This window comes from Hylobates moloch, unplaced genomic scaffold (assembly GCF_009828535.3).
Source record: "Hylobates moloch isolate HMO894 unplaced genomic scaffold, HMol_V3 SCAFFOLD_18, whole genome shotgun sequence".
NCBI lineage: Eukaryota > Metazoa > Chordata > Mammalia > Primates > Hylobatidae > Hylobates > Hylobates moloch.
Genome location: NW_026652293.1, coordinates 39,871,407 through 40,448,122, shown reverse-complemented (window position 1 = coordinate 40,448,122; position 576,716 = coordinate 39,871,407). Strand labels below are relative to the sequence as shown.

The window sequence follows — 576,716 nt, the reverse complement described above, 5'->3', positions numbered from 1 at the left end:
GCAAGAGAGGGAAGGTGGTAGTCAAATATGTTTGGAAAGCGCCTCTAGACACATCCAGTCACAAAGAACACCAACACATCAAAGGATCCAAGAAACCTGGTTAGCACAGTTTAACACAGCAATTCCCAAATGTCTGACCATGGATGTTAGAAACGCTCAGAAACATCCTAGGAAAGTCATTTGGGAAAAAAAATTAGTTATTCTTATTGTATAAGTTATTCATACTCATGTTACGTTAATATTATAAAGAGAAACATTGGCTTCGGTATTATTAACAACATCCTTCTGTACTCTTACCACTGCCAAAGTCATAATTATTTCACACAAGGTCATCACTGGTCTGGCCCCTGCCGAGTTCATTAGCCTCACCTCCTACCCATTCAATACCTCAACCTTCCCAAACTGCTTGAAATGCCCCCAAACTCAATGTGTGCTTTGTCTTGCTGTTTCACTGAAATGTTCATCTAACTTATCTACGCAGCCAATTCCTACTCATCTTCTAAGGCTCACGTTTTCTCCTCTGTGGAGCCACCCCCAAATCACCCCCAGGAGTAGGATACCCCTCCTTGCTCTTCCCTGGCATTTTGTATTGGGTAATACAGTGAGTGATGCACAGAAGTTTTCAAAGAGATGAAAATGAAGCAGGATCCAGAGATTAAACAAACCCCAATTAAAGGGAACACATGAAGAAAATGCTTGAAATAGGGAAAATGTAGGCAGAGAAGCAGCTGGCATTTCGAAGCATTAGTTGTAAATGACATCCTGATTTCAACAGCATTGGCAATATCCAGACATGCAGGTGGTCTGGGATGGGGGAAGGGGGTGCAGAGAACCAGTTCCCAGGAAACTGGACTTCAGATACAACAGGAGGTCAGAATAGAATAAACTCTAGGCAAACTAAGCAAACCAGGATGCAAATCTGAGTCATTGGGTACTAATCATTAAATAGAGGCAGGACTGACTCCATATTCTAGGGCAAGGCTGAGCCCACAGGTGCGGAGTAAGTGGCTGCACCTGGAGGATTATAGGACTACAGGACAGGAAGCCAAGCAATCATTACAGCTTCCAGGTGCTTCTCTCCACATGGCCTTGCTAAAGTTTGCCTCTGCCTTTATTACATAACCTCAGACTCCCCCACGCTATGCATTTCTACATTCAGAACCCCAGTCTGGAAACTTGGCTTCAACCTATTTTGAAAGTCATTTGTGCCCTAGAGTTTAAAATTCAGGAGTAGATTCATGGAGTTGTAATGCAAAGACCTGTTCACCACAACATGTTTAAACCCACGTTGGGAGCCTCAATAACTTGCTCAGAAAATACAGGCTGTCCATCCAAATGGTTTTGGATAAAATGAAGGTGGATAATAAATATGAATGGAAGTCTTTCAAGAAAAAAATGTTCATTTTCTTTTAATGCCTGAAGACACAATCTCCCAAACATCTATTCTAAACCAATCTGGCCTGGGCAAGGTATCTCATGCCTGTAATCCCAGCACTTTGGGAGGCTGAGGCAGGAAGATTACTTGAGGCCAGGGGTTTGAGACCAGCACGGGCAACATAGCCAGACTCCATCTCTATTAAAAATAAATAAATAAATAAATAAACTAATTTGAATAGTTAAGGGGAAAATATAACAGAAGTAACAGATTCAGGTCAAGTTAAGAGGATTTGAAATATAGGTTATATTATTCAATCACCACCAAAACGGGGAGAAATGGATTCTAATTAAGTCTTGAAGTCCTCAACCCATATCTAGGTCACAAACTGTGAAGTAAGAAGCTATACACATTTGTTTAGGATGATCCTGTTGGCAGTGCAGGTAACTAGCAAGAAACTCCAATAAAACAGGAAGAGTCCAAAAAGGTCTAAAGTTTCACATTTTTCAGTGGAAAGTCTAAGGAATAGGAGAGGATTTCCTGTACTTTTTCACTTTATCAGTTTGGGCTCTAAAGAACAATGAGAGAAAGAGATAGAAGTGATGAAAGGGTGGGTGGGTAGGTGGATGAATGGATGGGTGAACAGAGAGACGGTTGAATGGGTGGATGGATAACATTTTTTAAATGTAGATAAAGTGGATAAGGCTCTAACTCAGGTGCTTGCTTGGTGCTTTCCCCAGAAGGCCACATCTACTTTTCCTGGTGCTTCTGCAAATGGTCACGGCAAATTCTGTATGCAACTCAAATGTCAGCTGGCATCGCTTCTGTTCTTTGAGGTTCTGACAAAATTGCTGAGACACTACCCCCACTCCCACTCCACGTTAAATCTAATATTTTTCCCCAAGATTTCTGTGGATTACAGGGTTTATACATTCTCAATCTCTTGATACTCAGATTTTTTGTTCCTACTAAATCTAGTTAACATTATTGCTTTTCCTTCTTGTATCTGTCCTCTTCTTTCTTTCTTTTTTTTTTTTTTAAGAGTCAGAGTCTCACCCAGGCTGGAGTGCAGTGGTGTGATTTCGGCTCACTGCAAGCTCTGCTTCCCGGGTTCACGCCATTCTCCTGCCTCGGCCTCCCATGTAGCTGGGACTACAGGCGCCCGCCACCACTTCCAGCTAATTTTTTTGTATTTTTAGTAGAGGCGGGGTTTCACTGTGTTAGCCAGGATAGTCTCGATCTCCTGACCTCATGATCCACCTTCCTCGGCCTCCCAAAGTGCTGGGATTACAGGCGTGAGCCACCGCGCCCGGCACTGTCCTCTTCTTTCTATTCCATGTGGATTCCAATACAAAATTCCACTTTTCCCCTGGATTTACCCCAAACATCACTACTGAACAGTTTACTGAGACTATAGGAGAATAGGGAAGGGGGACTACAAAATGGAATAGCACAGCATACAACCTGAGTCACTGTTAAGCAATTAGACATTCCTCTTCTTAAAATCTCTGCACCATACCTGCCACTTGGAATTTCTCACTTGCTTACCTTCTCCTCAGAATCCCTGGTGTTCTGCTGCTCTTTGTCTCTCTCTCTCTCTCTCTCTCTCTCTCTCTCTCTCCCCCTCTCTCCCTCCTCCTCCTACCTCTAGATTTTTCTGCCTTGCTCTCAACTCCCCAAATTCCCAGCTACTTTGTATCTGTTTGGAGCTCTCTTCATCCTTTCCCCGCAGCTATTCCTGGCTGTGCCACAGAGCCTCTTTTTTTTTTTTTTTTTTTTTTAAGACAGAGTCTTGCTCTTGTCGCCCAGGCTGGAGTGCAGTGGCGAGATCTTGGCTCACTGCAACCTCCACCTCCCAAGTTCAAGTGATTCTCCTGCTTCAGCCTCCTGAGTAGCTAAGATTACAGGCCCGCAGTCAATCTTTGTACTTTTAGTAGAGATAGGGTCTTGCCATGTTGGCCAGGCTGGTCTTGAACTCCTGACCTCAGGTGATCCGCCAGCCTCGGCTTCCCAAAGTGCTGGGATTATAGGCTTGAGCCACCGTGCCCAGCAGCTACAGAGCCTCTTTATGATTTGGAGACAAAGGTTTTTCTCTTTGACAGGGATTCTGCCATTTGCCTCAGAGTAGCAATATTTCTCTCCCTCCCCCCACCACTCCACCTCCTATTCCATCACTAATCCTTAGACACACTGCAGCCTTCGTTAACTCTCTTCTGAATTCAGGGCTGAATGTCTGTGCTCCTGATGTCAATCTGAAACCCTGACCCAGTCCAGCCTCATCCTGGCTTCTTTCTCAAAGTTGTGGGCTAAAATCCATTCAGCATTTGGGGCTTCTTAAAAAGGAATCATCTTGGAGTAAAATGATTGTTACCAGAGGCTGGAAAGGGTAACGGGGGATGCACAGGGGAAGTGGGGATGGTTAATGGATACAAAAAAAAATAGATATAATGAATAAGGCCTAGTATTTGATAGCACAAAAGGGCACCTATAGTCAATAAATAACTTAACTCTACATTTTAAAATCACTAAAAGTATATAATTGGATTGTTTGCAACACAAAGGATAAATGTTTGAGGTGATGGATACATCCATTTACCCCAATGTGATTGTTATGTATTGTATGCCTGTATCAAAATATCTCATGTACCCCATAAATATACTGTGTACCCACAAAAATTTAAAATTTTTAATTCTTTTTAAAAAAGGAATCATCTTGAAACATGAAGAGTACACAGGACCAAGTGATGCCAGAGCTATGACTTTAGTTAATGTCACAGCAACCCTGTTAGATGGACAGTACCTCCCTTTTACTGATGAAGAAACTGAGGCTCAGAGAGGTTAAATAATTATTTCAAGGTTGCACAATTTTCTCCCTCCAATTTATTTTCATTCTTGTAACTAGAGTGATTTTTTTTTTCTGTGGCCACTTCTTTTTCTAAGAGAGACTTGTGATCATGCCACTTCATTGCTTAAACTCTTCAGTGGCTCCCTGCTGTCCTCAGGGCAAAGTTTATACTCCTTAGCCTGGTATGCAAGGCCATTCATGATCATTTACACACACAACAAGGTCATTCACGATCACTTAAACACACACACACACACACACACACGCACACACATGTTTACCTCTTAGTCCTATCTTTCTTTTAATCACCCACTCCTTGCTTCCTCCTCTGTGGACTCCAGGTTCTAGCCTTCCTGAATTGTATATTGTTCCCTCATCACGCCTCCAGTTCTCTGTACATGGTGTTCTCTCTGTCTCTCATTCTCTCTCCACTAGAAAGAAAGCTCCTTAAGTGTAGAGACTTTATTTTGCTCATCACCGCTGTAAACTTCACAGCTAGAATAGTGCCCAGCACACAGTAGTTCCTCATGTTACCTAAATTACTCTCGCAGACTTTTCCTCCAGGCCGCATCTCAGATATCACTTCCTCCCAGAAGTCCTCCTGACATCACAATCAGGTTTCAATTCTCTTTTTCTGGTCCCTCAGATCATATCATGCATACATCTATCATAGCATTGATAAGACTCTATTTTCTCTCAACTCATCTGACTCGTTAGTCAGAAAACATGAGAGCATGACTATGTCTTGTACATCATTGTGGTATTCACAGTACCAAATACAGGTACATGGGGTGAGAGTAGTAGGGGGACACCCATCTCTGGACCAGCATATAAAGCCACCACAAAGATGCTACTCTTGACAATTTCAGAACTTAAGCCAGGCACTATGGCATGTGCCTGTAGTCCCAGCTATTTGGGAGGCTAGGGCAGGAGGATTGCTTGAGCCTAGGAGTTCAAGACCAGCCTGGGCAACAAAGCAAGACCCCATTTCAAAACAAAAATAGAAAAATTCTTGGGCAACATGGGCCAAGTGGGTGGAGAGGGAGACAGAACAGATACAATACCTTAGCAATGGATACCATTTACCCTTGCTATGCTACTGGCCAAAGAAGATATCTGGCATATAATCAGCATAAAATGTGAATGAAAGAATGACTGAATGAATGAAGCAAGTGTCAGAGCTGGTGTGTCCACTCACAAACAGCTTTTCTAGTTTGATGCTATGCAGCAACCCCCTCCTCCTGGAGTATTATAACCAACATGGTGGAATTAGAAAAGTGACATCCAAGACATTAGGGATCAGGAATAACAGCGTCAGTGCATGTCAATTATGGACAATTTCCAGTTAGCTGTACTCCACCAGTTTCTGACCCCACTAACAATTCTGCTTCCAGATAAACTGTAAGACATGTTTCAGGAGGCCCTAAGAGAGCTCATCCTTTCGGCATTCCCACCAATAGAGTCTTCTCCAAACTCTGATCAGTTGCCTTCTCTTCAAGGCCCACCTCACATGCTAGCGTCACCTGGAAAGAATGTCCTACGAGCCCTGCCTAAAAGAAAAACTCCTTGGCCGGGCGCGGTGGCTCACGCCTGTAATCCTAGCACTTTGGGAGGCTGAGGTGGGCAGATCACAAGGTCAGGAGATCGAGACCATCCTGGCTAACATGGTGAAACCCCGTCTCTACTAAAAATACAAAAAATTAGCTGGGCATGGTGGCGGGCGCCTGTAGTCCCAGCTACTCGGAGAGGCTGAGGCAGGAGAATGGCGTGAACCCGGGAGGCGGAGCTTGCAGTGAGCCGGGATTGCGCCACTGCACTCCAGCCTGGGCGACAGAGCGAGACTCTGTCTCAAAAAAAAAAAAAAAAAATCAATCCTTTAGGGTTTAGAAATTCAATGTAATTCAACAATCAGTTGTTGGGTTTATTCCTATGGGCCCCAGACTGCACCAGGTGGTAGAAAGGACGCTATATTTCCTGTGGACTTCCTCCGTACCAGGCATGGGGACACCGTTCCATTCAATCCTCACTTCAGGCTTGGAAGGTAGAAACTATCAACCCCATTTTACAGGAGAGAAAGTTCTAATTTTCAGAAGTTAGAGTAGCCCTCCCAAGGATGTGTCACTATTAGTTTGAGACGTGAGATTCAAAGTCATGTCTGATTCCAAAGGCCACATCCTTTCTAAACACCTGTCGACCATAGGATTCTATTTATCTTTTTGACAAAAAAAGTTATTATTATAGAAGAAAAATATGTAAATATATACAAATTTGCTATATAATATATAACATATTATATAATTATATCTATTATAAAATTGAAATTATTATAAATTATTCCAGAAAGATCCTGTTGAAATGTGCATATTATCTTGGGATACGTGCAAAGAGGAAGCAAAGAAGGGAAGAAATGCAATAGTATAAGTAACTTGGCAGAGAGTATGGCACAGAAACTCAAGATGGCTGAGTGTTGATGGGGTAAAGAATTGTGGGAAGGAAAAGGCATTGAATATTCATTAAGCTTCTATGGTATGTCAGAGGCTTTTCATATGTTTCCTCATTCAATCCTCATACAACTCCATGAGATTATTATCATGAGAAAACTGAGGCTCAGAGAACTCAGTAAATTGTGTAAGTTCATAAAGCGAGGAAGTAGTAGAGCTTGGATTTGAACCCAGGTCTTTCCGACTGCAGGGGTCCACTCTTCTTCCTTTGTCCCAGCCTACTTCTGAACAGGCCCCATGGGGGCCTTGAGCATAAGTAACATAAAAATAGGAAATGAATGGAGGAGGAGTGTAAAAGTGAAATGGAATCAACGGAGGTACCATGAAGAGACTTTGCTTATTCCCAAGTTAACATGGGCCCCTGCCCAATATGGTACAAGAAATCCCTGGTGCTCAGTGCAGCCCTGCCGATAACTGAGTACAGGTCACCTAGGAAGTCATAACCTTTCCAGGGCTCAGAAAATTCCTCTCCTAGAAAATTAGTTTTTTGAACAAGGTGATCTAAGACCGACGCAGCCATGAGGTCCTTAAAGTCTAGAAAAAGTAAGCACAAAATAGAATATTTTCCACTTACTAATTACTGTCCAAGTTCCTTCCTGAAGAGCTAAGCATATCCAGACTGGATCTGTTGCCCAAAGGGTGCTTCTGTCACTGTGTTGTTTGTCTATGTGGGCCTGGAGGAGGTGATAAATATTGATTAAGGCATTGATATGGTGCTAAGGGAAAAATGTATTAGCACACTTGTATAATGCCCTAGAGGTGCAGTCTTCCTTGGTTCTCAAGGAAGAATTTTTTATTCAGTCAACAAACATTTACTGAGGCCCCCCAACACAATGTTCCATGCCATCGATATAGGAGTAAATCAGCAGCCAACATAGGCATTAAACAAATAATTACACAAATAAGTAACAACGGTTGTGTTTTATTTGTGGTCACTTGGGGAGCTGTGGAAAGGCTTAGGCAGGGAAGTCACATTGTCAGATTTGTACAACTCTGGCTCCTACATGAATTAGAGATGCTGAGATAGGAGGCCGCGTGAAAATCCATTGCAACAATCTGGGAGAGACGTGTTGAGGCTCTGAATTAAGCCAGGGTCAGTGGGGATGCTCACAGACCACATTCCTGAGAGACAGAGAAGTGAGCTAGATGGATATGTGATGTTCACGACACTCCTATGGCTGGCGTTGCCGGCAGGAGGGGGTGTATAATACTAATCACCATGCACATGGCTTGCTTCGTTTGCCCATCCAGGGAGGCAAGATGCCAAGAGGCACAGGTGTTCCCTGCCATCGAAGGAGGCCTCTGCCTCTCTTGATTGCATAAACAGGCCTCCCGCCTTCCTGCCTCCTCAGCATCCAGCATCACCCCAGGGAGCCCTGGCCTCCCATTCAGGGTGCTCTCAGCAGGGAGGCACTAGGTCTGGCGGGATCTGAAAAAGGGTGAAGCCCTCTCATGGGCATCCTGGAAGGGCTGTGAGTCCATTCTGTGGGTCCAGCATCGTGTGATCTCCACACTCACTGCCATCTGTTTCCTATCAAGGCTGAACACAAGCTCGTGCGTGTGGTCACAATTGCACAGAAAAATCACTCGGCCAACAAATATGGAAATGTCAGCTTCATTCTCTCTCTCTTTCTCTCTCTCTGTCTCTCTCTCTCTCTCTCTCTGTCACACACACCACACACACACACACACCCCTGACTTAAAAAATAGGTATTGAAAATGTTGACCCTTTCTAAGATGCCCTCCCCCAAACCAAGGAAAATATAATGGCATCAAATTCCCCTTGCAGTCCATACTTTATTTAAAGGGTGGATGGGGGAACCTCAATGCACATGTACAAGGGCCAAACCAAAGTAGGAAATATGAGCAAAGTGGTTGCATCCTTTTGCAATCAACTATTATAAAAGCTGGCCATCTCCTGTTCTACAAGAAGACATGGGGTTTCCAACCAGCCCAGTTTTATTTTACATAATTGTAACCATCTCAGCATGTCAATTAAGATAGAATGTTACCTTTGGGATGGGATCAATTAGGGCCCTGAAGATTGAATTTGGAATCATGATTAGCCTGTTTTACATTTTGCCTTCATTTTCTAAAATATACAATTGTCTGATTCAGCCCGATTTTTAAAAACATATTGTAAACTTATTTATTTTTTTAAGCCAAAACAGACGTGGGAGGCCAGTTACTAACAGGAACCATAGCAAAGTGGAGGATGAGGAGGTGGGGGTTGCTATTTGATTAGAGTCGAATCTTAAATTTCCACAGCAAGAAAATATTGAATGTAGTGTAATGGTTGCTGGATTTTCTTGAGAACTGAAATCATTACACCCTGGCTGCGATCCAGGTTCTTCCCTTTTTTAGGTTACAATTTGAAACGGTGCAGAACATACTATAGTATTGTAGTCATTTATGTAATGTCATTGAATCGAGCTTCTGGAAATAGACAAAGGACTTTGTGTCCTGAAATGTTCTTCTGGCGGAAAATTGATAGCAACATGAGATATGCTATTACTAGGTTTGGTTCTGCCTCCAAATTTGTGCTGACTAAAGTAATTGAGAGAAAGACAGAGAGGGAGAGAGAGAGAGAGAGGGAGGGAGGGAGAGAGAGAGAACGGGCAAGTGAACTTACGACTGTGTAGGGAAGCTAAATACTTAAAACAAATGCTGCACGGAGGGAAGGCACACATTTCCTAGCAGAAATGTGCAAGTTTTTCAGGGTCACTAAAATAATGTGAACCTCTTTGCTTGCTTTTCTGAAGTTGTTGTTTCCCAATTGGAGACAATGAACATGCAAATACATGACATGAAACCCCCACCACCCGGGTAATTCTCCCAAGCCCTCCCCTCCCATTCCAGCCCTCCAAAGTGTTTTGCCTTCATTGAAACCCCTTGTCTGGAGCTTTTGCCAGATTCATCAGAATGACAGGCGAGTCCAGCTTCATCAACCAAAGATGCAGCCTGAATGCAAATCAAACCCAGGCCTGGGCACTCTAGCCAGGACGCATGGTGTTAGGCACAAGCCCATGCCCTGCCCATTTTTGCCCCCCGCCCCCAGTGCCCTTCTGAGATTTGTCATCTTCATTGCAACAGTCCCTTTCAGAAAGAAAAGTTAGAGCTGTTTGTGCATGATGTGAACAATATGTCAATAAGCCCCCTTTCCACATAAATAGCACATCAAAATATTACCAAATAATGCTGTTGACTTTGCCAACAGGCAGAGGACTCCATCTGGAGATAATATCTTCCAACTGAGAGGCATCCTAAGTGCCCTTTCCTAGGCAACAGGCAAAGTGACCATTCTGTGGCTAAATCCTGTCCTGTCTATGTGCAAGGGCAATCCTCCTCCTCTTCCATTGTGCCCACACCACCTACACTGGATCCTGGAGTTGTCTGCTCCCATCCAAAACGAATTAATTGGTCCTCTTTCCTTTGTGATTACAACAGCACCGTCCACTTCTGACCACACTCACTATATCCAAGTATCCTCCAGAGATGTCCAAAATAGCCAATACCAGATTCTAACCAGGGACAGAGCTGGCTGGCTTCACCAATACTCTCCATTCATCTGCTCCTATCAACACAGAGACAACAGAAAAACTTGCTGTTGGGTCAGCTCTGCGTGGTGTCAGGAGTGACACCTGAACAAAGGCTTCCCTGCTTCCGCTAGCACATGGGTCTCTCCTGTCTGCGAACTCCAATGTAATTAGAGTCTGAGCCACATAGATATGCTTTTCATTGTTCTCCTCAGTTATTCAAGAAATTCTTGCTGAGCAATTATTACATGCAAAGAACAGGAGGGCAACAAAGGTGAACCAAATATCAGTAGAGGTCCTCCAGCTCTTCCTAATCAGTGTGAATCCCCACTTATTCCACTGACATTTTAAGATTTCTGAGGATTCTTGGAGAGGCTTGTGTTCTTATGGTCATCCAGTTCTACAAGGTCCTTTCTAAGTGCCATCTCTGCCTCGGCCCATGTCCACCTGTCCATGAGACAGGTCATTTCTATTTATATAAAAGCTCTTGCAAAGCATTTGTGAGTTCAGTAGGTTTTTGGCAGATGTCACTGCGATATGGAGAGACGAGGAGGGAGTAATGGTGCAGCAACACAACATCATGTTAAGCACTAAATGTAAAAGGAGGCACCATCTTAAAAGCAGAAGATTGCAAGTGACACTTCACTCAGACCTCCCTAACTCACATCTTTCCTTCCCACCAGCTCAGCCTCACCCCACATAATTCTCTACCCCTTTGTACTCTTCTCTTCTCTCCCCTCTCACGAGAAAAAAAAAATCTCATATTCTCAGATGCAACTGTTTAAACAATTCTCTTTTTTGGAAGGGAGGAGGGAGAGGAGTGCTAATGACTTCTGAAGGCTGGGTTTAAAACACTCATACCCTCAGATCTCAAATACCTTTAGTGAGTCATCAAGGGTTTTTTCCCTCAAACAAAGACAATTTCCTCCCCTTACACACACACACACACACACACACACACACAAATATTGTTAGTGTCAACTGTTAAAGTAACAAATAATTTTGCCTTATTACACACAAAGAAGTATGATGCCATTCTCTTCAGTATTCCCTGCCATTTTCTGATCATCTTCTATGTCCTAGGGAATGTCCCAAGCCCTCCAAGCATGCAAATTCACTTAATCCTTGCCACAGTTTACTGTGGTAAAAAGACTGAAGATGGGAGCAGTTACAGGACCACCCAGAGCATTCTGATCCTAAAACTATTATCTTAAGCAATAAATTACTCTGCCTCCCACAATTCAGAAGGCTGAATTATTTGCAAGGTACTATGAGAGGTATAAAGAGCAAAAGGCAGGGGCCGAGCACCAGGTCACTTAACATATAGTAAGCCATTGGAAACAAGGAATTATGACTTCAGAGAAAGACCTGAGTTTGAGTCCCAGCTGTGCTAGGGATTTGTTGCATGACATTAAGTAAGTCACTCCACCACTCTGAGCCTCAGGTTCCTCATATATAAAATGAAAATGCTAACAGTGCATACCCCATTAGGTTATCTTGGGGACTCAAGGAGATAAGGCATGGGAAGCCCTCAATACAGTGCTTGGCATGTGATGAGCCCCGAATAAATGTTACCTTTCATTAGTATATTGAACATGATTTTATAGCTTACCTTGTGGATTTAGCATTTTATGATGCTTCTTTCTGCTGCTGAATACACTTTGTAAAAATCATTGAGATAGTTAACGTCTTGCTTCATCTATCTATTGGAGAATAGTGTCGTTTGTCCTATCAATATGTATAAAGTCAGCCTATATTATTACTAAATCTTTGTTTACATTTGCTGCAAGTGTTTCCCCAGATGTTTGTCTGCCCTTTAATTTTGCTTAACATACTTTCTGACATGCAGTTAATTTTTATGAAGTCGAACCTATCTAAATTTTATTTTGCGATTCCTTCCATTAATTTTAAGGATTTAAAAAATTCCTTTCTACACAGAGATTAGAGAGATATTCATCAACATTTTTTTTCTGGGATAAAGATACATTTTAAAATGTAAAGTGATTCGCAAAACAAATAGATTCTGAAATGTGATGTTGGTGGTTTCTTCTATTCATGAGCAACCTCCGCATCTCATGACTTGTATACCTCATCGCAGTGTTAATAATGATGATCACATAATCCTGTTTGGGGGATTAAATAAGAATCAGATTTAAGTCACTCATCCTGAGAGTTTTTTCATGAGTTAGCCTACTGTCCCCTTCTCAAGTAGAAAGATTTCTAGAATCTAGGAAGTCACACAGATCTCTAAGAATGCATTCATGAATGTGAAAGATCTGCTTAGTATGGCCCTGGCCCTCAAGGGGCTCTCTTTGTTTTCCCCATAATTCCTGTGATACAGAGAAAAGACTGGTATGAGGCTGATCCAGGTTAGGAGTTGAGCCCTACACTTGACAGTGTGATTCTCTAAATTCATACAGGAGAAATCCCCTGAGGCTCTGTTTCCTCACTTAGAAAACGGAAGAAATAACAGACCTGACTTCAAACATAGATCTACTGTGAAGATTAAGGTAATGCATGTAAATCTCTTAGCACACCTGACGAATAACGAATGACCAACAAATATTAGCTAGTTTTCGTTTTCTCCACCAGAAGATGACCACGGTTGTCCCCAAAGGCCCTGATGCCCAGCATAGACTCTGGAGTAAAACCCCTCTTACTCTAGCAGGAGGCATAAACTTCAGGATAATTCTAGCCTGATGAGACTGATATAGTAGTGACTGGGAGATACTGGGTCCAAAGTACAGTGTATTCATTTCCCAGGAATGCCATAACAAATTACCACAAACAAGATGGCTTCAAAAACAAAATTTTATTCTCTCACAATGCGGGAGGCCAAAAGTCTGAAATCAAGGCGTGGGCAGGTTTGGTCTTTCTGGAGGGTCTGAAGGAGAAACAGTCCTATGCCTCTCTCCTAGCTTTCGGTGGCTGCGGGTAGTCCTTGGTGCTCTCCAACTGGTATCAACAGTCTTGGCTTCCATCTTCACACCACCTTCTCCTCTGTGTGTATCTTCTCTTCCCATGAGGACCCTTGTCATTGGATTTAGGGCCCACCCAGATATTCCAGGATGATCTCATCTTAAGATCCTTAACTTAATTACACTGCAAAGTTGCTTGCTAAAAATAAAGTCCTATTTGTTACCAGCGGAGGGTATCCAGGTTCTTAGCATCTTGAACAAAGAATTGGACAAAACGCACAAAGCAAGGAAAGAATGGTGCAACAAAAGCAGAGATTTATTGAAAATGAAAATACAGTCCACAGGGTGGGAGCAGGCCCAAGCATAGAGGCGCAAACCCCCGCTTACAGAATTTTCTGGAGTTTAAATACCCTCTAGAGGTTTCCACGGTTACTTGGTGTACGCCCTGTGTAAATGAAGAGGATGAAGTAAAGTTACAAAGTCATTTACTCAGTGTATGCCCTATGTAAATAGAGAGGATATTTCTTGTCATAGCTGAAGTGTTTCCATTTGATTTAGTTCTAGGAAGTCAGCATGAATTGGCCTTATATTCCCAGCCTCCAGACCCTATTCTCCTGCCTCACATTCACAGATTCAAGGCGAACACATTCTCAGGGTCCAAATGTACACGTATTTTGTTGGGGGTAGGAGGGAGGGGAATGGAGGGAGTGCAGGGAGTCAGGAGAGGAGGGGCAGCCATTCAACCCACCATACATAGTTTCCTACCATGTAGTGAAAGAGACCAGATACAGAGAGGTAATGATAATCAGCAGTACCTTGGGCAATATTTTTGAAGAGTAAGGTGATCATTATCTGGGTTACAGCATTTTTATCATCTCCTTTAAACATCTAAATCAATAGAAAATGCAGATGTTGAAATTCGTGAAATCCAGAGGGGTAAAAATGATTGCCTGTGTACTATATCAAAAGATCAAAAAGTACATCTTTGGAGGAATTCATGGTCACCTGCTGAAAACCCCAAAGACAAACGAGTCAGGAAATCCTCCCAGTTTGTTCTGAACAGGCATTCCCAGCTCGACAAGGATTTCTTGATTCTTTCTGCTGCTGGCACTTCTATTGATTGGGAAGGAAGATCCCAGGAGGGAAAGCATCAAGGTGATCTGAATAATATTCTTGAAAATGCCAATGCTTTGTAAATGCTAAAGATGAAACATGCCGACTATAGAGAGGAACAAGAGGTATCTTTTGTCAAATGAAAGAAATCGTTTATGTTGTGTGCACCACATTTACATTTTTTTACATCCTCTTTCATGGAGAGTGTTTTGTAAATTAGTTAAGGTAGTTATAACTGTGGTTCCTCAATTTCAAGACCCACGTTCCCTTTTCCAGGTCAACTTCACACCAGCTAACTTTAAGGGATTCCTCTTTATGGGAATTTTGTAATACTCAGAAAATTGTGACTTTTATGAAAGTGTTAGAGAAGAAATTTAATGGCTTAAAATCAGCTGTGCTATTTGAGAACATAAAGAGAATTTCAAGTCCAAAAAGAAAAGACTAATTATTGGTTCATATAAATCACTGAGCATGTAGATAATGAATAAACACTTACATGTGTTTACATAATTTTGTATGAACAAATCTCGGAATCTATCCATTCTTTTCAGCAAGTTTTACTGAGTGCCTGTTGGGCCAGGGACTATGCTACTCTTTTACTATTTAGGAGGTGCAGTGGGAGAGTGAAACACATGCCCAGTGTTATCAGTCCTAGGCCGCCCAACCTCTTCTAGACCTTCTATAGTGATGGGTATTCACTACCCTTCTAGAGCAGGCCATGCCACTGTTGAATCTTCCTAGTGTCCATAGGAAACAAGTAGAAAGTTGGCGAAAATGCAGATTCCTGGAGCCACTCCAGAAATTCTGATTCAGCTAGTGTGCTGTGGCACCCAGGAACTTGTCATATTAACATGCATCTTGGGTGACTCTGGTGCAATTGTTTCCCAGGTGGTTCACACACCACTATTTTGAAAACTACTTGTCCAGTGGAGAGAGAAAGTGTCAATCATGCTGTCAGACCTGATCGGTGAGCTTGAGGCATGCACAGGGCTGAGCCTCCTGGTAGTGAGTCAGAGGGCAGGAATGGGTGCCTCAGACAGTCTCCCTGGAATAACCAAGAAAAAGTCACAGTTTTGCTGCCACACAGAAAAAGTCATAGTTCACTCTCTCATGAACTGCTTATGGAGTACCAGTTATGTGACATACACTATTCTTGGTGCAGATGCTAAGCAAAGAATGAAACAGTCAAAAACCTCATCCTTCTTGGAGCTTACATGCAAGTGGGGGAATAGCCCTCAATTGTGCTCCATTAGTTTCACTCATGCATGCATGCATTCATCTGTTTCACAAGGATGGATTAGACCAGGCATTGTGGGGGAGTGCCATAGTTCAGAAATAAACACCACAGTCCCTACCTTCTAAGGAACCTACAGTAAAGGGTGAGAGACAAACTAGTAAAACCTTACAGGGCAGTTTATCAAGTGCAAAGATAGAAGAATCTGGAGGTGTCATGAGAACTCGAGAAGAGCCAATCAAGGAAAGCTTCCCAGAAAAAGTGACACTATACCTAAGCCTTGAAGGACAAGCAGGAAGTAACAGCAGCCACAGGCACATCTACATGAGAGGAGGACACTACATGGTGCCCAGCATGATTGGAGCAAGGGTGAGCAGTAGAGAAAACTGATCCAGGAAGCTGCAGAGGCAGGTGGGGACCTTGACTATGAAGACAGGATTGTATCCTGACCTCCATGGGGAGCCACTGAAAGGTGTCAAGCAAAATGGAGTAACCTACTCTGATGTGTGTTTTAGAAAGATATTTCTGAGTTCAGTGAAAGGAATGAATTAAGATGGCAGCCAGTAGAGTCAGGAAACGAGAAGGACTTATTATAATAGAACGGGCCACAGTGACAGGGGCCTGAATACGCTAAGGCACTATGTATGCAGATGAAGAGGAAGGGACAGAGCTGAGAGATATTTAAGAAGTGGAACTGAGAATACTTGATGACCCATTAGGTGTCAGGAATATGAAGGAGAATGACAGTCCCTAAAATAGTTGGATGACAATTATGTTCCCAATATTTCTCATTAGCCTTCCCTTAGGATTCCCTTAGTTTTCCATTTTTACATTCTCCTGGTTCCTCCCAATCTTACTGCTGCTCACCATAAGTGAACTGAATTAATGGAGCGCCTGGCCATGGTCTCTGTGGAACAACTTACTCAAGTTGAATCCACATACTTAAATACCCCAGTCAAATTTAAATTATCTTCAGGGGGTCAAATCAACTAATAAAGGAATTTGTGATCATCCAAGGCAGAAAATCCCAAAGAATTGGAAATTCTCCTTGCTGAGTAACTGAATCTAGAGTTCATACAAACCAAAATGCCGTCTACAGCACTCAGAAAATAAGGGCAGACCTGCAAATCCGGAAGAGTGGTTACCTCAAGGGGGCTGGGGGCAATGAGGGCAGAGGAAATGCAATTAAAGAAAAGGTAGAGATCTTCCATTATAATTATGGGGTGTTATTCTTTTGCTGGTGGTGTAACGTAAACGTTCACCTTTTTTTTTTTTTTTTTTTTTTTTTTTTTGAGGCAGAGTTTTGCTTTTGTTACCCAGGCTGAAGTGCAATGGCACGATCTCGGCTCATCGCAACCTCTGCCACCCAGGTTCAAGTAATTCTCCTGCCTCAGCCTCCAGAGCAGCTGGGATTACAGGCATGCACCACCACACCCAGCTAATTTTATATTTTTAGTAGAGACGGGGTTACTCCATGTTGGTCAGGCTGGTTTCGAACTCCCAACCTCAGGTGATCCAACCTGCCTCAGCCCCCCAAAGTGCTAGGATTACAGGCATGAGCCACTGCACCTTGCCAAATGTTCATCATTTTATACACTGTGTGATGGGCCCGAAACGTTTCAGACATAACTGAGATCCCTTTAGGGCTCTGCTCACTAACTGTGATCTGGAGAAAAGGTTCCAGGAGACCCTTTAGCAAGTGACAACTGTTTCTTCTTCACCTGGGTACTGGTAGATTCTTGTATATCTGAAGGGATCTTATGCATGAAGAGTAATGTCTGTTGCTAGTTGTATTCTGATTGCTTCTTGATAGACTAAACACATGAATCTAGTAAACAAAACTTTGAAAATCAAAGGAAAACATTGAAAGAAAGACAACAGAGGTAAATTTAAGCCAGAGATTTTTATATCACATAACTCAAAGCCCTAGACACTCTCTAGAGACAGACGGTTGAGTGACCCATGCTGTGCCTCCTACCCTGGTTTCCCACCAGTGTTTCCGCCTGACTATATGTTGTACTGGCTCACCACACAGTAGATTATTATTAATGATGAGTTCTGTAGTTTAAAGACATTTCATAAATAATGGATTTTGAAAATTAGAAATTTTAATTTCCTCCATTTTTCCTTCACAGCCAGAATTTAGGCATAGCTAGTTTACTATATACATGCACACACATATGCATAATGTATACATACAAACACACACTCACAGTATGTTTAATGACCAAATGGGCCCAACAGAAAAGAGCAATATAAAATTACTGAACAAAAGGCTGGGCACGGTGGCACATGCCTGTAATCTTAGCACTTTGGGAGCACGAGGTGGGCGGATCACTTGAGGTCAGGAGTTCGAGACCAGCCTGGGTAAAATGGCAAAACCCCATCTCTACTAAAAATACAAAAATCAGCCAGGTGTGGTGGTGGGAGCCTGTAATCCCAGCTACTCAGGAGGCTGAGGCAGAAGAATCACTTGAACCGGGGAAGCAGAGGTTGCAGTGAGCTGAGATAGCACCACTGTACTCCAGCCTGAGCAACAGAGTGAGACTCCTTCTCCAAAATAAAATAAAATAAAATTACTGAACAAAGATCTCATTTTTCTGTTGGTTTGTTAAAGGGAAGAAGCTTTTTTTTTTTATGTATTGACTTCTCCATAAAGCCTTCTGTGATCATTTTATGCACACTAAGCTCTCACTGAGGGCTGGTACTGATACCTTTTGTGTGCGCTTATAGCTTTCACTCTACTAAGCCCACAATTACCACTCTGGTACTTGTCAAGTCAGCAGACGAATGAATGAAAGATTAAGGTACAAAATAGTAACAAATAGATGAATGGTTGAACAATTTGTCCGGTCAACTTTTTCACACATGAATTATGTTCTGCCCTCATTAAAGTTATGGGTCATCCACAATATGAACACATATATAAATTTCTGCAGGTGTTAATTTCACAGCCAGAATCCATACCTGACAACATTTTCATGTGTGAACACTTAGAATTAAGGCAAAACGTCTTTCTTAAACTAACATGATTACCCTTGACAGTAGCAGTATATACAGACTTAGCTCAGAGATTTGTTAATTATCTTTTTGCAACTAACATCCACTTTGTAGATCTGCGTTACCATGAAAAGGCTTTTATTGGGAAGCATGTTGGGAATCTCCCATTCATAAATCTGCCAGAATGCAAGCAAAGGCTACCTTATTGCCTACTTTTTGATGACTTTTCTTTCACGAACAAACCGAAAGGGCCACAAGTTGATCACAATAGTTTCCTTACTCAACAGAAAGAAATGAAGACTTAATGTTAAAATCCAATTCGGTTACCATTGGTTGGGCATCTGCTAGCGAAAGGACTGGGATAGATGGAGCAGTGAAGTGCAAAGATATCCACAAGAAGTTGTCAGTCTAGGTAGAGTTGCAGGCATTTCATTTTTTGTTTATTTACTTAACTAGTATTTATTTAACATATGCTATGGGCCAGGCACTTTTGCTAAGCCCTGGTGATAGACATATACATACAGGCACGGTCCATTCCCAAAGTGAGTTTGCAGTGCTACAAGTAAGGCAAATATTAAATAATGGGCATACGAACAAATATAAATTATGAACACAGTTAAGTGTTTTATAGAAAAACAATGAAATTCTATGAAAGAGAATAATAGGGGATAATGTTCTTTAAAGGTAGGGTTCAGATGTGACAATTACAAGAAAGTGTCCTTTGTGCTGCCTCCTACCTATGATCCTTATATTTCATGTTATAGTGTGAGTAAAAGGGCTGGTATAAGATGCAGGAAGTTCTGTGGGCATATAGGTTAAAAAGGCATTTAGCTCCAGCTAAGGGATTCTTATGGAAAAGACACTTTTTTGAGGGAAGTGTCTTTCTTCACATTTTCCCTGAAGATGGACAGAGATTTTATATGTGAAGAAAACTGCATGAACAAAGGAAGAGAGGAAGAAAAGTAAAGTGTGTCTAGGAAACAGCAAGGAGTTGAGTATAGCTAAAGAACAAGGTATGATAGGGATCAGATTATGAAGGTCCTAGAGTGCCAGGCCAAGGAGTGTAAACATGACCCTATAGGCACTAAGGAGCCATGGATAGCTTATGAGCAGGATAATGGGATGCTCATACCTGTGCTTTAGAAACCCAGCATGGCCCATGCGTGAAGAGTGTTTGTACAAAGGATACAATAAAGGTGGCTAGAACAATGAGATCCAGATGAGATTTTTAAAAGCAAGCAAAATGTCCATGGTTCACCTGAGAATAATGACGGCTTGACATGGGACAGTGGGTGCAAAAATAGAAGGACATGACAAATGGCAAATGCTGACTAGGTGATCTGCCTGGCTAGACACAGTCCAGTCCTGATGGGCCTCAATAAGTGAGAAGGTTGTGTCAGTTGTGACACTGAAATCTTGAATTTTAGAAACTAGAAAGCTGGTTGTGTCACGTCTATGGAATAGATGCTTTGTTTGATTTGGGATATGTTGAATTTGGGGGTTTGCAGAGCCTTCTGTCCTGCAGCCTTTAGAAGTTCAGATCCGTAGCACCCAAGCCAGAATGACCGAGCCAGAGGCGAGTGGCTTGATTCACTGAGGCAGCTACAATCCAGAGCTTGAGTCCCAGGGCTCTGCATCTGTTTTGTTTAGTCAGGGAATTATTATAAAATATTTACTGTACTCAAGCCTGGGCCTCCCCTGAGAATTGGGATAACAGCGCCTAACCTAATATTCTCTGAGCTTATTACTGCTAATAATTCTTTATTGGGGAAATCAAATAGTTAAAACTTTTCACTGTTGTTGGAAAAGCTTGAGGGGTGAGTCATGTATTACCCATAGAGGAACTCTGTCCACACTAGGTGCGTAGTAAAATTAAGTTCAAATAAAACGCTGTGGAAGAGTGTTTCATTTCAGAAAGGCTTACAGTCATTCCCTTACTGGAAATCAGCGTTAGAGGGCATTAAAAGGCTGTATGCCCTCTGTAGCATTTAATATAAGGGCTCCATTTTTCTTTTAGTCTACATGAGATTGATACTAAAATTTGTAAGCAGTAAAAGCAATTGCAGGAGACTTTTTCATTTATGGTACTGCATCATTTATGAAACACACTTGCCAATATTGCTCTTCTGATCCTCACAACAACTCAGCAGAGTTTGTGCTGCTGCCCCTCCTTTTCTTCAAAGAAACTGAGGCTCAGAGAGGTCACAGGTGGTGCGTAGGGTCACCTAAGTAGAAAGCGTCAGAGCCAAGGTTGAGTCCAGAGCCCTATCATTGTAAACTGTATATTCGTGTAGCACTTTGTAGTTAACAATGCACTTTCATGATAACCTGCTAAATCTTCCCAACGACCCAATGTGGTAGGCCCTGTTGATACTCTTTACAGCAGAGGGACCTGAGAAGCTGAATGACTTGGCAATAGTCACAAGAAAGGGGGGAGCTGAGACTCCTAGCCTGGGCACTCTCTCTCCACTCCCCACCCTGTGTAGGCCTCCTTCTAAGACCCCAGAGGGTAGGATCCACTGATTATCGTTACTGTCAGACAACCAGGACTCTCATCTGTTGCATACTACAGGACCAAAATAGCCCCCATGAGTTCTTCCTTCTTCACACACCCTAACCCGATATATACTGTTGAGGAAAACATCTTTAAAACTGCAGGAGAATCCCTTGAACCCAGGAGGCAGGGGTTGCAGTGAGCTGAGATGGCGCCACTGCACTCCAGCGTGGGTGACAGAGTGAGACTCTGAAAAAAGAAAAGAAAGAAAAAAAAAAAATGCTGACCCTTCCTTGAAGTTTTTCAAAGATTCCAGATTCAAGTGCCTGAGACTGAATTTCATCAATACATACCTAGACATACCACCACCAATATCATCCCATTCACGGAGCTTACCAAGGGGAAAAAAGCTCTTTGAACGCCCAAGGCCAGTCCCCAGTGCCAGTTGCTAATGGCACCTATGCTGTCAGCTCAGCTGATCACTCCAGGCACTAGCCAGAGAATACAGAGTAACCCTTCCCAGCACACAGACTGTTGAAAGTAGCTTGAGTACAACTGAGTCACTTTGAGCCACTGGTATCCTGCAGCCTTGTAGCAACAGGTATCACAAAGCATACTCTGAAAGCATTGAAGCATAATGCAGGTTTTACCAAAAGTTTCTTAATGGAGATAGAGGAAGAGGTTCACATTTTATATTATAAAGCAAAACCTCCTCTAACTCGTTCTTGGAAATCTCTCTGTTTCTCCAAAGCACCTTTCTGTATAGCTGCTCCTCCCTCTCTCCTCCTTCCTGCAACTTCTCTACACTCATTCCTCTCCTGTAGCCACCGCTACCATGCCCCATGTCTCTCTTTTGGTAGAGCAACTGGCACCCCTAGCCATCAACCCTACTCAGGAAACCTAAGACTATTCCTCGGGATCTGTTCTCTTTAAAATGTGGGAACTGTTGAACAGAAAGAGAGAGAGCTGGAGAAAAATACAAATCTAAAAACTGTTGATTTCATTATTGTTCCTGCCCAAAAATACTAACATAATAGCCAACATTTTCTGTTCCTGGTTCTTTGCATACTTTCTCTCTAATGCTCAAAACAGCCCTATAAGGCAAATAAAGATCTCCATTTTACAGATGAGAATGCTGAGGCTTAGAGGAATTAAAACTACTTACCAGCCACAGATGTAAAGTGGCAGGCCCAAATCTACCTGACTTGAAAACCCATGCATACCCCAGCACACTGCACAGAGACAGAACATCAGAACATCGGGCTGCTTTTCCTTTGGGAGCTGCCCTCTCCTCCCAGCCATTCAACTCAAGCCAGCTGCAGCCCCCTCCCCCATTCCACCTAGTAGTTCCGCTGGCCAGAGGGAAAAGGAAGTTTGTTACTTTTCAGCTGATAGACCCACTTCCTGAGCCAGCCCAAGGTGCTGGTGCACACACGGCCCAGCTCTCCCATGTGGAGACCTGCTCACTACCCTCTAGTCACATCTGGGACATATTTAAAATTACCTCTAACCACAACTGCAAAGTAAGATCGCAAAGATTAAGCAAGTGCCATAGGCTTGCTTGCTAAGGTTCAGCACGGGAGATCTGTGTCCCTACTTCCCCTACTCTGGCTCTGCCCAGGAAAATCTGGGCAACTTAACATGGGAAGTTTGATCCAATTGTTTCCACTTGAGAGTAAGCACAGAATCCTTGGTTGTCTTCTTGCAAGTGGGGAGCCATGGGAGGTGGTGGAGGGTGAGTTGTGGTGAAGCAATCAGCCTCTAAACTAAACTGGCCCAAGCATGTGTCCTAGCTCTGCCACTCACTATCTGTGTAGCCCTGGGTAAGTTACCTAACTTCCCACCTGCAGTGGTGTTTCCTTGCCTGAATATGAAAGGGTTGTTAAGGAGTAAAGACAGAAAGCCTGCATCTAAAACAAAGGCCTCAGTAAACGTAATTTGTCCTCGTTATTATTCCCAGTGGGAGCGTTGGCTCTCTCCTATCCTCTCTAACATTGGGGCAATCTTTTAACCTCTGGGCCCCAAATTTCCTTACCTGCATTGGCCGGTCAGAGGCGATCCTCTCTCAGGTCCCTTCCTGCATTGGTTGTCTATGAAGCAACCTCCATTTGGCATTTATTTTCCTGCTTGTTGGCTGAAAATGAATTCACTCATTCCCAAAACCTCTTGGAAAAAGAGGGACTCTGCTTGGCATGGGCTTTCATTGGAAACAGCTCTTCTTTTCCAGAATAGCAATAAAAAGCATGTGTTATTTGCTGTTTGTTCAAGTTCGGAGGGAAAGAGAGATGGTGAGAGTGACTTCATGTGACAAAGAGACCTGGGATGGAATCGGGGTGGGAGGACAGGTATTTTTAGCATATTAAATCCATAATCTGGGGCTTTGAGGGGACTTCTACTCTGTGTGGGTTTGCCTAGAGTACACACCTGTTGTGTGATAAAAATAACAGTATGGCATTCTTAGAGTCCTCCATCCTGGAGTGGTACCCTTCAAATCAGAACCCAGGGAGTGACAGTCAACATTGAAGGGTGCCAAGGATGGGGAGCAGGGACGTGATGAAATAAGTATTAGCCCATGATAGAGAGGAGGAAAAAAGGAGAGAAAGAGAAGCAGTATGATCCGGGCTCCAATCAGCTGGGCCCCTGCTGTTGGCCAAGCAAGCAGGCTTTGCCAAGAGCTTCCCGAAGGCAGCTGTCCAGCCAACCCCATGCAAGCTCCTGCCAGGAGGCATCATTACAGACGAGTGTCTGATCAGCTCCATCGAGATCACATTAAAGGCTCTCCTACCCACCCCCCTTCTGAAAGAGTGTTACCGTTTGGACAGATTTTCAGGGTCACTTTCTGACCCATCTCTGGAAAAACAACGACTGTCAGACCCCTCCTGACTTATTTGCTAATGGGAACAAAAACCATACATCTTTATTCAAAATAAAGAATGATGCTCAGCACTAGCCTTTGGACTCTTTGAGGGACTTCTGCTTCCTTTTCCCTTGCATGTTCCACTACCCTTTGGCCACTCCTGGAAATAAGTGCCCTTCCAGTTAAGCATGCTTTGACTAATTAATTTATTCCATCTGTTCTTTCCTCTGGAACTTTGACCATGACACAAAAGGTTCTGAAACAGATTTAGTTCTTACATTGATAACCAGGTCACCGATAATGGATGGAGAGTAGAGTATGGAAGGCTGAAGGAAAGGGGCATGTAAGTTTTGTCCCCTTACATGTGCCTGGCTTTTAGGCAAATCTGTGATTTATCCAGTCCACTAAAGGCATGGAGACATCTGAAACTGCATACGAAAAAAGCTAATCTCTGCATTGCAAGGGAATTTTTAAAACCTTACCCTATTCAAGTTACTGGCAGAAAGAATGAGGAGGAAGAGAAGTAAACAAACTAACGAATAACTGTTCATGATTCATGTGAATAAAAGAATAAACACACTAATGGGGTTGCCGACCATGAACCAGCTCCTCGACCAGGTGGTTTATTTGTTTTTTAACTCTCAGAACAAGTTTGTGAGCAGGTAGAATAATGCCTGTGTTACAGGCAAGACAGCTCTACCTCACAGAAGTGGAATAACTTCTTTCAGACACTCAGACCTTGAGTGGCAGAGCACAATTCAAACTCAGGTTTGCTAAAATCTGCTACTCCTCCCAAGCCACATTGAGGCATGTGCATTTCTTTGGTGTGAGTTTGTCTCTTCCAGAATTCTGATGGCTCAGAGTCTTTGGCAGGACCCCATCATGTCTTCAGAGGTGGGGAAAATCAGCGACCACTGCTAGGGTGGGCAAGCTCTCCCTGACAGCATGGGAGAAGCAAACATTGCCTTCTATGCACAGGCTTCCTTCATTGAGTTAGTCACCTTTATTTGAAGTCAAATGCCGTTTATCTAAATTGGCAGCAGGTTGCTGATCAAATATTACTGAGTCTTCTCTAGGTGTGAACCTGGGTGAGTTCCTCTGTATACCCTTGGTTAATGCCTTGTGACTGTGGGAGCCAGAACCGAGGAGTCTGGCTCAGTCTAACACAATGTGACAGCTAACACCCGAAGGAGAAAACAGTCCCTCTCTACTGTTTCCCACATTCCCCATATTTACAGCGTGCACACCGCGAACCCAGTCGGCAATGGACTTTTTAACACACCAGGCGTTGCCACTTGGAAAGGTCATTTTTACACTGGCAATCTTTGCATTGTGTTCCCTGCTATAGATTATGGAGCAAGCGAACGAAAAGCAAGCGTCCAGTGTAAGTGTGTATTTGGTTCCTCTGATACCCTGTTGGAAGAGGCTTACCAAGGGAGAGGCCCAGGCCATATGGGCTGGGGTGGGGGTGCTGGTGGCCAGGCTGAGTGCCCCAGAGGTTCGTGGTGGCTCTTGGTTGATGCTGAGGCATTCTGAGGGAGTCAGGACAGACTTTCTTCAGTGCAAGAGCAATGCCCGTTCCAGCCTGGAGTCGATTGCGATAACCTTGACAACAGGAACAATGAGCGGCACATCATTTTCCTAAGGATGCATCGGTACACGGAAAGATCTCTGCCAAATCTCATCCCCTTGCCAAGGCTTCCAGGTGTTTCTTTGTGTTCGCGCAGAGAACTAACATCATTTTTTCCTTCAGTTCAGAAGAGGTGGTCCAGAGTGTTTAAGCGACAGTAGTTGCAACATGTCAGAGTGGGAATTTATTATCTCAGCCCCAATAGGTCTTAATAAGCCTTACACAACTGTTTAGGCATTTATTCTATTAACGGCTGTTCATTCTGGTGGCTTCACCTGAATATTCATGATCTTCCTATCCCCAGAGCTTCAGCATAGCAGCTGTTTAAAACCCGCAGCAAATGTTCAAGAGAGTTCCACAAATATAAACACCCTCACAGCTGAATGTTCCAGCTCTGGCCTCACAGAAGCTAAGCCATGAAACATTTATGTGGAGTGGTTTTTGGAGGGCAGCATTTACAAAACTTAAATAATCTTTCCCCTTTGGGGAGCCCTCAGCTCTGTTTGAAACATAACCACGAGGACAAAGGGTCCGGCAGGACCCAAGTCCACGAAGATAACTGCCCCCTCCTTGCTTCCTCCTAGAAAGGGAAGTTCTGAATAAATTCTAACAGGAAGGGAGCTAGAGTGAGCTGGGGATGGGCTGGGTGGATGTGCAACCCACTTCAGGGGAGAGGGCCAAGCCAGTTCCTTGTGAAAGAGTGAGATGGTTTGTACAGGGAATATTTTTACTGTAAATATATCAAAAGAGAAAGCACTGGCGGTGGTTTTTCCAAAGGGATATAACCAGGAATGACAGGATTAAATTAGCGAGAGCACGATCTGACATGAAATATCATGAGATCTCCCTCTTGAGCATATGTTTCCTGCCTTTCAAGTAAGAATGCAAAGCAGAAAAAGTTCAGGCCCATCTTTATGATTGGACAAATCTCCCCCTTGGGCAAGTCACTTAACCACTTTGTGCCTCAACATCCTCATTTATAAACTAGAGGGGAAGGGGACGTTGTGTCAAAGAAAATGACAAGGTGATGGCATTGTGTAAACCAATAATGTATTATAATTAATGTATTAGAAATACACATTCCCATTGTCTTTGACTTATCCAGAAAAGATTTTTAAGAATTAGTTTAAAAGCATGAAGCTAAAGATAAGTAAGCATACTTTTCTAGCCTGTTTGTGGAAGACCAAGCTCACCTTGACCAGTGAGGACAGTAGGGGGAACAAGGATATGGGAATGCAGTGAAAGAACATGGGTTGTGGAGTCAGATTAACCTGGATTCAAATCCCTGCATCACTGCTGCAATTTGGGCAAATAATGCAGCTTTTCTGAGCCCAGTTCATTCATTTGTAATACGTAAAAAATATCTTACACATTTGTCACAAGGTTTGAGATGTGTGCAATACACAGCACAGTGCCTGGCATGACATAGCTGCTCACCAGATGTGATTTCCTTCTCCCACCTCTGCTATGGGAGCATGGCTAGCCTGTCGCCCTGAGAAGGCCCACCCCACGGCCCCCCGCCCATGGCAGTGGTGATCTGGGAGCCCACAGTTAGGTGGACAGACAGAATAGCACTGTCGCCAGCCAGAGATTTCTCCAGCCAGCACACCACCTCTGCAGGTCAAGAATCTGGGTTCATTCTTCCCTGGGAACTCTATGGGCTGAAAAAGAAGGAGAGAAAGAAAGGCTTTTTGAAACTTCCAAAGGAAGATGCCTACCCCCAGTCAAGGCCCCACTGCTTGTGCCTCCCCAGAACGCACGTGGGGAATGCTCACATGGGTTGTGTCATCTGCTTTTTTGTATCCATGTCCCTCAGTAGGGAACTGCTTCTCCACCTTTTGTAAATGCCATCTTTGGATTCACATAAAAAAAAACCTCAAATCCTTTCATGGTATCTGGAATTCCAAAATAAAAGAAATACAATGACCAACATCCAGTCAATGTGATGATAATATCAACGTGTTTTTTAAGCTGTGCAACCTTTCTCCCTAATACAGCTTCGTATCCCAAGCTTGAAAAAAATCATAATATAAATGAGAATGAGAGACTCAAACATGGTAAAAATGAATTAATATAAGTGGGTGTCAAATGTTATAACAGAGGAGCAGAGCACGTCCCTGGGAGCATTGAGGAAGAGGGAGTCTGCTGAGAGAAGCAGGGGAAGAGCTGCAGAGAGAAGGGCACGATTTGAGTATACATTTTCTGAATGGAAAAGCTGGAACAGTTATTCCAAGGACAGGCAACTGAATGGACAAAGTTCTTAAGGGAAGGAAAAGGATGATGTGACAAGGAAATGACAGAAAGCTCCTTATGGCTGAAGTGGTTGAGTGGGGAGCACTGTTGGAGAAGGTTCCAGAACTTTGTGCTAGGCCGAGATGCTGGACTATAGCCTATAGGCAGGGGTGGAATAATATCATCAGGATTCTATTTTAGAAGAAAAATGTGTGCATGTGTATGATGTTTAAAAATTGAGTTAGGAAAACCAGAGACAGAGAGATCTTATGCTATTGATCTCACCCTGCCAATTACCCCCACGAGGTGGCTATTGTTTCTATTTCTTTTTAACAGTAAGGAAACTGGAGCTCAAAGCAGCCCATGACTTGCTCTTTAGCTGTTAAGTGGCAGAGCTGAGACTCAAACACAGACCTCTTGATTCCAAGTCAAGGGCTCTTTTTACTTCTCACAACTCATTAGCTACTACAATCACAAAATGCAGACCCTGAGTTGCTTTCAGGGGTTCTGAACTTCTTTATGCTATGGACCCATTTAACAGTCTGGTGAATCATGGACCTCTTCTCAGAGTAGTTTTTTAAATACATAAAAGAAAGTGCATTGAGCAACCAAAGTTACTAAGTATGTTGTGATCAAATATACACATATTATCAAATATATAAGTATCAAATCCATGTATCAAAATATTTCAAATATTGTGCTATGGCAAGAATAGTGCTTCTGTATTCACGCATCACAAAGCAAGCTCTATAAGAGGGATTAATATCTACCAGAATTTCAAGATAGTGGTAAATATAAATAATGTTTCAAGACATCTTCAACAACTGCAATGTGATATGAAGACATCTGTGATTTCTAGTGAGGACAAAGTCCTGGCTTTTGCTAATACTACTGAGACTTGCTCACCATCCTAATTAGTAGACATCATAAATTTCTTTTAGAGATTAGTGAACATAAAGGTGTAATTTATTTTCTCATCCAAATTCAAATATCCCTGAATAATATCCATGAACCCTGGCTAAGAACCTCAGGAAATATTTCAAATTTGAGATAGTCTATAAGGTGATTTCTAAAATATTTAGGAATTAGATCTTTTTTTTTCCAAGTGAACCAAGAAGTAGAATTTCCATGATGAAATAGTTCAAAGCAGAAAAACTCTGGCTGAAGCTGTGTAGGAAGGACTGCCAAGTCTCCTCATTGTGCCTCCTAGACCCACGAACCCCCAGTGGAGCCAACCCATAAGACATCTTCACAGAAAATACTTTGTTATGGTTTCCCAGCACTTGTGGGCCGTGCTCAGCTTTCTCAAGGCAAGGGTCTAGAAAGTTTTCTGGCGATAACAAGCCTTTCCTGAAAAGACACTGCCATTCCACTCTCAGGAAAGCTTGCTCTAAGGGCAAGTTTCTGAACAAACGGGGATCTTCAGGAATACGCCAGGGGTAGCATTGTTCATACACAGGCCTGCTTCCAGTGAACAGTAACGGTTTTGAGCTAATAAGGAAATAATCCATTTTCAGCAGATGAAAGAAGAGGGATCAGAAAGGTAACTTGAGCTGAAGGTAATAATGGTGCCAAAAACTTATAATGGAAACTATCTAAAGAATCCAAGACCCTTTGTTAGATATGAATGATTTCTTTTTTCTGGTGAGAAGGGTATGGAGAACTTGAGAAGAAGGGCCTGAGTGGATGTTATGAAAAAAACCTCTGTCTGGGGAAGAAGGGCTTGGGGTTAGGTTGCAGCTCCACTGTATCCTTCAGTTACGTAACAGGGCGGGAGTTGAAAGATGTTCAAACCACCACAATATGATGTGCTTTGTCTTTGAACTCTTTCTTCCAGATTTTAACTGTAAATTCATACATGTTTCCCTGCAATCCCTCTAGGTAAGTGTGCAATAGACAGCAGAGACAGAAACAAATGTAATTAACAAAGAATTCTTAACATTGCACACACCTGGAGTTCCCCACTCTGAGCTCCAGCATCTGTACTGTAATAATCAGCAAGAATCCACCCAATCAAGATACCTATATATAACAATACTTTAAAGCTCTTAGAGGCAGGATTTTTTAAAACATTAAATGGATTTCATTGAAAATGTCTAACCCCGTTCTTAAATACGAACTGGAACCTGTGGCCTTTACTATCAAAATACAAAGAATTATAAAAGGTATAGAGTGGGCTATCATATCAGTTTATAGTTCCTTTTATTCATTCATTCATCTAATTATTCAGAAACTATTTATTGAATGGTTTTGATGGTCGATGGGCTGAACGAGGTGCCGGAGAAACATTGCAGAACAAGACCCGGTCCTTGTTCTCATAGAAGACATAGAGAGCAGACAGGCATTACACCAATAATTACTCATTTCCTCCTCATTCTCAGCCTTCAGTGTGACTAAAAGTCATCCAGGAAACTTGCTTAAAACTACATATTCCAAAATCACCAGACCTGAAGTGGGGCTGAGGAATTAGCATTTTTAATGAGTTCCACAGTGAGTCTGGTGTGGGTTGGTTGAAGAATCGTGCCACTAATGAGGCTACAGAACAGTCTCTCTCTGTTTCCTGCGGTCCCCGAGTCTCCTGTCCCAAGCTTTCCACACAGAAATGCTCATTTCTTGCTTCGCAGCCCTTAGTCTTCGCCTGCACACTTTCTTAGAACTCAGTCTTTAAATGCTAGGTCCCAAGCGTTAAATAATTTATTTCTAGGGAAAATTCTGATTGCCACCAACATACTCTGAAAACACCTTCAGCATTTTCTTGCAGCTTCCTGTTCCCTAACCTGAACCCCCTGCCACTCCACTTTTTCAGAGAGCTGTATCGTTTCTCTATCCTGTGAGGTTCAGCAGTGGGAGAAGTTTTGCACCCCTTTGGACAGGGAGAGTCACTTTCTGCTTGCAAGGTGCTTGAGTCCTTCCAAGAGGAAACCATTCAATAGCCCATCCCACCTGATATTATCAAAGGGCATAACTTTCACCTCTTCATGCCTCCTGTTACAAACACACATGTGTTCACTCACACATCCATATGCATATAAGTAGGTTTGCATATAAAACTATCTAAATAAAATCTGTCATTTTATTAATGTTATCAAAAGATATCCATTTTCAAATTCTCACCAACAAACCATATACAGCCAGCAGTCCATATGAAAATGTGACTCTTCTCAATTCTATTTTCATAAAGCTACCACAAAGGAAAGAACCCCAGTCTCAAAGTAGAATGGCCCTTTCTCTTCCTGTAGATAACAGAGTTAGGACCATGCCTTGACTTGATCCCATGCCTGGACCTTACTGTGACTCAGCCCATGACTCCAACAAATTAAGGCAAGACCAGCTTTCATCTCCCTCCCAAGCACAAATTGTTGCTGCTTAATAATCTCTGAACCAACTAACTATATCCCAGTAGATTCTAATACTTGTGAAAGTCACTCCCTACATTTTTAATTTCTTCATAATATGGTAATACCTTACTATTAAAAAATTAGATGCTTGGGGTGAACTGAATTTGTGAAAAGTGTGAATTATAAAGTATATCTTTTCAGAGAAATTTTGTTACTATAAAATACAACTAAATTAAGTAAGTCTTGCCTAGTGGAAGGCATCCTGCCCTGCCCTGCTTTAATGAGTGGATGAGAATAATTTGTAATTCACATACAAAGGTTGCTGAATTGCTTTTTTAAATGTTCCTAGCATAGGGCACACATGCTTCCAAAGGACACATCACAGGAATTAACCAAAGCTGGCTCTGTAAATACTCAATAGGGCTATTATAGAAGATTTAAGCACTGGATAATTTTTTGAAATCTATATCAGCCAAAAATTTCCATGATTATGTGACAAACTCAATTTAACGTATCTTTTTTTAAATTTGATAAAATTATTTTGAGTTATCATGAAGTCTAAACTAGTAACACCCAAATTGAAAGATTTTGCTGAACCCAATTACTCTGTTTTCTGATTTTTGTAGGAAAGTTGATATTTGGTGTTCTGCCAAGAGCATCATGTTCCTTGATCTATCTAACTGAAAAAAAGGAGAAAACTTTACTCCAGAGATAAAGAGTAGCACAATAATAAAATTAGCAACTGACATTTATGTCATAGTGTATAATTTACTTCCAAATGCTATATCTTTTTAAATTCACACTTATTCTGTACAATAAGTAAAGAGAGTTATTATTAATAATTCCATGTTAAAGTCAGAGAATCCAAGAATCTGTAAGCTCACTCCAGAGTCTACCTGGTGTATAATAGAAGTTCAATGTGTATTAGTTTAATAAATGAACAAATTAATTAAAGTAATTAAGGATTTCCTAGCTAATTAAAAGAAAGCGCTACTAGGCAAAGGAAAATAGTCATTTCAACACTAAACATCTCTCAGATGCTTAGGAATACAGCAATCCTATCATAATACATAGCCAGGACTGGCTACATAATTTGCAGGGTCTGGTTTAAAATGAATACATAAGGTCCCTTATTCAAAAATCGTTAAGAAATTCAGGAGAGTAACAACAGAGTATTCAAGCACAGGGTCCTTCAAAGAGCAGGGAGCCTTGATGACTACACAGATTGTTCGTCCTTGAAGCCTGCTCTGTACAGAACATTTTAAAGCTGAGAGCACTAGCTCCTGGAAGAAATGATACCACCTTGTGGATAGCATTTTTAATATTTGGTAGGTGGGCAGGGTCTTGGTTGGTACGAGGAGGCCCTGCTGGTTCATAGTGGGCAGAAGCCAGGGACTCTAGAGATCTTCAGTGTCAGGGACAGTTCTGAACTATGAAGAATCTTCCTGCTTCCCAGAGAGCTTTTGAATGTTCCACAGATATTCACATGGCTGAAAAGCCTGTTTTTAATTATCTGAGCTTAAAATCTACCTTTGCTTTACATATCTCGAATTTTCCAGGAATGTGACTACCGTGTCAATTCTGGAAATGTTGTGTGCTGCTTGTTTAGAACGTTAATGACATCAGTGCTTCTCGTGGCATATGAGGCATCAAAGTAACCTACCTGCATCACTCTGCATTGTAGCTGTGACATCATTCAAAGTGATTCAACATAGTAGTGCAAGGCTCTGACTCCTTCCTCATATCTTCTGGTACTAGCCATACTTTTACATAAAGGAATATGTATTATTTTATCATAAATTGTTTTCCTTTTATTTCCCCTTTAAATTATAGTTAGAGCATTTTTTTTCCTAATTGGATGAAGGTAGGTTGTAATATTCAATCATTTCATTTCATGTTGGCAAAAAGAGATTTCAAAATACTTGTTATATAAAGTGGCTTTGGGTATGAAAGAGTTGAGAACCATAGGTTTATAGGCATAAGATTGCAAAATGTTTGAGCTGGAAAGAGTTTGGGGGATTATCTAATTCACTGACAGATAAGGAAATTGAGGCTGAAACAAATTCTATATCTTGCCTAAGGTCACCCAGCAATTATTGGCAATGCCAGGACTTGAAACCACGCTGTTTTCCAGGACTATAAAAAAAAATTCATTCTTTCTTTCTTACTGTCCTCCCTTCCTTCTTTCTTTTCAATAAGTTCAACTGAGCTCCTGCAGGTCAGGCATTGGGGTGGTCTTGATAATGCAGAGATGACTAAGACACAGCTCCAGTCTTTAAGGAGATCACAGGCTGTCTGGAAAACAGGACAGAGCCTGAATATGGTACAGCATGCCTTAGAGTAAACCTATGTTCAAAACATTACAAGGAGGAAGCGACTGATCTTTTTCCTGGGAGTTGCAAAAAGGTTTCCTGGCAATAGTGAAATTTGAATACTGAGGTGGAAGAAAGGCTTGGCCCAGTAGGAATAGGGTCACCCTCATTCTAAGCAGTTGCCCTGCCCAAGTGTGCAAAGCCACAATGGCCAAAACGAGACCATCTGTAATCAGGTATTGACTGCCCACAGCCCAGAGACAGTTAGAGCCCTTAATGGCAAGAGTACAAATAGAAGCACAAGCTTGTCATTATCTTACCCAACACAGCCCTGAGACCAAGTAGAGGGCAGGGCTGTTTCAGAACACTTGAGACTTCATGAGGTTGACAGGGAGGAGGGAAATGAAAGGGAAAGTCTCCGGCCAGCTCCCTGGGTTACAAGGGCCTGATAAGCCCCTAGATTTCTGTAGGCACTGGCCAGAGTGCAAGCTAAGAAAATAGCTTGTTGATTGCTGAAGTGATTAAGTGGATTGCCTTATTGATTCTCACCTAGCTTGGAACAGACCTCCATAACCAACATCAAGTGCTTTAATAAGAGCAAAGAAAGATTTACTGGATGCGAGTGCTTTTCATTAGAGAGGACTAAGGGGAAATAAAACATACTGACCCACCAGTGAGGGGCCATGGCATGGCTTCCAGCCTGGTGACTGCCAACCAGACAGGAAGGTGAGTAAGAGGAAGTCAAATGAGACAGCCCCTGGGCCTGAGCTTATCAAAGCATTCGAAAAGAATTTCCACAGATTGCTAGATTGTCTGCTTCCCTTCTCCCTCTCCACACTGAAAACCTCACCACCCAGGAAGCGAGGACACAGTCAGAGTGGCTGCTGCTTACTGCGCCCAAATCCAGGCACCAGCTTGGCCTTTTGGTAAAGATGACCTCTAATCTTCACCTCAACCCTACAAGAGTGCATAATTTTCTCCACATTACAAAGAAGGAAACAAAAACTAAAGAAGACACTCAAATAGTGGCACTAGGATTAGAACCCAGATCTTGGCTGGGCCTGGTGGCTCATGCCTGTCATCTCAGAATTTTGGGAGGCTGAGGCAGGAGGACCACTTGAGCCCAGAAGGCCAAGACCAGCCTGGGCAACAAGGTAAAATCCTGTCTCTACAAAAAATGCAAAAAAAAAAAAAAAATTAGCTGGGCATGATGGCATGCACCTGTAGTCCTAGCTGCTCAGGAGGCTGAAGTGGGAGGACTGCTTGAGCCCAAGAGCTCAAGGCTGCAGGGAGCCATGGTTGCACCACTGTGCTCCAGCCTGGGTGACACAGTGAGACCCTGTAATAAAATAAATTTTAAAAAAACAATCCAGATAACTCTAGCACCAAGGCCTATGATTAAAAATTTTCTGTGGGCCTCTATTTTTCCTCTCAAGGCTTTGAGTTGAATACACTCTACCCTGCATAAATTGGCCAACTTTTTGTTTTTAATCAGCAATTGCTGTGTGTCGGGTGCCAATCAAGTATTACACCATTTGATCTTCACAACCGGTTTAGAAGTTGGCCCTATGATTATTATCCCCATTGTAGAGATCAGTTAACTGAGGCTTGGAGAGTTAACTTGCCCAAGGGTTCTTCAGTTAGCATGCAGCAAAATGGGACCCTGAATACAATGTTGTCAGAATCCAGCTCCTAAACTCTAATCAACTACATCTTAAAGAAAGTATAAATGAAAAATACAGGTGGCTGTCTAAGAAGACACAGAAGGATGCAAAGACTACATCCATTCATTCAAATGTTCAACAAATACCTATTAAGCTCCGACTGTATCGCAAGCATTTTTTTTTAACCCTGAGGATATAGTGATGATCAAAAAAGGCTGTCATGGGAATAATTTCTTTTGGAGACAGCAGATGATAATACAGGAACATATAAGACAAATAAGAAGAGTCCTGCAAGAGAGAAGTACAATGAAGAAAATAAACCAGGGCAAAATGGGCGGGTCTGCTTTATATTGGGTAGTCAGGTAGGTTTCACCCAAGAAAGTTGCCTATAAGCTGAGGCTTCAAGGACGAGAAGGTACTAACCTTGCAAAGGTTTGGTTAAAACACCTTCTAGGCAGGAGAAATAGCGAGTGCCAAGGCCATAAGGCAGGAATGGACTTGGTGCCTCCACAGAAGAGGAGGAGGCTGCAGTGATGAGTGAGGGAATGGTAGAAGAGGAGGTCTGAAAGGAGGGGCAGTGAAGTCTCGGGAGCCTGGCAGGCCATCACAAGGAATTGGGTTTCATTCTAATGAAGAGAGGAAGCCATGGAAGCATTTGAAATATTTTCAATGATTTGCATTATAAAAACATAATTTTGACTGCTGTTTGGAGAGGACAAGAAGATGCAGGGAGACAAGAGGGGAGGCCACTGCAGGACTTCAGATGGAGCAATAATGTTGGCTCAGATCAGGTATAAGTGAGCAACATGAAGAAGTGGCCACATCCTGAATGTAACTGGGGAAATTGCTGACCTGACTTGCCACTTTGCACTTTTGGAAGTGGACAGGAGCTGCTGCCTTTCTGATACTCCCACATGGTGCCCCCCTGACAGCTGCTTTCATTATGTTTTGACCGGCTTCTGCCAAGTCAGACTACAAAAACTTCACTGAAATAACAGAATCTGATGCCGTCATCTCCTCTGCACACCCCAGGAGAGGGTTTTATAAAGTTTCACAAACAACAACGCCTGCTAGGAAGCCAGACAGCTCCCCTGACCACTGCCCAGGCTGACCCAGACAGAAGAGAGAAGCCACTGGCAGAGAACTCCCTGCTCTTCTAAATAGCCCCAGGGGTGGTTTGCCCTGTTCACTGTGGTCAAAGTGGCATTACTACTTCAGAAGAAATAGAAAATGAGGTGAATAGAAAATAGAAGAAAGCTGAGGTCACAATAAGATACCACCTCATATATTTAAAGGCAACTGAGAGATGCTGGGTTTCCTCCTGGTACGTCTGTGAAAATGCGAGAAAGCTCTGTCTACCACCAACTTGTTTAAATCAGGGGAAATTCATCAGAAGGATAATGAAGAACTTGACAGGGAGTGTTCCTTTGTGTCATGTTCTCAGGAGGGAAGACAGCCGGTGGCATGCAATAGTCTGCAGGTCTGACTTGGGGAGACAGAAGGTTGGGCACAAGGTGAACTGTCAGGAGAAAAAAAAATTGAGAGAAACTTAGAGAAGATGAGCTTTGTACATAATTGATCTGACAGAGCACTGCCCACCCCATCACTACAGCTGAAATATGGCCACTTTCCCATGTGGGAATGCACTTGCATTTAAGGGCACCAGACGCCATCTATTAAGGAAAGTCTTTAAACAGGAAAGACAACATGTCTGTCAGTCTGAGCTAGTGATTCTGGGGACTCAACCACCATGCCAGAGTCTCAGGATTAAAAAAATTCTACCTCTATTCTAAATAAAAAGGAATTTTATTCATCAAATGAATGAAGGAAGGGAGTGAATGGCTTATGACAACCTCCCCTCCTGACATTTGGTTTGTTAGTTGTACTGAGAGAAAAAATGCTGTCCACTCTAGAGAACTTCATAAAAAGTGGTTCTGGAATTATTCTCAGCTACTTGAGTTTGCTACTTCCTAAGGGTAGGGTAAAAGATGTCCATTATTTCATCAACAAATATTTATTTAGTATTCATCATTCTGCTAGGAACAATATTAAACAAGATAGGCACACCATCCCTGCCCTCATGAACTTAACAATTCAGTCAGCTTTCAGGCCTTTTCAGATATTTAGGCATATGTATTAGTCTGGTCTCACACTGGTATAAAGGACTGCCCAATACTGGGTAATTTATAAAGAAAAAGGTTTAATTGACTCACAGTTCTGCATGGCTGGGGAGGCCTCAGGAAACTTACAATCATGGCAGATGGGGAAGGAAGCATGACCCTCTTCACATGATGGCAGGAAGGAGAAGTGCCAAGCAAAAGAGGGAAAAGCCCCTTATAAAACCAACAGAACTCTTGAGAACTCACTCACTATCACAAGAACAGCAGCATGGGGTAACCACCCCCATGATTCAATTACCTCCCACTGGGTCCCTCCCACAACACATAGTGATTATGGGAACTACAACACAAGGCGAGATTTGGGTGGGGACACAGACAAACCATATCATTTCTCTCCAGTCCCTCCCAAATCTCAAGCCCTCACATCATTTCAAAACATAATTATGGCCGGGCGCGGTGGCTCACGCTTGTAATCCCAGCATTTTGGGAGGCCGAGGCGGGCGGATCACGAGGTCAGGAGATCGAGACCACGGTGAAACCCCGTCTTTACTAAAAATACAAAAAATTAGCCGGGCGTGGTGGAGGGCACCTGTAGTCCCAGCTACTCGGAGAGGCTGAGGCAGGAGAATGGCATGAACCCAGGAGATGGAGGTTGCGGTGAGCCGAGATTGCGCCACTGCACTCCAGCCTGGGCGACAGAGCGAGACTCGGTCTCAAAAAAAAAAAAAAAAAAAAAACATAATTATACCTTTCCAACAGTCCCCCAAAGTCTTAACTCATTCCAGCATTAATCTAAAAGTCCAAGTCAAAAGTTTCATCTAAGACAAGGCAAGTGCCTTCCACCTATGGGCCTGTAAAATCAAAAACAAGTTAGTTACTTCCAAGATACAGTGGGGATACAGGCATTGGGTAGATACACGTGTTCCAAATGGAAGAAATTGGCAAAAATGAAGCGGCTACAGGCTCTATGCAAGTCCAAAATCCAGCAGAGCAGTCAAATCTTAAAGCTCCGAAATGGTCCCTTTGACTCCATGTCTCAAATCCAGGTCACACTGATGCAAGAGGTGGGCTCACACAGCCTTGGGCAGCTCTGCCCCTGTGGCTTTTCAGGGTACAGCCCCCCTCCCAGCTTCCTTCATGGGCTAGCAGTGAGTGTCTGAAGCTTTTCCACGTGCATGGTGCAAACTGTCAGCAAATCTACCATTCTGGGGATCTGTAGGACAGCGGCCCTCTTCTCATAGCTCCACTAGGCAGTGCCCCAGTAGGGACTCTGTGTAGGGGCTCCAATCCCACATTTCCCTTCCACATTGCCCTAGCAGAGGTTCTCCATGAGGGCTCCATCCCTGCCACAAAACTTCTGCCTGGACATTCAGGCATTTCCCTACATCCTCTGAATTCTGGGGAGTGGTTCCCAAGCCTCAATGCTTGACTTCTATGCACCTTCAGGCTCAATACCACATGGAAACTGCTAAGGTTAGAAGCTTGCACCATCTGAAGCCACACCCCAGCTGCATCTTAGCCCCTTTTAGCCATGCCTGGGATGCAGGGCATCAAGTCTTGAGATTACACAAAGCAGCAAGGCCTTGGGCCCAGCCCACAAAACCATTTGTTCCTCCTAGGCCCCCTGGCCTGTGATGGGAGGGACTGCTGTGAAGGTCTCTGACATTTTTCCCATTGTCTTGGCAATTAACATGTGGCTTCTCATTACTTATACAAATTTCTGCAGCCAGCTTGAATTTCTTCTCAGAAAATGGATTTTTCTTTCTATCACATTGTCAGCCTGCAAATTTTCCAACTTTTATGTTCTGCTTCCCTCTTAAACATAAGTTCCATTTTCAAACAATATATCTGTGAATACATAAAACTGAATGCTTTTAACAGCACTCAAGTCACATCTTTTATTTATTTATTTTATTTTATTTTTTCAAGATGGAGTCTCACTCTGTCACCCAGGTTGGAGTGCAGTGGCACAATCTCAGCTCACTGCAACCTCTGCTTCCCAGGCTCAAGCAATTCTCCTGCCTCAGCCTCCCAAGCAGCTGGGATTACAGGTGTGTACCACAACACCCAGCTAATTTTTTTTGTTTTGAGATGGAGTCTTGCTGTGTCACCAGGCTGGAGTGCAGTGGCACAATCTCAGCTCACTGCAACCTCTGCCTCCCAGGTTCAAGTAGTTCTCCTACCTCAGCCTCCCCAGTAGCTGGGACTATAGGTGTGTGCCACCACTCCCAGCTAATTTTTGTATTGTTAAGAGAGACAGGGTTTCACCGTGTTGGCCAGGATGGTCTCAATCTCTTGACCTCATGATATGCCCACCTCAGCCTCCCAAAGTGCTGGGATTACAGGCATGAGCCACCACACCTGGCCCACACCCAGCTAATTTTTATATTTTTTGTACGGACGGAGTTTCACCATGTTGGCCAGGCTGGTCTCAGAATTCCTGACCTCAAGTAATCTGCCCACCTCAGCCTCCCAAAGTACTGAGATTACAGGCATGAGCCACCACACCCAGACCCAAGTCACCTCTTGAACACCTTGTTGCTTAAAAAATTTCTTTCACCAGATACCTTAAATTGTCTCTCTCAGGTTCAAAGTTCTGCAGATCTCTAGGGCAGAGGCAAAATGCTAGCAGTCTCTTCGCTAAAGGACAGCAAGAATTACTTTTGTTCAAGTTCTCAATAAATTTCTCATCTCCATCTGAGACCACCTCAACCTGGACTTCATTGTCCATATCACTATCAGCATTTTGGTCAAAGTCATTCAACAAGTCTCTGGGAATTTCCAAACTTTCCCACATCTTCTTGTCTTCTTCTGAGTCCTCCAAACTCTTCCACCCTCTGCCTGTTACCCAGCTCTAAAGCCACCTCCACATTTTCAAGTATCTTTACAGCAGCACCCCACTACCTGGTATCAATTTACTGTATTAGTCCATTCTCATGCTGCTGTAAAGGACTGCCTGAGACTGGGTAATTTATAAAGGAAAGGGGTTTAATTGACTCAAAGTTCTGCATGGCTGAGGAGGCCTCAAGAAACTTACAATCATGGTGGAAGGGGAAACAAACATGTCCTTCTTCACATGATGGCTGGAAAGGGAAGTGTCTATAGCAAAATGGGGAAAAGCCCTTTGTAAAACCACAAGATCTCGTGAGAACTCACTGTCACAAGAACAGCAGCATGTGGGTAACTATCCCCAAGATTCAATTACCTCTCACTAGGTCCCTCCCACAACCTCCATATGGGTATTATGGGAACTACAATTCAGGAAGAGATTTGGGTAGGGTCACAACAAACGACATCAGCATATCCATGACAAGGATTAAATTCAGTTTAATTCAACAAGCCTGCATTGGACCCTTATTCTAAGTAATACAAGGATAACTTAAGAATTATTCATCCAACAAATATTGAAAAAACAACACGTGTGACTTACTGCGTTTTGGGAGACACATAGTTGATTTCGATCTAGATAACTCTCTCAAGGAAGCTGCAGTGTGGTAGGAATGATAAGACTTGTACATAGATAAGTAACACCAATGATAGAAAATGATAAATATCATTTTTAAAAAGAGAAGTGCAGATGGTGAAATTTAACAGGAAGGATGAGGGGATGACCAATTCCAGGAGATGCGCAAAATCTATTCACTACCTCAATTTCCCAATGCATTCATTCATTCACTCAATAAATACAACTTGAATCATTGCCCTATTCCAGATACTGTTAGAGTCAGGGATGAAAAGTAGACTAGAAGAGAGAGAGAGATGACAATTCCCTGGAATTAATACCTTAATATAGGTATATACAAGATACGGAAGGAAGAGAGAGGAGGGAACTTCCTAGCCTGCCTATGGTGAGGGTCAGTTAGCAAAGGAAGGTTTTGTCAAGGAAATGACCCTTTGCTGAGTGTGGAAGAAAAGGGAACATCTCAGGAGAAAGAAGAGGGAGGCCACAGCACTCTAGGCAGAAAGATAACAAAGATTCTGAAAGGGAGAGACAGGGTGCATGTGGGCAGAGGGTGGGGGATGAGGCAGGGGCAGAGGCATAGGGAGCCTCTGCCAGTTTTCTCAGGGAAATGGGAAGTGAGGTTGACAGACAAGGAGGGGAGGTGGTGTGGTTTGGGGGACTGAAAAGGCAAGATAGTCTCTGGAAGGCTTCTCTGGGAAATGCGAGAAGATACTAACAAAGAACAAATAAAAGACAGTTCCGAAGTAGAAACCACAAAATTTTTTGTGGCATTAAGTACACATCATAATGCAAAATACTCCAAAAATACTTAGTGCTGTGGGCATGAGAGTAGAGAAAGTGGAGAGAACACATCATTGAACAGACACAGCATGTGCGTGTGCAAGGGAAGGGGAGGGGTGCCATGAAGAGTTCAAATGCAAGTGTGTGGAGTCTGTCCTGCCTGACGGGCTGAGAGAAAGTGGATCAAGGAGTTGGAGCTGGAATGGCAGATAGTTTTCATCTCACGCGTCAACTCCAGTTGATGGAACCTGTGCTGAGAAGGATCCAAAAGCAACCTCTGGGTTTAGCAGGAGAGTGGCATGATCAGTCTGTGAGGTTCTCAATGAGCTGGGAAGAGTGGCAACAATCACACCAGGCATTTGCCATCTCTGGACCAGAGGCCAGACAAGGCTGTGAGAAGAGAGGAGTAAGAGAAGTAGCAGGACAGGGGGCTGTGGCCAGAGCGTGAGATGCTGGAAGGTGAGGTTTCGTTGAAGACATCAAGGCCTAGAACACGGCTAGGGAAAAGTTTGGCTGACTGAAGAACAAGCCACAATCTAGTGTTCAAATGCCTTCATGCTGCTGCTCTTGCCTCACTGAAGAGGTAAAGTGTCTTCAGAAGACATGTGACATAAGGGAATGCTGGATGGTTGAAGAAACACTTGGCTGTTCTAATGTAAATAGAAGAAGGAGTGGGAAGCTCTCATTTCTCCATCATTATCAGGCTCTGTTCTCAAGAAGCCAGAGAAACCTGTGGCGTGCTTGCTGCCTATGCAGGCCTCCTCCAGACCCATGGCTCAGACAGACCTGCCTGAACTCTAGCAGAGAAACCAGCCCCTGACCATTCCCTCCAGCAGGGCAGGCAGGATGCAAGCCAACAGCTTCTCCTCCAGTGAGCCAATCCTTTTACTTTTTTCCTTTTTAACTTTGTAAGAACACGTAACATGAGGGCCACCTTCTTAGCAAAATTTTAAGTGCACAATACAGTATTATTGACCACAGGTAAAGTGTTGTACAGCAGATATCTAGAACTCATTCATCTTGCTTAACTAAAACTGCATGCCCATTGATTAACAACTGTTCATTTCCCACTCCACCTAGCTCCTGGCAACCACCATTGCACTCTTTGATTCTATGAATTTGGCAATTTTAGATACCTCACATGAGTGGAATCATGCAGTTTCATCTTTCTCTGACTGGTTTATTTCATTTAGTATAATGTCCTCAAGATTCATCCATGTTGTCACATATCTTAGAGTTTCTTTTCTAAGGCTAAGTAATATTCTGGGGTGTGTGTGTGTGTGTGTGTGTGTGTGTGTGTGTGTGTGTGTTCCACATTTTCTTTATCCATTGATCTGTTGTTGGACATTTAGTTCATTTCTACATCTTGGCTATTGTGAACAGTGCTGCAATGAACATGGGAGTACTAATATCTCTTCAAGATCCTCATTTCAATGCTTTTGGATAAATACCCTGTGGGATTGCTGGATCATATGGTAATTCTATTTTTAATTTTTTGAGGAACCTCCATACTGTTTTCCATAGCAGCTGCACCATTTGGCATTCCCACCAACAGCATGCAGAGTTCCAACTTTCCCACATCCTTGCCTGAATCTCTTTTTGGATCCTGGAGTGACAGTGTCTCAAGATCTTGGCAGGGAAGGACCATCAACCTCCTCATAATCCGTGCCACTCTGGAGGGCTGAGCACACAGTTCTCCTTGTTTCCCTGTTTGCCAGCTTGCCTTGTGGATAAATGCAGAGAAGGATTCAGGACTGGAGGGAAGGGTGAATTCACAGCCCTACAGAGCATGCCTAAAAGCATTTGTCAAAAAAAGAGTTAATGACTGCTTCTCTGCGGGAAGCCCTAAAGAAATGAGTGTTCTGAAGTGTAGAACATTCGCTTTTACGGTAGGTGGTGTTATTGTTACATGTTCATACAGACAGTATTAATTAACAATCCTAAAGGCCACATCATTAAATTATTTCTCCGCTAAAAACCCTATGATGTTTAATGCGTCCCAGCAATTCAATTATATCTAAAACACTAGCCTGAACGGCAGGCACTATTCTGTGGCTGACAAAGTGCAAGTTGCTCTTAAGAACAGGTGAAGCTTAACAAGGAAAGAACAACATCTGACAGACTACCTCCCTGCTCTTCTCCCTAACATACACCCTAAGAATAAAAACAACAGTAATATTCCAAGAAAATTAACGTGGGTCTTACCTTTGCTAGGCCGGCAATGAAATATAGGCTTTACCAAATTTTCTGCTAAGAATCTGACAAGATTTTCTTAAAAGATTTCACCCAAAAATAATCAAATCAGTGTCCTCAGATCTATTTAAGGTCCATCAGGTTTCACTGTTTTTTTCTCTGGATCCTACCACCCATCCTTTGTCATTTCTAACCACTGCAAATTGCATTTTGGGTTTGAACTTGAGGTGACTTCATGGCTTTGGTCTGGGTTTTCCTGGATGTGTATCACAGTCAGCAGAGAGCACTTTGAAGAGCACACAAAGCCTCTTTGTCTCCCACTCAGTGAAATATCTCAAGTACAGAGCGCAGTGAAAAAGGGCTTCGTTCCAGCTTAAACACACACACACACACACACACACACACACACACACACAAGAAGCTCTTGCCCTTCCCTGCTGCCCCCAGCCTCTGTGATGAGACAGTCTCTGCACAGGCACAGGGCCCAGTGCAACTGGCCAAGTGGCCTCAGTCCTCTGGACAAGGCTTGGCAGGCAGCACCATGACAGAACCTCCTGCTTGGAAGGTGTTGGTGCCGAGACTGCATCTGGGAGCAGCACATATGTGATTCCACTAGTTTTTACACAAAGAGGCAGACTATGCCAGTGGCCAGCTGGGCACTCATCTGCAACTTTAGAAGCAGGAGTCAGGGAGCAACCCACTGATCCTCTTGTCGTGGTCTTCCCAAGTGCCCAGTTTCCACATAAACCATTTCCTCATCGCTCTCCTCCCTAACACTATCCCAACAGTACCCTCGAGGAGGCCCCACTCAGCTCTATGAGGACAGGGGGCTATGTATCTCCTTAGCTCCATACCACCAAGCACACTGCCTTACATGGAACACACTCTCAGTAAAGGTTTCTTGGATGGAAAGATGAATGAACAGATAGACGGATGACGGGTGGGTGGATGAGTGTGTGCATGCGTGAGTGTGTGCATGGGTGGGTGTGTGCAGGGATGGGTGGGTGGATGGATGGGTGGGTGGATAGAAGAATCTTATAAACCATTGTTTGGATGCTGGCTGAAACATTTTCTTTCTGTGAGATCTTGGGAAAATTACCAAAACTAAGATACTACAAAACTAAGCCTTTTGGTTTTTTATCTATACAAAGGATGATAGCAGTTACTGTGGAGATTGAGAAAATTCAGTAAGCACCTGATAGTAGGTGCTCAGTACACATTCATGGTTTTTACCCAGAAACTGTTTATAGGTGATCAAGTCCCTTGCTTCTGTAGAAAGTCTTTCCTATCACTGTCAAATTCATTGCGCACTTGCATCTCTCCCAAAGGGATGGCAGAGGAAAGGTAGTAAAGGGTGCTTAGACTAGAGTGAGGACTACAAGACGGAGAACCAGTATTGACTGGGGATGCAGGATTTCTAACTTTCTAGCCCAGAAAAATTCAGACAGGCATGGTGTGGGGGGGACCTGGGTGGGTTCCAGTCAAGGCCCTGCCTCCAACTAGCTGGATAAACATGGCATGATCACCTCTCCCTTGTAGTCCTAGATTTCTTCTGTGAGATAAAGTCATATGATTGCATGAATGCTGAAGTCTCTTCAACTCCCAACTCTGTGATTCTATCCTTCGAGATCCACTTAACATCTTCTTACCTCCTCATTGAAGCCTGTCCTGACCATTCCTGCTGACAATAAATTCTCCCTCTTCTCAGAATCTGTGACTCTTGTCTGCGCTATGTGTCTGGAAATTAGTTCACTTCATGGCCTTGTAATGATGACGATAGCAAACACTCAAATCATACTAACTGGAGGACCAGAGATTATTCTTAGCTACACACATACGCACACACACTTGAACATAGGCATGCACATACACACATAATGATTACATTCTCATCATACCTCTCTATGAAGTGAGCAATATCTAAATCTCATTTTACAGATAAAAAACTGATACATACACACACAAAAAACTTACCCAAGACCAAACAGCTTTAAGCTTATGATATTCAAGCCAAGTATTTGAACCCAAGCAGGCATGACCTGCTGTTACCAGGCTGTCATAGGTCTCCTTGTTATTCAGCATCTCACTCCTCTCCCCAGTAGCTTCCCTGAGCATAGGGGCAGTGGGGTGCTGTGGCTGTCAAAGTCCTCCCTGTCTAGGCCACCTGTATGTGAACCCCAAATCTATTTCACTGATTTGTACCTCTATTTTCCCATGCATAAAACAAGAGTAAAAAGTGTACTCCCTCGTAGGGTTGTTATGAGCATTAAATTAGTTACTCTAAGTAAAGCATTTAGACCAGACATTTGCTGTTATTGGGTGTAGGAGCCCAGCCTAAAACATCTCTGTACTCTCTATGCCTCATACATAGGAAATGCTTTTGTGTTGACTCAGTCAAGAACATGGGAGGAGGAGTCAAACAGACCAAGTCCAGTCCTAGCTCAACCCCAGATTAACTTTATGACCTTGAGCATGTCAGTTAACTTCTGAGTCTCAGTTTTCTCATTTATAAAATGGGAATCACACATGCTGCCTAGTGAATCCCACAAAGCTGTGCTACTCAATTCAACAAGATATATGTGTGCACAGTGCATAAACTATTAGATAAGTGGAAGGGTTTGTAACTAGTTTAGTCTAAATGAAACCACTGCCTGAGGATATCTGAAGGTCTCTGCTCGAGGGCTGTGGTCACCCTACTTCAAAAGCAGAAGGGACAGATCCCTTCAAAGGGGCCCTATTTGTAGAACTGTTGCTAAGCCACATAACGTTATCGCAAAAACATGTTGCAGAGAGGCCCTCCTGATTTTATCAAACAGGAGAAACCACCCTTCCATGCCCAATATGGGACAAGTCATGAGTTTTCAGTTGCGTATGGCTTTGCTCCAAGGCACCCGAAGAGTTTTGCCTGCAATGACATATAGGTGCCCATTCGGTTTGTTGAAAATTAGGAAGAAATTGATTTTACAGACCAGACAATATAATGAAAAGGGCATAGGGCATTTTTGGCTGTTTGTTATTTCCCTTTGGAGTTAGACACGTTTATGTTTCGATGGCAATTTAATCACTTACAAGTTACATGACCTATTTAATTTATCTCAGCCTCGCCTAGGACATTTGTGAAGATTAGAGACATAGCACAGCTTGTGGCACATGAGAAATGTTCAGTGAATTTATTAGTCACTGTTGTTATCATTTCCCTCTTTATAGACTCCCAAGTTACCTCGTTTCAGCCTGAACGCATGGACCCAAGAGCCCTCAAGCTCTGTCTTGCCTGTTCCTTCAACACATTGTTGAACTCTCCATGGTCTGAACTTTTCCTGACTCCTGCCAACAAACACTCCTTTGTCCCCCTCCCCATCAGACAGACCAGTGCCTGCTGAGACACGTGCCTCCTGTTATGTTTCCCCATCCAGGTAACATTTGCTAAAAGACACTAACAACGGCTCTGAAAGACGCTAATGATGATCATTCTACATCATACTGCTCCCGAATGCTTGCTTCCTAACTCATAAAGTAGGATGCTAACATGCGTCTCATGGGCTTATCCTGATAATTAAAGAAGATCGTGCATCAGTTAGCTTTTGGTGCCTAACACATCATCCCACAACTTAGTGACTTATAATAAAAAAAACATTTATTTAACTCACAGTCCTGAAGGTTTGTGATTTGGGCTGGTCTCAGCTGTGCAGTTCTTCTGCTGGGTTCTTGATGCCTGGGCTCAGACCTCAAACTGCATTAAGCTCACTACATTCAACTGGTCAAAACAAATCACAAGGCCGGCCCAGATTCAAGGAGTCAGGAAATAGACTCTGCCTCTTGATAAGAATTGCTTTAAATTATTGTGGCAATTTTTACATTCCACCATAAGTAATAAATCTCAATCACCTGCTCCTCAAGCTAATTTATTTGATTTCTATCATATTTTTGATTCAGAAATCCTTGCAGGGCCTTTTATACGAAACTAGAAAACATTTATTGAGCCTTTACTATGTGGACAGAATTGCGCTAGGTATTAGGGAGGAAGGAAGGATTTAAGATATGTTTATAACAAAATCTCTGTCCTCAAGGTGCTTATAATCTCATTGGAGGAAAATGTACATGCACAAAGATGAATTCTAAGGCCAGAGTAAAATATCAGTTTAAGGCAATAGTACAATAGCTGTCACAAGGGCAGGTATGATTAATTGCTAAGTCTATTGCACAGCCACCATCTCCTAAATCAGAGCAGAGCAGGGGGAGATGGGTAGAGTCTGGGGTAGTCAGGGAAGGCTTGTCAAAGGAAAGGGGATTTAAGATGGGTCTTGAAACATAGTTTGGCCCAAAGCACCAAACTCAAATGTCTCCCTGACATCCCCTTTCCATTCTTTCTATTCAGTTTCCCTGCTAGGGGGCCTTCTTTCAGAAAAGACTCCCTACAGTCGTAGCTTGTATGATTAAGCTCTGTTTCCAAATGCTGTAGAGAAAAATGAGGGAGATTCTAATCCTGGGAGCCATTTGTCAAAGGGAAGACCTTTCTTGATGACAGACAGAATGGTACAGTAGAAAAATTATGGGTGCTTTTAGTCCCCAAAGCTGGAAGTGTTTGTTTGCTTTTCTTCTGTGGGATTCTATTTCTTTATCTTTTATCTCGAATGGGGATTCTTCCTATAGCAGTACATGGAACATCACAGAGAATGTGAAGGTAATGCTTCTGGCATATAGCAGACAATAAATAGAATGTAGTTCCCTGTCTCTCATGCTCCTCCATTGCCTTTGCCATCTAGGTCAAATTTATTTAGTAAATGTTCCATTCACCCTAATACTTAGCAATTGCTTCAGCATTAGGCCTTCACTGTTGCAGCCACGCAGCAAAGCTCATTCCAGAAGATCTCAATGCAGCCCCTGGCACAAGTAAAGCGCTCAGTAAATATTTGTTTAAATGGCTTTCAGTCCCTGGAACTCATCATGCCCTCTCATACCTCTGGGCACTGGCCCTTGTTGCTGCATCTGCCTGAAATAAGCCCCCTTTCTGCTTTCCATCCACCAATCTAGCTAAGTCCCATTCCCTTCTTATTATTCATCTCAGGCATCTTTCCTCTAGGAAGATTTTTCTGCCCCTGTCCTCCACCCACCCCCACCCTGGGCTTAGGTATCCCTCCTCATTGTTCCTACAGAAGAAGTACAGGGAAAAGCAAAGCATTTCAAAAAATAGTTATGGAATGGATGGATTGAGGGATGGATAAGTGGATGGATAAATAGAGGGATAGATGGGGGGGAGGATGGTTCAGTGAGATAACCCAATCAAGAAATCAAGTGGCCAAAAGCTCATTTCACATTTTGGGGCAAGTATAAAATGCCTCTGGTGAAGCATGAATTTTTCAAATCTGACATGGAAGCTAAACTTTCTACAAATATGTGAGAGCTGATAATTAAGGATCAGTTTCATAAAATAATAGATCTAACATGGAAAATTCCTGCTCAGCACTTAATACTCACCAGAAACAGCAGGTAAGCAACTTAATTAGAAAGAACCCCAATTAATGCAGAAACCCAAGGAACAAAAGCCATTCCCCTGGAAGTTTTCAGGGGCAAATTTAAGACAAGGTCCTTGGAGACAAGATTCCGTACCAACTGTCAGACTCAGTAAGCACAAGACCCCCGACTTGACATGTTGGGGAAAGAATGTTTCTGACCACGAAAACTGAAGTTAGCTACTCTTAGATTCCTAACATAAATCATTTTCATCCTGCAATGGGACCAGGAGACCTCAGCTCTCAGCTTCCAAATGTCCACTTTCTCTCTCACCATTCACAAAACCCTCACCACCCCTCTTCCTCACTTCATCATGCAATATTTCCCAAGTGTTTCGAGGTCACAGAAAAATAAACACTGTTTACTTAATTTGGAACACCATGAAATTTTTCTTTAAAAAAAAAGCAGGCCGGGCGCGGTGGCTCACGCTCGTAATCCCAGCATTTTGGGAGGCCGAGGCGGGCGGATCACGAGGTCAGGAGATCGAGACCACGGTGAAACCCCGTCTCTATTAAAAATACAAAAAAAATTAGCCGGGCGTGGTGGCGGGCGCCTGTAGTCCCAGCTACTCGGAGAGGCTGAGGCAGGAGAATGGCCTGAACCCGGGAGGCGGAGATTGCAGCGAGCCCAGATTGCGCCACTGCACTCCAGCCTGGGCGACAGAGCGAGACTCGGTCTCAAAAAAAAAAAAAAAAAAAGCAAAGCAATTTATTCAAATATTAAAGCTAGGAAGAACATAATATCTGAATTTAATAAAAGAAACTATATAACATCAATGTATAATACTTTAAACGAAAGTGTCAAACAAAAGAGAAAGTACTGACCTCTTCTTTCATATGTGTTCCCTTTAAAAAAATTTTTTTTTAGTTTTTTTAGGGACAGGGCCTTGCTACATTGCCCGGGCCAATGTCAATCTCCTGGCCTCAAGTGATCCTCCCGGTTATCCTCTCAAAGTGCTGGGATTATAGGCATGAGCCACCATGCCTGGCCTATTTCCTCCCTTTCCTTCTTCATCCATGCAACGAACATTCACTGATTATTATGTGCCAAGCTGTCTGCTAGGCCCTTGATGTAAAATGGAGTAGGGCACAATTGTTTCCCACAATCTAGAGGAGACACTGGCATGTAATACACAGTTACTCCACAGTGTGAGAGTGCAAGGAGAGATAGATCCAGAGTCTAGCGGGGGCACAGAGAAGAAACATCCAAATCAGTCTGAGGGATCACAAAAGGCTTCCTAGAGAAAACAACATCTGAAGGATGAAGGAGATTTTAAGGACAAGAGGGGTTTTCTGGGCAAAAACAAAACAAAACAAAACAAAGGGACAGTTTCCACACACAGCTAGAATGGTGTACACAAAAGTAGAGCAATGGATCAGCCTCAGAGAACCCCAGGTCATTCACTATTACCGGAGGAATGAGGAGATGAAGCAGAAGAGAACCCAAGAGTCAGATCAGGAAGTGTCTTGTGTGCAAAGCCAAATTTGTAGTTAAAAGCTATGCGAACTATTGAAGGCTGTAAGCAAACAATACCATAATCCAGCTTGCGTTTAGAAAAATGATTCTGTCCTACTGTGAGTGATGGATAGTAGGGAAGTGAGACTGGAGGCAAAAGACCATCTAGAAAATTGTTGGAGGGAACTTGGTGAGAAGTGATAAAGGCCTGATGGACAAAGGCACTGGCTGTAGGAAATATGGCTGAGGGTCTTTTACCTTTGGATGGAACCATGTATTTTGGATGAAATTTCCCAACAAAAAAATATATTGTGGCAACCAGCATTACCTTTGGTTTCCCTTGCATTTCTTTTATAGTTGCTTTCCATAAGTAGCTGGCTTGGGAAAAATGCATCTTTAGCAATCATTGTGGTCAGGAGCCCTACATTCTTGTCCTATCTGAATCATTTATCAGCTGTGTATCTTCAGGTGAGTCACTCATTCTCTCTGAGACTCAGTATTTTAATTTATAAATTTGATCATAAATTTTACCTCTTAGCTTTGCATAATGATTAGAGGAATGTATATTATTATATATTATTATAATGTATATATATTACATATTATAATGTAATATATTCTTACATATTATTATGTAATATATTACTACATATTATAATGTAATATATTATTACATATTATTATTATGTAATATATTATTGTTTAGCCAAACATGTTGCAAAAATGAAGTAAAACACCACATACTGTATAATATTAGGAATATTTTGGATGCAAATGACAGAAAATTCCACCAGCCCTGGCTCAAACTAGATAAAGGAATATCTTGGAAAGTCTGTGAGCAGATTTGGCTTCAGACACAGCTTGACCCAGGCTCAGATAATATGTCGGGATCCAAATCTTGACTCAGCTCTTCGGGTAATGGCCCCATTCTCAGACTCACACTGTAGGCTCCTCATTGCCCCAGCAGCTTCAGATACATATCACACTACACAGCACTGTCTCTTCCAGTAGGTTCTTCCACAAGCCTGGGACCACCACTCTCTGTCTCTCTCACTGGCCTGAACTGGAACATCTGGTCATTCCTATGACCAGAAAATAAAATTCACATATTGCCTTATGCCTATGTAAAGTGCTCGGCCCCGGGGACATATGAAAGTATAAGACTGAGAATGAGGGAGTGGCACTTCTCCCAAAGCAAAAGTAGGGTACTGTTGTCAAAAGCTAAGGGAAGATACCTTGGATGCAAAGCAGTCTACAGGTGTCCCTTATGCACACTCTCACAGTCAGGGTGCCACTCAAAGCCTCTTGCTGCTAATCAGCTGGATAAGGATTCACTGACCTTGCTGTTGTTGCCATCATTTTGAGATGAGCTCGCCCTTCTTTCCACTTATGTCATAATTGTAAAATGGTTATTTATTGTCAAGCTTTGAAGTATTCTTCTGAATGCTCTCTTAGCACCTATGAGCTATTCAAGGATCACTAGGATTCTGCAGGACTCATTTAAGAAGCACTTCTAGAGGTAAGATGGGGCAGAGGGCAAGTGAGAGCTTCTAGCAACAAAGAGAGGGCCTAATGGGCAGGAATCAGATAAAAGAATCTGACGTAATCAATAGTAATTGTATTTATAAGAGGCATCCTCTTCCTCCCTGGAAAGTACCTGCTAGCCCCTGGGGACTTACCCATCTCTATAAGCTTTAAATCATTTCACCAGTCTTTTACATCCAGCCACCTTGAGTAGACCCCAGGAGTCAGTTACCACTTTGTACTCCATCAGAACATGTCCAAGGGCAGGGAAACACACAAACCCAAAAACTATGTGGCCATCAGAAACACAGAGGCAGCCCTCAAAAACACAGAAGTTGGTGCCTGTCAGTTCTTTGCGAGAGTAGAGAGGGGGTGAAGCTTGTCCTGCCCTGCAGGTGGCGACACGCACACACAGGGGGGCCCCTTAAAGCCTAGATCTCAGTATCAGTTTCTTTTAACTGTATTCTTGGATATGTTTATAGTTTACTCCTCTATTGCAAAGCAAGCTCCTTAGGGGTAGAGGCCATGTCTTTTTCATCCCTGACCCCAAAACTTACCACTATCCCTGGCCCAAATAGGCATTTCATGAATGTGTCCAGAATCAATGAATTCACTTTGCTAGGCACTGGCAAATACAAAGATCTAAAAAACGGCTTTGTACTTACAGGTCTTACAGCCTTGTAGGGTAGAAAATGAGAACATAGCTGATGAAATAGCTAAATCAAGAGCTGATTTGAAAGCACAAAATCACATCCATTACCTTATTTGACTCTCAGGACACCCCCATGATGTTGGCACAGCAGATTTGTTAGCTTCATTTTACAGACATGAGATCAGTTACTTGGGATGCAAAGGACAGAAATATTCCACCAAAGTCTCATAGCTTAGTGACAGAGCCTGGACTTGGTCACTTGACTCTCAGGTCTGGGTTCCTCCCATAACATTTTTGCAGCATTGCAGAAGATTCAAAGCAGGGATGTTCAGCAATCAACATCAAAAATAGTGAAATGAACCTAGCTGCTAAACTTAATTTTTTTTTTTTTTTAGACGGAATCTCGCTCTGTCGCCTAGGCTGGAGTGCAGTGGCGCGATCTCAGCTGACTGCAAGCTCTGCCTCCCGGGTTCACGCCATCCTCCTGCCTCAGCCTCCCGAGTAGCTGGGACTACAGGCACCCGCCACCACGCCCGGCTAATTTTTTTGTACTTTTAGTGGAGACAGGGTTTCACCATGTTAGCCAAGATGGTCTCGATCTCCTGACCTCGTGATCCGCCTGCCTTGGCCTCCCAAAGTGCTGGGATTACAGGTGTGAGCCACTGCGCCCGGCCTAAACTTAATATTTTTCTAAAGATCAGCCTTGTAATATTGAAAGTGCTTTCTTAGCCATTCTTTCCTCTGATCACATCAAATTTGTGTAGCTCTTTTACAGATAAAAGAACAGAGACAGGATTGAAGTGTCTGGAGTCTAGACTAATTTGTAAAACTCGTCAGCAACTAAGTTAAAACTAGAATCTAAGACCTGAAGTACCACTCCCACTTTGCCTCCTCTTTGGCCTTAAAAAATGAGAGTCAGCCGGGCGCAGTGGCTCACGCGTGTAATCCCAGCACTTTGGGAGGCCAAGGCAGGCAGATCACCTGAGGTCAGGAGTTCGAGACCAGCCTGACCGACAAGGTGAAACCCCCGTCTCTACTAAAAAGACAAAAACTGGCCGGGCTTGGTGGCAGGTGCCTGTAGTCCCAGCTACTCAGGAGGCTGAGGCAGGAGAATGGCGTGAACCGGGGAGGCGGAGGTTGCAGTGAGCCAAGATCGCGCCACTGTACTCTAGCCTGAGCAACAGAGCAAGACTCCGTCTAAAAAAAAAAAAAGAAAGAAAAGAAAAAAAAAGAGAGAGAGAGTCATAGAATTATTAGATCATAGGAATGGAGGAAACCCTCCCATTCCTTACAGAATCCCCTTGTCCAGCTTCTTGCACACCTCCAGTGAGAGCACATTATTTACCATATCGGAATGCAGGCCATCCATTCTTGGAAATCCCTATCATCGCTCTTTTCATCAGTAACAAATCAAACTGGCTTCCGGTCATTTCCACTCATTTCCCTGCGTTGGTTCAATTTCATTCAGTTTAAGTGCCAAGGACCCCCACAGATAGGTATTATTATGCCCATTTTGGAAACTGGGCCTTTGAGAGCTTACAAAATTTACCTAAAGTCACAGCTGGGAAGAGGCAAGACCAGGTCTTCTGTTTTCAAATACTATACTATCTGTGGCTTGCACTTAAGAGTTGCAAAACTGAAAATGCAACCCTTCCTCCAGATAGAGCAAACAAGACCAGTTTTGCAGACACGGCTCCCTGTACGCCACTATACTGTTTTACAAGTCAGTAAATGTTCAGGAGCTCCCAATCCAATGTATGAGGTTAATTAATAATATGTAAAAGTTTATAGTTTATACAGCATAATCTCATAAACATTTATTAGTATGCTAATAGAGAGTAATGGCCATGTGAGCATAAAATCAGACAGGGGGCTGATGTGACACAGCAAAAGAGCTGTCAGAAAATCCATAACATTCTTTTTAACCAGCAAGAGTATTACAGGCATGATCTCCCTACAGACTTTTCCCTGGTTGCCCTTCTGGATGACCACGAGATGGTTGAAAAGATGTTGGACTTGGAATCTGGAAATCTGGGTTCTCATCCTGGCTCTGCCCTTAAAGAAAGAAAAAAGGTTGTGGGAGGGGTATTGACATTTATTGAACCCTGCTCTGTTCCGGTGCTCTGCTAGGCACTTCTCCAGTGATTTCTCCATTTGTTCTACCTGGGTGGGCTTAGGCAATCACCTGGCACATAATGCATATTCAAATATATTTATTCAATTATGCTGACTTGAAGTGAAATCACTTTCCCTCTCTGGGCCTCAGCTTTCTCACTCGATCTCTAAGGTTCTTCATGTATTGCTCTCCTGATATCCACACAGTCTTCCACCATCTTTTTCATATATATCAGGTCAGTCACATAAAATTTAAATCATCCCACTGTCTTGAAGTTAATTACACAGCAATGTTGTGCAAGAGCGACTGGATCCTCATCTTCCCACTTCCCCCAGTGGCCAAGAGACAGGACACCTGGATTTCATCGTTCACTGCCATCAGTGACAGAGGGGAAGTCATTTGACATAATGCACTTCAGTCAGTTTCCTCATCAGAAACACTGGGATAATAAAGCTCTCATGACCTGAGATACACAGTAGTATTATTTTTTTTTCTTTTGAGACGGAGTCTCATTCTGTCACCCGGCTGGAGTGCAGTGGCATGATCTTGGCTCACTGCAACCTCCAACTCCCTGGTTCGAGCGATTCTCCTCCCTCAGCCTCCTGAGTAGCTGGAATTACAGGCACGCACCACCACGCCCAGCTAATTTTTGTATTTTTAGTAGAGCCGGGGTTTCACCATGTTGGCCAGGATGGTCTTGATCTCCTGATCTCGTGATCCGCCCTCCCTGGCCTCCCAAAGTGCTGGGATTACAGGCATGAGCCACCGTGCCTGGCCTTCATGGGAGTATTTTAAAACACACACATACGTATTTTTCTCTCTGCACAATTGCTTATTGAGTACCAGCTGGAAGCAAGCTCTCAGGCTGGGACACTGGGGATACAAAGATGACTAAGACCCAGTTTCTGCATGTAAGAAGCTCATAATGTATGTGTGATGGAAAGTGATGGGTAAGAAGTAATTCTTAAACAAATAAAGTTATAAAGTTCTATGGAGAGAAAGAGCAATTAATTACATTTAGATGGGATTTTTTCACAGGACACTTCATTAAAGAGAAGGATTACATTTTTAACTTAGCCATAAAAAATGAGCAGACAATTTTGCAGCTTGCTTTTTTCCATATATTATGTTTATCATGCAAGTAGATCTTATTTATTTTAACTGCCATATAGTATCTCATTTTATTAAACTACAGCTTATCTTTATTGGTCTACTAAGGGGCAATTAAGTTGTTACCACTTTTACATTATTAGATTGACTCTCCACGTACATGCTTCGGACATATGCAAGATCTTTTGCTAGCATGAACAATCACAAGTGGAATTACTGGTGCACGTTCCTTGCAGGCATTGCCAAATGGTTCCCCACAGGCTATGGGCTGATTAACACCACTATACAAAATATAAGGGCACATAAACAATGCTATGTATTGCTTGTGACTGTATTTAAATACAGTAAAAATACATTGGCAATGGTTACATCCTGACTCACCTCTGGAGAGGGAAAAGGGAAAAGGGCCTTAGCAAATATCAACATCTCTTAAAGCTGAGTGATGGCTATATGAGTTTCTGGTAAATATTTTCTGTGCTTTTCTGGAAAGATTAAAAGAGTTCAAAATTAAACTAGAAGATTCGTATCAGGGAGAAATGGGGAGGAGTAGGCCCTCCAGGCTGAGGGAACATCACCACGAGCACAGAATTGTAAAAGCACCCCATCTGAGGAGTGGCCCATAGCATCGCTTTAACCCAGGATGCACGGGTGTGAAAGAGAATAGAAAAGGCTAAGTATGAAGCAGCTGTACCAAGATCTCTGGACCGTATTCTGACACTGACAGGGAACCACTGGAGCTATTCGAGGCCCGCAGGCATGTGTGCATCTTCCTGGCCCCTCACATTTATCTGTACACCACAGACAAAGTGCACTGACTGCCCTCCGCCCCTCTCCCTCTCCTCACAGACCTCCAAACCCCTAACCAGAAGCTGCAGGTCTGAGCTACAGAGCCAGGGGGTCAGGAGGCCAGGGCCCCTCCATGGCAGTCCTTGGAGAGAAGTCGGCTGAGAGGCGCAGATGTGGAGAATGTACATTGTCTCATGCACAGGTGTGAGGATTGGGGGAGCTCTGAGCCAGTGCCATCCTAAGCTCCATGAGAGTTCAAACAATCCCCAGAGCCAGCAAGAAGAAAATTGTCTCATAAAACTTCCCATTGATTTTAGCTGGATCCTTATAAATCCCGTGGGGCCAGATTGCTTTTAGCATGATTAATATCCCTGCCTTCCCCAGGCACGTCTGTTCTCTCTTTCTCTTTCTCTCCCTCTCTAACACGTGCACACCCACACCGCACACTCACACACTTTCCATCACACACACTCAGCCGTTCTGTCCACAGAGACATGTGCACACACAGACGTGCATGGTTTCTGAGTGTGTGCTTCTCACACTGCTTAAACATAGGGTTAAATGTTTCCCTTGTCAGGAAACTTCGAGTCTGTTTCCTTTTGTAATGTGTTTTTCACACTTATCTCAAACCTGGCTAGGCTTTGCCTTATGACCAAAATTTTCCCTTGAAAACACTCCGAGTTCACATAACCCAGAGCACGGGCCCTGCATCAATCACAGGACCCGATGACTGGTGGGTCAGCTCCATGAACCAAAACAAGCCACTCAGCAACTTGTTGTCTGCACAGCGGGGGCTTCCCAGGGTTCACAGGAGGAGACATCTCAGGTGAGTCCCCCACACAGCAAAGTGTCAAGCTGGGGCCCGAGCCCTGAGGGGCTTCTCAGACTTATAAAGGAGCAAACACAGGTCTCTCCTTTGTCCAAGGAAAACATGAGGAATTGAGGAGAGGCAGGCTTCCCCAGCGCAGGCCAAACTCCAAATGAACTTACACGCAGAACACGGTCCCAGAGGATACAGTTTCCCAGCAGATGCAAGCCTTCAGGACTTGTTATTTTGGTGAGGAAATTAGTGTGTGTAATAAGAAGGGAAAACATCCTTAACAGTTCTTTTTCAAAGACACATGGCTTAGCACAGACATTAGCTCACATCTGCTATCATCCGGGAAATCCAGTCCTCAGTCAATGAGGGTTCACAGCCATCACATGCTGCTGCCCCTCAAACCTTCTCCCTCCCTGGCAGCTTCTCATCCACTCTTTCCATTCTAAGTCATCCTGTCAACCAAAACCTACCAGAGAGCAGATTTCGGCTGGTAAGAAAGAACTTTTGAGGAGGCAAAGCTATGCAGAGGTGGCATGAGGGTCCCTGGGCAGTAGAGACCAGTGGCTAGGAGAATGGGCAACTGCTTGATGAGGTTGTGTAGAGACGGGGTTTCATGCATCTCTTGGCCCCATGGGAGATGTATGAGTCCAAGCTCTGTCTCAGACCTTCACCTAACACCCAAGTGGCCCTGGGCTCTCCACTTCAGAGCTCCTGCAGCTCATCACAAACCCCTACTGTCTTTCATAGTCTCCCCTTGTGTGCAAACCCTTTCTCCTTAGAGAGAGTCTGTGGAATTTGAAAGAAAAAACTCCATCTCACTTTCCCATCCTCCCCACAGCTTTTGCAGGGTGCATGGTAAATGCCTGATACATCATTTGATTGATTGGAGTGCTTTGGAAAGGAGATGGGCACAAAAAGATGGCTCTAAGATGTTTACTTTGTCTCAAAGGCAGACAACCCACAGTGGAACTGTGTTGGAATCCTCCCCAATCGCTGTAGCTCAGATCCAAACACGGTGACACACATCGGAGCCCTGCTGTGTATCAGCTGTGCCCTAAACAGGGTGCCATGGGGACAGCTTCAGGAATTTAAGGCACTATCTCTTCTGCCTAGAGCAGGAACCTTGGGCATCAGCTGCTGTGGGTCACCTTCTACTAAATGAGTGACTTTGGGCTCACCTATCTCATTTCCAAGATAGGAATATGAACAGTCTGTACCTCATAGGGCTGTTGTGAAATGGGGTGATCATTACATACACATCTGTTTAGAATAGTGGCTGGCATATTTATCTAATAATCAATATTTACCATGTGCCAGGCACTGCTCTAATTGCTAAAAATAGAGCAATGAATGAAAACAACAAGCAAAAATCCATGTCCTCATGGAGCTATCTAGTCACCCTAAACAAATATCAGTGGTCCTTATAATTATTTTATTTTTATTATTGCTGTAGCATCAGGATTTGTCTCCTCCACTGGCCTGTATCTCCCGGGCTGGCAAAGTTCCAGGCTCACTGTGGGCCTTCAGTAAACAGCTTTTGAATAGGCAACAAATAGATGAATCCATAATTGTAACATGGCCATTTTCCTGTCAATCTCAAAATTATCTTAGGCAACGTGTATTGAGCCCTGGTCTAGGGGGTTGAATGCTCAGACTCAATTAATCTTCACAATAAGCCCACAGGCAGGTACTAGTATTATCCCCATCATGCAGATGAGGAAACTAAGGCAGAAGTTAGAGACCTTGCTCAGGACCACATGGCTGGGGTTCATGCCCCTATTCCTCATGTCATCCTGCCTCTCAGCAGAACAGAGTAGGCCAGATTTTTTTCTTTTTTGAGATGGAGTCTCACTCTGTCACCCAGGCTGGAGTAATGGAGAGGCTTTATCTCGGCTCACTACAACTTCTGCCTTCTAGGTCCAAGTGATTCTCTTGCCTCAGTCTCCCAAGTAGCTGGGACTACAGATGCCCACCACCATACCCAGTTAATTTTTGTATTTTTAGTAGAGATAGTGTATTGTCATGATGGCCAGGCTGGTCTCAAACTCCTGACCTCAGGTAATCTGCCCGCCTTGGCCTTCCAAATTGCTGGGATTACAGGTGTGAGCCACCGCAACCTGCCTTGAATAGGGCAGATTTTTAAAATGCACAGCAGACAATATTCCCATGACTGGAAAGAAATCAGCCACCACTTGGACAACTGCAGTCACTCCTAACTCACCTGCCTGACCTTGCTTCCATCCCAAACTCATCTTGAACCCACTTACACAAAGCTGTCAGCTGATCACCCTACATGGCAGGCCTGCAGGTGTGATCTAGTTGCCTAGTCACTTGTCTACTTAAAAAACCCCATTCCTATAAGTCCCTGCTAGCTTTAAAATTGTTCTTCAAATTTTATTTTACTGCTATCCACAGTAAAAAAATATATATATATACATTTTATGTGATAACCCAGTACGTACAAATGTATATACATAGAATTAAAACAAGGTGCAACTCCATCTCTACTAAAAATACAAAAATTAGCCAGGCGTGGTGGCATGTGCCTGTAATCCTAGCTACTCGGGAGGCTGAGACATGAGAAATGCTTGAACCCAGGAGGCAGAGATTGCAGTGAGCAGAGATAGCACCACTGCACTCCAGCCTGGGCAACAGAGTAAGACTCTGTTCTGTCTCAAAAAAAAAAAAAGAGAGAATGATAGTAACAACACTCAGCTTATATAGGACTAAATGATATTGCACATATTAAATTCTTAGAGTATGCCTGGCTGCCTGGCTTATAGCAATGTACCATAATAAATATGTAATATATATAATACATAAAATCATGTTTGCTAGCATCATTATTATTATTTTAAATAGAAATAACAGTAAACATGCATTAGTTTTCATTAAGATGCTATAGTGCCTGGCTCTGACTAAGCGGGGAAACCTACAGGCATAGGACATGTGTCCACAGTCTGTAGCTACATAATTAAATTGACTATTTTAGAAATAAAGCCAACAGCATGCTTGAGGCAAATTTTAAAACAGATTCAGACTGATTGCCCTAAAGATCCCAGTTGTCCCAAACTGCCTGTTAGAAGACAACTTTCCAACTGAAGAGCAATTTCATCTCTGCTGGTGTCTTAATGTGCCCAGTGTCACAAACTTTGGCCTGCAACATTCCTAACAGAGATGTTCCTAACGATGTGGCTCAGATTATTGGGGAGTGAGGTGGCCAGAGACTCCTATTTGAAAGTCTGCTGTTGCATAAGCACAAGCAATGGCTTTTTATTCTCCAGAACTCAGGATTATTCCCAAAAGGCAGACACCCAGGTTAACAGTCAAGCCCTGCAAGATGCCAAGGCAGTCTATTAGGAAAAAGGAAAAATCCCAGGTCATAAGTCACCTGGAGGGCAGTTTAAGTATAAAATGTGTGATGCTGAGTTTTAAATGTGAAGGGTCATCCTGGCTGTTTCCTTGGACCTTTGGAAAAGTGTTAACTAGTTATCATTATATGAAATTTATGAATGCACTGAACCCAGGGCTATTTATTATTTCCTAGGCACCTCTACAATTTCCAGTTACAAGGAGCTGGTGTGCACAGTTTAGACATTCCACTGCAGGCATCAGGCAAAAGCTTTAAATGCAAGCATTTATAACGATAGTCTGATCACCAAAAACTCTAACTTTGAGACATGTTTAGCATCCTTAAGTAATATTGTAACAGCCACTGTATCCTTCCTTCACCTTCTCCCTCCTACAGCCCAATATTGTCTTTTCTTCTGTCTACACAACTGACTCTCTCTCTCTCTCTCCCTCTCAATTTCTCTCTTTTTTTCTCTCTCTCACCCCTACTCCATTTTCAAAAGACAACCTGTTGCTGATGGAGATTGCCTGGCACAAGATGTGTGGGTGTAGATTAGTCACTAAGTGTCCTGGGGGGAACTCCACCCCAACCAAACACCAGCTCCCTCCAATTTCAGTGGGGAGGATGGGATGACAGTCTTCGCTGTCATTCACCCTTTCTCTACCTGTCACGCTGTTAAGATCCCAAAAAAGAGATCTTGGCAGATGTTACCAGAGGCCTTTTTTTTTTTTTTTTTTTTTTTTTGTAAACTCACATTCAAATGTTTATTCTACAGATAGGCTGGGGACAGGGCAGCATAGAAAAAGAGGGAGTCTGGACCCAAGATAAATAGATGTTGGTCCTCCACCCTCAACCTGGTAACGGTCCAGTAAGGGACACACTGCTATGCCAGTAGTTGCAGCCATTGTGTTTGTCTGAAGCCTGAGCAGCCTCCTATGCCACGTCAGGAGAGCTGAACCGGGGGTGTGCTGGTCAGTGTTAAACAACCAGCTGTCCAGGGGGAAAGAAGCCCTAATCTGCAGCTCTTACCAATTTCTGTGATGTAAATGCTTCCCACTTGATCAATTTCAAGCTGCCAACATCACCTCACGGAACAGAAGAGATATGCAAATAGCTCGCCGTTACATAGTACTCCTGCCACACAGCCGCCATGGATGAAGTCACCTTAACAGTATGGAACATGGTAAAATATAATAAAATAATTTGGAGGCAATGATTTTTGTGTATTTATTAACTCTGTTTTAAATATATTTTATTTGAGAATTGATACCATTTAATTTTTAATAGTGTCTGTGTTTGACGACCAGCTTACAAAATTTCTGTAGCTTTTAATAGTTGGCCCTCATGGGCAGTTGCAATCCACTCCAGTGCACCACTGGAATGACTTCACTTGGACAGAGGGCTGACCAGTGCAACAGTGTCAGAACAGGGATTCCAGGTGGCAATTCAAGAGGCCAGATGTGAACTGACAGCTTACTTGAAGCCATCTGGAATGGTAAGAAATACACGACTAGGCCAAGCCAATATTTACAGAGAGCTGAAAGCCAGACACATAGGAGATAAAGTCCTAACACCAGACCAAAAGAGCTGAAGGCAGACTTCACAAAGAAGGTGCAGATCAGAACAGGGCTGGGGCCAACTCCTGTTTAAAAAAAAGAATAGTTCAGGAACAAGTGAGGAGGGTTTTGGAATGTGTCACAGATATCCGTGAGACCTACACCGCTCACATATATTAGTGACTAATCATGATAATTGCTCAAGTTTATTGAGCACTTAATGTAGACCAGGTGCAGTTTTAAGTGCTTTATGTAGTTGATCTCACTATTGATAGCTCCATTTTACAGATGCAACAGGCAGCCTAACCCCAGAGGAGATTGTGGTTGTACCTGCTATGTGGTACAGGTACATGTGTGTGTTAGATGGGTCTAAAATGTCGTAGAGAAGGCAAACAATACATGAAGAAATACTCCAAAGTGGAATAAAAACATGTTTCCCAGACAATGCTCAAATAGTTGGTGTACAATAATATATGCATTTAGAGATATCACCACAATTGACTACAAAGGGAGGAAGCAAATTGTTAAGTTCAGCAATGGTTGATCTTACCTTTGGTGAACCAGATGCACTGTGAATACACTGGGAGGAGATACAACTATAGTCCCTGCCTTCTTGAAGCCCCAGTTTTTACTCCCTCTTTCTCATACCCAACCATTGGAACTGACACTAAGAGCTGTCCTTGCTTCCTGAATCTCCTTCCTCCAATCACAATGGCTTTGCTTCTCCTTTCTCCAAGGCCAGCAACTGCAAGACAGCCCAACCTATGCCCAACCGCAGACCCTGGTCCAGCCCTTGTAGCCCAGCTTGAGCACAGCCCTGGGTCCTTGCTTGCCTGTGAAAGACTATTGCAGCCTGTGAGGTCCTTGAGGTTTTACAGGATATTTTTCAGAGGACCCAGCCCAGCGCTGGATGCAATAGATATGTATTGAACTAAACATCAAGGCTGCCTGAGCAGAGGGAAGACATTATCACAGTTTCATATTTATTAGGCCTTTTCATTTTATGATTCACTGCGTGGGACACAGGCCAACAGCCCCTCTTCCCTTAGGAAGTGGCCTTCTAACTCAGAATGACACAGTATTACATATTCCCAACAGGGAACCACAACTGCCTCACGAATGTTTCAGGCTGGCTGGAAGCTTTATATTGAGTCTCAAGGAGTGTTTTCTTTGCAGTTTTGTCTTTGAATAGCTGGTGCACGTGAGGAAGAGCTATCAGGAAGGGCCATTATTGCGGGTGTGCTGTGCTTCGGGGAAGTGAGTGTCAAGTCTCACCCACCGATCTGGGAAAGTTTCCATGAATTCATTTTCCTCTCACCCCCAGTGATGCTCTGTTTGCTAACTCAAGCAAGGGGAGAGGTCTGTTTTCAATTAGGACCTCTCAAAAAAGTGTTTTTAAATGGCCTGTAAAAATAATCCAATAAAGGCCTCAGAGGTGTGAGCTGTTGTCATCATCCTGTTTGGAAAACGTCACTCAGAATGCACCCTAAAGTGAGGGAGGGAGGTTGTGATGCCTTAAAAAAAATTAATTTGTGAAATGAACCTGCAGGATTAGTTGTCCGCCTTTGTGCCCAGCTTTAATATGTCCTCAACCAGGGAAATCCGAGGCTTTGGATTATTAGCCGGGTTGGATCACATTACCCTGTTTGGCTCTGCAGAAATCACACTTTTCATTTTGCCTTTAATCCTAAAGGTCACCAGGAAGGTTAGCCCCAAACACAAATGATACTTTGTGGTCTTACTTTCAGACAATTATCAACTCATAAATCTTGGTCAGATTGTAATGAGAGTGCGAGGAATAATTGAATTCAGTCCAGACTCACAGAGTTGGAGGGAGCAGAGAACTGGAAGGGGAGGGGACAGACAGAGGGAGGGAGTTCAGGGCCTGGGAGCCAGAAAGTCTTCCCTCCAGCACTGCAGATTTTCCCATTTGTCCTTGTTAAATCACTGTGTTTTGAAATTCGGATGGATATGAGTGAAGCCATTAAAGATGGGGATGGTTCATTGGTAGCTCAGAAAACAGAGAGTAAGATTCTTGAAAGAGCACAAGTCCAAAGGCAGCAAGTTGACAAGAAGGAAAGACTAGAAAAGGAGTCAGGGGACTGAGGTGCTGAGTGCCCCAGTTCAGCCAATTTCCAGGCTGTGTGGCCCTGGGAGAACCATTTCACCTCTCTGTGCTGAGAATGGGGCTGCTGGCACCTCCCACATCGCAAGATTGTCATAAGGATCACACGAGATAATAACCTGAAACGTTTACAAACTCGCAGAAAGAGACAACATTCTTAAGCACATTAACTCAGCTTGATTCATCAACAGTAATTTTAAGAAAATCCTGTTGGCTCTGTATTCCAAACATGTCTACACCGTGTCTACTTGTCACCAGCTCCACCACTCCCATCCAGGCCCAATCCAGCATTATCTTTCACCTGGATTATTGGACTAGTACTCAAATCAGTCTTTCTTTCCACAAGTGACTCCTCCATAATCCAGTTTCTTTTAAATGTGTCAGGCAACTCTTCTGATCAAAACCCTTCAATAGTTCCCCATTTCACAGGGGTAAAAGCCCAATCTCAAGACCACCTACGAGACAAGCCCACAGTACCTGGAGCCCGTTTCTGCCCTGACCTCATCTCCCACTGCTCTGCCCCTTGCCCAGTCTCCTCCAGCCACACCAGTCTCTTTGTTGCCCCTTGCACCTGCAGGGCACACTCCTGCCCTTGACCTGGAATGCATTTCAGGCAGACTCACACATAACTTGCTCATCTTCCTCTACTCTTTGCTCAGGCCTCACTTTGCCTGGCTGCTCTATTTAAAATTGCATCACAGCCACCTAACTTACTTATTATGTTTATTGTCCCTCTCCCTCCTATTAGAATGTATGCTCCTTGAGGAAAGGATTTGAGCTGCTTTTCTTTACTCCAATTCTTACGAGAGGGCCTGGCGTGGAGCACACACTCGGTATTTGCCAAACTGGAATTAAAACTTGATTTCTATCTGGCTAGAGCTCTTGTTGATGTGGCCATTTAGATGCTGAACTGCCTAATTCTACCTGACTTCTCCAATCATTTTTCTGGAAAATCTTGCATCAAGGTCGGGCGATTTGCTGGATTTTATCAATCTGTGTGCTCTCCAGAACACCATGCACCTTATTTGGTCTCAGTTTTGTTGTTCTATTGGCTCTACTTGGCACATCTGGCTCTGCCAAGGGACACAGTTGGGCTAGCTGTCCAACACGCCAGGGCAAGCTACAGGAGAAGGGTGTGCTGGTGGAAAAGGAAAGAAAAGAAACGCCTGTGCACCACTCGCCATCATAACCAACCTGCTTACACCCATGAGAATCTGCTGCAATACATACCAAACTGTCAACACTAATAACAGAAAGGGAAGGAATCAAATGGTCTTTGGTTTGAAATTACAAGCATTTTTGTTTTTCAACACCAAGCATTGTAAGTTAGCATGTATCTTACATAGTGACAGCACTTTATAGGTATATACGGTTTCATTTCACCCTTATTCCAATAGGGTAGGTGTATTGGTATCTTTATGCTATAGACAAGGAAACAGATTACATAGTAAGTCCTTGGAAGGGTCATGTCTTTCCATTGCAAGTGAATTTAGCTTAGCTGGTACAAGCAACAACCCCAACAAATGTTTCCTCCCTCATATTCTACAGTTTAGAATTCCACTGCAGACAGAATGATTTCTGTCTGTTCTGCTTCCTCAGCTTACCAATTAGGGTGAAGGCTGTTTGAGTACAGTAACCATGTCATATCTCCAAGGGTCTGGCAAGGTTTTTGGCCCAAAGAAGTTTTGCAGTTGTGGCAGGGGCTACAGTAAGAAGTAAATAAAAAATAAGCCCTGTGAAGAAAGAAACCAAAAGGATGCTGAGAAAGAGAATAGCTTCATTGAGGGTGATCTACTTTGGATACAGTAGCCAAGGAAGGCACTCCTAAAGAGTTCACAATTTAAGCTGAGACCTAACACATGACTATCTGCTCCCTGGCAGATGACCTTGGCAGGACAAAGACAACTGATAGCTACCTGTCAGCTTACCCATATAGGAGCGAAGATTGTGTGCATTCCTAGAACAGGACTTTCTGAAAAAGGAAATGGGCAGGGGGAAAGCAATGGAGCTGCAGGTGCTTGGTTTTTCCTTTCATTCAAGGAATATGTATTGAGATCTTCTACGTGGCTGGCTGCTCTAGGCACTAAGACTATGACCGAAACTCATGGTGCATATATTTAACAAAGGAGAGAGACATAGTCCATTAAACATGTAAGATGCTGGTGATAGCTGCTACAAATATAAACTAAACAGGATAAGAAGGGATAGAGAATGACAGAGGTGGGAGCAGGGAGAAAGGGTAACTGTTAGATAGAGTCAGGGAAGGCCATACTCAGGAAGTCACATTTCTACAGAAGCCCAAATGTAGAGAGGGAATGAGCCATGCCAAGTTTTCAGGAGAAGAGGTGGTTAGAAAACATTTTAGCAGAAGCAACAGAAAATGCAAAGAGTCTGAGACAAAATCATCTTGCTATTTAAGAAGTACTCAAAGAATATTAAGGGCGAGCAGGGGAAGACTAGAAGGAAAAGAGGCGAGAGGCGTGGCCAGGAGCAAGATCACAAAGAGCCTTATCCCTGGTTAGGAATTTGAATTTTATTCTGTGCAATGAAAAGTCATTGCCTGGTTTTGAGCAAGAGAGTGTTGTAACCTGATTTGTGTTTGAACAGTATTATTTTGGCTGCTGTGTAGTGACAGAATTACAGGAGACAAGAGTGGAGCTAACAGCAGTGGCCCAGGTGAGAGATGATGGCAGGAAAGTCCTTGGACCAGGGGAAAGTGGAGGTGGAGGGAGGTGGACAGATGTGTGATTTTTTTTTTTTTGAGAAAGAGATCACAAAATTTACATATAATTCAAAGTAGTGGATGAGGAAGAGAGAGGAATCAGAGACACTATTAGATCTGGGACCTGAGCAACTGAGTGGATGTTGGTGCCATTTCCTTGCCTTCCTAGAGGAGGCTCGGGATTTGGAGAGCAACATGTTAGGCTTGGTGGAGAGAAGCAAGCTGAAAGCAGCATGCCCTCTTCCTTCTCTTGATCTCTCCAATCAGGTCAGTATCTCTTTGGGAGGGAAGACAAGAAATGGGGATCCCGCCGGGCGCGGTGGCTCACGCTTGTAATCCCATGAGGCAGAGAATGGGTGAACCGGAGGGTTGGCGGAGATTGTCTCCTGATCCAGCCTGGGGACAGAACCAAATCCGTTAAAAAAGAAATGGGGATCCCATACTGTCTTCATCCATCTGCTATACAAAAAATCATAAACTGGGTGGCTTATGGACAACAGAAATTTATTCCTCATGGTTCTGGAGTCTGGAAAGTCCAAAATCAAGGTGCCAGCAGATTTGGTGTCTGGTGAGAGCCCACCTCCTGGTTCACAGAGGGCACCTTCTCACTGAGTCGTCACACAATAGAAGGGTGAAGAGCTTCCTCCACGCCTCTTGTATACAGGCACTAATCCCATTCATCAGGGCTCCACCCTCATGACCTACTCATCTCCTAAAGGCCCTGCCCCCTGATACCATGACCATGAGGGTTAGGATTTCAACATACGAATTTTGGGGGAAAACAAACAGACCACATAACACATACCTTCTCCTCCTAGAAAAATTAGGGGAATTTTTATCACAGAAATATATGAAGGTTATAAAATCTTACCCTGAAACTTAGATTCTATTTTCAATTTTATTCACCTGGGGAAAGGAGCAGTACAGAGAAAATTAGGGAAGAAACAGAGAAATATGTAAACAATTACTACAAGCCAAACTACTATAGGTGCTAGAAGGAACTGTTTCTTAATATCTCTGCATCTCAGTAACTATTACTGTGTCTGGCACAAAAATATTTCTTGAATTGTCATAAGAGATAATTCCGAATGAGGGGATTGAGGAAGTCTTAGGAAAGGAGGATTTAGAGTCTGAACTTGGAATTTTCTCTGTTTGCTGTTTCTATTCATAGTATTACTCACACAGTCCCTTGGTATGGCCTTGGTACTGTAAAAACCTACTTCAACAAGCCTAGGCTCTGCCCAGACACCTTGGAATCTGAGAGTGTTTTAGCCCAGAATAGGTTGAAACCTCAGGCAAAGTTTATAAAAATTAATACCACTGCAGAAAGTGATTAAATACATGGACTGTAGATTTAGATTTCTGCTCCACCACTTACTTGCTGTGTGTCCTTGGCCAAGTTACTTAACTTCTCTGTACTTCAATTTCCTCAGTGCATAATGGAGATTTTAATAGTAGCCATCTCATAAGGTGGTTGCAAAGGTTAAATGTGTTAATATGCATGATGCACATAGAACAATGCCTAGCACATAGTAGAGATACATAATCACTACTGCTACTACTGCTACCAGTACAACAGCAGGTCTTAGAGACCTAAGGTCATATAACTTAGTCTCTTCCAAGATTCTTGAAATGATTTCTCAAAACAAGAGAATACAAAGAAGAAATGTTAAGAACAAACGGTAAATAAGAATAAATGTTAGTAATAAATGGTAAAAAAAAAAAAAAAAAGGATATGAAAGCCAATAGTTTTACATGTTCTTTCCCGTTAAAGCTATTTTACAAATAGAAGGAAGCAAATTTACTTTTTCCTCTTGAACCCATGAAATTTGAAAATCTTCTCATCTGTTTGACTGAGTAGTATGGTCTTTTAAATGGTATATAAGATAAAAAGTATTCAAAATAAAGATATAGCCTTTATAAAATTAATGCCTTACAGACAATAACAAGTGTTGGTGAGAATGTGGAGAAATCAGAACGCTCATATATTACTGATGAGAATATAAAATGGTTCAGCCACTTTGGAAAACAGTTTGGCTGTTCCTCAACAAGTTAACATTGAGTTACCATATGCCCAGCAATTCCACTTCTAGGTATATACCCAAAAGAATTTAAAACACATACTCAGCCAGGCGCGGTGGCTCATGCCTGTAATCCCAGCACTTTGGGAGGCTGAGGCAGGTGCATCACCTGAGGTCAAGAGTTTGAGGCCAGCCTGGCCAACATGGCAAAACCCTGTCTCTCCTAAAAATACAAAAATTAGCCTGGTGTGGTGGCGTCTGCCTGTAATCCCAGCTATTTGGGAGGCTGAGGCACAAGAAGCCCTTGAACCCAGGAGGCGGAGGTTGCAGTGAGTTGAGATCGTGCCACTGCACTCCAGCCTGGGTGACGGAGTGGGACTCTGTCTCAAAAAAAAAAAAAAAACCATACTCATATTAAAAAAAAATGTGTGAATGTTCATTGCAGTATTATTCATAATAACCAAAAAGTGGAAACAACCCAAAATTCCATCAGCTGGTGAGTGGATAGACAAAAATGATACGCATACAATGGAAGACTATTCAGCCAGAAAAAGGACTGAAGTGCTGACACATGCTACAATGTAGATAAACCTTGAACAGTTGTGCCAAATGAATGAAGCCAGTCACAAATGATTCTACCTATATACAATATCCAGAATAGACAAATCCACAGAGATAGAAATTAGATTCATGACTGTCAAAATCTGAGAATGACTACTAATAGTTACAGGTTTTCTTTGGGGGGTGATAAAAATGTTCTAGAATTTGATACTGGTAATAGTTGCACAACCTCACAGATATAAAAAAATAAGCAAATTCTACATTTTAAAAGGCTAAATTTGGCCAGGCATGGTGGCACATGCCTGTAGTCCTTGCTACTCAGGAGGTTGAGGCAGGGGTATCACTTGAGCCCACAAATTCAGGGCCAGCCTGGGCAGCATAGTGGGAACCCATCTCAAAAAAAAAAAAAAAAAAGGCATCAAAGGCTAAATTTTATGGTATGTGAGTTATATCTCAAAAAAAACATAGAATAGTAAATCATGTTTCTGTCTGTGAAGTCTTTTTATATATGTTTTATACGTAGTCCTCTCCCAACACCCCAAAGAGAAGTAGGCTAAGAGTCTTATGAAGTTTGCTCTTACTGATCAGGTGTGGCATATGTAATCCCCACTCTAAAGATGAAGAAATTTAGGCTCAGAGAGGTTACATGACTTACTCAAATTTGTGCAGCTATGGCAAAAACCGCAATTACCTTTGCACTAAATAATATGAGCTATATCTGGAAATGGATCCAGTGTTCTTTCTCAAAGAAATAGGCAGTATGAGGGGGTCCAGGTAGCCTATGAAAGTGCTTGATTTGGGCACTAAAGAATGCAGCATAGCACACTGAAAAAAGCATGGGCTTTGGAGTAGCCTGACAGACTTTGATTCGAATCCCAGAGCCCCACTCATCAACTGCTTTACCTTGGGCTAGTTAATAATTACCCCTGGACCTCCGCTTCCTCTTTATGAAATAGGAATGTTATCGCCTAATCTGGATGGATGTGGGGTTATTTAACAAGATATATATGTAAAGTACCTGACACAAAGAACATGCTCAATGAATGTACTGTGATGTTGTTATGAAAAATGAAGATAGAGTCATAGATTCAAGAGTATCATGGGTCACCAGACTCCGCACTTCTCCAAGGACTTGGCCTATACCCTCCACCTAGCTGTTGATGGGAATCAGTACAACACACTGGAGAAGAATTGGGAATAGGGGCTAAGGAGACAGATTCTAACTTGGGTTTTGCTACTAACTTAGTCTGTGACCTAGAGCAATTTACGTTCTTGCTCGTGTTTCAGTTACTTGTATGTTAGATAGCAGTTTAAAAAAAAAAAAAAAAAGCTACATAAGGGCTCACGTCTGTAATCTCAGCACTTTGGGAGGCTGAGGTGTAAAGATTGCTTCAGCCCAGGAGTTCAAGACTAGCCTGGCTACAGACTGAGACCTGATCTCTACCAAAAGAAAAAAAAATAGCTACACATGGTGACATGCACCTGTAGTTCCAGCTACTTGGGAGGCAGAGGTGGGAGGATCACTTGAGACCCAGTGGTGGAAGCTGAGGTACGCTATGATTCTGCCACTGCAATCTAGCTTGGGCAAGAGAGCAAGGCCCTGTCTCACAAAAAAAAAAAAAAAGTTATTTTCCTACCTCTCAGGATTATGAGAATCAAATGAAATCAAGTATCTGAGTTGACTTTGCAAAGTTGATAAAGGGATTTGTTAACTACAAACTAAATGTGCCCTTGATGGAAAAGGAACCTTATGGAATGATGATAGTTAACATTTGTAGAGAGCTTACTCTGTGTCCAGCATTGCTCTAAAAGTTTTCCATGAATTAACTGGCTCACCTAAGACATACAACTATCTTTGGAAGCTAATGTTCTTAACATCTGGTTTTTGTTTTTTTGTTTGGTTGGTTGGTTGGTTTTTTTGAGACAGAGTCTCACTCTGTCACCAGGCTGGAATGCAGTGGCACGATCTTGGCTCACTGCAACCTCCGCCCCCTGGGTTCAACTGATTCTCCTGTCTCAGCCTCCTGAGTAACTGGGACAACAGGCATGAGCCACCATGCCTGGCTAATTTTTGTATTTTTAGTAGAGATGGGGCTTCACCATGTTGGCCAGGCTGATCTCGATCTCTTGCCCTCGTGATCTGCCCGCCTCGGCCTCCCAAAGTGCTGGGATCACAGGCATGAGCCACCGCACCTGGCTAATAGCTGTTTTTAGGTGCTGAGTGCAAGGAGATTAAGTAATTTCCCAAGACCACACAACTAGTAAGAGGAACGAGGACTCAGATCTAAGTGTCCTGGCACCAAAGCACTTGACCTCTAGTGATGTTCAGTGTATCTCCATTTTCAGACAAGGAAGCTCATGAGACTGTACCCATAAGGCAAGGTGAAGCAACTAACAAGTAGTATGAGCCCACCACATGCCAAGCCATTCCTGGGGCTTCCTCTATGCCCTTCTGTTCCTCATGACAATCCTATGAGGCAGATGCCATACCCATTTTACTGCTGGGGAAGCTCAAAGCACATAATTGACATAATTAACTTACCTAAAGTCACCAGCTTAGTATGTAATAAAGCTAAGATGTGAGCCCGGTTCTTTCTGATGCAAAGGCCCCTGTACTTTCCACATACTCTGCCTGGGTGGAATTTACCCTGATGCCAAACATAATACACACGCAGAAAGTAATGCTGTGGCATGCTTTGTTGATGGGCCCAAAATCTAGATATAAGTGGGGCAGCACATTTTATGTCTCTCAGGCCAGAGATACTGCTACACTGGCAAGCACTTCTTTAAGCTCCTGAGCCGGGACAGGACAGTGATATGATGAGTTACACATCACAGGAAGACAAAGTCCTAATGATAATGCTTGCAGAGTCTGCCCTGGTGGAACTAGGAGCAGGTGGTGTGGAAATTAAAAAGTAACTAGAAAGCAGAAGAAATTGTGGCATTCTTCATTAGGACTGATAAGCAATTTTTGGTTCACTCCCATGGAAATCACTTGGGGATAACCAGGCAGTTATTAAACATACAAGGCTTGTGGAAAGACCCATTCATTACTGAGTCCCTGCACCAGAGTTTCTGATTAGCAAACATTGACATCACAGAGCCTGGCACAAGAGGACACCATAAATCCTGTCACCTAGCAATAGGATAAGTAAGACAGCACCTTCGGAAGGACACAATAGAACTGCAGATGTAGCACACAGGTGCTTGGAAATATATCAATATTGAAAATAGGGCCAGGCACAGTGGCTCACGCCTATAATCTCAGCACTTTGGGAGGCTGAGGAGGGCGGATCACGAGGTCAGGAGATCGAGACCACCCTGACCAACATGGTGAAACCTCATCTCTACTAAAAATGCAAAAATTAGCTGGGCATGGTGGAGGGCACCTGTAGTTCCAGCTACTTAGGAGGCTGAGGCAGGAGAATCTCTTGAACCCAGGAGGTGGAGATTGTGGTGAGCCAAGATCGTGCCACTGCACTCCAGCCTGGTGACAAAGCAAGACTCTGTCTCAAAAAAAAAAACAAAAAAACAAAAAAACAAAAAGACTGAAGTGACTAAGTTGCTTGTATTTTCCAGAAATAAACATTTCCCATAATGAAATTCCAAACCTTAGACCCTGTAGTGGAAGCCACAAGGCCAAGACACCACTCCCTCAGAGACCCCTGTGATCTTCATGGCCTCTCCTTTGGTCTCCTGGTCACGTCACACTCATGCAAAATCTGTCAGGGACACTGAAAGGTTTTATACTCAGGTGTCTTGCTCATCTCAGACGATGGTAACCCATCAGGGTTATGGCACAGGCCATAAACCTGGGAGTCACCCTTGACTCTCTCTCCGTTCTCTCTGTTCTCACAATCCACATTCAATACAACAGGAAATTCTATCTCTATCTCCTAAATATCTCTATCTCCTAAATATCCCCAGAATCCAACCACGTCCATTACTCCCATCCTCATCCAAGCTGCCGTCCTCTCTCATCTGGATTAGGCGACAGCCTCTGAACTAGGCTCCTGCTTTCATTCTTGCCACACTGCAGTTTTTTTTCAACACTGCAGCTGTCATGATCCTATTAAAATGTCAATCAAATCATGTCATGTCTACACTTAAGCCCTCCAATGGTTGGTTCTCCATCTCAGTAAAAGTACCAGATCAAGTCCTTACACTAATCTTTATTAGAAAGGTAACAAAGAGCACACCGTAAGGGCACTGTAGGTCAGTGTCAGGACTTGACCTTGTGCTATTTTAACTCTTCCCCTCCCATTCTCTCTGTGCCAGCCCCACTGGCTTCCTTGCTATCCCTCAGACAGCCCAGAAGTACTGGTATGGGAGCCCACCAGAGTCGCCAGGCTGGGGGAAGGACTATGATGGAGTGGGGCACCTGACCCAGCTCCCGGGCATCCAGTCTAGTGGGTGGAGCACAGTTCCTCTGGAGTAGATGGAGAGCAATGGTACAGGGCCTTTGGTGAGAGCAGGAAAATTGGGCACAAATTGCATGTCTCAGTAAGCTGTGGACAGCCTGAGTGGAGTGGGCAACCTGAAAAGGTGACTCGAACATGATAAGCATGCCGCTGTTTAAAATCTACTGGGTTTCCATCACCTACAAAACGAACTTCTGATTCTGTAGCTCAGCGCACAAGGCCCATCCTTTTCTCCCATCTCCCCTGCAGCTCTGGCTACCACACCCTCCTATGCCCCCTTCTTTGTCTCCTTATTCTAGTCATATCAGGTTGCTAAAATTTACCCAAGCCGGCCACACTGTTTCAAACTTGAGGACCTTCGCTTTTGCTATTTCCTCTGTACAAACACTGATCCCTTCTCCTTCTTCATCCATTCCCTCAACATTCAAAACTCACCTATGTCAAGGCTGAACCTTTCTCCACCACCCCATGCCTCCCTCCCTCACAATACACATACATGCACACATATCTGCATACACCCCATCTGATTTAAGATCGTCCTCCTCTCTGCTCCAATAGGGCTGCGTGTTCACAACTGTCATGCCACTCCATCCATTGTGCTGTAATTGCTGATTTGTTTTCTCCCAGTGGATCATGAGTTCTTTTTTGAAAGGGACTGATTCTTGTGGGTCTCTGTATCCTCAGCATCTAACACAGTATGTGGCACATGATAAGTGTTCCCTTGGCTCCATACATGTGCATCAAATGAGTGAAGAAATAAAAGCAGGTGTTCCGTCAACATGGCAGGTTTGACAGCAAGCCACATTCACAGGCCTGGAGGTCTGAGGCAAACCTCCAGGGTTTCTCCACTTGGGAGCCTGGAGAAAGCAAAACAGGGGCTAGTCTTGCAGGAAATAGGACATGGACAGGTCACAAATTGAACTATTAAGGACAAGGGGGAAGTCAAGGACTCAGATACAGGAACTGGAGGATAAGAGGTGGGCAAGACAGAAGATTCCAAGACAGGAATGATTGCTGATGGCCAAAGGAGCTATTGAGCTAGGAGGAGACGTAATGGATGGAAAGGAAACCAAATCCCGCTGTTGAAGAGAACAAAGTGCAGGGAGCCTGGTTGTCCATAACACTGTGCACTTTCGACAGTATCCTGGTCAGCCCTCAAACCCACCACACTGAAATGGGCCTCCTGCAGGCGAGACTGACAGGGCCATCCCCTGGCGGAAGCTAAAATAGGTAGGTTTATTCCTTATTCCCACATTTACCCTTAAAGGTTTCTCCCTCTTTTTATCACTTTCTTCTCAAAAAGAACAAGAAGAGATTCACTCACCACATTCACATTTAGCAAGACACGCTCTGGAGTCACATTGCTTGAATTTAAATCCCAGCTGTGCCTCTTACTACCTACCTGACCTTCTGCCAGTCCCATCCACTTGTAAGCCTCAGCTTTCTCATCTACAAAATGAACATGAAAATAATAGTAACTACCTCACAGGGTGAATGTCCATCGCTACTGTCTTTGGGGTTGTGCTATTATTATTTATGGCGTAGCGATCATGAACACAGACAGTAGAGCCAGACTGTCAGGTTCAAATTCTGTCTCCATTTCTCAGTGGCTCTGTGACCTTGGCAAAGTTGCTTACACCTCAGTGTCCTCATCTGTAAGATGAAGATAATAGCCTGACATCAGAGGGAAAAGTAGAGACTAGTCTAAGAATTCCTGGGTTATAATAAGTGCTATCTAAATATTTCTGGAATAAATACATCACTGTTATTATTAAGAAACCAATGACTTATAGAGCCCCGCTTCTGCTATGCATTTTGAAAGGCCCAAGAAGGGAGTGCTTCTTGCCCCAGTGGCATAACACTATCGGTCAGGGGCAAAGGTGATATTGGGGTTTCCTGGTATCTCCAAAATAGTACCCTATAAGCACCAGCCCTTTCTCTCTGCTGTATTTCTGGCTTTGCAGGACTCAAACCAGCCCCTTGCTTGCTGAAAATGTCCCCAGCATTCTGACAACATATAACAAAGGTGTGGGAGGGAGTGGGGCCCCGCTGAAAACAGCTGACCCAGTGGACTGGCTGCTGCCACTGGATCTATTTCCCAGTGTCTCCGAAGTTGCTGACTTCAGCCTTTCCAGAGTAAAGCACCGTCCACGGTCAGAGACAGCACCGAAGCAGCACGCAGCACAGCCGTAAATCTATGAGCCGTATTATTTAAGAGACCTGACTTCTTGTGTTGCGATATTAAAGCAAATCTGCCTCCTGCTCATAAATCAGCAGGGCTATTTCCATCCTCAGCCACTCGGCTTCAGCCATCTTGAGATGTACATGGCATATATAGTTCACTGGCTTAGGAGGCGTGGGTTGAGAAAGTAAAGGAAGAGATGTATTTGTCTCCTCCCAAAACTGTTTTCATGACCCTGTCTGCATGTTCCTCCCCCGTCCTATGACCTTAGATTCCCAGAGTCCTCTGGGAGCTCTAAAAAATACAACATGAACACCTGATATTGATACAGTGAGTTACCCTTTATAGCACTCTGAGTAGCTAGGGTAGGCATTGTTAATCTCAGTTTAGAGTTCATGAAACCAAATATCAAAGATATTAAGTGAATTTCCCAAGATCGCGCAGCTAGTAAGTAGGGGAGCGTGGATTAACCCAAGTCTCTTAATTCCTGATCCAGTGCTCTTTTCACAGCACTAAGTCTCTGTTATCATTAATTTCTTCACTTGCATAAAGCCAAGATATGCCGGGTCACTCCTGAAAAAAAAAAATGACCTCAGCTCAAAATTTTTAAATGAACATTGCTTAGAGCCTGCTGTGTGGCAGGTGCCTCCCAATACATCAGCAAATTTTATCACTACATCAAATCCTTCCGTGGCTTCCCTTCACCAAGAGTGAAATCCAAGTTCTTAGCATAATATACAAGGGTCCTCGTGATCTTGGCCCTGCCTGCACTTTGGCCTCATCTCCTTCTAATACAAATCACAGCCCTCGCTTCATCTTTTCATTCTCCAAGAAGTCTGCCCTGAGCCTCCTCCCACCCTCTGTCTGGGTTGAGCCTCCTCCTCTGTATTCCTCTAACACCCCGCAGTTATCCTTACTTGCAGTACTTTCTGTACTACCTTACCCTGGTCTGTTTACTCATCTGTGTACTGTTTTTTTTGTTGTTTTTTTTTAAGACAAGGTCTTGGTCTATCAAGCTAGAGTACAGTGGCACAATCATGGCTCACTGCAGCCTTGACCTCCTGGGCTCAAGCAATTCACCCGCCTCAGCCTCCCCAAGTGCTGGGGTTATAGGTGTGAGCCACTGAGCATGGCCTCTGTCTACTCTTTAGACTGTGAACTCCTTAAAGGCAGAGATGCAGCACAGTTCTGGGTACAACGATAGGTGCTCAATAAATGTTCCTGGGCTGAATTGTGACTGCCATTCTATACAGTAAGCATTGTTATCTTCATTTTATATATGAGGGAACGGAAGTTCAGACACAGGAAGTAAGGTGTCACCATCAGTCCTTTAGGAAGGTCCCAGCTAGGACGAGCACTCAGGGTTCCAGCTGCTGTGCTATAGCCTGTGCCCTCACGGCCTGCCTCTCCTAGTCTTATTCATCTTAGACGCTTCTGCTTTTCCAACCTAAGCTAACACACTGAATTAGCCCCGCCATTCAGCACCATCCAAGGCAAAAGGGAGAAAGAGTGTGTCCTCAGCATCCCAGCCCCTTCTAGTCAGCATGCTTCAACCACCTCTTGAGAAATGACCCTTGTGGGCCACCCTTAAAGGAATATTGTCCTGTGCACTCCCTGCAAAGCCAGAAGTACAGCAGAGAGAAAGGGCTGACCAGAACCAACGGGCGAAAACCAGAGGGTAGGCTATTTCTACTAATTCACAAGCATTGAGTATTTACTCTGTGCCAAGCATTTCCCAATAACTAGATCTGTCAGAAAAAGGAATGGACTCTTAGCCATGCCTGGAGGGGGTCTTCTAGAGGCAGGAATGTTGCAAGCAGAGACAGATGCAGGGTTGCCTTGGATGACTACTACGGTCTCTGAATTTGAAGCCCTGAGCCCATGGCTCTTTCTGGGTCCCTCTTTCTCCCCCTCTCCCTCCCTCAGCCCCTTTCCAACTCTTCTAAGCACTATAAAAAGCAAAAGGCTTTGGAAATGTAACTAAAGTAGTTTTATGAAGGATTCCAAAACATTACTTTAAGTACGGCTCTAAGTGATTTTGTTTCCAATACTTGCTGGCAGAAAAATATTACCCCTGCATTTCAATGCAGAAGAAATAAGCAGGCTGCATTTGGCCAAATTCATTTATTTCAGTTATTTCCTAAAATGAGTGTAATTTGGAAATCACTAGTATTTTCTCCCAGTGCAGGTTAATGCCTTATACATAGCCCTTGGAAGGGATACTTCTTGCAGAGAGAGAGTTATTAGCTTTTTATTTAGAATGTACTGTATAGGTGATTTGTGGGGGTAACAAACCTAAATAATTTAAAGTAGTTTTTATTTGCTGAGAACTGCAGGTTTTCTTTTTTAAGTATATTTTAAATCTTTAAACTTTCAGAGATTAAGAGAGATTGGCCAGGGATTTATTTGGAGCAGGAATTTCTTTTTCTTGTGCTTGCGCCTTTCCCAGCATCCATTCTTTTTTGTGCCTCCATCTAGAATCATGTAATGTCAGCGCTAGAAGAGACCAAAGACAGCCATCCTTTACAGCAGTAGTTTTCAGATTTCTTTTACAGCCAAATCCTTTATGCAAAAAAAAAAAAAAAAAAAAAAAATGCCACTAGCAATAAAACAGGGAAAACCAGAGCTAGAGCTGTCCTGGTTGGGGCTTCTTTCTCCCCTCACCTCTCTTCACTGTCATGCAAATGCCTCACAGAACCCCTGAAGAACATACTTTGAAAACCAAAGACCACTCTCTTTACCATAACAGAACTCAGGCCAGAGGATGAGGCATCACTTACCCAAGGTCACTCAGCAAGTGTAAAGCAGAGACAGCCAGTACTAGAATCTCCTGACTCTGAACCTGTATGCATCCCACTAGCTCCAGCTGCTTCTTGCACTTGGCTTTGCCATTTTAATATAGATCTATCAACCATCTTTCAAATTCCCGTCTCCGGGATCTTGCAAAGAGGAAGCCCTGCCCAGAAGCACAGCACAGACTCACACTCATTCATATTAGCGGCAATAAGGATGCTTGACTGAGACCACAAGCTCTGTGCCTGTCACTCAGAAGCCATCCTAAGCCTCCAGCAGGGCTTGGTGAGCTTGTCATTTCTAAGCAAGGCACGTTTTTCTGCGGTCCCCTTTCCAAAGAGCAAGTGGTGACAGCCGCCTGGAATGCAGAGTCAGCAAAAGGGAAGCCACTTTGCCTGCAAATGCCCTGCAGAGACCCTGCCCCCTTTGTCCCTCCTCATCATGCTTGCAAGCCCAGGCCTTTTTTCCTGGGAACCGGGACCCCCTGTGCCAGCTAATGCCCACCATAGGTCTTTTCTCATGTTCCATAATCCACACTGATTCCATATGTAACCAAGGGCAATTTTTGCTTGTTTTTGTGCTTTCTATTTCTAAGGAGGGGAGCATCTTGTTACATGAAAGGCCTGTTGTCCTGCTAAAGACCTTGATGGGTTTAGGTCTGAATTTATAAAGTAAAAGCTTAAGAGCTCAATTCCCCTCCCTGCATGAGGAAATGACACAAACTTATGGGGTTTTTGTTTTGTTTTTATTTGCTGGAGGGGACAGAGTGGACAGGAGAGGGGACAGGAAAGAGGACAGGAAAGAGATAGGGGGTAAGTTCTGTCACATGGCAGGAGACTGGAGTTCAATTTGTCAAACTGGCTAAAGAGATTTCAGAAACAAAAATCCCTAATATGAAATTGTCAAGTTTTCTGTGTTACTGCAATCAAAATTCCTCCCATTCTATGTGCCTGAAAGCCTAGTTACAAGTGGTTTTCCTGGTAAAATTAGGAGAAAAGGTTGGGTTCACACCTGAGTTGATGTGGTAAGGTACCAGACACATCAAGGCATGAGAAAATCCATAAAGGTGGGGTGATTAAACCAAGAGTAGAGCTCAACGCCAGAGATGACCCAGAGAACAGAAGACACAGGGTAAGATTCCATCATCTTGGGGAGGTTTTAGTACTCGTACACTCATTGAAATGGGGGTTTGAATTTGTCTTGTTTCCATTAATGGGTGGGAGAGACACCATCCGATGTCCTTTTTTTTTTTTTGAGAGAGAGTGTCTTCCTCTGTCACCAGGCTGGAGTGCAGTAGCATGATCTGGGCTCACTGTAAACTCCGCCTCCCAGGTTCAAGCCATTCTCCTGGCTCAGCCTCCCGAGTAGCTGGGATTACAGGTGCCCACCACCACACCAGATAATTTTTGTATTTTTAGTAGAGACAGGGTTTCACCATGTTGGCCAGGATAGTCTTGATCTCCTGACCTCGTGATCCACCCGCCTTGGCCTCCCAAAGTACTGGGATTATAGGCATGAGCCACCGCGCCCAGCTGATGTCCATTTTATATATACTCTAGCCAGAACATCTAACACTGTAAAAACACAGATTTTGCCAGCCTGTCAGAGAATTCAGTGAGTCAAGATACTTCAAACTGGTAACATTTGCTGACTGTAACTACAAACTAGACACACTGACAGTAACTTTCTTTCCCTTTAGTACAGTTGTGCTTGCCAGGATTTGAATACTACCAGAAATCCTTTTTAAGTCTGAACTCCCCAAGTTCTCACCAGGCCACACATGATTAGGGAGGTCATGGGGTCAAGAGGAGAATGACTGTTTCACTCCAAAGCAGAAAGCATAAAAGACTCTCAGAATAATTAGCCTTTTTGCTAGACTAACGACCAAGAACAGCAATAACAAACATTCCCATTCTTTGCAAAAGATTATCTGAGGTGTTGAAAAGTCCTAGAGACAGACATAGCTTAATGCTGAATGGGAGGTCTAAATTAGGTCCAAACCAGAGGATAAGGTAGAATTTGAAGAATTTGCACAACCAGCAATTTTGGGAAACAGAGAAAGGGCCCTGGTGTTAATCTCCAATGTTCTCAAAATTGAGAAAGAAAAGGCTTCCTTGGGGGGCGGGGGAACCCATCAAGGTAGAAGTTGGGGGGGGGGTGGGGGGCTGCGATGAGGGCAAGGGTGGTACATATCTTCAGGGGAGAGCAAAGGAATAAGCATGTCTAACCAATGCAGGCAGGATCCAAAATGGTGGCTAGCTTGGAACATTCCAGTCTTCACCCCTTCATTGCACAAGGTCCCTTCCAATACCTAACCCAGATTTACTTCCCATTATGTCATCTCTGTAATTTGCCACATCTACCCTAGACAGGCCGCCTAGGGAAGAGGCCAGGGTGATCCCCATGAGTCCAGAGTCACAGGTTCAAGCCTCAACTCTGCCCTTCTCTGGTTGTAAAGTCAAGAATAGGTCATTCAGGTACCCAAGCTTCAGCTGGTACATTAGCAAACAGTGAGGTTTCAAAAGGTTTGTTTTGTAGCAGAACACTTTCTTAAAGTAAAATCTTATTCAGAAGCCCAATATACAAAATAAGTCAAAGCTGACTTGGCTAGGCTAAGCGAAGGTAATCGTGATGGTGGCAGTTCCTAAGTTGCCCACAGACACAGAGAGCTACAGGGACATCATTCCTTCACATAGAATCCCATGTGAGTGGCAGCCCTGGATTTGTGCAAATTACCTTCACTTTAGCCTAGCCAAGTCTGCTTCGACTTCTTTTACATATTGGGCTTCTGAATAAGATTTTACCTAAACAAAGGAAGAAAGAAGGCCAATGTGGCTGGGGTGAGGGGGAGGGGCGGGGGGCAGAATGACAGCGAGAGAAGCATCAGATGAGGTTAGAGAGGGGGCAGGCAGGGACCAGACCAAGTTTTTATGTCTAAGCTAAATCTTATATAGAATTCAGAAACTTTTGCTTCCTATTTTCTTCTTATTAGTGAGTATATTTTCTTTCTTTGGGATACTAGTCAGAGTGAGAAATAAAAATACCAAAATATTGAGGCACGCTGGCCCGCCTGACTAAGAAGAGCCCCAGGCTAGGAAATATATCTAAGTCCAGAGCAGTGGGCACACCCAGGGCCTGGCACACTGGGAGGCTGCAGAAGCATTTGTTGCATAAGTGAATGATTGGAAGAACAAATGAATGATTTTAAGTTTAATCATTAATTTATCAATAATTCCACCCACAGAGCTGGATACTAATTTAGAAGGCCCTCAGTGTTAGGCTAGACCTCCTGCTAGATCCCATCATCAATCCCTTCTACCCTGCCTGCCTACGATCTCCACTCTCTAGTCCAACTTCTCCTGTGACGGGCATCTTTTTGCCTGTCAGTGTATAACATAACATTACATAACAACTATAAATGTAAGCCAAAATTTACCTCTCTGAAGCATCTATTCACGAATCCTTTTTCTAATCCTTTGAGGATAGCACAGACTAAATCTACTTCCTTTTACAGATGACAGCCTGTCAGAAATTTCTTACCTTCATTTGCTCCGTAGAAATCATGTTTCAGTTTTAGACTGGAAAATTGGAGTTCTGTTCCCAGTGATTCTCAGTGAACATTCTAACATCCTAGGTTTATGGCACTAAACGCAGCCCTTGAAGGTGTTGTCTACATTTCCTTCTAATGTGTTTTAGGTATTCATATAGGGAGTTCAGTAAAATTAAGCATCAGGACCTTTGGCAACTAGGGCTAAAGTTTGAGCTCAATTTGAAGTCTCTTGAGATATGTCAGACAGTTTGAACTCCAACACTTGTGAATATTAGTTCGCACAGTAAAACTATCACGACTAATTCAACCCAACTGGAGAACATTATTTGGGGGTAGGGAGTGCAGGGTAGCAGAAGTTACTTAAACCATTTCGGGTATTTTTTTTTTTTTGAGAAAGGAAACTTGCATGAAGATTGAATGATTTATTAACCCCCAGAGAAGGTGTTACATATAGGTCAAGTCCGAGTTCATTTTCCAGGCAAGGCAGCAGTGGTGAAGGCTTCTGGCTACAAAGTCATCTTATTTCAGTGTTTATAACAACAGGGCTAAGGAGAACGTTCAAAGTATTCAAATAATTTAATAAGGCTCATTTTTATTATATTGGTCTTCCTGGTAGGGCCGTGATCTTTATCTTTAATTTTTCTTTTTTAAATCACCATCCACTCCACAGAACTTTGAGACCAATTTCTTGCCCTGATTGCCAGAAGGGTCATTTTCCTCATTCTCTCAAGGGGACATATGTAGCAGGAGAAGGAAGAGTCCATGACCCCTTGAGCCTTTGGTCAGTGCAGCAACCCCATGGCAGTAATCTCTGGGCCACCATTTGGCTTAATGAATCCGCTTGACTTTAATTCTAGCCCAGATGTAATCTTTTATAGCTTAATGATTTGTTCTCGCAGGCATTCTGATGAAATGCTATAAACTGTTCCCTAGAATCCAGTGAAAATAGTTTTTATTCCTCATTCCTGTTTCTAATTAATTGTTGAGCAATTAGATTGAATCTTGATCTATTACAATCACCATAAAATTGTACTATGGCAAAGATTCTTAATCATGATCTGCATCACCCTACAAATAGGATACACTGAAACATTTTGAGAAAAAAAAGAACTTTCTTAATTCATTTAATTAGAAAACAAAAAATATAATAAGGAGAAATAAGGGATATTGGTCAAAGGGTATAAAATTTTAGTTATGCAAGACAAATAATTTCTGGAGATCTAACGTAAAGCATAAGGAAAATAGTTAACAATACTGTGTTATATGCTTATAATTTGCTGAGAACATAGATCTTAAATCTTCTCAATACACACACGCACACACACAACACAAAATGGTAACTATGTAAAGGTAATGGATGTGTTAACATTATTGTGGCAATAATTTCATGACGTATATCAAAACGTGAAGTTGTACACCTTAAATATACGTAATTTGTATATGTCAATGATATCTCAATAAGGCTGTTAGAAATAAAAATTTAAAAGTAAAAATATAATATTATTTTTTACCACAATGATGCCTATTGTCTGAATTAATTAGGTTTCCTGCACCCCGGTGAATGAGACAGATACAGAAACACAGACACAGAAAGATGCCGAGGTTAAGTGACTAACTCGAGGCTAGAGATAGGAAGCCATGGCAGAGCTCTGCAGGAGACCCCTCTTGGTAACTCTCATAGCCCAGAGCCAACAGTCACAATCTAAATTAAACACCCCTAACCCAAGAGAGTCACAGAGATGCCACAATCGTACCAGAAAAATTACAACGAGCAGGGCTTGCCTTACAACTCCAAATGCATGTCAAAAAAAGAAAAAAAAGGTACACTATTTTTACCCTCCGTTTCCTCACTTGGAAAAATTACGGCAGTGCCATTTCTAATTCAGCGTTATGCTGGGAAGGTTGTAAATTAATTACAATTATGCCTTCTTTGTGCCAAGTGATAATTTACTGCAATTAATTATCAAAAGATCTACTGCTGTCAATTATGATACTTGCTCTTGAGGGGGGAGGAGCTATTTGTGAGCATCTGAAATCTGTAACAAAGTTATGTTTTGCCTTTTTCCCCCTATTTCCAATTAAGCTATTATAATTTGTTTTCATTATGCCAAACACAATGGAGAAGCTAACAATGTTACTCTAACCTTTCCTTCATCCAAACATTATCTAGACTTTCATTGAGTCAACACTCCTATTGTTACACCTGCAAGTTGTACATAGAGGGAGGCATACTTCAGAATTAATGAGTGCAGCTGTGGTCTCTCTTACATTCAGCACTTGTAAAATAGACCTCTTTAAAGTGCCATTATCACAATATTGATAGAGTTATTTATAGCACTGCAAACGCTTCCAGTCATAACAGAGGACTCGTTATCCATAGCGAGTTCATGTTGCTGTCATCCCCTGGACTTCATCCAGCGCCCAGGAGCAGGCACCAGGTGGACCATCTTTCAAAAATGAGCTCTAAAAGACAACCAAAAACTTTTTCTCAAAGTGAATCTGGTAGCCAGGAGTCTATTTAGTGGATGAGTACCTGTAAGAAACACAGCAAGTCAGCCTGAGCCCAGCTACCGTGAATGCTGGCGCGTGGTAGCAGGGCAGGCTATTCAGGTATATAAGGGATGTCACCCACGAGCTGACCCAACATGGTTCGGCTGGAAAGTTGGAAACTCAGGGTGCAAGGCTGGTGCTATTTCTTCATAAGCAATTCAAAGAGATGTCGCGCAGGAGGAATTACCCTTGCTTACACTCTTCCACTCCACAGAGGATGCTCTGCTCCTCTTTACTGTGTGGGAACACTTTATTTGCATCTTTTCCCTCATTAAATTTTAATGAGGTTATTTTAACCTCATTGTGGTTAAAGAGTATACCTTATCTGTTTCTTTATTAGCCCAGTGCTGGACACATGATCAGCATTCTGTAAATTTAAGAATTCTTTGCCATGCGCTAATCATGCGCTAAGCACAGCACTAGGTCCTATAAAACAAAAATATAAGTGAGTCATCATTTTTTTCTCTTAAGGATATCACAGTCTAGGACAAGAGTCCTGTGTCCTTTTTTGGAGTCATGAGGTCTTTTGTTAATCTGCTAAGGTAAACACTTTGAGACCTCTTTCCATAGAAAAAAAAATGACATCATGTCAGTAGAATAGAATCCAAGTCTCTACTCCAGGGTCAGGGCTCCTGCAACAGAGGTGGCCTCAGAAGCCATCTGTCAGCACAAGGGTGAGGGTGCTGAACGCAGACATCATGCACATCCAGACTTTTTTTGGAGGGTGACGGTGACAGTCCCTCCAGCTGTCCCTGAATGCAGCTGGTAGGGATGAGGGAGAGGACTGTCAGTGTCTTATAAGGTCTCTGCAAAGTAGATGGCAGTTCTGCCTGGGACCCTCTGAGAAAAGTGACAGGCTCCTCTGCAGCAAATGGACTGATTTTCTGTCACCTTTCAGGATGCCAGGTAGGTGGGAAATCTCCAGATTTGTCCAATTTTAGGGAGTCATAAGCCTGGGAACCCCACCCAGAGAAACCCCCAACCCCCATAGCTAGTGGTGATGAAGGGGCCAGTTGAGAAAGCAGTGTGTTGGGAGAATGTAAAAGTCCCAAGAGCAGAGCATGCCTTGGCTTGTGGGGAAAAGGCTGTTTATCAGCTCACCTTCCTCCCAGATGTCTATTCTTCCCAAAATGGTTGGCCTGCCTTCTTCCCATACTTGGGGCCAGCCAGTCATTGTACATTTTTGTAAATTTGGGTTTAAGTTTGGGGATTTGATTTCTTTTTCCCACCTGGATTCCTATCATGTTCACCCCACCTCCCCCAGCCCCACTCCTTGGGAGTGTGGAAGACGAACACATGCAGACCAACACTGCCAAGCAAATAGGTCAGAGCCTTTGCCAGCCCCCACCTCAGGGCCCAGGGATAACAGAAAGCCAGCTGAGAGGGCGAGATAAGCCCTAATGCATAATCTTCCCCACCCATCCACATCTGAGTTTGCAAATAGGCATTCCAAAGTGACCCTGGCTCAGAGGGTTTTCAAAGTGATGAATTCTCCCTCAGCCAAACTCTGCCCTGCCTTCCATTCCGTAGTCACCCAGCTATCTCTAACCTGCAATGGGCACCCTACAGGGAGACAGGGGATGTGACCATCCTATGCAGAGAAATCTGTCATTTATCTTCAGTGTAAGGCCAAACAATTGCATAGTTTGCAAAGAACCTAACATAAGTCACCCAGGTTTTCCCCCAAACCCCACTGCTTGCATTTACTGGTACCAAAGGAGATTTTTTTCCTTGCAGAAGGCAGCTCTGGCTGCAGCCTGGGCACACTGTCTTCACAAAGTACTTCTCCACTTCTTCCTATGACAGGAGCGCCTGTCATGGGGAGAGCTAGAGCAGGGGGACACTGGCATGCTAGTCCTAACTCTGCTGTGTCACACAGCACATTTTCCTCCAAGCCTTGGCTTCTTTGTCTGAAAAATAAAATGGTTAGCCTAGATCAAAGGCTGCAACCTCAAATGCCCTCTGGGATCAGACATGTAACATATATGGCAATGTCAGCCAACAGAGTGTTCAGAACTTTATGAACAGAAGAAAGCCTTTAGCCCCATCTAAAGACATTTTTATTCTCAAATGTTAAAATGTGCTTGAACAGCAAAATGTGTCTGCAATCTCAATTCATCCCATGACTGCTAGTTGTGAGCCTGGCCACGGATCACAGTACTATGGCAAAATGGCATTGTTGGTATTTCAGTACTTCTTTTACTTAGCGGCCTTTAAAAACAGTATTTAGAATGTTTTAAATAAAATTAATGAAATTAAATGTATTTCCTATTTGAAATTTAGCTGAGCATTCTTTGGCCACAACCGGTTCTGCTGCTGACTTTGACATCAGTGCCTTCTGCCTGGGGCACCTCAGAGCAACTAACTGTGTGATAGAGCCAGTCCAGGTGGGATTTGAACACTCTGGCAGCTTTCAGGACCCCCTCCTCTGGGCAGCTCTTCTACTCTGACCAGAAGCTCTTTCATTGCAGCAGTTTTAATTTCTCTCCCATCTTCCCAGGATGGATGGCCCTGTCTGCAGCCTAACCTTCCTCTGCTTGTGTAGGAACAGAAGGTAGGCAGAAGTGCTGAGTTTCATTCAAAGCTGGCTTTCCTTAGTAAAAAGGGTTGGTGATATTATTCAATTTCTACCATTCCCGTGGCCAGCCTCTGTGCCTGGGGTGAGAGGAGAAGATGGAGGGAGAGAGGTGCTCAAAGGGGATGGGAGAGGAGAGGGCAGGAGAGTTGCAGGCAGCTCCTCTGCTCTGTGTTCCTCTAGCAGCAACTTTGCTTACCCCTGTCACTACGCTTTTAATTTTGCATTATTATTTTTGTTGTTTATTGGTTATTTTATTGCTTACATGTCCCATTAGAACTGTAAGCACCTTGAAGATATATTTGTGTCCCCAGTATCTAGCACAATATCTGACACATGGTAGACACAACTTTTTTTTTTTTTTGAGACAGAGTCTCACTCTGTCACCCAGGCTGGAGTGCAGTGGCAGGGTCCAAGCCCACTGCAACCTCTGCCTCCTGGGTTCAAGCAATTCTCCTGCCTCAGCCTCCTGAGTAGCTGGGATTATAGGCATGCACCACCATGCCCAGATAATTTTTGTATTTCACCATGTTGGGCAGGCTGTTTCACCACGTTGAGACAGGGTTTCACTATGTTGTATTTCACTATGTTGGCCAGGCCGATCATAAACTCTGCCCACCTTAGCCTCCCAAAGTGCTAGGATTACAGGCATGAGCCACCACACCCAGCCAAGGTAGACACGACATATTTTTTATACAAAATGCATTACTCCTTACCTCTTGTTTGTTGCAAGGATGTTGAATGCATGTAAACAAAATAACAAAGAGAAGGCATTCTGGGCTTGGGGGAACATAATCATAATAAATGTAATTTATAATTAGATAGACATAGATGTAGATATATGTGTTTGATGACTATCTTTTCTACTCCAGTACATTGCCAGCACCTAGCACAGTCCCTCACATATAGTACATACTGAATGAATATTTTCTAAATGAATGAGAGGAGAAAGAGCATTTTGCAGCATTTCCATTTCTTTCAACCTACCTGACAGATGGCTTTAGCTCCCCTGCTTTCTCAAACTTACCTACCAGATTCTCCCCTCTTAAGCAATGGGTTGATACTTCCTTGTATCTCTGTGTTCACTGAGGGTCTAGAAGTCTTGAAGGAAAACCCCACGCAGAGTTTATGTACATATATGATAAGCCAGACTGACAGTTCTATCAGAATGGCCTTTTTCATAATTTAATGAAACTCTCTTAAATGTAGGCATCAGACAAGGACAACTTTATTGATTGTGTCTAATTGCACATATTTTCTTACACTTTTACTGAAGCCTATTTTTCAAGTTGCTTGAAAGACTGCTCCTATTTCTGAAAGGGGATATGCCAAAGCAGGGTTTTAATTCATTGCCTTTTGGACATACCGTCACTCCCTAGCTAGCACCAGCCTGCTACAAAAGGTGATGGTGCGATTACTTATAGGAGTCTCAAGACACCTTTTTACAAGGGTTGGCTGGTTAACTACTAGAAAATTCTGAAAACCCGTCTGCCTTTCATTCATTTAGTCAATCAGCAAACATTTATTGAGTCCCTATTATGTGCCAGAAATGCTTTTTGAGTCCCTATTATGTTCATTCAGTTAGTCAATCAGCAAATACTCTGTCTACGATTCATCAAGATAGGCTTCAGATCTTCCCCAAGGGCAGGCTTTGAGAGTAAGAGGGCTTGGTGGGAATGGTGGATTTCAGCCTTGAACATGACATGCGGGCAGCTGGAGTGTGTAGAGAAAGAAAGCTACTTGTGGGGTCATTTTCTATTGCTGCTAAGACAAACTACCAAAAACTTGGTAGCTTAAAATAACACAACTTTATTCTCTTACTCTTCTGTAGGCTAGAAATCTAACATGGGGCTCACTGGCCAAGGTGTTGGCAGGGCCGCAGCCCTTTCTAGAGTCTCTGAAAGAGAATCTGATTCCCAGCCTTTTCCAGTGTCTAGAGACCACCCATATCCCTTGACTCATGATCCCTTTCCCTATCTTCAAAGCCAGCAACGGTGCTTCTCTCTAACCATTCTTCTCTCATCACATCTCCTGCTCTGACCTTTCTGCCTCCTTCTTTCCCTTTTAAGGACACTTCTGATTGCTTTGGACCCAGCTGCATAATCCAAGATCCTCTCCCTTAATTCCATCTGCAAAGTTAATCCCCCTTTGCCACATAAGGTAACATACTCACAGGTTCCAGGGATTGTGGCATAGACATCTCTGAGGAAGGGGCATTATTCTGCCATCACATGGAAGAAAGGTGCATGATGAGACAGCGCTGGGGCATTTTGAGGAGGAGGTATCATGGCATGGAGGGAAGATCCTTTTCCACTATAAACCTGGGCTCAAATCACAACTCACTCCTGTACTAACCCGTGAATTTGAACAAGTCTTTTGACATCTCTGATCCTCAGTGTCTTCATCTAAAAGGTGTGGATAACAATAATTCCTTCCCAGAAAATGGAGGGAATAAAATATTTTTTAAAGTTAATGAAGCAGTGCTTGGCCAAGAATAGGTACTCAGTGAATGAGGAGGAACAGTAAGAAATTGGTTTCGGCTGGACCATTAAGGGCCAGCAAAGGAGCAAAAGGAAATAGGAATGGAAGGATACACAGCAATCACATCGTGAAGAACCTTGAATGCCAAATTTTATTTTATAGACCATGAAATGTTATCAAAGGCACTAACTAGAACAAGTGAGTGGCTTGAGCGTTCACCAAGCAAAAACAAACGTCAGATGAATTAAAATGAGTAGCTTTGGCAGGAAGATTCCCTAAGGACAGGTAGGCTAGGCCCCCTCACATCTAAATTTCACATTTTAAGCCAATAAGTAGAAAATAAATCCCCCAATTCTGTTGCTGCCAGTGGTGAACAGCATGTTGTCCTCTAAGCACTCAGTTCATGTTCACACATAATTTTAATTCTGCTTTAACTTCAGATTCATGGATTTTCAATTTATCCAACATCTGGAACACCAAGGGCACTGGGAAAGCCATTCTGGGAGGCTGCCATTTACACAGTGGGACCTCAATAAACATTTGTTGATCAAAAACCCAAAACATGGGGAAAAGGAAGATTTGGAAACTGAAACCAGGTCTTTTGAAGTGGAACATAATTTGAAGGGTTTAACCGTGATATATTGAAAAGCATATTTTGCAAGTGAACAATTGGTGAAAATTATCAGCTAAGGTTAGCAAAACATTCAGGGGAGGAAAGAAGGAAGTCTAGAGTCTTCATGCATGTGAAGGGAACATTTTGGAATTACTTTCATTTTTGTCACAATCACACACATACATACACAATTAGGCAATTCCTAATTACAAGCATCAAACAATAACGTCAAACAATTCAAGAAGATTCTTTCTAACTCCTATGATTATTATGCCATCAACTATTCCTAACTAGTATTTGTTAGTCAACAAGAAGAAGTTGTTTTGTAAAATTTTTCTGCAATCCACAAAATGTATTTGGTTTGGTATTTCTGGTTAATTAGTTAGTTCTATGTAAATTGATACATTTCTGGTAATAAAAGGAATATTTCAAAAATAACTTCTTCCCTGGATGATAGAACAACAAATGAACACTGTGTCTTTTTTTTTTTTTTTTTTTTTTTTTTTTTTTGAGACAGAGTTTCGCTTTTGTTTCCCAGGCTGGAGTGCAATGGCACAATCGTGGCTCACCACAACCTCAGCCTCCTGCATTCAAGCGGTTCTCCTGCCTCAGCATCCCGAATAGCTGGGATTATAGGCTTCTGCCACCATGCCTGGCTAATTTTGTATTTTTAGTAGAGACGGGGTTTCTCCATGTTGGTCAGTCTGGTCTCGAACTCCCGACCTCAGGTGATCCACCGGCCTCGGCCTCCCAAATTGCTGGGGTTACAAGCATGAGCCACCACGCCCAGCACAACACTGTGCTTCTTGCACTGATTTCTGCCAATAATATGAATTATTTTCGGGCATGTATAGTGGGTTCCACATGTGTTGAATTTAACCCCCTGATTTAGAATGCTTGTCAGAGACTTCTTTGCAGACCACAATGTCATTGTGTCTCCAGAAGGTTTCTTTTAAAATTTACATTTGCTCCTGAGGAAAGGGCAAGGTAAGCAGAACTAAACTAATATTTGTAGAACTTCTCTCTGCATTGGCCCTTCAAGGATATCATCTCACTCTATCCTCATTGCAAACTAGTGAAGGAGCGATTATAAGTCTTATTTTATGAGTGAAAGTGTGAACCCCAGAGAGTTTTATACCTTGCCTAAAGTCTTTCAACCAGTACGTGGCAGAACCAGGATTTGAACCTAGTTTTCTCAGTCATCCATGGCTCCAGCTTAACTTCTAGCTGTCAAAACAATTGAAAAGGATCCATCAAGATAAAACAGAAGTCACTGAGGAACTAGAACAGGTGCTGAAGCTATAAGATGGAGCCTGAGAGTCAGCCTTACTCTTTGACTTATGTTAAAGAAACATCACTGAACAATGAATTTCTAGTTCACTCATCTTTAAGAAGAAACCAAGAAAGATTTCAGTCAATCAATAAATGCCTAGATGCAGTTAAAAGCTTGGCAGATAATAACAACAACCATAATCATAATAATATGTACTGAGTACTTACTCTATTCCAGTCCTTACTCTAAGCACCTGAGAGACATTAACTCTTCTAATCCTCATGACATCTCTGTGAGGTTGGTACTATTATTATCCCATTTTATAGAGCAGGAACTGGAGGCACAGTGAGGTCACGAGGTAAGTGACAGAGCCGAGTCATCCCAGGCAGTCCACTAAACCACACGGCCTCCATAAGGAGATTCAGGAGCATACAACATCAATAAACAGAACCATGTTAATACAAGAGTGTTTTTTATTCACAGAAATAATGATGCCTGGCATGTTTATAGAACTTTGCAATTTATAAAAAGGATTCATGCATTCTTCATCCCAATTGATTCTTTTAAAGTAGTCTGGATGTATATATTTTATCCATACTCCACAGGTTCTTTCATTCATTTAATTCAAATATGTATTGAGCACTTGAACTCAACTAGCTTTGGAGAGAGAGCAGTAATCAAAAAGTATCTCACCCTTGCCTTCATACAGCTTGCTATAGCAGACAGGACATTCTTTATAAATAATCACCTGAGTATGCAATTACAAATGGTACTAAGAACTTATGAATGAAAATTACTGGGAATTCTGAGAGCACATAATAGGGAATGACCTAGTCACATACTCTAGGACTCACTGATAGAACTATCCTGGAAGATAAGATGTTCCTGAGAAAGTTCATTTGAGCTGAAGTCTAAGGACAATTGAGAATTAATTTAAATGTAACAGTATCAGTAAAGGCTTCCTACCATCCTACTTAAAATTGCAAGCATTTTGCATACTCCTTACCCATTTATGTTTTTCTTTATCAATTATCATCTTCGAATGTACTACATAATCTACTTATTTATTATGTTTATTTATGGTCTGATTCCCCCTCAATTAGAATGTAGATGCTATGAGAATTTTTAAATCAGTTGCATTCACTCAAGTGTTCTGCATATATAGCCCCTCGGTAATACTTGTTGAATGGAAGAATGAATGAATGAATGAACAAAGAAACAAGTAGAAGGAGTTTGGGGGCATAGGGGCTAGCAGTCAGGTGGGATTTCTCAGTAGAGAGGTGCCTTTTTTAAATGTCCTGAGGCAGAAGAGTACATCAAGGTCTTAAAGGAACTCAAGAGGCCCGGTGCAGTGCCTCCTGCCTATAATCCCAGCATTTTGGGAGGCCAAGGCGGGTGGATTGCTTGAGCCCAGGAGTTCAAGACCAGCGTGGCAAACATGGTGAAACCCCGTCTCTACTAAAAATACAAAAATTAGCTGGGCATGATGGCATGCACCTGTAGTTCCAGCTACTTGGGAGGCTGAGGCAGGAGAATCGCTTGAACCTGGGAAGTGGAAGTTGCAGTGAGCCGAGATCACGTCACTGCACCCAACCTGGTGACAGAGTGAGACTCTGTCGCAAAAAATATATATACAAAAATTAGCCGGGCATAGTGGCACATGCTCATGGTCCCAGGTACTCAGGAGGCTGAAGAGGGAGAATCAATTGAGCCTGGGAGATGGAGGTTGCAGTGAGCCAAGATTAGGCCACTGCACTCCAGCCTGGGCAATAGAGCAAGACTTTATCTCAATAAAATAAAATAATAGAGGAACTCAAGAAGACCAGTGTGTCTGGCGTGTAGAAAACAGAACAAGTGGGAAAGTGGCAGGAGATGAGATGGACAGGAAAGCTTGGGCCCTTTGCTGAAGAAATGGAAAGTCAGGGTGGACGATCCAATCAAAGGAGGCATGATTTGGATTCCAAGTTAGATATAGCCAACTCTGTCATCTCTCACACTTCTCCAAGAGGTGTGCATTCTCCATAACAGGGAAATATAGAATACTCCAATTGGAGAAATATTTAATACATTTTTTAAAGATGGTCACTTAACATGCTTGAGGCAGAAGAGCCTGATGGGTATGGTTGATTTATGAGTATCTGGATATTGATGCAGGGGGTGTCAAAGTGCATTAATTTTGTAGAGTTTCCTAATTCTAGTTTGTTAAAACATAATATTTAAAAAGTGGTATCCTAGATCATTTACTGTCTCAGCTAGGGATAATTGATATTGTGGCAGATAGCCAGCATTGTTGGCAGAAAGAGAATCTTACAGGAGGCCAGCAACATCAGACATTCTAGGACCCACTGATAGATTTCTACCTGCCAGCCCCAAAGCATCTTTGTCCTCTTACAGGAAAGAGCAAAGTGTTCCTTAGCCAGGCGGGTGGATGGTGCTCTCCTTTATGTCCCTGCTTGAGGCTCAGGAGAGAGAGGTTTGTGTCTTTTAATTAAAACAGATCTTTGTCAAACTAGTGTTTTGACTCAAAGCTTATTTAATAGACTCCCAGACTATGCCTAACATGTGGTAAGAGTCATGAAACCGTGTGGCATGGTATTACAGAAGGTGCTTTGGGCTTGCTTCTGTCAAACAAATTAAATGCCTGCACTTCATACACTTTACAAGGCCAAATTAAACACTCATCAAAGGGGAGATGCCTTTTAATGTGCAGTGCCTGCAGACTCCTTGACACTAGCTAGCTTGCTCCACAAATCCCAGGCTGTCTCGGCTAAATACAGGACAATGGCATTTTCTCTCCTGAGCTGTCGTTTCCAAGATTTAGGTCTTCCCTACAAGGATGCTTCTTTTTCCAGCAATTCTGAAATTCTAGTTAGCACCTAGAAGATGTTAGCACTTCTTCTTCTTCTTCTTGTTCTTCTTCTTCTTCTTCTTTCTTCTTCTTCTTCTTCCTCCTCCTCTTCCACTTCCTCTTCTTCTTCTTCTTTTTCTTTTCTTCTTCTTCTTCTTCTTCTTCTTCTTCTTCTTCTTCTTCTTCTTCTTCTTCTTCTTCTTTTCTTCTTCTTCTTCTTCTTCTCTTCTTCCTCCTCTTCCACTTCCTCTTCTTCTTTTTCTTTTCTTCTTCTTCTTCTTCTTCTTTCTTCTTTCTTCTCCTCAGTCTTGCTCTGTCACCCAGACTGGAGTGCAGTGGCACAATCTCAGCTCACTGCAACCTCTGCCTCCCAGATTCAAGCGATTCTCGTGCCTCAGCCTCCCAAGTAGCTGGGATTATAGGAGCCTGCCACCACACCAGGCTAACTTTTTTGTATTTTTAGTAGAGACTGGGTTTTACTAGTTTGGCCAGGCTGGTCTCGAACTCCTGACCTCAGGCGATCTGCCCACCTCAGCCTCCCAAAGTGCTGGGATTACAGGCATGAGCCACCACACCTGGCCGAGGTAGTTCATTCTTGCAAATAAACATTGTTGAAGGTGTCAGTTATCCATCTTTCCTAGAAAGTATTAATACTTCATAGTTGGCAGGGCGTGGTGGCTCACGCCTGTAATCCCAGCACTTTAGGAGGCCAAGGTGGGTGGATCATGAGGTCAAGACATCAAGACCATCCTGGCCAACATGGTGAAACCCCGTCTCTAGTAAAAATGCAAAAAAATTTGCTGGGCGTGGTAGCACATGCCTGTAGTCCCAGCTACTCGGGAGGCTGAGGCAGGAGAATGGCATAAACCCGGGAGGCGGAGCTTGCAGTGAGCCGAGACAGCGCCACTGCACTCCAGCCTGGACGACAGAGTGAGACTCTGTCTCAAAAAAAAAAAAAAAAAAAATACTTCATAGTAAATTAAATGAGACCAGCATGCCAGAAGCCCTTCCCAGACTGTTCACAAATTGAGGCTGTGATAATTAAAATGTGATTCCATTTTCTGACATGGACACTGCTACTAATTCTTTGGTTTCTGTAAACTAGAACTAGCTAGCACACCATTTAAATTAAAATCTAGACTAAACCTTACACAGACATGCCAGGTTGTGCTTTTGCCAGCCATGTATTGACCTGGGAAATGCTTTGATAAAGTACTACCTTGCTCTAAGTTATTTCTTTGTATTCCAGCTTTTCTATTCATTCTGGAATTTTACATGCCAAAGGCTAAAAGAGACCTTGAAAAATCATCTAGCCAAGGAATTCTCAAATATAAGTCAGCTAAACAAATGCATTAGAATGACCTGAAGCACTTACTAAAAATACACATTTCCAGACTTCACCTCAGACCTACTGAAACAGAAGCTCTGGTTGTGGAATGTAGGGACCACATTAGGAATAAGTTTCTCAGCCAGTGCAATGGCTCACGCCTGTAATCCCAACACTTTAGGAGGCCGAGGCGGGAGGATCACTTGAGACCAAGGAGTTCGAGACCAACCTGGCCAACATGGCTAAACCCCGTCTCTACTAAAAATACAAAAATTAGCTGGGTGTGGTGTCACATACCTGTAATCCCAGCTACTCAGGAGGCTGAGGCATGAGAATCGTTTAAACCCGGGAGGCAGAGGTTGCAGTGAGCCGAGATCGTGCCACCGAACTCCAGCCTGGGCAAAGGAGCAAGACTCGATCTCGGAAAAAAAAGTTCCTCAAGAGAGTTTGGATCCTTCCTCACCATGTTTGAGAACCAGTCCTAATCTCCCTCTTACCCCTCAGTCAAAGATAATACATAAGCCCTCTTGGCTGATGAGCCCTTACATAGAGATACAATAAGCAGTCCTCCCTTTTTTTTTTTTTTTTTTTTGAGATGGAGTAAGAGGAATGCAGGGTCAATGAAGACATCTTTATATTTTGTTTTTTTGTTTTTTTTTCTTTGAGACTGTGTCTCGCTCTGTCACTCAGGCTGCACTGCAGTGGCAGGATACGGGCTCAGGGCAGCCTCAACCTCCCAGGCTCAAGCAATTCTCCTGCCTCAGCGCCCCAAGTAGCTGGGACTACAGGCACACCCCACCAGGCCTGGCTAGTTTTTTTGAATTTCAGTAGCCAGGACTGAATGGTGCACCAGAACGCCCAACCAATTTTTTACTTTTTGTTGAGATGGGGCCTCTCTATGTTCCCCAGGCTGGCCTCAAACTCCTGAGCTCAAGCAATCCTCCCACCTTAGCCTCCCAAAGTGTGAGCCACAGTGCCCAGCCTTTATTTTCTGAAAAGCAAAAATTCCGGAGTTTTATGTAAAATCTCCCCCATCTTCCAATGTCTTCCTTTAAAAGATAAGAAGAATCTCATTCTTTATGAGCCTCAGTTTCCTCATCAGTAAAATGAGGATTATAGATATATGAATCTCATAGGATTTTTGAGAGTATCAAATGAAATAGGGTATATAAAAATGCTTTGTAGGCCAGGTACAGTGGCTCATGCCTGTAATCCCAACACTGGGAGGCTGAGGCGGGTGGATCACTTGAGGCCAGGAGTTTGAGACCAGCTTGGCCAGCATTTTGAAACCCCCATCTCTACTAAAAATAGAAAAAAATTAGCCAGGCGTGGTGGCACATGCCTATAATCCCAGCTATTTGGGAGGCTGAAGCACGAGAATTGCTTGAACCTGGGAGGCAGGGGTTGCAGTGAGCCAAGATCGTGCCACTGCACTCAAGCCTGGGCAACAGAGCAAGCCTCTTGTCTCAAAAAAAAAAAAAAAAAAAGCTTTGTAAACTATAAAGTGCTATATACTATGAACAGAGACACCCACGAAAAGCAAGTTCTCTCCAGTGGTAGTATGATATATTTAATAACAAGGTGTCACACCCCTGTAGAGTCTGCACAACAGCTAGAGGGACCTTTTAAAAGCATAAATCAGATTTTACCCACTCTGGCTTAAAACTCTCCAACCAATTCCCATCTAAAAATAAAATCAGATGTTTCTCTGGCTTCCAAAGCTGTGCATGATCTGGGAACTGTTAACCTGTCTGACCCGATGCTGCACTCTGCCTTCACGTAGCACACTCCAGCCACAATGCCCTTGTTTCTGCTCCTTAACTACAACAGGCTCATTCTCCTCTTAGGGCCTTGGCACTAGACAACTGGTTAGCTGGAACCCTGACCTTTTGCATGATGGTTTCATTCTTATCATTCAGCTCTCAGGTTAACATCACCATCCGAGAGGTGCTCCAGTCCAGAAAAGCCACCAGTTACTCTCAGCAGTAGCACCCTGTTTATTTCTTGACAAGCCTCTCTCACAGTATGTTTTTCAATTTTTATTGGTTTGCTTATTTCAAAAATGTATCCTCCCACTAGTTATAAGCTTCAAGAAAAATAGACTTATTTAATCTTATTTACCACTGTATCTGCCAGCCTCTGAAACCATGACTGCTACATGGGAGGAATTAGTAAATATTCGTTGAAAGAATAACCTTAAAATTGATATTATAGTAGAAAGTTTAGCAGAGAAGTGGAAAAGCATTGGACTGGAACCAGTGCAGTTTCCTGGGCTCTGCTCCAGGTTCAATGAACCTGAATCTCTAGAAATATGGCACAGGTATCTGGATTGGCCCAGGTATCAGATGGGTGATTCTGATGTAAGTGACTTCAGAACACGCTTTCAAAAAACAACAGGCTGGGTGTGGTGGCTCACACCTGTAATCCCAGCACTGGGAGGCAGAGACTGGCAGATTGCTTTAGGCCCGGAGTTCCAGACCATCCTGGGCAACGTGGCGAGATCCTGTGTCTACAAAAAAGACAAAAATTAGCCGGGCATGGTGGTGAGGGCCTATGGTCCCAGCTACTTAGGAGGCTGAGGTAGGAGAATCACTTGAGCCCGGGAGGCGGAAGTTGCAGTGAGCTGAGATCGCGCCAATGCACTCCAGCCTGGGCAGCAGAGTAAGATCTCGTCTCAAAAACCAAAAAATAAAACAAACAAACAAACAAACAGACAAAAAACCCACTGGATTTAGAAGCCAAAGACTGATTTGCACATCCTGTTTATTTCACAGGGTTTTCATGGGGACTTAAGATAATGGCTGATAGATTTCTTTGCGTATGCCCAGCCTTACATAAATAACCAAGCCAAAGAGCTATTTTTCCACAGCCTGTCAGGGGCCTGCAATATGTGCATTCAGGGGAGAGAAACTTTCTGTGCTCTGAGGCAGCTCTGTTCACTGTGGAGGCCTTCCTTTCACAGAGACGAGCAAATCCGCTCCCTCTTCCACATGACATGTCTTCAAGGATTGAAGACAACCAGACTGGCTCCCTTTAGCATTTCTGGCTCTTTAGCCATTCTTAAGCCATGGTAACCTGGATATATTTCAGTTTGTTCAGCCACTTTTAGAGTATAGATTTTTATAATTTAATAAAACATTCCATTATGGTCTGTTTAACATAGTTACCATGGTATCATTACATGGTAACTATGTATAATGAATATTATAAAAAATAACTATGACTGTAGTCTCAGGGTCAAACATTCAGGAATTTGAGTTTTTTCTCAGCTCAATAAAAATGAAGCACACTCTTGAGGAAAGAACCATTTGTAGAATTTCACAAAAGACTGGTGTAGAAACTAAAAAGGCCAGTGTATCAATCTACAATGAAGAAAACCATAATAATAACTAACATGTATTTAAACCCTGACTAGCCAAGCACCATCACATATCATCTTATTTAATACTCACTACTCTGTAAGTAGGGATCATGATTCTCCTCATAATATAGGTGAGAACTGTTGAAGCATTGGTAACTTCCTCAAAAATCACATAATCAGTACTTTGCAAACTTGGTTTTAAAGCGTGACCCCAAGGCCATGTACCTACCCATTGACTGTGTACTTACCCACTGGCCATGTACTTCTCCTCTGACACCATACCAATTGGTCCACTTTGGCTCCTCATTTTCTTTTATTTTTTATTTTATTTTCTGCCTCCTCCCCAGCAGTGGGGACTACTGGCCCCCTCCCCCCACAATTTTTTATTTTTTTTTTTTTTTATTGTAGAGATGGGGGTCTCAATCTCCTGACCTCGTGATCCACCCGCCTCGGCCTCCTAAAGTTCTGGGATTACAGGTGTGAGCCACCGCGTCCGGCCTGGCTCTTCATTTTCTATGTTTCTTGCTAACCATCCATTTACCTTTGGACTGGCACCTTCTATTTTTAGACATAATATCACTGATTATTCCACAATCAAATTCCATTTGCATTTCCAGTTTCCACCCTTGAAGTTACTTTTGTATAGACCTAATCCTATCCATTATGTGTGTTGATTTTGTAATTTTAGTCTTTGAGTTTTTTGGGGAGGGTTCCTTGCTGATGCCTGTAACTTCCTTCAATGATCAACTAAAACACTTAAATATTTTTCCAGTTTACTTATATAAAGCTAGGCTTCTGTAATTGTGCCATTGATTTTTTTTTTCAATCTAAACACAAAACTTTGCATATATCCCTGTGGGATATCATCTTGCGGGTTTTTGGACAAATATTCTAGCTCATCAAGATTATTTTAAATCTTGATTCTATCATCTGCGATATTAGCTATTCCTTCCGGCTCTCTGTCATCTGTAGGTTTTATTAAATGAAGCATCTATTCCTCATGCAAATAATTGATAGAAATGTTGAACTGCACAAAGCCAAGTATAGAGAAACTGACAGAAGGAATTAAAAAAAAAAGAAGAAGAAGAAGTATGGGCCAGGCACAGTAGCTCATGCCTGTAATCCCAGCACTTTGGGAGGCTGAGGTGGGTGGATCACCTGAGGTCAGGAGTTCAAGACCAGCCTGACCAATATGGTGAAACCCCGACACTACTAAGAATACAAAAATTAGCTGGGCGTGGTGGCAGGTGCCTGTAGTCCCAGCTACTTAGAAGGCTAAGGCAGGAGAATCGCTTGAACCCAGGAGGCAGAGGCTGCAGTGAGCTGAGATCACACCACTGCACTCCAGCCTGGGCAACAGAGTGAGACTCCATCTCAAAACACTCCAGCCTCGGCAACAGAGTGACACTCTATCTCAAAAAAAAAAAAAAAGTATGGTACTTAACTAAGCATGAGAATGTGAATCTAGTCACTAGAATTGACCCCAGATGCACTACTGAAAAGAGTGATTTCCTACCCTTCTCAGATATTCTTCGTGATGCTACATGCAGGCAAATGCACCAGTGTCATTATCAACACTTTTAATGTACTTCCTTATCTCCTATAATACATTGCCTCAATAGTCAACAAATATTGATTACTTATCCTGTAAAAATCATTGTGCATATGTGCTAGGGTTACAGAATTGAGGAAAAAAATTAAACTAATCACCATAGTGTGATAAATGCTATTTGAAAATAAGTGATATGGGAGACCATGAGGGAGACACATAAATATGCTTGACAAGAGATCAAGAAAGGCTTCTTAAAGGAGGTGGTGCATGGGTTAAATTTGAACGTCAAGTGTGGACTGACCAAACAAGGAGTTGGAAGTGGAAAGGTTGTCAGACACCAAGGTCATAATGGGCTCCTAAGCCATGTTAAAAGACTGGGGTTTACATTAAAAGACTAAAAGCTTTGGGCCTGGCAAGATGGCTCATGCCTGTAATCCCAGAACTTTGGGAGGCTGTGGCGGGAGGATCACTTGAGTCCAGGAGTTCCAGACCAGCCTGGGCAGCATGGTAAAACCCCGTCCCTACAAAACATAGAAAAATTAGCTGGGTGTGGTGGCGCATGCCAGTGGGGTCCCAGCTACTCAAGAGGCTGAGGTAAGAGGATCACCTGAGCCCAGAGTTCAAGGCTGCAGTGAGCTGTGATCATACCACTGCACTCCAGCCTGGATGACCGACTGAGACCTTGTCTAAAAAAAAGAAAAAATTTAATTAAAGTTTTAATTAAGGACTCTGTCGATGAAGTGTTCTCTATCTACTTACACTTTTGTCAATTCCTCCTGCCTTGAAAATCCTACAGTAGTTTTTTTCCATCTCACTCAGGTCCTGTACTTTTACCTCATTAATGTGAATATGGATCTTACATCCCTGAATTTCATGGAATGGCATCCAGACTGGGAATATGTCTCATATTCTCACTATATCCATTTGTATCATCTTGCACAGTTCCAGGCACCAGGATGGTGAACAAATTCTTGATGAATTGAATAGCAGCAATGGCAATGAATGGCAAACAGTAGCAGTAGGGGATCAGACAGGAGGGTGACAGCCAGGAAAAATGGCACACATGCCTGAGGGAGCCTGAGACTGACAGGTAAACTCCGTAAGGGCAGGGATCATATTTGTGCTGTTTCTTCTTTGTCCCAAGCGACCAGAAGAGTGCCTAGTTTGTCTTTTGATACAATAAATAAATAAAATGTGCTCTACTCAGAAGAACTGTAATAGTTGTATCATTTTCTATGTTCAGTCTTACTTTCCAAGGACAGATTATCCCTCAGGAGTTCTTTGTTTAGGTTCCTGCATCTAGGACTAATGTTGATTTTATGCACAATTTCTTTATCCATGTCAAGATATAGTGAGCTTTAGAGGGTATGCAGCACTGGGTTCAAAAACTAGTCTGACTCCACGCCTTCTTCTGTTTTTGAGATAGGGTCTCGCTCTTTCACCCAGGCTGGAGGGCAGTGGCGCTATCACGGCTCACTGCAGCCTCAATCTTCCCAGGCTCAAGGGATCCTTCCACCTCAGCCTCCTAAGTAGCTGGGACCACAGGTGTGCACCACCACACCTGGCTAATTTTTGAATTTTTAGTAGAGACAGGGTTTTACCATGTTGCCCAGGCTGGTCTCAAACCCCTGAGCTCAAATGATCCATCCGCCTCAGCCTCCCAAAGTGTTGGGATTACAGGCGTGAGCCACTGCACCTTCCCCTGACCCTTTAACTTTATTTAACCAGTCAGAATATGTAGAAAAGGGACGGAGAATAGATTGCAACTTCCATGATGAGTCAGTCAGATTGATTGAGAATGGCATACTGGGCCTTTGGAAAGCATGTCACAATCTAATTGGTGATGTCTGTTGGCCATAAAAGAAATGTTGAGTGGAACTCACAAGGGCTGTGCATATGCTGCCTCTTATAACTATTGCCCTTAATGTGGGCAAAAATATTTTCCTGAAATTTGGCACAATCTAAATGTGCCACCTTATAAACTGTACACAGGTGACTCCAGCCTTTAACCTTTGTATTATGAAATTAAATATGTATACCTAAAACATATTACTAAACAAAAATATATAAGGTATGCAAACAAAAATATTCAGCTCAACAATTTGTTCAAAGTGAACGTGTGTGATACCACCACCAGGTCAAGAAACAGAACATGATCAGCATCTTAGAAACTCCTCCCTTTAGTTCCCTCCAAACATTACCTACCATGATTTTGACTTTCATGAATACTATGTGCTTGCTTTCCTTTATAATTTTATCACCTACAGACGTACCCATAAGCAGCACAGTTTGGTTTTGCATTGGTTTTTTCTTTCTTTTTTCTTTTTTTTTTTTTTTTTTTTTGGTACTTTAAATGAATTGAATCACATACTACACATTCTTCTGTATTGGGCTTCTTTTAATCAATATTATGTGTGTGAGACTGATCCATTCTGCTATAAGTAGTTATAACTATAGCTTTAGCTTATTCTTTTCTTTTTTTTTTTTTTTCTTTAGAGACAGAGTCTTGCTGTGTCATACAGGCTGAAGTGCAGTAGCACGATCATAGCATATTGCAGCCTTGAATTCCTGGGCTCAAACGATCTTCCTGTCTCAGCCTCTCAAGTAGCTAGGACTACAGGCATGTGTCACCATGCCCAGTTCATTATTTAAAATTTTTTATAGAGACAGCATCTTAATATGTTGACCAGGTCTTGAACTCGGCCTCAAGCAATCCTCCTGCCTAGGCCTCCCAAAGCACAGAGGCATGAGCCAAAGCGCCCAGCCCTTATTCATTTTTCACTGTTGTGAATTATTACAAAGTGTGAACATATGACCACTTTATTTATCTAGTCCACAGATGATGGACACTTGGATGGTTCCCAATCTCTAACTAGTTTGAATAATGTTGCTATGAACTTTCTTTCACATTTTTGGAGCACACATTTCTGTTGGATCTATACCTAGAGACTAATTTCCAGGTCACAAGGTATTCTTATGTTCAACATTAGCAGAGAGTGCCAAACTGTTTTCCAAAGTAGTTGCATCAATTTCACATCTACCAGCAGTGTATGAGAATGTCAATTGCTCCACATGCACACCAATGGTTGGTGTTTCTCAGTCTATTGATTTTAACCCTTCTGGCATATGTGTGATATTTTATGTAGTTTTTAATTTTTTACTCCCTGATGGCTAATGGGCATCTTTTATTTATTTTTACCATTTGAATATATATATATATTTTGAGACAGGGTCTCACTCTGTCACCCAGCCTGGAGTGCAAATGGTGTGATCTCGGCCCATTGCAACCTCCACCTCCCAGATTCAAGCGATTATCCTGCCTCCACCTCCTGAGTAGCTGGGATTACAGGGGCCCGCCACCGTGCCTGGTTAACTTTTGTATTTTTAGTGGAGAAGGGGTTTCGTCATGTTGTCCAAGCTGGTCTTGAACTCCTGACCTCAGGTGATGCGCCCACCTCGGCCTCCCAAAGTTCCAGGATTACAGGTGTGAGCCACCGTGCCTGGCCTTGAATATCTTCTTTTGTGAAGTCCCTGTTCAAGTCTCTTGCCTGTCTACCAGATTTGTCGTTTTGTATTTTTTTTAATGATAAGAGTTATTTTTATCTATTCTGGACATAGGCTTTATCAGTTATATATTTTACAAATATCTTCTCCTATTTGATGGCTTCCTTTACACTCTCCAAATGGTGTCTTCAGAGGAAAAGAAGCTCTTAATTTTATGTAATCCACTGCATCAATATTTCTCTTGAGATTTTGTGCCCCATTTTATTCACTTTAAGAAAAATTTCCCTATCCCAAGGTTGTGAATATATTATGCTATGCTATCTTCTAGAAGCTTCATTGTTTTATCCTTCACTTTTAGGTCTACAGTGACCTGGAATGAGTGAATGAATTTGTTTATGTTTAGTCTGGTGTGAGGCAGTAAGTCATTTAATTTTTTTAATCAGGATAGCCAACTGACCCAGTTTTGGGAAAGTCTCTTTAGAAACAACATCTCACTTTGAATCAAGTGCTATATGTGCATGGGTCTCTGCTGGAATTTCTATTTTAACTTTGTATTCAGGTGGCAATACTACACTGATTTCTGCAGTCTTCATATGCAATGGAGTAAACCCTCCCAGTATTCTTCATCAAGTACCTTGTCTGTTCTTGGCCATTTGCATTAACACGTACATTTAGAATAATCTTTCCAAGTTCCATTTTAAAATTCCAGTTGGGGTTTTCGTTGGGAATACCTTAAACTTATAGATCATTTTGGAGAGAAAGAACATATTTATAATATTGTATTGTCCAGCTTTAACAAGGTATATGCCTTTTTAATTTAGATATTTTAACATAATATTGTTATGTTCTTGCACATGTTTTCTGAGGTTTATTACTGGGTATTTCAAAGTTTTGATGTTATTTTAAAAGATTACATTTATCTATTTATTTATTTTTGTTTGTTTGTTTTTGCTTTTTGAGACAGAGTCTCACACTGTAGCCCAGGCTGGAGTGCAGTGGCACCATCTCAGCTCACTGCAACCTCTGCCTCCTGGACTCAAGGGGTTCTCCTGCCTCAGCCTCCTGAGTAGCTAGGATCACAGGTGTGCATCACCATCTACAGCTAATTTTTGTATTTTTAGTAGAGACAGGGTTTCACCATGTTGGCCAGGCTGGTCTCGAACTCCTGTCCTCAAGTGATCCGCCCACCTTGGCCTCCCAAAGTGCGGGGATTACAGGTGTGAGCCACTGCACTCAGCCAAATGATTACTTTTAAATTTTTATTTTATTACTGTTCAAGGCTGGAATATAAAAATACAATGTTTTCACATATTGCTCTTGTATCCAGTGATCTGCTAAACTCAATTAAGAATTCTAATAATTAATAGGTATTTTGGATTTTCTACATTCCCCATCATATCATATATAAATAATGAGAGTTCATTTTTTCCTTTCTAATCTTTATGCAGTCATGTACCGCGTAACAATATTTTGGTCAATAACAGACTGCATATACAACAGTGGTCCAATAAGATTGTAAGGGAAGCAGGGCCTAATGGCACACACCTGTAGTTCTGGCTACTCTGGAGCTGATGCTGAAAGATTGCTTGAGCCCAAGAGTTCAAGGCTGCAGTGAGCTATGATTGCACCACTGCACTCCAACCTAGGCAACAGAGTGAGACCCCATCTATAAAAAAAAAATTTTAATTTTAATTTTAAAAGATTATAATGGGGCCGGGTGTGGTGGCTCATGCCTGTAAATCCAGCACATTGGGAGGCCAAGGCAGGCAGATCATGAGGTCAGGATTTCAAGACCAGCCTGGCCAACGTGGTGAAACCCCATCTCTACTAAAAATACAAAAATTAGCTGAGCATAGTGGTGCGTGCCTGTAATCCCAGCTACTTGGGAGGCTGAGGCAGAAGAATTGCTTGAACCCAGGAGGTGGAGGTTGCAGTGAGCCAAGACCGCGCACTCCAGCCTGGTGACAGAGCGAGACTCCATCTCAAAAAGAATAAGAAAAAAGAAAAATTATAATGGAGCTGAAAAATTCTTATCACCTAATGACTTCATAGTCATCTCAAAGTCGTGGCCCAATGCATTACCTTCTCTATGTTTAGTACACAAAAAAATATGTACCATTATGTTAAAATTGCCTACAGTATTCAGTACAGTAACATGCTGTACAGGTTTGCAGCCAGGAACAATAGGCTATACCATATAGCATAGGTGTGAAGTAGGCTATACCATCTACGTTTGTGTAAGTACACTTTATGATGTTCACACAATGACACAATCATCTAATGCTGGGTTTCTCAGAATGCATTCCCATCATTAAGTGACACATGACAGTACATTTTTTTTTCTCTTGTTGCCTTGCTGCATACACTAACTAGGATCAGTACAATATTGAGTAGAAATGTTGATAATAGACATCCTTATGATGTTCCCAATTTCAAAGCTTTTAACATTTTACCAAGTATGATGTTTGCTGTTGGATTTTTGTAGCTACTTTTTTTCAGAATAAATAAATTCCTTTGTATTGCAAGTTTGCTAAGATGTTTTTAATCAAAAATAGAGTTGAATCTCATTAGATGCTTTTTCTGCATATATTTAGGTGATCATATAATTTGTCTCTTTTATTTAATTTATGCAGTATGTTGGTTGTTTTGAATGTCCAACCAACCTTGAATTCCTGGATTAAACCCAAATTAGTCATGATTTATTATCCTTTTTCATATGTTGCTAAATTTTTTGCTAATTTCTTAAAGTTTTTATGTCTATTTTTGTAAGAGAGATTGGTTTATAATTTTCTTAAACTGTACTTATGAAGTTTTGGTATTAAGGTTATTCTGGCTTCATGGGGTATTACTGTCCCTTTTTCTACTCTCTGAAAAAAATTTTCAGAAGATTGGCATTATCTCATCTTTAAATGACAGAATTTGCTGGAAAAGCCATTTAGTTCTAGATTTTCTTCATTAAAAGGTTTCAAATCATGGGCTGGTTGTGGTGACTCACACCTGTAATCCCAGCACTTTAGGAGGCCAAGGCAGACAGATAGCTTGAGCCCAGGAGTTCAAGATCAGCTTGGGCAACATGGCAAAACTATCTCTACAAAAAAATACAAATATTAGCTGGGCATGGTGGCATGCACCTGGAGTCCCAGCTACTTGGGAGACTGAGGTGGGAGGATCACCTGAGCCCAAGAGGTCAAGGCTGTAGTGAGACATGATCACAACACTTCACTCCAGCCAGGGCAACAGAGTGACACTCTGCCTCAAAAAAACTAAGTAAATAAATAAAAGTTTTTAAATTATAGATTCAATTTATCTAATAATTATCAAATCATTTATATTTTTTCTTTCTACTATTATCCATTTTGGAAAGTTTCATTTTTCTGCAAATTTGTCTATTTTATGTAAATTTTCAAATGTATTTGCATAGTTATTTATACTATCCTTTCATTAAATTTTTTAATGTGTGTAATATTTGTAATCATGACCCTTTTTTATTTGTGACATTAGATGTGTTTTCTGTTTTCTTTGCTTTCCTTTTTTCATGTTTTTTCCATGAGAGATTTATCAATTCTATTAGCCTTTTCAAATAAACTTTTGGATTTATTGATCCTCTCTATTCTGTTTTCTATTTCATTTGTTTCTGCTTTTATCTTTATTATTTCCTATCTTCTATTTTATTTGTTTAATTTGCAGCTCTGTCTCAAAATGTTCGAAATGGATGGTTAACACATTGATTGACAGCCTTTCTCTTTTTCTAATATACATCTTTGAAGCTATAGATCTTTCTCTAAGAATGACTTTAGCTGTATTACACTAGTTTTGATACATATTTTTAATTTTTTAGTTTAAATTATTTTTTAATTCTCATTGTCATTTCTTCTTTGAACTATGGGACTATAGAACAATATTCATTAATTTTCAGATAGTTGAGGATTTCCCATTCTGTTTTTGCTACTGATTTTTAGCTTAATTGCTTGAAATAAAAATTTTTGAAAAGTTTTAGAAACTTTCTTTATGGTCTATTAAGTTTTCCATGTGCTTGGAAAAAAATGTGTATTTTGGGATTTTTGTGTGCTTTATTCTACACATGTCCATTAATTTAAATGTGATTATAATGCATTTTAATCTGCTATATTCTTACTAATTTTTGGTCTGTGGGTTCTCTTAGGTACTGAAAGTGATTATTAAAATTTCCCATTATACTATTTATTAGTCTATCTCACCTTTCAGTTTTGTCAATTCTTGCCTTATATATTTTTGTACTATGTTATTACGTACATTACAATTTCCTATGAATTAGATCTTTTTTCAGTGCAAAGTCTCTCTTCATCTCTAGTAATAGTTTACAATGTGTATAACTATAGCAGTTGTGTTTTGGCTAGTATTATGTATTATTTTATTCTTCTTCTTCAACTTTTCTGTATTTTTATGCCTTAGGTTTGTCTCTTGTAAACATGGTAGATATGGTAATTTTAAAGTTTGTGTCTCATAACTCCTATATCTGGAGTCCCAATAGATCTTTTTCCATTCCCTGTTGATTTTGCCACTACTCATTCCTATCATCTTATCTCCTTATATGCCTAGTTGTTTTCTTATTATGCAATAGTTTTTGTATTCCAGAATTTGTTCATAGAATTAATTTGAGGTCTAGGATGATGTTATCTTCCCCAGAGAGGATTCCCATTTGTCTCTGCCCTCAAGCCATAATCACTTCAATCCAATTTAAAGGTGATTCAAGACGGATCTTAGTTCCTGTGGGGCCTCTCTATTTCTGGTTCACCCACACTCCCAGGGTTCAGACCTTCCAGCGTTGTAACTCAGGCCTCTCAACCTGAGCAGGCCCTGATGTTTAATTTCTGTTCCCCAACCTTAATCCTTAGGCACTCTCTCTAGAATGGGCAAATAGCCCTAGTGGAAATTAGGCCCAAATGCTCTAGATACTGGCCAGGTAATTCTTCCCTACTTTGCTAGTTTTCGAATGCCTTAGGCAGATATTTTTATATTCTTATCAGCTTTTCTCATTGTCCTCAGGGGGATGATCACTCCAAATTACCTTGTCACCATTACTAGATAGATGTACACTCTGCTCTGTTGATTTTGTTTTTAATATACAGTCATGCATTGCTTAACAATGGGGATATAATCTGAGAAATGCATCACTAGGCAATTTTGTCATTGTGTGAACATCATAGAGTGTACTTGCACAAACATAGATGGTAGAGCCTACCACACACCTAGGCTATATGGCATAGCCTATTGCTCCTAGGTTATAAACCTGTACAGCATGTTACTGTACTGAATAGAAAATTGTAACACAGTGGTAATTATTTGTGTTTCTTTTTTTTTTTTTTTTTTTTTTTGAGATGGAGTCTCGCTCTGTCGCCCAGGCTGGAGTGCAGTGGCGCAATCTCGGCTCACTGCAAGCTCCGCCTCCTGGGTTCACGCCATTCTCCTGCCTCAGCCTCCCGAAGAGCTGGGACTACAGGCGCCCGCCACCACGCCCGGCTAATTTTTTGTATTTTTAGTAGAGACGGGGTTTCATAGTGATCTCGATCTCCTGACCTCGTGATCCGCCCGCCTGGGCCTCCCAAAGTGCTGCGATTACAAGCGTAAGCCACCGCGCCCAGCCAATTATTTGTGTTTCTAAACATAGAAAAGGTAATGCATTATGCGAGGATGTTAGGACAGCTATGGTATCACTAGGCAATAGGAATTTTTCAGCTCCGTTATCATCTTATGGGACCACTATCATATATGCAATGATTAGGCAATGCATGACTGTAAATAATTTTACATTATGTTCTTATTATGTTTTCTTATTATGATTGCTTCCTTATTATGAAAGTTAGACATTCCCACTTTTAGAAATTTAGCAAATACAAGGCAGGGCACGGTGGCTAACATCTGTAATCCCAGCACTTTGGGAGGCCAAGGCACGCAGATCACTTGAGCTCAGGAGTTCGAGACCAGCCTGGACAACATGATGAAACCCCATCTCTACTAAAAATACAAAAATGAGCCAGGCATGGTGGCATGCGCCTGTAGTCCCAGCTACTTGGGAGGCTGAGACAGAAGAATTGCTTGAACCAGGGAGGCAGAGGTTGCAGTGAGCTGAGATTGTGCCACTGTACTCAAGCCTGGGCAACAGAGCAAGACTTTGTCTCAAAAATAAAATAAAATAAAATAAAAATTTAAAAAATATAAACATAGAAAGGAAGAAAATAGAGATCACTTATAATTCCACTTTTCTAAAGTGTATTTCCTACTGGTCTATTTTCTATGTATATATACAAACATTTTTAACAAAAATGAGATCATGCGGTACTTACTATTTTATAACATAATTCATTCATTTAATATATCACAACATCTTGATGGTTGCATGGTTTTCCAAGGTATGTATATACCACAATTCACTTTAACAATTATTGAATATCAGAATTTTTCCAATATTCAACATTATAAAACCATTGTCACAAACATTATTTTGCTAAATATTTGAACAGTTCATGATTATTTCCTTAGGATTAACTCCTAAAAGTAGAACGGATAATCAGAAGATATAAGGCATTCTATATACTGACAAGTTATCCTCCAGAAGAGGGTTACCAAGGTACATTTCTACAAGCAGTGTTAGAGAGTGATATTTTTCCCTCCCTACAACCAGACTGGAACTACAAAGCAATTAGTCGCATACCAACATAAATGAGATTTACCATCTTAAAACAATTTTAAAAGGATTTTTAAAGTTTTCTGTCCTGGATTTTGCCATGATTGTAACTGATTTCTCCCTTAATAAGGAAAATAAGCCATCAGCTCAGAGACCAGAGGGATTTAGGAGCTTAGCAATAAACCACCAACCATTTCCCCTACTGGGAGTCTGTATAAAAGTTGATTTATTGACATGGAATATGATGCAGCCATAACAACAAATGAGATGGCACTTAACTCACAGAAAATAATCTCTAATGATGGGCTTTCCAATGCTATGGCCCCTATACTAAGGAGGTAGCTGGCATCTCTCATTTTATGCCCCCATACATCTACCCAAACTGAGGAAAGAGAAATTCTACAATATCAATATGGAGAAGGAAGGCTGTGGTTCTCTGTGTACTTTACAAAGAGTGTTTTGTTCTATGCTCATTATTGTATATCCTGGGAAGCCTAATTTTAGTCTTATTTGAAGATGAAGAAAGAGAAACACTAAGCCACACATGCTTTTCATTTTTTGTACAAATTTATGGTGTATGTGTGCAACTTTTTTGTTTTTCTGTTTGTTTTGTTTTGCTTTGTTTTGTTTTCTTGAGATGGAGTCTCACTCTGTTGCCCAGGCTGTAGTGCAGTGACACGATATCGACTCACTGCAACCTCTGTCTGCTGGGTTCAAGCGATTCTCCTGCCTCAGCCTCCAGAGTATCTGAGATTACAGGTGCCTGCCACCACGTCTGGCTAATTTTTGTATTTTTAGTAGAGATGGGGTTTCACCATGATGGCCAGGCTGGTCTCAAACTCTTGGCCCCAGTGATCTGTTAGTCTTGGCCTCCCAAAGTGCTGGGATTATCGGCGTGAGCCATGGTGCCCAGCTGCAACTTTGTTACATGCATAGATTGCAACGTGGTCAAGTCAGGGCATTTAGGCTATCAATCACCTGAATAATGTACACTGTATGCATTAATCAATTTCTTATCACCCCCCCCCTTACTCTCTCACCTTTCTGAGTATCCACTGTCCATCATTCCACTCTGTATGTCTACGTGTACACATTTTTAACACTCACTTATGAATGAGAACATACAATATTTGACACACATGCCTTCTAAACTAGGTATTGATGAAATAAAAACTTAGTTTCAAAGGCTTATTTTTCTTGGTGTATTCACTGCTGTAGAATTACCCTGTGGAAATAGCAGATAGCTGCTTCTGGACTGTATCATGACATACACTGATAAATTCAGCAAAGACATCTACCAGTCAACTGACTTTTATACTCCAATTATGTTATTTTAGTTTTATTTCTAAATATTATTAGACAATAATTAGAACTATTAAATTATTGGCCGGGCGCGGTGGCTCATGCCTGTAATCCCAGCACTTTGGGAGGAGGGCGGATCACAAGGTCAGGAGATTGAGACCATCCTGGCTAACACGGTGAAAACCAATCTCTACCAAAAATAGAAAAAATTAGCCGGACGTGCTGGTGGGCGCCTGTAGTCCCAGCTACACGGGAGGCTGAGGCAGGAGAATGGCGTGAGCCTGAGAGTCGGAGCTTGCAGTGAGCCGAGATCACACCACTGCACTCCAGCCTTGGCGACAGAGCGAGACACTGTCTCAAAAAAAAAAAAAAGAAATATTAAATTATTAAGGCCCTGGTTTAATCCATGAGACAATAGATTATAGTGGTAAATAGCATGAGCTCTGGGGTCAGACCGTTGGAGTTTGGGAAAGTGACTTCTAGACAACTTTGAGCAAATTACTTAGCATCTCTATGTCTGGGCTTCCTCATCTGGAGAATGAGGATGACAGTGGTACATATTTCAGATGGTTGTTTTGAGGATTAAATGAGATAATACCTGTAAAGCGTTTAGAACAATGCCAAGCACATGGTAAGGCTTAGAGTTAGTTATTATAGAAGGGGCTCTATAAATAATTGTTTAATTGAAAAAAATCAACAGATCCATCTAGGGGTGGGAGTTAACCACTCTTACCCCAAAATGGAAACCTCTTGCTATTTGAATAACTTTCCAGAATAAAATATATGAAAGAAAACTTGATGAAATACAGGCACTAAATGTTATCACCTAACCATCCATAAATTCTGGGTTTCCACAAAGCAGTTCTTCCGAATCATAATTAAGGGTTTGAAAGTCAAATGATTTAAGTGCTAGTTTTAATTACCTCTTGGTGAACTTTAGTGTGTTAGAATTGTCACAACTTTCCTTGAGGATTACTCTGCAGCCAAGCAATACAGTGGGAAATTATTAACTCCTACTTTGGTACAGCAATTATCTGCATTACAAGGTTTATGCAATTAGCTGTTTAAGATGTCATTATATTTTGCCATCTGGTACACAGGAGTTTATGCATATGAACAGGCACGTGTTGAAGTGATTTTCACTATATGACTTGTTCTCAACCCAAGTCATCGCTCTAATGAGGGGAAGTTGCCGTGTACCGTACATTAGTGGCAGGTGCACACTATCAAGCTTCATTTTCATCGAAGACCTTCATTTTTCCATTTTAAAGTATTCTGCACAAGTGCTGGAAAATTAATTAGTCGTTCGCAATTGAACAACGCCTGCAGACGCGTTCCTTAGCAGTTAGGCGGGGGCATGGCTTCAGGTAGGGGCCACTCCTCCTCCTCACCCGGACGGCTGCAAGGAACCCTCATTCTGTGCAAAGCCAGGGCGCGATCCACTGCAGTAAACCTCCCCTCGCGAAGTGGGAAGCGGGGCTCGCTGTTGCACCCCAGGCCGAGCGCCCTAGGGCAGAGGGCGCCGCAGCGAGTCCCGAGATCCCAGCCCGGCCTCGACGCCGGGGCGCTCCCGGAGCGTGCGTCCTTGCCCGAAGCGCATTAAAACGGCGCCCTCTGGTGTCAGCTTGCGGCGGCCGGGTAAAAGCAGTGGCACTAGGGGTCGAGTTCTACTCGCCACCGTGTTCGCAAACTGAAAGATCCTCGAGTCTAGAAAGTGCCTTGCCGCTCTGCGGACCCTGTGTCTGTGGCCCTGCTGTCGCGCAGAGCGGGGCTGCGATCAGAAAGCCTGGCTCCCCTAGCCCCAGACAGTGGCTCCCGGGGGAACCAGCGTGGAGGGCAAGGAGGGACCTGGCCTTCGAAGGCAGGAAGGACAGAATCCCCAAGCCACGACGGCAGCGGGGCGCGGGGACGGCCGGGCTCCAGCCACTGAGGCCCGAACTCGGTCCGCACTGCCCGGCGGCAGGCCGCGAAGGAGCCCCGGGTAGTGGGGGCGGCAGGAAGGAGAGGCGCGCAGGGCTTTCGGGGCCTCCCCAAGCCCCGGGCTCCCGTCGGGCTTTGTGGGTTGGCGGTGTCTGAATCGCCGACGGGCCGAGCCGTGCCGGGAAGGAGCGCGGCCCCGCGCGGGCACCTGGCCGAGGCTGCCCCGCGCTGCCATTGAAATGTGACACTGATGAACGAGCTAGGCCCGCGGCTTTCTTTGGGCCAGCCGCGAGATCTGGGGTTCTCAGGTTCCCTGGGAAACGTTCTCCCCGCACCCCCCTGCCTCCACCTTCGGCACTAGTGCTACCCTCTCCCATTTCCCCCCAACACACACACACACACACACACACCCCTCACGCGTTTTTGAGTGCCAGACCAAGAGTCTTAAGTTCAGCTCCAGGAAGACGGGGTGGTGGCGGGAAAGAACATTCTGACGACGGGGAAGTTTGAGTTGGTTGGGGCTGAGTCAATAAAGTCGCCCCTTGAGCCTTTTGTTTTGAGGCTGTGATTGCAACGGCGCCTTTCGCCTTTTATATTTGGGGCCTGGTGGGTGACAGTGAGGGGACAGAGGAAGGGGACGGAGCACGTGGAACCTGGCCCCTTTTGGGATGTTTCTGCACCAGCTTTTGTTGGGGGAGAGGGTGGGAAGGGAAGGAGGGAGAAGGAAGGGAAGGAGAGGGTGGGAAGGGAAGGAAGGTGCCATAGAAGCAACCAGCAAGGATTTCTTGAGAGACAACAACGTGCCGAGCACCGAATCAGGCACCAGCAGCGCTTATTGAGAATGAGAATAGGATCTTGCAAGCTGATTAGCGAGAGAAAAATTCAAAAAAGGGACAAATTGGTTTGATTAAGTATCCAAATAGATGCAGCAAAGCTGAGTAAACAAATCAAGGATGGGTATTGGAATAGGCTAGTGGAGTCTCAGAGCATCTGTGTGTGGACATCTCCGTGAGTCCACTGCAGTTCAGAGGTTGTTCTATGTAGGCTCAGCCTAGAAAACAGATACTTTATTAAGAAAGTTCGAGATGACGTTGTCAAAAAAAAGAGCCAATCATTCGGGTTGGAAGGTAAAGTTGGACAAGTAAATCAAGCCCAGACTGAGAAGGCTGAGGGGCCCAGAATCTAACGGATAATCTACGGGCTTTGGGGCCAGACTAGCACAGAAGCAGCCCTATCCAAGCCTCTTACGAATTGGAACTATGAGTCTCTGTTTCCCTCCGTGAAATGGGGATAATTATGCCTTGGTATTGTGAGGATTACACAGGGTTAAATGAGACAATGTCCTTGGGCCTAAATACTTTTGGTACTGCTATAACCCCTCCTTCTCTTTCAACCATTTCGAAACCGTTCCCGTGATCCCTAGGCTCTGGGCATCTTCAGGAGTTCTTCAGATAAATATGTGACTATGCCCATCTTGTTTATGTTCAGTCAGCTCTGTTGCCACAGACACTCAGCAGTCCATGTTACACTGATATCTTCTGGAGCATCTAAATTATTTGAAAACACTGAGTTTTACTACAAGCTTCTGGTAATTGGCTTTTGGAGTAACTGGCCCATGAGACTGGTTCATTTAATGTCAATAATAAGTAACAACAGTTTATTAGACTCTCACCAGTGGCCCTAACTGAACATTCCATCCCCCATCATCAAGAGCAGCAGTTCAGCTTCATAAGCAAATCTTATTCCTGTCTGTTGTAAAAAGTCATTTCATTGTAATAAGTATCTGCTTTCCCAAAGCTAAAACTACACAGAACAGCCTGTGCCCTGCAAATGACTCAGGGAGATACCCACATTCTGAAGTACTGAGACTGGCACTTGGGAAGGTCAACGCTCTGATTCAACACAGGTGATATGAAGAACACTGATGAGTTTCAAAGTGGCCTATAGGCCTGGCGCCGGGGCTCACACCTGTAATCCCAGCACATTGGGAGGCCAAGGTAGGCGAATGGTCAGAAGTTCGAGACTAGCCTGGCCAACATGGTGAAATCCCGTCTCTACCAAAAATACAAAAATTAGCCGGGCATACTGGTACATGCCTATAATCCCAGCTACTTGGGAGGCCAAGTGAGGCAGGAGAATTGCTTGAACCCAGCAGGCGGAGGTTGCATTGAGCTGAGATCACACCATTGCACTCCAGCCTGGGTGACAGAGCGAGACTCTGTGTCTAAATAAATAAATAAATAAATAACCAAAGTGGCCTATAGACTGGATCACAGCTCTGCCCTTTATTTACTAAAAAGAGCCTTGGATTGCTCATTGTTGGGAAATGGTACCAAAAAGAAGTAGCTAAGGTTTCCAGAAATATACCTATCCAATCCACACTCTTACACCAACAAATGTGTGTTTCCATGACATGGAAGTCCTAAAGTCTGTTCTCAAGTCGCCCTAGCTATATGAAGATGATGAAATGAGGAACATTAAAATTCTAGAATGAAGATAGTAATATCAGGAAGAAAATTTATCAGCTTAATGTTTGAGCTAGGGTATATGTTCTTTGAACATTATCCTCATGATTTTATTATAACAAAACTAAGGCATGAACTTGAAAAATGGGAGAATGGGAGAAAATTTTACCCTAAAACTAATAATGTAAATGTTGGGAGAAATACTCTTGTATTTCCCCATATTTCTGCTAGCACCTAGCACCTAGAACAGTGAAGAATATACAAAATACATTCCACTAATATGTGTTGGTTTCAACTGGTTTTTCTTTACAAAGCCCTCTTATCTAATTACCAACTGGTCCCCAAAAGCTAACAATCTAACCACCCAACCTTACATTTGATAACTTTATAGTGTTAGTTACACAGTAGGGTTTTCCTGCTAACGAATCCTCTGTGGCATCTGTTTCAAAATGAAAATCTATTATATTATTAGAAACACTCTCAGTGTAAAGAAACCAGAGATGAATTGCCAAAGTCTGAGCTCACGAAAATGCGTTGGCAAGCAGAAGCATCATGGCTGGACCCAGTGGGAGAAAGAAGATGGAATGCACACCTTTACATCCAATGCCCAACTCAATCCCTTCTATCAGTAACTCCACACCTTTTGATGAGTTCAGTTGTTCTTGGGGATGGAAAGGAGGTTTCTGGTTAGGAATGATGAACGGGTTGGTTTGCTACTTAGGTAAATAAGAAGAAGGGGAACTAATGAGTAATTGTTGCACAATGACAAAACAACACTCCTGCAAGGAGTATAATTTGCTTCCCTGAACGATCCAGTCCTTTCATCATAAAATGTTCCTATTACATGGATACAGACCAGCAAAAACATTTGCTATACAAAAACACCTATTGTAAATAATTTCCATAACCAGATGGACAAAGCACTATGACTATAGTTTAGATGCCAGGATTTGACAATAGCTAGATTATACTAAGCTCTTCATTGTAATGTATTCACTAAAATGACATTTGGTCGGTTTGGTCATAAAATAAATATAAATTATTGATATTTATAAAATTACAAATTCACTCATTCTTTGGTTTCTCCCAATGCACCCCTGCTCCCTTCTTCCATCATCAACATTTTCCTAGGAAACATTATAATCTACAATTAACTGAGGCTGAAAATACCATCTTTTACATCTTTAGCGTAGCACAACTACCAAGGAAGCCACCCTTCTGCCACCCTTCTCGATAACTTTTTTAAGTACCCTAGAGCCAGTTGGTGTGTTCTTAAGTTGTAATGCAGTGGAAGACACTTGGGTGTGTGCTGGGAGATCTGGGCTCTCCATAACCTGGCTCTGCCACTTCTCTATGAGACTTTAAGTGACTCGCTTGATCTCCCTGAACCTCTCCTTCCTCTTCTGTGATGACAGAAGTTAGTCCTACTTCACAAAGGTGTTGTGAGAATTATATGACACCTGATATTTAAAATTCCTAGTCTAGTAATCTAGCACACAGTAGGTACTTAAAGGTGGATTAATGTTAAAGTTAGATTCTGACTCGACGTGGTGGCTTGAGTCTTCAGTACCAGCTACTCAGGAGACTGAGGGAGGAGGATCCCTCGAGACCAGGAGTTTAAGGCTACAAGTATGCTATCACTGTATCTGTGAACAGCCACTGCACTCCAGCCTGGGCAACATAGCAAGACCACAACTCTAAAAGAAAAAAAAAAGGTAGATTCTGAAATACAGTGGAATATAGATCCAGGGCTCCTAGAGCAAAAAAAAGTTGTTTTGTTTTTTTTTTTTTTTTTGAGACAGAATCTGGCTCTGTCGCCCAGGCTGGAGTGCAATGGTGTAATGTCGGCTCACTGCAACCTCCACCTCCTGGGTTCAAACAATTCTCCTGCCTCAGCCTCCCGAGTAGCTGAGATTACAGTGCCCACCACCACACCCAGCTAATTTTCGTATTTTAGTAGAGACAAGGTTTCACCATGTTGGCCAGGCAGTTCTTGAACTCCTGACCTCAGGTGATCCACCCGCCTTGGCCTCCCAAAGTGCTGGGATTACAGGCGTGAACCACTGTGCCCTGCCAAAAAGTATTTTTAAAGGCAGAAAAAATATATAGCAACTATGGCTTGCATCCCCATGTCTTCATTTCCTCGTCCTTAAAATTGGGATAATGGGCCAGACACGATGGCTCATGCTCATAATCCCAGCACTTTGGGAGGCCAAAGCAGGAGGATCCCTTGAGCCCAGGAGTTTGAGGCTGCGGTGAGCTATGATTGTGCCACTGCACCCCAGCCTGGGTGACAGAGAGAGACCCTGTCTCTAAATAAATAAATAAATAAATAAATAAATAGGGATAATGTATACCATATGGGATTGTGAAAATTAAATGATAAATCATTTAATAGAGGCAAATGATAATAAAAATAGTAAATAGTAATAGTAAGTCGTCCACAAATGTAAGATGTTGTTTGGTTTTTTTGGCTTGTTTTGTTGTTGTTTTGAGACAGGTCTAGCTTGTCACCCAGACTGGAGTGCAGTGGTGCCATTTCAGCTCAATGCAACCTCAGCCTCCCCGGCTCAAGCCATCCTTCCATCTTGGCTGTCAAAGTAGCTAGGATTACAGGCATGGGCCATCACGCCCAGCTTTTTTTTTTTTTTTTTTTTTTTGGAGAAATGGGTTTGTCTGTGTTGCTTAGGCTGGTCTCGAGCCTCTGGGCTCAAGTGACCCGTGCACCTCCCAAACGCTGGGATTACAGGCTTGAGCCACCACATAGCCATTGTCTTTTTTTTTTTTTTTTTTTTTTTTTCTCTTTGAGACAGAGTCTCACTCTGTTGCCCAGGCTGGAGTGCCGTGGTGTGATCACGGCTCACTGCAACCTCCACCTCCCAGGTTCAAGCAATTCTCCTGCTTGACTACCGAGAAGCTGGGATTGCAGATGTACCACCACGGCCAGGTAATTTTTGTATTTTTATTAGATATGGGGTTTCGCCATGTTGGCCAGGCTGGTCTCGAACTCCTGACTTTGGGTGATCTGCCCACCTCGGCCTCCCAAAGAGCTGGGATTACAGATGTGAGCCATAGCACCCGGCCTACAGCCATTGTCTATGAGGAGATAAGCTAGTTATCAAAACTCCCCGTAACCCAGCCTGTTTCCTACTCAAACACTGAAACCTCTTAGCTCTCTCCCACTTCCTCTAAGGCCCTAATCTTCAAGGAACAGAGAGAAGCTAAACAGTCTTACAAGTTAGATTTCTTAGAATAAAAGATGGGTTTTCACATTAGAAATAGATGAAAGTTGGCTGGGTGCGGTGGCTCAGGCCTGTAATCCCAGTAATCCCAGCACTTTGGGAGGTCGAGGCGGGCAGATCACCTGAGATCAGGAGATTGAGATCAGCCTGGCCAACATGGTGAAACCCTGTCTCTGCTAAAAACTACAAAAAATTAGCCGGGCATGGTGGAGCGTGTCTGTAGTTCCAGCTACTCAGGAGGCTGAGGCAGGAGAATTGTTTGAGCCCGGGAGGCAGAGGTTCCAGTGAGCCGTGACCGTGCTATTGCACTCCAGCCTGGGCGACAGAGAGAGATTCCGACTCAAAATAAATAGATAAATAAATAAATAAATAAATAAATAAAAACAATTTTTTAAAAAGAAAGAAATAGGTGAAAATTCCTTAGAAGGCACCTACAGCTTCTTACCTACATCATCTCATTAAATTCTCACAATGACTTTATCAGACAGGTACCACTGTTCCCTCTTTTGAGGGATGAAGAAATAGAGACCCAGGGAGATAAAGTAACTTGCCCAAGGCTACACAGCTATTCTCAAGGAAACGTAGTGCATCTCATGAAAATAGCCTGGAGTCGAGATATTGGAGTCAAAGCGCAGCCAAAATTGTCAGGGTGTAACCTGCCTGTCCAATCAGAGCTGCTACTTCTTTAGTACTGGAATCCCCCAGTTCCTGAAATTAACACCCAGTTCTCCACTCCCCAAAAGCACACGCTGAGTGCCCTCAGGGCTCTTGCTGTTGCCAACAGACCTATAACTCTGTACAGGCTCAGGCAGCTGAGAGGAGGCTGTGGACACAACAGGCCTTGCGAGGCTTGCTGGGACGGGGCCACATTACTCCCTGCGGGCGCGTCTTTCTCCTGCCTGCTATCTAGAGCTCGCCTGTAGGTGGCGCCCTGCTTCGCTCAGGAGAACTTGGAGGGCGAGGACACGGGTCACCAGCTGCCTCCCCTGAAGGCCAATTTAAGTTGTCCGCTGGCTTGAACTCAGCGCAGGAACCTCGGTGATAGGGACGTGCCCCTCCCCGGGCGCTCTTCCTCTCCCAGCCCCCCTGCCCTCCCCTTTCCAGGGGCTGGCGGGCCCGCGCTTCCTCCGAGGTCGGGCTACGCGGCGCGATCTCCAAGCGCTGGGGCCGGGCCTGGCGCTCCGGGGCGGCGCTTCGGTCCCCGACCCTCGGGCCGGCCCGCTGGCCCCCACTCCGCTTCCTCCCGGCACCCGCTTCGCCGGCAGCTGTAGCGGAGGTGGAGGGATGGGGGACTGTGACCCCCGTGAGTGCCGGCGGGGCGGGGCAGCTTTAAAAACTTCTGAAAGGCCTGTTTCAAAGCCTCAAAGGATAGAACTTGGGCCGGAAGGCGGTTTCCACGGAGGGGCCTAAAAGGGGGCTGGGGGTGCACCTGCAGGGCCAGGAGCCGCGGCATGGGAAGGGGGGCCCGGTCACCGCGAGCGCCGCAGTCCCCGCCCCGCACTCGCCGCCCCTTGGAGCCGCCGCGGCCTCGCCCGGGCCCTGCGCTTTCATCCTCCCCACGGGACAGCGGCCGCACGGGGCGGGGGCGGCTCTGGCCGGCGCGCTCCCCGCGGGGTCTTCCTTCCCTCCGGCCCCTCCCTGGGAACCCGAGATTTCGCCGCAGAGCTCAACTCCCAGATTTTAACCCCAACCCCCCCGGGCGGGAGGCCGCAGAGAACCCGGAGTCGCGACCGAGGAAGCGTCCCCAGTCACCTCCTAGCCCCCCACACAGAGCCCCGGGGAGCGTGAGGAGGAGGAAGAGCGGGAGGAGGACCCGCGCCGGTGGGTGGGGGCAGGGAGGGGGCGTCCGGGGTCGCAGGGCGGCGCTCCGGAGAGTGGCCCCGGCGGCGTCCGGAGTCGCCGGGACCGCCGTGCCACCTCGGGCAGGTGGGGAGGGAATGCGCGGCCGCCGCCAACCAGGGCCGCTCAGCCGTAGACGCCGAGCGGACGCGGTCCGGCGCTGGGCCGGAGAGCCGGCTAAGGGGCTTTTCATTAGCACCGCGTTAGGAGAACACTCACCCTCCAGAGTCCTTCCCGTGGAAGTTCTTGAGTGAATTAGGTAAATGATTTGCTCCATTTGTAGTTTCTGAAGGTATTTTCTCAGATCTTCAATTGAGCGCTTTAGCCAGGGAGCATATCTGTGGGGGCCTCCTTCCCACTACCTAGGGTCTCACTCGGTGATAATTGCTTAGTCAGTGAGGACGCGTGGGGAAAGGTAAAAGTGGAATTGAGCAAAGCTGAGTAATTTAGCTAACGAAGAAAAATCGCTACTGAAAATAGAATAGTTTAAAAATAAACTACATAAAGTTTATTCTTTTGCTTGGAGTCCTGCTCCTTGATCCGAGAAAGTAAAATCCATCAGAGTTGGGAGTCCCCCCCCCCATTAGCATTTATTACACTTTTTCAAAGTTACTGAAAGACTTCTTTTAGTGAATTTTAAGAAGCAATCGTGGCTGACATTACAGGCATCAAAGGTTTGGGGAACAGATGAGTAAACTTCCGAAGAGCTTCGTAGCAACACTAGCTCTCAAATTTAGTGTCAACTTTTATTTTAAAAAATAAAATAGGGCGGTGTTTTTATTAAACGTTTATATTTCAAAAGGTAGAGAACACCGAAGAGGAAAGAGACTGAAGGGAAAATAGGGTGTTGGAAACAAAAAGAGAAAGGCGAGATTGACTGTAACATTCTGGTCTTCAACGAGTCCCAAGTTGGAATCCTAAAGCACTGCACTTTCTGGTAGCGTTAACTCTAACTGGAATATTGGCGGGCCTGGTCTCTAAGTGCGTCCTAAGAAAAAACAGATTTAAGCAAAATGTTTTTTTCCCTTTTGTGAAGGGAAAAAATTTAAGCGCTTGCTTCATGCGGTAGCCCCAGCGGAAAAGCGAGCCCTCCCGCTCCCGGTGGCCTGAACTGAATTTGCTGCTTTAAAATCGGCAGGTGTGCCCAAGCGTTCCCAGCGCTGCAGCCGGGACCTGATGAGTAAGAGTAAGAGGGCTCAACCGCAGGACATCCCGGGTACCTAACGTCGGCATTTAAGCAGACAGGGACTAATATGCTGAAACTATCCTCCCGACATTGGCAAAGCCCAGAGACCGCATTTCCTACCACTTTGCCCACTTTGTACTGGGCACCCTCGGTAAACAGGATGAAAGCAACATTTTTATCCCTTAAGACGAAAATGTAACCTTTAGAATACTCCCTATTCCGGGGTTGACAGCATGTCAAGGGCTCAGAGGCATTACACATAGGACAAGTACAACTTATCAGGGTGCAAAAAGGGCAAGAAACTTTGTAAAAGTTGGAATCAGTATTCAAAGAGATAGTTTCAGGTGGTGCTACATAATGGCATGGTAACCACAAGAGGACCAGAAATGCTTGGAGTGCATTTCTGTTCTCGAAGAGGGGTTGAGGGTAGAGGCTTGGTGCACTGTGGTTTGAAGGTTTACAGAAAGCAGCCTTATCCTCATCAAGCTGGGAGGCTATGCTTTCTCCGCAAAATACTCTTAATGATTTTCGCCCCAGAGATACTGGGATCCAAGACCTTCGCAGGCTCTCTTGGCCTGAGGAATCACAAAACTTGCAAACTGTGCTGTTTTTCCCTGGAGTTCACTTTAAAAACACAGGCACCTTGAGTACAAAACAATTAAGGTGGTGGTTTCCCCGAGACAACAAACCAGGCACAAACACACACCTTAGTCTGCACTGGCACTAACATTCCCACTCTAGGACCACTCACTGCCAGTTAGAGAACAAGAGCTATCCACTTCAAGTGTGGGAACAAGCTTGATTCAGGGTGCAAACACATGCCCACAAAACACAAAAGGGGAACGGTTACTCCAAAAGAAGTCTGAAGACTTCCAGTAAGCAGTAAAGAACAGCCCGGAAGGTCTGCAACCTGTCAGCTTCGGGGGCCGTCACCACTCCATCCTGTAGCCCCACAGCATTGAGTGCTGTGTTTCAAAAATTGGAAAGTGCTGGTTTTTAGTTGGGGCTGGGTCCTGCCTTCCCCTCTTCCTCCAGATCGGGCCCTCTCTGTAAGCGGATTTGCTTTCCCGTGCATCGCCAGCAGGTCGTATTTAGGAAATCTTGCTTCTGCAAAACGTTTTAAACATGGTAATATATTGCAGTCTTATTAAGTCCCCCTCCAGAAGCGGGTGAAAGGGGCTCTGTTTTCCTGAAAGATTCAGGAACTCCAGTCTGAGCAAGACTAGCCCAAGGAAGGCTTGGATTGACTCCGCTATCCACTTAAGTGAAGACAGTATTTTTGTTGCTGTTGTTGTTTTTGGTTTATGTTTGTTTTTTGTTTTTGTTTGGTTGGTTTTGGTTTTGAACGCCTAGGAGATTTTAAATTCACATACTCCTCCCTCCAAAAGGAAAAAAAAAAAAAACATTGAACTTGCTACCTTCATTATAAGCCACCCCAGAAGAAGCTGAGAGGACAGGCTGCTGAGCTGGTGGACCACGAATTAATGTGGAGAACGAGGCCGTCCGGGCTAGGTTCCCGGGGCTCAAAGACGCAAAGGCAAGGCGACAAAGGTTTCTCACAGGTCGCCGTTAGGGAGAGGGGGCAGCGCAGGAAACCCCTTTATTTAAAGTTCAGTTGTGTTGGGCATCTGATCCAGGACAACTCGCTCAGGAGCCCGGCGGGTTTTAGCTGCCACCACGAAAGTAAGGATCGGTTCTGCCGCGTCGCCCCCTCCTTCCCCTTGGGATGCGCCAGGCGGGCGACAGATAAGGGGGCGCGGCGCGGGGTCAGCCACCGAGCCAGAGGGCGGCGCCCGGCTGCAGCGCTCCACAGCCTCCTCCTGCAGCCTCGCGGTCGTGACCTTGCCGAGCAGCTCCTGCGCCTCAGGCTCGGTCCCTGCACCCGCCCTCACTCCAGTCCCTCCCAGGGCCTGCAGTGGGAGATCCCCGTGGTCCGGGTGGGTGGCGATGGAGAGCAGAATTGAATTTATTTGCTCTCAAATTCCCCTAAAAGCTCTGAAACTGGGAAAGTCCGCGGGCCGCCTGGGACAGTAATCACTGAGTCCCCACCCGGACGCAGGAGGTCTCGGGATGAGCTCCGAGGCCAAGCGCCCGCGACTTCTGGGTGCCAGGTTGCTGCAGACGAGAAATGAAGCCCGCCAGATCTCCCACATTGGGCTCCCGAAATTTTTTGAAGTATGAGTACCTTAGATTTCCCTTCTGATACTTACAGCGCCTCTTTCGAAGGGGTGTGTGCGAGTGTGATAGTGAAGGTGGGGTGGGGAGTTCTTGCCTGCTAAAAAGTCTCACCCTGGCCCCACAAGCGAGCAAGGGGGAGACAGGCGGGTGGAGGAGAAGGTAGCACACCCTCTTCTATTTTTATTCATTATTTTGAAAATTGTGTAAGATTGATCAAGTGGAGTCCTACGCTCACGCCAGCCCTTGGAATGAATGAATTTTTCTCTCGGCGCTCTCAGCAAGATGCTTTCTACTAATGGAGAACTTTACCCCGGGGCTTGCAACCCACTAAACTTGGCGTCCCATGCCACACTGGGCGTCCCAGGCCTGCCTGCCCTCGACGGGGCGGTCTCTCTGCCGGCCGCTGGTAAAACAGTTACTGCACCTGGGGCTTCGCAGAGTGCAAGGAGGAAAGAAGTGGGGCATTACTTTCCAACAAGCAATGACCTCAGCCTGCCAGCGCCTACCTTGTTCTGGAAACACCTAATCTCTGCTTCCTCTATAAAGCTTAACTGCAGCTTGCCTCCAATCCCAAATTGCAAACACTAGCAGAATTGCTCCCTTAAGCATTTCATTCCTTTGACCCTTCCTATAGCCTTGTTCAAGTCAGCACTCTGGGGGTCCTTAAGAGAAAGAGAAATTCAGGATGGCCTTCTTTCAGTTTAAACTAATAATGACACAAAGGGAGCATACCTGAGACCTGGGATTGTTTATACTTCTTCATAATTCAGTGACAGACTAGGCCTGAAGTAACAAGTTGTGTAGGAAAGAAAGCATTGCAACAGGAACATGGCTTGGAAAACTTCTCTCCAAAGGAAACCTTGGCTTCCTCCCACCTGGATAGTCACACATTAATAAGTATGCACTTAACATATACAGCCAACATTACATATTTGCATTGATCTGGTCAAGTGGAGAATTCCCCATAGTTGCTTAACTATTCCATGTATGGGAACAGAGTTGGTAGGGAATGTTCTGGCCTATTCTTAATAATAATAAAGACTGCTGAGCTCCTTGCTTCACACTGACATCATAAAAGCCAGATAAAATAAACTGCTTAGAGGCCTCAGTGGAAATCCAGGAGCAGTTCAAAGATCCCCCTATTATATCTGACCTTGCTTTCCCTGTGTTTACATTGGAGTAATAATAACCTCTAAGATTCATTGAGCTGTTTGCTACATGTGCCATGCTCTGCTCTAAGCACTTTAATATGATAACTCATTTAATTCTGACAACAGCCCTATGAATTAGCTGCTGTTTTAATCTCCATTTAATAAATGTAGGAAACTGAGGCACAAATAAACTAAGTAATTTGCCTGCTACTACTTAGCCAGTGCATGTTAAAACTAGCTAGTGGTTTGGCTGCGCACCTGTGCCCTTGACCACTGACTACGCAGACAAGAGGGGTTTTGAACAGTGATCCCTGCATGTGATCCTGCTTGGAGCTGTTTTCTGAAAAAGTAGACAGGAAGTAATTAATCCCATTAATTTGGTCCATCTAGACAGCCAGCCTGGCACAGAAGAACTCTTACCCACTGAAAAGTTACTTTCCATAAGCTATCCAAGTGATTCAATGCATTTTATATACAGATCATAAGTAAACAAGAACATTGAAAATTGTTCCATTCCCCATATACTTTTGGTTGATCCTTGAAAATGGTCTTTTTCCCCTCCCCCAGAAAATATATGATTAAATTGTCATTCTCAAAGAGCAGTCATATGCTATATGTACTGCAGAGCTAGGACAATAACAGCTGTTAATACAGACAATCTTGATTGTTAAGGACTCATGCATACTGGACTCATCGCTTTCATCACCTTCAGTTTAAACAGATGCCACCTGAGGAATGTGACCTCTTTTTCTCTCCACATTAACCCCCTCCCCCATCGTTATTCCCTCTTAAATAGAATCATGGATCGTCTGTGTAAAAAAAGACTTTAGAAACCACATCATTTACCCTCTGCAATTCTACAGATGAGGAAAGGGTGGGGTGGGGGTTGGGGGCATAGAAAAAGAAAGATCTGCTGGAGCTTACAGGGAACCCAGGACTCCGTATTTCCAGTTCACTCAGTTCAGTCTACTTCCCCCAAACCAGATTGCTCCTTAGAGTTGATAAAAAGTATTTAGACTAACAGCACACTTTACAAAAAGTTTTAACAACCCTTTTTTGGCCCAAAATACATAAAGAAGGGGCTGTCTTACTCCTTTCTTCCTTTCAGATGTGTTCCTGGAATGTCTTCACCAGATGTTTACTCGAGAACTTGCAATCTCAGAGTCTTCAACATGTGAGCGCATTTTAAGAGCAGTATTTTAGATCGGAACCCAATTAATGATTTTTTCTTTTTTAAAAAAGGGAATTTTAGTTTGCTTGCAAATGATCCGAGTCTGTAGAGTCTTTACAGACTCTGCGTTAACCTCAGTCAGTTCCACTCTAGGACGTGCTAGTCTCACAGTCTAGTTTTGTTCAGACTTTATTTTGCGCCAAGCTGCATTACAGACCACTTGTCCAGGCTGCAAAAGGTTGGGGTAGGGGGTTGGGGTGACGGCCGCTTCTCCCCCCACCCCCACCACTTCATATACTTGAAGCAATCTGGAATCATTCCACTTGGCTCTGACGCGCGCGCGCGCACACACACACGCGCACACACACACACTCTCACACACACGTGTACCGTGCATGTGTGGGCGCCTATGGATCTGTGTATGCGCGCGTTTGTGATTTAAAGTGACAGGACCAAGAACTGGACTGAAGCAGAGAATTATTTCGCGTGATAAATCAACTTGATTGTCTCCACACTGTACTTCCATTATTCACCCGAGTGCTCGGTGGTTACGGCGGACGTGCACTGCGGCAAAAATGTCCTCGGAGCCGCTAATTTTGTGGCCACTGCGGCGGCTGCGGCGGCGGCGGCGCGGGGGCGCGAGCACGGGTTGATTTTTCAAGATCCTATCTCCTTTAGTTCAACTCGCCAAATGGAATCGAGTTGACAGCAGAAGCCTCACAGGATGGGTGTGGATTGGGTTTTGTACCTGTGATTTTTAAAAAATATATATTTTTTATTTGTGGAGAGGAGCCGAGCTGTTGGCGCAAGAAGGGAGATATACCTTTTCTCTTTTATTTCCCCTTTATTCCCTTAAAAAACAAAAAATGAAAATGGCCACCACCGTTTCCTGAGCTTTCGGGAGGCCAGACCTTTGCAGATGGGGAGATGACACTTTTTTTTTTTTTTTTAGACGGAGTTTCGCTCTTGTCGCCCAGGCTGGAGTGCAATGGCGCGATCTCGGCTCACTGCAACCTCGCCTCCTGGGTACAAGCAATTCTCCTGCCTCAGCCTCCCGGGTAGCTGAGATCACAGGCGCCGGCCACCACGTCTGGCTAACTTTAGTAAAGACGGGGTTTCACCATGTTGGTCAGGCTGGTCCCGAACTCCTGACCTCAGGTGATCCACTCGCCTCGGCCTCCCAAAGTGCTGGGATTACAGGCGTGAGCCACAGCGCCTGGCCGGAGGTGACACTTTTAATCTGTTTCTTCCTTCTGTCCCTCCCTCCCTCACCCACCTCCACCGTGTCAGCTCTGCAACAGCCCAGGGAGAGAAACTGTCATAGGCACTTGTGCCGGTCATTTGTTCTCACTCGCTTTTTTCTTCTGACAGTAGTTACCAATTTTTTTTCTTTTAAAACTGATCATTTTTGTCTAGTTATCAAATTTTTAATAAATATATGTCCAGAATATGTTTGATTTGTCTTCTTAAACACCAACCCATGCAGTGGCTGAACAGCAGCAGGAGGCAATCTCTTTACCAGATCTGGTAGAGATCACCTAGGGCAGACACAACTCAATAGTTACAGACACTTTTTTTTTTTTAATTTTTGGAGGAAGGTGGCTAATTAACAAATTAATTTCTAGAAATGTGTGTTGATGCCTGTGAGTTTATTTAAAAACACATCCAGAATTTTACTTTCACATATTTATTATTGAATTGCTATTTTCTATAGCTGAGCATATAGATCACACCAGACATAATTTACATTTACAAAGTGGCATTCCAAAGACTTGGGAGTCAGCTGTGCCACCCAACTTTGTTTGCAGGACAAAACCTGAATGTTTTTTGAGGGGATGGGAAAACTTTTCCATTCATAAAGACGGCATTGATATATTTATCCTAGGTTTTTACCTCTCTTGAAGCTGACTACAGAGCCATAGTGGTATTTGTCAAATTGGGAAGATAATTGCAGTGTGAATGTGTGAGTAATGACACAGTATTGCATAATAATAACTTAAGCAGCATATCTTTGTTTACAGTGATGTAACTTTCCCAAAGTTTATATGTAGACTTAAAGGGTTTAGTGCAGAGCGGATTGCAAATGAGTAACTGCCAAGAAGAAAGAAAGAGGGTGATCCATCCCTCCCGGTTAGTTCTGCAGTCCTCATTGTTATATGAAATCCCAACCTGCAGATACTAGGGGCAAGAGGACCCCATTTTTCTTGAATAGAAGGGAGAGACTGGAAAGAGGCCAAACCGATGACCTTAATGTATTTGATAAAGTTGGCCTGCATTGTCCATGATATGAAAAAATACTCCTTTTTAGGAGAAATTTAAAAGCTAGATGTAGCAACACAGTGAAAATCCATCTCAGTTAAATGTGGATATATACCCAGTGGAGTAAGCTATTACAACATAGTTGAAATATAGCTTTTTTTTTTTTTTTTTTTTTTTGACTAAGTCTCATTCTGTCGCCCAGGCTGGAGGGCAGTGGTGCAGTCTCAGCTCACTGCAACCTCTGCCTCCTGGGTTCAAGCAATCCTCCTACCTCAGCCTCCCAAGTAGCTGGGATTACAAGCATGTGCCATCATGCCCAGCTAATTTTTGTATTTTTAGTAGAGACAGGGTTTTACCATGTTGGCCAGGCTGGTCTTGAACTCCTGACCTCAAGTGATCTGCCCACCTCAGCCTCCCAAAGTGCTTGGATTACAGGCGTAAGCCACCGTGCCTGGCCAAAAGACAGCTTTTTTAAAATGTGCTTCTAAAATAGTGAAAATGAGCCCAAATGAACTCACCACCAACAATCTCATTTTCTCCAACATTTAAAACATACTTAATCGGTCCTGTGTTTGGGTACCGTTTCACAACTCATTATTTGTAAAACTGTACAATTTTCATGTTACCATAACTTGATGGATTTTTTTTTTTTTTTTTTTTGAGAGAGGTCTCTCTCTGTCACCCAGGCTGGAGTGCAATGGCACAATCTTGGCTCACTGCAACTTCCACCTCCTGGGTTCAAGTGATTCCTGGGTTCAACTTGATAAAGTTGGCCTGCGTTGTCCATGATGTGAAAAAAATACTCCTTTTTAGGAGAAATTATAGCCATGCCTCAGCCTCATGAGGAGCTGGAATTACAGGCGCCCATCACCACACACGGCTAATATTTGTAGTTTTAGAAGAGACAGGGTTTCACCATGTTGGCCAGGCTGGTCTTGAACTCCTGACCTCAGGTGATCCGCCCATGTCGGCCTCCCAAAGTGCTGAGATTATAGGTGTGAGCCACCACCCCAGCTGGATATTTTAATTCAACCATTACAGAAGAGACAAATGGAAGTAGGTTAACATCTAGGTCCACAGAAAGGCAGCCTACCTACCAATTCAAAGGAAACCCATACTGTCTCCCAGGCACCAAAACTTCTACTGTCTTTTTTCTTAAAGACTCACATTCTAGGGCCTCAGAGTTTGATGTGATTCTGACTTACAGCTACAAAAGTGATAACAAAATGTTTAAATTCACATATGAACATATGAAAACTAACAAATAAGACTGTTGGTCATTAAGCAAGACCGTAAACTCATGAAATACTCCCCTAAATTCTATCGGAATTGAAACTCTTTGTGATATCCTCGGTAGAACCATGATTCACCATTATAGAGACTATAGTCAGACCACAGAGTTAATTTTTATAAACTTTCTTGGTATAGATTTTTTTTAAGCAAAAAAGAAATCACAAAAATAAATTTCTTATAGAAAATATTTAGTAAAATTCCTAATATGCTGCTGCTGTAGATCATTTTGCTAAACTGAATGGGCACTTTGTTTAATGACAATAATAAATATCTGAATAGTATAAACATTAACTATGGTATTTTCTTAGTTAATTGGTTATGTTCTTATTTTTAAAGTAACATAAAACATCATAGGAAAATCTTCAGATTTTCCCATACTGGGATTGGTCTATCAATGAAATGCTTTTTAATTTTCAACTTATGATTTATGTGTTAAACTTTCATATTATCAGTTGTAAAAAAAAAAAACCTGAGGATTTTTTAGTGGGTGCACATCAAAGTTAACATAATTATATTATCTATAGACCATGAAAGTCATACTATTGTACCTAACATACACACGGAGACAATTTACAATAGTAAGTAACATTATGCAATGTTACATTTTAAAAAATGGAAGAAAAGGCTTTGAAGAAATGGAAACAACTGGGGTGATCAGGTAACAATGTAAAAGCAACACAGACACAAAACTATGAGATTGAGTCATTATTCACATTTACATTTACATTTACAAAAGAAAAAAAGGAAGGATACATTTTATTTTATTTTTTTTTTGAGATGGAGTCTCGCTCTGTTGCCAGGCTGGAGTGCAGTGGCATGATCTCCGCTCACTGCAACCTCCACCTCCCGGGTTCTCGCCATTCTCCTGCCTCAGCCTCCCAAGTACCTGGGACTACAGGCGCCCGCCACCACACCTGGCTAATTTTTTGTATTTTTAGTAGAGATGGGGTTTCACCAATTTGGCCACGATGGTCTTAATCTCATGATCTCAAGATCTGCCTGCCTCAACCTCCCAAAGTGCTGGGATTACAAGCGTGAGCCACCACACCTGGTGAGGATACATTTTATAAGCCTTTCAATACCTCTCCAATTAAGAACATTTAGCTTGGGAAATAACAGGTGTCTGTGTCAATGTTATTATCTACTAAGAAATACTCTCTCCTACCTATGCTTAAAAAAAAAAAAAAAAAAATCGGGCCGGGCACAGTGGCTCAAGTCTGTAATCCCAGCATTTTGGGAGGCCAAGGTAGGCAGATCACAAGGCCAGGAGTTCACGACCAGCCTGACCAACATGGTGAAACCCTGTCTCTACAAAAAATACAAAAATTAGCTGGGTGTGGTGACGTGCCCCTGTAATCCCAGCTACTAGGGAGGTGCGCACCTGTAATCCCAGCTACTTGGGAGGCCAAGGCAGGAGAATCGCTTGAACCCAGGAGGCAGAGGTTGCAGTGAGCTGAGGTGGTGCCATTGCACTCCAGCTTGGGCAACAGAGCAAGACTCTGTCTCAGAAAAAAAAAGAAAAAAAAAAATCAGGCCAGTCATAGTGGCTCACACTTGCAAGCTCAGCACTTTGGGAGGCCAAGGTAGGTGGATTGCTAGAGCCCAGGGGCTCAAGACCAGTCTGAACAACATGGTGAAACCCCATCTCTAAGAAAAATAGCAACAAGTTAGCCAGGTGTGATAGTGCTCACCTGTAGTTCCAGTTACTCGGGAGGCTGAGGTGTGAGTATCACCAAAACCCGGGAAGTCGAGGCAGCAGTGAGCCATGATCGTGCCACTGCACAGCCTGAGTGATGCAGTGAGACCATGTCTCAAAAAAAAAAAAAAATCAAATTCTTTAAACAGCACTTGTTGTAATGAGTGTTTCAATTATTGGTAACATAAGATTCAATTGTCTTCTCAAATTCCAACTTTGAGAAATGAAATTGAATATTAATAACTATTTTTAACACGGGTTGAAGCAAGTATCACACATATTACATTTTCAGAATTTACTTGAATATTATGCTGTCACATCAGGACATAGGATTTACTGTAATCTGATGTTCAAATAAGAATTCCAAAAGATAGTCCTACTAACTATGAAACTGGATTTGGAAGGAGAGATGTGAGGTAGAACGTAACCCATTATTTGGTGCAAAGTCACGTGTCAAATGTTGTTACTGACCCAGAAAAGGCTATTATGCTCTGGCCTTATGGAAAATAAGGTAATCTAGCCTTGTGGAGAATCACTTGCTTTTTTTTTAAAGACCAGCTTGCCCCTTACTTTTCCTGTATGCCCAGAACCCAGTGTAATACCTGGCACACCAATAACATTCAGTAAAAATTTTACAAACTCGATAGTTCAATTTAAAAAAAAAAAAAAGTTAGAAGTATAAATTTTGGTAGCAGATAGGGCTAGTAGAAATACTTTGGCAGAAGACCAGTTGGGAATTTTTTTTCTATCTGCTATCTCATGACAAATTAAAATATGTTTGATTTATTGTCAATTTTATGGCTCTTGCAAGGACTAGCAAACTAATAGGATAATGTTAAAACCAGAAACATTCACCATTCTTTGGCTTCTTTCTTTAAAAAGTACTTCTTTTTTCAGTATACTATAAACACACCAAGGACCTAACAAACTTTCATTTTTCAGCTTTCAGCCTGGCCCTGCTTACAACAAACTGGCCATTTAGAACATCCTCGCCAAACTAAAGCACTCTTTATAATTGGTTCTACTTGCTCCCATTTTTATTTTCTTTCCTTGGTACACATAAAGTAAAAATTATGCCCAAACTGCCAAAATTTGTTGAAGGTAAATGCCATTCTTTCCAGCATTATTTTCTGAACAAGGTATTGCTGATGGACTGATCTTAATATCTACAGGAAACCAAAATATTATTCTTGCATATTAAAACCCAGAGAGTTTTTTTCCAAACAATTTATTTCTGCATTCATGTGATCTAAGATAGAAACCAACTTTTTTTTTCTTGGCCCATAAAAAATAATGGCCTTCAGGGATCACTCATTGTTTCCATAGGTACCCAGTTCTGCTGATGCAGCACAACTCCTAACTTGCAGAGTAAAGAAAATAATAGGTATATTAAGAAGAAAAACAGTATCCCTGTAATTTTATGATTTTATAATACCATGTTATTTATATAAAGAATAATATATAAAGTCAGAATTAGACTTTTGGCATCCCAATTAAGAAAAAAATTTCCACTTAATAAAATATATATTTTCTAAAGTTTTTCCATAAAATATAAGGTATTACATTAATATGGGATATTTAATTTTTTAATGTTCTAAAGAGGATAACAATTTCCCATCAGAACTTTTTTCTTATTATTGCATTTATTTTAACTAATTTTTTATTTTTTTTTGACGGAGTGTCACTCTGTCTCACTGCAACCTCCACCTCCAGGTTCCAGTGATTCTCCCACCTCAGCCTCCCAAGTAGCTGCAATTACAGGCACACACCACCACACCTGGCTAATTGTATTTTTAGTGGAGACAGGATTTCACCTTGTTGGTCAGGCTGGTCTTGAGCTCCTGCCCTCAAGTGATTCACCCACCTCGGCCTCCCAAAGTGTTGGGATTACAGGAGTGAGCCACTGTGCCCAGCCCTATTTTTAAATTGAGACTGGGTCTCACTTTGTCACCCAGGCTGGAGTGCAGTGGTGCGATCACAGCTCACTGCAGCCTCAGCCTCCTGGGCTCAAGCAAGATGACAGTCTCACTTTGTTGCCCAGGTTGGTCGCAAACTCCTGGCTTTAAGTGATCCTCCCACCTTTGTCTCCCAAAGTGCTGGTATTATAGGCGTGAACCACTGCACCCAGTTAGAACTTTTTTTCTAAATTGCTCTAATGTTATAGCCCTAAAATATCAATTGGCAGACTAAAGACCTGAAGATGTGCATACATTACCAACCGCAGTGAGTTCAGCTGAGTAGTTTCAAAGTTTGTATAAAATGGTGACCAAACATTTTTCACTGTAAAAAGTATAGTATGGTACTGTTTACCAAGATGAAATAAGTTAGATATAAATGTCTTTTGTTCTATGTTAGGCTCCGGGACATCTTGACTAACTCTTCCATATTTAAAACCAAAGAGAAGGCCGGGCATGGTGGCTCATGCCTATAATCCCAGCACTTTGGGAGGCCGAGGCGGATGGATCACGAGGTCAGGAGATCAAGACCATCCTGGCTAACACTGTGAAACTCCGTCTCTACTAAAAATACAAAAAATTAGCCGGGTGTGGTGGTGGGCGCCTGTAGTCCCAGCTACTGGGAGGCTGAGGCAAGAGAATGGAATGAACCCGGGAGGCAGAGCTTGCAGTGAGGGGAGATCGTGCCACTGCACTCCAGCCTGGGCAACAGAGCAAGACTTATCTCAAATAAAAAAAAAAAAAAAAGAGAAAACATGAGATAGTGGAGGAAAGAAATGAAAGGTAGCTTGTTTCTGAAACCCTGCAATCCAATCTTTACACTGCTGGCAGACTGATTTTTCTAAACAAAAACTCATCTTATTACCACCTTCTTTAAACCTTTCAATGACTCTCCATCGCTGTCAGGATACAGTCTATAGTCTTGAAGTTGGTCACTATGGCCAAATGTTCTGACTCATATTTACCCCTTCAGCCTCATCTTGATACCTCCTCTCCCACTAGTTTTCAGTCCAGTTTATTTCTTCTTTCCACTCCAGCCTTCCCCCTCCCAATTCCCATAGTTCCTGAGTAACTCTTATTTCTGGTTGAGAAAAAAACCTGCTCCAGCGTTCATAAAGTATTCCTGAAATAAATGAAGAAATGAATGGATGAACCCATATACCATATTGCTCTATTATGTGGAACTATAGACCTATGGAATTTCTAACAACTTTAGATATCCATTAGTTGAAAGATACTTTACAGATGAGGAAGCCCAGAGTGGTCCTGATAATTCGAGCGACTTTTTTTGCTTTTTTTTGAGATGGGGTCCCATTCTGTCACCCAGGCTGGAATGAAGTGGTGAGATCTCAGCTGACTGCCTTCCAGGCTCAAGCAATCTTTCCACCTCAGCCCCCAAGTAGCTGAGACTACAAGCACACTCCACCACTCCCAGTTAATTTTTTTTTTTTAATAGAGAGGGGGCTTTGCCATGTTGTCCAAGCTGGTCAAATGCCTGGGCTCAAACGATCCACCACCTCGGCTTCCCAAAATGCTGGGATTACAGGCATAAGCCACCATGCTGGGGCTCAAATGACTTCTGAAGACCACAGAGCTAACGGGAGTATGGGGACTAGAATCTGAGCTTCCTGAGGCCAATGAAATCAACTCCATAAATGCAACAAGTCATTAAAGAATTCATTCAATATTTTTCTCCAATAGTAAATTAAGATTGTTGCTTTTTCTCAAAAATTAAAAATAGCCATATGATCCAATAATTCCACTTCTGGGTATATACATATACAAAATCATTGAAAGCAGGGTCTCAGAGATATTTATATATCCATATTCATAGCAGCATTATTCACAACAGCCAAAAAGGTTTGGAAGCAAAATCTGTGTGTGTGTTTTTTTTGTTGTTGTTGTTTTGTTTTTTGTGTTTTTGTTTTTTGGGATGGAGTCTTGCTCTGTCACCCAGGCTGGAGTGCAGTGGTGTGATCTTGGCTCACTGCAACCTCCACCTCCCGGGTTCCACTGATTTTCCTGCCTCAGCCTCCTGAGTAGCTGGGACTACACGTGCACACCACCACGCCTGGCTAATTTTTGTATTTTTAGTACAGATGAGGTTTTGCCATGTTGGCCAGGCTGGTCTCAAACTCCTGCCCTCAAGTGATCCACCTGCCTCAGCCTCCCAAACTGTTGGAATTACAGGCGTGAGTCACTGCGCCCAGCCAAAATGTTTCATATATATATATATAAAACATAGCTTACTATAACATATACACACACACACACATATGATGTGTATATGTGCATATACATGTTCATTCAATGAAACATTCTGCCTTAAAAAGGAAGAAAATTCTGGCATAAGCTACAACATGTGTAAACCCTGAAGACATAATGCTATAAGTGAAATGAGCCAGTCACAGGAGAAAAAATACCGTTAAGAGTCAACTTACATGAGGTACCTAGAGTTATCAAATTCATAAAGACAGACAGTAGAGTAGTGATTGCCAGGTGCTAGGAGAAGTAGGAAATGAGGAGTTATTTAATGGATACAGAGTCAGCTTGGGAAGATGATAAAGTTCTGGGGATGGATGGTGGTGATGGTCGGACAACTTTGTGAATCTACTTAATGCCATTCAACTGTACATTTAAAAATACTTAAGGCCGGGTGTGGTGGCTCACGCCTGTAATCCCAGCACTTTGGGAGGCTGAGGCCGGCAGATCACGAGGTCAGGAGATCGAGACCATCCTGGCTAACACAGTGAAACCCCGTCTGTACTAAAAATACAAAAAATTAGCCAGGTATGGTGGCGGGAGCCTGTAGTCCCAGCTACTCGGGAGGCTGAGGCAGGAGAATGGCGTGAACCCAGGAGGCGGAGCTTGCAGTGAGCCGAGATCGCGCCACTAAACTCCAGCCTGGGAGACAGAGTGAGACTCCGTCTCAAAAAAAAAAAATTATATATATATACGCACACACATATATATATTTATATATTTAAAATGCAAGAGGCTGAGTTTGAGATTCTAGTGAGCTATGATTGAACAACTGCACTCCAACCTGAACAACAGAGAACCCGTCTCAAATAAAAAAAAAGTAAAAATAGTAAATGTTATGTTATATCTATTTTCTCACACACACACACACACACACACACACACACACACACACACACACACTGTCATTTTCCACCAGTACAGGGTCAGACTTTGCCTTATCTCCTATTCCGACCCACAAAGGCTATCATTTAACCACTGCACTCCAATCTGAACAACACAGAACACGTCTCAAATTTTAAAAAAAAGTAAAAATGGTAAATGTTATGTTACATATTTTTTTCACACACACAGATTGTCATTTTCCACCAGCACAGGGTCAGACTTTACCTTATCTCCTATTCTGACCCACAAATACATTTTTTTTTTCTGTAATGATTTCAGTTGCCCTGAAGTCCTGCTTCTTAGGCTATTAACGGAGCTTTGAGGCATGATACCCATTTACTGTTACTTGTATCAAAGAGCAACAACCCAATTCTACAACTTCCTTCGTTAGAGCTCCCTTTGCTGACCCCATTTTGAGTCACCTTACGCAAGAAAGACGTCAGGAGAGGCCGGAGAGCCAAAGGAAAGAGATTAGAAGAGTCTGAGGCCATGGTGTCCACACCAACTGGATTGCCCAGTTTCTGCTTCCTTCCTCTCTGTACTATTTTTGGGAGGTGTAATGTGATCTTAGGAATATTAGAGTAAGTATGAAAAACCATAGGGGCAGAGGGGTCAATGCCAACTAGTTCTGTCCCTTCTTTGTTGCTGAATTCTAGGCCTTTCCATTAGCCCATGGCACTCAATCTACAGATGAGTCATTTGAGAATATTCATTGAGAATAGTCATTTGAGAAGATTCCCATCCTTCCCACTCCCTCTGTCCTTACGTTGGCTGGACTCTCATCCAGGGCTGGAGTAAATGGTTCGGTGCATCACAGTCAAGACTGTTCTCTTCATGACAACCCAGGTCTGTGTGGCAATGGTGAAGGTGGTAGTGGGAGGTTACATGGTAAATTTTTTCAGACCTCAGAACATCTCTGTTGCTTTCGAATAAACTTTCTTGAATTTTGTGGGTTAGCTTGCTTTTTTTGGGGGGGGGGGGTTGTAGACAGGGTTTTGCTCTCCCACCCATGCTGGTATGCAGTGGCAGAATCACGGCTCACTTCACCCTGGACCTCCTGGGCTCATGCTCAGCTGTCCTTGCAGCTGGGACCACAGGCACAAGCCACCATGCCCAGCGAATTTCTTCATTTATTTTCAAGACAAGGTCTTGCTCTGTCACCCAGGCTGGGAAGCAGTGGTGCAATCACTGATCATTGCAGCCTTGACCTTCTGGGCTCAGGTGATTCTTCCCACCTCAGCTTCCCAGGTAGCTCCGACTACAAACACATGCCACCATACCTGGCTAATTTTTTGTATTTTTTATAAAGACAAGGTTTCGCCATGTTGCCCAGGTTGGTCTCAAACTCTTAGGTTCAAGTGATCCTCTCACCTCAGCCTCTCAAAATGTTGTGATTATAGTGAGTCAACTTCCCTGGCCTTGAATTTTATAATCACATGGACATTGTGTATTTCATAAATTTTAGTTTTTCCTCTTTAAATTATTAGGAAACTCAAAGTCAAATTTTAAGTCAATGCTAGCAAAGTAAATGGAATCTTATTGCATATGTTTTTGACTCTTACTCTCAATTTCACCTCATCTTGATAGACTTTGTGTATGTATGTGTACATACCTCTACTCCAAAACCTATAAAATATAGGCAGGATAAATATGACTAGCTAAAAATTCAAATTATTTGTTATATATAGTCCTCTATTAACAACTGTTGGTGGTAGAGGCATTGAGGGAATAGAAACTTACATATTTTGAACAGTTTTACATTTATGATTTTATTGAATCCTCACCAAGCCACATGAGGTAAGCAGGGCTGACAATATTTACATTTTACAGTGGGTGGGGGATGGGTAGGATGTCAGAGAAATTAAACTGTCCCAAGGTCACCAAGAGTAAAGAATAGGAAAGCATATTAACCCCATAGCTCAAAAATTCAATTCACAGCCTGGCACAGAGGCTCATGCCTGTAATCCCGGCACTTTGGGAGGCTGAGGCAAGAGGATTGCTTGAGCCCAGGGGTTCAAGACCAGCCTGGGCAACATAATGAAACCCTGACTTTACAAAAAACACAAAAATTAGCCAGCTGTGGTGCCACGGGCCTGTAGTCCCAGCTGCTTGGGAAGCTGAGGCAGGGGGATTGCTTGAGCCAGGGAGGTTGAGCCTGCAGTGAGCCATGTTGGTGCCACCACACACCAGCCTGGGTGAGAGAGAGAGACCCTATCTCTAAATAACTACATAAAATTCAAGTCACTACTCTCTATATTATAGTTCTAGACTGTTTCTTTCACTCCTGCCTCATTTGTTTTTCCTGAAAAATTATCCTTTATCTGTCTAAACATCTTTGGGTAAATCTTCAAGTGCTAGCCTGGATTTTATAGCCACTTTTTCAGTTTAGACAATTACCCATTTTCTTTCTCCTATCAGATCTACCAACAGTATTTCTTCACTTTCTCAGACCTCTTTTCTATTTTGATACCAGAGACAGTTATTCACTCCTTTCCCATTCCTGCAGAATATCCTTTGCATGACGTAATGAAACTGGCACTGGACTGGGGATGAATTCTTTACCAACTGTGTGACCATGAGCTTGATACTTCACTCTGCTACTTTCAGTTTTATCATCTGTAAAATGTGGTAGTTGGAGACTTCTGAGTTCCCTTTCAGCTTTCTGCTTCTGTGAATTGTAAACTTGTACTTTGCTACCTTTACTTTATTTATTTATTATTTATTTATTAATTTATTTATTTGAGATAGAGTCTTGCTCTGTCGCCCAGGCTGGAGTGCAGTGGCGTGATCTCTGCTCACTGCAAACTCCGCTTCCAGGATTCAAGCGATTCTTGTGCCTCAGCCTCTGGAGTAGCTGGGATTACAGGTGCCTGCCACAATACCTAGCTAATTTTTGTATTTTTAGTAGAGACGCGGTTTTGCCATGTTGGCCAGGCTGGTTTCAAACACCTGACCTCAAGTGATCCACCTGCCTTGGCTTCCCAAAGTGCTGGGATCACAGGAGTATCCACCACACCCAGCCATGGCCTTTACTTTAGTCAAGATTTTTTCTGCTGGTCACCTCAGCAGCTCAGTTGAACATCATTTTTCAATTGGACATCATTTTTGGTCTTCTGCAGTTTATTGTGGTGTGTCGAAGGTAAGAAGGATGGGACCATATGCTTACCTTTGATTATGATTAAAGCCAGGTAATCATCAACATTGTATTTTAAAAAACTGAATCCTGAAGTCTTTCCTAAGGCAGATATAATGGCTAGAGCTTTGGGGAGCAATTCTAAATGAATTAAATGTTCTATTTAACTACTCACTAAGAGAACGACTTTGAGTAACAAACTCCCCATAGTTTTCTGAGCCTTAGTTTCTTCATTTTTGTGATGGGAATGACAATGTCTAAGCCACTTATGCAGTAGGAAGGTTAAAGGTGATGACCTGTGTGGAAGGCCTGTGAAAGGCAAATTCAATGCCCTGCTAGTTATACTGACAATTCCACCCTTGTGATAATGCCCTGTCTTGCATTAGCCATACTCCTGACCTTGTTTTCTATCAGAATGCAAGTCTAGAAAAGGTAACCATTGTTCATGTCATTTACATATTAATTCACCAAACATTTACTGAAGATCTACTGTGGCACTTTGCTTATAAGCATTCAAGGATGAATAAAATAACTGCATTTTCAAGAAGCCCATAGCTCGGTAGACAGACACACAAATAAATAAATGATATACAATGCAAAGAGAGCGGTCTTAGATGAGTGTATGATGTTAGAGAGCACAGAGGAAATTGACCAATTCTGCCTATGGGAGTTGGGAAACGGCATTAAATTGGTCCTTGAGAAAATGGGTGAAACAGGGAGACAACTTCAGGGTCTTCTGGGCAAAAAGAATCATACAAATAAGGAAAAAGAGGGATGAACATGTATGGTATATTTGGGAGGTGATAAAAAGGGAAAACTGAGTCATTTATTGTGGCTAGGATGAGGGGGCAGCAGAGAGAGACTGAGCAGGAGGGGAGCCTGGAAAAGTAGGCTGATAAAAAAATTAGATATATTATATATCAAATTGGAGAAAGGCCATGAGATTTCAGAGAGAAAACAAAATATACCATGAGATTGTTTTATGATCTTGATTATTAGTTATAGGGAAGATTAGGCTGCTGTATCGGAGACCTCAAAACACTGTAGCTTAAAAAAAACACAACTACGGTAGCCTAAATATAATCTATGCTTGAGAAGCGGCTCTGCTCCAGGAGGTTATTCAGGAACGCAGGTTCCTTTCATTGCGTAGCTCTCTTGTCTCCCAGGGAATTGTCCAGGTCTTTGTAGTTGAAGTTGGTATTTCAGTATCATTGCTGTCTTTGGAAAGGGCCACAAGTTCAGGACAAATCAATCTTTCTTTCTTTCTTTCTTTTTCTTTCTTTTCTTTCTCTCTCTCTTTCCTTTCTTTCTTTCTTCTCTCTCTACCCCTGCTGCTCCCCACCACCTTTCTCCCTTCCTTCCTTTCCTTCCTTTTCCTTTTCTCCTCTTTCTCTCTTTCTTTCCTTTTTTTTTTTTTTTTTTTGTGTGACAGGATCTCACTCTACTGCCCAGGCTGGAATACAGTAGTGTGATCATAGCACACTGCAGCCTCAATCTCCAGGGCTCAAGCAATCTCCTGCCTCAGCCTCCTGAGTATCAGGGACTACAGATGTGTGGCATCATGCCTGGCTAAATTTTTTATTTTTATTTTTTGCAGAGACAAAGTCTATCTATGATGCCCAGACTTGTCTTGAACTCCTGGGGCTCAAGTGATCCTCCTGCCTTGGCCTTTGAAAGTGCTGGGGTTATAGGCATGAGCCACTATGCCCGGCCCAGGACACATTTCTTTTAAGCAAGTGTCATGAAGTTGCAGTCAACAATTCTGCTCACAGAACTTACTCATGTGTCATATTTAGTTGCAAGGAAGGCTAGGAAATATTAACTTTATTTTTATGTTATTAGGATTTTATTTTAATAGGATTGGTTCTCAAACATGGTAGGGAGGGATCAAACTCTCTTGAGGAACTTTTTTTTTTTTTTTTTTTTTGAGCTGGAGTCTCGCTTCTTTGCCCAGGCTGGAGTGCAATGGCACAATCTCAGCTCACTGCAACCTCTGCCTCCCAGGTTCAAGCGATTCTACTGCCTCAGCCTCCTGAGTAGCTGGGACTACAGGTGTGTGCCATCAAACCCAGAGAATGTTTGTATTGTTAGTGGAGACAAGGTTTCGCCATGTTGGCCAGGCTGATCCCGAACACCTGGCCTCAAGAGATCTGCCTGCTTTGGCCTCCCAAAGTGCTGGGATTACAGGTGTGAGCCACTGTGCTCAGCCTAATATTGACTTTAAATTGTTCACGTGTGTATCTAAGAATAGAGAAAGAACAGATTTGGGAGTGGGGAGGCAATAGTCTGCCACAATTTGCTTATTTGGGAACCTCATCAATTCCTAGATTAATTTCGCTTGTAGTGTTTATCATTTATATTACAATGTGTGTCCTTTGAATGCCTGTGTTGATTACTTTGTCTAAAAAGTGATTTGAATGATCTAGGATTTATACAGGCACATCAAGAAAATGTGAAATATATCTCTGTGTGTCAACATTCAACTTAGTTCACAAATTAAAACTTAAGTTGATTATTAGAAAAATATTGCAATTTTGAATTATGTTTCTAATTCTATAAAACTCTAACATTCTAGTTTCCATATCAGTGTCTTGCAAGAGGATTAAGTTTTTATTTGGGTCAACAAAGCAAAATTCCTGGAAGAGCCTACTATTTTCAAGGCATAAAGCCAACCTACACAGAAACATGAGGCTCTCAATGGGGTTAGCAACCCAAATTTGCCCGACTAGATTTGCACCTGATTTCCAGTGGCATGGTGGAGCCAAGGTTACTGGAATGCAAATTCACAAAGGTGGGAAGAATTGATGTAGTGTAAACATTTAAGCCATGTGAACTACTATTACTGGTATTATTTTAATATTATTTAATATTAGGTTTAAGGATATTAGAAGCAGCAATTTGTGGAGTAAGTAGAACCTATTTCACTAACAGACCTTATTTTACATCTTCTGGCTATTTGGATTTTGAGAAGAGTCTGGGAAAAATTTACTTCTAAATTGCCTCTGTTGATCAAAGTCCCTGAAAACCAGTATCAATGGAGGGTCTTCCTTGTTTCCTTACCTCTCTTTCACCCTCTACTCCTCCTTCCCTTTCTCTCTTTTTCTCATTCATTCCAGCGGTGCCATAGCTCAGGACTGCATCTTCTCTCATATCTTTCTAACCACTCTCTTTGCCTCCACTACTAGAATGATATTCCTAATTTGTAAATCTTATTTTGTATATCTCTTGGTTAAATACAGCCCCTCCAGTGAAGGTTCAAAGGGCTCACTCCACCAGTGTGAAATACAGCCCCTCCAGTGAAGGTTCAAAGGGCTCACTTCACTCCAGCGAAGGTTCAATGCTCTCCACCACCTTGGCTCTGCCTGCCTTTCTAAGGTCATCTCTAGTTACAGTAATACAGTCTAGTGCCGCCTAAGGACGTTTCAGTCAATGAGAGACTGCAGATACAATGGTGGTCCTATGAGATTATATAATACTGTATTTTTATTGTACCTTTTCTATGTTTAGATATAGGAATGCTTACCATTGTGTTACAGTAGCCTATAATATTCAGTAGAGTAACCTGCTGTACAGAGCTGTAGCCTAGGAGCAATAGGCTATACCACATAGCCTAGGTGTGTATAAGGTTATACCATCTAGGTTTCTGCAAGTATACTCTACGATGTTTTTACAACGACTAAATCTAATAACGTATTTCTCAGAATGTATCCCTGTCATGAAGTGACACATGACTATACAAGCTAATCCTAACTAGACAACTAGCCACAGTTGAACACATCCCCATTCTTTGGCCTGTTGCATACACTGACATCATTGTGTTTTCCTGGAGAGGAATGCCCTGCCCCTCACCTGTCTACCTGACTAATGCATATTTCTGTCCCAACACAAATGTCTCTTTTTTAGGCCTTAATGACTGTCTCTGCCTTAATGACCCAGAAAAAATGAATCATTCTATCACCACTGCCCATTTTATACATATACACATATGTTGGACATAACACTTATTACATTACACTATTAGTTAGCTTTATGTCTTATCTCCCCCATTGCATCGAAAGCTTGTTAGAGGCGGGGATAATGTCTCATTCTTTGCTGTATCCCTAGCTCTTAGCACCTTCAACGTGCCTATATTGAGCACACATAATGTACTAGTTAATTTACATATGTTATCTATCTCCCATTTTCCAGATCAGAAATCTAAAGCTTGCAGAGGTTTTGCCTGAAAAAAAAAAAAAAAACAAACACATGGTAGAACCAACATTAAAACCTAAGTTGAGGCCAGGCGCGATGGCTCACGCCTGTAATCCCAGGACTTTGGGAGGCCGAGGTGGGAGGATCACAAGGTCAGGAGATCGAGACCATCCTGCCCAACATGGTGAAACCCAGTCTCTACTAAAAATACAAAATTTAGCCGGGCATGGTGGCGGGCGCCTGTAGTCCCAACTACTCAGGAGGCTGAGGCAGGAGAATCACTTGAACCCAGGAGGTGGAGGTTGCAGTGAGCAGAGATCACACCACTGCACTCTAGCCTGGGCAATAAGAGCAAAAACTCTGTCTAAAAAAAAAAACCTAAGTTGGACTCTGAAGCCAATGCTATGTTGTCAATGCTATGTTGTTGTTGACTAGATGGACATATAAAAGATCACTTTGGAAATGGTGCCAACCTACCATATCAAACTGAGTTAATGCACTACAGACAATGCACACAAAATTCACTGTTACCACCTACTTACAAGGCCTGGCCTGCTTAGCATCGGAGATTATTCAGACCACAGCATCTACAGAGCAATGCAATACAGGTTGACACCTCCTGTCCATCTCAAAGGTTCTTACCTTTTGATAAAACAGCCTTCCACTCTCACAATAGGTTGATGTCTTGTTTTATAGGTTTTATGTAACCATCTCAAGGTCACAGAGTCTAGTACCAGCTAAACCAGGCCCAAAACATTTTTTTTTGGTTACTTAAAAAATTTATTATTATTATTATTGTATTTTTAGTAGAGATGGGGTTTCACCATGTTGGCCAGGCTGGTCTCAATATCCTGACCTGGTGATCCGCCCACCCCGGCCTCCAAAAGTATTATTTTTTATTTAAACTGAAGCCGCTACATCACATCAAGTGTATTTCTAGGTGACAGTAGTACACCAAGTGGAAATGGATGCTCAGTGGAGGAGGCTAGGATTAAATGCCACAGGCTTGCTACAGCCAAGAGCTGTATATCTGCATCTATGAAGGGCAGACCAGAACAGCAAAGCTAATGCCAAGGCCAGCCACAGTACAGCTACATCAGTCGACTAGTTGTACAGTGCCAGACCAAAGCAAAAAAATGTGATTCAACATAAAATATGAGGTTTCTCTCACCTCCAATTTAACTATGCAAGGTCCTGTTATTAATTAATTAGGTACCTTCACCAAGGACAGTTAAGAAAATCAGACAACTGCCAGGTTGCTTCCTATTACTCTTGACTTCTTACTGGATACTTTTAATCAAGCCAGGTAAGCACACGTTTTCCTCTAAGTTACTCAGCAAAATGTCCTATGCTTCTTAACTGACTCAAAGCAAACACAATTTTTTTTTTTTTTTTTTTTGAGACAGAGTCTTGCTCTGTCACCAGGCTGGAGTGCAGTGGTGCGATCTCGTCTCACTGCAACCTCCGCCTGCTGGGTTCAAGCGATTCTTGTGCCTCAGCCTCCCAAGTAACCGGGATTACAGGCACACGCCACCACACCCAGCGAATTTTTGTATTTTTGGTAGAGACCGGGTTTCACCATGTTGGGCAGGATGGTTTCGAACTCCTGACCTTGTGATCCGCCCACCTCGGCCTCCCAAAGTGTTGTGATTACAGGCGTGAGCCACCGCGCCCAGCCAGCAATCACATTTTTAAAAACAACAACGAAAACCGCAGTAGCCCGGTTGTGTGCTTTCCATTTAAAGAGATAACTCCCTCCCTTCAGAGTCTTATTTCCTTGCTCTGCACCAATGGCTATTTTGTTGTTTAAAACAAACACCTAAACCGTTGACATTGAAATATCCAGACTACATGGTCTTAAAGAGTCTGGGTTAATGAAATAAGGTGAATCAGTGAGATGAAGGACTTAATGTTCCAATAATTATCTTTTAAAAACCCCCTTTTAAATGTCAAAACTCTTACAGCTCTTCTCTTAGGGGAGTAGGAAGGGGAGGGGTCTCCTTTAATTTTGTGGAACTTAGGTTTTGTAAGGATATTGACAAATTAGATGCTTGGCAATTAAATTAGAATTTCACCGTATCTCCTGCCTTAAAAGAACAGCTTTATTCTTGAGGGAGCCCACCTAACAATTTTATGTTCAGTCATCTGCAGAGAATAGAGCCACTGTCTTTTTCTTTTCTAACCTAGGGTAGAAGCTTTATTTCACTGCAAGTTCCCTGTGACATTTTGCACTCTCTTGATTTAATGCACCAAAGAGGATCTTTAACTCTTGGTCTACACCAGTGCAAATAAAGGTTAAATCTCTCACTAACCATCATGAACTAGCCTAATAACTCACGAGAGGCCCTGGAAAAAGAAACCGAGAAAGCAGGTGTGCAGACTTGATTAAAACGTGCAAAACCTGCACAACCGCAGGCAAAGGTACTTTATCCTCACGTTTGCCCAGTACCGGCTGCGAAGTCCGCAAGCAGGGGAACTTGTACTGCGCCAACAGCACGATTCCGAGAGCCGGGCCTAGTAACACAGGGGCTTTTCTTCAGAACGGTGTCCAGACCGGAGCTTGCGCCGAATGTAGGGGCTCCTATTGGCCACGCGCCGTAGGGGAGGAGACGACTGGCGGGGAGAGAGACTGGAGGAGGGGAGAAGGGGGCAAGGCCTTTTCCCTGCCCCCTCCCGGCCCTCTCCGCCGCCGGCTGCCGCCGGTGCCTCGTGCGAGGTTACTATGCAAATTGAAGCGATTGCGGAAATAAACAAGGGGGTAGGGAGAGGAGAGAGGGACTGCCGAATCGATTGCAACTTCTGCAAAGTCTCGTACAATCCAAAGCACGCAAGGCAAAACCAGAGAGAATCTGAGAACCAGCCAGCCCGGGTTGGATCGCTTTCAAAAGAGAGAGTGAGAGCGAGCGAGCGAGAGAGAGAGAGACAGTGAGAGAGGGAGAGAGGGAGAGAGCGCGCCTTGCGATTGCAAAAGCCTTCTGATTTGGGGTTAAAAAAAAAAAATTCTCCAAGAAGCCTGCAATTGGCCAACAGCTTTTTAAAAAATCTCTTCCGGGTTTTCAACGGTTCCAAGTTTATTTAGATATTTTTTAAATGCAAAAAAAAGGGGACAACAAATGAAGCAATTCGTCTGAGCATTTTAAAGTTTCTCACGTACTCTTTTTACATTGCAATGGTACGTGGTACATCTTAAACTTTCTATTTTGCATTTATATGATATGCGTTTTATAAACAATAATGGTAGAATGATTTTGTTTAATGGCTAAGACTAAAATTTCTCTAGCTCGCATATGCACTTAAGTGATTGCTGGGTAAATGTCTATTGTGATGGTTTTGTTTTAAAGATGTAGCTTTGTTGATGGTGTTTTTGCTGTGTGCATCAGAGACCGGGTTTTTTCTTTTTTTTTTTCCTCGGGATTTGAAAAAATTGCTGAGCTTGACAGATTTTTTTTTTTTCCTTCTAGCGCTTGCTCGGTTCCAGAAAGGGGTGGGGGGAAATCCTGTACGTGCTCTGTTCTGTAAAAGACGTCTGGCCTCAGCAGTCAACCTAACCCGAAAAGAAATGTCTGGACCCGGAGAATAATTGACGATTTGATCCTCTAATCAATGGGACAACATGGGAGATTGACAAAAGCTTTATCCAATCATAAGGAAGCTTGGGTGTACAATAGTTCTCAATAGCCAGAGGGGGCGGGGCAGAGGAGATCTGAAGTTCTCTGCAGCTCTGAAGGGGATGGTGTGGTTCAAGCTGTCAAAGCTACAAGCGCTTCCGGATTTAGCAAGCACAATAGGAAAGAGTTTTCGCGTTTAAGGAAAAAAACAAAAAAAAGGCTGATCGGGGGAGTTTTGCATGAATCTTGTGCTGTCTTCCTTGTCTTTTGGAAAAAGAAACATTCTGCTAGAGAAATAACTTTGTATTAGTTATTAACTTTGCATTAGCTATTATTTTTAAGCTCAGGGAAGTTGGTAACTTGTGGAATGTGAAGTTCAACTTTAAGAAACGTGTGGCTTAAATCTTGCCTGAATTGTGGGATTGTAGTGAGCTTTGGGAAGTAATATATTGCGTATTCAGCATTACAAAACTTCTTACTCTGATTATCTTAGAAGCTTTGGCATTTCAATTACTTTGAAAATAATAGGTAAACCTCTCTTCTTGAACTCTAAACAACAGTTTTAAAGGAGAGAATGTTTCACACATGGACTAGCAGCTGTCTTACACACTTGAAAGAAATGGGGGGAGTGTTTTTTCTTGGCTATTCTTGAATTCTGCTTTTTAAGTATATGGTCAGTAGGAAATAGGACGTTAAGACTGGCCAAGTTCACATTTCTCCTTGTTACCACAACAACCCCTGTGGAGGGTGTGAGTATGGAAGATCGCTGACTTGCTGTTAGTTGGAGTCTGGCCTCTTGGACAAGTGCTTGATACAAATCCAGTGGAAACCAACTGCAGTAGCTTGTCTTGGAGACAGTAACTGGCAGCCTCTGACTAAAATATCTCCATCTCCTCCTCTCTGAGCAGTGTAGACACCTAATTCTGTTGGGAAGTGAATGGAAAATAATATGGGCTCTTTCCCTTCTTTGGATTAAATTCCCATCAAGCTATTTCCCAAGGCTTTAGGCCTTCCAGTCAAATCTGGCTTGGAAATTTGATGTAAGAATTCACTTGGACACTCACTTCAGCAACATGATTCAATTTAGGATTATATGCACATAAGAAAAATCTGCACAGAAGTGACCAGCAGGTCAAAAACCAGAGAAGAAAAAATGTTGAAAAATGCCAGTTAATAAAGTTAGTGTTGGCAAGAACTACAGAGTTATGGTGTTGTCGCTTATGAATCCCAGTCCTATCTTCACTGCTTTGGGTATTAAAATCTAAATCATATTAATAAGATCTCCCTATTAAGTAACCTCCAAAATGAGAGCTATTTGAGATGTACATATAAGTGAAACCTTATTGACGTAATTTATATATCTAAGAGGATTTCACTAAAGCTGGCAAGGTAACGTTTCTGCAAATAAAACACAGTAAATGCAAGGCTGGGCTCTGTGCCAGGAAGAATATGGATAGCAGAGAGCATGACAGGAGCCTCCTTTGCGCAGAGACAATCCCATTTCAAGGCAGCCTCCTACCACTTGCAAAATAAATGATTGGAGTGGTTATTTCCAATAAGGGGTTTATCCTTCCTAACAATGGGTCATTTATATGATTGCAGTGAACTAGTTTCCATACTTCACCTGCGTTTCCTCCACTGCTCTCTCTACTATCCTTTCTTTCTTCCCTCCTCCTCCATCCCTGCTCTCTCTCAAGTGCCTTAGTATCTTTGTGAACTCTGGACAAGGATTTACTTTTGCAACTTGGGAAGAGGGGAGAGGGTTGGAAATGTTTTTTACCCCCAGTCTGCCCTTTGAGGAACATCTGTTTCTTTGTGCGTGTGTTTAAATTTATGCCTGTTGGAGAGAAAGTTACCAGAAGCCTTTCTGTAACTGTAACTCTTCTACTGTATTTTTCTCAGTCTTGTTTCCAAAGGCTGTAGTTGGAACTGTGCTTTGTAGTGTTCCCCCGCCTCCCCCCCTCCCTCCGCGGGGGAGGGAGCGGGAGCTGGCGGAGATAGGAGAGAAAGCAGGAGCGGATGTGAAGGGCTTTGGTGCTGAACTTGGATCCAGCCCTTGCCTAGAGGGCGCAAACAATCGTCCCATATCCAAAAGTCTTACGAAGGGCGCCAAAAGTTACTTAAGATAATATTGCTAACCGCAGAAAGCTGGAAATCGCGGGCACATCCACTGCTGCAACAAAAGAAGTTTTTAAAGTAGAAATATCAGCATTAAATTACTTCCCCCATTTTTTTTTTAAAAAACAGGGCGACGTGCCAGTCCTTTTTAAAAATCTTTTTTTTTCCTTGAGACTCAAAAGTAAGAATCTTTGCCGTTTTGAAAATAGGCAGATGTGAAGTGTATCTTTTAATACACCAAAAGAAAGATTTTAATCTGCTCTGGAAGAGAGCTTCCCGAGTACACACTCCGAACAATAACTTCTCACTGTGCCTCAGTTACATGTTGGGACCGTCAGCCAGAAACTTCTATCGAGGAAACTTGGAGCGCATTGAAGTTATAGATCCCAGCAAAGGTTCTCGTGGCCAGGGATATTGTCTCTGTAACACAGCTTGGCTTTTAGGACATTCCTCCCCTACTAAAATCTGAGAGGAACCAAGGAAAAGCAGTGGGTTAAGTTTGGGAAAATGGACTCTCTCATTAAAGGCTGAAATCATTATTTCTCCTCACTCCTTAGTAAATAATCTTGAGAGATTTCCAAGGATGTTCAGGAGGGAGGGTGGGGGAGAGAATGGTTCTTGAGCATTGGGGAATTATTTTGGCAATAAAGTAACTAAAGTACAAGCATAAAATAACTTTAGACAGATGCAGAATTATTTCAGAGGTTCTCTTTTGCTCTTTCTCCAGTACAATATTTCCTGCCCCTTGCTTTGAAAAGAAGTCTGAATGAGAGTGGCCTTAACACATCACTCACCCTCACTTGTTAACACATCACTTACCTTCACTTTCCTACAGGAATGTCCTCTCTTTAGAGACTCTCTGGCTATGTCACCTCCACCGAAGGGCAGATTCCCCTGTGTGCCAGTGTCCTTCAACATGATACCCACCTCTTTCCTTTTGGAATTTTGAGAAGGGTTGTCAAATGCAGCATTTTGCAAACCATCATGAGGAAAAGAAGTAAAATAAGGGATGGGGACTTAGAAGAGGCAGGTATACTTCTTCCCCTCTCCGAGAGAGGAGAGCCTAGAGAGAAAATATGAGGTTAAAAAAAAAACTGGAAAAGCAGGCTTACTGGCAACTTGCCAAACCCTAAAAACCACCCCCCTTTTCTGCCAAAACAATACTTTAGCAAACCTAAAATAATTGCAGGAAGCTCTTTTCCATTTTAAGAACTATTACCTGGGGGAGAGAAAAAAGGGATTCTTAAAAGGCACCCTTCCAGAGGTGTCCCAGAAACTGGGACGGTAATGACAGCCTATGTCCAGTTCTGGGCACGCGTTTGTGGATCAGAATATCTCCCTTCCCTAAGGGGACATCCCTTTCACATATTTTTTTCCTCCTAAAAAGAAAAAGATGTCACAGCTAAACCACTGTTGTTTCTGAACGTGATAGAACTTTTTCTATGGCGTCTCTGTTCAAACCCACTAGTTTCACAGTCCTGGGAGGGAGAACGCTCATTAATCTCCGCCTTCTTTTCTCCAGACCCCCGCCCCCCAAATCCGGTGAATCTTCTGTGGGCACTGATTCCTCACCACCCCCACTTCTGAATGCCACAGGACCGAAGCTGCACAAAGTTTGCAGGATTGTGTGCATAATTACCTCTGCCGACGAATCTATTCCCACAGAAAGCTTCGCTGGAGAGATTACAATGCTTTGAGCCTTACTGCATTTCAGTGGGGGAAAAAAAAGTTACCTAGGAGGTCTGATTTTTCAAAGAAATTTGCATACATGCAAATGTGCCGCCCGGCCGCCTCCTCGGTTCTCTACGTGCCCACGCGGTGGCCCGGGGGGTGCGGGGCAACCTGGCAAAGTTGCCCAAGTCCTCCACAGAGGTCCGCGGAGGTCTGCAGCGGGGATGGGGGGATGGGGACGAGGAAAAGTAGTTTTGTTTGCTTAAGCACATCCTGTGGCAGCCTATAGCTGCCCGGGAGTACAGACTGTAACTGCTCCTCACTGCGTTACCCAGTAATGCGCTGATCGGGGGAGGGGGGCGGGGGGGCCGGGGAGCGAGCGGGAGAGCGAGCGAGCGAGCGAGCAAGGAGCGAGCCACGGAGAGAGCCGGGAAGCCAGCGAGCCAGCCTGCGAGCGCGAGCGGCCGCGGAGGCTCGGGACCGGGCTGGCCGCGCTGCGCCGCAACCGCCCCCTCCCCCACACCCCCTCCCCCCCGCGGCGGCGGCGCGAGCGGGCGGCGGCTGTGCGGTGCGGTGCAGAGCGGAGGCGGAGGCGGGCGCGCGGGCAGCTCGCGGGCACCCGGCCGGGCCGGCGCGGGAGCGGGAAAGGGTGCGCTATGCCTTTAACGCCCGCGTACAGTAGGCATGTATAGTGGAGTGTAGGGAAACTCTAGGCGGGGTTAAAGTTCAGCTCATGGAGCGGCAATAGCGCTGGCTGGCTGCAGTTGAGCCGACTTGGAAATGTGAACGCAAGAAGCAGGCTTGATTTTTTTTTCTCCCCCCTTCTCTCTCTCTCTCTCTCTCTCTCCCTCTCTCCCTCTTTCTCTTCTCTCACCCACACTCACGCACACCTCCAAACCGCACATCCAGACGCACACGCATACCCCAGCGCCCGGCAGTTATGTATTCTCCGCTCTGTCTCACCCAGGTAAGCCGCGGCGTGGATGCGGAGGGCTGGGGGGCCGGGGCGCTGGGGGCAGGCCTGGGACTGGGTGGGGGGCACCGGGGCCGTCGCTCCGGCCGGGCCCGGGGCGTGCGTCTCGGTGTGTGTCTGTGTCTGCGCGTGTTTCTGTGTGTGTGCGCGCGTGTGCCCGCGGGTGGGGGGGGGGAATCCCGCTTTAAGAAAGTAACTTTGTTTCCATGCGGGTGCATTCCTCTTGCACGGCCATTTGTGTGGGCACATGGCTAATGGCGCCCTCTTATTAATGCGTTAATTAATATCGGGGCGACGGACTGCGGAACAGCAGTGTTTTCGGACACCCCGCACGTGTTTCGGTGGGGATGCAGTCCATGACACGCAGAAATCTGGCTCAGCGTTTCTGCTGCCGGGAGCAGGGATTCCGTAGTTCCGCGGCGCCCGGGGAGGGGGCCGCCGACGGAGCCCACCGCTCACCCCGCACGCTCGGGCCGGCTGCAGTCCTCGGGTGCGGGGAGACCTCGGGTGCCTGCGCCCAACGGCCAGCTCCCCGGAGCCCGCGCTGCCGCAGCCTCCCGCCGCCTCCTCGAACTCTTACTTTTGTTTATTGTTTGTCAGCCTTAGGGGTCCGGCCGCGGGAAGGACGCGGGCTGCCGTCCCGGCCCCGGCCCGGACAGCGCCCCTCGGACGCGGGCAGGCGGCGGCGAGCCCTTGGCTGAGCGGGGCTGCGTGGACGCGCGTTCCCCCGCGCCGGCCGGGTGGAGCCTGCGTCCTCACCGCGCGCCGGTGGCCCGTTCGCTCTCCCGGAGTGAAAGTTTCGGGGCCGAGACGAGCCCACGCTGTGCAGGGCGCCGAGCGCCGGAGGCCGCGGGCCGCGGGCCGGGTAGCGCCGGGCAGAGTTGGGCTCCCAGCCGTGAGCCGGAGCGGCGGCCCGGGCCAGACACGGCTCCCCCCGCCGCCGCCGCCACCGCCGCCGCCGCCACCGCCACCGCCACCGCCACCGCGCGACTCCGGCCGCTCCGCGCACAGGACGGGGGCAACTTTTCCCCTCCGACTCAACTCAGAGCGTGGGGCTCTCGCGCCCCACCGCCTCTCCTTTCCGCGCCCTCCTGTCCATCCCTCTCCCTTGTCTACCCACCCCCAGGCAAAATATTGCTACTTCGAGACTTCAAATCCGGTCCCGTTTGAATATGTTATTTGTTTTCCTTGACTAAAAGGCATGAAGTCAAAGTGGTTTTGCGCTATTTTTTTTTTTTTAAGCGTGAGCTTTCATACTGCTTTGGTACATCGCAATCTGACCATTTAATCACCTACATGAAGTTATATGCTTCACATAAAATGTTTATTCACCTCTCCCTTAAAAAACCTACCACTTCTTGCCTTCATTTAGTGGGAGATAACGGTTTAACCGGAATAGTTTCTGGAAGGCTAAAAAGTATCAGTAGTTTTCTCTCTCTAGATTCTGGATTTATTTCCCACATGACATCCCTTCTTATTGCAATATCTAACAGTAATGATACCGGGTATTTGATCTCAGAAGACTCTTAAACGCATCTTTTATGTTGAAATGGTCTGTTTGGGATTTAGGCCTAAGCATTAGTAATGGATAGCAGTTACTTTTAGTTACTGTAAAAGTTTTTTTTTTTTTTTTTTTCCCTAACAAACTTCCAAAGTTCCTATTTTAGTAACTTGTGGAAGTATGGAATGAAACTTTTCCAACCACTTCTGGCAAGGTTCACAATTGCATATGGATAAGATGCAAAGTGTAAGATAATTTGAATGAATTACGGACTATAGTGAAAATGCTGAGATTCGAAGGCTGAAGGTCTAGCTGGCAGAAGTTTGCAACACACAGAACTTGTAGAGAATACCAGCGGGCTGCAATAAAGGGAAAGGACCCTAACAGATACATTAGTGTCTTCTCAATTGAGCTCTGAAAATATAAATTTATATTTGGGAATGGTGCATATATGAGGGCACCTGTATATCCATGCAGGCCTAGGGCACAGTCAGGTATTTAACAAAGTTGGCTTCTCTTGGTTCATGAGCTATTATGACATTAAGAAAGTTTTTTTTTCTTTTTTTTTTCGGCTTACATATTTAGCAGCGTTGATTGATGCATTCACTAGGCCTTCTTCTGGAAACACCACTAAGAGAAATGCTTATGTAGTGTAACAGTTTGTAAGGAAAATGTACAATAAATAGTGAATGAGGGCCCATAAATTTATGGGTTCTTCTTTTAAAAATTTATTTACAATTTATTTAACTTGCTGGGATATTTATAATGTTTTAGAGCCAGTTTTAGGCAGAAGAACTTCGGTAGTTTATTGCTCATCAAAAAAAAATCATTAAGCACAGTGAGAAAAGTACTCTAAATGAAACTCCATTTAACTTGTAGGCAATTTAAAAAAAACTTTACCAAGTAAAACCTAGACATCTTATTTTAATCAAATATGGGCATATAATCAAATCAGGTACTGTCCATATAATGATAACCCAGCAGAAATTTGTAGGTGAACCTTTAAAAAAAAAGTAGTTTCCAGAAATATCAGCATTCAGTGGTTCTTAAACTTGGCTCACTTTCAAACAGATCAATGTTTAAGATGCTGATTCAAAGTAATACCACTTTTGAAACAGGTTTTCAGGTTTGTTTTTATTGGTGGCCTATAACTTTCTCACTGAGTACATATGTAAAATGTTCTTTTTTTCTCTTGAATGTTATGAAATAGTACGTAGCTTATAGCGATATGTTCAGCAACATGAATTATAAGGGCACACTACTTTTTTTTTTTAACTAATCATTTATGCTATTCCTGGACATTTCTTGCAAGCTAATGATACTCTTTAGTTTTGATATTCTGGAATATTTTAAATCATGACTTGAGAAAGATACATTAGAAAAAATACTTTAATTGTGCATATGAGTAAAGTTATACAAAATATTGTGGATTTTTACTGGCAGGTTCTTAACCTTTGGGGAGTAATACATTGTAAATACTTTTGATACAAAATTGGGGACTTAGGTTATTCTTAATGACTAGTTGACATAGTTGTTCTTGTTTAAGGATTTTTTGATGAGATATATGGGCATTTGGTTGGCAGGTAAACAGAATCCTGTTGAACACGAATGCATGCATGCAGTTTGCAGTTTTTTGAAAAGCATATTGGGAGTATCTACAAACACTTAAAATGCCATATTAGAATGTTTATTTTAAATGCTTATTAGCATTAATCAAGCTTTTAAATAAGATAACGTTTTAACATAGATATGAATCATTTGGAGCTAAGTTATCCTTTGCATTATAAAATGGGGATGAAACTTAAAAATGAAGTCCTCCTTTTGGTGGAAGCTCACTTGGTAGTTTAAGGTAGACTCCAGGGGTTTTTTGCATAATACAACAGAGTCTTGGTCCCTAGCATGTCTTGTATATATAAGAAAATCAGTCAATGTGAAGTTCTGTTTCAAACCTAAAATTTATGTATTTTAGATCATTTCAAGGATGAGCTCAGAATTTAGTAATGTTTAGATGCTTTGTGGTTTGGCGTATACCTTTGCAGATAAACTGTGACTTGCCCCCCATGCCTGTCACCTCAAGTATGAGAATAAGAAATATTCTCAAACATCAGAAATTTTAAAAATGTTAATGGTTTATGGCAAGAATAACAATTCCTGTATTTTTTTCTATTCTCTTTCTACTTAAAGAATGCACACGTGTTACGAAAGCTGACTACTTCTCTTTTGGATTCTTTTATTGAAAAAGAGCAGTTTTGAAAGCTAAACTTGAAACATAGAGCCTGCAATTTGTGCAGAGAGGAAAAAAATCAGTTATTGAAGTGATTTATTATGTATTATATTAATATATACTTTTAAAAGCTCAGTCATATGTAGTGTTTAAATGATTATAATTTGCTAAATTTTTAAACAACACGACTATTAAATATTTTACCAATTTTACCTTATCAGTTCACATTTGAACATTTAAAAATTTAGTAATTGCATTAATAATAATATTCTGGACATTACTGCTACCTGTGCCTTGAAAATATATATTTAGTTAGATATAACAAACTGAAAAAGAATGCATTTTATAATAGTTGTCTGTCCTACACCCTTTAGCAAAAAGCTATCAAATCTTTCTTTGGTTTCTAAGCCTCATTTATTTGAAGGTAATCTGTGTTTTGGAGAGGGGGTTGTATGGCAGAGAGAAGTTATGTAACAGTGTGGATTAGTTAATCAAAAGTTAGACGTACTCCGAAAGCTTTGTGGAGGTTACTGCTTAATTTTTAAAAAAATATATTTCTATTTCCTAAGAAAATGTCATGTATAAGGATCAAACATTTTAGGCAAAACAGGAAGAAACATTTAACTATTGAAACTCAATTTTTTTTTCAATTTTAAGAGGCATCTATGAGGGTTTTCCTGGCATCTTGTAAATATTGAAAATACCAGGTTCTGTTTCCCTATGAGAAAAATCCTGAAATAGTATTTGCAAAACTTAAATAATCTATTTTTTAGGTATGATTATTACTGAAAGCACTTCACAATCATATTAGTAAATTAAATGTATTCATGTATGCTTTTCTTTGTTTTTTTTTCCTCTTTCTTTCCCCTTTTTGTTTCATTCCCATAGTATTAGCAATTATGTCTTGGGCATAGATCTTTTATTTTAGCCTAATAAATATCAAATTCATTCCTTCTTTTGTATATGAACCTGCCAAATTTTTCCTAGTTTTTGACTAAAAAAAATTATATGTAGTTATAATATTTAAAAGAGGAATTCAGACACTAGCAAAATGAGTAAGAAACATATCAGAATCTACATGCAGTATTTTTAGAGGGAAAGCCTTTGTTTTCATTGATTGTAGAGATGATTTTTTGCTCCTAGACTTCCATAAACATTGACTGGCATCTAAATGTTTAGGATTTGCCAATCTGGCGGCCGGGCCCTGGCTGTACTACAAGTGGTGAGGTCAAGGCTGGGACAAAATTAGATATGCCTTCCTTGAAATAGGGTTAAGATTATACATTGTTATAAGCATTTAGATAAACTTCACTTACTATCTAAAGGATGGGGAGCTAGGCCCGACAATAGCAGCTGGTGTACCCTGGTGAACATATTAAAAGAGTTTTTAAATTTTTAGCCTTTTTTTATTTCCAATCATAAGAAATGATACTGATAGTTTTCTCTCCCACCTTCCCAGACTTCCCATAGGATGCTGTGTATGATTTTGGTAACAGAATGCTCTAATCAAATTTCAAGTGAAATGAGGAATTTCTTTCTTAAGGTGACCCGCTGAAGAAAAGTTGTTTTCTTTTGTTTTCATTCTACTTATATTTTTGTTTTTGTTCATTCTCCTAGGATGAATTTCATCCTTTCATCGAAGCACTTCTGCCCCACGTCCGAGCCTTTGCCTACACATGGTTCAACCTGCAGGCCCGAAAACGAAAATACTTCAAAAAACATGAAAAGCGTATGTCAAAAGAAGAAGAGAGAGCCGTGAAGGATGAATTGCTAAGTGAAAAACCAGAGGTCAAGCAGAAGTGGGCATCTCGACTTCTGGCAAAGTTACGGAAAGATATCCGACCCGAATATCGAGAGGATTTTGTTCTTACAGTTACAGGGAAAAAACCTCCATGTTGTGTTCTTTCCAACCCAGACCAGAAAGGCAAGATGCGAAGAATTGACTGCCTCCGCCAGGCAGATAAAGTCTGGAGGTTGGACCTTGTTATGGTGATTTTGTTTAAAGGTATTCCGCTGGAAAGTACTGATGGCGAGCGCCTTGTAAAGTCCCCACAATGCTCTAATCCAGGGCTCTGTGTCCAACCCCATCACATAGGGGTTTCTGTTAAGGAACTCGATTTATATTTGGCATACTTTGTGCATGCAGCAGGTAAGTGCAATGGTGAGAATTCCTCCCACTTTCTTGTGTGTGTTTCTTTCCTCATGGCCTCCGCGTTATGCCGGATCCTTCCTGAGCTCCCCAAGTTGCAGGCCACGTACATGAAGCCAGTGTGGTTTCAAAGATTGAGAAACCAAAGTCTGAGGTGCCACCTTCATTCAGGTGGAAAAGCATAGCTTTGAGCGAATTCTCACTAAGTTCAGCTCTTTTGGTAAGTAGTGTTTTCAGAGGCGTTGGTAATCAGATATGTGATATGTTTAAATCACATTTTTTGATGAGGCGGTGAGAGAAGCCTCGTGAAAACCCTTTTAATAAAGAGTATATTTTAACTGACAAATGATCTAGTTTGAAAGCATTTATTTTGGTATTGAGGCAATATTTTTAGTTGGTTTTCTGCTGGGAGTGTTTTTAACCTACTGAGGCCTTTTGAACCCCTTGCCAATTAAGTTGGAGGTAAGATTACTATCAAATTGCTGATCATTTAGGAAGGAAAAATAATCACATTAATACGCAGACTTAGTAGCTTTGTATTTAGGAATTCTTAGTGTTGTCTCAGATAGCTAAGGGAAACAAACCAGCTCTTTCAGTAATTGATGGAGAGGTTAATATTAAAAATAACCAACCTGTATAATGCATGAACACATTGAGAAATTGCTCTTGATAATTGATGTAGTGAGTTGCTTTGATTTATTATAAAATCTGAAATTTTTTTTTTCAAGGCATGTCTTACTTGTGCATGTTTCAGTGTTTAGAATAGCATGCAGGATAAAACTATTGAGGACTGGATAAAATAATGCATTTTTACTTTGTTCCTTTCGTCTTGTTTTAGACAAAAGGCTCATTGTGCTACGTGAACGCTCAGGTCTTGTGTAACTTGTTGACTTTATATATGTACATATCGGTCTTGCTAGATTACCTTCATGGCAGTTACTTGAGCCAGATGGAAGAAAGAGGGTTGTGGAATCCTACCAGTAGGTTGTTTTGGGGTTCAAATATTTATGTATTTTTTTTTTTTTTACAAAGGAGAGATGTTACCTGTAAAAACGCTGCACTTTTCTTCAAAATATTTTTAGTTCTAAAAATGTTAGTGAGTTTTTAAAGAAGTCACCTGATAGCCTGTTCTCTATTTTTCTCAATATATGTTTTAGAAAGAGAACTTTTGTTATCCATCTGCCCTTACATGAGAAACTGGAGAAATTAGCTTTGCAAGCATGTCACATCATCATTTGCATTCTGTTGGCAGGGGATAGATGAGTATTTTACAGGATGTGAGCTGTAAGTGTTTCAAATATTTGGGTTTTCAAAAATGTATACTTAATTATAAGAATTGCCTTTTGCTTTAGCCAATTCTGGGTAGCAAGAATGAAAAGTCAGCACCTCTCAAGTGATCTCTAAACAGGAATAAGTAGCCCTTTTTTAACCCACTCTTAACCCTATTGTTGTTCATTTGTTTTGTTTACTGAAAAAGCAAAGTTAAAATTTTTAAATAATGTGTCAGCATATGTTAAGCACAGCAAAACGCAAAAAAAGTATAGGTGTTAACAGGTGCTTTCAAGAAGCACTCCTTAAAATCTTGTTTTTACCTTTTAGATATTTAGAAAAATATAACCTATAAATTATCCTGAATAGTTGACCAACATCGAAACTTGAAAGTGCCAACAGGTGATGCAGATCATGATGTGTGCTTCCATATAAGATAACATCAAAATGAAATACCTGTGAAGTTTTTGTCAGTGTAAGCAGTGTCCATTCTAAGTTTTTGTCTTAAACATTTCTCTGTATTTAAAGAAATGCAATCTTTTCGCTGTTCTCATTACATGCATTCTTTTTCGTCGTTGGTTTGTTACTGTGCTGTTGCTTCCAATTCTTGAACTAACAGTTGTTGGTTGTTGCAATGCCTGAAGGGGGTTATGTTGGTAAAATGACATTTAGAAGGTTACTTAGGAGAGTTAGCATCCTTATTGCTTATGAAAGATTTATTGACAGCAGCATAGATCAGACTACCCTTCGGTTTGGTTTTCCTGATGTATCCCAGAATCCCTTGTTATGCCTGAATGCCAGCCAAATATTTGGCCATTGGTTTTCACGGGACCGCAGTAATGGCTGCTTCTCTGTGCGCGCAACAGGAAGATTGTAAAAGAAAATATTAAGGGTCTTTTGTCTGAAAATATTTCAAATTTGATTTACGAGATTTAGAGACCTGTTATTTGTGGAAGGGAAGCTGCCAATACAAATATGAGGTAGATCGGTCAACTTACATACAACTGATTTGACAAGCATCTGTTATAATACTGAAGATTTGTAAACACTAAACAATGTTTTTACCTCCTTAAAAGTTTTGAGAACTTGCCAGTATTGGCAGGAGGCAGAGACTCTGAAACGTGCTTCAAGATACATGCCAAAACCATTGTGGCCTTTTCACCTATAATGCGTTTTTTCTTGCTCTTTCTTTTAAAATGTTATTTTTTTTCCTTTCCAGAATGCCTTTTTTTCCCCCTAGATGGTCATAGAAATTAGATCTTCTTTTCCTTCTGAAATTTGTGTGTAATAATTCTTGCTTTATGTGTCCACCTTTCTTTGGTAGGAAGTTGAAATCTCAGAACATACATGAGAATACTAGAAGCAAATGCAGAATCAATCTTTTTTTTTTTTTTTAAAGCGGAGGTGATTTATTCTAAGACTTACTGAGATGCTAAAATATAATACATAAACTACATTCCAGTTTTTTCCCTCTAAATCCAGTGGCATTAGAACTGTGAATTTTGTGGCTGATAAACAGTAATAAGTGTAATGAAATTGGAGTGATTTCATAAGCCTGAGAATTTCATCTTGTTAAAAGAACAAAACCATTTTATGCCCTTAATTTGGTCTCAATTTGAGTTGTCCTTCCCATGTATCATATGACAACTTGGAGATATTATGGTATTATGGCAAATGGTTTTCTTTGTGAGTGTGTAACAGTAAAGCTAATTTATGACCAGTCTTTACCAGATGATCTGTATCAGAATCTACAATATACCCGGCACGTGGCAAGGTCACAATTTAAGTTGTTAAGGTCATAACCTTAGCCACCAGGCATTTGACCTTTTAGATAAAGTTAACCTTTGTTCATTAGTAGGCACTCAACCGAGAAGTTTCTGGAGAGTTGTTGTTGTTTTTTTTTTTTAACCACTTCTGTATAACTTCTGGTAATGTAATCAGATTCTAGAAAGATTCTCAGTCAAATTAGATTTTGTGAAAGGTTATACTTTTTAAGGACTCATTTCTTGGATAGAGGTAGGTTGCTATATTTAGGCCATAGAATGACAGTTTCACAATTTATATTTGATATTATTACCTGCCACGGGGTAGAATAAAAGCTCGGAGGCAGCTGTGTGGGGACATTTAAAATCTAAAATTAAACAAATGAATTTATGTTTAATTCAACTAAGGCCTTTGCTAATTTTCAAGTGACATTAGGCCTAAAAGCTAAATCACAGTGAGCCTTCTTCACTTTTTGCAGATGAGGAATTTTCTAACATTAGAAATATTTTTAGCAGTCTTAAAATTCAGTTTGAAAGACTAATAAGTGACCACAATTTGTCAGGTAATTGCTTTAATTGTTAATCAGCCAGTGACAAAGCGAGTTGCTATTGTCCTAATGGCAGCAGTATGAGTACTTGTTAGTTTTAAGGTAGAAAGAGAACACTTTTGCACGGTAATCTTTTAGTGCAGTAGTTACTGATTGCTTCCATACTACTACCATTATTACCTTTACTTAATTTTGCTTGCATCAGGAATAGCAGAGATCCTTTCAATCACTGAAGGAGCTGTTTCAGTGTCTCGGAAGCCTAGTACCTGTCCTATAAACCACTCAACAGTATTACTGATTACCACATTACCTGTACCATATTGTTCACTTAATTATGCTGACATGAATGCTCATTTCAAATTATTTAGATTCTTGCTAATTTTGTTTTGCTCTACCTCATATTATTCCATTTCAGCCAAAAGAGAGCTACTCCCATTCAGGTGCATTTTAGTTTTATTTTGGCTTCGTGATTGCCATTCCTTCATATAGTAATAGAGAAAGCCGTGATATGCAGATAGACCAGATGGTCATGTTGACAGATTGAGAATTCACTTCCTACTGCTTCAGAGCAGGTGTAAGATTAGGAGTGTCTGTGTAGGGGCGTGTGTGTGCTTCGTGTGCATGTGTGTGCACATCCAGGCTGCACAGAGTGCTGTTTGAGCAATGGGAATGATTTCGTTTTTGAAATGCTAGTATTTTAAATGCAGTGTAATTATACAGATAAAGTTTTCAGTGCATATAGAGTATTATAATTTTTATAAATAAATCGCATTAGATTGTTACAGTTTATAATTTTATGCCAAATTAATTATGATAATTTCTTAGTTTTTAGGTAACTTCCTACATTAGTTTGAGGCAACATTGCATATCTAAAATATATTCAATATATTCTGTTAGCAGATACATGTATATGTGTTTACATTCAAATCTAGGACTATACATTTTTGTAATTAAACTTTTTCAGTAACTTAATAAACTCCCTAGTAGAAAGTTGTGCAGTTATCCTGTGATTTGTAATTATTAATAAAGTGTGTTTGGAAAAAGAAGGAGTAAAAGTAATATACAGTGATATTTAAATTAGGAGAGTAAGGATCACCCTATCCAACTCTAGCTTTAAGCTCAAGGTGGATTTTGTGGCTGATCGAGCTATTGTAAATTACTGATATATGGCATATTTTTAGAAATTTTAATTTATCTTTTAATTCTTCAAAAAAGATAGCGGTAGCAGTCAACAAATTTGAGATAAATATTGATTTTACATCCTTGAGTGTTTTCTGCGTAACTTGAGGATAGTAACAATATCCTTTACCTAGAATGTAGTAACAAAATCCTTTACCTAGAATGTAGTGCAAAAGATGGTAGTTTAAGGCAGAGAGTGTACAGGAATAGGGAGAAATAGTTGTTCTGGAGTAAACCTTTGAATGGAAGTCAGTTCATTTATGGCTAAGAGGTTGAGTGTGTTGGTAAGAAAATTTCCCAATGCTTCTGGCTTGGATTTTCCTTGTCTTCTTTTCTACCCAGTGATGAATAGCATTAATTTAAACCTATTTAAGGCCAGTGTGGGAGAAACCACAGCCTTTGTTGTGGTCACTGCTGTACACAGTAGGACTGGGTGTTTCATTTGGTTAAGGCCTCAAGCTGCTTCCAGAGGACACGGAACAGCCTGTCGGCATTTTAAATCTTGCACAGAAGCAGCAACAATTCTAATGGCTCACAAATGTCAACATAGATTTTTGAAACCAATTTTGAGGATTAGACTAGAAGAAAACGTAAAATGCAGATTGAGTTCAGCAAATGTGCTAAACACTGATTTATTACCATTTTAGTAATAATTTTCCCATGGTTATTTAAGGGTTAGAGCTTGCTTTTGAATATATTATAAATTGTAAATCCATGGGTGTTGAGTAAGGGAAGGAAGAAGTCAGGTGGAGGAGGAAGAGAATGAATGAACTCGTATGCTTTGTTAAAGAGAAACATAAAACCCTGAACTTAATCACAAATGGAGATACCGTAAAAGTATTTTCGTTTAAGTAATGACTGTAAAGCGATCTTGGGCAGTGAGCTATCAAGTGGAGAATTTTATAATTTGTCTTCCCACAATTTTTTGCATAGCTTTTTTCAGACTAAGACACTATTTAGGGCTTTGGGAGTTTTTATTCAAGTTTTTAGGGAAAGGTTTTGCAAAAATTCTTTTTAGAATTTAGGAGTCCAGTTAAAGACATCATTGCACACTTAAGCTCAGAAAAGGGCCATGGAGATGTTTATTCTTTTTACTATTTTGCTTTCTAAGGTGGCAGTTCAGAGCATTGTCAAGTTTTTGGCTCTTTCCCAGTAGGCAACGGTAAGATACTCATTATTGATCCAAACTTTTGTGTCCCTGAACTTAACAGAATTCTCTAGTTGCTACTTAGACAGAAATGACTTTTTTCCTTAGATTTTCCCCAAAATATTAGAAAACAATTCCTCATGTTTTGTTATAATTCCACAGCGTAAACCATATTTTATCTAATGGAATTAGTCCTCCCGTTAGTGTTCTAGTTAAATAAACATGGCTTATGAAGTGAAAAAATAAGTCCAACAAATGACAAGTTGCAGCAACTCTGAAGCAGAAGATATTTTTGCTTTTCTGTTTGTAAAACAAGCTAAATAAGATAAAACTGAGAAAAAGAAGTTCATTTGTGTTGTGTATTTTGGCAAATCTTGGTCTTCTTTAAAATGTTGCTAACCCTAAAACAAGAAATGATGAGGATAATTATGATAACTAGAGATTGAAGTGGAATAACTGTAATATTCTTTGAGAACTTTAAACTTACTTCTTTTCATGTCTTTCAAATACTTCCCTAGTGGTAGATATTTTGGACCTAGATCAATTGGGAGTAGAGAAAAGGAGATGGAAGGAAGGAACGGAAATAACTTTTATTGAATGTCTGTTCTGCAGCAGGCACTGAGTAAGGTTTGTCATAGTCATATATTGTAGCTTGCTGTCTCTTTCATAGCAGTATTATGAATTAGTAATGCACTCTCTATTTGAACGGATGAGGACAGACTCTTTAGAGTGGCCAGGTTACATGTCCAGAGCAAGATTCAAACCCAGGTCTTCTGATTTCAAATCTTATGCTCTTAAACAATTAAAATTCATTTTATATCCTTCTTTATATCTTATTGTTTAGGGTTGGATGTCATTTTAATGGTATCACACACCTGTCTTGAATCAAAGGGAAAATAAAAAGTCAAAATACAAACCCCTCCCATGGAGATATTTCACTGTCAAGTTCAGATGTTAGCCACAGAATGAGGCCACACTTGATAGAGAGAGAAATGATGTTACACTTGTCAGTGTTAGGGTCAAAATCTGGAATGATTTGTTCTTTCTTGTTTCTATAATGTTGAAATTTAGTGAATAGAAGCATTATGACACAGGTTTAAGATTTTTAGTTGTCGTTAAGACAAAGTTAAACTAATTGGTTCTAGATGCTTTGAGAAGCCTTTGTGTATTAAACTAAGCACTATTTTAAAAAACTAAATTGCATGTAATTTTTACTATGCAGATTTTTGGACGTAGTTTTATATGCACAAGACATAATATATGTTTCTAATTTCCCCCATACATTACATGTATTTATATATATATATATATTTACAGAGAGAGAAATATATATTTCTAACTTCCCCTAATGACTAGATTTTAAAATGTAAAATTCACTTTGTTCTGAAAAAATCCTTTGGTTATGGCCGTATGTATAATTATTTAAAATAAAGCCAAAATCATGTTTGAGAAAAGAATGGAATTTTATTAGTTTAAAATTAAAAAATTAAAATAGGAAAAAAATTGAAGATGGACATGTTTCAATTTCATGCCCTTAAATTAGTGAATTAGTGAGCTTTTTTGTTGTTGTTGTTGTCGTCGTTGTTTTTTGAGATGGAGTTTAGCCCTTGTTGTCTAGGCTGGAGTGCAGTGGCACAATCTCGGCTCACCACAATCTCCGCCTCCCTGGTTCAAGCGATTCTCCTATCTCAGCCTCCCGAATAGCTGTGATTACAGGCATGTGTCCCCATGCCCAGCTAATTTTATATTTTTAGTAGAGACAGGGTTTCTCCGTGTTGGTCAGGCTGGTCTCGAACTCCTGACGTCAGGAGTTCCACCTGCCTCGGCCTGCCAAAGCGTTGGGATTATAGGTGTGAGCCACTGCGCCTGGCCATGAGCTTTGTTTCTAACTCTTTAAACTTAGTCAAGATTAGTTCTTTTTTTTTGAGACGTAGTCTTGCTCTGTCACCCAGGCTGGAGTGCAATGGTGCAATCTTGGCTCACTGCAACCTCCGCCTCCTGGGTTCAAGCGATTCTCCTGCCTCAGCCTCATGAGTAGCTGGGACTACAGGCTCCCACCACCACGCCCAGCTAATTTTTGTATTTTTAGTAGAGATGGGGTTTCACCATCTTGGTGAGGCTGGACTCGAACTCCTGACTTCGTGATCCACCCACTTTGGCCTCTCAAAATGCTGGGATTACAGGCGTGAGCCACCGCGCCCAGTGACAAGATTAGTTCTTGATGACTTCAGTGCAAAAACTCAGAGCCTCACTCAACATATTTTTTATAATTGTAAATAGAAAAAGATGACCAATAAGTATAATTTATACTATATTAATTCATTATGCATATTAATTCTCTAAGGTTTAATTTAAAAATAAGCAGCTGAACTGAACTTACAGCAAAGAAAATAAAATAGCTTTCTTTTTAAGAAATATTAATGAATCTTAAAGTTAGGGTTGTGTAGCATCAGTTATGCTAGAAAGGGAAAACTGAGTTTGAGGCATGTGAAGAAAAGTGATTAAATTGGTTAAAAAAATAGTACTCATATCCCATTGTCAACTGTATCCAGTTCCATACTGTATGTATTTTTATATCTCTGGTAAGTGCTTATGGTGGTCCCAAATAACTTGTGAGTTTCCAGACATAGACAGTTCTCAGAGCATGTGTATTCATATAAATTTTTAAATGGCTATTGCTGTAGTGCTCTACAGGTTAAAAAAAGTGAGGCGAAATTAAAACATTTAAAAAATACCGTACTATTTAAAAATTTGTATGAATGTCTGTGTAGCAGCTGCCATTTTCAGGCTGTCTTTGTTGCTATGGTTTGGTTGATTTTATTTCCTTTTGTAATTTTGCCAGCCAGTGATTGGGTAGTACATTGCATTCATGCTGTTGGAGAAGATATATCTGTGGTGAGTCAGATAGCTTGATCTGAGTAGTAATTTTTAGTAGGGAAAGGTATTTGTCAGTGGGTAATAGAAACTGTAGTGTTACATTACCAATCTTCATTTAATTTTCAAATTTACAGACGTGTCACTTAATATCAGAAATTCAGAACCATCTCTTTTGCATTGACATGTGCTTGCCTCTCTCCTTTTGTCCTGTCGGATGCACTTAGAATTCTGTGTAGTTTAATCTTAAAGGGATTAGTTATTTAATTTTAAGCTCCTACATAAAATGAATATCGTACATACAGGGTCCCATCATTGTCACTTTCAAATATTCCATTGCCTTTCAAAGGAGCTGACATGACAAGTCCTTAGGTTGACAAATTCTCATCAACTTTTGTGAAAATGTTGGCTGCAGAAGGAGTAAAGTCAAAGGAGGGCCATAGACAGATGGCTTTCAGTGTTGAGATGACATCAAGCCCTTCTTCGTGGCATTTTTTAACATTCCAAATGAATGAGGGATGGAGATGCTTAAAGAGCTTACTATAGAATAAGTAATTAAGATATTGTGTATCTGCATGTAAACCCCTGTTGCATACTATTAAACAGAGTTGTGCAGGCTCAGATATAATAGCAGATTAGCAATGACAGTTGTAAATATCTTTTATGCTGAATGTAACTCATAAATAATATTACACATTAACATGTTGCTGATGGAAAACTGTGTACCTGAGAACATATTTTCAACGTTAGATAATTGAGAACTAACGATAAGTGGGTTACCAGCGTTTGAAATGAAGCAAAGATTCTAGATAAGAACTTGGCAAAAGCTTATTTGCATAAGAAATTTTGCGTCTTTGTATGACTATAACAAGATTTTTTTGGATGGATGCACGCCATATAAAAATTACTAAGTTACGAAAGTTTCTGATGGATTCATTTAGTTGGCTTTCCTCCCCCTCTTCTTTTAAATGGTAGAGGTTCTCTTTTGGAGAGTAGTTTCAAGTAACTTCTGAGAATGAAGTCTTTGTAATGATGCTGTTCAACAGCATAACTATTGTTGTGCATTCCTGTCAGGGAAAGATAGTCATTGCAGTACTTTTATTGTATGGCCTCTTAATATGTGACAAGGACTTTTATTAAGAATTCTTTTCTTAACATACTTTTAGAAGTCTCTCCTTTCCCCACATTCAATCAGTAACTACAGTTTTAAAAAAATATTTAAATGAACTTTTATTGATTTCTTAGCTTACTCACTGTATAGACAAAAATCTTATGTTTAAAAAAGGTTTAAAATTAATGTATTTTAGGGTTTCAGTAAAATGAAGTGGGAACAAAAATTAACAAAAAAGTGCCATCTCATTGGATCTAGGATATATAATAATACACACACAGTTCCATATCTGTGTAACCATATATATATGTATACACAGTTCTTTGGAGAATGAGGATATTGCAGTCCAAAATGTTATGGTTGAAGAACTAATTGTTCTAAAGATATTTGCCCCTGGCCCCAGAAAAGACGACAAACATGCAAAATGGATAAATGTAATCCTTTGTACTTTTACCACCTACATTTTTAAACCACAGTAACTCTGATTTCTCTAGAAAGGTCAGAGGTTTCAGACAGAAAGCTTTGTAATTCTTCAAAGAAAGACATTTTCAGTTTGGCTGTATAAAGACTGATTACGCACAGCTTTTTACTTTATGTGCGGTTGAATCTTGGAGGTGCTGGAGTGGGGTGGAGACGATGAATAAGTGAAGCTGTGTTTTGAGACATTAGAATTGGAGGGGAACAGACAGATTGGAGAGGAACATAGATTCATATTTTGGGGCTTTTTACTACCAAGTCACCCAGTCTAAAACTCAGGACAGAACAGCATTAACCATTCATTTTGCTTTGTGATAGAGCATTCGATTACCAACTCTTTAAACACTTTTGGCAATTCAAGGAGGTTGCCTATCTGGGTACCATTTCTTAGGATTTGCTTTGTTGGATTTTCTAAATTGTGGATGTGAGTTTCTTTGGTTTTGCATGTTTTTTTTAAATTTTTTTTGGTCCTTTTTGACTTTTCCAAGTTTTGGAGAATTTTTAATGTTGAGTGGTGTCGGGGAAGTAGAGATTGTAGATGACCTTTGTTGTAGCTTACTCCTGTTATTTGGGAAATAGACGTTCAGAGAGCATCTCACTTGAGGCCACACCAACAGTTAAGAGGCAAAGCCAGCATTTAAGCCAACTCCCTTAGACCCCAGACTTTTGCCCTAAAACTACATTATTTAAATTATCTTTTCTTATGCATTTTAAAATTAGCCCTTCATATAAACTTCAAATTTTAGGTAGGGGAGCTTTTATGGTTCCCTTTATGCCAGTGAGGAAACAGCCAGAGAGGTTGAGTAACTTGTCCAGGGTTATATGGTTAATAAGTGGTTAGGATTAGTAACTAGGCCAGATCCTTCTATGGCCTGTTTTTATCTCTAAGATGATCCTCCAGTATGTTAGACTTGAAGCTGTGGATGGAGTGAAAATTATTCTCTGCAAATACATAAACACTCTGAAAGCCATTGTTTTCTCTGTTTAGAAAGTAGTTGAAAAAGTAATGAGAAATTAGAGCTTTTTCTTTTCTGGTGTTAGTTTCAGCTTCCTACCTTGAAGGGAACCTTAAGGCTCAAATCTTCATTTTTACATTTGAGGATTCTAAGTCCATGTATCCCGGAAACTATGGAGACGGGAGCTTCTTGTGTGAGTTGGAGAGCAGTTGTAGACCGTTATCATTTCCATCAGCGCGGATGCTCTTTGGGTGGTGTTGGCATAGAAGATCTGTTTTGGTTACCCTTATTGACAAGCTCTACTGTGTGATTGGCAGTTCCGTTCAGCAGATAGGTTTCCAGCACTTCTTAGGCACTGTGATAGATTCCAGAGTTGCAAAACTGAAGAAAATACCTTGAGACAAGTCAGTGCCATCTCAGATATAATTTCCTCAGAAATCAAGATTTTAGAGCATTTGATGTTTTTAAATTAGGGTCCTTTCAACTAATAGCCTGTATGAAGTTTTTAAAACACTTATAAAAAATTTATGAAGATGATTTTTATTTCGAGACAGGGTCTTGTTCTGTTGCCTAGCTGGAGTGCAGTGGTGCAGTCGTAGCTCACTGCTGCCTCAAACTTCTGGGCTCACACAATCCTCGTACTTCAGCCTCCTAAGTAGCTGGGACTAAAGGTGAATCCCACCACCCTGGGCTAACTTAAAAAAATATTTTGTGGAGATAGAGTCTCACTGTATTGCCCAGGCTGGTCACTGAACTCCTAGCTTCCAGTGATCCTCCCACCTCAGCCTCTCAAAGTGCTGAGATTCTAAGTGTGAGCTGCCAAACCTGGCCTATATGAAGTTTTAAACATTTGTAGAACCAGTTATTAACATTGCTTTTTTTTAACCATAAAATTGGTATATGTCGAAGAATTCTATCATTTGACTATATTTCTATTGTGTTAAATTTTTTGTTTTCTTATATCAAAAATATTTTTGTAAATGTAAAGAAAATTCAAGCAGACAGAAGATGGTGCAGGTGCTTTCTATTATTTAATAGTTCACCTGGCCAGGCACAGTGGCTCATGCCTGTAATCCCAGCACTTTGGGAGGCTGAGGCGGGCACATCATCTGAGGTCGGGAGTTCGAGACCAGCCTGACAAATATGGAGAAACTCCATCTCTACTAAAACTACAAAATTAGCCGGGCATGGTGGTGCATGTCTGTGATCCCAGCTACTCGGGAGGCTGAGGCAGGAGAATCGCTTGAACCCTGGAAGCAAAGGTTGTAGTGAGCTGAGATTGCGCCATTGCACTCCAACCTGGGCAACAAGAGTGAAACTCCGTCTCAAAAAAAAAAAAAAAAAAAAAAAAAAAAAAAAAAGTAGTTCACCACCATGGCATGTTTTCTCTAAAGAAAGCTGGTTGTGCACAGAAAAGTTATTTTTTTTTAAAGGACATCCTTCTAGTAATGCTGAAATATAAAACAAATAGCGTTATAGGAAAATGAAACAGCAGGAGAACGAGAGAGTAGAAAACAGAAAGGAAGCGAAGGCCTTGGAGAGCAGGCGGTAGTGAATTCATTTGGCAGTTCCTAAAACACAGCCAAGTCCCAGTAGCATAGCCACCTAAATTCCCTATTTTGCTCCTTCTTGGAAAAAAGTTAGCAGTCTCGAGACTTTTACACTGAAGTGGATTTTAAGTTGTCAGAAGTCTCAAGCTGATTTGCCTTTTTTTCTCTCTTTTATTAAAAGAAAACAGATACATATTACATTCAAACAGAAAGCATGTAAGGGGTCTTCTAAGTGTGAGCATGTGTTAGTGGATTAATGGGACAATGTGTATGGATGGTGATAGAAAATATGAGAGAACTATTGCTTGGCTGATAGATGAAATAACAACAAGAAAAATCTGGTGGCCCAATATATATTGGATTTGTTGTTATTCTCTGTTATATCTGCTGGTTGTTAAATCTGAAAGTGAAATCTGTTTCTCCATTCATTAATATGTGTGCTTTTCTTTGTATAGAGCACAGAACAAATTATTTGTTCCATAATTATTTTTAAAAAGCAGAAAATGTGTTTGTAACATTTAAGAAATGGCATGGGATTGTCATAGAAACTCATCCTGAACACTGTAAATAAAAATGGTTGGGGATTAGTCACAGTAACATATAGGACATCATGAAATTCATGACAGATTTCTTTGTCTAACAGTCAGTAAGAGACATGAAGCAAACTTGATATAGTTCATGAGATATTAGCAGTTCAGTTCCTTCAGAGAAAGAGAAAACCACGTTGCTTCATATTAAAGAAGCCATCTGTATACAAATCTCACAATTTACTTGATGATTTTAGCAATATTTGATGTTTCGTTTCAGAGTGTCTTATTTCCAAATAATGAAAGCTTAAAAAATTTGAAAATCTCTCTGTTTTTGCCACTAAATCTTTAGAATCATACCCTCCTTTTCTTCTTTCCCTATCTTATTTTTTGGTAATCTTGAATAGCATTTTAAAAGTTTTAGCTTTATTCTGTTTCCTTTAGTTTTCTCTTACTTCATATAATATGAATAAAACTGAACACATTAATGATAAATAGCCTTCATTAATACTATATATTTTTAAATATCTATTTCAGGTTAGAATTATGAGTCTGCAGTATTGCCATTAACATCTTTTTCTGTTTTTTTTTTAATCCATTATTTAGAAGGAAATTGTTTCAGAGTATTTTCTTTCTCCAACTCTGTCCAACATCTGGAAGAACGATTGCTTGTCTTTAAATTTGGAATTAATCCCCAATTGCATACTCCTGCTAGGCTGATGTTTCAGTAAATTCTAACACATCAGCCTCAGATCTTTGATTCCTTGAGCTTTTGGAAGTAGAAGTTAAAGTCTGAGAGGGTGTTTCAAGACTTAGGAAACTTAGTGTTGTGGAATGACCTGTGCGTCTGACAAGGCCCCTTTAACAATGCTGTGTGTCACTGCATGTTCTTATTTGTAATCAAAACAGTAGGTACAATATTTCAATAAGGGTAAGTGTATTTCGACAAATGTGGCCCGATAAAAGTGGATAAATTACGTTTTGTGGTTGAGTTAATTAGTGAACACAATGAACCTTGAAACTGGTGGGAGCATGTGCAAAGACATATGTGAAAATGTTGGTACATGGAACATACGGAACCATCTTATCTTCCTGCCTGTGTACACAGGTTCTATTGTAGTACAGGTATATGCATGCATATTTTTGTTTTATTCCTTGTAGTAGTCCTACTTGGGATGTCCTCACCCACCTTTACTTGGCTAACATTATTTATACTTTAAGGCTCAACTGTAACATCATTTCCTCAAGGAAGCTTTCTTTTCCCCCCAAGGTTAGGCTAAGGACTCCTTCCCTGCATGCCCACAGCATCCATTAGCAGCATAGTAGTACTTGCCATTAGCACTTCCTTTATAATAAAACTATTTGTCTACATCTGTATTTCCAGATTGGGCTGTGATTTCTTTCTGAGCAGGGACTGGGTTGTATTCAGTGTTTTTGTACCCCCACATAGGGGTGCATAGAACCTGGCACTTAACTGTGCACTCAGTATCTTTGTTTAGCTGGCGACTAGATGGGAAATCTGGATTGAACAAAACAAGAACTTGAGAAGCTTCTAATATGAATCTTAAAACTAGGTAACATATAAAATAGTTTTTGGGCGTGCGTCTACCTTAGGACCGAATTTAAGCCTATGTTTTTTACAGAATGATTTTCCTTTCTCACCCTACCATGTCAGTGGATTTCTGTTTCTTCACCCAAATCCATAGTTTCATATTAACCCAAAGGAATTACTGACATGTAAGTAATTATAATTCTGAAAATAAAGGTCTGATGATGCTAGACAATTGATGATGCTAAACCATTTAGGCTGTTTTTCCTTTAAGATCCTGGTCTTGACTTTTATTTGAGCTTTTTATCTAGAAAAGATGATTTGGTGATGATGGAGTAATATAGTAACTGCTCTAGCTTATATGTGAGGGTATAATCTTTATACCAATAATAATTTATCAAGTGCCTACTATGTGCTGAGTACCCTGCTAGGGGAGGAAATAAAGGATTTCAATTTAATGCTATTGCATTTTTAAAGAGCACAATTTTGATTAAAAATTGACCCATTCTCTTCAGAGTGGACACTCACATTTTTTGTTGGTTTTGAATCACATACTGTCTTGCTCTGCAGGAAAAGGGCCTGTCAGTCATGTCTTTATTTCTCTTGAGCATTTGTACGTTGTATGTCTGTCCTCACTTAACAGGGTGTTTTTGGCATGGTTACTTAATCCTAAGCTGTGAGAGGCACAGGAAGTAAAAGAAAAGTTAAAGATGACAATTAAGGTGTTGGGCCCAGTTAGATATAGTGAAGTCAGAATTTTCCCTTCCTATCCAATGCTTTACTCTCATTAAAACTGTTAGACCAATTTCATTAGACCAAAATGCACCCACATATGTAAATCTTCTTTGTTTAATTGGAGACCTATTGATTGTAGGTAACATAAGCCTCTCTAAGGGAAACAGAACCCAACTGAAGATAAGAGTTTCTTCCCCCCAACACATACAGCATTCATGATTTTATTTCTCTAGGCGTGTTCATTATCAAAATCATTCTACTGCAGACTTTCCCATAAAGTGTTTCTGTCTGGCCCTGTTTTCATATCTAAAAGCTTCTACTGGTTTCAGCAAGAAATGATGAAAACATTTTGACAGAATATATATTTCTTTTTTTAAAACTAAGATCTTAAAATTAATGAGAAACAAAAACTTACAAAATCCCATGAAAATATAATGCTTTAAAGAGACTGAGAATAATTGTCTTCTTTTGTGCTTTCATAGAATGCTAAAAGAAACCAAATTCTGATCTTCTTTGGTGAGCAATCACCAAAAATATTGCAGTGGGGAATGAAAAATAGAATGGATTTTTAAAACAACTTACATTCTAATTAGGTCTCAATGCTGCAGAGAAAATAGTGTACCAGTGCAAACTCTCCACTGTGGTATAAGGCACAGGAGTTTCCTGCTGCGCTTCCAAGGATAGGGTCATCCTATTATAACTGTTTAATAATAGGGGATTGTGTGTATTTTCTTATATATCTTCTTGCAATTCCATGTTTCTGAAGTGTGAGATTCAGGTCAAGGTCAATGTGTGGCCAGTTGCTTATGAAGTATTAAGAATCTCATGAAGGATAAATAACAACTTAGACGTAGATTTTCCTACGGTAACTCAAATTATGTTTAAATGACAAAAACTAGGTAGATATTGAGGAGGTAAATATCTCTATTTTTCATTTCTTAACATTACACTACAATATGTTTAATATTTAGAATTTGAATTAGGAAGAACTTTAACTTTTTTATTCCTTAGGGTATTACTGATCTCTAAACAAGATGTTTAAGTAGCAGAATTACAGCATCTTAGATAAAATTGGTTATTTTTAACTTAATCATGTAGTTGATGCTACAGAAATGAATTCATGGCCTTCCTTGTGGTGCTCGTCTTTTTCTTGTTTGATGTTGCTAGTTGAACACATCTCAGGTCTTGAGAAGTGCATATTTAGATGGGAACATATTGGAGAGATCTTGATTGGTAGAGAGTAACTGTATGTCAGCGAGTATAATGCTTATCAGTGAAATTCTAACTCATTTAATTATTACTTAATTTTCTGATTATGTTTTTGTATCTGAGAGAAGATTATTTCCATTATGGATGGACATTGCTATTGCCATTTCTTGACTTAGCACACCTAGGAAGGCATTTTGAAAGATACTTTTTAAAAGAATTGCATATCTGTGCACCTACAACAGTGGGTGTGCTGAAATTCTGACTCGGGTTGATGAAAGAATTCCCCAATTCAGTTAAATTCATCCTTGACTGTCGCGTGCCACTCATGTTCACTTGGTTAAAAAAAATTGTTTTTTGGAGATTATTTGTAGAATCTCAGTTCTGTAACCAGATATTGAATATTACCACTGGAGGGAAGCTTTGAACTCATTTATCACCCTTCTTCTGCCAAACCACAAAAATCCTCTTTCTCTCTCATCCATCTATCTGTCTGTCTGTCTATCTATCTATCTATCTATCTATCTATCTATCTATCTATCTATCTATCTATCTGTCTATCTCTTACTGATTTATTCATATATATATTTCTTCATATATATGATATATAACACTGTGTATTTACAGCATATATATTACAGCACAGCTATTTACGGCAACCTGGATCATTCATTCTTAGCCCCTTCTCAAGAAAGGAAGTTTATTTTAAACCAGACGTAAACAGAACATAAAATGAAATATTAAAAGACTGGATAATGCATTTTAAGTCAGACATACATTTGGATAGCTGTTGTTTGAGTTTGTCCATGCTGGAGTTACCTCCTCCTCACTGCACCCTCCCTGTTTGCATGGGGAGCTGAGATTAGATTTTAACTACAAATTATTCACATTAATCAAGTAAAAAAGAATGACATTTCCCCCAAATTTGACTATTATTGTATTTTCTTAGGGAAAAAGATAGTGTTAGTAAAATAATTCAAAATGGAAATCCAAATGTATTTCTTTTAAACTTTTTCAAATCTGTTGCTAAAAAGCTGTAGAATATTGTGGAAAATCCTTTTATTGTAACAAACATTCCTGGTTTAACTTCTTATTTTCACTTTATTTTTAATATAAATATATATGTAACATAACACATAGTATGAACTGAAAATCTGTGAACCAAGAAAGATAACAACCAATACCTTTCATTTACCCATGTGTTCTTTTCCTCTCCCATTACCCTGAAATTCCTCCCATTATCCTGAATTTTGTGTTTGTAATTCCCCTCCTATAAAATAAATGATTTATCACACATATGTACTAAATATATTGTTCAGTTTTGCTTGTTTTTTTAAGTTTTATAAAAAAGTTATATATATTTACACACATACATATACATACATATATATAAATACATATACACACACACTTCTGGGAATTGCTTTTTTCACTCTACAATACGTTTATAATGTCATATATACTGTAATTTATTATTGTTTCTTGTGTAATATTCTGTGATGGATCTATAGAAGGTTTCCAGTTTCTTGCTCTTAGCAAGTGCTATGAACTGTAACATGTCTTCTAGAGCACGTGTGTAAAAGTTTCTTTATGGTATGTGCCTAGGACTTAAATTGTTGAATTACAGGGTGTGTAAATGTTAAGTTTTTTTTTTTAAGAAAAGATAGTGATATTTTATCTTGCTAACAAGTTATGCCTATTTATACGATCACTCGCCGTAGCAGTATACAAAAAATTCTGTTAATCTGCATTCTCTCCAGAATTTGCCACTGCCAGATTTTTACTTTTTGCCAACCTCGAGGCTAAAAAAGAGTATTTCATTGTGGTTTTAATTTGCATTTATAATTTGATTACTAATGAGATTAAACATCTTTTTGTATATGTATGAGCCACTTTCCTTTCCTGTGGAATAAATGTTTTTGTCATTTATTCATTTTTTTCTATTTTATTGCTCATTGTTTACTTATTGGTTTGTAGGGTTCTTTATAGATTCTGCATTCTAATTTTTTGCCAGTGTACGTTTGCCAATGTATTTTCGTAGTTTCTGGCTTGTTTTAAAATTTTCTTCATGTTATCTTTGATGAACAAAAATTCTTGATTTTAATACAGTAAAATTTATCAATCTTTATTTCATGGTTATTGCTTTTTTGTCTTGTTGAAGATATCCTTTTTTACTCCAACTTTAGAAATATATGGTATTTTTTGTACATCTTTTAAGTGTTCATCTCACATTAAGTTTGTATTCCATCTGGAATTTGTGTATGGTGTGAGGTAGGGATCCAATTTCATTTTATTGTGTATGAATGAACAGTTTTCACTTTATCATTTATTGAATAGTTTCTCTATTCCCCAAATAATGTAAAATGATACCTCTGTCATTTATTTTTTATATTTGTGTATGTCTGTTTCTGGATACTTTGTTCTGTTACACTGATCAGCTTGTCTACCCTCTACCATCACCACATTTTTCACTTACTAAGCCCTTATAATGAGTCTTGATATATGATAAAGCAAAATTTCACACCTCTTTTTAAAATAAATGTTTTTAGTTATTCTTTACCCCTCACTATTCCATATATATCATGCCATTACTTTGTCAAGTTTTGTGAAACATACTATTGGGACTTTGTTTAGAAATATATTGAATCTACAGATAAAGGAAATTGACATCTTTTTTTAACTATCAAATATTATTATCTATGAACATGGTATGTCTCTTCATTTATTTAGATCTTATTCTTGGTTACACTGAATTTTATTTTTCACCAGGTTTTGAACACTTTTGTGAAGCTGCTTTTTCAAATTGTTTTTAATATTTTATTTTAAACTCTAATTTCTAGTATAGAAATACAGTTACTTTGTGTATAGTGATCTTATATTCAGTATATTTACATATTTTTAGCCAATAATGTATTGGTAAATTCTTTTTTGTTTACTATTTCGATAATCATATCAAATGCAAACAATGAGAAAGATGTTCATTTCTATTATCTATGCTTTTATCTTCCTTACCCTTCTCATTGCACTAAGACCTGCAACTCGGTGTTAAATTAACCTGTGATAGTGGGCATTCTTGATTTTTTTTTTCTTGATTTCCTATTTATTTTTAATTCCTGAATGAATCAGAGTTAATGCCTTAATATTTAAATATTACTTTTGCTGCTCACATTTTAATCAGAGAAAGGACAAGACCTGACCTAGTTTTGTTAACTTTCCTCTTATTTTTAAAAATTTTATGGTTTGGTATATGCTACCATAATTGAAACCTCAGATTCTCCTCACAAATTACTTTATGCCAAGTGGTATAGTATCTGTTAATTAGTGGGTAAATAGTGTTTTTAAAGAATGCAGTCATCTAAAATTTCAAAATATAAGGCTCATTTGTACGAACTAATTACTTTAGGTATTTCAGGGAAAAGAATTACCATAGTTCATACTGATGAGATTTTTTGATACTCTGTTGTGTGGATCAGTCTCTTACGTTTTGATTTGAACTATAGAACCCTTAAGTAGCATTCTTTTTTTACAATTTAAAATGTCTGGTTTGGATGGGTTTACTTTTTCCTTTTTCCTCATGTAATTTTTGTTAAGACTTGAATAGATTACTCTTCTAATCTTCTGAGCAGACTGCAGGAAGACAACTATTAAAAGTAGAAAGCTATTAAGCAGTAAGGGGTTTATTATGCTTTAGTGTTTTGTTTAAGTCTGTTCTTAATTGGTTGATGAATGTACAAGAAGTCCTTTTCCCCCCTCCATCTCTACAGATGGTAAATGGTAGGTCCCAACTGTCATTGTTCACAAAAAAGGTTATGGTTCAAAGTCAAAGATTCAGAGATACCACAATAATCAATCATAGGAACTTGTCTCAGAGTGCCCAGCCAGGCAAAAGTTAGGCAGAGTAGTAATATTTACTCAGAATCCCTTATGAGCGTTTTTTTTTGGTGTATTCTTTATTTTATTTAGAAAAGATTATTTAATTAATTGAAATGCCTCTGAAATTAGGGACAAGCATTTAAATAAATATGAAAAATAATGGTCAACAAGTTTTCTGTTTATCGGTTGTATCAGATAGTGCTAGAATACATAATTTTAAAATGAGTGTAACACAGAAAATAACATTCTTAATATATTGAGATTAACAGAACATTTTCAAAGGAATACTTTTTTACCATTTTCATGTGAAGATGATTTATAATAGTTAACTTCCTTTTTTAGGAGGAAGAGTAGAATTATGTTCTGGTATTGATCCACAAAGAGGATTTGCATTTTATTCATACTATAAAAGTACCTTTAATGGAGACATTGTGGTAATTGAATCTATACTGTGTATCACTATCAAAGTATCTTTTCAATTATTTTATGTTATATAATTTAAGTCATGGAAAGGGGGATGACTGTATTGTATCTTTTAAGTATAATGTATAGCCTTTAATATTCTTAAAGTAGATGTTAGTTAAGGACAATTTTTAGTTGAGAGAGAGTGAAAGAGAGAGAGATAAAGGGGGGCAGAGAGGATTCCATTACATTCAGCACAGTATGAAACTAAGTCAAAGGAGTTTTGTTAATTAAATTCAATTGCCATCCATTAGACCAGTGGAATGAGATGACTCTGCCTGGCGCTGACACAGCACAGGTATGCAATTTGGCTAAATGGCCATTTCTAAACCATAGCACACATTTGTCTACTTGTTCACTTTTTTTTTTAAGTGAGAGTTTTTACTCTTAGAAAAGTCAAAGAGTAACCAGTGCTTTTCGAGGGGTAAAGGTATCATTTTTATGCAGCCTATTGAGAAGTGATTAATTTTTTAGCTGAAAAATGTATAGTTCACATAGAGATTATTTGGGAGAAAATGATTTTTTTAAAAAATTTGCAGTATCTGCGGGCAAGCATACGAACAAATATATATACACACACACGTATCAGTATAGAAAAATGTATACTTTTAAAATTCAGTTGTCTTTTGATCCGAAGCTATTTGAGTCATAATTATTCTCTGAATTTTTTAAAGCATCCTACAATCTGTATATATAATTAGGGGAAGTTGTAATAATTGCAGGAGTTATAAAAACGAAATTTAGGTGGTGGGTAAGTGTATCTACATTTTGGCATAAATCACTACTTTTAGAGGCTTTATATGTCAGACTGATAAGTTTCTTACCACGGTGAAATGACAAGAATACCACTCAGGCATTGGCTGAGACATAATTTTGACAGCCAGCAAGCTTGCAGTGTTGCTGAGTGCACAGATTTCCACTTCCTGCCAAGATTAAAATTGGCAAAAACCAAAAAGGATATTAGGGATTGTCACTTTAAGAAGAAATAACATGTTAATGTTCTGCATTTGCTTAAGAAATGTAAGAGTGATCTCTTGAACTGTAGTCTGTTGAAACTTACAAGTTTGCAATCAATAGAAGAGTTTGATTAATATGAGCATCAAAAATTAAATAAAATAAGTAGAGGCTCTCTGACACTTGTTAGAATTGACTCATTATAGATTTACTTAATAGGACATAATTACTTTCCTTCTATATAAGATGAATTCTTCACAAAAGCTATAAAATAGTTTTCCTCACAGTCCCTGAAGAACAAAGGCCTACTTTAAGTTTGTAGATTTGAAGACTGAATGCTTGCTTTACTTCCTGAATTTTCTTATTTTTTCCTGTGCGAGCAGATGGTTTTTCTTTTTATAAGTTGCCAGATCTTTCCTATAACAATAACTGCCATTATTGAGAACCTACTGTGCGCTTATTCTGTACTGAGCACTCAGATCTTCAGAATTTTTTCTTACTTAGGACTTTTTGTTTAACTCTAGGTGTAAAAATGAAGAAAAAATTATATCTCATGTTGTGAAAGAGTCAGACTCTGAAATCTGCTTATACTTTGCTATTTACAGTAAGTACTTTTGAAACAGCTGTAGACGTTCAAATGAAAGTAGCAATGTGGAGTGGGGAATGTGGGAACATTCATTTGTGAAGACTTTGCATTTCTTCAGCTTTATAGCCAACAGAAAAGGAGATTGTTGTGCATTCTATTAAATACTGCCAGTATGATTAATTTAAAGGGTTACATTTTATTGAACCCTGGCGTAGATGTTCTTTGTCAACCCACATTCACAGCTAGTTAGAGTGTGTGTAGCATTTATCAAAACTTTCTGGAGCCCCTCTCACCTCATTAGCATCTGAATCTCTATTCAGCAGTTAATGTCCGTTACTGCTAGAGTGCTCAATTCTTGTTTCCAATAAGCCAGTTGTAAAATGTCAGACTGTCACTTACAATATAAAAAACCAAAAATGATGGTATTTGTAAAAATGTTATCACCTCATAAAAACAAATTGTAAAGACATGAAAGTGATCTTGCTATGCTGGGCTTTCAGAAGTGAGTTAGTACAGCTACTTTAAATACCAGTTGTGTAGATTCCCACACTTTTCTACCAATGGAGAGGTTTACACAAGCATAATTTAAGTTACAATTACACTAATTAACATCTCATTTGCATAAATTGTTGAAGTCAAAACAACAAAGAATTGTCTAAGAAGCTTAATCCTATTTGTCCAAAATAGAAAGATTTTTTTTTTAAAAAACTATGCTCTAAAAATTGGCAGCTTAAGTATGTCTTTAGTATGTTGAGCTGTGTCCTTTTAAAAATAAATGTTTTCAATTTTCTTAATAATATATTTCTCTATTCTTTTTAGAATCCTTCATTTTTAGTATACTTTTAAAATTGAACACACACAACACTTTGGTTCCTAAAGTAATGGTAACAAGAAATTAAAATCAAGGTACAGTATCATTTATATGTAGTAGTACAGAGTAACCATGACTTATTAGGTGTTATGATGAAGGTGTATGTGTGTGTATATGTGTGCATGCGTTAGGTAAGTGTGTGCATTTGTGCACGTAAGAGTTTTAAACTGCTCCTATAGTTTATTGATGGTCAAAGGTTTCTTTTGGCTATTGCTGGACTCTTAAGATTGTCTTGTAATTGTCTTTTTGTTGTTGTTGAAAATTAAGGGTGTATATTAAAGGTAGTTTTTACCCAGATCTTATAAATGTGTGATAGCTCACATCTGTAATCAGACACTTACTGTTTAATGGCCACCCAATTGCCATTAGCTTCCTAGAGGGTGATTTAATAAACTATCTTCTTTAAAACTCATTTAAAATTAGAGACATGTTTGCATACAGTGGATTAATGAAGTTTTCATACTAACCCACAAAAGTCTGCTGCACTTTCTTTTGTAGGCCTAACATTCATTTCATATGCATTGATTATTATTGTGGAACTTGCATTAATTACATCGTGCATATATGGACATACAATGTCATCTGCAGAATTTAGGATTTTTTATTGTTAATTTTTATAGTGACTATGGATTGAGGGATTAAAATTAGCATGCTTAATTTATAATAGTATTTCTAGTGTTTTATTAGCCCTAAAAATGTGATAAGATCAGGAATAAGATTGGAATGAAAATTTCTCCTTAAAATGGTACATCTTTTGAAAACATATTGTTTATAATATGTAGCTAATCCTAATTTATTACAGCCTTTCAATATATTTTTTAATTTGATTCTATAAGGTTTATAAATTACTGTCTTTGAGATAAATTTCTTAATTCACAGGTTTGTATCAGTTGTACAAGGTTTGGTGGAGGATGTCATGCTAGATATACAAGGTAGACGTGCTTTATGAAACATACTTCTTCTTAGGGACATGTAAATACCAAATGAGAATATGTTTGCTGGGCGGGGTGCAGGGGCTCATGCCTGGAATCCCAGCACTTTGGGTGGCCAAGGCAGGTGGATCGCCTGAGGTCAGGAGTTGGAGACCAGCATGGCCAACATGGCGAAACCCTGTCTCTTCTAAAAATACAAAAAAAATTAGCTAGGCGTGGTGGCAGGCACCTGTAATCCCAGCTACCCAGGAGGCTGAGGCAGGAGAATCGCTTGAATCCTGGAGGCGGAGGTTGTAATGAGCCAAGATCGCACCATTGCACTCCAGCCTGGGCAACAAGAGCAAAACTCCATCTCAAAAAAAAAAAAAAAAAAAAAAAAAAGACAGTATGTTTGGTAGAAATCTGGAAGAGAATTTATACTGAATTGAGACCATTTGGGAGGCTTCTTGGATAAAACTGATTTGAGTTATGGATGAAGGATTGTTTGGAAATGAGAGAATGAGCAGAGGCCATGGTGGAGAGGAGACAAGAGTTGGAGAGCAGGCGAAAGGTATGAGCACAGCTGCAGAAGCAGACATATGCACGATTTGTCCCAGAGTAGGTCGGTTGGTGAGTTTGGTTAGAATGGGGGTTTATGTAGTGGAGGGTATTGAATGCCAGTTTAAAGATTTAGGCAGTAAGAATCATGTAGAGTTTTTGAACAGGGATATGACATGCTTCAAGAGGTTTTTTTGAAAGGATTAATCATGAGGTCCAAATGTAGGGAGCCTTGAAAACGAGAGTAGAGTGACAGACAGTGGAACAGTAGCTTTGTCTTGGCACAAAATTATAAATCATGATGGTTTTTATTTCCTGTGCCCTGAGTAATATCATAAACAAAATATACAAAATGGCAAGAGCACTTTTGAAATAATACATGGTTCTGATTCTGAGTAGTACTTGAAACTTCAAAAATAACATTATACGATAAAACACGTTATTTCTTTGTTATCTTAAAATAGCAACACATTCTATATATGTAGAAAGACTTATATAGAAAAAAATGAACATTCTAGCCTGGACAACATAGCAAGACCCCATCTTAAAAAATTTTTTTTTAATCAGCCAGGTGTGGTGGCCTTTGCCTGTAGTCCCAGCTACTCAGGAGACTGAGGTGGGAGGATTGCTTGAGCCAGGGAGATTGAGGCTTCAGTGAGCCTCGATTGTACCACTGCACTCCAGCCTGGGCAACAGAGCAAGATCCTTTCTCAAAACGTAAAGCAAAAAACATTATTTCCTTTCTCCTTTCAGAGGAAAATTATTTCCAGATTATTTTTTCTTATATATTTTTAAAAGGTTGGCTTTAAGGGAGCACGTTTCTCTTTCTTTTGAGTGTGGCCTGTTTCACTGTCAATATTTGCTCTTCATTGGAAGCTGAGGTCATGTCAGAGTTACTCAGGAGAAAGACCTGGACTTTTCTTCTTATCTTTTAATGGTTTATCATTGATAAGTTTGGACATGGTATGCATGGTGACTTTTATCACTCTTCTTGTCACTTTTCTATATTTACCTTGTTCATAGTATGTAATCTGAGTGCCTTCAAGACACTAGAAAAGATTTGATCTCAAATACCACATTTTGGGTATTTTAATACAATCAGGAGAAAAGTGGATCTAGTTTTCAGACAGGAAGCTGGAATGCACTGGCATAGGTAGAAATATTCATTTCAACATTAAGCAAATATATATATATGTATTTGTTGTTGTTTGTCTTGTTTTTGTTTTTGGTTTTTTTGGTTAGAATCTCACTCTGTCGCCCAGGCTGGAGTGCAGTGGTGCGATCTTGGCTCACTGCAACCTCCACCTCCCAGGTTCAAACTATTCTCCTGCCTCAGCTTCCTGAGTAGCTGGGATTACAGGCAAAGGCCGCCACACCCAGCTAACTTTTTGTATTTTTAATAGAGATGGGGTTTCACCATGTTGGCCAGGCTGATCTTGAACTCCTGACCTCAGGTGATCCACCCACCTCAGCCTCCCAAAGTGCTGGGATTACAGGTGTGAGCTACTGCACCCAGCCGCAAATATATATTGATAACTTACTGGAAGTAAGGTAACATGGTACAGGTTGGTAGAAGAAATATAGAGAAAAACAGGAAGCTGGCCTTCCCTTCCAGATGTCCCTAGATTCATAGGGGAAGAGGCGAAATATATTAAATGCTGTCTTACACGTAGACTACAAGGGATTTACTTGGCTGGGGAGAGAACAGGGTTGATTCTGAGCTGGGGAGAATGAGGATGGCTTCTGTGAAGGAGATGACCTAAAGCAGGGCCTTGAAGGTTGGCAAGGGACATGCAGGGACAGAGCATGGAGATAGGCATATGTAGCGTGTGTTCTGGACACAGCACGTGCAGGCAGAGCACACATGCATAGAGTGTGTAATGCTTCACTTCCATCCTTGTTCCTTCAGCAAGCACCCGTGCTTTACCTTGTGCTGACCCTTGAGCAAGGCTGCCCATGAGAAACTTCCCAACTTCATGGGCAAAGTTGAAAACATTTGTCCACTTGCCCTTGCCCCAGAGAGGGAGAAGGTCCACATACAGTGCCTTTGACATGTTATCCCTTGGCATAAAGTTTGGCCCAAGTGTACATTTGAAACCTCACGTTCCCTTGATGAATTTAAAGTATGAAACTTTTGAACCTCTAAAAAGGTGGCGAAGACCACAGTTCTCCCTGTTCTTTTTCTTCTTTCACTCTGCAGCTGGATTCTGCCTTCCTTCCAGTAGTGATCTGAGGCGCGTCTGCCATGTCTTCTGTTTTTTTTTTTGCCTTGTTTTGAGGAGTCCCCTTTTTTTCCTCCCCTGGGAGAGTTTAAATGTGATGCTGATTTCTTGTCATCTTAGGGCTCCTCAGCTACAACAAAGTTAAATAGCATAAAAGCAAAGCCCAAGTTAGAGACCCTAAAATAATCTTGGAGAAGGAGAATTCTCAGTTATCAGTAGAATTGTCTTAGGAATTTGAGGAAGCCCTTGTATACAGTGAAAATGAGACCCTAAGTTAATTAACAAAATAAAATTTAACTTACAGTACATATCTGCCACTTCCAGTGCTGCTATAAATAATTGCAAGTGTAAGGATTTTTAGTGCAAATACGCAGAAAACATGGGCAGAGAAAGTTTAGATGACCTTAATGAAGAAACAGAGTTGGCTCTGAAACTGTGCTTAGCGGGAACAACGTTTTGTGCACTTGATAAACACTGTCAGTTGTTAAGGCATCTTCTGATAGGTGAAAAGCGGTTTTTTGATGCAGTATTGCCTGGCATGCATCTTCTCGATGGTCTATTATCTTGTGGGAATGACATTCGTTAAGTTGGTTTCTGTGTGCATCCCACCCAAATAAAGAATGTTTCATCAGCAAAGTGAATTGCCATGTAGTCATCAGACTCTAGAAATAAGTTATCAACGATGACTGCAGTGGGTGAGGCTGTTTGTTTATCAGATCACTTGAGAACAGAGTAAAGTGAGTTTCATATTTTCCTGAGTCTTGAATTCTCATTTTAGACATCTGTTCAGAAGCTTTCTAAGCCATGGAGTATTCTAAATGAGCATTTTGTTAAATGGATGAAGGAAGACTTAGTTTTCCATTGTTAGGTGAAACCTAATTAAAAATTAAATAATGACCTTGTGTTGGCTTGTAAATTCCTTATTTCCTGCATGTGTGAGTGTATTTTGTTAGAACATTCCATTTTAAAGCATGCTTTTTTATGACAAGAAATACTTTTAAAATACTATTTGCTTTTGAAATTACAGTAGGGAATCAAAGGATAGTCTCTTGTTGAGAGTGGAAGGTATTAGAAGCATGTAGCTTTATGAACTATATTTTCTGTGAATATAGCAGAATTAGTTTAATTGTTCAATTTCACCCTCTCCAGCATGATTGCACCCATCAGGGCAGTTAACAGAGGCACCGCTATTTGTGTTATACTAGGAATTCTTTATAAACTTAATAAATGAAAGCTTTTTCTCTTATAGGCCCGATTCTCTAGTGGACTTCTGGTGAAATTATGTGGCTACCTTCCATTAATGTTAATGGAGGTTATGGATATAAATCCCTCCATAGTGATGGAAGAATGAGCCCCAGAGAGAAGAATGTTTCTAATGAATCACTGGATTGTGATATAGGATTCACTTGGTGTCCCTAATACCATTTTTTTTTCCTCCTGAAAGTTTAAGGTCTTATGTTTAGGAACTAGTTTCTCTCCACCTTAATCCTTTATTGTCAAGTCTGAAATAATGTTAAGAACAGGAAAAAAAATGTAGATTCCTGGATAGGCACAGTTTTTATATTAATGTAACTATATAGGCATAGTTTTTATATTAATGCAACTATATAGCACCTATTTTTGTGTTTTACTTAATATTACTTGGCAGACATCTTGAGTGTTTTACAAGGTTATCGTATATTTCACTAACAATGGTTGCTTAATAATTCGGTGTCCTGACAGACTGCAGTTTATTATTTAGTATTAAAGCTCTCAGATGTATTTATTGAGCACCTGCTGGGTACAAGGCTCTGAGCTTAGTGATGAAAGCATATGACATAGTTTGTAACCTCAAAATTTCTGTAATCTCGTGATAAAAGTAGGTACCAGTTCAATAGTTGCTTTCCAATGGGGCACAAATTATGAAACATCGTCTGGCTGGCCAGGCGTGGTAGCTCATGCCTGTAATCCCAGCACTTTGGGAGGCTGAGGCAGGTGAATCACCTGAGATCAGGAGTTCGAGACCAGCCTGGCCAACATGGTGAAACCCCATCTCTACTAAAAATACAAAAAATGAGCCAGGCGTGGTGGCAGGCGCCTGTGATCCCAGCTACTCAGGAGGTTGAGGCAGGAGAATCACTTGAACCTGGGAGGTGGAGGTTGCAGTGAGCCAAGACCACACCACTGCACTCCAGCCTGGGCAACAGAGCGAGACTCTGTCTCAAAGAACAAAAAAAAAAAAAAAAGAAAAGAAAAAAAAAGAAATATCGTCTGGCTAAAGAAAGGAAAAGAATCCTTATTCAGAATCAGCATGATCACTTCTGGGAATCTGAATGGAGAAAATAATTCTATATGTAATGATGTTTTCATCAATATTATTTTAGGTGGTTTATTTATTCAGCCAACTGTTGTTGGCTGCCCGCTGTATACCAGGCAGTGTGCTAGATATTGGGAGTACAGCAGTGAGCAGCACAGAGACAGCCCTGCTCTCATGGAGTGTGCACTTTGAGTGTGGGAAACAGTATGTGCGTACATAAACAAAATAATTTCTAATGTGATAGATCTCTAAAGGAAACAGGCAAGGTGATAGAGAATAACTAAGAGGAACTGCTTTAGATGGGAATGTGAAGGATGAGGCCGCATTCATACTAAGCATCCAAGTAAGGAGAAGACCAAGTGAAAAAAGTTTGGTCGGGATGAGAGTGTGTGTGTGTGTGTGTGTGTGTACCAGAGACTGAAGGCCATTATGGCTGGACAGTTAAGGGAGAGTGGCCTAAATAAAGTTCATATTGGGAGGGAGAGCAGCTTGCCACAGGGTTACACAGAATAGGCGGTGGTGGTAAAGGCGGCATTTAAATCTAGGTCCATTTGACTCCGGAATGTGCTGTTACAGCAGCAGAGGGCAAGTGCGAAACATAATTCAAGGAAATAATTGCTGTAGCCATCCAGATCAGAGGAGAATTGCTTTGATCTAGGAAAACATCTCAGTAGTCTTTGAAAAAATGTACAGAATATGAAAGATATTATAGGTCTTTTCCTCCTATAATACAACCAGGAAATTATTCAGGTTAATTTTTTCGGAAAAATTATTACGATAAATTATGATCTCCCTTTGAAAGATACAATGTATTCAAACGTTTTTAATTAGCTAATCTTTTCCTGTGAAATCTTAAATATTTGCACGTATAATTGATAATTTTTGCTTTTATGTAGGTATGTTTCCCCCTGGTGTTACTTACAAAACCTGGCTTACTCAAGTCCCAAAGTCCACCCCACTAGTAAACTCTCTCATCTCTGTTCCTGTGCCAAGTGCTCTTCCTTTGTTACCAGGTCCACAGAATTAATAGCTTTATCATATGAGGTAATTCAGTTACTCAGCAAAACAAATGATATACACTTTTAGAAATAGCTCTAGAAAGTAAACTTGAACCTAAAATTGTTTAGTAAGAGGAAATTTCTGTTTGTCTTTAATTAAGAGAAACTGTATGGAAATGTAAGCTAAGGATGCATTAATCAGAGAAGTTGGCATTGTACTCTTCTTCATTTTTATTTGGCATAGATTGCATGGGTGCTCATTAAATAATTTGTATGACTGAAATAACTTGTGATAGTTCTTGCTAAAGTTTTGCATGGACTCAGACTAAAGAAACTTTAAAATTTGAATTAAAAAAAATTCAATTCTTAGGTTTGAAGGTTTGAGTTACTTATTATAACCGAAAATCTTTATTGTCAAAATGTGTGTTCATTATAGTATTTGCTTGCCTTGTTGGCGAAGAAATACTTATTATGAGAGTATATAGATTTTCCATGAAGAATTAGTAATCATGCATCAGGTTTATACCTGGTGAGTAGATATTTGTATTTAATGCTCTTAAGTTTTAACAGCCTTGCCTCTGTATGCCCTGCTCATCTGTGTCTTACCAACTTTGATATTGTTTGAAAAATAAACATTTGAAGGAAGAAGTTTGCATATTTAGACGGTTGGTAGTTCATTATCTGCATGTAGGTTATGCCCACATCACAAAGGAATCTGATCTATATGGGTAACATATTTGGATAATCAAGGCCAAGGTAAAGGGGATTTCCCCCTTCTCCTTGAATTTTATGGTTTCTGTATGTCAAACCGGATTTCTTTGGTTTAAATCTTGTGGTGTACACTTGGCCACTGATTTGGTTTGGGCTCTGTAATATTTGTAATTATGTGAGATGACAAGATTGAATTAACTTAATTGTAGAGTTTTACATAGTGTCTGTATCAACATCCTAATAAAATAATATGAAATTCAATAAGTAATGCCAAGTGGGACAGCGAGCCACTCACATAAGCTTACTAAACTTGATATATTCTTATGGCACTCCTCCAGAATGTAGAAGAAACACATTTATCTAGGTGATTAGTATTCTTTCTGTCTGCCAGATTTAAGGATTGTTTGGAAATATTGTTAGAATCAAAATCAACGTTTGTTACTACACAGGGTTGAGCATTCCAGGCACACTCTGGTCGTTTTGTTATTCTAATGTCCACTTATTTCATGTCTGCCGTGACCATGACAGTTTTCAGTCACACAGAGCTGCCAATCAAAAGAGTGATAAGCTTGTAAGTGAAGCCTTTGGGGAAGCAATGAAGTCATTTTTCTGGTCCCATCTCAAAAGACATTATTGGAAATTTCTTTAAAAGTGATCAAGGTAGCACATATGAGGCCTTCTACAGTTTGCGTTTTTGAAGTTATTAACAATCTGCAGTTAAGTCCATTTAAAACTGAAAGTGGCTCTTCCACAAACTACTTTTTAAATACCTTGCTGGTTCTAAATTTAACGAAAATGGAAATATTGGAAATTAAAAGTCAAATTTCTGGGGCATAAGATCCTTTCAAGTTTACAATTTCTCACTTCAGATTTAAAACTTGAACACGGCCATACTTTGCATTTTATGATATCTAATTAGTGCCTTGTAATATATTTTGTGAACAGTATCTATTAGCCATAATATCAGGGACAGTTTAAAAAATCTTCAGTACATTTACAATAAAAGTATTAGCATTGTAAGGTCTTAAATTGACATCCAGGACATTAGGAAATCAAATTTAAAGCATTGCATTGTCTGTTACTCAATGGAGTGGACTGAGGACAGCGTGTGACTTGTGTACTGCAAATGATGCAATAGCTAAATATTCTAGTGTGAGTTAAGGTTGATTAAATGATCATCTTTAACTCTCCTTTTCCCAGGGCTCTTTGAACTCTTGTTGTTTTATTAGGTAATATACTATGCTGTTATTTTATTGCTGTTTAAAAAACGTTCTCTTTTGGGAAAGAAAACATGAGTTCTTTGGTTTCTAGGTAGAAATTAGCAATCTTTTGCTCGGAATGTAAAAGTATGCTGTATTATCACAAACTGACCCTCCTCCTCCCCCAGAATTCTAGGGAGTAAAGTGCGTGCACAGGAAATCAGAAATGGATCAACAGAGTTACGGGTTTTAAAAAAACTGCCTTGCATTTTTGCCCTGGAATTAATTTTCAGTGAAAATTAAAATATTTTTTCTATTCATCTGGAATCAGTTTTTACTTCATTAGCAGGAAATGGTAAATATACATTCAGCACAAATAGAGTTTTCTTTATGGGACACAGGATTTGTACTACACAGGTAGATGTGTAACATAAAAGAATCTTTCTGCTTTCCTTGTAATTTTCTCCCTCTTACGCTCAATAAGTTAAAAGAAAGGAGAATTTTTTAACCTAACCTGTTAGGAAGCATTTTAGTGTAGCTTCTAGTATTTTGATAAAACAAAATGTTCATTAGCTGGACCTTGGTGGTGATAGCATGAAGGACTAGGGTAGAACTCTCTTTTTTATTTTCTTTTAATCCTGAAGTTACATCACTGTGCACTCAGCTCAATTTGTGTCATTGCAGTAGGAAGATGTGTAGGTGGAAAGCTATTCCAGAAGGAGGCTGGAGCTACCTTCCCTGACAAGAAAAATATCCAAGCAAATACATACATAAAAAGACACTCAAAGCATCATAGAATGTTATAGTTACAAGGGGCCATAGGTTTCATTTAATGCACATTTTAGCATCCAGGTCCTAGATAAAAATGTATATTTTGTGATTGTGAATGGGACTTTTCCATATTTAAAAGTTAAGTTTATTAGTGTGTCATTTTACTCATCATGTATTTGTGGCCATTTTTTTTAATATCACGAATGGGAACATCCTGTATCATAGTTTCTTTTTATTTGTCTGGATGCTTGTATATGCCTTTTAGTCTACTAATATGCTCACATGCCTTTTAGTCACTAATATACCTTTTAGTCTAATAATATGCTCATTAAAAGGCTTGTATATGCCTTTTAGTCTACTAATATGCAAACTAACAAGAGAAGATGGCAATCCAGTATTATAAACTGGTAAAGAGTTATAGTGCAGTAAGACTGGATTAACTGTGCTTTCAGCAGTCAAGTTGCCATAAGAGTTATATTGTAAAGTTTTAGACTAACTTGCATGTATCCCAGAGTTTGCACAGTGTTGCTGAGTGTCTCATTAGACATACACCCTACCTACTATTCTCTCCTGACATACAAAATGGTAGTAATTGAGCTGGCATCTAGAAAGTGGTGGTAGCACTAAGATTGTATCACTAATCCCAAACACAGGAGTTGCAAAACACCTTTCTTTAAATATTTTCTCTTCATGGTGCAACTGGGGAGGGCCAAATTCCAGCCTTAATAAAGTTTCAGCCTGACCAGTTGGTAGAAATGGCAGAGTAATAGAATGTTTGGTCCAGAAACCAACGTGTGGACTGTGTCTAGGATTAGACTCTGCATTTCTGTCTGTTCCAGATGAGCTGCTCATTTCTTCTCTTTTTTTAATTTAAATTTTTAAGTTCTGGAGTACATGTGAAGGATGTGCAGGTTTGTTTCATAGGTAAATGTGTGCCATGGTGGTTTGTTGCACCTGTCAACCATCTTCTAGGTATTAAGCCCAGCATGCATTTGCTATTTTTCCTAATGCTCTCCCCCACCCAGCCCAAGCTCTTCATTTCTACTCAGTGTATGTATGTCCATGTATCCAGGAGAAATGGAGAGTTCTACTTTTGGATTCTTCTAGAGAGATTCCCTATGGGACTTCTAACCCCTAATCAGTATTCTTCTGTTGATGATAATCTACTTAAATGATATCCTATCATCAGAATCCCTTTATGGAATTATCTTTGTATTTTGCACAGTTCTTCCATTCTAGCTTCTAAATGTGATTTTTCCCCCCTTAAATCATTTTTCTAATGGAGACAACATTCAAATACATAGGACAGAGCCCACAGCCAGGGTGGGAAACCTGCCTAGTGAGGCTGGTTTTGATACGCAGGCCATCCTACTGGCAGCTGTTTTGTAGGCAGCTTCATGTAATAGTGCAGAGGGTACAGAGAGAGACCTACACTGTGATTTCTTTCGTTTGTATATTTTGTATTGAAATTGTAGATTTTTTGGTTGGAATTTATTTGAGATGATTCAAGACATTTTGCATAGTACTCAAATATAGGTGAAAGAATTTCAAGTTTGCTCATTTTGGCATAATTCTAAAACAAAAGTGTTACTGTTGGATCTGGGCATGTGATGGGTGAATGAGTGTTTCAGTGAAATGACATAAGTCTGTATAATTTGGAGGGTAATGATGCCTTAGAACAAGAATAAATCTGGAGCGATGGAAAGGCTCCATATTCTAGATGAATGCATGCTTCCTCTTATGACTCTGAAAAATAAAATTAAATCTTTATTTATACGAATCCACTGAGGGGGGAAGGCTACATGGGCTTGGCTTAATGATATATTTCAGAACAGGAATATTAGCCTTAACCTCTTTCCTCACATTGCATATGATATTTAATCCATCATCTTTGTTTTAAACAAACAATACACAAGCTGTTGCTGGCATTGGTATAAAGCTGATGGTCCATCTGGAGAGCAGGAATATAGATCAGGAAAATAAGAGAATTGAAATTGGGTGCAAGGGCAGATTTGCATGTGTAAAAACCTTTCTGTTTTACCAGCTTTTATCAAATTATTTAATACTGGGCAAAACAGATTCCTTTTTCTTGAAGCTGAGAAAGATACCTCCTCCTAGAGGAAGAGTTGCTTCAGTGTTCTAGGAAGAACAGTTGGTTTTGAAAGACAATAAAATAATGAGCCATTAGGATCATGTTTTGTAATACAGGGAGTCGGCGTGGAAGAGGAGAGAGAGGACTGCTGGTGGAGTGAGTTCTTGTTCTAGCTGTGTGTGATCATTGGCCAGTCGTTCAGCTTCTTGGCCTTCAGTGCATCCTTTGACTCATGTCAATTCAGCAACCATTTATTGAGGCAAATGTGAGGATGTTCTGTGGGCTACCTATTTAGCGAGGCATTGTGGATCCGTAGACAAAGATGACTGGGTCCTATGCTTATGAAACTCCAGGTCTTACAGTGGAAACATATTGTGGTTGAACGATGTAGAGTGTTGTATATGAGATATGGGTGCACAAAAACAGGAAAAGTCAATTCTGTCTGGTGTAGACAGGAAGATTTGTATTACAAATCCTTCTTAAGGATTTTCTATTTTGACATGCAAGAGGAGCAGGCATTCCAGGTATTTGAATACTGAGAGATTCAGAACAAATTATCAACAAGGTTCTTTCCAGTTCCACGTTTGTTGTGTTACCAGTGTAAAATTATTTGAATAGCTTTCCATTGATGAGTTATTAGCTGAAAAGTGTTTATTGTCGTGATGGAAAGAAAATAATAATGAAAGAAGAAACGATTACCTTTAGTGATAAAGTTGGGGCCGGATGGGACGAAGCAGTGCGATATTTTTCTTTATAATTATTCCCCTATTTGAAAAATCAACTTGTGTATGAGGCAGCAAACACCTTGCAGAGCAGCCTTCCCTTTTAGTTTCAGGACGCGGTGGTGGATGGAACCACTGTAACCTGGCCTCCCTCCATGAGAGGAGGGAATCCAGGTGGCCATGTTGAAATGTGCCTGTGTGCAGCAAGGCTTCTGAAATGACAAGAGAGCCCAGCAGCTTCCAAAGCAGCTGTGACTCTGGATCTCACCCACCGTCTCTGCTTCTCACTGTTAGAGGAGTGAATCTGTGCTGCCTTAGGAGGCATGGAACCTGGGACTTTTCTTCCTTGTTTAATGTTTAATTTTATTCAAAAAATTTGTAAGTGATAGATGTTGATCTTGTGACAAAAGAGAGATTCCCTCTTTATAAAACTATTTTAACTAAAGATCTTTTGTAACCCCATGGGTTAGAAATAAAACTTGAATATCCCCTTTTTTTGTTGTTGTTTATGAATGGCCAATAATTTATTCACATGTGACATTTGAGCTGGCATTTTTTCCTCCTGAGATGACAGTAGCGTCCGCTGTGTTGTATTCTAAAGCAAAGTCAGAATAGCCCTTTGCTTTTGTCCCGGTTAGTAGTTCTGTTTTGCCTTCTTGCCTTTTTCATTTAGACCTTATGGTATTTCCTAACCCTTAGACTGTTTTGAAAGGCTTTGATTAAAATATGCTGATAAAATAATTCGATAACCAAGTTAGGAACGACAAGGCTATCTGGAGAAGACCAAATGACTTGGCAGCCTAACAGATTCTATTCAGAGCACACAAAGAGATCCTGGAACGTTTTATAGGGACTCGTGTGTGGGGAATGGTATGAACTCAGGTTACCTGCAAAATATGGTGTCATATGGAAACATTTAAGAGCTTATGGAAAATTCTTTGAAATAAAGTGGAATGAGCTAGCAAGCATATTATACCTAAGAAGAAAAATAAGAGCATTCATTCTGATTTTTTTAGGTAGCTGCTCAAGGAAGGGAGATGGATGAAAGTAAATTGTTTTCTACTTTGTGCACATAATATAGAAGAGATCACCTAAGCCTAGTTTTACTAACCAAACCCTAGACTTAAAATTAGAGGTCATGATGTCTAGTCACCTTCCTCTGTAGGAACCTCTCATGTGATACCCTGAAAGCCTCTGCTTAAATACTTCCAGAGAAAAGTGAGGGAGTGGGGGTGGGGATGAAGGTTGGCAGGAACTCATGTTGAGTACCTAGTATCTGCAAGATACTAGAGTAGGTACTTTATCGCTATCTCATCTGACTTATGAGTGTAGGTTTTATAACCCTCAAGTTTACAAGTGAGGAAACTAAGTTTATATAAGTGTCATGAAACTTGCTTCAGCTCAGGTGTCTAGCTTGAGGCAAATCTGAAATTAGAACCTAGGTCCATCTTCTTGCATTACACTAAACTGCCTCTCAGGATGAGGGAGAGCTCCCTTCATGGCTAAGGCAACCTCTTCTGTCTAATAATGCAGATTCTTTAAAAATGCTTTCTTTTATTTAACTGAAATCTGCCTCCCATTAACATCTCTCATTGGTCCTGATTCGGCCTCAGGAGGATCACAGAGATGATGCAATTCTCTTTCCTTATGCAGGTATGTTTGCAATCACTGCTGCCAAAATGGCCTCTGCCATCTTTTACCTAGTTGGTTTTTTTGAAAATGAACACACACACACACACACACACACACACACACACACACAAAAATATCCTCTTATTGACTGCAATCCATCTTTCAACGTACGGAGTTCTTTTTGAATACTAGAGGTATAGCCTCAAAGAATATGAGTATCAGAAGATACTTTAGTTTCATCTTTCCCTGCCTGATTCATCAGCCAATTGTTAGTATGCCATCAGTCAAGCCATTAATAAAAATAATGAACAGGGTGAACAGGATAGGTTAACTTGTAGTCTATGTATAAGTTTCTGAAATTGCATGCAGGATTTAGCCTATATGTGAATTTTTCTGGAAAAATGGTCAGTAACTATTGTCAGATTCTTTTTTTTTTTTTGAAGACAAAGTCTTGCTCTCTTGCCCAGGCTGGAGTGCAGTGGTGTGATCTTGGCTCACTGCAACCTCTACCTCCCAGGTTCAAGTAATTACTGTGCCTCAGCCTCCTGAGTAGCTGGGACTACAGGTGTGTACCACCACGTCCGGCTAGTTTTTGTATTTTTAGTAAAGACGGGGTTTCGCCATGATGGCCAGGCTGGTCTCTTCCTGACTCAGGCAGTCTGCCTGCCTCGGCCTCCCAAAGTGCTGAGATTAAAATAGAATCGCTTGAACCCAGGAGGTGGAGGTTGCAGTGAGCCAAGCTCGTGCCACTGCACTCCAGCCTGGGTGACAGAACAAAACTCCATCTCAAAAAAAAAAAAAAAATGCCGGGGGCGGCGACTCACGCCTGTAATCCCAGCACTTTGGGAGGCCAAGGTGGATGGATCACGAGGTCAGGAAATCGAGACCATCCTGGCTAACACTGTGAAACCCCATCTCTACTAAAAATACAAAAAAAAAAAAAAATTAGCCAGGCATGGTGGCACACACCTGTAGCCCCAGCTACTTGGAAGGCTGAGGCAGGAGAATTGCTTGAACCCGGGAAGTGGAGGTTGCAGTGAGCCGAGATCGTGTCACTGCACTCCAGCCTGGGTGACAGGGCAAGACTCCCTATCAACAACAACAACAAAAAATTGATAAATACTCAGAGTAGAGAACTTCATGCCAAATGAAGATACTAACCTCTTTGAGGAGAGCTTCCCAAATGACCGTAAATTCATATAACTCAGCCATCACTAGACCATGTTATTTCATCCAGAAGATACGGTGAATGGTCTTGTAAGATGCCTGACTAAATTAAAGTATTAAAGTATGTCCTGAATTCTCTTGATATTCCTGGACCTTGAGAAAGAATAACTATGCCCTTAAAAATGGAAAAAGAGACTGCAATATTGTTCCGCAGGCCTTTTAAAAAAAAGTATCCTTAAATTTTTAGTTACAGAGTTCACGTTTTCCCCCTACTTTCCTTTGTTTTAGATTATAAGCCCAAGATTGTTCACCAAAACGTTACCCTTTAGTCTGCAGGAACCTTTGAGAACAGATGTGGTATTGAAGAATGTCTCTGTAAGCCCAGAACTTACCCATTGTATAAAGAATTTTATTTTCCCCAGTGGGCTGGGAGCTCCTCAAGGGCAGGGGCCTTTGCAAGTCTTTGACTCCCTAGCACTGAACCCAGCATCTGGCAAATCTCATTTCATGTGACTTTATTTTGGCTGAATGGCCTAAAAATGCAATTGTACTGAGCACCTAATACATTTAATTTAATTTAATTTTTAAATTTTTATTTAATAATATAGACATGGAGTCCCCCTATGTTGCCCACACTGGCTCGAACTCCTGGCCTCAAGGGACGTTCCTGCCTCAGCCTCCTAAAGTCCTGGGATTACAGGCATGAGCCACTGCACCAAGCCCTAATACATTTAATAAATTATGAGGAGGAAGAACAGTGGACCGCAGTGAGGTATGGTCCACAGGGAAAATGAAGAGCCTCTTCAAAAATGATGATCTTCAGGCCTGTAATCCCAGCACTTTGGGAGCCGAGGCGAGTGGATCACTTGAGCCCAGGAGTTCGAGCCCAGCCTAGGAAACATAGCAAAACCCCATCTCTACAAAAAAATACAAAAATTAGCCATGCCTATAGTCCTAGCTATTAATACGTGGGAGGCTGAGGTGGGAAGATCGTTTGAGTCCGGGAGGTGGAGGTTACAGTGAGCCACTGTACTCCAACCTGGGTGATAGAGTGAGACCCCATCTCAAAAACAAAAAAGATGACCTTTATTATGTTTGACATTTAAAAAAATGTAGCCTAAGTGTTATAACCCCAATCACATGTTGTTGTTGAAAATGAGCACTGACTTGCAGAAAATGGACATTAATGATTTTACATATGTTAAGAGAATTTTAGACTTGAGACCTTAGGGAGATCTGTTGATAGAATTCCCTATACTCTACAGATAAGGATACTTAGTGAAAGCACTTTCCTAAGCTCACAGACCCAGAACAGTAGTACTCTTTCCAACCAATGGTGATGCTTACTTATGGTTTTTTGTTTGTTTGTTTGTTTTTTGAGACGGAGTCTCACGGTCGCCCAGGCTAGAGTGCAGTGGCACGATCTCGGCTCACTGCAAGCTCCACCTCCCGGGTTCACACCATTCTCCTGCCTCAGCCTCCCAAGTAGCTGTGACTACAGACGCCCGCCACCACACCTGGCTAATTTTTTGTATTTTTAGTAGAGACGGGGTTTCACCGTGTTAGCCAGGATGGTCTTGATCTCCTGACCTTGTGCTCTGCCCGCCTCGGCCTTCTAAAGTGCTGAGATTACAGGCATGAGCCACCGTGCCCGGCCTACTTAATGTGTTTTAGAAAAATCTTTAAAATGTTAAAAGATGACAGGTAATTTCTAGACCATATGAAGTAGCCCAGTTGTCCCAGAATTAGTTTATTATGTGTATATCAGCCATTATTTTACAGAGTCATCTAACATAAATCCACACAACCTGGTTTTAAAGGATTAAAGGATGGTTTCTACGCAACTGAAACACATGCACAGAATGACAATAGTCATGATACTTTCTTTCTTTTTTTTTGAGATGGAGTCTCACTCTGTCGCCCTGGCTAGAGTGCAGTGGTGTGATCTCGGCTCACTGCAGCCTCCATCTCCCAGGTTCAAGTGATTCTCATGCCTCAGCCTCCCGAGTACCTGGGATTATAAGTGCACGCCACCTGCCTGGGTATTTTTTGTATTTTTAGTAGAGATGGGGTTTCAGCATGTTGGCCAGGCTGATCTTGAACTCCTGACCTCAAGTGATCCGCCCACCTCAGCCTCCCAAAGTGCTGGGATTACAGGTGTGAGCCACCACGCCTGGCCAGTCATACTACTTTATAATCTGAAGTTACCAGTTCTTTGCTGTGTTTCACATTAGGGGCATTCTCCAAGGGGAACTTTAGAGATAACGAATATGTTAAAAATATCGAATAAAGTTAGAGATGTGGAGAGACATTCCTAATCCTACAGAGAGCAACCATACCTTCCTATAGACTGTGCACTGAAGAAAGGGCGGAGGGGATGCGTCCGTTAGAGTTAGAATCTTGGCTTGATAGGCAAGGAAATTGACCCGGTGTAGTGGTTCTTATATTGGTAAGAAGACCCTTCTTTGGTTTCTTTTTTTCCAAATAGCCAAAGTCAATGTCATTGATTGCTTCAAGCATGATAGTCTTACCAGCCTACACTCTAAGCTTTTCTTATGCTTCCAGAATGACTTATTCAGCAATTACTTCTACTTTGTATTAAAACAGTTTTGGTTGTTCAGGTAGGAAGAAGAGAAAAAAACCAGGCTGTTTCCAGTTGTCTGAGATTTACATTATGTTACCTCTCAGACTGCTAGTGAAATCAGGGAGACTCGTGGTTTTTACGGCATCAGAGATACCAAATGTATAACAGACAGATGTCATCTTACTCTTTTTAAGTTATGGACGAAAAGACAGACACATTGCCCTGTAACTTTCAGATCTTCTGTAACCTTTTTAAACAACATAGGAGAGAAGTTGGTACTTGTACCCAAGGGAAGAGAAAGTTAATGAGTAGAAAAGACAGAATTTACTTAGGAAAACGATGGCATTAAGCTCTGGACAAAGCATGCATCAGTGATGCATAACATTTTTGTTAATTGGGTCTTAACAGGTTTCTGACTCATATGGTAATCATTGTAGAAGAGGGTCTTACTAGACCATGCCAGTGGCAAATCGCGAAGCTGTAAGAACTCTTACCTCCTTGTGTGTGTGCACCTGAGTGTCTGGGGTGCGTACGTTTCTATAGCTTAATTTAGGTTCCACATACACTTCATTGGTTAAACCTGAGCTAGACTCAAATAGTTTGTTTCCATTAAGAAAATGAATCTTTTATGTGGACCAAGGTCAGGTTAGTTAATTTGTTTGCTTTTATTGGAATAACTTTTCCCATTCCAATTCATCACTTAATTTTAAGTGGTTCTACTAAAATACCCATTAAAGTCCTTTACATTTCTCAGAGACTAGGGCTGTGACAGGTTCATATGACGTTTCTTTTTTCCTCAAGGCACAAAAGGTAGCTTTTCTGGTCATCAACCTAGTCTTCCTTGTTCGTAATTTCCCAACAGTGGGGCAACATTTTATGTAATACCAATATGAACTCTAATTACAAAGAGACTAAATGAAATCTTCACATGAATCGAGATTAATTAAAATATAAAATGTGCTTGACTATGGTAAAACATTTCTTTTAAAAAAAAGTATGACTTTTTTTTTTTTTTTTTGCTAAATCTTCCTTTTTTGCCCACCTCACCCTCTTCTTCACTGATGCATTTTCCAGCAACTGGAAGTTCACTCTGGCTAGGAAAGTAACTAAATGTGATGTTATCATTCTAATTAGTGATTACAAAAGATCAATTAATGTTATAATTAAAAATAGTGTCTAGATCTGTTGTTTGTAGTGAATAGATATGACAATTACTTTGTTCATTGACATAGATGTGTTGAATTTCCTCCCTAGATTTTAAGGGGATGCGTTTTAGTGCTGATGTGTGCTTTAACTGTGGACAGTAGGAACAAGGCAAGCATATTAGGGGAAGAGTAGGGCCCCTAATGTCTAAGCTAGAGCCATATTTTAGCATACTTGACACCTTTCCTTGGTATATGATGCTATATCAGCAACTTGTACTCATTGGATCTGGAGCCTCTAGCTTTTAATATTTTATCACTAAATGCTTAAGTGTTTATGTTGCAAAAAGAAAAGGAAAAAAAAAGATTCCCACTTGGACTCTCAAACCATGTGAACAGGCTACTCTATGATAACTATGTCATTAATGATTTTGGTTTCATTTATGGCAATAATTTTTAAGTTGATCAGGCAGAATCGTAAGTATGTGATTTTTGTAGATCTGGTTGAATTTTTTTCTGATACAGACCAAGCTGTTTTTCATACATTGAAGCCTGGGAAAGCTCTGTTACTGTTAAAAGAGTAACCATATCGCTTCACTGAATTGTTGCCAAGCAGATGTAGACTTTTGGAGTGTGCCCAGAAAACCTCTACAGCTGATACTTTGGTGACTTGTTCCTACTCCTGGCTTTACTGGCACCTATTTAAATAGCAGAGGAACATAATTGTGTCTTGGTAGGTCAAAATTTTACACACTTCTATAGAAAAAAATTAAATACAGGTAAGCCAATTGGTAGAAATGAAGTAAACCCAGTTTGCTTGTTGAGATTAGCACTGAAGATATGCTAAGCTTTGGTTATGTCATTTGGTCAAAAAAGAATGAGGAAAATCCCTCAGAAAAGTTATCTGAGAGATCAGCACTGAACGTCAAGCCAGGCAGTCCACTCCCATTACTAAAAGAAATCTCCCCTTTTAACTTCATCCCATAAATGGATCATGCTTCCTGGATCCACCCAAGGAGGACTTGGTTTAGTTTTAGATTCTTAGATTACAGACTTCCAACCTCAGTTTCAGTATTCTTTTCACGATATTAATGTTATAAAAACTGTTAGAAATGAGGAAATACCGCCATGTCAGGTTCACTCATGGATCAAGAAATGAGCATTTTCTGAAACATCAGTCCAAAACAACAAACCTCAGGTACCATAAGTTCGGATAACTTGGGAGCAGTTGAAATCCTTTAAGCCACAAAGAAAGCGTCTTTTGGCATGGCTGGTGAAAGAAGGAAGCTGGTTGAATTCATTGACTAACTCTTGCTGGCTAAAAAGACAATTAAGGAGAAAAGGGAGGGAAGAAGAAAGGAACCAAAGGAACTAAAATCTGTTTCTTTTTTAGGAGGAGTTGGAAGATGAGGAGTAACACAACACTTTAGATATACATGTTAAAAACTTATAACAAATCATAGATCATATTAAAGGATTACCAAAGTTCAGAACATGGCTGAGGGTATGGATGTCAGATTTTCTTACACAATAGTGGGTCTTTTGTTTCAGAGTTCACTCTTGGCAAGCAAGTCCCTACCACTGCGTTAATTTCCTGTCGATCTTTCATTCAGCAACAGACCTAGAGATGGGGGGCAGACACTGCCCCCCAACCCAGGCTTTTTAAGACTGTGCTTTGTGTAGATTAAAAAGACGAAGGAAAAAAGAACAAACTTTTTCCAAACAAGATGTCCATGTGCATTCTTTAAGATCCTGTGTGTGCTTAAAACGATCCTTTAAAAACCCCTCTCCATAATTTTGAAGCTCTCCTTTTTCTAAAGACTTTTATAGGCATTTTTTTTCTTCTTCTCAGCATGTGAACCAATGTGTAACTCAAATAGATGTTACTTTGCTGTTTACTTAGATTGTTTTAAAAGGCTAGCTGTGTGGAGGAATGAGGAAGGAAGGGAGGCGGGAGTGGCTGGGTTTTTTTTTTTTTTTCTCTGTTGACCTAATGAATGCAGTTCTTAAAAAATAATAAATATTTATATGTAGTCTTAATTTTTAATGAGTCTCATAAACTGGCTGGTATAGAAAAGTGTATGAAAAGCCATATATATTAAACTATAGTTATTATAAATACATGCATATGTACACTAGAATGTTTTATGAGGAAGGGAACTTACTGGTCTTGTTCACTCTGTTTTCCCAGTGTCTAGAACAGTGCCTGACATATAACTGGTACTCAGTAAATATTTGTTGAGTGAAAAAAATGAATGTAAATTGACAGCATTGCCTAATGGGGGTACCATTAGACTAGAATTCAGAAAACTTGGAGTCTGGTTCCATCACTGCCATTAATCAAGAATATGTTGTTGCTGAAATCACTTAACTTCTTTGCTCCTCTGTTTTTTTAAAAAAATTGGGACTAGCCCAGCTATTCAGGAGTCTGTGGTGGAAGGATGACTTGAGGCCAGGAGTTTGAGGCTGTAGTGGGCTACGATTGTGCCTGTGAATAGCCACTGCACTCCAGCCTGGGCAACATAGTGAGACCCTGTCTCTTAAAGGAATAATAGGGGCCAGGTACGGTGGCTCACACCTATAATCCTAGCACTTTGGGAGGCTGAGGGGGTGGATCCAGACTAGCCTGGCCAACATGGTGAAACCCCGTCTCTCTAACTAAAAATACAAAAATTAGCCAGGCGTGGGTGGCACATGCCTGTAATCCCAGCTACTCAGGAGGCTGAGGCAGGAGAATCACTTGAATCCCGGAGGCAGAGGTTGCAGTGAGCACTGCAGCCTGGGTAATGGTGCGAGACTCCGTCTCAAAAACAAAACGAAAAAAGGAATAATAGTATCTGCCCTGCTTGCCTTGTGTGGGTTTTTGTGGTGATTAAATGATATCTGAGGGATACAAAAGTGCTTTGGAAACTACAGGGTGCTTTACAGACTCTGTGTGTGTGTGTGTGTGTGTGTGTGTGTGTGTGTGTGTGTGTGTGTGTGTGTGTGTGTGTGTGTGTGTGTGTGTGTGTGTGTGTGTGTGTGTGTGTGTGTACAGAAAATCCTTTATCTCTTTGCTTCTCAATTTCTTTTCTTAGGAAAATCAGATTATTTAAATCCCATTATGCACAGCTCTCCTCTGTTCTTACTAAGCCTCTGTATTCCATTACCTCCAGTAAATCAGAAAAAGGTGGTGAGTCAGGCTGTAGTGGAAAGCGGGGTCTGCTGTTTTCTCATGTCCGTGTTACTCTGTGGGACTCAGAAATCTTGCTTACATGTCTCATGAAGTTTCTTATCTGTTTGAACTATACAAGCTATAACGTATGACTTAGAGTCTTTTAGTTATGACCACTCTTAAGATTGTTTGATGACTAAGTTGAAGTATTTATTAGTTGTTAATATGGTGGATTGATAATCATGCATTTTAACATAGTAAACTAAAGTCTGTGTCATAGAATTAGCTATAATTTACTTTTTAGGCTGGATGAGGTTACTGACACTTGTAATCCCAGCACATTGAAAGGCTGAGGTGGGAGGATTGTTTGAGTCCAGGAATTCAAGACAGGCCTGGGCAACATAGGGAGACCCTGTCTCTAGTATCATAAATAAAAATAAAATTTTTTTTAAAAAAGTGTATCTATGCGTATGCTTATGTGTTTAAATAATAATATGTCCCAGAGTTGTACATCTGGAAGAGAAAAAGATAGAAACTGAAAAGAAAATAGAATGTCCTAATGGCATCATTAGGACAATTACTTTATATTTTTGGAACAACTCAAGGCTTTACACCCATTCTTTTCCCACATTTATTTTTTCTATCGGAATTCTTAAATCTAAGAAACAAATAATATGGAGGTTCTTTATATTAACACGTTGCTGTAAATTAGGAAGAAAACTGTGTATAGGCTGCAGCAGACTTTAAAAGCATTGTAAGACTTTAGATTTTGGAAATCAACTTTAACAACATGGAAACTTTAGATTTAAGAGATCATTTAATACAGCTACTCTCATTTGGCTTTTAAGAGAACTGAGGCCCAGGTAGCCCAGACCAAGGATCTTTTGCAAGGTCGTGCTACTGGGTTCTTTAGCGCCAAGACTGTAACCTACATCTTTAGGTTCCTAAATTTTTACCATGCCTTCTTGTTACCTAACTGTTGATTGTTGAACTTTCTTTTTCTTTTTTGAGACAGGGTCTTGCTCTGTTGCCCAGGCTGGAGTGCAGTGGTGCAGTCATGGCTCACTGCAGCCTGAAACTCGAGCTCAAGCAATCCTCCCACATCAGTCTCCCAAGTAGCTGGGACTACTGGCATGTGCCATCACACCTGGATAATTTTTAAAAATTATCTGTAGACACAGGGTCTCCCTGTGTTGTGTGGGCTGGTCTCAAACTACTGGGCTCAAGCTGTCCTCCTGCCTTAGCCTCCCAAAGTGCTGGGATTTGAATTTTCTTAAACATAAATCAATATTATAGGCCCCACCTTAGGAGAACTTTCCAAAATATTGTTCGTGTTGACCACCTTAGCATTACATTTGCTAATGACAGTCACCCAGGTTTACTGAACCAGAAAACCAACTTTCAGGTTAATAAGACAGTTTCGTCTATGTGCCATCCTTATCCTTGTCTGGACATATCCATAGAGCACGCATTTTAAATCTGAAAGAATATAGGAAGCTCCCCTACCACAGCTTTTTTTAAGTGGCAAGGGCTATTGAAAAAAATCAGAACCCTCCGCTTACGCTTGCATACATGTAGCTTAAAATATATGTTGCTTATTGAAAGCATTGTTTAAGTTGAACCCAGGAGATATACTACATCATGTTAATATGTCTGCATTTGTCCATGCATTCTTTTTGGAAACCTGATCTTACGTATGTCTGCATTTAACAGATAGGCTAGGTTAAGTTATGTTAAACATGTTGTACTGAGGTTGGATTCACCGTGCCACAGCCTGGCTTTCTTCCTTGATTAGCTTTAATCAAACTCTCTGCATTCTGTGACCTTAATAAAGCTATTTTTCCTGACAACTGAAGACTGTCTTAACAAGCATAGTTCATCTGTGCTGAAACTAAGGCTGAGTTAAGATGGGGTTTAGGTCCCCATTAAAGCCCACAGCATGGAGTATAAGAAGAAATGATGAAATGGTGCTCCCTGAAACATCTCTTCTTTAAATTTAATTAGACAAATTATACGCAAACTAGTAGATGCCCTGGGAAGGCAATCAACATTAGGGCTAATAAAAAGCTTGAGTAGTATAAAAGGGCTGGGGGAGGTGCTGTGGAGCCTTTCTAACGCCTATGAGAGGCAAATTAAAACCAATTGCGAAACGTGGAAACTGGATGAATTTCAATATTGATTTAGAAACTAATTTTATTATGTTGTTCTAAATATAAAAGTAAAGGCTATACTTATTCATCTTCCAGAATTTGGCATGTTAACACCTATGCACAAAGAATTTTATGGATCTTTATATGCTGGGAGACACGATTATGGGCTGACTTGGGAGTTTTGACAGACCTGGGTTCAAATTCTAGCAACTTCCCCTACTAGCTTTTTTGTTTGGGGAGGGTTTTTTCGGTGCACGTTACTTCACCTTTGTGAAATCCAATTTCGTCATCTATAAAATGAGATAAATAATTCTATTCCTGAAGAGGCTTTATAAGAATTTTAAAAAATTAAAATAGTAAGTATAGAACACTTGGTACAATGCCTGGCACATAATAGGTGCTCAAAAATAGGTACCCCATATTTAGAAGGAACTTCCACTGAGTTAAGAGTGGTTTCAAGCAAACTATCCTATAAATATGTGAGAATTGGATTATGAATGTAAATACTGTGTGCGTAATCTTATGGATCAAGATAAGTTTAAGGGAAAATGCTAGCGGACAGAAGCTTATAGCTTTTGGAAGAAAAGGTGACTCAAACATAAGAAGCAAATTATTTGAAGCCTACAGCAGCCAAATGGAGAGAGTAGGTTGAAACATTTAAGTGCTGCATGCCAAACATCCTGTATACCTTACCATCTCATTTAATATTGATAACAACTCTGCAAGTTAGTTATTATTGACCTAATTTTGCAGATAAGGAAAAAAGAGATTCAGAAAGGCTAGGTGAATTGCATTTTAGCATAGAAAGTCAGGACTGGAACTCAGTGTTGGCCTAGTTCTTGGGGGTAGTTGGATGGCAAACTAGTGCAGGTATGTTCATAACTTGTAAAGATCACCTTTGTCATATAAATTACGGAGATATGTAATCTCTCTCCCTTCTGGCTCTTTTCATCCTTGGGTGAGTTCTAAATAAACCTATTTTGTGTTGTTTTTTTTAACCCTCATTCCATTGCTTTCAGACTCTGGTTCTCAATCTTGGCTGCCCATTTAGAATCACCTGGAGTGGGATCTGGGCGTTAGCATTTTTTAAAGCTCCTCTAGTGATTCCAGGTAGGCACCCTGCACTGAAGACCTCTGCTTTCCAATCTCTCTACCTCAGTCGTAGGTGTTTTGATTCCAGGTAGGCACCCTGCACTGAAGACCTCTGCTTTCCAATCTCTCTACCTCAGGCGTAGGTGTTTTGATTCTAGGTAGGCACCCTGCACTGAAGACCTCTGCTTTCCAATCCCTCTGCCTCAGGCGTAGGTGTTTCGATTGCCTACAGTATTAAGCCTAACTTTTAGCAGAGATTTGCCAAGGTTGATTATGATCCTCTTGCTTGTTTGGAAGAAGAAATACGGAAGCTGTGAAATCTTTTCCAGTGGTGATAGATGTTGTTTATGCATTAATTAGCATGTAAAAATTAAACACTGTCTATTCTTAATGTTAGCGCATTTTCTTTCTTTCTCTCTCTCTCTCTCCCTCTCCCACCTCTTTTTTTTTTTTCTATTGAAGGAGGCCAAATTAGATGGAGTGAAGAGAAAAGTGATTATGATAACTTTTCCCTTCAGAGAAGTCAAGAGCAAGAGTATTTTTTTCCAATTTCTTAGTAAAACAAAATATTTTCTTCCCTTTTCTCTTTTTTGTTTTTGAAACATGGTCTTTCTCTGTCACGCATGCTGGAGTACACTGGTGAGATTATGGCTCACTGCAGCCTCGGCCTCCCAGGCTCAACTGATCCTCCCACCTCAGCCTCCTAGGTAGCTGGGACTACAGGCACACACTACCACGTAGGGCTAATTTTTGTATTTTTTTGTAAAGACAGGGTCTCACCATGTTGCCCAGGCTGGTCGCGAACTACTAGACTCAAGTGATGCTCCTGCCTTAGCTTCCCAAAGTATTGCAATTACAGGCATGAGCCACTGCTCTGGCCAAAGTTATTTTCAAAATACAGTGGTCTTACCCCACAACCCTTAGAGGTGGAAAGAGTCTTTGTTGCCTGACAGAATTCTGGTAAATCCCGGTTTCTCACTTTCTGATAAAGAATTACCGTTTTATTTGTTTGTTTATTTATTTATTTATTCTTGAGACAAGATCTCACTCTGTTTCCCAGGCTGGAGTGCGGTGGTACAATCTCAGCTCACTGCAACCTCCGCTTCCTGGGTTCAAGAAATCTCCCTCCTCAGCCTCCCAAGTAGCAGGGATTACAGGCATGCACTACTACACTCAGCTAAGTTTTTGTATCTTTAGTAGAGACAGGGTTTCACCATGTTGGCCATGCTGGTCTTGAACTCCTGGCCTCAAGTCGTCCGCCCACCTCGGCCTCCCAAAGTGCTACTATTATAGGCGTGAGCCACCGCGCCTGGCTAGAATTAGTCATTTTAAATTCGCTGGGGCTGGGTGCAGTGGCTCATGCCTGTAACCCCAGCACTTTGGGAGGCCAAGGTGGGCAGATCACTTGAGGCCAGGAGATTGAGACCAGCCTGGCCAACATGGTGAAACCTCATCTCTGCTAAAAATACAAAAATTAACTGGGTGCCTGTAATCCCAGCTACTTGGGAGACTGAAGCACAAGAACTCCTTGAACTCAGGAGGCGGAGGTTGCAGTGAGCCAAGACCACACCACTGCACTCCAGCCTGGGCGACAGAGCAAGACTGTCTCAAACAAAACAAAAGAACAAAACTCTCTGGGCCTTCGTTTCTTAATCTGTAAAACAGAAATAATTCTTAACACATTTGGTTACTCTGAGGATAAAAGTGAAGAAAAAAACCTGCAGAGGATAGTCCGGAACTCCCCATGTAGCTCCCATTATTAGGTAACCGAGGTACAAGTATCTTAGGCTGCTGGTCCGGGCAGGCTTTGCCGAGGGGCTCCGTGCAGCTTGCTGGTGCAGCCGAGCAAGTGGGCCTGTAGCCGACTCTTAATCCAGGTTGGGGATATTCAAAGAGATCATCTTTCACCCGAGGGATTTCTGGGCATCTATTTTACGGATCAGAAAGTAGGGAAAGATGGTAACTTTGCTGAAAGCTAGTCTGGGGAGTTAGTAGCTGATACAGATCAGCATTTCCTAACTATGAGATTTCATAATATTCTCTCTCGTCTCAATTCTGAGTCACTGGTGCCTGCTGTGGTGGCATTGTTCATGAACATGTACAATTATTGGGAAGTGATCTTGTCTTTCCTCCTGCCTTCAGGCACTGCTACCTAAATTACCCCCAAACAGATGTATTCCCATTCTTCTTTAAAAGACTATGTCATGAGCTGAACTATTACGTTTTAAAGTTGATAAGCATCAGACTAAGCATATTTCTCCTAACATCTCCCACAGAGGTATAACATTGTTTTCTATACTTAGGGAATTTACCAAAAAAAAAAAAAAAAAAAAAAGTTGGTATCTGCTAATGGGTCAAATTAGCAGGATGTTTTGAAAACTCAGTGAAAGAAGAGCTCTTCCTGCAGATGCATGACCTGGTAGAAATCCAGACATTGGGCTCCACCAAACTCGAATGATACCCAATAAATGATGATAGGAATATCCAAAGAGTTAAATGCCATGAGACCACTCACCCCCTAAGCTCTAAATCCTTGTATGACCCTGAGACAGGGAGGCAGTGGGGCTGCAAGGCTGAGATAAGTACTGAAAATTGGCCCGTATACATTTTTTTTGAACATAGCTCCTTCCTTTACACTTTTCTGTACCCCTGGCCTGAAGGCTGTACAGCTTGTTACATACTGATAGCTAAGTAAATGCAATCAACATTCCGTACTACTGCCTGCAGAAAAACCGAAATTGTTTACTGCCTCTAGGATGTTGGTAAATATCTGGCTGTATTTTTTTTTTTTTTTTGGCGGGTAGAGGCGGGGGGACGCAAGGGGTGGGAGAAAACTAGTATACAGTGTCCAAATTTACATTATAAAATGCAAATTTTGTACTCCAGAATAAGAAACAACTTAGAGTAGACCTGTATTGTTCCAAGACTAATGAGAAATTATCTTGTTTTCTATGTGTAGAAAAGTTTTCTCTTCGCAGTGGCTTTACATATTTTCTGTAGGGAAAACTTCTATTTATAAAATAGCCTGGGATATGGAGAATTCAGTGATAAAAGGGGCAAGAACATTTTCAGATTGTTTTACCCTGCTGGAATGTAGCATGGGAAAGCTCCTTCTAAAAGGCTATTACCTCTGGGCATTGTGGCGCAGTTGGGGAGTGAATGGGTAAGATAAAAATGGGATGAAAATCGCCATTTTCTGTTAAATACAAACAGGCTCAGAATGGGGCATCTTGCATTTAGGATTAGAAACTTCATTATACAAAAGCAGGGTGGAGAAACCCTAATTTGACAGCTAACCCAAGAGTGTATGGTGACCACAAGATTAACAGGGGCCAGCAGTGTGACATTGCCATTCAAAAAGCTAGTGCTGTAGTTGGGCTGTGGTCTGACCACAGCTGTTTTTTTTTTTTTGCCCAGTTTTGGGCACAGAATGCTAAGAGGAATGCCAACAGAATGGAGACTTGATGCCAATGAATTGGGAAATCATATTATGTGACGGGCAGTTGAAGAAGGCATGTATGTAAAGTTGGAGAAGAGATTTCTTAGAATCACCTCAGTAACAAGCTTAAATATTTAAGTGTCTGGTGAAAGTAGGGGTGATGTGCTAGAAGATTGAAGAAGGAGTTAAGTCCTTCTCTAGAGCCTCAAACCCCTGCTCAGCATGAAAAAACCAACAGAAACCCGAATTAACATCTCCTTGCAATGTCTGATCTGTTTTTCCAATACATCTGCTCATCTTCTTTCAAAATAAGTAGCTGTCACCATTCTTAACCCTGTCGTCCAAACCAGAAACCGGGCATCATCTTTGACTGGTCCCCTTTACTCAGGGAAAAAAAAAAAACCATGTCTTTTAAAGTCAGCGCCTATAATACTGGTCTTTGGTTTATCTCCAATAACTCAATTGTTAACAGCCCTTGAAGGGGAGGCAGTACTGTTAAACTTGATAATTTCTAAAGAGTTTTGAGCTATTTAGCATGAAGTGATGCCAAGAAAAAGGAATACTAACATTACTCACAGCAGAGGGAAAAATTTTATATCCTTTCTGAAGGCCAAGGTTAAGTTCTGTGTGACTCAGCACATTGACATTCTATATGACCCTAAATCCCTTCTATTTCCTGATCTACTTGTCTTGACCTGTTTCATTTCCACACCAAAATAGTTTCATTAACACAGCGATCATGCACAGGAGATAGTGGCTAACTGATGTAATTAACTGACATGTCAAAGGCTATTGGTTTATTGCATATGCAACTGTCTTTCCTAGTGGGAAGATACAGTTTCTGCTGACATAATAGGTATGCAAACATGCCAAATTGCCCAATAATCTGCCCCGTGATGGTGAGGTGTTTGTGGCCATTCTACTTACGGGAACAGAGTGGGGGATCTGTTACTATGTTCTCCTAAAATGCAGCTGGCCAAAGGTGCTAATTGGTAAACAGTTAAAATAGAAAGAAGAGAAGGCAATTCAGTTTTGGGCCTTAGTGAGTTTTTTTTCCTTTTCTTTCCTTAAAAAAAAAAAAATTGTGCTTTTGGCATGCTAATGCATGCATTTAGTCTCTGCAAGAAATTTCCATTTAAGAAAGAATTTAAAAACATGAAGTGCTCAATCCATATCTCCTAAACAACTAAAAAGACTGCAATTTCAAATGAGAAATTATGTTGCAAAGAAGAAAAAAGTTGTTTATTATGGCTCAAAATTTTAATCACCCAAGGGCTGTAAAGTTAAAAATAGACAATTCTGCCTTCTGTTTATGGTAAACTTGGCTGAGTCCCGGCAAATTTCAAAGCTGAACATACTGTATGTTATTTTTGCTTAATTTTAGATTCCACATTTTAAAATTATTTCTTACAAGAAGCATATTTCAGGATATAAACTTAGCCTGAAGAACAGTATTCTTGATTTTTGCCCATATTGAAACTCCTTTGAAAATAGTAAACTATGGTTTTGGGATTTTCCTATTCCCAAGAGTCCAAATGGGTACCTTTCTAAGTCTTTTACATTATGAATGAACACAGGATTATGAAATTGTAAAGGTTACTTTCTGCTGTCTGATTCCTTTACTTGCAATTTTAGTTTTCTTAACGGTATAACTTGATGCAAATATATACACAGTAGATATTAACTTTCATTGAAGTGTTTTCGGGAGGGAGGGGCACTTTACAAGATGTGTTGCCTTTAGTTTTTCTGGTAAGGAGACAGGAAGACACAGACAGAGGCTCTTAGGGCACATAGAAAGCGCCTGCCCTTGTGCCAAGAACTTAAGAGAGAGCCGGGGATGGACCCTCCTTGCTGTGGCTCCTGAACAGTGCAGCCTCTCTTCTGATGCACTCACCCTGGCGAGGAGAACCGCTTGTGTGGCGACTGCTTGGCCCAGGAGCGAGTAGGATTGTTGACTCAACTCTCTTCGTGTCTCCTCAGAGAGGAGGAACACCTGGCTTCACCTGTTTACATAACTCTTGTTGATTCTTGTCCCTAAGCTCTTCCAGAATGCTCTTTTGGGCTTTTAGAAGAACAAACTTTTTAGGGTGGCAAGAAATTTAGGATGGAGATTTTTGTTTTTAACCTATTACTCAGCGTGGCATCAGAGAATCACATGTGCCCCACAGAGTCAGTGGCATGCTTAGTAAATGTTTGTTGAAAATCATTTAAGGGAATGACTGCTGAAGAACAAGATTTCTGTGATGACCTTGACAAACGTATGTTTGTGATTAAGTTAATCATAGCTACCATTTAGAACTTCTTACAAGACATGTAGCTGAACACTTCATATGTCATTCTGGTTTTTGTGTTTTTGTTTTTTAAAGACAGGGTCCCTCCCACTCTGTCACCCAGGCTGGAGTACAGTGGCGCAGTCTCAGCTCACTGCAACCTCTGACCCCCGGGTTCAAGCAGTCCTCCCACCTCAGCCTCCCGGGTAACTGGGGCTACAGGTGTGCACCACCACACCTGGTTAATTTTTGTATTTTTTTGTGCAGATGGGGTTTCACCATGTTGCCCAGGCTGGTCTAGAGCTTCTGGACTCAAGCGATCTGCCCACCTCGGCCTCCCAAAGTGCTAGGATTACAGGCATGAGCCACCGTGCCTTGCCTTCATATGTTATTTCTGATCCACTAGGTTTGGAACCTATCCCAGGACACCTGGCCATATAGAGTAGCTATATCTAGTCTATATTCAGCAAGTGCAGGATAAGCTCTGATTCCATGTTCCTTCCAATGTGCCATACCACCGAGATTGAGAAAGGTTGTGTTAACAGTCCCCATACATTGACGTCAGGCCTCTGAGAGGCCAAAGGATATGCCACAATATTCTTTAAGGTGCTTAAGCCCTTAATCATGAAATGTTTTCCTAGGCCACAGTAAGAATCTACTTAGTTTACACACAATTTTAATAAATTTGGTTATCTGTTTTTCAAATACAAAGCAGATTGATTCATTCAGCAAATATTTTCTGAATACCTATTATGTGCCAAGTAGATTGTTCTAGATACAGTGAACAAGAAAGAATCCTTGCTCTGACAGAGGTGATGTTGCAGATTAATAGATCAGTGGTTCTCAAAAGTGTAGTTCCTGGATCAGTGGCATTAGCATAACATGGGGACTTGTAAGCAGTGCAAATGTTGGTTCCCCACCCTCGACTTACTCAGAAGCTCTAGGGGTGGGGCCTGATTTTAAACAAGCCCTCTAGATGATTATGATGTATGTGAAAGTGTGAGAACCAGTATTCGAGAAGATTTTAAACAATTTGTGTTCCTATGGCAGATAGCTCTCTGGAAAACTTTGCTTCCTGATTCATTCCCAGACTGCTATGGGTGTGTGTACATGTGAGTGTTGGGGGTCTTACCTTATAATGGCATTTAGTGATTGGCAAAGCTCAGATGCTGGGCCTCTGTGGGGCAGAGGCACTTGGACATTTGTACCTAAGGATGTGGGCCCTGGAGTTACATGTACCTGAATTCAGATTCTTACTTTGCCAAGCACTAGCCACAAGAACTTGGGAGAGTTAGGAAAACTCTCTAAGCCTTAGTTTCTTCATTGTGCAAATGAGGTTGACAGTAATAGGACCATACCTCCGTTTGTAGCATGGCTACTTGGTACAAAGAAAATGTCCAGTAACTAGTGACAATTGCTTTTCTCTCTCCAGGATCCAGCACCTGGCCTGGCACAGGGTACGTGCTCAGAGAACAAATCTTTGAAAGAATGGGTAGATGTTTATTTTCCTTTGTATTAGCCATTAGCTCAAGGTCTGTAGCTACTTAATTCCAACTTGGGTCCGTTTTTAGCAGAAGAAAAAAGAATAATGGGACTCAGCATCAAGGCGCACCTGACACACGAGTCCTCTTAGAAATGTGTGACCTGCCTCAGTTTAGCCACTGCTTTTACTTCATCCTCATCAGTCAGAGTGTGATATTGCCTTCCTCTTTACCTCTTAATTTTGGAATATTTCAAGTGCCTCTAAAATTTTATTTAATTAAGGGGCTTCCAAATCTGCTTGTAGATATTTTATTCTTGAAATGCTTGTGGCATTAATAGTAAATCAGAATCAGACCTCCGCCTATTTTGTGCCATTTCAGCACTAAGCCAAGGAGAAAAATTGTTGAGGAAATTAATGCTTCCCTTAAGCATGGTAGGAACACGAAGCTAACATACTGCCATATAACCTGATTTCACTGGTATTCTTTCTGAAATTTTTGTTTTTCTGTTTCTATTACATATTGGACTGCATGGCTAAAACAAAGTACAATTATGAGGAGGATGTTTTCTCAAAATCTGTAGGGTCTGGTTGGTCACATAACCTTTCAGAAGAAACATTATCTACTGGATGACTTAGATGTTATTCACCAATAGATTTTCAAGGTTTATCTCCAGATGTTCATTAATTCACTAATTATTAATTGAGTACCTACTATGTGCCAAGCATTGTCCTAGGTGCTAAAGATACAGCAGTGAATGAATGGGACAAAAGTCTCTGCCCTCTTGGTACTATACTTGGTTACTTTCTTTTTTACACATGGGCATGTGTGTAGGTGTCTCTGGAGTAGTGCGTTATATGCAGGTGTTGAGCCTAGGGTGGTGTTGGGTGCATCACGGGCACTCACATGTTAATTTCCTGCACTGTAGATGATTGCTGATTCTCAGTGATATAATCTGGTCAAACCATTTGGCGTTCTTCTGCTTTAAATTTTATCGGTGAAGTTTAACTCTTCATTAATGAACGCTGTCACATTTTCTCTCTTCTCTGACATGTCCTGGTGCCCTGGGTTTGTGGGATCAAGTCACTGCCGATTTAACTCAGCTCTTCTTTGTATGACTGCAAGTCCTGTGTTTTAGTTTCCTATTGCTGCTGTAAAAAATCAACATGAACATAGTGGTTTACAGTAACACAGATTTATTCCCTGATAGGTCTGGAGGCGGGGAGTCTCAAATCCAGTGTTACTGGGCTGAAATGAAGGTCTTCCGAGGACTGGTTCCTTCTGTAGGCTCCAGGGGAGAACCTGTTCCTCGGGCCTTCCAGTATCTAGAGGCTGGCTCTTCACTGCATCACTCCATTCGAGCTCCACTTCCTTCTCCTGGACCTTTGAGCCTCCTGCCTCCCACTTAAGGAGCCTTGCAGTTGCATCATTGGGCCTGCCTGAATAATCCAGGGTAATCTGTCTACCTCAAGATCTTCAACTTGATCACAGCTGCAGAGTCCCTTTTGTTGTATTCATGGGTTCTGAAAATTAGGACACAGACATCTTGGTGGTTGGTCATTGTTCGGCCGACCATACCTTGTGAGAAATTCCAGTGTCCCTGGGCTGAGCTGCTAAGGAGCAGGTTTTATTGAGCAGTCTTTCCCATTCTATGAAACCCAACCCAGCAGAAAACACTCTAAAATGCAAATGTTGCTAACTTGGCAGAGCCTAATTATATGTGCACAACTACCTAACATTTTCTTAATAATTGCTGTCTGTTCCACAAGACTTGGCTCAAAAACCCCTCCTCCAGGGAGCCTTCCTGAATTTTCCTGGGCTTGTATAGTACTCCGTGTTTGTGATTCTGTGTCACACTCTGTGTAAGTGACTCCATGATCAAAGCTTTCCTGTTGTAATTGTGTGGATTTACTTGTTGCCCACTGTCCCCGTACCCTCCACCCCCACGTGGTGTGCTTTCTCCAGAAAGGGACTACTTCTACTGACCACACAGAAGACATTTGGTGAAAGTCTCTGTATCAATGAATAGATTCTCATCTTTCATAGTTTTTTTAAAAATAGTTTTATGTGTGTTTAACTTAATTTCACTTAAAAAGGTATTTACCAGAAGCCGAAAGTAGGGTGTGATGAGGTTTCGTTCAGGAAGGACTGGCATCACATGGCTTCCCTAAGTTGTATATTACATTGTTAGGACACCTGACTGAGCTGTGGATTAGTGAATCTTATGGATGGCTCTTTTTCAGTTGAATATAATTCTGAAGCTCTGCACCGTTCTTCCCACTGTGTTGCTGCAAATCTGCCATAAACCAGGTAGATTCTGCATAGTTGGAAGTGATGGAAATCAAGGTGAATACCTGATTCTTTAAATTCTTTTATTTTTTTTTTTGAGATGGGGTCTTGCTCTGTTGCCCAGGCCGGCATGCATTGGTGCAGTCTCGGTTCACTGCAACCTCCGCCTCCTGGGTTCAAGCAATTCTCGTGCCTCAGCCTCCTGAGTAGCTGGAATTACAGGTGGGCACCACCATGCCTGGCTAATTTTTGTATTTTTAGTAGAGATGAGGTTTCACAGTGTTGGCCAGGCTGGTCTCAAACTCCTGACCTCAAGTGATCTGCCCACCTCGGCCTCCCAAAGTGCTAGGATTACAGGTGTGAGCCACTGCGCCTGACCTGAATCTTTAAATTCTTAAAATCAGTTTTAGTCACCAAAGAAGATATTCTTTGGCTTAATAACTTTGAGTTACTGTAATGGAATCAAGTCGCTGATATTGAGACATTTTTATTTAAAAATTTTAAAGTAGAATCTTACTATGTGGAAAAGTATGGTCATTGTTGGAAAATCATTTTGCCTCTTTTTAACAGCATTCAGGCAGGTTTTTTTTTCCCTTTGAAAATAGACCTTGGGCTTTCTGTGTTGTTGGAAAGCATGTAATTTTCATTTGGTTTTTTTCACCTAGTGGTGCTTAATGATACCATGTGAATTTTTATAGTCCCAGCTGCACTGAAGTGTGTGCCCTGAAACTTCGGTTGGATTAAGAAAAGTAGCTTGGTGTGAGGGCTGAAATTGGTGAAATGGGAGAACACAGGGTTGCATCTATATATATTGTAATTAATATTGACGAGTGGGCAGAAGTCCAACATTATCCTAGGGGGTTGGCTAATGTTCTTTGTACACCAATGCAAGTGAGTCTTTCCCCTCCAGGTGTGAATAGTTTAATTTAGTGGGTCGATTAGGAAAAGCAAGGGGTGTTTTCTTGTATTCCAGTTTGCATTATACACTCAACATTAACTAGCTGTTTAAGGTACAGCGCATTGTTGAGTAGTTGTGGTGCAGGTATCCTGAGACGTTGCTAACCCATCTTGGTATCTCCAGGGCCTGGCATCTAATGTAGTAGATGCTCATTAGCATTTGCAACATAAATAGAAGAATGAATGAGTGGTTGTTGTGGCAAAGTCTCTTAAAAATCCTGGTCCCTGCTTACCTCTGTAGGCTTCTCATCTCCCCACCTTCTAGCAATAATATTCTATTTGTAGCTTATTAAATACTCCACATTCTTTCCGGCCATCATTCCCTCTGACTCTCACACCACCTTCCCTGTCCCCTATCCTCTTTGTCTGGCTAATTCCCGCTGGTTCTTTATGACTTAGCACCTTCTAGAAGACGTTTTAAGAGGCATCATAGTGGGTATTTGGTTGAAGGCCTGGTTTGTTTTTCATATCTCTATGATAACATATCTCTTTGGGTAACAACAGAGAGCTGCTGACTAGTGGCACCATTGAAAGCTGCATATCTGAAGCTTCTTTTCAGGAGAATGTGGATCATTTCAGGTGCCTGCATCATTTGCATGTACATCTTCCAAACACTATTGGTACTTTCCATTTAGATATGGGCAGAACGTGATGCTACAGTAACTGAAACAGAAGTTAAGTTAGCAGCAGATTCTCTTCCATTTATAGCATCAGTATCAGGGTAAAATGGGAAGATGAAGGAAAACTATTGATGAATTACCTTTGGTAGAGCTGATACTAAAGTGGGTAAACAGGGAAAAAGAAGTTGGGAAATTGAACCATTCCCTTTCTTTTCTTTCTTTTTTTCAAAATTAGAGACAAGGTCTTAATCTGTCACCTAAGCTGGAGTGCAATGGTGCGATCCTAGCTCACTACAGCCTCGAACTCCTGGGCTTAAGGGATCCTCCTGCCCCAGCCTCATGAGTAGCAAATGCATGCCACCATGCCTGGTTAATTTCTTTATTTTCTTTTTCTTTCTTTCTTTTTTTTTTGGATGAGATATGGGTCTCATTATGTTGACCAGCCTGGTCTCGAACTCCTGGCCTCAAGCAATCTTCTTACCCTAGGCCCCCAGAATGCTGGGATTGCAGACTTTAGCAACCACACCCAGCCTGAACCATTTCCTTTCTAATTTAACATAGGAAAGTTTGGTGCATAGTAGGAGCTCAGCTAACATTTGCTGAGGATGAAAAAAAAATGAACCAAGTTTGTTTTGTTTACCTCTTTTTCCTTTTGCTTTACAATAATATATTTTTTAAAATTCCCTGTCTTTTCTACTACACTTCTTTTGGCCTTCATAGCTCTAGCCCCAGACTATACTTAGTGCTTTTGCTAAGACTGACTCATCTTGTTTGATTGCTTTAGTGATATAAGATTCTTGTATCCATAGGAATGGTGTGAGACTGTATGCCTTTCATGTTTGCAAAAATGTAAACGAGAAGAGCCAGTTATTGGTACCAGTACCAACTAATTCCTGAGAGCTATAGGGCAGTATTAAATTACTAAGCCAGTGTGGAAAACAGCATGATCTAATGGAAAGCTAATTAGCCTTTGTGTTAAATGAGTGTGATTCAAATCTTGTCTGTACTGCTGATGGGCTGTGTGACTTTGGGCAAGTTGCTTAACTTCTCTGAGTTCCCCTGTCTCTGTTTTTTTATTTGTAAAATGGAGTGGAGGGGACAATATTAACTTGCAGGATGGCTTGATGATGAGAAATGATAAATGTCTTAGTCTATATTAGATCTTTAGTAAATGGTAGTTGTTTTGACCACTGTTACTGCAATGAGCCAAGGTGGCTATAAGCCCTTCAGTGTTTCAGTAAGGACAAGCTTACAGGTAACCACCAAGATCAGGGCAGAACAGCTGATTTAGGTCTAAACAGGTTCCATCGTGTGTCTTCAAAAAGGTTTTCCTTTTTCTCCTCTGGAGAAAATTCAGACTGGTTTAAGAAGGGAACTGAGAGCCTCTTCCCTCCCTATGTTCTGAGTGTTTCAGAGATGGCCAGAAATGGATACTAGTTACTAAGCAAGACCTTTAAAAAATACACGTTACAAGGCAGGTTGGTATGAAGGAAAGAGCACTGACCCGTGAGTTATTCTTGCGGGGCCAGGCTCTGCTCCATTCAGCTCTGTGTTCTCTGCCAAGTCCCTTTAGATCACTGTGTCCCATGTCCCCCCATTGTGAGTTGAGTACATTGGACCAAAGGATTATAGTTTGTTTTCTTCCCAGGCAAGTGCCTCCTCCTGACGGGGAGTTAGTATGATGTGGGTGGCCCCAGTAGGACTGGGCTGGTCTTACTGTTCTAAGAAGTGTTAGCAGAAAAATGGCTGGGCATTGGAGTAACCCTGTGATTTGACATTTTGGGGCATCCTTTCATGGTACAATACACCTGGCCAAAAGTCTTCAGCTCAGAAATTGTATAACTAGAAATGCTTTGAATAAATATATACTGAGAAGGTATTTTGGGGGAAAATTTTAAAATTCTTATCTGACTTGTCTAGAGCAACTGCTTACGACACTGGACTTCTTAGGGGTATCGATAATGGTTGTCTTTGAATGTGGAGTGGATTTCTCAGCTTCCTGGGAACAACAACAAAATTCCCCCAACAAACCCCAGGGTGTCTGAAGCGCCTGCTTTCTTCTCAAAGAGGCCGATCGAATACTCTTCTGTGGGCTCAAGAGCTATCAACAGTATTGAACAGTTAGACTAGAAGGATGGGTTGTGAACAGTTGCTCCCTCAAGGCTTGGAAATTAACAAAGACCATATTAGTAAGAATGGGGAGGGAGGTAGGGGGTGAAGAGAATGAAGGCTGGGAGGAACAATTCAGAAGTGGAGAGGGTGATTGGAGGGGTTTGTTTCTCAGATAGTTTCCAAAGAAAAGGGATTTGTGTAGTATGCCGTGGGACTGAAGATGCAGTGCAAGACCAGTTGATGTTCTTTTTTTTAATTGACCAATTAATTTCTCTATCATGTTTCTTCTAGGCTAACGAAGTGTCTTCTTTCCTTTATCATGGCCATTGATAGCAAGAGCTTAAGGGATTCTTGCCTCCCTGGGCTCAGGATAGGCTGAAGAGAAGGACACACATAAGAGGAAATTGACATTTTGCAGTTTCTGTTGTTGTTGTTTGTTTGTTTGTTTTTTTGAGACAGTCTCACTCCGTTGCCCAGGCTGGAGTCCAGTGGCACGATCTCAGCTCACTGCAACCTCTGCCTCCCAGGTTGAAGTGATTTTCGTTCCTCAGCCTCCCAAGTAGCTGGGACTACAGGCTTGCACCACCATGGCTGACTAATGCAACTTTTTTTTTTTTTTTTAATTTTATCATAGGTAAGGAAAAACGACCCAATGTGCAGAGAAGGCTCAGGTTTCATTTTAGTCTGGAGGTGATTGATTTCTTTCTTTCAAGGGGCTGGTTGAGGAGGTCAGAGTCTTAGAAAGGGAGAAGAAGTCAGGGAAAAGGAGAAAAGAATGAATGAGATTTATGACCCTCTGGATCCCAGCTTTCATGTCGCGTAACCATTCCCAATACTGGAAGTTCATGACACCCTGAGAAACAGCCCTGGAACTCAGAGCAGTGATCTGCATGCAAAGGCAAAATTAAGTAGTCCAGCAACTGCTTTGACCGAGAGACACACATAGTACTATTCTGGGTCCTGAGTGCTGCTTCCCTTTCATTTCTCCCCTAGGCACAGATTCCACCGGCTCACAGAGTGATGAGCTAGACCACCCAGGGCCACTTATGTTATACTGAGGGTGGATGGTGGTAGTGCTTATAGAGGAATTATTTCAACAATGGGACTTTTCCATTATTCTTTCTGCAATCACCCACTACACTCAGAATGTGGAAACCTTGGCATCTCTCACCAAAGAACACTGAATTCATGGTGTTGCTCAGAGAGTCCTGTCCTGGTTCCATAACACTGTGATAATAACTGAAGATCTTTAAAAATGTATGTATCTTCCATTTTTATTCCATATGGCCCCTTAGGTAACATGACCCAATGGGGCCATTAAATGACCCTGCCTACACTTGGATTACTTGGTACAAAGCAAATTTATGGTTGTTTATTCTCTCCTCCTATCAGCTATTAGTGCCTAATCATATGGTCTATCGATCATGAGATTAATCGCCTGCCCAAAGAGGCAGCAGGTCTTGTGGAATGCTGTACTGCGCCAGACTGAACTTCAACCTTTTATACAAACTGGAGGAGTCAAAATCATCATTCACTGCCTGAAACCCCTGCACCCTGGGCCTCCTGCACCCCAGGAGGTAAATCCCTGCTTTTTCAAACAGTGTACTTTGCACTTCCTTTCCTTGTGTAAAACTTTACCTCATTGATTCAGGCAGGCACTTGTAAATAAAACCCTTTCCAAGGCATCCTATAAATAATGATCTAAGCTGAAAATATGTGGGCTTTATTATACAAAGCCCCACAGTGCTGCTGTAATTAAAGGTCTGTCAGTATTTCTATTATAAATTCTCATTTTAGAAGATTTATCACTGGGCTATTAAAGTTTTCTCTAAGACTTTCCAAGAGTATCATGGTCTAAGGCCTTTTTTTTCTTTTTGTGGAATGTGTTGCTTTGAAGATATAAAAAATAAAGTCCAGAAACATTATCACATAGGAGTACACACATGCAAAGATTGGACACTTTAAAATTTGAGCTCTGCCTCCACTAAAGTGGCTTCTGTTTGCGTCTTGTGTTCTCATTGCGTTTATGAGAACAGAGAATCATTGTAGGGCTAATACTGTATTGTAATATTTGTTTCCTGGTCTGTGTCTTTTACTCTAAGGAGAGAGAGGGCAGGGACTTAAATCATTTGTCTTTCTGGCCGTGGTTTCACCAGAGGGCCTTGGCAATATAAGCACTGGGTTTGTTCAGTCAGTGAGCCCCAGGGTGAGAGTCAGGAAATTTTCTTCCTAGTCTTCATCCAGTCATTAAAGGTGGGGAGTGAATTCAGGCAGTGAATTTAGGCAAGTCCCTTTACTTTCCTGAAAACAAGTTTTCTGATCAATGAAACGAGTGTGTTGCGTTAAGGGCTAGTAAGTCTGTTTTTGGTGGGTTGAATACTGTCAGCACAGTGTTTTCAAACACTTGAATTGGAATGTCTTTAGATGGAATCTGTGCCTTCTAGTTTGCCATAATCCCCACTGTTCCCTATTATATTATGTTATATCAGCAGCCTGCTTCTATCATTTGCCTGCAGAGTCTATAAGCATTTATGATTCCTTGTAATTATTGATCATGTGATCTTTCGTTGCCATAGTAAGGGTCTAAATCTGAGATTCAGGTTAGCCGTTGATGCCTTTGACTGTAACTGTAATTCTCTTTCAACCCTTTTATCATCAAGGACCTCAACTATTATTTTTTTGTTCCATATTTGAAAACTTTTGGTGTTCCAGACACACTGCATTGGTTAATAACTAATTTTCCCGTTGTAAAAACAGACATGTGTAACTGAGCACACAAATGAGCCATCAACAGTATGAATATAAAAGTGTTTGTGCAGTGAGTTGGTTGACGTTTCAGCTAGCTTGTTCAGTTGTTTCATGGGTAAGTGTATAGTTTTTGTTTGAAGTTTTGATATATGAAAAATAGTTCCCAGGTCTTCCTGCCTTATTAGACATGTGATAGTCAAAGGATTCTAGGTGAGAACTTAGTTTATTCTTTTATGAGTTGCTGAACTGCCCTGGTCATTAGAGCGTCAAGTTGAGTTGTTTATCCACATGCAGTTCATGTCTTTTCAATTGTCTCCTTATTGGTCAGCTTAGAGAAGGCTCTACAAAACCTGGCTTTTACATTCAGTGAGCTGAAAAGAGCTTCCTATATGAGTTTACCCAAAGGCCCTTGTTACATTTTCTCCCTTTAGTCAAGAGTATTTTGGAATTTGTTAAAAGGATTGGGAGACAATTTGAAAACTTGGCTCTCCAGTTAAGAAGAATCATTTTTTACAGTTCAACTCAGGCTGTTGGTGAATATTGTAAATTGACAATTTAAAAACACACATTTGTTTTATTTTATTTTATTTTTTTATTTTTGAGATGGAGTCTCACACCGTCTTCCAGGCTTGAGTGCAGTGGTGCGATCTTGGCTCACCGCAACCTCCGCCTCCCAGATTCTCCTACCTCAGCCTTCCGAGTAGCTGGGATTACAGGCATGCACCACCATGCCCAGCTAATTTCTGTATTTTTAGTAGAGACAGGGTTTTGTCATGTTGGGCAGGCTGGTCTCAAACTCCTGACCTTAGGTGATCCGCCCGCCTTGGCCTCCCAAAGTGCTGGGATTATAGGCATGAGCCACCGCACCCGGCCTTATTTTAGTTTTGAGACAGGGTCTTACTCTGTCACCCAGACTGGAGTGCAGTGACATGATCTTGGCTCACTGCAGCCCTCGCCTTCTGGGCTCAAGTGATCCTCCCACCTCAGCCTCCTGAGTAACTGGGATTACAGGCACACGCCACGCTGCCTGGCTAATTTTTTTTGTATTTTTAATAGAGATGGGGTTTCGCCATGTTGCCCAGACTGGTATTGAACTCCTGGGCTCAAGCCATCCACCTGCCTCACCCTCCCCAAGCGTTGAGACTACAGGCAGTGAGCCACTGCATCTGGCCAAACATACATTTAAATAGAGCAGATGAAAGATCTATAGTGTAGAAGTAATCTGCATATAAACCAGTCTTAAGTTGAGATGTGACCTATGACTGTTAAAGCAGTCCACATCACACAAAAATAAAGGGTTTGAAAGGTAGCAGCCTGGTTTAACCAGGTTAGATATAATTTAAGAAGAAGAGATAGTGTCTACATTGTTGCTAAAAGCTTAGGCTCTGGGGTTCCTAATTTGGGTTTAATTCTGTCTTGGTTACTTGTTAATTCTGTCACCTTGGAGTGGTTACTTAAGTCTCCCTAGGCCTTGGTTTCCTCATTTGTAAAATGGGGATAATAATGGCTTACTGTGTGGAATAAATTAGAGTAATTCATACAAAGGATTTATCATCATATTGGTTACAGAAGAAACAATGAATATTCATGATCATTTTTATCGAGAATATAATTGAAATATATTTCTGAGCATTGAGGTTTTTCTCTTAAAGAAGAGTGTAAAGGTATACTTTCTTAAGACTGCTCATACATGCTGGATCGTCCATATACATTTCCAGGAAATTGTATGCTCTAGCAATTGTATGTTCCAAATGTGCTGCTTTCAGTTTTTTCGAGAAACAAATGATGTCTGACTTTAAAAATCTAGAGTTGAAATTTTTCTCTTACATTTCCTTTTCCCTCTAGATCAATCCCAATTAAAGTTTCATTGCAAAAGTTTCACAAACTCATATTCGCATTAATTATTATTGGTGTGCTGGTGAAAGTCCTAAAGTGAGTTCATTAAGAATTAAAACCCTTGGCTGGGCGCAGTGGCTCACGCCTGTAATCCCAGCACTTTGGGAGGCCGAGGTGGGTGGATCACCTGAGGTCAGGAGTCCGAGATCAGCCTGACCACATATGGTGAAATCCCGTCACTACTAAAAATACAAAAATCAGCTTGGTGTTGCGTGTGCCTGTAGTCCCACCTACTCGGGAGGCTGTGACAGGAGAACTGCTTGAACCCGGGAGGCAGAGGTTGCAGTGAGCCGATATCATACCTCCGCACTCCAGCCTGGGTGACAGAGCGAGACTCTGTCTCCAAAATAAAAAGAATTAAAACCCTTGAGAAAACTTTAAACCCTCCTGGACTCATAGAGCTGGAGGGGACCTAAGAGGTTATCTCCTCTAAGCCCCATTTTCCAGATAAGGAAAGTATATTTTCCAAGGTAAAATAAGTTTTCAACAGTGAGTATCCTTCATAATGGCTTTTTAATTTGTACCGTCACTGGAGTCAGCCCTCATTTGCCACGTTACGATTATGTTCTTATTGTGGGACTTGTATGTATTTATTAGAGACCATTGAGACATAGTGTTGGGCATTACTTTTGTGGAAAAGGCACCAGGGCAGTAATCATTATTAATGGATTTCATTATTTGGGAGAGCATTTTACTGACTATAGAGAATTCATTGCATTGATCTATTGTGCCACAGTTTTATTATACCAGGTAGTTTAAAATGATATTCTCTAAACTGTTAGGCTGAAAAATTGTCCAGTCTTGGCAGTTATCCCATCAGTAAGACCTTCCTTTTACTACCAAAAATACATAGTTCTGTTGAAAGAGACCTTTTGACTGGTCCCAGTGCCCTGAATGTGTTTAAATCCCTCACTACTGAAATAGGAGGATTACTACTGCTATCATTGTTCTAAAACAAACTTCCTTTTGGAAGATAACAGCAGCGGTAAATCAGATGTTGAAGAAAGTACCAGCTTAACTTCACTTTGCTTTAAAAGGGTTTCCTCTTTAATTGACAAGTGTCATGTATAATAGGGCATGGCAACTCACATAGTAAACCTTGTGCGGGGGCTGCCTGCTGGGGTTGGAGTTCTTAATGAACATACAAGTGAATACACTGAGGCAAAAAAAATTAAAGCTCTCCAGCTGTGGGGTATTCATTCTGTTCACTGTGGCCAGTGTGGTGATCAGTACCGGCCACACCAGTGGCCAAAGAGAACTGCATTGGTCGTGTGGCTGTTCTGTAGCTGTGAGCTATGATGACTGTTATTTTTTCTGGTGATAGTTTTCAATGACAGCATAGATTCTGGTATCATATCCAAGGAATAAACAAACACTGTTTTTTTTGGCTTTTTGTTTTTTTGTTTTCGACATAAAAATAATAAGCTATTTTTGGCACATGCAGCCTTTTCACAAAGTGATCGTTTTCTTGAGCTCTGGGCTACTTGGTAACATTCATAAGTTCCTTCACTTTGTAGCTCCCTCTTTCCTTCCCTCCACTCCCCTCAAAAGAGAGCAGAACTGATTTTTTAGAGGTGATGTTTACAACAGTTCAACACACTCGAATGAGCACTTAGAATAATGTCAATAGAGGAAGGGAAAAAAAGGACATATTATTATCAAATTAAGTAATGGATGGGCAGTGATATTTTATTTATTAAAGCTTGTCTGAGTACCATTGGAAACAGAGTATGTTGGTTCTGAAGTGCACAGATTAGAAAGGAATGTTGAGTTTGGAAACGTGGCAGCCTGCAGCACTGTGTATGGTTTAAATTAAACCTTTTTTTGGAAAGCAGAATAGCTGTAGGCCACATTTAAGGGAAAAGCCACAGCAGAGTGAGCTGGCTGTGGTTTTTCTTTTACTCTGTAACCGGCCCACTTTCCCTTGTTTTAACACAGAAAAAAGACTTTGGACTCCTTCAGACCAACCACATAGCTTCTCTGCTGACCACAAAAAGGAAGCTTGGCGTAGAAGCCATAGGATTAATACCCACTGTCTCTTAACCCAACAGAGTGTGAAAACTTTCATAAGAGATTTCTCTGGGCAGACTGACACTGTGGTTGGACTTTAAACATTTTAAATCAAGCACAACTTTGAATTGCACTATGCCACAGTGCTCTGTAAATTGTTATGTGTGATCCCACTGTTAAAAGTTATTTACATGAATCCCCAGGTTTCAGAGGGATAAACCACTAACAGCTTTGTGTATCTTATAAAGAAATGCAAAGAGAATTAAAGGTATGCCTATGACACATTATCTCAGATAGAGTAGGTAGATCATAGTCAGATTTTATTGTTCTTAAGCAAATGGAGACAATTGGCTTTTGGCAGAAAAGCCTTTTCATCTTTGAAAATAATAGGATTAAGATTGTGGATTCTATTAATCACTTGATCAGCTTTATTAATTAACCACACTTTTAAATTAGGAAAAAACCCTTTTTACTAGATGTGCATCTTTCTTAATAATTTTATATTGCAGAAGGTTTTATTTAATATACTGATCTACTCAGGTATTATAAATGGTTGTTTCTATGTCCTGCACATTAATTTTAATAATTGGAATCATAGTACCCTGATTTACTAATCATGCATTTGTACAAAGCAACTCTGAAATGACCAAAAATAACAACAAAAAAAACCCTTTTGTGTTTGTGTTTATATTTACTCATTCAGTTGCCTAGGATTAATATGTTTTACAAGAAATCATTTGAATTTACATCTTCCCATGTTGAATTAATCAGCTTTTCATAAGTGCACTATCTCAGCATTCTGGTTTCTATTTAACAGAGAATCTCAGTGGAAGAGATTGATTTGAAAAGTTGAAGGAAAAATCGTGCATACACATTTCAAAATTGTGGTCTCACAGTAACCACAGAGTTAATTCTTGGTTGACTTTATGTCGCGAGAGGGGTTTATTTGCTGTCATTAGAGAAATTGGTCTGTATAACACTTCCTGTATGTGAAGAAATGCAGTTGTCATCATGCCTACACCATTAAAGCAGTATTTAAATACTTCCAGTTGTGAGGAGCCGTGCATTTATTTTGGTTATTTTCCCAGGTGTCTTAGGAGCAGTTGTTTTGTGCTTTCCTGAACTTGATAGTTGAAGAATGTGGGAAAGAAATGGTGTACTTTCTGGGTAAAGTATTTTAGCCACCCTGGAGTAGTTGCATTGCATCTTGATCTTTTTTCATCTTGGTAGAATTATACTGTAACTAATTGAATCCATTGATCACTGTCTTGTTTTTTTCCATCTTCTTCTCCGAGGATTCATTTCTTAGGGGTCTATACATCAGTCAAGGAAATAGCTACCGAGGAATTACCAAGACTAGTAATAAAGGTAATTTAACCTAGTTTAGTATTTTTTTAAAGGCAAAACACTGTAAACATTTTCTACGTGGTGAGAGTTAACTTCTTAATTAGGCCATGTTGGAAAACAAATCAAAAAGACACTTACCAGTAGTTTTCAGAGAGTGAGAGAAAAAAAGGGGGAAGAGAAAGCATTGATCTTGGAATTAGATGACCTGGTTTCTAGGCCTATCTATCCCAGTGTTTTTCAAACTTTAATGTGCATACAAATCAACTGGGGATCTTGTTAAACTGCAGAGTCTGAATCAGTATAGTTGCAGTGGGCCTGAGATGCTGCATTTCCGACAAGTTCGCTGAGACACCCCTGCTGTGGAACCTCCGACCACACCCTGAATAGCAAGGGTCTGCTCTGCCACTTAGCTAACTTTGTGGCTTTGGGTATACTGTTTAACAACTCTGCATCTCAGTTTCCTAATCTATAAAATTGAGATATTAATCTTTGTTCTGCGTACCTCATTGGGTTATGAGAATAAAATTAGATAATGTAGATGTATTTTTTTTTTTTTTGAGATGGAGTCTTGCTCTGTTGCCCGGGCTGGAGTGCAGTGGCTCGATCTCGGCTCACTGCAACCTCTGCCTCTCGGGCTCAAGCAGTTCTCCTGATTCAGCCTCCCAAGTAATTGGAATTACGGGCGCCTGCCACCATGCCTGGCTAATTTTTATATTTTTAGTAGAGACGGGGTTTCACCATGTTGGCCAGGCTGGTCTCGAACTCCTGACCTCAGGTGATCCTCTTGCCTCGGCCTCCCAAAGTGCTGGGATTACAGGCGTGAGCCACTGTGCCCGGCCTGTGGATGTAATTTTAAAGTGTCAAATAAGCATAAGGCAGCAAGGATCTTTGTTTATAGATACAGACATTCTTTGGATACCTTTCATCAAATCAGTGTGGGCTGTTCTTTCATAGGAGGGGCCTGGAACTGTGAGGCAGGAGAAAGGAACTGGAATCCCTGCCTCCTTAGTACTCATTCTGTGCCTTTGGCCAAATCATCTCCCCTGGTCCCCTGTTGTGTCATCTTTAAAATAAGGGCTTGACCTAGGTTAGTGCTTCTTAAAGGGTAGTTGCAAGACTAGCAGCATGAGCATCACTTGGAAACTTGCTAGAAATGCATGTTAGATTCCTAGCCCCTTCCGAGACCTGGTGAATCAGAAACTCTGGGGATGGGGTCCAGCAATCTAATTTCTGATGAGCTCTTCAGGTGATTCTGATGCAGCTAAATTTTGAGAAACTTTCTGAAGTGTCATCCAACTTTGAAATGAGATATTTAAGCCTTCTCTTTATAGGTTCAGCCAACAGAAAGCCTATCTGTGTGATCTCTAGACACTTGCCCATCTCCCAGGTAGAGGAAGATTGGGGAATTGAACCTTCTGTGATTGTATTGCATTGAGCATGTGGTAAGGAGGACTGAACTCGGACGGTTAAAACCTCACCTCTCTGGAACTCGGGATAGATTATAATTGCATTGACTTACACTGGTCTAGCTTATCCAGTTTTGGGGCTGCCTTAGTGGCCCACAAAAGCTGACTAATGCAGATGACTGTACACACTGAGAAAGTCCTCTTCCATTTTAGTTTCCTCCTTTCTCTCTTCCTATTCCCCGAATGGTTGTCATCATGATATAGCACCAAGTCACATTTTATAGACTTTTCAATAACTTTCAAAAGTTGATCACAATCTAGATTATTTGCATTTTTGTGAGATGAGGGGAACTGAGAAAGTCAAATACATGTTTGTTTTGTTTTGTTTTGAGACAGAGCCTCACTCTGTTGCCCAGGCTGGAGTGCAGTGGCATGTTCTCAGCTCACTGCAGCCTCTGCCTCCTGGGTTCAAGTGACTCTCCTGCCTCAGCCTCTTGAGTAGCAGGGATTACAGGCACTTGCCACTATGCCCAGCTAATTTTTGTATTTTTAGTAACAATGGGGTTTCACCATATTGGCCAGGCTGGTCTCGAACTCCTGACCTCAAGTGATCCGTCCACCTTGGCCTCCTAAAGTGCTGGGATTACAGGTGTGCACCACCGTGCCCGGCAGTACATGTTTTTCTTAAAGTCATTTACAGTTATATTTACTGTATCTGCAGTTTTTGTTTGTACATTTGGAAATACATCTGAAAACTTACCAAGTTCAAGCGCTAGAGAGCATAATCTTTATGTACAGAGAAGACCTCCTCGATGAGGTCTAACAACTTCTGTTCTAGACATAAGTCTGATTTTTCATTCCAGAGCAGCAAATAAAGTCATAGTGGACAGCTGCTTCAGTCTGGAAACTAGAAACAAACAAGAGGTGTTAGCTGGCAGCTGAACAATGAAGAAAGACATGGGAGACACTGTCCAAGAGGTTGAGGTGGATAGTAGCTTGAGATCCTCTCTTTCTCTCTAGACATGCACCATGTGCAACACACACACACACACACACACACACACACACTTGCAGACAGTCTCTGACTTTCAACGGTTTGACTTTATGATGAGTTTATCAGGATGTAACCCCGTCACACGTTGAGGAGCATATGTCTATGTGTGTATGTGTATCCGTATACATTTACATTTATTTACACACACACACACCCCTATAATCCTGTATACTTAAATTCCTAAATAGTTGTTTGGGTGTTCACTATATTGGAACACTTTAACTTGTGTTCTTAATGATATCTTTAGGAAAAGATTAAACCATGTTTCTGCATATAATAATATTAGTAACAAATTATGGAAGATTTTGCTCCAAAATGAGTTAATGTAGAAAACAGGTAGTTATTAAAGTGGTGAATGTAAGCAATTTTGTAAATTTATAAAGTCATAGACATCTGTAGTTACGAAGGACCTCATAGATAATTTTCTCCAGTGGTTTCAAATATTATTTAAATAGGAGTGTTTTCTTCAGGACCAAATCTGTGGAGAAGCTATGTACGTGTATGTATTTTTTTAAGTTGAAAAGTATGCGGGTACTGGATCCATATCATTAATAACTTTGGCCCACCTATTCTTTCTCCCAGAAGCAGCCCCAGTTGCAATCAGCCCTTAGAGCGAGGAGTCACCGGGGAAGCTTGTTACATGCAGATTCTGATCCTGTGTGTCTGGGGGAGGCACCTGAGACTCTGCATTTCAGATAAACTCCTAATGTGTTAAACATACACTGGCCACATTTTGAGAAGCAAGGCCCTGGGGGAAACTGTGCACATAGTTTGAAAATCTTTGATGGGTTAACTTCTTCATGTTTCAAATGTGAAAAGACAGAGTTATAAATGATGTGCCAAAAGCCACATGCCTACCTGGGGTCTTGAGTCCTGGGAAGGCTCTGTTCTTCTACCCAAGGCCTGGGTGGGATGGCTGTGTCCTTACCTTTTGGGCTGAAGGAGGCATCCTAGTACCAGGGTTCCACAGGCACTATCTGTATCCTTAGTTTCTATCATGTTAGATTATGCTGGGAACTTGTTCCTTGTAGCCCACTATCTGTCCCATGGAAAATAGTACTCTGAATCAGACCCCATGGAGGGTGGAACATTCTGATTAGCCAGCAAGGGCAGTTAGGCCTGTAGCTGTGGTGTCTGCTGCCACAGCAGAATGGATAAGCAGTTCTCAGCCACCACCCCCGCAACATAATCCATAAAACTCTTTCAACCTTTTTTTTTTTTTTTTTTTTGCATGATGTCTAGTGTTTGCAAATGGAAAATGGCTGAGGAAAAACAGAGTGAAAGTTTATATAAAATATTTATACCTTAAAGATCTTTTATCTTGTGTCATTCAAGAGATAGAGAAGTGAAAAATGTATTGGGAGTACATTATCAAGAGTACATTATAAATTTAAATCTCAGATTGAATAATACCAGCTGCTAATGTGTGGAGCTTTGGAAAGGAGTCACTTTTGAATCTCAAGAACTTACTGTACCAGGTCAGTTACACTTAAGAAGGAAGTGCCTTTTGAAAAAAGAAAAACCCTATACCGGAATCAAGACTTATACTAATGGGCATTAAAAATCAAATACTTGACATAATATTCATGTTAGAATGTAGCTACATAGGAATAAGATGTAGGATCTAAGACACTTTATGGAATGTTTCTCAAAAATAATCAGATAATTTTGGTCTTTTCTTTGTGAAGCAGTATAACCTGTGGTTAAGAGTTATGTGTCTTAGAAAGACTTAGATTTGAATTCTCAGTCTACTGCTTGTTAGCTGTGCCATTTTGGATCAGTTCTTTTCTTTGAGACTCCCTTTATTTTAAAGCAAAGGTAATATACCTACCTAATTGTTTTTTTTGTAAAGGATTAAGCCTCATAGTATTTGTAAAGCATTCAGCACTTTGCCTAGAATTTTATAGTTCCAGTAAATAGTAGCTATTTTTATCATTATTGTCACCATGATATTGTTTTTAGACCTAACTAGTATTGCGTAGTTCTTTGGTGACCTGGTGATGTGCTATGGAAGCAAAATTGGTGTGCCTGTTGTAAACGTTAGTAGTCAGAAAAAAAGACATACTTTTATAAGTGAGACTGTGACTATTACGCTGGACACCTGCATTCTAACTAGCATGGTGCTAGCATGCTGGTTTTAATGGTGCTTTGTTTTTATAATGCATGGTATCTATTTTTGTATGCTGGAGTCTTAAAATGCTTGGAGCATCTAGAGAGGTAACTAAAGGAATGAAGTAGGCCATAGGCATAGCAACAGCCCATGTCCCATTGAAAGGCCATGAGTCCCAGTTGAGGCCCCTTGGCTCTAGCCAATTGGTGCTGTGTGAAAATCTGGGCCCAGTGTTGTCAGTTCTTTTAATTTTTTCCTAAGAATCTGGAAGTGCAGATTTTTACATGAATCATAGGATGCTTTAAATAATTGCAGCTGTATCTTGAGAATGCTGTTGGCTGCAAGAAACAAAAATTTTAGTTTAACAGTGGTCTAAACAAAGATTTTTTTTTCTTACATAGCAGTGAGTCCAGCAATAATAGCTAGTGTTGTTTTATTTGTTCACTAATACCAACAAGAATTTAGAAACTTTCTTTTTTTCTAACATGCTTCATTGCGTGTCCTGACATGCTTCATTTGTTGACTTTAAAAAAAAAAAGTGCTTGTCATTTATGGTTGCCATATGTATGTTGAAGGTAGAATAATGAAGGGGATACATTAGACTAGCCTTATTTGTTCCATTTTTCAGGAAAAGTGAAAACTTTTCCAGAAACTACACAGGAGACATCCCTTATGATTTACTGGCCAAAACTGGGTCATTCTGGCTACAAGGAAGTTTGGGAAAATGTCTCAAGCTTTCGTTTTGTTGTTGTTGTGTAGTTTTTTTTTTTTTTTTTTTTTTGGTGACGGAGTCTTGCTCTGTCACGCAGGCTGGAGTGCAGTGGCGCCATCTCAGCTCACTGCCAGCTCCGCCTCCCAGGTTCACACCATTCTCCTGCCTCAGCCTCCCGAGTAGCTGGGACTACAGGCGCCCGCCACCATGCCCAGTTAATTTTTTTGTATTTTTAGTAGAGATGGGGTTTCACCATGTTAGCCAGGATGGTCTTGATCTCCTGACCTCGTGATCCGCCCGCCTCGGCCTCCCAAAGTGCTGGGATTACAGGTGTGAGCCACCGCACCCAGCCAAATGTCTCAAGCTTTCTAGCCTCTACAGTGGGAGATGGTGAAGAAGTGGGAAATCGTTGTTGCATTTACTAGTGAACAGTTGCTGTCTGGCTCAGCAGCTAACTCAACATGAAACCCAACTGCAGGACCTGAAGACCCTGTGGCCTGCAGTATTTATCAAAAATCTTCAGATTGAGGATTATAAAGTGAAAGTATCATTTGGGTGGAAAGGGGGAGGGTCGGAGAGGCAGCCAGTGCTTTATTTTTTTGTTTAAATGGTTTCGTATTATATATAAGATAGGTCATTGCTAACAATGCGCAGACTGTTGAGGGAACATTGTATAAATTTATTTCTTGGAAAAGTTTATTTAGAGTTTTAGTGGAGAAGCTAGAGAAGAAAATACCATTTAATGTTATTTCCGTACTGCTATATTACATTTTAATATATGAATTACTCTATTTTTAAAAAATGATGGATAAACTACACTTCCCTTCAGTTGTTTTTATTCTGAGATAAATGCCTGTTTTGTAAATCATTGTTACCTGATTTTGGTAATCTCTATTAGAAAGAAATCTTCTCTTTTTATTAATATCTGTATACGTAGACACTGGGAAATTCTTGCAGAATGCTTTACAAAAGCAGCCATTTTAAGCTGATTAAAAGTATATTCTGTATGCATGTATGTAGTTGAAGTGCTCCCAAACCACATATGTATTTAGTTGATTAAACTCAAGAATCATGGAACTTTGAAGAACTCCAAATCACAGCTAAGAATGCACTAAAGGAAAACCAAATCTATTTGACTCTAGCAAATTGACTCGTGGTATTTTTGCTTACACCTTTCTGCAGCTTAACTGCTGAGTTAGCTGTTCTTTAATGTCCTTGACAAATACAGGAAGTCACCACGTGTAGATAAATTGAGAAAAATATTTCTGCCAATTTGGTCCTGATCATTTCTTCTTTGGGTTGTAAATTTGGGTTTTCATGATCTAGGTGTTAATAAAAAAAAGAACCCCAGATAATCTGAAGGGTTACTCCTCAACATTACTATCATAAGTGTAGGGTCTGTGAGTTGACTGCCTACTGAGTACCCTTAAAAGCATGGGAACCTTTACAGTATGTAATCCAATACGTAATCACTTTGTCAGGCTGAGCAAGTTAGTGGAATCTTTAGTAATACTAGGATAATTAGTTAAGCTATAGGATAAAGGGCAAAACTGTTTTATTAGGGAAGACTATGCTTAGACAGTCTTTTAGAAGGATTGAAAGGGTATATAGATATGAGAACCAGTCCGCTATTCCAAATAATATAGTTAGGATTAAAAATAAAAATTTTGTCCAGATGCTCTATGAAAATCTGCTTTATAGTAGGATTATAATTATTGCTTTGTTTTAATAGGGGACTCTTAGAGACAAGGAAGAAAAGAGTAGGGAAACCTATTTGTATAGGAAAATATAGTACATTTCCATTCAATATCTACCTATAATGTGAGAGATTATGCCAGATGCATTGAAATTGCTGTCTTTAATCTTCATACCAGTCTCATAAATTAGCTTTTGTTACCACTGTTTCCTTGATGAGGATACCAAGTCCACACCAAATGACTTGCCTAAGATATGTATTCAGTACATTTTGGAGTTGAGCTTTGAACCCAGCTCCGTCTGTGTTCCATACTCATTTCTTTTCCCTATATCAGAAGGCCAACTGAGAAGAAAAATAGCAGATGGGCTTAAATATGGGTAAACATATGATAATGTACTTAGTGAAGAAACACCTACCAAACTACTTATAGTTTATAGACTCTTAGGTGTTCATTTTAACTCATGAAAGAAACCTGGGAGTCATAGTATAGGCTGTCTCTCAGCATGACTATTGTCTCTTCCCTACAGTCAATTCAGGAGGGTTTACTGAGGACCTACTTTGTGTGAGGATAAAAAGATAGTGTTCTTGTTGTACTTAAAGAACTTACATCTTTTCCTTCCTTCTGGCCGGGCGCAGTGGCTCACGCCTGTAATCCCAGCACTTTGGGAGGCCGAGGCAGGCGGATCACGAGGTCAGGAGATCGAGACCATCCTGGCTAACACGCTGAAACCCCATCTCTACTAAAAATACAAAAAATTAGCCAGGCGAGGTGGCACACACCTGTAGTCCCAGCTACTCGGGAGGCTGAGGCAGGGGAAGGCATGAACCCAGGAGGTGGAGGTTGCAGTGAGTGGAGATCATGCCACTGCACTCCAGCCTGGGCGACAGAGCAAGACTCCGTCTCAAAAAAAAAAAAAAAAAAGAATTTACATCTTTTCCCATGAAACATTTCTTATGTTCCCATAGTGAGAAAAATAACCCTGTAAAAACCTCTTTAAGCAATACATCAATCTGTATATGGCAAGTAAGATAGATGAGTGTACTCATGTATGATCGTGTACTGATTTGGAGTATGTTTTGGAAATGAAGACTAAAAGTTTTACTTTAAAATAAGGTTACTTTTGTCTAAAGGAGGCATTTTCTTTGTAGAGTCATTATGATATTATTTCATAGCTATTAAAATTTGCTATCTTGATGCTTGGTTATTCACTGAAAGGAATGAAATATTTATTAAGGTCATATTACTGTTGTGTACAAAGGGAGCCACAGGGTGATTTTTATGCTATGCTTTTTTGGTAGCAGTGTTTCTGCTGGGTTGCATCAATGTCTGTAGATTTTATTGATTATAATTAAGTCAGTCTGCATTGTCTCTAAGAATTTACATGGCTTTAAAAATCAATCTCTCACATACTCATTTTTTGAAATAATTTGAAAAAGGATCTCAGTAGAAGGGACAAATCTACAACTATTAATCCTGTTGTTATTTATTTGAGCCAAAAATGGTGTTATTTCTCATTAAAACATTTGCAGGTTTTAGGTGTTATGATCCTTTTAGTTTTCTTTTAATTTCATTTTCTCTACCACCAAGCTTTCAAAGGCATTTTACAGCTTATTTTTATCTCTGGTAGATTTCTGGGTATGCCTGGCAAAACCCCTAGCTCAAATCCTGAAGGTTATTTAAATTCCAGTGTTGGATGCTCTCCACATATATAGATTTTGATGTACACTTAATAAGATTAGGAAGATTTTATGCCAGTTGATACCTTGCATGTACATGTTGGATCAGATAAAGGACCATCAGAGGGCTAGTGGGTCTGGGCTTTGATCGAAGGTGGTGGGGGACATTGTCAGAGCTTTTTTTGTGTTACTTTAGGTATACATTTTTAAGCCAAGTTTAGCACATATATTTATGTTAACTGTTGGAGCATTAATAATCATATAAGCTTGTGGAATTAACCCATACAGATATAGAAAAGCAAAGCCCTAATCAATAGTGCAAAGACCAGTTGTGATTTTTAAAAACCACTGCTTCTGTGGAAGTGCAAGCATTGATTTATGTTTACATTATTTTTCTAAAGCAACTGATTTCAGTGACACCTACTTCTGCCTAAATTGGCTATCTCTGCATGTGCATGTATATTAAAGGTATATATTGAGAGATATATTTTAAAAAGTTACAGTTTTTGAAATAAAAAATAACCTAGTAAATTGCCCTTTTATGATGGGGTATGATTAAATAAAACAGCATTATTTATAACATTAACTAGAATTAAATATACAGCTGAGTGAGACTTTGTTTGTTTGGAATTTCTTAAAGGAATTAGCTTCAGTTTCCTAAACTAGAGAGGTGTGGAGATTATGAACACCGACATATTCTTATGACCTTCATTTTTAAAGGTGTTCAATGAAAAATTCTTGGATTATATTCCTTAAAATTCAAAATATATTTGGAATACTCCAGGACTATTTCATGCTTCTAGGATGGAGGTTATGTATCTCTTTTCTAAGGCTTGAAAAATTAAGCCCTGGCTATAGCAATCTTGGTGTTGTCTACAAATCCACAGCTTTGGTCACAGTTTTTTGAAAACTTAATTATGAATGGCTGTTAAATATTTTTCATTTACCAACTTATCAGCATTTTCTGTTTTGCAGCAAGACTCGCTTCCTTTGCTTATGGAAGGCCCTAAGTTTGTTTAGAAAACAAAGTCTGTCTTATCATAATTTTGTTGGTGAGAAGATGCAGCTATATAAAACAAAGAACAAACCTGTGAAACTTCTGCTCCTTCTATCAGACTCTGTTTGTGGGAAGCCTAAATGCATAAAATAGCAACTTGTTAAACTTAGCCTTGACTCTGTTTAAGGGGATCTTTTATTTGCAAAATTTAGTCCATTCCTCCCTAAAAGAAAAAAAGTCATTTTAGTGGATCTTGAAAGCTTTTAGATAAATATTCCAAGTTTTTTTTCCCCTGCTGCTGCAAGCTTAAAAGGCAACATAGAAGGTCTGAAGCCTGGTTTTTCCAGCTGTGTAACAAGCACAGAAGAGAAGATTCTAAATATTTACTCCTTTTTCCTTCCCACTATTCTGTTTTCCAGTCAAACTTGATTTCTTGCTGTTTGTTTCCAGGACACTTCTCACCCTGCATTCTCTTAGTTTGTCCCCCCCAGGAATACTCTTCTTTCCATCCTCACATCTCTGTCCGATAGAATCCTATTTGTCCTTCAATCTGCATTTTAAATGCTATCAGCTCTTCCTGAAGACTTTATGGACACCTCCAACTGAATGTGGAAAGGGGTCCACAATTTCCAGTGCAATTATCTTACCTACTTTTTGGCTGGACTCAGTATTCTCATTCTACCTTTCGTGTTAGATGTTCGTGTACTCAGTAATGTTCAGTGGTCAACCGGTATTTGCTAAATGCCCCTTATTGTCAAACGCTGTGTTACTCACTGGGGAAAGCGAACAGTTTAAAACATGGCCCGTGATGTCAGTAACCTCTTTCTTGGTTTTTGTCTCCCCAACTTGGTTCTGAATTCCCAACTGGTAGAAATGGCCTTATAATTCTTTGGTGTCCTCTGTGAATCCTGGCTTCTTGCACGTAGTAGCTGCTCAAGAAATGGTCATTGAGCCATATCAGTTGAGTAAACCAGTTTTCTTCTGACTGAATTCGAACAGCAAAGATTTTTAGCTTTCTTCTTTGGTGTTTAAATAAAAGTAATGTTATTTGTTCTATTTGCCATTATATTGTGATTTTTGGTGGTACAGAAAGGAAGATTTTCCCCATTACCCCTACCATGTAGTTGTTGGGCACGTACCCATGTAGTTGTTCTTTGTTTGGAAGGCATGGTAAATTAGCACAGGTCAGGCAGTCAATTTTATTGAGTACCTGTAGGCACTGTGTTGGCCTCCTCATCTGGCTATATAGAGCTACCCTGGAGATCCTCATGCATAGACAACTGTCTGACTGCAACCTCTGGACACCATCAGCTGTGGCTTTCATCAAGTTCCCAAAGGCATCCTTGACCCCAGAGGTTAAGTGAATGAATCTCACACCTGTCTCCCTGAAAGATTTCTAAAATGTCGGTGGCATTTAGACAGGTTCACAGCTGCTCTGATCCATAGCATTTTCTAGAACTTCCTTTTACCTCGATGGGGGAGGAGGAATGCCTGTGAACTTGAGCTGACCTTCAAGACGCTGTAGGGCTCTTGGGCAAATTATGGACAAGACCTACATTGTTAGGATAGGCCCAGAAATCCAGCTTGCTAATAAATAGCCTTGGGAGGTGCCCACAGTCTAGTCGTAGCGTTTGGCATTTCCCTGTACTCTAGCCTGTGTAGGATTTCTGGATGCTTAGGACTGTAACCGAACTTGAACTCTTGCCTGGGAATACGCCCTCCCCCACACCCCCAGACCTTTTTTTGCCATCTAAATGACAAGGATAACTATCAGTAACATTTTGAACTTTCCTACAAAATTGCATTCTTTGTGGTGTATAGTAGGAAGCATTTCTTTACCTTGGAACTTTGGAAGAGGGTCTGAACTGAGCAAAAATTAGTGTCCCTGCCTTTTTAACGGCTGGACACTTATCACAAAGCTGTGCCAACATCAGTGATGGTGCACCCACAAAGGTGTTTGGTCTTGATAAGCTTCTAAAGAAGTAGACTTTGTTGTTGTTTTAAACAGTATTGAACTGTTTCAGTTTCATAAAAAAAGACATTCTTTCTTAAATAGAAAAGGGCAGAAAGTTTATGGAGAATAATGTCTAACTTGCTAATGCAGTGTTTGCCTTTGCTCTGTGGCATGTGTGTGTGCGTGCATGTGTGTGTGTGTGTTTATGTAGGCATGCCTACATGGCTGCTTGTGTTAATACTTAGTATAAAGCCTTAAAATGGATACCAGATTGGCTATGTAACCTTGGAAGATTTATTTACACTCTCAGTTTCTTTTATTCCCAATCTTTTATCAAATGGTGTTTATTATATTCTCTGAAACCGTTAAATAAAAAGGACTGTGGAAAAATTCTAAAATGCTAAAATTATTCCAGGCTAAAAAAAGTATTAGAATAGGATGATGATGTTTAACCCACCTACTTGAAATAAAAAGCCAAGCAAATCGAAATGTGATATATTTTAGAAGGTATTTCTTAGAGAAAAAAATGTTTAATGTTCCTTCTAGACTGCCATTATTCATTGTATTTTTATTTTAAGCATAATTACGAAATATTTTGAAAGTAATCAAGTAACTGTAGTGACATTTTTTTTCTCTGGTTGAGCCAAGGGATAATAAGAGATAACTGTTATCTGTCATGCGTACCACGTTGACTCATTAAAGCCTCATCTTTGTTAAAACATTGAATATGGGATTTGAGAAGAGGAGAAGTTTCCTTATTTAGGAAAGGTTTTTGGTAGGTCTTTCTTGAAGAAATGGAGAAAATGGCCTGCTGATCTAATTTGAGGAGGAATAAGAGAATCCTCCTCCCTGTGGCTGTCACGCCTATGGTGCTATACCTGTGTGGGTGTGGATGTGATGGCGTGTGCCTTTGTTGGGGGAAAGAGAGCACAGACTGTCATAGGGTTGTACCCTTAATTCTAATCTTCCGTACTTATAGGAACTGTGTGCTTGCCTAGAGACAGCAGCATTTGGTCCTTGAAAAAGGAGGGGATTTCCTATGCACCCCTTAGAAATTCTCAGGGGCTGATACAAAGAGTAATTTCAAAGAGTTTACCTTAAGAGCTTTGTCACTGAGTGCAGAGAAAGGAATTTCTGTGATGATTCCAAACTTAGAATCAATGCTAGGGAAGAATCCATAGAGCTCCAAGGACTTCAACCTTGGGGGAGAAAAGCAGTAATTTATGGATCTTTCTAGAAATTACGGTTGAGTTCTTTCCCCTCTCAACCCAGGCTTCCTTAGTCATGTGACTGGAATTTAATTATCAGTGCCATAAATAATCTTGTGAATGGAAGCAGTGTATTTGGCAGTGAATTTCTGCTTCCTAAAGAGAAAGGAACCTTTAGAAGTTATTAGAAATAATGCTATATTAGCCACGATCCTGGAGGCAAATGGGCACAGAAGCAGAGGATGGTATCCCCAGAGAAAAGTGGGTTTTAGATGAGTCAGATATGTGGATATGTGCTGGTGACGAATGGCATGAAGGTTGGATGTATTTTTTAAAATACAAATTTAAAGCAGGCTGTATTTAGAAGTTTATTTATAATTGGTTTTAGGATAAAGCCAGCCTGTTGATGCATAACAGAGTTGATCTTTTGGTTCCATTAGCATCCTTGAAATATTTAACAAGAAGCTGACTTTAGCATCTGAGCCCTTCCAGCCACTGTTGGAGATGAGGCAGTCCATGTTGGATAATTCTTGTTGTAAAACAAGCAGGAAACTCCTTTGTTTTTCCATCTTGCCCCAAGCCCTATGTTCTAGACTAGGGAAGGTCAGCTCTTTTTATAGTCAGAGGTCTGTATGCCTTTGAAAATATCCATTCCCCTACCTGTCCTCAACCAGTAACAATTTATGTCCTGAAGATAGCAAGGAGTGCTGATTTAATTTATTTTACAACCAGTGTCCTTTCATGGGAGAGAGCAGGCTGGTAAAATTGTTTCGAGAATCAGAACATTTTTCTTGGTTATTTATAACATAACTTGACCATCCAGCTACACAGGGCTTCATTCATTTGAGAAAGACTATTGAATCCAAAAATAATAATCCTTTATATTTGTACAGTATTTGCAGTTTTATAAGGAACTCTTCATGTTCATTTTCTCATTTGATTTTTCTGACAACTCCATGAGGGTAGAGGGCAGGTATTGTTACCTCCAAATTACAGATGAGGAACCTGAAACCTGAGTGCTTGTAAGTCCTGCCCAGGGTTTCACAGCCACTCAGTGACTGGGACTGGAGCCCCCTAGATTTTACCCTAGCTCAAAAGCCAGTGCTTTTGCCACTATTCCGTTTTGATACCCTTGGAAAGTTCACTGCTTATCCAGGAAAGAAAAATTGGTAGTTCTTGCTGAGGAATGTGGAAATCTGAAGGAGAGACAGATCCGAGAGAGTCACATTGGCTAGTAAGTAAAACAGGAAAAGACCAAGGGGGTCTAGGGACCTGGCCTCCTGCCCTGGTTCATTCACTGTGCGATCACGGGCAAGTCACTGACTTCTCCTTGCTTGAGATTTCTTTCTTTTCTTTTCTGTTTTGACAGTCTCATTCTGTTGCCCACGCTGGAGTGCAGTGGTGTGATCTCGGCTCACTGCAGCTTCCACCTCCTGGGTTCAAGTGATTCTCCTGCCTCAGCCTCCCGAGTAGCTGGGATTACAGACATGCACCACCACGCCCTGCTAATTTTTTGTATTTTAATAGAGATAGGGTTTCACCGTGTTGGCCAGGCTAGTCTCGAACTCCTGGCCTCAAGTGATCCACCTGCCTCGGCCTCCCAAAGTGCTGGGATTATAGACGTGAGCCACTGTGCCTGGCCCTAATTCCCCTTTATGTTTTCTCTCACCTCTCTGGCCAGGGCTCTGAAGATGTTCCTGGGGGAATGAGAGTACATGCCACGGAGGGAGCCTTGGGTTTACAGTCAGTGCAGCCCTGCCCATTTCCAGCTGCATAACCAGGAAAAGTGGTAGCTTTTCTCAGCCTCAGTTTATTCTGTACAGCTGGGGTGACGGTGGTACCTAAGAGAATTAAGTGAGGTAATGGATGTAGGGTCCTTGGCATAGTGACTGGTACTCAATATCCTCTGAATAAATATTATTCTGTGTTAGGGAAAAGTGAATAGAGATAAATGCTAAGGGTAGAGGTGATGAGAGAAGTGGATGGAGACACGGATGGCTTTTGGATTTGACTGTTTTCTCCACTTTAAGCACTGTTTGTTATCTTTCAGCTTTCATTTTGTCTCTCATCTTTTCCCCCTTCAGATGTGAGGTGTGTTGAAGGAAGAGACATCTAGAAGGTGAGGGCATTATGCAGATGGAGAGGTCGGCGGCTAAATGTGGTTACTGAAGCCCTGCCTTGGGTCTATTCCCAGCCTTCCCTGATTTTGAAACACATGCGCTCTCAGCAGGCCAGGGTAGTTTGCAAAGCTGTTGTGGAGGCTTTTCCCAGGCAGTGTTACCTGCTCTGAAAGCTGCAAGTGTGCCTACACACACTTCACAAAGCAGATGGTTTCTTTTGCTTTCCATGTGGTCTAAAAATGAAATGGACTTTTAATGGAAAGGTTGGGGAATTCCACACTCAATTATGAATCCAGCGCAAGGGGCAGAGGGATGGTATACCATACCTTTTAGAAGAATTTGTTACTCCTGGTCTCATCTGGCATTGGAGTGGGGAGGTGAGAAAGAGGAAGTAAGTAAATGAAGCTGCTACTCTGTGCTCCAAAACTACTGAGTAGCTGACATCTGCCATTTGCATTGAAAACTGAGAAAGAGGAGAGGAGTGTGGTTTTGTTTTTGATTCCACAAGATGATGTGGAAGGGCAAATTGTTTTGGTTCTATGTGATAAACTTTGAGTACCTCCTGTGTGCCTGATACTATGATGGATACATATGCCTAGGGTAAAAGGATGGGAAGACACAGATCATGTCTTTGAGACGTTTAGCTTGAGTCATATTTGCTGAGACTGAAGTTGGGCTTTGCATTTGTAAAGCTAGCATTTTTGGATGCACTTTTGATGGGACCCAACAAGAGATGATTTGTTTATTTGGGAAGAATCCTGGCATGCAGTGAGGAGCACCTTTGTAGCTAGAACATGCTTAGATTTTGGTATTCTTAAAAGTGTGGCCTCTTCCCCAATGCCAATGTAAAGGATTAAAAAAAAAAAAAAAAAACACGTTTCAAACCTTGGCACTTATTGAATATTAACAGACCAGGCACCAAAGCATTATTCAGCATTGACACTTAAAGTTTTCTGTATTGATTATTATTATTATTATTATTATTATTATTATTATTATTATTTTGAGACAGGGTCTCATTCTGTTGCCCAGGCTGGAGTACAGTGGCATAATCTTGGCTCACTACAACTTGTGCCTCCCAGGCTCAAGTGATCCTCCTGCCTTAGTCTTTTGAGTAGCTGGGACTACAAGCTCGCACCACCACACCCATCTAATTTTTGTATTTTTTGTAGAGACAGGCTTTCACCATGTTGGCCAGGCTGAGCTCAATCTCCTGGCCTCAAGGGATCCGCCTGCCTCGGCTTCCCAAAGTGCTGGGATCAGAGGCATGAGCCACAGCGCCTGGCCCTTATTATGATTTTGAGTTTATGAAAAATGTTGTATAACTATAGATGGGCAAAACTATTATTGAATGTTGTTGTCATTTTCTACCATTGTAATTGTTAGGGTAGAGTACCAAATGGTATTTAGTAAGGTAACAATGTCATACCTTATCCCTCCTCCAGGTCCTCAAAAATGGCAGTATTAAAAATGAACCTACACTATAGGAAGCCTTATTCTAGTAGGCCAGTATTTATGCAGATGATTCTTACATTTATTTATTCTCACATGTCATAGTCTGTGTAAGTCAGTTATTTCACAGGTAAGCTATATCTTCATGTGATTGCCTTCTGCAAGTGTCTCTCTCCTTCTTAGGTTACAGCTAGCTATATAGTCAGTCACTTCCTCACTTGCTCATGCAACAATTTTTTTGACACCTACTCTGTGCCGCAAACTGTAATAGCCATGCCATCACGAAGCTCACAGTCCAGGGGAGAAAGAAAAGCAAAGACAATAAAGCTTGATTTGTGATAGAATTAATGCAGAGTGCCCCGGGCTATCTTTCTGCATGAGACCTCATCAAAGCCAAGTTGCAGAGGATGAGTGGGAATTGAATGGCAAAGGGTTGGTGCAGGATGGAGATAGGAAGCATGGCATGTGTAAAGAAAAGCAGAGAGGTTGGGGAGAACAGGGTGTGTTCCAGCAGTTGTGCCTAGTTCTGCCCAGGGCCGAAGAGCAAGGCAGGAGTCTGCTTAGGAAAGCCTGCAGCTAACTACTGTGTCACCTCTAGTGGAAGGCTTCATGGCAGCTGGTGAAAGTCTCCTAGCAGGGCCATACTTATCTTTTACCGGGTGATAATTCTCCCCGACCCTTTTTAATTTTTGCCATTTTTTTTTTATTATAAATGCTGTCATTTTAAGTTGGGACGTAAACGTGGGATGCAGGAGGCAGGCATGAATTAGTGAATAGTAAAGGCCTCTTAAATTGCCTTATAAAACTAAGTCCTACCAGGTTCCCCTTTCATCTCAGCAGATATTTTACAGGATAGAAATAAAATCTATTTTGGTTTTTTAGCATACCAGAAGATAAAACATCTGGCTGAGTGGATTTTCTCCCCTCTGATTGCTTACTTCCACTTAAAACTTTTTTTCATAGAAAATTTATTGATATTTTAAAAAATTCTTATTATAAATGAGTAATATTATCTTAAGTTTAGAAAATTTGGAAAAAGAAAAACTACATAGATGAATACTACAATTAACCTTAATCTTACTAGTTGAAGAACTACTATAAAATGATAGTTGGATATTCTTTAAAAAAATTTTTTTCTATGCTTGTATACATTCTTTAATATGAGCAGAATCAAATTGCAATAAACTGATTTTTTTTTAATTCATTTATTCAAGAGATACTTGGGCTGGGCGCAGTGGCTCACGCCTGTAATCCCAGCACTTTGGGAGGCTGCCACGGGCAGATCACGAGGTCAGGAGATCGAGACCATCCTGGCTAACACAGTGAAACCCCGTCTCTACTAAAAATACAAAAAAAATTAGCTGGGCATGGTGGTGGGCACCTGTAGTCCCAGCTACTCGGCAGGTTGAGGCAGGAGAATAGCATGAACCCAGGAGGCAGAGCTTGCAGTGAGCCGAGGTCGCACCACTGCACTCCAGCCTGGGCGACAGAGCAAGACTCTGTCTCAAAAAAAAAAAAAAAAAAAAGAGATACTTGTTATGTTTCCATGCTTTATCTTCATTTTTGCTTGGTAAAACCTTTCAAATGCTCTACAGGGAAATCTGGCAATTATTGGGAATATCAAACATAGGAAAGTAGAAGTAACTGTATGTCTCTCCTTCCCACATTTGGGTCTCTCTATTTATGAAAAAACACAAAAGAAGCTTATCAGGAGATAGTTCAAAGATTGCTTTAAATGTGTCAAGTTATTTCAATCTCCTATGCCTTCTATACACATCTTCAACAGGATTTGGTGAATTCACAATGAGAGTCATAATAATAATCCTGATTTTGAAAAGTAATAGTTGTCTAACACTTTCCCATTTATCTAGTGATGCTATATGCATTATCTCATTTAATGCTTAAAACTTTAGCTATTGTTATCCCTATTCTAACAAGATAATCAAAGCATGGAGAAATTAACTCCGTCTTGCTAAGATCCTCAGATATGTTCTGAATCATAAAAGGTTATGTAATATTTAGCATAGTGTTTATAGTAAGAATGTTTTCTCTATCGTGTGTGTGTGTGTGTGTGTGTGTGTGTGTGTGTGTGTGTGTGTGTGTGTTGGAATACCATTATAGTTTATAAGTCTCTCTTGATTTTCAGCTAGTCTGACTCCCCTTTCCATAACCCCGCACCTCAAATTTGAACCATCCTGAATAGAGAGGAGCTTTAATAAACCAACTCTATTATTGGTTCTGTAAGACCTTGACATTTGCAAACTTTATTTTTTGCCTTTTCTCCCACACAGTAGCCACTCTTGCAAATCAACCTTGGGAAGTTAGCATTCTTAATGAAGATCTATAGGAGACTTTATCCGTAGACAGTAAATCAGCTCTTTCAAGGCACCATTCATCTCCCTTCGAGCGCATGAATTGGTATATGGCACCTTACAAGAGCTCATTTATCTTATGTGGGTCCCTAGTTATTACTTTTGCCCACTTCCCCTAGATCGCCAGAGATCAAGGCAGAAATGAAGGAGAGGGTGGCTTTGTACTTTGAAAATTTGCCAAGGTCAGCTGAGGTACCTGTGGCATTGACTTAGAGCTGGTGTTGAGTATCATCCATAAGTTTTAGGGTGGTACCACCCACACTGGCAAGTATTAGTTTAGTTTGTCAAAGCATTTGAATTGTGCTTGGTTAAATAAAAATGGCTAAAAGGTAAAGTAATAGGGGAAAAAGTTTGTTACCTTGAGAATTTTTTTCCTCTTTAACATTTGTCCAAATCATATTGACATACTTTTGGCTTCGTGGTTAATTCCATATTAGTGGTAAGGATGAATTTTTACTAAGTGCCTAGGCTGTATGCTAGGTGCTTTTCCAAATGCCTTGAAAAAAAAATTCTACCAAGATGTAGGAGCCATTATCCTCCTTTCACATAGGAGGAGCTGATCATCACTGATGTTAAATAACTTGCTGAAGAATATGTGTAACTAGATGGGTAGAATCAGGATTCAATCCGGGTGTCTCCAATATTTGCCCCTGTGACTGTGGTAAGGCTGCAGCCTTATTGGAAGTCATCCACTTGTTTAAAAGGATGATGCATACTCTGTGCATAATATTTGATAACAAATTAATTGAAGTGGAATAGCATGAGCTTACAGTTTGCAGTGGACCCTGAAGCCAGGCTTTCATTGCTAAAGGAGCTAATACTTGTTTCTGTAGTTTGGGTTTCCTCACAAGCAGACTCTGAAACAAGGTTTTGAGTGCAAGTATTATAGTTGATTTGGGAGATGATCCTAGGAAGTATGGTGAGGGCGTATACTCAATAACGGATGCCCTAATGAGCAGATTATCACTGTGAGAGATTGGGCTCCCTCCCTGTGGGCACCTCCCTGACAGACTGTAGAACATGCCTCATTGTTTAACTGAGAAGCAACTTCTTGTCTTTCATTAGCTGAGAGTTGCTCCTGAGTTCATTAAGTCCCCTGCCCTTTCAGCCTGCCCCACTTTGCCATGTGGACAGAGAAAGCCCTGAGGCAGAGAGACTACGGTGTTTGTGCTTCAAGTTGGACAGCATGTCTGCCCCAGCTGCAGGTGACCTCCACGGAGTGTGAGCAGCATGTGGGGAGGACACCAATAGTTTCTGTTACATTTGTTTTTGAAGCCAGCACCAGTGCTGATAAAGATGCATCCAGACTGATGCACCTGGCTTTGGGGGTGACAACTTTGTATAAATAAGTGAGACAGGAGAGGAGGAAGTGAAGCTAGGATTCCTCTTAGGAGAAGAAGGTAGGATTTGGAATCAGGCAGTTTGGGGTATTGTTCCTAGTTCTGCCACTTACTAGTTGTATGCTGGGCAAGTCAATTTGTTCGAGTCTCAGTTTTCTCAGCTATAAAGTGGACATAGCTGCCTCACAGGGATCAAATGCAATGCCATTCATAAAGGCGTTTGTAAATGATAAAGCGACATGCCACCTTTGAGTCATTGCCACTGGAGCTCCTGATTGAGGAATCTGGTGGAGTACTAGATGCTAGCAGAGCTTTGAGGGCAGCTGTTTGCTTTACAAGACACACCTGAAGGCTGCTATCTTGGCTCAAGAAGCCTGTCCTCAAATATCCTGACACTTTGGAAGTCAAGGGTAAGGGACTCAAACCCTGTCTAGGCCCCTTTCTCTCGTCTGGCCTACCGAGAGTTGCTAACCCTGCTGTGCACCAGGTGAGACTGTATTTCCAATAGTTCCCTATCGAGTGCAGAGATTTTTTGGGGGGTGAAAGTTGATTTTGATTGGATTTACAACCCCATATATCAAGCACTAGACTAAAGGTCCATCAGCCTTTAGAAGAAGCCACAGTGGTTTTCATTTCTTTCACTCTGTTTATCTTCTGACCAAAGGTGGCTGATATCAAGTCAATCTATCTTCCACAGGCGGCTGATATCAAGTCAATCAGGACTCTTTATGCATTATGTGAATTTGGCCCTCACACAGCTGAGAATGGCCTGAGCATCCTTTCTGCAGCACCTCCTGACTCCTCAGGACGAGTCACACTGATCTTTCAGTGTGGATGCCCCTGATTGTGTCCCCTCCCATCCAGCGTCATGGCCAGCACTGCCATTCTTTAACCCCACCCACCCCAGTTAGCCCCTGACTTGAACTCCATTCCTCAAGAGGGAACATTAAAAACCCCACACCTCTGACTCATACTTTGATTTTGTGGCCTAAAGAGGCAAAGACGCCGTAAGGAGCTTTTAGGGGCCATCACTATGGAGCCTCTTTATTGCCCAGCAAAAGCCTTAAATGATAATGGGAAACCTCACTATTGATTAGCTGACTCTTAATTCTTCCTCTTTGGGTTTCGAAGTAGAAGTGATGGTCCAGAATATTTATATTACTCATTGGATATATTAAATTAAACATACAAAAGTCCTACAGCCATTTAAGATAGGGTTGCAGCACTGGTGAATAGGACTTTATTACCAAGAGAGAAGAGTAGCTTTTAGTTGTGGCTTAGCTGGAATATATTGATGATAAGCATGACTCAGCAGACAGAAGTCTTGGGACTCTCAAAAAGGCTCAGAGTGTGCTTTCTTTTAAAAAAGTTATTTAGGCCCATCCTTTATAAACACCCAAGTAGATGGTCTGATGGGGCCATGGTAACAAAGATTCAGCTTCTATCTTGGTGGATGGTAAGACCCGCTGACATCTTGGCAAACTGTGTTATTGGGCCATTAAGGACCAGTGCTTGAATTCTGGGGCTGCAAATTCAACTTATTCCTTTATAAGAAAATGTCTGCTTATGATAAGAAGTCACACAAAGTACAACCTCACTATAGTACAGGATTTAGAATCTTTATTTCTCTGTCTCATCTTAAACCCATTGGAAGTTAGCATGGATTAGAGGGTTGGCTGACTCTTCTCAATGACTGGGCTGGCATATAAGAGCTAAAATTTTTATTATTGAGTTACTACTCAAGGTTTTAAAAGATTTTGACCCCTGGAAAAAAATACAGTGCCTGAGGCAGTGAAATAGTTAATATGACAGCCTCCCTTACAGGTTTCCCCAGATATGCTTACTTGCTGTACAATGGATAATTGTTAGCTCTTGTTGTGCAGATGCTGTTGCAGATGGAGTCCTGTACCTGCATGCATAGCAAATGAATTAGACTGGCAATCCCCTTTATAAAGCATAAATATGTAATTTGTTCAGCTGTTGTAATTAAATATGTATGTGTGAAACAGCCACCATTCAGGTCATTAATGATGCGCCATGCCAAATTAGAGCTTACAGACAGTAATGTACATTGTTGTGCAATGAGAGAATTGCAAATAACATAGCTAAGCCTTTCCTAGTAAAGGGATGCGTTCAGCAGCTTTAAAAGGAATATTTACATTTGTAACATAATTTTTATTTAGAAGGTACAGTTTTGTTCAGTGTGAAAGTCTGTAAGATGGAATTACTTTCATCTCCACTTTAGTTTTATTATTGTTTTAACATTTTATCATACAAATGCAACGTACTTTATTAAACATGCTGCTTGGTGATAAGTGTTAAGTATCTACTTACATATAAAACAGCAGTTACCCCGGGTTTTCTACATGGCTGTGATAGAACTGATGTATCATAGCACTGTGGAATGTCTTGATAATTTCATTGCATTAAAAAAACCACCTCATAATATTTCAACTCTATTCCCTACTGATACATAAAGAAATTCCTGTGATAGTAAATAGTATTTTTATTTTCATAGAAATTGGGCTGAGAAAAATGCAGTTATCAAAATATAAAATAAAAGTGGTAAATGTGCCTCTTGTGCTTTAATTCCCAATGAATTACTTGTGAATCCAAGGAATTTCCTAAGAAAAGTGTCATATATGGGTCAGAATGGTGGCTTTTTAAAATTTAAGACTTAAAGTTTGTTAAGTGAATGCATTTGGGAAAATTATTACTTTGTCCTTTTTCTCCTTGGTTTTAGGTTACAGTCTTTGAAAATACTTGGAGCTGAAATTTAAATATATAAAAACTATTTTTACTTTAAATTCTTTCTGTATTTGTATTTTGGTTGCCTGCAATCTATTTTTAACATACATGTTGTTTTGACGGTTCATACTGTGACTACATGAGCTAACCATCTTGACCTTTCTGTCCACTAGGGCAGCAGGAGGAAGCATCTTAGAGTTAATTCTGTCTTGTTCACAGCTGGGAACAGAACATTCCTCTGTGATCCCCTTGCACATGATTCGCTGGGATCTCTTGGAAGCTGGACTTGATACTATAAGTCCTAGGCTTCTAAGGTCGAACACAGATCACACTTAGTGGCATGTTTGGTTAAGAGTTAGATTAGACAAAACCAATGAAGTTGTTAAAAGTTTCAGAAACAATTGAAAATGAAATTGATGCATGATTTTAGCTTTGCAACAAATTCAACTTTAGAAATATCCTTAAACCTAAGATTAATCAAGATTCAGGACCTTGAAGAATTTTCAAAGTTAGAACTGTAATTTGTGTAGGGACGTAAAATCTTTATTTTCAACAAACAGCAAATGTTTCAGTTAAGCAAATGTATATTTTATTTGAAACAGATGAAATCATAACAGTTTGGCTTGCTTTACCTAAGTTATTGTTCCGTAATATCAAAAAAATTACTTAAAGTAAGTTCTTCTCTTCATATTCCCCAAATTTTTTGTCCTGTTTTCTGTATAGCTTTTTGGTTGAGCCAAAAAGAGACATTTCATCTGCAGCATTAGGGAAAAGTTTAACTCATTATTGTTTATGAAGATAGAAATGTTATATAGATGACAGTGATTTTAAAATATTATTACTTATGATTGTAGTCAACCTCTTCCCCGAATATTGAAAACCATGAAAAGGCTTTGCCCTGACAGCTACATGCTTAGCATTAACTATACTCATAAGTTTTCCAAAAAGATCTTTTTCAAGATCCTGTATTCATTTACTTCCTTTATCCTAATTAGAGATCGTAATCTTTTGATGGGCAGCTTCTTTTATTTCTACCTGTTTCAGAACTATAGTACTGGTAACATGGCACAGTGTATATTTTGGTTCTTGGAGGGAGACTTGGAAGGATCCATTACTTTAAAATATTTTGTTGCAGCCACCTATCAGAGGTTTCTTTTAATTTCTTTTCCTGCAGGAATTTCAGAGATGCTTGAATTCATCAAATGATGACTGATGAATTTAATTATAGAATTATGGACTACAGAATTATAGAATACTTAGGGATGGGAATTGGGAGGTTTGCAGGAGGCGTGCACGTCAGAAGGTGGGAGCCATGCAAAAAGGTCACAGGCCTTATCTAGGTAGTTTCAAGGAGCAAATGCTTGTTTTGCAGTAGTGGTGGCGGGGTGGTTTGGCTCATTCAAGCCCCTTACTCTGGAGGAACACCGATAAACCATCAGGATGTCTTTTGGTCTTGCGTTAACTGTAGCAAGGCTGTGCATTAAATAACATAACCATCACTAAAAGGGTGGGAACACCCCAGCGGCCAGTGGCCAGTGGCCAGTGGCCAGGTGCTTTATGATAACACCACAGACATGCCTGGCCAATCAGATGTGATCTTTTGCTGGCACTTGCTCCTTTGGCCCCCACTGCAGTAAACACTTTCCCTTGGATGTTGGTTTTCTGTTGTGTCTGGCAGCCACACAGGGCTGCTTGAACTTTAGCCAGAGGCAAATATTTATACATCAGAGTGTGCAGTGTTCAACTGGTCAGGCCTGAGAGGGAGAGGGAGAGACCTCCGTGCCTTTTAGCCAAAGAGGATATGTCCTTTTTTTTTCCCCCTTCCCTTTCCACCGTGACATGGTAAAGTGGGGCCATACTGGATGTCATTTGAGCTTGCTGCATGTGCTTCTCTCCAAAACGTACACGTGCGCAAACTTGGGATGTGCTTTCAAAAGAGAGGACGTCCTGACATTTCTGCCTGCTCCTTTAATTCCTCTTGGAAAGTTTACAGTTAATATTTTCCCTGGAACACTGTCAAGCTTTTGACAGAGCCTGAGTGTATGCCGAACTGTGAAATTAAGCCGGAGAAGCAAGTTGTGAGAAATCTGTTTCTACTCAGATCCGTAAGGTTTATGGGGGGGAAAAAAAAACCCCCAAAAACAAAACAAAACAAAACAAAAAACTTCAGAGGGGAAACTGAGAATGGGACTCCGCTTGCTTCTCCTGGTGTGGGTTCAGGCCGCCATTTTAAGGAGCCACTGAAGGGCGACGTTCCGCTCCTTACATGGCGGCTGTATTTACTCGGCCACAGCCAATCAGCCGGCAGTGTCAAGCCACGTGACATGCCACGAGGGCACGCACAGCCATTTCCTTGTTTCTAAAAAACTTGCTACCTCCACAGAGTACTTTACCTTGTTTTGCGTGCCAAATGTTCTTGCTGAATGTGTCTAGCAGACTGGCATTTGTCCATAAAGTTATTTTAGTAGGTAAAAAGTCTCTGAGCACTTGAGCTTTGTGCATTCTTTATGTAAAATGGATTTCCCTTCTTGGCCAGAGGCCAAGGGTACAGCACACTCGCTGGGTGAGAAGAGAGCTTCTCTGCTGAGAAACTGGTGGACCGACACACTCTAATTTTTTGGCTTCTGACCAAACAAGCTAGAAGGATGCCAAAATTCAACAAAATAACACATTATTGTGTGATAGGAGCCGTGCTCCAAGAGAGCAGGAACTCAGAAGAACTTCATACTGGCCCCTTTTAAAAAAGCATTGTCACTTTGGGGAGCTTTCTTAGAGAAACGAGAGGAAAATGGTAAAATGCAACCTAGAGAGTAAGGTATAATTTGCACATAAACACGAAGGAAGGAACTGAAAGAAAACAGAGGAGTTTAAAGTTACTTTTATGAACTTTTCCCAGACATAACACACAGTTCTCTGACTTGACTTACATTCTTTTAACCCTGACAGTTCCATCTCTGTGTCTGAGCAGAATGCTGGACTGCTTAACATTAATATGAGAACTAATGTGAGATTTAAACACTTTTAAAAGATTTTAATGTCTAAGGATAGCTGCAAATTCCAAATATGAAAACTTGGCAGGCTTTTGGGGGATAACAGAAAACTTTTTAAACTTACGTGCTTTATCTTTGCACCCTGACGTGTTAAGTGAGTCAAGTCTTCCTGTTAATTACTCTTGTGACATTAGCAAGTAACGTTAAGCCCACTGTACCTGTTTCCACGTATGTATAATGAAGACATTAAAGAAGATAGGTAGTAGTCTTCTGAGCCCTAAAGAAATTGAATTTGAATAAACAACTGGAATAAGTATAAAATACATTTCTAGTTTTTATGTGGAAATTTGTCAATCAAAAGGAAAAAAAGGGGGAATATCTCCAGTTGAAGCTACCATCATCCTTACCCAGACTACTTGGGTAATCCTGAGTATTCCCCCTTTTTCCATTCTTGTTCCTTCACACCATAGCCAGAGTGGTATTTCAAAGAAAAGTTAGTTTATATCACTCTTCTGTGTAAGAACTTCTAGTGTAAGAACTTCTAGTGTTTCCTTATGCATCTAGAATAAAATCCAAACTTGTTGCATTGGCCTGCAAAGACACTGCATGATCTGTCTGGCTTCTGTATCTACCTTTCTAAGCCCCCCCCCCCTTTTTTTTTTATACCGTGACTCCTTAGATGCTCCATCCATACTGGTTTCCTTTCAGTTTTCAGAACCTGCCATCCCCTTTGCTACTTGTTGTCTGCTTAGAATGCATTTTTCCCAGCTCCTTTTGTGGCTGGCTTATTCTTACCTTTCAGTTCTTTCAGTTCGAATGATAGCCCTGTAGAAGAGTATTCTGTCTAAAATTGGTCTTCCTGTTTATATTTTCCATAATACTAATAACAGTCAGAAATGCTCTTGTTAATTTGATTACTCATTTTATTTATTTCTCTTTTGTACTATGATGTCAGTCCCACAAGGATGCAAACTACATTTACTACCTTCTTTTCTACCTTTTGCACTTTACCTAATCACATTGGGAATAAAATGTTGGGCAAGTTAGAATACTCCAAAATATTTCGTTTACCTTAAATTTTACTCAATCCTACATTTTATTACCTATACTCATAAGAATTGTATTATAAAATACATTGTTAAACGAAAGTCTTCAGTGCTCCATTGAGAGTCGTTGGAGCACCCTGGTTGGGAGAAGACAGAGCTGTAAGCCATCCGTCTGCCTGTGCTTGAGTCTTGGCTCTGCCATTGACTAGTTGTATGAACTGCCGCAGGTGGTTCAGCCACTCAGAACCTCAGTATCTCATCTGTAAAGTGAGATGTAAAAACACTTTCTACGTCATAGGATTATTGTGAAGATTAAATGTGATATATTGTAAAATTCTGGTCACACAAATATTAGCTATTACTATTATTGTTGCTGCCACTGCTATTAATGGCAGTGTGGCGGCTCGGTACTAGGCAATGGGCGTGCAACTGATGAGAAACAGTTCTGTCCATTAAATCGTTCAGTTAGTGGAAGAGACATGTATGTAAATAGGCAAGTTACCTACCATACATTGTGCCAAGACCTCTCACGTTATGTGAACAGAATATTAAAGAATTCTAAAAGAGGGAGCAATTGCCTCTGTTAAGTAGACAGCAAAGATGCCTTACAGGAAGTAGCATTTGAGACAGATTAAGTTTCTTTTTAGGTAAAAATATGTCCCCTAGAGATAATAATAAAATAATAGCAACGGATACCGATGTACTTCTTTTACTAATGCACCAGACTCTGTTTTACATATATTCTCTCATTTAACCCTTACAGCAGCCTTATGAAACAGTACTGTTATCACCCTGATTTTACAGAGAAGGAAAGTGAGCCAAAGAGAGGTTATGTGGCATGCCCAAGGTCATATAACTATTAAATGTCAGTGCTGGGATCTCGTACGTTTTCACTCTTAGGACATCTGTGCTATCCCTGCTTAGTCACTTTGGCATCCCAGTGGTGCTATACTTTTGCTTTCATAATATATGGAAGCCCTGGAAGGATTCAGTAAAGAGCCAGTTTCACCCTGTTAGCCCTTGTTGCTTTATTTGTAAAATGTCAACTGTAAAAGTATCCACCTACCTTATAGGGTGATTACGAGAATTAAATGAGATAATTCAGGTAAAGTGCTTAGCATATTGCTTGGCATATGGTAAGCATTTAACAAGTGTTCCCTGTAACTACTATTACTACTGCTATTATTATTATTATGCCATATTGAAATGAGATCTGTGATCCCTTGTGACCTGCCCAAGCCCCCCTTCTCATGTTAGCATCCATGCTGGTATATCCACCTCCAAAGAGAACAAGTTCCCAGCAGTTGAAATGGCATCCTACCCAGGTTGCTAGCACCATCCCTCAGCTGCTTCTCCAACTGCCATAACTGCCTTAGTCATTTAAAAATTACTCTTCTCGTTTTATATTTCAACTCAGAAATCGATGCATCTGTGAGGCAGTTTGTTTTCCTGGGGAAGTGTAAGGAGCGGTGGTGGTGGCATGGAGATGCGCTCCGTTTAGACTCAATATTGCCACCCACTCCCTCTGCAGTGTCAGAGAACAGTCTCAGAAAGATCTGTTCCTTCCTTTGTAGACTCAGTACCACAAACTGGCCTATCCTCTGCAACTTTGCTTAGCAGCAGGAGTAGAGAAGTATTGATTGCCCACAACTTACCTTTAAGTCTTGTTCCTGTGGTGCAGGATTTTTAAAAAGCATTTAATGTTTTCCCTGTCTTGAAGACTTCAGAACCATATAAATGCCACTGTTTAAAGCCCTGTCCCTGCTGAAAACCAGGGCAGGTCTCATCACAGCCCCATCTCCATTTTCCTTTTGTTGAAGTGGGTCTGTGTGAGAGCGGGCTGTGCCCTCCCTCTCCACAGGGTGGGGAAAAGGCAGCCCTGCAGTCAGGAGGTTGAATAGCCTCTCTCACTTTGCCTCCTGGTTGAGGTGGACTCCACGTTCCCAGAGATGTTGGGCCTGGTTTAGCCAGTTAAACTGAAGCAGGGTTAGCTTACCCTTGAACATTTTTTGTTTGTTTGTTTTTGTTTTTTTGTTTTTGTTGAGACAGAGTCTCGCTCTGTCACCCAGGCTGGAGTGCAGTGGTGCGATCTCGGCTCATTGCAGCCTCCGCCTCCCGGGTTCAAGTGATTCTCCTGCCTCAACCCCCGAGTAGCTGGGACCACAGGTGTGTGCCACCACGCCAGCTAATTTTTGTATTTTTAGTAGAGATGGGATTTCACTGTATTGGCCAGCCTGGTAGTTTTCTTACATGACCATCTTTAGATTTCAGAGAAGGAAGAACATGATCCCAGAAAGCACACAGAGTTACAACATAGCAATAGCCCCTCCGAGCTCAACAAAAACATCTATTGTGTCGTGGACTGCAAAGAAAGATGTATGCTGGGAACTAATAACAAGATGCTAGGAATTTTTTTTCTGTTCTATTTTAGCTTGAAAAACTTGTTTTCCCCATATGAGTTGTGCATTTACTCTTGGATCTTAAAACAGGATAATTTATGAATCTGGGTTTAAATCCTGGCCCAGCCACTTGGATGCTGTTTGATTTTAGGCAAATTATTTGACTTTGTGCTATTGTGTCGTCGTCATCATCATCATCATCATCATCATCATCATCATCATCGTCATCTTTTAGCTGAATTCTGTGAATCTTCTAGGGCATTTATGGTAGACAGAAATCTGTTCTTCTAATGTAGAAATCAGTCATTTAGTGTATCTGAAAATTCCCATCTTCAAAAACTAGGGCCAGATTTAGTCATTCTTTTACTCTTAACTGTTGCTACCAGGTCATACCTAATTTGGGTTTTTCCAAGTTACATATATTGAAGTCATACTAATTGCTGCCTGAGCGAGTTTTCAGACTCCTGTTTGTCCAATTCCATCTGGGTCAAATTACTTAGGTACAATAAGTGCTTCCTTGTCTGTAAAATAAGGATAGTCTTATCTATTTAATAGGCTCATTGTGAAAATGACACAGGATTTATATAAAAAATGGCCAGTACGGTGTCTCTTAAAAATTGTGGGGCATTATGACCAGTCAGGCAAATAAGGGACCAAAGAGATAACTGTAATCAAATCAAAGTCGTGGTATCAGGCGGTGTAGTCGGGTAACGGGTCAAGGAAAGACATGGTCTTCTGTGGCCCAGAGAAAGCAGTGGTCTTGGCAAGTCGCGGGCTGGCAAGGTATGGAGGAGACAGATTCAGAAGCTAAGCAGACAAGGACAAGGAGCCCTGAAGATTAGGGTGTGGAGCTGGGCCCTGACCTTAGGGCAGTGGCTCTTGCCCTTCTGCTTCTGTTCTGCTCTGCCTGGATTGCATATGGCTTCAGGCCCTGGAGTTACAGGTTTGGAGAGAGTGCTCTAGAGTGTGGTTAAAAGTCATTGGCTGGGTGCAGTGGCTCACGCCTGTAATCCCAGCACTTTGGGAGGCCGAGGTGGGCTGATCATGAGGTCAGGAGATCGAGACCATCCTGGCCAACCTGGCCAACATGGTGAAACCCCCTCTCTACTAAAATAGAAAAAATTAGCTGGGCATGGTGGCACGCATCTGTAGTCCCAGCTACTCGGGAGGCTGAGGCAGGGGAATTGCTTGAAACCGGGAGGCGGAAGTTGCAGTAAGCCGAGATCAGGCCGCTGCACTCCAGCCTGGGCGACAAAGCAAGACTCCATCTCAAAAAAAAAAAAAAAAAAAAAAAGGTCTGCCATAGGTTGTATCTCCAGCTTTCAAGTCAGTAGATCTATATCAGTAAGTTCACTACTAATGTTGTATTATGCAGACTCAATTTGCCTGTATTAAAAAGATTTCCTGTCTTCTTACATTCAAGGAGACTGGCTAAACACGGGTGCCAGGCATGTTGAATCCTAGAAACTCACTAAATACTTATTGATGAGTGGATTGGGTTTGGATCACATCTTGGATTTGGGGAACTTCAGTTCACATTTACAGTTTTAGGATAAGGAATAATGTCACATACTGCTTGTTCTGATTACCATGCTGTTTAATTTTAATAATGATATTTAGTGAATTTAATGAAATTAAATGTGATATTAAAGAATAATGATATTTTAATAGCATTTGTTGAGTGCTCCAATGTGGCACACAGGTAGCGTTGGAAGCCTCTCCATCAGTTACCTCATTTAATCCTCGCACCACCTCTTTATAGGGGTAGTACTATTTCCCCCCATGTTGTACTGACCAGGAAATTGGCACCAGGCAGGTGACACTAGAGGCCACGGTCTTAATGACCACACAACATGGTCTTCATCAGAATAGATTCCATCTCCATGATGCTTTGCACTAATTAATTGTTTCCCCAGCAGCACCATGAGGTTGGTGATTCCTTTATTTGCCAGCTGTTTGTTATTTCTGTGCTACCAACATTATGCCGGGCATGGATTGGAGTGTGGAATCATTTCTGGAAGCCAGGCCACGTTCCTGAGTTGTGCTGCTGTCAGAATTGGGACTTAAAGTTCCAAATGGGTGGCTTCCACTATTTTCCTTATAAAACAGACACACATCTTATCCCATGTTTATGGTTACATCACAAGAATGATTCACATTTAATCAAACAAGTCAGGCAGAATGACAGCTAATCTATCTCAGGGTTTGTTGCAAATGTTATTAACACATATTGTGATATACCTGATTGTGTCTAGGCATCCACTGAAACAAACAAATTTTATGACCTATAGTTACTAATCAGAATGTTTGGGAAATCAGGGTCCAGGAATATGAGTTGAATAACATACATTCACTAGAGACCATATTTGGTTACCCTGGTACTCAAAATTTTAGTCACATGATTTAGACTTCTTGCAACACCAACTTCTTTTCTTCCTTTCTCCATGGCAGTCTTTGTATCATTTTTTTCTGCTGAGCACCAAACTTTTCTGGCAGTTTTTTAATTGAGGTTTTATAGTTTTAATGGTCTGGTACTATAAAAAGCCAACTTTGTGCCAAAATTTTTCCAAGACCAGACATGGGTTTTGACACCACAATAAATTAAAGATAAATAAAGAAAGAAACTGGCAGTGAAAATGAAGGATTTTTTTTTTTTTTTTTTTTTTTTTTAAGCAAGCAAGGGCAGCCTATTTGTAAATTTCAGGCATGTTTTCTTAGTACTTTAGCTCAATGTTACAATGCTTAGCTACATTAATCTGTTACTGGGTAACTCCAGAAAGAATGTTAGACCAAACCATTAAGAGATTGGCGATTTGTTTCCCCCTTGAGCATTATTGAAATTTGACAACATTCTCATAGTCTCTGCTTTCTTTTAAGGATTTGGCTATCAAAAATACGGATAAGTAAAAGGAACCAAGAGAAACTAATGACCAAATGAATAGTAGTATTTAAAGTATCAAGTTGCTATGATACAGGCTTCACCGTGACCTGGGTGGATAAATGCTAAACGGGATTTGCTTTCCGGAGAATCTGGGTGCCTGTTATACCAATTCTGTTTGTCTCTAGCCTGGTTTTTTTGGCCTCCTCCTTTTCCCAGCACCATTTATTTTGGGTTCTGAGAAACAGCTTCCTCCCATTACAGGCAGCAATTCAATTAGGCAGGAGATAGTGCTGAAGGTTTTTGTTTCCATCAGCTTCTGGTGTGTAGATAGTAGCTCTGTTTGAAAAACTTTGAGAAGCTGTTGTGATGTGCCTCTTTCTGGGTTCCGATCCCTTCTCAACCTGGTGACGCCATGGCATTCAAATCAATTTGTTTCTCTTCTCTCCCCTCCCCTACCCCACATCCATCATACAAAATGGGGGTGGTTGCACTAATCAGAGATCTGCTTTTCTCCCCCCACAGATACTGGTAAATCATTAAAAAACCATAAATTTTCTTCTAGATGCTAAGTAACTCTAACAGTCGTCTGAGTACGTGAGTTTGGGATTTGGCCTTGCCCTTACAGAGACCTGTTAACTTTCAAACACGTGACTTAAAATTTACTAAAAATAACAAGTTTTGTTGTTGTTGTTTGTTTTTTTTTTTTTTGACACGGAGTCTCACTCTGGCACCCAGGCTGGAGTGCAGTGGTGCAGTCTCAGCTGACTGCAACCTCCACCTCCCGGGTTCAGGCAGTTCTCCTGCCTCAGCCTCCCAAGTAGCTGCGACTACAGGCGTGTGACACCACGCCTGGCTAAATTTTGTATTTCTAGTAGAGATGGGATTTCACCGTGTTAGCCAGAATGGTTTCGATCTCCTGACCTTGTAATCTGCCCGCCTTGGCCTCCCAAAATTACAGGCGTGAGCCACCGTGCAAAGTGTTGGGATTATAGGCATGAGCCACCACACCTGGCCAAAAAATAACAAGTATATTAGAAATAATCCAATGGAAAAGTTCTTTTTCTTTAGTCTTCTAAATTAGCGAGTTTTAGGCCACCATGTGGAACCGAACCTTTATTGAGGTTTAAAATGTCAAAATACCTTGCCGGGCGTGGTGGCTCATGCCTGTAATCCCAGCACTTTGGGAGGCCGAGGTGGGCAGATCACAAGTTCAGGAGTTTGAGACCAGCCCGACCAACACGGTGAAACCCCACCACTACTAAAAATACAAAAAAAATTAGCCGGGCGTAGTGATGGGCACCTGTAATCCTCCCAGCTACTCAGGAGACAGAGGCAGGAGAATCCCCTGAACTGGGGAGGCGGAGGTTGCAGTGAGCTGAGATCGCGCCATTGCACTCCAGCCTGGGTGACAGAGCGAGACTCTTCTTGTCTCAAAAAAAAAAAAAAAAAAAAAAAAAAAAGAAATGTCAAAGTAAGGAGGGAGTTGTGTGTGTTTTCACTCTTGACTTCATTTACTGTAAGTGCCGAAGCACCAAGTGGGAGGTGGTTTGGGAAGTATTTCTGATCTAAAGAGGAAACTCCATAAATCACCCATGGTAATGTGTCTCATTACCAACACTCCAAGGAGATGACCAACATTCCAAGGAGATGTTGGTTATTTTCATCTTGCATCTTGGCCTTTGTGCTTACCTGGCCCTAGCTTAGATTTTAAAATTTGAACATTTTTGTTTCTCACTCTTGAAAACTTTGGTACTCAGATTCTTAAACTCCTCTGTTAAATATTTTTCAGATTAGCCTAGTATAGCGTTCAAAACTGGAAACCACTGCCAGAATCCTCTGATGTGGGGGAAAACGTGGCTATTATCATTGAACGTGCCTCCAAAACCTACCAAAGTTGGCACGTGTCCATGTGTTTGGTTTGGACCAATTTATAAAATGTTCACATGCTTATGAAAATTGTTATCTCTGCTATTCAGAATAGTTGAGTATAAAATTGAGCAGAAAAGCATAATAAGAGAAGAAGCTTTGCTATGACTTGCAGTATTTTTCTTATGATCACTGAATACTACAAGAAGGGTCTTTTGTTTGTGTGTGTGTTTCAAACTTTTCTGTGTATAGAGGTCTCTTAGGTGAAGTGACAACTAATGACAAGTGGAAGTCACTCTCTCTCTGGTGTTCTGTCTCCTCTATGACTACTTTCCCTTCCCATCCAAAGAGAGAGGGAATAGCTCCTGAATTAGGTGAAACAAATAGTTTTTAATGTATAGTAAAAATTAGTCATTCTTCCTCTGTTGGCAAAATTCATTGTAGGTGCCTTTCAGTGTAGTTCTGCCAATGTTTTGTCCATTAGTTGGAGTAGAGAAGAGATGAAGGATTATCATTTGTAGTCGGGTGTATTTTGTTTCTACCAAAGATGATACATAAATATGAAATATTTGCGGAACAAGCTGCAAAACCACTAGGTCCTAGAAATAAAATTCTGATGGTTAATGCATTTACTTTATAATATGACCACTTTTTCCTTTTAATGTTTTCCCCGGTATGTCCTTAGTGCCTTTCCTGGAAATACCAAAAGGCAAACATCCCACTTTAATAGAAGTGATACGTGTAGTACACATTCTTAAGAGAATGCCTCCTTATGCCTACATTTTTATTCAGGGCTTTGTCTATATACATCCAGAGTCAACTTAACTTTTGGACCCAATTAACTAATTGGCCTGATGAATTTAATTAAAATAGGGGAAGTGCTTGTACAGAGAGGAACAGCATTAGTATAATGTGGTGGTTAAGATTAACAAGATTGATTTGACTTGATAATTAATTAATTTGATTAACAAGATAATTTAGTGTCAGGCAGAGACCTAGGTTCAAATCCTTACTGTAGATGACCTTGCTTTTAAACTCTTTTAAGTCTCATTTTTTTCCCCATCCATTAAGATGTTATAAAAACACTGACCCCAGAAGGTAGTGAGAATTGGGGAGATAAGTTAGGAAGTGCTCAGCACAACACTTGGGCCAGTCACTGATGGACGGTAGTACCTTTTGTTATTTTCTGTTATTTTTAAAGTATGTGTTGCCTGAAAGACACCATGTCTCAGATCGCCGTCAGATTTCTTTGAGTGCACAGAGTCACTTCTTTTTCTGAAGACATCAGTAGTGCAAGCATCATGTCTTTGCCTTGTATTTTGTCCATCTTTTTGCACTTGGAACATTTCTCCTTCCCTTATTTATATCACCTTTAGGTCATGTTAATTGTCCCTATATTTTAAAAAATAACATCTTATAATTTTCGTGCAAACTTGTCTTAATTAATTTTCACAAAACCCCTGTAAGGTAGGCAAAGTAGATATTAGGTTATAGAGATAAAGAATTGTAGAGCTGGAAAGAAATATGGCCTTGACTTCACCCCATCATTTTGCAGGTAAAGAAGCACCATGTTCAAGGTCCTGTATGTAGGAACTGGCAAAGATAAAGTAGATCTGAACTCAGTGCCCTTCCCACTATCCCATGCTGATCACTTGTCTTTTTAATTAAACTGCCCTGTTCCTGGCCTCTCATTGACAGGTTGCTTACAGCTCTTAATTTCTAGGGTTCTCAAAACTGTTTAATGAGTGTGTCTGGATTAAATCCAGATACTCTGACTATATAGAGCTCTTTTCATTTTCCAAGATATCTAAGTAAGCACAGCATAGAATTCTTCACAAGTTCCTATCAGTTTCCCCTTTTGAAAATTGTGGCTCTTTTCTATAGCTTTCTGAGACATCAATTCTGTGAACCTCTGCTTTTTTCTCTCACCACCTCTTGTTGTATATGTTATTCTGACTTCAACTGCCACATTTTAAGTCATGGTAACCAGGAATCTATACTGAAATATTTTCATTAATTCTTATTTATTCGGCAGCATGAACAGTTGCAGGGATTCTTGGTGTACATTTATAAGTTTTCCTTATCTGTTGAATTGTGTGGAATGTTAATTTTGCTCAACTGGGATTCCTTTGTCAAAACTGCTATGATGACAGGGTCTTACGGCATCACGAATGTGTTCCCCTATTAGTTAATATTATCTTTGCCATATAAGAAAATGACAGACATATGCGCAACTTGTATGTGAAATGCAACCCAAGGAGCCGGAAGTCTTTCACCAAAACCTTAATTTTGTTGAATGGTTTGTATTTCAAGGTCTAGTCTGTAATTTATTCCCATAAACAATATTGTTCTTCTGACCTTTCTTGTGTGCCCTCCTCTGTCTGTATATTATCATTTTCCTGATTTTGTCTATATTGTGTCACTAAGAGTTAAGACATTTTAAAATGTAATTGCCCACCTTATCCATTTTATCTGCATTTAAATTGTATTTGAAAATTTTACTTTTGCAGATTTATAAATTTTTCATCCCCTTACAGTTTTAGCCTATTCAAAGGTGATGCTTATTTTTTGTAAATGTTTTATAATGAATTTACCATTTTGTGAAAAACAGTGAAAATTTACATACTTTTTAGAACCACAAGAAATATCTCTTTTAAATGCTACTTTTTAATAATGTCATTTTGGAGGCTAGAAATTCAATTGCACTTTTTATTAACTTAGTTCTTGTGTTAGAAAAAAATGTGATGTATAAAGAAAGCAGAGTAAAATACTGTATTTAACCGTTTTAAATGAGTCTAGATTTTCTTACAGAGTAACTGAATTTTTCTGTACCATAGATTTGATCTTTTTATTCAGACTTTGCTTTATTTCTCTACAGATGAATTCAGAATCCACTAATGTTGTTTGCAAAGTATATTTTAAACCCTGTAATTAACATGTTTAGAAGTTTTGAATTTTACAAAGAAAATTAAAAGTCAGTTTGTTTTGTAGGTATGTTTGTTCTTGTCTTATGTGTAGGTGCTATAGATGTGTTTTAAACAGAGTTTAATGGTATCTTCTGAGAAAATTATAGCTGTAGTGTGCTATTGAAAACCTCGAGTAGGGAATCAATACTAAAATTTGATTTGAATAAGAAATTTGTATAAACTTTATAAAGGATTTTTGCAGGGCAAAAATTTGCATCCTCATGTCCAATAATTCTGCCTTACTTAGTAAATTCCTAGGTCATGGCTATGGAGCTCTTAATTAAGTTAAAGAAGTCTTCACTTGAACCAGCTAAAAGCTGGTTTAAGATAAATTTGGAAAGTGTCTAGAATTGAGAATATATTTTCTTTTTGTTTTCTCTGCTACTCTTAAGGGTACATGTAAATACATTTCTTAGTGTAGAGCAAAGGTTGCATGCAATATGACTGGCCGGTGGTATTTTATTTCAAAGACCTCATGCTAATATATAGGAGACTATAGTGTTTTTTTTTTGTATCAGCATGTTTAATTTTTTTAAGGGTAACTGTGTGCAAATGCATATTTGCTGTCCAAACTAGTTAATGGGCTTACAACTTGAGGGTGTAAATTCTAGTATCTGTATTCTCCAGCTTGCAGCAGTGTTGTCTGAAGCCTAAAACGGCTGATGTTAATCTTCAGCTTATTTTGTTGCTATCCAAAAATTAACTTGAAGTAGAATAAAATGTGATGTAAATCGAGTTCTCTGCGTACTCATAACAGTGTCAATAGTTAAAAAATAAAGTCTAGTATCCTATAGGTCACACTGTTTAAAGGAGTGTGTGTGTGCACGCGCACGCGTGTGTGTGTAATGCATATGTATTTGTGTTTAATTAAACAGGGAATTGCTGGCTTTTAATCAAGTTGATGAATTTTGAATTTCCACTTGAGTGATGGCTCTACCTTAAATTCATTTGGCTGATGTGATAGCAGTATTCGGAATGCAAGGAAGAGATAAGAGTTTGGACTCCGTATTTATAATATTCCAGAAGAATTTCATTATGTAATGGCTAGAAACTCAGATTTCCCACAGAGTTGTAGAGGGTGCAGTTTGGCATGCTTATTTACTACTCTGGTTCTTTTTTTTTTTTTTTTTGAGATGGAGTCTCGCTGTGTCACCCAGGCTGGCGTGCAGTGGTGTGATCTCAACTCACTGCAACCTTTGCCTGCTGGGTTCAAGCGATTCTTCTGCCTCAGCCTCCTGAGTAGCTGGGGTTACAGGCGCCTGCTACCACACCCAACTTATTTTTGTATTTTTAGTAGAGTCGGGGTTTCACTGAGTTGGCCAGGCTGGTCTCGAGCTCCTGACCTTGTGATCCACTCACCTCTACCTCTCAAAGTGCTGGGATTACAAGCGTGAGCCATCGCACCCGGCCACTACTCTGGTTCTTAATAGAGAAAGATTTATACCTCAAAAACATTCTGTAGATAAAGAAGGATTCAAATATGATTCTCTTAATATTGCATGGTTTGGCTAAGAAACCTTGTTATTATTCAACTTACTGTGAGTTGAGGGCTTGCTTAGAAACAGCAGCCGTAGGCATGGCGTGGTGGCCCACGCCTGTAATTCCAGCACTTTGGGAGGCTGAGGCGGGCAGATCACCAGGTCAGGAGTTAAAGACCAGCCTAGCCAATGTAGTGAAACCCCATGTCTAATAAAAATACAAAAAATTAGCCGGGCGTGGTGGTGGGTGCCAGTAATTCCAGCTACTCGGGAGGCTGAGGCAGGAGAATCGCTTGAACCCAAGAGGCGGAGGTTGCAGTGAGCCAAGATTGTGCCATTGCACTCCAGCCTGGATGACAAGAGTGAAACTATGCAAGAAAGAAAGAGAGAAAGAGAGAGAGAGAAAGAAAGAGAAAGGAAGGAAGGGAGGGAGGGAGGGAGAAAGGAAGGGAGAAAGAAAAAGGAAAAAGAAAGAACAGACATAGACTATTCCCACTTCAAGTAAACAGGCAAAGTGGGGCAAGGAAGAGTGGATGAAAAAGCCACAAGGCAATTCATTAACCCATTCTAAGACATTTTCAGGCAACTTGTGAAGCTTCAAAGGTCAAACTGACCAACATTTAATTCATCACAGAAAAAAAATTCTGGGAGAAGAAAAAAGAAAACTTGACCTTCACGGTTTAACAAGTTTTCTTAAAATGTCTTTATTCAATCTTGATACAGTTCTTTGCTAGCATGATTCATCTTCCAATCTATGCAAATCAGACTTTTAAATCATACTCGGTTTTATATAAGGGCTTCCTTCTGATTGACTTTGGAGCAGGTAACACAGAGCTCTTGATGGCAGTGCCTTGATGTGTGTTCTGTTATGGTGACAGAGAGAGCACCCCCTGCAAGGGTGATTTAGTGTGAAAGTACTAGGGTCTTTGACTGAGAGGTCACCAAAAATCAATGGCTGTATTGTTTTGAATGTTATCTGGGCTTGCAACTGAGAATAGGACCTGGGGGTTTTACTCTTTTTATTCCTTTTCGTTCGTTCTTCACTCTGTATCTGAATTGCAGTCGTGGTCCTCTGGCAGGCAGCGTCTGTATGCGACCGGAAGGCAGTGCTGAATAGTGGGGTGATGTTGGCAGAGCACTTTCCAGGCATGCTAGCACCTAGCGCACAAGCAGAGAACTTTGCTTCTGCCAACTGTGACTTCAGAACCCAGGTCTGTTCCTGAACCTGGATGCCCAGCTGTCAGTGTGTCGCCATATGTCACCAGCACATGGCACCCTAATTAAAATTTCAAATTGCATGCATTTGTGTTTGCTGGCTGGCTTGCTTAAAAGGCAGAGACCTCACCACCCCGGCTTGCCCCCCTCCTTCATCACTCTGAAGTATTATGTTTGCCATCCTCAGGAATGAGTTGGAAAACGGCCTTTGCCCACTAAAAAATCATCACTCTCCAATTCTCTCACCTCCCATTTTGAAATAAGAATAGTCCGTATTTTAAGGGAGAAGGAGTGGTGTGACGAAATGTGGCTCGTACCCTTCAGTAGAATTCTAAAGACCAGAAATGTGGTTCCCGTGTTTCCAGTGGTTCATACCGATCACTCTTTAATGCCGTCCTCTCTTTGTGAATATGTTTAGCTCTTTTTATGTTTACATTTGAAATTTTAAAATAGGATTAGATGGAGCATTCTTGGAAAACAGTAACAACAAAATTAATGAAGTAGGTCCCTTTGTAAAAAGCAAAAAAGACATACTGCTGGTTGAGGATATCTGTTAATAGCTGCCATTTACTGATCATTTACAAAATGCTAAGGAAAAATGCAAATGATTTACCTGTGTTGCCTCATTTGATTCTCACACCACGTCTATTCTGTGGCAACTGCTAACACCCTCATTTTAGAGATGAGTATACTATGGCTTATGTACCATTTCCAATCTTATGTACCATATCTCGTGAGTAGTAGACGTGAAATTTGAACTCAGATCCGTTTGACTCGAGATTGTATATACTACATTGCTTCCTTCCTGGGAAGAAAATGGAAGTTTTTTTCTGGTTCCTTCTAATCCTAGCTTCATAGATATGTGGTGTACTTCCAAGTGTGTATGCTTTTCCATGTATGCTAAGTTTTGGTGATGTATTAAAAAAAGGTTGAGTGGCCAAGTACAGTGGCTCATGCCTGCAATCCCAGCACTTTGGGAGGCCGAGGTAGGTGGGTCACTTGAGGTCAGGAGTTCGAGACCAGCCTGGGCAACATGGTGAAATCCCATCTCTACTAAAAATACAAAAATTAGCTGGGCGTGGTTGTGCGTGCCTGTAATCGCAGCTACTCAGGAGGCTGAGGCAGGAGAATCACTTGAAACCAGGAGGCGGAGGCTGCAGTTAGCTGAAATTGCATCACTGCACTCCAGCCTACGTGACAGAGCGAGACTCTGACTCACACACACACACAAAATATATATATATATATTGAGCTAGAATTATGCAATTCCCTATTGACCCTTAGTCACCATTTGCAGTGATGACAAACTGGGGTATTTTAAATGACAGCAGGAGGCAGCGCAGTCATTAGCAGCATGGACTCTCTGGAGCCCAGTTGCTGCTTTAGATCTCAGCTCCCCTTTGACTAGCGTCGTGATCTTGTGCAAATCACTTGACCTCTCAGTGCCTCAGCTTCCTCATCTGTATGGGATAATAATATTATGAGTTAATCCATGTAAAACAGTTAGAATCTTCCTCCTGGAACATTGAAAGTACCCATTAGAGGTTAGCTAAAATTAATCAACGCATTTTAGACTTCACACAGAAAAAAAAAAGAAATTAAGATTAATTGATCCATTCTTTAGAAAATTCTGATACTAAACACTGGCCTTTGTATAGCATCTGATTAATTAAAATGAGTCACCCTCTTGATTTGATCTGCCAGTCAACAATTGCTGATGGAGCTTCTGCTATAAAATGATGTATACATTCTCCAAAATAAAAAACAGTATCATAAACCTTAAAAAGGTACCAGTCATGTTGGGTAGACAAGACATATCTACTTAAGTTCCACAAGTGCTCTAGAGTTATTTACCTGTTCAGTCCAGTGAATTATCACAACCACATAATTAAATGTGTATTCATCCCCAAGTAATGACAGAAAAGATGAAGAAAAGCTAAACAAACCAAAAAACCTCCAGAAATTTTAATAATGTGTACAATGCTAATAATATTTCTAACTGTGATACTAGCAGTAATAGAAGGTAGTAGTACTCATTTAAGTGGCTTCTCATGGCTGTAGACAAGTTATAATTTACAGACTTAGCAAAGTTATGAAATTCTGCCATCTGTAATATTTTCATGTATGAACGATTCCTTTCTTATAAAACTCCCATTTATTCTGTAGGGTTGCTGAAACACAGCAAAGTGTAAAAGGGAAAACAATGACTCCCTCTCCGTTTTATTTAAAAATAGAAAATTCTGATGGGAATCTGCAATACAAGCCAAGATATGTAGTAAGATCTCACATATTTTCTCAGATTTGGCTTTTTTGTTGTTGTTACCTTAAGTATCACATACCCTGATAGCGTAAAGAATCAGTATCTTTTATCCTATCTATGGAAAATATAATGATTGTTGATAATTTTATGAGTCATTGTACTAATTTTAATCAACGCATCCGCTCCTCTATAGCACACTTCCTTGCGATAAAACTGGCTAATAGTATCAACTGACCTGTTTTCTGTTTTTTCATTGAACTTTAAAATGTAATTCTTTTTCTTTTTCTGGTGCTCAAAGAGATACATTTGTTTGAGTCCTTGTGTATTTTATGTATCACATTAAGAAAATTATAAAGAACTTAAAAGCTTAAGGCAAACTTTAAAAAGTGTCTTGTCAGGTTAGATTTCTCTTTCCTTTCAACTAAAAAAAAAAAAAAGGAAGGAAAAAGGAAATAAGGGAAGGAGGAAGGAGTGGGGGCCATTAGGTAGTAAAAGCCTGTTTAATGTAACATCAGTTGTGGAGAAAATATTAGGTACAATTACATAAGGATTGTGTGAGAGGGAGCACCTTGAGAAGCATAATTTAATTAGAATGAATTTATGAGCGAGAGGTCCTGAGCTATTAGACAAAGCGAAGGCAGTGGTGTGCTCTCCTTTCACGAGAGCATTTTAATGAGTTTCCATACAAAGTATTTCAGGTAAAAGATTTGTAGCAAGTGCGAATAGAAATGTAGCTCCAAATAAAAACTGTCAAATAGCTCTAGTAGCAATTTCTGGGCTAAGAGTATTTAATAAAGTATGCTGACATTGTTATTTCTTGATGATTTTATTGAACAACTATCGCGTGTAAGAAAATCTTAAAAAAAATACTCAGATTCCAATGCATTCTTTAATTTGCCATTAAAAATTGAACTGCAGGGCTGGCCTTGCTTGACTTCCAATTTGGGCAGGTGTTAGATCGTGACTTACATAACATTGCAAACTCATCAATTGCCCTGATATTCCAGAAGGATAGGTGCCAATGGTAACTTAAGATTGAGATTTCACCTTTATGGCTTGCTTCCTATTTCTGGTAAGAGGGAATTAAAGCGTTATCTCCCTATAGTGTAATTATGGTCATAAACTTGATTAGAGTTCTTTAAATAAAATCCAACTAGGAAAAAGGCAGGAAAACACTGTGGTGAATTTTGGGGAAGGAGGATGGAATACAGGCATGACCTTCACCTTGGTCGAAATATGTTCCCTAAGACTCCGGGAAGTCTTGTATATATAAGATTCATATGGCAGGGTTTTTAAAAAGTTGACAAGAGAGTACATCCTTGTTTAAGGATTTATTTGTGTATGATCCTCACAAGGTACATTTTTGAGATTTATTGCAAATAATTCTGTTAATCCTTTCCTAGATATTCTGACATGCCAGGTGGTTAAAGAAGGATGATACATACCAGGTCTATAGAAATATCATAAATTATTACACAGTAATATAAGTATTTTTGTCATCCATGACTAACTTTTAAAATGGCAAAGTTATAAATATCTGTAAAGTCTATGCGCAGTTGTTACTGATTATTGTGGCAATAATACATAAAGAACATGTTTTTTGTTTTATTTTCCACCCTTACATTTTATTTATAAAAAAAAAATTTATATTTGCACAGGAGGAGAATTAGCAGGATGTAAAATAAAAATGAAAGACCACAAAGGGGAGAATATTTTCAATGTCTTGCAGGGAGTGGAAGAAAGCTTTGCTTAAAAATTTCACCATATGTTAACTATATACAGCACTTCAAGTTTATTTATTGTTAAAGCCTCATGTAAATCACGTCATTCTGAAAATCATGGAAACTGCACATTTGTGCATTAAACTATGTAAACAACAAAAACTGGTCATCCGTCCAATTGTTGCTTCACTTATTTTGAATTATAGTGCAATTTTGTGGAGGGTGAAATGGGGATTACACAATATAGCGATTTCCTGTTAACACCTACATTTTTGCTGATCAAGCAAGGTCTGTTGGTGTGAGAGCTTAACCTTTATTTTATTTCAAAATGTGTTTTTTATTCCGAGTTCTGTTGGTGTCTATGGTTTCACTTTTCTCCATGAGCCACATGTTAAAGCCTGCCCTGACTAAATGAAGGAGTTAAGCAGTGGGATAGACATTGTAGGCAGGCGAAACTGGGATAAGCCCCAGAATCTTTTGAACCTATCAGTAATATTACTAACAGGGAGAAAGTATAAAAGTGAGCGCTTCAAGTGCTCAAGTGTACATGTCAAAATTAAAGCACGAGTTCCACGGGACGGCTCACCACCCTCCCTTATTTATAAAACAGAAGTATCTTTTGAGCCTGCTGTGCCCTCCTCCCCCTTTTCTATGCCTGTTTTTCTGCCTGGGTTGCCTGGTTCTTGCTCTGCCTGTTGAAACCCTGCTCATCCTTCAGGCTGCCTCAACTCTTTTGTGGAAGAAGGTGGGGAACACATATCTCTTCTTTTGTCCAGCCTTCCTTGATTAGCCTTCTTCCTCTCCCTTCTACCCATTGTACATGGTTTCTGTTGCCATGTAGTGGTTAAATCTGGTTTACGTTGTAGTCGTTTGTGTGTAAGGAGGTCTCCTACACCGGGCCATGTTTTCTTGAACACTGGGATGGTGTTTTCTTAGTGCTTGTGATGCTCTTGTAACAGTGGGTGCCCTATAACTTTTGTTTGGACTGAATTAAAGAAAAAAATGAAAGAAATCGACTTTAGTAGGAGCCGGCCTTTGAGTGATAAAGATACATTCAGGGAACTCTGTACATCCCCAAGATCGTGGCCAGTTGCCAGGCTCCATTTGGATTATGTGAGAGCTTAACCCCATTATTTCAGGGCAGATATTTAGGTGTGTGTATGAGCTGTAGTTGGTGAATACTACTCATTTTTGCCCAAAGAAGATACTGGTTTGTTTTCCAGGTGTTGCTGTGACTTCCGTTTCTGTAAATTCTGTGGGATGTATTTTGCCACCAACTGCCTAGCAGTTTATGAAATGATGAACTGGACGGGGGCCTTTCTGCATCCACATTGCTCTCATTAAAGAGACCCCCGCTTTTCCTCTGGCCCTCTTGAAGTGGGTCTAGTTTAGAACTTCTTATTAGTCTATGGTCTTAAGATCTTTGTCATCTTAGGCATAGGCTCAAAGGAATTAAACTTGGGTTTTGATTAGTGAACTTGAGCCAGTTGGCTGGTGGACTGGATGTTATTCAGGCATAAACTGATTCCTATGTAGTTTCTAGAAGGTTGGCCTGGGCCACAGAACTTTCTATAGAATATCTCATCCATGCATCTATTTGGATTTAGAGCATGGATGTAAATGACCCTAAAGGTAGTACCTAATGTGAGATGCAGCAGGAGGGACCTTTTTTTTTTTTTTTTGCACAGCCTTTTCTGTGCAATCCTGGATGGTTACGTGAGTTCCATTTTATTTGTATCTATATTCCTTATAAAGACAAAGCAGCAAAAATGCACTAAAATTTGATTTAATTTCTAGCTGTGGGTATTTGTATTATGTCTGCCTTAGTCCACCTTCTGTCGCCCCTCCCTTGTGTTGATGTGGTTACTGAAGATAGTGAGGCTATCTGGAGATTAGACATTAACCTTCACTAGTAGAACAAACTCAGCTGTTCTTACCTGCCAGGGATGGTGAGTTGAAGACACCTGTAGCCCATGATTCATTTATTGTGTAAGCATTTTTCTGACATATTCTGAGTGATATTGAAAACATTTAGGTAGAGCTTTTTTCTCTAAAAACCTGCTCATTCATTCACTCCATGACTATTTACTTGGCATCCACCATTCTAGGCACTGGGATTGTATTCTGTTGGCTCAAACATACTTTACTTTGTTGAGAAGGTTTAGCACAGGACTAGGAAGATGCTAGTATACACTGATGGATTTAAAACCCATTGCCAATTATAAATTCATTTTCACTATCAATTCAATTAGGTACTTAATGGCTATCCTATAAGGTAATACTGTTATTATCTATCTCCATTTTACAAATGAGGAAACTGAAGCACAAAGAAGTGGATCAGTTTGTTGAAGGCCATACTGCTAGGATATTTTATAGAAATGGGTTTTGAACCGAGGTTGTCTTAACTCCCAAGTCTGTACTCTTAATATTATACTAAGTTGCCTGAGAATTTTAGCAAGACTTAGCCTAAATGATGTAGAGCATCTCAATTTCTGTGCAGGTCCATTTAACAGATTTTCTCGATTCAAGAGATGTTTCATCATAACTCAATTGTCTTAGCACTTGTATAAAAAGCTCTCAGAGATGGGGCTTTCTCATAGGCATAGCAGTAATTATGTCAAAATAGAGAAACTTTTAGAATCGAGCAAATCTGGTGCTCCTGGCTGTGGCCTAGCACTGGGTCCAGTGTCTTCGTTTTAACCCATTTATGCTGGAGGTTGCAATTTTTTGAATTTTTGCAATCAGACCTTGGCGATGATCTTGAGCAGTAGGATATAAATAACTTCCACATGCTTAGTGTTCCAATAATGGAACACTAGGCATAAATAGGTTAAAAAGTGAAAGTAGGAAGTCAGAAAGTTGTGAGACTGGGCAGAGTTCAAACACTTGGTTATCCAAAGAGACAAGACCAGAGAGGTTTGTTGAATTGAGCTGACGAGAACTTCAACAGGCTCATGTTTATTCCAGTCAGTGTTTCAGCATTGACACAGGTTACCATGTTTTACCTTGATTCACAGTTTCACAGTAGTCAGCAAATGCCCTACACTGAGGTTTTACTCTTTTTATTTTGCAGCCTTTTTTTTTTTTTTTTTATGAGACAAGGTCTTGCTCGCTCTGTCACCCATGCTGGAGTGCAGTGATGCAATCATGGCTCACTGCACCTTGACCTCCCTGGCTCAAGGGATCCTCACTCCTCAGCCTCCCGAGTAGCTGGGGCCACAGGTGTGCACCAATTAACTTTTTTATGCCCAACTAATGTTTTTAAAGTTATTTTTTGTCTCCCTCTATTCCTCGGGCTTATTTTGCAGACATTTTTAAGACATAAAATTTTTGTTATATAAGACTTTTTTGTTATAAAAATTGTTATATAAGACTTTTTAAGACATAAAATTTTGTAATGTGAGGCTTTTCCTGGTTGAAAAGTGTTTCATTTTTCAATGTTTTGTATTTGTATGGAATCAGTCTTTTTGCCAGCACACTGAATCTTGTCAGATTGGATGCAGAGTTTCTTTCTGCAACACTTTTACTGTTTGGTAACAACCTTTTCTTAGGAAGAGAAGCTACAGATACTACCTTGGCTGCTAACAAGTTTTCAGATTAGACCAATTTCACTGTGTTGACTAGGGAAGAAAACTGATTGAACTTCCATGGGCTTTAGACTGAAACCAATGACTAGCATTTTATCTCTTTTGGACGTGAGCATGATTAGAAGTTAGTCTGAAGATTTTCTTTCACCAGCATTGATAATTCTTGTCAATGTGACCTCAGACACATATTGCCTTCTTTTCTGTGCATTCTCTGACCAGATGGAATTTCTTCTATTTTAGATGACATGTTGCATTTTAAAGATGCAAGGTGTAATCTAGATAAATATAAATTCATTGGATGCTACCTTTGGAAAAGAGCTGAGGATTATCTTAGAGCTGTTCTTTTCCTCTTTTTCTTCCAGAATTGTTATTTTCTGCTCAAGATTGCCCTCCCCAGCCTACCTCATGGCAGCGCACACACACATACAGTCACATTCAAACACACCCTTGTACTGTTATTTGCAAAATTTTGCATATTTCGGACTAACATACCTGTTATTCTGAAGTGCTGTCACATGAAAGAATAAGTAAAGGTACTGTTTACATCTTTTGATGTATGTCTAGGACTAATGGGAGTTAGAGGACAAATAGCTGTCAACTCCATGCAAAGAAAGTCATTATGACAATGAAGAAGGCCAACAGTAGACTTGTGGAGGAGCTGGGGACCCTACATCTGAGAGGGAATGGTTCTGCTGAGGTGGTTCAGAGATTTTGTAGCTGCAGTGGGTTAGAAAATTAGATGAGAAGATTGTCAAAATTTTGTACAATGTACAGAATTTTGAAACAAAAATTTAATGAATGATTGGTTTGGGGAAGAAATGATATTTTACGTTGACTGTTTTATTTCTCTCAAATTTAGACCCTCACTGGGAAACTATTTTTGAGTCATAAACAATAGACCCATTTCACATCTATTCATATTTTCTCTCTCTCCATGATTTTTAGATTTAAAACAAGACCACAAGCCAACTTTAAACAGTTCATCTTTCTTCCTTTTTTTATTGTTTTTTTAACTTCATGGTTTTCTCTCAGATAATTTGCTAATTCTAGCTACGGGTGCCTTCCTCCCAGCTCCCCCAGTGTGGTAGCTGTCATTCTTAACAAACTGGGATACTCATGAGACATCTAGAGTTCAGTTGATGATAGTCAGAGTGTGTGAGCAGTGCAGGGAAATCTGTAGCTGTGAGCACTCATCTTTGACCACAGAAGCGCTGTTCAGATGTGGCCAGATGAAATTCCTATGAATCTCTCTTCTGTGAAGTGGGATTTTTGTGGCACCAACAGCAAAGCGATTCATAAATGAAAAGCCTTCTCTGGTGCTGCCATTTCCATCACTGTTTCTGCCTCCTTTTGCTTTTGTTAGGCGTAGGCCCTTTATTTATTCAGACAAAAGTTTTTAAAAGATTAGAACATACTTCCATATTAATAACATCTCATGAGTTACCATTTTAAGGGAAATGTGCACATTTGTGTGGGGGTTTTGCTGAGGAAAAGGAATGAGGAGTGAAAGGAGTCTCACCCAGTTGGGTAGTGGTATGCCTTGGAAATGCACTGCACATTTTTTTTTTTTTTTTTTGATGCAGCTCTTCACAAATGGATAAGGTAAGGCACTGTCTGCAATGCGTGAAGCACTTTTTAAAAAGTGAGAACTCCCAGTAGACCTGTGGTGTTGCAGGAGCAGGTCAAGTGCTTTCTTTCTTTAATATTTAGCTAAGAGAGATCACTTAGGTGAACCGTTCCCTATAACTAGATCATCCTTTGCTTTTTCCTGTTTGCATTATGATTGAACTCTTGTTTTTGTACACCAGTAAAATCTTGCATCTGAAAATCTTATTGCAAGCAAGTCTGCCCAGTTTTATCATTTTTTCTGCCATACTCCTGAGAGCAGCCAGTTTGGAAAAGTATGGTCCATGCCAGGCAGAGTGAGCTCAGAAGAGGAAGGGGAAATATACAGTGGTTTAAGAGCATGAAGAGGAAAAGACGACTCTGGTAGCTTTTCTATCTATATGTTTGTTTTGGCTTTTAGTCTTGAAAAGACTCAAATTCTCTTTCCCATCCTTTATTTCTAAATTCAAAGAGAAGCAGTTTGACATATTGGAAGCCCTGTCTTTGGAGTCAGGAAGATCTGAGTTTGAAACTATGTGTTGTGACCTCAGACAAACTACTTAATCTTTCCAAGATCCAGTTTGCTGTCTGTACAATAGGAATATGGAAGTATATCATAGGATTGTTATAAGGGTTAAATAAGACATTGCTTATGAGCCTTACATATAGTGGCTTGTTATTATTCTTGTATTAACAAGGTTGTCCTGGCATTTCTTCCTACTGTTAATTTTCACAAAATATGATATGTCTTAAGCTTTATTATTGAATATAGTTTAAAATTTTAATAAACATGTCTGAAGTCTAAGATGGAAGACTTTAAAAAGGGCTCAGACATGATTGGTTTCTTGATGATTAAGTAGTGGGCAGTCAGAGATACTTGTTTTATGACACATTTAGGAGAAAGTACTGAATGAAGCTCTTAACAGTAACAGCCCCTTTAATTAGGGGACCAGAGTAGAGGAGTCATTCCCAGCGCTGCCTGGGAGCAGGATGAATTTCCTGCTGCACTGGAGTAGCCCTGGGCAAAAGACCCAAAAGAACTGCTGAATTAAGGAAACCTGGAAACTAAAAAACACAAGAGTTTTGTTTTGTTTTTTTCCCTGTCAGATATTGGCCCATTGTATTCTAGTGATATTAAATGGAAATGGATTTTTTCAGAGGAAAAGTAATACTTGAGAGAACTGCATTATCTATCAGATTTATATATTTTGCCTTAGAGAAATGCAACCTGTTCATTGTGTAAAAAGCCGTTGTGTGTATACAGATTTGCTCTTCTGGAAGCCATCAATAGCCAGCTAGGATTAAACAGGTTTCCCTTCCCCCAAATGGTTTTGTTGTTATTTATCTATTTTGTGTTCTTTTAAAATTTATTTTTCCATATAATCTCTGTGAGGGCAGGGATCATACAGCTCTCAAGGTACACATCACAGTATGCAGATAGGCCCCAAATAAACAAACATCTTTATTTTTAAAGTTTTTTAATTATAAAAAGTAATACGAGGCCAGGCACGGTGGCTCATACCTGTAATCCCGGCACTTTGGGAGGCTGAGGTGGGTGGATCACCTGAAGTCAGGAGTTTGAGACCAATCTGGCCAACATGGTGAAACCCCATCTCTATGAAAAATACAACAACAACAACAAATTAGCCAGGAATGGTGGTGTGTGCCTGTAGTCCCAGCTACCCGGAAGGGTGAGGCAGGAGAATCACTTGAACCCAGGAGATGGAAGTTACAGTAAGCGGAGATTGTGCCACTACACTCAGCCTGGGCAACAGAGCAAGACTGTCTCAAAAAAAAAAAAATTAAAAAGTAATATGAGATTATTATAGTTTGGAAAATACAGAAAAATGGAAGAGAAGTCATGTACAGTTTCACTGTCCAAAAATAATTAACATTAACATCCTGGTATACTTCCTTCCAGCCTTTTTCTGTTAGTACAGAGTTTTATGCTAGCTATTTGTGATTATGAATACAGATATATCCTAAAAGATCGTCTCATGCTGAGCCCAGGTGTTGTAGGATAGAAACTGGTGGTAGCCAGGCAAAGTGTATAGACATAAAAACGGGGATGGCAGAATCACAGGGAAGGGTATAATACATTTGGGTTCCTTAGCTCAGCGCTGTCTCATTTCTGCAGCAGGAAATGTAGTTTTCCTCAAGTGGAGTATGATTGCAAAAAGAAGGTTGGTAAGCTCAAAAGAAATCTTCACATTGCCCCTGTGATAGGTAACAAAGGTGATGAAACAACCCAATTTTGCTGTGTTATGGTATTCCTGTTTTCAGAAAAATAAAAAAACCAAAAAAACCATTTCTTTGAACAACTTCAGGCTTTAATATACTTTTTCCCCCCAGAACATTTCTCCTAAGGGCTTAAATTATTATCACTTATGCAGAAGGAGACTTAAATATGAGAGGATGGAAGATCATTAAGCATGTACAAATTTTTGTAGCATCTATCACAGTCCTGAATCCTGAAAGACTATTTTCTATTGAGTTAGATCTTTCCTTATAGATGCTTTCTGGGATGGCCCATGCATCTCTGACAGTTCCCATGCTGAGTCATACCTTGTTCCGTTAAATTTATCCATTATTGAACAAAGACTGGAAGAACGGATATGACATTGGGAAGTGTGCAAGACTTCCACAGATCACGTGTAGAGAGGGATGATTTCATTGTAATCCTACCTTATTGGACACCTCAAACCTGCCAGTCTCATCTGTAAAGTGAACATTTTTATCCCCTTTCCTTGGCTCTCTCGGCTCCATCTACAGGCAACACTCAGGTGGACTTCTTTACTGAAGAGAAGAGCATAATATTCTTCTAGTTTGCCTAGCTCTTTGGCATTTAGAAAACTAGAGAAATGCATAAATTTAGCAAAGGATCAGGGCCAATGTGATGGCTGAACTGGCATCATTTCACATTTTTCATGCTCTGTATTTATAGCAATAAATTTCAAGTAAGAAAATAGATTGCAAGGAGTATGCTGTATTAGGAAGGAAGTTTGTACACTTTCGTGGCTTATGGGTATCTTAGTATAACCTTTTCTGGTTGAGTGAACTGTGTCATTTCAAAAGCCTGAAGAAATTGTGATGACTGCTGCCTCCATAATGACTACATTCTAGGGGCTTTGCCCTGAATTGCATATATTAACTCAAAAAACAAACAGTACCCAGTTTTTAATTGGGAAGATTACAGTACCAGAAGTTATGTTTCTCAGTCATTGAGACCTTACGAAGCCTTAATAATATTAAGAAGATTCTGGTTCCTTGTCTTCTTTTTTTGAGTCAGCAGTTGGTCACAGTTCAGAAATGAATTACGAATTACTATTTATTAGTAATGATAATATTTAAGTAGTAATGATGATGATAAATAGTAACAGCTTATTTTTTAAAAAGATACCAAGCTAAATGCTTTCATGGTTTATCTCATTTAATTGTCTCAACAACCTTTTAAGTCTTATATTTTTATCATTGCCTTTTTATAGATGAAGAAAGTCAATTTTCAGAGAACTTAAATAGCTTCTCATAGATGTCTAGGGCAAATAAGAGACACCAGGAAATATTACACCCAATTAAACATGTTTTCTCCCACATATTCTGTCAGTTAGAGACTTGTAGAGAAGGGTGCTATTTTTCTCTTCATTTTTATTTTTTTCGAGACAAAGTCTGGCTCTGTCACCCAGGCTGGAGTTCAGTGGTGCAATCTTGGCTCACTGCAACCTCTGCCTCATGGGCTTGAGCCATCCTCGCACCTCACCCTCCCAAATAGCTGGGACTACAGGCATACACCACCACACCTGGATAATTTTTGTATTTTTTGTAGACACTGGGTTTTGCCATGTTGCCCAGGTTGGTCTCGAACTTGTGAACTCAAACCATCTGCCCGCCTGGCCTCCCAAAGTGCTGGGATTGGTTGCTATTTTTCAAATGTGAGAAAACTCCTTTAGAAGTTTTAGTCTTCATGAGTCTTATACACTTAGGGTGTGAATTTAAATTAGCAAATTGGGTTGCTGGATTTGTAGTTGTAGCAGAAAGGGGTTGTTTGTGGATTTTTAAGTAGGGGTGATAGCATAGGGCTCTGCTTTTAAAAGAGGGATAAGCAAGCAAGGAGCTTTCAGTGCTTAAGGGCACAGGTGGGGCAGAACATCAAAGACAGATTCCATCTGTGCTAACATTTCACCTTTACTCCATTGAAAATTTCTAAGATGTCACCTTTGAGACACACTAAAGCTTATTTTTCTAGACAGTTAACAAATAAATTACATTTACTCCAAGGACAGTGTAATATTAATCTATAAGGATATTTTAGATTTTAGAAAACATGAGTTTTGAATTCTAGTTTATTATGCAGTATTGTCTGTGAGCCATGAATTATCTTCATCTTTATGTCCAGCAGATAATGTGGTAAGGACTTCTTAAAGCTTTTTGAATAATTGAATTAATGAATAAAATTTATAAAGTTTTCTATCATCTACTAAACATCTGCTTGTGAATTTTAAAGAACCTCATTTTATATAACATTAAAAAGAGGCTGTAAAACATAGTTTTTACTAACAATTTCATTTTTATACATTGCAATTGTCCTTATTGATAAAAGAGAACTTTGTGATTTGATGCATAAAAGAAAATTTACTATTCAGTATAGTTGGGACTGTATCTTCAGGCACAGACACTGCATTCAGACCTGCAGACCCCCACCCTGCTCAGTGTCTGGGTTGCAGCCCAGACTGAGGTTGAGCCAGAGGAAGAAGGAGGCCGTGTGGTTAAACCACTTGTGGATAATCGAAAATAGACCATAGCTATTTTCAAATTGGCAGCTGCATTAGCTTTTTACTAAAGCGTGCAGCTTTGCCTGGTTCTGCTAATGTTGCCTTCACACTGTGGCCTGGTCACCATTAGTGGTCTGGCGGAGATATCGGAGGAGGCTCACCATTGCTCCTCTTGACTGTTCCCTGCCCATCCTAGTATTTTCCCTGACTTTTCCTATGTTCTGTGGTATCAGGCAGTTGGATCAATTGCAATGACTGCATCAAAAGAAAAAGACAAAAATCAGGAAAGTATAACCCTGAGGGCAGCAATAATGAAATTTTAAATTTAAAGTGACCCAAGTTTGATGTACAGGATATGAAAATGCTGTGGGTCCTCCAGTGGTTTCATATACTTTGATTCAGACCCTTAGAAGTTCCTGGTGAGGCCGGGCGCGGTGGCTCACGCTTGTAATCCCAGCACTTTGGGAGGCCGAGGCGGGCGGATCACGAGGTCAGGAGATCGAGACCACGGTGAAACCCCGTCTCTACTAAAAATACAAAAAATTAGCCGGGCGTGGTGGCGGGCGCCTGTAGTCCCAGCTACTCGGAGAGGCTGAGGCAGGAGAATGGCGTGAACCCGGGAGGCGGAGGTTGCAGTGAGCCGAGATCGTGCCACTGCACTCCAGCCTGGGCGACAGAGCAAGACTCCGTCTCAAAAAAAAAAAAAAAAAAAAAAGAAGTTCCTGGTGGGCAGTTGATAATTGAGTATCAGTCTTGATGCTCCAGATTTGAATACCATTTCAGTTGGAGGCATGGTGCGCCTGATATAGATGACGTGTGAATGTTTCAATGTCAACAGGAGATGCGGCTTGTGAAGATATGTGTTCACATGAAACAGACTGCAAGTCTAAGTCTCCAAGGATGAGCTGATATATGTAACCCTGTTCATGATGGGCCTGTGTTTTTTTCATTTTCTGTTTTCCTCTCTGGCAGATGATAGATCATTTAAATCTGTACTGGCACATGGACATGGTTTCCCACCCCAACTGAACTTGAGTTAGAAGAACCTCAGCTCTGTAGTGATCTTATTTTACTGTTTTCCCAGGATAAAATGCCCTTGGTACCACATACTGTATGCAGAGTATTTATGATTGCTTGAGTACAGTTCCTTGGAAAGGACACAAGGGGTTTCATAAAGCGGTACTAAAAATCTGCTTTTCTCCCTAGCATTTACCAACAACCTTGCAATCTGATGGCCTGAAATAATGGGTCAGAGTGCATGTTGCCCAGCTTCTCCTGGCTGCTCCTACTCTGTCACACTGCACACAGATCATGCCCACCACCACCCTACACTCCCTGATCTCACCCACCAGTCAGACAGTTTAAGTCCTGCTGATGCACCAGGTGTGTGTCGGCTCGTGGTTGTACTTTTCATGAGTAGCAGGGAAGATACACCCCAGGAAGGTGGGATACAAATTATTGAACTGTGTGACTTAAAAGCTCCAGTGAGTTTCATCGGAAGTATAGGAGTTTGAAAGTGCTCCCCAGTCAAACCCAGAACTACATAGGGTCAGCCGTGGTTGAGCTAATTTCTGCTTACACATGTGTGGAGGATGTCATTTTCTGACTACGCCTAGGCCTGAGTGGACAGCCGATTAAAAGATGTAAATTCGTGGATTGTATCAAGGAGAGTGGATTCCATCTTTGTGGTCAGGAGGGGGCCCACTCTTTTGTTCCGCAAAGGGTTTATCTGGATGTTCCTTGATGAGAGTTGCTTTTCCAGTTTGGATCAAACCACTTAAGTGGAGCTCCAGCCTCAGTCCTTGCAAGTAAAAAAAAGAAAATCCTGGAAAGCCAGAATTTTGCTAGTATCTTACATAGAATCTCAATGATGGGAATTGGGAGTAGAAGCCAGAGAGTGGTGTTTGGCTGATGGAAGTTAAAAGTTGGGTTAATAATAAACTACATTTATATATCAGTTAACAGCTTGCTAAGTGCCCACATATTATTTGAGCTTCATACTTGCTTGCTGAGAAAGAACGGCTATTATTATCATTATCATCATTACCACTTTCCATTTTATAGATAACAAAATTGAGGCTCTGAGAATTTAAGAGATTTTCCCCAAATCATTAAATGGTGACTTCTGAATCTGGATATATGACAAGACCTCTGTCCCCAGTCCCCTTGCTTTCACCTCTATAATATATAGTAGCTAAGCTCAGCTTTCTGAGACCTTCCCTGTCTTATGTCATATTTGACATTATAGAAGAATTGAAGATGTTTTGTAAGTACATACTTTGTTTACTACCTCAGTAGCCGGTATAACAAACAGCACTGAAGTTTTATGCTTGACTTGCTAAAACCAGCACCATTTGTGAAACAGGTCTTAGCTCCGAGTTACCCTTAAATGTAACTCCTTTATTATAAAATCATTTGCAAAGGGCTACAGAGATCAAGGAATACACTCTTGCCACTTCCCTAATGCCAGATAGTACTATGATAGGACTTCATAGTACGACTTCTTCAACAAAATAAGTGTCTGCAGTGAAATATTTGTTAAAATGCACATTTCTCAGTGAATATATTTCTTTTAAAACTGAAAAAAATAGTACCTAAACAGAAATTTTATCATTGTTTTAAAATGTATTTTAATGAGGATATTAAAAAATACCTTTGATGGATTCTTCAATATTGTCAAACTGCTAAAAATGATTATACTGTTATGTGAAGTCTAAAATCTTTCATACAACTTACAAGAATATTTTTGTTGTATGTAACACAGTCGGAAAATTCTAGTGGGACCATGTCCATGCAATTACTGATATGTAATGCTGTAAATTTTTGATAAGCATGTTCCAAGTTTTCCTGTTCTGAAAACAAAAACATTAAAATCACCCACTGTTGAAGACAAAAGATCATTACTTTATTAGGAGATATTATTAGATATGTTTAGAACTAGGTAAAAAAAAAGTAAAAGACTGGTTAAAAAGTTAGATTAACTCCACCAATAAAAATTCAGTTCCTTCTGTAGCTGATTAATGTAAGGTTCTTTCCACTGATGACCACTGAATAGAAAAAAACTAAAGTAAATTTCCTCATGATTGTAGAAGTGTAACTTATTCAAGTAAATGAGATAAGCCAATTTTATATCTATCAAGCTGTAATTAAATAAGGATGATACTATTTGACTTATAAGTGACTTGTTTTATATTTCCTGTGGAAATCAGCTAACTACAAATGAATTGTTTATTAACTTACTTAAGTAACATGATGAACAGAAGTATTTCAGGACTCGTTTGCCCCTTTTTTATGTGACTCAGCATCAGATTCTGCCCTTTGCTCTTCTGAGGTCAGTCTGACCCAGACAGGTAAAATGAACAGGACATGAAAGTTTAGCGCATGGGTCAGCATTCACGTACCTTGCTTTGGTTAAGTAAATTCTTGAAATGCTTGATGGCTTATTTGCCTTGAACTTGATAATTCCCCAAATTGCTGATGTTACCAGGTGCAAGGACAAATATTGATGGCTATGAACCTTGCATGGTGCTGATGCACTGTGATAGCCATATCTTCTTGTAAACCATGTTGTAGTGACATGGTTCCAGTTTATTTACCCATTCCCTGTATCAGAGAGTTTGGGCCATTGTTGAACATCACTGTGTTCAGTTCATGGTGCTGGGTAGTTCACATTTCTGGAAGGGCTGTAAGGTTTGCATAATCGTCCAGTGCTATCATCATATCATCTTCGCCTGGAAGATGCATCTGCATAGCTTCAGTAGTTTTTAATGTCTTGGGATGCCCAACCCAGTACTGTGGGTTTCAGTTTTTATCTGTCATCCCCACAAACCCCTAAATTTAAAAAAAAATGTGAAGAGGCCGGGCGCGGTGGCTCACGCTTGTAATCCCAGCACTTTGGGAGGCCGAGGCGGGCGGATCACGAGGTCAGGAGATTGAGACCACGGTGAAACCCCGTCTCTACTAAAAATACAAAAAAAATTAGCCGGGCGTGGTGGCGGGCGCCTGTAGTCCCAGCTACTCGGAGAGGCTGAGGCAGGAGAATGGCGTGAACCCGGGAGGCGGAGCTTGCAGTGAGCCGAGATCGCGCCACTGCACTCCAGCCTGGGTGACAGAGCCAGACTGTGACAGAGCCAGACTCCGTCTCAAAAAAAAAAAAAAAAAGAAAGTGAAGAATATTCAGGTGACTATAAAAATTTCAAAGAAGGCCTCTACTTCCTGCTGTGGGTAAAAGGTAGATGCAGTCTCATGGTGGAACATAGGAGTTATCTCAGCTGGCTCTTGAAATGAGAATGTTTCACTGTTTCAGCTGAACTGAAAGTCAGTTTAGTTTTTAAAAACCTGCTCAATTCAACAAAACATGATTGATTGCTCAGGTAAATTAATTGCCTCTGAGACACATGTTTGAAATAGATATCTATACTCTCTCTGATACTAGTGTGTAGCAATAACTTTTACTGTCCTATTTTGTTTAATTGTTTGTATATGTATTCTCTAAAAAGGGGATTGAGGCTGGAAGCAGTGGCTTACCCCTGTAATCCCAGCACTTTGGGAGGCCGAGGCAGGCAGATCACTTGAAGTCAGGAGTTCGAGACCAGCCTGACCAACATGGTGGAACCGCGTCTCTACTAAAACTACAAAAATTGGCTGGGCGTGGTGGTGGGTGCCTGTAATCCCAGCTACAGGAGGCTGAGGCAGGAGAATTGCTTGAACCTGGGAGGCAGAGGTTACAGTGAACCAAGATCACGCCATTGCACTCCAGCCTGGGTGACAGAGACTTCATCTCTAAATAAATAAATTAATTAATTAATAAAAAGACTGATTAAACTTTTCTTTTTTCTTTTTTCTTTTTTTTTTTTTTTGAGATGGAGTTTCACTCTGTCACCCAGGCTAGAGTGCAGTGGCGCAATCTTGGCTCACTGCAACCTCCGCCTCCTGAGTTCAAGCAATTCTCCTGCCTCAGCCTTCCGAGTAGCAGGGACTGCTGGCACATGCCACCACACCTGGCTAATTTTTTTTTTTTTTTTTTGTATTTTTAGCAGAGACGGGGTTTCACCACATTGGTCAGGCTGGTCTTGAACTCCTGATCTCATGATCCAACCACCTTGGCCTCCCAAAGTGCTGGGAGTATAGGCGTGAGCCACCCTGCCTGGCCGATTAAACTTTTCAATAGCTATATCTACTGTATGGACTCTATTAATGTACATAATTATGCCCAGAAGAGAACTATATGTCATTATTAAATTTATGGTTAGAATAGTTGATCTGTACTTTTTTCTCCTTAGCATTCCTTTAGCTGTGCTTCCAGAGCTGCTCAGAAACACGAGTTTTGCTTCATAATCCATAGCAGAGCTGAAGTCAAGAGGGGAAGGACCCACAGGACTTGAGCTGGATCTGGTTGGGAAAAGCTCAGGATTGGGAAATGGAACTTTGGTAGGCACATGTCAGTATGAAACATTTGCCTCACAGCCCCATACATGATTAACCTTTGCTTTAGAGGGGAAAGGCTCACAGTCTTACTGCAGAATGAGAATAAACCTCATTTCAGTGGTTTATAAACTCTTAAATGTAACAGAATATAGGCCTAAAATTAGACATTGTATTCAGTCTGAGCTCTGCCACTTAAGAATTCTGGGACTTTGGGCAGGCTGCTTATTATCCACTAACCTCAATTTCTTCAACTCCTAAAAGGGCAGTTGTCATACCTATATTATGGCACTGTTTTGAAGAAGAAATGAGATAATGCCTAAAAGTGTTTAACATAGTCACTGGCACAGAGAAGATACTTAATAAATGTTGGTTTCCTTCTTGTTCAGCAAAACCTTAAGGCAGAAAGCTCCTAGGGCACGATTATATATTTCATTCTTTCGGTAGCATTTGCCAACTTTTTTACCATATCGTTGCTAAGTAGGTAAAACAGAAAGACACATATCTAAATATGCAGAGACATATTTTGTAATGGAGGTACCACTCTTTTTTTTTGTAAGGCATTGCTGATTCTCACTTCGCCTCTGCATCTCTGAATATCTTACAATTGTAAGAGATGTTTGAAGCTTTGGGGATCTTCTAATGGAAATGGGGGTTCTTCACTGAATGTTCGTGTACCGACTTCAAGAGGTCAAAGAATCACGAATTGATATACAAAGTGGTGTATGTTGGAGTATAGTCGTCGCTTGGTATCTGCAGGGGATTCGTTCCTGGACCTTCCCACAGATGATAAAATCCACGGATGCTCAAGTTCCTCACAGTCAGTCCTTCATGCCAGTGGGTTCCATATCCATGGATTCAATCAACCACGAATCGAAAATACCCTCATCATGTAAAACTTGTAACATACATCCTAGCAAAAAGAAGAAAATAAAATCACCTTGGGAAAATAATCCTTAAAATTTTACTATGTAGGGGTTTATTCTTCCAAACATATATATGTATTTTTGAAATCCTTTAAAAAATAATTCTGTATCACAAGCACGTTTCCCTATTATGTATTCTTCCACAGAATCATTTCAGTGGCCGTATAGTATTTCATGTTATTGATGGATCATTTGTGAAACCAATTCTGTGATTGCCACTGAGTTTGTTTGCAAGTTTTTACTATTATAATTAATGTGGCGATTAAGATCTATATTGCTCAAACATGACTGTACTTATAGATCATCTTTGTAAAAAAGCAGCATTAACTTGTGTTTTTAAAACATTTAAAAAAAAAACTAAGTGAGAAGAAATTGATCAACTCAGCCAGGCGCGGTGGCTCACGCCTATAATCCCAACACTTTGGGAGGCCGAGGCGGACAGATCACCTGAGGTCAGGAGTTCAAGACCAGCCTGGCCAACATGGAGAAACCACGTTTCTACTAAAAATACAAAAATTAGCTGGGTGTGGTGGCGGGCACCTATAATCCCAGCTACTTGAGAGGCTGAGGCAGGAGAATCACTTGAACCCGCAGGGCAGAGGTTGCACTAAGCCAAGATCGGGTCACTACTCTCCAGCCTAGGTGAAAGAGCGAAACTCAGTCTCAAAAAAAAAAAAAACAAACAAAAACCTCTACCCTTTATTATTGCTTGCATACTTTGTAAAATAATTTTTTCCAACCACTAGCCTCAATTATTTCTAAACTATTTTTAAACATTTATTAGATATATGGATTTGGCATATATGAGGAGTCTAGTTAGGCTTAAAACTGTCTAAGGAACTACCAACTGTCTAACATTTAAATAATAGAACGAAGAAGCCGGGCACGGTGGCTCACACCTGTAATCCCAACACTTTGGGAGGCTGAGGCAGGCGGATCACGAGGTCAGGATATCGAGACCCTCCTGGCTAACACGGTGAAACTCTGTCTCTACTAAAAATATAAAAAATTAGCCGGGCGTGGTGGTGGGCGCCTGTAGTCCCAGCTCTTCGGGAGGCTGAGGCAGAAAAATGGCGTGAACGCAGGAGGCGGAGCTTGTAGTGAGCCGAGATCATGCCACTGCCCTCCAGCCTGGGTGACAGAGCGAGACTCCGTCTAAAAAAAAAAAAAAGGGCAGGCGGATCATGAGGTCAAGAGATCAAGACCATCCTGGCCAACATGGTGAAACCCTGTCTCTACTAAAAATAGAAAAATTAGTGGGGCGCAGTGGCCCAGGCCTTAGTCCCAGCTACTCAGGAGGCTGAGCAGGCTTAGTCCCAGCTACTCAGGAGGCTGAGGCAGGAGAATCACTTGAACTCGGGAGGCAGAGGTTGCAGTGAGCTGAGATCACGTCACTGCATTCTAGCCTGGCGACAGAACGAGACTCCTTCTCAAGATAAATAAACAAACAAAAAAACAAACAAAGCATAATAGCTTCTGTTTGGGGGTGGCAGGTAAACTATGGCATGTCCCATCGGCATTTTCCGCCAATGATAGGGAAGCATGTTTTATGCCCCTGTCTTTCTGTTGTTGAGAAAGGAGCAAGTGAAGAACTCCTTGGGTCTTAAGGAGCAAGGACTGTAAACCCCACAACATTAGTGTTAATATTTTTTTGTAATGATCTGTCACCTCCTGTTTGTTTTCAAAACCCATGAGATTTTAACTCTGCATGTGTGTGTACATGTGTGTTTTTTCCCTGTTCATATTGCCTCCCTATCCATTAGAGAATATCTTAAATGCCACTGGGATACTTGATGCCATCCCCTCCATTTGTGGGTTTGTGGGCTAGTCCAGCAACAGGCTTTGGAGAAGTTACTTACTACTTTATTATAACATACTTAAACTCAATAGCAATTCAGGCCTTACTGGGTATTTACCTAATTTATTGTGGCAATGCGGTATTTAGACCACTGATTAAGTGAAGTTTGTCAGTATAGTTAAAAGAAATTAGAGACACTATCATTGCTAAATCACTTTACAATTCAAAGAAGAATTGTAAACATATGAATCCATTTAATTATAATAGTGCCAATTATAAGAGAAATTGTAACGCTGGGAACAGTGGCTTTTATGTAATCATAATAATGGCATGTATTTATCTTGGTTTGGCAAGTTAGGCCTTTCTTTAATACTTGGCTTTGCCTAAATAGAATGTGGTTTGCTGAAACCCACAATAACCCCCACACCCTCCAATTTGTTATTGCAGAAAATACTGAACAATAATCATGCGGTATGAATGATTAATGTATGCATGGGTTAGTAAGTATATTTGAGGTTTAAAAAGTGTTTTTATTTACATTCTTCTGTTGGCTGAAGGTATAAAACAAATAAATATAAATCCACATGTTAAATATTCTCATCCCTTTCCGTACAGATACTTGCAGTGTGAATACAATCATAGCTTTAATTCATTGTTTCTGTGCTTTTTGTTTTTGTTTACCCAACATATGTCTTTTAAATATATTTCAACTAGTATTTGATAGTAATCCATTTTTTAATTTACTAAGTACTTTGAATATAGCTTCCCCAAAACACAGAAATAATCAATTTAATAATATCTGAAGATTGGCAAACCTCATTTATAATGTTGTGTTCAAATAATACTATCAGAATAAGTTGTTTGAAGAGTATGTATAAAAATTACATTCTCTATTTAATAAGATTACTATTATTATTGAGGAAGCGGTGCTATCTAGTGGTATAAACAAAATTATTATGGAATTGAAACATTTCTACACTTTGATATCAGGGTTTTCATTTACTTCTGTTTCCCGCTTCCAGAAAGATAATTTGCAGCAGTTTCACACTGTGCATTAGTAGATATGGAAGGAAATCCTACTTTGCTGAGAAAAGAAGGAAGGAATTTAAGTTTAAAAGGGATCTGATAAAAACTTATTTAAAAAATTTAATTTTAAGAATAAATAGACCTTCCATAGACACTTAGCATTTATTGTAAAAGCTGTATTTTATAGAGAACAGTAGAAATCTAAACTGTTGATAGTTTTACAAGACACAGCCAAAAAGTAAAGATAAATGGTAGATTTTAAAAATTGTCATCCTGAAAGAGTTAATATTTTTATTAGTTGAAATTTGATATAAAATTGTGGGCAACCCATGACATGGTTTGGAGTACTTGATTATTCTTTTCTCAATAAATAAGAGTGGCGTACAGTTAATTTCAGCACTGTAATTGAGCAATGCATTCTGGGAAGTTAAAAAGCACTGTAAGATGAGGAAATGTTTTAGGGACTAATCATGAGAAGAAAGGAGCCTTTCATAGCCCGTATGATGCTGTTGTCAGAGCTAAAGGCAGATAATGATTCGGTAATAATGGCACATTGTGAATATTTAAGCTGAAAAGATTTGGGCAAAATGAACAGACATTGTTGGTTTGTTAAAACTGAACGTTTGGTCTTTGGGCTTCAAAAGCACTCTGAACTCTGTACAACATTTTTGTTCACAAATTTTCTCTAAAACAAGATACTTTTAAAATAAGTTATATTAAACACTATCACTATATGAAGTTTTAAAGTGATCTACATGTTTTGAGTTTTACTGTAGAAATGGATAGTGTGGGCTCTTTGTTATGGAGAAGTTTAAAAAGTTTTACGGTTTTCTTCTTATATATATTTTAAATTTAGTTGGCAGAAGCAACACCTTTAAAGAACATTTTCATAGCAATGATGTAAAATATTAAATATAAGTCCAACAGTATCCAATTGCAAAGAAAGTTAAGTAATTTGCATTATGTTTCTAAGGTTTCCGTTATACCATTTAGAGTCTTGCAGTTGGGTTTCTATGTACCTTGCCTTTTCTCCTCATTAGCATATTTTCAACCTGTTTGTTTTCATTCTTGAAACATCTGTTACATGCGGATGTATTCAGCTCTAGTTTCCCATTTTGGGGTGAATGTTACCAGGAGCTTAAGGGTTGAGTTCTTATAGCCTTTCTTTAACTTAGGAAAAGAAGAGAATTGAGCCCTGAGAGCTGAGAGGTATAGTTTCAAACTTACTAACTTTAATGATGGGTATTTAGAGTCAGTACCACATCTGGTAAAAAGCTAGATTCTGTCTTGCTAAAATATAGGTAAAACACTGTTATGTTGAAATAATGCTTTATAGAACTTTAAAATGTGATTCAATTAGAATACTCCTTTAGAGTAGGTTTTAAGACAGAATTCAGCCTTCATATATGTAAGATATGTATATCTCCAGTGAGCTGTCATTTATTATATATATGCTACGATGACATAAATAATTCCAAGTCTGGTATTTCCTTTATAAATATACTTTTCATGTGCAGTTTTATACAAAGACTGAAATGAAACAGATTTCTGAGGCTATACAAATGTTTTTTCTTGAGGAAGAAATGATTACTTATTAAAATGGCTTCACAATTTAAACCAAACTTTTTTTTGTTTCTGCTCTGAAATTTTTTTGAAGGGAAAAAATGTTGCCGAATGTTTACACTAACATTCATTTTTACCCATATGCTTTAAATCTGTGTATTTGTTTAACCAAATATTGTTTATTTTTAGAACTGTTTAATCTTTCTTTTTAACTGGAATTTTTTAACAGCAGTTTTTTGAAAATTAAGTTAAATAAAATTTCACTATTTAAAGAACATTTTCTTTAGGAGTTTTAACCAAGAAATAAATCATTTATTACCATTAGGTGAGACTACTCTTTGGCCAGGAAATAGAGACCAGAAGCAAAAATAAAATACAGCAAATGTTTACCAGGAAGATGTGTTGTAATCCAAGCATATTCTTGTGTCACTTTTTTAAAAAAGTAGCTTTAATGAAAGGTATCACATGCAGCTGTGAGTAGAAGAACATTTCCCTGTACTTTGCAAGGAGACAAAATTTGGATTTTGATGGACCTGTACAAACTTACAGTTTTTCAGGTTTCATAAAGGGAATTGAGAATATAAAATGAGACTACTTGGAAACTCCACAAATTTTAACTTATTTTTAGAATATAAGATAAACATTTCAAGTTATATTTTAAAAATTTTATGATCACTTGTTGACTTTCTCTGAGATTCCACATGATTCCAGAATTGTTTTTTTGTAAATATTTTGTCTGAATGTGGAATTCTCATTTGATAATAAACAGTAATTTTATTTAGAATGATAGCTATCCTCCACCTCTTCTCTGTATTTCTGTTTATTAAAATTTAGATTTTCAATTGGACAACTCTATACCAAAATCTAGATCGTTAGGGTGCTAAAGTCTATTAACAAATACTTTGAGGTTTTCTGAGGATATCAACTAAAACTTCATCTCAGAAACCTTCTAGAAAAATTAAATTTTGTTTTAAATAATTAAAACCCATATTCAGAAACCAGCCTGTTTGAAAACTGACCTCTCTACTTACAAATTACCAGATGGTTCTTGCCTAATATGAAGAAAAAAGCTTGTGTTAGAGTTGGGTTTTATTTGGAGGCAGGGAGGACTTTTAGTGCTGATACGATAGAATTTTACTTATTGAGATACAAACAGTAAGGTCAGTTAGACACTGTGTTTAAAATAGGGAAATTATTACTTAGTTTTTAATATTAGTTTAATATTTAAAAATTAGTTTTAAAAATATATTTAAAATTAGTTTATTGTCTTGAACTTAACTTTTCAATTTAATCTTAAACAAGTTTACTTAAGTCTAACCTTTAAAAGCTCAAGTTAATATTAGCCAAAATATACTTCTTAATACTTGTCTCTTATGCTCCATAGAAAAAAAGGTGCTTTTTGGTGAATTAAGATTTAAATATGTATGCATACTGTTGTCTCTCTTGGAGAGAGTCATGACGCACATTAATATATTAGAGGGTCTGAGAACTTTGTTCAAACTAGCAGTAGCCAAATTTATTTGTCAGTGGAATCCTTTTTTCATGCAACCCCTATTAACCTCCCAAAACACACTTTGAGAAATTATGCCCTTAGCCTTTTCTCTGCTTTTGAGTGAAGAAACTTACTGTGATTCAGTCCTGTTGGTGTAAAAATCATCTTCCTGCTGACCCTTCTGCTTATCTGAAGCCCTTAAAAATTAATATGCTCTAGTGTCCATTTGGTACCAAGTGCCTGGTGGTGGGGGACTCTGTCTCAGAAGCAGTGATACTTGATTCAGTTGTCTCACCTCCTCTACTCATCTATCCAGTCCATTGCAATTTACTCTAAGTATTTCAAACTGTGTCCTTGGAAGACAGAGTTGCCTGGAGCTATTCCAAGTTGGCAAAGGGATGTTCTAATAAAGCTCTTAAGTGGTACTGCTTGCTGATCAAGAGGAGAGGATAAGGGTGTTGAAAATGTGATGCTACAAAGGTCATTTCATGAGGCACTAAAGTCCATTTTTAAAAGGTCTCCACTCCTTTCACCCCATACTTTTGAGTATTGGAAGGATTTACTAATGAAGCTCTTTACTATGTTATCCCTACTAAGAAACAGACTTTAAAAATATATTATTTTCCAGATTCATGACAGGAATCTATTGAACCCTTCCACCTTAAGTTTGCTCCATTCCTCAAAATGTGTTTTTATCACTTACATATTTTGTTTTTTTTTTTTTTTAAAGTCTGTGAGAAGGAAATTGATTTGAAGGTTTTAGCCTAAAATGCAGTAAATACTCAATGTAAAGCCATTACATGAGTTTTTATGTCCATAGTACTTTTTTTTTTGAGACCGAATCTCGCTTTGTTGCCAGGCTGGAGTGCAGTGGCCCAATCTCAGCTCACTGTAACCTCCGCCTCCCGGGTTCAAGTGATTCTCCTGCCTCAGCCTCCCGAGTAGCTGGGACTACAGGTGCACGCCACCACGCCCAGCTAATTTTTGTATTTTTAGTAGAGACGGGATTTCACCATGTTGGCCAGGATGGTCTTGATCTCTTGACTTTGTGATCCGCCTGCCTCGGCCTCCCAAAGTGCTGGCATTACAGGTGTGAGCCATCGCACCCAGCTGGTACTTTTTTTTTTTTTTCATGTGAAAGAGATGGAGCAACTATAGCAGGAAATTTTATTTTGTATCACCAAAAGGAAGTTTGCTTGTTCGTATCTACGACTGACATCTTTAGTACTTGCTGAATAAGCACAAATGATTCCTTTTCTATCACAATATATATGTTTGCATCTACCTAAGAGATTTTAGATTTGTGAGTTTATGGAGCCCTCATTAGTATGAGAGATTAATTTATTTCAGTGTTTGGGCTATTTCTGAGCTTAAAATCTTAAAAAACACACACAATACAACACCAGCTCTGTAATCTTTTTACTGAGTAGACTATAGTAATTCCAGAAGATTTAACATAGTTTATTAGATGAATGGCTTGCAACTTTAAGGGACCATAAACATATATTTAAAAATTATTATAAGTAAAACAGGATTCTGACAGTAATCCGTGTAATCTAATTCACTAATGTATCAGTTGTTAATACCTTTAAGATATCCAGTAAACTAAAATGAAACAGTGGACATACAACAAACATGTGTAACAGAAGAAAACCCAACTTCAGAAGAAAGTAGTATTTGTGTAATATTTAATGTGGTACGATAGTAGTAGCATTACAAGATTAGTGATCAGCTGGGGTTATTAAACCTAAAGTTTGCCTCATGCTATCGACATTAAGCAGCCACTTGGTAAAGCCTGGGAAGTAACATGTGCCTCAACAGTTAGCACTTAAAGACTGTGTTTTAACAAGTCTCCAGATATGTATTTACATGATAGACCATACTAACACCTTTTAGTGTTATCTGTCAATCAAGATTTAATAATATTCCTTTATAAAATGTATCTGCTGTTCACATCCATTATCCTGCTCTACTTACTTTGTATTTTTATGTATTTATTAGGAATTCATGGTCACCTGACCTCTTGGCAGCCATCCCTAAACTTCACATTAACCCTGCTTCCCAGGGATTGCAGGGGTCATTTTAACCCCCATGAAACTGAAAGGTCCAAAGAATTCAGTCCAAAGATGGTTGAAAAGGGATCTGCAAAGTCTCCTCCCACAAAGAAATGCTTTATTTCATGCATTTGGCAACCAATCCCTCCTATCTTTTTATTTTTATTTTTATTTTTGGTAAAAGGATTTTACATCAGACAGATATTATTAAAAATTTTTATTTAACACTCAGATGCATTTTATTCTAAAATGAATGCTTGCTCAAGAGTCTAAGAAGGCTTCATGGGAAGAGCAAAGCAATCTAAGCCATATGTATTGGGCAGGTTGCCAGTTGTTTGCCAATATGCCCAAGCCACCTGGCTGTGCATTCAGCCAAGTATGCCATTCCGACCAGCCAGCTTTAACCTCCCGGCTGCTTTTCAGCACTTAGGAAACTCCAAAGGCCTGGGAGCTGCACTTCATTTCTCCCATGCCAATAGTTTTCACTTATACAAACTGCACAGCTACACTGACCGGTAACTCTCAAACGCCCATTTTGAATGAGCTCTCCTTTTGTTTAAAGCACCATTCACTGGTGTTGAACCAGTGCCATAAGATGAGTCTGGAGATAGCAGACTGAAACCTTTACCCATATGCCATAGACAGACACTTTGACTGACAAGCAGCATTTTTTTCCCAAGCCTGTAGCGACAGGGTTTTGTGATTCTGGTTTGCTGAGATTTGGATTGGCTTTATTTGCCGCTGGTTTCAATTTTATTTTGGGTGGTTCTAACTTTTAAATGTTTGGAAACGTTTGTTCGTTTGGTTTTCCCTTTTTGTTTAGTTTAGAAATTGGTTGAGCTGTTTCATAATTTATTTATCAAGCTTGATTTCATAATCTTTGGCAATCTAGGTCAGGAATCATGCAGAACAGGCACGATTTGTTGATGGGATCTTGAAGACTGATTCGTTCTTTTTAAAAGTCATGATAGAGAAAGCTTTACTCCTGAAAGGCGGTATTCTTTCTTTCATCAGGGCGTAAAAATTATATAATGCCTTGTTTCCCTTTTTGCCTTGGCTCCCAAGAAACTCAAAGATAAATTTAATTCTTAACCTTGGTGAATATTTCAGCCTAAGTTTTTGCCCCCACTACTTCTCTAACCCCTGCAGTTTTTGTTCATATTTTTCTTCTTTCATGGACTTAAATGTGTATGCGTGCTAATTTACTATATGTTTATGAATCATCTCAAATCATTTTTGGAAGGTAGATGAAGTAACCAGTAAGTAAATAAAACTTCAGATTAGAAACTTTAGTCTATTCCTAATTAAAATCTTTAAATGGACTTTTCTGGTATCATAAGCAGGTGTTTCAGATTCATTATCTCAGGTTTTAAATAAGGAGAGCTGTGAATATTTAAGCCTGGAAGTTTCATTATTATAAATTTTTGTGCTAGCCTTTGGACTGGCTAATTTATTATTTTCTATCACTATTGTGGTCTGTACATTCTCAAGTTGATGCCATTTCCCTCTTCCTGGCTCAATGGCCACTATCTCTGAGATCTCGAAGATCTGTTTTGGCTTGATTCCAATTTAATCAGTCTGAATGGATCCTATTGAGTAAGTTGACTCATTCACTCTGCTAAAGAGAGTCTGAATACAATATTTCTGAAGGTTTTTTAAAAGCTATTATAATGTTCCTTTTTATTAGAATTGTCAGTCATTTCAGGAAAAACATGTGATCTGTATGTATGTGTGTTTTCAGAGTCCATTCTTCATCCCATTAATAAGAGCCATTCGAATTGTAGCATTTTGGCCAAAGTCCTGTGATACACTCAACAAAGCCGTGTGCAAGGTGGAGTTGCACCAGCTCACAAGATGGATAGACAGAGCTGGGGGAAGTGTCCCAGCGGGTTTTTGCAGTCTGTCAGAGGAGCTGCAGCTGTAACCACCCATCTGTGCATCCTTGGCTTGGACTGGGCTTCAGTATTGAACACTTACCCTGAAGAAAGATGTTCAAAGAAATGGATGGTGTGGCTCAAATAATAATGGCCAAAATGTGACAGGGTTAATGTTGGAAGAGAAAAACTATTATGTTCCAGAAACTATGAGATTTAGCTTTTTGGCATTTCTGAAATTTTAAAATTTCTGCAGTATTCATTCATTCATTTCATTTTTTTCTGGACCTGGTAGAAATACTGGGCTTTCCGGTTTTGTTTTTTTAAATGTGTACATGAAGGTTTTCAGTGTAATGTTAAATCCAAAAGAATCCTGAAGATCATATTAGTAGTATTTTCCCTGATTTATGTTTATATCTTATGATTTAAGCTTTCTTCGTTAGGCAGCCACATTGTATGTCTTTGCTCCTGAATGTTTATTATCTCCTCATTTATTCTGAGATATAAATTTTTCTTTTGAAAACATTTGCCTGCAACAATAAGCTCAATCCTGAACAAAGAAAAGACTTAATTATTTGTGCCTTTAAAGGTTAATTATTTCAACCTTAAAAGAATCTTATAAGAACCCATTAATAACAAAGAATGCAAATATATTGCCCAAAATAATACACAAATCATTCTCTTTCATATAGGGGAGGAAATGAATACATTTCATCCAAATTGTCTGAAGTAAGTCATGAATGGAGTCAGAGTAAAAGAAAAAAAAAAGCAACGTAATTTTTTCCTTTATTGGAACCAAGTTTCTTAATTCCTCTGTACAAATCAACTTGACCATTTTATTGAATTAAAAAGCATAAAATATAAGATCACGTTAAAGATATTCTTAGAAAGATAAATTACTATGTCATTTTTCTCAATATAACTCCCAAATTACTGTCATATATTCTGAAAATAAATATCTTTTGTATTTATGCTTGAAATTTTGTGATATATTTATAGCGTAGTGAATTTTTCATCCCATCTCTCAAATATTTTCTCATGAACATGGGCCCCCAAAACATCATTGTTGCCCTAGGTAAGATCTTAGGAAATGTTTTATTAAAATTCCTTGTATTTGATTTTGTTTGATAAGCTCAAACAAAAGTGGAATGTTAAACTAGACATCATCTCAAAGAGAAATCAATATTGGTTCATTTATTGAGTGCCTACTATGCTAGGTGCTATAAGAACCCCATCCTTGCTCTGTGATCAAAGTCTGATTGAATCAGGAGCTGTGTGTCTTTCCTTCCTCCCCAACATTCATTTATTGCCTTTTCAATCAAATTTTAAATATTTTAAATTTGACTTTTCTACAAAAATCTAGGATACAGGTGTGAAAACCTTACTAAAAGTCATTTGGAGCAAAAAGAATTTGATATAATTTAGCATTGATTCCAAATTTTTTAAAACCAGTAGCAAAGGAGAATAGTATCCTTAACAGGATAAAAGTATCTATGTCATATCAACAGAAGGAATCATACTGAATTGTGAAATACTAGAGTCATCTCCCCTAAGATCAGGAAGAAAACAAAGATGGCTGCTGTCACCATTATTATTTAATGTTCTTCTAGAAGTTTTGGACAATGTCATAATATATGACTTAGAAATAAGAATTATAACTATCTGAAAGGAAGAAATGAAATTATCACTATTTGGAAATGATAGAATTATCTACCTAGACAAAAGGTTTAATTAAAAAACATTTGGAATTAATAAGAAAATTTAGCAGAAGATCTAGTTAAAAGATAAACATCCCAAAGCCAAAAATTGTGTTATACAATCATCTCCAATAAGAAGCTGTGACAGAAAAAAGATCTCATTCAGGAGAGCAATAAAAAACAGAATATCTAGAAATAACCTTAAAATAATTTGACAGTAATTTGATGGAAAGACCTACTATGAAGTGGGTGTTCGGAATTATGAGAGTTAGATGAATAGGAAGGAATGGCATCTAATGGTATTACCCCTTAAATATTTCTGTCAAATCATAACCTAGAAGCTATCTCTTACTCCTCTTTCATGTTTCGTATCTAATCCACTAAGTTCCCCGAGTCCACCTTTTTATTAGCATGCAAATTAATTCCTATCCTACCCTATGTTTCCTTCAGTTTTAGACCTTTATTATTTCTAACTTAGACTTTGTAACCTCTTTTCTTAACTCTGAGTCTTTCCCAATCATCTATCCCTTCATTACACTACTGCCAGAGTGATCTTTCTGAAATAACAACTATTGCTCCTTTGTTAACATACCTTCATTGACTCCCCCTCACCAGCTGTATAAAGTCCACTCTCCTCACCCACATCCCATTTTTCACACTTGGGCACACCATGCTCCAGCTCTGTGTTCTAGCTGGGTTGCCATGCTTACGGTTTACCAAGGTGCTGTGCTTTACTAGTGCCTCAGTACTGCAGTGTCAGTGCAGCGCCATTGCTTCTTCCGGTTTCTCTACAGGACATTCTCCATCTAAATGGCTTCACAGCGTGGAAAACTCCAGCTCCTCTTTACATTCAGTTTAGGCACTGGATCACTTGGAAAACCATTCCACACACTTTCTTGCAGTTAGGGACTTACCTTCCCTGTTTCCTGAGAAGCTTTGTATACTTCTGCCACAGTACTTATCACATTATACTGTAGCTACTAGTGGCCCCCACTAGAGTGTGAAGCTCCTCTTTGTTATTTGTTGAAATGTATATTTTTAACAAATTTGATACTCTTGAAGTTCTATGTTTCTGAGATAATTTTATAGTTACACAGCTGTTTTCTGGGACAGTTACTTTAAAATTTCTTGGTTTTTTTTTTTTTTTGCATATTGGAACTAAGCAATGACTGGATATAAAGTATCACTGTACACATATTTGATGTCACCACTAAAGTTTGACCAATGTTTAATGTTTTTTCAGGAATAAAAATAAAGTCCTATGAATTAGGATATAAATTGTGTTTATGTTGCCACTGCTTACCATTTCTTTGTTAGATGTTTTGCCTAGATTAATGTCATTAGCTTATATGCTGAAAATGTAATCACATAATGTCTTTAAGATAGTAAATGACACAATTATATATATGTAAAATTCACATCCATTCAAAAAATATTTATCCATGTTGTTTTATGTGCTTAAGACTGAACTTGGTGCTATTGTATTTAGCTATTGTAAAATAGCTCAGCCTTTAAGAAGCTTGTATATAAGGTAAGACCTGCTTATATAACAGCTAATTTAAGATTAAAAATAGTAGTCTAAGCTGAGTATAGTGACACATGCCTATAGTCCCAGCTACTTAGGAGGCTAAGGCAGGAGGATTGCTTGAGCTAAGAGTTTAAGGCTACAGTAAGCTGTGATTGTAACTGAGAATAGCCACTGTACTCCAGCCTGGGTAACAGAGAGAGACCATGCCTCAATGTAAAAAAACAAATAAACAAACAAAAAAACAAGAAATAATACAACAGTATTGCATTCTGAGAGGGCCTATATCATCTATTTTATAGATAAGGAAACTGACTTTCAAAGAAATTCTGTGACTATTATCATTATCCAGCTGTTAGTGATGGTTTTGAGGCTGGAACCTTCGTTTTCAGTTTCTTGATTGAGGGCTCAAAACAGAACTCAATATGCAAAAAAGAAATGTAATGCATTGGGAAAGTATAAAGCAAGTCTACAAAGATTAAACAGAACAGAACAGTGATTCTGGATTTTTCTAATAGTTTTTCCCTTAATTTACTTCTATGTTTTTAGAAGTAAATATTGAGTAGGTTATATCTGAATAATAAAGCATGGCATTGGGTAGCCCTTCTGTTTTATAGGCATTCCACAACCACTAATTATGAATAATCCAAGTTTACAAATACTCCTCTGAGTGATTGGGCTAGACCCATTTTAACTAAAAGGGAAAATTAAGCCATATATATTATATATATACATATTTATGTAAAGCATAGTACAGCAATATTACATAAAAGTTTTATTGCCATGAGTTTGAGATGACATGTTATAAGTGGTAAAGCCACAAGTGAATTATGCAGGTCATCTCAACTAAATGCCAATAAAATGTTTTTACTGTACCACATCATCCAGTATTCTGCCTATGCTACAAATTTAAAGAGAACCAATTTTAGAAATTTCCAGAGTTGTAAAAGTTTTTATTGGCACTATATTTCAAACTTGCTGGCCTGTAAATATTAGTTCCATTAATTGTGGCAAAAATTAATGCACAGAGATTTTTTTAAAAAACACTTGTGACAGGAGTTTTTTTAAAAAACATCTTCCTTTCCAGGTTAGTTTAGTTTTTCCTGCTCTAAGTATAAACACTTTCTACTTTCTTCCCTTTTTATGTATTTTTCTTTCTTTTTTGAAACCCGTCTCAAGCTCCATCTCCAAGAAACTCTCTGTGGGTACTTACGTCACCCCAAGTTTATTTTTCTGAACTCTTGCTTTTTCACTCATTGCTCATAAATTCATTTGGCAAGAATTTTTCGTTGGGTTTTAACCACTTTTTTAGTTCTGGTTTGTTCTGTTTTTTCTCAGAATTGTAATTGAGTGTATATTGTCTTCGCTAAATAAATTCTAAGCTCCTAGAGTGTGTATTCAGTGCCTTTATATTGTCTCTGGACTCTGGAGCACTGCTTTTTAAAAAAATGTTCTTTCTTTTTTCCCCCTCCCTCCTTGCCTTTCACAGATATTGATTCAGTACCTACTATATTCTTGTCTAAGCTATGCATTGGATTTTGTAGATGAAAGGCAGCCTAGAAAAAAATCTTATACAGAAATTATTCTCAAACTATTGTGTACACAAAAATCACTTGGAAAGAATTGTTAAGCAAGTATTTTCCCAAGCCTTAAATGCGGAGATTCTGAACTAGAAGCCAAAGATCATACTTCTGAATACCAGGTGATTCAGATGCAGGGAGCCCACAGACCATACTGAGAAACTCAGTTCATAGGTGATGGGAGAAAGTTCTGTAAGTGGACCGTCACAATGCTAAGCTATTTAAAAAGGCCTATGGTAGCAACATGCTGCAGGTATTTGAGGAGCCCAGTGAAGGGGAACCTACTGAAACTGGGGAAGTCAGAGGAGTCTTGTCATAGTTGGTGCTTACTACTTGTGCTGTGAATAGAAGAATGAATATTTGAATTTATAATTGGAGGAGGTGGTTGAAATCCTGGGGCCTTATGACCTTGAACAAATTCCTTAATTTCTCTGAGCCCGAGTTCCTTTATCTGTAAAATTGGGATGATAGTAACCACTTCAAAGAGGATTTGTGAGATGAAATTAACAGACATTAGTAAAAAACCTAGCACAGTGCCAACGTAGAGGTGCTCAATCAATAATTATACTTTCCCTTCTGTGCCAGCAGCCTCCTGGAGATAGCTGTGGTCTCTCCTTGGGAGGGTGTTTGGCCATGGGTCAGTGTATCCACAAAGCTACAAAATTGGTTTCCATTACATTGGTTTCAATAGTTGCTTGGCATAATTTATTATTTTCTACTGAGAATCTATAGGTAGATCTACAGAGAGCTGTGAAAAGATCTTTGACCTCTTAACTGTTTCTTGTTTTAAATCATCTGGGCAGAAGGGGAAGTGAGGGAATGGCTCTCCTTTCCACACAAAGACCTAATGTAGAAAGTGGCTCCTGGCTGGGCGCAGTGGCTCACGCCGAGGCGGGCGGATCACCTGAGGTCGGGAGTTTGAGACCAGCCTGACTAACATGGAGAAACCCCATCTCTACTAAAAATACAAAATTAGCCTGGCGTGTTGGCACACGCCTGTAATCCCAGCTACTGAGGAGGCTGAGGCAGGAGAATCGCTTGAACCCGGGAGGCGGAGGTTGTGGTGAACTGAGATCGTGCCATTGCTCCCCAGCCTGGGCAACAAGACTGAAACGCCATCTCAAAAAAAAAAAAAAAAAAAAAAAAAAGGTGGCTCCTGAGACCACAGACCCAGCTTTGTGGTTTTGAATGCTTGATGCTGATCATCCTTGCGTTATGCGGCTATACATCTGCCTCTGTTCCGATCGCCAGCTCTTCTGTGAACTCTGAAAGTTTGTTCTCTTCTATGTTTCTACCCACCTACCATATTACTTTGCCCTTACTAATCCCTTCATAAATACTAGCATATAAAAGAAAGTAGTCCCTCAGAGAGGCCCCTAATGGTTAGCTCTAGTCCCAGCAAGAGATGCAGTATTTAACTACTTTAGGCAAAAAAAAGGTTGTGCTTTTCATATTACCATAAAACTGTCAATATTCCCTCCTTTCTAGCTGTGCTGCTTTAATGGTCTGAGAGCGGATGACTTACAAATTACTCAAGAAGACTGAGTATGTATTTTGACTTCCAGCACTTCCTGAATAGGCTTTTTAAATTAAAAATACAGTTTGTGTTGTTTTCCTTTTTTTGTTGTTGTTTTTAAAGGTGGCTACATCTGCATTATTTCCTAAAAACACAATAGCTGTGATTGGCCATACCAGTTGGCATCTGTCTGTGGTTCCCCTGGCTTCTTATTTTAGTTCCTCCCTCCTCCTGGTAGGTCCTGTCTTGATCCTAGTCAAGCCTTTATACCCCTTTTAAGACTTCTTTCTTAAGAAAGAAGCTATTCCCACAAAAATAAGTTGCCACTTGCAATGAAAGGCATAATGGACAGGAGGACCAGTGTTTGTTGAGTGAATAAAGGAATGAAACTACTACATCACAGGCAATTTTTAAAAATGAACAAAGGGGCCGGGCCCGGTGGCTCACGCCTATAATCCTAGCACTTTGGGAGGCCGAGGCGGGTGGATCACGAGGTCAGGAGATCGAGACCATCCTGTCTAACACGGTGAAACCCCGTCTCTACTAAAAATACAAAAAATTTAGCCAGGTGTGGTGGGTGGCGCCTGTAGTCCCAGCTACTCGGGAGGCTGAGGCAGGAGAATGGCATGAACCCGGGAGGCAGAGGTTGCAGTGAGCCGAGATTGTGCCACTGCACTCCAGCCTGGGCAACAGAGCAAGACTCCATCTCAAAATAAAAATAAATAAAAATTTTAAAAAAATGAACAAATGTTGGGTGTGGTGGCCCATGCCTGTAATCGCAACACTTTGGAAGGCTGAAGTGGGAGAATCACTTGACCCTAGGAGTTTGAGACCAGCCTGAGCAACATAGTGAGACCCCATCTCTTTAAAAAAAAAGCTGGGTGTGGTGATGCACACCTGTGGTCCTAGCTACTTGGGAGTCTGAGGTGGGAGGATCGCTTGAACCTGGGAAGTTGAAGCTGCAGTGAGCTGTGATAGTGCCACTGCACTCCATCCTGGGTGACAGAGTAAGATCCTGTCTCAAAAAAAAAAAAAAAAAAAAAAACAAGAAAAAGAGACAAAAGGTTTATCAGCTTCATTTGTAAGAAAAAAGACTGAGTTGGCTCCCCCACTCAACTGAAGATTGTCTTGCTATTATAGAGACACATAGTTGTTTTAGGTTAGTGCCTGACAATGTGGATGACAGATCAGTGGGGAATGATATGTTATTTACATGGTTCTGAACTTCCCTTTCCTCCTCTTACCCCTACTTTGGGGCTGATCTTATGTTCTACTGCTGATTCAGAACACGTTAAAAACAGCCTGAAACGGGCAATTCATCTGCATCCAATTCAAGGTATACTTATCGTTTTGGAGAAAAGTCCATCTTAAAAAAAAAAAAAGGTGGAAAGAGAGGGCAGAGAGAAGCCAATTTCTCTAGGTCAGTATCAACATGGGAACAGCCATTCTATTTAGAGCTGACAAACCCAGTAGCCATCTGAGAGAGTTCTTTAGCTAAATAGGTGTGAAGCAGAGGCTGTATCTTGAGGGTACTTGTAGTTAGGGTCCCCAAACATATGGCACAAGCTATCTTTGAACAAAATAACAGACGGCAATGTTTGCTCTGTGCTTTTAAGGCAGGTGTTTTATATAATTTTTACATTATTTATTTGATATGATTTCTCACCAATGTACTTCATCACATCTAAACCCCAAATCATGACCCTTACCTACAAAAATACTACACAGAGAAATAGAAAATGCCGAAGTTGTAGGGCTAACAAACACCTTCCAAGCCACACTTTGGCCTAATAGTGTTACTTGGATATGTTTTTAACAGGTACTAAACAGGATTTTTTTTTTCAAGAAAGGACTTCTTTCTTGTTTGTGATCATTTTGTTATTTTTGCAACTTCTTTCTTTTCCTTATTTTCTAAAATGGCTCAGTGTATTCATCAGTGGTATTAACTTGTGAAGGACATAACCAAGGACTTAGTCCATAGGCAGATATGGTCCATTTCTCTAATCATTTCCTGCCCAAAGAGCTATGGCAATCACTCTTTTGCTTGTCACCAGTGAGAATATCTTAAGAAAATTAAATTTTCTAAGAAGAAAACAAAACAACCTCTTTGAAGCCATAGCCAATGACTCTTTCATACTTTTATTCCAGAGGCTGAAGTGTTTCATAATTGTTGAATGAATTAATTAATACATATCTAGAACCCTTCTTCTCAAGTCCAATCTAATATAAGCTCCTGGAAGGTGAGGACTTTTTGTCTCTTGTTCACTGCTCTATCCCTAGCACCTTGAACACTGCATGGCACGTAGGAGATGTGCCTCGCCTCTCTACCCCCATGTTGAATGAATAAATGATCAAAATATTTCTTAACTCTAATATAGTTGGTGATATAGTTATCTCTCATTTGCATTATTGAACTTACATGGTCATGTCGCAAGTCAAAGCACTCTCCCAACTCAGCAAAATATGCACTTATTATTATTTTAATTTTGTATTTCTGTAGGTTATTGGGGAATAGGTGGTGTTTGGTTACATGAGTAAGTTCTTTAGTAGTGATTTGTAATTCTGTTAAACAAAAGATAATATGAGAAGCTCATCTTTGTTGGATGACATTAGCAACAGAAGAATTAGTTTGACAATTGACTGATAAATACTTAAATCTCTGGCAGAGAAAATATTGTGCTTATGTATATTAAAACTGAAATTCAGAAAACAAATAGTGTTTTCATCATTGGCAGAATAGGTAAAAGGAAGCAAACAAACAAATAAAACCCATTGTGGGTGTTCTTTAATCAACAGAATCAATAGGAGATAAGCCCTATTGTTTCTTCATTAGTTATTCCGTGCAAGTTTTTCTCCTCTCCCATCACTGTTTTCAAATATGGATTTCAAGATGCACTATTTTGTGAGTTTCCCACATTCTTATTTTCATTCTTGTGCCTGCTGTAGGACCTTGATTTACCCTTACCACTTTGCTGTGCCTCAGCTTTCCCAGATATAAAATTGGCATCACAGTACTGATCTACCTAGTAAGGGGGTGGGGAATATGAGACTTAATTAGTGAACAGCTGTAAAACCTCCTGAGATAGTTCTGTGAGTCAGAATGGAAGTGCATCATTATTAATCATTATTATTATTGTTAGTATTTTTAAATGGCTCAAAGCCGTCTCTAAATTTAATAGTAAAATGAGTGCGTCTAATAATTATTTCAATGTACATGCTCTGTGGTCATGCATTTCACAAATTAAATGGCAGAATACTTGTAGGATATGATTATAATGATCCAAGTAAATGATCCTCAACCAATTCAAGATTATGTGATTAAGACCCCAAGGAGCTAAAGCAAGCAGTTTGCTTTGTTACCTTTTAGCTTCTCGAATAACCCATTTTGTGTTAATTTATGTGAAAGGGAAGAAGTCAGCTCTTTAAAAATTAACTTAGAGTTTTCTGTGTCATTAGTTTGGAATTTGGGAGTAAGTGGGTTACTCCTTAATTTCCAAATAAATCTATCTGTAACACCTTGTCCATGATCTACATTTAAATGGTTTCGAATATGATTGGCCTAGCTTCCTAGCAGTTGTTGAGTCGAGCATAATTTGTGAACTTTCAGAGTCATATGCAGTATCTTCAAATATCATCGGAAAAGAAAATTATGTGTTTTAGTTTTGCAGTTGTTCCCTTGTCTCCTGTACCCTTGTGTCAAGAAACTGCATTTGTCTCTGAGGTTATGTTGCAAGTCAATGGAGAATTGCCTTCCACTGTACACTGCTTGGTTTCAGCTTGAATTATCTCAGGCAGACATCCTGGCTAGCTGCAATGCAAGCTCACAGGGCTCAGGCCTGAGAAGACCTAAGTTTGGCAGCCACTAAGTTGAGGATGAGAAAAGAAAAAAGAAATTCTATCTTTTCTGGTGCTTTTCCCTCTTGGTTTCTCCACTAAAAATCAATAGCGTGGTCGATAGTTGGTTTTGAGTTGTTGCCTACATGCTGGAGTTTTTCTGATGTAAACCTTTGGTGTCTGGGCTTCAGACATTATAATGTCTCAGGGAAAGTTTGATAGCTGTCACAGCTCTCCTGGGTTACATTTTATTCCCACGATAGCCTTTGCAATTTGAGAAGGGAAGAATAGATCAATTTTTATACCATTTAGTTGTTGGGGGAATTTCTTTTCCATAAATTGATTTTTCTTTGAAAAATTTACAATATTTATTTTCCTTCTTCACAGCAAAAGCAAATAAAATGAAATATTTTCATTAATGAATATTTTAAAATAAAAGCAATCCCAATCTTGCTCTAAGTTGTTTAAGACTCAGTTATATCCTGTTCAGGATTTCTCACATTCCTTTTGCATGACTTGGAATGACACTTTTAATTTTAAATGTATCCATTTGGGAAAACCTGGTGTCTTTTCTTAGTAATACTCTAGAATGGCAATATCAGGAAGAATAAAGTGGCACAACAACAGCTCTAATGCTTGTGTGGTTTTAATGCATTTTGTTTTTTTTTTTAAACTAAATGATTACTTTTATGGATACCAAATAATTATGGATAATGAATAATTCTTATAAGTGATGTCTGTTAAAAAGTGTTTATTTTTATTTTGAGTCTTTTCTATGAAATCTCTTGTTATCAGGACTATCAGATAACATTAATTAAATAAATCATTAATTTTCTCTTCTGAAAATATTTTTAGTTGCTTATCTATATTTTCTTTCATTCTAATATGTATTCTTCTTCAACATAATAACTCTTATTGGAATTATCCTTAAAAAACTTTGGGGTAACTTCTAGCATGTTCAATGAATACAAGATGATAAAATTGTGTTTGTAAGGTAGCTTAAAGTTTCAAAAGATAGCTTTCTAAGTGAAATAATGTTTGTATAAAATTGTGTTGAAATAGCATCTTATAGAGGAGCAAATGCTATGTCTTTAAACGCTTAATATATTATTCGAAATAACTGTCAAATATTTGAATAATATTTAAGAAGGAACACTAGAATTGGGTGTCTTTTCATCAGATAGTGTTAGCTATCAACTGTGCTGTATTAATTGAAAGGATTTGGTATAATCTCATAAAGAAATAGGCAAATTCTGGGCTTTCCTCTCTAGTGAAAATATATCATTCATGTCTTTCATTACCGTGCTATAATTATGGTAAGTGAAGCAGAACGAGATCGATAGAGCAATTTATCAATGCATTCCAAACTATTCTAGCATGGTTTACGTCATACCTCTGCAGATACTGTCATTCAATAAAGAGACATCTAATAGTATAAAGACTTCAGACAGATCCATTTCAGCATAATGTCTTTCTATGTGATGTTCTAATTGTTTCACTTTGTATAGTATTAAGTGAAGTAAAATGTTTTCTCTGTTGAATTTCAATAGAAATTTTAAAATTCAGCTTTCAAGTGTAAAAAGCACTGCAATAGTGTAAACATTGTTATTAATGCACGGCTTTAGCCTTTTTCAGTGCCATTATGAGTTATATCACCACTGAAACTAGAATACAAGTCAGGTATCCATCATGCCCCCAAAAGCATTAAAATTCAAATAACAAATATTGGCTAGGAACATTATTTAATGACTCCAAATTTTTGTCTTTTAACATCACAAGATTCAAAATTCTTTAGGCTTTATCACCATATTTATGATTTAACTAAAAGAGTAGGTTAACAGACTAGCTCATTTAGACTTTTTTTTTTTTCCACAAACCATACACAATAGGGTCTTTTTTTAATCGTAAATCTTCCCCCCATACTGATATGATATTAAATATTGATAACACTGAAGAGAAGATACTGAAGTATACATGAAAGTGTTATTTATTTCAGTATGGACAAAAGATATTTTCAAATTACTAGATTGTCATTTTCTTTTTCATATGGTATAAAATTATCACCCACTGTCATTTTGGTTAATTCAATTTTCTACCAAACTATATAGGTCTGGTAATGATGCCAGAGTCACACCAGTGCAAAATTGTCATTTGTATTTCAGGTTTGTAGACATCGAGAACTATTTTCAAGGACAGAACTTATTTTTTATTGAGTTAGACATGTTGAAACGTAAGGGAAAAGAGTGAAGTTGAATAGGACCACTTTGTCAGAAAACTATACATAACTCTTGGTTTTGGAAAAATCAGCACCTGCAAGTTTTGTCTTTTTGGGTTTTTTTTTTTTTTTTAGTCCAGTTCATAAGATTACATGTTTCTGGTTTACAATTTCTTTACCTAAGGAGAGTTTTGTGCCGCATGACTCCTTAAGAGAGTTTGCATGAGCTCATAAAACATGAAGTGGGACAGTCTGAAATACTGTGATCATTTTCTAGAATTATACCTGATGGAATGTGATGACAGCACCTCTCCCTTCTATTTTATATCTTGAATTTGAAAGCGCTTGGGAATGTGTTGATGTCAATCGTGGCTGTGTTTTTGGCCATCTTTCTTTCCTTAGACCTTCCACTTTCCTACTCACTGGTGCCCCTCTGACATTGTTTCTTAAGAGCTTGTCTGTTAAAGGGTTAAAGAATCAGATTTTAAGCTGCTTTCGGGCAATGTGTTTAAGTTAAGGAAATTGGGATATCATTACCTCAGTGAGGATGTTGTAAATTGTTTTGTTGGCAGGATTTATTGGGGGTTATTTTACCTGATATCACATTGTATTGTTTAATGTGGACTATTTTTAACTAGCATTCTATTTAAACAGTGTCAGTGAATTCTGAGAGCTTGCCAAACAAATTCTCAAAATGGTTGCCAAGCTGTAAGATGGCTGCCAAGGTCTGAGCACACTGAACAGGTTCAAAATGGTGACCAACTTCTCAGAATTTGTTGGTCAGATTCCCCCACTGCCAACCCCCTCCCCCCACACAACTACCACCCAAAAAGGAAGGAAAAAAACCACAAACCCGAAGATGCAAGACTTGGCACCATCTCCTTGGCACGAGTGGCTGTAGTGTCATCCAGAGATTCAAGTAGTCACCGCATACTACTTGTTTCACATGCTTGGCAGAAGACTATTCAGAGGAATACATGAGGTGAAAAACCACTGTAAAATAACATGGTCATTTTCTTTACCTTATCTGATATGCACCAAATAATTCTTTAGAAAGGGGGAAAAAGCCTAGACAAGGCAATACTTTCAAAGAGCTTTCTAAATGAGATCGAAGAGCGTTAACTAAGACTTCGGGCTGTGCCTTTTTGTACTGCTTGCCTAAAGTGGCACAAACTTTATATACAACAGGTTTAAGATTTATTTTAGTTTTGCATTTGTTTACTTAAGTTTATAGCAATTGCTTTCTGGCAGTTGTGGTACTTAGCAGATTGAAATAAAATCATAAGGGTGAATTAAAACATACTGCTGTTAGTGCTGATTAGAATTTTAGCTTAGTGTAAATACCGGATGCAGGGTCCAACTTTTCAGACACTTGGCATGAGCTCAATAGGGATCTCCAGGCTACACAGGAGACAGTGTGTGTGTGCTTGGATGCTTTTAAAATTCTTGGATAGGTGGAGCATACTACTTCTGCTGGCATGTTGGTTCATTGTGCTGGCTGCATAATGTGCTTGGATTCCAAGGTAGATAGAAGAAGCTGAGGAAATGGTAATAAGGGAAGATAGTTTGAACTTGAAAAACAAAGCCTGGAAAAAAGAATTTTATTTGAACCCTCTGCAGTTTGTACTCCATGATATGGTTAATTATATAAATAATCAGTACTAAACTAAGTTGAAAATGGCAGGATTTGTGGTAGTTTGAAGAATGACCTAAAAGTGAATATGTTTCCACAAGTTGCTGAAATTTTTCTGTGTGATCCTTTAAAAAATAGGCAGATAAATTAACTTCTCCAGGCAGTTAGTTTAGTCAGTGAATTCCTTAAATAGATCTTCTGTTTAATATCAGCAATGGACTAGGTTTTATATTCTGATTGAGACCTGCATTCCTAAAGATAGTTTTTAGGGGACAAAACATTTTATTTAATGCTTAAGTAGCTGTTAAAAAAGGCTGGTTGTCATGAAGGTAGTGGTGTTTTGTTTTTATCTTCCACTAGTGGAATCAGCTAGTGATAATACTATATAGCAATATAGTTTATATAGCTTGAGTTTTGAAAAATCTATAGCTTTAGGATTTGTTCAATCATGGAGCCCTTAGGTGGTGTGTATATTTTGTATATTCCCTATCACAAGAGGTAGTCAAGAAATGTGACTTTTCAGTCCTTTTTTTACTGATTTTCTCCTGCCATTTAGGCAACAATGTTTGTAGCCATCAAAGCTTCTCGTATGTTTATTTCTAGTCTTTTCTTGCCTAGTAAGCAATTGTCAACCAAGGCCCAATCATTCAGTAGGTAAAACCAAATGTTATTGACAGAGCTGAAATCTGAACTCTGTATCCTTCAGCGTAAAAGATCAATGTTCATTAAGATGCTTCAGTTCTGGAAATTTCAACATAAAGCTATGGAGGCATTTAGAGGTTAGCGGGGCAAATGTGTGAGATGCAAGGTGTGTAGCAGATCCCTTCTTAACGTATTTCCAGAGTATATTTGTAATGTTATATATTACAAATGTAAAATAGTTTAATTAAAAGTCTTTCTGGTCAATTCTTACATATTGTACTGTAAGTTAGTGACAAGGAGCCCGAATAAAACCTTTCTTTTTAAATTAGAAAATCAAGAGTCCACACCTCATTACAGTAAATCATAGTGCATTTTAAATCTTCAGATTAAGAATGTGTAAATAATACTGATTATTACTTGTCAATTTTGTTGTTTTTTTCTATTACATATTCATTGATGATTTATCCAGATGACTAACGTTGTTGTAGCTGAGGCAAAAATTAAATCATTTAAAAATATGCCATTTTTACTTATTCATGACAAGTTATGAGTATGTAAGCAAGTAGAATTTTTTCAAATTGCCTGAAGCATGACAAAATTCTAGATTTATAGTATAAAATGCCAATCAGGCAGTGTTTACGTAGGTAGAATAAGGCATATTTTTGCAAATTCCCACATCACCATTCTTGCTTATATGAAAAAGGATAGTACTTTTTAGTATTTCGAGAGAAACTTTATTCATTTTGCTGTTGTAGACACAGTCCGTGTTTTAAATTAGTGAATTGCAGAAATCTTTTCTTTAGGAAATTTTTTCTATTAGTCCTTCCAAAGTGAGTATTTTACTTTAAAAGAGTTGTTTGTGTTTTAAATTTATGTGGTGGTATATTTAGCATTTTACCCTTTTCTACGTAGCATACACGTATAATTAGTACATGGGGTGTATGTGTATGCTGGTGTCTACCCAAGTATGTATTGAAATATAAAATTTACTTTCTATATAGTAGCTTTCTGCATAGGGCAACCCAAACAGCTGTTATTCCTTTTTATAGCTTCTTTAATCTATGTGCCAACAAGTGAGTTTACAAAATCTGTTTTGTTGATGACTGCTGCGATAATAATTGTGGTGTTTTGTGGCTTGGCAAAAGGCTGGGGTCTCCTCTGAGGACTCTTGCCAAAGGCTTTGAAGGGGTTGAGGTGGATTCACTGCCAAAATGAGTCACCACTCTCTATTTTATTTAGTGTCCTTCTGCCAAGGCCTTAGACACTTTCTGTTTTCATTCTTTTGTAGGCTTTCCTCCCCACATTGTGGTTTTCTTCACAGCCAGAGGCCTGGGTCTGCCAGGATAGGTGAGAGAGGCTGTGTGTAGGGAAACTCGAGGGCTAGGGGTTTAGCTGTTGTATACCTTGAATGTGTATGTGAGTTAAATTATACGGTTATAAGTTACAAATGATGGACTTAAATAATCTAGTACATTATGGTCACCTGGGTTTGGGTCAGACATTCTCAGAAGAGTATTATTCACTTTTAAGTTGGATTCAAATAATGTGACAGTGTTTTCACAATTGGTTATTGATTATTTAAAAACCCTAGATTATTTGCGAGTTCTGGCTAGAGGCCTAAATCTTGAATTTTTCCTCAAACAAAAGAGTATCATCCTCCTCCTTTTAAATGGCATAATAATTTACTTCACATAAATGCATTTTCTACGTACACACCTAATAGACTTCAGGAAATTATGCTAAAATTTTATTTCTACCTGTCTAGATTTAAATTGTCAACCATTAAGTAGACTGAGCAATATGAATTGCTGGTCTATTCCCTGAGAGGTATTTGAGATTTAAACATTTTTTCTTCATTAAATACTTTCAGTAGATTGAAATAAATGGAACTAAATGTCCTCTTGCTAGGTTTGTCCAACTCAAACATACATTATGTATAGAAAAATGGCTGGGATGAATTTGAGTCTTCAAAATATAAGCAAAAATGGCATTTCATGCATTAGTATGAGGAGGACGTACCTGGGTTTTTGCTAACTTTCAACCTCTAAAATTTAGATGGGTTTTTCTTAACTAAAAGCTATGACACCATCCTGAAATCTTGTAAACTATGTATGCAGAATTAAATTGAGGGGCATAGTTTTTGTTTTGTTAAGTATTCATTGTGTTAGCTCTTTAAACATCGTATACACAGTAAAACTTCATTATAACATCCCCTGAAAGCATTTCCATAAAGTAAATTTTCAAAGTTCAAAGTCCTAACTATAGGCAACAAAATGTTTTCCATATATTATGGTCCAAGCTTTTGTTCTTCAGGGAAAAAAATGTTATAAAAATGGTTTTAACACTTTGTTTACAAAATAAATTCTATTAATATTATTTTTCATAAATATTTCAGTTAGAAAACATAATTACATAGGTAAAGAGTGAGATAATATTAGGATAAATACTGATTTCATTATATTCTACAAAGGTCAGTGGTTAGTATCCACTAAGTTAATATATGAAAATCCTTTGTAAACTGTTACATAGATATCAAGACATTTAGGTTTTTATTTATGTTTTTTTAAAACTTTGGATTATCATATTCTCCTCTCTATCTACTTCATGGTTTTCATTTAAAATAGCAAAAATAAGAAAATAGAAACAGTTACTAAAAACCTGTAGTCATTCTGTGATATAAATTCATTTGGAATTTAAATACTTAGAGCTCACGGCAAGAGTCCAAGACAGAAATTCTTTTGGATGATCTATAAACCACTGAATCCCTGGTTAATGCTCAAACCATGTGAAAAGTTCCAGGTGAAATTCACTCTGAGCCTTGTCTGAACCCCATAAACTGAGTGAAGTCGTATAAACCCTGTATGAACCCCAAAGAATCAAAATAACTAAAGCCGGCACATAATTAAAAACCAGTGTTTTCTAGTGGCTGCTTTATATGTCCACAGTTTGAAGACAAGCTTTGCATATGGAGGTGAACCATTTTATTTCGAAGGTATGAATCATAAGCTACTTAGTATTTAAATATAGTTATCCTGTTGTGAAGATCTAATAATAATGCTGTTTAAAAAGAGGAACTGGAACTTCTTTACAAGTATTAACATTTCCAGGATCTCTCGGAAAGTCGCTAAGACATAAATATAGTTGTAGTAATGATTGTTGTTTTGGGAGTGGAATTAACAGTAGATATGTTCATCAACATTATTTTGAAAAAGTAACGTTATCTTGGATTTGTACTAACCTTTATGCCGTATACTTAAAATGCGACTCTTGATACATCATTTATTATGACAGTGTGGGTTGATAGAAGCTAGTTATTATGGTTCTTTTTAGGCAGAAAGAGAAACAGAACCCCTGCATGACTTCAGATACAGTATATTAATCTTTTGGGGGCATCAGTTTCCTCTTCTGAAAAATGAAGGGATTAGACTAAAACAATGTCTCAGATTCCTTCCAACTCTTAAAAAAAAAAATCTGGAAGCAACTATCTTTGTGTCATGTCCATAATATCCCCTTCAAAGGTGGGATGACTGATTTATGGAGGACACATTGTAAATCACTAGGCTAATATCCCTTATTAATTATTGCAATCAGAAGTATAATCATTGTTAACGTGTACCGAGTACTTACTCCTAGACATCAGCTGCTGGGCTCCTGATGTGAAATTGGCTCACTGGTTTGTCTGTAGTTCTTTATTGGTACCCTTAGTATCTTAGCATATTAGTGATTTTATTAAGTTGACCAAGCATTGCATGACTTTTTACAGGCCAGTGTCTTGGATGCTCAAGAATCCTGAAGTCATTCCCTTTGCCTGTAATTATTGATCGTGAACCAAAATGAGCTCTGTCAGGCTCTTAACCATTTTACTTTTTTGACCATTTGTCTTATGATAAGTTTTGTAAGCATTAAGTAATTTTCATACATCATCTGTTTTTCCATTGATTCTTCCAGCCATCTGCCATGTACTTGGCTTTTGGGCACCGGGAAGAGCTAGATGGGGAAGAAACGCATCTTTTCTTAAAGGAGCTTACAACTCCCAAAGTTACAACTCTATCACAAAAAGAGTGTCAAGACACAACTCAAGTTCATCACCTGAATGCCACTGGTAAAGATTTCCAGATGGACAAAACATTAAGCTGACACCAAGTGAGATGTGTACTTCACAGAATTTCATGTTTCATTTCGTGATATGCAGTGGCACTCTGAAGAACTGGGCTTTCAGAATGTATGTGCTTGGTCCGGTTCTTGGTATAGGGAGCAGTATCTTTGGAACAGTCACAGCATACACCACACCACACTAGGTTCTATCTGTTGCAGGGTCAGCTCATTAAAGCTACTTTCTGGGTCCTCGTTAATGTCATGCAGGCCTTGTGACAGGTGTTACAGCTCCCCGCCTGGCACCATCCACTGGGGGTGTGCTGTAATTGCTCTTGATGCCACACTTAATGGGTGGGGGAAGAAAGCAGCATTATGCGAGAGGGGAAGTGAGAGGGATGCCCTTGGACTGTTGCTGACATCTGGTCACCACTCCTGTTTTGCTGGCTTTTCTGTTTGGTGCCTACAAATATTGGGTCTTTGAGTTGAGTTTGCTGCCACCATTGGGTTCCTTGCAGCCATCATTATTTCACAGCTGGGCCACGGTTTTAACTTGAAAAAAGGGCATTCATCTCAGGGCCAGAAATGGTCTACTGCCAACATGATCCTGAGAACTTTCTTAGTTTAATAAATGAGAGAATAAGTATCCTCATGAGCTCCTTTATCAAGTGTTTCCTGGTTTTGAGCTTTTTTGTTTCTTTTGGTGAGAATATTATCTTTCATTGTTATTTCTGAGCCCTTAAAGGACTAAATTTCCTTTTCAAGAGTTTCAAGTATTTCTTGTACATGTGTGCGGTGATAAGCAAACATTAGTCTGAGAAAGTTCTGAAAAATCTAATTGAGCCAGCGTTTACCAAGCCCTTCTATGTCAGCTGCTAAACTAGGTGCAGGGAAAAAAATGAAGGTCCTCAACTAGCTCACCCTCAGCTAGCTGTCCCTCCAGCTAGAGAACCAAACCTCTGCATAATTAACCATAATAATGGGCAGATAGATTCAACGGAGAATGCAGTAAAATATGTAATATCATGAGTGCAGTTTTTATCTGTGTGCACAATTATGCAAGCCTTTTAACTAAAAGGCTTGGGTGAGATGGATTTCGTAAAACTTAATGCACAGAACTTCTTGAAGCACAAATTAGACAGTTCCTTAATATTAAAACACAGCCCTGAGAGGTAGGGTTTCAGGCTTTCTGGAACCCCCAAACTTGAATTGGTCCACAGAACTAAATTAGAAGTAACCACCTTTCCTTATGATGTGTGATTTCTCAAATAGTGGCATCTTCCCAAAGCTCTGTGTTCTTTTGTTTGGAGCAGAGCTGCTTCCTATTGCTAAGTGGCACCGGAGAGCTCTGAGACAATTAATGAAGGGGATTTAAATGTTTATTTAAAGGTAATCCCAAAATGTTTCTTTATGAAAGATGCCCTTACTGCAATCCCAACTTAAATACCAACTTAAATAAGAAACTTCCACTCTAGGCGTGCTCAGTAAATATTCAATGACCATTTCTGGTTTCTGGGGCATTACAAGAAACTTTTAAAGCACTTAATTATGAAGATATTAATAACTAAAAAATTGCCAATTAAATCTTCCCCAGCCCCAATTCCACATATGCCCATGCACAACCACTTCTGAATGCTCGTGGAGAAATAGCATTAAGGCTCTGATCTGACCTCAGTAATTTTACAAATGTAAAGGTAGCATCTCACGGTCCCTGTAGGGATATATTATTGGAAGAACATGCATACAATTTTGTTTTAATTGATTCTCACTCTTAAGTATGCAATCAATCTGTGTGTATCTCCTTTTAATTATTTATCTGAGTTGTGAGAGAAAAGTAGGTAATTATTTGGTGATCCATTCAAATGTCTTAAAAGGAAGGCATCCAACTTTTATGACATATATCCTGAAAAACATAAAACAATACATTTTTATTTTATAATTTCATTAGTATCAAGTGTAGTGTAAACTATTTTAAAACAATTTATAAAAGGTGCTTACATACTTACTGATTGAAAAAATGGCGACAATAATTAAGTTTATGGAATTGAAAAAAGTTAGACCACAGCAACATGGTAAACATCGATTTTTTTCAGAAAGAAATAATTTCTACAAATCAAAAACTTTACTAACCAAATGTTATAGTTAGGACAAACAATGAAATAATCTTACTGTAAGAAAAACAATTCAGCCGACACGTTTATTAAGTGTCTTCTTTATGCTTAACATGAGTATTTGCTATTAGATGGGGAAGGTAGAAGGAATGTATCAAAAATGAATAATGGCCAGATGCGGTGGCTCACGCCTATAATCCCAGCACTTTCGGAGGCTGAGGCGGGTGGATCACCTGAGGTCAGGAGTTTGACACTAGCCTGGCCTCAAACTCTGGTGAAACCCCATCTCTGCTAAAAATACAAAAATTAGCTGGGCGTGGTGGCACATGTCTGTAGTCCCAGCTACTCAGGAGGCTGAGGCACGAGGATTGCTTGAACCCGGGAGGTGGAGGTTGCAGTGAGCCAAGATCATGCCACAGCACTCCAGCCTGGGCAACAGAGTGAGACTTGATCTCAAAAAAAAGAAAAAAAGAATAATATTCGTTACCATGTTCCTGCTGACAGTTTGAATACACAAGATATACCATGACATAGTGAATTCAAGGAAGCAAACATGGTATGGGTTGGAATAATCATGGATGGATACTTACTGGAAGAGGCAGAAAAACACATGCAGTTCCTTTTCTAGGAAAATATTGGTAAATTATGCTTGGTTAGTAAAAGTGCACAGAAAGCATATGGAAGTTTCAAATCTATTTTCCATAGATTTTTCCCCAAAGTATTTCTAAGATGCCGGGTGCAAGGTACGGTTCATTGTCCTAGTCCTCTATGCTGAAAATGATTATTTTAATTGGATTGCTTCTTTGGAAACAAGACAAAGCGTACATGCTAAAAGCTTCTGGAGGCCATTTTCAATATTTGTAATAATATAAGTGCTAGAAATGTGCTTTCATTTATATTCAAAGGCAATAATGCCTTCTGTAAGCATAGCGTCTCTATAAGACTTTTATAATGTCTACTTAAACGCAAGCAGACAAAGTTAGTTTTCACTTTAGATTAGAAGACCTTTCTCCATTGCAGCTTTTTGGCTTCTCTTTTTGTTCTGCTCCCCAATAGCAATGTGAATGTTGCTCTTTGTTTTGCTAAAAGAGGAATGTTTATTTTTACAAGTACCATGTCACTTCCATATCATCTAGATGGTGTGTGTCATGAATATAATTTCTGTATGATTGGCCAAATTTTTCACTTTTAATTAAGATGACCAGACAAAAATTTGAATTGTAAGAAAACTATGGGCCAGTTTAGTGCCTGTTGAAATGTACACTGGGATATTGAAATGTTCTACAGAGCATGATGAATGAAAGAAAAAAGGCTCTATCTCTCTTCTGAAGCCTACTTGAAAATTTTGCTTTCATAGCATGACATTGAAAAAGATACTATAAAAATATTTATTAAAATCATAGCTCGAGTTTTTTCTTAGAAGTAGATTATGTTTAATATCAAGGACTTTACTACAGGATAGCATGATTGCGTTTCACATAGAAAAACTTTGTTGAAAAATCAGTGTGGAGTTGAGTTCATCTGGGCCCTAGCTGAAACTAATTTTACTTTTGGATATTCCATACACTGCATACATCTCTTTCTTACTGTTTTGTTTTTCCATGTATGAGAAATCCATACACACAGAAAAAAGATGGAGAGCCTTCATTTCTCTTATCTTCACTTTTGTCCCATCCCTCTGTGCTTGTTCTTTGTTTAAATAAACTTTTGTTGTATGTCTTTCACACATCATCACTCTCTGCTTCAAAGGCTTCTTTTAATAACTTAGCCCTGGCTCACTTTTCTTTTGCATATGAAATTGATTTAACTAACGTGTATGTGTGTATTTGTGTGCGCATATGCCTACATACTCATGCATCTGTACAAATAAAAATTTCACTGGAAAGGGAACTCTGATCTCTTTACTATGTACATACACACACTTTGTCGAAGTGGGAAAACTTAAGTTTGGAGTTAATCTGGTTTTGAGTTCCAGCTTTTTCTCTTAATGCTGTCTGTTTCCTTACCCTGAAATGAGGATAGTAATATTTACTTTGCAAAAGTTGCTGGGAAAGTTATGTATATGTAAATCACTTTATTTTTATTGCTAGACATTCAATAAATGCTAGCTGTTACTGTGACCATCATTATTGTCATATATGTAGCACAATTATGTCATATATTTATTTTGAAGCTGATAATAAGTAAACTGATAAAAAGCAGAAGATTGAGATTAAGGCTTCTTATTGCTAAAAGATTGATCTTAAATACAATCACGTGAAACCTGATAGCTACATAACCTGAAAAATCATAAAATACTGAAAAATTATGACTGTTATGTGATTGTTTTCAATTGTCAGACTACGTGATGTTAAAATGGCAGTTGATTTTTTTGTATTAACACAGTGCCTCTAATTTTAAAAACTGCTTCACCAATCATGTATTTAAATGAAAACAGAAATAATGATACAAAATAACAAAAATATAAGTAGAGTACAGAATTTGAAAATACTATATTAGGAGGTAAGCTGGCTGTTTTTCATGTTCTTTAAATACATTTAGATCAACTTGAATATTAAGCCTCCTACAGCAGGTAGGTAGAGGTATCAATTCAGTTACCATTTAAAATACAGTAACTCCAATGAGGAGTTTCTTATAATTATTTCTAATTACTTTTTGATATTATTAGAAATTAGAGCTATACCAGAATGCTGGGAAAGATGTCTTTTTCAACATTGTATCACAGCATCAAGCATTATGCATCAAACATCAATTCCTACTCATAATATCCATTCAATGTATATTTGGATTATGTTTTCTTTGGATAGACCCTCATAACAGAAACTCTGTATTAACCAGCTTGCAAGATTAAGACTTTTTATTTTCTTTGTAACTGATTCCTTTGGCATGTTGAACGTTCTTGGCCAACAGTTACCTACTAGCACATCCTAGCACTATTGTTTTTACCAGTTGTGTGCTTACCACGTCAGTTGTGTTATTCCAGACCTGTTTATACTAGTCTTATTTGTATCACCAATTGTGTAATTTAACTAAATTTATGTGAACCAATGGCATGCAAGTTCAAAATGGAAAAGTATTATTTCTATGAAACTGACTCAGTGCCTTGGAAAGAATCAGTAAAGGCAAGCTACAAAAATTTCTGTCAGATTACATGTGAGTGAGATAACTACAGAAGATGAGAGAAGGTTGTAACAATAAGAGTTTTGTTAGATTATTTTAGAAATGTCTTTAAATTCTCCCTCTACTTAAAGTAAATGGAACTGGAAATATTTTATGATGCATTATAGATATGCATTATACAAGAAAGATGCTGTGGAGCTCCAGTTATTAACAGATTTATTGTTAAATTTAAATTCTTGTCTCTGCATGAAAAGATTGGCCAAAGAATGTACATATATGTGCTCAAAGTTAAAATGTTTAAGGTGCATATGTCTCATTAATGAGTATCTTCTTCATCCATTTTTTCAAATTAACCAATCAACGACTGGCCCTAACAGTAATGGATAAGATAACTTCTATTCTATTTTTTATTCATACTCTTTACAGAGTTTTAGAGTTGTTTTGTTTCCTACCTACCAAGGGAAAGAAAAGGGAATTGGCAGATAGAGTTTATATCTTGGGATGAGATGTGTAAAGGGCCAGGACCTGAAATTACGTAAAGGTTGATATTCTGGGATTGGTAGTTTTGAAGTTCCGTAAAGAAGTTCAGTCCAGCCATGTCCCAAATGCTCAGAGTATAGGCACTGGCTGGTAAGCTTAGTGGAGTGTTATACCACATGGAAGTCTAACTGGCAGGTGAATGTCTCAAAAGTTGGACAGAACCAAGAAATAGAGAACATAAGCAGATGACAGTAATCCAGGCAGAAGGTTAGTGTCAGAGAAGTCTGTCAGTGGGTCATAGGTCTCCACGTGTTAGCCTGGGTTTCCATGTCAGAATTTTGTTCTTGGGAGGCAGGTAGGGAAAAGCAAGTCAACATCTCCAGTTCCAGATGAGCCAGGGCACTTGACCAAATACAGGTACAGAAGTTAGTCCTTGAGGTAGAGCTTACCTGTTGGAGAACATGGCAGAAATCATTGTACCAAAATTGGAGCACAGGTCAGAGGCTAAAGCATGGCTTACTGCTGTGGCTCATGGTGAACTTGAGCTTCTCATGGCCCCTCCTATCTCCTGAGGATGGCTGAGCTCACAGATGGGGACTGTTATGTAATCGGAGGTCAAGTGGTTTAGCTGGGGTGGCAGAGAGCCAGGTGAAGACCAAAAGTGTTCAAATAAGGAAGAGAACAGAATTGCTTTATGTCTGCCTTCATGAAGACAAACCCTAATAGCTAAAGGACTGAAAGTTTGCCCAAAGAGACCTCAGTTTTTTAAAGGAAAATGCATCTTCTCCTTATGTTAGAATGACCATGTCTAAATAAAATAAACTCTTTTGCCTTTTGTTGTTACTTGTCTTGGTATCTACCATTGTTTGACACTAAAAAAAAAAAAAAGCAGTGAATAATTATTGGCTAATTTAATCTGTCTTGATGGCATTTGTAATTCAGGTACAGCCTTCATTAAAGCAAGTATAGGCATTATTATTTTTAAAACTTTTTTTTTTCTATTTGGATTTCTTCTATTTTGTTTGATTATTTATTTTGTTGTTACTGGGGGTGGTGGTGGTGTTTTACAGTGAGGCATACGGGTTAGCTCAGCTAAGGTGTTTGAGTAAGACTTTATAAACATAAAAGTACTTTGTGTGGGTTTGTTTTGTGTGTTCCATCTTACGTCATTTGTGGCACTGAAAATGAGATTGCAATTCCCAGAGTACTGAGATGGTTCATTCAGAGGTTAGCCCACCTAAGTTTATAGCAGTTGTCTGTAATAGAATTGTAACTAATTTCCACTGTTGTTTTTGGAGAAAACTGTAGACTATAATTATGTGTTAGCACTTTTTAAACAGCTCCCTGCATTGTCATATCATTTTAAATGGGCTCTGTTTTAAAATGACCTTTCATGTTTTGATTGCAAAAATATAGCTTACACAGGTCTGTAGTTAGCAAAATACAAGGATCCAGTAAATGATAGAGCATTGACACAACTCTAGAAGCATGTGTTAAACATCACTGGCACTGCCCTAGGTTTAAAGGGGAAGAAGTAGGGAAGTAGAAATTCACTGTTCTTCAACACTCCTCCTGTTGGATAGGCAAGATTAGTACATAGAACAGTTATGGAGCCATGTGAAAAAAAATAGTAGTTATACAAATGTAAAATACTGCACATGAAGTATGTTGTATTACCTTTTTGTGGCCTACTGAAAGAAGTCTCAGAGCACAGTAAGATTCAAGTACCATCTCCCAGAATTAGGGTCAGCAACACTGTTTTATATTTTGGCAAATGCTACCCACTCTCTCCCAAATGGCAGATATCTGCATATAGTTAGTCATGTGGACACACCCTTCCTCTGCTACATTGCATTGCCATATTAGTAGTAGAATTTTAGTGTTGATTTAAAAGACAGTCTGCCTTAAAGCAGATTGCATAGTTTGCACACTGTGAATTGTAATTAAAGTGTAAGGGGGGCTTATTATGTCAACAACTGGCATGAGAACCCCCGAGCAGCAGGTGACCCTGACCATGTGACGTTTGTGACAGCTAGGATCCCCTTTTCACTGGCTTAGCAATCTGAAAGTCCAAATTGAAAGAAGCCCAGAGGCTGTATATTTCATTAGATCCCAGGGGAAGTACAGGATACAGCTTCCTTCTGTTTTCCTGGGAGGTCGCCAGAAAGTTTGTAGAGCTCTGTTTCTGTCAGAGGCTCAAAAGAGAAAAGAGAAAGCACACACAAAACAAAACAAAACACCATACACACCACAAAACCATCCACCAATCACTCCCAGGACCATAAATTTGACATTTCCCACAGTCTGAGACCACAGTGTTGCTGTGTCAGCAATACGCTCCTTGTTTGAATTGTCTGAAAGGAAGGCTCAGTGTTCTAGCTTTTAAAAAATGTGTAATCTTCAATATGCAGTGATTCTCTTGGTGAAAAACCATGAGAAATTACCAAGTACAGATATCATATGATTTGCTTGAAATACTTTTGCATGATGCGTTACTTTCTCCTGACCTTCTAAAATGGGGCATAAGTCTGAATTTAGAAAGAGGATACCACATGTATAATAAGGGAAACAGACTAAGGAGGCATGCCATATATATTTCAGATCTTATTGTGATGGGTAAACTGTTTGAAATTTGGTCACATTAAAAGTACGTTACTTTGTGGGAGACTCAAAATCTTTTAAGAGTAGATTTTTATTGTGTTCCACAGTGGAAATAGACCTAGGGTTTGGTTTTGGTGGGAAGTTTTGGTCTTCAAGTCACCTTGGCACCTGACTGGCAGTTGTGAAACTAAGTAGAAAAGATACCTCTTTTTTCTTGGCACCTCACACGGGATCATGGGATTCTTACTATCACACAATTTATATATCACAGAAATGAAAACTTTGGTACTTTGTTGTATAATACAGATCTTGTGCTTGTTGATTTTTAATTTGGGGCTCAAGTTTCCCATGTCAACTAATGTGGCTGCTGCTAGGCTGCCCCCAGGTAGACCAAATGTAAGCTCACTAGGAAGTATTTCTAGTTCTGTAAATACCTAGCATATCGTTTAGTCCAGGCATGTCCACTCTTTTTGGCTTCCCTGGACCACAGTGGAAGAAGAAGAATTGCCTTGGGTCACACATAAAGTACACTAACATTAATGATAGCTGATGAGCTTAAAACAAAAATCGCAAAAAAATCTTAGCATGTTGGCCAGGCATGGTGGCTCACGCCTGTAATCCCGGCACTTTGGGAGGCCAAGGCGGGTGGATCATTTGAGGTGAGGTCAGGAGTTCAAGACCAGCCTGGCCAACATGGTGAAACCCCATCTCTACTAAAAATACAAAAAAATCATCTGGGTGTGGTGGTGCATGCCTGTAATCCCAGCTACTCGGGAGGCTGAGGCAGGAGAATTGCTTGAACCTGGGAGACGGAGGTTGCAGTGAGCCAAGATCGCACCACTGCACTACAGCCTAGGTGAGAAAGTGAGACTCCATCTCAAAAAAAAAAAAAAAAAAAAAAAAAAAAAAAAAAAAAAAAAAAAAAAAAAAAAAGGGCTGGGCGCGGTGGCTCACACTTGTAATCCCAGCACTTTGGGAGTCCGAGGGAGGCAGATCACAAGGTCAGGAGATCGAGACCACAGTGAAACCCCGTCTCTACTAAAAATACAAAAAAAGGGCACCTGTAGTCCCAGCTACTCGGAGAGGCTGAGGCAGGAGAATGGCGTGAACCCGGGAGGCGGAGCTTGCAGTGAGCCGAGATTGCGCCACTACACTACAGCCTGGGCGACAGAGCGAGGCTCCGTCTCAAAAAAAAAAAAAAAAAAAACTCTTAATGTTGTAAGAAAGTTTACAGATTTGTGTTGGGCCGTATTCAAAGCCGTTCTGGGCTGCATGTGGCCCCCGGGGCCATGGGTTGGACAAGCTTGGTTTAGTCCCTAAGTGTTGTTCATTTTAAACCAGAAAGTAAGAATTTTCTGAGCCCAGATTCTACCTTTATACTGCTATTTGTTATGTTTTGGTCAAAAGGGAAATACAGAAAGAGGAAAATTAACAGTCATGGTTTGTGTGCTTGTATGTTGTATACTTTCATGTTTTGATTACAAGAATATGGTTTACACAGGTCTGTAGTTAGCAAAATACAAGGATCCAGTAAATGATCCTTGTATCATTTATTTAGGACCCTCTGTTGTAAGGGCCCAAAAGGACTCACAGTAGCACATGCATGGCACTGCATGTGTGTGTGCTTGTGCCAGCCTGGGACGAGAACTTCAAGGCTAGAGAGAAAGATGTACCATTTTCATAAATTCGGTAAATAAATTAAAACCTTTCAACTTAGAGCTGCATTTAAGTGTTATAATTAAAGGACTACCAGTTGGGTTTTTTTTTGTTTTGTTTTGTTGTTTTACAGTCCATTTTAGCAAATTTGCAAATAATTAGTTTCTTTTATTTATGTTTTTCAAGATCAGTTCCTCTGTTCAGCCAGAGGGAAACCCAATATCCTTAGCTGCGTTTTACCTCAGTTACCCAGAGAATTGAGGCAAGAATAGGTTGTGAGAACGTGACAGAAGTGTGTCTTTGCTGTCTCAGCTTAGTTAACTAGTCCTCTGTAGCAGGATAAGCATGTTTGTGCAGAGGTAGAGAATTGTCTCCAGTCATGATTTTGTTTTTTATATTTTTTACTGAGGTTTGTTTTTTTTTTGTTTTGTTTTTGTTTTTGTTTTTTTTGAGACAGAGTCTCCCTCTGTCACCCAGGCTGGAGTGCAGTGGCGTGATCTTGGCTCACTGCAACCTCTGCCTCCCGTATTCAAGCAATTCTCTTGACTCAGGCTTCTGAGTAGCTGGGATTACAGGCGCACGCCACCACACCCAGCTAATTTTTGTACTTTTTTTAGTAGAGACGGGGTGTCACCATGTTAGCCAGGATGGTCTCGAACTCCTGACCTCGTGATCTGCCTACTTTGGCCTCCCAAAGTGCTGGGATTATAGGCGTGAGCCACCGCACCTAGCTCTACTGAGTTCATAAGTGAAGCTTTTTCCCCTCTCATGTTATTTGAATATTGTTTCCTTCATCTTTATTTATTTATTTATTTATTTTTCAAGCCAGGGTCTCACTCTGTTGCCAGAACTGGAGTGCAGTGGCACACGATCATAGCTCAGCATGGCCTCAAACTTCTGGACTTAGGTGATCTTCTCATCTCAGCCTCCTGAGTAACTAGGACTACATGCTTAGCTGTTTTTTTTTTTTTTTTTCTTTTTTCTTTTTTCTTTTTTTTTTCCTGAGACAGAGTTTTGCTAAGTTTCCCAGGCTGCTCTTAAATGATGCTCTCATCTTGGCCTCCTAAAGTGCTGGGATTACAGGGATGTAATCCTGGACCCTTAATCTTTATTATTAGTTAATCATCTTTTATCATGTATACTATGTGCCTTGAAAGTATGTATTATTATCTGCACAATTCCACATCACTTTATGGATATTCTAAATATGCCTGCAGTATGTTAATAAATAGCATCTAATAAAATGTAGATACATAAAAATAAGCCATTTTCATAACTTTTGGCTAATTTTGGAAGCAGCATTCTCAACTGCAGGTCAGATTTTTAAAAGAATTTAATTTTATCTGTGATTGTGTATACATCATGCCAAAGATTAAAGCAATTCAGTTGAGTGAGATAGGGTGTGGAAACAGGCTACATGTTGGAGTTTGTTGCCAGCCTGACATTTTCAACACAGTTTCTAGACCCATCTTTTTAAATGAATGCTACAGTGAAAACCAAAAGGACTTTTTCATATCATATTTGCAGTCATCTATAGATGTAACTTCTGATGTCTTTATTTTTGTTGCTCTTCTCTTCTCATTGACAGCAGACCTGTAGACACACTAGTCCCAACGTGGTTGTTTTACTTCCTCCTGTGTGTACTGAAGTGTTCCTGCTGTCTGATGTATCTTAAGGGGTCTTCAGCAATTATGAAACCATTGCTGCAGAAGCCCAGAGTCACATACTATAGAAATATTCTGTAGTAAGGACCTAACAGGATTCACATTAAACAGAACTTGAGTGTAAACTAATGGATTCCTACTACAGATAATAGGAAATGTTTTTATTTATTTATTTTTTGAAACAGAGTCTCACTTTGCCACCCAGGCTGGAGTGGGGTGACATGATCATGGCTCACTGCAGTCTCAACCTCCTGGGCTGAAGTGACCTTCCCACCTCAGCCTTCTGAGTAGCTGGGATTACAGGCACACACCACCACACCCAGCTAATTTTTTTGTAGAGACGGGGTTTTGCCACATTGCCCAGGCTGGTCTCGAACTCCTGAGCTCAAGCAATCCACCTGCCTTGGCCTCCCAAAGTGCTGGGATTACAGGCATAAGCCACCATGCCTGTCCAGGAAATGTTTTTAAAGACTCTGGTTCCTACAAAATTTGCAAAGAATTGTCAAAATTGTCTATCCACTTCTTTAAATTTTAATTTTTGTTGGTTTATATTTCAAATATTACATTGTCAATTAGGATTATTATGAGCACAGATGACACATTTTGCCCATCCCTGATAAAGAGAAGAAATTTCCTCCCTAATGTGTAGCCAGTTTAGGAATTTTAGCCTTAATTGAAAAATCTATGCTTTTTTCTAACTGGACTTTGTTTCTGCTAGGAGATAGAAAATTCTATAAGCCATCTCTGAGATAGATTTCTACTCTTCCTTTAAAATCTTGCCCAGACTGGCCCTTCCCCTCTCTGTTCTTCCATTCAAGGCTCACTTATTGAACATTTACTATGTGCAAGCACTTCATTTAGGCAAGTACGAGCTGTGTGCCCTCAAGGGCTTATAACTTGTTGGGAATGCACGTGGGAGTTATATACACAGGGAAATGAATTAGGATTTGAGTCCCATTCTCAGTAACCAGGGTGTAGGGAGCCAGAGGAAGGAATGATGAGTTCTGCCAAGAGGAAGGGAAAGGATTCTGACGTTATCTTCTACACTGGTTAGAATAGAAGGATGGAATCCTAAATTTAAGACAGAGATCTGTGCTGTATACATGTGACTAACAGAGATTGGGAAAGAGTGTAATTACCTCCTGTGCCTAAGAAGGTTGTTGGCGTAAACAAGGTAGAAGCAAAGCCAATTTTTGGGACAGTTTAACCGAAATCTTTTCAAATATTTGGTAGAAAGCATTGGATAAAGTGTTACAATTTTAATTAATGTTTTTAAATGACGGTTGAGGGTTAATAAACCCATTGTTGCCATACCGTTGAGAAGAGTAGAATGGGTTTGTTTTTGCAATCCCAGTGGCGTTGCAAATTGCAGTAGCCTGTCACTCATTCCTTAGGCTGAGGGACTTTTGAGATTGCAACAGCTCATCTTGTGTTGCAGCTTTGTTTTTAAATTTAGCTGAGTTCAAGCCTATGGGAAAAAAATCAAGAGAATGGAAGAGATGAGTTTTGAACTAGTGAATGTGTTCACTCAAGGCACGGGGCCTCTTTGAGGAATTTAGGTCGCAGACATCTTTCACAGAAAAGCTGTGTCCAAACTGTCACAGTTACTGCCTTAGTGTCCTGTTCTGTTTCGAAGGACATGACACCAATTTTCCATGCACTTTTTCAGAAAATAGTATTTGTACCCATTTGTTTTGTCTTCTTAAGGAACTTTCACGCAGACTTTTCGAGCAGTGAGCAGGCACCAGAGACTATGTCACTGTTCTGTTCTGCATAGTGTAGGGATTTGCAGTTGGCGAATGAATTCATCAGCGGATGAATGTCAGCTCGCTAGGTGACAAGCTTCCTGTGATATAGACTTGGTGAGGACAGAGCTTGGTGAGCCTTTTTTGTTCACGACTTCATCTCTAGCGCTCACAGTAGTGCTTGGCACATAGTACATGCTCAATAAATATTTGTAGTTTTATTTGTGGAATGATATGCTGAGTAAATGATTAGAGTATATTATCAAGAAATTATTATTTATTTATTTATTTTTTGAGATGGAGTCTCACTCTGTCGCCCAGGCTGGAGTGCAGTGGCACAATCTCGGCTCACTGCAAGCTCCGCCTCCCAGGTTCACGCCATTCTCCTGCCTCAACCTCCAGAGTAGCTGGGACTACAGGCGCCCACCACCACGCCCGACTAATTTTTTGTATTTTTAGTAGAGACAGGGTTTCACCGTGTTAGCCAGGATGGTCTCGATCTCCTGACCTCGTGATCTGCCCACCTCGGCCTTCCAAAGTTCTGGGATTACAGGCGTGAGCCACCGCGCCCGGCCAAGAAATTTTCATAGAGTTTCCATTTCCTTGGTTGCTGAATGATTTGTAATATTGTAATCAGTATATCTATGACACAATTTCTAAAGTTATTTAGTGTTTATCAGTGATGTCTGAAGCTCCATTTGCTCTTGTGAAGTCATTTGTTTCTTGGGACATACAATTCTTAGGAAAAAAATGACTTAGAGTCAAATAATTTAGGAATTTTAGGGGAAATCTGGAGCCCATTTAATTTAGTGGCCTTAAAGATGAGGTACGTAAGACCCAGGCTAACCCAGCTTCTAACAGTTGATTCTGAATCCCAGGTTTCCTGATTCTGAACTTGATGTGCATTTTGAGGGGTTGTTAAGCCAAATACCTTCAAGCTTTTCCCCTCTGTTGCACTCACATTTATGAATACAGATGGTCTCTAACTTATGATGGTTCAACTTAAGAATCCACATTCCATAAAAATGGGACTTTGATCACCCGTACAATACTGGTTTTCACTTTCAGTACAGTATTCAATAAATTACATGAGATATTTAACAGTTTAATATAAAAGAGGCTTGTGTTAGATGATTTTGCCCAACTGCAGGATAATGTAAGTGTTCTGAGCACATTTAAGGTAGACTAGCCTAAGCTGTAATGTTTGGTAGTTTAGGTGTATCAAATGCATTTTCAGCTGATGATACTTTCAACTTCCAATGGATTTATCAGGATGCAACCCCCATCATAAGTTGAAGTGCATCTGTACTTACTTTAGACTAACCAGGAATAATAAAGTACTCTAGGAGAAGAGAACTCAGTAAGAGGTTAACTTTACGTGGAAATGTTACAGACCTAATGTAAGGTACAGCCAACAACAACAAAAAAAGCAAGCTGGCGATCTGCCTTCCATGCAAAGGTTATTTTTCTTATTACAACAAAACTAATTAGTGGATTTTCTAATGTAAGAAAATGTTGCTGTTAGTAAAAGTTTCCTCAGTGTGCCAGAAAGCAGATGGTGGCAGTGAATAGTGTTTTCTTTTGCCAGGTTTTGTATATGCTTTCTAAACCTGCAAGAGATTTTGCTTTTCCAGATTCAGATTTCTGATCTTTTTTATTTTAAAACAGAAATAGAAACTTATATTTAAATGTACTTGCATCATGTGGTCTGTTTGACATATTATGGTTACTTGAAATGTTGAGTAACATTTGATGTTCTGCATGAATTTCTTCTCTAAGAGTCTTGGGACTTTTAATGTCCTATACTTTCTCTCTTTATGGAAATAAAGAGTTTGTGCCTTGAGAGTGCTACAATGGAGAGTTTTGAATGAGTTATGAAAAGCAACGAATAAGATTTTTTTATGTGAAAATTTGTATTTTGTTTCACTCCCAATTACTGTGCAAGTACCAGCTTTTCACAGTGAGGTTTCTTACAGCATGACTTTGTTCATTATGACTTCAGTGTTTCTATACAGTTTTGAATAATTTATTTCTGTCTACTACTGGTGAGATGTTACTTTCTGCTAATTTAAAATGTTTTGCCTAATGTTTTTAATGAAAGTCCTTATAAATATGTTTGTTTAAAGTCTGAAATCTAAACATGTCCTTACAGTACCAACGAGGCAGCATTAAAACAAAAGGCGTGCTGATTTTAAGGCCAACTGGAAGAATGTGTATCTACAATGGTGTAGACATGAGGCTGTAATGAGCATGAGTGTAGTCAAGACTTGTGGCTTTGTTGACTAAAACTTAGCGATGTTTTCCTTTCTATAGGACCTCCATTTAGAGGAGAAAAGGGAATCATTAAGTCAATAGATGAGTTATTAAAGTATAAAGTAAAAATGGAAAATGAAAACACACTCAGTGATTTTTTTGGAAATCATTTGGGCAAAAGTATCAAGAAAGAATTGTCCCAAAGTTACTAAATGGAATAGTCTCCTTATTTCTTAATGTGCTATTTTGGGAGGTGATAGCTAGAATCAAAGGAAATGGAAGAAGGACTTTCATCCCTTCTTTCACCTCATTCCCATGTAGCGCTGCTGTGTTGTTCCATCCATTCCCCAACACTAACCTGGTAATTCGGAGACACCTTGCCGCATATTGTTTCACCTTTAATTCTTGAATAAACTCTGATTCTTACTTATAACTTTTCCCACGTTTGTTGTCAATAAAATTTCCCATCTCATTTGAAGAGTTGCTATTTCTGTCACCTGTTCAAAGGATACCACTTCTTTTATTACTACCTCTTTCTTTTTCCTTTTCCAACTGTTTCTCCTTTGACTTTGTTTTTCCCAATCATGATTTGTTTTTATCTTCTTTCCTAGTAACCAAAAACTAAAACAGGACAGAGTTTCCAAAGGAAATGTCTATAGATGTTAACCAAACTGATTGAGTCACTGGTTATTCTTTGCTTACTTTAAGGCTGTAAATCCGCAAAAAGACAGAGGTGGTACTGGTATCACTCAGAGCCACAGGTTAGTGCCTTGGCTGTGCTGATGCTGCCAGGGTTTAAACATTGCTGTGAGGAGCCCAGCACAGGCGGGAGTGTGGGGTGAGGATGTGTGATAACAGGGCATGATGGGCAGGTAGAACTGCTTACTTGTGTTTTACACACAGGCACCCCAGCCTTCCTATAGGCTCTTTCTTGTGAATAGGCTTCCACCATAACCAAAATGTTTGAAAAACCATAAAGCCAAGAGATAAGTAATTTTTGTTGAATATAAAACAGATAAGCCATTACCTGTTCATAGGAATATTTACCTCCTGATAAACTTTGGCAAGTGTTCTAACACAGAGAAACTCCATGTTCTCACCACCAGTGAAGACGAGGGAAGTAGCTACTCTCAAAAAACAAGTAGCATTGGCCAGGCACAGTGGCTCACGCCTGTAATCCCAGCACTTTGGGAGGCTGAGGCGGGTGGGTCACTTGAGGCCAGGAAGTCAAGACAAGCCTAGCCAACATAGCCCTGTCTCTACTAAAAATACAAAAATTAGCCAGGCATGGCAACATGCACCTGGAGTACCAGCTACTCAGGAGGCTGAGGCAGGAGAATCACTTGAACCCGGGAGGCGGAGGTTGCAGTGAGCAGAGATCGCACCACTGCACTCCAGACTGGGTGGCAGAGTGAGACTCTGACTTAAAAAAAAAAAAAAAAAAAAAAAAAAAGTGTAAACTTTTATAAATGATACAGAGTTGAATGAATGGAATTCTTGGTGAACATGATGAGCTATTTCAAGACTGAATAATGCTTTGCACACAGTAGGTGATAACAAATGTTTGAGGCACTAACATAAACAAGCTTCCTCCTCCTAAGAAAGGTTAATCAATAGTCATTCTTTAGAGTGAGGGATCCATGCTGATTTTTGAAAAGTGAATCAGAGTAAAACTTCCAATCGCCCTCTTGGACTTTTTGATGATCAGCTATTGAAATAGCACCTATGTTAGAGAGAGTCCTGCCAGCAAACATGATTTTTTATTAAAATACATCCAGATGACAAAAAAAGAAGCTTTTAGAAAAAAAGAATTTGACTGAGCGTGGTGACTCACGCCTATAATCCCAGCACTTCGGGAGGCTGAGGCAGGTGGATTGCTTCAGCTCAGGAGTTCAGGACCAGCCTAGCCAACATGGTGAAACCCCGTCTCTACTAAAAAATACAAAAAAAAAAAAAAAAAGAGCTGGGCGTGGTGGTGGACACCTGTAATCCCAGCTACTCAGGAGGCTGAGATGGAAGAATTGCCAGAACCCGGGAGGCAAAGCTTGCAGTGAGCTGATACCGCACCATTGCACTCCAGCCTGAGCGATAAGAGCAAAACTCCACCTTACCAAAAAAAAAAAAAAAAGAATTTCCCGAAGGTAGTTTATCTGGCAAATCCCACACAAACTATTAGTAGTCCTTATACGAAGACAATTTAATTTTAGGATTATTACTAAGCAAATTACTCACAAATACTGAGTTACTGAGATGGAAAATATTTTTATCTCCCCCCAGTGTAACTACAGACGAGAATGTAGATAGTGTACTTAGGTGAAAATGACAGATAGAATGGACTTTGGGTGAAGGTGAGAGCACAGAAGCACACTGGTACTGAGCTGGGTTTGAGTGGGTGGGACCCCATGACTGGTTACTGATCTTTGAAAACGTTTCAGGATTTCAAAGCTACGTAAGCAAATTCACGTATTTTAGTTATCTAGGTTTGTTTTTTCCTTGTTATATAGGATGTTTGCAGTTTTCCCATTTGTATCAACTCATACATTTTTGAAGTTTTGTAATTCAGTATAGCTTTGGTTATAGATTAAAGTTCACTGGAAAATTACTGACTAATCCTTTTAGCATGTTCCACTGTTCCATAGTATAAAGATACACAGAACTTGATGGCTTCCAAGTGTGGTTCAAACATCCAAAGCACTCGAGATTAGCACCATGTGAAGAAATTTTAAAATATTGTACTGCAATTAATTTTAAATAACTTAGCACTGCATATGTCAGGGAGAAAGCCATGGTAGAATTCAAACAGAAGCTCCTATAAGTGAAATGATTCACTTACATCATTTAAATAATTTCATCTCTCATAAAGACATAGAAGCAAAATATATGCCTATTTCCACTTATGAAAGGCTTGGGTGAATTTCGGAAGAATCAGATCTTACCCGAGGTTTATTATAATATGGGAAGTCTGTGGAGCATTTATTGGTTACCAAATGATTAACTCCCTATATTCATGTGTATTTGTTATAGGTTCAAAAACCAAGTTATTACAGAAAAGTTATTGTCAATGTGGTCATTGAAAACACGTTAATTTAATAATATAACGTAGAGAAGGTATATCTAAAATATATGTTTTTAAGTATTATCCTAAATTCTAGGACCTAGATTAAGTTATTTGAGGATATCTTTTTAGTAGCTCCTGAAACACAAAGTTTTCTGGAAGACCCGATGGGTCAAGATATAAAGAAAAAAACTTTGTTTATGGCCTTCTGTGGTCAGGGGTTAGCTAAGTCACTGAAAATAAACATTTGCAACTGTTAGTGGGCTATTTGCGGTCATTTATAAAGTATAGAAGACACGGTTTATGACTTGTAGTGATTATTGCACTCATGTTATTTCTAATTGCACTTATGATCAGCAGCAAATAAGCAAATATCACTCAATGCCTTTTGATGAAATGAGAGTCTTAGCCTTGAATGCAGCCAAAGACCAACAGCTCAATTGCTAGTGATCTGTTTCAAATGTAGAACTCTGGGGCTGGAAAGAACCTTTACTGAACATCTAACCCCCACCTTCATCTACAGATATTCTGGCCTGGAGAGGTGAGAATTTACATATCCAGGGGAAAATGGGTGATTTACAGCCAGAAAGTAGACCTCCTGACTCCCATAGAGACCCTTCTTACCACATGAAACATACCATCTTCCAGTCATAGAGTCTCCCCCAAACCAGAAAGAACACCCCAAACACCTATTGACCTTTCCTAAGAGAGACCCTATTGTATTTTATGGCTCTGAAATAGCTAATTTTTTTTCTTTCTTTCTTTCTTTTTTATTTTATTTTATTTTTATTTTTGAGACAGAGTTTCACTCTGTGTCCCAGGCTGGAGTGCAGTGGCACGATCTCAGCTCACTGCAACCTCTGTCTCCTTGGTTTAAGCCATCCTCCCGGGTTCAAGCAATCCTCCTGCCTCAGCCTCCCAAGTAGCTGGGATTACAGGCACGCTCCACCACACCCAGCTAATTTTTGTATTTTTAGTAGAGACGGGGTTTCTCCATATTGGCCAGGCTGGTCTCAAACTCCTGACCTCAGGTGATCTGCCCACCTCAGCTTCCCAAAGTGCTGGGATTACAGGTATGAGCCACTGTACCTGGCCTGAAAGAGCTATTTTTTCATCTTTGTGTTTAAATTCCATTTCAACAAACATGTGTTAGTATCTATATGTTCCAGGCATGGTGCTATCTGCCAGTAAAAATGAGACAGAAAATTAAATAGCATGATGCTTTAACCAGTCTATATACTTTAGAAAACCTGCTTCCAAGCAGTGAACGGTTAGAGAATTATAGCCACTCATAATTTACAAGGCACTGTAAATCATGCCATTCAGTCCTGGTAGTCTCTAGAGTCGGGTATTTGGAATGAGTCAGTTGAGGTTCAGGGAGGTAAAGGGGCTTGCCCAATTCCTCAAAGCTAATATAAATAGCCAAGAAGAGACTCAAACCCAGGTTTTCTTTTGTCGTGCCTTTTGCCTTTTTTCGCTGTACCATAGCTACTTCTGCTAGAACTGTTATTTCTATTAAAGGGAGGATACCAGGCCTAATTCAGAATAACGTTCTGTACTATCTGTGAAATTGTTTCTAAGGAGAAAAGTCTGATATAAAAAAAAAATTTTATACTTTAGGCTGGCTACCATGGCTCACGCCTGTAATCCCAGCACTTTGGGACGCTGAAGTGGGTGGATCACCTGAGGTCAGTAGTTCGAGACCAGCCTGGCCAACATGGTGAAACCCTGTCTCTACCAAAAAACACAAAAATTAGCTGGGCTTGGTGGCAGCACCTGTAATCCCAGCTACTTGGGAGGCTGAGGCTGGAGAGTCACTTGAACTCAGGAGGTGGAGGTTGCAGTGAGCCGAGATTGCGCCATTGCACTCCAGCCTGGGCAACAAAGGGGAGACTTCATCTCAAGAGAAAAAAAATTGGATACTTTATACCATTTCCAGCAACACTAGTTTTGCAGTAATAGCTTAATATTTCACTTAAAAAAAGATTCTGCCTAAACCTCTCTTTATCTCACTAGAAGAGCTGACCCTCACCACTACCACCGCCAGTTAGTATCAGGGCTGCTGTAAATTGTTCCAAGGGCACATTTAGTGGTATTGATTGCTGCTAATAGTAAAAGAATAAAAGCAATTATGAATGTACACAACAACTTGTTGCTCTACCCCAATTTCACCAGGAGACAGGATTTAGTCAAGAGGGGATGTCACAGAATCTTTATCCTGATTAGGAGCTTTTTGAGGGGAGGGACCTTGCCTTTTTTCATTTTGTATCTCCAGGTATACAGGGTGAAAGGCACCATAGTAGATGCCAAGCGAATGAATGAATGAATGAATGAATGAGATGGATAGGCCCAAAGACAACTAAATCAAAAAAGAACCTGTGTTGTTTCAGAGGAGAATGATCCAGTATCATTTCCCCTTTGGGTAGGAGTAGTGGTATGAATATTGCTATGACTGCAGAATCCCAGACTTGTCTAGAATCTCTAGTTATAGCTTTCCTCAGCAGTGGGATTCACCAACACACTGAAATAACCTGTCTGTGGCAAAACTCCATAGACAATCCTGTTTTCTCAAATGCTTCAAGGGGAAAAGAAATTCCTGATTTACCCAACCACAGAATCTTCAACCTTCTCATTAAGGCTTCTGCATTTTTTAGGCAAATTGTTACTGTGCCATTCTTACTCCTATCCTTTCACAGAATTATTTTCTGATTATGGATATGACAAGACCCAGTTGATTTTTTCAGAGTTTAGTCATTTATTCTGTGGTTTCAAATCTCTTCTACCATGTTATCTTCCTGCCCCTCTACTCCCCTGCCCCCACCCCCCCGACACCAACTCTTAATTCCCTTTCTTCCTTTTTTTCTCACCAGGAAGGGATATGTCACAGTAAACCCTACCACCTTGTCATCCAAAATTTCTAGGGAGCCTTAGTTCTGAGGGTCTTCTTGAGGCCTTAACCTTACTTTTAGACAGTTGTCATTATCTTTGTCTAAAGGTCATAGCTAAATTGAATAAAAGGAAAGCTGTGTTTTCCTGTCGATGCACAAAGGCAGTATTGACTTCCCTAATCCAGTTTGCTGAGGGGTGAGAGAATTAAATTAGATATCTAAGCACAGAAATTGAGAGCCTTTGAAAACAAAGATAAGGAGACAAGACTGTGTTTTCCCTTTTCCTGGGAGCTCTGGGCTCAAGATTTTGCAGGTGTGTCATCTGATCCATGGCTTGCATCGATCAAAACTGTGCCAATGCATATTTAATTAGCAAGGGGACCCTGGATGCATTATAGCCATCATCCCTATATTGAATGGACTGTCAGACTCTCCGCACACTACTCCACCCCCACCGTCCCCTGAACCCGTGTCCCCTCCCTTGCCTCGTTGTTTGGGAAGCTTCTGCATTTTGTCTGAGCAGCTAAAAAGTTTCTTTGTTTTTAGCTGCTGATGCATACAGCGCCACTGAGGAGAATACAAACAAGTAGAGTCCTAAAGTGTTTATTTTGTCTAGGAAGACAAGCTAAACCAATTCGATTCCTTCGGTAAGATTTTCAAACCCTGTAGAAAACCGACAAGAAAAACAAAAAGAAAATGAATACACTGTTCAACTCTTCACGTATAGAATTTTTTTTTTAAAAAAAAGAATTGGTTATATTAGGATTAAAAAAAGACGTGGGACAAATATTTTAATAATAGAATTAAAGAATAAGTACTTTCTATTGTGATAGAAAGTATTTTATTTTAAAAGCTCTGTTTTGATACTTAAATAAGACATTTGTTGTTGGCAAATATTTTATTATCAGTCTAATTTGCCTGATGCAATTCACCATTCTGACATGAATCTGTCATTACCACTAGGGAATCCAATGCCTGTACAAAAGTTATTTATGATAGAAGGTGACAAAGAGTTAGAGCTGGATGTATTTTTTTTTAAAGTTTCCAAGGTTTTGTGGGTGTTTCTGTTGGTGAGAATTCTTAAAGTGCAGGAGGTTTGGAGTTTTGCCACAGACAGGTTATTTCATGGGATTATGGTCACTGTTCATTTTCACACAGGTTCCAAAGCCTGAATATCCAGACAGTGTTGTCTGATAAACAGATGTAATGCACCAAGTCTGCTTAGAATAAAGAGCAACAGACTGTGAGCACATGTTTAGGACTCATTTAAACTCATCAGCATAGTCTAGCTCATAGTTCTCTGTCTCTAGTCTACTTTTGAGGTAGCTTCTTGCTGGTAAAGTAACAAGGAATTATTTTTTCTCTGCTACAATTTGCTGCAGAGACTCATGGGAAATTCATTTGCATACATCTTGTTACAAAGACTGACTACTTCCTGGCTTAGACAAAGTGTTGCCTGATAAACAGACTTAACACACAAATGTCTGTCTGGAATAAACAACAGCAAGCTGAGATTTCCATTTCCATTATCAAAGATAATCTCTTTCCCAGTATATGAGAATTAAGAACCTGTTCTTTAAAACCAGGTCTGTGCTCCTGATGTTTTATACTAGAATCACATCATGTGTCAGTTGGGGTTGATTTTTACAAAGAAACAAAAAACTTGTTGGGATGTGAAGATCTGTAGGGCAGAGGTAAATGGACATTTTGGGGGGCCTTTATGAGTTTCAAAACCAGGTTTTCTTGCTTTATTTTATTTGAACCACACAACATCCTGTTAAGTTAGGCAAAATGATCAGTAGTGTCTCCATTTTACAGATGAAGAAACTGAGATCCAGCACAGTTAAATTATATAGCTGAGGTTTCTAGGGCACCATCTTTTTACCATTTCGTACTCCTTTCAATGGTGGAATATAAATGCAAGAAAATTAGTACTTTAAGGTGGTACCTGGACTTAAATAGCATGTTTTTACTTGATAGAGGGCATTTTATTATTTCAATAAAATTTTGTGCAGACATGCAGGTACATGAAAAGAATGCATGTAGATTATAACTCAATTATGCTTCATTTTCATTTGAAGCATGTATTTTATGGTAGGAAAGAATACAGGGACATTTTCTACATTAAGTAGTATAGATGGGTGTAGGAGTAATCTTCAAGTATATATCATTCTGTTGAAGAGCTCCAAGAACCTAGTGTTATGATTAATTTTGATTGTGAAAAAAGTGACTAAACAGGGAAATTAAGCACAATTCTGCTATGCAATAATGTTGCAGGGATGGCTTTTTAAGCAGGTCTTTGTTTACATGGGAGTGGGTAGGTGATGGGGTAGACTCAATAACTTGAGTTCTGAATTAATCAGCAGGCACCACTGTGAACACAGCGCCTCTTATGGGGCAAACAAAATTCAAAATGATTACCTAGACGTTTTAGTTTAGTTTAGTCAAAGGGTCTTGTCAAAGAAAATGTGAGAAGTTACAAACTTAGTCAAAGTATCATGTTTGCCTATCTTTTATAATCACTAGCTTCTTACCATTGACTTCATTTATAACATCACTGAAAAAGCTGATCATTACTTGAAATTCAGCCTCATGCGAAGATTGAAGGTTTAATGATTGAGTCATTTTGTCATTACTTTCAGAGTGACTGAATTTGTCATTTTTAAAGCTTAGAAATGATCCTCCTCTCACTGTCATAACACAATAGTTATGCCATTTCATTTTTTTTCTCAACGTGTTAGAACTGTGTATCATTCTGCAACCTCCTTGTGCATGTAGAAAAATAACACATTGATGAGTAGGTGATAAGGCAGTTGACTCACTCTTCAACTTAAACAGTCTTATCATTGTACACAGTACCAACTAAACAGATGGGCCCTGGAATACCAACATTAATGAAATACCAGAAAAATTGAATTTCTGTAAATTTAATATTTCACAAACCCGTGGCCAGAAAGGCATTACAAAAAGAAAAGTTTTGAGAAAGAAAATGGTAGTAACCTAGATTATGTAACAATCTTAAGTAGGCCTTGACAATGCGGTACTGGGGAGTGACTAAAGGGTGGATCTCCAGAGCAGCTGGCAGCCCCCAGGGTGGTCTGGTGGAGGGATCCCTTCCAAGTGGCTGCTGCAGGAACACAGACTTTGCTCCCTGTCTGAATCAGGAGTAGAGGAGATGAGGACCAATGTGTGCAAACTAGCCTGGTCCTTTTGGAGCTAGGAGTTCCCCTGCACCCCGCCACAGCTCCCCTTCTCCCTTCGATAAAGGACTTACTCTGCATACATTAATTACTGCAGTTACCGTGTACATATATCTAGACAAACACTCAATTCTAGCTTGCTGGGAAAGTTATAAAGATCAAATTTTGTATTTAAAATCCAGTAATGATAAGATTTCCCATTTAAAGAACCACAGAGTGTTTCCATTTTTAAAGCTTAAGAAAACTTTTATGGTATGACTCACCTCATAATTTATCTGTTTTAGGAACAAGGTTATTTTACGTTAATTTTTCATTAAGCGGGCCACAGTTGTGTACATTAATTGACCTTAAATATTAGTTTGGTTATTCACTGAGCTTAAAAGATTTTATTCATTCTCTGGAAATGCTAATAATAATTGCATATTTTCGGTGGTCCGGATTTAGTAATGGTGTTACAGATTTCTGTTTGTTCTTAACCAGACCGCGATGGATAATATTATATTTAGCTGATGGTGTTGTATTCATCAATGTTTACCCTTAAGCTACAAATTGTATATACATATGTACACCTGTACGCTGACATTCTACATTCTCAAATAAGGTTTTTCAAATATTTTCTTCAGACTTCAGTCTTTAAGGTCACGGTCATACTGGAAAAAATAGATAATTTTCCTAAATAATACAAAGTATTACAATAATAATTTCTTTTATAACTGCAGCTGTGAGACTAATAAGCAAAATGGGATGATTATAGCTATTTGATTTTCTGGATTTTGTTAATGTAGTAAACTTATGGTACTGGCTGATCAAAACAGAGTAATTTTAAAAATTATGTTACTCAGAACAGAATTATTTCTCTATTACAACCTTATAGATGTAGAAAAATGAATTCCTTGGCCTGACTCTTTTGCAGAGTACTTATCTTCCCAAACCCTCAGAAACTGAAACTTACCTAAATTTTGAACATCTTTAAGGGCTACAATTGTAGAGGGTAACCGCTTATTACACTCAGAGTCTAATCACCCTTACTCCTTACTTTCTTTTACCTCAGAAATGTTCCTAACTCTTCATTTATTTGCAGGAAAGTATTCACTCCTGTCTTTGCCTTTTAGTTTTTATACTACAAACAGCTCTAGCTCATGAGAGTGGAATTTTCACTTTATTTCTTTCACTAATATTTTTGGGTTTGGATGCCTTCTGGTTTCTTCATACCGTCTTTTAATTTGGGAGATTTAAAACTGGACATTAAATTCTAACAAAGGCTCTTCAGACTGCATCTTTAGCCAAATCATTATGCATGTAGGGAGGCTGAAACTTAGGCTATATTATTTTTTCTAGTGGAACCAGAATTTGTGCTTTTATGGTCCATAGACTTTGGTTGCTATCCTGTTGACGGACCAGGAATGATGTTGGTTTGTTTTAGGGTGGGAAGGGTTCCTCACCAGTGTGTCTGCTTTTCCTTTATCAAGCAATTCACAACAGCAGTTGTGAGGATTTTGAGGCAGTCTACAGACACCAGAATATGGTGGGTTTCTCTAATCTTTGTAATTTTTAAATGTGTGAAATATTCCGCCATCATTCATCATTTTAACCTGTATACATTTCTGGAGGCCCTCCTATGTGTCAGATACGGCTTCAGCTCAGCCTCTGTGCTGCGTGGGCCAGTGGATCATAGGAGGTGGTTGTCTGCAATTTCTAAACACTGTGTAAGATTTCCAAATCACTCACAAACCAGAGGGATATGCCTTATATTCCCTTGCCAGGACTCAAGAAGCAAGGCATCAAGCAGAGATAAAGGACTTTTGCCCTCCTTTCTCATCTTAGAAGTCCCACTCCCCTTTCAGGTGTAAGCTTAGCATATTTTGCAGTCACTGACAGTGGTTCAGTATTAGAAAGCTGAACAACAATTGAAATTTCATCTCTTCAGTTCAGCAGTTATTGAACTCCTTGGCTGGGCCAGGCACCCTGTGGAAAGTACTGGCGATAAGAGAAGAGTAGGAAGGAACTCCTTTCTTTAGAAGCTGACATTCTCAGATGGTTTAAACTCACCTTACTACAGCATATTAATCACACTGTAAGAGATACATTTGCAATGAAAGACGGACTGAAGAGGACAAAGTGTTTAATTCTAGGTGAAAGGGAAGATGTAGCGATATTCTATCTTTGTTTCTTGCTTAAAGAACATAAAATACATGGAAGGGATATTTATATTTTTGCCTCGTTCATTTTACCATACTAACATGTTTTTGTCATTCCTCACCTTCCCCAAAGGAATACTGAAGTTTCATTCTGAAGGGGAGTAGACCTGAGGTTTGAGGAGCCGAATATGTTTACATGTAGCAAATCGAGTACAAGGTTTCCGTTCTTGCATTGTACAAGCGTTTGGAAGCAGAGACTAATATGTAGGCATTAGGATTTATTTTATTCCTTTCCCTAGTGACTACGTTGACAGTGAACTATCTTTGTCTGAGTACTGCAGCAATATAGCTATAGGCGCCATAAAACTGCATAGATGGATGGCTACCAGTTCAATTAAGAGTTCTTAACCTAGCCTCCCATATGCAAACCCTGTCTATTTTAGGTTTAAATTTCTGCTCATAAATTTTTTAAAAACCCAAAGAAACATTGCTTTTCAAGGTTAGGTTGAAGTCTATGTTTCCTTAAACAGAAAGCAAATCCCTAGATAGGGAAAAAAAATGGATAACCCTAATGCATTTCCAACCCCATCCTTTAAACACAGTGTAAGTAATATTCTCTTCATTGTAATATACAAATCTTCTGGCTTTCAACCAGTAAGCCAGAGAAACTCACTGATATGGGAGACTCAGATATAAGAAGAACATCCAGTTCTATGCAGTTGGGTTTGTTTTCTGAGGTTCCTAATTATTTAAGGTGGTAGAAATCAATCCACCACGTGATATTTGTCCAAAAGAGTAAGACACAAAGTTACCTTGGCTTCTGACAGGTGTCTATGGAGTATATAAAGGAGAAAAGTAAATTAATTGTTAACCTTCTTGATAGTGTTTTAATGCAAATGTTTGAGAAAGAGATCTTTCATTTGTATCAATTATGCATGGGTAGAAATTAATTTGTAATTTTGGTCATCTGGTTGGCTCCACACTTAACAGCATCAGCAATACCAGAAAGAGTGTCCATGCGTCCTCAGCAGAGGATAGCACTAAGGCTGGGTAGTTTTGCTCCTTCTTGGCTGAAAAAGAAAATGGTATTGAACGGCCGAGGGTAGAAAATAATTATTGAAGTTTTGAGATCATATACATTTTCTTGTAGATCTTTGGCTTTGCCTGCCCCTTAGCAGGATGGTGCATTTTAGTATGCAGTCCTCGGATGGATAGCAGTGTCTCCAGCTTTTGAATAAAACTAGAAAAATTAAATTCCGTTTTCAGTTTGGCTAGATGCCTTCTCCAGTGTTTGTATCTGAGCTTTCACGAGAATGCGGCGGCCCCTTGCAGACCAACTCTGAGCATTTTCTTGCCACTCACTCCTTTGCTGTTGGTTTGCTTATTTTTCTGTGGCTTGGAATTTTAAACTTTCTTTGAACATACCTAATATTCATCTTTTATTGTTGTTCATGTTTTCTATTATTATGCTATGTATCTGTAAAGGTAGGTGACAAACCAAATATAAACAAAAAGTGAAAAGAAGAAAGAAGTCCACTTTCATATTATATAAAAAAAATTTAGGGTCTTTCCTGATCCCTTTTTGCTTTAATATTCATGGATAAATATCGGAAAAGTAATTGGCTATTGTGTATCTAATAATTGAGATAAAACTATTTTCGATTTATTCATAGAGAGGTGATTAATTATAAAGATATTACACGTAGAAGTAGCACATGGATAGAGATGTATGTTTGCTAGTATTATTCCAAAGAAAATATTATGTTTGGCAAAATTTTATGTATCTGTTTCGGGACATAATCAAGAATTTTAATTTTCCCTAAAACAAAATTAGATATTTTGCTTTCATTTTAGTTATAGAAATTAATGGTTTAAGATTTTCCAGAACAAAAACAATGGAGGCATGTCTTTCTCCTAAAATATATTGAGTTACTACTCAAAATATTTAATGTGTGATTTCTAATGGCAAAATTACAGGCTTGTTTCCTAGAAGAAAAAAAAGGTAGTCATGCTGTATTTTTTAATTGTTTGCGATATATATAATATTAATTTATGTAGTTAAAATTTTAAATATGGGTCAATGTAAATTTGTTTGCATTTCTAATTTTTAGTCCAGGTTTTGTATTTTTGTGGTTTATTCTGAAGGATTTCTTTAAAGGTTTTTGGCGTATAATAATACATTTTGTTTGTGTCTTCTCTGTGGCAATTGTTACAGAACAATAAAAGCTGTCACTTTGCCAGACTCAAATAAAAATTCACTTTTTAGCCTCTTCTGTTATTTAAACCTTTGAATCAACATAGAATTTTTGCTGTAGTCACCAGGTTAAGATTATCTGAAAATTTTTAAATAGACATTTTTTGCTATAGCACTTTCTTATAATTAAAATCTTCGTTTGCTTAAAAGCAGGGAGTCTTTTAAAGTAATAAATTAGCATTTCTAGACCTAAGGTCACTAGTAGTGCCACTTCTTTCTGCAGCATCTCCAGGAAAGAGAAGGGTGATGCTATAACTTGGTTGCTATAGAAGTAATATTTTCTGATTAATCACAGTTAAGTGTCATGACCTTTTGACCTTACATTAAACTTGCAGAAATGTTAAATTTCAGGCAGCTAATTCTAAACCTGTGAAGTCAAGTTGAAGTTAGGATGCAAGCTCTCCACAGATACAGAGGTTTTGTTGAAAAAAAATTTTTTTGTTTGCTTTTGAACAGTGTTGTAAACGACTTCAAGTCTCAGAAAACGCTTTATTTTTATATCAAAATTTTTCCCCTTAAAACATTTTGCCTGTTTTTTCTCTCTTCTCCCCAAAAACTGTACCAGGAATATGCTTGTTTCTAATTTTGTGAAATTCTTTTGATCTAAGTTAATTTTATCTAATTTAAAAATTAAGTTACTTTGATTTTCAATTATTTCATTTAGAAATTAAGGTAATCAAATTCCTTTTTTAGTTTGAAAATATGATTATATTTTTAAATTTAAAAATGTTTAATTCTATAGAGGTGTACAAAAATCTGTTTTTGCAAACAAGTCCTTTTAGGATCTCCCAAATGCATCAGTACAAGAAAAAAATAATTCTTATAAAGTGGGGAAACTTGTACCTTCAGAAAGACTTCTTTGAGTTATGCAGTTATTTCAAGAAAATGTGATGGAATATTAGGACTCTAGTATTTAATGGTGTTAGTCTGCGTAGTCTGTTGCTGGAATGCAGAGCTAAATATCAACAGAACTTGTTACTGTTGTTTGGGCTGCTTTTATATACCAGCTTCAAAATATGTTTTGACACTTTATTATGTTCTGAATCAAGCTTCAGATGTGTGTAATGAAGGATGAAGTCTTTATCAGACTCGAGTGTATAAATAGTGGAGAAGAACAGTTTGGAAATGGTCTCTCTAAGAGAATGGTTGCTGAAGAGCTTCAAGTTGTGATCTGGCAAAAGCCAGCGCCACTGTAGGTGTCAGCAAACTGGAGCGTCCTCTCTAAAGGCACAGGCTGCTGCTGCATTTCCCTCTCTTTCTTTTCTCTTTCCATCTTTTCTTTTTTTCATGTCTCATGTCATTTCTGTAACGTTCCCATTCTTAGTTTATAGGTTGAACCTTTTGAGAAAGTCTGGCACCTCTGATCCACTTTCCCTTGCAGACCCTGTAATTTTTGGCTGTATTTTTATGTTTTTCAGATTCAAGTCAATCTGAAAGTCCCAGCCAGCCAAGTGACGCTGACATTAAGGACCAGCCAGAAAATGGTAAGTTTAGCTTGGGACTCTAGCTGCTGCTTTCAGAGTCCACAGCAGCCAGCAGGCCGACTAAGTGTGAGGATTTGGGGGCCTACCCTATAAGTAGCCCACAGTAGGAACAACTCCAAAGACTCGGAAAAACTCAAGTAGATTACTTTTAATAGGGCAACTTCTTGTTCTCGGGATGACCCCAGCAGCCTCAGGACCCCCTGGCCCTAAACACTATTAGGGTGCCCATGAGAACCTGAATTCCCAAGAAAGTTGATTACCCAATTAAACTATGAGAAGTGGGGTTAATTTACCAAATCAGATTTTTTTTAATAGCATTAAGTGAGGAGTCATGGCTTTTTCATTTCATTTTAGTTCTTTAATGTGGCAAATGCTCCATGATCATCTTCACTGGTGATTTAAGATCATTCATTCACAAGCAGTTTTAAGCCTTTTGGGAGCTCAACACTTTGCCAGTTCCTTTAAGAAAGAAAAAAATCTATGCTTTGAAGGATTTTTCTACCTTAAATTGTCTAAAATAAAATAGTGAGGATACAGGACAGCATTAAATTCCACTGCTGCATAAATATCTAAATTTTCTGTTGCAGATGCTTTATTAAAATAGAACATACATTATATATGAATATCATAGTATCTGGTAAAATTTGAATTTGTGGCAGGCACTACAAGTATGAAAAATACTGTCATGGGTTGGAATTTTATATTGAATAAAACTGTCAGTTTCAATAAAAACAGAGACTTCAGTGAACTAGCAGTACCTTTCATATACCAAACATTGTGTTAGATACTTTCACAGATACCATCTCATAAAATTCCAAAATGTTCTTCTTTGCTGATAGCACTGAGGACTCTGGTGGAATGCTTTACCTTGAAGGGCCTGTGGGGAGAATATGCCATTGTGATTAAAAGCTCAGGCTGTGGGCTGGGCGTGGTGGCTTACACCTGTAATCCCAGCACTTTGGGAGGCTGAGGCTAGCAGATCACGAGGTCAGGAGTTCAAGACCAGCCTCGCCAACATGGTGAAACCATGTCTCTACTAAAAATAGAAAAATTAACCAGTCTTAGTGGCATGTGCCTGTAATCCCAGCTACTTGGGAGGCTTAGGCAGGAGAATTGCTTGAACCTAGGAGGCGGAAGTTGCAGTGAGCCGAGATTGCACCATTGCACTCTAGCTCTGGGCAACAGAGCAGAACTCCATCTCGGGGGAGGCGGGGCGGCGGAAGCTCAGGCTGTGACCTGTATTCAAATTCTGCCTCTACTATTTCTTACCTGTGTGATACTGAATAGGTTATTTAACCTCTCAGAGTATTGATTTATTCCTCTAAAGCAGGGTAATAATATTACCTGTTTGTTGAAGAGTTAAGTAAGATAATATGTGTAATGTGCTTATCAGTATCTTTCATAGGGTTTATGCTTTAAAAATGTCAGCTGTGGTTCATTATGACTTCTATTATTTTTCTTGTCAATATAATTCTATCATACTTTGTTTTTCACCCACTTTGAATGACCGCATTGCTTGAGTCTCTTCCTTTTGTTGTTCTGCACATTGTTCCATGTTGATCTCCATCCGATCTTTTGGAAAAGATAGGCAAATGGAATTATGTTGGTATTGTGGGGTGAAGGATCAAGTTTACCACATTAGCTATCCTATCACTAATTTTTTAGAATATGTTTCATTTCCTACCCATGAAAAATTTGATTACATTGCTGGATTCTAGCATTAAATATGGACTGCCTGGCAATTCCTCTCCTCATCCTGGTATTTTGGTGATATTTTCTTTATCAAAGTTGTCTTTTTAAAGCAGGCAGTTAAAAAAAAAAAAAGAGAACTCTGGAGGTTTGTTTTTAGTGTCATATACAGCTACATCTTATTTTTTGTTGACATTTTAAAGAGTGGTATTTATAGACTAGTTTCGTTCTTTATTTTCCACTTGACTTGTAGGTGATGCCTTCAAAGTTTCACTTTTTTCTACGTATTGTATTTGTGCATAATCTCCCTAAAGATGTCTCCAGAGGTATAATTTTATTTTCATCTTCAAAAATGTGTGGACTGTACGGGTGTGTAGTTCGCGTATTTAGGTCTGGCCGCCCCTCTAGCAGGCCTGCGATTCATCTGTCTTCATAAAATGGCCAACAAGCTGTTCACATGCAAATATAAATTGAGAGCATGAGAGGCCTGGCATGCCTTTCTGGAGCTGCCTGCAATCCCAATATTGTGTGTTTCCCATTCCAGAAAGCAACCAGGATTGAGCCTGGATTTTTTGGCCAAAGGCAGAGAGATACTAGCCAAGTTCACTTTTAACCTCAGATCAGTTGATGCTACCTCAAGGATTTACACTATCATTTTTGGGAAATCATGTGAGTTCAAAGAAAGAAAGTATTAATATCTAGGAGATAAAGTAATAAATTCCTATCTTTCAGTTTTCTATTTGTTTCAAAGAAAATGTAGTAGAAGCTGGCTTATCTTAGCCCCAGTTGAAGAATTATCAGCCTACTCAGTTTTCTGCCTCTTGTCAATCTCAGATGAAGTTAGTGGAGGAAAAATGATTTTTCTCTCTTCCTTAAAGACACATAATCCCAAAAGGAATAAATGAAGATTCAGGGCTTGGTATGTACATGCATTAGATAAGGTTCTACTCTCTGGTGTTGCATTGATCAAGAGAATGTTTCCTCTTTTTCGTTACCTCAGGATATGAAGATGAATTCCTGAGAGGTTTTTATGTGTTTTGTTTTTGTTTTGAAAGAGGGAATTCTCATAGGTGTATCAACGAAGCTCTAAGAAATTTTGGAATCTTGCTGATTGAAGAAGTAACAGACTTGATTCTTCAAATAAAATGGGAACTCATTACTTCATGTATATGTATGTGTGTGTGTATATATATATGTATGTTTGTATATATGCGAAAAAATAATATTCTTTTTATCCTAGCTCTTAAGAAAGGTAATGGGAAACGTATGGTATTTCCCTAGTAAACCATGGAGAATGAATAGACAAATGGTAACACGCTGTTTCATCCCAAACCGTAAACTGGGCCATGTAACTTTACGTAAAGTGGATGCAGCTGTTTCTTCCCTGTCCAACTAGTCTGTTTTTTCTGTGGAATTTTTGCTTTCTTTTCTTGTACTCCCTTAAGACTCAACTGTAAAAGAAAACAAATCTTTGTCCAATTAGAGCATTAGATGGGAATTTTGAAGGAATTATCTGAAGCCCAGAGATAAAATATCAGAATCTCTGAAACTCAAAATTGGTATAATATAATGGGTAAAAACTCTGCCTCTGGAGTCAGAAAGACCTGAGTTCAAATTAAATAATAGCTGAGTGACTGAGTAAGGTACGCCCCAATCTCAGCTTTCTTACCAGTAAAACAGAAATACGAAAAGGAGGCCAGGTGCAGTGGCTCATGCCTATAATCCCAGCACTTTGGGAGGCCGAGGTGAGTCGATCACTTGAGGTCAGGAGTTCGAAACCAGCCTGGCCAACATGGTGCCCATCTCTACTAAAAATACAAAAATTAGCCAGGCATAGTGGCACATGCCTGTCATCCCACTCCTCGGGAGGCTGAGGCAGGAGACTATCTTGAATCCAGGCAGCAGAGGTTGCAGTGAGCCAAGATGGCGCCACTTCATCCAGCCTGGGTGACAGAGCAAGACTCCATCTCAGAAAAAAAAAAAAAAAAAAAAAGAAATAAAATACTGAAAGGACGTATCTCATGAGTGTTAAACTGAGAATATGCATACAAAATAGCATTCTGCCTGGTTCTCAAAGGAAGGTTACTATTACTACCTTCCAGTTAAAGCTTGTCATATTTACAACGAGTATGTATATTCAAGAGGTCCAAAGCTGGGAGCCTTGGAGTGGAAGGGTATGGCGTCAGAAATATATCAAGACTTTTTGAGACATCTTTAGTGGGTACTTACCATGCTCTGAAATGCCAGACATAGGTTTCCCAAATCCCCACAATGCCCATGGTGCCACATCTGTTTTCCCGTTTGGTTTTATCCTCACAATCTGTTCATCTCCCATGAGTTTGAGAACCAGGGAATTGCAAAAAGGATTCAGAGTTGCTGGAACCTTCAGAATGAGTGCTCAAGAAGGTGATTCTGGAAAGAAGAGACTCCTCCTAGATGTCTTTAATTTTAGCTGAGTTTTTCCTTGGCACAAACCAAATAGAATCTGGCTTATTAAAAACTATAAGCTGATTAAGGGTAGGATTTATGATAAATTCCTTTAAAAAAAAATCCTGCACAGCCCGCAGATCTGTGCCTTGAACTTAGTGGGTACCTATACTTATTTGCTTAATGAATAAAATTAATAAGTAGATGAATATATTGTCGTTACTCCCAAATATTTTTGGACTATCTATTCACTCTTGATTTACCTAGAGATTTTAAGAAAAAAAAAAAACGCTCTGGAGAAGCTGAAAACCTAATTTAGGTGTGGGGGAAGGCTGTACTCAGACGCATGGACAGAGATTAATAGATGTGACTAGTAGGTCTAGGAAGCCAAAGCTGGGGGCTAGGTACTAATGGGAATAGGACATCAAGTTGTCCCTCTCCCCTTCCTGCCCACCCCCACCCCCACTTCAATGAGCAGGTGTGGTCAGATGTTTGAAATATCACCATTTCAGTTTATGCATGATGCTTGATTACCATAGGGAATGCAGTTCAGACAAAGTTCCCAGCTCTGATTGGTATCATTTAATCCTTTGGTATATCACTGAATCTGGCTTTTCCAGAGCTCCTGAAGGTTTTAAGCCTTGTTTGTTGGACTTTGACTTAGAACATCTATTTAAACAACTTTTGTGAACTCCCATGACATACTTTGGTTACTTTAAACATATTTATGGGACAGAGCATTTGAAATGCCTGCCTGATATTTACAGGGCCTGTGAACAGTCCTCCAAAGCTTGCATTCTGTGGTGTATCAGGTCAGTCATTAATGAGGATAAAGCTCATGTGATAGCCTTCTTACTTAATTCAAGGCACACTTCTGTAGGGCTGCACTGAGTCAGTGTCTGAGGCAACACTGAGGCAACAGTGTAGGCCAGCGTTGGCACTCTGAAAACACACCCCCACTGGCTCTCACTGTTATCCGTGAAAGCATCCTTAACTAAAAAAAGAAAATGTGGGGCTCCCTGGCCAGAAAGAAATGCTGTCTTCACCTGGTTATTTTTCCCTTCTATTTGCCATTTCTCATCACCTTCACAGACTGCTAGTAGTAACTTTATCATAGTGGTTTTTAAAATGTGATATTTATAACAAGAAATCAGAAATGGTATTTAGATGATTTCCTTTAGGTTTAATCATGTTTGTTCCTCCTCATTTATCTGGTAGTTGCACATATGTTGGTGGCATCAACCCTCAGATGGGTCTTTGCAATCAGTGGAAGCCCATTAATCATGATGCTTGCCCCAGATTTTGAAAATTTCCAGCTCTACCTGCCAATTTGAAAATTACCCTGGAGTACTGGTTGAATCTAGCGTTCATGTTCACCATCTTCATTTATGTCGTTCACATCCTGAATTGTTAAAAGAGGTATCATTGTTAAATGTTGCTAGGTGAACAAGGAATATACTTCTTTTCATCCGCAGTTGTTGGTATTTCATTCATTATTATTTAACTCATTGAATTTTTAATGTTTACGAAATTAAGTTTTAATGCAACTGATTTCCTGACTTAAGATTTATATGTAGGGCCGGCCAGAGTGGCTCACGCCTGTAATCCTAGTACTTTGGGAGGCCAAGGCGGGTGGTCGGAGGTGAGGCAGAAGAATCGTATGAACCAGAGGCAGAGTTGCAGTGAGTGAGTCGACCATGCCTCCATCCGGGTGACAGAATGAGATCCATAAAAAATTTATGTGTAGGATTTACTTTGTAATTTGGGGCTGAGAAAAGAAACCTATAAATTTCTTTTTCTCTTTTTGATGAACATTTTTTTATCTGACATTATTCTCTTTAAAAATTGTGGGTCTTCTTGTTTAATGTTTTAAATTGCTTTTACTACCTCCTCACATTTATAGTAGTTATATTACAATATTATATTGCAATATTTATATATAGTGGGAAGGCAAAATAAAACCGATAATTCAAAACTGCAAAAATGGTCACTGCTGGATGGACTGCTTGTTTTAGGAACTGTTTTGATGAATGTGTCATTTAGTTGGGTGATTTAAAAAAATTCGAGGCAATGCAACCTTGCAGTTTATGTTTTACTGGGAAAGAAGGAGCATTCTAGCACCATTGACTTGTAAATGCAATATATCAATATTTCATAATTTGCATGACTTTCTTTTACAATTACTAGCAACAGTTCTTCTCTGCAGTGTTCCTTCAAAAAACCCCACAGGGATAGACACAGTAGAGTGACCACCAAAATAGCAGCAATAACAGTTATGATCAATATTCTAAAATATGTAAAGGTCCCAACTCAGGGAAACATTAAAACCTAAATGCCTTCTGGTTTCCAGATCTGTATAATTAAATTCTGACTGATGAATTTTCAGCAATGCAATGGAGCTAGTCTCTCTTCTTTAAGAGACTAGGGAACTAGAATTTGGTTTCATCTGAAATTTCTGTCTGAAACTAGGTGAATTTTGCTTTCTTAAGTATCGTTAGCAGGTGTGACCCATCATTGTTTGCAAAGGCTCCTTAGAAATGCCTCCAGACAAAGGAAATTCCTGAGTCTTTCTCTGTGAAAGATGAGGTGCCGTCCTAGGCTGGGGGCTTCCCCAAGTGCATGACGCAGTGGAGGCTGCAGAGCTTAAGCCACAGGATCCAGTGTACTTAAGGCGCCTTTTCAACTGAAAAATGGAGGGTGTGGGGGGAGATTTGTAGCCATTTTAAAGTAGTCTTATCCTCACACATTATGAGTATTTTATTGTCTACACACAGAGAATAACTAGCTGAACAGACTTTAGGTTAGTTGGATAGTAGCCAAAATAGGAAATGTTTTAGATCCTATTCCCCTGATTTTCAAGTTCTAAAATGGACTGACTGGGTGGTCTGTTTCAGACATCTTCCCCTCCCCACTCCCCCCACCTCCAGCCCTTCACACACAAAGAGTTACACAGGAAAGAAGAAAAAAAAAGGGATTTCTTTCTGGTCCTCAAATTCATTTGTGCCTGCGACTCTTATCCCAGGAGAGACCCAGGAGTGCCCATTGAATGTAATGTTCCAAGTAGAAAAGCATTTTAAAGTGTGTAGAATGTATCTGGAATTATGTAAATATATACATAGATCTAGATTCTAAAAATATGAAAATATGAGGCAATACAAGTTATGCAGTATTTGAATTGGGCTCAAAAAGGAAATCAAGTGAGGAGCCATCATCAAATCACAGTGCGGTAGAAGGTGCACCTGGCGTTTGGCTACAGCTCCATCTGCCATTGCTCTGTTTTCCCTGTGATCTAAGCCTGGAACTAGTATGACAGGACCCTTTGACAGAGATATCCTTAGAAGGACCACTTCTAATGGCCACTTTTCATACCTCCCCATCAATTAAAAACCAGCGTGGTGAAAGATCAGGGGGGCGAGCTGGGGTCAGGAATTGGGTATGAGCTTTCCTTGCCACAAATAATAGGGTCACTTCTGATTTTAAATTTGAATGTGAATTTGTTGTTTTTAAGCCTGTACACTATTTTTTGGAAGCAATTACCTATTTGTGGATAATATTAGTAAACTGAATGTAATATAAATAATGTATTTGGGGATTTGGAGTCACTAATCCAGATTGATTAGTTGCCTGCTAGAAAAATTCATGCGGCCACAAGGATTTTTGGCACCTTTTCTCCCTGCAGCTTCCTCATTCTTTTTCTCTTCTTCAGGTTTTACTCAGCTCCAGGCAACTCTTTCCCCCCTGGTATTAGCTTGTTGTTAAGGAAATCTACTGGGATATCTCAAATAGGGATGGAGGGGAGGGGGCACTATTTGCTGCAGATTACTCTGCCCCATCTCAGTTGTGAATTTCTATACTTGGTTGATTTTAACCCAAAGGGAACCAGGGAGTCTCATATGGCTTATCCACAGGCATCATATGGTTAATATCCAAAAAGAGAAATGTAAGGATATTGTGGCAAGGCTCAGCAAAATAGGAATAGCTTTCCAACAATCTCTCCACGAAGGAAAGTCAGTGTTTTCTTAGATCTCTGTAGGTGTTTTACAACCAGAGAGCTTCTCAGCAAGTAGCACTTGTAAACTCAGAGATGAACAAGAAGAAGCCAAATCACAGCTTCCGAATAGGTCAAATTCGCAAAAGAGAGTTGCTATTGAAAGCCCGACACTGAGCATCTGTTAAGGGAAAATCAGTTGTCCAAGTCACTTAAAGACTTGTACCTCAGTTTTCTCATAAGTAATTTAACAGATCATTCTTAAGAATTCCTGGATAGGCCGGGCGGGATGGCTCATGCCTGTAATTCCAGCATTTTGGGAGGCCAAGGCGGACGGATCACGAGGTCAGGAGATTGAGACCATCCTGGCTAACACAGTGAAACCCCATCTCTACTGCAAAAACTAAAAACAAAAAACAAAAAAATTAGCCGGGCGTGGTGGCGGGTGCCTGTAGTCCCAGCTACTTGGGAGGCTGAGGCAAGAGAATGGCATGAACCTGGGAGGCGTAGCTTGCAGTGAGCAGAGATCGCGCCACTGCACTCCAGCCTGGGTGACAGAGCAAGACTCCATTGTGTTAAGGGAATACAGAGATAGAGCAGACATCCTGCTCTTGAGAACCTGATAGTCTAGTAAAAGGGAAAAGACACCATTTGTTCATTCATTCATTCAACAGGTATTTATCAAATACACTCTAAGAACCAGGCATGTTCTAGGCATCACACTGAGCAAAACAGAAAATCCTGCTCTTAATTTAGCTTACCTTCTTAGGGAAGGAGACAATCAGCTGATTAATACACATGTCACATGCCAAGTGGCATCAAACATTATAAAAGAAAATAAGGCAATATAAGGGATTAAAGAAGGGAGGACATGGATACTGTCTTATAAAGGGTGGTAGAGGAAGGCCTTTCTGATGTGTTGACATTGGAGTTAAGGCCTAATGAAGTCAAAGAAGTGAATTATGCAGATATTAGGGACTTTTATTCTAAGAAGAGGGAACATTAAATATAACAGCCCTGAGACTGGCCGGGTGCGGTGGCTCACGCCTGTAATCCCAGCACTTTGGAAGGCCGAGGCGGGTGGATCACGAGGTCAGGAGATCGAGATCATCCTGGCTAACACGGTGAAACCCCGTCTCTACTAAAAATACAAAAAATTCTCCGGGCGTGGTGGCGGGCGCCTTGTGGTCCCAGCTACTCCGGAGGCTGAGGCAGGAGAATGGCGTGAGCCCGGGAGGCGGAGCTTGCAGCAAGCCGAGATCGCAACACTGCACTCCAGCCTGGGTGACAGAGCGAGACTCCGTCTCAAAAAAAAAAACAAAAACAAAAACAAAAAGCAAAAAAATAAAACAGCCCTGAGACATGCTGGAAGAACACTAAGGGGGTTGGTGTGGCTTGAAGGGTACAAACAAGGGAGAGAATAGTTGGAGATGAGTAGCAGGAAGGCAAATCATATCGGATCTTGTAAGCCAAGGAAAAGATATGGCACATCCTTGAAAAGCCATGATATACTCGGGAAGAATGCACATACGAGTCCATTCATTTCTTGATACAGTAGATATGTCCTGAGCCCCTACACTGTGATAGTCACTGTTCTAGATACTGAGTGTTCAGTGGGAAGCAAAGTAGACAGAGTTTAGTGTGGAGTTCTACACGAAGGCCTAATTCATAGCATTGTTAAGGAATGAGACTCTTTGATTTGTCATGGCAATATCTTTTAGTACTTCCAGAGGTTTTCCTTCATGCATGTATTACTAAAAGCCAAGTTACTTCCATGGAATAATATTTGGTTTCACATACCCAATTGTGTAAACAATTATTTCTCAAAATAGAGGTCTAAATCTGTGGAGTTTCAGCTTAACCCTGCTCTTGTGACCCCATCAGATTATAACCCCCAGGTCTCACATACATTCACCGTGAAGGTGGATTTTGTTCCTTAATAGTTGCCAGATGTAGCACATTGGTGGCTCACACCTGTAATCTGAGCACGTTGGGAGGCCGAGGCAGGTAAATCACTTGTGGCCAGGAGTTTGAGACCAGCCTGGGCAACATGGCAAAACCCGTGACAGAGCGAGACTCTGTCCCCAATGCCCCCCCAAAAAAAACCAAGACGCCAAGTTAAATTTGAATTTCAGATAAACAATGAATAATTTTTTAGTATTGCATGAATATACTTATACAAACAAAGTATTCATTGTTTGTCTAGACCAAGTTTTGTGTTTTATCTGGCAACCAGTTGTAATTCTCCACATACCCCTGTGGAGGTTACGTAGGCAATAGTAACAGCAGTGTATGAAAAGGTTTCATTAGTCTGTGATGATTTCACTGATCACAAAAGGTCAAACCACTGAAATTTAACCCACTGAAAATGAAATCTGGGAAGAGTACTACAAAGTTCTAGTGACTTGGCTGCTTAAATTCCATTCCTCCCGCATCTGCTGGTACCTAGCCCAGTAGTTTTCTTGGAACAATAAACCACTTGTGAGGCACAGTCAATAGGTAGAGTATAATAGTTGAGAGCCACTCAGCCCATGCAAGTGAGTGTATAAGTTTAATTAGTCGTATATTAATTGAGTAAGCCACTGGGACACTATGTGAGCCCATACATCCAGTTACTGGCAGACCGTTTACTCATGAAAGATGATGAAAATAGGAAATCAGTCAAATAATAGAGCATTTGGAATTTGCACATCCAAAGGTGAAGTAGAGAAATGGCATTTCTGATAAACTTGAAAATAGAAGGGGCCATATTTTTCATGTGCAATGTGGAATGATAAATGTATATGTTTTCATTTGTAATTGGGACAACTTTGCTAGGTATGACAAATCTTGTTTGAACATGTCAAAGAAATATAGTGTAACCTTTGAATCCTCCTGCTTTAAAAAAGAGTAATGTTCACAGATTCAAGGAAAACAATTGTGGAAATAGGGTTAAACTCTATTGGGCTTAAAGCCAGATAATAACAAAAATAATGATTTTTGGTGATAATAATCATAATAGTAGCCCACATTCATTGTAGACTTCCTGTGTGCCAGTATGTTAGTTTGGGTCCTCCAAGAAGAATATGTCCTGATAGGATTAGATGTGCAAGAGATTTATCTTTATTTATACCTATAAAATATAAAGAGGGACAGAGCAAGAGTAGGTTGAGAGAACTTTTAGGCTGCAGTACAGTTCTGAGAGGTGGGAAAGGAGGAGGGAAGAATGAGGGATTGAGTTGGAAGAATCCCAGAGCTCTCACTCCCATTGCCTAGGCTGCTCTCACTCCCATTGCCTAGGCTGGAGTGAAGTGGTATGATCACGGCTCACTGCAGCCTCAACCTCCCAGGCTCAGGTGATGCTCCCACCTCAGCCTACCAAATAGCTGAGACTACAGGCACATGCCACCACGCTAATTTACTGTATTTTTAGTAGAGACAAGGGTCTCAACTATGTTGCCCAGGCTGGGTTCAAACTCCTGGGCTCAAGAGATCCACCTGCCTCAACCTCTCAAAGTGCTGGGGTCACAAGTGTGAGCCACTGTGCCTGGAGTAAGCTTCTAAGAAAATTTTGGCCATGCCAATGGAGAGTCCCTGAGCTTAAGTGCCCTGTTGGAAGAATTCTTTGTTTTATAGGAATGGGTGTGTGTTGGTATCCTCCCCCTCAGTGATTGGCTGGAAGCAGCCTGGAGGAAGTGTGGCCTTTAAGCAAATGTGGTGGTGGATTCAGAGGAGCAGCCCTGTTAGGCAACCATGTTCCTTGCACCAGGTGATCAGGGTGGCCCATTTTTATTCATGGCCACCAGAGCCATGCACGGTGCTGAGTTCTATATTCATGATATTATATCATCTTAATATAATCCCGTGGAGGTAGGTGCTATTAGTGTGCCCATTTTACAGATTAGGAAACTGAGACACAAAGAATTTAAGTAGCTTGCTTCACAGTCAAGAAGGCATAAAGGGTATTCAAACTCACTCTAAGTCCAGTCTTAACTGCTTAACCATGACATTATATTAGAGAAAGAATGGAATTCAAACTCTGGTTCTATAATGTATTGATTGTATAAATTTGAACACGTTATTTAAACTCTCAAACTTTTGTTTTCTAATGTATAAGGTGCGATGTCATCACCTTCCCAGGAAATGTGTTTTCGTTGCTGTTTTGTTCTGAGCACAAACAACGTTAGTTCGTTTTCCTTCCTCTTGTTTTGCTCTCATCTAGGATCGTCATCTCTTCCTTTATTTCTTATCTCATCTTCCCAGGTATCTACCTCAGCCTTGTTCAGGCACCCACAGGCTTAACTATGTCCTCAGAACTAACAGGACTGTTTCCGTGTGGATTATATGTCTGGATGTAGATACGTGGAAAGTGCTGAGCACTTGCAACAATCCATAATAGATACATAATAGATACATAATAATACATAATACAAAACAATCCATAATAGATACTCAATAAAATGTAGCTCACCTTCTCTCTATCCACCTCGTTGCCTCATAGACATGAATCAGGTGCCAGGGACATCTTCTTTTTAAGTTTCTTTTTTTTTTTTTGACAAAATATACATTTTTATAGAAAAATTACATGCCTTTTTTTAATGAACACTTTGTTCTTTTTTTCTACAGTCTCAAGTATTATGAGTATATGGTACTTTAATAGATGTTTTTAAACAATGGACTGAGTTTTCATTTGATTTTTCTGCTGAAGGTGGAGACTATAAAATGAGGTTAGTTGCAAGGTATTTATACCAGATGCCATTATGTTTGTTAGATGGCATAAAACAATTATGATTGCCAATAAATTTGAAAGTGTTTCACTTGCAAAAGATGTAGGAGTATAGTTTTATTGAAAACATAAAATGTTTTTTTATTCCCCATTTTTTGTGCAGTACAATAGAAATTTGCGCCCTATTCCTTTCATTTTAGATTTCTGAATTATTTAAAAGAATTGGTTAATTCTCCATTTCAAGTGAGCAAGACAAAGTTCATTAGGATATCTGATTCCTAGCAGGTCCCACATTCACAGATCATGTTAACTCCATAGAGAGGTTTATCTTCTTTTAAAATTGCAAATGCTACCCAAACTGAAAGCTTTTCAGTTTAATGCATTGTTACGGCTTTGAACTATAAGTAGGATCCTAAACAATAGAAAGAGGGAAAATGAAGCACCTTGTTGTCCGAGCTTGAGCCAGTTCTAAAAGTAGCAGTGCAGAACGTCAATGTCCTTTCAGTTCTAGTGGATTTGCAGCACAATATCATGAAAGGCATGCAAGTAAACCTTAGCGTGTGCTCCACCAGTAGTTACCGACTGGTGGTCCTTGAAGGGAGCCAGAGGAAAAATCTTAAAAGAAATTACGCATTTTTCCCCTTAGATAAAGCTGCACTGGCTGAAGATTTTTGCTTTTGACTTTATGCTTATGAACTCATGGGTTCTCTTATACTTACAGAGACTCTGGCAGTTATAGTTTGGATTCATTTAATGAAAGGTAGGGGAGTGATGAATTATCTATTATTTAGCAAAGATGGTAAATTAAATACTTCGAGAAGCTGGCCCTATGAGAGGAAATGATTACAAGTTGTCTTTAATGGTGAGAAGAAACAGAAGCCTGTGCTGTAGACCACTGGTTAATAGCCTTTAACTTTCTCTTAGGGAAAAAGAAGAAAGAAGAGAAAAGCAGGTGCTAGGAATAGCCAGTCGAGACTGGTTGTTGCAGGTCCTGCCCATCATCTCCATTGTGCCCCTTTCCACTGTTTTTTCAGCAGATATTGTTGAATTCAGTTCTATCTGAGCAGAATTGATAGTGAGGCCGATGTGGAAAGCAGCTCAGAGTAGGAGACTCAGGTGGTACTTCTCTGTAAATTGACTAGGAAATCATAGCTTTGAAACAAAAGATTCCAACAAAGTTTCATAGCCCAATCACACGTAAGTGTGTAGAACATTTGAGTTTTGGACTCTGATCTCTGTGGATTTTTTTCTGTGCATTCATAAGAGAGGCACGAAATGGACTGTGGTCGAATAATACTATGTACTATAAACTTTAGATTGTTTGAATATGTTAATTTGATGTAATAATTCTAAGATGTAGAGGACGAGGAAACTCTTCTCTTGATCAATAGCAAGCAAGTGCCTGCTTCATCTTTCTTGGGAGAGCTTTGAGAATAAACAGGGATAATGGATAGCGGTGTGCTTTGAAATGTTTTGTACTCAGCAGCTATAATAACCTCAAATAATTCGTATTGTTAGGTTTTCTTTTTTTTGTTGTTGTTGTTTTTTTGTTTTGTTTTGTTTTTATTATACTTTAGGTTTTAGGGTATATGTGCACAATGTGCAGGTTTGTTACATATGTATCCATGTGCCATGTTGATTTCCTGCACCCATTAACTCGTCATTTAGCATTAGGTATATCTCCTAATGCTGTCCCCGCCCCCCCCCCCCGCCCACCCCACAACAGTCCCCGGAATGTGATGTTCCCCTTCCTGTGTCCATGAGTTCTCATTGTTCAATTCCCACCTATGAGTGAGAACATGCGGTGTTTGGTTTTTTGTCCTTGCGATAGTTTACTGAGAATGATGGTTTCCAGTTTCATCCATGTCCCTACAAAGGACACGAACTCATCATTTTTTATGGCTGCATAGTATTCCATGGTGTATATGTGCCACATTTTCTTAATCCAGTCTATTGTTGTTGGACATTTGGGTTGGTTCCAAGTCTTTGCTATTGTGAATAGTGCCGCAATAAACATACGTGTGCATGTGTCTTTATAGCAGCATGATTTATACTCCTTTGGGTATATACCCAGTAATGGGATGGCTGGGTCAAATGGTATTTCTAGTTCTAGATCCCTGAGGAATCGCCACACTGACTTCCACAATGGTTGAACTAGTTTACAGTCCCACCAACAGTGTAAAAGTGTTCCTATTTCTCCACATCCTCTCCAGCACCTGTTGTTTCCTGATTTTTTAATGATGGCCATTCTAACTGGTGTGAGATGGTATCTCACTGTGGTTTTGATTTGCATTTCTCTGATGGCCAGTGATGATGAGCATTTCTTCATGTGTTTTTTGGCTGCATAAATGTCTTCTTTTGAGAAGTGTCTGTTCATGTCCTCTGCCCACTTTTTGATGGGGTTGTTTGTTTTTTTCTTGTAAATTTGTTTGAGTTCATTGTAGATTCTGGATATTAGCCCTTTGTCAGATGAGTAGGTTGCAAAAATTTTCTCCCATTCTGTAGGTTGCCTGTTCACTCTGATGATAGTTTCTTTTGCTGTGCAGAAGCTCTTTAGTTTAATGAGATCCCATTTGTCGATTTTGGCTTTTGTTGCCATTGCTTTTGGTGTTTTAGACATGAAGTCCTTGCCCACGCCTATGTCCTGAATGGTATTGCCTAGGTTTTCTTGTAGGATTTTAATGGTTTTAGGTCTAACATTTAAGTCTTTAATCCATCTTGAATTAATTTTTGTATAAGGTGTAAGGAAGGGATCCAGTTTCAGCTTTCTACATATGGCTAGCCAGTTTTCCCAGCACCATTTATTAAATAGGCCATCCTTTCCCCATTTCTTGTTTTTGTCAGGTTTGTCAAAGATCAGATAGTTGTAGCTATGCGGCATCATTTCTGAGGGCTCTGTTCTGTTCCATTGATCTATATCTCTGTTGTGGTACCAGTACCATGCTGTTTTGGTTACTGTAGCCTTGTAGTATAGTTTGAAGTCAGGTAGCGTGATGCCTCCAGCTTTGTTCTTTTGGCTTAGGATTGACTTGGCAATGCGGGCTCTTTTTTGGTTCCATATGAACTTTAAAGTAGTTTTTTCCAATTCTGTGAAGAAAGTCTTTGGTAGCTTGATGGGGATGGCATTGAATCTATAAATTACTTTGGGCAGTATGGCCATTTTCACGATATTGATTCTTCCAACCCATGAGCATGGAATGTTCTTCCATTTGTTTGTATCCTCTTTGATTTCATTGAGCAGTGGTTTGTAGTTCTCCTTGAAGAGGTCCTTCACGTCCCTTGTAAGTTGGATTCCTAGGTATTTTATTCTCTTTGAAGCAATTGTGAATGGGAGTTCACTCATGATTTGGCTCTCTGTTTGTCTGTGATTGGTGTACAAGAATGCTTGTGATTTTTGTACATTGATTTTGTATCCTGAGACTTTGCTGAAGTTGCTAATCAGCTTAAGGAGATTTTGGGCTGAGACAATGGGGTTTTCTAGATATACAATCATGTCATCTGCAAACAGGGACAATTTGACTTCCTCTTTTCCTAATTGAATACCCTTTATTTCCTTCTCCTGCCTGATTGCTCTGGCCAGAACTTCCAGCACTATGTTGAATAGGAGCGGTGAGAGAGGGCATCCCTGTCTTCTGCCAGTTTTCAGAGGGAATGCTTCCAGTTTTTGCCCATTCAGTATGATATTGGCTGTGGGTTTGTCATATATAGCTCTTACTATTTTGAGATACGTCCCATCAATACCTAATTTATTGAGAGTTTTTAGCATGAAGGGTTGTTGAATTTTGTCAAAAGCCTTTTCTGCATCTATTGAGATAATCATGTGGTTTTTGTCTTTGGTTCTGTTTATATGCTGGATTACATTTATTGATTTGCGTATGTTGAACCAGCCTTGCATCCCAGGGATGAAGCCCACTTGATCATGGTGGATAAGCTTTTTGATGTGCTGCTGGATTCGGTTTGCCAGTATTTTATTGAGGATTTTTGCATCAATGTTCATCAAGGATATTGGTCTAAAATTCTCTTTTTTGGTTGTGTCTCTGCCTGGCTTTGGTATCAGGACGATGCTGGCTTCATAAAATGTGTTAGGGAGGATTCCCTCTTTTTCTATCGATTGGAATAGTTTCAGAAGGAATGGTACCAGATCCTCCTTGTACCTCTGGTAGAATTCGGCTGTGAATCCATCAGGTCCTGGACTCTTTTTGGTTGGTAAGCTATTGATTATTGCCACAATTTCAGAACCTGTTATTGGTCTCTTCAGAGATTCGACTTCTTCCTGATTTAGTCTTGGGAGGGTGTGTTTGTCGAGGAATTTATCCATTTCTTCTAGATTTTCTAGTTTATTTGCATAGAGGTGTTTGTAGTATTCTCTGATGGTAGATTGTATTTCTGTGGGATCGGTGGTGATATCCCCTTTTTCATTTTTTATTGCATCTATTTGATTCTTCTCTCTTTTCTTCTTTATTAGTCTTGCTAGCGGTCTATCAATTTTGTTGATCTTCTCAAAAAACCAGCTCCTGGATTCATTAATTTTTTGAAGGGTTTTTTTGTGTCTCTATTTCCTTCAGTTCTGCTCTGATTTTAGTTATTTCCAGCCTTCTGCTAGCTTTTGAATGTGTTTGCTCTTGCTTTTCTAGTTCTTTTAATTGTGATGTTAGGGTGTCAATTTTGGATCTTTCCTGCTTTCTCTTGTGGGCATTTAGTGCTATAAATTTCCCTCTACACACTGCTTTGAATGTGTCCCAGAGATTCTGGTACGTTGTGTCTTTGTTCTCGTTGGTTTCAAAGAACATCTTTATTTCTGCCTTCATTTCATTATGTACCCAATAGTCATTCAGGAGCAGGTTGTTCAGTTTCCATGTAGTTGAGCGGTTTTGAGTGAGTTTCTTAATCCTGAGTTCTAGTTTGATTGCACTGTGGTCTGAGAGACAGTTTGTTATAATTTCTGTTCTTTTACATTTGCTGAGGAGAGCTTTACTTCCAACTATGTGGTCAATTTTGGAATAGGTGTGGTGTGGTGCTGAAAAAAATGTATATTCTGTTGATTTGGGGCGTATTGTTAGGTTTTCAATGTATTGACTATATGTTCTGTCCCCTTACCCCAGGGAAAGTATAGACTTGAGGTCAGGGAATAACAATGGCATATGACATACAAGTATGGTGACATAATGTCATATGATATACTACATAATATATGTGTTATAGTGTTACATACATTATGTATTACATTATTGAGTAAATATGTATTATATTACAATGTGTAATCTGTAGTCCTTATAATCTATTAGGACTTTGACTGAACACCAGCCAATGAAAATAGTAAATGTCATAGTATGCTGAAAGTGAAGCCAGTGAGAGATAGTCTGCAGAATTCCACATTTTCCTCAGGATACTTCACAGACCATGGGTGACACATGACCACCTGACACTGGTACCATGTGAGGGAGAATGCATTATTAGAAATAAGCTTATCATTTTTTAAAGACTTCTTATTTTTAAAAGATACAATATAAATGGAAGCTCCAGTGATTTGTGTTTTGAGGAGACCACTATTCTAGACTATGCGCTCCCTGAGGGCAGAAACTAGTGTATTATATTCCAAACAAAATGGCACTCAATAAATATTTTAGGGTGAGTGAATGAATGAGTAAATGGGTAAATGAATGAATCTTGTGTTCAGGAGTTTAAGTCTTTTCAGGGGAAAATAATGCATAATCATAAGTTATTCCCCTCCTTCCAATTGATCTTTCTTAATTGTACATATATTTATTAATATATAATCCCTGTGCCAGGCAGTGGGCATATCCACATAAAAGAGATACCAACCCCATGCTCCTTGAGTACATATTCTAGCAAGGGATACAGATATTTAGGCAGATAGTTGCATAAAATGTGATTGTGATCTCCTAAAGTTATTTGGATGGTGTTTGGGGCATAAGGTAGAGGCACAAGTGATAAAGGCTACGCAAGAAGCAACAAAAGTAAAGTTAGAAGTGTTCAGAGAAGAGCTTGTTAGGTATTTGACCTAAATGCTGAAGTGTATACGTGTTCCTAGATGTTACTTAGAGCTTTCTTGCTCCTTAAAACTAGCTCAAACCCACCATTCCACAACCTGAGGAAATCTAAAGTCTATCCCAGGATTTCTGTGCATTTCTGGGGATGCTTACAGCAAAAGTTCTCTTCTAGCTGTCAATTCCTGCACCTGCTGAGTTAGTTTACTTCATAGATCTTCCCCCAAGCCGTGCAATGCTCTTTTCCATGTCCTGTGCCCGTATGTTGGGTTGAGCACCTTCTCTATATTTCTGTCTGATGCACCTATAGAAATTATGTGTGGCCGGGCGCGGTGGCTCACGCTTGTAATCCCAGCACTTTGGGAGGCCGAGGCGGGCGGATCACGAGGTCAGGAGATCGAGACCACGGTGAAACCCCCTCTCTACTAAAAATACAAAAAATTAGCCAGGCGTGGTGGCGGGCGCCTGTAGTCCCAGCTACTGGGAGAGGCTGAGGCAGGAGAATGGCGTGAACGTGGGAGGCGGAGCTTGCAGTGAGCCGAGATTGAGCCACTGCACTCCAGCCTGGGTGAAAAAGCGAGACTCCGTCTCAAAAAAAAAAAAAAAAAAAAGAAATTATGTGTACAGCTGGCTTTGGTAAAGTTGTAGGAGGGCGATTTTGGGCACTTCAGTAAAGCCTCAGAACATACTAACCGCGTCACATTGATTTTAAACAACTCCGTTTTTAAGAGCACTTAGGTCACTCTGCCATGTTACCGTTGCCCTCTCTTCCTCCCTGCCTCTCTTCTCTGAGCCTCTTCTTGTTCTTGTTTAGTTTTCCTTGAGCCTTGCAAATTTATGTTCTTGGGAATCTCCTTTTTAAATAAGAAATGTGCCATCAAGATATTTTCCCAATCAGTGGATTCTGGCACTCTTGACAAAATGATAGATGGAATTTGCAGTTTCTATGTGTATGAGAGGGAAGATGCAAAGTCCTTGTTAAACAAAAGGAACATTATGGGTAAAGGCCTAGGGGCAGAAAGGACCCAGCATGTAAAGCTGCAGCTTGGCTAAGACATAGTGTTTCTGAACAGTTTCAAATACGCCAGTCATATCATGTTGAATTCTTGGATGGCCAGTCACCCAGCGTGTTTCCCTTGGAATGAAGCTTGCTGACTGACTGGCTGACAGCTAGAAAGCATCCATAAATGAGAGATGGAGATGAAATTAAAATGTGACTTCTTTGGCATCCACCTTTCGAACCTAGGCCTTCCCCACTTTACTCTAATTCGATTTAGTAGATGTTGGATGGAAACTAATACAGTTAAAAAGAACTTCATGTAATCTCACTAACATTCTTAGAACATGATGCTCAAGGTTTTCTGGTCAAGGATATTTGCATTTGCATTTATAGAATAGTTAAGAGCCAGAATTCTATGCATGTGAGAAGTCCTTGCTTTGAGAATGACATTTCCAAGCTGTCAAAATCTAATGTGCTCAAAGCTCAAACCAAAATTGCTTTTTATTCTGTAAATATTGAAGAGAAGGCTTAGAATGGCACCAGTGAAGTTGCTAGCCAGGGTTGGCTATTCCAACTAGCCTACTGAATTGGAATCAGAAAAAGTCCATTTGTTGAGTTTAAATTATAATACAATTCAAGCCTGAGGGATGCAGTGAAAAAGTATGACCAGTGGTCAGATTCTCACATTTTCCTGCTGGCCACTTGGTCACTTTGACACAGTTTACTAGAGAAGTTTGATTTGCAGGTCCATAAGCACAGTACATGCGTCTTTGTTACTTGACTCTTCTCATCTCCAATTTCTTAATGTTTACATTGAACTACAAAAATCTTCACACGAAATCTTCACATATTACATTCACTCATTCAACCCATATTTATTTATTAAACATCTGCTGTATGGCAGATACTGCTCCAGGCATTAGTCACAAGACTGATGAATCACAGAAAAGTAAAGTGTCATGCGTCTAATAGCAGATTCATTGTAGAACCGAGAGCCTTGATGTTCGGTTCCTTGTCCAGCTTTCTTTCTCCTACATTTCTGCTCTGCTGTTCTTACACATGCTGTTTCACCAAAAAAAAGTTACTTGAAAGGTGATTGAAATCATTCTTTTCATTTGCCAATAAGTTGTAAAGTTTATTGGAAAGTCATTTGTGTAGGATTTTGAATCAGTTTAACACAGTTTTCATATTACATTTATGTGTGTGATGTTCTGAATAATGCCTTTAAAGGCAGACATTAAGTGGATTGTGAACTCCATGAAAGCAAGGGTTGTTTTTCTTTTTTACTCACTGTTCTCTCATTAGCCCAGTGCCTATCACATAGTACGTGTTCAATAAATATCTACTATAAATGCAGAACTAAATGCATTTCCTATGCTTCGCTATATCCCTGTTGTCTGGTGCAGTGTGTGCAGCGTGAGCTGTCTCTGAGTCTGCTGCCGGTAAGATGGTGAACAGTGCCGTCCGTATTCAGTGGGCTCCTACATAGAGCATGTCATTCCCAGTCCGTCTCCTCTGCAGAACTCGATATTCAGTCCTTAAGTGTCCAGTCAAGCAGCTTGTAGTTTTCCTTGCTATGTTGTGGTGGGTGCGTCTGGTACCTGGAGGCCCCCGGGCTGCAGACACAGCAAGATGGTTTCGAGCAGGGTGTGAAATGTTTGCCGCCAGTGAGGGAGAAAGGTTTGCCTTGGCTAGGAGTAGCAGGATTTCAGGCTCCACATCTGGATCTTCCCTCTGCATCACCACCACCGTCCTCATATGCCCATAGCCATCAGCTGTCCTAAGTGCAGCACTCTGACAGAAAATTGTATACGAGGCAGAGGTGGCTGTAACTAGTCAAAGTGTGAGAGAAATAGTCGTTCCATGGCAAAGCTGACTGACGTGAAGAGATCTTTGTGCTGAGAGAGATTCAGCAAAGGGAGGCCAGAGTAAACTAGGAGTGGGCTCTGGGTTAGAGTTGAAGCAAGAACCTGTGTGAAAAGAAAGGCAATGTCCGCCTCGTATTTCCTATTGGACATGAAAGACATGGTGTCTCTCTTGCCCAGTCTGTTTCATGATCTTACTGGGTTCAGAACATGGGTGAAGTTCGAAGTGACACATTGGATAGTTCTTTCGGGCGGAACTTTGTTGAAAGGAAGAGTGTGGTCCTCTAATTGGAGCGTGGTAAGTGCAAGGATGGGAGGGAAAGGGAGACTCTACCTTGACTCCACCGCTCACCTGGCTGTGAAAGGCTTTAAGAACAGAAACCCTTACTAATTGTAACTGGCCTCAGGAAGGGTACCTGACCTCCTGTGCCTCAGTTTCCTCATCTGTAAAATGGTCACGAATGCTTCTTGCCCTTCTTTGCTCCCAAGGATTTAGTAAGGATTTAATGATATGATGTATCTGAAAGCACTTTATGAACAATCAAGCCATATGTAAAATGAGCTATTATAATGATTTCGAGTCATTAGGAATTCCTTCATTTCCATCCCAGGTCCCCTGGACAGTGCTAGGAAACCAGTGGCTATATTGCATATCTTCTTTTCAGCCCAGCAGTACTCATTTTCAGGTTGAATATGGTAACAAAGCTGTTGCATAAGAAATGCACACTCCTCTCATAGGGGGAACATTGTTTACATTCAGCACACCAGTGCACCCCCATGACTGCAGAGTCCTCAGGGTACTGAAAGGTGTCTTTCTGTGTTTACCGTGGTATCACTTTCACCCTCTATTCTGAACTGATCTGGCATTCTAAGATTTTCAAACATAATCTTTAAAAGTATAAGCATCCAAAATTACCTCAAAGAGCCAAAACAAATAAATACAACACTGAATAAAGGATACTCCAGTTGATCCAGACTACACTTAAGAAATCTTTCGACTATGTTAGCCTATCAGTATTTGACTTCAGATTGACTCGTTTATTTATTCTTAAACTCCCTTGAATCTCCAGGCTTTTTTCTTATTCGCATTGAGTATATTCTCCCCATCGACATTCAGATCACTTTGAATTGGCTTTTACTTAGGCTTTTCTTTTTTGGAGACAATCAGCTCGGAGACAAAATAGGCTCTAACCACAAAGATGTTTTGGTAAATAGATACATTTTATTAGTTGCTGAGGGCTGTAGGAACACAGTTGTCCCAAGTAATTCTTCTTTGTATTTGGTGATCTTAAGAGGAAATATTAGTGTCCTTTTTCTTAAGCCACTGGTCTAAAATATCTGTCAAGCATAAGATTTAAATCCCTGACAAATTATTTCTAAGATTTTAGAAGAAAGTTTTGAGTACCTTGTGATTCCAACTCTTATCTCTGCTTTTGAGCCTCCATTTTCATAGTCCTTACCCACCTGTAACTTTAAGACATCAAAGTTCATTTTAAAAAAGAAAAAAATAATAAGTTTCATAGAAGGAAGACCTCTCACATATATTGGGAGGGATAAGACAAATATGTTTCTCTTTTCATGCATTTTTCTGGTTGAACTGAATTCTTTCACCTCTTCTTAGAAAAGTCTTCGACTGTGCCCAGCTAGAAGTACAGCAGAATGGGTAAAGTCCAGTCTTCCCAAGACAATTTTTTTGGTCTGTGGTACCTACGGAGGAGGTTCTTACTTATAATGTGAAGTACACGGCATAAACTGGTGGAGAAGAGCTTCCTTTTGTTAAATGGTTCATTTACTTCACTGGCCTAATGAAAGTTACATGAACCACAATGAGTCACAACAATTACCAGTTTAATTCATTTTTTACCCTGTATTTATTTAAAAGGTTTGCTCTATAAATATAGGACCTGTAGATAAAAGGTTTCTCTAAAAATCACTCTCTTTTCAAGATGTTTTCATTAGTTCGTATTCATTTAAGTGGGTTCTACTCTGCATACCATTAAAGGCGTGTGTAAATGTTTTTATTGGTTTCTTCCCTATCTTCCACTTTTATATTTCCTCTGTAAGAGGCAATGCCATTAACCTTAGCAGGGCTGAGTGTGATTGTCTTTCGATCAGCCCCATCATTGCAAACCACTGATCCATAGCTTACATTACTTAAACCACTCGTTCCTAAACAGAAAAATAGCCCCATTACCTTCCTTGGAATGGTGATAGGCTGTCTGAAAAGTCCTTTCAAAAAGAAGAGTGAGCAAAAATACTCCCTACTTCCTTTGAGAATAGTCCTTTCTTTGATGTAAATGTTGTGGTAGTAGTACCTGAGTTTCCTATTTTAACTCTACGTGAAACATTTATCGAGTGTCTGCTGTGTTCAGGGTGCTGTTGAAGACACATGGCTATAGAAACATGTTTTGGATGCAGTCCTTTAAGAGCCATACTTTTTTATGCAGGTGATAGGCAGGTTTGCACCTAATAACAATGCAGGGTAAATATGCTAAGTGCTCTAACTGTGAAACAAAGTGCTCTGAGAATGTGGAAAAGAGAATGCTTTAATTCAGACTTCAGGGACAGGAAGCAGAAAGTTAGATTTCAACCAGCAGAGAAGGGTAAGGAGGATAGAGAAAGAGGTTCCAAAAAGATAAAAAAAGCACCCTCAAAGGCATAGTGTGGTCTGAAAGTTTATGATGAGCTTGGATAATTGCCAAGTAGTGTGGTATGGCCTTTGCGAGGTAATGAGGGGATGGAGGTAAGGCATTCATGCTTTTGTGTAACTGATATGGTTTGGCTCTGTGTCCCCACCCAAATCTCATCTCGAATTGTAATCCCCACATGTCGGGGGAGGAGGGAGCTGTAATTCCCATGTGTCAAGGGAGGGAAGTGATTGGATTATGGGGGCAGTTTCCCCCATGTTGTTCCCATAATAGTGAGTGAATTCTCAAGAGATCTGATGGTTTTATAAACGGTATTTTTCTGTGCTCACACATGCTGTCTCTTACCTGCCTCCACTAAGATGTGTCTGCTTCCCCTTCAACCAGGATTGTAAGTTTCCTGAGACCTCCCCAGCCATGCAGAACTGTGAGTCAAGTATACCTCTTTTTAAAAAAAAAAATAATAAGTTACCCAGTTCTCGAGTGGTATTCTCTATAGCAGTGTGAAAATGGACTAACATACTACCCTTTTAGATAATCCTTGCAGCATAAGACAAAGAAACGATCAGTTCACTTTGGCCATGGACTCACTGTCACCAGAGCTTGTCTTAACCCAATTCTGTAGTTCAACCAGTCAGAATGTTGGTAGAAAATGCATTAAATCAGGAACCCAGAAAACAGGCTTCTATTCCTGACTCAGCCATTAATTGACTATGATTTTGGATAAATAACTGTCTCTCTCTGAGCCTTGGTTTACTTTTGTAAATTAGAGATAATAATACTACCTACCTCATGGCTGTTGAGAGTCTTAAATGAGACCATGCATAAAAGGTGTTTAGCAGAGTCCTCAGCATATAGCCAGTACTCAAAAAGTAGAAACAACTTAAAAATATTTTTATACTTCATTATCCATCTTAATTAAACTGGACTTTATTTTACTTATTGATAACTTACAACACACTGGGAGAAAAGTCCCGGTGTTCAAAGTGACTGCATTAACTTGGAAAATAAGATCCTATTTATTTCCTTCCCAGTAATAGTCATTCTGAAATACTGCTCACTTGTATTTGTAGAGTAGTTATTTTGAAATTTTTGAGACCTGAACTTAAGAAATGTACTTTCATGCATTTCTAAAATAATTGTATACTAGAGCTCTTTTCCATTGCTTTACAATTGTTCATGAGTGTTCCAGTGAGTTTACAGAAGCTAAAAAGAAGATGATCTTCTCTAGTTACATTGTAAGTGCTGAATTTTTCCTTCCCTGTCAGATTCCCATCCGGTATCAAAAGGCTCTAAAGATTCCCTCAAATCACTGTTGGCATTTAGTGCCATTCCAGCAATTTTGCATCTTGATCTTTTCATTGATTAGAATTTTACCTTCCTTTTCAATCTTTTGAACTCTCCTCTGAACTTTGAAGACTCAAGTGTTTGAAATCTTGATCTGGGTCTGTCTTAGGCTATCCAGAAGAGAGCTTTAACTTATGTTTCCAAAATGAGGCCACTACCTCTTTAATTTTTCTTTTTAATTTAATCTCAATGTCTGTAGAAGAAAAGCTTTCACTGAAAGCACAACCTTTATGAAAAGCATTTTTGTTAAAGGGAAATCTTAATGGGAAGAACTGTAGATAACAAATTTGAGGAAAATGTCTGGCAACACAGACTTCTGCAAGTTTGAGGCTCTTGGTGAAATCTCAAACAGTCCAAATGGAAAATTACCCAGTCTGTTTCCTCAAGATAGACTTGTTTGTACAGCGACTCAAAGTTTAAATGGCTGAACAGTAGGTACACACGCTGTACTTATAAGCTGTGTTTGTATTACAGTGCTCTGTTTTTAACCTCCTTTTAGTTTGGAACACAAGCTGGTTAATGTCTTAGTTCTGTGCTTCCTGGATTATTAGTGAATAGCTAAGTTGTATTTAATAAACAGAAAGAAAGTAACAAACAAGCCAATACCTTCACTGAGGAAACTTCTCATCTCTGAGGTTTTTACTTCTGTTTGTCATGCAGAATATTTTAAAATTAGATATTGTTTTCTACTCATGAGATGAAAGAGTTTTCAAATATCTGAGGGTTTGTGAGTATATCCGTATTTTTGAGAGTCCCAGTAAAAGTTTCTGGAACTTACAAAAACTCATCCATGAGCTGGCCAGATCCTCTCAAGGAGCAAAGCAACTGAGGATGACATTAAAAAAAATTTTTAACTTGTTTCAACAGTTGTTTTCCGCATTTCCACGGTAATTACCATGCTTACCAGTAAGATACAGTTCATCTCTGGGTCATATTTTATGTGTTTTAGGCAATAGCAGTGATAGCTAACAATTACACTCTAGAGTTTTACAAAACACTTGCCTATGCGTTATCTCATGAGGTACCTTACAGATCTTCTAAGTATAATTTTATGATATTCCAACAGATCTATACCAATTTCACTGGAGTATGAGTAATAAGTATATTGAATTTTTAAAAATTGACACCTGTCTGAAATTTTTAAGAAGAAGGCCATTTAGAAAATTAGATTTCAAGAACTCTAAATACTTACTTATATTATACAAAAATATTACAGAAAGTACCATTAAGCATGGCTATTTCTATATATTCATCAATAGCCCACAGAAATTTATTTAAAATAATTCTCCACAATGACTAATCCATTACAACCAATATTATTTTAGTTCTTTCTCATGAAAATAGACTACTAAAATTATAGTCTTTCTAGTTACCCAGTATACATATACACATATATGTATATGTATGTATGTATGTATATACACACGTATACACACACGCATACCATATGTAAGCTGGCTATATATGTGTATATATATGTATATACACACACACCCATATGTAAGCTCGGTATATATGTATGTGTATATATATGTACCTATACACATAGAGGTACATACACATGTATAAACCTCCATTTTTATAAAGATTGATGGCTTATAAGAATACATACAGTAAGATAGAAAATATAAACAAGTAAAAAATGAGAATTAGGAAATACGTAAATTAAAGTAGAAAGGTAAAATCAGAGAAAAAAAATTGAACAAAGGTTCTACCGTATGGTTCTACATAGTTAATAACATTGAGATATAAGTTTGATTCTGAGTTTCCTGGCAGCCAAAGGAAAAAGAAACATATGATTAATCATGTGGTTCTCATTACCCATGAGAAAATACATACCAGTTTCTCAAGGGAAGGAAGCTTTCCCTGGCACTTAGTTGTGATGTAAATTTCTCACGTAGAACTTCAGCAGGAGGACACCGGGTGATATGCTAACAGTCAGTGCTATTCAAGTAGATAGAATAAAGGATTTGGTAAGATAGCTTCTTTCAGGGCCCACTAACTAGAAACTGAGAACCTAATACAAAAGTGTAACTCAATAAAAGTGATTCTGAGTGATCCATGAAAGTAACTTGCTGCCAATCCATCAGGACTTTTATAAGAGCTGGAGAAATTCACATCATGAAATTTATAAATCCTGAGAAGCACGTAGGTCTCATAGTCCTTGGATGATTTTAAATATTTCTCACAGCCAAACTTTTGATTAAAGCTGAGCCACAGACAGTTCACACTGATGTTTTTTAAGAACTGATATTTTCTTAAGGACTTGACTTTACAGAGTAAACAAACAGGACTGGCCTTACAAGGTAAAAACTGAAGCTCCTGAATATAGGAAAAGCAAGCATTTACCCTTGTGGTTATTTTTTAAAGTGCTTTTTAAAAATTCCTCTCATTATCTTCCCTCATAGATTTCCTGAAGATTTATTTAACAGTGTATAATGTCTATTGTTATTTAAAGAGAAATGAGGTTTAGAATGCAGAGCCTTTTTTAAGAGAGTATGAACATGCTGATTTAATTCACCTCCAAACAGAAATGATTGACATCAGATTCTTGCCTGAAAGCAGTTTCTCCTGTGGAAAGAACTTTGGGTTCTTCAAGGGGAGTGAAATGGTAGGTTCTGTCTGAGCCAGGTCACCTACAAAAGCAAACAACAATGCTGTTTCCTAAGGTGGTTGTTGGCAGCACTTAGCCGCTGCTGACCTGGTAACCTTTTCTTTGAGTCTCATCCATAGCTCTCCTCTGAGAGAGAACTTTCCCATTTACAGTATTACTTGGACACACTACTGTTGCTTAAGACCAATAGGGTTATTTACACAGGGGAGACAGTGGTAGGTGTGAAGGTATGTGTTGTGACAACTGCCATTTCTCCATGCAGTGGGCAGAGTTTCTCTTTTGACCTTGTTCATTCATAGCAGAGAAGTGTGTGCTAGGACCTGTATCATCTCCTAGTTCTAAATGCTCCAGATGGGTACTGTAAAAAGTCTTGGTCATATAGAAACTATATGGAATGCAGTCATGTTAAGAAATTGTTAAGCTGTTGATCATGATATTATACTGTTAAACATAACAGTACAAAAAGAGGGTTTTGTTCTCCAAATAGCTAATTCATAGCTACAGTTATTTTTTTAGTGTACAACCTCAGATTTATTTCATCAGAGAGCAACTGGGAGGTCCCAGGACAGTGACTAAGTGGGAATATGCAGCAATGATGAGTAAAAGCTTAGTTTCTAAGAATCTCAGTTTTTGTGGAAATCCCCTTTAGACTAATGATAGAAGAGAAAACATGTGGTGTGTGTTGGGTAGATCATTCCCCAACAGGATGTTTTATTTTTTGTGTTTAGTCTTCGCCCATAGTAACAATTATAATGAATGCATCAAAAATAAAGCCTGCAGACCTTGTGACCTATCTTGTAATCAGCACAAATTAGTTTCAGGGCAGGAAAATCCAGCTGCATATTAGTTTTATTAGATGTTCCCAAACATTTTATTGCAATATTTTGGAAAAAACATCCACAAACAAACCTAAGTTTTCAATGTGTTTCCTATTCAATATGTATTTTGTTTTGAAGGATAATTAGATTGTATGTTTATAATTCCTTTGTTCTTAATTCATCAAAATGCTGCCTTTTGGGAAAATAATTTCAGCATAGGAAAATTACTCTTTTTTTCACCAACCTGTTCTCAGAAAGGGAAATGTATCTTTAGTACACCCCACCTCCCAAAAATGTTTCCACATTCTAAAAACGCTTTTAAAAGTTCAAACCATTATTCCTGGTTTGGTTCTAATGATATTGAAATGGTTTTTTTCCTATTTTGAGGGTCACAATTGCTACTGTTTATCTAATGGCTAAATGATCTGTGCACTGTATCTGCTTTTCATCTTCATTCTCTTTTTATTGGTGAGGAAACTGAGGCTCAAAGAGATTAAGTACCTTGCACATGTCAAATGGCTTCTAAGAGGCAGAATGTAATCATTCCTTCTCTCAACATTCAGCACATATTTAATGAGCACATACTTTATTCCAGATACCTTGGTAGTTGCACAGGATACATCACTGAATAATAAAATCCCTGCCCCTCAAGGAGCTTACATTCTAGTTGGTGGAGACAGACAATTAAAATATCAGTGAGAAAAGTTTCTAGTGCATGAGATGGTAATAAGTGCTATGGAGAAAAATTAAGAAAGAAAGAGGAATAGGGAGTCCAGAGTAGTTTTGGTTTGAAAGGCAATGATGGCCACAAACACATTGCTAAGAAGTTGACATTTGAACAAGACCTAGAAAAGGTGAGGGAGTGCGACGTGCCTATTTCCTGGGGGAAGACTAGTGTAGATGGAATGAAGACAGCAAGGCGAGTAGGAGAAAAGAAACTCAGGTAAAAGCCTGGGGCAGTTCATGCAGGACAGTGGCTCTCCAACTTCAGCAGCATAAGAATCACTTGGAAGTGTTGTTAAAACACAGATCTCTGGGCACCACCCTTACAGTTTCTGATTCAGAAGTTTGCGTTCCTAACAAGGTTCCAAGTGATACCAGTGCCACTGGTCCAGGGATCACACTTGAGATCCACTGAAGCTATTGGGAGGCTTTGGCTTTTCCTCTTAATAACATGAATGCCATTTCCAGGAACTGAGAATAGGAGAAACAAAATCTCTTTATGCTGTTCGAGTACACTGTAGGAGACAAGGGCAGAAGAAGGGAAACCAACTAGGGTTCTACTACAGTAATCAAAAATAAGAGATCAGGGTGACATCGGCCGGGCACGGTGGCTCACGCCTGTAAACCCAGCACTTTAGGAGGCCAAGGTGGGCCAGATCACTTGAGGTCAGAAGTTTGAGACCAGCCTGGCCAACATGGTGAAACCCCGTGTCTACTAAAAACAGAAAAATTAGCTGGGCATTGGTGGCACATGACTGTCATCCCAGCTACTCAGGAGGCTGAGGTGAGAGAATTGCTTAAACCTGAGAGGTGGAGGTTGCAGTGAGCCAAGATCAGGCCACTGTACTCCAGCCTGGGCAACAGAGCGAGACTCCATCTAAAAAAAAAAAAGAGAGAGATCAGGGTGACATCATTGAGCTATGCTCTCTCTCCATTCTGGGTTTATTTGAGGTTGTCCTCTAAAGCAAAAGCATACTAAGCATTAGTTATATCAACCTAAAATTCCTTTGGTTAAATCTTTAATTAGTGTATGAATTCCTTTTCAAAGAGCTGCTTGTCCACAAGTTTGAGAAACGGATGGAAAACATGGGGAGTTTATAGTTGGGATATGTTTCAAATATGGCTGACAAGGATCTGCCTAGGAACATGGGACTCGTAGAATATCCTCAGGAGGCAGTGGGGAACGGGACACTGAGATGGTCCATGGAAGAGAGACAACAGTTCTTCTTCAAATTCTTGCCATTTGATCTAAGATCTGATTTTTTTTTTTTTTGTAGGATTGAAGAGATGAAAGTTCCCATGGTCCCCCAAAATTTTGTTTATAGTACATACAAATGCTCCCTGAGACAGCCAGCTGTATGAGGAATAAATAAGGAAAGAGAACAATAATGTGGCACCACCTTTTCCTCCTTCCTGATGTACAAAATGAGGGAAAGTCATAAACCTCCAATTAGTAACTGTGCAACTTTGCTCAAGTCTCTTAATCTTATCTGACAACAGGAATAGTAATAGTGCTTGTCTCATAGCAGGGGTTAAGGGAGGGTACTCATCAAATGTTAGCTGCAACTATCATGATCACAATGAAATGTGAGTAGACTTCTATTCTCTTTTCAAGATGGACACTTACTGGTCCCTAACCAAAATTCTCACTCTATACAAAAATAGTGTAGTATAAAGTAAGTCAGGGGCAAAGGAGAAAACGGTGGAAATGCTGTGGGCATGGGAGAGTGAAGAGCAGTAACCCCTTAAAAGGAGAGAGAAGGAAAAGAAGTCAGGTAGAAAATGGAGATATGGTAGGGAGCAGGAATGATCGATATTAAGGTAGCCAGAGGCAAATACAAAGGGGAAGGGAGGGGAGGGGAAGGAGGGAATGGGAAGAGGTGGCAGAGGAGAAAAGGGCCACAGTTCCTAGAACCTGTTAGCAGGGCAGAGGTTAACCATAAGCAACTCATTACCATGCCCCCCAAAGCATCAGGCCAGAACCTCCATTAAACACAAGACGGCCATTGGCTGTGCACCTGCAGAAGTCTCTGCATTTTTTTATGAACAGCAGAAAACAAGAGAAGTATTAGAGAGGTTGCAAGTTAGAGACTGGAGACACCTGGAGACTCTACATAGCTGTGGTGGTTTTGCAGTGTAGACTTATGAAATCTGATATCCATGCAGTCCTGTTAGGCAGATAAGCTGAGAACCTAGACATTTTATAAGCCCCCATGTATGCATTTGAGGGGTAGGATTCCTTCAGTGCTCTTCCAATAGGATGGAAACAGAAGGGAAGACCATCCTGTCTTCAGGGCTTGCCCTCTTGTTTAATCCTCAGATGGACAACATTAGTCCCGTTTAACAGAAGAAGACTCTGAGGCTTGGTTAATAAAAGAATATGGCCAGAATCCAGACCTGGAGCCTAGCTCCAAAGGATTGCTTTCCTGTTAGCAAGAAATTGTCTTCTTTTGATTTTTTTTTTTTTTTTTTTTTTTTTTTTTTTTTTTTTTTTTTTTTTTTTTTTTTTTTGTGAGACAGAGTCTCGCTCTGTCACCCAGGCCGAAGTGCAGTGGTGTGATCTCGGCTCAGTACAAGCTCCATCTCCCGGGTTCACGCCATTCTCCTGCGTCAGCCTCCCGAGTAGCTGGGACTACAGGCGCCCGCCACCACGCCCGGCTAATTTTTGTTGTATTTTTTAGTAGAGACAGAGTTTCACCATGTTAGCCAGGATGGTCTCAATCTCCTGACCTTGTGATCCGCCCGCCTTGGCCTCCCAAAGTGCTGGGATTACAGGTGTGAGCCACCGCGCCCAGCCTTCTTTTGATTATTTTCGGAGACTTGTACTCAGCCTTTTTGCTTCTCTCACTTCTCTGGTTCTCTACCTGCCTACCTTTTAGCCACTTCACCTATCATCCTGGAGACCCAGATTTTGTTCTTTTTTTTAAAAAGACAGAGTCTCAGGCCGGGCGTGGTGGCTCACGCTTGTAATCCCAGCACTTTGGGAGGCCAAGGCGGGCGGATCACGAGGTCAGGAGATCGAGACCACGCTGAAACCCCGTCTCTACTAAAAATACAAAAAATTAGCCGGGTGTGGTGGTGGGCGCCTGTAGTCTCAGCTACCAGAGAGGCTGAGGCAGGAGAATGGCGTGACCCCAGGAGGGGGAGGTTGCGTGAGCCGAGATTGCACCACTGCACTCCAGCCTGGGCGACAGAGCGAGATTCCGTCTCAAAAGAAAAAAAAGACAGAGTCTCACTCTGTCATCCAGGCTGGAGTGCAGTGAAGCCATCTCGGCTCACGCAACCTCCCCCTCCTGGGTTCAAGCAATTCTCGTGCCTCAGCCTCCCAAGTAGCTGGGACTACAGGTGCACACCACCATGCTTGGCTAATTTTGATATTTTTAGTAGAGACAAAGTTTTGCTATGTTGGCTAGGCTGGTCTCGAACTCCTGACCTCAGATGATCCACCGCCTTGGCCTCCCAAAGTGCTGCCAGATTTTGTTCTCAAATAGCAGCTGTAGGATTTGGTGTGGTATTTTTTCCCCTCAGCTGTTGTTTCTCGAATGCTTTCTCTTGTTCACCCACTACTTTTACCACTTAACCTTGATTAATAACAAGGTACCTGCAAAGTAAGGTTTTCCCCTGAATACTTCCTAGATTGTGGAGGTTTTTCATACGTACCCCCCAACCTCAAAAACACACAGTGGTCCACATGCTGGCCCTGGAGTCCTGGAGGAGTTATTCTATAGGAACAGCAGATCCATGCACAGCCAGGCATTGTCTGCCTTGTCATATCAGGGTACGGAAAACTCTTATGCTATAAGAAGAGTCACACTAAGCCAAAGTTTAGGAACCAGTCTGCTCCAGTATGCCTTTTGGAGAACTTTTCTAATTCACCTTGCCTTCCTCTGTCACATCTAACTCGATACTGTCCATATAGGAAAAATTCAGAAAGTATTGGGTTGGTGAATGCAGCACAGATTACCCATTTTAGATTAAAGCTGTGTCTTTAGAGAAAAAAACTTCTGGGGGGTGGGAGCAGTGGCATGAGCTTGGAAGGATTTTTGCATTCTACAGTAAACCGCAGCTGCTGTGGCCTTCATGTTTGTGTCCCCCCAAAATTCATATGTTGAAATCCTGACTCCATGGTGATGGTATTCAGAGGTGGGGCCTTTCGGGAGATTAGGTCATGAGGCTAGAACCCTCTTGAACTAGTGCTCTTATAAAGAGAACACAGAGAGCTAGCTAGCCCTTCTGCCACGTGAGGACGGGGACGGTGTGATCTATGAGGAAGAGTGCTCCCACTGGGTAATAAATCCGTTGGTGCCTTGATCTTGCGCTTTCTAGCCCCCAGAAGTGTGAGAAATAGATTTCTGTTGTTTATAAGCCACCTTGTTTATGGTGTTTTGTTACAGCAGCCCAGAAGGACTAAGACAACACCACCACCCAACACCAGAAAATGGGATTTTCTTAAGCCATGTTGAGAATCAGTCACCTGGATAAGTGTGTCGAGTGATCCATTGAATCAGCCAGCAATGCATAAAGAATCAGTTCCATTACCCACATATGACTGCGCTTCTGTTTTGTGTTTTATTAAGCTGCTCTGGAGTAATGCCACTGGTAGTGCTTCCCCAGCACAATGAGGTTGGCAATTGAGTCACCTGTTTGTGACAGCTAAACTTTCATGAACCTTTAGGAGATCCATTTGCTAGCATCTTTTAAAGACTCTGGATTTTTCTGAGCATTTTGTGATGATAACTGATGCATCTGAAGTAGAAGGGGGAGCCCTTCTTTGTCAAGAGTTAGAAAATACAGGCTGTCTTGTCTTCCTGTAAATGTCAGTTGTTGTTGTTATTATTATTGTGTCAGCAGTAAACTGCTCCCCAGAGGACTAAGATATAGCATTACAGAGAGAGCGTGCCTTGCTGTGAAAACGGGCAGTAGAAGTATGATGATATTATTTCGTGGTAATGAATTTACCTTTATGACAGATCATTATCCCCTTCTGTAGCTGAACTGGATGAAGGACAAGTCTAGCAGAATAACCTGGTAGTACTTGGAATTTATTGGCTTTACATTTTTAAGCTGGAAAAATGCAGTAGCAGCCAGGTTATCTCTGTATGAATGTTGCAGAGGAGGACAGAGATGAAGGAAGTCACATTTTCTTTCCAGTAATGGTAGAAAGCAGGTGATGATGACAGTCTTTTAATGAAACATGAATGTAGTTGCTCATATGCTTTGCCATTTTAGTGCACAAGTCAAGGAGTAAATGAGTAGAAAAAAATCCATAAGATATCACCATCATCAATAATAAAAAATTGCTTAAGGTCTCATTGAGTGTTACACCATAGGAGAGAGCAAAGATTTCTTTTTAAAATGAGTTAGACGAGACTTCCCTCTCAGGTGTGTATAATCCAGGTTCATGCTTTAAAGGCTATATGCGAAATAGAACTGTTTTATATTAGTGAGCTGTTGGGGATAGTAAGTTGCAGTTTTGCATAAAGGCAAACCATGGTATAGTGAGGATGGTGCCCCTGTGGGAAGAAGATGGGCTTGGAAATCATTTAGGTTTACGTCCCGGCTTTGTCCTTTTCTAGTAGTGTGACCTCAAGCAAATCATTTAAACTTTCTGTCTTAGTTTTCTCAGGAAGCAAAGAAGTTAGTACCTAACTTTCACATTTCTTTGCAGCTTTAGTTTCAGGTACATAGTAAGTCTTCAGTAAATGATCACCATCGCTGTTCCTGCTGTTGTTTTTGCTGTTCTTGTCTTGATTCAGAAGCCCTGATGGTGATACTCAATGCTATATTCTAAGGAGTAACCATAACCTAATTATTTTGAATGATTGAGAACCAATGCTGATGTAAAGCTCCCCAAACCCAGCACTTCTCCAGAAGCCATAAGAAATCCATGCCGTCATTTAGTAACCTACACTGTAGGGCTAAGATCTCAATCCATTTTCCATTTGCACACTCATCAGAGTAGATAGAGACTAGTTGTTCACTAAGTCTGTGAATACTCTATAGAGTTTTCCCCAGCTTCCTCCTTTCCTGCAATTTTCCTTACAAAGCCTTTCCTTCTTTTGTCTGAACTTTAACACTTTGTACGTTGTAGTAATTATGCGGAGCCCAGTGCCAAACATCTCTATAGAGGGATGTTGTCAGGGTTGAATATGAAGAGACCCTACGTGTGACATGTGTCCTACATGTTACTCCTATGAATCTTGGAGTCTTGACTCCTTCTCCAATGTCAATACTTGTTATCTTTAATTTGGGGCCAGATATGAGCACCCACACACTTGCCAAAAAAGCCCCTGACCCACAAATGTATGCATGATTTTTCCTTACTTAAGTCTTTTCATGTTTCTGGACATATTTTATCTCCCTTCTTCCTCTAATACTTTTTCCCTTGCTTTCCACAGTGAGAAAACAAACAAACAACAAAAAAAAAGAAAATTCACACAAAGGCTTATGTAGATAAAGACATGGCTCCAGGTTCTCATCAGTTCAAGGAGTAAAAGCAAATTCCAAAAGTATAGAAATTTAGGTGGATGTGGCCGGGCGCGTTGGCTAACGCCTATAATCCCAGCACTCTGGGAGGCCAAGGTGGGTGGATCACGAGGTCAGAAGTTTGAGACCAGCCTGACCAACATGGTGAAATCCCGTCTCTACTAAAAATACAAAAATTAGCCGGGCGTGGTGACATGCACCTGTAGTCTCAGCTACTTGGGAGGCTGAGGCAGGAGAATCACTTGAACCCGGGAGGTGGAGGTTGCGGTGAGCCGAGATCACGACATTGCACTCAAGCCTGGGCAACAAAAGTGAAACTCCATCTCAAAAAAAAAAAAAAAACAAAAAAAAACATACTGTAGGGAGTTCAGTAAAAAAATAAGGTCAAGATTTCTCAGCCTCAGCACCATTGACATTTTGGGCAGGATACTTCCGTGTTCCGTCACGTGCATTGTCCTATATGTGGGTGACTGTCCTGTGCATTGTAGGATGTTAGCAGCACCCGTGGCCTCTACTCACCAAATGGCAGGAGCATTCTGCAGTAGTAACAACCAAAAATGTATCCAGACATTGCCAAATGTCACCTGGGGGCAAATCACCCAAACTGAGAATCATCAAATTAAGATAAAAGAAGAGCTAACATATTGAATTCCATTTAATAAACAAAATGTCTATATATTGTGGCACCAATAATTCACTAATCCATTTAGTAAATACATTATGGAATGATCTTCAAATTATTGGGCTATATAGTCTTAACTGTCAATGTTTGAGTATTCTGTAAGCTCTTAAGAATTTCAGTATTATAAAATAATCCACCCACCATTTGGAGGCTTGAAGCACCTCCACCAGTGGTGAAGAGCCCTTTGGAATCACCTTTGCAGTCATAGGCTCCTAGAAATAACATCGGGAGTATTAGGAAATGGTGTCCATTGCATTCCTCTCCCGTGGCCTTTACCGGGAACTGTGCTGGAGACTGTGGTATTTCATTGAGATTGGCTGCCACCAAGGTGTGGGGAGCCATATGTTAGCTATTCTGTGCAGTAACACCTGCACTCTATATCACAGGCAAGCTTATATGCCTGTAATGATAAGCCTGCCTATGTAGACTTGTGAGTGCACAGTTGCAGCACAGTTGGCCTGCTCTTTGGGTGTGGGAAATAGAGTTCATGGAGGTAAACCATTGCCAAGCAAGAGGTTTGTACTCTCCCTCATGTTTTGTCCATGTGAGACCTCTGTAAGTGCAGTGTCCACATGCCCAGGGGGCCCTCAGGTAAAAACACAGATAACAACATTGCTCCAGGGATTTTCTTCATTAGAATTCCGTATTATCTAACATGATTGGTAAAACCAGATGAGCTCCTAAGTTGTGGTTTTTAGTGACATTCTATAATTCACTGCTGACCTTCTCCCCAATGTTATGACTTGGAAAAAAATTCAAATTAAGACTTTTTTTTTTTTTGAGACAGGGTTAGACAATGTGGCCACCCAGGCTGGAGTGAAGTGGCACGATCATGGCTCACTGCAGCCTCAACTTCCCAGGCTCAGGTGATCCTTCCGAGTAGCTGGGACTACAGGTGCATGCCACCATGCCCAGCTAATTGTATTTATTTTTATTTTTATTTTTTTAGAGATAGGGTTTGTTATATTGCTCAGGCTGGTCTCAAACTCCTGGGCTCAAGCGATCCTCCTGCCTCAGCCTCCCAAAGTCCTGGGACTGCAGGTGTGAGCCACCATGCCCAACTTCAAATTAGGACTTATTTACGATAAGGGTTATTCTATTCAGAATCTCATTAGACATTAAAAAAAAATCAAACCAAAACAAAAAAATACTTTTTAGTAATTCTGTCCCCCGTGTGTTCTTTCCCACCTTTTACTATTAATTTGGCATAGCTTTATCCTTGCACGTATGAACAGAAATGCAGTAAATTAAGTAGTAGGCAAGGATAGACCAAGTCAAGGATAGTAGTAGGGCAAGGACAGAGCCCAGGGAGAAGAAGTAGAGGGGAAGTGTGTTAGTGGTGACAAATTGTATTCAGAGAGAATGGCTTCAGTGGTATTGATAAGGAAGAAACAACCTTCCCACCAGGTTGTTTGATGAATGACACTGTATTAGACCATTCTTGCTTTGCTATAAAGGAATATCTGAGACTGGGTAATTTATAAAGAAAAAAGGTTTAATTGGCTCACTGGTGTGTGGGCTGTACAGGGAGCATGCTGCAGGCATCTGCTGGGCTTCTGGGAAGGCCTCAGGGAGCTTTCACTCATGGCAGAGGGTGATGCAGGAGCAGACAGGTCACATGGCAGGAGCGGGAGCAAGAAAGGGAAGGGGTTGGGGAGGTGACACACACTTTACAACCAGATCTTGCAAGAACTCACTATCCTGAGGACAACACCAAGAATATGTCACTGTTTCGTTCATGAGAAATCTTTCCCCATGATTCAATCACCTCCCACCAGGCCCCACTTCCAATATTCGGGATTACAGTTCAACATGAGATTTAGAGGGGGCAACAGCCACACTCCATCAGACACTTTCCCTGGACTGTAAAGCTGGAGTTTTGGTTTGGGTAAAATCTACTGAGTTCATCATTTGGTGAGAAAAAAAAATCTATGGTACTTAGATGTGCACATCAGGAATTTGTATGTACACATTGATTACAATAATGGTTATAATCCATCATCACCTTCCAAACCTGTTCTAAGTGCTTTGGTCTCTGGAGTAGGTGTTCTTACTCGTGCAATTAGGGAACAGTGCATTAGTTAATTACATTGCTTAAGTTGAAATCCCGACTCTACCAGTTACTGTCTGTGTGACCTTAGACTGTGCTTCGTCTGTAAAATGAAGTTATAATATGTAATAGTACCTACCTCATAACACTTTGAAAATTACAGGAAGTAACACATGGCAAAGCTGAGGAGAATATCTGGCATGCAGTGAGCACTCAGTAAATATTAGCTCTTATCACTTTATTGTTATTGTTATTCTTACACCCACAAAAAAACTGTGTCACTTTCCTGCACTTCACGTCACTAATCCTGCTGGTCTTTGATGACTTGTATAGGCCATCACTGCTTCCACAAAGCCTTCCCTAACCCTTTCACTAGTTTAATGCCCCCCTCTGTGCCCTCAGAGCCTGCTTCCACTACCAGAGCCCTTACCACATTGTATTGTAATGGTTCCTCTGTTGGCCTGCCTCCCCTACTGGACTGCAAGGACCTGAAGGTCAAAGATGTACACTCTAATGCCTACCATAGTACCTGAAGCAGAACAGATATTCAACAAAGGTTTCTTGGGTAAATTATTGAAAGTTTAATTAACTTGCTTAAGGTCACAAAGCTAGTAATTGAGTGAAACCCATGTCTGACTTGTAAAAGTAAATAATAAGCTATAAGAAAAATATTCCTCTAATAATAATAATGCACTAAATTATTATTCCACCTGATTATTACTTACAGAATACTCTCAAAATTACTTGAAACCTTCCAAATTTTGGCTCTATCGTCTCTTCAAACCTCCGTCTGACAATAGTACTCACTCTGCCTCCAACATATACACTTGACTTCCTATCCATAGGGTTATCTTTGTTGCCCCCCGTAAATTTGACTTGCACTTTCATCTCCTCTCAAGCAGTCATCAGTATTTATTGAGGCCTACATTGCAGTGACCTGTGATGCTCTAAGGATACAGAAATGATATCGGAAGGTGGTGACATTTGAACTGGATCTTCGTGGTGTGAATCAAGCCTTCCCCACTAGCTCTTCTTTGAAAGAAGTTTTGACTAATCTGTGAGCCCTGATGACACGAAATATTTTGATATATGTTCTGAGTTCACTGTTCGTATTTGTTTATAGGTTAGCATCAATAGATATTTGTTGAATGAATAAATCAGGCTGTAGAGAAACATTTTAGGTTTATAATTAAAGCACCTAAAACAAAAAAAACACTACATTTAGCTTCTCTCTAACCCTTTTAATGGTAGTTGGAACATCAGAAATTAGCCATTGAGCTTACTGACTCTTTTTCTAACGATTTACTGTATAATTGAGCAGAATGCTATTGGCTTCACCAGCTGTGGCCAGAAGGGCTCCATGTTCAAATTAGCTACAAATCATGTCCCTCATGGCATTGTTGCTAATGGTGACACTGAGGGTCAGAAATGCCTATGGTAGTGAAAAATATTTCAAGTGCCCCTGAGAGTTAACATCTGACAAGAAAGTGCTTTTTTCTGTGTGGGTTTTCGAGGGAGTAAATGAAATTGAACTCACATACATATATGTTTTTGTATACATGCACATACATGGGACTTTGCATCTGGTCTGTGACTACGCTGCAACCTTGGGAGATTTGATCAATTTTCTAATGTTAGAGGTAGGAATTTAACTAAGGGAGTACTCCTTGGTAATCACAAAGCCAGAAGGACTTCCATGCAACCTGCTACTGGGTAGCAGCCCTTGGCTCTTAATTTTGTAAAAATGACAGATATTCAATAAAGTATCAGAATGATTAGAGGGAAAAAAAAAAAATTAGAGCTGGAGGAGCTGCCCTACTTCTGAACAAGCAGTTGAAACAAAGGCACTCATTGGAATTCATGGTTGGTTGACATTATGTAGCCTGTTGTTGCTTAATTTTGTTTCCTGTATATTTTCAGGGTTGTGTTCATTTGGTTTTAGCAATAGGGACGGGTCATTTTGGTGCTGTGTCTTTTTAGTTCACCTGCATCCTTGAGTTGAGAGCAGAGAACAGAATGCATATTTATTTTCAATTTTTACATGTTATTTCATATTTCCGTAGAGTCTGTGGACTTTTAGGTACAATGATGCTGTCATGAACAAATAAGACGCTGTCTGAGTGTTCCTGAGAGCTTTAGTGCAGTGAACACACCTTCTCAGCAACAACAAAAGGAGATCAGGGAGGCTTGGCCAGTGTGCTCTCTCATCCACATACGGACTGACAAGCCAATCTTCAAAATCAAGATTCTTCCAGAAAGTCCAAAGTGTCGAGTTTATATTTATAGACCACATGTCTGAGAGTCTCCTCCCAACCTCCCTCAACCAAAGATAGTAGTTTAGATATAACAATTTTTAAAATCAAGTTCTCACTATAAAATCTGAGTTAGATACTTGGGTAAGGGTGAGGAGTAGAGGGTATGGCTGAGGAAGAAGGGGCATTTCAAAAGAATTGTAATAAACAGTCCCTGACCTTATAAGAGTTTATATTCTAATTACAGAGAATGTAAGTCAGACAACTCAACAGTGGCAAGATCACATAGTACTAAATACCTGCTGAGGTCTTAAGGCAGTGTCTATACACTAGAGGGTATGTTCCCCCAGGGACCATATGGCCCTCCTTAAGGGTATTCAAAAATGTGTGAGGGCATTTTTGGTGCTCACAAGGAGGGGATGTTGCTGGCATTCAGTGGTGCAGGCCAGGGATGCTGAGCATCCTGAGGGGACAGGGCAGTTCTGAACAATGGAACTGATTCCCCTCCAAATGCTGATAACCCTGATGAGAAACATTGTAGTGGTTCCGAGAAGAATGAGAGCGCTCTTACTTGGAGCTGAGTCTGAGATGTCCTCAACACATTCTGTGAGTCAAAGGTTCTGTTCCCTAAAATCAAGGAAATGGCCTGGATCATAAAGTGCTTCAGTGATCAAAGTCAGTCAAGTGAAATGTGTCGATCATTCTCCTGCCTAAAAGGCTAAATTCTTTTAGCATTGATTTAAAGCTATGAGGAATCAAGACCCTTTCTTTAATGATGCTTTCTGATGATTCTCCATTTGTATTGATGGAAGGAGCTAAAGTGTGGAGGCTCTGCACTAGAGGGTAGTTTATTTTAAAAAGTTATTTCTGCATTTAGTGTTAATATTAATTGCTTATTTTATATGCCTTTTTATACCATCTGAAGTACTTTCATATCTAAAAAATTTAAATAACTTTTTTTCAAAAAATACTGAAAAATAAAATTAGATTTCTAAATTAAATTCAGTTCCCTAGAGCAGGCATCATGGCATATTTAGTTATCAACAGGAATTTTCAGCAAACGAAAGTCTTTTAAAAAATAAAGTGAAACTGGAAAAAGGAAGCCATTTTTAATTCTTTCTCTATATACTTCTGTACATCATTTATGAAAAAGTAGATAAAACTTGATCTCCTGCAAGTAAAATCGACCTAAGGTCCATTTCTAGAATATTAGTAGTCATCATCCCAAAAATATAAGACCAAAATTTGTATCCTTATGTCTAGAATAATGCTTGGCCCCTGTAGATATTCAATATGTATTTAAAGAAGAGATGGTGATTTATATTTGAAAATATTTGAAGAATTATAAATAATTATTTTCATAAACATACATAAATATATATACTAATACGATTATATTTAGGAATTAGATTTCTAACATTTAAAATAGCTTAGAGACTAAGTACTGTTATTTCTCACTTTTTGTAGAAAAATAAAAAAATTCCAGAGAATTTATTTTTAATAATTTGTTACTACCTTTAGAAAATAATTTTTTTACTCAAAAATTCACTTAAATAAAATTACATTGTCTACATTTTGATTTATGTAGACAACTTTTATGAGAATACTTGCATTATTTAACATTCCACGTGAAAAGAATGTGGTTATTTCTTAATTTTGTTCTACTAAAAATTCCCTGTATGATTGAAGATCTAAGATATAAAGATTATGTTTGTTATTTATAACAGTTATCATTTTTTGAACACATTCTGTGTTCTAGGTTCTTTGCTAAGCATTTTAAATGTACTGTTTCATTATTCCTAATGACAAACCTGTGAAGTAAGTATAATCATTAATGTCATTTTACAGATGCGGAAATTGAGGCTTAGGATTTTGGAATTATAATTTCTGTAATACTGCCCCTCCCACTTTATTGTAAATAAATAACATCTTGGAAATATGATTTTTGCAAGATGAATGAACATTTTGCCATATAGATCCCTTTACAAGAGAAAAGACAAGTACACCCCGATTCATATTTAGCCCTGAGTATTTGTTTTTTTCTGATCACAAACAACTAAAAACTATGAAACTTACTATGTTTGATAATTACATATTTTACATTAGATATATAACTTATTTAAGTTCAAAACTAAGTCTGGAGAAGTTGGATAAATAAGTCGAAATTAACTTCATTTTAAGGGAAGTTTTACAAGCAATGGTAATAAATCGCTGAGGAGAATGGACCCCAGCATGCTGGAATCCGTGGTTGCAAGCTGACACTTTGAGGGAATGTTCTTAGCAAAACACTCACTTCAACGGAAATTAGGTCAGCCTTCTGGAACATTTATCATGTATACCTGTCACCAGCAAGACCCAGTCCTTAAAGTGAATTGAGATCACAAGCAATGGTCCCTCCTGCTCTGAGCTGCAAAGGACACTCTAAACCAATAGTTCTACAAATATGTGAGCTTGGCAGACGCTCCCATGAAACTGAAGCCAACACCCATATAGTTGCTCTGGGAATTGAATTCCTTAATACTTTGTTTATAGAATTTTGAAACAGCAAATGGATTTGGTCTGTTCTGAAAAAACAATCTGTCCTGTGGCTTGTTTGGAATAACATCTAGAGTTGCTATAGAAGGATGGAGGCAGATGACCCATGTCTGATTTGGAAGACAGTTTCGCCAGTTTCTTCTCCTTGTCCTTTATTGTTCAGCCAGGTTGGTTTTTGCCCGACTCAAGGTATTTGCATAGAGGAAAGGCCACCTTCTACCGCAGCTAATTTGATGTAGAAACTAGAGTAGTTAGCAAAATCCAGAGCTAAAAGAGTTAGCAAAATCCAGAGTAATGGAAGGTAAGATAGAGTGTATGGTAAAACCAAAACAACGTAAATGAGTCATAACCCAGTGCCCTTTCAGTAATCATATGGCATCATTCTGGTGGTTTCAGAGCAGTGTCAGCAAGTATGGGGTCCTGTGTAGGAATCTGAGAGTGCATCTGTGTCAGTGTACATGTACTTCAGCCCAGTGAATATGATTCATTGAAGGTTCTATGCATGGAAATTACCACATTCACCAGGTAGCCTGTATCTACTGGATTAAGTTCCCTTGCCTTGGAAAGGAAGTAATTACTAATCTTTCTCATATGTTTATGTTTGGCAAACTACACCTAAAGACTTCACTAAAAAATTGCTAAAATATATATGAAGCTGGTTGAAAAAAAGATGAAATTGTACAAATGTTTGCGTAGTAGCAGGAATCTTCCATTACATCTCAAGAATAAAAGGAAAAAACTATTAAGAATAGATGTTTCATTTCTGTGTTCATTCATCATAGATATACTGAGTACCCACCATATGTCATACATTGTACAAATGGTAGAATTAGAAAGATGAAAGAAGTAAGATCCCCACTTTAACCGAGTCCTTATTCAAGCTGTGTGTGTGTGTCTGTCTGTCTGTCTGTTTGCGAGTGACAGATCCTTAAACAAAAAATAATGATAACCTATGTGAAATGCCGCAGTAGAGGTTATTTTAAAACTCAAGGAGAGAACTCTATAACTTAAAGATATTTTGTCTACGAAAAGGAGCAAAGGTTTTATTCGAAGAAAGAGGAGCCTGTTTTATATGAAAATCCTGAAGATTTGAAGGGGCTGAAGAAGTAGAATGGATATGGAAGAAATCCACCAATGATTTCTTGCTGAAAGAATTAAAACACAAACACACACACACACACCCCAACTTTCATGATCACACTCTATTAAGCCAGGACCAGGAAACAATTTCTAATCAGCACTCTGATCTGGGCAGAGATTGTGCAGTCTTTTGTACCAGGCCTCAGATCTGTGTTCTCTATTCACACATGCTCACTTCCAGCTGTTGTCATTGAAATCCCACATAATCTTCCAAGGTCAAAGGGCAGTCACCCATGGCTGCTGCAGTTAAAAGGTTATGCTGATTTCTGTTGTCAAATATTGGCCCTTTTCTCTTCCAATCACTCCCATTCTACTTTTTTTTTTTTTTTTTAAACAAGAAAAATCTAGCCTAGAATTGCATTACATGACTTTAAAGTCTTAAAAGTGTTCCTCCATTGTGCTAACACGACATGGCCTGAACAGTCTAATTCATTCTGTTACATTTCACAAAGAATTTTCTGGTACTTCTAAAATACTTTGTGCTAGGCCAGCAAACTTCAAAGTATTGTGACCCACATGATTGTGGCCTGCCATAGTATCTGCAGAAGTGAATAATACAGGTTCTAGAATTTAATAAACATGGTGAATTTTGGCATTGATAACTAATTACTGGGTAAATGAGCAAGAATTACACAAAAAATGACTTTTGAAAAGATGAAAGCTCTTTGCATTTTGTGGTTCTAAACATTAGCTAGTTTTATTTTATATTTGGAGAACTGCATATAATAGTACATTTAATATTTGGAGTCTTAGAAAAGTAATTGTAAGGATTTTTAAAAATATTATTGCTTCACTCCATCCAGGATTTTCTTTCCATGCTTGGTGAACCAAAATCAGTGTTGAGTATCTTAAAATTAGCACATGACCCCTGGCTATCTACTTTCGTTATCATTGCATGTGTCCTCAGGTGGTTTAGCAAGCAGGGTTCTCTGTAAGTGGTCTGTCTCACAGCCCTGTGTATAAAACCTAAAAAGGAAGAAAAAGGAGATGGGCCATTATGATTTTTTGCTGTTTAGCATCCATGAACCAGGGTAGCCCTCAGGTGATCGATCCAGTTTCATGTCTGTTTCACTTAAGGTAATCAGTTTCTGATGTATTCAGGGAATACATTTCCCTGTTTTTTCCCTAGTATATGTAAAAGTTCATAAGCAGAAACTAAAGCTGTTACAAATAGCTTGATCCATTTGCAAATTACCAGTTGTTACTGCCCAAGTTTAGAGGAAACTTTGACTCAGAACATACAAACAATAAGTTTGCTTTTAAAAAAAACCTCTTTAATTCAAAACCAGGTTAATTAAAAAATGTTAATTTATAGTGCATTAAAACCATAAAATTAATTTTAAAATATTAAGCTTATAAAATACTGATATTATGCTAATTACAGAAGACCTTAGCTTTTCTAATATGATGCAAAATTGTCTGTTTTTTAAAATGGTGCTAAAGGAAGTGTTTAAATTTTAAAAATAATCCCTAAAGATTATTTTTGTTTCTCTGTTCTTGTACAAGTCTAAATTTTCAGTTGAGTCCGCTTGCAAAACAACTGTTTCAGCTTTTAAGACTAATAAATGCATAATTCTAAATGTTTAGGGGAAATGGGGAAAATAATTTGTTGACATGACAAGAAAGAGAGAGAGAGAGAAAGGGAGGGAGGAAGGAAGGAAGGAAAGGAAGGAAGGAAGGATGGATGGATGTTTAGCCTGGAAGAGAGAAAATTAGGTTGAGGAGATGTCTTCAGATATTTGAAGGACAGTAGAATTAAAGAGAGCCAACATTTGTTCTGCCTATACCAGAGGACAAAAATCTAGGTAAATTACAAGTTATAGGAAGGTAGACATATTCAGGGAAATATGATTTTTTTAACCCCTCATTTTTTATTAACCACAATTTTTTGTTGCAACATGACGATTATTACTCCACTACTAGATGAACTTTTAAGGTCCCTTCCATATCCAGTTCATTGTGTGATGCCATGGATCTGATATTTGCAAAGATACAAATCTTTTTTCACTTTTATCTTTAGATATTTTTATATCTAATAGGCATTGTCCTTTAATTGCTCAATCACTTGGAACTTAAAACTCATAAACTCTCTTTCTATGAAGTCATTGGGCAATCACATTTAGTTTAATTAAATGCTACCCTTCCTTTATTAACTGCAGGAATTGGTGAAAAGATGTGACAAGGCCTTTGGATTAGACCGGGTAATTAAGTCTCTGATGCTAAAAATCATGGATTAAAATGGGATAAAATTTATTATATAAAGAGTGGTAAATATACGTGTGTTCTAATCCTAATTCTGCCACTATCTGTGTGACATTAAGCAAGTCACTTAACTTCTCATGTCTAGTTTAAAAGCATTCCTATGCAGATTAATAATACATACTGTACTAGCAAAATGTATTTGCAGACTAGAATTGGCCTGAGGGCTGCTAAGTTGTGACACGTTAGATTCCAAAGGGAAAAGTTAGTAGTTATGTGGGTTAGGGTAAGTGCTTAGCTAATATAACAAAGCAACCAATAAAATGCAAAAACATACAGTAGTTAATGTATATTGAAATCTATTTTTCTTTCTGGTAATATTCCCAGATGAGCAGCCTAAGTTGGCAGGATGGTTCTACTCCACAGTGTCATTCAGGGTCCCAGGTTCCTTCTGTCTTACTGCTCTGCTATTCCATGGGTATGTGCCTGCATGGTAGAAAGTGTTCTCGCTCATATAAAGGGGTAGAGACAATGTTCACAGCAAGAATTTCCTTTCAGGTATGTGGGGGTAGATGTTGATTGTATCACTTGAGTTCACTTTCTGGTTGTGGCCACTCCTAACTGTAAGGCAGTCTGGAAGGTGTGCTTTCTGGCTATCAACCACGTATATGTGCAGCAAACAGCAGACTCATCACAGGAAGATATTGCAGTAGTCTTTATTAGTTTCTAATGTTCTCCTAGAAAGGTATTACAAAAACATGAATTTTATATAAATACATTACTGAAAATCTTGGTGTAAATATCTGCCTTGACTGGGGATGTAAGCCCCCAAGAGTAAGGACCTTGTGTTATTACCTGTTGCATCCCAGGTCCTAGGATTGTGGTTGCCATGTAATAGACATTAAGTAAACATTTATTGAATGGAAGCAGTAAATTAAATATTGACTCTGTCTGTATGGCTATGGCAGAAATCATTGAGTGAGCCATGATGGCAAAAACAAACAAAAAAACACAGATTAGGTGTCTGTATTGAGTAACAGTAAATGAGCAGCACAGGGAAATTTGGAGCCACAAAAGAAGGCCAACAGTGTGTAAGTCCCATGACACATACTTCTCAAACCTCTTTTTGCCTCATCCTTCTTTTGGTCTAAGAGTACATTATTTCCATAATGGTGACAATTTTTTAATGTGTCATGATAAACCAAAATGACAATCATAACCATGTTACAAATGCATTTAAAGCAATCCATGTATTCATCTGAGAATCTCAAAACACCTCATCCATATTATTAGCTGACAAACATTTCTGCATTTTGCAAATTCTCGGGCACAACTTTCTAGATATAGAAATGTTTCAGCCTTACTGTCAGTCCAACACCATATGTCAACCTTTTAATGTTTACCATAAGCACACTACCAAGTGAATTTTTCTCCACTATCATAAAGGTTAATCTCACAAACAGAATATATATGTACTTTTATTGCTTCTGTGTTCTTTTTTAGATATCTGAATTTTTGCATTTCTTTAAAATATAAGGAATTATTCTAAAAAATAAGCCGTATCTCAAATGTCACCAGTGAGTGGCAGAGCAATTTAAATAGTCACTGTACAGTCAGAAATCAGATCAGAAATTTAAAATTTGGCGTTAATGGATCAGCAGAAACATCCCTGCACCTGACTCCTCAAAAGGAAAAACTGTTTTCCAAGATATTCTAAATTAAGAGTACAGAAGTAATATCACTGTAGGTGAGCTAACAAAAATTTACATCATGCTTTAGAGGACTACCAAATAAGGGTATCATAAGTCACTCATCTGAATACTAAATAAATATTTATTACACACCTAGAATAAAGGCTCGTGCTGGGCCCTGTGGACAATGTGAGATAATGAGACCCAACTCTCCCCTCCCCTGGTTTGTCATAGGAATGCAGAGATAAGACATATAAACAAATAACTGTCCAGTCAGGTAGAAAGAGGCAAGTGCCGTAAGACAAGCAGAGAAGTTCTTAATTGAACAGTGTCTCCTGAGCACACCTAAAATGTTCTGTGTTGGGGTGAGAGGGAAGATTAATGAGCCACATTCCCACAGGTGGCTCATAAGCCAGTGGGGAATTCACAGAAGGAGAAATTAAAATTCCAAGGAGGGAGTGTGGTTGATGAGGTAAACTTTTCTTTAGAAGGATGAGAATGTAGGTTCCCTGAGAGCAGTGTCCCCAGGGACTAGCACAGACCTGCACAGCACAGGCAGTCCAAAATCCTTCTGGAATATAAACAGCATGAGAAGGAGGGAGATTTTCCCGTCGAGTGGCCAAGGCACGCCAGCATGGAGAAGCCTGGTAATCATTGGCCTGTCTCGTTATTAGGGATGGAACCCTATTTGCCAAAGGAAGACTAGAATAGAGATGAGTTCTTTTTGATGAAATGACCGGGGTATTGCAGTTTGCCTACATCCCTTAACCAGACGAGATTTGATAATTTAGAGCTGACAGCCCGGTGATATTCCAGCAGAGAAAACAAAAATACCATCTTGGATATAAACTTTCCTTCTCAGATGCAAAATTAACTCTGTTTCTTGGACCTGAAAACTTTCTTTAGTGGTCAGCCTCCTGTGTGGTTTGTTCCCAGGTGTCTCTGGCCTTGACCTCTGAACAGCTCTTCAAGGTTACCTGTCTCTCTTCAAATCTTAACTTTGTTCCTCTCCTGCCTGCTAAAAGGCGGATAGATGTTCAGTTCCTCCATGAAATGAGATTTGGTTCCCATGTAATGGCATTTTCCATAATAACTGCTGATATCATCGAGGTAAAGAGAGCTGCTTCTCCTAACTACCCATGAAAGAATTTAGCTTTTTATATTTCTACCTCTCCCATATAGCTTAATCTCTCCCCACTGTGAGTATGACCGACTCCAAGGTATTGAAGTCTGTGCTCTAATTGGGAATTCAATGAACAAGACTTCAGTGAATGAACTTTTTTAGCCATATTATATAAAATGAAAAAGGATCTGCTCCTAATTTCAATCTCCTGTACAATTGCTTCTGAACGGTAGTACAGAATTGTAGAGATAGCGCATTATGCAACCTGGCTTTTCATCTAAGACATACTTAACGAAAGTACATGTTTTGCACTTTTTTTCTGAGAGGCCCTATTCAAATCTTGGGACCTTTTGTGAGTGTTTAATCTGCTTTCCAACAGAGGATCTTTCAATACTAATAATACCTGAATTTGGCATAGCTTAAACTCACCTTTTTATTTTCTTTTCCACTTTTTTCTTATTTTGCAGTAAAGTAGAACAATCAGATTAGTGTCATTTCCCTGAAAGTCATTTTTTAAGATTTGGTTTGTGTTTGTGAGAATGAAATATTAATTCACTCAGGTTTGCTTAGTAATTGTGTTAGCAATATCACTTTTTCCATCATTTCTTAGGTTTCATTTCTCATTGCTGTCTTCTTACAAAGTTCATCAGTGGGTTTCCAAGCAATTGGTAAAGGAACAAGAGCAGTTTCATCACCATTTAAAGTTACATGGAGTGTTTACACAGACCTTTCCTTGGGGACATATTATAAACATAATCTAGCCAAGGCTGTCTGATAATACTGTGTGAAGAGATGATTTCGTCAAAAACTGCCAAAGAAGGCCGGGCGCGGTGGCTCACGCCTGTAATCTCAGCACTTTGGGAGGCCGAGGCGGGCAGATCATGAGGTCAGGAGATCAAGACCATTCTGGCTAACATGGTGTAACCCCTTCTTTACTAAAAATACAAAAAATTAGCCAGGCATGGTGGCAGTTGCGTGCGGCTCCAGCTACTCGGGAGGCTCAGGCAGGAGAATGACGTGAAAGAGAATGGCATGAAACCGGGAGGTGGAGCTTGCAGTGAGCCGAGATCACGCCACTGCGCTCCAGCCTGGGAGACAGAGAGAAACTCCGTCTCAAAAAATAAAATTTAAAAAAAAAAAAAAAAAAACTGCCAAAGGATTATACTCTTTATTTTTCTGATTATAGTGCATTCACATCTATTTTACCTTCTAAATTGCACACATTCCACTAAGGTAAGCCTTGGGAGGCAAGTTGCTGGTAGGAGAAAGGGATGAAATTGTTGTTTTTGCAGTGACTTTCTCAGGATCACACAAGATCTTCGTTTAAGCTTGGGACTAGATCCGTTTTGGGTGGAGAGAGCTTTATAGCCATGATGGACAATGCTGCTGCCCTTTAACTCTATTTTTACTTGAACTTTAAAAATATGAACCGTAAAGGGAACAAAAGACAATCCCCAGGCATTTATCATCAGAAATGCCTGAATCAATCTGACCAGAAGTTTCATTGCCTGTCCTGTCCTGATCCTGTTTAATTTGGAGGGAATATGTGGATAGTTCATAGTTTCCCAGTGCAGACTGGCTCAGTTTTAGTTTAAACTGTATTGCTGGAAATGAGAGAAAGAGATAGAAATAAGAAGTTCTGCCAACGATTTTACCATGAGGAAAAATGACATAGGTGAGCCCAGTTTGAGTTTCATTCACTCCGAGGCATCTCAGGAATACTGACCCCCTGTCAGGCAGTGTGTCAGGACCTGGAGGGCCAGAGGCACAAAAGATACTTCCCCTCCTCAGAGGGCTTACAGTCTAATGTGAGAAAAAGACAAAGTTACAATCGAGTACGGCAGGTCCCAGGTGAGAATTATATAGAGTACAACTGGTCAGTATTCAGAAGGGAGAAAAAAAGTGTTCCCCAGTGGTGGGGGCAGCCAGGGAAGACTTGTGAGAGGTGACAACAAAGCTGAGTTCTAAAAGACACTTTAGGAGGTGGCTAAGCCAGGAGTAGGAAGAACAGATGTTTCAGGAAGAAGGAGCTGTATCAGGGGATAGTGGTGAAGTGGTGCAACGAGGAGCATGCAGTTCCCTTAGGCCAAGGGTAGGGCCAGAAGTGAGAGAGGATAAACAGAGGCTATATCTCGGTCCCATGCCATGGGAAGGAGTTTGTACTGTACTCTGAACATTCTGTGGGGCTCTTGCAAGCATTCTTTCTCTTTAAAAGAAAAAAATACATATATATGGTATGTAAATATCTACTTAAATATATGATATGTATATATCTACTTTCACATACATATATATTTATTATATACGTTTTTTCATTTAAATAGTTTCCCAGTGCAGATTGGCTCAGTTTTAGTTTAAACTGTATTGCTGAAAATGAGAGAGAGACAGAGACAGAAATAAGTTCTGTCAAAGATTTACAGTATATATAAAAATATATTTACATATATATATATTTCATTTCAGTGGCCTTCGGGGTAAAAGTGGTTTTTGGGTACATGGATGAATTGTACAGTGGTGAAGTCTGAGATTTTAGTGCATCCTTCACCCAAGCAGTGTACTTTGTACCCAATATGTAGGCTTTTTTAAATCCCTCACTCCCTACCCAGCCGCCCCCTTCTGAGTCTCTACGGTCCATTATATCACTCTGTATACCTTTGCACACCCAGAGCTTAACTTCCACTTGTAAGTGAGAACATGACGGTATTTAGTTTTCAGTTCCTGAGTTACTTCACTTAGAGTAATGGCCTCTGGCTCCATCCACATTGCTGCAAAATACATTATTTTGTTCTTCTTTATGGCTGAGTAGTTTTCCATGGTGTATATATACCATATTTTCTTTATCTGCTCCTTGGCCAATGGGCATTTAGGTTGGTTCCACATCTTTGCAAATGTGACTTGTGTGACAGTAAACATACACATACAGTTGTCTTTTTGGTATATTGACTTCTTTTCCTTTGAGTAGCTACCAAGTAGTGGGATTGCTGGATCAAGTGGTAGATCTACTTTGAGTTCTTTGAGAAATCTCCGTACTGTTTCACATAGAGATTGTACTTATTCTTACCAGCAGTATATAAGCATACCCTTTTCACCACATCCATGCCAATATCTATTTTTTTTTTACTTTTTATTAATGGCCATGCTTGTAGAAGTAAGGTGGCGTCTCATTACAGTTCTAATTTGCATTTCCCTGATGATTAGCGATGTTGGGCATTTTTTCATGTTTGGTGGCCATTTGTCTATCTTCTTTTGAAAAATGTCTGATCGTGTCGTTTGCCTACTTTTTGATGGGGTTATTTGTTTTTTTTTCTTGTTGATTTATTTGAGTTCCTTGTCAATTCTGGATACTAGTTCTTTGTTGGATGCATATTTCTTGTAAGCTTTCTGATAGGGCAGGGGGCTCAGAACACACTGGATTTGTCTCAGTTTCTCCAACATCTTTCTCTTTCCTGTCTCAGGGCCTTTGCTCGTGTTAATCCTCTGCCTGAAGAGCTCTTTCTCTTTTTCCTATTTGGCTTCATATTGTCAGATATCAGCGCTTAAACAAGACCTGCCCTGGCCACCCTTTCTAAAGCTTTTGATATTTTTCTCCTTCATATCATTTATTTTATATATATATATATATATCTTTTTTTTTTTTTTTGAGATGGAATTTCGCTCTTGTTGCCCAGGCTGGAGTGCAATGGCACGATCTCGGCTCAGCGCAACCTACGCTTCCCCGTTCAAGTGATTCTCCTGCCTCAGCCCTCCTGAGTAGCTGGGATTACAGGCATGCGCCACCATGCCCAGCTAATTTTGTATTTTTAGTAGAGACAGGATTTCTCTATGTTGGTCGGGCTGGTCTCTAACTCCTGACCTCAGGTGATTCGCCTGCCTCGGCCTCCCAAAGTGCTGAGATTACAGGCATGAGCCACCGCGCCCGGCCTATTTTTTTTTTTTTTTTTTTGAGACGGATCTCGCTCTGTCACCCAGGCTGGAGTGCAGTGGTGTGATCTCAGCTCACTGCAACCTTTGCCTCCTGGGTTCAAACGATTCTCCTGCCTCAGCTTCCTGAATAGCTGGGATTACAGGTACACATCACCACGCCCGGCTAATTTTTGTATTTTTAGTAGAGACGGGGTTTCACCATGTTGGCCAGGCTGGTCTTGAACTCCTGACCTCAAACGATCTGCCTGCCTTGGCCTCCCAAAGTGCTGGGATTATAGGCATGAGCCACCATACCCAGCCTCCATTTATAATTTTTTTCTTTTTCCCTTTTTTTTTTGAGATGGAGTCTTGCTCTGTCGTCCAGGCTGGAGCGCAGTGGCGCGATCTTGGCTCGCTGCAATCTCTGCCTCCCAGGTTCAAGCTATTCTCCTGCCTCAGCCTCCTGAGTAGCTGGGATTACAGGTGTGTGCCAACATGCCTTCCTAATTTTTTGTATTTTTAGTAGAGATGAGTTTCACCGTATTAGCCAGGATGGTCTTGATCTCCTGACCTTGTGATCTGCCCACCTTGGCCTCCCAAAGTGCTGGGATTACAGGTGGGAGCCGCTGCCCCCGACCTGAGCCACCACACCCGGCCTATCATTTTTAAAGTAATTTTTTTTTTTTTTTTTTTTGAGACAGAGTCTTGCTCTGTTGCTCAGGCTAGAATACAGTGGCACGATCTCGGCTCACTGCAACCTCTGCCTCCCAGGTTCAAGTGATTCTCCTGCCCCAGCCTCCTGAGTAGCTGGGATTACAGGCGCTTGCCACCATGCCAAACTAATTTTTGTATTTTCAGTAGAGACGGGTTTCACTATGTTGGCCAGGCTGGTCTTGAACTCCTGACCTCGTGATCCACCTGCTTCGGCCTCCCAAAGTGCTGGGATTACAGGTGTGAGCCACTGTGCCCGGCCGTAATTTTTTACATGTTTTTAGCTGTTACTGTAAACTCCCTGAAGGTGGGAACTGTATCTTGTGCCCCTAGCATGATGCGTGGCACATGGTAGGTACTCAGTAAAGATTTATTGAATAAATGAATAACTCATCAGATTTGCATGTCTGTCAGACAGCTCTGGCTGAAGAGTGGAGAGGGGATTGCAGAGGAAGCCAAGAGAGATGATAGAGAGCACAGTTAGGAGGCTTTCCCACCATGCTGGTGAAGTGGGAAGGTCCTGAGCCACAGTCGCAGGAGGGCGATGGAGACGTACATAGAGTCAGGAATCACAGAAGTGGTGGGGACTGGTTGGATGTGGGTGATTGTCAGAGGCAGGAGTCAGGGATGATGCCAAAAAACTAGATGAATGGCCGATGGTTCATTGAAATACGGAATTCAAAAGAGTAAGAACGGGTTTTGGGTGCAGTAGAAAATGGATTCAGCTTTGCACACGTTGGGTCTAAGAATACCTATGGGCTATCTGGATGGAATGCCCAACAAATACTTAGATTTATGGGTTTGGAACCCAGGAGATAGATCTCAGTAAATGATAAAGAGTTGAGAGTCATTGGCCTGTAGATTCATTCATCTACTCATTCAATAAATATTTACTTACTAACCTGCTTTGTCTCAGGTATTAAGTATACAGTGGTAAATAAAAACATTCTTTTAGTTTTCACAAATATCACAGTCTAGACTGCTAGTTGATGACATGGAGGTAGATAAAATAACTTAGGAAATAGATACACCCCCCCCCGCCCACACACACACACACACACACACACACACACACACACACACACACACACACATACAGGGAGCGATGAGCACAGACTCTGGAGATCACCAACATTTAAGAGGTGGACACAAGAAAAGGGGGCAACCAGGAGAGGGTGGTAATTTGAATGAATGAACTCAAGGGTCTTCCCAATTCCCAAGTCCTTGCACCAAACTCAACTTAGCCTTTAAAATATATTGCTTGCTTTTTTGGTGGCAGGATTAAATTGCATGTGTTTACATTCACGCTATACAGAAATTTATGTTAGCTCATCCTTAAAATGAGGAATTTCAAAGATTGGAACTGAAACAAGTATCAGCCTGTAAGTCAAGTAAAGAAGGTAGGGATGGGCAAGAGCTGGAGATCAACCCAGATTTTCCTATTCATCTATGAATTTCCTTGTTATTGTTCTATGTGTTTTAAGTCAACCTTAATGTACATTGTGGTTAGATTTCCTTTGCTGTGATCTGTGGGATAAATGTAATGTTGATGGTCTCCCTATAAGAAAGAGATGTTGTGGTCTGTTTTGCCAAGACCTCATTAGAGAATTTTATTTATTTATTAATTTTTTAACTTCTCAGTTCTCTTAATCTAAGAGACAGCTTCTTAGGTGCTTACCAAAGCTAACTGAATATCTGGGTGTGGGTGGTTTTGAGAGGTGAAATTTCTTGAGCACTTGATGGTAAAATTTTGCCATTTTATTTCAAAAAGCAGTTTACAATTATTGTCTATCCTAAAACTTAGAACTGTTTCATCTCAAATATCATAGATTGTGTGTTTGATATAAAAGTTAACTGAAATTTTAAAAAATCTCAGTAGAAATTTCTTATGCAAAAATCCAGTGTAACCTAAAAAAGACAAGTAATTCACAGGTCCATTTATACTCCTCCAAAACATGGCAACTTTTTGCATGTGTTTATGTGTATGACATTTAGTAAATTTATTGGTGGCTATGCAGTGCCACAGGTGAACTTGCTTTCCCTCAGTATTGTATGAAATCTAGCTTTTATTAATAACATAAATTTTGTTTATGGATTGTTATATATTCAGATTGGCCTGTTTTCTTTTATTGCATTTTCTCAAGGTATGTTTCTTATGTCAAAGAACAATTATTTCAAAAATCCCTTCGGCCAACAATTTTTTGACCCAGATTTTAAAGCAGGGAAAGACTAAGCTGACCTTGGAGTGATCTCTCAACTAGAATCTACCTGTGTGAGAGTCATAGAATCAGAAAATTTTAGAGGCAGAGTGGGAAACTACATATCATAGATTATGTGTTCCTTGTCATTTATAAGTTCTATGTTTCTGAATATATCATAAAATTAAATGAGTACTTGGTGATCGACATAATACCAGGTATCTTAAAGGGAATTAATTGCATCCAGCAAAAATGAAGCAGAAACAAAGTTCAAAGATTAATCAATTTTTGAACTATTGATTTATTATCTTTTCTCAAAAAAATCAACAGACACAAAAAAAATTTGGGGTGTATAAATAAACTGAATTTTTATTTGTGCTCAAAAGAATTTGTTTTCCTGTTTTGTGGGTTGGGGCTTGCTTTTTCTATTTTGACTTTTTAAAAATTCACCCTGTGGTGCCTCTAGAAAAGAACACCTTTAAATCTTGTTTGAGTTAAATGAATAGATAACTACTTCCAATCAGATGTTTCTTTAGAGAATAATGTTTAAAAAACTATGATGGAATGCAGCTCTCCTAGTGATTCTTAGATATGCTGTTTTTATCCCAATTCTTAAGGTCTTAGAGGTCACCCAAGGTAACTATTTATTGTAAATTGTCTTTTGTTTCAGATTTCCTGTTGAATTTTTTTTAACCATTTCAAAAATCAGCTAGTTGTTGTACCATAGCTTTGCACAACCTTGAAATTCAAACCAAAAATCTATCTGCGTAGCTAAATGACTGTGCCCTCCCACATAAACCCTAAGGAGAGCAGAGAATGAGATTAGGCACCACACATGTTAATCATAATGAAACTAATATTTAAAGCTCTGTTGTCAAATGTCTTGTATTTATGACACTTTGTTTTCTTTTGTTTCTGTTTCCCCAGGACATTTGGGCTTCCAGGACAGTTTTGTCACATCAGGTGTTTTTAGTGTCACTGAGCTAGTAAGAGTGTCACAGAGTAAGTATAATTTTGCTTTGATTTGGTACAGATTTGCCTTGGTTTGTGCTTACTTTCTGCCTAGGACTCCTAGAGACCAAAAAAAGCTTTCAGAATCTCCTTTTCATTCACCCATTGGAAGAATTTTGACACACAGTTTGTTTGACAACCAAGAATTTAAATCAGGAAAAATTAAATATTATTTTGATGTGAGGCATAAAAGAAAGACCAAAATCCTAAGGGTCTCATGTATTCTGAGGCTTCCCTGATTTCTAAGAAATTCTGCATTGTAAAAGAATTTGTTTTTGACCTTTAAAAAATGCTAATGCCCTCAGTATGAGTGACACAGTCTGGGATGATCATTACCAGCTTGTCAATAATCACTAACAGTGAATGAAGAGTACCTGTCACCATCTTGCTCCATTGATCAAAGGCCCATTCAATTGATTGTAGTTTTGTTATGACATAATCTAGCATGCGCGCACACACACACACACACACACACACACAGTTGCCTTCCCTTAGGAATCTCTTTTTTCTTATTTAAAAGCATAAATACAATGGTTATGATGTTCCAGGTCCCAGTAAGAAGAAGGAAAAATAAATACCAAATATTAAAATTGCATTTTGTTTTACTCCTCCACCTACTTCAAAATACCACTTGCAGGTAAAATGTACATGGTTAAAATTGGTTTTGAGCAGCATCAGCCCTTTGTGGAATGAGCTGGAGTAAAAAGAAATATTTTCATTTCAGGTTCATACCCCCCATGCACTGTGTTACCGGCTTGTAAAATTGACTGAGTAAGCCGGTCCATCTCAGGACACGACGTCAGGTCAAACAAGTCAAGCCATCCTGGCCCCGAAAGCCTGGATTTTGTCTGTTCTTATTTCACTCACTCATAGGCTAGGAGAGTCTTGAGAGCACAGAATGTGATATACAGTGTGGGAACAGGGGAGAATCTAATGACTACTGGTCATTTACTGTCTGCCAGGAACTATCGTAGGCCTTACTGTAAGGTACATAAGTTAATCCTTGCAATAAGCTTTTCAGACAAGAAATTACCCCATTTTCAAAGATGAGTTAAATTGAGGGTCTATATAAGTTATTTATCCAAAGTCAAACAGTGAGGCCAGGCACGGTGTCTCACGCCTATAATCCCAGCACCTTTGAGAGGCCGAGGGGGGCGGATCACTTGAGGTCAGGAGTTTGAGACCAGCCTGGCCAACATGGTGAAACCCCGTCTCAACTAAAAATACAAAAAAAATTAGCTGGGCATGGTGGTGCACACCTATAGTCCCAGCTACTCAGGAGGCTGAGGCAGGACAATTGCTCGAACCGGGGGGGGTGGAGGTTGCAGTGAGCCGAGATTGCACCACTGCACTCCAGCCTGGGCGACAGAGTGAGACTCCATCTCAAAAAAACAAACAAACAAAAAATTCAAATAGTGGATAAATCATTAAGCTAAGTCTCTATAAGGCCAGTATCCGTACTCTTAGACTGGCCCAAAGGAACTCGAAGAGATCTATAGCATGAGACTAGACAGGGAAACAGTGGGAAGGTAACTGTCGGGGTTAGAATTGTGGGAATCAAGGACTCCCAGGTTGATGCTGAGGTATTCCAGTGTAGAAGAGTTGGAACCCTAAGAAATGAGACATTAGGAGCAGCAGGTCATGACTTGGAATGGGGAGGTTGCTGCCATGGTACTGAAGTGTACTTAAAGTACCAGCCAGTTAAGTAGACACTACATTGCCTTGTTAAGCTGGAGAGGATATATGCTGGCCTAGTTATAGCACAGCTGATTAGGCAGTTATTTGCATCTGTATATATCTTTTTTTTTTTTTTTTTTTTTTTTTTTACTTCTTAGGACTTTTGAACACAATAAATATCTCACATTTTCTTGTAATTTTAATAATAACAGTAATATGGGGAATATATATATATATATTTATATCAGACTATACTGGTCATAGTAGCATTATAGGAAAATACATTCATTGAACCCTCACTGGGATCTAAAACATAGCCTTAAAGAGTGAAATGAAAATCCTTTTAAGGGTAAGATTGGAGCACTAGCCATTTTATTCTGCCCTGGATGCTTCAATTCTTACATTTAGTCCTCATTACCATCAGTGTTCCCAGGCCTGGGGGTTGTATGAGAAGGCCCACACAGTACAGGATCACCCCCAGCCTCTCCTCCTCCTTCCACTCCCTGTCTTTCCTTTTAAGGTCTTATATCCCAAAGCTTATCAGTTCCAAGTTTGATTAGAACGCTGGTCAGTCTAAGATAGCTGGGCTGCCAAATGAATTCTAAACCTGCCTTCAAGACTGCCAGAGATTATGGCTGGACAGGGATTGAGTTTGCAGAGGGATCTGGACTTGTTTCCTGTCCCCGCTTAGGGGGTTGCTTAGCCAGTGCCTGGCATCATGAACATCCTTTGGCTCTCAAATGCTTTTTGATTCTGCACACTGCTGTGTAATCGCTCTGGGACTCACTCACACATGGCCTCGTGCTGACGGAAACTGTTTGGCAAGAGTGGGTCTGGGCTGTGTCAGCTCGATCATGGCTTCAGGCCAAACTAGTCGACTGTAGTCAGGAGACCCCTTTTTCTTAGAGATAATCTAGGTTTGTTGGGGTATATTTCACAAGATTACCTTGGCTGCTGGGGTAAGGATCCCCAGCTCAGGTTTCCTCACCTATGCACCCTCCTGAAAGGCTTAACACTCAAGCTGCATGCTGGAGTTGAAATCCTTCAGCATTGCCTTGCGAGGCTGCCCTCCTCCTTGTTCCCCCATGTGGGAAAAGAGAAGCACTCATTTCAGAACTATGGTGGATGCTTTTTGCAGATGAGTGGACCTGGGGTACATTCTGTATCCTCGAATGGAAATAAGCTAACTGGCCAGGCGCAGTGGCTCATGCCTGTAATCCCAGCACTTTGGGAGGCCAAGGCCGGTGGATCACCTGAGGTTGGGAGTTCAAGACCAGCCTGGCCAACATGGACAAACCCCATCTCTACTAAAAATACAAAATTAGCCGGGTGTGGTGTTGGGCGCCCGTAATCCCACCTACTCAGGAGGCTGAGGCAGGAGAATCGCTTGAACCCGGGAGATGGAGGTTGCAGTGAGCCAAGATCACGCCATTGCACTCCAGGCTGGGTGACAAGGGCGAGACTCCGTCTCAAAAAAAAAAGAAAAAAAAAAAAAAGAAATAAGCTAACTGGCACATAAGGTGATTAAACACATGATGTTAGCCCTGTTAGGAGTGTGATGTCATATAATATAAAAAATTAGAGTAGCTAGCATTTATCAAGCATATACCATGTACCAGGCATTGTGCTGGGTACTTTGTAAACATTATCTCATTCAATCCTCCCATGGTTGGTGTTACTGTCCCTTTTTATAGATGGAGTCTGCGATGCTCCAAGAGGTTAAGCAAATTGCTCTTTTTCCTTTATTCTACTCAGCTAGCCGACTGCCGACCTTTTCATCAAAACCTCTCCTATAATTGCATTATAGAACGAAATAGAATCCAAGGATTCTGTGCTTTTATTGAGTAATCAGTTCTTGTTGATTTGATACACTTTTAGCTTATTAATTTGTGCTTTAAAAAAAAGGTTAAAACTATTTTCATGTAAACCAAAGCAAGTAAGATAATTAATTTTTTTTCCTAGATTTCTTTTCAGGTGTGAGTTTGTTTTTAATTAACAGGCTTTATTCTTTTTTAGGGCAGTTTTTTTAGGTTTACGGTTTTAAGTTAACAGAAAGTAGAGGAGTCCCGTATACCCCTCCTCCCAAACAATTTCCCCTATTGTTAACATCGTTTGTTAGTGTGGTACATTTGTTAAAATTCATGAGCCAATAGTGATGCATAATTATTAATTAAAGTCCACAGTTTACATTAGGGTTCACTCTTGTACATTCTGTGCGTTTTGACAAATGCGTAGTGACAGGTAGCTACTATTATGGTATCATAAGGAATAGTTTTACTACCCTAAATATCTCCCATTCTCCACCTGTTCATTACCTCCCACTCCCCACCACTGATCTTTTTTTTTTTTTTTTGAGATGGAGTCTCGCTCTTTCACCCAGGCTGGAGTGCAGTGGCGTGATTTCGGCTCACTGCAGGCTCCGCCCCCCGGGGTTCACTCCATTCTCCTGCCTCAGCCTCCCGCATAGCTGGGACTACAGGTGCCCACCACCTCGCCCGGCTAATTTTTTTATTTTTAGGAGAGACGGGGTTTCACCGTGTTAGCCAGGATGGTCTCGATCTCCTGACCTCGTGATCTGCCCGCCTCAGCCTCCTAAAGTGCTGGGATTACAGGCGTGAGCCACCGCGCCCGGCCACCACTGATCTTTTTACTCTCTCCATAGTTATGCCTTTCACTTAGATGTTTTTAATGGTCTCAATGTCCTAGAATCTCAGACTATTTTGAAGATTTCTTCTTAACCTTCTGTTATCTATCCCAGCCCCATCCAGTCCCCTGCAAATATACCTAATTATATCTACTTATATGGGCTGGAAATTTCACAGCCCATTAATGATGGCTTAGCTTGAGATTTTTCTCCCTTTCTGGATCTTTAGTATTCAATTTTTAAATTTGCTAGTACAAATATTTACTTTCACTAGGTTTCCAGTTAGTTTTTGTTTTTCATTTTCTTCCTTTTAAATGTAAGAGAGGAGGGAAGTGCTATTTCAGTATTTCCTCATGTGAATTCACTGAAATAACTATGTGCTAAGTGTGTTGTTTTTAATAGTGTTACCACCGAGGTGGCAATGGCGGAGAAACTCACGAGAAAGCTGCTGGCTTAGCCTCACAAATTCAGAGGTGAAGGATTAGGCAACAAGGATGCTTGCCATTGAATTATACTGATCAGATACATGAACCTCTTGGAATCAGGGACTCCTGCTGGCCAACTGAAGCTGCAGTCTTCTGTGAACTCCGCTTTCCTCCTTGCCTCCTGCCCACCACCTTTTAATTTTTTTTTTTTCATTATCATCTAAAGTCCATGAAAGGCAACAATGGAAAGTTCTGCTTCCATGGCAAAGAAAATACTGTAGCGTAAAAATCTATATTTGTTCTCTTGCTAGTTTTTCCCCCATGTGGTAGGACCATCTGAAAGTAGCTCAATTATTTATTGCCTTGTTCCAGGGGAGGAGGAAAATACAGACCCCTAGACGCTGTGCCAGAGAGAGAGAAGTATTCTCTGCTCTGGGGAAGGGGGTTTTACAAGTGTTAACAATGTGGTTCAGAATCACTAAAGTTGTTTTAGCATAATACTATGAGGAAAGAGACAAGAACCATCTGTTGAAATGGCTCTTACATGATGCTGCATTTTCAAACAAAGCCTTCTCAAGGCATTTTTAGATTGGTCTCATTCCCTTGAAGTTGCTACAAAGAGAGCCCACTCTACTAGCTGCTAAATGATGCTGCTTAGATAGCTCTCTCTGTCAGCACCCACTCTTTTGTTTATTTTGCACCAGTGTTTTCCTCAAAGTATGAGCTCTGAGGCTCTCAACTATCACTCCTGGTATGAACCCGGAAAGTTCTCCTGAAAAATCCACTACTTCTGCCCATTTCCTTCCAAATTGCTGACTCTATTTTACTTGAAGTTGGTGGAATGACTTCGAAACCCTAACTACTTCACTGGGAAAGAGGAAAACCGCAAATACACACAGGCCATTGTGACTCTGGCCTGGTGGGTTCTAATTTTCTCGCGGCGGTTTGTACACCCAAGCCGGCTGCAAGGGTTAAGTAAACTTCGTGGCTAAGGATGACTTCATGGCCCTGGAATTTTGAAAAGCCAGGATTCTCAGTACACTGTGGCCAGCCTTAGAGTCTTTGGGTGTGAAAACCACTCTCAGTTACCCAGACTGATTTTTGGTTCCTGTTGCAGTGCTGCAGAATCTATTAAAATCCGGCAGCTGAATTGTCCTGGCTCTGCCACAAAGCTCAGCTACTGGGTCGACTGCAGGATTCCTGAGTTGTTTGTCAATGGAGAGTGGGAGTGAATGGAACCAGGCATATGCCTCAGCCTGGCATGAGGTGGCACCCTAGTGGCTGTTTTTTGCCGTAGAAATGTGCGCTCTTTCTATATTTTCACACAGGAATTGTCATTAACATCCAAACTGCAATTTATTTCTAAAGTTCTTTTTGAAGTCTCTAGGTCCTTGTTATGTCTTCAAGTACCCATATTCAGATGCTTAGATTTTCAGGCTAGTAATTTAGTAAGAACTATTGGCAATATTCTAACCTGACATGGTGGAACTTCTAAGACAGAATGAACTCGGCTACAAGGCAAAATAAGAAAATGAAACTCTTGGGTAGGAACAAGCCCAAACTTGAAAATACAAAATGTTCTTGCGCAGAAGGACTAATGAGGAAATGGGTGTAGGATAAGAAATTCCAGACATCCAGTCATTTGGGGTGCCATTTAAACATTCGCAGTACTTTAGATCTTAATTAAAGTGGGATAGATTTAAAACTTTCTTTCTAAACAAGTGGCCTGTTGGTTTTCCTGTGTTAAGTAACACGATAGCTGTGATCATTGCATGGAAATTAATTTTTAAAATAGCGTATATTCTTAAGCAAGATCTTCTTTCAAAAGAAGCCATTTGGGCTCGAGCATTAAAGGAAGAAACAAAAAGAATATAATAAAAAATAGATTGCTGCCCTAGCGTGAACAGTTGCTGTGACCTTGCCTTTTGTTTGCCATTACACAATTCAATGGCAGTCTACTCAAACTATGTGCTCGATCAATATCCTATTAAAGCAGCACAAAAAGTCTCCATAAACTTAGTGGTTAGCTATGTTTATAAATGGAACTCGGCATAATTAGATGGGCAATAGCAGGTTCTACTAGTAATTTTAAAATGAACATCACACATTTTACATCTGTAGAAGTCAATGGCACCTCTTCTAGGGTGAGGGTAGAGTGTGGAGCAGACAAAAGAGTGGGTGGCCCTTTAAAAAATCATAATGTCTATTTGCAAATGCAGTTTTTAAAGAAAATCTAAGTTATGGAAGAGAAAATTCTGATTGGCCCCTATATATTTTTATTTTGCCTATCTGAACCACCTTCTTCTGAATATATTATGACTTTGCAAATGTTACATTTCTAGTTTTAATCAACCCCTCATAGAGAGGTAAAATAATAAATATTGCCATACTCTTAGGAAGAAAAATAACAGTCTGACTGGCTTAATTCAGCCAGCTTCCTCTACTATAATTCAATAAATTTTCAAAATAAATATTGAAATTGAATTAGTTCAGGAGGATGTTTTGTTGTATGATTTTTTCCTTTTAATTTTCTTGACATATTTGGGGTGAATATTTGGGTACTAAAGCTGGCAGCAAGTGCAATGCACTGGCAGTAATAGAAATTTTCATCAAACTACCCTTTCTTCTGAATCCTAGCTCGCAGTATGGGTGGCCAAGCTTGATTTTTTCCTATCCTACCCTCCTCACCTAATGAAGCCATGTAAGGTGAGAGTGTCCCCACCCTTAGACTGACTCTGTCCTCAGCTGACTCAGCCCTACAAATTAAAAGGTGCATATACTTTGTGTTCGATATGTGCCCTGGCAGTTGTCATGGACCACTGAGCTGTTGAAATTAGAACTATGGCAGGAATAAGCTTATGACATTAGTGTATCCTTCAGTCAATGCTCTGCCTGAAGGTCTAGTCCTTTCTCTAACATGCATACTCCTACAGTCTTCCTGGTTAGAGCTGGCAGTTAGAGTTCTCATGGCAGATTTTGGGGCCCTTTTGATCTCTGTTCTCAGCTGAAGCTTCTGATAAATTTACCAGACGATGAATACTCTTATTATAAATATTTGAACTGGGGAGAAGCACAACATACACCTTGATGTACATACTAATGTGTTGTCATTATCTCTATTCGTATGTTCATCTGTTTCTATGTCATTCATCAGTTATGCTTTCTATGTGTCAAGTATAAAACCTATATTCCAGATGGCAGCGTGATACTGTAAAACAGTACAGGATATAGAGTTGGGGAATCGAGCTTTGCAACTTATCAACTCTATAGCTTTGGGCAATATTTAACCCCTCTTGGCTGTGTTTTCTTCTAGGTTACAATCATTTATTCATTCAGCAAATGTTTATGAAGTCCTAACTGCATGCTGAGCCTAAGTCCAAGTACTGGAAATAGGAATACCTCTCAGGAGTGTAATGAGGGTTAAGTGACAGATAGTCTAGTGTCTGCCACATAGTAGATGCTCAACAATGATAACCACCACGATTATTGAACAGAGCCTCAGCCCCTGATCTTTCCTCACTGTGTGCTCAGAGCCAATCTTGGAGCTGACCACTTTCAGTAAATTTATTGAAAATGCATGTGTGTGTGCGTGTATAAATTAAGAAGGGCCAATTTTAGAATTCATGTTCTAACAACCAGTTTATTAGAAGAATCACTCTAGTGACCCTTACGGAGTTAGTAATTCCAATAGAATAAGAGCATGCAAATATTAGACCCCATTCCTCTGTTTTAGGAAACCAGAAAATTCTTATTCCTCAAATTTTCAGCCAGAGCCTGTGTTTCTGCATTATTCTAGAAATCTTTCTCCTAGGATATCTCACGGATAGCAGAATGTTTTAAAATTCTCAATCTAACGCTGACACATTAACAACTTTTTAAGTGGCAAACCACACCTGGGTTATCTGTACCAGCATTCTTAAAAGTGGTACTTAGTTTTACAGTATTTTTAAATTTTGCTTTCACTCATATTATGAGCAAAAATTCCCTATGAATGGCAAAAGCGTGCTACAGGTCGTTACTGACAATGTGGTTCGTTTGGGTTTTCTTGAGACAGAGTCTCACTCTGTTGTCCGGGCTGGAGTGTAGTGATACAATCATGGCTCCCTGCAACCTCCACCTTCCAGGCCCCGGAGATCCTCCCACCTCAGCCTTCCCAGTAGCCGGGACCACAGGCACGTGTTGCCACACCCAACTAATTTTTGTATTTTTTGCAGAGATAGGGTTTTGCCATGTTGCCCAGGCTCATCTCGAACTCCTGGGCTCAAGAGATCTGCCTGCCTTGGCCTCCCAAAGTGCCTGGATTACAGGCATGAGCCAGTGTGCGCAGCTACTAATGTGCTTTTTAATAAACCTTTATTTATGCACGCATAGCCTCAACTTTTTAATGGTGGATATTCATATCCAGTAGTAACACTGAAAAACTAGAAGGGGTTTTTGTGACTTCCAAAAGCTTGGGAGAAATCCTATATTGCCCTGCAGTCGGGGCCACAAATATTATTGAGATTCGGCTGGAGTACATTATCATAGCTAACTCTTGCCAAGTAGAAGGGCTGTTGGTAGTGACCATCTTAGCATGTCTAGAATGGGGCTGGTGGAGTCCACATTCAGCAAAACCACACGTAGGTCAAATACTGGCACTGAACTAATCCAGTGTGTGGTTAATATGAGTACATGTTAATACCCAGGATTTTTCACTAGGTGGAGGAGAAAAAAAAAATGAAAGTTATTGGTGGAAATATTGAAAACTATATTTTTTTTGTAAACAGCTGAATTAGTCAGTTGTTGGGATGGGACTCTGTTGATATAGTTTGGTTTCCTAACAACTAATGGTCAAGTAGTCCCAGTGCACTATTGGTTGTAGGGTGTATGTTTAGCTTAGCCCTTCCCTGGTTTGTAGATCACTGTGGTAAAAAGACTTCTTAGGCCATCAGATCCCACCCCTGTCAGAGAAGACTTAATCCCATGACTGAGGCTGTATCAGATACTAAGCGGGTGCCACATTTGACCTCAACCAAAGCTAAGACATGATGATACTCTAAAATGCAGAAAATCAATTTCAGTCCCCAAAGCAGAAGGCACTAATGCAGATCAGTCAGCATTGCTAACCCCTCTGTGGACTGCTCTGTTAGACCAAGTGACAGGGCCCTTCATCCAATGAAACTCTTGCTGACACTTATAAAGTTTAAGACCTGCAAAAGCAGAGAGGCGAGAAGGAGAATGATGAGATAGAAGTTTTGCCACATAAGTGTAGGCGATAATTATTCTTCTATTTAAACGTGTTGAATTTATCTCCTTCATCACTGATGACAAAGGAAAAACAGCAGCACTAGAAATGTGAATTTCACTCCTGTTTCTTTGAACAGATATCTAGGAAATACCTACATTCAAGCCCTTCCTCTGTCACTTATTTAGTTACATGATCTTGACCATGTTACTTAACTCACAGCGTAGTTTCTCATTTCTAAATGAGGATAATATAAATACATATTCCATAGGGATAATGCAAAGATTAAATGAGATAATTCAGGTAAAATACCTAGCACATTGCCTGCCATGTAATAAATGCTCAGTAAATATTAGCTCTTAGCTATTTTTCATTAACAAGCTCATGTAATTTTAGTTCAACTCAGTAAGCATTTGGTGCATATGTAATATATGAAGCACCCTGCACTGTGTACTGAGGAGAATACAAAAATAAGTAGGAGACAGCCTTTTCCTCTACAGAGTATATATCAAAGTTTCTTGAGGTCTAAGACTGAGCTTATTTTATGGCAATAAAATGCCCGAATATACTTAATTTACAAATTAAACTCACAGTAATTATCTGTCAAAGATAAACTATCTTCCTGATTTAGATTGGGATGGGAAAATGTATTGGTTAATTTTTCCTATTTTAATGAAACAGAAACATTTTTTGAAAAATAAAAATTCCTCTATTCACCTCCCTTTTCTCCTGCTGCCACCATGTATATATATTCCTTAGTGTGTGTCCACAAGACAGGGATGTGTGAAAATAGGGCTCTGTGTGTGTTAGCAGATGCCTTTCATGGGGTTAAAAAATATTCTACTGGCTTTTGGCACCTAATAATACATTTCATAAAAGCATTGCTTAAATCTTTTAATAGCAGGCAAGCTCATTTTCACATAGAGGGAAATCCTTGTTTTAGTTCATTGCCTTTTTCTAATGTTCCCGTTTGGAAAACCATACTCTTAGCCTGCATTTGGTCAGACCTTTTAGAAAGGAAAAGTAGAAAACAGGAGATCAGCACAGGGTTTACAGACCAGAAATCTGCTTGGCAAAGGAGTTACTGAAGACTGTGGCGTAGAAGCTGCAGAGAAAGTACCTTTATGATTGATCTCCATTCAAGTCAGACTGACTGCAGTGTGGTCATTTTTCTAACCCATAACTGCTCACACTGCAGCAGTCTGCTATCTGCAGGGTGTCTGAATTATAGCAGTCTATGTTCGTGTTACCTCTTACACAAATTACTTACACTGGTTTCTTTTTCCATGCAAATTCATCAGTTTTACAGCCTCTCGTAGCCACGGTCAGGAAACTCTGGCAGAGAGCACAAATTGATAAAATGAGCTAATTTTTACTATACTTATTTTTTTTTTCTTTCTAAAAGCCCTTTCTCATAGACAGTGTTCAGGAAGCATATTACGGTAAAAGGGAGATAACAAAGGAGTTGAATTTTCTTGCCATAAATTACTTTCCAAGTTAATTCCCTTTAACGATGATTCCAGATTTGCTTGAGTTTTCATAGCATTGTGCGTTTTACAACTGTGCCTTTGATAGAAAGAAGAACAAGTATTTTCCCATGTTCAGTCCCTTTGTGCCAGTGACATGAACTTTCTTACAAGATCTTTGCCACTGGAATGCAAAACAACACTAAATTGTGCTGGGTCCATAGAACTGTGTGCTGCTATTGGACTTATTCCCCCCCGGTCTTAAAGTACAAGTTCCCAAAGTCTCACTGAGTGTTTTAGATCATGTAATCAGAAGAAAAGTGTCTCTCCATTTTTTCATAGTTATAAGTTGGAAATTGAGTTGGGGTACTTATTGCCATTCTTTTGTATTCCTCAGTGGCCATATAGATGTGAAGAAGGGACAATAATGGTCAGTCTCTGAAATGTAAGCCCCACAAGGGCAGGGGTTTTCTATATCTTGTCCACTGATGTTTCTCAAGCATCTGGAATGATGCCTGACTCACTAAAAGTGCTCCATAAATATTGTTGAATTCCATTGAATACAGCCTCTCCGAGGATATGTACTATTAACCATAGGCTGGACAAACTAGTCATGTCGTTAATGCTGCCTGCTGACTTCTGTTGAACAAGTTGGAAACTTAGCACACTGTAATCTCTCAGGCAGAGTAGCTCAAAAATTTGTATAGAAATTTTTTCCATCATCCTCTCCTTCCAACAATGCAAGCCTGAGCAGCTTGTCTCTGGTGGATGGCAGAAGTTCAATAACCACAACCTTATCCAACTACTAATGTGTACAGAAGAGCAGGTCATTAAGAGGGTTGGCTACTAAAATAACCCCTTTCTTCCAGTAGCCTACATTACTATAATGATTCCTTAATAGCAAACCATTTATTAAGAAGTGACACAAAGACTACATTCTACTTATGACAGGAAAGAGGCAGGGGTAGAGGATGAATGACTTGGAAGTAGTATCTGAAGAGACAATTTCCAAAAGTTAACCTTTTGAGAAAAACTCCTCAATAGAGCAAAATACTTCGGATTCGCTAATTACAATACTACTTAAGAAAATTGAGGAGCCCCTCCACACGATTTATATGTATTTATAGAATTCTGAGTTCCATTTAGTATTGTTTAAAGTTTAGAGGGGGCGAATAGGGAGGGTAATTATTCACTCTCCTTAATTCAAAGCATATTTATTGATGATCAACTGTGTACACAAAACTGTGGTCAAAGGGAGCTCTAGGACCTGTAGAATTAAAGGTCATGGGTATTACCTCTGACTTCATGACCTGGGAGAGTTATTTAACCTCTTTGTGCCTCAGTTCCTTCCTGGTGGTATGGTGAGGATCAGGATTCCCCAGCGCTCGGGCTGCAGACTAGTACCAGTCAGTGGCCTGTTAGGAACAGGACTGCACAGCAGGAGGGGAGTGGCGGGTGAGTGAGCATTGCTCCCTGAACTCTGCCGCCTGTCAGATCAGTGGTAGCGTTAGATTCTCTTAGGAACACAAACCCTATTGTGAACTGCACGTGCGAAGGACCTAGGTTGCAGGCTCCTTATGAGAGTCTAATGCCTGATGATCTGAGGGGGAACTGTTTCACTCTGAAATCACCCCCCTACTCTGATCCATGGCAAAATTGTTTTCTATGAAACCAGTCCCTGGTGCCAAAAAGGTTGGGGACTTCTGGTGAGGAGTAAATGGGATGATGTGCTTAAAACCCTTAGCCCAACTTCTGGTTCATAAATGATGCCTAATAAATTGTGATTGTGATGGTGATGGTGGCAGCAGTGGTTAGTGGTGGCAGTTCATTTTTGCCATAATTATTATTAGAATTATGGGGCCCAAAGAGTTTCAGTGACTTAATCAAGTAAACAGGTGGTTACTGGCAGGACTGGGAATCTAGACAATCTCTCCCCATCCTAGACTAGCATTTTTTATGCCCCATGATATCTCTTTATAACCTTCAAAATGCATCTCAACCTAGATAGGGAGAAAATGTTACATATGAGACAAAGCATGATAAAGCCCAGAGTCGATTACAAATGGAGCAAAACTGGATTTCACAGTAAATGGAACAGAAAGGCAGTGCTGTGCTTGGTCCAGTCCTACCCTAACATCTCCACATGTGATTGGCAGGGGCTGCATCATTTTTGTAGCACACCAGAAGGCGGTTAGTCTTTAACCTCAGAAACCCAATGTGATAACCTGGGCAGGCCAGAATTTATGTGACATTGGACAAATCATAACCCTCCACAACATTTATTAGTTTCTTAATTTTCAAAAGAAGGACTTAATGCCATTATTAGTTAAAAAGTATACTGTGTTACATATATCGTATTGATATTTTATATTCGTTAGAAGAATATGATCATTTATTTATGCCCTTTCAAGTACACAATTGGGAACAGGTCTTTTAGGCCTGTTTGCTCTCCTGGAGGAGGTGTCAAATTTCCATTGTAAAAATTCTATTTTCTTTCCCAACAGCAGAGTCTTGGCCTCCATTCCCTTCTGCTGGGACACTTGCATCAATCTTCTGATTTCCCCACCTCCAGAATCTTAGCCCCCTTCCATGCATTCTGAATATGGTTGCTGTGTTAGTCCGTTCTCATGCTGCTATGAAGAAATACCCGAGACTGGGCGATCTGTAAAGAAAAGAGGTTTAATTGACTCACAGTTCTACATGGCTGGGAAGGTCTCAGGAAACTTATAATCATGGCAGAAGGCACCTCTTCACAGGGCAGCAGGAGAGAGAATGGGTCCCCAGTAAAGGGGGAAGCCCCTTATAAAACCGTCAGATCTCGTGGGAACTTACTATCATGAGAACAGCATGGGGGAAACTGCCCCCATGATTCAGACTCTTACTTTTACTCTTTTTTTTTTTTTTTTTTGTGATTGGGATGGGGACACAGAGCCAAACCATATGTTTGCCATCTGTTCTCTGGTCCACTCGGCGGGTTCACACCATTCTCCTGCCTCAGCCTCCCGAGTAGCTGGGAGTACAGGCGCCCGCCACCACGCCTGGCTAATTTTTTGTATTTTTAGCAGAGACGGAGTTTCACCGTGTTAGCCAGGATGGTCTCGATCTCCTGACCTCATGATCTGCCTGCCTCAGCCTCCCAAAGTGCTGGGATTACAGGTGTGAGCCACCGCACCCGGCCCACTTTACTTCTTATCTCCAAACTTATGCACATACTTTGTCCTTTGCCAAGGAAGCCTCTCCTGTCTCCTGTGCCTCTTTAAATCTGAACTATCCTCGAAGGCTCAGCTTAAGTGCCCACTCTTCCTGGAATCAAACCTTTTTCTGATCTCACAAGCCAATGGGATCTATGACTCGTTTGAACTTTCCTAGCACATTCTTTGCATTTTTCCTGTGAAATTTAGCATGTTCGGCATTGCATTAGATATTCAGGTATTATTTTAGTATTCCACTTAGGTTGTAAACCTTCTGGGGACAGAGACACTGTGTATCTTTTTATTATTTCAAGTTTAAGGCAAGTACTATATGTGGGAATCAGTGTGGCACAGTAAGAAAAGCCCAGGTTTTGAGGTCAACATCCTTACATTTTAACCCTGACTCTCTCTTTTTGTCTTTTTGTAATTGAGGACAAGTTATTTAATCTCACTCCAAGGCTTCGTTCTCCTCATCTAGCAAATGCACTTTGAAGTTTGAGAATGAAATCAAGTACAGTAAATAAAGTGCTTATCAAAACATGGCATCATGGGTGCTCCAAAAAGCCTGCCTAAAGCCCACCTCTTCAGTTCTTCATGACCTGTCAAAAGCTCTTTCTGTTCTCCAGATTAGAGGTACTGAGAATACCCAACCCAGTGCAGTGATACTTTGACAACGACTGCTCCCCTCAAGTGTGAAGCTTTCTCTTTGGCTGTGACAGTGTCACTGAGTCAGAATCCAACCCAATAAGCCAACTGTCCATGTGATTCATACCTACAGGCAGTTGCAGGGGGATGTTCCTTTATAAGACTCTTGAAGAAGGCCGAGTTTGGGTCTGTGAATTACTAGGATTATTTAACTAAGGCTGTGAAACCCATTCTCATTTCAGAAACTTAGTGATGTTTTAAAATTCAAGACACACATAACCAGTTTGCCAAGCTCTCAAATTACTCATCAGAAGTCTGATAGACACTTTTGGGAAGTGCCAGGCCACCTGGTGCCATTTGCCACATTACAATTACAGTGTACTTAAGTGGTTCACAGGAAGTATATATATGGCCAAGCTAAGCCTGTTTATGTGGGCTTAATTATTTTTTAATGTCTGGAAGGTGGGCACACCATGTTTACACAGGCTTTTCTTCCCCTATTCTGGCTCTCTTGACATTTAAAAAAGATAAGGCAAAAGACATTTTTCTAGGATAGATAAAGTATTAAATATAAGTGCAGCTAGATGTTCACCACGAGCTAGGAGGCCTCTTCTTCTCTCTGTCTGATCAAGTCCCTCACATTCACACTTTGCTCTGTATTCCTCTCCTTCCAAGAGCGAGGGAGTGAGGGCCAGACAGTGTCCACCATGCTCAGGAATGAAACAGCTTCTCCACCCAGTTGAGGCTTTATCTCTCTTCTGACATTTGTGAAAAATATCTAAATCCAGACCTATGACACTGATCAGCCTTATAACTCTTCTTTAGTTAATGAGAGGTGTGAATCTCTAATCTCCAGGAAGGCACAAAGCATTAAGTACCTACTGTATGTCAGCTTGCTGGGAGTGAGGATGAGTGATCTAGGCTCGTATTTGAGTAATCTCCCCCACCCTTCCTCCATAGCCTATTTCATACATAAAAATCATGAAATAAAAGGGGAGATTATGCAAATAAATTTAATATAAAAAGCAAATTAGGGAATGACTGTCAGAATTATTAATTAGAGCCCTGTTTACACTTATTGTCAAGCCTCACCATTTTTTTAAACGAAAGGCTCTTCCTCCCTTAGAGCCTGTTACTGAGAGATGTGTTTGAATTTCAGAAAGTAGATGCGAATTTCAGTCTTCCATTTTTTTTAGCAGTGACTGTTTTTGTATACTGACAGTTGTGATTAAGGTTTATTCATTGCTATTAATCAAATAACTAAGTATTTATTCTTAGAAATTGTTATATTTCCTCATACCGTCCCTTGATTCCATAGTTCCATTATGGCACCTCAATTCACCTGGTTTCCCAAGCGCTGATCGTGGGAGTTATCCCATACTCTCCCGTTCCCATTATTACAATAGTCAAGAAGTCAGCATGTCTTCTTTCTATTTATTTATTTTCCAAGATTTTTATTTGAGATGGGGTCTCACTCCATTGCCCAGGCTGGAGTTGTAGTGGCATGATCACAGTTAACTGCACCTCAAACTCCTGGGCTCAAGTGATCCTCCCGTCTCAGCCTCCTAAGTAGCTGGGACTACAGGCATGTGTCACTACACCTAGCTAATTTAATTTTTAAAAAAATGTTTTTTTTTTCTGTGGAGACACAGTCTCACTATGTTGCTCAGGCTGGTCTTGAACTTTTGGTCTCAAGCAATCCTCCCACCTCAGCTTCCCAAAGTGCTGTGATTACAGGTGTGAGCCACCACACATGTGCCCAGCCAGTCAGTACATCTTGATTCTAACTCCTGAATAACTTACATCAGGCTCCTCCTTTCCATCCTTTGAGTTTAGACCCCATCCCCACTATACCTTGCATAAATGCCCCAGTGGACTCTCTGGTTTGCCTATTATATTCTTCAAGTGCCCCCCACCCTTTCACCTCCCTGCCTACCCTCATGACAGACTGATCTTTCTAGGTGATAAATGCAAATTTGATGATAGCATTCCCATACTTTGCTGGCCATTCTTTGACTATTGAATATAACTCAGTGCAGCAACCCATTCCATTGGTCAGTGTTTACTGACTGCCTCCTGGTGTTAGGGACTATATTAGATGCTGACAATATAATCCCCAGTTATAGTGGGGTGAGGTAAATGCTTTAATAGCTTATAAACTTGGGAATCTGCTGAATTCAAATTTATGTTCCTTAAAGAAACCTGCCAGATCCCACCGGGCACATGTTGGCTCATGCTTGTAATCCCAGTGCTTTGGGAGGCAAAGGCAGGAGGATCACTTTAGACTAGAAGTTCAATACCAGCCTGGGCATTATGGTAAGACCCCATCTCTACAAAAGAAATTTAAAAAAAATTACCCGGGTGTGGCATAGCACGCCCGTGGTCCCAGCTATTCCAGAGGCTGAGGCAGGAAGATTGCTTGAGCCCAGGAGCTGGAGGCTACAGTAAGCTATGATTACACTTCTGCATCTTCACTTAGCCTGTGTGGCAAAGTGAGCTCTTGTCTCTAAAAAAAAGAAAGAAAAACCTACCAGATCCTTCATAACCTGACCTTAACCATCCTTCCTCTTTCCCGTGTATTCTACACTATGTCATCATACCAAGCTATCAGAAATCCAGTAAACATTTTCTGCTCTCTTGATGCTCTTTCCTCTACCTAGAAGTCCTCCATCCCTTTCAGTTGCATAATTCCTCCTTGTCCTTTTAACATTGTTTCCAGGCTTCACATTTTCTGAGGCCGTTCCCTTGAACTTCTTATCCCCAGGTTGGGTTAGATAACCCACTTCTTTGCAGCCGCTTCAATTTAGGAATGCAGATGGTTCCCAGTTTACAATGATTCCACTTAAAATTTTCAGCTTTACGATGGTGGGAAAGTGACATGTGTTCAGTAGAAATCATACTTGAAGTAGCCATACACTTATTATGTTTTTCACTTTCAGTACAATATTCAATCAGTTACATGAGATATTCAACACTTTATTATAAAATAGGCATATTAAGTACATTTTCAGCTGATGATATTTTTAACTTACGATGAGTTTATCAAGACATAGCCTCATTGTAAGTTGAGCACCTGTAGCTCTATCAGATGACTTCTCAGACTTTTAAAAAATTAATCTGTCAGACTTTCCTTTCCGCTTAAGGGTAGGGACTATGTCTTTCATCTAAGTGCCTTCCTCACTCAGCATAGTTCTTGGCAGTAGCAGACTCTCAGTAAGCATTCTTACTGAGAGTAAAACTTTATTCATAAAAACTATGGGCCTGCCTTAAATTACAAGGTTGGACAAATACTCAGTTAAGGTGTATGCAGATGGAGAGGTGATTCAGAGTAAAGAGAAACCACACATTTCATTGGATGTATAAATGTCCCTGGTTCATGATAGCCTTTCAAAAAGATTATTTGCACTAATAATTTACACCACTAATTTTACGGAGTTGTTTTATAAAATTGGTACTTGTTATTTGTCCATTGGAAAACCTGTATTAAACTACTGTCAAAAAGGTATCTAAAGATTCAAAGACAGAAAATGCAAGGAATCAGTCTCACACAAGGGTCATTTCTGAAAATCACAAATAATCAAAATTAATTCAAAGGTCAGAAAATTCTTTTATAAAAGGCCAGCTAATAAATATGTTAGGCTTTGTGGGCCATATGGTCTCTGTTGCAGCTACTCGCCTCTGATGGTGTAATGTGGCAGCAGTCATAGACAATATAGAAATGAAAGGCCATGGCTATGCTCCCGTAAAACTTTATTCATAAAAACTATGGGCCTGCCTTAAATTACAAGGTTGGACAAATATTCAGTTAAGGTGTATGCAAGATGGAGAGGTGATTCATAGTAAAGAGAAACCACACATTTCATATTATAAGCAACTGGGAATGGACAGCTTAGAAAGATGACTTTGTTCTCACCAAAGTTCAAAACAGAATTCCAAAATACAGATGAGTAGAAGCTATCAGGATCAGATAAAGTTAGAAAAGTCTAAAGAGTGTTTTGGCTGGTCATTCCAGAAAAGTTTAAGACCAAAATATGGGGAAGTATTTTTGTTAAAAGCATCCAAGAATGTTGCAGCCTTGGTGACCAATTTACTATTACATAAAGAGAAAAGATGAAAAATATATTAGAAAAAATATGCCTTTCCTGTATAGACTATTTTTAGTCAATATTCCTTTGGAGTCATAGTTTATTACTGATTATTTTCGATTAGCTTACATATAAATGCAAAACGAAAATGTGCTAAATGCAACACTGAAGTATGCTGTCATTGATTTTTTATCCACAGAATTTAACTGATTTTCGTTTGTTTTCTTAATTCTAGCACCAATAGCTGCAGGAACTGGCCCAAATTTTTCTCTCTCAGATTTGGAAAGTTCTTCATACTACAGCATGAGTCCAGGAGCAATGAGGAGGTCTTTACCCAGCACATCCTCTACGAGGTAATTTGATTGGCAGCTCTTGAAGAAGTTATGCTACATGGTTGCACACCTTGATTTTAACTCTGGGCCCACTATGCATTTAGCAATGCACCTTTAGTAATAGAAGATACCAAAGTAGTGGGTTCAGCCCCAACAGACTATTGGTCTCGTTGGGGAGATAAAGCAAATATGCATGTAGCAAGGTTAAATACACACACACACACACACACACACACAGTAAAAAACTGTGAACTAAATTGTGTGACACAGGCCAAAAATAGTTAAAGAGAGCTTTATCCAAAAAGAATACCTTGTTTCCAGCTCTAAATGTTGGCTAGGGTTGGCGAGATAGAAAGGAAAAGGAATGGAATTCTGGGTGGGGTGAAAAATGAGCAAAGGCATGGAGGAAGGATGGATGATGAACATAACATGTTCTCAGGAAATGAAGGACAAGGCTGGACCGCAGCAAAGGGCATATGTTTTGGCTTGTTTGGCAGGAAGTGAACACTGGTGACAGTCCCAGTGTCATGCCCACAGCAGACATTACAGCTCAGTGCCAGCTCTTTTCCCACTGAGCCCCCAAAGCTCTCAATATCCAGTTTACTGGAGTTGTCCTAAAAGATGAAACCCATTTGATACCCTGGTGTGAGGTTATACAAATGGAAGCAGTCACTTGCATAAGCTCAAGTGAGGGTGGGGCCAGACCACAGACCCCATTGTATTGAGAGACCTTAAAAACAGTAAAGCTAGAGTAGTGTAACCTGATAATGATTCTGGGGTTCTTGCTCCCTTTAACGTCACAAAGCCAAAATCAAAATGAAGCATTTTTGCAAGATCGTGTTGTCTCTAGATAACCTGTACCAGAAAGAAAGGGATTAGGCATTAAACCCACAGTATTCTTTTACAAATTGGCTTTAGCACTGGACTGTGACAACAAAGAATAGAATGGTACAGAACGATCTTTAATGTTTGTGTACTTTGCAGAAAAATGTCTGACGAAGGTATATTCCTCCTAAAGCAAGTACCTGAGTCTCATGATTTAAAACAATGCCCAAATTATAGAAATCTTCCTTGGTGCACACTCGTTCTTGCCTTGCCTTTATATATTTTAAACATCACTACTTTAAAAAAAAAATCAACTTAGTCATCACTAATACCTTGAAGACAGTTAAACAGGTATTCCCTTAATATAACTACCAAATCCTACCATCATCTTTCGTGTTGTTCAAATGTTCCCTTTAGTTCCCTGTAGTATCAGCTCCTCAGAGGGACAAAAAAGTCACACATCCAAAGTGTGTTTATATTAGAAGATAGAGATTGTGAATACATTTGGGTGTTAATACATTTTGAGGATTTTGAATGTTTGCTGATGGGAGAGACATTGTGTGTAACTGCACTCAGTCAACATGAAAAAGCTTTGCAAATACTTGTGGGCAGTGATTAATTTAAAAGTTTATGGGCTGTTTGTTTTTCATGTGTGTGCCCTCCATGTACCATGTACCTCCCAAACAGTGTTTCCCCCTTTTTATGTTTTCACACAATTCTCCAGCTATGTTTTATTATCTTTTGTGACTCTCTGAGAGGAAAGCTCATTACGAATGTCATTTAAAAGGCCAGTGTCGTTCTCATATTCTGCAAATAACTAACCCTGATAAGGAGCTAATTATAACCTGCATCAGTGGTTAATAACCCGGTAATATGTTTGTTTTACTCTCATTAGGCTCTTCCTAGGATGATTTTTAAAATTCTTTAAATACATAGATTCAGCAGAATTAACGATGTACAGGTTAGAAAGTGTGCCCAGAAGAATATCTCAGATTTATATATAGAAATGTTCACCGATCATTATGTCTTCCTGCTGTGCCAATATTAATGGGTCATTTTCTGTGTGGCAGGCACCATATTAGGTGAGTTGTATACCTGTTCTGATTTATTCTTCACAATAATTTTACAACATACACAGTGTTGCCATTTGAACAGTGGAGCAACACAAAGCTCAGAGAAGTTAAGTAACTTGCCCAGAGTCGCAGTCCTAGTGAATAGAGGAGTCTCCTTTCACACTAAGGTCTGTTGGAACTTTAAAAATATGCTCTTTTCACACAGAATCCTCTTGAGAACAGGACTGACTCTTTTAGTAAGGAACAATAGAATATGAGGTCCTAAAAAAGGAGTTTCTAGCATCTCTATTCCTCCCTGGCACTTAGTGTTTGCCATCTTGGGTTATTCTTACCATCTTTGAGGCCAGCGCGTGTGCAGCCTCCCCATCTAGACAGTGAGTTCCTTGAATGACAGCATCTAACTCTTCCCATTCCGCAGCAAACATTATTAGTAAGAAACAAGGACACCGTCCTCGGCACCATGGGTGTAAAGTCAATAAGAGGGGCTTTACAATCTAGCGGTAGAGACTGAGAAGTGGGAATTTTCAGTTCAGGGTCCTGTGAGCACTCAGGAAAGTTAAGGCATTTTGCAGTCTTAGGAATGCTAAGTAAGACTTCTAGGCCATAATTACACAGAGTAGGAATTAAGATATTTGGAATTAAGGTAATACTTTTACCTTATTTTTTAGATATAATTGCTAGAAATACAAGAAAAAATTCCACATACAAGAAGAGATAGTGCATCACTCCTTAGGAGACTATTCATCCTCACTTTTTGTGTAGATCTTACAGATACTTTCCTGCTTCCCTGAAGTGTTTCTGGGAAAATAAAATGAGTGTGTTAGAAAGAGCAAGAAACCAAAATCAATGACTGATTCATTTCAATAGATAGGTAGGTAGATAATGTGATGCAATGGTACTGACTGTAAGTTCTGTACCCCTTCAGGGTAAACATCTTCAAAATCATAGAAAGAGCAGTGTAAAAATTGGGATACAATACATTTTTTATTCCAAAAAACTTTATCAAGATAAACCAGCCGTCAAAAGTTTGTGAAGTCAGAGTAAAGTTTTCTCGGAAGCCTCCACCTGTGCTTCCGAACTTGCTTCATTCCTGATCTTTTCCTCTTTTCCATGCTCCCTCCAGATGTTTATTTTTTTTTTTTCTCCAATAGAGACAGAGTCTCTTTCTATTACCCAGGGTGAGTGCAGTGATCATAACTCACTGCAACCTCGAAGTCCTGAGCTCAAGCAATTCTCCTGCCTCAGCCTTTGAAGTAGCTAGGACTGTAGGCATCTGCCACCACACGCGGCTGATTTAAAAAATATATTTTTTTTAAAGACAAGGTCTCACTATGTTGCCCAGGGTGGTCTCTGAACTCCTGGCTTCAAGTGATCCTCCTGCCTTGGCCTCCCAAAGTGTTGGAATTATAGGTGTGAGCCACCGTGCCCAGCCCTCTTTTGTCAACTTCTGAAAATCCTTGCTTTCAAACTAAGGCATCAACTGATAACCATAGAATCTTTCAACTCTAGGATTTGATACTGGCTTGGGGTATTTGCATTTCATTAGAGGATGCCAAGGAAATCAAAACCTTTAAAAACTCAGAAAAGTATCAATAATAGGAGAATGATGGACAGTGGAGTTGGCCTTTGGGGCTAGATCTAATTGAATTATGATACTTGGATGAATCCATGTCGCATGTATTTGTATGGCTGTTTCTAAGTCAGTAGCCCAATTCAGCAGTTTTTTAGTATCTTCTGTTAGCCAGACACTGTGGTAGGCACTAGAGATTAAAAAGTATATAGTCATTTTCCCTGAAGATCTTACAGCCCCATCAGAACATATAGGCTTCTCATTTTGTTTGCCAGAGTACTTCAGGGAAATGTTTTTTTTTTTCTAACGTGTATTCTTTCCATTTCCAAGATGATTTCAAGTGGCTTTCCATTTTAAAACAATAGATAATATTAAATGTAGAAAGAGGCCAGAAACCATGTGGAAAAAAATTGTTATAGCAGGAGCCTGAACCAAGAGTTATGCCTTAAGTTTAGCCCTGAGCTTCCTGGTTGCCAAGGCAAAAAGGGCTATATAGTTTGCATTTCTAATAAAAGGAAACAAGATAAATTTGTTCAAAGAGACCATATTTTTCTGGTTATGTTTTGTAAGGAATTCTCTGTGTATATCCTCTTATAAAGGACTCCCATTAGATGTAGTTTTACATAAAATATAGAAAAGTTCTTCAGTGGCTATTTTTCATTGAACTTTCAAGGAAAGCCAAGCAAAGAACATTAAATAAGCTATTAAAGGCATTTCCTTTGAATACTAAGCTAGCATGGCACAGTTATGTTGCTTTCCTGTGGTCTGGCTTTAATGAGAATAGAACTTAATGGCTAAGAATACTGGAATGCCAACATTAATAATTAGAATTTCTTGCCATAAATTGGCCCTCCACATTTTTTCATTCAGATCGCTGCAATAGCTTAACTGTCTCCCTGCCCCAGGCTCCATTTTCCTGTTTTCCCCTTTGCCTTCCTAAATCTATCATCTGCACAATTACCAAAGTAACTTTTCTAAAATATAACTCCCCTGTCATTCCCTGTTTAGACTATTTCAGGGAGTCTACATTGCTTATAGGAGAAAGTCCAGACATGCAGTATCTTCTATAACCTCCACCCTTCTCACTCGCTGTGCCCCTTCTTCCCCACCTCAGCCATCCTAAACAGCTGGCAGTTCTCCGAACATATCACACTTCACTCACAATGTGGCTTCTTCCAGATAGGCTCCTCCCTTCTGGGGGTTATGTTCGAAATATCTGATAACCTGTGTGACATGAGCATACCAATTAGAACAGACACTGCCCTGCTTGCCGGGCTTTCTTTGGCTGGGTCCTGGAATGCTCCTGATCTGCAAGACGTTAACCCTTTAGGTTTTGGACTGTGAGGGTGTCTGGGACAAAGAAGGGGAGGCAAGGTTGGAAGAAATGTATGGAGTTTGAGACAATGACGGTTTGCCCATTGATAATATTTTTAATACCAAATGGCTGCCTGAGTGGTACATCAGCTGTATAGCAGCCCTGCCTCTGCCCTTTCCTTCATTCTTCCCTGTCTCCTTGACACTCTTGAAGATAGCTCAGGAGCCATTTCCTCCAGGAAGCCTTTCCCAAACCCCTGGCTCATCACTGTCTCCATTGTGTGACCCCCTGTACCCTGTGTGTGGTTCCATCATAACTCCTATATTTCTCTTTTGCACAGTTTTGTTTGCCTCTCTGTCTCCATGTCTGACTCATCTCTATATCCCAGCACTTTGCACAGCACCTGGCATGTAGGATGCGCATAGTAGGTATTTCACGAATGAAACATACGAAAAATTCTGTCCCCTGAAACGTGAAGAAGAGATTTCCCAATAAGCACTCCCAGTAGATATGAAATCTACTCGTCCTAATAATATGGGTAGATTTGACAGTTTCATCACCCCTGAAAACTTCCTGATTTTGTGGCATTCAATTAAAACAACTATAGCAAGCATAGCAGCAGGCGGCATTTCACTATGTTTTCACTCCTGAAGCCTCAAATTGGGGAGAATATTCAGTCCTTCAACTGGAAAAAATGATATATATTCTGGAAGTTTCTTGACCATACCTCTCCAAAACATGAAAATCCCTACCCTGATGGAATAAAACTTTGTTTTGATAATCTCCGTATAGAGAAAGCACATGAAAGTCTTTGGGCCACTCTTTTTTTATGTCTCTTGTTCTCAGGGGACAATGCACACCTTCTTCCTTCCTTTTTATTTGTTTTGTTCACTGATTTATTTCTAGTATTTAGAGCAGGACCTGGACTAGCTGTGCAGTAAATGTTTTTTTGAATGAACACCTCCAAGTGGAAGATGGGAAAATGTGGCAAAAGAAAAAAAAAAGCAATCCAAACTTTTCATTTTCTTGTCTTTTTTTTTTTTTTTTTTTTTTTTGAGACAGAATCTTGCTCTGTCGCCCAGGCTTGAGTGCAGTGGTGCGATCTCGGCTCACTGCAACCTCCACCTCTCAATTCAAGCAATTGTCCTGCCTCAGCCTCCCAAGTAGCTGGGATTACAGGTGCCCGCCACTACACGCAGCTAATTTTTGCATTTTTAGTAGAGATAGGATTTTACCATGTTGGCCAGGATGGTCTCAAACTCCTGACCTCAAGTGTGATCAGCCTGCCTCAGCCTCCCAAAGTCCTGGGATTACACGCTTGAGCCACCATGCCCAGCCCAATCCAAGCTTTTCTCGAAGGATCACGAGCCCTGCTTTTTATCCTTTCTGGGGTTCTAACAGGGATTAAATTGATCCCCAGGTTCATTGCTGATGGCCAGGCCCCAGCCACCACCTGTAGAGATAGGAAATATGTGGCCTTACTCCCAACACTTCTAGGTGGAGACAGGAGCTAGAGCCAGCCACTTATTCCTCAAAGGAAACAGGAACAGGATGTGGCAGGAGCAGCAACTTGATTGACAATAAAAATCAAACTCAGACACTTGGAACGACACAGACCCAAGACTTTGTTCTACATCCAGTGACTCACCAGACTGAACAGAAATTTAAAAGGAGTCCTAGAACTACGCTAAGTTGCCCAATTGCTTCCTCCCTTGGCTTTCTTTCAACCAGAGGTGCAGTGTCCAAGAGAAAGGTGGTTGCGATTGCTTTTAAACATGCACCCATTTGTTATTTCAGCTCCACAAAGCGCCTCAAGTCTGTGGAGGATGAAATGGACAGTCCTGGTGAGGAGCCATTTTATACAGGCCAAGGGCGCTCCCCAGGAAGTGGCAGTCAGTCAAGTGGATGGCATGAAGTGGAGCCAGGTAAGCAGAGTGGGGGCACGGGCATGTGGCTAACACTGTGAAACTGAAAAATACATGTGGGGTCCCATGCCATGCATAAAAGTGAAGAAAGAAAGCTCAAGGTAGTTCACTTTTTCAGGACGAGCACTTGTTTGTATTGTAATCTGATTGCCACATTCATAAAAGGATGGCTGTGCAAAGCAGTAGTAATTCAACTGAAATGTAAGACTGGTGAGATGGTGTATGATTTTCTACTCTTACATATTTTCCCCTACACCACAATCCAGCATTTGATTTGCTTTTGGTTTTTTTGTTTTGTTTTGTTTTGTTTGTTTGCTTTTTTGAGACAGAGTCTCGCCCTGTCGCCCGGGCTGGAGTACAGTGGCATGATCTTGGCTCACTGCAACCTCCTTCTCAGTCCTCCTTCTTCTGCCTCACCCTCCCGAGTAGCTGGGATTACAGGCACCCACCACCACGCCTGGCTAATTTTTTGTATTTTTAGTAGAGACGGCGTTTCACCATGTTGGCCAAGCTAGTCAATTTTTGTATTTTTAATAGAGACGGGGTTTCACCGTGTTGGCCAGGCCGGTCTCAAACTCCTGACCTTGTGATTCACCCACCTCGGCCTCCCAATTGTTTTTGTTTTTATACTATCTTTTTGTTTAGTTTTTAAAATTATCTTTTAATCCTAATAAAAATCTATCAACTTTTTCAGCAGGATTGATAACATTCAAAAGAAGAATGGGTTCCTTGTGCTACAGTTTAGAGTCAGATTTTTATATAATAAGGATACTTTGCAATATTTTTCCTATTACTGGATATCATCATGATTATTTTTCTATTTAAATGGAACAACTCTCTTTATTCTAATCTGTACTAAACTGAACAAATGATGACTATTGGTCTAATCTCCTGGGGTAGTCTAATCTTGGCTCTGGAGTCTTGGGAGTAATATGAATAAGTCTGATCGCAAAAACCATTTGAAACCCTTACCGATGTCTAACATGTGAGTTAGAGGGAATCTTCTCCAATGGCTTCCTGAATATGGCAAGTCCAACGGGTATGAAGGATAGAGTATGTGCCTGGAAGTGAGACAGTTGGAGTGTCAACCTGGCTTCAACTCCTGCTGGCTGTGTGATTGTGGGCAAGTTACCTAGCCTCTCTGAGCCTGTGTCTCCCTTTTTATAATCTGACAGTACTAATAGCTATTTCCTAGCATAGCTACTACCTAGCATAGAGTAAGTATGAAAATATTGTTCTATAGCCATCCTTCCCCAGCTTTTGCTTCAGAGTTAATTCCCTGCAAGTACAGACGAGCACCAAGAAAATTTCTGAACCAACCTCTTCATCTACAAATCTTAGCTCCCTTATCTCCTCCCTAAATTTTTTTTCAAAAGACAGTGCTCAGGGGATGTGACTATAAAGGTGTAGCACGGGGAAAATGTTGGGGTGATAGAACCATTCTGTATCCTGATTGTGGTGGTGACAGTAATCTATACAATCGTTAACATTCACAGAAGTACATACCTCCCTGTTCAAGTTAATTTTACTGTATCATAATTAAACACAAAACAAAAACACCTCAGGCCCATTGGCCGTGTCTTTTATCTTGCCCCTGCTATTAAAATGCAAAAATATCTCTTTGCTTTGCTTCTGCCTAGTCTCTCATTCATTCACTCATTGGATGGTCTTCACTGGGGACTTTCTGTATGAAGCACTATGCCAGGTTCTGGGAACTCAAGGATAGATGGGAAGGTTATGGCCCCTGCTCTCAAGGAATTCACAATCAGAGGTGGGAAACAAACACATAAGCAGATCATTATACGGTGATATGGGAAGCGCAGAGATGGTGGCGTTAGTCGTCCATGCCTTCTGTTTCTAATTAGTACCAACCGCAGCACTCAAGGTGTGGTGGTTCTTCTATGAAGGTCACACATCGTCTTTTCTCTGCATTTGTGTTCACATCAGTTCACCTAAAGTGCCTAAGAAATAGTCCCAATCCTAAATGAGAAGGAAAATGCTGACTCTCACTGCCACTACCTGCATCAGCATGACCTCTGTATAGTGCCAATGAAAAGTTTATGTGCCATTAAAAAATTAAAAGATGTAAAACTTCTTTGAACCCTTTTTCAAAGGCTAATTAGAGCCCTAGCCAATTTACCTGCTTCAGTGAAAATCAGAATTAAACATACAGGTTTGGTACATTTGTGCTTGATTATTGTGTAGATGCATTTTTGTGCATATTGAAGCTGCTTTATTAGGTTGAGGTACTCAGAGCTCCCTCATCATGAGGCTGAGCTCTAGGTCCTTACATTTACTTCCTCTGGGTATATTGCGGGCTGTGGAGGCTGATTGATTATTATAGAATATTTTGACCTAGTGACTCTTTTATTCAGAGCAATTCCTATTCCTATCTGTACATTATGATTCAAACGATCATAAATTTTCACATTTGAATACCTGAATCCTTTGTAGTCATTAAACAACTAAAGTTTAATGGCTGAATCCTTTTTGGTAAGAGGTGTGTGTGTGTGTGTGTGTGTGTACACGTACACATATATATTTTTAGAGAATCCCTCATAATTATATTCCTGGACTGACTCTCCGTTCTCTATCCCCATTTCATTACAGAAAAATGCAGTTTCATGGTATGTGTTTATAGGGAGTGATAGAGGACAGTGGATAAATGTACATTTGGCCATACTCAGCACAGAAAGTCATAATTGCAACAAGGCCTGAGGGGACATTAAAACTCAGCTGAAGGATGTTGCACATGTTCATGGTGACTTTGGTGTCATTAACTCACACCAGCCATTTTAAATGGATAATTTATGCTGCCAGATGGTCCTTTTTGGGGACTTTCCATAAAGCCCAATCCCCTTTTTGGCACAGAGAGCACCTTTATGTTGTTCCCACACTTATGCAGGCCTGCATAGCTTTTCCCCAGGGGTACAGTTAATCGAGTAGGAGGCTTTTAGTGGTTCACATGTAAATTACCTTCAGAAATATGTTGGGAGTTATGTATATCTGAATGCACCAGCAGCCTCTTGGTTGCCTACGTTTGGGATAATTCTCTCAAACAAGTACTAAGGATACTGTGTTTATGCCTCAGATGTGACACAGGAAGCAAGGCCTGTACCTGCTCCTCACTCAGAACACTTTGGTTTCCGTTTACCTGCCTTAAAATGCTTTTTTCAGGACTCCCTGGCCAAAAGAGGGCCAAAGGTTGCCAGAAGAGACAAATTTCCTAGAGCAACAGGAAGATTATGGAAAGTAAAACAAACCAGACATGCAGTAAATTACATCGGCTATTTCAAATGTCTTTTGTAGTATCCTGTTCCCCATTAGTTTATCTCAGCACTTTTAGCGCACAGCTCTTATTATCTGGGAAGAAGGGCATAGGAGATTAAAGATGATGTTAGTTTAAAAACATCACACAACTTCAGAATGACTTTTGCTTCTTTTACAATGCTGAAACAAAACTTAGTTTTGTTTCCCAGTTATCTCAAAACTGGGTTAGATACAAAGCTTTGAAGCAAATCATGAATTGACGAAACGAGTCCTATGAAATTCTATCAAGCACAAATGCACATACCATCAACTCTTGTTTATCTGTACAGATGAAGAATTACAGAGAAATTGATAATGCAGATAAACAGGAAAGAAACCAATAGACAGCGCCCACATTGGTTCAGACACTCATGTTGCTTTCAAATATATGGAAAAATTCTAGTTACAATTGAGTACCTACTGTGTACCAGGTTTTTAAAAAATTAACCTCCTTTAAAATATGCAAGATATAATGATCCTGCCTCTAAAGAGATAAAGATTCATAAAAGGTCAAGAGACTTGCCCAAGCCCACACAGATAGTAAATCTGTGGATCCAAAATCCATATTTGAAACCAAATCTGACTTCATAGTCTAAGTTTATCTTCTATACTCAATAACCTCTTTTACCATCAACATTTGGAGCAGCATTTTAGGGTCTCGTGTCCTGGACTGGTACTTCCGTTAAAACGTTATAAGGCCAGATGTGATGGCTCACGCCTGTAATCCCAGCACTTTGGGAGACCGAGGTGGACGGATCACCTGAGGTTGGGAGTTCGAGACCAGCCTCACCAACATGGAGAAACCCCATCTCTACTAAAAATACAAAATTAGCTGGGCATGGTGCTGCATGCCTGTAATCCCAGCTACTCGGGAGGCTGAGGCAGGAGAATTGCTTGAACCTGGGAGGCGGAGGTTGCAGTGAACTGAGATCGTGCCATTACACTCCAGCCTGGGCAACAAGAGCGAAACTCCGTCAAAAAAATATATATATAATAAGAAACAATAAATAACTCATGAGAGAGACCTGAAAAACATTCGATTTTCCTTATCCCAAAGCCTTGTCATACAACTTAATCTAGAGAAGAAATATAGATTATTAAATATACATAGGACACAATATATCAGCAAAGAGTATTAACTGTTAACAAAGTAAACTATCATTTTCATTTATAAAATCAAATAACCCTCAGCAGTTAGGTCTTTGTTCAAATAATAGCTCATCACACAGGCCCTCAGTGATCTAAAATAGCCGCTGACCCTCCCTCCATCATCCTATAACTCACAACACTGTTTTGTTTCCTTACATCTGCATCTACTATTTTTTTTTTTTCCTGAGACGGAGTCTTGCTCTGTCGCCCAGGCTGGAGTGCAGTGGCACAATCTCAGCTCACTGCAAACTCCACCTCCGGGTTCAGGTGATTCTCCTGACCCAGCCTCCCGAGCAGGTAGGACTACAGGTGCACGCCACCATGCCTGGCTAATTTTTGTATTTTTAGTAGAGACGGGCTTTCCTCATATTGGCCAGACTAGTCTCAAACGCCTGGCCTCAAGTGATCCTCCTGCCTCAGCCTCCCAAAGTGCTGGGATTGCCAGTGTGAGCCCACCACGCCAGGCCATCTCTCTGCTATTATTGTCTGTTTTCTCTCTCTAGGATATATACTCCATGAACAGTGGGACTTAGTCTGTCTTTTCCATTGCTGTATCTCTAACATCCATAACAGTGTCTAGCACATAATAGGTATTCAATAAATATTGATTGAATGAATGAAGTGATAAAGCAGAGAATTTGGGGTGCTTTCAATAAACTTGAAAGCAGAATTTGCTATCAAGAATACTGTCAGAATTGGTGTTTACTACACTTTCAATTTGCAGGCTTTCAGTCAAATCCAATTACTAGCAAGTCGTAAGCAGAACAATTGCTTAGGCTCAGCCAAGGACCTCTTGACGAGCAGCAGTGCATTGACTTTATTACAAGTATCCCTCACCTGAAAGTGTGTTCCTTTAAGTGAATCAAACCTTTTTAAAAAAATAATAAATAATAATTCTGTATTATTTTTAAGTTCATTGTTTAGTATTAGCTCTATATTAAGAATCCCAATAGTGAATCCTTTGTAGAACATTTTATGTATTATAGACAACCTCCCTGACTTACTTGTGAAAAATTCAGATTTCCGTACCAAATTTTCTCTTCTACAAGTGTAAGGAGCACCCATATGAGACACTTCAGACCCTTGCTGCTCAAAGTGTGGTCTGAGGACCTGCAACATGGCATCACCTGGGGGCTTACTAAAAATAGAGAACCCTGGCCGGGCATGGGGCCCAAGGTGGGAGGATTGCTTGAGGCCAGGAGCTTGAAATCAGCCTTGAGATCAGTATAAGTAACAGCAGGACCCTGTCTCTACAAAAAAAAAAATTTTTAATTAGCCATGCATAATGGCATGTGCCTGTAGTCCCAGCTACTAGGGAGGCTGAGGCAGGAGCCTTGCTTGAGCCCAGGAACTCAAGGTTACAGTGAGCTATGATTGTGCCATTGCACTCCAGCCTAAGCAACAGAGTGTGACCCTGTCTCAAAAGAAAAGAGAAACAAACAGAAAAACAGAATCTCAGGCCCCACCTAGACCAACGGTATTTTAACAAGATCTCCTGGTGATGCTCGTGCATGTTACACTTTGCAAAGCACTGATTTAGGCTGCTTTCTTGTTCCTTTAGGTGGGTTCTCCCCACTCAGTACTTGTCTGGAAGCCACCTTAACTTTAAATGTCATACTCCCCAACCATTCTCTCTATGTTAAAGTAGGTTCTCTTTAAAACAATTCTAGATAGGTAGAAATCTAGCCTATTTTCAAATAGATTAGAGAAGATTAGATTCTGGGTGACTCTGGATACCTCACTATAAGAAAAACAATTATCTTGTCTCTCTCTCTGTCCCATATTCCTCCAGTTTAGGGCCTGCTGCATGAAAAGGAATGGCTGGTCTTCTAATCATTATCATTAAAGTCAAGCCAAGTTGTTGAATCCTTATTAAGTGCTGATTGTATGCAGTATAGTCGAGTAGATACAGAGAGGACTCCAGCAAGTCCCTGTCTCCAAGGGCAAACCTCCGAATTTCCTCAAGTGTCAGTCACTACCTGTAAGGTGGGAACTGTTCCTTCTGCTCCATCTCTGTCACAAAGTTATGACAGATGAGGTAATGAAGTCCAAAGTCCTTTGTGAAAGTTAATATTCTCTAATCACGTGAAATATCGTCATTAGGATTATTGAGGCAGCCAGGCTTACCCAGCTGAGGGTAGTTGAAAGCAGACAGGGTTAAGTGTCACAGGAGTAAAAGAAAAGAGCTGTTAAATCTGGAGAATAAGGGATAATTTCCTTAAAAGGTGGCAGTTAAACTGGATTTAGATGGAATCAGACTGAGAAATGTCCATGTCTCACTTGAAAGTGAGACTTGTCTCTTAGTCTTTTGATTGTTAGTATATATAAATTTAAGTCTTCTTCCTAAGTTGAAAGGCAGCCCTGTGGCTGTTCTGTGAGCCTTTCTCAGGTTATATTTGTCCCCAAAGTTAGACTTTTATACCAGGGGTCCAGTGGGCTTCACGGATGACTGCATTGCACCACTTTCAGATTTGAGACCGCATCTACATTAAGTACAGACATATCAGTAAGTTTTGGCAGACCTAAAAAGTAAAGCGAATTTTTTTATTGTAAAAAAAAACATGAAATTACAGTACTTTTCAGTGAAGTTCAGTACTGTGTTTGAAATATATGCATAAGAGGCTGCTTAAATTTTCTCCTATAGAAAAACATTCAAAATTCCAAATGCCTTCAATTATACTGGGATTGTAAAACAATTAACAGACACAGTTACATCCACCAACATGTTAAAAGTTTCAAAACAGTTTAGTGAAAGTTTTGAAGTCAAATTTGATAAGGAATAAATTTAGTTTTATTTTTATAAATACTTTTAGAGATACATTTCTCTGCAAAGAGTAAGTTGTTCTCATTTTTGAAGGTCAAAATTAAGTACTTTAGGCCGAGCACAGTGGCTCACACCTGTAATCCCAGCACTTTGGGAGGCCGAGGTGGGCAGATCACTTGAGGTCAGGAGTTTGAGACCTGCCTGGCCAACATGGTGAAACCCCGTCTCTGCTAAAAACACAAAAATTAGCTGGGTGTGGTGGTGCCCTCCTGTAATCCCAGCTACTAGGGAGGCTGAGGCAGGAGAATCACTTGAACCCAGGAGGCAGAGGTTGCAGTGAGTCAAGATTGTGCCATTGCACTCCAGTCTGGGCGACAAAAACAAAACTCCTATCTCAAAAAAAAAATTAAGTATTTTAATAACATGTTCTCTGTTCCTATCACAATTATTAAGAAACACAGTTTTTAAAAATTGTTTAAAGGCGTCTGTCAAAGAATATTTCGGTAAACATCTGGTCAGTCAGCGACCCAGGGCATTCAGAACTAGGGGTCGGTGTCACAACTACTGGCAACATAGTTGAATTTTGCAGACTTATGTTAGCCATTTTAATTTTAAGTATCACATATTAGGTTCACTTGGATTCCCAACTCTGCTGGTCCTAATTTGACTGCCAACAGTCATTTATCAGTTGTAAGAGTGGAGGAAGTCTACCAACTTAGACTTCTAGCTGAGACAAAGAGGAAACCCATTATCAGTGCCAGTAAAAAGGCAGCGACTGGTAACAATAGTGCTTTGATCATGGACACTCCACTGCACTAGCATATATTAGAGAAAATGATTAAATCTCCCATCATCTCCTGCTGGAATAGGAATAGTCACTGCTACAGAACATTGCCATGGGATCAATGTCTTGGCTTTTCTTCTGCATTTATTGAGCAGTAGGAAAGCATCAGCTGGGACCACATCCTCTTCTATGATCTCTTCTCATATTGGCACCTGCTCATTAGAGACTGGTGCACCAGGGGACGTTGGTACAGTAACAAGGGACCTCTTCTTTACGGACCCTTCTTTATCAGCGAAATTTTACCCAAATAAGGGGTTATGCAGGAAAGCTGTATTACCAAATGAGCACTGTAACCACCCTTCAAAAATCCCTTGCCTTCTTTATCAAGGCTATTTTTTCTTAATGTCAGAAAAGGGCCTAAAACAACTTCTTGTAATTGGAATCTAAAAGGTTACCTCTTAGAGGAAAAGAAATATTCTTCTCATACACACACACATATAGTCTGTGTGTGTGTTATATACATATATGATAAATCGTGATCCAGAAAATTGTTTGGATTCCTGAAGCCTCTAGTACCTGGCAACTTAGTAGCCATTCAATCAATATTTGTCTAATAAATAAGTAAATAATAAGATGGAGATCACACACGTCTCACTTTGTCCTTCCAGTAGGATCAAGCGCTCAGAAGCAGAGTGATGTATATGTTTGTCTAACGAATGAGCGTTGCTCCACTTGCATCGGAGAACCCAGATGTACAATTTTGTGAATGCAGAAGCTCTCAGGAAAACAGATGCTGCATTTCAGCTGGTCTTGTCTGAATAAATAAATTACCCAAATCTCCAAATTTTTAATTTCATGTTTGAAAATGAAGCTGTGTAAATATTCTAGAAGGGGAGGAAGGAGATGCAGTGTATACATTAGGTTTATATGTGAAATCCTCCTCCCTGTGCCTGTCACCATCCTCAGTACAGCCCCCGTGGCTCAGGTGGCCAACTCATGGTGTGGCTTGGGTGGAGCATACTGTAAGGAGGAACATTAAAGCAAATTTCATTCCAACCACAGCAATCTTCATAGGCTTGCTGGGGAGGGAGATAAGTGAGAAATAGAATGTATTATAAAGAGGAAAAAGTTCAAATTAAGAATTTTTAAAGTTAGTCATTCCCATATTCTGCCATGAGCAAGCCTGAGAATGTTAGCAAACTACTTCTCTGAATTTTCATTTCCTCATATGTAAACATTGAGGACAATAAAACAGCCTTGCCTTCCTAACTCATAGCTTTGAAAAGATCAAATGAGATGATAAGAACAAGAGCTACCGTTTATTAAGCATCAGCTCTGTGTAAAAGTATTGTGCAGGATACTATACATATTTTTAATATATGCAAAGTATATTTAATAAATCAAAACGCTGTAAAGAAATACTGTATATCCTTCTTAGGGGGTAAATACTTTGAAAACCCTAAACTTACTATATGAATTTAAGATACTGTGAAATTTATTTGGTAACATATTTTACACCTCTGCATCTATTATATGCAAAGCACTGTGCAAAAATGATAGAAGAAATATGAAAATAAGCAGAACGGAACTTGCCTTCCAAGAGCTTACAGCCCAGTGAAGGAAAGAAGGGTAACTGGTTTAATAAACCCAGTGGCTGTAATACATAAGATGTAGAGCACAGCAAGCTTCATATGGGTGAGGAGTTTATTCCGTGGCTTAGACCACAGTCCTCTGCTGTGCCTGCTTGAAATAGCTGGTGCATCAGCCATTTCATCGTTAAAGGAGCAGCAATGAATACTGGCCCATTTCCTTCCTTTCGTAATATCAGAGTCTAATCTTACTCCATCTCTAAGAAGCATCTAGAGAGCTGACATACTAGGAAGTCCTCAAGAAGTACATATACAAAAATACAGTCTATCATACTATACTCATGGACCCAAGCCTCCCCTGCCTGAAACAGACAGTTTTCTGATTTGTAGATAATAGATTGGGTAGAATACAAGCAAATAATTTACTTAGAGGGAACAAAATTAATCTGAATGGAGATTAAATTCACCAGAGGGTAGAATAACCAGAAAGTATAGTCGGAAGAGGAGAAAAGAAAGAGAAAAAAGACAGCAATCATTGATAGATAAATAATAGATCAGGCTTACCTAAAAGTATATCATGTTTTCCTATATCTAATATTATTTAAATATTTATGGAACTTAAATTGAAGGTAGTTTTAACCACAGATATAAAGATGAAAATACTTTAGTGATCTTACTTCCTCCGTTCTATTATATGAACACAGTGTAGCTATTTTATAGACTCAAGACAAGTTGATTAACAATAAATATATATTGGCTTGTATTTTGTCACTGCTGCTGAAATTTTAAATATATAAGCATTTTATAAGTAATAGCAATAACTGATGTTTATTGAGCACTTACTATGGGCCACACATTGTTCTAAGCTATATGCATACATACATAAATATATATGTGTGTGTACATATACATTCATTTAATTTGTAAAAAAGTGATACCACTAATACTATTGTTTGCAGACTTATTTCTCTCTCTCATAGGGTCTTATATTTTTCCTACATACTGATGATTCTCTTTAAATGTCAAATAACCAAATATAGCACCATCAGTTTATATGGAAGTAAAGTTCTGTGGTTTTTGGCCATCAGTGTTTTTAACAAAGTAGTTTGTTAACACTCCAGAATAAGAGGCTTTTACACGGGGAACTGGGGAGAGAGGGAAGAAATAAGTCCTTGGTCCATGCAGATCCCAGGAGTCAATCAATAGTGTGTGCAGCAGGCTGCTGTGCAGCAGTTTCTCATGAGGCTATGCACATCCCAATTGCTTTCTGCTCAGCAGAGGATTACAATAATGCCTATTTATCCAGCTCTGTCCATCCAAGGATTTTAGATACATCATAAACTCATCAATTAATCAGAGACATGGCACCCATTTCAAAATGCTGGGTGAATTACATCCTGGAAGATTACAAGAAATGCTCACGTTGACAGAATAAATCAGGAACTATTTCCTGATGGATTCCTGAACGACACACCAAGTACTGAAATGAAGAGGTCTGTCTCTAGCACTGATTCACAAAGTATATCTCAAGTGGAAGACAACTTCCGGAATAAAGCGTCACTTTATGTTGAAGCATCTGTTAAACTTGAAAAATTAAACTGAGGTAGAATGGCGAAACTCATTGAATATTAATACAATTAATTGGCTTAAGAGTAAAGTATCACTGACCTCCCTTTCTTAACAGTTAAAACCCCTCTGAAACCTTTGGGTTTTTTAAATACAGTGTTACTTTGGTTCTTGATTCTCTGGTCTTTGTCAAGTGAGGAATTCTTCCTGTGGTCCAGCATACTCAGCCCACCGGGGGGAACTGGCTTTCCAGACAGCTGTGAATGTTCGGTATTTATTCAGACGATACTCCCACACTTTGATGATTTACTGTGGTCCAAGCATGTTGTTCTTCATTTTGAAGAAACATTCCAGTCTGTAGGTATTGTCTACTTTGTATGTAATGAGAGGTAGTTTAATCGCTTGAACCCTGGAGACGGAGGTTGCAGTGAGCCAAGATCATGCCACTGCACTCCAGCCTGGCGACAGAGCGAGACTCCATCTAAAAAAAAAAAAAAAAAAAGAAAAAAATGAGAGGTAGTTTAAAGTTTTCATTTGCGTAGCTGGAAGTGCACTCACGTCATTAGAAATTCAAGGAATGGCAACTCAATATCCATTTCTAATCTGAAGGGTCTTCTGTAGCACCAGACTATTCTGCCATGTTAGCCCCACCCAGAAATCACTTAACTATGATTAGCTTCCAAGATTAATGAATTCTAGGATAGCATGATTACTTATGACTTAATGCCAGCCAGAATTTGCCATCTGCCTTTCAGCCATTTCATGAACCCAGCAGAAGAGAGCATTTATCAAAATGGCTGTGCAACACCCCTCATGTCTTAACACTCTTTAGGGACTTATATAAGCAACACTTCATGTTCGAATGTCAAAATCCACGTGTAAGGCTTAAAAGTAGTATGGTATGCTTAAGAATGCTTTTCAGGGCCAGTTATTCTTTGATATTTATCACTTCATGGTGCTGACACCTGCTTCTAATTTTAAGAGTTCGTTCTTCCAGTGGATTTTTCTTTCCTCAGAAATCTTATCCTCAAAAGACTTAACTAGCAATTTTTCTTTTTTTGATGTGCTTGATGTTTTGATGAGTTTGTCTGTCAGCATTGAAACCTTAACATACCTTTCATTTAGAATAAAAAAAATATTTGTGACACACATTTATTATATTGGGTCACAAAATTTTTGCCCTGGCCATACATTCAAAGACTTTTGCAGAGACATAATTTATTAGAAACGTCATTATCTGCCACTTGGCCTATTTGATAGTTGTCTTAAGTTGACAAAAGCTATAGTCATAGATAAACTCTTCCTTGAAGAAGCAATTCAGTAAATAGCTTTCACCCAATACCCTTATTTGGTTGTCTTTCACACTCAAGGACCAGGTTGGTGACAATTGTCATTTGAGAGTTAGTAAGTGGAAGGACAAAGACAGAGAGGAACCTAGTTTTGTCTATTTAGACACATATGGAAATAGTCCTTTGGTTTGGGGGTAGCCAGCCTAGTTGTAGTGCCCAATGTGGTTTGCTTTCTTGTTTTTATCTTGTCTAAAGACCTTTTCCTCACAAGTGCTGGATAAAGTTCATTGCATGAGTAGAAGAAGCCGCAAAAGATGGTATATAGCTAGCAACCTGTTCTGATTGGTCTATGAAGAGTTGCCTGTATAAAATTGGATCCTTGTGTTCAGTTCCAAAAAAAGGTGTGAATGTGAAGAAGAAGTGTTAAATCATGACTCCAGAGAAAATGTCGGCCATGAGCAGTTTTTAGTTTAAGTGAAAACCAAACTTTAGGATTTGGACAAATAAGATGAGGAGAAAAAAGGGTGAATCATTAACTCCAATATGAAAGGATTGTGGTGATCAAGTTTCACCCAGCTTGAATAAGACACCCAGCAAAGACTGTGACTGATGGAACTAACTCATTTACTTAATTGATATGCCAAACTCTGCCAAGCATTTACCCTTAGTGTCAAATAAGTAATTTTTAATAAAATATTTCTAAGATATGAAGACAGTTAAGAAAATAGCATGCTTTTTAATAATTGTACTCATAAGGAAATGGATCATTACGTTGTCACAAAGAATGACAGTGAGCAGAAACAGCCTACTAATCCCTCTTAGATAAGTATTTAACATAGTTAGACAGACACCCTCTCTTCTGTTGAATGTAGCATTAATCATTAGAAGTGTAACTTTACACAGCATACCTGTTTCTGATATGTCATTGTTGTTAAAAAAAAAAAGCAAACTATTTTGTCAGATACGGTGCTTCAGAAAATGACTCATGTAGTTGTGTGATTTACATAAATACAGTTATTTCCCTTTTTATTGTTTTTTGTTTGTTTTAATAGTGTTTAATAGTAGTGTGGTCCTTTTACATCCATGAAGCTGCATTTGAGGTTAGTGATTCATTCATTTTGTTTTGCAAAATATCAGTATAATGAACATACTTGAATTTGAAGTATTTTTAAGCTTTGAAGGGATCTTTTGGCTCATCTACCTAAACTGAAGGCACAACTCTTTCAGAGAAGGGTTTTCTTATAAGGAATGGGCTAGAAGTTTTCTGCACTAAATAAGAGCTGAAGAGATAACCTCTATTAAAAATTGGAGGTTAAAATGATGGAATGTATTGCCGTCTTCCAGTATTCATAAGAACTACCTTTAAAAAAATTCATTTTCTTTTGCTATGTAGCTTCTAGCTTGAACTGTAAACTACTGAATACTTATAAAGTGATAGCAGCTCAATTCATTGCACAACACTCGCTTCCCACTTTCTCCGTGACTCAAAGGCCTTCGAAGGCAAAGAATGGGGTTATTGAAGGATGGCAGGCAGATTTCGCTAAGTAACAGGTGGAGGTCAAAGCAGTTTATTTGTGGGATGAACAGAGTGCAGAGATGAAAAAGCAAATGCTTTGCCATAATAAGATTTAGCAAGAAAATGCTGACGACATGAAGCCTCAGATTCTAGCTGACAGAACCTTTTCTCGTGTTCATTACTTGATTTCACAGTTCAAGCAATTTGAAGAGGGCTAAATTTTTCTTTCTTTTTCCCTTATGAAATGTTTCAATCAGTTTCACATTTTTACTTTAGCTGGGTGCCCTGCTTGTATCCAAGGAACACTGGAACTAATAGAGCTCCAGCACAGGCGTATCCCAAACATGGACCCTTGCAGACTATGCATCTCTTTCCAATTAAATTTTATCCATAGGACCCTTAAACTGTAGCTCTCTATCATGTTTTAACTGACAGAAGAGAGTATATTTAAATAAATACTTAAGTTCACGTCATCAAGGCTAATGTTAAATGCCAACGAAAGTATTCATAATGGTGTTTACCAAGCTTGGACACTGAGTTACTTCCAGCTTGTTGGAGATGGAGAGGAAAAGCTTTCATTTTTTTCCCATTATACAGTTCTATATTTGTACAGTGAATATGTTTCGCTTTTGGAAGTTTAAAAAAAAAAGACTAAACATGCTGAACAACACAAAATAAGGTTTATCTACTGTTGTACATACAGCATGACCAAAAAAGTAAAAAGTGATTTGGTATCATATCATATAGACCAGAGCTGTCCAATAGAACTTTCTGCAGTGATAGAGATGTTCTGTGTCTATAGTATCCAATATTCTAACCATGAGCCACATATGGCTACTAAGCCTCTGCAATGTGGCTATGCTGAGCAACTGAATTTTTAAATTTATTTAATTTTAATTAATTTAGATTTAAGTAGCCACATGTGGCTAGTAGCTACCATATTGGGCAGGGCAGATATAAACCAAACATATGTATGATTGAGTTTTTTGCTATTCAGCTGGATATCTAAGGAGAATGAATAAAACATTATGCTATTTTATACTATATGTATTGTTTATGCAAAGAAATAATTTGGTTTTCTCAGAAATGTCTTCTTTATCCTCAGTCCTTCTGTGAATGCGTATAATTGCTATGTTGAGCCAAAGTCAGTCCTTTCCTGAACACATGGGGGGATGGGGTGGCTAGGGGGCAGATGGAATGGGTAGGGAATCTCCAACCTCTTGTAAGTGTATGGAGCATGTAACACAATTTTTTTTATTTCAGTCCTGTCACTGGGGTGTCTGTGTTTACCTTGAAAGGAGAGGAAATCCCCCAACTAGTCAAGAGATTTTATTTTTGGCCCAGAAACCAGATTTTTATATGACATTTTCCTTGTGTCTATTCTTTACTCTCTCTGGTTGTAAATTTTCACTCACAAATGAACATTTGGAATATATTACAGAACTCATCGTTTCTTTCCCCCTGAATAATCCATGTAATTTTTACTCCATACTCCCATTTTTTAAAAACTGAAGAAATCACTGGTGTCCCCAAGGCATTTAAATTACCTGAACTTCTTTATGATGTGATAATTCTTTGGGGATCCTTTTAGCTCATTTTCAATGGCTGCTTATAGAGTAAGAAGGATAAACCTCAGAAGCTATATTAACTTTCATTTATGCTCTCTATCATAAAAATGATTTTAAAACATTTTTATTCACTGAGAAAGGCTAAAAGTCAAAATAGTCTGTTTTACCTTTTTATCGTTGAGTATGCTAATCATAAAAAATTATATTACAATGAACCCTAATGGATTTTATCGTTAGGACACACATCTAACAAACGTGCAGTGTCTTCAACGACCTCCTTGTATCACTCAGCCTGTGTTTATGCTCACAAGAACAGAATGGTCCCTTAACCGTGGGATTCTTCTGTTCAGTCACAGCCTTTATTTGGCATCATGGTTAGAGATAATCTAATTACAAGGTATACTTTAAATGGTTCTAGAAAGGTCTTGTTCCTGCCTGTGGGGGAATTACTAGAGTGCAGTATAGCTCTGCATCTGGAAGAGATGTGTCTGAGTGTAAATCTGATGATGGATGATTTGCAAAAGATGATACTGGTACTCAGCATTCATCCTGGGCTTGAAAATGTCACTGAAATGTATGCGGACACCATTAGTCTGATGGACATGACTGGGCTGTCTGTTCCCCACACTTAGATCTAGTGAAGTAGGGGAATCTGAATGCCTGAGTGTAAAAAAGAAGAGTCACAAAGCAGTTAGCATCATTAAGACTTGGAATGTTTGCAAGAAGAAACCTGTTCAAGTGTCATTAATAGTTCAGATTTAAATCAGCTCATGATAGGTTTGTATTGATAAGATACATAAGTAGTACTCCCCCGTGCCCTCACCCAGAAGTAGGGATCTTGGTAGCATGGTACACTGAAAGGAGCAAGAGCTTTGGTTTCCTGGGTTCGAATCCTGGCTCCTCCACTCACTGATTGTGTAGCCTCTCACCTTCTTAAGGACTGCTCTGCCTCAGGCACCCTCTCTCCTCTGAGTCATGGCTTTCTGCCTGTCTGCTGGACCATTCCCATCAGTAGACAAGCATGCTGGACTCTCTCCCACCTTCAGAAAGCTATCCCTTGCTTCCCTCCCTCTTCCTGTAGCCACTACCCTATTTTTCTGCTCTCCTCTGCAGATTCCTCCTTCATTTCTTGGAAGTTGACTACACCATTTCCCCTGTTTCTTCACTTCCCATTGATTTTATAAACCATGCTATCCTATCTTCTGTGTGCCTCACTCTTCTGGAACTCACTTTTCAAGACTGTCAGAAACATTCATGTTGCCAAATCCAGTGGACCCTTTTCTGTCCTCATTATACGTGATCTCTCAGTGGCACTCAACTCAGTTGATTGCAGCCTTCTCCTTGAAACACTTCTTAGTTTCTATAAAGATATACTCTCCAATGAGTTAAATGCCTCAACTTTGTTGCCTGTTTTGATACTGACTTTAGACACTCGGGGGCCTTCCTTGATTTTTACAAATTACCGAATTCTAAATAATTGTGTGTGTTATAGCCTGTGGTTAATTACTGCATTGTAATATATAGTCTGGGCTTGGACACTATCAACAAGTCTTAAGAGGAGAATTTTTGTCCTTTCTTGTTATAGATAGAGAGATATAACATGGTTTGCAGGAGGCTTTATAGAAGAAGCAACTTGTTGAATAGGCAAGAGGCCTATTGTAAATGTAAAACATTTATATACTCTTGCAACTCAACATCTGGGGTCATTATCTTCTTCTAAATCTATGTGATATTTGTTTTGTGGAGGTTCTGTATTAGAATTGCTGATAATTCATTCAGTGTGTGTTTGATAAAATCCTAACTGATCCTTACTAAAGCCAAGAAAAAACTTTGATATATAAGACAAATGATTCCTAGTATACTTCAGAGTGGTTTTTTTGCATACACTTTTGTATCTGATATGCCCTTCCTTTTTTTCCCCCTTTGGATAACCAAATTTAAAACTTCAGCTATAAATATACTTTATTGACTTAAATAGGACACTGTTTTCATAGTATACTAGGGAAACTACATGAGGGTTTTATAAAATGTATGCACTTGAGAACCAGAGAGACCTGGATCTGCAGTACAATCTAATAGCTGTATGATCCTAGACAAATTGTTTAACATCACTTATTATCTCATTTCTGTAATATTAAGTTATTGGTAGAAAGGATAATAATACCTACCTATCTCAGATGAAAATGTAAGGATTTGGGGAAACCCTGTATCTACTAAAAAAAAAAAAAAAAAAAAAAAAAATTAGCCAGGTATGGTGGCATGTGCCTGTAGACCCAGCTACTCAGGAGGCTGAGGCAGGAGAATCGCTTGAACCAGGGAGACAGAGGTTGCAGTGAGCCGAGATCGCACCACTGCACACCAGCCTGGGTAACAGACCGAGACTCCATCTCAAAAAAAAAAAAAAAAAAAAAAAACCCAAAAGAAAATGTAAGGATTTGAGATATTTATAAGTACGTGGCACATAGTGGGTACTCCATAATTTGTAGCTTTTATTATTTTCAGCCTGGTTTTTGGATGTGATCGATATGCAGAGATTTAATCTCTGTAGCTGCCTCCTGCCTCTCTTGAGGCCACTTGATGGATGAAGGCTTCCAGTTGCCTTTAAGCCTTTAAGTTTGGTGTAATAGTTGTTCTGGTAATAACAGTTATAAAAATAGGTTGTTGGGAATTAGATGATGACAATTAACAGGACACTATCCAAGTCATGAACAATTAAACTTGTAACATTTTGGGGTCCTCTCTAACCTGCTTATTGTATTGGATTTAAAAACTCAAGTGCTGAGGTTGCTTGCTTTCAGAGTTTCTCTCCGTTTGTGACTATAAATGAACATTATTGAAACTAAACTTTTCTAGTCTTGACTTTGTCACTTTGAAGAAAAGAACATACACCAGTTATATCTTCTCTGACAACTGGAATTACATCTCCCAAACTCCTGCGACAGACAAGATAAGGTCCTGCTGTCCCGAGCAGCACTTACCAGGGATACTTTTAACAGGAGAATGAATTTTTGGATAGGTGCTCTAACAAAGTAAGCACTAACACTGAGAAGTTACAGTTCCTTTTGAAAAATCCAGCATGTTGTTTGGTTGTCACCGGAATAATTATAGTTTATGGTGATCCTTCCCTTCTCTTCCATTCCCATTAATGTTGTAGCTCCTTTGACTCCTAAAAATATCCCCTTTAAGAAGATACCTAAGGAAGAAAAAACAGCTTTGTACTTCCTAATGATTCCTGCAGTGTTTCCTTTACTATTGTCACTACAGAGTTCTTGGTCAAAGTGTTTGAAAAATATCATAACTTGGGAGTAGGGGAGAGGTGAAATTAAGTATGATTGGTTTTCCATTTTCTTCTTTTTATTTTATGTAATATCAAATTGCAGTGAAAAATTACTTAAAACAAATTTTAACTTCTTAGGGGAGACCCCGAGAATTTGTTTTGAGTTTTTTTTCACGTCACTCAATCTAATTTTGTTATTGACGTTTCTTGAAAGAATCGGGAGAAGTAGAAATTTTCAGAAGTATTTATGTCCCTTGAAAATTACCACTTTTTAGTTCCTTTTCTAAGAATACGTCTTACTGTTTTCTCTGGGTGACTAGGCTAGTGGAAGACTGTACAGCCTAGGGTGGATTAGGTAAAAATAAGGGAAACTTTCAGAATTATAGAGAGTAATAATTGTACAGTAAACATCTTTAATACACACATGTCTAGCATTGCAATCGTCTTGTATTTGAATATCATGTTTGTTTTCTGTTACTGCAGAACAAATTTTCACAGAGTTAGCAACTTGAAACAACACACAGTTATTAATATTACCTCACAGTTTCCATGGGTCTGGAGCCTGGCCACGGCTGAACTAGATCTTCTGCTCAGGTCGTACAAGGCTGCAATGAGAATTTTGTTCAGACTCCATTTCTTTCTGGAGCTCAAGGGCCTGTTGCAAACTCTCGTGATTGTTGGCAGAATTCAGTTGCTTGTGGATGTGGGACTAAGGTCCCTGCTTTCTGAAAGCTAACTGTCAGCAAGGGGCCCCGCTGAGCTCCCAGAGGCCCCTGCAGTTCCTTGCCATGTGGCTGTCACAGGCCCTTTCACAATATGGCAGCTGACTTCTTCAAAGCCTGAAGAAGAATCTCTCTGACTTCTAATTCCTTTTATACAAGGCTCCCCTGATTAGGTCAGGCCCGCCAGGGATAATGTATTTTTCCTTAACTCAAACTCACCTGACTGGGGACCTTAATTATATCTGTAGGAGTCTTTTGCAATATAACATAACCTAATCAATATAATCACCTTTGCGGTATAATATAACCTATTCACAAGAATGACATTTATCATATTCACAAGTATCTCACACATGCAAGAGGAGAGGATTATATAAGGCATCATTATACAACACTGGGAACTAGGAAGCCATCTTAGAATTCTGAGTACCACAATTTTTTTTTCAAGATAAGGTCTCTCTCTGTTGCCCAGGCTGGAGTGCAGTGGTGTGATTATAGCTCATAAACTTCTGGGTTCATGTGATCCTCCTGCCTCAGCCTTCTGAGTAGCTGGGACTGTAGGCATATACCACCACACTCAGCTAACTTTTTTTTTTCTGTTTTTTTGTTGTTGTTTTTTTTTGAGATGGACTCTTGCTCCGTCAGCAGGCTGGAGTGCAGTAGCATGATCTGGGCTGATTGCAACCTCCGCCTCCCAGGTTCAAGCAATCCTCCTGCCTCCACGTCCTGAGTAGCTGGGACTACAGGCGCATGTCACCACGCCCAGCTAATTTTTGTATTTTTAGTAGAGATGGGGTTTCACCATGTTGGCCGGGATGGTCTCGATCTCTTGACCTTGTGATCTGCCCACCTCGGCCTCCCAAAGTGCTGGGATTACACCGTGTGTAATCCAAAGTGCTGGCCTCCCACCATGCCTGGCCTCAGCTAACTTTTAAAAATTAATTTTTTGTAGAGATAAGGTTTCACTATATTGTCCAGGCTGGTCTCGAACTCCTGGCCTGAAGCAATCCTCCTGTCTCAGCCTCCCACAGTGCTGGGATTATAGACATGAGCCACCAGCCCAGCCTGACTACCACAAATACCAATGATGAATTTGAAGGAATCTTTGTGAATAGTGCATTTGACCTGTATTTTCAAGGTTTTCTTGTCGAATTTTGCACTTACAAGTGCCTCCAGAGATGAAAGCCGCTACATGACTAGAATCCCATATATGTTTGCCCTTGTCTACTGAACACAATTTGGAATGACTCATGTAGCTTAGAAAAAAAATGGCAGACTAGAGGGAAATTCAAAATTCAAAAATTTTGGATGTTTAGAAAACCAGTGACAAGCCACAGGCCTTCTTGACATGTTTCTCCAATTCTATTCTCATTGGGTTTTTTTATACCAATCAAAAGGTTGAAATGCCCCATTGAAACAAAACATTATGCGAGATTTCTGCTTCTCATTCTACAAAATTCTTTATTTTTCTGCATTGAACTTCGAAGTAACATTCCATTTCCTCCAGAAAAGGGGTAGGATTACTTCATCTGTAATCTTTTTTAAAAAATCTGGTACTTCTAGAAGATACATTGAAATTAAAGTTTTAATTCATTAAAGGAAAGCCAATCAGTCATTAATCCATACAGTAATCTTGTAACAGTTGTGCATAAATAATTGGCAAAAGAGATTTTAAAAAGAAGTTTATTTTTAAAGTAATGTACAGAACCAAATTTGATTTCAAAAATAAAAGCCAAGATTAATGTTCTGTAGCTTTTAACAGAGAGCAGTTTACTAGCATTTTGGAATTTCATCTGATCAATTAAATATATAAAACAAATTAACCAAAACATACATTATGCATGTAGAGAAAATATTAAAGTGTATAGTAAGGAAATGTGCTCAATACGAGTCTTTAAAAATTGAAAACACAAAGTAATTTTGAGATTCGTGACAGCCTTAGGGTTCATATTACTTGACTGTGATAAATTTAGAAGATTATACATAGTTTGGCTGGTTGTTCCTGCATGCTGACAGTATTTCTTCCCTCTTTAACCCTTGCAAAGAAGATTTAAATTTTGCTATTTTTGAACTCGTTTACCAACTTGGTCATTCTTGATACTTGTTATTGCCCAAATTTTACTTGTAATTCCTTTTAGAAGCATAAATAGTGGATTTCAATCATGTCAGTATTTCTGCAGTATTTAGAATGGCATGAATTAGAAAACATGAATTTTTCAAAGAAATCGTAACTTTTTCATGAGTCCAGCCATTTGTTATCATCAATAAGATTAGTTAGGATACTGGATTTCATCAGTGATTCCATTATCTGAAAAAAAAAAAAAAAAATCTGCCACCTTTAAAGTTTTGATTTTTGTTTTAATTATCCGTTCTGTTTCTGTTTTATGACATGTAGTTCAGGCATTGGACTAAAGTTAAATCAGTGGAATGGTTGGCAGCCTATAAATTGGTCTACACAAAAAGGTTTAAATGAGTTGGGAGATTGTTTACATTTTGGTAGCTTTTTATTTCTTTCATTTTTTTTATTTGAAATCTCCTCCTTAGTGTAATTACATGATGATACCTTAGGTTAGGTTACTTGCAGTGAATGTTCACCCAAAATCTCAGTGCATCCTACATTAGAACTTTGATATGGTGTGACTGGTTACTGATTCAGCAAGCAACAAATATAACTAAAGTCACTTGACTTAATTACTTCATTTTTAATTCAAATCACATGGATATTGATCTAGAAAGGATCTGATTCAAATTGTCAAATTAGTATGAAATCACATACCACTCTATGTTGTACTTATATCTGACTATGCAAATGTGTTTACCAATTTTTAATTTTTCTTTCTTGGGGTTAAAATTCTAAGCTTTGCTGTGTTTAAGCATCTATTCAAGAAGCTACAGATAAAGCTGAGACCTGCACAAGTAGTTTAAATATCTTTTCAGATCATTTGGGTGTTTCAGACCCTTGGAGATCTTGGACATAGAGGGGAACAAAGCAGACAAGGACTCTGTCCTTATAGAGTCCGAGTCACACTCAAAGGTCATGTTGTAGAATTGCATTAAGGAAATCTGTCATCAGACATAATAGGGACATATTTAGATACAGGCAAAACTAACTAAATTTCTGGAAAGATCTATACCTATAAAGTGCTTGGCACAGTACGTGGTACTCCATAACAGTTACATGTTAATGTCATTATGATTTTCATTACTTACTTTTCCAGTTCACCCAAATAATTCTGTGGTCATGGGCAGAACACAGCACATGTAAACATGTATAAGTAAAATGGAATTTGGTTCTTTTAACATCAGTGCAGACCAGTTTCATGCTACAACCTTAAGAGAGCCCAAATTTGTCCCCTGATGCGGAGACTAGGAGTCCTTTCTTTTATTTTTATATCCAAATTTTCATTGTTTTAATTGGCACCCTACCAAACTGATAGATGCCTCCAGTTGGGTATGTCAGCATGGTTGCTGAGAACATTACAAATCCAGTAATTACAAGGAACTGTTTCTCCATTATTTTCTTCCCAAAGCATTTTCTATGCTGGAAATGCTGTGAAAACCTTAGACGCAATAATAAAAGTACTATTTTTAAAAATAAGCTTTTATTGTATTAACATGAAAGCAATATATGTTCATCACAGAAAAGACAGGTAAGCAAAACGAAGGCAATGAAAATCACCCAAATTCAATACAGAGAGAGAACTACCATTATAGTTTATGCATATTGCCTTCCAGTTCTTTCTCTGTGCATTGAAATAGCCTTTTCAATGGTGTCATACCGTAACATCCCATTTTGTAATTGCCTTTTTCAATTAACATTGTATTATAAATGTTTTGCCACGTCATTACTCTTTTACAGTATTGTTTACATTGGTTATACCATACTTATTTAACCAGTCCCCAATTGTGGGGCATTTAAGATTTTTTTACTTTTCTTTTTTCTTTTTTTCTACTCTAAAGAATTCATTGAATAAACAACTAAGTTGCCATTGTTGAGGGTATTCTTATGTTAAAACAGCCAAATTATTTAAAATATGGAGAAAGTGATTTGGTGTCAAAGCAAGGTAACCAACAAGATGAATCGATTGCATGTGAAGTCTTCATAAGCATAGATGGTCTCCTTTTTGGGAGTCCCAGAGGTCACAGACACAAGCAGCAACTTCTAGAAACACTGGAAAAGTTGAACCCTGTATTATTAGAGAGGACCAATAACCCAAAAATGGACTGTGATTAATTAGAATAAATTGAAATCAAATACAGACTGACTTATCAGGGGACTATTCTGTCACCTCCTTGTTCCTGTGACAAATGCAAAGCAATTCAAAGCATCTTTTTCATTCACAGGTGGATTCCTCTTTTTGTTTGTTTTTAATTCTTTAAATGTTATCTTTTGGGTTGGTTGCACAAATCATTGTTCCATGAATTAAAGTGTACTTACCAGTTGATCCTTCTTACCAGGAATGCCATCTCCAACCACACTGAAGAAGTCGGAGAAGTCTGGTTTCAGCAGCCCCTCCCCTTCACAGACCTCCTCCCTGGGAACGGCGTTCACACAGCATCACCGACCTGTCATTACAGGACCCAGAGGTGAGCTGCTCCACAGGCACCCTTGGTTGTGCTTATATCATGGCCTTTGGACCCAAGTAGCAAAATGAGAGACAATGAGGACTCCCCCTGAACACTCGTGAGGCAGTGAGTGTTCCAATTTCTTACCCTTGGGGGCAGCCTTGGAATTTTAGAGACCAAAGAGATTTGGCATCAAATTTTTTGTCCTTTCCTAAGGCGAAAAGGGACCAAATCTGTTTTTTGTTTGCCAGTGAGATTTTTGCAGAAGGATGGGAAGTAACTTGAATTGAACCAAAATCAAATCTGTTCTACAAGTTGTGTGTGTGTGTGTGTGAGAGAGAGAGAGAGAGACAGAGTGTGTGTGTGTGTGCGTGCACACGTGCATGCATTGGGTGAGTATATTTCTATGTGGTCAATTACCTGTTTTCAAGTAGTAGCTTTTTCTCATCCCTGCTGACTCTCTTTCCATAAAACCTGATTTCAATATGTGGCATTTTATGTTGAGGTTGTTTGCATCAGGGTGTTGACGAGCAGTATTCCTTCACTCCTTTTGAAGTGGCAGATAGTTTGTCTGGTTTTCATTGCAATGTTTTCATTATTTTTGTCTCATATGCTTTTAAGTTTATTATTAAAATGTGTCCACAAGAAATATGATTTGTATTTCGCATTAAAGACAAGCCTTAAGCCTCAAGAGAATGTCAGAAAATCACTTAACTTGATCTTATTGCAAGATAAAAATATTTATTATTTTGTTTATGAAACTCCCACAGTAGGAGTACGAATAATTGTAGCCACATTTACTTTCCTTTATCAGATTTTCTTTTAGGTAGGTCTGTGATCTACCAGCTGGTTTCATAAAACATCCTAGAAAGTTATGATCTCTTGTCTGCTTTGACATATACCTGGGGAAACATGTTTCTTGCATTAATCTCAATGTTAGCCCCACCAATCTGAATCCCTTTATGAATGTGCTCTGTGTGCATCTCAGGGAAATGTGGCAGGTAAGAGGGCTGTCCGGTGCACACATGGGAGTTATAGTGAAGAAAGTAAGCATTTTGACCACTGTGGGAAGCAACTTTTTTATCCATAATTATGAAACTTACTTGCTTCATCTTTAAACATCTTGTGATCATTGGTAGAACTTTCTCAAGATCCCTTCTTTCATTTGTGTGTATGTGTGGTATAATCAGAGAGGCTTACCATCGATATATAATTTGAAAACCTGCATCAGAATTAGATTATAAGGTCCCAGAATGAGGCTTATTAAATAGTATTAAGATATTATCCTCATAGTTAACACTCATTGAGCATATAAACTGTAGTGGGGGATCAGAGATATAAAGCCCTTTTAGTCAGAATATTTATGGCCTGAAGGAGATGAGGCATGTGTTGTTTTTCATCTGTTTGGGGTCAAGTTAACATATTCTAAATGCTAACTGAATGGTAAAAGTTCCTGCAGGAGCTCGGTATTGGGGGGACCATGGAGGTTCATTCACTCTTTAAACAAGGATTTACTGAGTGCCCCTATAGACGCTGGGACCAGTGGTTCCTGTCCTCACAGAGCATGTTATCTACTGCAGAAGAGAGGCACACAAAGAAATAAGCAAGTAAAAGATGATGGGCCGGGCACAGTGGCTCACGCCTGTAATCCTAGCACTTTCTGAGGCGGGCAGATCACTTGAGCTCGGGAATTCAAGATCAGCCTGGCCAACATGGTGAAACCCCATCTGTACTAAAAATACAAAAAAAAATTAGCCAGGTGTGGTGGCACACGCCTGTAAATCCCAGCTACCTGTGAGGCTGAGGCAGGAGAATCGCTTGAACCCAGGAGGCAGAGGCTGCAGTGAGCCAAGATGGTGCCACTGCACTCCAGCCTGGGCAACAGAGCAAGACTCCATCTCAGAAAAAAAAAAAAAAAAAAGAGACTTCAAAGTATAAATAACATTGAAGTCAAATCTTAAAAGATGCCTAGATAAATGGAGGGCAGTCCTAAGCAAAGGAAAGATTTGTAGTGTGGTAAGTTAGTAAGAACTGAGAAGAACAGTATGCCAGCAATCAGGAGAGCTGGGTAGGCTCCCTCTTTTCCTTCCCACTCACCTTCTGGGTTTTTTAATGTCCTCATCAGTACAGTGGGTACAATACTAATAATGAATGACCCTTTCCTCCCAATCTTGTATTCTTATACAGAAACAACAATAAAACAGTATTTGTGGAGATTCCATGAAGAGCATAATGCAATCTGTATATATTATCATTAGTCAGTAAATATTAAGAGTGTCTAATGTGTGTCTTGCCTTAAAACTGTAGTTCTAGAAATTATTGTCATGAGCACTTCCATATGGGTACAGGTTGAGAGCTTCTTCATGCTAGATGACTAAGCACGTTTTCTAAAATGACCCACGCTGGGTTGAACCAGAGTGGACCTCCTTAGCTCACAGCATAACAAGTTCCAATCTATTCATATTCATTCATAAAATTGTGTTTGAGGAAAAGAGAAAGATGCCTAGTGTAAGAATTATGGAATACCAAAGATTCTTTGTTTTCACCAGAATTCAAGATGGCTCCCAGCATCCTCGGCTCTCCTTTCTGGAAAGTCTACTCAGGTACCCGTTCTTACCGTGTCCCACCCCGCTTAGTGGTCTGGTGAAGGGAATTGGAGTAGTTGAGATGAAACTTCAGTTGCCTCTTTGTGGTAAGAATCATAAGAATTGAGATAGGCTAACGTAAGACATTTTTCTGGCTAAGATATTTTTAAAAGGTTGGAATTCAGCCTCATTATTTATTTGCTATGGGTACTGTAATTTCCTTCATTTCTCTCTGAACTAGTTGGAAAGCTAATGCTTGGAATGATACCACATTTGGGAGTAAGACTTGGTGTTTTAGGAAGATGAGGCCAAAATTGAGGAGGAAGAGTATAGCTGCAAGAGTCAGTGTGGAATTGATGTCACATGTGTGCATAAAGGAGATTTCAACCTCTGACACTCCTTGTATTGGGCAAAGTTGCCACAACCCAAAATAGTAAATTATTAGATAATCCAGAGAATCAAACTTTAAAAGGGTCTTGAAGAAAAGAAAAGAATGTCCTTTATCAGGTCCCCAGGGCATGGGGCAGGGATCACAGAGGCCGTTGACTGCTCTCTGGTTAGCACTAGGTTGCGAGGCTTCTGCTGCCTTCCCTAGCATTTATCACAGGAATGCCTCAACTAGACTAGCACCAGTTAGTAAGCAATAACTGTCCAATACACATCCACGCTCAGAATGGAAGTGCGATTTTACAGAGCTACAGCAAATCAAGGTCACCTCACTGAAAACATAAGGGCCTTACTTTTTGGCTGCAAACATAAGCTACATTTGGAAATTTCATGGCCACCTTTTACAAAGAAAATCTCTCTCTTAAGATTGCAAAGCAAAGGGAGAAACACAGGGCATTGAAGGGAGGTAGCATAGCACAGCGGTTGTCTTTGTCTGTTTTGACTGCCAGAACAGAACACCATAGACTGGGTGGCCTATAAACAACAGAAATGTATTGCTCACAGTTCTGGAGGCTAGAAGTCCAAGATCAAGGCTCTGGCAGCTTCTGTGTCTGGTGAGGGCCCACTTCCTGGTTCATAGATGGCATCTTGTTGCTGTGTCCTCACATGGCAGAAGGGGCAGGGTCGCTCTCTAGGGTCTCTTTCATAAAGGCACTAATCCTATTCCTGAGGGCCCCACCCTGTGACCTAATCACCTCCCAAAGGCCCTGCTACCTATTACCATCACACTGGGGGTTAGGATTTCAAGATATGGATCCTAGAGGGCCACAGACATTCAGCCTATAGCAGTGGTTAAGCACAAAATCTCAGGAGGTCAGATAGGCTGGCGTCTGAATCTCTCCTCTACTTGGCACATTGCTTTTCTCTCTGAACCAAAAGTTTCTCATCTCTAACTCAAAAGAATTGTATTATGTTAGGAGCAAAGGAAATCATGTATTTGTAGTCATTTGCACAGTGCCTGGAAGTACAGTATGCACGCAGGTCATACAATTAAATAATCCTTTTTCACCCAGGCTTTGAAAGTATCATGCTGTCCCTATTGCCTTCACCCAGCAACGTTCTGCCCATCCCCCAGATCAGCTCAAGCACTACTTTCAAAGTCAAACCTCCTCTCCTCCACCCAGCTTGCCATCATCTCACACTGCTTAAGCTCCTGCTGCCTTTCGTGTCTGCACATTGACTCCACCAACCTCATCTGGCCTTGTTAGTTAATCTACATGTCTGCTAGAGGAGAACCTCCAAAGGGAAGGATCTCTAACTTAGACATTTCACTATCTTTGTTGTGCCTCACACAGTGGGTTTTATGCTCAAATATTGGTTGAATGAATAAAAGTAGTCAAATTGCATATAAATGCACACAGGAGACATTTATCCCCTCTCTGACCCTGATGAGTTTTCATTTCTTCAGAAGAGCCAAGGGTGATAAATGTGTGATAGTTCATGCAGTACTTCCTTGTAAGAAATGTCCAAGATGTGGAAGAACCATGGCATTGCATCCAAAGAAAACTTATGCAAGATTCTCTAAGTAGAGCTTTGCTATTAAGAGCTATGGGCTTGCTTTATGTTGTTCTAACCACTTCCCTGTTTACAGTATAAAGGTAGAGACATGTGGTTTCTTAAAATGAATCCCCTCTCTGATATTGGCTTTCTTTGTGGCTTTGATAAATCACTTAACCTTGTGGCCTCAGTTTGGCCATCTGTACCACGGGGACAATACTTTACCACCGGTTTCTCCGTGTGGTTAGAATTAGGTAAAGAGGTTATTTGGGAATATCCTATCGGTAGGGGGAAGATATTAAATTTCAGTAGAGGCATTTGTACATTGTTATACATTAGTATAATTACTGTGCACTTTAAGCTGAAAGATTGGGCTTTCAAAGACTTTCTTTTACCACTACTTAAAATTGTAACCTTAATAAAGTATTTACTCATGATTTGTCTTATTCATGATAATTGAAAAAAGAAATCTTTCTTCATCCCTTTGCCTTTTCAAGAATTGTAAGTTTGCCTAGTTGATGATCTGAAGGGTCTAACTTGTTAGAGAATTATTTAGAGTAATCATCAGTTACATCTTAAAGTTTCTTGAAGGTTTAGATCTTCTTGAAACTTATCTTTTTGCTTAAAATCTTTGCTATTTTGAAGAATTAAGAAGATAATGAATGATACTTTATTTAAATACTCTGCACTAAGTAAAGCAATTCTGTGCCTTAGAGATTTAGGAACAGGGAGCAGCCTACACGATCCACATTGGGCAGCACAATTGAAAGTAATTGAAAGAGTTATGGTCTGGGAATCTTTTGGTATAATGTGTTCCCAGTATCAGTGAAGATTGTTTTTGGCTGAAAGTAACAGAATATCTGAACAATGGCTTAAGAAAATAAGGAGTCACATTTTTCTCATACAAAAACAAGTATGTGGCTAGGTATGGTGACTCACACTTGTAATCCCAGCACTTCAGGAGGCTGAGGCAGGAAGCACTTGAGGCTAGGGGTTTGAGACCAGCCTGGGCAACACAGCAAGACCCTATCGCTAGAAAAATTTTTTTAAATTAGGAGAACATAGTGGTAGACACCTGGGGTCCTAGATACTCGGGAGGCTGAGGTGGGAGGATTGCGTGAGCCCAGGAATTTGAGGCTGCAGTGAGCTATGATGGCACTCCAGCCTGGGCAACAGAGAAAGACCCTGTCTCAAAAAACAACAACAAAAAAAAGCAAGTATGTGATTCAAGGCTGTTAGGGTGGCACTTGCAGTGCCATCAGGGATTGAGATTTCTTCTCCTAGCCATGTTTCAGTGGGTTGTTTTTATGAGGTCACAGCATGGGCGCTGCACCCCTGCCTTATGACTGCCAGGCAGAAAGAAGGGAAAAGGTGAGGGCAAAAAGGACCTGTCAGCTTATCCTGCCACTTTTTCATAGGATCTTCTGCAACACAATCAGACTATGTCCCATGATCACCTGTAGCTGCAAGGGAGGCTGGAAACTCTAAATTTTTAGCTGAGCATATGGCCACTCTCTATAAAAATTAAGGTTTTATCAGTGGGTAAATAGGGGATAAATATGCTGGTTGACAGTTAGCAACATATTCCCCATTATTTTTACAGATGAGAAATCTGAGCCAGAACCAAGTCCAGAAATCAAGTCTTCAGTTCAGTGCCTTTTTCACCATGTCAGTAGTTTCTACCTTTTTCTCCCCCAACTGGGAGAAATTAACTGCATTTATTTAAACAATTACTTTGTTTTCACATTTTTTTATGAGTCAAAGTCATAACATATCCATCTAGATCTTTCGATAATCGTAACATAACCTGTGCCATCACACTGAGTTTTTTTTTTAATAGCAGCAATAAACTAATCACTTAGCCTTTTTTATTAGTCCATAAGTCCTTGCTACTGGTAAATTCAGGGTTTCTCTTAGGTGCACGCCACTTTAGAGACAATTTTTGAGGTCAGTTTGGCTTTTTTCAATATTGTATTAGCTTGCGGATACCTATTACTATCTGGGGACCCACTAATTTTTTTCCACAAATATTTCTCAGGCTCTTACAGTGTACAAGATGCTCTAGTAGCAGAGTGAACAAGAGAAGCATGGATTCTGTCCTTAGAGTGCTTGCCTCCTGGAGGACGAGAGGACAAGGAAACCAGCAGTTGCATTGCTGTGCTAGAAGCACAGGGTGCGGTAGAAAATGAGGGGAAGGACATCCTTGTGGACAACTACAGTGGCATCTGGCACTATGCAAGTCCAGACACGCAGAAGACCTAACCGCTATTGTCAAACAGTTTGCCTTCACTTTATGGGCGTGCAAAACAGAACAACAGCAAATAAATCATGCTGTTAGATAACTAAGTACCGAAGAATTCAGACATACAAAATGCAAACATGAGGTTAAACCCCCACCTCTTTATGAGTCAAAAAAAAAAAATACACGATGGGAGTTTAGAAGTAAAATTGCCTTGGTTCCGAAAATACGCCTAAGATACACTAAAGCAATCGCCTTATAAACCAAAGATTTATTGTGCAGCTTTCAAAGAATCATTCCAGTTTCTGTTTGGAGAGATAGTCAGAAGTTTATATGCTCTATAAACCTCTCTAAGTCCATGATCCTCCTGGCCCAAACAGGGATCTTGCTCTCAGTGATGAAACATCTGAGGGTCTGAAGTTAACAGTATCTCCCAGTTTGGCCAAGAAAAATATACTGCAGAGAATTATGAGAATTAAGATCACCTTTCAGGAAGTTGGGGTCACCAAGAAAGGTTAGAGGAGTGTGGATTCATAATATGCATAGACAATAATAGAGGAGCGGGGAAGGAGAGGTAAAATAGGAGGGTGACAGTCATCACTAGATGGCAGGGCCTATTAGGGCAAGGACCACATCTTTATCATTTATCTCTGAATCCCTCCGCCTTGTGCCCGGCATAAGGAAAGCACTCAATAAATAACTGTCAAATAAATGAATGATTGAATGCATGGATTTGATTGAAGAAACAGAAAGTTTGAGAATAATAGGAAGTTCTTTCCTTCTCCACTGTGTAGTAATATAATATTCAAATGCATGTATTCAGCAGCACATAGAAAGAGGCATAGCATGTTTAAGTGCTCAGTATATATTTGATTTGTTTATTTGTTTGTTTGTTTGTTTTGAGACAGGGTCTCTCTCTGACACCCAGGCTAGAGTGCAGTGACTTGATCACAGCTCACCGCAGCCTCGACCTCCTAGGCTCAAGGGATCCTCCAGCCTCAGCATTCCAAGTAGCTGGGACTACAAGCGCATGCCACTATGCCTAGCTAATTTTTAAATTTTTTTTTGTAGAGACAGGGTCTCACTATGTTACCTAGGCTGGTCTCGAACTCCTGGGCTCAAGCAAGCCTCCTGCCTTAACCTTCCAAAGTGCTGGGATTACAACAGCAAATAAGTCATGCACTTAGATAACTAAGTACTGAGGATTTAAGACATACAAAATGCAAACACAAGGTTAAACCCCACTTCTTTATGAATCAAACACACACACACACACACACACACACACACACACACACACACACACACGAAGGCAGTTTAGAAGTAAAATTGCCTTGATTCTGGCAGGCATGTGCCACCATGCCCAGCCTAATATATGTTTGGTTTTAATGAAGATCTACCTTGATAGACCTTAAGAGAAATGAGCTCAAAATTATTTGGTCCCCTATTTGTAAAATATTTGCTGTGGCATTTTAAGTTTTTCTCTCCAAACTAAGGTCTCTCCAGAAGGAACGTCCCCTGGCATTTCACTACTACTGTAATTGTGGCACCCCCTCCCCTAGCCTAGGCCCCCAAGTGCTAGGTTTGTTCATCTTTCTCCTATCACATCCACAAACTTCTTTGCCTCTTAGGAAAGCTTTTAACTTAGTTGTAGAACATGCTGGTGATCCACTGAATCTAATTTGTCTCTCCTGGTTTAGTGCAATTGAATCATCTCAGGAAAATGAGAAGCAATTAGGTACCTGTTGCTAACAAGGCGCTGAAATAATCTGCCAACAGACGCACGGTGTTTATTTATTACTGGAGTATGTCACTTGAGAAAACATTACGTTGCCTTTCTCCAAGAAGAATCGCCAGAATTGATTTTCAAATGCAGGCCTCATAGACCTAACAAGTACTACCTTTGAGGAGCATGGAACAGAGAAGCAAGAGGCCTTGTGAGCCTCGTTCTGGGTTAGTTCAAGTGCCAGTGCCTAGCCTAATGGGCAGCGTTGTGGATGGGATTCGAAGTTGCAGGACACTAAAGAAAAAAAGCAGCTTTTTTTCTTTTTTTTTTGCAAAGGTCCTTTAAGTCCCAGTTCAGGAAATTATTAAATTCATTAGCCAGATACTTAGAACCAGCTATTCCTGCCCAGCCAAAGGAAAAAAGAGTGCCAGCAAATGTTTTAAAACCACAACTAAACAAAAGTCAGGAAGCGTGTAATTAAAACTGTACCTTTATTGTATTGTAAAGAGTTTCACTGTGACATGGAAAATATTTAAAGGAGAAGGCTGTTTAGCTAATTTGTCTGCAAGTGAACTGCCTAGTGGAGAACTATCCTAAATTAACTGTAAGGCCACCCACCGAGCCACCCTCATAAAGGGCCATGGCTGCTCAGCTTGGGTTTGTGTAACATTCAATAATTACTAGATAAATGCACAACTAAAAGCTCTATTACACTAATAATTTGTACTGTGATAGATGTGTGGGACACCCTGCTGGGTTAATTTGTCATCCCTGCAGCACACTTCTAAAGAGAGCTCTTCCGTAGTGGAATCATGTTAATATGTTGTCCCTGGGAGGACAGGTTAGAGCAGTGAGACCACTTGGCTCCTTAATCTCTTAAAGAGGCAAAGGGCCTCCAGGGTGAGTGCTGAAGAGAATAGGGTGATTAACCCAGGGGACCTGGATTTAAACTCATCTTCACAAAAGAAGCTGCTTTCCCTTGGAATTCCTTTGCCCCTTTCTCTCTGTCCCTCTCAGTCACACGCAGGCCTGTGTGCCCCACTGGTGCACGTGTGCGCACAGGCACACACAGGCATAGACCACGTATCCATACATAGTGAAGGCAGTGCTTCTGAGCAAGGTTACTTAGAAACCCCCTCATTTTAAGACTTCCTGGTATCGTGCGCTTGGACTGTACCTCGCATAATCAGATAAGCCCTGTTCTTTATCTAAAGTTGATTCCATGTATAGACTCATTATTTATTTTCCTTTTTTCAGCATAGAATAAAAAATTCAAGATTGAACTTGTATCTCCTCTTTATGTGGAATGGTTTCTTCTGCCTCTCCCTCTCTCTGTCTCTCTCTCTGTCTCTCTGTCTCTCTCTCTCTCTCTCTCTCACACACACACACACACACACACACATATACACACACAATTACTGTTTTAAATATGAAGCTCACATTTAAGCTTCAGTGCAGGGTTTTCAACCTCCCCTATTGACAGAACCATAAATCATGTTAAAGTTAAGTGAATTACTATAGCATGGGACTGTAGCTTTAACAATGTTTATGTAGTATCAGCTTATCATCCATGTAGGAAAGGAGGGGTGAGTGCTGATACTGGAAATGGGAATGTATGGCCCTATTAATGTGCTTGCAGTATCACTAAGAGTCACCCATTCCAGGCTGCATCCTTTGTGTTATTGAAACTAGCATATTTAATCACCCACACGTATGGAATGTTTTTTAAACTTCATATTTTGGCAGTAAATTTACATTTGCCATTTCTTCATATTGAATGGTAGCTGCTTTTTCCCCCTGAAAAAAATTCCTTTTTCTTATGCACAAAACACATCTCAGGATCATCAGAATTGCCAGCTGCTATTACAATAATAAGGGGCCTATGAGCAAAAAAAAAAAAAAAATCTGAAAGCAAATAAATCGTTTGACCTCTGAAAAATAAATGGGAGCAGCAGAGGGCAATGAAAAGAGCGTGGGCTTTGGAGTCAGACAGAATAGAATTTAGATCCTGGATGGCCACTTGGGATCTATGTCAGCTTCTCCAAGTCACTTATTCTCTGCTGGTCTTTGTTTTCCCACCTGTCCCAAATTGGAAGGGCTTTCTGGGAGGGCAAGTGAGATGACTCATGGAAAAAGCTCAGTATACAGTAGGCATCCAATACATACATGTTCATTATCTCTCAGATTCTCCCATCCCCGTATTGCTGTTTGTTTTTGTGTATTTTTGTATGTGGTTCTCTTGCGATGATTCTTTCGTTCCTCACTCCCCATCCCCAGTTCTCTCTTTCTACCTGCTCGTGGTGGTCCAGAAGGAAGAATGTGTCCCCCTCTCGGGGAGAAGCCATATTTGCCTAGAAGAGATGTGGCCTCGGGGACGTAAGCAAGCCCTGTTACCCCTCCCATCGCTCTTGTACACTTGGAAGCGCGGGGTGGGGGAGCCTTTCCAGTGGAGCAGGCAGCCCCTCTTGCGTAAGGGGTAGCTCCTTAGCCATGGTCTAGGCTTTGCTCTGACCTGCCTTCATTCAGGTATGGCTCTTCCTAAAGGGATATGCACCTTTGTTGTTTACAAGAATCTGTTGTTTGTAAGAGTCAATTTGGCAAATAATTATTGGGCGCTTATTATCTGCCAAGCACTGTGCTGGGCCCTAATGAACAAATTAGACCAGCCAGTCCTGCTCTTCCAATCTAGCAGAACAGACAGATATTGGACAAATGATTACACCTGTGATGAGATTAATATGCAGGGAATTAAAGAAGATGGAGGAATACTATAGCAAGCTGTTTGAAATATTTGCAGAGATTTGGATGTACTTGTGTCAGGATGTATGGGTCTTTTTTGTTGGTATGCAGTGTGAATTTTTAGAACTTTGGTATCCCTGAGAGATATGTCTAGATCTTTCTGAATCTCCACATTTCTGAGTTATCATAGTAAGAGTTGTGGAATTGTCACATACCAGGTCATGAACAGTAGATATGTTAACACATATTTGTTCTAGTGAAAGATTCTTACAAATGAAAGAAACCCAGCCAAATTGCTTTGCCTTTCCTCCACTCCCCCAGAAGCAAGTAATGGATTAGTTTATGTAACTGAAAAGTCCAGGGGTATATGGCTGCAGGCAGACATGGAGTCAGTGTTCAGATGCTACCTTCAGAAAGTTCTTGCTCTCTTGCGCTTGCTCGCGCTCTCTCTCTCTCTCCACCCCTCTCCCTGTCCCTCTCCCTCTCCCTCTCTCTCCCTCTTTCTCTCCATGTCTCTCCCCCTCCCCAACCCCACCCCCACCACCCCCACCCAGGTCTGCTATTCTCTGTGTGAGCTTTATTCTTAGGCTAAATATCCTCAGACTGTGGCCCAGATAGTGTGAGCAGCTCCAGGCTTAATTTCCACCAATTTAATAATCCCAAGAGAAAAAAGAGCAACTTTTCAACAATAGATCTAGGGAAGAGCCTACTCCTGGATGCTTATGATTCTGATTATCTGGGTTTGGGTCATTTGCTCACTTTTAAAACAACCCTTATGTTTAAAAGACAATGGAGTGCCTCATTGGTGTGACCCAGCTTCCCTGTCCACCCATGGAGTCAGTGGGTTAAGTCCACCCTAACCACATAGGCTGAGGCTGAGGGACAGAGAGTTCCCCAAAGAAACATTAGAGCTCTATTTCCAGAAGAAGGGGCGAAGAACTGCTGGGCAGGCAAAAATAATAGCTACCCCCAGGAGATAACAGCAAAGCTGGCCTGAGCACTGGCCAGTGGGCTCCGCTTACTCACTAGCTGTGGCTTGTTCCTGCAGTTAGCGTTTGCAGAGCACAAGAAAAACCCAGGCCTATTTGTTCATGCCACAGACCCCCAGGGTCACTTGAAAACAGTTCGGCTCTTGATTCTCAATTAGCTGGTGTTGCCTCATTGCATTGTATAATCCAGATTACTTTTCATGTATCTCAATTTATTCTAAAAACAATCCTAAGAATATTAAATAACCCAGAGTCTAGCATGCTGTTTGGCACACAGTAGATTCTCAACACATTTGTTGAATGAGTGATTCTACTATGAATGACGCACCTGTGTACATTAATTCTAATCCTCAGAAAAGCCTTTTAAATCGCGCTATTCTTTCTCCCCTCCCCCCCCAGACAGAGTCTTGCTCTGTTGCCCAGGCTGGAGTGCAGTGGCACAGTCTCGGCTCACTGCAACCTCTGCCTTCCATGTTCAAGCAATTCTCCTACCTCAGCCTCCTGAGTATCTGGGACTACAGGTACACGCCACCACGCCTGGCTAATTTTTTGTATTTTAGTAGAGATGGGGTTTCACCATGTTGACCAGGCTGGTCTCGAACTACTGACCTTGTGATCTACCTGCCTCAGCCTCCCAAAGTGCTGGGATTACAGGCGTGAGCCACCATGCCTGACCAATTGCTGCTACTATTTAAAGATAAGAAATTTAAAGATAAGAAAATGTAGGTTTGGAAATGTTAAATAACTTTGCCCAGATTAACACAGGGAGTGAATGATTTTAAAGCCAGAAGAGTCAAGCTCATTTTGTAGTAGAAGACACTAAGGAATATAGGAGGCTGGCATCTTGCTAGTCGATACCCAAGCTGGAATGAAAACTTGGTCCCCTGACTTTAATCACTAGACTGATTATTCTGTTGCTTATTCCATTCCTTGTGTGAAGTTTACCCACAGTAGGATTAATCTTCAAATCCTATGGGGTGAATTTAGGAAGATACTTCAAGTTCAGGAGGATGCCTTGAAAGTAGTCTTTGGCTGGGAGTGGTGGCTCACACCTGTAATCCCAACATGTTGGGAGACCAAGGCAGGCGGATCATTTGAGTTCAGGAGTTTGCAACCAGCCTGGGTGACAATGAAACCCCATCTCTACTAAAAATATAAAAATTAGCCGGGTGTGGTGGCACATGCTTGTAGTCTCAGCCACTTGGGAGGCTGAGGTGGGAGGATCGCTTGAGCCCGGGAAGCAGAGGTTGCAGTGAACCTAGATTGCATCACTGCCCTCCAACCTGGGTGACAGAGCAAAACCCTGTCTCAGAAAGAGAGAGAGAGAGAGAGAGAGAGAGAAGTAGCCTATGCTTTAGTAATCATGTTGCACAGAAATAGAGGCTTCCATTTCAGTATAAATCTGACAATTTGATGGAGAGAAATGCTGCAAAATAACCCATGGCTTTATGTTCGTTATGAGATTTGCTTTTCTGTCTGCTTATTTTCTGTGGGTTTTTTGTTTTTTTTTTTTTTTAATGCAGGGAAAGACTTGCAGCAGCCTAGATCCAGCACTTGGTCGTTATCTAAGAAGCATCTGCATGGCTCTTGTTTTTTGAAGTCCTCTTTCACAGGACTGCAGTTTGTAATTCCATTTCACTTCCAACAGGTCATTGGATGATTCCCTCCCTTTTTCTGTTAATCTCTGGAATCATCCAATCTATGGTGGTTAGTTTTCTTCTTAAGTAATTGTTTTGATTTGTTTTTCATTCTTCATTTAGTCTCACAGTAGTATCGCTTACATGTTACGTAAAAGTTCAAGTTCCCCTCATGGAACTGGATTCTTGTCAACTTTGCCTATTAAACCATCACGCTAAATATTTCCAATAATCACAGCTGTTGCGTGGCGTTTGAACACATTTCACATCAGCCATCATGGAAGCTTAGGCAATTAGTGTGAGAATATGGTCAATTTTGATTCAAAGAGGCCCTGTCGGGACAAAGGCTGGGGCTCTATTTCACAGAGCTTAAAGTAGCACACTCAGGGTTTTTTAAACTCTAAATATTACAGTCTCCCCAAAGCCAAAGTATCTTAAAGACTGAGTCTAGATATACCGTATAACTTAATATCCCATAAACATTTTTAAAATAATTTGTTTTAAAAAGCTTCCTTATTTTGATTTTTGAATTTTAATTTTATTTTTATGGATCAGTTGTACTATTTGTAAATATAATCCCAGAGACTGAATTCTATACATCCACTAGAGCTTAAACTAGATGAGCTTCAGAGAATATTTAGTTCAAGCTGCTTATTGTGAGAAGAGAGACTTAGTGAGAGAGAAGCCACCCACATTTATAATATGCCAGGTAGTGGCAGAAACTAAGTGAAAACCCAAGTCCCTTTATCTAGGGAAAATAGTCCTAAAAAATGCCCTAGATCTTCTGAAAAGCATTTGTTTCTGTTACTGTTTTTTCGTTTGTTGGTTGGTTTTTTAGATATAGGGTCTTGCTCTGTCACCCAGGCTAGAGTGCAGTGGCATGATCATGGCTCACTGCAGCCTCAAACTCCTGGGCTTAAGCAATCCTCCCACCACAGCCTCCAAGTAACTGGGATTACAGGCACCTGCCACCACACCTGGCTACATTTTAAAAAATTTTCGTAGAGATGAGATCTCTTTTTTTTTTTTTTTTTTCAGACAAATTATAGAGTTTATTTGAGCAAAGAACAATTCATGAATGGAGCAACATCTTAAACCAGTGGAGGTTTAGAAAACACCACCCAGCAGTGTTAGCAGTGAGATTTGTAGTCTGGATACAGAAGCAAAGTAAATCATCTGAGTGACTACCATGCTGTGATAAATTGGCTACCTGTGATTGGCTGAAACTCAACTGTTTGTTATAGTCCAAGTTAGGTTTTGGCTTATTTACATAGCATGTGAGGTTACAGTTTGCTATATAGGGACTTGAGGTACAGAGGCAGCCTCAGGCCTAATTTAAGTTAATTTAACATGACTTACGGCGTTATGTCTATTACAGGTTATTTACAGCCTAATAGATGACTCTAGAAATTTGAAAAGCATGTCATAGAAATACATTCATTGCAGCAGAACTTCTGACTCCAAAGATAGGCAGGGAAGGAGATATTTTTGGAAACTGGTACAAGATTCATCAGGGAGACCAGCTATAATCCTACTCTCCATTTCTGAAATCTGTCCACTGTCTCCGTCAAGAGACTGACTTCACCAAGCGCTGTATCCATTTGATTAACCTTCAGAGCCAACCCTCCTGCAGCTGTGCAGCTGAGATCTCACTGTATTGCCCAGGGTGGTCTCAAACTCCTGGGCTCGATTCTCCTGCCTCAGCCTTCTGAGGAGCTGGGGTTACAGGTGTGAGCCATCACACCCAGCCGAAAAGTGTTTCTAGTAGTCAATATGTATTAGATTTCTGATAAGCAAACTCCCAACAACTAACACGATGGGACTTTCAAGGGAAATGATAGAGATTTCCACTGTTTCCATGTTTTGGGAGGCCGTGGGGAGGCCATGCTGATTGTGGTGCGGTCAGAAATGTGCCTGGGGCCAGGCACGGTGGCTCGTGCCTGTAATCCTAGCACTCGGAGGCGGAGACGGGTAGATTGCCTGAGCTCAGGAGTTCAAGACCACGCTGGGCAACATGGTGAAACCCCGTCTCTACTAAAAAAATTCAAAAATTAGCCAGGTGTGATGGCAGGCACCTGTAGTCCCAGCTACTCGGGAGCCTAAGGCAGGAGAATTGCTTGAACCCGGAAGGCGGAGGTTGCAGTGAGCAGAGATTGCGCCACTACACTCCACCATAGGTGACAGAGTGAGACTCTGTCTCCAAAAAAAAAATAATAATAATAATGCCCGGTTGGCAGGGGCCTACATGGTGAAGAGGGAGGTCAGTATGGACACTCAAGGATTGTAGGTCTAAGTGAAAAATAGCATCTAAAGGGAGATGGCCCCATAGTTCTAAGCTTCTGGGTTAAGTCTCACAGTCTGAAATTTAACTAAAGGCAGGAATTCACAGTATATTTGGTCAGCAAAGACTCTTTATTTGTCTAGGTCTTTAAAGAACTTTTATCTTTACTTAGATATCTATGGTATCTATGATTATTAGGTCAAGATTGTCGCTACTGCTATTGTGGCTTTTACTTTTCGTTTTGTTGTTTGTGGAATTATTTTCAAGGCCCTCATGTCATATCCATACTGATAGTATATACCATTTTGTCAATATTTATGTACTTTTTTGTCCAAGACACAGGCGAGCAACCAGTACCTCTTGTTCCACCACTCCTTTCTTTCATGTATTCTACAATCAGAACAGGTCCTAGCACACAGGAGCAAACTTCAATGTATTCATTGCCTGTCCCATTCTTGTCTATGATAGTACTATCATACTACAAAAGAAGCTATCGATCACTTAATTGTGTGGTCAGAAACTGCGCCATGTGCCTTATATACATTGTCTCATTTAATCTTCACAACAGCTCTATGAGGTATTATTAGCCCCATTAGACAGATGCCAAAACTGAGTTGTAGAGAAGCTCAGCAACCTGAAGCATAGCTCGTAAGTGATAGAGCTTAGAATTTAAACTCATGTCTATCTGACTCCAAAGCCCTGGTCCTTGTATGATACTGCACTGCTTTTCTGAGTCATATGTTTCACTTAGAATTATACACACACACACACACACGGATGTGGTCAGCCAGCACAGGCCAAGGCATGTTAAGTAATGGTGAAGACAGACAATCAAAAGACTACCATGGAGAGTTAATGAGATATCAAAGGCGACCAGATTGCTTTGGAAAGCTTCAGAAAGCTGAGGTGGAATTAGTAGTGATTGTCAGGTGTCTGACTCACAGAGCACAGCAGGTGCTTGGAGAGTGAACAAGAATTTTGTGGGTCTACACCAGGGACTGGAAAACTATGGCTGGGCCCGCAGGTCCAATAGCCCTTTGCCTGTATTTGAAAATAAAGTTTTATTGGAACACAGCCGCACTCATTTGTTTATGTAATGTCTATGACTGCTTCTGCACCGTAGCAGCGGAGTTGAGCAGTTGCAACAGAGACCATAATAGCCTGCAAAGTCTAAACTATTTAGTATCTGATCTTTACATAAAATGTTTGCCAACTCCTGGTTTAGCCAGGGCCTTCAGCAACAAAGGTCTTGAAGTAGCTAAAATTGATCTAGGTAAAAATTTTAAAAGACTTTGGCCTTCCGTTTTCTTGTGTGGGTCTTTCTTTTTCTTTCTGTTTTTCCAAAAGACATTAGAATTTGATCTCTTAGAAAATCCCCTCAATTCAAGTGGAATAGACTCTATCAGCCATCTTGGAAACTAATCGTGGCATAAAGTTACTTTGTCTGGTAGTAGTAATACAAAAACATGGGTGTTTTGCAAGCTATCAAGCAATGTCATGTATTTCTCTCAATTGACATATCCGGATCCTTTCACGTGCATCTTTGTGATGTTAAAAGATATGTACCCAATGTTTTGAAAAACCTTGGCTCACCTCGAGTAAAAAGCCTTGTTATTTAGAAAAGACATCACCTCTTAAAGGTTTGAAAACCATTGCCAATTCTTCTTTCCTTGTGTCTCTGTTAAAATAAATCCCATAACTCCAAACTTCTCAGCTTTCATAAATGGCAGGCCTGATTCATGCATGATTTATAAATTAGGGCTATGGACCATTAAGATAGATTTCTCAGCTTTAGGTAGGGTATAATGGTGTTATATAGTGTGGTTTTGAATTTCTGAAGAAGCAAGATACATAGAAGTTGACAACCAAAGCCATTTTTAAGTTCTATTTACCCTTATGGAAATCTTTTGTTTTGTAAGTGGGATTTTTTTCTTTGATTTTCTTTTCCTTTGGAAGCTTTGCCGTATTACAAATTTTTACTTCTAATTATGAGTAGTCAAGAGTTCTTAATGCCACCCTTACTCTATGGAAATGGTAACTTTCATCTAAAGAACATCTTATTTCTGAAGACAGATAAGAAGGTTTTTCTTATAATGGCGCTAATAGAGAAAAACTGTTTGGAATCTCACCTGTTGCCACTGCCTTTGTATTGATTCACACCAAGACTGTGAAGTTTTGCAGATGCCAGGGCTCAGGAGTGATTATTCGCTCTTGTGAGGGAAGAAGCCTGTATATAACACTGCCTTAAGAGCACACTGCGCCTGAAGGAGGATTAGATTTTATTGTTTGTGTTGCTCTCTTGACAGCTTTTCTTTGGAGCCTCCCATAGAAGAGAGACTGGGATTTAAAGGCTGATGCCAGAAAGCAAAAGCTAACGTGAAAAGAATCCAAGTCTCTGTCCAGTGTGTGAGAATCTGCAACGGTTCATGGACAAGGAATAAAGCAATTAAGGCAATGTCAGGGTTATAATACAGAAGAACATATTTCAGCCCATAAAATTTTGGTTTGAGGGAAAATGTGTGAGAGTTATTAGAGTTCTTGGAGGTTGAGCTTGAGAAAAACTACTGGAAATACTAAGAGATTACTTTCTTCTTCTATCTCTTTTTCTTCCCTAAGACTTATAAAAGCAGAAAAATGCAAGATTCCAAGCTTGTCTGGACACAGCTCCCTGATACCATCTTATTTCATATGGCCCACGCTTAGATTTCCTAACTAGTTCTGACTCCTCTTAAGAGCACTCTGTGTGTCTACAAGACCTCCTCCCCATAGTGGACTCTCAGACCAAGAATCACTGGTTGTATTACAGACGTCTCGCAACATATCCAATAATACAATAATGATCTTGACCTTCTCCTTTCTCAGTCTTAATAAATTCTGCTTTTAACGGGAGAAGCATTTTTGAGTTAAACATGTATATGTATTTTTTCAATTGTTTGAATTTTTAACTTTTTCTCCTTCAAACTAAAACCAAGAGAGGATTTTCAAGAACTGGTGGGCTGCTGGACTGGTGGGGAGGGAGTGAACAAGTAAACCAACCTGACTGACCTGCTTTCGTTTTTTAAAGTATCCAGTAATATGATCATTTTGTAATAAATAGCTGAGTATTACACCCTTTGGGAAATTCTGGCTCTCTGTTTCTTTCGTTGTGGCTACTTTGTTCAGGATGTGTAGGCAGTGCCATTGCAGCCAAAGAAACCTGATCAAATTTCCTTCCTTCCTATCTTATTTGTGTTCTTTGTGAAAAGCCCAAACAGTTGTTTTAAACAAGTCTGGCCACTCGTTAAAGTTTAAACTAGTAGTGGGTCCATCAGGAGTGAAGTGTTTCTGACACTCTCTGCTGCTCCTGGCCTAGGGTACTAAGAGTATTAGATGCCGGAAGCAGCCAGTTTTGTAGTGTCTTTTAATACACAAAATTGTATTAACATCAATGTGGATACAGATGGTTGCACTGCAATAAACTGTAACCACTTGAGAAAAGCCTTTATTGACTCTCAAGTAAATAATGCACATTTTAAAGGATCTAAATATGCATTTACATAATGTGCTATAATTTTTTATCATGTCAACTACTCACACACACACATCCATAAGACATGTTTTTCTTCGTCAAAAATCTGGACTCATACCATTCTTTGTGCATTCCCTTAGCATCATGCCAAATTCATAATGGTAGTTTTTTTCTATAAAGCCTGATCTGGCCATCTCCAAATATAGCTGATGAATTTTACTCTTTAATTGATTTAACCCCAATGGCTTTTTCTAAAATGATTTGAGACAAATAAAAACTTAGGTACAGTAAAAACATCCAAGATGAAGAGAGAAAACAAGAAATAGGAGAGAAGAAAAACAAAGTTAGGCAGGCATTGATGAAATCTTAATTCTGAGTTTCAGTGGGTTTCATTGTCTGGTAGAAAAGGAATAGCAGGTTATCCAGAGAAACAGCATCTATTTAATAATAATTGCTAGAGCTTTGTGATGTCAGTAACGTAACTATTTTCTGTTTGAAGAAATGAAGGTTCAGGATCTTGAATGATTTCTCTCCAGTTGCACAGTGAACTGATGACTGAACCAGAAAGTCCAAAGCATGAGAAAGTAAGGGTTGCAAAGGATGACCCTTTAAAATGCAGACTCGGCAATTGCCTAATTTGAAACTACAGGCTAAATGATTTCCTGGTATTAATTAAGAATTAATTGATTCTTATAAATCAGTCATTGTAGAATTAATTCCACATAGTACCATATGTTCTTGTGTTTGTGTTAAACTCTATTCCACAAGGAAATGGTGAATAAACTGTTTTTAGTAAAATAAAAAATAAAGGTCTAAATTTAAGTTGCTAATGATTGTCTTTTACGTATTTAACAACAACAAAATGAGGGAAAGGATGTTTATTAACAGTTAATGGGGAGATGACAGGGTGCTTTTGAGTTATTTCTTCTATCTCGTTTCTTTAAAGATCAGTTCTGCTTGATCTTTGCTCAAGTGAATTTCTTTTCTGGGCAGCATTCTCTGTTGGCCACCGTGATTTCATAATCTAACAATTACCCATCACTTTCCATTGAGCACCTGAGGCAGCAGCACTTTATCTTCAAGGTCAGCCTACCAGGGGCTCTTGTCAGCAGAATTGGCACCTTTGTGTTTGACATCCTGCAAAAGTTGAGTGTTTTGTTTTGTTAGGCTCAGTATATTCTCAGCCCAGTTTGGGAAATATCACATTCTGTCCTTAACTAGTGACTATTCCATCAGATGCAGGGTACTGAGTAAAAGTTTTTTGCCACCAGCAAGGAGGACTGTACCATGTTGGATGAAAAAATTCCTTTGATTCTTTAAAGCCAATGGCATAATTTGCAGAGTAAGAGATGACTAGAGCCATTTAACTTTTTAGCTTGTGGGTTTTAACTCAGCAATAACAATAGATTCCAAGATTTATCATTCATTGTAGGAAGTCCTAAGTTTTACTCATTTTTCTTTTTTTTTCTTCTTTCTTTTTTTTGAGACGGAGTCTCCCTCTGTCGCCCAGGCTAGAGTGCAGTGGCACAATCTCGGCTCACTGCAAGATCTGCCTCCCAGGTTCATGCCATTCTCCTGCCTCAGCCTCTGGAGTAGCTGGAACTACAGGCATCTGCCACCACACGTGGCTAATTTTTTTGTATTTTTAGTAGAGATGGGGTTTCACCGTGTTAGCCAGGGTGGTCTCGATCTCCTGACCTTGTGATCTGCCTGCCTCGGCCTCCCAAAGTGCTGGGATTACAGGCATGAGCCACCGTACCAGGCCAGTTTTACCAATTTTTCTAAAAGCTCCCTGGCTCTTGACCAGGTGGAGAAACCAAGTTTTGGTTTTAGCAAATTTTATTCTATGTTTAACGGTATGATTATCTTATTAACCTCTGTTTATTCAGTCATTCGCTGCACATTCAACAAATATTTATTGAGTGCCAGACTCAGTTCTGGGGATATTGCAGTGGGTGGAAAAGCTATTTACGAAGATGGAGAAGACTGGGAGAAGTGTAAGCTTGAGAGGAGAAGGTAATGAAAATTCTGATTCAAATAAGTTATGTTTGAGAAGTCCTCAATTGTATGACCGATGGCAAAATTTCATCTGTTTTGGCTCAGATTTGTTTCTTGAGCCCATAGTAGGAGCCTATGAATATTTATTGGGCAGATTAAAGATTGCATGAATTAAAGGGTTTCACCAGACCACCTGCAAGACATGGATTGGAAAGTTGCTTCCACTCCAATCGCCCATTTCCAGTCTTTTTGAAAACTACAGATGTCACTCTGAACCCTATAGCATGAGCCATTTCAGTCATTAGTCAGAAAGTGCCCCAATCATGAGGAGATCCCGGTAGGGAACAAAGAACCCATGCCCAGCAACTAATACAGGTGCATCCTTTTTCACAGCCCTTAGCCATGCAAGTGGGATAGTGGTAGAAGTGGTGGCCTGTCTTAGTGGGTTTCTCTTCAGTATTATGAGTCATTCTTGGTATTAGAAAGGTCTTATTTTCCAAAATGTGGACATTCCTGTGATTTTTAGTTTAAAGATTTAAACCAAAGAAAGTAAAGGAAAGATAAATACTCTCATCTCCTCTAATTTGGGAGAGGTTTCTCTGGCTCTCATTGAGAAGCAAGAGCTGCTATCTTGGCTTGACTTGGTTTGAATATCTTCAGCCTTCCCATGCACTGCTCTTATCCTCCAGCCAGTTTTATCAATCATCCTTCTAATTCAAGGGCAAAAGTTCTCTTAGAGAAGTTATTAGGCACCTCACTTAAGTTTTTTTAATCTAATGTGATCTTGTTCACATGAAATTTACCAGGGCTCAAATGTAAGGGAGTAGTAGTTGTCTGAGTCTTTTAGCAGTTTTTATGGGCACAGGGCCAACATTTTAGCAGGGGTCACTGCATGCTTACCCTGAGGGTTCCCCTGCTCTAACATATATGCATTTCTGAGTTTGGCTTTGAAATGGCATCTGAAGGCGACATAAACCATCCGTGTAAAGTGAGGCACCCAAATTGCATGGGTTCATTAAGTGATCATTTACTACGTACTTCAAAAAATTTTCATCCTGAATTAGTCCCTAGAAATTTCCTTGAAAGGGGTATAAGAGCTTTAACAATGAATTATTGTCTATGGATAGCTCAGCGTGAAAGGGGATCCATATGTGCAAACTAGAATTTGTCATATGTAATGTCAGTTAAGTCAGGTCTAATCTACCAAATACATTTTTTATTGCTTGCTTCATTAAAAAGGCTCTTAAGGTAATGAATAATCTTCAGCCTCACCAAGGATTATTAATGCCTTTATAACTCATGTCCACTGAAAATAGAAAGACAGCTCGAAACTCTACCCTAATCTAACCTCCATGTTTGTCTTAGAGCCTTAAGGAAGAAAATCTGTCAGACCTATCCAGTGTTAAATTCAGTCACATGAGCAATATTGTGAATCGGGCCAGGAAGAGAAATAAAGGAGGAAGTTGAATCGGGTTCAACTGTGACAAAGCAGGTCTTTCTTTTCATAACCCTGATGTTTTCTTTTCCTGCAGCAAGTCCGCATGCAACACCATCGACTCTTCATTTCCCGACATCACCCATTATCCAGCAGCCTGGGCCTTACTTCTCACACCCAGCCATCCGCTATCACCCTCAGGAGACGCTGAAAGAATTTGTCCAACTTGTCTGCCCTGATGCTGGTCAGCAGGCTGGACAGGTGGGGTTCCTCAATGTAAGGAAACCTCTTTTTTTCCATTTCTTTAGAAATGTTAGCCGAATATAAAAAATAACAAGGGGAGACCTTATGATCATGTGACATTGTGCTCTAATGTTGTGCTGACTGACTGCAGGCAAATGTCATATTTATTCTAGATTGTGGGAAAGTTAACTTGGTCTAAGAGTGATTAGTCAGGGTTTAAAAACAGTGTTTGTGTTAAGTTTGCAACTGTCAAGTTTATGGATATAAATCAGCTCAAGGGTGAACTATATAACCTTCTAAGTTCTGTGGGCTGGTCATTCCACCTCGTGCATTCTCACCCCAGGGCTCATACAGTTAACAAAATAGAAAGACCAAATAGTTTTAAATAATGATTTGGGGCGGTAGAGAGAGGTAGGGAGATGAAGGGGACAGATGTTTCAGATCAACTAAGTTGATATTTTTGAAAAATACAGTCTCGTAACACTTTAGATCAAGTTGACCAGTACTTGAACTCAAGATGCTAAAAGTACAGTTTATTATGGTTTGTTATTTCTGCAAGTCATTATCTTTTCCACTTATCTTGGTATAAAGTTAAACAGTGTTCAATAGCTTCACATGAATGTTTTTATTTTTCCTCAAATAAACCAAATAATCACAATTTGAAATGGCATTCCAAATGTAAAAGTGATTTTTAAAGATCAGAAATTTTATTTCAAATATAGGATTAGATGTTTACAGTGGAAAGCTGTATCCCAAGGCCAATAATAATAAACAATGACCAGCATAAAGCCAAATTTGATTTTCCTTTCCTACTAATAACTGTGCATGAAGTTACAGATTAGCCATAATTATTACTGGCCAATTTAGGATAGTATGTCACACCATCCTGTCACCGATTTTTTTCACTTGCAGAAATACCTGATTCTGCATATCTGAGCCAGAACAGGCAGCTTTGACTAATGTCTGGTGATGTGTTAGCAGATACATTTCTGTCTAGACAACAAATCAATATGGTGCCTCTTTTCTTTTTGCTTGTATATTCATTTGCTTAGCTTATTCTAAAGCATTCACTTATGGACTCTCAGCCCACTCAGAGATAACGCAAAGGCAAAGTTGCTGGCAAGAAAGCACAGCGTTCTGAGCGTCAGATGAGGTAGTCTTTGAGGAGCAATACTAAATATATAAGTAAATGTTGATGGGGGAGTGAGACTGCCTCTGTAGAATTATTAAGCTTAAATGTAAAAGCCTGGGACAGCAGAGTCTCCTTCAACCGAATTTTGATTGGGGACTAAATGTGAACTGTTGTTGTTGGTTGAATAGAGGCCTCTTGGGAAACAATGAAAAAACTGAGCTGATCACCAGCATCAAGCATCTGACTTCTAAATTTTTAACCATTTTTGTAATAGTCCTGACACCCTATATAACTGTCAAGTGCCCGGTTTTGCATTTTGATCAAAATTTTATAGGACTTAAGGCAGTTCTCTTCATGAAACTATTTTGAAAAAATTGAAAATAAAATGGATTTTATTGCTCTCTTTACAGGGGAATTTTTTGTTAAAGAGCTGTTATTTGGTTGTTTTAACATCAGGCAGCAAAATAAATATGACTCTTATGGCATATGCTTATATAATTTAAATCAAAATTAGAAGTGATATTTTTCCCTAGCAGACTTCTGACAGCTGAATTCTAAAGTTTCTGTGCCTGATGTTATACAATATGTGAACAAAATTTTCTATGTTCACTTAACACATTTATTAAATGTTATATAATATCAACTTTGAAGAGTGAAAATAAAATATTACTTTTTTATCTCAAGTGCATATTTAGGAAACTTTATTCTATCTATGTAAAGAAACATAGTGGAATAATGCCACAGTCCATAAAACACTTAGATATTAAATATTTAATAATCATGAGAAAGATAATGAAGGTAGCAGTTAATACAGAAAAATACAAAACATTCCAAGCAAAAGTTGGTTACTCAGGTGACGAATCCAGAGTGGTGATTGGCAGGTGATTTTATGAAATCAGATGCAAAGAAGGACAATGTAGTTCAAGAGATAAGTTTAGGATGCATGGAGCACATTCGGCTAAGAGTACTTTTGTGAAATGCCTTAAGAGCAGAACCCAACAACGGACATTTCCATATGGACTTACGGAAGAATTTAAGCAGCTAGATACTTAGTAATTTACATTAAAGGTGCCTGATGAATATTTTGTTTTCAGAAGCAGCTAATGGTTGCTGTCTCTTTCTTCTTTTTCTTGTATGTGTGTTTTCTGCCCCCCACCCTCACAGCCCAATGGGAGCAGCCAAGGCAAGGTGCACAACCCATTCCTTCCCACCCCAATGTTGCCACCGCCACCGCCACCACCAATGGCCAGGCCTGTGCCTCTGCCGGTGCCAGACACAAAGCCTCCGACCACGTCAACAGAAGGAGGTGCAGCCTCCCCCACGTCACCAAGTAAGTATGGCTGTGACAAGGCGCCGGTCACTTCTAAAGCTGTATGCACTGGAATCCACACTTAGGCTTTGTCCCTCACCGCACAGGCTCTAGAAAGAGGCACAGATCCCCAGTGATGTTGTAGCATGAGTTTGCCAGACCGAGAATCAAAGTGAACACGGCTCTTGGGTACTCCACCAGATGAGGAAAACACTGGGTGTTGGGCGGATGAGGTGGTGTAGCTACATACTTAGGACTGAAGTCAAGTTACCAGCTATTACATTTTGTATATTATTTGAGGCATTTCAAATGCTGTTCCCATCATCAAGCAGCAGCTACTTACATGGATTCTTCTTAGAAAAAGTTCCTCATTCTTACGGACAGCCCTGCCTTCCAGGAACTTGCAGTCTAAGAGAAATGCAATTGAAAGTTATATACCTCATACATCAAATAGAAGAAAATGTCCAGATCAAAGCATCAACTCAAAGGTGTGTACACTGACCATTCACCAAGAGTAAGAGCCTGGCAGAAGATCAAAGCTAGTAGCCCTGGCAGTCGCATGATGAGGTTTGGCAGAGGTTGGGGTGGGGGCTGGGGTACGGAGATAGAGGGGAGAGTAGGATGGAAGGAGCAGAGAACTCTTGGCTCTTCTCTGAACAGTCTGAGAACATTTAATCAAAGAGTATAAGATTTCACAACCCTTTTAGATGATGGGAATGATTACTTGAACTAGAGAGAGAGTAATTCTCCAGATATTCCCTGATGTTTTAGAGATGGCAAGGGGATAGAAATAGTTTGAATGCACAAATGTGGCTTTTATTAGTGCCTGGAATAATGACAAAAAGAGTGAAGGCTGGAGTTCCTAGGGGATGGATGCCCTAGCCTTGATAGATGGTGTGATGAGCACCTTCCCTAAAGCTGTAAAGAGGCAGCAAAGTATAAGAGAAGGATAGGAACTGTGGCAGTGTGACCCTAAGGAAAGCCTTCAAGGGGGTTGTCAAAAGAAGTGAGACTGAGGCAAGGAATCTACAGAGGAAAGGATGTAAGAGCAGCATAGGAAAGGAGTGTTAAGGCCAAGAATTTGAACCACAGTAATTGGTGTAGAATGGAACGGGACATGGTGGGGAGTGTGTTGTAGACATAAGCATCAGGATTGGGCAGTCCTCTGGATGAATACAGTGAACGAAGATTCTGGGCCTCTCAGCTTCCTTCCCTTCAGTATTGGAATAATAATGATAGTGAATACAGGAGGGAAAGAGACAAAGAAGAAAACTGAGCCCCTGTTTATGCCATGTTCATAGAATTTGATTCTGGGGGCACAGAACCCAGATGGCTAGAGGCCCTCATGGACACATCAGAGAGTGAGCTTTGGGTTATCCAGTATTTATGCATGTTGATAATATATGCAGAAATGAGCAGCACTGTGCATGGATTCTGTATCAATAGCCAAAAGATTGAAGGTCCAGGGGCAATCTAGGGAAGACCTACTTCTCTTGGTAAGAGGTGATTCAACACTTGTCAACAAAGGAGAAAAGCCTGAGCGCCCAATGACACAGAAGCAAGCTGGGCTTGGCCCATGGATCTTAGAAGCTCAGCTTAGAAGGAAAGCCTCCGCTTCTCAGAGGCTTGAGGCTTGTTCAAAGATGTCACATAAATACACAATAAGTGCCCTGCTTGTTGTGTATTTATGTAACATCTTTAAACAAGTCAGAGAAATAACTGCCCCAGACTCTACTTACATCTGTTCTGTGAGGATGTTGGCTTACAGATTATGCCTATTGTGCCCTGTCCATGCCTCCGCATACCATTTTCTGCTCGTCTTCTCTCTGTCTGTGCAGGACATTGCCACAGTCTTTTAAAAGCTGCATAGTAATATGCCATCAATTCCATGGAAACAGATCCTCACCTCCACTCTCAATGGCTCATGTGTCATAATGAGTTTTTCAGTAACGGGAATGAGGCTCTGCTGAGGCACAACAGAAGAGTGGAAATAGTAATGTGTGGCTATTCAAGTCTAAAGGATGGGGGCTCAAATGCCCACCTTTCAAATTACTAACTCTGTTTCTCTTTGAATCAATTTCCTCTTCTATAAAATATAGATGATAATATCTACCTGGCATGTTTGTTGTGAGATCAGTTCTGATCATTGGAGTATTTTATTATCTGCCCAAACTCTTATATAGTGGAAGGCTCTGGGCTTGGGTAATGGTAAAATATATCTGTAGGACTTGGAGAAGCTACTCAACCCCTAAATTGAGTTGATGCCTTTGGGTCCACAGTTCCGGACTCCACTCGATGGATTGAAGCAAGCGCTATGTATAAGATGATACCTATAATCCTCTTGTGCCTAGCCTCAAGCATCTTGTCAGCATTAAGGGGCAAAGGGCAGAAGGAGTCTTGGCAGATCCAACTCATATGGTTGCATGTTAGAGCAACACTTAAGATTTGGGGTGGGGTGGGGGTGAGAGAATATCAGGAGAAAGAGTCCCAGAGCTTGATACAGATAATTTGATACTTACTTTTTTGAATCATGGGATTCTAGAAATACAGACAAATCAAAATGTCCTACCGATGACACAGAAAGGTTTTTATCATCATTCATTTTAGCCCTTGTTCAGCTAAAGGCTTTTCTAGGGTATGATGAATTCATAGTAATATGTAGTTTCACAGCATACAATTGCTTACCATTTTCTGCTTTCCTAACAAGATGGTGTTAGGCTGGGAGAGCTGTAATTTATAGCGTAGGAGAAGCCTTTCAAATTAAAAATCTTGAAGCCCACTCATCCTTATTTGGAGGGGATTTAAGGGCCCTCATTTTAAAATATCCTCTCCCATGCCCTGATTTCTAAACCAATTGATAAAATATTTTTTAAAATCAGAAGACAAAATATTACCTTGATTATGAGAGAATTTAGTTTATAACTGTGGGCAGGGACTTCCTAACACTGAACCCCCAATTACATCGTCATAGCTACCTGGTCACTGGCAGGGGTAGACCACAGCAGCCCTTCCTACATATGGTCCTCCCTAGCCTATAAAGCTGATGGCTTGAAGGTGCAGGTGGCAGTGTGCGTCCCACCAGCACCTGTCCCCAAAGAGGAAGAGACGGGGCGGGGTGGTAGGGAACTAGTCATGTCCAATTTTTCCTCTGAAGCTCTTACAACCTAGAGAGTAATAGGTGAGGGCGTGGAGAGAAGCCAAGAGTAGATGGAAGGGAATAAATATCAGGAGTGAAGTAGTTTCCCCCTCCCTTAACATTCATCTTTGATGACTGCCTTCTTCATTCATTTATTCAGCCTGCACCTATCAGGCACCTATGACGCGGCATGGCTGTGTTAGTGCGTGGGATTCAGAGATGATGGATCCCTGCTCTCAAGAAATGGGGATCTATTGAGGGAAAGGTAAACAGGCAGTTTACACAGGAGACACTGGGATAAAGGTGTGTATAGGTGCAACGAGAAGACATGGGCGGGAGTTTGGTCCAGTGTGGGCCTCCAGGTAAAGATATTTTAGAGGAGTTGACTTCTAAGCTGTTCAGTAGGGATAACATCCTGGTGTCTTAAGAGAAGATAGAACTTTTCTTCTGAAACCAGCTGGGGGGCCTAAAATTGGATTACCACTAGATAAAAATGTAGGGCAAAACCATAGTTTCAGAAATCAGGTGCTTTCTTAGAAATTAAAAACACAGGTTGAGTGGATTCTGTTTATCTTGTCAGTTCATCAGAGCTCAACTTTAGCAAGAAGGAACGTCATGACAGGGTATTCAGTACATGCACTCAGCATCCCAACAGTTCAACGTCTGAAATGGAGGCCGTTCTCAAAAATGTAAATGTGTGACGTAAAACAGCCTTTTCTATTTAGGAGTTTCAGATGACTTGCAATAAAATACAATTCTAAAAATAAATATAGGGACTGGGCTCCATGGCTCACGCCTGTAGACCCAGCACTTTGGGAGGCCTAGGAGGGAGGGGCAGATCTCTTGAGCTCAGGAATTCGAGACCAGCCTGGGCAACATGGTGAAACCCCATCTCTACAAAAAATACAAAAATTAGCTGGGCATGGTGGCGTGCACCTGTAGTTTCAGCTACTTGGAAGGCTAAGGCAGGAAAAATGCTTGAGCCCAGGAGGTCGAGGCTATACTGAACCAAGATCACACCACTGCACTCCAGCCTGGGTGACAGAGCGAGACCCTGTTTCAAAACATATATATATAAATAAATAAAAATAAAAGTAGGAAAACATGCCAAGTGCTTTCTGTATTATCAACTTTTCTAGACCTCAACTCCCTTATGTGGTAATGGGAATAACACTAACTGCTGTACTCACTCTCATAGTCAGATTATCAGAACAAACAGGGGTAACAGATGTGCTGTGCTGTAGATGGTTAAAAGTCCAAGGCATCATTTTTAATATCCTCTTATAATGAAATACAAATGGATGCCAGCCTGGAGCAGAGTATGTATTTTTTAACTAATCAGTTGCCTCTGGCACTAATACTAAACTTTGCAGCTGTGGCCAGAAAAACAGGGGGAAGGCAGATCTGGGGGAAAAAAAAATCCTGTGAAATAAATACATTTTAATGGGAAAAATCCTTACCAGTGCCCTAAGAAATAGGGAAGTGGGGATGCGGCAAGAATAATTTTTATACTGTTGATTTGTTTGGAGAAAGATTGATAGACTGTGCCAGGTCTCTTTAGGATACTATGACAAATGGAAGCAAAACCTGTAAGAGCATTTCACAACCAATGTGCTCCATTCCCACAGATTAACTACCTGTGTGGGTTTTGATAGCTCCTGAAAAAAAGACCACTTCTTTCATTTATTCAGTGAATGTTTACTGAGCATCAGCTATGTGCCAAGCACTCTTCTAGGTGCTAGGATTCCGCAGGGAATCCCTGGCCTTGTGGAACTTTGATTCTAGAGAGGGAAGAAAGACAGTGAACAAAATAGTGAGTATGAAAGGTAGGTAGGATATAAGACGGTGATATGTAAGTGCTACATAGGGAAATCCAGTGGAGAGGGGAGGGATGCACCTCTAAGCAGGGTGATCAGAGGAGGGCTATTTGAGAAGGGCAAGTTTGAACAAAGTCTGGACAAAGGTGAGAGGGTGAGCCAGGATGCCGTAGGAGGAGAGGTTTCCAGGCGGAAGAACCAGCCAGTAGAAAGGCAGACCCATGTGGTGAGTTCAGGGAATGAAAGCAAAGGGTGAGGTCAGAGTGGAGTGAGGATGCGTTTGGGGCCTTGGGGATGTAAATCACGCTGGTTCTTATAGGCTCTTGTAAGGACTTCGGCATTTACCCTGAGTGAGATGGGGCAGAGAGGTAATGCCACCTAGATTTTAATAGATACGTCCTGAAGGTTTTGTTGAAAATCGATTGTCAGGAGCAAGAATTAAAGAATTAAAGCAGAGAGTTAAAAAGCTGGGTTTTTTCCAATAAATAAAATAAGCATCTTCTACATGCTAGCCAGTATTCTAGGTACAAGGGATATAAAAGTGAACAAAACAGACAAAAATCCCTTGCCCTGATGAAGCTTACATTTTAGTGGAAGGGGATAAACAATAATTAAAATATAAGTAAATTAGCGAGTTAAGGACCAGTAAGTACAATGGAGAAAACTAAAACAGGCAGCGTTGATGGGGAGGGGCACTATTGCAATCATCCAGGCAAGAGTTGCTAATGACCTGCACCAACATGGGAGCAATAGGGGTGATGAGAAGTAAGTGGGTTCCAGGTATATTTGAAAGGTAGAGCTGACAAGATTTGCTGACACATTAGATGTGGGTTGAGAAGAATTGGTGATGATGCCTATGTTTATGACCTGAGCAACTAGGATAGAGTTGCCAGCAGCTGACATGGGAAGAACACAGGAGGGGCATCTCTGGGTGAGGGGTGGAGATCAGAAGTTCGGTTTGACCAAATTATGTTTGAGATGCCTATTAGACGTCTTACTGCTGGACTGATCATAATAACCTGCTGCCTATCGCAGCTCTTTGCAGGTGACTGGGTTTTTCCGTGTGCATCATCTCATTAAATTGAGAAGGGTCTCCTTTTTGAACATGTAGTATGATGAATGAATAGACCTAAGAGTCCTGAGAACAGCTCAGGCATGGGAGAAATCTTTCATTATGTTTAGGTCTGTTTGTGCTGTGGTAATTCAAAATACACAATTCTTTCTGTTAATTGTACTTTAATTTTTATATTGTAGATTGGAATCAATATACTATAAAAATGGGCTTTTCCAGAAAAAAATGAAGATTGGCATCATAATCTATAAATATAATGGAAAGAGAAAAAACACTCTTGAATTATGATGGAAGATAAAACATGCTTTTTTTTAATTAAGTAGGAACACAAAAACTCAATTTAAAAGTGCATAAAAGACCTATCAATATGTTTCTCCATGCCTTCTTCACTATGAACTTTGAATTTTTTTCAACTAGAATTCTATTAAAATAGAAGCATATAATAAGTTACCTTTATTATTTATTTTTATATCTTTGATGAATCTTGTATATATTCATTATACAAATGAATATGAATTCGTTAGCCAAGAACATAACAATAATCTATGACTGGGATTTAAAATTTCTCGTATAATAATTAACATGTGTTCAATGCTTTTTTGGTTAACAAAGCTCTTTTTACATATATATTATCTCATCCCATCTTCTCAACACTCCTATGAGGTCAGGATTTCATAGGCAAGGAAACTGAGATTGGAAGATGGAGGTTCCATTCCCAGGTTAGTTTGGTAGGGACTCAAATGCAGGCCTTTCCATGCTCTTTCTACTACCTCGTACTGTAACTGAACAAATTACAAACAATGTGACTAGATTTCTGATTCTGGGGGGAACCACAGCTGTCTGCTGCTGTCCGAAATTAACAACAACAAAGTATTTTGCTTTTTTTTTTTTGAGATGGAGTCTTGCTCTGTCTCCCAGGCTAGAGTGCAGTGGCACTATCTCAGCTCACTGCAACCTCCGCCTCCCGGGTTCAAGCGATTCTCCTGCCTCAGCCTCCTGAGTAGCTGGGACTGCAGGCACCCACCACCACACCTGGCTAATTTTTGTATTTTTTAGTAGAGACAGGGTTTCACCATATTGGCCAGGCTGGTCTCGAACTCCTGACCTTGTGATCTGACCGCCTCAGCCTCCCAAAGTGCTGGGATTACAGGCATGAGCCACTGTGCCTGGCCCAAGTATTTTGCTTTTACAGATGTGTCAGGCACTTCACAAATTGTTTGTTTATTTGTTTGTTTGTTCGTTTGTTTTTCTGCAACAGAGTCTTGCTCTGTCACCCAGGCTGGAGTGCAGTGGCGCAGTCTCAGCTCACTGCAACCTCCATCTTTCTGGTTCAGGTGATTCTTATGCCTCAGCCTCCTGAGTAGCTGGGATGACAGGTGCGCACCACCACTTCCGGCTAATTTTTGTATTTTTAGTAAAGACAGGGTTTCGTCATGTTGGCCAGGCTAGTCTCAAACTCCTGGCCTCAAGCGGTCCACCTGCCTCGGCCTCCCAAAGTGTTGGGATTATAGGCATTAGCCACTGTGCCCGGCCCACTTTACAAAGTGTTTTTTTATGTGTATTATCTTACTTCATCCTCAGAATAATCCTATGAAATAAATTCTCTTGTTACCCAGATTGAGAAAGACAAGGCATGGAAAGATAAAATAACTTTCTCAAGGTCATTCAGCCAGGATACTAGAGTCATGATTTCCATCCAATTCACCTTCAACCTAGAGCTCATAGGCTTGGCTGTAGCATGAGGATCTTTGCTGTAGCCCAAAGCTTCTTGTTTTTTGTTTTGTTGTTTTGTTTTTTTCAGTGAAAACCCAATGGGAGAAATACAGAGGAAGATGTTAGTAGTTGTTTATACTTAAGTATGAATTGGTTTCTGTTCCAGAGAGTGCATCTTATTAGCAGGTAAAGGAAGAGAGCAGAAAGTTTGAGGGGAGACATAAGGACTGTGTTTCCTCTGTCAGAGAAGAAGCAATAGATTTTAAGAAAGAATGAAAAAAAGTAGTTAGTGGCTTCCATTCATGGAACTGTTTTTTTCATTAGTGATGCCTAGACTGTGTGACTGTTCTTTTTCTTAATTTTAAAATTTTACATTCAGTAAAATTCACTCTTTAGTGTACAGCTCTGTGAATGTTAATAATATTCTTGTAACCAATACCACAGACAGGATACGGAACAATCCCCAAACTCTCTCATTGTTGTCACCTACTCTTAGTCTAACGTCTGATGTCACTTAGTGCCGGGGAACTTATTTTACTTTGCTGGATTTCCACGTTGATTTTAATTCCTCCATCAGTGCTGCTGCTATCCCATTATGTTTCAAAAATTGAGAGATTATGAAAGAGACTCAAATACATACAGTATTTTAATCTATGATAACAGTGGCATTTTATATTAGAGGAGCAAAAGGGGTTAGTCAGTAAAGTATATTGGGACAGTCTGGAAAAAATAATGTTTCTTACATCAAAATAAATTTCAGCTGGAACCAAAAATATAATATTAAGCCATAAAATAGCACAAGAAAATACAGGGCAAATTTTTATAATATTGGAGTAAAGAAGGGCTTTCTAAATAATGCCAAAAAACCAGCATCCATGAAAGGAAAGTATCCAAAATTTATGCATGGAAAAAACACCATGAACAAAGTCAAAACACAAAAGATAGAAAAAAAAATTGTAACAGTCGTGACAGGGCTAAATTATCTAACATATAAATTATTTTTAAAAGTTAGAGAAAGACCAACAATCCAATAGAAAGACAAGAAAAGGATATAAACAGAAAAGGAAAACATTTGAAAGACATCTCATTCATGTCCCGTGGGAGCAATACTGATGAAAACTTGAATGATATTTTTACCTGTTAGATTAGCAAAGATCAAAAGGTGTCTTAACACAATATTGGTAAGCATGTGGAAAACAGACATTCTCTTATGCTACTAAAGGACTGTAAATTGGTTCAACCTCCACAGAGGACATTTTAGTTTTTTATATATAAAATGTAAATGTGTGTAATAAACTTTATAACACAAAAACATGTTTACATTTTGTACCTATATTAGTACATATATAAATTTTACATGTAAGCCGTGCATACATGGCTTGGGCATATGAACAAAACTGTACATAAAGTATTGATTGCAACATTGATTACAATAAGAGACTGGTAATAACTGAAACACCCACCAACTGAGTATTGTACATTAGGAACTCTGTAAAAATAAAAAGATAGGTCTGCCTCCGTGAATTCATGGACTAATCCTTGAATTATATCGTTACATTAATTCAGCAAAGGAGAGTGCTAAGAAATATGTATGGAATGCTGCATGGGAGAGGGGATGCATGTACACGTCGGATTGTATGTGGAAGGATAGAAACTAATAGTGGTTTACTCCAGGGAAAGGGACAAGGTTGTTGGCAGACAACTTTTTGGTGCCTTATCCAGCAAGAAAGATATTGCTAAGTTTTCAGTCCTCCTTTTATATCAAATATTATGATTTCTTTATTCTTAAAAATATTTGTCTAGTGATCTAATAATCTTGTTTATAGTAAACTGATGACAGTGATCAAAACCACATACTCACACATGGGGGAGTTCATAAAATCCTTGGCAATTTTTATACATCTAGCTTTTAGCTGTACTAACCTGAACTTTTGGAGTGATTCCAAAAATGTGTGATTTTTCTAGTAAAGAATAATACTCTTTTCCCCCTCACAGAGAGCATGGGGTTCAGTGTAAGGTGAGCGTTTTCATTCACAGTAGCTATTAGTTGGTTGCAGGTTCTGCCTTACGAACCCATTAAATAGAAATGTACTTGTTCTATCTTATAACATAATTTGTTATAAATACTTTTTAGAGTATTTTAATTTTGTGTAGTCTAATATTTTAGTGTTTAAATTTTTTAAATGAAAAGAAAAAGAATTTTTAAAAATCAAGCATTTTGATAGGTATTTTCATATGCATTACCTTAGTTGCATTTGTTATTATAAGTCTGCACAATTGGAATTGTTAGCCCCTTTTAAAGAAGATGAAACTGAGCAAAGGTTCAAATCTCAGTCTGCTGGACTCCAAAGCCCAGTGTTTTCTACTCTACCAGGACACATATTATGTTTAGAGGTGTAATATCATGCAGCTTTCCCTTGAAAATCTTAAAACACTCAATTAAAAATCTTTTACATTGCATCAATAATAACACCATCCTGGGTACATTGAAATAGATGAAAAACATGGAAACCAAAGCAGGAAAAAGATTAAGAGATGAGCATTGCAAAGAAGGAATAGGAAAAAGAACAGAACATTGGATGATTCCATTCATTTGGGTCATCATAACCCAGTCAACTCTTGTGTTCACCTTAGTTTTTTATTATTTCAGATGCCAGATGAGTTTGTCTTTCTTTATAAAGATAATATATGGCATTTTAGGAAATTTACAAAATATAGAAAAGCATAAAAAAGAAAATTATATTCTCCCATTATCAGCTATTAACATTTTGGTCTTGTTTCCTCATCTTTGTGTGTGTGTGTGTGTGTGTGTGTGTGTGTGTGTGTGTGTGTATACACATATGATTGTGACCATACTGAATATAGTATCTAGTATGCCATTAATTCACATTTTATGCCTTTTCTTACTCAAAAAAAAGTTAAGAAATGGGATTTTAAATAATTTTTACCTATATTCCTACTATAGGACATAAACTTTTCTTCTAACCTATGGAGTATGCTCCAGCATATCCTTAGACATATATTTTTGTCCCCAACTCTAATAATTTTTTTAGGATATGTTTCTAGAATTGGAATTGCTAATACAAACAGTATGAGCATTCCTCTTGATACACATTACTGTATTGCTTTCAGAAAGGTTGTGCCAATTTACACCTTTTCAGATTGTGTACGGGTATAATCATAACATTAACCCTTGAGAAGTTTGGGTGTTATCTTTTTTACTTGTTGGAAGGCAAATGTGTTGGGGATATAATGTCCCTTATCAGATATTGGAATAAGTAGTCCCTGATGAAATGATTTTAGTGTTTTTCTTTACTTGTATCAATTATACTAAAATTGGAATTCTAGGGATTTCCCATCCTATCTGCAAAGCCTCTCCGTAGGGATCACCCTTTGGACTGTTCCTGTGAAGAGAGTGACCTGTTGGATATCACAGAGGGGTAAAGCCTTAGTTAAAGGGCTGGGAGATTGGAGTAATGTCCATTATACTGGTCTCCATATAGAGAAGTTCAGCGAGGTTAACTGGCTTGCCAAGATCACATTTCTAATAAGAGATCTAATGAATTCAATCCAGGATTTGCTGGTTTTTAAAATTTATTTTCTATTGACTATGTTGCACTGTCTCCAAAAAAAGTATTATTTGAGATTTTTAGGTTCCATTTGTGTTTTATTTAAGATTAAAAATTACTGGAAGTTATTTAAAAATCATCCATAATCCGGCTGGGTGTGATGGCACACACCTGTAATCCCAGCACGTTGGGAGGCTGAGACAGGAAGGTCGCTTGAGCCCAGGAGTTCAAGACCAGCCTGGGCAACATAATGAGACAGTGTCTCTACAAAAAATAAAAATTTCCAGGCGTGTGGCACACACCTGTGGTCCCAGCTACTCAGGAGGCTGAGGCAGGAGGATCACTTGAGCCCAGCAGGTCAAGGCTGCAGTGAGCCGTGTTAAAGAGCAAGACCCATCTCAAAAAAGAAAAAAAAATCATCCATAATCCCAGTCTTCAAAGACAGTCACTCTCTGTGCATATTTTCCAGTCATTTTCTGTGCATAGTTTAATCATAATTGATCATGATATATGTGTGTATGTATTATACAGTTTTGTAAATGATTCTTATTTCATCTTATAAATACATTACAATATCATTATTATTTTAAGATATTATTAATGGCTGCAAAATATTCCAATGTATGGATGAAGCATTAACTTATAAGTTGGTTCCAATTTGTTGCTCTTATAAGTAATGATGTAATGAACATCTTGTAGCATAAACCTTTATCTGTATTATTAGTATTTGTGGAGGATAAATTCCAGAAGTAGATTTCCAGAGTTGCACTCCCTTTTGAAAGGCTGCGGAAGTCTTTCAAGAGGGAGCAATCCAATATATTGATCTAAGTTTCTCTTTTTAGCAAACCCCAGCCAAATCCAGGGTTTATTCCCTGTGGCTATTTAATATAACTTTCACCTGTCCCTATCCATATACATGATTGCTTCTGATCAATAAATATTTTCTGTCAATTGAGCAACACACAGCGTATACATAAAAATAAATGACAGTCATAAAATTTGGATCAGCCATCAGAAATAAATTTAAATGAACTGAAACAACGTTGTATTCTTAGCCTTTAAAAACTATTATGAGAAAGAATGTTACAGGCAGTTCAAACAGACAGACTGTGGGCCAGGTGTAGTGGCTTGCCCCTGCAATCCCAGCACTTTGGGAGGCCGTCGCAGGAAGATTGCTTGAAACCAGGAGTTCCAAACCAGCCTGAGCAACATAGTGAGACCCCTACCTCTACAAAAAATAAAAGTAAAAAAATTAGCTGGGCATCTTGGTACGTGCTTGTAGTCCTAACTACTGGAAAAACTGAGGCGGGAAGATTACTTGAGCCCCCAGGAGTTTGAGGCTGCAATGAGCTATGATGACACCACTGCACTCCACTCCAGCCTGGGTGACAGAATAAGACCCTGTCTCTAAAAAAAAAAAAAAAAAAGATTGGCTACAGGATACACTCATTGCACTCATTGTAAAGTGCCTTCTTCTTGCACAAATTTTGGTAACATAAGGTCAAAGCGTCTCCAGTTGAAGGGTTACTCTGGTCTCCTCTCTGTGTGCACATTATAACATGAATTGTCTTGCACCTCCCTTTCTATATGTTTTACCCCAAATTCTGATATAGCTTGACCTCCTACTGCCCTTAGGATCCTTAATACAAACAGAAATGCCAACAGAGCAAAGCCATCTGGCCAGACTATTTCTTTTCATGATTTTTGTGACTTCTTGGCACCTTAGACATACCATGCAAATAGTTATCATACACGTTAAGCAATGCTAATATATTTAAGTTAGAATTCATTAGCTTTTCAGGAAGGAAGCTTGTGGGTATGTTGTTCTGTAATTACTAGCGATAAGGAGGCTTTTATTCTGTGCCCTGAGGGTTGTGAGTTTTTGTTGTTGCTGTTAGTAACTTGTTTGTAAAGACAAAAGATTTGCAGAAATAATAGGACGAGGTAGCTGTACGGATGTGATCAAAATAATAGAAATTCGGTGTAGTTATCCTCTAGATGCTATACATCTGGATAAAAACTACAGCATCCATTCCATCATGTGGGGGTTGCTAAATCTCTGAATATTGGATCATGTGTAAGGCCTGTAGATTTTTAAAAGGCTGTTTCTCTAGCTATATAATGATATTACTAATACTAACCCAGGCCCTGTAAACTTGTCGATACCAATTGATTTCTTTGAAGGAGAAACACTCCAATACTTTCCAGCATTTCTTTTGTGACCTTGTAAGAAATAGTGCTGTTCAAATTTTTAAGTGAGTTCAGTTGTAATGGTTTCATTTAGAAATTAGCCGATCTATTTTCTAACAGTTTCTGCATTTTTTTTAGAAATGAAAGTTTTCTCACAGGGCCTTTTTTTTTTTTTTTTTTTTTAAATAGCATGACAGTGCAGTTAAAAGATTCGGGAAATTATTTCAATGAGGTATTTAGCCACCTCCCTGTTTCAGTTTGCAGCTGAATGCTTCTTAGGCACGTTTCCTTTACTGCCAGGATAAACATTTAATAAAATTGCAATTTGAATACCCAGGGTTCTGTTTAAGTCTATATTCCTGAACTTATTTTGATTACTTTTGTCTAATAACTGGCAAATTTTGAGCAGGTAATAGAATCATATAGTAAGCCTATTTTGAATGAAATTGAATTTTCGACTAGCTTTAGAGGGAGACTCCCACACATGAATATGTCTGAGTTTCTGAAAACGAGGGAACACATGAAAGTGCATCTGATATTTGAGATGAGAAGGGAAAGGTTTAGAGCGGAAGACTGTCTAGTTACCTTAACAGTGTTTAGAATTGAAATTTGGTGTCTGTTTATTTTGTAAATTATTTCCTCCTCTTAAAATAAATTCAACAGGCTTCTTGCCTGTCATTTGCAAACATTCAGGTCCCTGATCCTTAAAATGTTACCTTTCCTTGCTGTATGGCAAAACGTAATTTGCAAGTTCGCTATTTTCTCTCCCTCCGCAATTGCTAGCTCCGTTCCCTGCCTCTGTTCCTCAGATTGCGCTGTGCCCTTGGTGGCCTCAGTCCACTGGAACCTGTCAACCAACACATCTTTCACAGCCCATCCCAGAAGCCCTCTCCATCTCCCCTGTAAAGCTTGTCCTGTTCCTCCTGCCAGTGTCACTTTTCTGTCCTTTACACCCCACAGAGTTTTATTTATGTTACTTTTTAGGCACTCGTGTTTCCATCTTCTGTACTTATCTCTCTCCATTAGGCTCTAACATATTGGGGATAGCAGTGTGTCTCACTCGCCTTTGCATCCTCCATAGTGCTCAGTACAGAGCCTGGCATGTAGCAAGTGTTGAAATATCTCTTGGAGAGAGAGAAAAAAAATGAATCTATTAAAATGTCTCTATGATGCACTGCGGAAGCTAGACTTGGTGGATCGAGTTTAAGGGAATGAAGAGGGGTGAGTGTTTGCTACTTCCGTATTTTTGGAGTATTTGATAAAACAGAAGACCAATTTCTCTTCAAACTTCATGTCGGTTTGTAGGCCAGGCCACCAGGGTTTAGGGTACCTCATCGCTTCCTGCATCTGGAAGTAAATTCAGAACCTCAAAGCTCACCCTGCTGTATCTTTTCTGCCAAGGTGCCTCACATTTTCCTCCTAGCTGTGGCCAGAGGAGCTGGCTGTCACTCAAGTAGGTCAGCCTCAGGTGAAACCAGCCACTCAGCCTCCTTCTGGGCACCCTGTGGGTATATGGAGGGGTGTTTGTTCAAAGAGCAGCTCTCCTTTCAGGTTTACCCTTTACACGAAAGAAATCTAGCTAAATTTTCTCCCTTTTCTGCCTTTCTGTGATTTCATGTATTTTAGTGATTGCTAAATTTGAACTAAACCTTGAAACTAACTGCCTGCTTTCAAAACCAACCAATAATGAACTCACAGTTTCTAGTTTGTCAGATTTGGGGAATTTTATTAATACTATTTTTATCTTAAAGAAACATCAACTGGCTGAGTGTGGTAGCTCACGCCTGTAATCCCAGCACTTTGGGAGGCCAAAGTGGGAGGATCACTTGAGCCTAGGAGTTTGAGACCAACCTGGGCAACATAGGGAGACCTCGTCTCCACAAATAATTTTAAAAATTAGAAGGGCATGATGGCGCATGCCTGTAGTCCCAGCTACTCAGGAAGTTGAAGTACAAGAATCATTTGAGCTCAAGAGGCCAAGGCTTCAGTAAGCTGTGTTCATGCCACTGCACTCCAGCCTGGGCGACAGAGCCAGACTCCATCTCAAAAAAATAAAGAAACATCAACTGACACTGGCATAAATATTTTAATATCTTAATATCTTCTTCTTCAGTCATATTTTTTCCAAAGACAAGACGAAAGCATCTCCACTCAAATCAGTTTGACCACGTTCTTAACACCATGTTCAGGTATAATTGTTGAGTGAAGGCCATTACAGACTCAAAACTAATTCTTCTGGAAATGCCGTGGTTCCTTTTTGCAGATATATCCCTTATACCTTCCCATTTGGAAAAAGACAAAAGGAAACCTACCACAAGAACAACAAAAACTGGAATTTGTTTGGCTAGCAGTCAGTAAGCCACATTCATTTCTGAGGACGTACAGGCGGTTCAGTCCTCTCAGGGACATCCACCATGATAAAGAGCAGTGCTTGGTCCCAGCACCTTGGGAGGCCAAGGCGGGAGGATTGCCTAAGCCCGAGAGTTTGAGACCAGCCTGAGCAAGGTGGCGAGACCCCCGTCTCTATTTAAAAAAAAAAAAAAAAGAGCAGTGCTGATGGGTGATTCCCCCTACTAACCCTCTCCACCCCACTCCCTCGTGTCCATGTACCCCACAATGACCTTAGAGATAATTCCTAGCATCCTCAGAGGCCCTGTCAAACTATTGTTCATAAAGAGAGAACTGTTATTGAGCCATTCCCCAGCTGATCTTAGGGAGGCAGGACCGGTATTGTCTAAGTGAAGGATTGTATAATTAGCAATGCCTACCATAGCAGGGTAACAGAAAGAATGCAAATTTTCTGGATATGGGATCAAATTCTGGTTTGGGATTTTGAAACTTACTGCTGTAGTGAAGGCCAAACTAAGACTCTTGGATAATGTGAAGAAATACATTAGAGAGAGAGTGAGAAAATATGGTTAGATTAGTGCAAATGAGAGCTTGCCAGAAGCTTCTTATAGGAACATTCTTCAATGTTAGGAAAATGGTTCATAGCGCTATTGCTAATATAGGTAAAATGGCTGCTAAAAAAAAGCAACCACTTTCTCTTTCAGAAGCAGCCAAATAATCAATGATTTGATTTCTAATAGTCATGTTTGCCATGAGGATTCTTATAATGAGATTAGGTAGCCAGGTTGATTTTCCATGTTGACTTATCAATACGTCATCAAGTACTTCTGAACCTCCCCTCCAGAATTCCCAAAAATGTCCTACAATAATCTCCCCAGAAAACTATTTTCTGGATTTTATTATTTTTCATAGTTCTACCTACAGCTTTGTTTATTGCTGTTGTAAATAAGGCAAGAATTGTAATTAAGAATGATATGAATATAATATCATAGTATACACAGTTGTGTGTAATTAATTACCTTATTGCCCCTTTGCTTTATTTTATATTCACTTGTAAGCTCTTAACTGTGCATGTATAATTGATTCACTATGGTAAATGTGGTTGTTTTAACAAAAAGTTTCAGTTAAGGTTTTATTCAACAGTGTAATTCCCTTATTCAATTGTTTCTTTAGGAAAATCAAATTCAACTTATGTTATATCATTTTGGGGACTACATCCTATTATAGGTGACCACCCTGCTAGAATAATGGAAGATGAGTCAGAATTTCCTTCTTCCTTCCTTTATTTTCCCTGTGTCCTTTTCCCAGAAGCCAGCTTTCTATGGAATAAACTTGCCTGGGCACCATATACCCAAAACTATAACTTTTGTATTTTTATATATATATATATATATATAATATATTATATATATATATATATATATATATATAAATTTTACCTACCTATTCATGTGTAAATATATGTATATGTATTTTTTTTTAATGCAAACCCACTAGCACCTCTCTTACCATTGTTCTTTTTCTTAAAGAACTAGAATCAAATTTGGAGAAGCTCTGGTAGGCTTTGATAGCCTGAAAGGCCTTCTGGGGTGTTCTGAAACTAAGACTGCAAGTTTTGTCCCATGATTGAAGAAGGGAGAATATCTGATTGTTGGCCTCATAGAAATTTTGCGTAGCTAAAGTATTTGTATGCTAAATCTTCTTTCAAATGGAGAAATTGAGGTTAAGCCAAGATAGATGATGAGATATAGTATAAATACCTTTCCAGATTTAGTAAGCTTGCTATAGTGAAGCTATCTTCACAAAAAATGGCACCCCCCCTCAACCCCCAGAATGGCTTCTGTGTTGGGATCAGTTAGCATGCTTGTTTTGGATGTCCCCAGTATGGTAGGAATGTCATAGGAAATCCTGCTATGTGTCTATGATGAGCAGCAGGCGAGTGCACACTGTTCTGTCAAGGCCATCAAACATGGACTCACGTTTCAGCGTCTGTCATCAATCACTCAGACTTCATACCTTAATATACCCTTCATTCCTTTTTCTTCCTTCTCAACCTACCTACCTATTCATGTGTGAAAGAACACTTTTTTCCCTAACCACTAACAGGTTCAACAGGTTATTTCACCTCCCAGCTTCCTCTTTATCCCTCCCACATCCTCTTTGTGCTCTAAGAGCAGGGGAACACACTATCAGATAATTATAGTCTCTCATTTTCAGTATAAAAACTTTATGTTGCTGTTTCTCAAAGCATATCAAAGTAAAGCCATGGGGTGAATGGAACACTTAATATAGATTATTTTACTGAGCTTTTAAAAAAATTAAATTACCCCCATACCAGTGAGAGGTACATGCAGAATGGCCAAAGGCAGAGGTATTTCTCAAATCTGTTCAAATTAGTCTGGCGTAGCATGGGCTAGAGACAAAATCAGTAGATGTACATTGCTGGACAGTATGACATATCGTACATTTAGATCATTTTCATTACTGAATAGATCCTTCTAAAACAAATACTATCACCACAAAAGTTTCTTATTTAAGAGACATCAGGGACCCTCATTCTCAGCCTCTGTTCAGTGCCTTTTAACACAGCCACGTCCACATCCACGTGACCGTTGCAGATCTGTTTGGGTGGCTTAGCTCTTACCAAAGACAACCAACAGGGTCTGGGCCAGATGGTGGAAATTTTATCCCTAGATTTGTTTAATGAGACAAACAAGAAGTATGAGCAATTTTCTGTAAAACAGAAAGCCAGTAAGAGGAGCAGATGATGTCAATATGGAAAAAAAATATCTGGCAGGAATTTGATATCATGCCCTCAATTATCTGTGTTTTAAAAAGTTGCATATCTTGATTGTTCCTTAGATGGTGTTTGTCTAGAGTTAGCTTAAAAACCTAGATTGTTTCTTAGATGGTGTGTGTCTAGAGTTAGTTTAAAAACCTTAGGCCTTTTTAATTATTGTTAAGACATTTCAAATTTGTAAGTAACCGTCTAAAGATTCTAGTACAGAGGAAGAATGTGAACAGATCCTTGGAGATGATGATAAAGAAGTGAATTGCAGGACACCAAAAAACAAAATGTACCTTTGGATTTATGAGCCAGTGAAACAACAAAGCCACTGAGTTTTTTCCCATTAAAATAGAAAGAAGCTCTTAAGTACAAATACGAAAACCAACAACAAAACTTCCATGAACCAAGAAAGGACAGTAAACGCCAGTGTGGTACCTGAAGTTCCAGTGTGATATCTTAGTTGATAACGGGTCTTGATAGTTTATGCCTGAACAGAAAGGTTCTCGGCGGGAAGACTACAAATGTTAATATGAAAAGCATATTTTGTGCATCATAAAGATTCTAGACACTACTGGGCCTATAAAGACAGCTTATTCTGAATGGTTTTCTACCTCCTTCCTGGAGAACCCATTAGTTCCTTCTACAAAGATTCCTCTTCGATCTCTAGCTGTAGAGGCACATGACCATTTCATGATTTTTTATGAGTGTAACGGTGTGAAAAGCAAGCTTGTAAAATGAACTGCTTTCCTCCCCTTCCTACCTAATTTCTTTCTCCCTCTGCTCTAAAGACTAGGATATCTCTTTCTGACCCCAGAGCTCATGTTTAACTCAGAAAGTATACTTTGCAAATGTCCTGCATGTTCTAATTTGTATGGTAGAAGGAGAAAATAGCTCGTCTGAGTATCAGTTTGACATCATTTTATCCCAACAGTCTTTGGAAGCCAATCCCTCTTCCCCCTTTTTTGACTGTCTAAAATGCCCTTGCTAGCCAGACCCCTTTGCTAGCTACAGTGTTTGCACATTTCCTTGTTAATCAGCTGCGTCGGCTCGGAGACTGTGTGTTTTGGTGTTGTTTGTGTGTGCAATCTCGTGCCGCTTCCTGAACGCATGTGTCCCTTCCCTTCACAGCCTACTCGACACCCAGCACCTCCCCCGCAAACCGATTCGTCAGTGTTGGACCACGGGATCCAAGCTTTGTAAATATCCCTCAACAGACACAGGTGGGCCGCTCTCATCTTTTCTGTATGTGGTGCAGCTTGTATTATTCATCAGGTGCATTTTAACTTGTCTTTTGACACAAAAGGCCACATTTTCCAGACCCTGTCCAGTCTTCCCTTTCCTCCTGATCCCACCAGCCACATTTCCATGTGTTCTCAGAAATCACAGAAAACTTTGCCTGCAATTTTTGCTTCTTGTATTGAGTGGGTAGAAGAATAACTGTTTCAGCTGTGGCACAAAAAGGTTTCCCAGTGTTAGCTAGTGTGTGTTCCCTCTTTTAGGAATTCATGGCCCTCTAAATGCAAGCAGACAGAAGCAGGCTCCTACAGAACCTGAAAGTAATATGTGGTTGCCAGTGACATCAGAGTGCATGCTGGGCATGGAGGGACCAGCCACTCCTCTGTATTCATTAGAGGGTCCCCAGGAACCTGGCAAGCTTTCTAAAAGAAAGAGGGGGGAAAGGGTGTATGAGCCCTATTAAGTTGCTGGTGTTGGTCCAGAAGCAAGATGTGTTTGTTAGTGGTTACTGCTGGCTGCTGGGGAGCAAGGTGCGGTGGGTGGCAAGGGGTGTGTATGAATCATATCTGAAGCAGGTGATTGAGAGAAGGGGACTGCCCGGACATCCAGAGCTTGTCTGCCCATAGACAGTTGTCTTTTGTGCTAGTCTAGGTCAAGGAGAAGAAATATTTTTGAAAAGTTTTGGAATGGCTGCTGTACATTGAGAAACAGTAAAAGGCTTTTTAAGTTCAAAGTTAGTATAGGTAGAGGCATTTAGAGGTTTGTGAAAGAGAATTAGATTCACGTTTTGAAATAAACTCTCTGATTTCCTAATTAGAACATGGCCATATTTTATCATAATTAACATAAGGAAAGTATTTTCTCTGTCAGGTTCTTAGCACGGTGTTTGAAAACATTCTCGGAGCAATTCTGTACACATGCCTGTGTGTGGAATCTCCAGATGCCTAATTTATAACTATTCGCCTCTGTTTGTAAAACTATGGCCAGGTGGCTATATGAATGGGATAGATTTGCCTTCCTGCGTCCATTTGCTCCCTCTGTAAAGGGCTTTGGTTTATTGCTATGTCGACAGCACAGGTTAAACTGCATTGTATCTGAAGCCTTCCTCACACTGAAGCAGGGTCACAGAAAGTACAGCATCAGCAGAGAAGGCAGCTGGGAGGAGAGGGGGAGCCAAAAGGGGAGGGAGAAGGTTAACTCTTGAATTTCCCACCTCTGCTGTTTCTTCTTAAACTGGCCTGCATATGGCGTCTGATATTAAAATCTCTATTCAGTACCTCTCATAAAATTCTTTCAGTTATTTGCTTATTTTCCCATACCTTCAAATATTCAAACACTTTTCTGGTGAATTTGAGGTTGCATAATTACCCGTAAAGCATTAAAACAGAAGAACATAATTTAATTTTGTACATTTGGCGTAAGAGTCCAAGTTCAATGAGAGGGGTAGAACTGGAGATGGTGGCTCTATATTGGATGATTGCTTTTCCCAAAGCACAAATGTCCTCAAGTTGCTTCATTAAGAGCCTTTAAAATGCAGCTTTGAAATGTCCTGTTTGTATTTTACATAGTATTTTTTATATAAGCTGTGATTCACAGCCCTGAAATTGTACGCTGTGTTCCGTTCAATTTATTTCTCTATAATCAAAATGTATTATATTCCACTGTGGCTTTCCTTCACAAATGGCTTACGTACCCCCAGAATCTGAGTTTTCATAATGCTGACCACAAAAATTCAATTCTTAAAAATCCAGATTTTCCACGCATCTGGATGAATGATGTCATGTAGGCCCAATATTGGCATCTGGAACTGAATTTTTTTTTTTTTTTTTTTTTTGGTTTCTGTTAAATATTTGGCATCATGGGACAACAGCTTAAATGTTCCTTACCATAGTGACACCTGCCACATTTGGCTTGAAGAAAGTCGTTCCCAATTGTCTAATGAGAAACTATGCTAATGGAGTTGTCATTTTCCCCCAAAAAAAGATATCCTGAGGTAAAAATTATGTGTTCTAAATATTTTAATTTTAAGGTGTATATATTAACTCTTTCCTTAAGTGAGGAACTATTTTCTGGGACCACTTAAAGTGTTAGATATATGTAGATATAGATAATAAAAATAATAATATACCTTAAAAAATACGTTCCCTTTCAAGAGGACATTAGTTCAGAAGAGGAATTTTTGACAAGAATTTTTAAAAACATAATTAGAACATGGTCTGCAGATTTCCTAGACAAACTTGTGTTTTTCTATATTGATACCCTTGTTATAAAGCATGACATTTATATTAACTGAATTACAGGAAAAGTTATTTGGGAAAACAAAATTTTGCTTTCTACCTATGGATAAATAAGAATTGAAGAGTCACCCAAGCAGATACTTAAGCTTTCTAAATGTAGAAGCAGTATGTTGTACATAAGTCTATAAACAAATGCAAAATAAAATGGCCTTTCTGCTCCCAAATGCCAGTTTCCAGTGGAAATCTCTTAAAATGCCTGAAGCATCATCCTGTAGAAGATGGAACTGATGGGGTCTCTGGTTTTTCAAGTGGGTAGAAATTGAACCAATGCAGACATTATAAGTAGGCAGCTTTCAGACTATCATAAGATCTTTTTTAAGAAAAAGAGTTGTTTGATTGTATGTAGCTTCTACTCGGCATTTTCTATGTACTAAGTCCATCAAGTATGTGATGCAGCTAATCTTTAGAGTCACCTAATAGGATAGAGCTCTACTTTATCGATGTGGAAGCTGAGACTAAGGAGATTGTTGATTTTCCCAAGGCCATACAATAGTCAGGAGTGGAGTGAGAATTTGCACCCAGTTCTGTCTGACAACAAGGCCTGTGCTCTCTGACCACTGTATTATGTTACTGCCTCATGAGCTGGTGAGCTCTTTTCCCTGGGGGTGTTCCAACAGTGACTGATGTTCGCTTCTCAGGAATACTACTGGCAGAGTCCCTGCTTTTATCCCTGAGACTGCATTAAAATCTAATCTTTAGTGTATACCCCCAAAAATGGAAAGCAAAGTTTCAAAGGGATATTTGTTCACTTATGGTTGTAGCAGCCTTCTCCACAATAGCCAAAAGGTGGAAGCAACCCAAGTGTCCATTGACAGATGAATTAGATAAACAAAATGTGGTCTATACGTAGAATGGAATATTACTCAGCCTTTCAAAGGAAGGAAATTCTGACATATGCCACAACGTGGATGAATCTTGAAGACATTATGCTCAGTGAAATAAGCCAGTCACAACAAAATAAATACTGTATGATTCTACGGATGGTGAGGTACCTAGAGTAGTCAAATTCATAGAAATGGAAAGTAGAGTAGTGGCTGCCAGGGATTAGGGGAAGGGCAGAATGGGGAGTTAGTGTTAAAGGGGTACAGAGTTTCAGCTTTGCAAGATGAAAAGAGTTCTGGAGATGGATGGTGTTCTGGAAAGAGTTCTGGAGATGGATGGTGATGTTTGCACAACAATGTGAACGTATCGAATCCCACTGAACTGTACACTCAAAAATGGTTAAGATGGTAAATGTTAGTTACATTGTGTGTATTTCACCACAATTTTTAAAACGTAATCATTAAATAAGTTCTAAACTCTTTTTCACCTCTTAGGAGTAAGAAGTTCTGTAAAACAGTCAGGGCAAGTGGACTGTTGATCAGAGTAATTGTGTGCTGACTGCTCAGAAAAGCACTAATTATCATGCCCAGCACATAGTGGGTACTCTGCATACATTGGCTGAGTCTGAATGGTTCAGAAGGAACTTTACAAAATATGACTTTTTCTTATTATATTCCTAATACATGTTAATTGTGGTAAATACAGATGAGAAAAAATAATGAAAATCACTTGTAGTCCTACTGTTAACATTTCTGTATAAATCCATCCAGAGTGCTTCTGTGCATACAAATATATTGCAAAAAGTGAGATCATATTATATACACCGTTTGGTAGCCTGCTGTTTCTTCCCCTTAATAATATATTATGGCCTTCTTTCCATGTAAATTGGAAAAATTGAATATTGGTTTTTATTGCATCTATTCATCATCTGTAATGATTGGTAGGGAAAGATAACATGGATAATTGAAAGCCATTTTTCCTCCTCTTTCCCTTGTAGTCTATTTTTTTCTGCAGAGAATTCCTCCCTTGACTGAAGCAGAATTGCCTTCTCTTTAGCCTTGCCTTGAGCTGGTTTTCTTTCAAACTGCCTTCCAATTGCATTGTATATCTGGCCCTGGCTTTCGGCTTTGTTCAAACATTCCTGCCGGAGTTATCTGTTCCATTCTTCTGCCTCACTTGTCTGCTACCTCTGCTACCATCATTTGCCCCTCATTTTTTTCCTCCTTCTCCATATTGTAACTGATCACTGAGATGAGAGGTGGCCACCTCCCTACAGCCTTTAGAACACCCATCAATACTGAGAAACTGTGGCCACTTGTCCCACCTTGAATCTTATATTTTTCAACATTGTCCCGTGACAGCTGATATTAACATATAGAAAGGTCTCTGGGGCGTACAGTATTTACTTCACTTTAGACACTATTAACGTGCCCTGCACGCCCACTGAATGATATAATGTAACGATAGGGAACCTGCCATTGTTTCAAATAGCAGAAAGCCAATGGCCATTTCAGTTGCATCCCATAACTTAATCTGATCCCTGAAAATGAGAACCATTAAGAGGAGGCATTTACTTAAAGAAAAAAAAGTTAATATTTCATCATCAGGTAATAAATAGAAATACCAATTTCCACACAGGGGGACTGAGCAAAGAACTCATTTTGATACAGATTCTAGTTTAATCAAAAGGTTTAAATAAAATGCTTAACCTACAGAACTCCAGTGAGGACTAATTCTTTAAAATGAAAAATGAGTGCAAACAATATTAAAAACAGGCATTTCCTCCTTACCACCCAAATCTATCCCTGTTTTGCATCAACAGAATCATGGTATCCGAAATGCTATCTAAAACCAAATTACCATTTGGACTATTAGAAGAATCACTTGGCATGGCATGGGCCTGACTTGTTGACAAAAAGGCACAGGTGCTATAACCTTTGCTTAATAAATCATGTAGCTGCCTGACTTGCAAGCAGTGTGATTGCGTTTGCCTTATGAAATTTACAAATATATGCACAAGCCACACACTTCACTGTGCTGGAAGCTGGCTGATCTGGAGAGGTCCCTGCATAGCTAAATTATGGGCATGACACCCATTGTCTGCCTCTGGTGGGGGTGCACCCAGAATGGGAGAGGTAGAGATCATGGAGAGCATCTTGAGCTGTTGCCATTCTGTGTGTCATATTCCTGAAGCTCTACCTGAGAAACCAAAGCTTAGGCCATCTGTGGAACTCTTCATAAGTTCCTTTCTTCAGTCATTTGGTGTTTACTTAATTGCTTAATATAGCCTCAACACCTACAAAGTACAGGGAATAAAAACTCTCCTCGAGTTGTTCAAAGTCTAGCAGAGGAAACAAATGTGAAGAAATAATAGTAATGACAACATCAACATCAATAGTGCAGTGTAATACCAGTACTATAAAGATTTGTCTAAGAGGCTTTAAGACGACAGAGTTGGATATAGGAACTTTCCAAAGAGTGGAAGCAGCAGAATAGGCTGGATAGTTTTTCTGTCCTTGTCCTTGTCTAGCTTGGGCCTAATGATATGGTTCTTGTACGCTTTTCCCTACTTTTACTTTTTGCCAATCAGATGGCAGGTCGTGTTCTAGCCCATCCCAATAAGAGAGACATGTTCAGTTCTGTCTTCTCTGGACCAGATAAAATTAGACTCCTTTACTGCTGCACAAGGCTCGGCCAGTAACCCCTTCACCCCTCATTTCCAAGAAACACCTCCTCCTGGTGGTACATCCTCACTTGCCCACCCAAGCTCACTTGAGATTGCATTTCAGTTAGCTGACACCATTCCTGCGCTCCTGCCCAGGCTGACAGGAGCTGCCTGAGTGTAGAAGGTTAGTTACCACACAGAAGTTCAAGGAGCAGCTGGAGAGTTACAAAGGCAAGAAACTCAGATTTCCTTAGAGGAAAAATATATATATATATATATATCTCCCACCCTGCAACCGTACCTCATCTAATTAGAAGTGGATTTGAGCATTTCAGTTTCAAGCCCTCACAGCTGAAAACTCCCAAGATTAGAGAGGAATGGCAGATAAAATTCCACTTTCTCCTGACTTTGAGCCAAGTTAAAAGTCTTACTGGCCAAATGAATATTCTACAGCACCCATGCATGCTAGGTTCTGTGTCTACACTCACTGCAATACTCAAGAGCCCTCTAAGGTGCTACATCTCCATTTTAGAGATGAGGAAACCGAAGTTTCAGAAGAGTACATTTGTCCCATGGTAATTGAAGTAGCTGAGATTTGAACCAGTCAGTCTCCAAAACTTCTGTTTTTCCCAAATACTTATCTGTACCCCCAGTTGTTTGTAGTGAAAGGTTACTGACCATTTTCTCTTTAAAAGAGTCTAAGATTGACTCACACTCTTATATCAAGGAATCAGAAGCCTTGAAGTTAGTCCCAGTGCTCCCTGGCTCCAGTGGGACTGTGCTGAACTTCGTTCTTCTGAAGATCTGCCCCGGTCTCCTGTTAGTTCATGTCTCTGTAAAACCAAAACTGAATTCATTCTCTCATCCTGCCTGGGAAGAAGACCTTTACTAATGATATTAGTCTGCATCTGTGAGAACAGCTAGCCTCTGTCCAGAGACCAGATAGCAGAGCAGCTAAGATAACTCCTTTATTTTCAGATTTTAGTTGAAGCTTTATTCCATCACTTAGAAGCATTCTGTGTATTTTATTTTTGTTGTTGTTGGTTTCTTTTTTTCACAGTAATTCAATTTATCTAGCCTAGTTTTTTAGCTGTAAAATAGTGAAAATAGTGAGATATAAATATGTGTGTGCACACACACACACACACCCCTATGATTTTGGGTCTTAAATTCTGTTAGTGTAAAAAAAGTGTTTTACACATGATGAACACCTAACAAATGATAGCTTTCATTGTTTGGTTAATAACTAAACTCTTATTTTCTGGATTACAAAGTATTTTCTCATTTGATTATAAGAGTTACCCTTTGAAGTAGGCAGAGCTATTGTTATTATTGTTATCCCCACTGTATAGGTTTAAAAAAACTGAGGTTTAAAGAGGGGAAGTGACTTTCCCAGAACCACACATATCCAGAGGTCAGTAGAGTCAGGACACAAACCCACTTCTGATTCCACGTGTCCTGTGAAGGAAGGACTTGTGTATAAGCCATTGAGCACCTGCTGCTCTATGGTCAGAACCTACTTACCAAAAGCAACTTTCTAGCAAATTAGGAAGCCTCCCACTACCCTCTGCAAGATCCTAACCCTGTGGGTTGTTCCATTGAGCATCAGCCTTAAGGGTGCCCAAAAGCCTGTTTAAATTGGGCACGACTATTCTTCCCTTGTACAGGCAGCAGCCTAAGTGCACCATTGCTTCCCTTATGCTAAATTGTGCCTGAGAAGGGCCTTCCCAAGGGGAGACAATGTCTCTGAGAGTGGTAAGGACTGGCAGGAAGTGAATGCACCCCTCAGAATCTAAAGGGAAAGGAGGTACCTAAATCGAGGTGGTGCCTGGTCATTTTTTCTTGTATGTTCTCAGCTCCAGTAGCAGGCGTTGAATAGTAAGCAACACCTCGCAGAGATGAGTTACTCATGCAATCTGCTTCCCCTCCCTCCATACTACTGTGGGCAGGAGCGAATCGTCCCAGCTTCCCCAGCTCCCACACCAACCTGTAAGTTCTTGACACATTCTCTTCACATACACTTGGCGGCTGACTCACTGACAGCCTATGAGACACTCTTAAAATAAATTTTTCAATAAACACAGTCTTTGTCTTTCAAGTTTTAATTTGGCAGCATGTTGTAGACATCCTTGGCCACAAACTTCACTTCTGGACAAAGTTCGAGGCATTAATTCTGGATACTGGTCACCTTTTCTCTCAGTTCCTATTCTTCCTGTCACCTTTGCGCCACCAAGATTTGGGGGATCTTCTTAGTTGAAACAAATTGATAATTATTGTAATAATTAAGGTCTCTACCATAGTATCTAGCACACAATAGGTGCTCAGTAAATATTGCTTCTCTTCTTGCTTCCTTTTTTAAAAATATTAAAATGAGAACAGTGGCAATAGAGAAGGGGAAGGTAAAAAAGAGATTTCACAGGAAATTTTACATTGTATAGGAGAGGAAGGGAAAAGACCAAAAATCTGCTGTCCATTAAATTAGCACTTGGAACTGTGGGAAAAGGGGGACAGAAAATGATGTCAGGAAAAGGGTTGGAAAAAGGAGCTGTGAGTTGGTGGAGAGAACTGACAGGAACTAGATCAAAAGTTGATGATAGCCACGCATGGAACTTAGAAAACCATAGTGCCAAGTGCAGAAATGCCATCAACATTTCTAGCTTTTAGATGGGTCTGCGTAACAATGCTTCTGATCAGTGACATTCCAGGGTACTAAGGGAAATGTACTGGGTACTCAACAGATTTCTCTGGGGGAACAGGAGGAAAAGTCATGATTGGAGGAGTAGGACAGACCTGTTCTGACATCCTGGCTGTGCCATTTATCTCAGTGGTCTTGTGTATCTTACCCTTAAAAATTCAGCTTCCTTATCTGTGAAATGACGGCAATAATGGTATCTGCCTCACAGAAGAAACCCCAATGAAGTGTGGTTTAAGCCAGTCAGGATTATTTTCCTCACGTAACAAGAAATCTGTGAGTGAGTGTTTGCTGGCATTGTTTCAGTGCTGCACGCGGCCCGCAGGAACCCATGCCCTTCCTAACATTCTGCTCTGCCTTCCTCAGTATGCTGCCTTTTCAGCCTCATGCTTAGAGCCTCTGACTGCAAGATGGCTGCTGCAGCTCCAAATAGCATAGTCATATCGCACCTCATTTTTCCTCTAATATCAGGGAAAAGGCCCTGCTATTCCTCCTCTGCAGCCTGCTAGCAAATTTCTTTGTAGGTCTTATTGGCTAAATCTGGGTCACATTTTAATCTCTAGCTGCAAAGGACGCTGAGAAAACCAGCAGAAGATTATCTTGATTGGCTCAAATCATGACCCGTCACCTAGGACCAGTCACATTTGCCTCTCTAAGCAAAATTGTCCCAAGGAAGAAGGGGCAATACATAGTGGATAGACTGTTAATAGGATCTGCCATATTCTTTTTTCCTATTCCCTGATAGGTTTCATGCACTTTTCAACTCCAGTAGTTGCACTTGACCCTCTTGTCTCTGAATGCCTGGCTTATTACTCTGCCTTTCCTCCACACACTCCCTATGTGTTTAGGAGACGTAGATGCTGTGTGTGTGACTGTGCAGAGGTCATTTCTTTTCAGCCTCTGTTTGAGGCCCAGGATTTGGGCAGAAGTCTTGGCATTTTGTGCAGACCAGCTTCCATGGGGCTGGGTCACCGTGTACTGGTTAAACTTGGACTCTGAAAAGGCTGAGCTGGAGGATATGTGCCTTTGTGGTTGCAGGGGAGCTCTGTGAAACAGTGCCCCCTGGGTGCCCTCCAGAGTGCTTACCAAACAGGCAGCAGTAGGTTCTGGGTTTCCCTTTTATGACTTGGAACCAGATGCTTCCTTTGCAAAAGAAAAGAGCCTGGTTTTGCAGAGCTTGAGTCAACACGAGTTCAGAGAACAGGAAAATGAGTTGACTGGCCCTGCTTCAGGAACTTTGAGGAGAGAACGCAATACAGGTGGTGTTCTCACTGTCCACAAAGTCCTTGCTTGTGAAAATCCCATGCCCAAGAAATTGGCCTTACCGAATATTTCTACACTCTAGGTAATGACTGTTCACATGAGGAAAGGATTCAGCATTAGGAATCCTTTTGGACATAGGCTTTCTCAGGGCTTCTAATGAGTCTAAGGCCTTGAAAGTTCCACTGACACACACAGTTTCAAGCCCAGAGCTTACTGTCTAATGTGAGAGCCATCGAAGATCTCACACGAGGTCTCAGTGATTCTTCCTGTCCACTTTTCTCACACCCACCTGCTTACCTTCCTGTTTGTCTATTGAGGACTTAGGCACATTCTTTGATCTGTGCCCTGTCTTTTTGGGCTATAGCCTTTCTATTGAGTCTGTCCATTGAATTACATTCCACAGCACACACCTCCCCCAAAATATTTGCATGAGAACTTTTCTTAAGGTCTCACATTGCTTCCTTTACAGCAGAGATGAAATAACTTAGCACTTCTAATTGGCTTTTCACTTTCCAAACGCTTTACACATTTAACTAATGAGTCACATGAGCCTGTGATAAGCCGGATCCCTTGTCTTGGGGCAGGGACACTGGGTTAGGACAGGCTGTTCTCGCCCTGTGTTTCTCACCCTCAACACCCTCCTTCTTCAGAGTCTGAATTCAGTGTTGGGATAATGGGGATGCCACTGGACACAGTTGTTCGCAGCACAGGGCAACCTTGGACCCTCACAGTGCTGCCTTAATAATGTGGGAAGCACCCTTTGCTGCCCTCCAGGACTGGACTATGCTGCATATCTCCTGTTGCCTTGACTAGTGAAGGGAAACATAAGGCCAGCCCTCATGACATACAGCTTCTGCCCCTCTCAAGCACAGTCTTCCTTCCCTGGTCCCTGGCAGTGTGTCTGTGCATATATGGGGGAAGGAGTGGTACTGGGGGGATAGAAGAATAACACAGTAGGTCTAGTAAGGGAACTGACCATTGGAGGGACCTGTGCATCTTGGTACACAGAGAAACCCTGGACTAGGAGTCAAAATACCTGGATTCCTAGCTCATCTCTCCCACCCGCCAGCTGCATGATTGATCTTAGGGAGGAGAAAGAAGCCAAAATTGATTGAGCACCTACTATGTTCCTGGCACCATACTAAGCTGGAAGGGAGGCTAAAGATGTACATTATTCAATCCCTGCCATAGAAAGAAAAGTAAAGAAACTTAGATGTGATCGATGAAGTAATTGAAATAGGTATAATCCATACGGAAGAGTCAGTAACTAACTCTAGGGAGAAGCATGGAGCTCATGGAAGATATGCCAGAGGAGAAGACACATGAGTGGTTTTGAAGGAGACAGATAGAGTTGGTGGGGAGAACATTCCAGACCAGGCAGGAGGAGCAGTGCACGCAAAGAAGCAGCAGTGTGTGTCTGAAGAACCCTATTCTGTTTGGCGTGTCTGTCAGTTTACAGTAGACGGCAGAAACATTAGATCAGGGTCTAGTCGTGAATAAATACATATCTTTTTCCAGGGGTGGTAAAGCACTTGGACTTCATTCTGTGTGAGATGGGAAGCAGATGATGGGCACAGTGGGAGCTCTATATGTGAGGAAACCTCTGCCTTGCTTGGTTCAATCCTCCTGAGATACGAGATTTTACAGGCAGTAGTAGCATTGAGACCTGTGGTCATGAGGTACCTTCCTCTTCTGGGCAGCATAATGTAGTGGAAAAAATAGAAGCTTTGGAGGGAGACAGACCTGAGTTTGATCTCAGTATGTGACCTTGGAATAATTTTTAGCCTTTCTGACCCTCCGATGTCACATCTATAAAATTATAAATGAATGCCTGCATTCCACTTAGAGTGATGTAAAGACTCAGTCTAGTTAGGATGAAAAGCCCTCAGCACCCTGCCCAGCCAATGTGTGGTGCTGCCTTTTCAGCCCTCAGGAGGGAACCTCTGTGAGCACTGGAGCACAGGGTGCTGCTCATTTCTCTTTAGGACAAGGGGCCTGTGACCACAAAGAAGAAACGGAAGTGGTAATATGATGAGCATCCCGGAGGTAATCTGGTAATGTTCTCCCTGACCTGAGTCTCTTCTCACCCCATCCTCCCGTGTCCATTTTCCATAAGTTGTGCCATTAATTCTCTCATTACCCAGTGGAATGACATTTATTTATTAAGATCATACTTAGCATACTCCCAAGGAGCAAGTTAAAGTTCAACTAACGTCGCCAGTTTCTCGTTGTAAGGATAAATACACTGAGGATTCCATACAGAGAGCCGCTGTGTGTCTTATAATTTCATATTAAAAAAAGATTAAATTTTATACTGGATAAGGGAGGGAAGGAAAAAAAATCCCAGTGCAAAAACAAGTTCTGAACCCAGGAGCACAGTTTCTGAATGTTTATTTTGTCACATACACAGCTGACATGATTAGTTCTAATGGGGTGGTGATCCTCATTGAATTGCAGATTGGTATGAGTGACTGAAATACCGCAGGGACTTAAATAAGTGGTGCATACGGTATTACTTAGGCTGCCTCCTTTAGCCAAGGTGAAGGCTTCGTTTTCTGTCCATTCCTAACATGTATGTGCACGCGTGCACACACACACACACACACACCTGCTACATATGCATCCATCTAGTCCAGAAGCTCCACACTAAACATTAATTACCTATCTAGAGTAAGGCTGGCTTGCCTTTACTTCCTTCCCTTTGCCCTGTGTTACCTGAGTGCACCCCCAACCCCCCACACTCTCCAGTGCAGATAATGGTGTATCAGATTAGTCTGCCTTGCTGCTGCGTCAAGACCCAGATCAATTTATTGACTCTGCCAGAATGGCTGGTACAGTAATTGTTACAAGAGAAGAATAGAAAGTGAGAACGTGTACACATGAAAAATAAAAATGACGTTTTGTTCTCTCCTGCCCCCTCCCCCGCCTTTCTTTTCCTCATAGATCTTTATGTGTTTACACAGCAGAGAGCACTTTACTTAAGTTAATCAGCTCCTTCTACATTATTAATTGTGACAGGGTGCCACATGACAGGATGAGTATTATGGGAAACATTGATCTCACTCGGATGGTGTGGACCTGAGCAGGTTTGGTATTCCTCTCCCTGTCTCGCTGCTTTGGGGTCCCATCAAATCACATTTCCCTGATTGACAACACGGAATGCCTCCCATCAATACGATTGATTTTGTGAAAAGGACAAGGAACATTTTTCAACTGGAGGGAGATGAATTGTGGTTATGAGAAAGAGAGCATCTCAGAAATCTTTCAGGTTAGAAGCCTACATTGGGAACTAAGGTATTATTGTCATCCCAAACACAAGGGTAATTTGTACCCCCTGAAAAATGATATTAGGAGAAACTTACTACAAGTGAAAAATAGACTTAGTGGAGGCCAGCAATGAACCTGAGGACATAATGGCTGTTTTTAAAAGGCCACCTGCTAATGTTTTGCGAGGAATTTTTGGTTAAGTGCACATCTTTGAAAGACATTTCATTAAAGTTCAACTTTCATGGCTTATACCTGTAGACCCTAACATAAATCCTGTGTGAACGGACAAAACTGAGTGGATGTCATTTGTGACCTGGAAATAAAAGGCCAACCATTGAATTTATAGCTTTTTTAGTGAAAAGAACATAAAGATTCCTGCCAACTGGAGTCAATCCATATTTTAACGTTTCCTAGTTAAGATTATAAAATCAAGGGATTAGGATCGTGCTGCTCAGTGAAGGTCAAAAATTAAATGTGATGGGCTAAGTGTCATTCCCATGGCGCAGAAGTTAATATTTCAAAAACCATTTCTACCACTGGCAGTCAAGAAATGAATTGTCCATGATCATTAACCAAGTTAAGGGGAATCCCACTATCATTACTAAATTTAATGATGATTATTATACTAATCAACTATATTATTAAATTACTCTGCTGTTCTGTAATGTCCCCAAACAGTAATAGTGAATTGATTGCTACCAAATAATTCTCATATACAGTTGAGAACAAGTTGAGATGGAGGATCATGGACGAAGGCCTCCTTTTGAAGAAAGAAGTTGTGGCTATTTTATGGATAGCAGTGATAACGTAGAATGTTCTTTTAAGATGGAGAATGAGTGGCGCTACAGACCTGTTATTAAGTATAATTCATTAGTACATGTTTTTTAAGTACAAAGAAAGAACATGTATTTCTCTTTATTGTGGTTTTTTTTTTTTTTTCTCTTTCAGATTTTTGTATCCTCCTCCCCACCTTTTTTTTTTTTTTTCCTTTTCTTTTCTTTGGGAAAAAGTATGTCTATTTTGCCAGATTCCTTTTTCCACAAATTTTTTGAGCTCTGAATACTGTCTACTTTGGATTTTTATGAAGAGGGAAGAAAGGATATTTAAATGTCTTTATATGATGACTCAGACACATGTGCCCTGTACCGTTTTCAAATCCATTTTAAGATGCCAGTATTTTTCAAAGTTTTAGAAATTTCCTTAAAGCTGGTAATTTCCTTAAAGATTATCTACTCCAGACTCCCATCATTTTTCAGATACAACTTTAAGAATATTTTGGAATAAAGTTCGTATCATTTTAATAAAGTAGCACCTCCAAATAAGAGGGGCCAAAGCCTGGGGAACTGAAACAACTTGGAAGGCCCCAAAGCTAATCAGAGACAGAGCAGGACTGAAATGCAGGGACCTGCTATGAGTGAAGGAAGGGACTAGTGGTTTAATATGTGGCTTAGAAAATGGGTGCATGGTTTCCATTTTACAAAGGTGTTTTATAAAAGCCCAATATCATTAGACTGACTCAAACGCATTGGAATTCCAAGGAACAAATGCATGTAATTCAGAAGTTCACTTTGCAGGATTTACTTTCATAGACTGCCATGCAGGTTTGTGTGTGTGTGTGTGTGTGTGTGTGTGTGTGTGTGTGTGTGTGTGTAACCTGTGCCTCCGTCTATGCTCCTGGACGGCTGTTTGTTGCATATTTTCCTATCTTCTGATCTTCACAGTGCAGACAAAGGTCAAAATTCCCATCTACCTTCACAGGCAAACACTTTAAAGTGCTTCTACATGAGGCAGGTTGTAGGGAGGACCTTTGATTTAAAGTTCAGCATTTACATTTGTAATTTTGACTAATTTCTGTGCTAGCATTAATTAAATTGAAATTATTTAATTAGAATAAAACTAAAATTGATCATTAGGATTAATTTAACCTGATAGGCTTTGTGTGCCTTTCTAGACAAATATTATGAAATATAGTGATAATGAAGCAGTGAGAGGTATAATTTCACATCTTATAATGATTTTAGTATCCACCAGTTCTCTCTGATATCTGGATAGTGCTGAATATTGCTCTTTGTTACATCATTACCATTTAGCTAGGGCCACGCTGTATCTCTTAGTTGGCCTCTTCTCAAACATTTTTTTCCTGTCTTGAAGTCTAAAGATGTACCAAACTCCCTTCACACCACCCCCCTGTTAACGTCATTGTTCCCTTCCCCCACCCCCACCGTCTTCCAGGAAGGCGGTTTGCTTGGCTCATCCCTTGGGTCTTGCATTGCAGTGACCTTTGTAAGCCAAGATTACTGCTGGATGAAACTCCTTATGGAATTCGCTAATGCCCCTCAGCCCTGGGGTCAATACTGTCAAATCTGGACTGTCCCCTCGCACCCCTTCCTGGCTGCTTGCTTTGAGTCAGAAGCAGGCACAGAATGAAGCCCCGACAAGGGATGCCAGGCGCTGAGTAGGTAACTCTAAGGGAGTACAGGAGAGAAGCGTTGCTCCTCCCGGTGCCAGATTGGCTTCCAGGAAATAGTTTCCCCTCTTCATCCCACACCTTCCACATAGTTTGATCAAGCAAGCACGCTTCCCAAGTTGGTGCCCTCTGTTTCTTAAAGAAAATTATGGGTGAATGAAACTACTATTTTACCAGAAGAATCAGCATAAATGAAATGAGATTAGATCTGAATCTACCTACCCACACATGAACAAGTATAGAACACTTTGAACTATCAACTATTAAATCAACTGTCAAATTATTTTGTCTTCAAAACCATTAGGATCCACATGAATAAATTAAATCCTCAGGAAAATCTGCAAACCATTTTAAGTTTCAGATTTCTCCCATTCACCATTTTGTCAGAGTTGCTTAAAAAAAAAAAAGTAACATTAACAGTTATGTTTAATAGGCTTCCTATAGTGGCCCTTATTGGCAGGGGTCCAAAGGACAGTGGAAAATGAACCAAAGTTTGATAGATATTTATGAAAAAGAAAGAAGAAAAAATACACAAAAGAAAGAACGCATGATTTTCAGTCATTTGGAGTTGACTGACCAATGAGAAATTATCTCTTATGCAAATTATCTTCTTTCTGGAAATCAGCCAATCAGTCCTGGCTGAAGGCAGAGAAACTCTTAGAGTTGTAAGCCCCGGTTCCACCCAATCACTGTAACTAAACTGCGGCTCCCAAAGAAACCAGTTTTATCATCCATTTCTGCAGAACGTCATCTAAATGGATTCCGCTTTCATTCATGTCCTTATCCAGTAAGAGGAAGCTTCTGATTTTTGCAGCAGAGGGTTTTATTTAGAAGCATATTCACATTTGATTTGGTTTTAGAAAACCCTTAATGTTTTTTAGCATTGAGCTAGGTTGAGTTCAGGGATTGAGAAAAAAGACTAAAAGCTTTGCATATAGCTAGCATGCTCGTGCTATTATTGAACTTAGGCAAGAAAAGTGACGGCTCAATATTGCACTAGGTCAAGAAAAGGCCATGATCTAGCACATGAAGATGAGGTTTCTGTCTTCCCCAAGACAGAGAGGAATCCCCTTCCCCCACCCCAACAACTCCAAAAATAAAAAAGCATCAGTTACAGTCCTGTTAGGAGACAAAACTCATATATTAATTCATTTCATCCTCACAAGCACCATGCTAGCAAGGTGGTCTTCATCCCTTCTTAGCAGAGGTGCAAACTGAGATCCAGATTCACCACACACTCCTAGTCCATCCACCCCCAGCCACGCAATTGCTTTTCTGAACCCCACCACCCCCACAGCAGTGCTTACTCTTGAACTGTTTATCTGACTCATCACATGTCACTCTGCAGGGATGCAGCTGCTGAATCTGGGTACTGGGAATGCCACAACCTGCAGTTTTGCCGGGTATGCTCACCTATCAGAAAAGGACTGCTCCAGTGTGAAAAGATGCTATAAAGTAACTCTTGAGCATTGCCCTGAGGTTACAGTTACTATTAGCATCATTGATTTATTACTGCTGTACCCACTTTCTTGCTATTATAGATAAACTCCGATTCACAGAGAAGTTGAGAAGCAGAGTCCTTGGTGCTCTTTCTCCTGTGCCCTTTCCATTTCTGCCCATGAAGATGATAGCTGCTTTCTCTGAACTCCTTGACCCTTGCTTAGCAACAAGATTGAGTCTTAATTTCAATAAGCCAGGAAATCAGCTCTCTCCAGATTGGTTCCCCGTGGGCATCTCAGAACCCCCTTTAACTCTTCCTGCTTCTAAATGAAAAATAGCCATTTCTTCCTCTCTGATGCACCTTTCTTGGCTGGAAAATCCCTGAGATCTTTTTGACCTCAAAAACCTCTTAGGTTTAGGATCCCTTTTGGGCTGGGTACATTTCTCTTCATAACTTAATCTTCAAGGCAGAAAAACAATTTAAGCAAACCCTAGTTTTCATATTTGAAGAGAATCAGCGTGCATTGACCATTTCCACAGAAAGCTGAAAATCATTGCACAGAAATTTTAAGTCATGGCCGTGAGATTCTAGAATGTACATCTAGAAGCCATTTTCAACTACAATGTTAACTAGAATGTCTTTTAGGGAAAATTAAGAAGCTGCAGTTCTCCTGGCCCCTGCCCTGCCTTTCTACCTGTCTTTCTTTGCCTCTGGAGTAGACCTGAGGAAATTTTTAATACTAACGAGAACTTGGTGCCGCGTAGCCTCTGAGTCTGAAATGTCTGAGAAAGCAGTCCAGATTCCAACTGTAAAACATTCCTTCACCAAGCCTTGGAAACTAACATACAGAGGCCGGCAGAGTTCAGAGGGAGCACATGTAAATGAGGCTCCGTTATAAACTCCTGAGGAGTGTTTTATTTAGTTTAAACCTGAACTTGAACTTGTAAACGTGTTCCTTGAGAACAATACAGAAAGGTTGATGCAGTAGAACAGGAAGTCATATTTTAGCTCAGACATTTTACTCCTTTAAAAGAAGGAAAATATCTTAAAGTGTTTCTTAATTGAACTGTCTTCTAGAATAGCACAAATTGGCACGTCTGCAAGATTTTTGGGATTGCAGAGTCAGAATGGAAGTGTATATGTATATATACCATTTGCACTTACCACCATTCTTGCAAAATAAACAATAGAATTTCCTATCCATATGGTGATTTAACAAGAAGGTATTTAAAGAGCCTGTCCACAGATAACAGTCATGCCATCTGTAATTGATTTTGTTAATTGATAATAAAGTGACAGTAGCGGTGTGGGACCGTTTCAAACTAGCACTGTGTGTGTGTAGTCAGAGTTTGTTCCCAAATCTCAGTTGCTGGTAGAGCACTACCAAGTGGAATTTATCCGAAAACAAAGTGAGAATGATTTTGTACGCATACTCAATTTTATAAAACACATTCTTGAGTCAGTCTTCAATAATCTTTGCTTGCGAGATCTCCATCTCAGAAGTCACTACTAAAAAGGTAAAAAATAAATTGAATTGTCTGTGTTAGAATGATATGACCTCTCTCCAAGAAGCATAGATCCCTGACAGGGAAGCCAAGTAGCTCTGCCAATCACATATGCTATGTACATGTCCCGGTTGTTGGTAAGGCCCTTCACGGAGACTGTCAATGCTATAGGATCTTCACTTTGCACAAATCCCAACCGCAGCCCCATCAAGAAGCCTCCCCCTCATATCCCCTGGAAATATTTGGGAGGAATCTAATTGTTTGTAGCAATGAATATTGCTTAGTTGTAAATTTAATCTACAAATTTAGAAGGAAATAAATCTGAACATAAAAAGCATTTGCTGTTTCAGCATTAAAAAAAAAAAAATACAGTCATTTGAAACTGCAAACTCTCCCATGTGGGTTTGTTTTGCAAGTCACGTCTTAACAAAGACAAGTTTTGTTGCCATAAAACCCTAAATCCTACCACATCCTCAGAAGGAGGAGAAAAGTATTGTTCACTGGTTCCAGGTTTGGGCTTTTAGGATAACACAGAGCTATGACCGCGCACAGGGAAATTGTTTGGTATTTATCCAGAGTTGTTGGTTCAGATGAAACCCTGACACACACACACCTCCCATCTAGATTATATCTGTGCCTCACGTAATTATGCTCCTTACATTTTAGGCCAGTGTCTGAAAGTCGTTTTGTGTTTTTAACTTTATTTTTTCCCTCAAATGCTGTGATAACTAGTATCCTGAGGCCTGTTTTGCAGAAAAGTTAAAGTTGGACCCCTGACTCCCTACAAACTAGGATTTAGATCTGACTCCATGATCTGACTTTTTCCATAGCCAAGCTCATTCTGACCTCAATGAAAGATACGAAAGTTTTACCTCTCCCAATATCCCATCTACCCTGTGAACGTTTAAAAAAAAAAATGATTCCTGGCACCAGTGATATCTAAAAGCAGGTGTTCCCAGAAGGTAAAGAAAGGCATAGCAACAGGATCTTGTAGTATCCTTAGAGAGGTCTGGTGAAGTTCAGGCCCCTCAGCCAGCCAGTGACTGAACTGGGACTTGAACCAGGCCACCAGACCCGAAGTCCAGTGCTCAGTGACATCTCACTGTACTCTCACTGTCTTTTCTCATGAATCTGAAAACGAAGATGCCACAGTTTCCTTTGCATTCTCTCCAAATGCTGCCTGTATGTCTTGTTTCTTTGGCTCACAACAGAAGCCCTCCAGGGGTTGTGGTTTGCAGCTCAAGGCCTTCTTCGCTTCCACTTAATCCTCAGGGACTGTTGGTCTGCATGGCCTGGGAGAGAGTAGGGGTCTGTCATGATTCCTGCACAGGGTTTAAACACAGGTGGAGAGGGAGGGAGACACTAACTTGAGGGGTGGGAGGAGATAGAGAATGGAACTAGAAAGACCAGGAACAGCGGACAGGGGAGAATTAAAGAGGTAAGGAGCAGACCCGTGCCAGGGCTTAAGCGTGGAAGCGCCTGCTGGGGTGAAGAAGTCCAAAGGTGGCAGATGCTATCCAGTGTCTGCAGGGCTTCTTGGCTGGAAAGGTTGGTTTGGGAATTCATTTCTGGCAAAAGGCCAGATCTTCTGGCCTGCTATTGCAGGATGTATCTGGGAGAATTTTTGAAATAACTGGACTTTTTACTTCAATGTTATTTTCGCTCTTACTGGACTTTATCTTCCTGCACAGTCCACACTAAGGTCTCCGTGATTGATTGGCTCTCAACCTGAGTCATGTTTGGGAAGAGCAAGAGCGGGAAGGCACAGAGTAGAATGATTATTACAATGTGGCCACGCTCTGCTGAGCTCCGGCCTCCACTCCCACGCCTCTCTTTTTAAACAAGAAAGGTTACCTCCCTGGGCCACCATTGGGCCAACCCCAAGTGTGACTGTCTGCACTTGTTAGACAACAGGCATTTAATTAAAATTGGAATCCGATGTATAGAAAACATGCATTTTTTCATTTCATAGCTCCCCAGGAAGTCATATTCCCTTCCTTCCCCACTCTCCTCAACTCTCCCCCTGCCAAAAAATTAAAAAAAAAAAAAATTGTGAAGGAAAAGATTATTTTAATGTGAAAATCAAAAATTACAAAGGTCTAAGCTGCTTCTTTATTTTTTGCCTTTGGGGGAGACATTAGCCAATCATAAAGCCTGTATTGTGTCTTCAGACCAGGAGCCAGCTTTTTTATGGCTAACTTCCCATATGGAAAAGGGTTTGTCCCATTCCAGGGCATTAAAATACAGCCTTTAATGAATTTGTAACTTAAATCTTTTAGCTTGCTCTTATGCGATAGAAAGTATGGCCTGTCTTCTGATATTTGTTGGACTTTGTGGAATCAATAAATACAAAGAAACAGATAATAAACATGAGGCCCGAGTTGAAAAATAAAGCCGCGAAACCCCGTCGCCACTGCATTTTCCACAGCAGAGCCATCCACTGCGCTGTCTGGGCTCCACCCAGAAAATCCGGCAGTGCCATCATGACCAAATAGATAGGAACTCTGGACAATTTCATCGGGTCATTGTCCCCTTAATCTCCACGCTGCACCTCAGATCTCAAGCAGCTTCCGTGGCGCGGGCTCAATTTAATGGATAGAATCTATTTTTCATGAAAAAGCAGGAAATAAGCTGTCTCTTTCATAAAAAGATTTACAAAATGTAATCATTGTTGAAATATTCCCTTTGAACTGCCTTGTCCACGGGGGTCTCCGGCTCCCAGAGTCGTGCTTCATTAGAACCCCGTCATAAGCGGCTCCAGAAGGGCAGGTACGCTGGTGGTGCCCGGCTTTGATGTCTTGAATGAATGAAAGAAAAGCACAATAAAAAAGAGCTGTTGATCAAGCATAAAATACTCTTTAAGCTGACAGAATAGCAGCGTTAACACACCCTAAGCTGCTTTTAGTTTTTCCCTTTTTTCCTCACATTTTCCTGTGCTTTGTGTACAGTGGGGGTTTGTATTTTATAAGAAGTCTCTGATCTATGTAGTATGCCATTCGCTAACAAAAACCAAAATAGGATTGTTTCTGTCCCACTTGGTTGCCTGACTACTGCCTCCCTTCCTCCCCTTTCCTCCTCACCCCCAACCTCCAAGGCGTGCAGTTTAGCCTTGCAAGGCAAGGGCCCAAATGCCTTTCATAAACTTGAGCCAATTCCTTTTGTGTTGTTGGTTTTGCCGCTCTGATTTTAATATCGCAGTTAAAGACAGATTTTTATTTTCTCAAGAACTTTCTCTTGCAACTGGGGAAATGGAATTGACGCAGCTGCTACTTTTAACTAAGAAATTATATCATTAAATAAGAGAAAGCCGTCTTGTAGAGCGATTTGCTTTCCCGGGGACTTTAGGTCTCACGTGGACCCTAAGGCCCCAGAAACCTTTTACAGTGAGAGAACCCAGCTACCCCTGGCTTTCTGGTTTTCTGTAGTAGCCCCTAGCCAGGCATTTAATCCCCACAAAAACTGATAAAGTTTTTACCTCCATTTCATGGAGTCTAAAACTGAGACCTAGTGATGCTAACTTGCCTAAGATTATCTAACTAGTTCATAATGGTGCCAGGATTTTTGTCATTCGGACCCCAGAGTCCTTGCTCTTACAGCTATGCACGCAGCTCTCTAGTAAGATCTTAGAGCAAATGCAGGTGGGCCAGAGTGCAGTTTTTAATCCAGCAGTCTTGGATTTCATGAGCTAAAAGGTTACGTGATGAAAAATGGAAAGAAAGGGAGACCAAAAGAAAAATGTACTTGGTGGTAAGAGAGACACTAGGGCAAGCTGGAATCTTGTGAAAGATTCAGACTTTGGATGAACAGTCAGAATAATTGGATTGTGTATGCACTCTCAAGGTTTGGAGGTACTGGATGGCTTATTGGGTAAAAAGATTAGTGTTTTCCCGTCTTGAGGTTTGAACCAAAACAGAGGTCTTGGCTGGGAGCAGCACAGTCATTCTCCAGGGATTGGTGGTTTGGACAACTCCTCTGAGCTTGTAGTAAGTAGGCAGCAGTCCATGTTACAAAACTATTGCACATGCTACTGACGCAGTTGGCCGCAATTGGCCCCGTTGCAACAACTCTCCCATCGGAACTGCCTGGAGTGGCTTGTGGAGACTTGTGTCCCTCGAGGGAGAGTGTCTGTCATTTGGGGAGACATGGTCATGTGGCACGAGCATGCTAGAAGTCATCCATCCAGATGCCTTGCTTTGCCCTCATTGGGGTGATTGACATCAGGCTTTGGGAACCTCGGATACAGCTTGTTCTTCCTTCCCTCCTTTATTTATTTAACAGTATTTATTACATGCCAACCCTGGCATCCCTTAGATAGCCAGCTTGCCCGGGATGAAAACAGGTAATTAAAGTTTAGCAACTGAGGGTAAAGGCCCCAAGAAAGACCCCTCTGAAGAAGGGACATCTAATCTTAGAACCCAAGGACTAGCAAGCATTAGCAAAGCCAAGGAGAGGGACAGCCTGTGCCCAGGCCTGGCAGGGAGAAAGCATTTGGCTTTGGGGGATCTGGAAGAAGTTTAAGGCAACACAAGTGTTGAGGACAAGTGGTGAAAAGATAAGGCCACAAAAGTGCCCGGGGCCAATCCTGGCCCATTACAGTTTTAATAGTTTTCTGTACAATAAACAAGTCTGGGTTCAGAGTTACTGAAAACAGACTTTCTTTAATTAAGAAAATAAAATCAGGCAAGAAAAATGATTACAGAGATCAAAGCCCAAGGCTGGCAGTACCAGTAACTAACACCTGTGTACAGCATGACACCCTTTTCAGAAGAAACCAGTGTAAATCACTGCTGCCTCTCATGAATACAGACTGGTCCTCACAAGACTCTGAGGGTCCCAGACAGGGACTGGCTTGCTTGAAGTCACACTGCTGGTCAGTGGAAAAAGTGACGCCAATCCTGAGTCCTGTGGACACTGGATACTGGGCATCGTTCATTGCCAGAAGTTTATAAAATCCTATTGGGAGAAAAAGCAGGCTATCTGGTATCATGAAGGGTCTAGAATCTAGCCCCTGCTTCTTGATAGACAAGAAAGTCCTTCAGGGCAGGGACTATATTTTACTCATTATATCCCCAGAAGCCAGCATACATAGCACCTAGCACATACAAGGCCCTTAGTGCTTATTGGATGAGTGAATAAATGCTCCCAAATGGTTTATGCGAATGTGAGAAACTCGAAGTCCACTGAGAGGCCTCATCCATTTCCATCGTATTGAGATGGGGAGAAGAGACTACCGGGCTTTTGGCCAATTTGCCAAGGACAACTCATTTGGGCTAAACAGTAGGCTTTAGTCCATCCACACAAGTGCGGGAAGCCAAAAATGGCCCACTGGAGTAGTGTGAAGCAGTAGTGCAAAGCTAGCACCTTCCCAAGAGAGAATGCACAACAGTGACAGCAGCTCCTGGAGTCTTGGCTTATTGGTTGGCTGAGTCCTCTTTGGGGGCTGATGAGGAGCTGGGCCTGCAGGGTGCAGGGAGGCTAGCCTGTGTTTGCATGTTTCCATTTTAGGTGTGTGAATGTCCTCAGATAACCCACCTTGCCTGCAGAAGAAAGCCAAGTGTCACACCCAGTTCTGGATTCCACATTAACAATCTCCTTCCGCAGTGTTAAACTTTGCCCTTGAGGCCTTTTGTTTAAGTTTTTAATCTGAAAAACAGATTCTGCTGCATCACAGTCCACTCTGCCCTCTGCCCCTGCCACTCCAGCACTCTCTGCTCCTTTTAGGGGTTAAAGTAAAATATAAAATACAAAAAATGTTTCTCAGACATTTTTCTTTTTCCTCTAGAATGTGCATCCTGCCCTCTTAGTAAAAAGAGGATGTAAAAAGCCTTTTAAAAAGGTGTTGCACACATGAGAGCATTTGCTGTTAACTCAGGGGTTGAGGCCATGGCCCGTATCAGCTGTGTCTTCAGCAGCCCCATGACCACATTTTGGAAGATGGCCCCTGTGTTCTGATTGCTCTCTGTGAGGCGTAAGAAATGGAAGAGATTGGCACCGTCAGAGGTACCTTCTGCCATTTCAGGCTTCCTGTTTAGGATGCAGTCGGATAGATACTGTTTATGGTTCATAAAACCTGACTACTGTGAGTATTCCAGAATCCCAGCGGAATGGGATTCGAACTTTCATGGAGCTGTAAATTAACGGGCGGCAAGTGTGATAAAACTCCTTAGAGAACTGTGAGGGGAAAAAAGTCGCGCTGCAATGGTTAAATGAAATTTTATAAGCACATTCAGTGTGGAGCTGTTTTGCATTACATGAGTTGAATACCTTAGAGACGCCACATCTGCAGGCACTTTATTAAATCCTTAGTCAGCACTTTTCCAACCTGATGAGATTACTTCTTCATTTGACTGGAGAAAAGGAAAGCTGAGCTCTTGTCCTGGACTGCAGATTTCTTTTGATGTTTCACCTTGAACATTGAAAGAGGACAGTCACCCCCCTTCCCTCCCCACTCCCGCTCAGCACATCCCAAACTCTAGACATTGTGAATGTTACCGACTAATTTTACGTAACTGGAGCCTTGGTGGGAGTGTGGATTTATGGACCTCCACAACAACTATAGCTGAAAGTTCCTGAGGAAAAAATAGATCAAAGCTCTGTGTTTACTTCCTTAATGTAAATGTATCAAGATAACATCATCCTATATTGCATTATAATAATGCCACTCACTGCACATAGGGAGGGAGATTCCTTTGTAGTCCATTTGGATACAGTAGGGTAGATTAAGGGGCTATAAAGTACAGAGGCAGAAAGCATATGAAACCTAAGCTTATGTCACTAAACGTCTGAGGATGGTTTTTGTTTAATGTGTCAACATTTTCCCAGTGATTTGCTGCTCAACCCCAACGATCGAATAAGTTCAGATTTCTTTTATGTTTTTCCTATATGACCCAAGAAGAAAATATGCAGAATCATTCCTCAATTAATGTTCTAAAACTTGTACTGCTTGCGTAATAGAAATTATAAGAAAATATCACAAGAGAAAAGTAGGCTTTTACAAACATTATATTGTCCATCTGGTGTTACTAGCAGCTCAGGGAAGTTTCTAGGAATTGATTGGCTTACACATGTGTGACTGTCACACTCATTCCAATGGGATTATGAGTGTCTTTAACTACAAACTGATTAGGAGAAAATTCAGGGAGATGTATGAATTATTATTATTATTATTATTATTATTAGAACTGTCTATCTGCCATCTCTGCAAATAAATGATTTAATCAGAGACTTCAAAAAAAAAAAAAAATTCCCTGTGTGGTTCCCCTAACCAACTTCCTATTCTGGAAAACCTTGGTCAAGTAGCTGGGTTAATTGTCATGAAGATTAGTGTGATGTTGAAATAAGTGCTAAATGGTCAAATTATAGGAGTGAACAAGTTTAAGAATAGGTTTTGGTTTGGGCCTGAAAGGGTTAATTAAGGTTTTTTCACGGGTTATTAAAGACCCCCAACCTCTGCCTTCAGGAGTCATATTGACACCCCACCACAGGGCAGCTCAGCCCCTCTATTGACATGTTGCTGGTCAGAGCACAATAGCCTTCTGTGTCTGCAAATCATTGCTAAAATCATCTCAAGGAAAAAAAAAGTTTGAAAGCTTTAACGTTAGACAAAAGCCCAAGAGTTGCAGCGCGCAGCTCAAAAACCCGGAGTCAGCAACTTCTATTGATTAAAAACTAACCTTTAAAGTAACTCTGAGAGTGTGTGGTTAGCATTTAAATTTAAACATGTCATGAGTTGATTTGTGTTACTGAATACCAACTCAGAAGGAGTAACATTCACATCGCATTTTTTTTTTCTAATTCCCTTAAGCAGCTAAAGTATTTCATGAAATGTCAATAGGGCAAAAAGAAAAAGAGGAGGGGGGCTGATGCTGGGCCTTGTAGTTTTCTTTCCCATGCAAATATCCACCCCGCAAAAGAAAAGTGTGGAGAGTGAAACACAATAATTAGTCCTTTGTCTAACTTTCCCAAGTGCCAGAGAAAGACAGATTAATTAAATATACAACAGTGTTGGTTTTTGGAGTGGGGGTCTTGCTTGCTGTGTAGGTCATAAATTAGGCAGAATAAATACTTCAATGTGTTTGCAGTGGGCCTGCTACGTCAGAACCACTGGAAGGTTGGTGGGAGGAGAGCAGAGGGTTTCTTGCTAATGATAGTCACGTCTGGGTCTGTCTGGTTGCTAAGAGCAACCAGACATGATGTAACACCAGGATGAACTTGAACTTGGGGGACTTGAAAAGCGAACAATAGACCAGAGCAATCAATAAAGCCTATTTCAGTGAAGGATTACAGAGCTGCTCTGGGGTAACCTTGTCGGCAAGGCACATACTGAATAGTAAGATGTGTGAAGAAACTTTTTTTTTTTTTGCTTTGCTTTTTAAGAGAAGTGCAGAGGCACTGCAGATTTTTGTAGTGCCCTGAGGTCTCGTCCAGAAACTGTGGTGTGGAGAACTGCTCCCCCTGCTGACTCACTGGGTGCCAGGCCTTTGCTTCAAGAACTACCTTAGTGTCAGATTGAAGAAGTCTGGAACTTCACAACCGACTTAGAAAGTGTGAAAACAGAAATAGTAAGCATTATTCCCCGCACCCAAAGTTTGAGCCTGTTTTGTAGAAGAGAGGAAGCGGCTCTAACGTGGATCAGAGTCGGCTGTTAGGTAGAGGCCTACTAGAAACACACTTTGGGGCTCGCTTTCCCTCTCCTTTCTCTCCCCCTCTTCTTTCTTTTGTCCAGCTAGATTTAGGCCATGTGTATTTGCCAGGCTGATTTCCTTTCAGGACACAAGAGGCTTTATTGTGTTCCTCAAAGCATGTGGTCAAAGAATAACATCTAAAAGTCTGCAGGATGAGTAGTTTTTCGGTCTGGGCTTAAGTTTTTTAAACTCTCTGGAAATCAAAGGTGGCTTGTGTGACTAGGAAATCTTATACCAAACTACATGTAGCTATCACTTAGCCATTCATCCCTGAGGACCAAACGAGTCCTTACGTTACCTAATTGAATCTCTTCCACAGGGATGATCCTTCACCTGCCCCAAGCAACCCAATTAGAACCCTTTCTGATACCGTCACCTTAAAGAATTCAGAAGCATTGGCTCTTGTTAGGCCTTGGTAATTTTTCTGTAAATAATGATAAATGTAGTGAATTTGTCAGGGTATCTCTAGAGAAAAGTTGGCAGAAGCCACATACTTTTTTATTTCACTGGAGAAACTAACGCTGATGTTAGTCCATAATTGCTCGTTCTGTCTAGCTAACAGAAAAAGAAATGCCAGCAGATAAAGCGATACATGACCAGACAATTGCTCAAAGCTAATCACCTAAGGATTTACGAAAGGAAAAGGTAACCAGTAACTGGGCCCGGCAGGCGCACAGAAGGCTCTAAATAAATGCTGCATGGATGCAAGCATGAATGAAGGGTACGCAGTGGCCTCAGTTTTCCTTTGGACAATGTGGTACTTCATAGAGTAAAATCTTGATCCTACTCAGTTATTATGTTTCATGTTTGAAAATACTATTTTAGATATATTGGGCTGAAAGGAGCATCTTCCCTCATAAAATCTTACATATATAAGGAAGGAAAAATACTGTGACTTACTCAAGATCACCCAGGAAGACTGGGTCCAGCACTTTTTCCACCTTACCTCTACTTATTCTTGTGTTGCTATTGGCCATCTGGGCCTGTTAGGAGAGTGTCACAATCATGGCTTTAGTGCCTGCACCTCATTTGAAAGGAGATATTGAAAATCATCAGTGTAGCCATTCATTGCCACATGAAACCCCTCCCTTCACCCATTCTCCATTCATTCAACTCTTCCTCATTAAGAACGTTCTGTATTCCAGGCACTGGGCTAGGCACTGAGGACTGAATGATAAACAAGATGGTCAAGTTTCCTGCCCTCCTATAACTGCCCCCATCAGATAACGAAACCCTTATTTGTATTTCAAGTGAACAGAAATACCTCATTCTGTAAGACACACTCAGAATGTTGGAAAACCCCAACGAAGACAATGAATTATAATTTCAGAAGAGTAAGATCAGTTTCAGTGTCACAAGATTTATTATTGTCTGTCATGCCTTTACTTTCCCCAGCGAATCCCTCCCACATCCCTAACGTAGATCCTGATTTCGTGGTTGAAAAGGCAACTTCTAAAACACTTTTTTACAAATTGTGCTTTTAATTGTATTTTTCCTTTTGTCTTCCAGTCCTGGTACCTGGGATAAAAGTTGCAGCGTCCCACCATCCACCAGACAGACCACCTGACCCCTTCTCAACTCTGTAACACGGACGCAACCTCAACCCAGCGCAGTTACAACTTCACTGTCAGTGGAAGGGGAGAAAAACCGATTCAAATCAACTTGTACATGGAAACAGCAAGCATTATGGTCAAACAGCAAAGGCCATAACCTTTTGGGATTTTTTTTTTAAAAAATACTTTAGGGACTGTTGTAATTTCTCATATGGTGCTGGAAATGGTTGGGCTTTGTAACAGTTGAAGTGTTTCCATGGTAGCGTGAGCATTAGGTGACGTGGCTAGCAGAGGACTACCCTTGCTCACTGACTTCCTGTTGTAACACACTTTCCTTACAGAGCCTGGCTGTTTCACAGTATTTCATGAATTTACCCACACAGGTGTGATCCTCCTTGAGCATTGAGGAGGCACATGGAGAACTAAATCTTTTGTAGTAGCTGAGATCTGCAATATATAACTTACGGGACAGTCAAAGGGCAATGTTTTTCTGTAACATATTGGAAAAAGAAAATGCAGTTATATTCCTTTTTTATTTGTTCTTTTAGTTCGTTTTGGTTCAGCAGTCAGCAGTTAAGTATATAACATGGCCCGCAAGGACAATGAATCCACTCACATTGCAGAACAATTCCGAAAATGGCAAACTACTACTACTACTGTTCAGTTTTTTTAAGAGTTTTGAAATGCTGCACTTACATTAAAAACAACAACAACAACATTTTTTCAACAATTTCAACAATGACACAAAAATTCACATGGAAATGGGGAAGATGGTCTGTTTTGACAGAAACTGACAGGAATCAATGAAAACAATCGAATTTTGAATTGAGTAAAGTGCAATTTCATTGGATAGCTGAATATCTTTATAAGATAGAGATTGTTGAAAATTCTATTTTTGTTTTTCAAGTCCTTTCACCCCAGGACTCTAAATTATTGGGGTAAAAAACAGCCTTGCAAGAAAAAGGGGAGCTATTTTTGCTTTTTATGTTTTTTATTGTTAAACTTGTATCCCTTTAAAAACTGAAGGAAATTTAAAAAAAAAAAAACAAAAAAACAAATCTAATGGTGCTTTTACCACAACATGTTAACTACATTAAATGCTAATTAATTATTTTCTGTTATCAAAGCACATGACTAAAATGAAATCATGGTATCTGTTAATTTTATAAGCTAGAAGTCACTATAATGGATTATGCCAATTCTAAAAAATTTTACACCTATCTGGCATCATAGGATTTATCAGTTATCAGACACCTCATTGTACCAGAGATTGTCCAGAAGTTTTGAAGACCTTTGCATCCCTGAACTGGGCTATGGGAAATAATAATAGTAATAATAATAATAATAATAATAATAAACCAATACTGACACAAATGCTGGTGCCCATTCAGATCAAGGGTACTTGTTAGGGAAAAAAAAAAAGTTTGCACCCCCAAATGTCCTGTATCTTATGAAAAAAAAAAAACAAAAACAAAAACAAACAAACAAAAAAAAACAAAAAACCACAGAAACAAAAACAAAAAAAAGTGCAAGTGATTTTTCTACCAGACAGCGAAGCACCCCTTTGCTTCCCATGCGACTTCAAGAAGGTTTCCTATACTATACATATATATACGTTCTGGTTGGCAAGCCTGCTGATCAGAGAAAGTCTCTGCATGTTCTAGTGTTAGTAACTAATTTTTATATAGTTAATGTAGGATAAAGTAGAGTGCATTAAGACACAATATTGTAATCCCTACTCTAGGCACTTGCCTTTAAACTATGTTTTTCAGCCCTTCAGAAGGGTTCTACTACTGTCCTATACAATCAAGTAACTGAAATTCTTGGGAAGACACTTTGCTCCTCATCTTTCCCCCCGAAACAATGTTGTTTTGTTTTGTTTTTTTTCCTTAATTTGCACGAAAACAAAAATTCCATATCAATGTGCCTTGCCCTGGATAGCGATTATTTGTGGAATTGTTGCACATGCTCCTCTATTGAAAGGGGTTTTTCCCTAGTCAAGCATTTGGAGACACTTTTTGTAAATGTGACTTTTATGTCAGCCATCGTCAGTTTCAACATCTAGAACTAAATAGAAAGCTAGTTGTTCCGCAGATAGGAGTAGTCTTTATTGTCCTGTACGGTCGGTGGCAGTGCTATTCTGAGATCTGTAGATGCTTAGAATATCAGTATTTTGGATGTTGCTGCATTTTACAATTTATTTGGAGTCTTCCTTTATTTTCCCCCAGATATATGAAAATATGCAATACCTGCTTATATCATGTAGAAAAGCTTAGCAATTATTAATTTTTCTTTTATTTTTTTTTATTTGACCAAAGTCGGTGCTGCACTTGACGCAGTGTGTTTTAGGTGTTTGTCTTTGTACTTTTTTGTGATTTTTGAATGCACGTGCGCAGGAAGGGCTCCTCTTAGAGAAGCAGTCAAACTGTGAAGCACTAAGCTGACCCTGCTTCAAGCAATTTTGTTTTTACAACTGTTCCTTTCACAAGCAAGCCTTAAAAAAAAAAAAAAAGACAACTTCCTTTTTCTTCAGCTCCCACACCCCATTTTTCTTAGCAGACGGCAGTCAATCCACATTCAATAAAAAGTATATGATGCCCATTTTTATATGCACGTTTTTAAACTTCCAAGTTCTGAAAATTGTTTACTGGTTATCTCTATTTAAGGAAAAAAAAATAAAATAAAACATTTTGGATTTTCATATGTGTCTGATAAGTGGTTGAATAGTCGTTTGGCGCTGTTGTATGGTGTGATTGTCAGTGTATGGTGTCACTTCCTATAGCCAGCCAGCATACTTTGCCTTCCCCTATAGCACTTAGCTGGGCATTACTTTATTATGACATATGTGCACTAAAAAATAAAAAAAAGGAAAAAAAGAAAAAAAAAAGAAAAAATAGCAGCTTTCAGTGCTTCACAGTGAAGGGAAAAAAGCCTAGACAAACATTTTGTCAGAACCTTGCAATAAGCCAAGGTATTACCAGTAAATTGGTTGTATATACAATAAAATTGCACCCTTTTTTAAACAAAACAAACTAAGCAATAGTTTGGGCAGTTTTAGTTGTTTTTAGTGAGCATGTTGTAGTCATGACTGCAAAGAAAGAGAATAAACTGCCCACTCAGAAGATATGTAATTTGTATTGTTGTATAGTTTTATTGATTACACTGATTTATTCTACCCTATTTTATAATGCAGGACTTTTGTAATGTTGTTTAAATGAGGAAAAATTTCTGTCAAATTAGCCTAGTGAAATTTCTGATTGTTCATTATAAAGGCAGCGTTCATAGAATTGCTTTTCTTTCTTTTTACCCCCTCTTTGGGAACTGGATTTAAGTTTAAAACTTTCCTGTTTCCTTTTTTTTTTTTTTTGTAAGTATTTAAGTACAGTTCTTTTTTTCTCTCAATGGTAGAGCATATTCCTATGCTGAGAAGTATAGGTCTACTGAAAAACCATTGTAAATGGACGTTACAGGTATGCTGTATTTTTGAAGGTATTTTGTTGTATTAAGTTTGATGAAGCTAAAATTAAGGAACTCTGAACAGATTTGCAGGAAAAAATGTTTTAAAGGCTTTAAAACATTAGGGAGGCAGTCTAGGGTGATAACGAACAGGGGTTAAGTATTAAATACACTAAGTTACATTTTTGTTCATGTTTCATTGTCCAGAAAGCAGCAGGAAACTAGTTCAGTGGTGATCAAGCAGGAAAAAAGAAACACCAACAGTTTCCAGTGTTTTTGCTTTTTAGCTTAAAAGCATAGTGAAGATGCTTGAGGAAGACTTTGCTACCTGGGGTGTGTAGACAGACAGACTGAGAGCTATCAGCATTTGAAGGCCCAGCCCTTGACTCTGAGACACATTTGAATTTTTTCTTTCCCATCAAATGGCATTAACACGATTGGGCAAAGATGAGTCCCTCAAATTTCTGTGTGTGTGTTTTTTGTTTTTTTTTTCCTTTGGGAACTGAAGTCAGAGGCACGAACACTAAATCTTAGCATTTTTCTGTAGACGTTTTCTTCTGGCCCTTGTCCCTGCCGGCACAACGCCCCTTTTCTGATCATTCGCGGGCAGAGGCCCTCCCAGTAATGCCACGCTCTCCATCCTAGAGAGCCTTCTCTTTCCTCTGAGGTTTGAACCGATGTTCTGTTTCTTCACACCCTGGCACGATAGTTACGTATGGTCAGCCCGCTCCCCAGGCGCGTCCCTGCCGCCGCCAGGTGTGGGCTCCAGGCAGGCCAACAAGGTTACACCTCCCGGAGCTTGTGATCTTCATTTTCTGACAGTCAAAGTGTGAAGGAACCCAGACTTCCCCGAGCCACAGTGTTCAGTCAGCCCACAGGAATATGCAAGACCCATCTCCAAAAGTTTGTCTTTCATTTTTTCCAGGCCCTTAGCCCCATAAGCTTTGAATCCTGTAGTTACAGTGGCATAAAGGATTGACAAAACCTGGATTAAGAAAAACTTTTTTTTTCTGTGAATTTTTTTTGTTTTTTAGGGGAAAGGGATTCTAAGAATGTCATTTAATGTACTTTGCATCATGTCTCTGGAAATATCTTTGTCCATAGTGGTGGTGGTGTCTCTCTCTCTCTCTCTCTCTCTCTCTCTCTTTGTTTGCTTCTGTTTTCTTTCTTGTCTTCATTCTTTCTTTTCTTTTTATTTTTGGTAGCAGGCCTCCATAGAACAAATCTAAAACACAACCACCATAGTAATGTAAGGAGAGCTTCAGTGGCACCTCACAACCCACCCTCCGAGATCTGTCCAAAGACAGTCTCAGAAAGCTGCACTGCCCACCGGCTCAGCTTTCATTCAAATAGGCTTCCAAGGCCAATTCTGTCTTGAAGTCAATGCATGTATTTACTGTTTGACAGTAAACCCGCTCTGCCTTCTCCACGTCCAAGGCTGTGCATTCGTCTAATTAGCGTCGTGTATGTTTTCCTTTTATTTTTTCCAATAAAAAAGCAGTGGGATGAAAATTGCTTTGATATATAGCAGGTAACATTGAAGCTATTCCATAGCACTTAACTGTAGTGAATACTGTGTCACCAATTTTGAAATCAATTTAATGTTTAATGCAAATCCATTACATGGTGCTATTATAGGCTGACAAAATGATTTACACAAATGTGACAACTTGGGCTCAATTCACTCTGCTTTCCAACAGTGTAAATGCATAGCAGTGTTTATCTGCATGAGAACTATGCACTAATCTATCTGAAGAAAAAAACTATATCAACTTTGGTATCTACTTTCCGTTTACTTCAATCCTTGCCTTTTTGGTCATTGTTATAATGCCAGCTTTAGGACAGAAAGAATTATAAGAAAACCAGCATAATACCTGATATATTAAAATGTAGTGCCTGTGAAATCTGTATTATATTGCTCTTCTGAAGTAAGATTTTTCTACACCGGTAGCCTTCGCTGTCTGTCAGTCAGGACCTTCTGGTATAGGTGATGTAAAATAACCGTACAATATTAATGCATGCTATTCCATAATGCTTAGTGAACTGTATGAATATTACTCAAAGTTATGTTAGTCTTTTTTTCCGACTTGGTTCTTGTCAGCTAGGTTTAAAGGTATTTCACTGAGAACGCAAATTCTGTCTTTTCTTGATTTCGGCTGTTTTCAGTATTTTGGAGGTATACATTTACTTAAATTCAGTATTACTCGTGTTTTGTTTTTGTTTTTGTTTTTCGTTTTCTTTTTCCTAGGGGACAAGCATGGGTGTTTGATTTCAGAAATCAGTACCTGGCGAGATTTTTGTCTCAAAACGACTATTTGAATTTCAAGAACTGCGCTGCGAAGACACTCTGAGAACATTTGCAAGTCAGGGGCATTTTCCTTGACCCTCGACTGACGCTATGCGGAGACTGATACATTTTCTTAATGGACAATGTTCAAGCCAGGTACCCACGCTTGATCCGTCTTCACACCAGACCTCCTCATATTAAAAGGAAAAATAAGAAAAAAAAATTTAAGAAATCACATGGCTATTTAGTTTCATGCACAGTTGCAATATTTTCTTCAAAAATAAAACTCTGTACAAACTTTGGGCCCGATTCATAAGAAAAAGAAGTTTGCTATTAACACGGGATTTTTTTAATATACTTTTTTTGGTCTAAATTTGAAATTACTAGCTTCCCAAATTAAATAAATTTCATCTCATTTTTTTCCCTAAACCAGCACCCATCTGCGTTTTATTCCCCAAAGAGTTACCTTACCCAGATTAGGGGGATGGCATGTGGGGAGCAGATAGCGGAAATGCTTAGAAAGATAAGGGAGACCACCCACAGCTGGGCACGAGAACAGGGAGACAGTATGTGAGGGTGGGACCTCATCTGTGTGCCTGGCATCCTGAGTTTTACATGTAGACAATGCGCATTCGCCTATTTGATTCAGAAAAATAAACTTTCCCAAAATGTGTCTGAACCACAGGAGCATACAGTGAAAGTGCTACCTCTAATCTAACCAGAGCACCTTCATGGTGGAAGACACCCACCAGGTCGTACAATGTGAACTTTTGTATCTCTGCAGTGGTTTCAAGGACAAATAGTGTCCAACGTATTGGGCCATTTTTCCTGTTGTTTTTATACTCAACTTCTCAAAATGAAAAAAGCTTTTATTTTTCCTCTGACTTATTTGTGTTCTTATTTTTACAATTTTTATTTTTTGGTAATAGTCTGTAAATTAGCCTCTTTGGTTTTGTGGGTTTTTTTTTTTTTTTTTGGCTTTTTTTTTTTCTTTTTTCTTTTGACATTGCAGCCGAAGGTCATAAGGCCGCTAGCTCCGCTGGGACGGAGGCTTGAGAGAACTGCCGGCTGGGTGCCTTCTCCCTGGTCTCAGACCATCGTCTCTGCACTGCGAAGGCATTTGGTAGCCTCACCACTGAGATACTAACTAGACCTAGACTAGGAGCTTTATCAGGTTCTAGGAGGTCCTTTAGGAAGACTCTCAAAGGCAAATCCCTGATCCCCCGCCCCACCCTTAGCCCTGCCCTCTCACCAGAGCAAAATTCACTGGGGACTTTTCCCACCACACATGGAAATCTATCCACTCGGAATACCTCTGTTTTCCATTTCAAATTGTAGGGGGAGGGGATGGAACACTTCCAGTGATGGTAAGAGATCTGTTATGAAACGAAACACCCCCCGTGTTAATAACTTGGTCTGAAATCTGTTTTTATGAGCCGGGCCCCCTGTGCCTCTAGTATACTTGTATTGACTCTCATAGTTACCTTTTAGTTTTACTGTGTTCTGTGAAAATTTGTAATTGGTTGAGAATCACTGTGGGCGTCCATTCTTATTCAACTAAATCTCCACAGGTTTTTTGAGCTGGTGTGGATTAGTTTAACTCTTGTATTCAACCATTAGTGCTACCACCTTCTCACATTACAATACAATTACTGGAAGCAAGTACTGCATTTCCTATGCAACAAAAAAGGAAAAATAAAAAATTGCTAATGCTATGGAAGCTGTGTCATCGTTTGCTTTACAGCATGCCTGGGTGATTGAGTGACAGTCACGGGTGTGGACTGGAGGTTCCCACAGAAGATGGTCTTTATGCACCATGGGGTTTGCCAGGCACATAGCATCCTTGGCTGTGTTCTGATGGGCAGTGTTATTTTTTTCACCTGCTTGAACAAATACAGGACTTGACACTCACATAGTGTTTACTGTGTGCCTGATACTGTTCTGAGTGCTGTATAGATTGTATCAGTTGGGGCCCAATCAGGAATCAGGAATAAGATTCAATGGGTTTTCCAACAGGGGCTGTAAAGTTGCCTAGGTATTAGTAACTGCAGGATACAGCCACCACCCCTGGAGCTGGGGAAACCGAAGGGAAAAGTGGGCTTACCATAACCTAGGCACTCAAGGAGGGACACCACACAGCTGATATTTGGGTCTTTTTCTGAGGGGGGTGGTCACCATGAAGGTGGGGACAACACATGGCCAGTGTCCAGACCTCTGAGAAGACGTGGGGTGCTGGTGCTAGAATCACTGCGGAGAATGAAGGGGGAAGATTAGTACTTCTGAGGAGGTGAGGTGTGGCTGGTGCCAGAATGCCCAAAAGAGTTGGAGGCTGCAGGTGCAGCTGTTCTCTGCCGCAGTGGCGTTGTGGACAGAAACTGAAACCAGAAAGAAGTCCCTTCGCCCTCTTCCTCCTCCTCCTCCTAGGCTCCTGCCTGTGTCTCTCATGGGCTGGACCTAATGTTAGCCATCAGGCAAGGGAGTCTGGAAAAGGTAACGAGAAAAATGTCGGCCCCAACCCCATGAAGCAGAATATAGATGAGACAGCTTGGAGACAAGATGATACATAAATAACAGCAGATATATCTCAGTCCATTCAAACCTCACAGCCACCCTGGGAGATAGGTACTGCTTTTATCCTCCTTTTATAGATGAGGAAACCAAGGCAGAGGGAGATTAAATAATTTATCCAAGGCTATATGGTGTGTAATTGACAAAGGGGGATTTGAATCCAAGAAATCCGGCCCCAACCTCCATCCTATAATCACTGCAATATATTGACTCTATTAATTATTTATTCAATAAATACTTACTGAGTGCCTACTACGTACCAGAGACCATGCCAGGGGCTAGAAATAGTAAAGACTGGGCATCTATGCTGATAAAGTATGCATTCTAGTGGACAAACGAAACATTCGAATAATGTTTGAACAGCAGCAGAGGTTAGCATGTGGTTGTGATACGTGCCATAAATGATATACATTGATGCAGGAGGATGCTGTGAGCTCAAGAGTTCGAGACCAGCCTGGGTAACACAGGGAGACCCCATCTCTACCAAAAATTTAAAAATTTTAAAATTGGCTGAGCATGGTGGTGTGCACCTGTGGTCCCAGCTACTTGGGAGGCTGAGGTGGGAGGATGGCTTGAACCTGGGAGATGGAGGCTGCAGTGAGCCATGATCGTGCCACTGCACTTCAGCCTGAGTGACAGAGCGAGACCCTGTCTCAAAATAAATTTGTTTAAAAAAGGATATACATTGCCATGAAAGCCTAATGAGACTAGTATGATAGGTAGAAATTAACCAAGCAAAAGAGGGAAGAAAGAACATTCTGCGCAGAAAAACAGCATGTGCAAAGAACCTGAGTCAAATGGAGCTCGGCACCTGTGAGGGGCTAGAAGAAAGCTTGTTTGGATGAAGAGAGAAATGGAGAGGAAATGCAGTACGAAATGAAGCTTGACATTTAGGTCAAGACATTGTGGGACCTTGCGGGCAGTTTTGTCCTACCCTCTAAGAGCTTTATAAAACATGTTATCGATCAGATTAGACTAGGTCTATGCCGTCATACAAACAAGTCCAAAATCTCAGTGGCTCACAACAGTAAAGGTTTACCACCGACTTTCCATGTCTATCAAAGGTTGCCTGGGGCCTCTGCACAGGATCTCATTCCGGGACCCCGGGTGAAAAGTAGCTACCATCTGGACCACTGCAGGATGTGTTAGCAAGGCACATAGCTGGCTTTTAATATTGCAACTGGAATTGACACACGCCACTCCGCTCACATTTCACTGGCCAGAGCAAGTCACCAGGCCATGTGTGGGTTTGACAGGACCTAGAAGGATAATCCTTCCCTGCGGAAGCCTTAGAGAACATTACTGCAGACTAGTTAAGAGAGGAGCGAGAAGTATGACCCGAGTGGAGAGGGCTGCCGAAGAAAGCTACTGCAGCAATGGAAGAGATGAGAGACTCCCAGGCTGTGGTGCCATGATAGAATGAAAGAGAATTGGATAGATTCGAGAGATTAATACAGATATTAATAGCCACTGCATATTGAGCTCTTTCATGTGCCAAGTGCCATAGGTGATTTATCCCATTAAATTGAATATGTTCTCTCATTATTGTAGCTCTCAGAAAGGTATAGTCAGTCCTGAAAACACATTGCTGACTCAAGTGAATAGAGCAATTTCACATGTACATGCCTTAGAGTTTAAGTTAGACCAAATCAGTCACTACCTTATTTCAGTCTTGAGTATTTGGGGGTAAGAAATTGGAATGAAAGTCAGCCAACACCACCCCTTTATTGACATACTCTATGACAAGTGGTGTGTAATACTGGGCTCAAAGGGAAGGTAATGCAGTGATCAAAACCATGGACTCGGGCCCAGACAGCCTGGGTTGAATCCTGGCTCTGCATTTTATTAGCTCGGTGTTGGCAAGTGCCTCAGTTTCCCCATTGGTAAGATGGGAATAATTATAACAGCACCAAACTACTTCACAGGGCTGATGTAGATTTTTGATGAGTTAAATTTTGTAAAGTGGTTAACAGTGGCTTGGCATATTGTAAATGCCATGTGAATGCTGTAACTAACTCAACAAATGATTCCAAAATGTAGACATAACGCATTCTTTCAGTGCACCGTTGGCATAAACCTTCTTCCTCTTCCTGATCATTTTCAGGCCTCTATTTGGGTGAATTCTGAAACCTTTCATCTAACACCTGCCTCCACTAAGTAGGAGGAACTAGCATACAAAATGAGTCCAGGAATAAAGAAAATGTGGTATATATCCACAATGGAATATTATTCAGCCATAAAAGAATGAAATTCTGCCATTTGCAGCCACATGGATAAGCCCAGAGGGCATTATCGTTAAGTGAAAGAAGCCAGGCGCAAGAAAACAAATACTGCGTGTTCTCACTCATATGTGAAAGCAAAAGTTGATCTTGTAGAAGTAGAGAGTAGAACAGTGGTGACCAGAGGTGGGAAAAGCGGGGTGTGCAGGATAACAAGTTGGCTAATGGGTACAAAATTACAATTAGGAGAAATAAGTTATAGTGTTCTTATAGCATAGTAGGATATACGTAGCCAACAATAATATATTGTACATATCAAAATAGCTAGAAGAGAGGGTTTTGAATGTTCCCAACACAAAGAAATGATCAATGTTGGAGGTGATCAATATTTCAATTAGCTTGAGTTTATCATTACACATTGTAGACATTCATTGAAAGAACACATGTACCCCATAAATATATATGATTATTATGTATCAACTTAAAACTTAAAAAATTGTTTTGAGATGGAATCTTACTCTGTTGCCCAGGCTGAAGTACAGTGGTACAGTCTTGGCTCACTGCAGCCTCCGCCTCCGGGGTTCAAGCAATTCTTGATCCTCATGCATCAGCCTCCTGAGTAGCTGAGATTACAGGTGTGCGCCACCATGCCCAGCTATTTTTTATGTTTTTAGTAGAGATGGGGTTTTGCCATGTTGCCCAGGCTGGTCTTGAACTTCTGGCCCCAAGTGACCCGCCCACTTCAGCCTCCCAAAGTGCCCGCCAGGATTATAGGCGTGAACCACTCCACCCAGCCAAAACTTAAATATATATATATATATAAAACTTAAATATATATATATAACATATATATATAACTTAAATATATATATATCCTAAATATATATATATATTTAGATGGTGTTTCACTCTTGTTGCCCAGGCTGGAGTGCAATGGCGCCAATGGCACGATTTCGGCTCACTGCAACCTCTGCCTCCCAGGTTCAAGCGATTCTCCAGCCTCAGCCTCCCTAGTAGCTGGGATTGCAGGTGCCCACCACCACGCCCAACTAATTTTTTGTATTTTTAGTAGAGATGGGGTTTCACTATGTTGTCCAGACTGGTCTTGAACTCCTGACCTCGGGCAATCCACCCACCTCAGCTGGGATTACAGGCGTGAGCCACCATACTGGCTAACTCAAAATATTTTTCAGAGTTAATAGAAATATGAAAGAAAAAAAGGAATCCAGGATCTGAGACCAGACACACTGGGTTTAAGTCTTGGTTTGTCATTTTATTAGTTCTGCAATATTAGGGGCCTCAATTTCCCTGTATGTAAAATGGGAATAAGGATAGTAACTACCTTATAAGGTCATTAAAAGGGTTAAATGAAATTAATGCATGTAAAACACCCAGCACAGTATCAGCCGTATAACAACTATTACTCTGGTGCCTCTCCAAGGAGAAGAACCCTGGCACCCTGGAAGGCAGTATTGTATAGTGGAAAGGAGCCCAGCTTGAAACTAGAGGACTGGATTGTGAGTCCCACTTCCACCATTTACTGGCCACATAACACTAAGCAAGTTACTACACCTCGGAGTCTCAGTTTCCTCACGCGTAAAATGAATGCAGCAATCTCTGCTTCCCTCAAGAGAGAAGTCCGAATGGCTCAATGAACATGGATGAGAATGTGCTGGGAAGCACAGTTCCAAGCATCGGGCACCAGACTAGATTGGATGGAACCCAGAGAGATGGCCTCACCTGGCTCTGGTTCCTATTTTCCTCAACAGTATTCTGACTGCTAGGGAAATCCACTCTTTTTTTTTTTTTTTTTTTTTTTTTTTTTTTGAGACAGAGTGTTGCTCTGTCACCCAGGCTGGAGTGCAATGGCGCTATCTCGGCTCACTGCAAGCTCCGCCTCCTGGGTGCACGCCCTTCTCCTGCCTCAGCCTCCCAAGTAGCTGGGACTACAGGCGCCCGCCACCACGCCTGGCTAATTTTTTGTATTTTTAGTAGAGATGGGGTTTCACCATGTTAGCCAGGATGGTCTCGATCTCCTGACCTCGTGATCCGCCTGCCTCGGCCTCCCAAAGTGCTGGGATTACAGGCATGAGCCACCGGCCGGGAAATCCACTCTTAACAGGCAAGGAAAGGAGGCCAAGAGACTGGCACCCGTCATCATTTTAACCATCCACGTGCTGCCTCTTTGGTAAAAGAACATGGCTAGATAGTAAAGATTCCACTGGTGGAGAGGCAGGGCTTCCCCTGACTTAGGAGGAGTGAAATACCTTCTGGTTCATCTCTGAAACACATGAGGCCATTGTGAATTTGCTTTCCATCTGGCACACTCAGTATGGATTTTAAGTCTTTTTATAGGAAACCTGGTAAAACAAATAAAAAGCACATTTATTTCTACTATCACATTAAATTTTTTATTATGGAAAAATATCATGCATGTACAAATCAAAGAGAATTGATGAACAGATTAATATGTACCTATAGTCTATCACTTGCAATCAGTGGCTCCCTCCTTTACACCCCAGCCACTTCCCGACTGACCACTCCCAGGTTATTTTAAAACAAATATCAGGTATCCATAAATTTCATTTCATCCGTAAGTTTTTAGAATATATCTCCAAAAGACAAGAATTCTTTTAGAAGACATACTCAAAATACCATTTTATACCTCGAAATAGTAACAATAATTCTTAATATCACTGAATAACCAGTCTGTTCAAAAACTCCTATCTTACAATTTTTTAAAAATAGTTTGTCCAAATGAGAAAAATTCACTAAATGGTTTGTATATGCCTTAAGTCTTTATAACTATAGAGTCTCCTTCCCTCTCTGCTTTTTTCCTTGTAACAATTTGCTTGAGAAACTGGGTCATTTGTCCTGAAGAGTTTTTCACAGGATTTGGTGGATTACATCAACGTGGCATACATAGCTCAGCGTGTTCTACCATCAAATTGGAAGCATATTCCTGACCTTGGAAGCTGACCCTATGGGATGAAATCCCAAGACTGTTTCACAGATTAATCACGGGAAGGACTAAGAGACTTGCCCTTGGGTTTGTGTCCCGACTCTCTGGGAACTGTGGGCAAATAACTGGCCCAAAGGGCAGGGTGCTTCAGGGCAGTTCTGTGCTGCCGAGTTTTGTTTTGTTTTGTTTTGTATTGTTTCCTCTAACAGGGAAAGTGAAGGCTAAGGGAAGGCCTACTGAATGACAAAGGACCCCGTCCTCCTTTGTCACCTTCTACTGATATTAAAAACAAAAACAAAAACAAAAAACAGACAAAAAAAAACTATTTCCACCTTAACAGGGAAGATGAATAATTCTGGTTGAAAACTCAAGATTAAAGTCTGTCTGGACCGGGCACAGTGGCTCACGCCTGTAATCCCAGCACTTTGGGAGGCCAAGTCAGGCAGATGACCTGAGGTCAGGAGTTGACGACCAGCCTGGCCAACCTGGTGAAACTCCGTATCTACTAAAAATAAAAAAAAATTAGCCAGGTGTGGTGGCGGGCGTCTGTAATCCCAGCTAATCGGGAGGCTGAGGCTGGAGAATTGCTTGAACCCAGGAGGTGGAGGTTGCAGTGAGTGGAGATCATGCCATTGCACTCCAGCCTGGGCAACAAGGGGGAAACTCTGTCTCAAAAAATAAAAATAGGCCAGGCGCGGTGGCTCACGCCTGTAGTCCCAGCACTTTGGGAGGCCGAGGCAGGCAGATCACCTGAGGTCGGGAGTTCCAGACCAGTCTAACCAACATGGAGAAACCCCTTTCTCTACTAAAAATACAAAATTAGCCAGGCATGGTGGTGCATGCCTATAATCCCAGCTACTCAGGAGGCTGAGGCAGGAGAATCGCTTGAACCTGGGAGGCAGAGGTTACAGTGAGCCAAGATCACGCCATTGCACTCCAGCCTGGGCAACAAGAGAGTAACTCTATCTCAAAAAAATAAATAAATAAATAAATAATAAAAATAAAGTGTGTCTATTCATGCCTCCTTGTTCAATAGGCTTCTTTCCTTTGAGAATGTGTGCTCTTGGGGACCAGAAGTCAGTTGCTAGCCAGGGAAGAAAGAATTCCCTGGTCAGGCTCTGTGGAAGCAGTGGGGCTAGATTCTTGAAGGCCCTAAGATCACTTCGTCTCTAGCTCACTTGCTGCTTCCGCTTCCACCACCATGGCGCTGAACCCTGACCTGGGCCAACTCTTTTCTATGGAACTACAAAAGCTCATTATGTAAAGTTATTCAAAACAAACACAACAAACATCATTGAGTAGCTCCCATGTGCCAGAACTTGGGGTTAGCGAAGGAGATGAATTTGAGATGATCCCAGAAGGATGGAGCCTAGCAGAGGAAGCAGATGTGCAAACCAAATAATCGCGCCACAGCCTTGCACGAACCAGGAAGACATCATGAGCCAGGTAATCTGGGAACCAACCACGCCCAAGGAAGAGAGAAGAGGGAGGAGCAGGGGCTCTACAGGGAGCCCCTGGAGGCTACAGGGAGGAGATACACAGTCTAGGAGTTCAAGGATGAGGAAGAGTTCAAGAGATTGGCTGGAAGATATTAATGACACTAATAGTAACAACAGCCACCTGCATTGAGTGAACCCTTAACTTCACACGGTGTTATTCTAAGTGCTTTCCACGCACTCGCACATATAATCCAACCCAGTGGCAGAGACACCATTGTTATCCCTATTTTACAGATGAGGATACTGAGGCACAGTTTCAGTAGCGTTTATTCCCTACTTAATAGCTACCTGTGTATGACCTTAAAGTGCAAACACTCAGAGGCTTAAGGGGTGTAGTGCCTGACGTGTAAATCACAATTTCTTCCAAAAGGAAGTCTGGTTGACCGCCCTCTTCCCGATGCCCAGAACAGTGCTCGGCATATAAAACGCACTCTATACTGTGAGGGGATTGAGCATCCTATTATCCTGTGTGCCCCTCCAGATGCACTCTCCAATCTTCTCCAAAATCCTCTCTGCTCAGAAGACTGACCTGTGTGGACCACATCAGTGGGCTTCTCTGACCTAAAGCTTTCAATTGAGATCAGCAGATTGGAAGCGCTGACAGACTGGTGGATTGGAGGAGAGTGATGTCAGGGTATTTATGCAGGGACTACAGAAAGTTCCTGGAGAAATGCAGTTAAAAGATAAAAATAATGCTTTTCTGGGGGTCATGTTAAAAAGATAAAATAATTTTTGGCTGGGCGCGGTGACTCATGCCTGTAATCTCAGCACTTTGGGAGGCCGAGGCGGGCAGATCACTTGAGGTCAGGAGTTCGAGACCAGCCTGACTAACATGGTGAAACCCTGTCTCTACTAAGAATACAAAAATTAGGCAGGCGTGGTGGCGGGCACCTGTAATCCCCACTACTCGGGAGGCTGAGGCAGAAGAATCACTTGAACCCAGGAGGTGGAGGCTGCAAAAAAAGATAAAATAATTTTTTTTAAATACAAACTTTGTTTCTCCACATGAGCTCCATCAATTTCAGGACATCTTTGTGAGGGATGGTCGCAGTCATTTAGTCCATCCCTTGAGAACTGAGGGTCCCAGGAATTTAACCATGTCCGTGCAGTCTTTCTTACATTATTAACAGGACAAAAATGGGTGCCCTTTAAATATTTTTTTAAGATTAGGAAACAAAAGGAAGTCAGAAAGAGTCAAACCAGGACTGTGATGTGGATGCCCAATGATATCCCACTGAAACTCTCATAAAGTTTGCCCTGTTTGAGGAGAGGAATGAGCAGGAGCACTGTTGTGCTGGAAAAGGCCTCTCTGGTGAAGCTTTCCTGAGCATTTTTCTGGGAACACTTTGGCTTTCTCCAAACACTCTCATAGTAAGTAGATGTTATTGTTCTTTGTCTCTCCAGAAAGTCAACAAGCAAAATGCCTTGAGCATCCCCAAAAAACTGTTGCCATGACCTTTGCTCTTGACTAGAATAGTTTTGCTTTGACTAGACCACTTCTACTTCTTTACTTTTTTTTTTTTTTTGAGAGACAAGGTCTCATTCTGTTCCCCAGGCCAGAGTACAGTGGCATGATCACAGGTCACTGAAGCTTCTGCTCCCTGGGCTTAAGCAATCCTCCTATCTCAGCCTCCTGAGTACCTGGGACTACAAGAGCATACCACCATGCCTGGCTAATTTTTTCTATTTTGTATAGAGATGGAGTCTTGCTATGTTGCCTAGGCTGGTCTCAAACTTCTGGACCCAAGTGATCCTCCACCTCAGCCTCCCAAAGTGCTGGGATTACAGGTGTGATTCACGGTGCCTGGCACACTTCCACCTGTTGGTAGCCATTGCTTTGATTGTGCTTTGTCTTCAGGATCATACTGGTAAAGCCGTGTCTCATCTCCTGTTACAGTTCTTCAAAGATGTGCTTCAGAGCCTTCATCCCACTTGTTTAAAATTTCCATTGAAAGCTCTGCTCTTGTCTGCAGCTGATCTGGGCACAAGGGTTTTGGCACCCATTGAGTGGAATGGGTGACTCAACTTTAATTTTTCACTCAGAGAATTGTGTAAGCTGAACCAGTTGAGATGTCTATGAGGTTGGCTATTTTTGTGCTGTTAATCATTGGTCCTCCTCATTTAGAGCATGAACTGGGTTAATTTTTTTCCTCACAAATTGATGTGGACAGTCAGCCACTGTGGGCTTCATCTTCAACATCGTTTCTTTCCTTCTTAAAATGAGTTATCCATTTGCAGCCTGCTGATTTCTTTTTCTTAGAGACAGGGTCTTGTTCTGTCACCCTGGCTGGAGCACAGTGGCACAATCCCGGCTCACTGCAACCTCTGCCTCCCGGGTTTAGACAATTCTCATGTCTCAGCCACCTGAGTAGCTGAGATTACAGGTGTGCACCACCACGCCCAGCTAATTTTTGTATTTTTAGTAGAGATGGCGTTTTGCCATGTTGGCCAGTCTGGTCTTGAACTCCTGACCTCAAGTGATCTGCCCACCTTAACCTCCCAAAGTGCTGGGATTACAGGCATGAGCCACCATGCTTGGCCTAGACTGCTGATTATTGGGAGGCATTGTTCCCATAAACTTTTTGTGATGCATCAATGATCTCACCATTCTTCCTTCCAAGCTTCACCATACATTTGTTTCTTCTTGCTTTCATTTTAGCAGAATTCATGCTGCTCTGATAGGGGCTCTTTTCAAATTGATGTCTTATCCTTCTTAGTGCCTCAAACTAGATCCTATTCAGTCATAACAAGTTAGTATGAGCTTATTTTGGTGTAAAAATTTTGAAAATCAAGCATAGTTTTTTCCTAATACACATTTTCCATGAACTTTTTAAAGACTCATCGTATTTCCCTGGCTCCCTCTGGTTCCCCTCTGGCTGGTGGCATTCCTCAACAGAAGGTCACAGCTCCTCTCAAGATTCGCTGGACCCGAATTTCTCCTTCTACTTTCTAGTAACTGCTCCCTCCCTCATTCCTTCAGGTGTAGGGTAGTAAAAGCTCTTGAGGTACTGCTCTATCCTTTGTATTCTCCCTACATCTTGTCCACGCTTTTGTAAAACGTCTCTGTATTAAACCCCTCTCAAACCATCTTGAGTTGTATGTGCCATCTGTTTCCTGCTGGAACCCTGACTGATAGAGAGATCAAGCCAGAGCAGTCTTCCGGAATCTTCTTTCTCCTGAAACTCCAGCAGAGGCTCAGATTTATTCACACGATAGATGTCAAAACCATAAATTTTCCCGTCTTAGTTTATCCTAGACTCAGAGGGCTGGACTCAACCTTCAAAGGTCACTGAAGTCCATTTCTCTGCCTCTAGCTAGGAATCCCGCCCCCACCGCCACCCTGACTGCTCGTGTCAGAGGGAAGTACATCTTACTCTGAAGATCTCCAGGTAAGGAGATACCATAACTCACTCATGTGTCTTCAGTCTCCTTGCCTGATAAATCTCCCTTCTGTCTAACAGGAACCCCCTGTGTTACAGGTGAAGCCCGTTTCCTTTGTCTGTTCCTTGGCAAGAGCTGAAAAAAGATCCTTCATTCTTTGAAAATAGGCATTAAATCATCCTCGCCCTTCTCCGGCTCTGAAGTGTAGATCAATGAAGGCAGACAATCTGCACATGCTAGTCTCAAGCAGTCAACCTGGACGTTCTAGGAGAACCCTACACTGTAACTAACATTTACATGAATGTGTTTGAAAGGTTTATCTGAGGCAGAAGGGAAAGATGGAGCCAAAATCTCTGAGAAAAAAAAAAAAAATGGCTGGAATGGGTTCCTGACAGAAGAGATAGTGAATTCTTCTTTTTCAATTTACTTTTATCTTATTGGAGATTTATCCTCTTCCTGTTATCCAAACCCTGAATTCTGGAGGGTGCCAGTTTGCTGCTATTGACCAGCCCTGACAAAGGCTGCCACTCTGTGAACAGAAATCGGCAGTCAGTTCCCCTCAGCTCTGCCTTCAGACCCTTCTGTATTTGTTTGCTTGGGCTTTCATAACAAAATACTACAGACTGGGTGGCTTCAACACAGAAGTGTATTTATTCACAGTTCTGGAAGGCCACAGGCTGGAAGTCCAAGGTCAAGGTGTTGTAGGTTTGCTTTCTTCTGGGACCTCTCTCCTTGGCTTGCAGATGGCTGCCTTCCCTCTGAGTCCTCACGTGACCTTTTTTCTCTGCCTGCAAATCCCTGGTGTCTCTGGTGTCTTTCTTTGTGCCAAATGTCTTTTTATAAGTACACCATTGGAATTAGCCCCCGCCCCACAACAGACTAGTTTTAACTTAGCCACCTCTTTATATGCCTTATCTCCAAATACCTTCGGAGGCACTGGGAATTCAACATATGACGTGATTCAGCCCATTATACTCTGCTTCTTCTCTTCAGCAATCTCTACCTAACCAGGCTTCCAATGGACTTGAACTGAGCCAGCCATGAACCAGGAACAGTAGTAAAACCTAGAATCTGACAAACCTCATAGCCTACAGACCATTGCTTTAAAACAAACTGTACTAAAATTCAAAAATTTCTCCCCTAAATCTTGATGTACACATATACATTCACATGCATGCACATGTGTGTGTGAGTGCACGTGCATGCACACACACACCACACACAGAATCCCAGTTGTTTGTTTTAAAGCATTTACCTGGATTATTAAAGTCTTCTCTAATCTCATACACTTTGTTTTATTCTCATTCCTAGATTAGTAAACTCAATCACATGGGGTTTCAGCCTATTCCTACAAAAGCATACATGGCTGCTGTGTCAGCCCCTTCCCATTCCTACATCATTTAGATGTCCAGCCCTGAAACCCAACAGTCAGCACTAGAGAGGGTGCTTTACTTGTGTCACGGGGTCATCTCTTTTAATCATTTGATCCTTCCAGGAGGATAGAAACTAGGAGTCCCATTCAATAAAAGAAGAAACTATAAGACACAGAAAAACTAAAGCCACTCAGATGGAAAGCGTGAACCCTGAGGGTTCACCTCTGAGCCTCAAAAGCTGAGTAAAACTTACTTAGACAAACAGTTGCTATCAACTAATAGAATACTTCCACCCCAAAATGCTGACAATTAGGACTTGTAGACACCTCACAATCCTTCAGTGCTTTCAGAGTAATTGAGAAAAGCTCTGAATAATGTTAACACTACTGGAATGGGCTAAACTTTTAAAGAAAGTTTTGTCCTTTGGGAGTGAGTGGCCAGTACATGAACCATCAACTGAATTGTTGGTTACCTGAGCACCATTTTCAGAGTGTGGGGGGCATTCAGTGGGTGAGGGGAGAACATGACCCCTGAGGACACACACCCACACCTGTGTGGGGGGAGTCCTGATCCTTCAGGAGCCCCCTACATGTTCAGTCAGGGCAAATGCTCAGTGATTGCATAGAGACCCAGGGATTTGCCCTCAGCACAGCAAGAGGAAGTCAGAGATTCCTACTCTTGGCCCATTATCCCCTTGAGTGAATTGAGCCTCATCATCTCCTGGGATGGAAAATACACAGGATCTGGACTTAACAATGGTGTTTGGAGCTGAGAGGTTGTATTAGTCAAGGTTCTCCAGAGAAACAGAATCAAGAGGATAAATATCTATATTTATATCTGTATCTGGAAAGAGATAAGGTGTGGGCTCACGCAATTATGGCAGCTAAGACATCCTGCCATCTACCGTCTGCAAGCAGAGGCCCAGGAAAGCTGGTGGTGTAGTTCAATGGCCTGAGAGCCCGAGGTTGCTGGTGGAGATTCCAGTCCAAGTCTGAGGGTCTGAGAACCAGAAGTGCCAGGGACGAGAGAAAATGGATGTCCCAGCTCAAGCCATCAGGCAGATAGCTAATTCACCCCTCCTCTTCCCTCTTGTGCTATTATACTACCCTCAATGGACCCCCAATGGATCAGATCATATCCACCCACATTAGGGAGGGCCATGTGCTTTACTAACTTTACAGTTCAAACGTTAATCTCCTCTGGAAACATCCCCATAGACACAGCCAGGAATCTTGTTTAACCAGGTACCTGAGCATCCTGTGATCCAGTCAAGCTGACAAACAACGTGAACTATCACAGATGTAATACAGTAGTCCCCCTTATCCACGGAGAATGGATTCCAAGACACCCCCATCCCACCGTGGATGCCTGAGACCACGGACAGTACCGACCCCTAAAGACACTATGTTTTTTCCTGTACAGTAATGGGTGGGTAGCATCCACTCTGTGGATCTGCTGGACAAAGGGATAATTCACAGCCTGAGCAGGGTGATGTAAGATGGCTTGAGATTATATCATGCCACTCAGAACAAGACACAATGTTAAACTTATGAACTGTTTATTTCTGGATTTTGCATTTGATATTTTCATTCTGTGGTTGACCATGAGTAACAAACTGGGAAAAGTGAAACCCGTAGACAAGGGAGGACATTGCTAACTGCTTCAGCAGCCCTCAGGCGTCTCTTCTTGTAAGGTCACTAATCCCATCATGAGGGCCTCATCCTCAAGACTTCCTCTAACCCTAATTACTTCTAAAAGGCCCCATCGCCAAATATCATTGCCCTGGGGGTTAGGACATCAGCATATGAATTTGAGAAGGCACGAACACTCCACCCATAACAGCAACGTGGTTTACATACAAAAATCAATTATATTTCTATGTAATGGTAATGAACAATTCGAATCTAATTTTTTAAAGTACCATTTACAAGTACAAAAACGCTTAGGCATGAATCTAATAAAATATAGTTAGTATGTATATTCTGAAAACCCAAAACAATGATGAAAGAAATTAACTAAGACCTAAAAATGTGGAGAAATATACCATATTCTTGGATTGGAAGACAATATTGTTAAGACGTCAGTTCTCTACAAATTGATCTGTAGAGTCAAGGTGTTCTTAATAAATATCTCAGGATATTTTTTTGTAGATACCAACAATCTGCTTTCAAGATTTATATTTTTAAAAATGCACTAGAACAACCAAAAGATTTTTGAAAGAAAGGAATAAAGTTGGAACACTCACACTATCTGATTTCAAGTCTTACTATAAGACTACAATAATCAAGATAGTGCAGTATTGGCAAAAGAATACATACATAGATCAATGGAACAGGGCAGAGTCTAGAAATAGATCCACACAAGTGTAGTCAAATGATTTCTGAAAGAGGTGCAAAGGCAATTCAATGGAGAATTGTCTTTTCAACAAATGGTGCTGGAAAATTGGACATCACATGCAAAAAGAAGAAAGAGGAGAACAGCCTCTATTCTACTTTATACTTTGTACAAAATTTAATTCAAAATGGATCATGGAACTAAATAGAAAACCTAAAATTATAAAACTTCTAGAATAAAATATCCTAAAAAGTCTTTGTGACTCTGGGTTGTGCTTCTTAGACATAAGAGCAAAAGCATCAAGGATGATACATTGGCTTTATTAAAACTAAAGTATTTTTCTTGTCAAAAGATACTGTTAAGAGATGGGAAAGACAAGTCACAGGCTGAAAAAAAAATTTTCAAAACATGTATACAACAAGGAACTTGTATCTAGAATACCTAAAGAACCCTCAAATCTGAACAATAATAAAAACAAACAACCCAATTAAAAATAAACAAAAGATTTAAATAGACACTTTATCAAATAAGTAGAGTAATTTTTACTGTTTGTAAATTTTTTTAGTCTAAAAATTTAAGAGATTTAGTTAAACCATAACTTGAATAACATGTTATAGTTAAGAATGCATGTATTACCAAATAAGAAAGGATGAAATCATTGCATTAAGAACCCAACTCAAAAAAAATTTTTAAACCACTAAATTATGCCCAAGAAAAGTAGAGAGAAAAGAGGAAGAGAAAAAAATAATGAAAGAAAACATAAATACACAATATAGATTAAGAAACCCATGAACTGTTACTTTTTTTTTTTTTTTTTTTGAGACAGAGTCTCTTCTGTCACCCAGGCTGGAGTGCAGTGGTGCAATCTCAGCTTACTGCAACTTGACCTTCCAGACTCAGGTAATCCTCTGGCCTCAGTCTCCCGAGTGGCTGGGACTCTAGGTGCACACCACCACTCCTAGCTAATTTTTTTTTTGTTTGGTATTAGTTGTAGAGTTGGGGTTTCACCATGTTGCCCAAGCTGGTTCCAAACTCCTGGGCTCAAGCGATTCGCACCCCTTCGGCCCCCCAAAGTGCCGGGATTCTAGACTGAGCCACCATGCCCAGCCATAAGTTGGTACTTTAAAACTAAAACAAACAATAAAATGGAATATTCCCTGAGGAGAATGACTCGTCAAAGAGGAACTTAAATGCACAAATAAGCAATGTCAGAAATGAAAAGAGGGATGTGCTATAGATGTGGTAGCATTATAAATAACAGCTAAAAAAAGCTTATGAACTAGTCTTACCCCAATAAACTAAAAAATATTGATCAGATGGACAATTTTTTTAAAAGCCTGACACTAGATTAAATTACAAATCTGAACCATCCTATTACCATAAAAAAAATCAAAAACTTTTCCACCCAGAAAACTCCAGGTCCTAATATCTTCAATAGTGACAATGACCAAACACTAAAGAAGGAAACGATGCTAATAGTTCATAACTCTTATAGAGAATAAGAAAGAAAGACCTCTCTATTTTACCTGGATACCAAAACCTGAAAAGGACATTACAGGAAAGAAAAATTATAGGCTAATCTCATGCACGAACATAGATGCAAAACTCCTAAGCAAAATGTTAACACAAAATCCAGCTTGGTCAGGTGTTGTGGCTCACCCCTGTAATCCTAGCACTTTGGGAGGCTGAGGCTGGTGGATTGCCTGAGCTCAGGAGTTTGTGAACACCCTGGGCAAGATGGTGAAACCTCATTTCTATTAAAATACAAAAAAATTACCTGGGTATGGTAGTGGGCACCTGTAGTCCCAGCTCCTTGGAAGGCTGAGGCAAGAGAATTGCTTGAGTCTGGGACGCAGAGGTTGCAGTGCGTGCCATTGCACTCCAGCCTGGGCAACAGAGCAAGACTCTGTCTCAAACAAAAAAAAAAAAAAGGAAAAGAAAGATATCCAGCTTTATAGTAAATGGGCATACAACACAACTAGGATGGTTTTATTCCCGTAATACAAATGTAATTTAGCACTCAAAAATCAAAGTAATTCACCATATCAACAGGATAAAGGAGAATGTTTGCATGTGATAAATCATTGGCTTTAGAATTTTATTGTGTGTACCTATCTATATATGTTATATTTCACACTTTTAAAACATTAATATAATAAAGGCATTTAAGGCAGACTAGGCTGCCCTGAAATTCACATGCCTTTTATAATTAGACATTCTGAACAATGTATTGGGTTGGTGCAAAAGTAATTGCAGTTTTTGCCATTACTTTTAATACAATTTGTAAAACTTAATTGTGTAGCTGAGCTTGCAAGGAAGAGAAATCGTGAGGTTCTAGAAAGACAGTAGAAACCCAGAACACAGTAGAAGCACCTGATGCAGATTTTGGAGCAGCCACGCCAGGGGTTGGGAGTTGCAGAGCCAGGACAAGTGACAAGGGCTTGAGTGTTACTGCCTGTGTGTGGGATAGCGTGTGTGGGAGATTAAGAGCTGAACTTTAGACATTTTAAGCCACAGATGCATGTGAGACACTGAAGTCAAGCAGTGAGTTTGTTGTTAAACATCTGAAGGGCAGGGAAAAAAATATGTTTGTAAGCTTGGGAATCTAGCCCATTGGTTGGGTTTAAAAACTGTCTTCAGGGGATCTTGAACTCCTGTGGCACTCTGTGCTTTCCTCTATGGTTGCACTCTCCCTACGAATTTTCTGTTTGTATACCTGTCTTTCTAGGCTCAAAGCAGGGACTGTTTCTGGATCCTTGTTTCGGAGGCCAAGAAAAACAAATGAAATAAAAAAACAACTCCATCAAAATGATTATTGGACCACTGGTGATTTTGTCAAGCAGCAGAAAGCCAAGCACGAATTTAGTCAGGTAGCAGACATGCTGGAAAAGCAAGTGAGCCTGGAAAGGAGGGCAGGATTTACTGGAAAAGGGAGAGATGGGCTTCCAAGGAGCCACCTGGAAGCTACAGAGGCAGGAGTGGACATTGGGAACAGAGAGCCTCCAGAGAAGAGCAGGTTGGTGCTCTTGGCTCCAAGACCGCTCTCTTCCTTCCAGGGTCTGACCTGTGGTTCTCAGGAAGCACAGTGTGGTTGAAGGATTGGTTAGGAAAGTCCCTCCACGTCCTACCACCTCCACCCTGGCCCTGTGTGCCCATGGGGCTATGATGGGAACAACCCACACCCTAAAATAGGATCCAATTTCCTTCCTCTTTTGTTATCAAAGCTGCATCTACTTTGCTCAAGCAAGTCAGGGAATCTCTGTGTCTTGAGTCCATAAATCTGCTTTCAAATTCCTCCAGCCACCTCTCCCTGGGTCTGTGAAAGGTCATTCAGAGTCCCTCCTTTGAGAGGGGGGAAACCACCCAGCAGATGAAAGGAACATCACCATATTCAAAGCTCGTGTGCATGCCAGGTGCTTGCTGCAAGAGCCGTTTCTGACTCACCTTGCTTTCTGAATGGCATTTCACTTCTTTGCCAATTCCTTGGAATCCCTCAGTCGCCACACCTGGCAAATAAAAAATCAAAGTAATTCACCATAATATGCATCTACATGTGGGGCAGTGGAAGGTCAGGGAGTAGAAGGTGGGGGGAGGAAGAGTGTGGTGGGCACAAGGTTTATAGTCCGGGGGTGCTTGTTGACTGACTGGTCTTGATCCTCATAGAGGCCAAGGCTCTACCAGGAACTGAGGTCCTAACCTGAAAGGAGAATCAGGAAGATCAGTGAGCTACATGCTGCTTTTAAATAGTCTGTCAGTTTCTCTGCAGTGCTGGGGGTGTAGATTGCATTTGGTTTCTCTGCAGTGTTGGGGGTGCAGGAGCAGTCGGTTTCTCTGCAGTGATGAGGGTACAGGAGCTGTTGGTTTCTCTGCGGTGCTGGGGGCGTATATTGCATTTGGCTTCTCTGCAGTTCTGGGGGTGCAGGTGCATTTGGTTTCTCTGCAGCTCTGGGGGTGCAGAAGCAGTCGGTTTCTCTGCAGTGCTGGGGGTGTAGATTGCAGTTGGTTTCTCCGCTGTGCTGGGGGTGCAGGTGCAGTCGGTTTCTCTGCAGTGCTGGAGTGTAGATTGCAGTTGGTTTCTCTGCAATGTTGAGGGTACAGGTGCTGTCAGTTTCTCTGCAGTGCTGGGAGTGCAGGCGCAGTTGGTTTCTCTGCAGTGCTGGGGGTGCAGGCGCAGCTGGTTTCTCTGCAGTGCTGGGGTGTAGATTGCAGTTGGTTTCTCTGCAGTGCTGGGGGTGCAGGTGCAGTGGGTTTCTCTGCAGTAGATTGCAGTTGGTTTCTCTGCAGTGCTGGGTTGTAGATTGCAGTGGTTTCTCTGCAGTGCTGGGTTGTAGATTGCAGTTGGTTTCTCTGCAGTGCTGGGTTGTAGATTACAGTGGTTTCTCTGCAGTGCTGGGTTGTAGATTGCAGTTGGTTTCTCTGGAGTGCTTGGTTGTAGATTGCAGTCGGTTTCTCTGCAGTGCTGGGGGTGCAGGTGCAGTTGGTTTCTCGGCAGTGCTGGGTTGTAGATTGCAGTTGGTTTCTCTGCAGTGCTGGGGATGTATGTGCAGTTGGTTTCTCTGCAATGCTAGGGGTACAGGCACTGTCAGTTTCTCTGCAATGCTGGGGGTGCAAGCAGTTGATTTTTCTGTAACCTGAAGGTGGGAAGCTGGTGATTCTTCATGTGACAGTGGCAAAGGATGCCTGAGAGTGTAAACTGGAAACATTTTGAGGGCAGTTTGACCACATGTGTCAAAACCTTTAAAATTTGCATACAGTTAATTTATCCCAAGGACATAATTAGGGGTTTACCTGAGAATCTGGCAATAATACACAAATAAAACTATAGTTTTGTTTATCATGCAAAAGGATAGAAAACAACCTCAGTATCCAAAAAATGGAGGCCTGGTGATATGGTTTGGAGGTTTGTTCCCTTCAAATCTCATTTTGAAGTGTGATCCTCAGTATTGGAGATGGGGCCTGGTGGGAGGTGTTTAGGTCATGGAGGATTAGCTTGGTACCCTCCCCATGGTAACAAGTGAGTTCTCTCTGTTAGTTCATATGAGAGCTGGTTGTTTAAAGGAGGCTGACTCCTCCTCTCTCGCTCCCTCTCTCATCATATGATATGCTGGCTCCTCCCTTGCCTTCTACCATAATTGGAAGCTCCCTGAGGCCCTCACCAGAAGCAGATGCTGGCGCTGTGGTTCACGTACAGCCTGTAGAATCATGAACCAAATAAACCTCTTTTCTATATAAATTATCCAGCATCGGGTATTCCTGTATAGCAACACAAGAAGGACTAATATACCTGATTAAGCAAACTATTACATATTTCAGAATGTCACATGAACAAGTCAATAGGGCGCCAAGAGTATTTACAGCCATCAATTATGGAAGCATGTTTATGAAGATGGAATGGTGGGGCAGGATAACCTTATATAAGGAAATGCGGAGCAGACAATTACACGACAATTACACAAAGAATAATCATGACTTAAAAAAATAGACAACGGATATATGTAAAAGAATAAAGACAGCCCGTGTGTGGGAGGCAAAGGTTAACTGTGGTGATCTCTGGGTGGTGAAATTAAGGGAGCTAATTATCTTCTTTTTGCTTACCTATATAGTTTGTAATTTTTGCCACAGTGAACACATTATTTAAGCAAGATGGGAAAAAAGCAATAAAAACAACTTTTTAAATGCACCACCTGGATTTCTTTTCAGGGCTATTTTCTATAAAGAAACCAATTTTTTATGACCTAAGAGTTGTTGTGTAAATGATGCTGGCACGTGGAAAATAATAAAGGAGATATGATTATGCTCCCTGCAGATTGAGATGGCAGAGGGGTGCCATGCTCCCTCCCCTAGGGCCTAGGACAGCATTTAGCACACAGTAGGCCCCCAGTAAATGGTTCAGGAAGAAATGATTGAGTGAGATACTATTGGCAAGGAGGGTAACTGAATGTCCTTGTAAGTGAAAAAATCACTGGCTCACAGAAGCCTCTATATGAGGTGTAAAATCATGCATTAGTAAATAACAAATTATCATGGGCTATGAATCCCTGATGTGGCTCGAGAGTTGTCAAAATCTAGAATGTTCTTTGTATACAGGTTTGCACCTATGAGAAATGTGAATTTCAACCTCTGTTCACTGCTCAAACTACTGATAAACCGAAACTCTGGCACTGGTTAGATGCAAGGCATTTGCTTTCCAGAAAGCCTTTGAAACCAAAAGTTTTCATTACCACGATATCATTACCACGATATCCTGAAGGCATTACATGGATGTCATGAAGCAACAATCTTTTAAAGTCATGGTATGGGCTGGTCCAGCCATGCAATCTAGTCCTAAAATGTAGATGTTTCTGATGCTGTGAAGAGGAAGACAATGGGATAATATTATTACATCAGAGAATGAGTCTAATGTCTTTCATCTGCCAGAGAGAAGACTGGAGATATTTATTAGTTCAGTACTTCAACAACATGGTATTAATTGTCTTTGAGTGTTTTCATAGGTAGTTAGTGCAAGGGTATTAATGAAAACAGACCCACTTAATTTAAAATTTAACTACTTGGCCATTGAGCAACAGGAGCTGATAAATCATGGCAATACATTTGTGATGGAGATTTATGTCCTCGTGACTCAGCCAGGCCATGGACATATTTAGATGGGCTGGAGAGATAAGGAATACCAAGTGTGGGCACCGGAAACCATCTGGGGTTCTTCAGAGATAGAATACAGTTTTGTAGTAGAGAGAACATAGTCTGCCTGGTCATCACTAATGTAGCACTTATCCAAAAGACTTATCCAAAACATCTTTTCTCCCAAAAAAGTTGCTGAGCCCATTAGCCGTCACCTTTTTCTAGGATGCCATAGGTTGGTGAAGACCCGGCCTCCCAGGCCCAGGGGCAGGTCCTGTGGAGACTAAGCCCATTTCTACCTGATGGTTGGGGAAAAAGCCCGCATTCACCTGCTCATCAGAAAAGCAGCCCCTCCCAGGTCAGCTGACACAGCTGATATTTCCTCAGAGCTCCTCTTTTGCTAATGCAATGGGAAAGTCTGCCCAGATGGGTGCAGCAAAGAGGGAAGGAAATATTTCTTGCACAATTGTTGTCAGGCTCTGGGCTAGGTGCCTAATTTACATAATTTCATTTAATCTCCACAACAACCTTGAAAGGTAGCTCTTATTAACAGACTATTCACTCCATTTCAGAGAGCAGGAAGCCAACACTCATAAAATTGAAGTGGCTTGTCCTAGGCCCATGTACGGTGTCTGCCTGGACGCCATATTGCAGGGAGAATGTGAGTTTTGAAATCACAGAGACCAGCATTTGAGTCCCAGATACGCTACTCACTAGCTGGGCAGTTTTGAAAAACATTTCACCTTTCTATGCCCAGAGTTTTTTTCATTTGTCAACAAAAGGTGATAGATTAATATAGTCATCACAGGATACACGGGTAAGTTAGACCAAATAATAAAATGAAAGTCTTAAATAAAAATGAGCTGGGATTCCAGGCCATGTTTTTCAGACTCCAAAGTTCTTGTAACTAAACCATAAAAACTCATGACCCCGGAGAGACACAGAGGCCAAGACAGAATGCCAAAGCCAGAGCTGCGGAGGACCCAGCGGGACCCACTGCGGTGCAGTATAGGGCTTGGCCTTGCAGGGGAGCACAAAGAGAGTGGAGTTATCCATGCTGAGGAAAGGCTGCAGCAAGGTCAGCAGCCAGGCAGACTTGAAGATCAGCCAATGATCTTCCTATATGAAAATCATAAAAAGGAGAATGTGGGAAGTAAGATTGACTTCTGAGATCTCAACTATATACAGCAGCAGCTCAGCTTTTTTTTTTTTTTTTTAGACTGGGCCTCACCCTGTCACCCAGGCGGGAGTGCAGTGGCACAATCATGGCTCACTGCAACCTCTACCTCCCCCAGGCTCCAGCAATCCTCCTGCCTCAGCCTCTCCAGTAGCTGGGACTATAAGCTCGCATCACTATGCCCGGCTATCAGCTTAAATCTGAGCAAGCCCAAAGGTCTAACCAATTAATATATGTCAGAAACTTAATGGTCTGGGAGAGGAGGCACCTCTGGGAGAAAGATAGGGGGATAATATAGTAAAAGTTTCTGGACAATGGACACCCCAAACAGTTTCCCAGGGGGCAAGGAGTGGTGGGGAGCCATGAGAAGTTTCATTTCTGGGCCTTGGAATTAACTGAGGGCTCTCAGCTCTAGGGAAGCTACTGACGGTAGGGTTTGGGCACTGGAAGTCATCTGGGGTTCTGCAGAGATAGAATACGATTTAGTAGTATAGAGAACATGGTCTGCCTGGGTTTCAATAATGTAGCACCCACCAATGCAAATAGCCAGGATTCAGGAAAACCAAAAGGGAACTGGAAGCTGAGGTTACAGAACTGATGAAGACATTAGTCCTGTCCTCAGGAAGGCTGTGGGGAAGACAGTGAACAGGCATTTCTGACACAGGGTGGTCACATGTTGACAAAAGATGCTCAGGGTCCTAGAGCAGCCCTGAGGAGAGGTGCCTAAGTCACCAAAGGGTGGTGAGGAAAGATTCCTGGAAGAGAGAACACTGGAAGCAAGACACAGAAGACAGTGGTAGCTGATCAGGACAAGAGAGGATGTCCCTGACATGGTCCTGCTTACAATCTTGTTCTATTCAGTACCACGGCCCAAAAGATGAACTATATTCATGATTTGGCTCCCACTGACCCCCAGTCTCATTTCTCTTCACTCTGCCCCACACTTTGGGCTACAGCAACATCAACTGCTGGTGGTTGCCTCCATGTCCACGCTGCTGGTGAATTTTTGATTATATGACTCTTGTCTGCCTGAAATACTCCACCACCCCTTGGGCTAAATGCCGTTTTTATTTTATTTTAATTTTTTGAGACGGAGTCTCGCTCTGTCATCCAGGCTGGAGTGCAGTGGCGCAATCTCGGCTCACTGCAACCTCCATCTCCCAAGTTCAAGCGATTCTCCTGCCTCGGCCTCCTGAGTAGCTGGGACTACACTACTACAGCTGTGGACCACCATGCCCAGCTAATTATTTGTCTTTTTTTTAGTAGAGACAGGGTTTCACCATGTTGGACAGGGTGGTCTAGAACTCCTGACCTCAAGTGATTTGCCTGCCTCAACCTCCCAAAGTGCTGGGATTACAGGTGCGAGCCACCACTCCCGGCTGCTAAATTCTATTTATTCTTTAGGAGCCTTTTAGGAATCCTTCTCTGCCTCCTGCATCTGGTGTTAGATGCTCTTCCCTGAAACCCCTGCGCACCTCTCAATCACTGTCCTTGCCACCTTGCACTAGATTTAACGATGTGTCCATTTTCCTCGCTAGACAGTGCACCAGTTGATGTCAGGAATTATGTATTCCTTTTTAGAGTCACAGTTGCCAGCATTTAGCCACTGCTTCATAAATCATTTTGCAATGACCAGTTAAGGAAAGATAGACAGACAAATTTAAATGAAGTACTCTTTTCTCCTTAGGGTTACCAGATAAATACAGGACACCCAGTTACACTGGAGTTTAAATTGAAATTTGAATTTCAAATAAACAAAGAATACTTTTTTCAGCATAAGTATGTCCCAAACAGCACATGGAACATACTTGTACTAAGCAGAAATGTGTCTCAAATGTTGCATGGGACACACACCAAAAGATTGTTACTTATCTGAAATGCAAATTGAACTGGGCATCCTGTATTTTTATTTGCTAAATCTGTCAGCCCTAAATATTGAAAAGCATAAAGAGTGTGGGCAAGAACAGTCTCATTCTGCTGATGGAAAATGCTCAATCTGGTAAGAAATTTGGCAAAATATTTTCCAATATGATCTGATAATTGCTCAGAGATAAGGGAGCTAATTCCAGTATTTACCATGGCCCAAAGTTAGAAAACACCTAAATAGATATCCTTAAGAGATTGCTTAAATGAAATATAATTTTATGTGCCATGTAACACTGAGATTAAAGCACAAGATCTGAAGGCAAAATGCCTAGGTGCTATTTCTCAACTAAAAATAAAACAAAACAAAAATGCCTTGGTGCAAATCTTGGCTGCACATGACACTGGCTATGAGACTCTGAGGAAGGTTACCTAATTTTTTTTATGCCTCAGTTCCCACCTGTGTAAAATAGGAATACACACATTTTTACCCTATAAGGTTTGGGAAGATTAAATAAGTTATCCATGTATAGCCCTTACAAAAGGGCCTGGCAGAAAGTAATGTTTAAATAAAGACTGTTATTGTTATTATCATCATCCCTATTGTAGAATACTGTGGTGTCATTAAAAATGACTTTATAGATTTATATTTATTGATGGAAAAAGGTGTTCTCATTATACAGTGAGGGAAAACAATCAATCAAAGCAGGATGTACACAGCATCCATGTAGCAAATCATTCTGAGCACCATCTCTCTGTCAGGTCCTCTGTTAGAAGTCACCAACAGCAAACACAGCCAGGAACACAGCAGAAAACCTGGAGGGTCATGAGCAGACATATATATATACATATATATATATATATATATATATGCTACAGGAAATATATACAAATTAAAAGGCAATTGACATTCTGATAAGAGCTATAGAGGAAAATAAATAAAGTGTAATAGGAAAGGCCTCATAAGACAGAGCTATTTTTCCTGAAACCCGAAGCATGAGTGGAGGTAGCCAGGCCAGAGGTGGAAAAATATTCTAAGCAGAGTAAATGGTGTCTATCAAAGCCATGAGAAGGGAGATATCTGGACAAGTTTAAGGAACTGAAACAAGGCCAAAGTGGTTGGATGCCAGTGGATGAGTGGGAGAGTGCAGCAAGATGAAAGTGGACAAATAAGTAAGGGGTTGATCATGTTCAGCTTTCTAAGATATCAAAAGTCAAATTAAGGAGGGTAGAGTATTTGGGTCTTTACCCTAAGGTCCTCTGAGACAATCTCATCATCCGTCATCTTTGCTTTACTTGCTTAGGATTTAGAATTCTGGACTGGAAGATCTCAGTGGCTGAATTAAAGCCACATGTCCCCAAGGGTGAAGCAGGGAGGATTCCCCCTTCAGCTTCCATGTTTGCCATTGAAGAGCTGCGGCGTGGCCCTGGAACCCTCCTCCCCACTGAATTCAGGGAGCCCATGTCATCCCACCTCCCATCAGTATCCCTAGCCTCCAGATAGCAGTTGCTGGTGTTAGCCTCATCAAGGTATTTCTCAATACTTTGGCAAAGCGTATGTCCTCTAAGCTCTCCTCGGAGACATAGTCAGGGAGTGATAGGGTTAGTTACACATGATAAATTCACTCCAGCATTCCTATCTCTCAGAGTCTTTGGATTCTTTCCTTTACTCGGTATCAAGGAATTTATGACATCTCAACTCTGTTTAATATTGGCCACCACTGAGTCCAGATTTCTGTCAACCAATTGAACAAACAACGGTGTCTGCTCCCAGCTGCTCTGAGCTAGCAACAGAATCTGGAGTCTCGATTAAGTGCATCATTACCAGGGACTTCAACTTGGTCTGAAATTATGCTCCTTTCCCCTTGGTCAAGAGCCTGCAGAATTCATTCCCACACATATTCCTCGGTTTTGAAGGTGTAAATTAGCAAGGTCTTGCAAATCATTTGTTATACACGCCTTCTGCTCCCGGTTCAACTTTTTACTCCCCGCCTCCCCTACAGGTATTCTAGATCAGACCCTGGAGACAAGGGAGAGATGCTGCAGTGCAGACAGCATCCTTTTCACGTAGCTCTTTTGGGTAAGAGAGTTACGGTGTCTTTTGAGCAAAAAATAAAGAGAGCCAACAGTCCAAGGAGGAGAGTTGCTTGGGCTGGCACAGAAAGACTGGTAATTTCTCTGGGTCTTCTCATATACCCCCCATTCCACATCTTTTTTGGGGGGGGGAGGGGGATGGAATTTCGCTCTTGTTACCCAGACTGGAGTGCAATGGCTCCATCTCTGCTCACCACAACCTCCACCTCCCAGGTTCAAGCGATTCTCCTGCCTCAGCCTCTATAGTGGCTGGGATTACAGGCATGTGCCACCACACCTGGGTAATCTTGTATTTTCAGTAGAGACAGGGTTTCTCCATTTTGGTCAGGCTGGTCTCGAACTCCCAACCTCAGGTGATCTGCCTGCCTCGGCCTCCTAAAGTGCTGGGATTACAAGCATGTGCCACCACACCTGGCCTTCCACATCTTACTCTATCAGTACCTTAACTTTCTCCAAAGAGGCACGACAAAGCTGTGCATTCAACGGATGTAATTCTACCGATCACACAGTCCAACTTTGAATTTGTTTTCTACTGTCTCAGCAATGTGGCTTTTAGAGGTTGGAAATTCGTTTAGCACTGCCACAGAAAGTTCTTGGGTGTGGATGTCTGCCTTAAATTGAGAATCTGGGGATTTAAATTTGTCATTTTCTTTTTATAAGCTACCCAGGGCCATTCGAAGCAGCCATTCTTCCACAGTCCTTAACTCCTGTCTTTTACGCTGACCCAGGACAATACTTACACGCTGTCCTAAAAGCTTCCTTGATTTTCATGAGCACTTCCTCCAAATGACCACAGGTGATACTTTAGATGTTCTGCTGCTGTGGACATGAGCTTCCATATTCCTGTCTCTGAATCCTAAAAGAATGACCATGTCCTAACTCCTCGCTGAGGCAATCTGATCAACTCCAGATTTCTATCATAAAGGCCTTCTGACTTGAAGAGCCCGGAGTATATGCCTCGGCACAAATTTCTGCATCAATAAGCCGCAAGGAACAGAAGCTGATTCTGACTCACATATATTAATACAAAAGAGGGATTCATTGGAAGGTATTGGGTAGCTCACAGGTTTGGAAAATTAAGAACCAAGCAAAGCGAAGCAGCAGGAAAAACTGGCCAGGATGTAACCACAGCCAGTCACAAGCATAGCCATCACGGCAGACCACTATCCCGGTCGCTGCCAGGCTGGTCTCATCATCCCTTCACTCACTCAAAAGTCAAACTTCCGGGTAGAAGCATTCAATGAGTGACAATCGGTCACATGTCCTCACTCTAGCAGAGGAGGGGGCAGAGGAGAGACAGAAAGGGTTCCCCTAAGGAATCCCAGAGAGAGGTTGGATTTGGGAAAGGCAAAAAGTAATGTGAGACTGCGTTCTGTTTTGGGGTGTGACATAGAACCAGATGTTGGTACAGGGGTCGGGAACTGACCTTGGTCATTATTCATCTCCATTGTCTCACTGAGATGTTGCCACTTCCATGTGATGAGCCCATGCAGGTCACCATGGAATCTGACTCCTCCCGCCCACAGGAGCAAGGAGTCACATCCTGTCTCTTTTTCCTTACCGCACCCCGCCAACTCTGGGCTACAGGAAAGACTGAGGGCTGCTGCAGCACTGTTTTCCTAGATGGGCCACATGACCCTTTCTACTCTGGCCTTTTTTTTTTTTTTTTTTTTTTTGAGACAGGGTGTGGCTGCGTCGCCTAGGCTGGAGTGCCGTGGTGCGATCTTGGCTCACTGCAACCTGCGCTTCCCAGGCTCAAGCAACTCTCCTGCCTCAGCCTGGGCTTACAGCTGGGACTACAGGAGCACGCCACCATGCCCCGCTAACTTTTTGTATTTTTGGTAGAGATGGAGTTTGGCCATGTAGCCTAGGCTGGAACTCTGGCCTATTTCCTCTTTTCACAGACTCTCTTCAGAAAAAAGGAGAGGGCTCCTGACATCCACAAACCTGTCTGGAATTTCTGCTGTTCCCTCTATTTTTTTATTTGTTTGTTTGAGACAGAGTCTTGTTCTGTCGCCAGGCTGCAGTGGTGCCAACATAGCTCACTACAGCCTTGACCTCCTGGGCTCAAGCTCAGCCTCCCGTAGAGCTGAGACTGTAGGCATGCACCACCACACACGACTAATATTGTGATTTTTATTGAAACAGGGATCACGCTTTGTTGTCCAGGCTAGTCTTGAACTCCTGGGCTCAAGCCATCCTTCCACCTCGGCCTCCCAAAATGCTGGGATTAGGGGCATGAACCACCGCGGGGCCTTCTGTTCCCTCTTATCCTGGGGTTGACCTAAGGTGGGGCAGGAGGCAGGTACCTTTCTAGGCACCTCACTGTGTCTGAGCCCTCCTTGCTTCTCTCCTGACTCTTTCACCCTCCCCAATCTGCAGAATCTTTTAGTAGTTACTGCTGTTGTTTTGTTCGGAAGGTAAGGGAGTCTGGCTTTACATCTATATTTCTAAATCTATTGCTTATGCCCTGACAGGCTTTTCAAACCCAAAAGTCATAAAATTGACCCTTTGTTTTCTGCATTCTGCTTGGCCCTCCCTCTTATAAGGCAGAAACAGAACACGCATGCTGTTCATCAAATTAGAGGAAGATTTATTATAGGATAACAGGAAATACCAAGAGTTAAAAAAAAAGTTGATATAAATATAAACAATATTATCCTGCAACATTACTGTTTTTATGTGTACTTAAAATTTTATTATTAATTAAATCAGATGACAGTATCATTTAAAAAACAAAATTAGTTGCTTTATGAGGTAGTGAGAGCTCCGTAAATGGAGGTGTTCAAACAGAGCAGGATGGCCATCTAGTAAGAGTGCAGTAAAAGGAACTTCTCCACTGGTGCTCCCACCAATGAGATGATGTTTGATGTCCATTCTAAACCTAATATTTTACGCTTTTTTGATTATATTTTTTCTTTGCTCCACAGGCTTTGGTATCATAATGGGAATATTTTGAGGTCCCTAGTAATTATAAAAATTTAAAATGGCCTCCCTGGTTTCTAACAAATCAGTCAACATTTTTAATAGGACTTGTTCTGAATACCTAAGATTGGCCATGTCTAATTCCATTGGTTCTATTGGCTTCGTAACAACTCTTTCTGTTACAATGGCTTGATTGTTCTTTTCTATTTCTTGTGGCCTTTGCCTCATGAATCTTCTATGGAGTGAATGTTTCCTTATTTTTCTCAGAAGAAGAGGAAGAAGCATTGCCCTTACCCAAGTTTGGAGAAATCATCTTTAAAAACACGAAAGCCACCTTGGACTTGAAGTCAAGGAACATGTATGTCAGCCCTAGACATGGTTCTTTGTAGTTATGGTAACCTGAGAAGTTATTCTGTCTCTGAGCTTCAGGGTTTTTTGTACGCAATGAGAAGCTAGTTCCTATTGTATCAACACAATAAAAATTAAGTAAAAATGATGAGTCCAGGTGTGAATTGATCCTGAGGTCATGGCATCATGGCCCCATTTCCATTTCTCTGCCATTCTCTGTATTCCATCCTTCCCTGTGGGTCAACTCCACACTTCCCCACTTCTTCCCCCTCCCCTGGCTGCCTCCTTTTGTGGTAAAAGAAACAGCAATTTTCAGGTCTCTCCTCCACATATTCCACACTTCAAAGGAAAAAGACTGATCTCTTGCAGTAGTTACCATAGGTAAAAGAGGAAACCTCTTTCCTGGAAGCTCCAGCAACTGTCCCCTTACACCTTGTCAGCCAAAACAAGTCATATGGCCATCCTGACAAATTCTTGAGCTGAACGAATGGAAACCAACTAGAGCTTTCTCTGGAGATGAGGTAGAGGCTATCCCATCCTAAGAATGGACTCCCCTCCAAATGAAGATCTAGATGCTATTTCTGGGAGAAGGAGATGGAGAGATGGAGAAATGGAGGCTGGGGAGGCATTCACCAAGGGGCCCATATTCCTATACAGCTCACTAGGCTAATATAAAAATCACAGAAGATTGTGAAAATGACAGTGACCTATACCTGTAAAATGCTGGACACTGACATGCAAAGTGGCATCAGAGGACTAGTTTGATTTCTGGCCCTATCACTTTGAACAATTTACAGAACTCTGAGCCTTGGTTTCCCCATCTATAAAATGGAGATGTCAGCTAACGATGGAACATGCTTACATATATGTACTTCTTATAAATTGCTTTTAGCTTAATCCATGCTAGAATTGAGTCAGCTCTTATAAAGCCAGTTTGAGCTGGTAAATTTTGAGGTCTTGTCTGCAACTTGAGAAAACCACCCCTAAGCACATCAGTAAGTTCTGAGTAACCATGCCACTGAGATCTTAGATGGAAGGAATGCTTTGTGAACCAAATTTTTTGTAACATATAGAAAATCAAATTCATCTGTGCATAAGTCATCATGCCCTGAACCCTTAATCTCCGTATCTCTGATGCAGAAAGATTAATCTTAGAAGGAATAACTGACAACCCATTGCCTCAGGCTACAGAGAAAATGAAAATGTTTTCTACAAATGTGATTCATATTACAATACTCATGCACGTTTTGTGCTACCCAGCCTTGTTCAAATAAAAGGAACTTAGTCAACGATTCTGTTGGAGGGTGAGCTTTTATTCTTTTTTTCTTATTGTATCACTTTCAGAATTGCTAGAAGATAAAAAGAGGCCTGTTTCTTGCTAACACAATCTTATCTATGAGCCAAGCATTCCTAGGGAGTAGTGTGGCTCAGTTGGATTTTGTCAGCTTGTTCTGTGACCAAATTCAGACTCAATTATTTACTTCACTTCCCTAAGCTTTAGTATTCTCATAGGAAAGTTGGGATGATAACAGTATCCACGTCATTGTAAGAAATAAATGAGATAATGTATGTTAAATGCACAAAAGAGAGCCAGCACGTGTAATACATGTCAGCCATTACTGTATTTGGATTTCTGAGAAAAGAGGGAATACGTATTGGAAAAGTACTAGATTAGGTTGATGCATATTCTAGCTTTAGATCTTTTCCTATCATAACATGTATGTCCCAACATAGCAGGGACCTGGAACAGAGCACAGATAGGGATCTCTGGCTCATGGCCAACCCCCTTCTTTTCCAACCCTTAACTAAGTCCTGCACCGTGATGGGACTTGTGCACATTCTTAGACATCCCAACCTATGCAGTCCAAGCTCTACCTATAAATCCTTCCCCTCCAAAGGCAAAGACTACCCTTTGCAATTGGAAGCATATACATACGTGGCAAAGTCTGCCATTGCCAATGGAAGATGGACAGGAGAAGAGCTCCACGGGGCATGAAAGCAAGCTGGGGCCATTTGAGCAGGAATTTCAGGGTGCTTAGGCCCAGTAGCATCGTCTATAAAGGAGAGGGAGAGACCTGGGTAGTCACATCCCCTTGGCTCCAGGGACACCTCAGCCTGTGGGGAGAGTACAGCAATAGCAAGCCAAATAAAGGGCCCTCTAAAGTAGAGGACCCAGAACAGGAGCCCCACTTGCCTGGATTTAATCAAGAGTGGTACTGATTTCATCTCTTGAAACTTGTCCTTTAGAAAATGAGTGCCTAGGGCTATATATTTTTTAAATTAAGTTTTATTGATATATAATTAGCATACCACACAATTCACGCAGTTAATATGTACAATCCAGTGGTTTCCAGTATATTCACAGAGTTGTGCAACCAGCACCAGGCTCAACTATAGCCCAGTGGGAGGATGAGAAGGGGACACTGGAACTGGGTCTTCCTTAGGGCTTCTCTCTCCTTCATGTCCTCTTATAAAGTATGTCAGTGCACCGAGTTTCATTCTAATATTTAAAGCTATGAATTTGGCCGGACGCAGTGGCTCATGCCTGTAATCCCAGCAGTTTGGGAGATGGAGGCGGGTGGATCATTTGAGGTCAGGAGTTCGAAATCAGCCTGGCCAATATGGCGAAACCCCATCTGTACGAAAAATACAAAAATTAGCCTGTAATCCCAGCTACTAGGAGGCTGAAGCAGGAGAATTGCTTGAACCTGGGAGGCAACGGTTGCAGTGAGCCGAGATCATGCCGCTACACTATACAGCCTAGGTGACAGAGCAAGACTCTGTCTCAAAAAAAAAATAAATAAATAAATAAAAATAAAGATATAAGTTTCTGGTACCCCTCCAATGGGCAACTCAATATCTTCTTAGAGTTCCATGAAGAAATAGTGATCTTTTCCCAAACTAAAGAAAAAACTTAGCCTCCAAAATATATCTTCCCAAAGGATTTTCAAGGGAAAATTTGGATAAACGAACTTTTCACTTTATTCACCGAGGTCAGCACCTAATCTCCAAGAAATCTACACGTGTACTTGACACGGAAGCACAGACGGAGCGTTTCGCTCTGTCCCGGCTTCTGCAGGCCCTGTCTGCCCGTGACTCAGAGTCAGGTCGATCAGTCATCTGCAGCTGTGATCTCCTCAGTTCTTTTAATAGTGCATTTTATCAGTAAAAACAACAACAAACTGGCATCTCCATAATTACACACAGCTATCCTTCGCTATCTAAAAATATCAGTTCCTGAGTTGGGATGGTACATTTGGATAGTGAAGAGGATCAGTTTATCCAAATCTATTTGGTTCTGACATCAAGCGGTCAGAATTTGGATTGCCAAGAATTCATCCTAAAATATATCTGAATTAGTTCAGTTCTTGAGTTTGGGTAGGATAGCTATTTATTTAAAATTATATTTGTGTACTCCTGTACTAAAATATTATGGGCATTAAAAAATCAGAAAAATCATCATTTTAAATGGAGAAAATAAAAATAAATGCCATAGACGTTCTCATCATGATGCTCGTTTTTTGGAGTGTGTGTCCCTGCTTTGGAGAGCGTTCGGGTGGGCTGAGAATCAGGAGTGACCAAGGGTCACAGGGCAGACTGCAGATAAAGCAGCCCAATTTATCTCACTGATTCTCAGAACGGTTCTGTGCTCTCATATATATTCACAGCTATTAGCATGGCTAATGCTTGGGGTGACTGCCTTTTCTTCATGTAGCCTCATTTTATCACTTTATAAGTTTTGATGGTATTAGCAAATTTGTAATAGCTTCTCCCTTCTCTGCTTCACAGTAGATCACACATTAGCACGTTAAATGGGCAGTTTATGATTTCTCCTTAAAATAGAATCCTAATTGTGTTTAAAACTACCTTCTCCCTGGGTGGTTTTTCAATAGTAATTGCCAAAATGCTGAAAGGTTTCTGTCTCTCAAGAAGTAACAATCTAAATCTGGCCTCTTCTGGCCTCATTCTGAATTTCAAATAAGCATCTGGCCTTTTCGGACCCAGGGAGAGTCAGGCAGGACTGTACCTATGAACTACAGTTGCTGGTGCAGTTGAGACTTGCAATTTAATTTAATCAATATTTCTGAAGACTTTCATCTACAAGATTCAGTAGTCTGAGACTGAGTATCCGGTTTATGTTAGTATCGGGTTAGTGAAAGTGTTATTTATGTGCAGAGTGGCTTAATATATAGAAACCAGGTCTTCAGAAAACATTCAAATTTTTCATTTCATCTTTGTATCTGGTTGTCATGAAGAGAAAACTGGCCTGCCTATTATAGTGGTCTTCAAACACTTTTTAGTAGCATGAGGTCTTTTCTCTAAGATTGTACTTGGAACCATTTTGTGTGAAACAGAAGATTGATCTCAAGCCGACAGGTGCAGGAACCCCAGGTTCCAGCTACTTGGCCTTCTCTTCTCCAGGACTTCCATTTCCCTTCTTTGCAGAAAAAAGGGAAGGAGCTGGGAGAAAATATTGAAGCACATGATCTAAAATCTCAGTTCTGCAAGAAATGGTATGAATGTGTCACTTTGAGTAGGTCATTCAACCCCTCTGTGCCTCTGCTTTTTATTTATTTTTTTGAGACAGAGTCTCACTCTTGTTGCCCAGTTCTCAAGGGACGGACTAAATCACTGCTATCATCCCTCACAAGACATCAAAGATGTCTTGAAATTGATGGAGCTCATGTTGAAAAACAAAGTCTGTATTTTTAAAAAATTATTTTATCTTTTTTTTTCTTTTTTGGAGATGGAGTCTTGCTCTGTTGCCCAGGCTAGAGTGCAGTGGCACAATTTTGGCTGACTGCAACCTCCGCCTCCCAGGTTCAAGTGATTCTCCTGCCTCAGCCTCCCAAGTAGTTGGGATTACAGGCACCCGTCACCACACCCGGCTAATTTTTGTATTTTTAGTAGAGATGGGGTTTTGCCACATTGGCCAGGCTGGTCTTGAACTCCTGACCTCAGTGATTCTCCCATCTCAGACTCCCAAAGTGCTAGGATTACAGGCGTGTGCCACTGCACCCAGCCAATGTTTGCTTATTTTAAAGATACCAATGGTATCTGCTTCCCAGAGTGATTATAAGCCTCAAATGAAAATTTTGGCTCCATGTTTTACTTAATTGCTCTGCGTCAATCAGGCCCAGTTTTCCTCCTGGGCAAGAAAAGGGCAGCCATGACAATTGCTCTTAGCCTAAGCTAAGGCACACAGGTGAGAAAGAGTTTCCACCTGAATCTTCTTTAGGCAGCAACATCAATAGGTAAAACGGTAAACCTGGATCTGCAGCTGCAAGGTTTATTATCTAACTGACTTCTTCCTGACAGTGAGAGAAACTACAGGTCCTCAGTCCTCCAGATGCTCTCCATAAGTTCTTAATGACTAGTCTGCTTTCTCCTAAATGTATTGATAACTTACTTTGCTTCTAATAACTAAATATTGTGTCTTTCCCTTCTCCCACAAGAGTTCCCCTCCAACTTCTGCTTCTGATCAGTACTGACCCATTCAATGAAAATGATTGTGAATGTGCTTTGAAATGCTCACGAACTGTGCACATTAGTTACTGTGTTTCATACACGTTTCCAGAAATTCTACATATCACACCTTCTGACATTCATTTATCATTGGCTTCAACCACTATTATTTTTCCTTTGTAACTAACCTACACCTCATCTATTCCTCCACAGCCCTGGAAACCTAAATTCAAGACAGATCTATAGCTGGTGGCTCTGCAAGTAGACTGAGCTCTGTCCTTTCCCCACCAGCCAGTTATATTTTCTCAGAGTGGAGCCAAAATTCTACACCAGATATGCTGCTGCCTGGTAATCTTTTCATTAACAGGCCATCCGCCAATTGGAATCATCAATTACTGTTGGCACAGAAAATTCACAGCCCTACCAGGCCTGGATTCATTTCAGCTGCATGGCCCCTTTCTCCTCTCCGTCTTCACTGGGGGGTTTCAGAATCCGCATTGTTTTGTGAAGAGGAGAATGGTCAAGGTCCTGGCTAGTGTTGTTTCTATGGAGGTAGAACCTGTGCGCAGGAAGTGTAGCCAGCTGGTGGCTCAAGCTATGGGTCTCCTTTCAATCCGGGGACCCTCAGGCTCTGCAGCTGAAGGAGACACAGCTGTAAGGTGTGGGCAAAGGGAGGCAAATGTGGCAAGCAGCTCATTGCCCAGGTCTGACACTTCAGCCCCTACAGCATCAGAGGTGTTTGCCAACAACCCCACCTTCTCTGGAAAGGGTGAGTTATTGACCGTGAAGGAAACACAAATAATGGACGTTATTTTCGTGCAAAGACAACATGAGACAGGGTTCTCTTTTAGGTAGTGAGTCTTATCAACAATGGCTTCCCTAAGTGCTTCCAAAGTGTCTATCCATTAGGGCCAAAGGAGGTGCTTTGATTCTCTCTCAGAGGAGAGAGCAGTTTAATAAATCAGCAAGTGGATGGAGCATCTAAATTCAATAATTGTGAAGTGCAGATAAATCACTGCTGTCAGTGCTGACTTTAGACTTTATTCATTCAAAATGGTTAAATTCAAACAGCAATATGCCTACCCAGCATCTGGACATGCACAGCTCATGGCCCCCAGCCACCAGGCTAGAATGTCTCCCCAGAGTTGGGCCTCATTCCTGGCCGTCTGTTGGGAAGTGAAGACAAAGGAAGGAGGTTGAATTACAGCCTGAGAGATGACCCATTCTAGTGGCAGAGAGATTGTGGAAGCTCAAAGTGAATAATTCATTGTGCTGCTTGGCTGTGCGTTAGGTTTCATCCCTGGAGCTGCTGATGCAAAGGAGATCAAGCTCTGGCATCTTACCCCAGCTGCACTACCGGGCTTTCCAACATGTTGTTTGTTGTTGATTTGCTCACCAGCAACATGAGGGCGTGAACAATGGTACATGATCAAAGCTAGAAGTTTAATAGACTCCAGTTGAGCCAAGACTGGTAGGGTATTTCCCCTTACTCCTCTAGATTTTTCCTCGTAGAATATGTGGTATTTCTACTCTCTCCATTTAAACTCTAAGTTTCATGTGAAATGCAAGAAAGTGCAGCCCTTATATTTATAAACATGTCAACTTGAAAATGGTTGGATAGGTATTTGAATTATTGATTGTTAAATATTTAAGCTGAATTCCTCATCCATCAGTTCTCATGAGAAGCCAGGGGACAGATTTACGATGCTGGAGTTTTTCTGGTTAGTTGGCAGTTGGCATCTCTATCAATTATAGCTCACACGGTAAGTTCTGCAGCGCTCATTGCAGGCACTCAGAATCAGTGTCTATTCTTCCTTTCAGAGAGAGTTTGTGCAACAAGAGCTTCTGAAAGGAAAAGAAAAAGTAACGTGCCATCTCTGAATTATTGCTGCCACTTTCTGAGGTTTCGATGGGTCTGATTGTGTTTCTGGCTATAGCGTAGTTGAAAGAGCAAGATTTTTAGAGGCAGACAGATCTGGATTTCAGTTCCAGCTCCCTCACTTCCTTATCCTGTGAACCTGAACAATTTTCTTCATACCTCTGAATCTCAATTTCTTTATCTAAAAAATAAAGTCTCATGATTCTGTTTCATTAGGAAATTTAAACAAAGACTCTTGCTCACACACATTCTCACTTCTTCTGCCTCCTAAACAGCCCAGGTGCTTCCCTGTGTGGCCCTTCCTGGTGCGGC

The 576,716-nt window shown here is 40.3% G+C and overlaps 1 protein-coding gene and 1 long non-coding RNA gene across 7 annotated transcripts; one reads left to right on the top strand and one right to left on the bottom strand.

Annotated features, from left to right (window-relative positions):
* Positions 1–148,502: 148,502 nt before the first annotated feature.
* On the top strand, positions 148,503–539,413 carry NFIA (nuclear factor I A). 6 transcript variants are annotated; one of them, XM_032136490.2, is made up of 12 exons: positions 153,027–153,336; positions 154,045–154,102; positions 159,451–159,982; positions 349,293–349,358; positions 407,085–407,159; positions 426,761–426,878; positions 433,438–433,565; positions 457,557–457,685; positions 480,843–481,021; positions 483,285–483,450; positions 503,192–503,283; positions 531,912–539,413. In XM_032136490.2, exons 1-12 carry the CDS (start codon positions 153,233–153,235, stop codon positions 531,927–531,929), a joined length of 1,665 nt encoding a protein of 554 aa, XP_031992381.1. In that variant the 5' UTR covers positions 153,027–153,232; the 3' UTR covers positions 531,930–539,413. The 6 variants fall into 6 exon arrangements, with proteins under 6 accessions (XP_031992383.1, XP_031992381.1, XP_058286324.1 ...); XM_058430341.1 differs by having other exon boundaries at positions 153,328–153,346; positions 531,912–533,448; XM_032136491.2 differs by lacking the exon at positions 153,027–153,336 and adding an exon at positions 153,531–153,784 and having other exon boundaries at positions 531,912–533,448.
* LOC131381757 (uncharacterized) lies at positions 320,028–325,135 on the bottom strand. Its single transcript, XR_009210676.1, has 3 exons — positions 324,870–325,135; positions 321,411–321,444; positions 320,028–320,612 (listed from the first exon to the last, which is right to left on the bottom strand). It is a non-coding gene; the product is annotated as an uncharacterized LOC131381757 (long non-coding RNA).
* Positions 539,414–576,716: the final 37,303 nt, after the last annotated feature.

Coding starts and splice junctions, on each gene's coding strand:
- NFIA (XM_032136490.2), top strand. CDS start 153,233: ATGCAAATGTGCCGCCCGGCCGCCTCCTCGGTTCTCTACGTGCCCACG. Junction 426,879..433,437: donor CCCAGCACATCCTCTACGAG/GTAATTTGATTG, acceptor TTGTTATTTCAG/CTCCACAAAGCGCCTCAAGT. Junction 481,022..483,284: donor GACAGGTGGGGTTCCTCAAT/GTAAGGAAACCT, acceptor CCACCCTCACAG/CCCAATGGGAGCAGCCAAGG.